This window comes from Triturus cristatus, chromosome 7 (genome assembly GCF_964204655.1).
Source record: "Triturus cristatus chromosome 7, aTriCri1.1, whole genome shotgun sequence".
Taxonomy (NCBI): domain Eukaryota; kingdom Metazoa; phylum Chordata; class Amphibia; order Caudata; family Salamandridae; genus Triturus; species Triturus cristatus.
Window position 1 is genome coordinate 930,806,370 of NC_140590.1, and position 466,787 is coordinate 931,273,156.

The 466,787-nt window shown below is 48.7% G+C and overlaps 1 protein-coding gene across 1 annotated transcript; it reads left to right on the forward strand.

Annotated features, from left to right (window-relative positions):
* The first annotated feature begins 851 nt into the window (after positions 1-851).
* Positions 852-275,636, forward strand: ETF1 (eukaryotic translation termination factor 1). The gene is made up of 11 exons (XM_085617879.1): positions 852-1,013; positions 1,101-1,206; positions 16,781-16,956; positions 45,919-46,058; positions 50,695-50,833; positions 77,955-78,145; positions 114,460-114,589; positions 149,462-149,617; positions 202,079-202,143; positions 214,649-214,796; positions 273,521-275,636. The coding sequence occupies exons 2-11, from the start codon at positions 1,121-1,123 to the stop codon at positions 273,601-273,603; spliced, it is 1,314 nt and encodes a 437-aa protein (XP_085474005.1). The 5' UTR covers positions 852-1,013; positions 1,101-1,120; the 3' UTR covers positions 273,604-275,636.
* Positions 275,637-466,787: the final 191,151 nt, after the last annotated feature.

Genomic DNA, 466,787 nt, shown 5'->3' on the forward strand with positions numbered 1-466,787 from the left:
CGTTTTGTATTTTCTTCATGTATACCGTTAGCTGTGTTGTTAATAGTTGTTTTTTTTTTTTCCTATATTTGTTGCTCACTGTATGCAGGAGTGCGGTGTGTGGTGTTGCTGCATTCCACCTTTGGAATGCGTCCTGCGTCTTTGTGAGGTATGTTGGAATTCAGGGTTGTGGGAGTTCTTGCGGCGGCAGTTGGGATGTAGCCTGGGATGTATAAGGCTGTACTAGCTGTCCTGTGCTAGCAGAGTTGTCAATAAAGGAAGTTACCTACTAGTGCTTGGAGTGATACTTTACATGCCCTAACTTCTCCACTAGTGAGCACTGTGTGCACACGCACATCATGTGCCTGCTGTCACTGCAGTCCGGGGGGGGGAAAAAACGGACCGCCTGTGCCAGGGCACAAAACAAAGCCCGATAGAGACCCGTTTCGAGGCCCCATTTGAAAAACTGCCGGTGCCCGGCCCACTTAAAGCCCTGCCCACACATTGCTGTGGCCTGTCCACATAGAGAACCGATCCGGCACCCCACTTATAGGGACAGTATAAGCGCTAAACAAACGCTATACTTAATAACAGTACAAAACGCTGACCCGAATATAGTGAACCTTGTGTTACATGTGGATGCGAAGAACATTGTGCGACCCCAGTCTTCTTCGGGCCTCACTGTGCGCATTAGTTACTCATAGCTGTAAACTAAAAGTTGATTCATCAAGTCACGTCCTGTGTCCTCCACACAAGGACTGAAGAACTACACATCCCACATGGCACGCTCGCGCGCGCGATAGTACAAACCCTTTACCCAATGGCAACCTATCATACTGTGCACTTCCCCGCCAACCCCAGCGCTCGATGCTGAGGCCGGAAGTGAGGTGAGCGCCCCTCATGTTAGCGGATAGGGATTGCAACACATGCAGTCTTGGGATCGAGAGAAGCCGGTTCATACGTCAGAACTGGTGCGCTCCCTTCCTCGCTGAGGAGAGTCGAGCTGTGCGGGAGAGAGCCGGGCACTAGGACAGGTGACGACAACGCAACGAGGGGGATCACCAGGGCAGGGCCCGCGCTTGGTCAGCCGGTCGCTAACCACCTCTTCTTTCTGTCCGCAGCGCGGCCCTAGGCAGAGAAGATGGCGGACGACCCGAGCGCTGCGGATAGGAACGTGGAGATCTGGAAGATCAAAAAGCTGATCAAGAGTCTAGAGGCAGCCAGAGGGTAAGGGCTTCTGAAGGGTCCTTGTTGCCGGAGTTCAAGGGAGCGACAGGACATGTGGGATGAGATTTCAAGAGCCGAATGCACAGTGAGTGTGGGAGGCGAGGAGCGTTGTCTGAGACGAGGGTAGTCCTAATGTCCTGCTCCGGGCCTTTGGGCTGGTGATAACTATGGCGCACTCCCATGCTGATGGTGCTGACCCTCAGTAAACAGTACCAACTGGTATCACCCCATTTACTTTATATATTGTCGTATGACAGGAGGTAGGCGTGCGAGTATGTGAGACGTTGGATCTCCGAATCATTCCCAAAATAAACTCATCAGTTTTTTGTGGTGGCTAAAATGTTAAATGTCAAACGTTTTCATTAGTTGTAGGTTAACCAGGTTTGTTCTCCAATTGCTTCTAATGGGAACATATAAGTATGCAAGTTAACCATTTTATTAAGGGCATGGTTACAGCAGATTAGCTATTGCCAGATGTGAAATATATATTAGGTCCTAACTACCTACTGGCGATCGATCGCCAGTAGGTAATATGTGTATATATATATTTTTCGCGGACTTATTAATAATTTTTAATTAAGAGTTAGAGTTAAAATGAAAGCTCGTAGTTACCATATGTTTAGTACTTTTTTCTGTTGGTTCGTATTGTCAGTCATACGAATGAACCCCTTCAGTCCAGACGGCGTGTGTTTTTCCTGTCTGGAACTTTTTCAAGGCAAAATATAGTATACTTAGCCTTCCATTCTGTAAACTTGTGTGGATTGGAATGAAACTGAAAACTTGTCTCAAGATTGCTTCTCCTGATGACTCTTGTAGTTTAAAAGGACTGTTCTTGTGATCCCCCGGGAACTTCAAGAGAATGCACACCTTTAACTGCATCAGTATAGTTGATTTTAAATGCCTGCGTAAATTTTTGCATAGCATTCATACTCTGAGTTCAGATTATTGACTCCAACTGGTAAGGGTAGGGCTAAACGTTGAACGCTTGATCCATTAGACTTTATTAAAAGGAACGCATGTTTTTCATTTTAATGAAAAGCTTGATGATCCTCATTCCGTGAGTACCTCTACAAAATAGTTCCATAGAGTTCAGTGAACATCTCTTTGTCACCTGCCATTCCCTTCTCAAATAAAGTAGTTTCTAGATGTTGCTTCAAGGGCATCTAACAGCCTCATAAGGTGTACAGTTCTACAATGGATCACTGGGACCGGTGCCCTGAAAGGCATTTTTTGTAAATTAGAAATGGATCTACATAATAGTGGTCGAGCGCCGAAGTTTTCAATAGGATACGTTCTAGTGAATTTGCAGGTATGACGGAAAGCATACTTAATGGAGTTTGTTGCAGTAATCGAGTCACAATGGAGTAATGTTAAATCTGTCAATTCCTCTGAAGGAGTAGGGTAGAGTGGGCAGAATACTTGTGATAAGTCTGAACGGAAAGCAGCAAGGTTAAAATACAGTTTGAGATTCTATTAAACGGGCCGTTTTCTAGTGAGACTCTTAATGTCTCTGGCTTGTCAGTTTGGTGGTATTCATGTGAACATAAACTAACTGCCAGACCTAGAATTTGGAAATGTAGCTTTGTGAGATTGGAAGTATGATTTTGTAGTTGCAAATTGTGTGGGCATTATAATAACTTCACATGCTATGTGCCACATTACATTATTGGCAGTATTGTGTATTATTTTTAGTTGTTATACTTGGATCAGACAAATCAAAGACGGCATAAAATGGGGATATCAAAGCTATCCAATACTACACCAATCAAGACTATTGTCCTAATAATGCTTGGTATTCCTCGTTGACTGTTCAAATTTACAAGCGCTATGATGTATCGTCCCTTAATTGGTCTTTGGACTTTATAATAAAACATGTAGTTGGCTATCTTAACAAAACTTGTAATGGCACTGATGCTGATCTGTTTTGAAGCTCAACTTCCAATTGGTCTTTCTTCTTAGGGTTTGTGTGTGTGTGTATATGTGTGTGTATATATATATATATATATATATATATATATATATATATATACTGCGTTCTTAAACTGGAACACTAACTAATGGGCTAATCCATTGCAGTTCGGTTTGTTTGACTACATCATTTATGTTATGTCTGTCAGTGAGTATTGGGTGGTTTTGTCCAATTAGCACAGAAGAAAATATCTTTTGGTGGCAGAAATAAAACACAGACTGTACTGAAATATTTCTAAACTATATTTTGGCACAAGATTAAAACGTCTTTCCTCGCCCCCCCCTTCTCCAATTGGCTGGCTATGATACTTTGCCACAATGAGGTTCTTGAGTTAAGTGTTTTCCTAAAATTATACCCTTTGGTTTCTCTTTTTGCGACAGCAGTATGCTATCCTAGAAATTGTGTGTTTAGATTAGTATTTTGAGCCCCGCTTCTATTCTAGGGAACAGTATTTTTTGTTTGTTTTTGCATGTCGGAAAACATTTTCCTTTTGGAACTGTAAATTCATGGGTGACTTGATTGGAAAAGATGGCTTAATCAAGGTTTAGGAAAGGAATTAAACAACTTAACACATACTTGTAATTTTTAATTTTAGTAGTGCTATGCTTTCCAAAGGAGCCCACAGGTGTCTGTGTTTTGTGCCTAATTGTGTATTTTGACACTTTAGAGGATGGAATTACATGATAGTGTTTATAGAGTAATTGGTCCCCTGTAATACTAGTTTGAAAGCCACGCCGTGTTTCAAAGGTTAAGTTTTAGATCTGTTGTCAAGATAATTTGCAAGAACAGTTTTTGTGTGGCAGCTAAAGTTTAGTCTATCTCTCCTGTTGGAATTTCAGAGACTTTTACCTTGCATTTGAATTTTTTCTTCAAATGGAATCCAATGGGTCACTTTAGATTGGAATAATGCGGTCCTGGAGACTACAAAGTATTTTTACTCTACATACTCTGGTATACTGAGGAACAGAAAGGTTTTGCAGATGAGCTTTGTAACAAAGATAGCTGTCGATGACTGAATATCTTAGAATTGAACCTTCCTATATATTTTTTTTGGTGGCATGTATGTTTGAAAATGGTAGATGGCAAATCTGTTTTATTCCAAGCAGAGAAAAGGAGTTCTTGATAAAAGCTGTTAATTTTGTTTAGTAAAAGGAGTTTTGGAGTTCAACCCAAGTTAGTTTAGTCATGTGGATAGAATATGGAATGGTATTCTCATGTGCCGAACAGAAGATGTTTGAGGAATAGAGCATCATTTTTCATCTGTTTGAAGTAATCGTCCAGCAAGACAATGTGCAGTGTTGCAGATCGCAAGCCAGGTTGGTTTGGGCAGGTGAAGGTGATAGACAGTATTCACCTGTGAAGCTCTTTAGAAAGGGATAACTTGCCCCCTTTGTCTAATTGATCATTCTGCTGAATTGCAAGGAGCTTGGCACGTGGTCCATAATCACCTAGTGTTGGGACAGTATTGATACATAAGTGGTCTCTAGTATGTGCGGGTGTTTAGCTTCCTACATGGTTTGGTGCTTAAGAAATCCGGCAACATTTGAGCTACCTCCCTTCCACTCGTAGCCCAGCAAGAATATGGGAGTTTAGAGATGCCAATGACCCATTCATTGGCATTTCTTTACATTGCTGTCAAGAAATAGAGCTATTTACGTAAACTGGCTTGCTTTGGAGAGCGTTCTATTTATCCTATACATTGACGGTATAGATTTGTTTTCCAGCATTGTTTCTGGGGTATGAATAGACCATGTTCAATCTCCAAATTTCTAACATTATTTCAGATCGCTAGAAGTTATTAACCGTCAGTCAGTCAAGCTTTATTGCGGTTAGATTTACCATAAAAGTAAGACAACAGTACAATAAGTCAAGCAATTCAATTCATACATGTAATCTCAATTATATAGTTGATTGTTAAACATATCCTTAAACATTTTAAAAATTTAAACACTATCCAGAATTTTAAAATTGTTAAACAATGATCATTATAAAAGGAATAAAATACGATCTTTTCTCTCGATATCCGTAAAACTTAATGCTAAATGTACAGAAGAATTGTACCCACAAAATAATAAGTGCCCCCCTTGAAATCTTTAAAGTTCAAGCAAGGGCATCATCCCTTTACAGGGCGGAACTTTGGGGACACACATCAGTAAGTAACCTATCAATAACTGAAAATAATTTTATAAGGCAATTATTGGATTTGCCAAAAAGTACTCCCTTGGCTCCGCTCAGATTAGATTTGAATATCTGCCCAATTGCAGACGCTATTACTGTCCGGCCTTTACTTTATTGGAAGCGCCTGTGGAGCATTCCTGAGTTGGTCAATTACAAGGAGGAGCTCAAAGTAGTCATGGCTTCATTAGGATCTGGTAGGATCCCTTGGTTAACTTTTGTAAGACAGTTACTTACATCGAGCTGGCTTGAGGAACTCTGGTTAAATCCCGAGGCTTCCTGCCCAGCTATTTCCAAGAAAACCATGACAAGTATTGTAAAAGAATTTAATTTAAGGAATCTCTTTCGCTCAGTAAAAACTTCAAGCTTAACTGATATTTTTTTGGACGTTAAGTCTTTTTATAGCTTTGAGCCTGAGATTGATGCAATACAACCCACTTTAGCAAAGAAGCTCTATTTGCAATTTAGATATGGCACTTTGCCTTTTTATCATAATATTGACAGGTGGAAAGGGGGTCCGGCGCGTCCTTGCCCAGGTTGTCGAACTGAGGAAGAAACTCCCGTACATGTTATCCTTTTCTGTCCAGTATATGCTTGCATCAGGAAGAAATGGATAATTCAGCTGTGCAAAAACCTGGGTATAAAGCAATATTTGGCCTTTTTTAGGATATTAAAAACTGATACTAACGCAGTGATTGTTTCTGCAGTAGCTAAATACTTGCATTCAATGTGGATAATTCGAAGGAACCTGATAAACAATGCTGCTATACATTAGCATTAAGTTTTACGGATATCGAGAGAAAAGATCGTATTTTCTTCCTTTTATAATGATCATTAAAAAAAAAAAGCAGTTATTAACACTGTACACAGAGTGCAGTATGGCACCCGTTGTTTAAAAAATAAGTTGATGGCTCACCTCTTAGCTGTTGATTGATGTATTCTGGCATGAAAGAAGTAAGCATTTTATTTTACCTGGGTTGTAATTCCTACAGATGTGTTGGCGAACTACCTATTTGCAGAAAGCCCTGAAGTGCAAACTAACTTTGTCTAAGTCACTGCTTGTTTCAGTTTTCCACAGAAATTTCTTAATGAAATGAGTACAAGAGTTCCCAAAGTTAAACCTCCCCACCCCCCCCCCCCCCCCCCCCCTTCAAAATCTTTCACGTCATGGAATGACTTAGTATTATTCAATGATAACGGGTTTGTATAATGCCATTTTTAATTTGAGAATTGTTTTTAAGTCATTGGGCTGGAGCCACCTGTATATTACTGGGACCGTGCTACATTTTACATTTCTAAATAATGAAAAAATTAATGGAGGCATCCAAGCTTTTCCCAACTTATTTGTCTCAAATATTAATAATTGTTCTTCATTCAAATTGTTTTGGTGGCGGAGGAGCATGATTTGAGCGTTAAACTCTCGGATACGGTCTGGTATTATTGCTGCATGCAAACTAAGCTTGTCAGGAAACCATAGACCTAAAATATTGCACTATAAATATCTACAGAGCATACGCCACCCCTGCTGCATATGCTAAGCTAGACCCTACTAGATCACACCAGTGCCCTAAGTGCCGCACCGACTACGCAGACTTTTCCCATTTGACATGGATGTCCGTGGGCCACTTTTTCTACTTTGTCACTCTTGATCGAGCAACAGCTTTCACCTGACCCCCCCCCCCCCCCTCCCCCCTACTGACGTTGTTGGGATACGTCAAACCTTTACCACTGAGTGTGTATCGCTTTGCTGCTATAACCCGACTTTTGGCCAATTGACAGATTTCGCTACGTTAGTTCACACGCACCCACTGTGGCAGCCTGGCTGAAGGATCTGTCTTATTGCGACGCTACGCTACACTCCAACCCAGTACATCTAGGCCCAGATATATTTGGGGACCATTGCGGAACTATTTGTTGTCTATAACAGATACTACCATCAATGCCTCCTCAGTTTAATTGTGTGCTCCTGTGATATGTTATCTTGTCACCTACTTGCATTAATGTACGAATACCAATAAGCCTTCTTTCTGTATGAGGTGCAATGATATCTTATGTATTTTCTTTTAGCTTGTGTCTCTCTGCTAAAGATTTCCTTTCCCCCCCTTCTCTGGGTAACTGTACAGTATGTGAATGATTCCATTTTCTGCAATTACAGTAACTGGCTTCACTGTTTTGCTTGTTACAAAGTGATCGTGTCAACGTTTTGTTTTACTTACAAGAGCTACATGGTAGTCTTGTACATTTTACAAGTTTGGTCACCAGGTCGTCTGGTCTATTGTAACAGATGCATTATCTACACATTCTTACAGGTAAACAAAATGTAAGGTAGACCGTATATACACATGACAGGACTGGATGCAAAAAAACGTTTGTGAGCACCAGTCACTTAGCACAGTGTCTGCTGCTCTTAATACACCAAACCGAATTGCTTTGTCATATTCAGCCATGTGCTTACAAGGCATTGTCTTCACTTGTTCGTTTGAAAAAAATCGAGCATCATATACAAAGGCTCAGAGAGACATAATAACAAGTTTACATACCTGTTTTATGGACTACAACTTATGTCGGCTACAATACAGAACTTGTAAGGGGATTAATGGTTACCCATTCAACTTGAGTCCAATAGAGCCTATTTGTGTCACTTTATTATTGTAACGTTACCTCCTGGTATCAATGAGGAACGTCTATTTTTTGCAACTGACAGAGTCTGACACATTAAAAAAAAGTATAGTGATCGCTCAGGTGGTGAGGCATTTTATATGGAGTCATCCCATCAATCGTGTGCATGCTTTTTGACATCACCGAAGAGTGATATCCAGAGTTAAATTGTGTAACCGGAGCACAACTTTGCTCCAATAATGACATGCTGGTGGAGGGTTTGAGGTTAGTAAGAGGCCAATTAATGTTACCTAATAGAGCCAAAATTCAATTTACAGTGGTGCTAACTTCATGATCACCTAAACACCCACCCAGTTACATGTCAATGTAAGCATCATTCGCAAACTAATAAGACTAGGTTAAAAGGACAAGACAATGCAAGATGGGATATATAGGTTAACAAAATGGGTGAACCCCCTCAAGCAAGAAAAAAACCCAGCAATAATGAGACCGTCTTTCCTAGGCCACCCAATTCCTTTCTCTACTCCCACCAAGGTGCACCACTGCAATACACATGGGCAGACTCCTCAGACCTCAGAGATCCCAGTTAACAGAGACATATTGTTACAAACTATGTTGACGGCTGATAAAAAATTGGGCAACCATTAATGGAAACAATGGCCAATAGATTATCGTAGATGCTCATGCACATTTCTGCATTGTTTCGTTCACAGGGCAGATTGGATGGGTAAGGTGCTTGAATGACGCTAACTACCATCTCCAAAAATATGCTGATAGGAGGGAAAATGCCCTAAAGTTTAACAAGAGGCTTAATTCAGTCTTCAAAAGATACTATAAATCTTTCTACTGGAGACTTGTAAATACAAACCTAGGGCATGTTTTTGTAATGAACCAAAATCAATGAGCGACCTCCCACGTGACCCAATTTGCTTTAATGCTTGCTACTATATAGCATAAAGGCGGGTCATTGACTCATAATTTCTCCACACATGAGTTTGATTTTTATAAAAATACTTTTTATCTTATTTCATTATTCACTTATATAAAAACTGTCAAGTAACAATTTTAATTCACATTATCATAATTTCTTTCAGCAATGTTGTTTTCCTGACCATGTTTAAACAAATTTCAAAAATACATTTCTTAAATAGTCCTCTCAATCTGTGTAGAGAGAACATCTATAATAGAGACACAGAGGAACTTTTTTTTTTAAAATCACTTTTTTCTCTCTTAGAGAACATATACCAATAAATACTAACCCCACATTCATACCTCTTTCACATACTCCACATTCGTATCACTGACTCGTACTGGATACATTCAACCTCCCCAGTTCAACATTGCAAACCTAGATGAACAAAGATTAGGGTAGAACCAATAACCCTTGGATCCTATGCTGGTATCTGGGACATCATACTCTCAGGCTGACGTACGTTTCAATGGATTTAAAACATTTTCTCCATCTTCATCAGGACCTATCAATTCTTTCGTTATTTCTTTCTTTTAGAGGTAAACCATGGGGGATCTGAAAGCCACCTTGAACATCAGATTCCTGCAACCTAAGAAGAAGACGGACGAAGAAGACTCAGTGTAGCAAAGCAAGCAGACACCTAATGCCTTGGTCCCAGCCCTACCGGACAGTCTCCTGCTTCTTGAGCTTGCAGAGAAGACGATGCCTGTCCCGTGGCTAGTGACTTTCATGAACCCCAGGAGAACAGCCACTCTTCAATCAAGACCAGAGGCCCTGTCCATAAAAACTCCCAACACGAAGGGTTCCGGATACAGGCGGATCCGTGACCCCTGCCCACTCTGCACCAGACGTCCACAGCCCTAGTTTGAGTTGCTCAGTGGTCCAGTGAAGTCTGACCCGGCTATCTTGACCTCCTCTCCATAGGTGGCTGACCTTTACTGGACCCTACCACATCGCCTGAAGCCTCTACACGAAGGGTCCCCCATACTAGGTACCCCTGCATCCTCAGCCCTCCGGCCTTGGGCAGCTCAATTGATGGTGCCTCTACCTCCCCCAGCCAGTGCTCTCCTTCAGCCAACCTCCTGGTCCGAGCCTGCGACCTTTTTGTGCGATGACAACCTCCGTTAAAACACATCGGCTTCCTGATGCTGATTTTGCACCCTGCCACCCTTCTGCCGCTGGTGGTGTAGCTTTAGTGCTGCTTTGTGCTGAAATCAGGGGCACTTACTTGCGAACCATGCCTCTTCGAGGTGCCTCCAGTCTCCATTGTTTCACATTAGGTTCACTGACATCTGCACCCGACTGCCTTGAGTGCTGCTGGTGGTCCAGTACCTAACCTAGACTGAACCTTGCCTAGTGCTGGCCAAAATCCAAGAAGACTAGTGGGGGTGGGAATGGGGGCAGGGTATAGCCACCTGTGGAGAGAACTGGCCGCTTGATAGAGTGGCTCCGCCGGAGTGCCCCATTACAGCCTCTAATAATCCGTCCCAGGTATCTGTAATGGGCCCGGATGGACATCCTCGGTGCTTGGCTGTGAAAAATGTCCGGTGACACATTCCGGGCCAAGACTGAAGAGACTGCCTGAAGAGGCCAGCTGTAGGCTTGGGATTCCTGGTCTCGGGTTCACTAACAACGTGAACGGGGGCGGAGTTTGCGCCACCGCTCGGCAGGAGGAAGCAGCGGGCTTGGAGCTGCACGGCTGTGATGGTCGGAGTGCTGCAGCTGTAACCTTAAGACCAGACCAGTATCCATCAGCACCGAGGAAGCAGTGGGTGCAAGGCGACCTTGATGAGAGGCTAGCGCATTCCAGGACTGATGTCATTGAGGCCTTGAGGGCCCCAGACCAGAGGGTCAGGACAGACCTGGCTGGGAGGTTGACTCTGTGACCACAGAGGTCTCCCTGCTGAGGGCCCACCTGCGGAATATGGGTGCCCGTGTGAAGAAGGTGGAGGGGGATCACGACTGGCCTAATGGCGGATACGAAAGCTCTGAAGAAGCAGGTCAGTGAGCTGACTATTGCAGTCAAGACTTTGGAGGCCAGGTTGGAGGATCAGGAGGGGCGCTCCCGTCACAATAAGGCACGCATAATCTGGATGCCAGAAAAGCAGAAGGACCTAGTAACTATGATACTTCTGCCAAGGGGACTATTGAAATATTTCTTAGTGAAGCGAGCGCATCGAGCCCCCGGCACTCACCGGGGGCCCCGCTGCACTTCATAATCGTGACCGGGCTGTGATCCTGCAGGTGGCCCAGAGTGCACCACCACTCAAGTACAAACGCCCTCATCACCTTCTTCCCCGAGTTTACCATGAAGGTGCAACGGAAGCATCAGTTTTCTGGAGATCAAGAAGGCCTTCCCAATAAAGGATATCAAATATTCCGTGCTATTCTCCACGATGCTCAGAATAGCAGCTGACGGCAAGGTCTGGTGTTTTTCTACTCTAGAGAAGGCGTGGGGCTGGCTCGATGGATGGAGGATGGTCGGGAGGTCTCAGCAAACGAGTAGGAACATTGCAACAAGGGACGGAGAATCCCATCTCAGGACATGTAGAAGTACTCCCGATTACTACAGAACAGTCTGCGCCCAGGAGGGAATAATAGTCCAACTGCGACGCTGCAGGATGAAGAAGTGACCGCTGTCTCGTCCTGTCCACAATAAGGAAGCCATGAAGCAGAAGCCCAAGGGACGGGTGTATGTGTAGAATAGAGCCAGTATACAGCGAAGACCCAAGTTTACTGTTTCTGGATTTGCATTAGTTGCATGGAAGATCGTTGTCTGTGTTGAAGTGGATATCGCACCTATGATATGCAGAAGGAGGTGGGCTGAGGGAGAATGACCAGTGGGTCTAGATGCGGGCCAAGTCTACTTGCACACGCTGTTGTTCATTTAGGGTGGGAGGCACTTAGCAAATTGGGGTGGTGGTTGGTTTTGAACCTGCAGTGTGGGGGAGGGGGGGGGGAGTTATGTTTCTGGCCGTTAAGTTGTCATTTTTATGTTAGATTGGTTCTGAGGCTATGCAAGATGTTTAGGCTTGGCAGTTATAGGGCACTAGAGATCTCTAGGGGGATGTGGAGGGGGTGGGGAGCGCATGTAACCCAGCCCTTTGAAGACAAATGGGCACTGAGCGAATACGTAAAATGTCGCCTCCGGTTAGTGGGACAGACGCCCCAGATGTGTCACTGAGGCACGCACAGACTGACACAGATCTGAAAATCATGACCTGGAATATTAATGACTAGGCTATAAGATAATACGTACAATGGTGCTCCAATACCTACGAAGACACACCCCAGACATAGTTTTGCCACAGGAGACACCCCTCAAACATAATACTTGCAAAGCACTAGATAGGTACAGCTATAAACAACTTGCACATGCAGGATACATGTCGGGTTCCAGAGGAGTAGGGATACTGAATCGGACTGGACTCCCCTTTGTACCTGGGCAGATTTGGAATGATCAGATGGGTAGATACATGGCTATAACCGAGGGATGGGAGGGCAGGGTCCTAAGCATATGCTCGGTGTGGGTACTACCATGGCTACAGGCAGTCACTCTGCTGAGTGTACTGTTAATAGACTTTCCGACTGGTCCATTGAATATGGGAGGAGACATGAATGCCAAAATAGACCCCAAAAGGGATAGGGTGTCTACTTCAGACAGGGTACCAGGAACACAACCCCTGAGATCTATGGAGGGAACACAACCCAGGGACCAGACAATATACATTCTATTCGGCATTGCACAGGGGCTACTCCCCCCCACTCCCGGAAGCTGGAGTATTGGACCCCCTAGCCCAACAACATATACCCTATCCATCCCTGTAGGGTTTAATCTAATGGAGACATGGTATTGTTTAGAAACTAAGTGGCTGTTCTCGTTGGACCTAATCAGCAATGTAAGTGGACAAAATCCCTGGGATGCGACAGGCAGGTAGGTAGCACTGTCCGAAGTATACTGTGCAGACGGTGTAATGTATACCTGTCCATAATCAACAGTTGATTGGAGATAGCCATTGCAGAGCTGGCCTTGAGGACTCCCACATGAAACCGGTCGCCCAGAACTTGCAGTCCCATGTTCATCAAGCATACACTGTACCTGGCGCTAGAGAGTGGGAGCTGAGGATTACCCCGAAGAGGTATGTGCGGAGAATACAGATAGTCCCTGCCCAGATACAGTAGGAGCCTAGACTATGCCCAGCTAGTGAGTGGCCAATGTTTGAATTGTGCGAGGCTCACACGCAGCCCTTGGGGCAAGACAGTGTTGGAGGGGAGGGGTGTGGCAGCTGCGCTCGTCCGTGTTTAAGGAATGGCAGGCGAGCATCGGGATGATAGCAGTAATACACGTACTGTGCTTGGGTTATATAGAAATAAAGCTGGAGGTCCGCTTCTCCAAACCCACAGTGTTCGTAGGGGAGTGTAAGGATCTCCCAGCAAATACACGGCTGGGTCAGCCCATATCAATTGAAGGAGTAATCCAGGCAGAGAGGCAATAAAGTCCCCTGTGAGAATTATGGGAATATTTATAAAAAGATAAGGAAATCAAGGCAGTATTATCATTTTAATAAGTGCTATGCGTGCATGCATATCAGGAGCTTAATCAATATTTTCACTTGTGCCTCAAGTTTAGTAAAAGTGGGCCAATACTTACGGCGAATCATCTCTGAACAGCCCCTGTGAATGCCCAAATATTTAGTTGAGTTTATGCACCGTTGTAGGAGGGAATCAAGATTACACGATACCGTAGTCAATAAGTGGGAACAATTCAAATTTCCTCCAATTAGTTTCTAACCCGAAAACACCGGACTGCTGAACCATGCTTGCTAACAGGGACAAGTTAGTTTCCTGCTCACGTACAAACAATATATCATCCGCATAGAGGGAAGCCAATAATATCCCCTGGGGAAATCTATAGCCCCTATGCATTTCGAAGGTGGCAGACCAGTGGGTCCATGGCAATAATAAACAACTATGGGGGAAAAGTGGGCATCCCTATCGAGTGCCCCTTGGCAAATGAAAGGAGTCTGAGCGTTCCGTTCAGGCGCGGTCGGGCCACTGGGTCTTAATCCAACATTTGTATGAGTTTGTGAAATCCACTGAGTATTCCTAACTTTGCAAATGTAGAGTGCAAAAAAAGGCCATTAAACGGAGTCAAATGCCCTTTCCGCATCTAACGGAGCAACCGCCGAGGAAATGGGAGGGGAAATTTGATTAATTACTTTTAAAAGGGTGCAGAGGTTTATAAAAGTAGAGCGGGGCAGTATAAAGCCGGATTGCATAGGTGAAATGATGCAATCCATCAATAGCCCTCCCTGTAGTGATTTGCCCAAGAGCATGCAACCTCACGTTGAGCTAGGTCATGAAAGTCGTGTAACAACTTTGACCTATCCTACATCTGACTGTCGGGGGTTGTCCCTACTAGCAGAGTCTAAAAGCCGAAGTTTGGCTTCCACTCAAGCGTGATTGGGAATGCATATCACACATATATAAGCCTTGAAGGCTTCCCATTGGTGGAGAAAAATTTGACAATGGCATCCTGGACCTCCGAGCGAAAGACTGTCAAATAGCTTGATAGCTGGAAAGCGCTACTGTCTGAATGCAGAGACAGCGACCGTTCCGTGCATTGTGGGCACTACAGGTGCATGATCCGGCAGCATACGAGGAGAATGAATAATAGTGTGCAGCCACAGGAGTGCAGTCGGGGACTTATACCAATGATCGCTGCTCGTCCACACATTGTATGGAGCAGAATAAAAGGTGTCTCTCTTTTTGCAGATACTTGTGGCGCCATGCGCCTGCCAGGTGGAAGGTATTCAGGAGACCTGCAAGCTCCCGCACGGAATGGAGTTTCGATATTTTAGTAAACCAGGTGGAGTCCAGCTTGGTTGCCGAGTGAGATTTAAGTCTCCGGCCACCAGTATTGTCTGCTTGGAGTTAGCCCTTTTGCAAAAATAGGTCCGTAAGCAGATCAGGGGAGTCCGTGGTTGGAGCATAGATATTGACAAGCACACCCATCACCAACAGATAGCGACCAGCAGGGTCTGTGACAGTCTGTTGGTGCTGCAAGGCGGCAGTGCTATGGATGAGCATGCAAACCTCCCTGAATGGGAACCCCGCGGTCTAAATCATGCGTGTTCCGACTAAGCAAGCTAAACCAAGTGTATGCCTTAACCACGCAAATGCGCAGTCAAGGCAGTGTTCGGTCTAGCTGCTGGGAACGGAAGCAGGAAGAGATCCGCGGTGAGGTAAGTGGGGCTGGGCTGTAGTTTTCTGGGCTGGGGGTTCGGGCATAGTTTTCTGGGCTGGGGGGGTCGGGCTGATTTTCAGGGCCGGGTAGGTGGGGCTAGTTTACAGTGAGGTGAGGTGGGTTGGGGTCAGAGGTAGTTTTTTTTAAAATTGGGGGTTAGGGTATTAGGCCTGAAGACAGCCGTGGAAGGGGTTGGGGTAGAGGCACGTGCAGTTTATCTATTGAATAGGCACTATAGTGGGAAACGTGTCTGTGTGCTCCATCTAGCAGCATATCTGCAATCCGTGCTGTCAAAGTGCTCCACGAGCCGCTGTTCTACAAAAGCAGTCATCCGTCCGTTGTTGGTGGAGTCAGGTACGCCAGCTTTGCAAATGTTGTTCCGAAGCTGATAGTCCAGTCAGTTATGCCTCAGGAATAGAAGCCAATTCCAGGAGCAGTTAAAAGGGGAGGCAACCTACAGCACTGCACCACCCGCCGGGCCACATCCACCTCCGCGAGGCCACTCCAGCCACCACAGCGGGGACACGTTTTATGCCAGGACCCGCAGCTCAGAGCCAGTGAACGCACATTAGGCAGTGCAGCTGCACCAAGCACAGCGGCTGTGCCAAGTCTCACTGCCCAATCAAATACCACCCCCCTGCACCCGCCCAGGCAGGCCAGGCAGGCCAGGTAGACACTGGTGAGGCCACTGGGAGAGTCACTCAGGTCAGGGGGCGAAGGCCCCAACAGGCAGTACCTCGTGTTGCAGACCTTCGACGAATCAGTTCTCCCCAGCTCGATCTGGTCCCTCCACCAGGGATCAGTCCAGCGGCTGACACCCCACGACCCCTCCCTCAGGCTCACCTGTTGGCCCTCCGCCTCCGAGGGCTGCGTCAGGCCGCAGCACAGGGCTGCCCTCCGAGCAGCGAAATGGCATTCTGGTCCAACCACACCCTCTCCGCCGCAGTGCCACCGGACCACCACTGCTCAAATCAGGTCTTATGCTGCTGCATGGGGATAGTTTGCTCTCCATAGTAGCGTGTACCGGGCTGCGCTTGGAGAGCTTCAATGCCGTGTGGCCATCTTTGTTGCCTGCTCTGCCACGCCCATCCTTTTGTAAGTAAAATTAACCTCTGTTGCATTGCACGCAGAATCATTTCTAATTCTGCCTCGTAGTATCTAGCCACCAAAAGGGACTGTTTAACTCTAACCCGCAAATTAAGTTTGGCTAACCTTAAATATACTTTTACACTAAAAATGCTTTCCTCAAGAAAAGCAGCTTTGAGTTCACTGTGCAGTTTTATACAGCTCCTTGTCTGTTATATCCTCTTATTTTGTGACTCCTGAAGAGCATCTTTTCTCTAACTGAGCCCTCACCTTGTTTGAGTTTGGGCTAGAAGTACTAGAGTTAAAAGGTGAGTAATTCTTCCTTTATTCGTGGTGGCTTTTGTTGTGCTCAGTTAAATAATGTGTGTTGAAATGGTATTGACTCTTTACACTGTGTGAATATTTATGGTGGTGTTCTCTTTTTTTTGCCTAGGTTGGTTCTACTTTATTGGATAGGAGTTTGCCCCATTATTAAATTAGTTTCTTTCCTTTTTAATCTCTTCTTCAGCAATGGCACCAGTATGATATCCTTGATCATTCCTCCTAAAGACCAGATTTCCAGAGTCGCTAAAATGTTGGCTGATGAATTTGGTACAGCGTCCAACATAAAGTCTAGAGTAAATCGACTTTCTGTGCTAGGAGCAATTACATCTGTGCAGCAGAGACTCAAACTGTATAACAAAGGTATGTCCTTGTTCTTGACTAAAGATTTTTCCTTCACTTTACAGAGCAAACAGTGCTTTTATAAACCTCCCTCCTTTTGCATGAAGCTTCAGGTGTCCCGAAACTAGGAAATGTTCAGTTGGTACTAAAAGAGACAAAAATACTTGGAAGAAAATATTATAAACATTGACCGGTTCATGGTTTACACCTCGCGTTCTCGTAAGCAAATAGGCACACTTTAATTTCATATCCCTGCGCTGCTTTTTTGTGTGCTGCTAAAGGAACCTTCATACTAATACCTTGTTTGTAAGCAGTCTGTTTTTAGGTAAGGCACTGGCGTGCTGAAATCTCAAAGTGAAAAACTTGTTTTGTCAGAGCACTGTAACAAACCATGCAATTACAATTGTTTGTTGAAGTCCTGTTCAAGCCCGTGTGTGTGTGTGTGTGTGTGTGTGTGTAGGGAGGGGATGGTGTAATGAAGGTATGGACTAAGGCCCTAATTAAGAGTCATATAAACTGCTCAAAATACAACCTTCTCTCTGAGCCACTCTAAATTCAATCTCGGGGCCAGCATACCCCAATCCACAAACTGTTTTCAATCTCTAGAAACAGTTGGATCTTTTTCAGCCTCATCGTCGCCTACCAGTCAGAACAGTGAGGAGACTACTAGGAATTATGGTGTCTTGCATAGCTATCCGTCGCGCAAAAGACTATATGAGACCCCTACAAGTGCTTGGCATCACAATGGTCACAAGTGAAGAGCAACATTGAGTATCAGGTGTTGGTTTCACCCAAAGTCCATCAGGCCCTACAATGGTGAAATACCAAGAACATACTTAAGGGAAAAAGCCTTCAAGGACCCAAGCCCACATGTAAAAATCACAACAGATGCATCACTCATAGGGATGGTGTTCTCATATGGATAATATTGTAGTTCACAGACACTGGTCGAACAACGGACATTACACATCAACATGCTAGAACTACATGTGTATCTGCTTGCCAACACATGCTACGAATGGAGTATTTTACTTTCCCTGCCTGTAACCATCTGTTCATAGGGTGCAGTGCTGCAGATTCATGTGCACCCTCCCGCTTCCACTGCAACTATTAGATGGTGACACAAATGCACACACATGCAGCATGTTCAACAGCAAAGCAGAATTGGCTGACTATATCCTCACTTCCTGTATGGCAAGGGGAACTGTTGAGCATGCTCAATGCTTCGAGGAGGAGATAAGACGCAGGTCATCGACCATAAAAATTCCTTGAGGTGCACAGAAACAACTTGCAGAGTTGGGGCCCAACACTAGATGGCAGGAGTATGCATAGCATGTGAATCTGCTACAAATAGATGCTTACAGGGTAATTGGCATACTCCTTACTACCCGAGGGGAGGCGTTTGGAACACTGGAATCCAAGATGGATTTTTATAGGGCAGGGGTCTCGGACGTTTACTGTAATAAGAACTGCTTATGTTCAATGAAAATCCTTCCGAGCTACTAATATTATTAGAGGTTTATTTGATAGAAAATTACCAGTAGAGGTCAGTTAAATACCAGAATTGTTTTCTGCTGTGGTACTTTCTTTTCTAGGTCTCGCCTAGGCTGCGCGCATGCGCTGCTCGAGGAGGGCCTTTAGCCATCGGTCTTCACTTTCCAAGCAATGCACTCTTGCTTGTGGCGGCATCCACCTTGCGGGAGCAAGCAGCGGTGCGCCACAAGCACGAGTGCGGTGCTTGAAAAATGAAGACTGCATGCGCACACACCACCACGCGCAGACCTTCCTTCAGACCCTCTGTGCACGCCGCCCCTGCTTTTTTCCCCCCCCCCCATTGTTTTTATTTGTTAGCCTGTCCATAACCTGTTTGTTTACCCCCTCTCAGAGTGGCTGCTTCTGTGCTTCCACATGTGTCCGCATTTCGGGGAAAGTTTGTTTCTTTTTTTGAAGCGCTCCATGAGAGTGCACGTTTCCCCACCGTCATTCAGCCTGTGCTTTTCTCCCCATCTTGCCACTTTCCTCCCTCATGCGTGCATTCATTTGTCAACCGCGTGCCTTAATGGGCAGTGAGGGAGGATTGTAAACTGATCACAATTTTAAAACCTCTTTTGGTTCGCACTTCTTCCTTCCTTCTTGTGACTTATACCGAATACCCGTGACTATGTGTGAAAGAAAAGTGAAATCTTTAGAAAATAAATGAAGTCTGTGAGGTGCACATTATAACTATCCATTTGTTTCACAGTAATTCACATTAATCAGCGTAGCTTATTTGTAACAGCGGTTGGTAGGGCCACGGTTATTTGTTTGTTTTTAGTTGTGGAAGTGTGTATACAGTACAACGGGCAAGGGGTAAGACGTTGGTTTCGGTTTCAGACAGAGAAACCTAGATTTTCGTGGTGGAACACCTTTGTCTGTGTTGTCTTAGTTCCCGCCCCTCTCCCTCGGTACTTTTGCTGCTTATTTCTACCCGCACCCCCTCCGATTCTCGCCCGCACAGCCGTAACTGCCTGGGGAAGGGGTGAGGCTATTGCAAGAGGAGGAGCAGAACAAGAGACTGCTGTTGCCATTCGTTCACAGTGAAGTGAAAGTGGTTTTCCTTCTACATTCATTGCTGATCTGGGTCTCTGCCTACTCGGGGGGCTGCTGAGGTAAAAGAGTTTCAGACGTCGGCTCAGACATGGGGCAGGCGCATCTCGAGATGCTGCTCAAGCGTATTACGAACTTGCAGGATAGGCGACCATGAAACACCTAAATTCAGATACTGGACGACCTGCTCGTCTTCACATACACTGAGATTGGTAAGCTTCTCTTTTCAACACCAGCCCAGACTCTGTGCACATAAATTTAATTTTTTATTTTTTTTATTTGCTTCGGCTGATGCACAACTCTTCCTTTTTTGGAAGTGTAATATAGAGCGAACTCAGCCCAAAGACATTGCAGCGCTGTACATGAGCTCAGCTAAAGTGCTGATTGTTTACAAACTTTGTGGTGTCATGCTCATCGTTGGCACGTGACCCGTTTTATAACTGGATAGGCGCTGCCCACAACACCAGTTTGCTGTCAGCTCCTGAACTTTACAAAAGATAAAAATGCCAATGCTCCGTTGCTGTGGTTTCTGTATTCTTACAACAAAATTGCTGGAGTCCAAGACGTATGTGTGCACTTCTCCCGTGTATTTCTCGCATTGTAACATGATGCTTTGTTAAACGACCAGCCATTTAAAGCCTCTGTCGTGGAAGTAAGCTCCAGGACGCAAACTGGGAAAGGTTTAGCATTTGTCTTGTCAAGGTTGAGTCATTTAATTGCAGCAATTGTGTTGTATAGAGTATCCCGCTTTGTTCTGTCTTTAAAATAACTCTGGCATGTCAAGCATCCCCCTGGCATACACTCCCTGGGACAATGTAAACAAGACCCTTTGCCTGGGAAGTACCTTTGCTGGTAAAAGCCTACTGCTGACGCATTCTTCAGCAAAAGCAAAATAAATCTTGCACTCACTGGCACAGATGTCTATATTATGACCATTTGCTGTAGCGTAATGTGATGGACAGATATTTTTAGTGGTGTATACTTCTGATCCGACTGCTCTTGTTTTTTATAAAACAGTAGTAGTTCCTTGCATTCTTTTAGAGATAGGGTGCTTAATTATAGCAATTGCATGTTTATCCCTGGAAGAACTACAGCTTGACACTTGCATGGATTCTTTCATAACCAACTATACACTGCAGTGATGCTACCGTGGGTGGCTTCCCCAGGCACCACACAATATGAACACTTGTGCCATGTGTATCGAGTCTGCACCTCATGCACACACCAATTGTTTTCTGGGTTCCCGGACAATCTGTGATCTTTACATGAACTGCCTTCCTCTTCACCAGGCTGCATAATTCTTTGGCTGCTGGGCTGCTTCTTATTTTACTTAAAGTAGTACACACTAGGCTGCTTTCAACTAAAGAGTTACTGCTGCAGGCCAAGATTATGCAAATTATGGCATCCTTGATTCAGGGTTATGTTAAATACATGTTTTTGAAGGGTCACGATTAACTAATAAGTGTGCCATTTACCTATCTGTTTCTAGTGGACACAGTAATTGCTGTAAAACAATAACCTTTTGCACAACTATATTTTCTTTTGCCCTTCATGAAAAAACAGGCTACTGCATTTTTTGACTACCCACTGGGTTTGTGACGTTACTTGAAGTTGCAGGGTAGTTTTCACTCCTTTGTCCTTTATGTTCACTGCGCATTCAACTTTAGTTTGTGGTAGTATTATTCCATGCAGGTCAAATTTATAACTGGGATGCCATTTAGTTGCACTTTCAGCACCACATCGTGCCAACGCCACACCACCACCGCCTCAACGCACACCACCTCAGCACCAGTGCACACCACCTCGGCACCATTGCAGCACCACCTTCGCACCAGCGCAACACAAGCACATCCCCACCACAGCAGCAATTCAGCATTAACGCAGCAGCACTTCAGCATCAGCACAGCACCAACTCAGCATTACTCGGTACCACCTCAGAACCAGTGCAGCACCACATCCTCAGCATGGCTCAGCACTACAGCATCACTTGGCTCCATTTAAGTATCATTAACGTCACCTCCGCATCCGCACATTACCACCTCAGTATCAGCACACCACCACCTCAGCATCACCCTCACATCAGCACACCCCATCTCAGTCTGCCCTTGGTATCTGGTATCTGTTAATGCTCCCTAAAATCTGTCAGCTGCTTGTGTGGTAATTCAGGTACTATTTCCCAATTTCCACCATCCCATTGTTTGTCCCCGCCCCCACCCACCCCATAACCAAAAAATCAATAAGAAACTCGCATTACAACAGGTGGGAAGGAGTTGCCAGCATGACCAAGAAAAAAAAAACGAAGACTTTTTTTATGTTTCTTTTTTTAATAGGGTTGTTCAGTTGTACATTTTCTTCTTGGTTATATATTTATAATGTAACAAATGTTTATAACACTTTTTTAATTATAACTTTTCAACAGGCTACACAGCAGCCACATACGTCTACAACATAGCTTAAATGACATTGGCAAAGGCAATTACTCTTGCTAAACACTTAGAAGGTCCCAAAGGCGAGACTTATTGGCTATGCCAATGCTTGTTTAATTTTTCTGGCAACTGCCTCTACTTAACTTTCTTGATTTAAAAAAAAAAAAAAAAAAACGACCAGCAGATGTCAGTAAAATCACTTTAGCATTCTCTAGATTCCAGTCCATAGAAATTGTGTTCCACGAGCACCCGTAGACAATATTTGTTTTCAAATCTTAGATTTTCAGTAATATGACCACCAAAGGCCCTGATTTAAATTAAAAACGGCGCTTTGGACTATACCATTTCCTGCTGAAAGGCAATATTTCTCTTCATGGGTTCCCATACCTGGCGTGTCACACAGTTTGGTGCTTACTTTACCGCCAAGTTAAAGAACAGTAGATGTTTCAGTACCCAGGCTAATGTGCTGCATAACTAAATGCATATAAGGTTCCAAAGGTTCGACCGACTGCATTGCAAATGCTTGTTTTTCCTTTTATGCTGGAGTTTTGAGGCAGAGTTCCAATCTGGTGCAGAGGTTCCTTTTGTATGTATTTGGTGATTTTATCACTGATGAAAAGTGGTACTGTTCCATGTATTGCTTTGTAGATGACACAGCAGCTTGAAGGTCGTTCTTCTGGCAACTTGTAACCAATGTGGGGACTCAAGGCAGGGGAGCTATTGGCTTGTGGCTTTACCTGTAAGTGTAGTCTGGCAGCAGATTTGTGAATTTGTTAGTCTTCATAGTTGATACAGATGATCCGTGGCAGAGACTATTGGCCTAAACAAGTTTAGACAGTACATGAGAGATAGTGACTTGGACCTTGTGTGGAAATCCTAGGCAGGGAAAGACGTGTCAGAGTTTTTAGAGTAATGAAACAGGATCTTTAATAGCGTATCTGCTTGAGCGTTCATTGATAGCTTGGAGTCAGTGGTAGTTCCTAGATTTATTTCCTTAGATACTTTAGCAGGTGGTCCTAGAGCATCAGGCCAGGCGAAGAGTGGGTTTGAATTTTTCCAATCGCCACAGGGGAATAGTTCAGTTTTTTGGAGGCTTTCAGTTTGAGAGGCAACTGAAGATTTTTGTGTTTTTAATGTCTTTGTGGCTTTCCAGTGTTTGTGTGCTATCTGCGTAGCTATAGCACGTGAGGTGAAATTCATTGATAATTGCCGGCAATGACTTTTTGTGAATGTTGAAAAGCATGGATGAGATGACAGAACTTGAGTGACCCCTAGGCATGGGGAGTATGGTTTGTACAGTTATGGATTGACAGTACAACCTAAGAGAACATTCCACAAAGTATATGGCTGTCTCCTAGACAGTCTAAAACCACATATATCAACGTATCAAATTATGGAGTAGTAAAATCATTTTAGCAAACTTAATTCCTTGTGTACTGTCTGTGACCTATACATAAGTGGCCACTAGTATGCCTGAAGCAAATCACTTCAACACCTAGTCTGGTTTAGTACATGCTATATAAATACAACTTGTAATTACATTAGTGCAGTATGATGATTTTCACCCTATCGCATTAGTATTCCGCTAAGTTGGGGCTACTAGACTATATTACAATTTTACCTCTCAGCCTGGGGCTTGCTATATAGACCATACATATGCCTATTTCACACTGTTTATTTGCATCTCGGTGCCATTTGGTTCATTTTTGCACCTTATTGGTTACTGTTTGACTTTAGTTGCTAGGAAACTGTCTGCTTATGTCAGGGAGGAAAGGAGGGAGAACTTGCTCTGTCTGCATGTGGATGTGTCCACTGATGGCTTCAAGCTTGAGTATGTTTTCCTGGTGCTGTCTCATAAATGGCTATGTTTGTGTTTGTGCATGCTATGTTTATGGTTGGGGATGTATTGGATTACATAAGCATTTGCTAGAGTTGAACACTTTTCTGACTAGCGAAACCTTTTGCACTTTGTTTGGTTTTTTTGGTGTTTTTTTTTCTTCTATTCATGATTTTATGAATGGCATAGTATTGTTTTTTTGCTCCTTTAGACATACTACGTTTTCCTTGAATTGCAGTTTATTTTAGCAGCTTCTTAATATTTGCTTTTGGAATGAACAACTGTGTGTGGTGTTACTTCACATAATTAGGAAGTCTATGCTTTCTACATGAATCCCTGTCACTTTTTAATTTAGTTTTTCTAGCTTAAGTCCATTAGGTCTGTATTGTTGGCTTATTTTAATGATAACCACTAACTTAGTAAATAATGTACATTGTCATTTGTTGTACATATTTTTATCTTCTGTAGTAATCTGTATCGTTTGGCATGGATCTCCCCCAATATCCCCCCCCCCCCCCTTCTCACACCTACCTTGGACATTGGCATATTGATGGTGCAGTTTCAAATAATGTTTCTGGGTTTCCCCCCCCTCTCATTGCACTTTGATAGTGGTTAGTTAAAAGATGTGTGCTTCTTCAACCTTCAATCAAGTTTGGTGTCTAAAAAAACTGTAGGAAGCTGGCTATGTCCAGTGAATCTCAAGAGGCTTACAGAGACTGAAGTAGATATTACTAAAAGATCTATTTGTGGCAGTGTGGTCGAGCAATTAGGCTTATCAATAGTCTTTGTTGTATACACTCAAGCAAGAAATGATAGCACACACTCAGAATAAAGCCAGCCTAATCGTTTTGAATGTGTTATTTTTGTGTTATTTTAGTTCTAGAACCAAGAAATACTCTGTTGCAAGTAAATAAGTTTTCAAAGCAGTGGTAATTCAAACAAGCATTTACAATGCAATAGGTCTTGCATTTTCAAAACTTTGACCTATTGGTATTGTAAATGACTATCTTTTATCATTGCAGTTTTTTTTAAACCTAAATAAAAGGCATTGTCATTTATGTTGGCAAGGCTCCGGGTTCAACAACAGGCACGCTGTTAAATGCAGCTTTTATTGGATTGTCCTCTGCAGAGCCGGCAATGAAGTGCCTTTAGCAAGAAAACATAAAACATCAGCTTTATGGATGACAGAGTGGAGAAAGAGGAGGGAGAGGCAGGCAAACAAGATGGGGAAAGTAAAGGCACAGAAAGAGGGCAGGCCCCTGCCCACAACCTCTCAGCTGTGAAATGTGCGGTGCTTCAGTTCAAATCGTAGAACAAAACACTCCTTTTTTTAAAGTTATAAATACGGCTAACTTGACCCGAAGGCATCGGAGCGCTTTACAAGAGCACCAGTTGCATTACAGACTAACACATTCATTTTGTTGGGCAGGGATAGATTGAGTGATTTGCCAGCATCACAGGATGTTTAGCGTTGCTGCCCAGACTCTATAGGTTCCTCAGCTTCGAAGTCGCCTGCTCTTGCTGCTGTTAGGCCACAGCCTTGCCTTCTTGTTGTGCTGCATTTTCCAAAAACCTCAGACCCCCACTGCGGCAGAAAAATGGCCTGCATTTATCCCTTACCCACCTCGTTATTGCCAGCCTGCCCATTCTTTCTAGCTCTGGCCTCTCATCTGCTTGCACTCCACCACTGTACAACCCTCCCTTTCCGATTTTTGCCATTGAGGTGGATTCGGACTTCGATCCCAGGATACTTTCTATTTCACCATAGGTGCACTAACTGGGTTGAACTATTTTGCAGGAGGGCATTCGAGGGTTCAACTTGGATCACTAAGCCGCGCAGTGATCTTGTGCATAGTGTTTTTGGTGTAGTATTTATAGAGCACCTTCCCGAATTCCTTGCGAGGCCTATAACACTTTTATTTTCCCCCACCAACCACTGCTTGCCCCCCCCCCCCCGTGGGTTAGAGAATTGAGGATAGTTTGTTAATGGAACATGGTTCATGCTGTTTGTCCGCTTGCTATTGCACATTAGCCAGGATTGCTCTGCTGGTACAGCAACCGCCATTATCGATGAGGGAAATACCTTGTTGTAAAGCATTTTCCATCCAGTGCCCAGAACCGTGCTAAACTGTTCCACAAGCAACACTCCAGCACATGAAAATCTGTAAGCTTCCAATGCAAATGTTTAACGTAGTTTTAAATGAAAAGGGACATATGGAAAGGAGCTATCCAGGACGGTCAGCCCAGTGAATTATCCCCTTTCTCAAGTTCTGTGACCCCCCCTCCCCTCACATCACAAGCGACCTCTCTGGCTGCCTCCCGCGAGTGGTACGCGCGCCACAGCGAGCGATCTGTTTTCAATTATCGCGCCCGTGTCTGGGCACGATAATTGAAAACAGATGTCGGCGTGCGGATAACGAATACCAATAGGCCATGGGCGGAGCAACGCGACCGCCTTTGGCCTATTGCGTGCTGTCTGTCTACAAAAGACTACCGCAAACGCCATTACCGTGGACCAAAAGGAATCGCACAAGCGTGTGCGATTCCAGGGTCCGTTTTTGAACCCTCCACCAAAGGGCTCTCGCCTGCGCGAGCAGTGCTGTGCACTGCATCGCTAGGGGCGAGCCTTAAAAATGCAGAATGAATTGTTTTTTGCAAGGCAGAAGAAATGCTTCACAGGAATAGAGTACTTTTGTAGACTTGATTTAGAACAGTAGAATAGCAATAGACTGTTGCATGCAATAGGTAGACCGCAATGCATTCCTATGGGAGGAGAACAGTGGTAAGCAATAGCAGTTCTTGCCTTACAATCCCAGTCTTTGGGGGTTTTGGCCAGCACTGGGCAAGGTTCAGTTTCACTGGGCCCAATGTAAATCAGTGGAGACTGGGGGCACCTTGAAGAGGCACGGTTTGCAGATAAATACCCGTGGTTTCAGGGCACATGCCCGAGGGTTAAGATCAGCACGGTTGTGGAGTACAAAGCAGCACCGAGGCGGCCGGGTACAAAATCTGAGTCTGCCGCACAATTCGTTTCAATAGAACTTGTCAGTCGCACAAAAAGGCGGCAGGAGGATGGCTGAGGGTGACCACCTGCTGGGCAGGGAGGTTGGAGGGCTGGGGGGGGGTTAGAGGGCTGGGGGGGAGTTAGAGGCAGATGCACTGTCTTTTGAGTTCCCCAAGGCTGGAGGGCTGAGGATGCAGGGGTACCTTTTGGTGTTGGATGTTCTGGGTGGAGCAGGCTGGGGTCCCTTCGTATAGAGGCTGCAGGTGACTTTGTGGGGTTCAGGAGAGGTCAGCCACCTATGGAGATGAGGTCATGATCGCCGGGTCAGACTTAATTGGACAGGTGAGCAACTCGAACTAGGACTGTGGGCGTCTGGTGCAGAGTAGGCAGGGGTCACTGATCTGCCTGGATCCGGAATCCTTGGTGTTGGCGTTTTTCTGGACAGGGCTACTAGTCTTTATTGAAGAGTAGCAGTCTTCCTGGTGTTCTTGGAAGTTGCTGGCCACGGGACAGGCATCTTCTTCGCAGGCATGAGCAGCAGGAGACGGGTGGGTATGGCCAAGTCCAAGGCAGTAGGTGTCTTCTTGCTGTGCTGCACAGCGTCTTCTTCTTAGGTTGCAGGACTATGAGGATCAAGGTTCAGGGATTCTCCATAATTCTAGATTTAGGGGTGTTACAGGTACTGGCAGCTGGTAACCAATGGGCTACTTGTCTTTTGGGGTGACTACATTCCCTAACCTGATTGCGTAGAATCCTTCCATTCAAGATGGAGGAATTCCTACAGAGGTGGATCACCTCGGTCAATGGCACCTTAGGGGCGGTCCTGGCAGAGAGGGACACACTTCTACTGACTACTAATTTTCCTGCCAACCTTGCTGCCAAAAGGGGGGCTTGATTAGGGGCCAGGCATCTCCACTATCTGGAGAGGCCTTGGTCAGCATATTAAAGGGCAGGAAGCATTTGAGGCTCACTGCCCTGAATGTTGTTCCTGTTTGGGGGTAGGTGAGATACACCTCCACCCCAAGAAGGCTTTGTTCTGACCCGCATGAGCGCTCCCATCTGGTCGAAAATGTCTGTGTGGCAAGATGGTACAGACCAGTCAGCTACACACTAGAACATTGGTTATTTAGGGGGCATCTCTAAGATGCCCTCTGAATGCATTTTGTAATAAATCCAACACTGGCATTTGTGTGGGTTTATTATGCTAAGGAGTTTGATACAAAACTCCTTAATATTCAGTAAGGCCATCATGGAGCTATGGACAAACTCCCAGCCCATGTACTCTGTGGCTCCACTGCGCTCACAATGGCTGTGAATGGGCACAGCCACTGTAGTGGCACAAAGCTCAAGCAGCTGTGACCTCACCTGTGGTATAGTGCGCACTGCCTTAGGGCTGTGTGGCCTGTTAGAGGGTGACTTACCTATGCCACAGGCAGTGGTTTGTGGACATGGCACACAATTGCATCCCATGTTGGCTCTTGCGTTTCGTCTGCACCAAAACACAGTCTGCAATGGCTTTGTGCATGTGTTTGGTGACAGACCTCTGGGGGTGGCACAATACATGCTGTAGCTCTAACTGGCCCTCTCTTGTCACCAGACCCTTGGTACCAGGGGGTACCCTTTATTAGGGACTTGAGTGTGGGCCAGAGGTGTTCCAATTGTGCAAGCTACGGTACAGGTTGGGGAAAGAACAGAGACACTGAGAACCTGATTGGCAGGGACCCAGTACACACTTAATCAAAGTGCATCAGATAGCGCGCAAAAAGTAATTTGTAGTCGTTTGGCCAAACTTGACGTCCTCCATAAGAAGTTGCGGAAGCAGTCTTTGTTCCGGTCTAGAGTGCAGATGCACACTCACTCCAAGGGGAAGTTCTTCAGACCACTTGTTACTCGAGATCCAGAAGTTCAGGTAAGTCTTGTAAATTACATAGGAAGATAAAAACGTCTAAGCATGGGTTGCTGACGTCCCGCCACTCACACTATGCGGAGTAGCCTCAGGTACGTCTTGGCCTTGGAACAGTCTCTTGACGTCCTGCCTCTTCGGGTAGCTCCAACAGGCGAAATGCAATATCTGAAGGAGGTTGTAGCTATCTGTTTTGGAACCCCACTGATGCTCCTTCGGGCAGGGATTCGGGATGCAGTCTATCAGATGCTCACCAGTGGATCAGTCTACTTCTTCTCTTGACCTCCAACTGAGGTCGACCTTGTCAGTGAATTAGGCGCAGCAACCCTTAGCTACACCGATACCATGCCAAAGACCCAAGCCTCAATAACAGCGCAGACGTCTGATTCAGATCCGATACTGTAATCTGATTTGGAAGCTCAACAATGCCCTGAACAGCGTCACAAGTTTCTCAAACCCAGAACACTGCTATGCAGATGATAGCGGTGGTGATCTTTTTGAAGACTTTCAAGATGACAGTGGATTGGATACTACTTCCAACATTGGCCTGAATTCCCTGAACCCTGTGGCTGCTGATGAATCTCCCTTCTTTATGCTTGATTAACTCTATCCATGCAAGATGTCAAAACCCAACTTTTTGACTGAGTTCCTCATTCCTGAAGCTCCCACCTAGATACTGGTGGGCACCTGGCAGAAACCAGGATCTTGCCCCTGCCCTATTAAACAGATCAGTTTCTAGGAGGCACAGGGCTGTACCAGGGACGTAGATTTCTTAGTCCAGGGTCCAACCCTGGAGAGTGTAGTAGTTCAGGCATCATAGAAAGAATAGAACATTTTGCAAGCATGACTGTTCCAGTGCCAACCTTGTGTTGCGATCTGTTAATACCTCCTGGGATGGTATTGGCAAACCGTGTGGGGCAGGAGGGCAGGTGTCTTGTCAGCATTCCTGGAGGATGTTAAACACACACTCGGACATCTGATACTCAATGGCCAAAATGCTGCAAAGTAAACCATCCGTTCTTTCCTGGATACGACTGCTTGGGTAGGGCAGTTGAATTCATTGTGCTGCTTGGGCGCCATTTTTTTTTGTTGAAAACTTTATTTATTTGCCAACAGACACATATGATGCCGGCCCCTGTAGTCCAGAGGTATCGGCCCAAGCAATGAACAATCCTGCCATTGACATTTTAATCAGAATAGGATAATTGAAATGCATTTCAGATGAAAGCAAAAACCCCCAAACTTGCCCCCCAACTCCCACCCCCGGACCGCACCCTACTATATTCAGCTATCCGTGATGCGTGTAGGCGCAGGTCTAACAGGTCAGTTCCCCCTCCATACATGTACCTCCCCACCCGGGGGCAATTAGGCGATTCCCTCCTCCCGCTCCCCCGGGGCTGGCTCCAGGGGGAGACCCCTATAGTTTGCCCACCTCTTCTAGATCTTATAATGTTTGCGAGGACACCCTCGAGCAACAAAGATAGGGAGCTCCAGGCCCATACTAAAGTCTAAGCCCCTCTTCCACACATTCAGCGAAGGAGCATTCGGCGCTTTCTATGCCCTGGCAATATCCCTCTTGGCCAACGTAAGCCCCAGTAACAGGAGATGCCGCTTATATATGCTCCACCAATGTCCTCCATGATGTGCAGGAGCGTCAGCTTGGGGTCCGCGGGGAGATCCCACCCCAACACCTCGGATAAGTAAGCCAAAACCCCTCGCCAAAATCGAGACAGGGACCCACAAAGCCACACAGTATGAAAGAAGGAACCCTCTTCCTGTCTACAGCACAGGCACTCCGGAGAGTCAATTAAGCCCGCCTGCCACAACCTCCACCGGGTAAAGTAAGCCCTATGGAGGTACTTAAACTGTATAATACGGAGTCGCATGGCTATAGCCGCACCCCGGGGCGAAGCTAGTGCATCTGTCCAATCGTCTCATCTAGGGGCCCAACGTCATCCTCCCATTTCCCTTTAAGCTGTTGAAGTGAAGGGGCGCTATGGATGACTAGGGATCTGTATATCTTGGAGATTTTCTTATCCTGCAGGTCTCCCATAAACAACTTCACCTCGAGTGGACTAAAATCAGCTATGGAGTCCAACCCCACCAGACTAGGGGAAAATGCGCGGCGAAATTGCAAATATCGATAGGACTGCGTCTGCGGCATGTCGCACTCCTGCTGGAGTTCCCGGGAGGACTTCAGCACACACCCACGCACAACGTCGCATATGGTGGAAATACCTATCCGATCCCACCCCTCAAATCCCGACAGGGCCGCCAGCTGTGGCAACCGCCCATTATACCACAGGGGGGTCTCGCACGTGGGTTGGGCGCCATTTTTGAATGAGCTTGACGGGTTTCTCGCTGGACTTATCCTAATCTCTTATGGACATGCTGTTCGATGGCTCAAAACTTTTCTAAGTGAATGCTGACTTGGCCCGTGAGAAATTTATAGAAATCAAAGCTACCATTTGCTCTCTGGGCCGAGCACAATCTGTTCAGCAGCCCCTCCTGTGAGAAAGTGCCCTCTTTCTGCATGGTTGCCCCACTTTTTGCTGATGTGCTTTGACTGAGTGTACCCTAGGCTCCTGCCAATCAGGTGCCCAGGGCCTATGTTCTTTCCCTAAACTTGCATTAAAAACAAAACCCAATTGGCCTGGCGGAGGCGCTCCGCAGCACTCGAGCGGAATGGGGGATCCCCCTAGGGGATGATATGCATTTGCTCTTGGTGTATGCCGGCGACCTGCTCATCTACCATAGGGATGTTAGGCAGTCCTACACGTCTTTCGAGATTACACTGGTTCACTTTGCCTTGGTGTCCGGGCTGAAAGTGAACTGTCATGTCGATATCCCTTAGCGGACACTGCCCCGGACCTGCACTTGGTTATTGGTGGTAAACCAGTGCATTGGCAAACTACGGCGTTCCGATATCTGGGAATCCATATATATCGTGAACAGCAGGATCTCCTTGAAGACAACCTGACATGCGCCATCACAGCAGTGCGGGCGCAAATTACCTTCTGGAAAACCTTACCGCTGGCGGTCATGGGCAGGATTGCGTTAATAAAAATGGTGGTCCTGCTGCGTTTACTTTATCACTTCACAAATTTACTGCTCCACCTTACATCACCACTGTTCAGAGACATACGACAGTTCACCTGGTATGGCTCGCGAAGCAAAGTGGCGATGGTTAAAATGTATCCATCGACCGATCAGGGAGGCCTTTTGCTACCCAACCTGGAACATTACTGTCTGGCGGCACAACTCCAATGGGTAGCAGGCGGGCACAGTGCATAGAATGTTGGGGACACGACGACACAGACACCTGGGTACACCCAGCCTCAGATAGTGGGGCTTTTCCATCTCAACCGGAAGGGTGGCCCACCCACGCAGCTGCTGTTGAAGGCAGCTTATCAGTGCTATCGCCGCTGCCTTTGCCTCACACACCAGCTCATACCGTATGCGCCATCCCTACCTATACTAGGCACCCCCAGAAGACATTGGGCGACAGCGCGGAACTCGAACAGTGGGAGGAGGTGGGCATACTAACAGTAGGGGATTTATACAATGACGGACAACTTATCCCCTTCGAAGACCTAGCAGAGGGCTCTGGCCTGCCACAAGGCCAGTTCCTCCTTCATGCCGTGGTGACTCGTGCACTGAGCATGCAGAGGGGAAACGTGGCTCAGGAACCTGCAACACATCTTACCATACAATACCTGCACGAGCTGGCAACTGGTCGACATCTCACCAAATGGTTTGCAGAATTGCTCAGAGTTCACACAGTGCTGTCACTGCTCTCTCCATGCGCCCACTGGGATGCGGACCTCCAAAGACCCGCCATAGAATACTTGAAAGCCCCACACTGATTCCCCGCCACATGCGGGTCCGGCTCATTCAATATTATATAATACATAGAGCCTACCTCACACTGGTAACATTTTGCTCGACACTCGCCAGGTGTAATGGATTGGGAGCGGACCTCGTACATATTTTGCGGTCCTGCACAGCCATACAACCCTACTGGGGTGAGGTCACTAGGAGACTGGCTGAATGCACGGAGCGAACACTGGACTGGACATGGGAGGTGTGCATCTTGGGACTTTACCATAGATCTAAGAAACTTAAGGTGACGTCTAGATATATAGACCTAAGCCTTATAATATCTAAGCGATTATGCATGCGCCACTGGAAATCCCGCAGACTTCCCCCCTCCAGCTAAGGCCTGTTATCACTCCCTCCTATGTTGGGCGCAGGCGGAGAGTGTAACACTCAGCCGCGAAGACACCGTAGGGCCACTGGCGCCGGCATGGGACTCAGTACTATTGGATTTTCGTCTAGCGGAACGGGGTTCAGACCTGGCAACCGACACAACAGTGAGTGACGAACGAATGGCACCACAGCTGGTGTCCATTCAGACCCACTAGGGCGCAGACACAACGCGTCTGGCTATTGATAGTCCCTACCGCTCAACATTACACATCGGTTATGTAGGCATTAGCGGCTGGAACAGCTCAATGATGTGTCACTAAGTTAACAGCTCATTTGGCTGAGGAGATACCTATTGCAAATACGTGTAGTTATGACGAATGAAGCGCCTGTTATTCAACACAATTATATACCTTAGTACCAGTTGAGATGTTCTTTCTGTCTTACCCACCCCCCTTTTTTTTCCCTGTATCATCTTTGTTTATTATTTAGACAGAAGGTTAATTCAATACATATTGCAACTTACTGGTACTGACCGGTTTGTAAAATGCTACAAATGCGTTGTATCGTAAGACGATGTTCTGTGAATGGAGATACATAATATGTATACAGGCTGTTACGTTTTGTTCCAAATTCAGAAAAATATCAATGAAACAAATGTAAACACAAACCCAATTGGCATCTCTGGCCACAGGTCAGCCCCTGGTAAATGGTACCCAGGGCACTGTGACCAGGGAAGACCTCGAAGGGCTTCAGCACTTACTGTGCCACCATTAGAGGCCCTGTAAATCCCCCCCCCCCCCCCCCACACACACTCACTCACTCACGCTTCCCTTTTTTTTATTTTTGCAGGCTCGGTGTCTTGGTGCACAACAAAGTGAAGAGCCGACATGGCACACATCTGTGTGGCATGCCAGCAACCCACTGCCCTGGCATAGGTCAGCCACCCCTCTAGCTGGGGGCACTATATCAGTGGTGAGGGTACAGGTACATGAGCCCCGTATGTGAGAAAGTGGCTCTGTATATACTGTTCATCAGAGGACAGTGTGAAGCATTTGTTGTACACGCTCAGTCAGCAAATGGTCTCACACACTCAAGAACTGAACTCTAGGCCAATGGTTTATATATAAAAAATATATGCTTGTTTTATTTTAGAACCAACACTTGGATTTAAAATATACTTTCTCAGAATGAGAGGTTTCATATAAATACTTTTGCAATATGCAATTGACTTTTGTAAACAGTCACAAGTGGTTGCGATAGGCAACTCTATTTTAAACACAATGCATTGAGCTCAATGGAAAATTCAAGTTATTTGCAACAGATTACTTTTTAGATTACTTTTACTAGGACTGGATCCTAGATTCAGTCCTGGGTCAGTACTCAGAATCAAGTGATGAAAGTCGACTTAATTACTGTAATGATTTTTAAACAATATTTGGCTATTTTAAAAGTTGACACTTAGAAAATATTTCAAAGAAAACAGTCAATGATTCCCTATGGAAGAAAATCCAAGTTGCAGATATAGTATGTTCTCGTTAGTTTTGTAATCCAGTACTGGGTGCCTAGACTCAGTACTGGGACCTTTATCCAAAACAGGTAAGTAATTAATTACGTTTTCAGATATTATACGATTTTTGGAGAATATTTAAAGATTGCAGAAATCGACACTTAGAAGAAATTTCACAGAAAAACTGTCAATGGTTTCCTATGGAAGAAAATTGGGTTACGGGTAAGTACAGTTGTAAGTATTTTTCAGAGTCAGTGCTGGGCACCAAGATCCAGCACTGGGAGCTCACCTAAGCGCAGGTGAGTAATTTCGTTTGTTACTCGACTGATTTTTGGTGAATATTTTAAGATTTGAAAAGTCCACAATTAGAAGAAATTTCAGGAAAAAGCCAGTCAATGTTACCCTATGAGGAAAATAGAGTTATCGGTTTAAAGGTAAGTACTCGACTGGCAGAGTTGAGGTTCTGGGCATAGACTCGGGTCCCCCAGGGTCAGGTAGGTACAGTTGGTTCACCCTCAGCGACTCTAGGGCGGCCGGGTGCAGAGAGAGTTAGGCCCAATGTTATTCTATGAGGGATAGGGGGGCCTTGGTTGGTGGCTGCTGACTGGCAAGCCACGCGGCTGTGGGAGCTGGGCTCCTGGTCACTTGCTCAGGGCAAGTGGGGAAGTAGGTAGGTGTAGAGGTTGCACTGCCAGGGCCACTCAGGCGGCTGGGTGCAGAGTGCTTTTGAGCCTTCGGGCGCTCAATTGATTTCAATGGGAAGTCTCCGGTTTAGAAAAAGGCTGCAAGCTCGGGGACGAGGACTCTTCAGGTGCCACCACCACTTTGAGAGGTAAGTTGGGTAGTTGGAGGTTAGGTAGGTATCCCCGGATTGGGCACAGGGGGCCGCAGAACGCCGCGTGCAGGGGTGCCTTTTGGTGTCGGGAAATCTTACCCTCTGTTGATCGCGGTAGGGGGGGTACCTTGTTCTGAGGCTGCAGGCTTCTTCAGGAGTGTCGAGGGAGGTCCGTGGGTGCCGGACTCGGGGTCACAGTCGCCGTGGGGTCGTCCTCGGGGTCTTTGTCCACTCCGGCACTGGCCAGGCTTGGCTGGTGCAGAGTGTGCTGGGTTCGCGGTTCCGGGCTGCTGCCAGGTATTAGAGGTAGGTTTTCAGTAGAGCCTCTACTCATGGGAGTCCCAGGGGCTTAGAGCCAAAAGGTAGCCAGGTCCTCCGAGGTTTGTGAGGTTGCTGGCCACAAGAGATGCCGGTTTGGAGCAGGAGCAGGTTCGAGGGTCGACAGGCCGGTAGGCCTGGGGCCAAAGCAGTTGATGTCTTCCTCTTTTTAGCAGCTGCAGGGCAGGTCTTCTTTCTTCTTGCTCTTCTTTGTAGTTTGGAATCTGGGGAAGGAAGGTTCAGGGTGCCCCTAAATACTAGCTTTGGGGGCGTTACAGGTAGGTGAAGGGCAGGGACCAATGGGTCCCTGTCCTGGGGTGGGTACACCCCCTATCCTGCCTCTCTCCTGTGGGAGGGGGGCAGTAGCCTAGTCCTGATAGGGTAGGGCTCCCCATCTTCAAGATGGCGAGAGCCCGGAGATGTGCTTCACCTCGCCTCCCCCACCTGAGGGGTGGGGGTTGGCAGGCTGGCACATCCCCCTGTCCTTATTTGGGGTTTCCGGCCAAAGCTTCCCACCAGAGTGGGGGGGGGGGGGTTGCAGTGGCCTGGGGAAGCTCATGGAGGCGGAATGCTGTTGAAGCTTCCCCCCTGCCCATCCTGGGGGAGGAGATTTAGCACCTCGCCCAGGATGTGCATTGTTGCAGGCCCAGGAGAGCAGGGGCTCTCCTACCCAGGGGTCCAGCAACATGTCTGCTGGGTGGCAGCCTCGGCAGCCTCAGAGCAGACGTGGATTGTAGGTTAGGTTTAAGGGGGCACCTCTAAGATGCCCTCTGAGGTGCTGGATACATTAAATCCCACACTGGCATCAGTGTGGGTTTAATGTGCTGAGAAGTTTGATACCAAACTAATCAGTCTTTAGTGTTGCCATTATGGTGCTGTGGAGCTAGTGTTTGACGAGCTCTCAGCACCATGTACTCTTAAATGGCAGCACTGCACTTACAGTGCTCAGGAATGGACCTGGGCACTGTAGGGGCACAGGGCTCCTGCTCCTGTGCCCACACCATTGGCATAAGGCACCCAGCTAGAGGGGTGACTGATGTATGCCATGGCAGTGTAGGTGATGGGCATGGCACACAGGGATGTGTGTCATGTCGACTTTGTGTTTGTCTTGCACCCAAACACTCAGCCGGCAAAAGGGGGGGGTTGGTGTGTGTGTGTGTGTGTGTGTGTGTCGCGCTCCTCTAAGGGTGGCACAAGGTGTGCTGGAGGCCTTCCCTGGTCACAAGGCCCTGGGTACTATTTACCAGGGGCTGACATGTGGCAAGGGTTTGCCAATTTTGGTTTGTTTTAGGGAAGGAACATAGGCCCTGGGCACCTGATTGGCAGGAGTCCAGGGCACACTCAGTCAAAGTACATTCAGCAAAATGTGGGGGCGTACCATGCAAGAAAGATGGCACTTTCTCACACTGTACCCCTACAGTTTCTAAGGTCCATTCTTACACAGGATGGGCAGGGTTCACGAAGGGGAAGCTTTAAAGGCTTGCTGCCTTTATGGTCTTCCCCAGGCCACTTGCTGCTTTCAGCAACTGGTCCCCACTGGTTCAGACCCCCACTTTTGGAGGGAGAACCGGCGGGAAAAACAAGTGAGGGAGAGAGATGTGCCCACCTCTGGCAACTCCACTCCTCAAGTGGGGGAGGCGAGGTGAAGCGCACGCCATCTTGCAGATAAGGGGACCCAGCCAACCAGGGGAAGGCTTATGCCCCCCTCCCATTGGAGGGTTGCATAATAGGGGGTGTACCTGCCCCAGGGAAGGGACCCATGGGCCCCTGCCTTTTACCTACCTGAACGCCCCTAAATCTAATATTTAGGGGCACCCTTGAACCTTGCTTTCTCAGACAAGCAGAAACCACAAGGAGAAGGACCGAACAGCTGTGCAGCAGCTAACCAGAGGAAGACGCCCACTGACTTGGCCCCAGACCTACCAGTCTGTCTCAACCTTGCACCTGCGAAATCCCGGTGTGTACTGCTGCCAGCAACCTCAAAAACCCCGGAGCACCTGCCTGCCTGCCTTCAACCCCAAACTGTGTCTCCTGTGAATACTGGATTTGTTCATCTGCAATCTCTGGTCCCAGCCGGACACCGTGGATCCGCCCTACTCTGCACCCGCTGTCCACAGCCCGAGTTAGAGTGGGCAAACACCACTAGGATGTCACCCCGGAGATCCTGACCCAAGATCCAGCGACCCCTGACCTGCCTCAAGCCTCCAGCCGACGCCTGCAGCCTAAATCCAGAAAGTCACCGCGACCAGGAGCTGTTCAGAACATCTGACCCCAAAAGGCACCCATGCACCCGATGCCCCACGGCCTTGGGTGGCCAAACCAACCCCCGACTTCTCAACTTAGCTCTCGAAGTGGTGGTTGCACCAACAAGCCCTTCGTCCCCAAGCCCCTGCAGTGCCTTTGCAAACGGGAGGTTCCCCCTCGAAAATGGGGGAGCCCGATGTCGAAACAGCACCCTGCACCCGGCCGCCCTAGTGCTGCTGAGGGTGCACCTTTTGATGCTACTTTTAGAGGTACAGGCTCTTTTAACAGTCATAGAACCAGTTCCCCCTACAATACCAAGCTTCAGGGGTTTACGGTCTACTTTCTAATCCCCAAAAAGGACGGCTCCTTAAGACCAATCTTGGACCTTGGAATGTTAAACCTGTACATGCTGTCGAAACATTTCCACATGGTTATGCGTCAACAAGTGCTTGCACTTCTACACAAGCCGATTTCATGTCCACACTGGACTTGAGACACATTCTTTCACATTCCGTTTCACCCAGCACATAGTAAATATCTCAGATTTGTGATAGCAGGAAAACACCATCAGTTCCAATTACTCCCATTTGCAGTAACCACTGCTCTCGGAGTGTTCACAAAATGTCTAGTGGTAGTGGCTGCACATCTCAGAAGACAACAGATTCATGTCTTCCCATACCTAGACGATTGGCTCGTCAAAGCCAGCACACACCAAAAGTGTTTACAGCACTCTCGGACTACATTAGACCTACTTCAGCAATTGGGTTTTATGGTCCACGTGCAAAAGTCTCCTTCAGCTTTCACAGATTCAATCCTATCTGGGAGCGACTCTAAACACACACACACAGCTCTAGTCTCTCCCAATGCAGCCAGAATTTGAAATATTCAAACTCTGTTACTACAGTTTCAGACCAACCAATACTTGGCAGTCAGGACTTTCATGCAACTGTTAGTAATCATGGCATCCTGCATTGCAATAGTGTCTTATGCAAGATTACACATGCGTCCTCTACAAGAATGCTTAGGAAGTCCGTGGAATCAGTCTCTGGGTCAATTAACAGATCTAGTGTTGGTAGACCGCCGCACCCATCACTCTCTGCAATGGTGAAACACACAACTTGTCAAAAGGGCAGCCCTTCATCGATCCTGAGCCACAGATCGTGCTAACAGCTGACTCATCTCTCACAGGTTGTGGTGCCCATCTCCACAATTTGACAATTCAGGGTCAATGGTAAGCACCTCACAGGAGAAAACCATCAAATTGCCGACCTCCGCAGGATGCGGCAACAAATACACGAGTGGGAACTTCATCCCCAAGTTCTCCTTCTATACTTTAAACAATGGTGATTCCTACAAATAGATCTGTTGGCTACAGTGGACAACTAAAAATACCCAAACTTCGCCTCCAGGTTCCCATACCCTCTATCCAAAGGCAATACCTTATGGATGAATTGGTCAAGGATATTTGCCTATGCTTTTCCGCCTCTCCCTCTCCTTTTCATTTCTGTTTCAGAAACCCGGGCAAACATCCATCGCGCTGATTCTACTGCCTCCCACGTGGGCCTGTCAACCGTGGTTCACAACACTTAGAACTATCAGTTGTTCCACATAAAAAGCAGTATCTCAATTCCAGGCTTCTCACTCCGAACCATGGTGAAGTCAGACACCCAAACCCCTAGGAGCTCAATCTAGCGAATTAGCTCCTGAAGTCTTAGTTTGGGTACTTAAATTTGCCACCAGACTGTGACTATTCTTAAGGAAGCAAGAAAGCCTACCACTAGAGCATGCTATGCAGCAAAATGGAAAAGATGTGTTGTATATTGTAACAACAACAATATTGATCCGCTATCCAAAACATTATTTGTTACCTTTTGCTTCTACAGCGAGGCGGTCTAGCCTACACATCCATTTGATTGCATCTTGCAGCAGTAGCCGCATAGATGCAAAACAGACGAGATTTATCTTTGTACAGAAATTCCAGAAATGAAAGCCTTTATGGAGGGCCTTAAAAGAGTAATACCTCCCAGGGTACCTCCTGCACCAGTTTGGAATCTAAACATTGTGCTTACAAGACTCATGGGTCCACCCTGTGAGCCATTACACGATTGTCCATTACAGTTTCTTTCATGGAAGTTTGCCTTCCTCATTGCTATCACTTCATTGAGGAGAGTTGTTGAGCTACAAACATTAACCTTAGAAGAACCCTTCTTTCAGCTTCATAAAGATAGATAAGGGCTTCGCACTAACCCAAAAGTGGTTTCTGCTTTTCATATCAACCAGTCAGTTGAGTTACCTGTGTTCTTCCCATAGCCTGATTCAGTAGCAGAAAGATCTTCATAAGCTTGATGTCAGAACAGCGTTATTGTACTATATTGAAAGGGTGAAAGTTTTTCGTAAGACAAAACGACTGTTTGTTGCATTTGCTACACCTCACAAAGGCAATCCTATCTCAAAATCTGGGATTTCCGGATGAATTGTTAAATGCATTCAAACTTGTTATGCTTAAGCTAAAAGAACTGTATACCTCCTAGAACACAATCCACTCGTAAAATAGGGGCATCTGTGGCCTTTTTAGGTAACAGTCCTATAACTGACATTTGTAAGGCAGCAACATGGTCAACACCACACTCCTTTACCAAGCACTATTGTGTGGATGTGTTAGCAAATCAACAAGCCAATGTAAGGCATGCAGTGCTAAAGACACTTTTTCAAACAGCTGCAACATCTATAGGTTAGCCGCCGCTTTGGGAGAATACTGCTATATAGGCTATGCAAAGCATGTGTATCTACAGCACACATGCCTCGAACGGATTAGGTTACTTACGCAATAAGCATCTGTTTTTGACATATAGAGCTGTTGATTCACATGCGCACTCCGACCTCCCTGGGTCCCTTTAGTTGTTGCACTTTTCATTACTTATATTACATACGCATGGACATCTGTACTACACTAACTCGCTCCATTCTCACCCTCTTGTGAGAAAACAATCTAACAATGAAGTCTATGCCCATGCGCACTATCACTGAAAGGAGGAGCCTCCTTACCTCATGTCTAGGAAAGACTTATTCGAAGAAAAACAACTTGCAAACATATGGACCCAACACTAGATGGCAGGAGTATGCAAAGCATGAGAATCTACAGCTCTACATACCAAGGACCGATGCTTACTGGGTATGTAACATAATCCTTATTTAGCGCTTTCTCCTCTGATGAGGTGTTGAAGTGCTTTTCGGCAGGTAGTATGATACTCCGGAACCCAAAACCGGATTGGTGAGAAATTAGTATAGAGAAATATGAAAATAATTTGAGCCGTACAGGTTAGTCTGTTATTTGAATTGAAAAGGAATGGTGGAGGGATAAAAGAGAGAAGGGTCTAAAGTTCTTTTTTTTTTTTTTTTTTAGTTCTTAGCAGTAGGAGGTGGTTTGCGATGAGTAAAGGAGGTGGAAGAGTCGGAGGGAAGGGTTTAGAAAGTCTTGTTTGGGAGATCAGAATAGTAAGAGGTATGAGATGATGCAAGAAGGGGTAGTGGCGGGAAGAGTCTAGAAAGGGTAATTGTGGGGGGTCATAATGGTATGGCGTTCGGAATGAGTGAGTGGAGGTAGAGGATATATTGAGAGAGTTATAGGGTGAGAAATAGGGTAGTGCATTGGAAAAAGGAGTAGAATGAGGGTTGAGGTGAGTCAGAGTGAAGTTAAAGTACATATTGCGAGAGATATAGGTTGAGATATAGGGTAGTAAGTGCATTGGATATGCTGAACTAGAAGCAAAGTAATAATTATCGAGACATGTACATGGAACGTATATATGTATAAGGAAGGCAATATATGTAGATTAAAGTTGTATATAATAAACTCAGACTTTTCAAGTGTTGCTGTACTTGAAATTAATTTGTGGTATTTTTTTCATTTTCTCTTTTTGTAATTCAGTAGTGAAGCAATTGTAGATGGTTATGATAAAAGATGTACATTATTTATGCAGTAGCCTATGTACAAGTTAAACATAGAATGTAACTAAGTAATATGTACATTTGCTGAGCAGAACTAAGATCTATGTGTAAAACATTATTAAACACGTTTATACAAAGTAATGCACATATGTAGGTACACATCTATAGTCCAAATAAATGCTTATATAAAGAGGGATATGCTGTGTGTGTGTGAGCCAACTCTTGAGTAGTCTTCTGACGATTAGGTGGTTATCCGTGGATCATATGTTTTAAAGAGTTCCATAGTTTTGCTGCTTGAACAGAGAAGGAAGTGCACCTATGTTTATTTTTTTCTTGTATGGTGGGGTTTTGTGGCGAGGTGCCAATCTAGAGCGGAGGTTCATTTGACTATTTTGTGATTTTTATTCCTGATGAAGAGTGGTCCTGTTCAATGTATCGCTTTGTGGGTGATACAAAGCAGGTTGAATTTGGATCTTTTGCCAACTGGCAACTAATGTAGGGCTCTCAGGACAGGGTAGATGTGGGCTTGTGGCTTTATATGTAAGATTAGGCTGACAGCAGTGTTCTGAATCCGTTGTCTCGTTGTTGTTAAAGGTAATCCGTGGTAGAGGCTATTGGCGTAATCGAGTTTAAACGGAACAAGAGAGATGGTAGACTGGACCTTGTGTAGAAATCCCTGGGGGGGGGGGGGTGTAAGATGTGTCGCTGAGTTTTTATAGTAACCAAGCTTGACCTTGCTAGTTTATCTACTTGGGCATTCATTGATAGCCTGGAGTCCATAGTAATTCTGAGGTTTCTTATTTCCTTTGGTACTTTAGGCGGTTTTCCCAGATTATCAGGCCAGGCTGCGAGTGGGTCCTACTTTTTCAAATCGCCACACATGAGTATTTCCATTTAGGAAGCATTCAGTTTGAGATGGCTCCATGTCATCCATTAATCCACAGCTCTGGGACAATTTAAAATTGGTGAGTTTCCAATGTCTTTTGGGTTTTCTAGTTGGAGTATTTGTGTGTCATCTGCATAGTTACAGCACATGAGGTGAAATGTATTGATAAGTGCCGGTAATGACTTCATGTAAAGGTTGAAATGCATGGGTGCAATGATAGAGGCTTGAGGGACCGCTGCTTTTGTGAAGTACAGTTTGGACGAGAAAGGGGGATTATGGATGACAGTTCTGTTAAGGTAGGATGTGATCCAGACTAGAGCAGTTCCCGTTATGCTGGCTTTGTAGAGTCTTTGTATTAGTGTCTTGGTCAGCCGTTTCAAAGGCTGCTGAGCGGTCCAAGAGAAGTAGTGCAGTAACCCTGTTCTGGTCAACTGTGTTCTTAAGGTCATCCCAAATAGCAACGAGTGATTCTGTGCCTCTTCCTTGACAGAATCCTGTTTGGAAGTCTGAAAGTATGGAATTATCTTCAATGAATTGACATCTGTGCGAATGCTGCTCTGTATATCAGTTTGCCCAGGAAAGGTCCATTTGTAATCTATCTGTGCAGTTGTCGGGGATAAGTGGGTCCAGGTTTGTTTTCTTCAGTAATGGGCGTATGTATGATTTTTTTTTTTTTTTTTTTAGTTCTTCTGGAAATATTCCAGTAGTTAAGCAAATAGTTTGATTCTTCTTACCATTGTGGCTGCAGAGGTAGTTAAAAGCATTTTCTTGAAGCGTTTTGGTGGACACTGGTCCGAAGGGCTGCCGGCAGGCCTGCTTGCCTTGACCAGGTCCATAAATTCATCGTGTGAAATTTGTTGGAAGGAGTGGAGAGGCTGGGTTAGCGTATTCTCGGATTGTTGTTTTTTAAAAGGGTTGCTGCTGCTATTATTATTTTTTTTTTACTTTTGTTTTAAACTGGAGTCCAATGTGTCTGCTTTGGTCTTGTAATGATTTGCCGGTTTGCATGTGAAATCTTGAGTAATGGTATGAGCACCTTCTAGGCAATTTTGTTTACAAAATTCTGTGAGAATTTTATAGAATTCTTTATTTGCAACTTTAGCATTTTGAATTCTGTTTGAATAGTATCTCTTTTTAGCTTTTTTTGATTGCTGACTTGTATAATCTGTTAAGTTTCTGTAGGCAAAGTTTGTCTTGATTGGTGTTTGTTTTGAGCCAGGTACATTGAAGTTTTCCAATTTGCTGTTTTATCTCATATCTCTGTATTTTTCCAAGCTGCCTGTTTTCTTTTGATCTGTTGTGTTTTAGTGGTATTAGAATATCAAAAGCCACTTGTATAGTTTTTTAAGAGTTTTTTGTGTCTTGATCTGTACTGAATGTTAGCTGTGTTTCTAAGTTTTCAAAATGGAGTTTGTTCCACTGTCAATAGGTGGATGCATCTAAGGTGGTTTTAGGTGTTGCTTTGTGTTTTATGTTGGAAAGCAAGCAAATGATGAACTGACCATGTGACTGGAGTAATCGTTTTAAAGGTAACTAGTTTTGTATTTGCAAGAAGGTCATCTAAGATGTGTCCGGCGATGTGTTGATTTGTTGTCTATCTGATGTAGGTTCAGTGCATCTAAGCCATTGATGATTGTTTTCAAATGGGGCATATTGGGTTTGTCAAACCAAATGTTATGCACAGCCAGAATGCATAGGTTAGAGTGTAGTGTGATCGGGTAAGAAACTGTGTCTAGAAGTGTCTGGGAATGTTGAATTGCTAATTGGAGGTCTGTAAAGGAGCACGAAGTTACAGCAGGAAGATGGTGTAGGATTGCATCTGGTGAAGAGGGCCTCACAACCTTGTATGGAGAAGTCGTCCGCTTTAGCTATATTTAATGTTTGCTTGGACACAACAGCTTGGCCATCTCGTCTTTTGCCTATATGATTTTGTGATAGTTTTGATAACCTAGAGGACTGGCTTCATGCAAGGTATCAACACACAACCAAGATTCAGTTATGAAGAGTATGTCAGTTTGTAGGTCAGTGAAAAGATCACAGATGTGAAGCTTGTTTTAAGAGTGATCCAGCATTTATTAGCGGCAGTGTAGACTATGTGCTTTGGTGATAGGGTTACTTTATATTTTTTAGAAGAGTGAATAGTATGTTGTGGGCTTTTAGCAAGTGTCCTTAACGCTGGTATAGCAATAGTGTAGCTGTTCTGTATTTTGTTCCTCTTCCAGTAGGCTAAGAAGGCATTTTGATGGTTCTGCGAGTGCAGGTGGTGGAGATTGTGGTTGAGGGTGATTTGGTGAGCTGTTATTTTTGTGGAGTAGCCTTGTTGTACAGTAGATGTGCAGCTGCAAAGTTGTGAAGAGTGGCATGTTTATTTTGTTTGCATCTGTTTAGGATGGAAGGTGTAGGAGTCGGGGTGGTGGTGCAGCCTATGGGTCATGTAGTAAGGTTCTAAATTGTCCATGATAGGCGGTTAAGTGTTGCTGTACATTTCTATGGTGTGGGGAAGAGATAAAGCTTTGTGTTGGAGTTTGTCCATGGTGTGGCTTATTTGTGTATTCGGGAAGGTGGGAGTGGGTGTATGTTTGTACTTTGTGACAAAGTATTATGAGGTGTTGTATGTGTGTGAGATTTTGTTGTAGTGGTGTGTTTTGTTTTTGTATTTGAGCAGTAGTGAAAGGAGCTGCTGTGTATTTGTTTTCTGAAGTATTTTATTGTCTAGTATTGTTGTCGAGTGGAAGCTGCAAGGTAAGGAGTTGGACGTGTTTTGGAAAAGAGTGCATATGAACTAGCGCAAAGTCTTTGTCAGATTTGATTGCTGAAATAGGTAATGTGTGGTGGATTGTTTGTGATCAAAGGGGTTTGGTTGGAGTAATTAGAGCAGTGACTACTAGAACATTTTGGATCTGTTACATTAACGCATGCAACCTTTTTCAACTCTTATTAAAGTTAGGTCCAACTTATGAATCTAGTTTCTTCCTTTTTGCTTGTTTAACTTTTTTGGGTTATCATGCACTATCTTCTTAACCCACCAGCTCTCTCTTCTCTTTCCATTAGCACGTTTCCAATTCTTGTTGAATGTTTGTGCTCTCTGTTAAAATTACTGTCTGGCGTAATTGGTGTATTGTGATAGATTGACAATAACCACTAAAACTATATACTGAAAATATGGCTCTGGCAAGAGTTCAACATTGAATAAAGTGCTGAAAGGAGGTGTTTGTCAAATCTGTTTCTTTCTTTCTCTGAATCGGGCATAAAACTGTATTGCTAAATTCTTGTTTTTTAGTTCCTCCAAATGGACTGGTTGTCTACTGTGGAACAATTGTAACGGAAGAAGGAAAAGAAAAGAAAGTGAATATCGACTTTGAACCTTTCAAACCTATAAATACTTCATTATATCTTTGTGATAATAAATTCCATACAGAGGTAAGTGGTGCAGCTTGAAATTCTAAAAATATATTTTTCACGTTTACTTGGTGAATGGTGTGGAACAAACTGAACAGAGGTTAGGTCAAGAGGCATGCTGCTTTGCAGAGCTTGATAACTGAAATCCAGATAAGAGAGTGGGTGGTATGAGAATATTGAGAGCCCCAGTTGAGGTCCTGAAGGACATGTGCCCTCTTCACTGTCTGGGTGTTTGCAGGACCAGCCAAAATTCATTGTTGCAGCCTCATTATTTTCCTCAACACTGGAGTTATTGGAATATTTGGACTGCGATTCCAGTGGTTACTGGTGTAGTACTAATGGTTTTAGCTTCTGGGTGTGGTTGCCTCCATTTATCCTTTTATCCTTCCTATGCATTATGTTGTTATATAGGTCTGCTGCACCTGTGGATTCAGCACAAAGTAGACTCTTGGCAGAACTGATAGGTTCCCGTTTTCCCTTTGCAAACCGCAGCGACGACTTTTGAATTCCAGTCATTCTGTGGTGCAGCTAGTTTGTCCTCTGGCAGCCAAGGCACCCATCGTGTTGGATGCATCTTTAAGAGACCGTTTGATCCTTTGTTGTACAAAATCACAAGTGAACATTTTCCACAAAATCTTTTCATTTGCTGGACAGTCAGCCTCTGCACATTTCTTCATAATTTGTTATTTGTAGAAGCCACCTCAGCCTCATTTATTTTTTACCTAAGCCCATGCTATCTGCTTAAAACACTGCTTATTATTGTTTGGTAACCCACCCCTTGCTAATGCAAGTCTCTTTAGAGACTGCCCTGACAGAGGGAAGGCCTTAATATAAATGTACTGATCCTTCTGTTAGTTTAAAATGGACACATGATGGGCTGTGTAAGTAATTTTTAAATTCAATAGCCTCTGAAGCAGTTATACTCTGACCCACAAGTATACATTGTGCGAAAGTGCCCTCTTTCTGCATGGTTGCCCCCACTTTTTGCTGAGTTGCTGATGTGCTTCGACTGAGTGTGCCCTGGGATCCTGCTAACCAGGTACTCAGGGCCTATGTTCTTTCCCTAAAACTGCATAGAAGCCTAAACCCAATTGGCCTCTCTGGCCACAGGTCCGCCCCTGGTAAATGGTACCCAGGGCACCAGGGTAGGCCTCTAAGTGCCCTAGTATACATCAGCCACCCCTATAGCTGGGTGCCCTATCCTTAGCCAAGATCTGCTGGCCCCTGACCTGCCTCCAGCTGACGCCTGCAGCCTCAAACCGGAAGGATCCCCCCCCTTCCCCCTACCCCCACCCCCCTACCGTGACCAGGAACTGGTAAGAAGATCCGACCCTAAAAGGCACTCCTGCATCTGACGCCCCACGGCCCTTGGGTGACCCAACCGATGGTGCCTAACCAACCCCAGCATCCCAACTCACCTCTCCAAGTAATGGTCGCACCCAGAAGACCCTGCAGTGTGTTTGCAAACCGGAGACTCCAGTTGAAAGCCACAGGGCTCCATGCGCACCATCAGGTAGGTGAGGTGAAGCACAACCCCCCGCCCACGCCATCTTGAAGATGGGGGGGGGGGGAGGCGGCCAACCAGGGGTAGGCTCATGCCCCCCCTCCCACTGGAGGGTGGCATAATCCCACTAGTCCCTTCCTTTTACCTACCTGTAATGCCCCTAAATCTAGTATTTAGGGGCACCCCTGAACCTTGATTCCTCAGACTAGCAGACTACGAGAAGGACCCAACAGCCATGCAGCAGCTAACAAGAGGAAGACACCCACTGACTTTGCCCCAGGCATACCAGCCTGTCTCTATCTCCAACCTGCTCCTGCGAAAGCCAGTTGTGTCCTGCAGCCAGCAACCTCAAACCCCTGAGGACCTGCCCGCCTTCAAGATCAAAGACTTTGTCTCCCGTGAACACCGGATTTGTTCATCTGCAACCTCTGGCTCCGGCCGGACACCGCAAATCCGCCCCACTCTGCACCCGCCGTCCACGTCCTGAGCTCGAGTGGGCAAACACCACGAGGAGGTGTCCCCCGTGATACTGACCTGAGATCTGACGACCACTGACCTGCCTCAAGCTGACGTCTGCAGCCTAAATCCAGAAGGTCCCTCCCCCAACCGCGACCAAGAGCTGGTAAGAAGGTCCGACCCCCAAAGGCACGCCCCACGGCCTTGTGTTCCCAAACAGATGGTGCCTAACCAACCTCTTAACTTCCCAACCTACCTCTCGAAGTGGTGGCTGCACCCAGAAGACCATCCCCAAGCCTGCAGTGCCTTTGCAAACCGGTGGTTCCCCATTGAAAACAGGGCGCCCAACGTCTAAACAGCACCCTGCACCCGGCCGCCCTAGTGCCACTGCACCTGTGGTGCTACTTTGTTGCCCCATTTGCCCTGAGCTAAAGTACAGGAGCTTTGCTCCCACAGCCAAGTGGCCTGCTCGCCAGCAGCCACCAACTGGAGGTTCCCAATCCCCCATTGGATAACATTGGGCCTCAGCACTCTGCACCCGGCTGCCCTACTTCTGCTGAGGGTATGTATCAGTCCGGGAACCCACCAGAGACTGGTTGTTTTCCAGGTCAATATCAAAGGTGGGGTGGGGTGGGGTGTACTGCAACAGAAACCCAGCTTCCTACAAGACCTGCCTGCAGAAAGTGTCCAATTCATTATCCACACAATTTCGTCAGGGCCAAGCAAATTAAACATTTCATAAAGGGAAAACAAAAGAATGACCTAGGTGTAATTCAACTTTAGATTTGGCCCTTTTATGCTAGAGTGCTTCTAGGATTGGATATTGATCTCAAGAGCTGCTGGTGTAGGAAGACAGGTAAGTTTGTCTTCTTCTTGGACAGTGTCATGGTGGGGTTGGCATATTGTATGTGAGCTGTATGAGGCTGCTGAATACCCCCGTCAAGAATCTACTGGTTGTGTATTTGCAGCCTAATGGGGAGACCTGTACATTTTTAAAGCTTCAAATCAGACTTCACAATGGGTCACAACAGGTACACGTGTTGTACTTCCCTTTAGCATCTGTTACTTTCTTACGTACATTAAGAAAGGTCTGCAGTGCCTCTCCCTGAGCTCTTTTATTTAGAATTTGTGTTAATGGCTGGGTCAAATCCTCAATTCCAAATGTGAACAATCTATCAGCTTTGCATTCAATACAGATACAACATTGAAACACCGACCCCCTCTGGCCTCGGATCACTTTTGTTTAGGGTAGGGGTAGGTGGGACTCTTTGTAGAATTTTACTCTGCAGAATTCCACAGAGTTGCATAAAAACTCTGACATTCCGTGGAGTTATGCCAATGAGCAGAAATAGGCAGGTCACACTGTGATTTAGCGCCGATAGCACGATCCACGCTCTCAAAACAGGGTCCACGTCACCACGCATTGTGCCAGAGAGCGAAGCTGCTCTAGTTGATTTTGCTGCTTCTTTAGTATATTTTCCACTCGAGCGAAAGCCTTCTGGCCGTGAACAGTCACAATCGCCCACGTTACAAAAATCTCGCCGGATGTCCACCTAGAGGCAGGGAATCTCACTAGGGGACTCCAAATCTTGCTCGCAAACTTAACTTTCTGGAGCATCTTGCAAGAAAATATTATGCCACACGGTGGTTGGGGGATTCGGAGTCTCCAAATTCCTCCAATCAGCAAGCGGGATGTAATATTTTGCCCACTCTTGGTTTAGGGTTGATGATGCCGATTTTGTGAGTTTTTAGTCCTCGATCTTCCCCTATGAGTTCTCTGCATCTGCCATACCTTTTAGAATAAACCTCTTGGCCCACAAGCTCAGGATTCCGCATACTTTTTCATCACGTCTGACTTCTCAAATGAGCCTCTCCTCTGCCATGGTCCATTTCACGTCTTAGAACCAAGCTTGCTCGTCTGTCTTCTTGTGGACAGCCATCATATGAATATACTCCTGATCGTCAATAATAATGATCCTAGAGCTGTAAATTTAGAATTTACTTTTATGTTTCTCGGCGAAGGAATGACAGAGTTCACCTGTACATTAAGCATTTGCTTGAACTGTACCTTTTAGTGCCACTGTCTTTAACCTAGTGCTGGAACACAATATCTGTTGGACTGCTTTATGGAGAAGGAATAATTGCACTTTTTGAGGCACAACATGTATGCTTGAGACCTGTTTAGGAGCCTTTGGCCACAACAGAAGTTTAACTACCCAGAGGTCTAATTAGGCAGACGTATTTGCAATAATTCTTGATACATTTTAATTTTGCAAATTTGGGTGAAGGATACTCTGTTCAGAATTTGTAGAGAAGAGGATGTAATGTAATAGTTGTGATCTAGCCTAATTTATTTAGCCAGTAGCAAGTGGTTACGTGATATTAGTAATTTATATGCATGTTTGTCTTGTTCATTTTGGAGAGCTTTGAGGGGGCTGGGTCGCAAATAATTGATGGAAGGTGGTGAATGTGTTCTCTATCCCACGGTTTCAGAGCCTTTCATATAGGAATTTGTTTACACAGTATCCCCTCCACTCATTTTAATGACCATTTACCAAATTGATTAAATTTTACTGGTTTAGAGTTACAAATGGACTGGTTGCATATCATATTTTAAGATTGTTGCCCATATTAGTGACCACCATCTGATATAAAACTATGGATATTCCTCAAAATTGAATTGTTTGTTTATTCCAGGCTCTCACAGCACTCCTGTCTGATGATAGCAAGTTTGGCTTTATTGTGATAGATGGAAGTGGTGCACTGTTCGGCACTCTTCAAGGAAACACAAGAGAAGTCCTGCATAAGTTTACTGTGGATCTCCCAAAGAAGCATGGTAATATATGTGAAATACCTCAAATTTAAATAAATTAACTTTTTTCACCAGAGCATATTACTTTTTGACATGTAACAGTCTTTAAAACCATCACAACTTCTGGGAACGCTACATTGAGCTGCTTCAAATAATTATTCTTGCTGTCCTCTGCGACATGAATAACTAATTATTCTACTTACCAAACACCATGACCAATTGTAAAAGGATCTTTAACGATTAGCAATCCATTGGATGAATTTCCTTTGGTAAAAATCCACCAGTGTAGGGAGCTGGCTCTGTATATGCTATACCAAAAAGAGGTATAGTGTGCACAGAGTCCAGTGAGTCGCCAAAGGCATTTGAGGTTAAAGTGAATAATACCTTACTCTCAAGTTAGTGGTGCTTGAGCAGTTAAACTTCTCAGAGGGTAGTGTTAAGCATTTGTTGTACACACTCTGGCAAGAAATGATGTCACGCACTCAATCCAGACCAATTACTTGTATAAAAAGTTTTAACTTTATTTTCTTACTAGAACCAAGAATCACAGGTAAGGTATAGTTTGTAAAACTGGCAATACTTTTCAAGAATGCAGTATGGTTTTGCGAATGTGAATGCAGTAAGTGCTTTACAGTTTAAAGAAAGCTTTCTCTAGATGTCGACCCAATACAGTTTGACTTTACAATTATAAATATATATACAACGCAATGTTAGAATACAGCTCAATGTATTCCTATGGAGGAAAACAGCTAAGTACACAGTTTTATGGTTCAGTCACAAGCTTGTTAAACTTACACCGGGCAGGGGTCAGGTAGGTAAAGAGAGTGCACCCTTAGTGGCACAGGGGCGGCTGGGTGTAGAGGTCAAAGGAGAGGTCGGGGCCCAATGTAGTGCTATGGAGACAAGTGGTACTCTGAAGAGCACTGGTCACAGGTAGGTACCTGGGGTTTCTGAGTCGGGCCCAGGAATCAAAGGTAGGCACAAAGGATCAAAGGGAGAGGAGTTGGCCCAACAGCTAGGGCGTTCATCCTCGAATCTGGGGAACTGGGTTTGAGTCTCCGCAATGACGCTGAACATCCTGTGATTCTGGGCTAATCACTTAATCTCCCCGTCCCTAACAACAACAACAAGTAATGTGTCCTCATGTAACGCAACTGGTGCTATGTAAAGCGCTCTGATCCCCGATTCGGGTCAAGTTGCCATGAATAAAGTAGGCAACAAAAGCGCACCTCCAGTGGCACTCGGGCAACAGGGTGCGCAAAGTAGGCATCGGGCTCTCAGTGCAAACCAATGGAGGGCTACAGGCTCGGCACAGTATGCTTGGAGAAGGGATCCAGCGACTGGAAGTCTAAGTTTGAGTGTTGCTGGGCACGCGGACAGTGTCAATCGGGCACCCCAAGGCCAGGTGGCTGCGGGTGCCGGGTGTCCTCTGGTGTCGGTTTTCTCTATAGGTCTGGTCGCGAGGACCTTTCAAGATGAGGCAGCAGGCGTCGCAGTGAAAGTCAGAGAAGGTCATCCAACGCTGGATCCCAGGTCAGGATATCAGAGGGTAGACCTTGCTGTGATGTTGTACCACTCTGACTCGGGCCATGGGCATCTGGTGCAGAGTGGTGCAGATGCACGGTTCCGTCTGTATCCAGTGTCTGAGCTGGACTTGGTGTTTGTAAAAATCCGGTGTCCATAGTAGATCAGAATCTTTCCTTGAAAGCAGGACAGGTCCTTGAGGTTCTTGGAGGCTGCTGGCTGCAGGACAAACCAGTTTGTTTGCAGGGGTTCCGAAGCAGGAGACAGGCCGGTAGGGCTAGGGCTGGGGCGAACAGTTGTCGTTTTCTCTGCAGCAAGGCTCGTTGGTCCTTCGTCTTGTCTAATTTAAGGAGCAAGGTTCAGGGGTGCCCCTGAAAACTAGATTTAGAGACGTTACAAGGGCGTGCAGGTTGGGATGAATGGGTCCCTTCCCTTGGTGTCTACACCCCCTCTTATGCCACCCTCTAGTTGGAGGGGGGAGCATATGCCTCATCCTGATTGGTGGAGTCCCCTCATCTTAAAGATTGAGGATACTGGGATATGTGCTTCACTTCGCCTCCTACCTGAGGGGTGGGGTTGAGTGGTGGGCAAACCTCAGTTTCTCCAGTATTGGGGTGTCTTTCATAGATTCACATGCTTGAATATTCCCCGTCGTCGGAGTGGGAGTCCCACGGTAAATAATATAGCAATATATACAGTGTATATATATATATATATATATATATATATATATATATATATATATATATATATATATATATATATATATATATATATATATATATATATATATATATATACACATAAGTAATCATATAAAAACAGAGATCTAAGTAAGTGATAACATCAAGAATGTCCCTATATGAAATCTCCATAGAGATACATGGAAAGAGAAAAAAGACATTCGCTGTCTATCTCCGTCATTATGTTAGCCCAAACTACGGCCAATCAGGCGCCAGCTCCTCTCTAGAACCTTCTCCTCAGAGCTCCTCACCTCAGATTTTCTACCGCACGTCGTGTGAAAGGGAGTCTCCCTGAGCTCTGCTCAGTTTTTTCTTTTCAGGATGACTTCAAGTAAGAAGTCTTTGTTTAGACCTTGTTCTTTTGTGGAAAGCTACGTTATTCTCAGAAGATCCACACAGTAAGTGTATTTACTGTCTTTACCCTAACCATGAAGTGGGTGAATGTAAATTCTGTAGAATTTTTCTACAAAAACTCTGAAAGACAGGGAAGGCCGTCTCTTGTTGTGGCTCCAGAGACTTAAAGATGAAGATGAAGTAATTTTCTGAGGTAGAAAACTTTACTTCTGGCCGTTCCCACACAGCCTCAAAACGCAGTAGTGTCCGGAGTTCCTACTCCTTTCCTTAAAAGAAGAAAATGTCTTTGACTATGACATCTGCCACTTCTTCTTCTTCTTTGAATACTGCTGTGTCGCCCACGAGACATAGTTCTCAGGCTAGTGAGGTTTTCAACTTTCCAGTTTTTTCAACCGAAAAAAAAAAAGTGGCTTCATCGTCTACGATGGCTTCATCGTCTACGATGGCTTCATCGTCTACGATGGCTCCGTCGACGGTGGCTCCGTCGACGGTGGCTCCGTCGACGGTGGCTCCGTCGACGGTGGCTCCGTCGACGGTGGCTCCGTCGACGGTGGCTCCGTCGACGGTGGCTCCGTCGACGGTGGCTCCGTCGACGGTGGCTCCGTCGGCAATGATTCTTTCGATGGTGGTTCCGTCGACGATGCTTCCGTCGACGATTCCGTCTACAAAGAGGTCTTCAATAGCCTTCTATGCCTCAGAGCCCGTCGACTGCAGTCTCATCGGTGAGAAAAAAAAAAAGGTTTGAAAAAGACGACTTCTGCACAGAGGTCATTCAAAATCCAAATCTCTTCCACATATACAGCGACTACTTCGTCATTTGCTGCTGTTCCTTTATTACCATTACCACCGAGTACTTGACAAGATATGTCAGGTGAGGTTTTATCGGTGGAGGATTCCCGCCTTCCTTCACCATTGTTTTACCACTGACTCAGATCAAGATTCAGAAGGTTTCGCTGAATCGGTTGGGACGGCACACAGTCCCTTAGATTTAGTAATAAGATGCCAGGAAGATAATAGTGATGATGAGGAACAATTTTATCAGGAAGAAATTCCTAGGGAAGACAAACTGCGACGCTACCATTGTCACTGATAATTAATCTGCAACTCATGTTGGACAGTACCTCCTCATGATACTGAAGAAGTAGAAGAAATTCCTCAGGACAGGGAGGATGGTGAAATTCTCGATGATGGTGGCGATGCTGATGCTGGGTGGCGGTGGCGGTGGCGGTGGCGGTGGCGGTGGCGGTGGCGGTGGCGGCGGCGGCGGCGGCGGCGGCGGCGGCGGCGGCGGCGGCGGCGGCGGCGGCGGATAACTATCATGCCCAAACACCATCTCCCTCTCCGGTGCTACCTGGTGACTCCCCTCCTGTTGATATGCAAGTTCCACCAGTTATGGGATAGGACAGCACAAAGGTTCAAATTAACGAAGGATTATTTCCTGTACGATTTCAAAGATCAGCCTGTTAAACACATACAATCCCTATAATCGAATTTATTTGGGAGGAAGGCAAAAAGATTACCCCAGTATTGGAACTTTCATAGATTCTCATGCTTTGTATCATTCCCCGTCGTCGGAATGGGAGCCTCGGTAACAAATATATATATATATACACATATGTGTAACCATAGAAACAAAAGAGAAAAATAGGCCTAGGCCTCATCTCATTTTGTAGTATATCACCCTCTTTGTGTAAAAGAGCCCAAACTTTTGCCAGTGCCAATCAGCACAGCCTCACCCTCTGGAACCTTCCTGAGAGAGCTCAGAGCCTCAGATTTTTCTACCGCACGTTGTGCTAGGGAGTCTCCACTGAGCTCTGCTCAGTTTTTCACAGTTACTTTTGGATATCTTTATTGCCATCTTTTGAGACAGAATGTCAGAAAAGGAGAAGAAAGCTTTATTTAGAGCTTGTGCCTCTTGTGGGAAGAAGAGACTGTTTGTGGAAGACAGGCATGAGAACTGCATATACTGCCTGTTCCCGGAACACAAGGCCACAGACTGTAAAATCTGTCGGACCTTCTCGACCAAGACCTTGAGAGACAGAGAGGGGCGCTTGCTGACGTGGCTGCAGAAGATAAAGACCAGGGAGGTCATTTCTTCGGATGAGGAAGAATCTATCTCTGGCACCTCCTCCAGAAGATCGAAGAAGAGGGGTAGGTCATCTCCCTCCACTTCTGCGGAACCCCCTCTCAAGGTTCCTCTTAAAGCCCCTCACGGGATCTCTGACAGGTCTGAGGAGGCTGGTCCCAAAAAATCTCCTCACGACAGTGTAAAGGAGAGGCAGGGACGGGCTACTGTGGACATAGCCCCTAAGGACAATAAGGGGGTTGCTACATCTACCCCTCCGTCCCAGAAGGATAAACCTGCAAAGAAACAGGCTGCAGAAACTCCTCAGTCAGTGCCACTGAAGAAACCGCGTCCGTCGACGCAGGCGGCAGCAGGTACGTCGACGACGATCTCCTCAGTTAAGCCTATTTCCACGGGATCGTCCACGAGACCGTCGACAATATCTACTTCGTCGTCCTCGACGGCGGTGTCGACGACGAAGACCACGTCGACGATGACGACGACGAGTTCGTCGATGTTGATGACTACAAGTTCGTCGACGAGACTGTCGACGGGTGCTCCGCCGACGATGAAACATATTCCGTCGACGAAGAAGAAAGCTCCGTCGACGATTGCTCCGTCGGCGACTGCTCCGTCGACGACTGATCCGGCGGCAACTGCCATGTCGACGTCTGCTCCGTCGACGAGGATTACAGGACTGTCGACGGCCTCATCGTCGACGACGATTTCAGCTCCGTCGACGACAGTTGCCCTTCAGTCGACGATGTCGTCGTCGAGTTCGTCGACATTGGTAATCCCGTTGCCACCTACTCCGTCGACGAGACCGCCGACTGGACCGCCGACGACGAAAAATTTGGAATTTTCAACCCAAAGATTAGTGATTACACCGGACATGACTTCCCCTAGGCGGGTCACGCCTTTGCCACCATCCATGCTTCTCGAGGACTCGGAAGAGGATGAGGAGGATGGGCAGTTTGGGGACGCATACAGCCCTTCAGACCTGAATGTCAAACAGCAGGACACAGATACGGAGGAGTTTTATGATCAAGAGGGGCAGGAGGGACACCAACAGGGATTACGCCCCCGCTCTCTAAGGCAGGACCTAATTGCCTTGCCAGTGGCTTTAGTGTCGGATTTGCAACAGATGCTGCAAGACTATAGATCTCGTTTTCCGACGTTGCCGGATCGCACTCCAGTGCGTCCTTCTCCATTGGAAGTGCCACGTGACATGCCAATGGACTTGCCACCTCTACCAAGAGAGGTACCTCGGTCCATTTCACCAGTGCTGCCTTTAGTGGTTCCCCAACCTTCAGGTACGGAACCTGCTGATGATGACGCAGACGATGGAGATATGGACGAAGACGACGAGGGACAGGTGATCCCTCTTACAGATCCAGGGGATCCAGATGGGGACCCTGATGATACACAGGATCCAGATGCTGTAGGCCGAGAGACAAATATATCGCCTCCGGTGGACATTGGTGGTTTCCATAATTTGATGGAACGGGCATCCAAGAGGTTTGGTTTGCCCTTTACGGTGGAGCAGTCCGACTGCTTCCTATATGACTTTAAAGCCCAATATAAGAAGTCTGTAAGATCAATTCCCATTATAGAACATGTCTGGGATGAGGGACTGAAGACAATGCAGAATCCAGCAACCGTCATTCCGGTTCTTCCCCGGCTGGAGAAGAAATACAAGGCACCAGAGGGCAGTCCTGCGTGTCTTCTAGGACAACCTAAGCCGGATTCCGTTATTTCACAGGCTGCTCAAAGTAAGTCAAAGAATCCGTCCACTCCATTAACCACGCCTCCAGATAAAGAAGGCAGAAGACTGGACAATGTGGGTAAAAGATTCTCCACCATGGCCAGCTTGTTGGTGCGTGCAGCTAATTCTCTGGCTATTCTGGGTAGATACGACCGCCAGATGTGGTGTGATATGGAACCATTCCTGGACCAGCTACCAGAAACTAGTCAAGACGAAGCCAGACAGGTGCTGATGGAGGGAGAACGATGCTCTTCGGAAGTCATCGACTGTGCGATGGACATTGCCTCAACTGCTTTCAGGGCTTTGGCAGGGTCAGCCGTCTTGCGCCGTCAAGGCTGGTTGAAAGCGACCTGGTTTCGCCAGGAGGTCCAGAATAAGATCTTGGACCTCCCCTTTGACGGAGAGATGCTTTTTGGAAAGCATGTGGATGACGCCCTCCAAAGCATTAAAAAGGACACCGATACAGCTAAGTCCTTAGGCTCTTTGACCTACCGCAAAGTGCCATTTAAAGGGGCACGTGGTCGGGGGTTTTCTAACTACAGAGGAAACCAACGACAGTATTCCACTCAATCTGGACAGTCCTATAAAGGTCAATACTCCAGCCAGCGCCAAGGACAGTCGGCGTCTTTCTCTCGACAGTCCCAGAGAGGACATCAGAATCGTCAGGGACGAGACAACGCCAAGAGGCAATAGCGGCCTCCTGGCTCTGGCTACTGTTCCTCCCCTGCCACAAACACCGGTCGGGGGCAGGATATCCTTTTGTCTGGACAGCTGGGTGCGTTTAACATCAGACCGGTGGGTCTTGAATATAGTTCAGAGTGGCCATACGTTGGAGTTCCAAGATCTTCCTCCAACAAGAGCTCCAGACGCCCGTGCAGCGAAACATCTCCGACTATTACATCTCGAAGCCCACCAGCTTTTCATCAAGGGGGCGATAGAGCCCGTGCCACTTTCACAAAGGGGCAAGGGGTTTTATTCCAGGTTCTTCCTGGTTCGGAAGACGGAGGATACATGGCGTCCTATACTAGACCTCAGGGAGCTCAACACCTATCTCATCAAGCTCTCTTTCAGGATGGTCACTCTCCAGGATATTCTACGACTACTCAATCCGGGAGATTTTTTGGCGTCCCTGGATTTAGAGGATGCTTACTTTCATGTTCCAATCCACCCAGCTCACAGGCAATATCTACGCTTCACAGTAGGCAAGAGCCATTTCCAATTCAAGGTGCTCCCGTTTGGCCTTCGGTCAGCACCCCGCATTTTCACGAAGATGCTGGCACCAGTCGCTGCTTTTCTGAGGAAGCAGTCCTTGGAAGTGTTCCCGTACTTGGACGACTGGCTCATCAAGGCTCCGTCGTTCAGGGCAACGTCTCAGGCTGTGTCAACTTGCATAAGATTGTTCGCCCATTTGGGTCTTCAGCTCAATGTGTCCAAGTCGGAACTGATACCCTCCAGGTCAAGGAAGTTCCTTGGGGCAATTCTGGACACGAGACGATGCACGGCTCGTCCGTCAGAGGAGCGTCAGGGCAAACTGGCCACTTCCGCTCGTCTAATACTGCACAAGAGACATGTATCGGTTCGACAGTACAAGTCCTTGCTCGGATCAATCTCATCCTGCATACCTTTGATACCGCATTGCAGGCTACATATGCGCCCTCTACAGGAGGAGCTGGACAAACAGTGGCGTCAGACAGAAGGATCGTTCAACGACAAAGTATGGATAACACCTGCCATGCGCACGGCCTGCGAATGGTGGCTGGTGAAGGAAAACATCGCAGGAGGATTAACGTTCCGAATCCCTCCTTCTCCTATGGTGGTGACCACGGATGCTTCCCTAGAAGGGTGGGGAGCTGTCCTCCAGGAGCTTCAGGTCAGCGGTCACTGGAGTCCAGCAGACAGACTGCGCCACATCAATCTTTTGGAGCTGAGGGCCATTCACTTAGCCTTGCTGGCGTTCCTTCCCAGACTTCAGAACCGTGCAGTGCTGGTCCGGACAGACAACACTACGGCCATGCACTATATAAACAAGCAAGGGGGAACGAGATCGCGGACGCTGTCCAAAGAAGCTCAGGTGATCTGGGAATTTGCCATCTCTCACGGGATCACTCTGCGAGCCGAGCACCTGGCGGGGTGTCTCAACATCACAGCGGATGCTCTAAGTCGGCAGACGAAGGGGACACACGAGTGGGAGCTGGATCAGGCCACACTGGAGGCAGTGTTCAAGAAATGGGGAACTCCGACCATAGACCTCTTTGCGACCCCGGAGAACGCCAAGTGCCGGTTTTACGCAAGCAAGGTTCCCCAGCGAGGGTCTCTGGGGAATGCCCTTTCGATTGCTTGGTTCGGCGCATTTTGCTACGCCTTTCCTCCGATTCCCCTCATTCCTCGGGTTCTCAGGAAGGTCAGGGCAGAACCATGCAAAATGATCCTCATTGCTCCAGCATGGGCGCGGCAGTTCTGGTACTCGGAACTCCTACTTCTCTCCCAAGATCGCCCGATTCGCTTGCCACTGATTCCATCTCTGTTATCGAGAAATCAGGGGCAAGTCCTCCATCCGGATCCGGAGTCACTTCACTTGTCAGCGTGGCTCCTGAACACAGAGAATTCCGCCATCTGAATCTGTCTAAGGAATGCAGGGATGTTCTATCTCAGGCACGGGCACCAAGCACTAATAAGACCTACAGGGCAAAGTGGAAGAGATTTTGCCTTTGGTGCCAGAGGAATAAGCTCCATCCTTACAAATCCCTGCCACATCAGATTCTGCCCTACATCCTGTCTCTGGCTAAATCAGGTCTGGCGCACTCTTCGATCAAGGTGCATTTGGCTGCCTTATCCCGCTTTCGACGGAAGACATCGGGGCCATCTCTATGGTCTGCAAGAATTGTTAAGCAGTTCCTTAAGGGGTTATTTCGGATGTATCCTCCGGTCCGGCCACCTCCGCCTATCTGGCAGCTTAACCTGGTACTGGCTCAACTGATGAAAGCGCCCTTTGAGCCTATTCACAAGGTGGACTTGAAGTTCCTATCTTGGAAACTAGCCCTTCTCCTAGCATTGACTTCGGCTAGGAGAGTTAGTGAACTCCAGGCTCTCTCTATAGTGGAGCCTTTTCTACAGTTCAAGAGGGATGTCATGATTTTGAGAACCAACCCAAGATTCATCCCGAAGGTGCCTTCGGAGTTTCATTTGAATGAACCCTTAATTTTGAACTCCTTTTTTCCGCGTCCTTCCACTCAAGCGGAACGAACATTACATTCTTTGGATGTCCAAAGATGCCTGAAATTCTATCTGGAGCGCACACGCTCTTTCAGAAAGTCTACTCAACTATTTATCGCCTACAGTGCACCACGGAAGGGGTTACCGCTTGCCAAGAGTGGCATTTCCCGCTGGATCTCCAGTGCAATTCAGTACTGTCATCAGGCTGCGGGCAAACCTTTGGATAAAAGGGCCCGGGCGCATTCTACGAGAGCGATGGCGTCTTCAGTGGCTCTTTTTGCTGGAGTGGCGATTAAGGACATCTGCAGGGCAGCAACGTGGAGCAGTGTACACACCTTCACGAAGCACTACTGCCTGGAATCGGTGGGACGAGCTGACGCTGCTGTTGGTCAAGCAGTCCTCCGGAATCTTTTTCAATGAGAGGTGAGCTTTCCCTACAATCCCTCCATCCTGGTAAGCACATTTGGTTTCAGTAATGGTTGTTTTATCATGTACACTGAGATGATGTTGTAAAGCCATGTAATTACCGAAATGTGCTTGTAGTGATCTACTGCTTGCTATTCTGATACAAAGCATGAGAATCTATGAAAGTTCCAATACTGGGGTAAGAAAACAAGTTACTTACCTGTAACTTTGGTTCCCCAGTATTGGTAACTTTCATAGATTCTCATGCGCCCACCCACTTCCCCTGGGAAAGCTCTGCAGGTTTACTAAGGTAGTGGCTGTTGGCACAACGGCTACGAAAATCTGAGGCTCTGAGCTCTCTCAGGAAGGTTCCAGAGGGTGAGGCTGTGCTGATTGGTCCTGGCAAAAGTTTGGGCTCTTTTACACAAAGAGGGTGATATACTACAAAATGAGATGAGGCCTAGGCCTATTTTTCTCTTTTGTTTCTATGGTTACACATATGTGTGTGTATGTATATATATATATATATATATATATATATATATATATATATATATATATATTTTTGTTACCGAGGCTCCCATTCCGACGACGGGGAATGATACAAAGCATGAGAATCTATGAAAGTTACCAATACTGGGGAACCAAAGTTACAGGTAAGTAACTTGTTTTCTTATGAAGGCCTAAAATAGTTTTCCAGCACGGGTGCCTAGATTGGAGAAAAAGTACAAATCACCATTAGGAGCACCAGCGTGCCTCACTGGTCAAGTGAAACCAGATTCTGTAGTCACACAGGCAGCGCAACGCCGGGCTAGAAACCCTGCATCTACGATCACTGCACCACCTGATCGTGGTGGATGTCGTTTGGATGCCATAGGGTGAAAATTCTCTTCGATGGCTTCCACCATGGTGAGAGCGGCTAATGCTTTAGCCATCCTGGGTCGTTAGGACCGTCAAGTATGGGCGGATATGTCAACACTAGTTTGAGCAACTGCCGGAACCGTCAAAGACCATGGCATATGACGAAGAGGCTTTACTCGGAGATCATGTGGATGAAGCTCTCCAATCGATAAAGAAAGATACAGACACTGCTCGCTCTCTGGGCACATTGCAATTTCGAAAACAGCCCTTTCGGGGTGCACGCGGACGCGGCACCTCCTCTAATTTTCGAAGAGGAAACAATCAATATCGACCTTATAACCAGGGTTCAAACTGATATTCCTCTAACCAACAGCAAACTTCTCGACAGCAGTCTTCCAAGATTTACAGAGGAAAATCCTCTTACAAGGGTTCCACTCCTAAGAGACATGACTTGTATCAGTCCCAGAAAATTGGAGGTCGAATCTATCGGTACTATTTTCAATGGTCCTCCATACAAGGAACAGGTGGGTTTTTGGAAATTCTAGAAAGAGGTCACACTTTGGAGTTCATCGAATTCCCTCCACCCATACCACCTACCAGACTACCACCGGCTCATATCAAAGAACTGTTACAACAAGTTCAACTTCTATAACACAAGGAAGCCATAGGAATAGTACCAAGATCTCAAAAGAGGGAAAGGATTTATTCCCGATTCTTCCTTATCACCAAGAGGAAGGGGGAATGGAAGCCCATTCTAGATCTGAGGGCTCTCAGCAGGTATCTAAAGAAACAATTTTTTTTCATAGGCGAACACTTGTAGAGATCTTGCGATTATTTTCACAAGGAGATTTCATGGAAACAATCGACCTCCAAGATGCATATTTACATATCTCCATACTACGACAACATCGGAAATTTCTTCGTGTTCGAGTGGGTCGAGAGGATTTTTCCAGTTCAAAGTATAACCAATTGGACTACGCTCGGCCCCTCGAGTGTTTACAAGGGTGCTAGCCCCTGTGGTAGCGTCCTACGTTTCCAGGGTGTTCAGATCTTTCTATATCTGGACGACTATCTCCTAAGATCACGATCGAAAGTTCAACTTCTACAACACACACATCTTTGCCAGGAGGTGTTTTCGCGCCTTGGGGCTCTCCATAAATACCACAAAGTCCCATCTACAGCCTTCTCATCGCACGGATTTTCTGGGAGCAACTTTAGACAGTGTCAGCAAGGGCACTTCTCTCCCAAGACCGTCTTAAAAAAAAAAAAAATAATAATAATTCTCCGACTGGTAACCCTTATCAGATCAAAAAGATCAGTTTCTGTAAGAATATTGAAGTCATTTCTGAAAATGGCGTCATCATGCATTGCATTGATCCCTCATTACAGATTACAGACACGCCTCATCCAAGGAGAACTGGATGTCCAAAAACGCCAGGTTACAGGTTCTATAAACGTCACAGATCGGATGAGGTTGGCGCTAAAGTGGTGGACACAACCGTTAAATCAAACGGAAGGCTTTTCTTTTCTGACAATGATACCAGACATGACAATAACAGACGCATCTCTGGAAGGATGGGGTGCTCATTTAAAGGATTTATCAATAAAAGGGAAATGGTCTATGTCGAAAAAAGAAATAAAAATAAAAAAAAACAAATAAATAAAAACCTGCCACGTCAACAGGTTGGAACTCATGGTTATATATTTCTGGCTCAAAGCTTTTCATCCTTTAATCCAAGGAGAATCAGTCCTGATACAGACAGACAATACAACCTGCATGCACTATATAAACAAGCAGGTCGGAACAAAATCTCCGAAACTGTCTCGACTAGCTCAGTCGATTTGGGATTGGTCTGTCAACCATCGCATCATGATTGCAACAGTTCATCGACCGGGGGTATCCAATATCCTGGCGGATTCCCTGAGCAGGTCCTCCTCTTCGACCCACGAATGGGAGTTGCATCAACCAACTCTAGAGAGGATATTTCAACGATAGCGTCGCCCACAGCTGGATCTCTTTGCCACACTAGAGAACCGGAAATGCCGAGATTACGCAAGCTGGCATCCCCACAAAGGATCTCTGGGCAATGCCTTTTTGATGAACTGGTACAATCTGTTTGACTACGTTTGTTCTTCCCCCAATCCCACTCATACCTCGAGTTTCTGTGGAAGATGCGGAGGCAACCTTGCCATCTACTTCTATAGCCCCCCGTTGGCCTCGACAGGCATGGTTCTCAGAACTACTCCTACTGTCTCAATGCAAACCAATCCTTCTACATCCTCGTGCAGATCTCTGACGATGAACAAAAAAAAAGTGTCATCCGAATCCCTCCTCACTGAGCTTATCAGCTTGGAACCTGAGCACTGTGAATTTGCCCATTTAGACATTCCACAGGACTGTGGAGACATATTGGCTCAGGCGAGGGCTCTTTCTACGGTGAAAACGTACAAATTAAAGTGGAAAAGGTTCTCCACTGGTGTGCATCTAATGGGGCGCACCCGTTTTCACTCCAATCCAGAACAATTGTTACCGTTTTTTCTTGCATTTCGCTAACTCCGGATTCTCTCATGCAACCTTTAGGGGTTTTTTCTGGTGGCAATTTCCCGTTTCCGTCAGGATGGTTCAACTTCCCTTTGTTCTTCAAGGACTATCCATCAATTCTTCTAGGGGTTTGTTAGAAAAACACTCCCACACCGGAAGGGTGGTGGTGTTCTCCCAGACATACACTGTGGTAGCTTGGCTCGAGTGGTCGGGGGTCAGGCACCGTGCTAAGCATACGTCATACCCACACAATAACCATGCGTGCATCCGTTCCAAAAACGACACTACACCTTAAAAATTATACTGAAAATATATCTCTATCTTCTTTTCTCTTAGTTGCTGATTAAATAAATAAATAAATAATACAATCACAGTACACAAGGCTTTTCCTGTGGAAGGGTAAATCAAATCAATAATACTTCAACGATTCAATAAATAAGGTCGATCATAAATAATCAAGGCATAAATATAAGTGCATTACATAAAAGGCAATTAAATATTACGAGGCAATAAATACTGTGCGGCAATAAATACTGTGCGGCAATAAATACTGTGCGGCAATAAATACTGTGCGGCAATAAATACTGTGCGGCAATAAATACTGTGCGGCAATAAATAGGATGAATACAATAAATACAGTGCTCTCAATACATAATAAAAGCCAACAGTGGCACTTGAAAATCAGTTCACATTCCTGAGGTACTATGGGATGATTTGGCCCAATCCCAGCTTGTAGAGTTTTGGATGACCTAAGGGGTGTACTACCTGGCTTGGACAAAGCTGAGGCCTAAACTGAGGTAGATCAAGGGGGAATCTAGAGATCTGGCTCTCCCACACTACACAACCCCTCTGTATTAGTCTCAGCTCACCCCTGGCACTATCCAGCTGGTTCCAGCACCTCTCTAGCTTCTAGGATGGTCTCTTAGGGCTTCACAGGGCCTTAGGCGCCCTCTATTCCACTTACTGCCCTTTTTATGAAGTTCCGACGCCGCTGGAGTCGTGTCGACGCCGTGAGGCGGTTCCGGTTCGATGTCGGCGGCCTCGGTTCGATGTCGGCGGCCTCGGTTCGATGTCGACTTCGGGCGGCTCCGGAGTGCGATCTCCACTCCCGACCTCCGGTGCTCCTTTCCTCAGGTTCCGGCGACTCCGGAGTGCGATCTCCACTCCCGACCTCCGGCACGATTCTCTTCAGGTTCCGGCGACTCCGGAGTGCGATCTCCACTCCCGACCTCCGGCACGCTTCACCTCGGTCTCCGGCGACTCCGGAGGGCGGACTTCACTCCCCCGTCGACGCCGCACACTCGACCTCGGGTGACTTCCTCCTTGACCTCTGGTGTCTCCACGACCTCCGTCGGCGCCCTCTCTCGACCTCTGGCGGCTCCGGGTACGACGTCTGCTTTCCAGTCCGCGCCGCTTCTCCACCTCGGGCTCCAGGCTTCTCGACGTCGGACTTCAGGAAGTTACCAGTAACCAGGTCAGGAACTTGCTGTTCTTTACTCTTAAGGCCTGTTCCGGCTGTCCAGGTCCTTACGATGGTTTTTCTTGCTTTCTCCCACACAGGGCTCCAGGCTGGGCTCAGTCAGCAGGGACTAGTATCAAGGGTGGGTTTCTGGACCCCACTCCAGGCACAAGTTTCCACCCCTGTTGCCTCACTCCTTCCTCCTTCAGTTCTGTGCTCCTCTCTCTTCACCAGTCAGGTGCCAACTGCCAACTCCAACTGCCAACCTGGAGATGCCTTCCCAACATTCTAAACCTGCCTCACATTGTCACAGGGTTCTGGAATGTTCTGGAAGGTGCTGGTAGGTTCCAGTGATGTCACAGGTGACAATGGGTGGCCACCATTTTGTGCTCCAGGCCCTCAGACAGAAGTTCCAGGGGTAGATAAAATGGCTCCCTGAATCTGCATCAATACTAAAGTCTGGTGGTTCCCAAAAAGGAAAAAAATACTAACCGGGTTTGAGGCAAAAGTGGGACAAAATAAATAATGATGAGGAGGGACCACCCAAAGGGCTGACAGGTCTAACAGGGTTATTTTGCAAATTTCCTCCTGTTAGACGCCCTCCTCCATTGTGGCATCTGAACATCGTATTGGCTCAACTAATGAGACCACCGTACGAACCTATTCACAAGGTCGAGTTGAAGTATCTAACATGGAAGGTGGCTCTTCTTCGGGCGCTAACGTCTTCACGTCGCGTCCGTGACATTCATGCATTTACAGTAAATCCACCTTTTTCCTACAGTTAAAACCAGATTCTGTAGTATTGCGTACAAATCCAACTTTCTTGCCGAAGGTGCCTTCAGACTTTCATATTAATGAACCAGTGATTTTAAGAACTTTCTTTGCTAATCCGCAAACTCCTGCGGAGCAGAGATTACATTCCCTGGATGTGTAACGATGTTTAACATTCTACATCAGCAGAACGGCTGCTTTACGAAAGACTGATCAACTATTCATAGCGTTTGGACGCTTTCACAAGGGTCGTCCAGTGACGAAACCAACTATTGCACGTTGAGTTTCAGCTGCCATCGTCTTCTGCCATAAAAAGGCAAACAAGCCATTGCAGTCACCAGTGAGGGCTCACTCCACCAGAGCAATGTCTTCCTCAACTGCTTTATTTGCTGGAGTGCCTTTGCATCAGATCTGCAGAGCAGCTACGTGGTCGAGCAGACACACGTTTACAAGACAGTACTGCTTGACAATCTTTAAACGAGGAGCATGCTGCAGTTGGGCAGGCAGTGCTTCTCATCTTTTTAAATAAGATGAGCCTCTTCCTTCCCTCCTCCATATTGTTTCCATTTATAATTGACATAATGATGCATTTATACTGTTACAGTTATTCAGTACTGTCATATGCATAAGAAGATTGATTGTCATTACAATTTCGAAGCTGTGTGATCATGGAAACAATGATGATTGTTACTGCTAGCTATTCTATATTCAAGCATGTGAATCTATGAAAGACACCCCAATACTGGAGAAGAACAATTGTTTTGCAGCGTGAATCTTTCTGGATTCACTATGCTGTGCATTATTCCGCGATCTTGTGGTTGGGTCCGGATTCGTAGTCTTTTCTTTGTTTTTTTTTTTGTAGCCCCGGTGGGCGTCGACGACCACCATTTGGTGCACCTCCCGTGACGTCGTCGTGCTTCCTGCGGAAGTCCCACCTTTGGGGCGCCATCTTCAGATTCTTTTTTCCGCCGTTGGGTCTGGATCGTCATCGGGAAGCTCCAGAATTACACTCTAAGGAAGAAGAAAGAAAAGCGACTTTCGTCGATAAATACTAGAGGATATCACAGGAAAGGAAGAGATTTCATCAGGAGCGCGAAGAAAGGAGGTTCAGCGCCCTTTTTCTTCGACAACCTTGGAGAATGCGCACTCAAAGGCCCTGAGCGCAATGGACAAGACGCCATTCAAGTTCTGCCCAAAATGCCACCACAAGTTCGCGCAGGAGGACCAGCATCCGGTCTGCAACCTCTGCCTACCGGTCGAACACCAGAGTAAGGACTGCAACGCCTGCTCAGCCTTCGCGCCGAAGACGCTCAGGGTGAGAGAGAGGCAGAGAAGAGCCAACGCCAGCATGGATGATAAGGGTAAGGCCCCGTCGCTCTACGATCTGGGCCTCTCCACGGACGACGAGGACAACGTCGCCGAGACAGCCGAAAACTTCACGGTCGTAGAGACCGACAAGAAGAAAGAAGACTAGGTAAGAGAATCGTCGAGCGCAAAACAGAAAGTACCTCAAACACTAGGGTGACTCGAGAAAATCTGAGTCTGTCCACGAAGGGAGCCCCGGCGCCGAAAACTTCGACGACCAAAGGGGGAACCATGGACAAGAGGCCGAGCGGATCCTTGGAGAAGGACTCCCTGGTGCCGAAAGACGCCGAAAAGCAAGGGTCGTCGAAGACAACCCAGGAAACGGGCCGATCGACGCTGAAAGAACGGTCGACATCGACGCAAGTTTCATCAAAGACCCGCGGTCGACGCCGAAACCATCTCCGAGATGGAGAAAAAGAAGAGGCGGCTCGAGGCCGAAATGGAGAACATCCTTCAAAGGAAGGAGTTCGACGCCAAGATGAAGGAATTCAAGATTCCAACGGTTTCATCGGCGGACGTCGTCTATGACGAATAAGACACCGAAGGACTAACAAGGGATCTCGAAGATGAAGAAGAGCCCTATTATGATGGTGAAGCCGAGGAAGAAGACCAACAGTCGTTCTACGACTCGGCGCCATCTACCAGCCACGACATCGAATGGCAGGATCTCGACACCGAAAACCCGGAGGAGCCCGTGGACACGTACCCTTCGAGGCCTTCGCCACCCGACGACATCGGGGTGTACAATATGGTGGTCAGGAGCGCAGCAACAGCCTTCGGCGTCAAACTCGACGAGGAGAAGCCGAAAGCCGATTTTCTCCTCGAGACCCTGCTCCCCATCCAGACAAGGAGCCAGTTCCTCCCCATGCTACAAAGTGTGATGAATCAGGAGAGAGAAGCCTTCAAGGAACCAGCGACCTGCCGGTCGATCACGCCCAGGACAGAGAAGAAATATAAGCACTCCTCCCTGGACCCCCCCTTACATCAAGGGTAGCGTGACCGCCGACTCCCTCATAGCTTCCACGGCCAGGAGAAGGGCCAACGTACCAGCAACTTCGGGCCCACCACCTGATAAGGAGAGCAGGAGGATAGACCTCACAGGAAGAAAGGTCGAGCGGAACGCCGCAATGCACTGGCGCATGGCGAATTCCAATGCACTCCTCAATAGACACCAGTACCAGCACTGGGACGAGATGGGGGAGCTAGTAAAGCACCTCCCTGAAGAATACCGCCAGAGAGCCTCACACCTGATAGACGAAGGCAAGAACATCGCCAACTCGTGTATAAAGACGGCGTTGGACGGGGCAGAGACTTCAGCAAGACTCATGGCCATAGGGGTCACCGAGAGAAGGCATGCATGGCTGAGAATCTCTGGATTCAAACCGGAGGTGCAGAACATCCTTGGCACCCCCTTCAACGGAGAGACACTGTTCGGAGCAACAGTGGACGAGAAGCTCACCCAGCTGAAAAAAGAAAACGAAACGGCGAGGTCCATGGGGGCCCTACAGCTGAGGGGAATGAGGCGAGGCAATCCCTCGGAGACCCTACGGTAGGGAAGGAAGCCAGCAGGGGCCGTCGCACCAGACGTTCCAGCAGGGTGAAAGTCACGGACAAGGTCAGCAGAAGCAAAACTGGCAGTACCAACCTCGGGGCCAGTCCTTTCGCGGGAGAGGGAACGGACGTGGCCAAAGGAGGAGAGGGGGCGAACAGCCCTCATCAAAGTGACTCAGCACGCAAGAGGACGCCTACCCTCGTCATGCCCCCAAGGGTGAGGCGCAAAAAAGTAACATCAGGGGGAAAAGAATATTCAAAAGCCTACGAGCATACAACACCAGTAGGCGGAAGACTGAGGTTCTACCTTCAGGAGTGGCGGCGTATAACCACAGACAAGTGGATACGGAACATCATGCAGTACGGATACTGCGTAGAGTTGGAGAAAAGACCTCCAAACAGGAAACCAAAGGGAAGACGGAGATCGGCCCAAGAACTGGCACTACTCAGAGAAGAAACACGGAAACGTCTAGAAAAGAGAGCCATAGAGGCAGTGCCGTTCAGAGAACGCAACAAAGTGGTCTACTCAAACTACTTCGTGGTCCCGAAAGTAGACGGAAACCTCAGACCCATCCTGGACCTGCGTTACCTAAACAAGTTCATCAGAACGCAGAAGTTTAAAATGACTTCGCTGCAGGAGGTACTGCCCCAAATAAGAGACGGAGACTTCATGGTCACCGTGGACCTCAAGGATGCCTACCTTCACATCCCAATAAACAGAAGACACAAGGGCCTTCTAAGATTCAACATCAAACAGGAACACTACCAGTTCACAACCCTGGCCTTCGGATTAAAATCGGCACCAAGGGTCTTTACAAAATGCCTGTCGGCGGTCGCGGCCCACCTACGAAGACAGGGAATCCATGTCTACCCCTACTTAGACGACTGGCTGGTCAAGGCAAACTCACGCGAGAAGTGCAAGAGGCACGCAAAACGCGTAACAGACACTCTCACGAACCTGGGGTTCTCGATTCACTGGGGGAAGTCGTCGATGGAACCGGAGCAGGTGAAGATTTTCCTGGGGGCGAAAATCAACTCCCTCAACAGTACAGTAGTGCCCAGCGACAGGAGGACAGATGCACTACTGAGGGAGACGCGGCTCTACCAGAAGGGGCGAGCTCTGACAGTGAGGGCTGTGAGCAAGATGATGGGGATGATTGCGTCGTGTATCCAGCTGGTGCAGAATGTACGCCTGCACAGGAGACCATTCCAGGAATGGCTACAACAGCAATGGTCACAAGCAAACGGAAGTTGGGAGGATTTAGTGGTTGTTACGCACGCAGTGCAGGAGGAGAGTACTTGGTGGAACAGAAACAACATGACAGCAGGGAGAAGCCTGACACCACCAATCCCAACAGTGACCATTACCACGGACGCATCGCAAAAGGGATGGGGAGCGCACATGGACAACCTCAGAGTGAGGGGTCTGTGGGCTCCAGCAGATGCGGTTCGCCATATCAACTACCTCGAGTTGAAAACAATCCTGCTAGCCCTGAAGGCATTCCAGAGGCACCTGTACAACCAGAGGGTGTTGGTTCAAACAGACAACACCACAGCAATGTTCTACATCAACAAACAAGGGGGGACATAGTCGTTCCCTCTCTCCTCTCTAGCTCAGGAGATTTGGAGATGGGCCATACCTCTCAGGATAGATCTACTGGCAATTCACCTACCGGGGAAGGACAATGTTGAGGCAGACTGGCTAAGTAGGCAGACCTCGGCATCGCACGAGTGGGAGCTCAATGGCCAGGAAACGGAGAAACTCTTCCGGAGATGGGGAACTCCCACAATAGACCTATTTGCAAGTCGCCAAAATGCAAAATGCCAAAGCTTCGCGTCCAGGCAACCAGATCAGCAATCCCAGGGAAATGCCCTATGGATAAGCTGGTCGAGGACATTTGCCTACGCCTTTCCACCGATACCCCTGTTGCACAGAGTGCTCGACAAGTGCAGAACCAGCAACATGACTCTGATCCTAGTGGCTCCGCAGTGTGCGAGGCAGACTTGGTTCTCACTAATTCAAGAAATGGCACAAGGCAATCCATACAGGTTCGAGAGGAGGAAGGACCTGCTCTCAATGCAAAACGGAGAGGTCCTGCACCCAGAGGCAGAGACCCTCAACCTGGCCTCATGGCTCCTGAAGACCTAGAGTTCGCACACCTAAGATTGCCTCCGAGCACTATGCGAGTGCTACGGGAGGCAAGGAAACAAACTACACGAAAATGCTACAGCGCAAAATGGAAGAGATTCACTGTGTGGTGCAGGAAAAAGGGCCTGCAAAACAGAATGACAAGAGACTCAACAGTACTGAGGTACCTCACACACCTTCTAAAGAGTAACCTCTGCTCGAGCTCCCTAAGGGTACACCTAGCGGCAATCGTGGCCTACACCAGAGGTGAAAAGGGTGGAAGTTTCTTCACCTCGCAGGTGGTGAAGAGATTCATGGAAGGAGCCAAAAGGATGGCCCCCCCGAAAAGGTTGCCGCCGCTGGCATGGAATCTGAACGTGGTGCTGACGGAGCTCATGAAGGCACCGTTTGAACCCATTCACAAGGCCACACTGCAGATGTTGACGATGAAAACGGCCTTTCTGGTGGCCATAACCTCACTACGCAGGGTGAGCGAGCTTCAAGCACTAACACTACAGGAACCCTACATTCAGATTCACAAGGACAGAATAGTCCTGAGAACAGACCCACACTTCATGCCCAAGGTGGTGTCGGCGTTCCACATGAATCAGAGTATTCCGATACCCAGTTTCTTCCAAAACCCGACTTCAAACGCAGAAAAGGCCCTGCACACCCTCGACGCAAGAAGAGCGGTGATGCACTACATTGAGAGAACCAAGGAACTCAGGAAGTCAAAGCAGCGGTTTGTGTCCTTTGCTACTAGCTTCATGGGTAGGCCAGTGACTAAGGGCACCATCGCTAGGTGGATTGCCCTCACTATTCAATTCTGCCACAAACAGGCTGGACAGGAGCTAGCGGAGGGGCCTCAGGCTCACTCCACAAGGAAGAAAGGGGCCACCGTGGCCTTCCTGGCGAACACGCCCATCCAGGACATATGCCTCGCGGCAACTTGGGCATCTGTGCACACATTCACGAAACACTACTGCGTGGACATTCAGATGAACAAGGAAGCACAGGTTGGACAGAAGGTGCTTCAACACATTTTCAACGACCAACGCTCATCTACCACCCAGCCGCCACAAAATTAGGAAAACCGCTACAAAGTCTATGCACAGCATAGTGAATCCAGAAAGATTCACGCTGCAAAACGAATAGTTTCTTACCTGTCGGTGTAGTTTTGCAGCTTGAAGATCTTTCTGGATTCACTAGCGAACCCACCCACCTCCGCCAGGAAGATGAGGCTGGAGGAAGAGGGGGTGAAATGGAAAAGATCAGAAGGAATGAAAAATTACAGAAAATGGACAAGAAGAATTAATCAATCGCCTAGGGTTAAAAAAAAAAAAAAGGAAAGGAAAAAAGAACCCGAAGATGGCGCCCCAAAGGTGGGACTTCCGCAGGAAGCACGACGACGTCACGGGAGATGCACCAAATGCTGGTCGTCGACGCCCACCGGGGCTACAAAAAAACAAACAAACAAAAGACTACGAATCCGGACCCAACCACAAGATCGAATAATGCACAGCATAGTGAATCCAGAAAGATCTTCAAGCTGCAAAACTACACCGACAGGTAAGAAACTATTCGTTACTTACCTGTAAACAGGTGGTTCTCCAGTATTGGTGTCTTTCATAGATTCACATGCGACCCTCCCTCCTCCCTTCAGAGGCTCTCTTCTCCTCATACACTCTAAAAGTCACTGGTGCTACGAAAATCTGAGGTGAGGAGCTCTGAGGAGAAGGTTCTAGAGAGGAGCTGGCGCCTGATTGGCCGTAGTTTGGACTAACATAATGACAGAGATAGACAGCGAATGTCTTTTTTCTCTTTCCATGTATCTCTATGGAGATTTCATATAGGGACATTCTTGATGTTATCACTTACTTATATCTCTGTTTTTATATGATTACTTATGTATATGTGTGTGTATATATATATATATATATATATATATATATATATATATATATATATTGTATATATTGCTATATTATTTACCGTGGGACTCCCACTCCGACGACGGGGAATATTCAAGCATGTGAATCTATGAAAGACACCAATACTGGAGAACCACCTGTTTACAGGTAAGTAACAATTGTTCATACAGAGCCACTTTCTCAAACGGGGTGTCTTTAGGTGTCTGGTGTTCCTTATCCACTCCGGTCCCGGTCAGTGAGGGGGAGGTGGGGGGGGGGGGGGGGGAGGATCCTCCTCCAGAAAGGAGCTGCGGGATTCGCTTGGAGATTAGAGGCAGGTCGGAGATCACCAGATCTGAGGTCGGGTCAGTGGTGCAGACTCGCAGATTTGGCTGGAGCCAGTGGGTGAGCAAATCCGGTGCTTACGGGAGACAGTCTTCTCTGTGGAAGGCAGGGCAGTTCCTCAGCATTCTTGAGGTTGCTGGCTGCAGGACACACCAGGATTTTGCTTTTGCAAGTTCGAGGTGTGTGAGAAAGTGCCATCTTTCTTGCATGGTATGCCCCCACTTTTTGCTAAATTGCTGAATGTACTTCGATTGAGTGTACCCTGGGTTCCTGCCAATCAGGTGCCCAGGGCCTATGTTCCTTCCTTAAACCACACAAACTCCAAATTGGCAAACCCTAGCCACATGTCAGCCCCTAGTAAATGGTACCCTAGGTACCCAGGGCCTTGTGACCAGGGAAGGCCTCTAAGGGCTGCAGCACTCATTGTGCCACCCTCAGAGGCCCTGTACCCTTACACACACACACACTGCCCTTGCAGGCTGAGTGTCTGGGTGCAGGACAAAACAAAGAGTCGACATGGCACACATCACTGTGTACCATGCCCATCACCTACACTGCCAAGGCATATGTCAGCCACCCCTCTAGCTGGGTGCATTACGCCTATGGTGTGGGCACAGGAGCAGGAGCCCTGTTCCCCTACAGTACCCGGGTCCATTCCTGGGCACTGTAAGTGCAGTGCTGTCATGTAAGAATACATGGTGCTGAGAGCTTGTCAAACACGAGCTCCACAGCACCATATTGGCAACACTGAAGCCTGGGAAGTTTGGTATCAAACTTCTCAGCACATTGAACCCACACTGATGCCAGTGTAGGATTTAATGTACTAAGCACCCCAGAGGGCATCTTAGAAGATGCCCCCTTACAGCTAACTTGCAATCCACGTCTGCTCTGAGGCTGCCCAGGCTGCCACCCAGCAGACACGTTGCTGGACCCCTGGGTGGGAGAGCCCCTGCTCTCCCGGGCCTGCAACAATGCACATCCTGGGTGAGGTGAGAAATCTCCTCCCCCAGGATGAGCAAAGGGAAGCTTCAAAGGCATGCCGCCAGTTGGAGTTTCCCCAGGCCACTGCAACCCCCCACTCTGGCGGGAAGCTTGGCCGGAAACCCCATACAAGGACAGGGGATGTGCCAGCCTGCCCACCCCACCCCTCAGGTGGGGGAGGCGAGGTGAAGCACATCTCCGGGCTCTCGCCATCTTGAAGATGGGAGGCCCTACCCTATCAGGATTAGGCTACTGCCCCCCTCCCACAGGAGAGAGGCAGGATAGGGGGTGTACCCACCCCAGGACAAGGACCCATTGGTCCCTGGCCTTCACCTACCTGTAACGCCCCTAAATCTAGTATTTAGGGGCCCCCTGAACCTTCCTTCCCCAGATTCCAGATAGAAAAACGACAAGAAGAGCAAGAAGAACAAAGACCTGCCCTGCAGCTGCTAAAAAGAGAAGAAGACACCAACTGCTTTGGCCCCAGCCCTACCGGCCTGTCGACTCTCGAACCTGCACCAGCGCGGCATCCCACGTGGCCAGCAACCTCACCAACCCCGGAGGACCTGGCTACCTTTTAGCTCTAAGCCCCTGGGACTCCCACGAGTAGAGGCTCTACTCAAGAAACCTACTTGCTATCCCTGGCACCAGCCCGGGACCGCAGACCCAACACACTCTGCACCAGCCAAGCCTGGCCAGTGCCGGAGTGGACAAAGACCCAGAGGACGACCCCACGGCGACTGTGACCCAGAGTCCGGCACCCAAGGACCCCCCTCGACATCCCGGAAGAAGCCTGCAGCCTCAGAACCAAGTGCCACCCCAGCCGCGATCAACCAGAGGGTAAGATTCCCGACGTCAAAAGGCACCCCTGCACCCGGCGCCCTGCGACCCCCTGTGCCCAATCCCGGGGTACCCACCTAACCTACAACTACCCAACTTACCTCTCGAAGTGGTGGTGGCACCTGAAACATCCTCGTCCCCGAGCCTGCAGCCTCTTTCCAAACCGGAACATTCCCATTGATTTCCATTGAGCGCCCTAAGGCTCAAAAGCACCCTGCACCCAGCCGCCCAAGTGGCCCTGGCAGTGCCCTCTCTACACTAACCTACTTCCCCACTTGCCCTGAGTAAGTGACCAGGAGCCCAGCTCCCACAGCCGCGTGGCTTGCCAGACAGCAGCCACCAACCAAGGCCCCCCTATCCCTCATAGGATAACATTGGGCCCAACTCTCTCTGCACCCGGCCGTCCTGAAACCGCTGAGGGTGAACCAACTGTACCTACCTGACACTGGGGGACCCCTGAGTCCATGCCCGGAATTTCAACACTACCAGTCGAGTACTTACCCTTAAACCGCTAACTTCATTTTCCTCATAGGGTAACATTGACTGGCTTTTTCTTCAAAAATCTTCTAAGTGTGAACTTTTCAAAACTGCAAAAATTCACCAAAAATCAGCCAAGTGACAAAAACGAATTTACTCACCTGCTCCTAGGTGAGCTCCCAGTGCTGGATCTTGGTGCCCAGCCCTGACTCTGAAAAGTGTTCACAACTATACTTACTTCTAACTCATTTTTCTCCCATAGGAAACCATTGTCTGCTTTTCTGTGAAATTTCTTCTAAGTGTCTACTTTTGCAAATTTGAAATATTCTTTTAAAATCGTACCATTTCTGCAAACGAAATTACTTACCTGCTTTTGATAAGGACCCCAGTCCTGGGTCTAGGCACCCAGTCCTGGATTACTAAAGTAACGATAAAGTACTCTACCTGCAATTTGAATTCCTTGCCATAGAGATCCATTGAAGGTTTTCTGTGAAATATTTTCTAAGTGCTAACTTTTGAAATAGCTAAATATTATTTAAAAATCATTAGTTATTAAGTCGACTTTCATCACTTGATTCTGAATACTTACCCCAGGCTGGTTCTAGGATCCTGACCTGGAATTCCAAAAGTAATCTGAAAAGTAATTTATTACAAATAACCTGAATTTACCATTGAGCTCAATGCATTGTTATGTTTAGGAAATAGGATTGTTTATTGCAACCAACTGTGACTGTTTACACAAATGTATTGCTTGAAACAAAAGTATTTATATTCAACCTCTCATTCTGAGAAAGTATATTTTTACCCCCTTTGTGGTTCTAAAAATAAAACAAGCATATATTTTATATATACAAATCATTGGCCTAGAGTTTAGTTATTGAGTGTGTGAAACCATTTGCTGACTGAGTGTGTACAATAAATGCTTTACACTGTCCTCTGGTACTGCCTTACTGCTCGACCAAGCTACCACTTTTGAGAGTAAGGTCATACCTAACTTTGACCTCTATCAGCCTCTGGGGGACTGTGGACTCTGTACACCCTGTACCTATTAGGGAACAGTATATACAGAGCCACTTTCTCACAAGGTGGGAACAGGCCGGTAGGGCTGGTGCCAAGTCAGTGGGCGTCGTCCTCTTCTTAGCTTTAGCACAGCTTCATCAGTCCTTCTTTTCTTCTTGGTCGATCTTGTCTGAGGAGGCAAGGTTCAGGGGTGCCCTTCAATACTTGATTTGGGGGCGTTACAGTGAGGAAGGTTGGGACGAAAGGGTCCCTTGGGTGGGAGGGGTGGGGGCATATGTGCATCAGCAGTTTAGCAAAAAGTGGTGACAATCATACAAAAAGAGGGCACTTTCTTACACTTATTGAACTAGGATTTTCTACAAGGGGGTTTCTTGATCACCATGTTTTAAGATAAACTATTTTTTGGGAAAGGTAGGTTACGTTTTCTATTTAACCATTCCAACTCTAAACATCAACAAATCAAATGCATGATACTTTTCCAGCTTTATTTCAGAAGCAATCTCTACAACAAAGGCTGGGATTCCTTCAAGCTACTGGCAATGTGTACAGTAATATTAGTTATTTCTGACCTTTCTTTTTAGCTGTTTGTAGCGTTTGCATTTATTAACCCCTCCCTGTGATAGCCCTCTTGACCCACAGTGTCCTAATTTTGCAGTATATTTAACAGTTTGTGGTGTCATGCTGAATCCGATATAAAGAGACTGTGTTTACTGCATTTGTTTTGAGTATTGATGTAATCTTTTATTGTAAATCCTTTATATGAGCTTGCATACTAAATGTTTATTCATTGTCTGTTCTATTCCTGTGATTTTATATTCTTTTTAAGGAAGAGGTGGTCAGTCTGCCTTGCGTTTTGCTCGTTTAAGAATGGAAAAAAGGCACAACTATGTGAGAAAGGTTGCTGAGACAGCAGTGCAACTGTTTGTTTCTGGTGATAAGGTGAACGTGGCTGGTCTTGTCCTGGCTGGATCCGCAGATTTCAAAACGGAGCTCAGTCAATCAGATATGTTTGATCAGGTAATTCATTAATTTCAAAGCAGCAATCCCATTTCAGATTTGCATTTTAATATGTATACATTAAGAAAGTCAAACTAGCATTTGTCACAGTTATTAAACTGTGTACAACATAATCTCTTACATTTGTTATGTACAGTTTAGGGGTTTCCTTGTAACTTCTATAGTATCTCCTCAGCATGGTAATTGTCATGTTCGAGGCATATGAGCTGCAGATCACACACTAAGGATAAGATCGCCATCTGGTGTTGGGCTCGGATGATTGCAGGTTGTTGTTGTCTTCGGAAGAAGTCTTTGGTCATGAGATTGGTGACTCCTCCCCTGGACAACAGTGCGCATGGGCATCCACTCCATCCTCAGATTGGTTTTTTCCGCCATTGGGTTCGGATGAACTTTTTTCCGCTCCAGCAGAAAACTTATAGCAATCACTACAACTCTCAAAATTTGAAAACTCGACGTCGAAATCCATATCGGACCGACTCCGGACGCGGCTGATGGAAAGGACACCTTTTAAAAAATGCCCCCAATGTGAAGCACAGTTTCCTCATAGTGATCACCACGAGGTCTGTAATTTGTGCCTTTCGCCAGACCACAACGAATCCAGCTGTCTAGCCTGCGCAGCATTCCGTTCGAAGAAAACCATCCGGGACCGAAGAGCTCGACGCCATATCATGGCCAAGCCGGTTCCGGAACCAGAGGACAGCTATGCACAGAATATACCTGATGACGACTCTGAAGATCTCCAGATCGTGTCCGATGCCGACGATTCTGATCCGGGGCAGCCTGAGAGTACCAGCCCCCCTACCCCAACACCACCCAAAAAGACATTGGTCAAGACTCTGCCAGCTGGGCCCAGTCGCGGCCCAAAAACATCTTCAGAAGCCCTGCCCTCGGGCCCGGCTCCGAAGAAAAGTAAGCCTGCAGGTGGCTCGGGCTCGAGCAAACCTCATGTGATTGTGCCTATAATACCTTTGGCACCGAAGCAGGCTCCGAGACCGAAATCTCCATCGGCCCCGAAACGTCACTCGGCACCGACACCTCCACCAGCACCGAAACGTTCTTCGGCGCCGAAGTCTCCACCGACACCAAAAGGCTCGTCGGCACCAAAAGGTTCTTCGGCACCGAAAAATCCACCGGAACCGAAAAGTTCTTCGGCACCAAAAACATCCTCGGTGCTAAAACAAGTCCATAAAGAACATAAATCGAAATCAGAAACAAAAAAGTCGGCGCCAAAGCCGCCTTCGGATAGTGAGGAACTCTTTCGGCCTGATCCAAAGCAAAAACGGATTTACATAAATCCGAAAACTGGGCATGTCACAGGGGTACCCTACAAGAAAAGGAAGCTGGACACAACACCTCCTCCAGCACCTCCAAAGAAGGACTGTGCCACTTCACCCATATGTCCTTCCTCTCCTACATTACCTCCTATTCCATCCCCCCCACCGCCTTCACCTCTACCATCTCCTTCTCACACACCACCTCCACAGGATGATGATGATTTAGGGGGAGGGGGGAGACCCAGATTTCTTTACTTATCCCACTGATCCTACTGATCCCTTTACACTCCCGGACACAGCACCAGTAGATGACTGGACTTACCCTATGCCTGATATGCCTGACCCCACTCCATACCCCTCAAAACCCTCCCCTCCTGATGACCATTTAGGGTTCGGTCAGCTTATAAACAGAGCAGCATCCTTTCATGGCGTCACCATGCACACCGACACTCCTGAGGAGGATTTTCTACTCTACACTTTTGAGCAGTCGCAGAAAACAGTTCACATTCTACCCATGATTAAGGGAGTGATTAAGCATGTCAATGAGGTTTTTAAAGGCCCTGTCGGGGCCAGGGTTCTCAACCCCAGAATAGAAAAAAAATATAGACCGGCGCCACAAGATCCTGCGTACATCAAGGCGCAACTCCCCCTAGACTCACTAGTCGTATCAAATGCCAGAAAGCGGGCGAACTCCCAAACAACCGGAGACACGCCGCCCCCAGACAAAGAGTCTAAACTCCTGGAGGCTTCCGGCAAAAGGGTTGCCGCACAAGCATGCGTATTGCAAATACACAAGCCCTATTGGCTCGTTATGATAGAGCCCATTATGATCAACTAGAGGATCTCTTGCAACACCTGCCTGAACCATTCAAAACACAGGCCACTGACCTCATCCAAGAGAGCAAACTAATATCCAATGCCTCCATTAAATGTGCATTAGACGCAGCGGACACCGCCTCTAGGACAGTCAACACAAGCGTATTGCTTAGTCGCCACGCATGGCTGCGCATTTCCGGCTTCAAGCTGGAAGTACAAACCACCATTCTTGCTCAACCCTTTAATCAGCAGCAATTATTCGGCCCTGCAGTAGACCCTGCCCTAGAAAAAATGAAGAAAGATAATGAGACTGCCAAATCTATGGGAGCATTGCAGTCTACTCAACCCAGTGGCTCCTTTCGTCGCTCCTTTTATAGAGGAGCTTCCAAAAATGTGGGAACAGACAACTCTTCCACCTTCAAAGCATCAGGTCAAACATCCCCTAACAAAAGATATTTTAGAGGAGGTTATCGGGGAAACCATACTAGAGGCCGAGGACGGGGCAACAACAACACCCGTACCTCTACAGCCACCAAACAGTGACTTGCCACCACTCCCCCCAGACCATTCCACTCTGGTCGGGGGAAGACTTCAACAGTTCCTACCTGTCTGGAATACCATCACTTCAGACAGGTGGGTAAGACAAATTATCCAATCTGGCTACTGCCTCGAACTCATAAACCCACCCCCAAACATACCACCTTGGCACCGTCCCATGACGTCTCACCACCTCACGCTCCTCAAACAAGAAATACAGTCTTTGCTTCAAAAACACGCAATAGAGCCTGTTCCACTACAACATCAGGGCACAGGAGTATATTCCCTATACTTCCTCATTCCCAAAAAGGACAAAACCTTAAGACCCATACTGGACCTCAGACTACTAAACCAGTACATACAATCGGATCATTTCCACATGACCACTCTCCAACAGGTCCTTCCATTACTTCAACAAGGAGACTTCCTTGCCACATTAGACCTCAAGGACGCATATTTTCACATCCCTATGCATCCTGCTCACAGGAAGTATCTACGATTCGTGGTAGACGGTCAGCACTATCAGTTTACAGTTCTCCCATTCAGAGTAACAACTGCACCCAGGGTATTCACCAAATGCTTGGCAGTTGTGGCAGCATATCTCAGGAGACAAGAAATTAATGTCTTCCCCTATCTGGACGATTGGCTCATAAAGCCAATACTCTAGACAAATGCGTTCTCCACACACACCGCACTATTCACACCCTACACAACTTGGGATTTACCTTCAACTATCCCAAATCTCAACTACAACCCTCCCAAGTACAACAATACCTGGGAGCCACCATAGACACATCCAAAGCCGTAGCTTATCCCAGCACAGCCAGGATAGCCAACATACAAAGTCTCATCAAAAAACACAACACTCTCTCCCCGCAAGAGTGTTCATGCAACTCTTAGGCATGATGGTGTCATGCATCTCCATAGTACCCTACGCACGCCTTCAAATGCGTCCCTTACATGAATGTCTAGCACAACAGTGGAACCAGGCACACGGACAACTTACCGATCTGGTGTTGCTGGACAGCCGCTCACTTCGCTCGCTGAAGTGGTGGAACACCATCAACCTGTCCAAAGGGTGGCCATTCTTGGAGCCTCTTCCACAAGTTGTGCTGACCACCGACGCATCTCTCACGGGGTGGGGAGCCCACCTCCTTCAACACACCACTCGGGGAAGGTGGACCACTCAACAAAAACAGCTCCACATCAATCACCTAGAACTTCTAGCGGTGTTCCTAGCACTGAAATCTTTCCAAGCGCATCTACAAAACAAGACTGTCCTCATCCGCACGGACAACATGACCACAATGTATTGTATACAGAAACAAGGAGGGACACATTCTCTACAACTGTCCCAACTGGCGCAACAAATTTGGAGATGGGCAATTCCCCGAAACATCTACCTGCTAGCAGAACACCTCCCAGGGGTTCAGAACCAGGTGGCCGACCTCTTAAGTCGCCACACACAGCAGATACACGAATGGGAACTACACCCCAAAGTCTTACTCCCATTCTTCCAAAAGTGGGGACAACCAGACATAGACCTGTTCGCCACACAAGAACACAAAATGCCCAACCTTCACCGCCAGGTTCCCACACCCACGGTCAAAGGGCAATGCAATATGGATGAACTGGTCAGGCAGATTTGCGTACGCTTTTCCGCCTCTCCCACTCATTCCATTTGTGGTACGCAAACTGAAACAACAGTCGCCGACACTCATCCTAGTGGCTCCCACTTGGGCACGTCAACCCTGGTTCACCACACTTTTGAACTATCGCTAGTTCCACATCAAAAACTGCATCTCTCCCCGAATCTTTTAACCCAGAACCATGGAGAAATCAGACACCCAGATCCTCGAACACTGAACTTGGCAATCTGGCTCCTGAAGTCTTAGAGTTCGGGTACCTCAACCTTCCTCCAGACTGTATGAATATCATTAAAGAAGCCAGGAGACCTACTACTAGGGCATGCTATGCTGCAAAATGGAAACTATTTGCTATCTACTGCGCTAACAATGACATACAACCACTGGATGCTTCCATCCAAAACATCATTTGCTATTTATTACACTTGCAAAGATGCAATTTAGCGTATTCCTCTATACGTCTACATCTAGCGGCATTAGCAGCCTATTTGCAAAATAGACAACACCTGTCCCTCTTTAAGGTACCAGCCATTAAAGCATTTATGGAGGGTCTTAAAAGAATTATTCCTCCAAGCTTACCACCTTTCCCGGTGTGGAACCTTAATATTGTTCTAACAAGGCTCATGGGTCGCCCATTTGAACCAATGCACAAATGCGAACTGCAGTTCGTAACATGGAAAGTGGCTTTCCTCATCGCAATCACATAACTGCGAAGAGTAAGTGAAATACAAGCCTTAACTCTCGAAGAACCCTTCCTACAACTACATCGGAACAAAGTGGTTCTTAGGACGAATCCAAAATTCCTCCCTAAAGTCATTTCCCCTTTCCATCTAAACCAGTCAGTCGAACTGCCAGTCTTCTTCCCTAATCCAGACTCAGTAGCTGAGAGGGCACTTCATACATTAGATGTTAAGAGAGCCTTGCTGTATTACATCGATAGAACCAAACCTTTTTGGAAAACCAAGCAACTGTTTGTTGCTTTCGCTCCACCACATAAAGGCAACCCTATTTCCAAATCGGGTATCGCCAGATAGATAGTCAAATGTATCCAAATATGTTACCAAAAAGCTAAACGTACTCTTACCGTTCCCCCTAGGGCGCACTCCACACGTAAAATAGGGGCTTCTATGGCATTCTTAGGAAACATCCCCTTAGACATTTGCAAAGCAGCCACATGGTCTACCACACACACCTTCACTAAGCATTACTGTGTTGATGTGCAATCCAAACAACAAGCTTCAGTAGGCCAAGCTGTCCTAAAAACTCTATTCCAAACTGCTGCAACTGATACAGGTGACCACCGCTAGGGGAGACACTGAAATATAGTCTATCCTTAGTGTGTGATCTGCAGCTCATATGCCTCGAACGGAATATGCTACTTACCAGTATGCATCTGTTCTTGGCATGTAGAGCTGCAGAGCCACACACGCCCACCCGCCTCCCCGGGACCTGTATCTGTTCCAGCATTGTCTTAATTAGACACTACACATGGACATCCTTTCTCTTTACATCTTATACACTCCATTTCCCATCATGGCGAAAAACAATCTGAGGATGGAGTGGATGCCCATGCGCACTGTTGTCCAGGGGAGGAGTCACCAATCTCGTGACCAAAGGCTTCTTCCGAAGACAACAACCTGCAATCATCCGAGCCCAACACCAGATGGCGATCTTATCCTTAGTGTGTGGCTCTGCAGCTCTACATGCCAAGAACAGATGCATACTGGTAAGTAGCATATTCCTTATCTAGTTTACCATCAAACCAAATATCCGTGTGATGGTTGGAACATATTTAATAAAAGAATCATAAGAATCCATTTTGCTACATCGCTTGCATATCCATTAATTTTAGTTGTATGAAAAATGTATAACTGGTTTTGGAACTAGTCCCGAACTAGAAATAATGTAGTCATGTGTAATTTATTCTCAATGTGAAAATCAAAATGCAACACACTTTCCCACTAAAGTAAGTTTAGGGGCCTATGTGTTCTTTCCCTGCATGCAGGACGAGTGTTTTAAAGCACAGGGTGCAAGTATTTTAGTCCACAGCAGATGTCCTCTGGTTTATAAATTAGACTTATTTTTTAAAACTTTTTTTTGCTGGTTCGTAACTAGAGGTAGTCCAATTTTCCCGAAAACTGTGAAAAGAAGGGTAAACTGACAGAATTGATTGTAAATAAAAAAAAAAAAAATTGTAACATTCCTAAATGTTTAGTAAACAATATAATTAATTCATTAAAATGTTTAGGGATGCGATCCCACTTACTCATATCTTTCTTCAGATGCAACTTTTGATTTCTGCCTACAAGATCTCCTGCACACATCCTCGTCTTTGCTGACCCATTGGAGGCATTTATTTGTGCCGCTGCCTGGAAATATGAACTCACCTACTTTTCTTTTGACTCACATTTGCATGTTTGTGCACAAGGTTTTGCTGAGATCAGTTGGAGGGAAAAAGATGACTATATGACCACTTTTTAAAATGGTTTACAGTTCCTATTCAATTAAAATTAATTAGAACCTTAGTCCATGCCGGCAGTGTTGCTAGTCTATTAATGAGTTCTACTGCTACTTGCACTCCTTGTTATGTTAATAAGGGTTTTATAAAGCTCGCTAATACCAAAAAGGCATCTTGGCGCTAGCATCCTTGCGCATCAAATAAATCTTGATGAACAGAGTATGGTAGATGATCGCTCTCCTATAAAAACTGACAGTGCATTATGAACATCAATGTGCAGTTAGATGGAGGATTTAAACAACCTTGTTTTTAGATCTTTCCTAAATTTCAATCTGTTATCTTGGGTTCTCAGGAAGCAGGTTCCACCATTTGTAAGCAGAGTAGAGTACTGTCCCCCCCCCCCCCCCCCGAATGTTTTTTATTCTGGGAACTTGCACCTACTTGGCGGTGCTAGAGCGTAGGGATTGGGGGGGTGTAAGTATCACTTGAAAATGTCTTGGTGACTCCTACTTTCGGTGATAGTACGTATGGGCATCGGCTCCATTGTTAAATTGTTTTTTTCGGCCATCGGGTTCGGATGTGAGTTGCTGTGCTCTGGTTCGACACCGTTTCTCGGGTTCCCTTCGCGCAATCCACTACCCTAGACTGTATTGTCTTGATCGCGTTTCCCATTCTCTGCGTATTGTCTTGAACCAAGTATCTTCGATCAGAAAACACGTGGAGGGTTGTTGGGCCAACCCGCGCCGGTCTCGCTAGCAGTCGGAGGAGGGAATGGACTCCATTCAAGCTCTGTCCAGGGTGTCATGCCAAGTTTCCGCCCACCGACCTGCACGAAGTGTGCAACCTCTGTTTATCCCCGGACCACGACGGGAAAGACTGTGAAGCGTGCCGATCGTTTCGATCAAAGAAGACACTCTGTGACTGTCTGGCTCGACGTCACGAGATGCAACGCCAAGGCGGCTTTGTACCGGACATCTTCTGACCGAGAAGAAACACAAGCTCAAGGAGCTGAGGAAGAACACATCTCGGTGTCCGAGGCCGACTCCCACATGGAAGACAACGAGCAAGTTACACTTGGTCAGCGTACCGTGAGTACAGAAACCCACTTGCCCCAACAACACAAGACTGAAAAGGCTCCGGTCCTTCCTCTGGGCCAAGGTCTGTGCCGAGAGAAGGTTTTGAACGCCCCGGGCCGAAACACAGAGAAGCCTTCCGGCTTGGGCTCGAGTCGGCCCTGTGCCGGCACCGAACCGAAATCCTCTGCTCTGAAATCCAAGCATGTCCTGGTCCAGGTGGCATCTTTGTCAAAGAGAACATTTTCGGTACCGAAGAATTCGGAGCTGAAGAATAAGTAAAGATAAAAAGACTCCGCCAAAAGAGCCTCGGTACGATGTTCCACCTTCGGATCCGTAATAGAAAGAGCTGGTTATTAACCCAGATCCTGGACATATTGATGCCAGACTGCCTGAAAAAAGGAAACTGGGCCAACAGGATGAGCACCGCATGCCCCTGACGAAAAAGAATGTGGGTACTAACCCATTACCACCTTATGTTTCACTTCCTTCATCTACTGATCCTCAATTACTTATCACACCCACTAATTCACCTCCACCACTATTACCTGACCCACACATGGATACTGACCCTGACTTGTACCTGTCCAGGCCATCACCACCTCACGACAATATAGGCCACATTCAGCTTCTTAACAGGGCTGCTCATTACCATGGGGTGGAACTACGTAAGGAGGCTTTAGAGGAGGACTTCTTGTTTGAGACCCTAAGTTCCTTTAAAAAAACTGCACCTACACTGCCAATGCTTAAGGGAATAATTAAACCTGCAGATGAGGTTTTCAACGATCCTGTAAGGGCAAGAATCATCACGCCGAGGGTTGAAAATAAATATAAACCAGCACCTACTGATCCTGCCTACATCAAGGGTCAGCTGCCCTTAGACTCTTGTGGTTTCTAATGTTCACAAGAGAGCTAACTCCCAGATGGCAGGTTAGGCCCCTCCTCCTGATAAGGAGTTGAAGTTAAATGAGGCCTCTGGCAAAAGGGTAGCATCACAAGCAGCTAATCACTGGCGCATTGCCAATGCTCAGGCTTTATTAGCAAGATATGATGGGGCTCATTATGAGCAGTTAGAAAAAATTATGCTATTTCTGCCTGATGAGCATAAATCTAAGGCAAATGATCTTATCCAGGAGGGCAAGCTTATCACCAATATCTCCAAGTGCTCCCTAGATGCAGCAGGCGCAGCAGCGCGCGCAGTAAACACTAGCGTACTGCTACGCAGACATGCATGGTTTCGAATTTACGGGGTTCAAACCGGAGGTACAGGCTTCCATTCTCAACCAGCCATTTGGCATGGAACACCTCTTTGGTCCAGCAGTTGACACCTCACTGGAAAAGATGAAGAAAGACACTGAGGTCGCAAAGTCCATGGGGGCTTTGCAGTTACCTGCGAATAGGGGTTCCTTTCGGCGCTCCTTTTACAGGGGTGACTCTAAAAATATTTCCACAGACAATCCCTCCTCCTCTTACAAGGGCAGCAACCAGTCGCCCTCATCAAGAGGCTATTTCAGAGGAGGTTTTAGATGAAACGATGGTAAGGGAAGAGGCAGAGGCAATTCCACACGCACTTCCCCTGCAAACAACAAGCAGTAACTTCCTTCTGCTACCCCCGATCATTCCACTTCTGTCTGCGCACATCTCTCCCAATTTCTCCCTATCTGGAACACAGTCTCCTCAGACAAATGGGTTTTACAAATTATTCAGTCTGATTACTGCCTGGAACTTACAGGCACTCCCCAAAACATTCCTCCATGATCACGCGCAATGTCACAGGAACACCTTAAACTTCTAAAGCAAGAAGTTCTCTCTCCATTGGAGAAAGGAGCTATAGAACCAACCCCATTAAAATATCAAGGGGGTGGGGTATACTCCCCGTACTTCTTGATTCCCAAGAAGGACGGCTCTCAAATCTATACTAGACCTCAGAACTAAATCTATACATTGTTGGACCACTTTCACATGGTAAAACTCAGCACATGCTACCGCTCCTTCAACAAGGCAACTTTTTGTCAACTCTGGACTTAAGGCTCCTATTTCCCTATCCCAATACACCCTGCTCAATGCAAATACCTCAGGTTTGTAGTAGAAGGCCAGCACAATCAGTTCAATGTGCTCCCATTCGGATTAACTACCGTACCCAGTGTTTTCACCAAGTGCCTGGCAGTAGTCGCAGCTCATCTTCGAAGACCACACATTCACGTCTTCCCATATTTGGACGACTGGCTCATGAAAGCCAGCTCGCAATAAAGCTGTCTACGTCACACTCAAAAAAAACGTGCAATTGCTCCACAATCTTGGAATTGCAGTAAATCTGTCCAAATGTCATCTACATCCATCCAACACACAGGCGTATCTGGGAGCCACTATAAATGCACAAAAGGCTTTGGCCTACCCAAATCTAGCCCGAATCCGCTACATGCAAACTTTACTCTGTCAGTTTCAGCCTCAACACTCATTGCCAGCTCGAGTGTTCATGCAGTTACTAGAGAATATGGCGTCTTGCATTCTAATAGTCCCTTACGCAAGACACCACATGCGTCCCCTTCAAGAGAGCTTAGCACGTCAGTGGAAGCCGGCTCAGGCTCATATCAGATCTAGTGTTGGTGGACGGCTGCACCCATCACTCTCTGCAGTGGTGGAATGCACAAAACCTTTCAAAAGGGCGGCCCTTCATAGACCCGGTTCCACAGATCGTGCCAAAGGCAGAGGCTTCGCTCACTGTTTGGGGAGCTCATCTTCAGATGCATACAATTCAGGGCAACAAAAGCAGCTTCACATAAATCGAGAGCTGCTAGTGATCTTTCTAGCGCTCTAAGCGTTTCAAGTACAACTAGTAGGCAAAGCTGTCCTGATCTGTACAGCACTGTACTACATACAAAAATGGGGGGGGGGACACTCTCTCTCCCAGCTAGCCCAGAGCATCTGGAGATGGGCCATATCACACAAAATATATCTCCTTGCAGAACACCTTCCACGAGTGAACAATCAGACTGCAGATCTGCTCTGTCGTCAAAGACAACAGATGCACGAGTGGGAACTCCACCCTCAAGTTCTGCTCCCATTCTTCCAAATGTGGGGCTTGCCGGACATAGATCTATTCGCCACAAACCTAAAAGCAAAATGCCCAAGCTTCACATCCAGGCATCCACACCCATTGTCCAAAGGTAATGCACTATAGATGAATTGGTCAGGGATAGATGGCTATGCTTTTCCGCCTCTCCCACTCATTCCATTAGTAGTTCGGAAGCATAGACAGGCGTCCCTGACACTAATCCTAGTTGCTCCCACATTTGCCTGGCAATCCTGGTTCACAACTCTGTTGGAGCTCTCAATAGTTCCTCACCAAAAACGACATCTCACTCCCAATCTTCTCACTCCGAGCCATGGAGAGATAAGATATCCAGATCCCAGTCATCTCAATCTTGCGATCTTACACCTGAAATCTTAGTTTGTCTACCTAAATCTACCGCCAGACTGCATGAACCTCCTCAAAGAGGCTAGACTTCCTACCACAAGAGGATGCTATGCAGCAAAGTGGAAGCGATTTGTAATATACTGCAATAACCATCAAATCGATCCGCTGGACGCTTCAGTTCAAAACATCATTTGCTGTTTATTACATGTGCAGTGTTCTAATTTAGCGTACGCTTCCATACGCTTACATCTTGCTGCATACCTACAGAACAGACAACATCTGTCTCTCTTTAGAGTTCCTGTCATTAAAGCATTATGGAGGAACTTAAAAGTACCATTCCTCCAAGACTTTCACCTGCTCCAGTGTGGAATGTTATGTTATTTTGTATTTGTAAAGCGCACAGATGCCCCAGCCAAGCGGCGTCCCGGCGCTGTAAAGGACAAGCAACACAACAACTGATAACACGAACCAGTCATGACCACTAAGCCTCGGGAAACAAAAATGTTTTCACGGCTTTCCTGAAGAGAAGGAGATTTGACATAGACCGAATACTGACAGGCAGTGTATTCCAGAGGCCAGCCGCCAGAACACCAAACGAGCGGCCGCCCATTCTGGCTCTTTTAAAGCGAGGAACCTTAGCTAGAAATTGACCCGCTGAGCGAAGTGCTCTAGCAGGGGTGTAGAGGGAGATGGTCTGGGCTAGAATGGGAGGGGAGGCAAACTTTAGAATCTTAAAAGTCAGGCACAGCACTTTGAATTTTATTCTCTGCCTGACGGGCAACCAATGTAGATCGGAAATAGAACGCCTAGCCGAGCAAAACTTAGGCAAACCAATCAGCATACGGGCGGCCGCGTTCTGCACATGCTGAAGGCGTGTGAGCTCTGCTTGGTTAGTGCCCAATAGAAGGCCACTGGCATAATCCAATCTGGAAAGAATCATTGCCTGCATTATAAGTTGCCTAGTGGGGGCATCGAAGAATTTAAAAATAGGCCTAAAGCTTTGAAGAACGCCAAAGCAGGTGCCCGCCACTTTCTTTGTATGGGGTATGAATGAAAGATTGGCGTCGAGCAAGACCCCAAGATTTTTCACCTGAGTTGCTGGCGTAGGAGTAGGACCTAGCTCCGATGGCCACCAGTCGTCTCCCCAGAGATGAGTTTCTTTGCCCAACACCAGGACTTCAGTTTTAGTGCCATTGAGTTGGAGACGGTTATCGGTCATCCAACCTGCCACCTCCCTAAGGGCGCTTTGAAAGTTGGAGGCGTCCAGTGTAGTGTTCCCGTTTAGAGTGACCGCTAATTGCGTGTCATCAGCATATGACACTATGGTTAAACCCCATTTATTGGCCACCTCCATCAATGGTCTAACGTACAGATTAAACAGGGTCGGGCTAAGTGCTGAACCCTGTGGAACTCCTTGAGAAATGGAGCGGGGAGAAGACTCATATGGGGGAGTACGCACTTTAAAAGTACGCTCAGTCAAGAATGAGCGAAACCAGTCCAGCGCCGTGCCCTCTACTCCGGCTTCTCTGAGTCTCTGAAGCAGAATAGGATGTGAAACAGTGTCAAAGGCGGCACTGAGATCCAAAAGGATCAGTGCCGCCGTCTGACCTGAGTCTAAGAGTCTTCGAAGTTGCTCGACCATAGCCACCAGAGCTGTCTCAGTGCTATGGCCTGCTCTGAAGCCATTCTGGGAAGGATGGAGGGTACCTGTTTGTTGAAGGTGGGCAGATAGAATATTGTTAACGTGAGCCTCAGTAATTTTAGAGGCCCACGGAAGCAAGGAAATGGGCCGATAATGTTCCGGCTTTGCTGGATCTAGTGTAGCCTTTTTCAGGATTGGCATAACTATAGCTTGCTTCCATAGGATAGGCACCGACCCAGTACTCAGAGATAGCTTAATTAAATTGTGGAGAAACGGAAGACAGAGCTCAGCAGATTCCCTGAATTGTGCTGGTCTCAGAGGGTCCATAGGAGAACCCGATTTGACCCTCACCACCAGAGAATCGAATTCTTCCTGAGATGGAGCAGGAAGCACTACCAGTGGGTTGGTGATGACATTCATAGCTTTAACAATGTCAGTGGGAGTAGTGAGGGGAGGAAAGGATCTGTAGATAGTATCCACTTTATCCACAAAAAAGGAAGCCAGCTCTTCACAAAGGGCCTGAGAGCCATTCCCCGGTGCAGTGGTTTTCCTAGTGGTTAAACCCTTAAGAACCTTAAAGATTAGTTTGGTGGGGTTAGAACTGTTCCTAAATTCCGAGGAGTAGAAGGAGGCACGTGCTTTGCAAATGGCCCGATGGTATAACTTAATGCTGGCCAAATACTCCTGTTTTAAAATAGGGTCATAGGCCTTGCGCCAGGCTCTTTCTGCCCTTTTACAGGTGACCTTAAGGAGCCTAAGAGATTCATCATACCATGGGCCAGAATGGCCAGGCCTGGTCTTACTCCAGCCTGCTGGTATTAAAATGTCTAAGGCCTGGGTCAGCCAATTGCAAAAGGAATCATACCCGGATGAAACCTCAGTGGAGAGCTCTGGTGGATGTTGTGATAGGAGCTGATGAAAAACCTCCAGGTTCAAATTCCTCCAAGGTCGTTTAAAAACAAGAGGTGCAACATTTCTAAAGGGTGGAGCTGTCAAGTTGATCCGAATGTCAATCAGATGGTGATCTGTCCAACTGATAGGTTTAGGTGAAAGTGCTTTAGTGTTGTCCAGATTCGTCAGGAAGGGGTCCAAAGTATGACCCCCTACATGGGTAGGACCACAAATTAACTGATGTAGTCCTAATGCCTCCAGATCTGTGAGAAAGCTGCACACCGCAGAGGATCGAGGAGCATCCATATGCAGATTCAGATCGCCTATTATGCTGAAATTAGCTGATCTAAGGGCTAGGGAAGAAACTACCTCTGGAAGAGCTGAACGAAAGGCGTCGTCAGGACCAGGAGGTCTATAAATGACCAGACCAGAGAAAGTGAACTGAGAGGTCATCGAAATTGTGAAGTGAGCGCTTTCACAGCCCGCTATATTTAAGGCATTCCATAGACAGGGATAACATGTTTTTACCACAGCCGCAATCCCTCCACCTCTCGAATTACGGTGTAAGGTGAACATAGTGTAGTCCGTAGGCAAGGCAAGATTGATCGCCGCCGTGGCATTATCATGTAACCATGTTTCTGTTAGGAACAGTATATCTGGTTGTTCGTCGGTGAGCAGGGTGAACACATCAAAGTAGTGACACACAAGGGACCTCACATTTAGGTGTAATATTTTAAAAGTGGTTGGGCGATGAGAGAGCGGGGTGCAGGTTGCAGAGTTAGTAACGCCTAGTGGGGGCAGTAAGGCCCTGATAGGCATGGGAGTTGGGAGCTCGAAATTACATCCAGCACAGTGCACAGGACCGGATAGAGGGTCCAGGGCAGCGTGACCACAAGGACTCACCCTGCTTCTATAGCTACGTAAAATAGTAGCGGTAAGCATGGTCAGTATTCTGCGAAGCCTAGCCGGGCCCAGGCGAGGCGCGGAGTCGCGGACTCCGGCGCAGGGAGGGCGCACACCACTGCGCGTTACCGCTGCGCGTGCAAATGGCCGGGTTAAATGCAGCGTCGATGCCTGCACTGCCCGCCTACTCCCCCAAAATGGCGCCCAAGATTCACCGGTCAGTTCCCAAACAAAGATGTCCGCCAGAGAATCACCCACGCTACCCCAATGAAGTAATCCGCAAAGCAGCGGTGTAGATGCAGATTTTTTATAGTGCGGGTAAGAGGGTAGTAGTACAAGTAAAATCAGGGGAAACAAATGAACACCAAAGCAAAATAGAAAAACGGGAAAATTCTTGTTTTTAAAAACAGCGCTAAACGCTTACGAGTCTGAGGCAAGTGGTGGTGCTGTCAGCTTAAGCCATTGTCTTTTCAAGACTGATGGGTCCACACTTTGAGCCATTGCATAGATGTGAACTGCAATTTCTCACTTGGAAGGTAGCTTTCCTCATAGCTATCACATCACTGAGGATAGTAGGTGAGCGTCTGGCACTAACCATAAAAGAACCATTTTTACAAGTACACCAAAACATAGTGGGTCTTCGGACCAACCCTAAATTCCTACCAAAGGTCATTCTGCCTTTCATATCAACCAATCTGTTGGGTTCCCTCAACCAGATTCTATGGCAGAATGCACTTTGCACACTTTAGATGTGAAAAGAGCACTACTTTACTATGTAGAAAGGACTAAACCTTTCCGCAAGACCAAACCGCTGTTTGTCGCTTTTGCGCCACCACTTAAAGGTAATCCTATATCAAAATCGTTCAGACATGCTATGGAAAAGCAAAACTAACACTAACCATTCCCCCTAGAGCGCACTCCACACGCAGACTAGGGGCTTCCATGGCATTCTTGGGGAATATACCCATAGATGACATCTGCAAAGCTGCAACATGGTCTACACCTCACACATTCACAAAACACTATTGTGTAGATGTGTTGGCAAGACAGCAAGCTAGTGTGGGCCAAGCGGTTTTACGTGCACTATTTCAGACGACTGCAAGTGCTACAGGTTAGCCACCGCTTTGGGAGAGAACTGTTGTGTAGTCTTTGCAAAGCATGTGATCTACAGCTCGCATGCCTCAAACGGAAAATGCTACAAACCCAGTATGCATCTGTTCTTGTCATGTAGAGCTGTAGAGTCACATGCACCCACCCGCCTCCCCAGGTACCTAAACCTGTTGCAGTAATATCTTACTTAGCTACATACCTACATGGACATCCTACTTCTCTTACTCAATTATCACCCTCTGCGGCAAACAATCTACCAATAGAGCTGATGCCCATGCGCACTATCGCCGAAAGGAGGAGTTAACTACCTTGTGACTGGAAAAGACTTCTTCGAAGAAAAACAAAGTGCAAACAACCAGACACACCACTAGATGGCGTGCTATGCAAAGCATGTGACACTACAGCTCTACTTGCCAAGAACAGATACTTACTGGGTAAGTATCACTTTCCACCTTCTTTGTGTAATCCTTAAGTACCCTGCAGAGTGTTAAAAATGTAATGCGTGCTCGGAGGGGGAGCCAGTGTAACTCTTTAATAATTTTAGTGACCGAGTGTAAGAAAGTGGCTCTGTATATACTGTTCCTTAATAGGTACAGGGTGTACAGAGTACACAGTCCCCCAGGGTTTGACAGAGGTTAAAGTTATATATAACCTTACTCTCTAAAGTGGTAGCTTGGTCGAGCAGTAAGGCAGTATCGGAGGACGGTGTAAAACATTTGTTGTACACACTCAGTCAGCAAATGATCTCACACACTCAAGAACTGAACTCTAGGCCAATGGTTTATATAAAAAATATATGCTTGTTTTATTTTAGAACCAACAATAAGGTATTAAAATATACTTTATCTGAATGAGATGCTTTAGTTAAATACTTTTGCAATATGCAATTGACTTTTGTAGGTTTTAGTTACAGGTTGTTGCAATAAGCAACACAATTTCAAACACAATAATACATTGAGCTCAATGGGAGTTTTAAGTTATTTGCAATAGATTACTTTTCTAACTCCAGGACTGGATCCTAGATTCAGTCCTGGGACAGTTCTTGGAAACAAGTGAGTTAAGTTGACTTAGTTACTGTTGTGATTTTTTGGCAATATTTTGCTATTTTAAAAGTTGACAGAAGAAATTTCATAGAAAAAGTCAATGATTCCTTATGGGAGAAAATTCAAGTTACAGGTATAGTATCTTCCAGTTACTTTTGTAATTCAGTACTGGGCTCCTAGGCTCAGTACTGGGACCTCTATCTAAAACAGGTAAGCAATTACGTTTTCACAGTCAGTACGATTTTTTTTTTTTTTTTTTTTTTTTTAAAAAACCTTTATTTGTGCATAGTAAAAGAACAAATACGGGCCTACAACCAGCAGGCCGGCCACAATACGGTTGAGCACAGAGACAAACAGTACATCCCCTGTGCGTCAAGGTCAAGATTAGCAATGATTCAGGATTCATACACTGGAGGGATCCTTGACACCAGGGGAAGGAGAAGTGAAGGTTAATTTTAAGGTTTTCAAAAAAAAATTTTATCGAGAAAAATCAGTAAAGGATAGAAACAAGGAGATTCGAGTCCGCGAGTCGGCTTCATACACTGGAGAGCAGCAGCATCATTAAAACAGCCATAGGAAATCTCAGACAGTAAGGCGATGCAGTTAGATAACAGGATCATCACAGTAGTAAATACGCACCCCCAAAAGCCGCCCCCACTCAATCCACCCCACACCCGGACCCCGAATCGAAACAAGTATAGCACAGAGACATGAAAGAAAGAGGCCCATAGAACTAAAAAGAAAACAGTAAATTACCCCCCCACCCTACACCAATGCGGAGGCTATGGCCTGCCCCCCCCCCAGCATAGTGCCTGTCGCCCAATGAACCCGAAATATAGACGAGAGAGAAAATAGGAATAGTGTAAAGAAACTAAGAAAAGAAGAAGAAAGGAGGCGGGGAGGAGCCCACGTATCCTCGGAGCGCCCGACACCACCGGCCAACCAAGCCGCCACACACTGAAACCCCACTACACCCAAAGGCGGTCGTGTGAAGATAGCATGTAACAACAAGGAAATGAAGGCAGACAGATCGCGACGAGTGCGCACAACATATGCAAACAGTTACAGCCCCAGTCCAGCCCGTCCGTGAAACTATGATGATAGAAAGTAATCTAGCCCTGGCCCGATCGCGGGCTTACGATTAGACCCGCCCCCTCGTGAATGCCCCGCATCTCGAACAGACAAAGACAATATGGCCGCTTGGAAGAAGATGGGGAAGTAGAGTCACAAAATGGCCGCCGATCATCTATTGAGGTCCCCTTGCACACCATATAAAGTCCAGACCTGGCTTGTAAAGTACATGAGTTCCACATAAAAGGAGCCGTAGGCCACCGTGAACGGTTCCTCGAGGTCGTCAGGTGTAGTTCAGCTGGAAGGTCCTGCGGGCACGGTGAGGCAGGCGATAACAAAGCAGGCAGCAATGGCCGGGGAAACAAAGCATCCGCCATTGAGCGGGAGAGCGATTGATCCTGAGCGCCGGGAAAGCCAAACGCAGACACCAGTGGAGCACCGCTACACCCAGTCGTTACTTCCCCGCAGGAGGACCACAGCACTGGCAGACTCACGTCTTGTTGATCACAAACGGGGCGCTCACGACCCGCAGCAGACAGTGTAGAGTCGAACCGCTCACTCAGCGTTTGCAAGCCGACACACAATTGCAGACGAAAGTCCCGCAGGGCAGCCAGAACGGAGCCGTATGTCAGCGGAAGCTGCGCCCCCACAGCGGCAGCAATCCGGGACGGCACTGGGGAGCTGGAGTCTGGTAGAGGGAGGGCGAAGCGGGCAGCGGGCGAGACCGGAGCATCACCCCCCAGCAGCGAGCAGGCAATCAACGCCATGTTGTACCGCTGAACGGTACCGTGGCCAGGGGGGGGATCGTGACAAGGAGGCAATTCCCAACAGGTCTGCGCCGCAACAGGTGAAAGCCAACAGTCGCTTCCCCTCCCTCGGGCTCTCTTGCAGCCGACTAGACCATAGAAGAAGGGGGTCCGCAGCTTCCACAGCGTGGTCCACAGAGCGGGGCAGGAGACCCGTCACGCCGGGGCTTACCCTCTAGCTCCAGCCCGTCAGGTGCAGGGTGCGGGAGGTGTCCGGGCGCCTCTCCCCCGGCTCCCCGGGCGACCGTCCGTGGCGCGAGGCGGGATCGGGGCCTCGGGGCTCAGATTTGCACCAGCGGGTCCGGTGACTGCGACGCTTCCAGGGGGCCGGCCGAGGCCATAGTAGAGCAGGGGTCCAGGGCGGGGAACAAAGGCACCAAGAACTCCGGCATCCGGGCGGGCTAAGACTTCGGGAAAGCGGCGGCGCAGTCAGCGCGTCGTCGCACGCGTTGCACCTCGAAAATCGGCAAGGATAGGAATCAGGATGATAGTCCGAGGCCAAGGGCCGACGGAGCCGGGCGCTCAAGCGACTGCTCCGGTCGCCATCTTGGCTCCTCCCCCCGTCAGTACGATTTTTAAAGAATATTTGTAGTTTGCAAAAATCGACAGAGGAAATTTCACAGAAAAACAGTCAATGATATCCTATGGAAGAAAATTGGGTTAATGGTAAGTACGGTTGTGAGTACTTTTCAGGGTCAGTGCTGGGCACCAAGATCCCGCACTGGGATCTCTCCTATTAGCAGGTGGGTATTTTCGTTAGTTACTCGGTTGATTTTAGGTGAATATTTTAAGTTTTAGAAACTCCACACTTAGAAGAAATTTCAGAAGAAACCAGTCAATGTTACCCTATGGATGGAAATTGGGTTATCGGCTTTTGGGTAAGTACTGGACTGGCAGCGTTAAGGTTCTGGGCACAGACTCTGGGGGTCTCCCAGGGTCAGGTAAGTACAGTTGTTACACACTCAGCGGCACAGGGGCAGCCGGGTGCAGTGAGTTAGGCCCAATGTTATCCTATGGGAGGCAGGGGGGCCTTGGTTGGTGGCTACTGCCTAGCAGGCCACGCGGCTGTGGGAGCTGGGCTCCTGGTCACTTGCTCAGGGCAAATGGGGAAGTAGATTGGTGTAGAGGTTACACTGCCAGGGCCACTCGGGCGGCTGGGTGCAGGGTGCTTTTGAGCCTTCGGGCGCTCAATGGATTTCAGTGGGAAAGCTCCAGGATGAACAAAGGCTGCAAGCTCAGGGACGAAGATTCTTCAGGTGCCACCACCACTTCGAGAGGTAAGTTGGAGGATAGGTAGGTACCCAGGAGTTGGGCACAGGGGTCCGCAGGGCGCCAGGTGCAGGGGTGCCTTTTGATGTCAGGAAATCTTAACCTCGGTTGATCGCGGTTGGGGGGGAGGGGGGGGGGGAAACCTGGTTCTGAGGCTTCAGGAGCATCTAGGTGAGTCCTTGGGTGCTGGATTCGGGGTCACAGTCACCAGGGGGTCGTCCTCGGGGTCTTTGTTCACTCCGGTACAGGCCAGGCTTGGCAGGTGCAGAGTGTGCAGGGTTCGCGGTTTCGGTCTGATGCCAGGGGTTAGAACTTGCTTTGAGCAGAGCCACTGCTCATGGGAGTCCCAGATGCTCAGTCACAAGGTAGCCAGGTCCTCCGGGGTTTGTGAGGTTGCTGGCCACATGAGGTGCCGGGTTGTAGCAGGAGCAGGTTCGAGGGTCGACAGGCTGGTAGGGCTGGGGCCAAATCAGTTGTTGTCTTCCTCTTGTTAGCAGCTGCACGGCAGGTCTTTCTTCTTGCTCTTTGTGTTTTGGAATCTGGAGAACGAAGGTGCAGGGTGCTCCTAAATACTAGATTTAGGGGCGTTACAGGTAGGTAAAGGGCAGGGACCAATGGGTCCCTGCCCTGGGGTGGGTACATCCCCTATCCTGCCACTCTCCTGTGGGATGGGTGCAGTAGCCTAGTCTTGATTGGGTAGGGCTTCCCATCTTCAAGATGGGGAGAGCCCGGAGATGTGCTTCACCTCTCCTCCCCCACCTGAGGGGTGGGGTTGGCAGAGGCTGGCACATCCCTTGTCCTTACTAGGGGTTACCGGCCAGTCTTCCCGCCAGAGTGGGGGTCAGAACCGGTGTGGGCCAGTTGCTGAGTACAGAAAGTGGCCTGGAGAAGCTCACAAAGGCGGCATGCCTTTGAAGCTTCCCCTGCCCATCCTGGGGGAGGAGACCTAGCACTTCGCCCAGGATGTGCATTGTTGCAGGCCCAGGAGGGCGGATGGCTTTTACCCAGGGGTCCAGCAACATGCCTGCTGTGTGGCAGCCTAGGCACCCAACCAGACCAAACGTGGATTGTAGGTTAGGTTTCAAGGGCATCTCTAAGATGCCCTTGGTGGTGCTTGGTACATTAAATCCCACACTGGCATCGGTGTGTTTAATGTGCTGAGAAGTTCTTAGTCTTCAGTGTTGCCATTATGGTGCTGTGGAGTTCGTGTTTGGCGAGCTCCCAGCACCATCTACTCTTAAATGGCAGCACTGCCCTTACAGTGCCCAGGAATGGACCTGGGTACTGTAGGGGTACAGGGCTCATGCTCCTGTGCCCACACCACTGGCTTAGGGCACCCAGCTAGAGGGGTGGCTGATGTATGCCAGGGCAGTGTAGGTGGTGGGCATGGCACACAGGGATGTGTGCCATGTCGACTCTGTTTTATCCTGTACCCAGACACTCAGCCTGCAAGGGCAGTGTGTGTGTGTTAGGGTACAGGGCCTCTAAGGGTGGCACGAGTGTTGCAGCCCTTAGAGGCCTTCCCTGGTCACAAGGCCCTGGGTACCATTTACCAGGGGCTGACACGTGGCCAGGGTTTGCCAATTTGGGTTAATGCCATTAAGAGTATATGGTAGTGGGAGTTTGTCAAACTCCCAGACCATATACTCTTTATAGCTTTACTGTACTTACATTGTCCAAGAATAAATTTTGAAACTGTACTGGTACAGGGTGTGAGAAAGTGCCATCTTTCTTGCATGGTATGCCCCCACTTTTTGCTGAATTGCTGAATGTACTTTGACTGAGTGTGCCCTGGACTCCTGCCAATCGGGTGCCCACGGCCTATGTTCCTTCCCTAAAAACCTCAAACCCAAATTGGCAAACCCTGGCCACATTGTCAGCCCCTGATAAATGGTACCCAGGCCCTTGTGACCAGGGAAGGGCTGCAGCACTTATTGTGCCACCCTTGGAGGCCGTGTACCCTTACACACACACACTGCTCTTGCAGGCTGAGTGTCTGGGTACAAGACAAAACAGAGTAGACATGGCACACATCCCTGTGTGCCATGCCAACAACCTACACTGCCCTGGCATGTTTCAGCCACCCCTCTAGCTGGGTGCTCTATGCCAGTGGTGTGGGCGCATGAGCCCTGTGCCCCTACAGTACCCAGGTCCATTCCTGGGCATTAAGTGCAGTGCTGCCATTTAAGACAATATGGTGCTGAGAGCTTGTGAAACACGAACTCCACAGCACCCTAATGGCAACACTGAAGACTGAAGTTTGGTATAAAACTTCTCAGCACATTAAACCCTCACTGATGCCAGTGTGAGATTTAATGTACAAAGCACTACAGAGGGCATCTTAGAGGTGCCCCCTGAAACCTAACCTGCAATCCACGTCTGGTCTTAGAGGCTGCCTCGGCTGCCACACAGCAGACCTGTTGCTAGACCCCTGGATGGAGAGCCCCCGCTCTCCTGGGCCTGCAACAATGCACATCCTGAGCGAGGTGCTAGGTCTCCTCCCCCAGAATGGGCAGGGGGAAGCTTCAAAGGCATGCCGCCTCTGTGAGCTTCCCCAGGCCACTTGCAGCCCCCACTCTGGTGGAAGCCTGGCCGGAAACCCCAAATAAGGACGGGATGTGCCAGCCTCTGCCAACCCCACCCCTCAGGTGGTTGAGGCGAGGTGAAGCATATCTCCAGGCTCTCGCCATGTTGAAGATGGGAAGCCCTGCCCAATCAGGACTAGGCTACTGCCCCCTCCCACAGGAGAGTGGCAGGATAGGGGGGTGTACCCACCCCAGGGCAGGGACCCATTGGTCCCTGCCCTTTACCTACCTGTAACGCCCCATAATCTAGTATTTAGGGGCACCCTGAACCTTCCTTAGATTCCAGATTCCGAAAAAGCAAAGAAGAGCAAGAAGAAAGAAGACCTGCCGTGCAGCTGCTAAGAAGAGGAAGACCCCAACTTGGCCCCAGCCCTACTGGCCTGTCGACCCTCGAACCTGCTCCTGCTACAACCCGACACCTCTTGTGGCCAGCAACCTCACAAACCCCGGAGGACCTGGCTACCTTGTGACTGAGCATCTGGGACTCCCATGAGCAGTGGCTCAGCTCAAAGCAAGTTCTAACTCCTGGCACCAGCCCGGAACCGCGAACCCTGCACACTTTGCACCCGCCAAGCCTGGCCTGTGCCGGTGTGAACAAAGACCCCGAGGACGACCCCACAGCGACTGTGACCCCGAATCCGGCACCCAAGGACTCACCCCGCCGCTCCTGACGACGCCTGCATCCTCAGAACCAGGTACCCCCCGAACCGCGATCAACAGAGGGTAAGATTTCCCGACATCAAAAGGCACCCCAGCACCCTGCGGCCACCTGTGCCCAACTCCTGGGTACCTACCTATCCTCCAACTACCCAACTTACCTCTCGAAGTGGTGGTGGAACCTGAAGAATCTTCGTCCCGGAGCTTGCAGCCTTTGTTCATCCTGGAGCTTTCCCATTGAAATCCATTGAGCGCCCGAAGGCTCAAAAGCACCCTGCACCCAGCCGCCCGAGTGGCCCTGGCAGTGTAACCTCTACACCTATCTACTTCCCCATTTGCCCTGAGCAAGTGACCAGGAGCCCAGCTCCCACAGCCGCCTTCTAGTCAGCAGCCACCAACCAAGGCCCGCCTGCCTCACATAGGATAACTTTGGGCCTAACTCACTACACCTGGCTGCCCCTGTGCCGCTGAGGGTGTAACCACTGTACTTGCCTGACCCTGGGAGACACCCCCCCCCCCCGAGTCTACGTCCAGATCTTTATCTCTGCCAGTCAAGTACTTATCCAAAAGCCGATAACCCAATTTCCTTCCATAGGGTAACATTGACTGGTTTCTTCTGAAATTTCTACTAAGTGTGGAGTTTCTAAAACTTAAAATATTCACCTAAAGTCAACCGAGTTAGGAAAACGAAAATACTCACCTGCTATTAGGAGAGATCCCAGCGCTGGATCTTGGTGCCCAGCACTGACCCTGAAAAGTACTCACAACCATACTTACCATTAACCCAATTTTCTTCCATAGGAAATCATTGACTGTTTTTCTGTGAAATTTCTTCTAAGTGTCAACTTTTAAAATCGCAAAATATTTCCCAAAAATCACAACAGTAACTAAGTCGACTTTACTAGTTTCCAAGAACTGTCCCAGGACTGAATCTACGATCCAGTCCTGGCATTAGAAAAGTAATCCTGAAAGTAATCTTTTGCAAATAACTTAAAACTCCCATTGAGCTCAATGTATTGTTTGAAATTGTGTTGCCTATTCCATCAACCTGTAACTATTACCTACAAAAGTCAATTGCATATTGCAAAAGTATTTAACTAAAGCATCTCATTCTGAGAAAGTATATTTTAATACCTGTTGGTTCTAAAATAAAAACAACTATATATTTATTTTTTTATATAAACAATTAGCCTAGAGTTCAGTTCTTGTGTGTGAGACCATTTGCTGACTGAGTGTGTACAACAAATGCTTTACACTGTCCTCCGATACTGCCTTACTGCTCGACCAAGCTACCACTTTAGGGAGTAAGGTTATATCTAACTTTAACCTCTGCCAAACCTCTGGGGACTGCGGACTCTATACACACTGTACCTATTTGGGAACAGTATATACAGAGCCACTTTCTAACACAGGGCTCATGCACCTGTACCATCACGAGTGGAATAGTGCACCCAGCTAGTGGGGTGGCTGACCTACGTCATAGGCAGTGGGTTGTAGGCATGGCACACAGGGATTTGTGCCATGTCCACTCTTCACTTTTCTCTGCACCAAAACACTCTGCCTGCAATGGGGGAGGTGTGTGTGTGTGTGTGTGTGTGTGTGTGGTTACAGGACATCGAAGGGTTGCACAATAATTGCTGCAGTGCTTAGAGGCCTTCTCTGATCACAGTACCCCTGGTGCCTAGGGCACCTTTTACAAGGGAATTATATGTGCCCCAAGAGTTGCCAATTTGGGGGTACACAGTACAGTTTTAGGGAACGAACATAGGCCCTGGGTACCTGGTTGGCAGGAAGCCAGCTACCATCGGGCACAAACTGAGGAGGCCAACACTCAGTGGCACTTTCCTACAAGGAGGCTTTGTTTCTGCCCTCGGTGTATGGGCTCTCGCCTGTAGAGGGGTCAAACTATTTCTGTGGTGACAGGCTGGTATATACCAGTCAGCCACTACCCCAGTAGTCTGTAGGTTTTCAGTGGGCACCTTAAAGATCCCTTCTGGTTCTATGTATTATTAAACCCATCACTGGATTCAATGTCTGTTTATTAATGCAAGATGTTTGATACTAAACATCTGTAGTGTCAGTGAAGCCATGTTGCTGGGTAATTTGTAAACCCTAGTCTCCAGCACATATGCTGAAAATGGCTTCCCTGTTCACTTGTAATATCGAAGAATCGACTTCGACATCACAGGGGAATATCTGCTCATGCAGTTATGTCCACACATGTAGTATAGTGCACCGTAGGACTGTAAGGCCTGCTGTAGTGGTGACTTATTCATTCTTCATACGGTGTCTGCACGCATGGATACCAGGAACCCGGTGCACTTCTGCCAAAATTACATCCAATACCAGGAAAAAATTGAGGCTGACCATGTCAAAAAGGAGCATACTCCTACGGTTGTCTGTTGACTGATTCAGTTAGGCATCCAGGTGGAGTGTTACATTGTAAATCTTGCTTTTTTCTGGATATGTTGGAAATGTTTTATTTAGTGACACATCGTTCAGCTTACTGTTCCCCTCATTGAAGGATGTCCTGTTGCCTTCAACCTTTAGCAGTCCTACCCACCAACTGATGAGTAGCTCTTGCCACACAAGTTCCTGGTTGTCACATGTGAGAAAGTGCCATCTTTCTTGCATGGTATGCCCCCACTTTTTGCTAAATTGCTGAATGTACTTCGATTGAGTGTACCCTGGGTTCCTGCCAATCAGGTGCCCAGGGCCTATGTTCCTTCCTTAAACCACACAAACTCCAAATTGGCAAACCCTAGCCACATGTCAGCCCCTAGTAAATGGTACCCTAGGTACCCAGGGCCTTGTGACCAGGGAAGGCCTCTAAGGGCTGCAGCACTCATTGTGCCACCCTCAGAGACCCTGTACCCTTACACACACACACTGCCCTTGCAGGCTGAGTGTCTGGGTGCAGGACAAAACAAAGAGTCGACATGGCACACATCACTGTGTACCATGCCCATCACCTACACTGCCAAGGCATATGTCAGCCACCCCTCTAGCTGGGTGCATTACGCCTATGGTGTGGGCACAGGAGCAGGAGCCCTGTGCCCCTACAGTACCCGGGTCCATTCCTGGGCACTAAGTGCAGTGCTGTAATTTAAGAATACATGGTGCTGAGAGCTTGTCAAACACGAGCTCCACAGCACCATATTGGCAACACTGAAGCCTGGGAAGTTTGGTATCAAACTTCTCAGCACATTGAACCCACACTGATGCCAGTGTAGGATTTAATGTACTAAGCACCCCAGAGGGCATCTTAGAAGATGCCCCCTTACAGCTAACTTGCAATCCACGTCTGCTCTGAGGCTGCCCAGGCTGCCACACAGCAGACACGTTGCTGGACCCCTGGGTGGGAGAGCCCCTGCTCTCCCGGGCCTGCAACAATGCACATCCTGGGTGAGGTGAGAAATCTCCTCCCCCAGGATGAGCAAAGGGAAGCTTCAAAGGCATGCCGCCAGTTGGAGTTTCCCCAGGCCACTGCAACCCCCCACTCTGGCGGGAAGCTTGGCCGGAAACCCCATACAAGGACAGGGGATGTGCCAGCCTGCCCACCCCACCCCTCAGGTGGGGGAGGCGAGGTGAAGCACATCTCCGGGCTCTCGCCATCTTGAAGATGGGAGGCCCTACCCTATCAGGATTAGGCTACTGCCCCCCTCCCACAGGAGAGAGGCAGGATAGGGGGTGTACCCACCCCAGGACAAGGACCCATTGGTCCCTGGCCTTCACCTACCTGTAACGCCCCTAAATCTAGTATTTAGGGGCCCCCTGAACCTTCCTTCCTCAGATTCCAGATAGAAAAACGACAAGAAGAGCAAGAAGAACAAAGACCTGCCCTGCAGCTGCTAAAAAGAGAAGAAGACACCAACTGCTTTGGCCCCAGCCCTACCGGCCTGTCGACTCTCGAACCTGCACCAGCGCGGCATCCCACGTGGCCAGCAACCTCACCAACCCCGGAGGACCTGGCTACCTTTTAGCTCTAAGCCCCTGGGACTCCCACGAGTAGAGGCTCTACTCAAGAAACCTACTTGCTATCCCTGGCACCAGCCCGGGACCGCGGACCCAACACACTCTGCACCAGCCAAGCCTGGCCAGTGCCGGAGTGGACAAAGACCCAGAGGACGACCCCACGGCGACTGTGACCCAGAGTCCGGCACCCAAGGACCCCCCTCGACATCCCGGAAGAAGCCTGCAGCCTCAGAACCAAGTGCCACCCCAGCCGCGATCAACCAGAGGGTAAGATTCCCGACGTCAAAAGGCACCCCTGCACCCGGCGCCCTGCGACCCCCTGTGCCCAATCCCGGGGTACCCACCTAACCTACAACTACCCAACTTACCTCTCGAAGTGGTGGTGGCACCTGAAACATCCTCGTCCCCGAGCCTGCAGCCTCTTTCCAAACCGGAACATTCCCATTGATTTCCATTGAGCGCCCTAAGGCTCAAAAGCACCCTGCACCCAGCCGCCCGAGTGGCCCTGGCAGTGCCCTCTCTACACTAACCTACTTCCCCACTTGCCCTGAGTAAGTGACCAGGAGCCCAGCTCCCACAGCCGCGTGGCTTGCCAGACAGCAGCCACCAACCAAGGCCCCCCTATCCCTCATAGGATAACATTGGGCCCAACTCTCTCTGCACCCGGCCGTCCTGAAACCGCTGAGGGTGAACCAACTGTACCTACCTGACACTGGGGGACCCCTGAGTCCATGCCCGGAATTTCAACACTACCAGTCGAGTACTTACCCTTAAACCGCTAACTTCATTTTCCTCATAGGGTAACATTGACTGGCTTCTTCTTCAAAAATCTTCTAAGTGTGAACTTTTCAAAACTGCAAAAATTCACCAAAAATCAGCCAAGTGACAAAAACGAATTTACTCACCTGCTCCTAGGTGAGCTCCCAGTGCTGGATCTTGGTGCCCAGCCCTGACTCTGAAAAGTGTTCACAACTATACTTACTTCTAACTCATTTTTCTCCCATAGGAAACCATTGTCTGCTTTTCTGTGAAATTTCTTCTAAGTGTCTACTTTTGCAAATTTGAAATATTCTTTTAAAATCGTACCATTTCTGCAAACGAAATTACTTACCTGCTTTTGATAAGGACCCCAGTCCTGGGTCTAGGCACCCAGTCCTGGATTACTAAAGTAACGATAAAGTACTCTACCTGCAATTTGAATTCCTTGCCATAGAGATCCATTGAAGGTTTTCTGTGAAATATTTTCTAAGTGCTAACTTTTGAAATAGCTAAATATTATTTAAAAATCATTACAGTTATTAAGTCGACTTTCATCACTTGATTCTGAATACTGACCCCAGGCTGGTTCTAGGATCCAGACCTGGAATTCCAAAAGTAATCTAAAAAGTAATTTATTACAAATAACCTGAATTTACCATTGAGCTCAATGCATTGTATGTTTAGGAAATAGGATTGTTTATTGCAACCAACTGTGACTGTTTACACACATTTATTGCTTGAAACAAAAGTATTTATATTCAACCTCTCATTCTGAGAAAGTATATTTTTACCCCCTTTGTGGTTCTAAAAATAAAACAAGCATATATTTTATATATACAAATCATTGGCCTAGAGTTCAGTTATTGAGTGTGTGAAACTATTTGCTGACTGAGTGTGTACAATAAATGCTTTACACTGTCCTCTGGTACTGCCTTACTGCTCGACCAAGCTACCACTTTTGAGAGTAAGGTCATACCTAACTTTGACCTCTATCAGCCTCTGGGGGACTGTGGACTCTGTACACCCTGTACCTATTAGGGAACAGTATATACAGAGCCACTTTCTCACATCACACACTTACAGTGGAAGAATGTCCTGCTGACTTAGAACTTAAAAAAGAGGAATGCTCCAATCTTGTAGGTTTGTTTTGTATACCTATTCCTGGTATCCCACTGAGGGAGTATCGTAGTGACTGTCGTCCACGCTCCTTTTGCCTGCAGTGAGGACTTGTTGACCTGCTTTGCTTATTCTATTTTCTCGCCTGGCTTTCCATTAAGGCTTTGTTAGTGCTGATGCGAGAAAAGCACTCTATCATGATTGTCCAAATTTAGACATAGGTGCTAAAAAGGTGAGTGTTGGAGGAAGGAGGTTTAGGGAAAAGGACTGATTTTTCCAAGATTGACTATTCTGCCAAGTTTGAACAAAGCCTAATATGGAGTACAGTTTGCTTTCCTCATCTGAACTGGAACACTTTGTTCAAAGTGGCAATTAGGTGGATGGCCTGAAAGAAACTTGTATATACACATTCTTTCCAGATATAAGGCCTTTGTATTTTTTTTTCACCACAAAGCCTTGCCCCTATTCCAGCCACATCCTCGTGCTATATATAGCAGTCTGTCAAAATGTCTATTGAGCTGTTGGATAATTTTCCCTGTTTGTGTATTGGTGAATAAAGTGTTCTGTTGCCTGACAGATTCTGTTTAGGCAATCCAGATTGATTCCATAAATGGCTTAAAGTGTGCTTTCAGAATCTCTGGTTAGGTTTTCATAACTAGCTTTTTTTTTTTTTTTTTTTGAAACCGTTTATTGCAGTTTATAGAAGTTACAGGTATGGGCCTACAACCACCCGGCCGGCCGCTAGAGCATCAAAAGCATATTACATACATACAGCAAAAAATTTTCTCAGCGGTGCACAGTAGGAAAACAGGAGTGATCAATGGTGCAGGTCTCCAAGCTCCATGCCCACAGTACGGTTCCATTTTCTTAATACAAAACAACATAAACAAACCACAACCGCAAGGCAACCCTCGATCCAAGTGACAACACGTGCTCCATAAGTGGGGGATCCACACCAGCAGCAAAATTCTGAAGAGGGGGACGGGAGTAGATCAGGGACTGGGGGACCGCGCGCCCGCGGCCAAGGGAGGGGCGCCATCTAGGGAGACGGAGCCGGCGAGGCCGCCGGTAGCAGCGGCGGCTCACAAATACCCCCGCGGTAGGCGTTCCAGGGGCCCCAGAGTTTCATCCACGCCCCAGGCTTACCCCTCGCCACATACACCACCTTTTCACGAAACATACACCAATCCATATGCTCTTTCCAGGCCGACACCTCAGGGGGCCTCTGGGATCCCCACAATTGGGCAATATCACGCTTGGCTATCATGTATCCCAGAGTCACCCACCGCGCCTGCGGGACCGAGTAGTCATTTGGTTCCCAGACATTCAGCAAGCATCTCCTCGCTTCAGGCAGCAGCGTGACACGCGTAACCTTTCGTAGAACCTCATGCACACCACGCCAGAATCGCTCCACCTTCGGGCACTCCCACAGTATATGCATGAAAGTCGCCAACGCACCACAGCCACGCTTACACATTCCATCACCGGCAAAACCCATACGTAAAAGCCTTGGCCCCGTCACGTAGACCCGGTGAAGGATCTTGAGCTGGACGAAACGAAGGCGAGCCGGGATGGCCACCTCTTTCGGAGAGGCCACCGCGGAAATCCAATCCTCGTCGTCCAGCTCCAGCCCGTCGGCAACCCAAGCCTCGCGGAGACTAGTCAGCAGACACGATCTATCGTTAATCAATTTTTTGTATATGAGGGAGATCGTGCTGTCCGGGACATGGCCATCTAGCACTCTGTCCTCCAGGGGGGAAGATTCCGGAATGGATGCAACATCCGGGAAGACGGAGCCCAGCGCATGGCGGACCTGTAGGTACCGAAAGTACTCACTGCCCTGCAGCTGAAACTCCGCCTGCAGCGTCTCAAAAGTTTTGAATCCCCCCCTCGTCCAGAGATCTCCCACCGTGCTGATTCCGATCGTGTCCCACTTCTCGAAGCCCTTCGACGTCCACAGGGAGCCCAACCTCTCAGATGCATACAGCGGAGACGCTCGGGTCAAACGGTCCTTCCACCCCATAGCTGCATTAGCCGCGTGCCAGACACGCACCATGACACGCGTCGGTCCCTTCAAACGGGAGTCGGGCGCGCCAGAGTAGAGCGCTCGATTATAATCGCCACCGGGCAGAAGCGTCCTGTCCATCTCGAATGCCGGGTTCAAGGCGGGCCCGTAAAGGCCCTGATTAATTGCAGCTAGTTGGGAGGCCCAGTAATACCGTTTGATGTCCGGGAGGGCGACCCCTCCGTCGTACCACGGGAGCGTCAATTTAGCCAGAGCAATACGCGGCCTCCCGTCCCAGAACAGGCGCCGCTGGAGGCCCTCCACCTCGCGAAAGTAGCGTGCCGGGACCAAGTCCATGGTATTCTGGAGGGCGTAGAGGAAGCGCGGCAGGGACATCATTTTAAATAAGGCCGCTCGGCCGAGCGGCGAGAGCGGCAGACGCCGCCAGCGCACCACGTCCTCCCTCAGACGCTGGAGGGGGGGCAGCAAGTTCCGCTCATAGCGGGCCTCCGGGTCAAGAGTGATATATATACCCAGGTACCGGAAACCCTGGGAGGCAATCTGAATCGGACAGTCCCGTGGCAGGACCGGGGCCTCCCCGGAGAGCACATAGACACAGGATTTCGCCCAGTTGATGACCAGGCCTGAGTTGCGACCGAAGGAGCGCAGAACATCAACCAGGACGATCAGTGACTTGCGCGGGGAGGCGAGATACAAAAGGATATCGTCAGCATAGAGAGACACGCGGTCCTCATGCTCTGGGGTCCAGCGGAGACCACGGATAGAAGGGTGCCACCGCAGCCACTCCGCCAGGGGCTCCATGGCCAGGGCGAACAGGAGAGGCGACAGGGGACAACCCTGTCGCGTGCCCCGCCCCAGCGCGAATGGGGCAGATACTCGCCCATTCACCACCACCTGCGCCAACGGGCCCGAATATAGCAATTTGACCCAGCTGACGAAACCCGGGCCGAACCCAAACTTCGCCAGCATCGCCCAGATATATGGCCATTCGAGCGTATCAAACGCCATGGTGGCGTCCAAGGACGCCAAGATGGCCGGCTCCCGCACAAATGGGACACGCGCGAGCACCCCGTGCAAGCGCCGCAGATTAAGCGCCGTGTTGCGGTGTGGTATAAAGCCCGATTGGTCTTGGTGGACCAAATCGCCCACCACGCCAACCAACCGGTTGGCCAACACCGTGGCGAGGATTTTGGGCTCCGCGTTCAAAAGCGAAATCGGCCTATAGGATGTGACCCGTTCACGGGGCTTCCCCTCCTTGTGGATCACCACAATTGTGGCCAGACGCTGGTCCGGCGGGAGGGAGCCCCGCGAGTGGGCCGCAAGGAACATCGCGCGCAGGTGGGGCGCCAACACATCCGGGCGCAACTTGTATAGCTCAATGGGAATACCATTGGGGCCCATGGCCTTGCCGGATGCAACCGAACGAATAGCCGCGGCAATTTCGTCCGAGGTGGGAGGGGCGTCCAGCGAATCCCTGTCCTCCACCGTAAGGGAGGGCAGTGCGATGTCCCGAAGCAAGGCATGGGAATCTTCCTCCGAGCAGGGAGAAACCGGGGAGTAGACTTCGCGGAAATAATCCGCGAAGCAGGAGACAATGGCTTCCGGCTCAGTGACGCACACACCATCCACGCTCTCAATCAAAGGCACCACGCGGCTCGCTCTCTCCCTCTTGTCCAACCACGCAATCAATTTGCCAGCCTTGTCACCCACATCATACAATCGCCCCTGCTGCTCTCTACTGAGGCCCCTGGCCGCCTCCGTAACGAGGGCCCGATAGGCCGCCTGCTTTAAATGCAAAACATGCAACTTGGCGTCTGTTACCCCGCTCCCCAGGTCACCCTCCAGTTCTGCAATCTCGGCCTCAACCCGGGTCACCTCCTCCCGCTCGCGCCGCCGGGCATTGGAAATAAAGGAGAGGGCCTCCCCTCTAAGAACCACCTTGAAAGCCTCCCACAGGGAGATGGCAGACGGGACCGACCCCACATTCTCATCGAAATAGCGCTGTAAGGATTTGATCAAGTCGGCACGAATGGTGGGGTCGCGCAAATACCATGCATTGATCGGGGCCACCCTGCCATCCCCCCTCGGGAAGACATCGAAATGCAACAACAATGGGGAGTGGTCTGAGATACCCCGTGCCAAATGGCGCACCTCCCCCACCCTCCCTGCATGGGCCGCCGGGACAAGGATGTAATCAAGCCGCGAAAGGCTACCATGGGCCCCCGAGTGGAAGGTGTACTGTTGCAATACGGGATGCTTTAAGCGCCAGCAATCCACCAGGCCCAGCGTGTCTAAAAGGCCGGGCAGCCACGCCTGTGCCCGGGGGAGGTCCCTAGGGGGATGGCGATCCATAGACCCAGAGGCAACCGCGTTAAAGTCCCCTCCAACCACCAACAGGCCACCCGGAAGGTCCAGAAGGAGGCGCCCCAGGTCCGCAAATGTAGTGGCTTGTAACCCAGGCGGGACGTACACTGATATAAAGATAAACACTCTACCCTCCATTCGTCCCACCAGAACAGTGTAACGTCCCCTCTCATCATGGCGCACCTCGTCAATCTCCAACGGGAGCGAGTTCTTGACCATAATACCCACCCCCCGCGAGCCCGAAGTGAAGCCGGAGTGGGCCGCCAAACGATATCCCCGCCGATTCATTGCATGAAAGGTGTTACCTATAAGGTGTGTCTCCTGCAGGAAGACAACATCTGGTGAAATACGTTTTAAATACTGCAGGACCACACCACGTTTAATCCTATCCCCCAGGCCGTTAACATTCCATGACAACACAATCAAATCCCTACCCCCCATGATACGTCAAAACAATCGGTCGCCCCCCACCGAGCATCTTAAAAAAGACAAAACAGTTGCGGGTTTGCCTTGCGGTGTTAACAAACAACACACCCCCCCCACCCCCCGGTCCCAACAGAACTCCCCCCTCCCTGCACCCCTGCATGAGCCCAGACAGCCCCCCCAAAGTGCAGTGTGCCTGTCGCCCCATAGGTAAGTACTAACTAGTCCCCCAGAGGAGGAGGGAAGCCCCCAGCAGACCCCACCCGACCTCCATGGGAGGGGAACATACAAAAGCAATATATGGTAAAGGAGTAATATCCCGAGCAAGGCCTATACAGTCACCCCTCAATTCTGATCCGGCGGGCCCTCCCCGCCAGCCGCGCCCCCCCCACCCCGATCTCCAGGCAAAGTATCTAACCAGTCCCCAGCCGCCTCGGGCCGGTCGAAGAAGTGCGTACGGCCATCCACCTCCACCCTCAGCTTAGCCGGAAAGAGCATTGAGTACTTGAGGTTTAGGTCCCTTAGGCGACGTTTAATACCGAGAAAGCTCTGTCGCTGCTTCTGGACCGCCGGAGTAAAGTCTGGGTAGAAGTGTACATCCATGTTGTCCAGCCTGACCGGTCCCTGTTGCCTGGAGGTCTGGAGGATGGCGTCTCTGTCCCGGAAATTAAAAATCCGGGCAATAATAGGCCGCGGCGGGGCACCGGTCTTAGGGCGGCCCCCAGGGACCCGGTGGGCACGCTCCACCGCAAAAAGCTTACTCAGCCCCCGGGGCTGAAGATGGGTCAGGATCAATTCTTCCACAAAGAGATCTGCCGCCTCCGCCTCTCGGCCCTCCGGCACACCAATAATGCGAACATTGTTCCTCCGGGCCCGACCCTCGGAATCCTCCAATCGCCGGTCCATCAGGGCGCTCGCCTGGCCAAGCCGGCGCACCTCCTTCTGGAGGGCCACCACGTCCGTCGTGAGGCTCGTTGTGGTGTGGGCCAGGGAGTCAACTCGGTCATTCGTTTTTGACAAGTCTGCCCTCACAAGGCCCACATCCACCAGGACCGAGTCAATTTTTTGCGCCAAGGTATCAAAACGCTGGTCCACCGAGGCCTTCATCTCTGCGATGGCGCCCATGACGTCCCGGAGGGTCAGATCCACCGGTTGGGCAGGTGCCTCCGTCGGGCCCACCAGGGACGACCGCGCTGTCTCCGGAGAACCCTTCTGGAGCGTATAGCGATCCATACTATTGGCCTGGTGCGCCGTGCCACGGCGGGTTGTCTTCATCTTCGCCCGGTCGCCATCTTGTTTGGTGGACATGCTGGCCCTTACACCGTCGTGCCAAGATCTCCAAACGGGCCGCCACACCAAATCACGGGTGTCAGGGGGGGGGACGGGGGCGACCACCGGGCAGCGGGTCAACCCACCGCCGGCGGGTCAGCCGGGCACCTGGACAAGGCAACACCACCGCACCCCGCTCCGCAGCCCGACCCCGCCCGAGGCAAGGAGGGCGCAAAAGCGAAAGTGAAAGTGCGGGGTATGCGAGTCGCTCAGCCCCGCTCGCCGTTGTTATTCACTTCGTCCCCGGATCGCCCCACTACTCCAATCCGGGGGGCCGGCGAGGAGAAGGCCGCAACCTTCAATCGATGCTCCCACCGGTGTTCGGGGTCCGATTCGAGCCCAAAGAACGGGCGGCGCCTCAGCTCGGGTTCACCGACACAGTCCCCTCAACAAGGACAGGATATCGCCAGGATTAATTCAGGAGGTCGCGGAGGTCCTCGGGAGCCTCGCACCTACGCGGCCATCTTGGTTGCGCGCTAGGCTCCTCCTCTCATAACTAGCTTTGATAATGTTCTGTGATTTCCTCGGAGCCGGACTTATTTTCCTAAACATAATGCTGAAGATGCCAGACTTTCATCTCTGGTTTGGCATTGCTCAAATACTCTCAATGAGGTAACTTCTTCAATATCTTACATTCTCTGTTTGCACTATAAATTATACTAGGGATTTTCCTATATGTAGCTTCATCGTGATGATCCGCTTCAGAGTAAGAAAAGAAGACTAATGGCAGAAGAACAGTTTATAAACTATTGAGTGTAGAGCTTAGAAGTAGTTTGAAATATTAATTTGCATGCTTTTATACACTATTGTGGTACGTCATTGGCTGGAAATACAGTACATTTAAATTGAAGAGGCTGGAGGGCTAAGCAAACAGCAGTCACCAACTTTGTCTTCCCTGTCCTAGCTGTGTACCCTGACCGAATGATGCATAAAACATAATAGTTCCATTATGAAGGCTTTACATGTTCACACTGAAGTGATCTAAAGAAAACCTTCATTAACTTTAGAGGATGCTTGCTTCTTATTGAAATGTTTTGTTCGATCATGCACTGAACATCCATTGGTGTTTAAGCTGTTCCTTGATGTTACTGATGTCTTTAATTATTTCTTTATTCTCTTTAAGCGATTACAATCTAAAGTTTTGAAGTTGGTAGATATCTCTTATGGTGGTGAAAATGGATTCAATCAAGCTATCGAACTTTCAACGGAAGTGCTTTCTAGTGTGAAGTTCATACAAGAGAAAAAACTAATAGGTAAGAGTAAGAAGGCAGACAGCTTCTTTCATATTTTTAGGTAAGATGGTATTTTCTGAAATTTTGAATGACCTTTTTCTTCCACATATTACTATTTACCAACACAGGCTGTAAATGGCTGTGAGGAAGCAAGTTGCTTTTAGAACAGCCAAGTATTGGTGTTTTTGTCTACTCTTCTGAAAATCTACAGCCCAGTATTACCCAGCATTGGATCGGTTATATATTTGTGTGCTGGAATAGCTGTAACTTTTCTGGCTGAAACTCTTAGTTTATTGGTTTAAAGGCATACATGTTTTTCACAATAGTGTTTGTTTTACATCTATTTTACATCAAGATCTGCACAACTAGTCGTCATTCGAAGACTGACCCATTAATTTAAACATAAGCCATGTACTTAACGATATACATTCTTCTGTAACATTTGATCGAAGTTGCCTCACTCAATAGTAGGCAAAATAGCCTTGATAAAGATGGTGGTTGTACTAGATTATAGGATTGGTTTATAAGAGTGTATTTTTGAAGTTAGAATCCCCATCGTCTTCCCTTTTTATATGGGCTGCAGACCACCCCAAAATCCAATTAGAAACATTAAAGCTACAATTCTCTGCAGTTTTCTGCCTGCAACATAATCTGCCTAAAAGAAACCTAATCCAATTTAGCTACATGAATCCAAGTATGTTCCACATAAAGCACCACCCTAACATGTTTACATGTATCACTGTAGATACACATGCTTTGAATACTCCTGCCATCTAGTGGTGCGCTAGTTGTTTTTTCTTTGAAGGTCTTTCGAGTCACGAGGTAAGGTGACTCTTCCTCTTGGTAATAGGTCGCATGGGCGTCGACTCCATTGTTAGATTGTTTTCTTTCCGCCATCGGGTTCGGAAGTTGTAGAAAGCTGGCTCTGTAAATCCGGTACCAAAGTAAGGTATAATGTGCACAGAGTCCAGTGGATCCCCGAAGGCTTACTGAGGTAAAAGTAGATAATACCTTACTCTCTTGTGGTAGTGTTGTTGAGCAGTAAGGCTTTATCGAAGGGTAGTGTTGAGCATTTATTGTAACACTCTGGCAAAAAATGATTGCACCCACTCAGACTGATCTCTGACAACTATTTTGTATAAAAATATTTCTTTGTTGTATTTTATTTTTAGAACCAAGCCAGACTTGGTGCAGGCAAGTAAAAATAGTACTTTTCTGATAATACAGATGAATGTAGATACAGGTAGGTCAGATGTTCTGAAACAGTTGAAATTACTTTTCATTTACTTTTCATTTACTTTTCATTTACTTTTCATTTACTTTTCATTTACTTTTCATTTACTTTTCATTTACTTTTCATTTACTTTTCATTTACTTTGTGATGACTTTTTAGATGACTTTTTACAGGCCGTGTGATATGCATAGATATCACACTCGACCTCCATTTCTTTACATAAGGCTTATCATAAGCTCATACATGGGGCGCAACAAAATACTCTGCTACACACACAACTGTTTTCTATTTTTCTCATTTTATTTCATTTTTATCACTTTTGAATCATTCATCTGATATATTTCTTTTTGCATATTATTTCATTTTTAACATTTATAAATTATTACCTACAAAGCCATAGAAAATTGACCAACTTTACAAAAATATACTAATCTTTTCCAGAGACAAAATGTAAACAAAAATAACACAGATGTATCAATTAAGAACAACATTACAACTGAGAGAATACAAACTCACCATCCCCCATACTCATACACACCTTCTCATTCCACATCACTTACACTCCATACACACATACTATACACCCCAAAACCATTTTACATACACAGATGAAACCATTGGGGTGAGAAACTCCGCCCTCAAATGCTGTGCTGTGAGATGGGGCGTTTCACACAAACTGGTCAACGCACGTTTCGATGGCCTATTTTACTTTTCTTGACATCTTCTTCAGGACCTGTTACTTTAGAGATTTGTAACGGGCAGGATGAAGGGGGAGCAACTATTCTGAAACGATAATGCAGAGCGTTAATATTGTTACTTGCAAAGACCCCACAGGAGATATATTACTTTTTCTCCTTAATCTGTACATATATTGCACAAATGTGCCATACTAAGGCGTTCTCATGTAGTGAGTAGACCCACACCAGTGATAAGCATGGAAAACAAGTGAAGCACCAAGAGCTGTGGTGAAACATACTTACCCTAAAATTTAAAAAGACTTTTATACATGTCTTTCTAAAGTCGCTTTTACAAAAATATCGGTCATTGTTTAACCAGATAGACATGTGTCCGGACCCGAAATTTGAAAAAAGTTTAATTTGCTCATAGGGAAACGAGGCCAGACAGATAAACCCAAAAGAAAGCCTGCTTCTAGGGAGGGAATGACGAGACTACAGCTAATTACCTTATGTTTTTTACTTATCGGCAAATACTTCTCCAACACATATTGTTGCCACCATCTATTTTCAGATGCTGTTTGCCCACTCTACATATAGGTACATTGAAGAGAAGACATACTTCAATTGAAATCCCATATATAAACATATTGCTTAACAAATTAACATTCAGGTCCTGTATTGCGACAAAATTACCTTTGATTATTCTCTCTTTTTGAATAGAATTCCGTAGTCTTACTAGCGTCCACTTTACTAGTTGAGCTGCTCATGGATATAGATTTTTTTCAAACTAGCATGCCGAATTGGCATATGGTTAATGTTATTACTTCGTCTCTGTTTAAAATAAGTAGTGAACAGACCATCAGTATGACTCTTGCCCCTCCTAATAATTTGCTAAATTCACCGATGTTGTGCTTCAAAAGACCAGTATAAACATACCTAACCATAGGGATATTGCTGGGATTCACTTATCTTCTCTTATACACATTATAGGCGGAGATGGCCGTGGAGATGTTCGGTTTGTAACTCTTTGGCTGGCTCGACTAGAAATGCACATCCCTGTGTGCCATGCCAACAACACACACTGCCCTGGCCTACCTCAGTCACCCCTCTAGCTGGGTGCCCTATGCCAGTGGTGTTGGTTCAGGTGCACGAGACCTGTACCCCTACAGTACCCAGGTCCATTCCTGGGCACTAAGTGCAGTGCTGCCATTTAAGAGTGTTCGAGGCATGTGGGCTGCTGAATTCATATCTGTGCATAGATCGCCGCCTAGTGTTTGGTCCGGATGATTGCATATTGTTGTCCTGGAAGAGTCTTCGAAGTATCACGAGATAGGTGGCTCCTCCCCTGGACTACAGTGCGCATGGGCATCCCCTCCATCCTTAAATTGTTTTTTTCCGCCATTGGGTTCGGATGTCCTAATCTTAGCTCTTTGAGTATTTAGGAAAACTTTATTTTTGTCAAGCCAAAAGGCTTTTAAACTCGTCGGTATTGTTTTCGTTCGGCGCCAAGTATTTTTCTACAGTTGATTCTCTAGAAAAGCATCGAAGTTAGCCGTTTGCCCTTCGACGCCAGAGGCCCGATCGAGATCGACGATGGAAACATCAAATTACCCCTTTAAGCGTTGCCCTCTTTGCAACGCTAAGTATGCTCGCTTCGACGTGCACCCCGTGTGCAATAAATGCCTCTCTCCAACACACGACGAAGCCACCTGTATGGCGTGTTCCAGGTTCCGATCGAAGAAAACTCTTCGCATTCGTCGAGCAGCTCGGCTCGAGGCGCAGAAAGCGGCTCCAAACCCGGACAACATCTTCGGGACCGAAGATGAAGAAGTCGTGGACCTTGAAGTTCTGGAGGGACTATCGGATACGGATTCGGAGCGTGAATCCAACTATGATGCCGAAGACGAGCGTATCGTAGATGTCGAGGAAAATTATGCCGTCTATAAGGTAGGAGACGACGAAGAGGCCCTTGGGGCCGAGGAAGATGGCTCGGAAGATGAGCTAGGCCCACGTGTCGGTGCAGGGCCCGAAGAGGCACTCGATAAGGCTCAGGTCGAGGGATCGCCACACGGCCTTACCCGAGATCTTTCCTATTGTTCTACAGCCCCGCTTCAAAGCCCGGCTTCGAACTATCCTACGGAGCCATCGGTCTCGAAAGCGCCATCATCCGGTCAAGAAAAACCGAAACTGAAGGCACAGGCACCGAAATCTAAAGAGAAAATGACTCAGCGGCGACAAGGCCTCGAAGCCGTCGGAGCCGAAGACACAAAAGACAGCACCTAAGACTTCGGTCAAGGTGGTCGATACGGGAAAAAAGGGCAACCCTCAAGAGCCAAGTCCTTCCAATCCTCGTGCCGAGAAACAAACGTCTGGTACGGGGCTCGATGCCACACCAAGGACGGTCTCGAAGGACCATGTCAAGTCCACCACACCGTCCCCCTTCGTAAAGAAGTCGGTGTCGGAGTCGTTATTACGCATCCAAGACCGGGCTTCGCTGCTCACCGCGACAACAGCCCCGCAGCCGAACACGGCCTGCACGGTTCAGACCGTGTTGGCGCACATCAAGTTCGGATTACCACCGGCGGTGCGAACAAAGATGTTCGACGCACAGAAGGGTCCCGCACCGACGAAAGGTGTCGACACGAACGCTGTCGAAGTGCCAAAATGGGACAAACGACTGCTGAAGTACCTCAAGAAGATGAGGCGCCGAGGCAGTTTATCTCTTCAGGGACTGGTAAACTTTCACTACATAAAAGAAAGATAGTGCCAGAGAAACCTATGGAACCATACAGAATTCCATTAAAGAAACAGAAAACCACGTCACCAGTTCTTCTGGAACATGTTCAAGATTATAGACCGGAGCCTCAATCATTCTCACCCACACAGTCTGATGTGGATGCAGGAGATTATGGTGTTGATGACAGCACTTATCCATTGACCACTGACCCGGACGACCAAAACCAACCTTGGGTGGACACTATTGGTGCGGGGGACCCGCATACTGCTCCAGACACACAAGCATATGAGGTGAAAACCTCTCCAACTGAAGATGCTGCTGCCTTCAATGCATTAATTGATCGAGCAGCTGAGAACCATGATGTACAGCTCCACACTGATCCTATTGAGGATGATTTTCTGATGGATACCTTCTCTACCTCAAAGATCTGTTAAAACTCTGCCCATGCTCAAGGGTGTCCTAAAACAAGCTAATGACATTTTTAAGGAGACCACGAGGGCGAGAGTACTAAACCCTAGGATTGAAAAAAAATATATAGGCCAGCTCCTGTGGACCCTACCTACATAAGAGGCCAGCTGCCTTTGGACTCGTTGGTGGTTTCCAATGCTCGGAACAGGGCCAACTCAGACAACGGGTGATGCTCCTCCCCCTGACAAGGATTCTAACGTCTTGGAAACATCAGGAAAGAGTTGCTGCACAGGCAGCAAACATTTGGAGGATTGCCAACACTCAGGCACTTCTTGCTAGGTATGACAGGGCGCATTACGATACCCTAGAGACACTGCTACAGCACCTCCCAGATCAATATAAGGAAGGAGCAGAGTCACTGATTAGAGAAGGAAAGCTCATAAGCAACGCTTCCATTAAGTGCGCTCTTGACGCAGCTGACACTGCAGCTAGGGCTATTAACACCAGCGTCATGTTACGACGACATGCTTGGTTAAGAATTTCCGGATTCAAACCAGAGATACAAACCACTATACTCAATCAACCTGTCAACCCTCACTGTTGACACCACTCTAGAGAAAATCAAAAAAGATACAGAGACTGCAAAGTCTATGGGGGCTCTGCAATCACGGCAGTTTAGGAGTGGGTCCTTTCGTCGCTCTACCAACAGGGGACCATCTAGAGGCCAGAACTCACAGCAGTCGCAGTACACTAAACAAGGTACGCAGACCAACTATAATAAAAATCACAGAGGTGGATACCGTGGCAACAACGTCCAGGGTAGAGGCCGTGGAGACAACCGCTCCAGGTCCTCCGCCACCAGCAAACAGTGACGCCTTGTCACTGCCCCCCGACCACATAACACCTGTCGGGGGGAGACTCCAACAGTTTCTGCCGGTCTGGAAATCCATCACCACAGACAGGTGGGTGAGAGAAATTGTCCAGTACGGTTATGGTCAGGAGCTCACATTCACTCCACCAAACATACCACCAAGACACCGTCCTATGTCCGCAGAGCACTTGCACTTATTGCACCAGGAAGTGCTCAGTATGCTCCACAAAGGAGCCATAGAACTAGTTCCTGTACAAGACCAAGGATCAGGGGTGTACTCACTTTATTTTCTGATCCCCAAAAAGGACGGGTCTCTCAGACCCATACTGGACCTCAGACCTCTGAACCGTTACATTCTGTCAGAGCATTTTCACATGCTCACCCTGCAGCAGGTGCTGCCGTTGCTCAGTCAGGGAGACTTTCTCGCAACCCTAGATCTAAAAGATGCGTATTTCCATATACCCATACACCCATCACACAGAAAATATCTCCGGTTCACTCTTCAAGATCAACATTACCAGTTCAAGGTCCTCCCTTTCGGAGTAACAAGGGCACCAAGGGTGTTCACCAAGTGCCTAGCAACAGTGGCAGCACACTTAAGGAGACAGCATATACACGTCTATCCTTATCTGGACGACTGGCTTATCCAGGCAAAGTCCGCCCGCAGTGTGCCAGCCACGTCTCCCACATCATTCACCTTCTTCACAGCCTGGGATTCTCACAAAATTATCCAAAGTCCCACCTTCAACCCGCCCACGTACGGCAGTACCTAGGCGCGACCATAGACACTCTGGCGACCACGGCACAACCCAATTCCGTGAGGATCCACAGCATGCAGTTGCTAATAAAAAAGTTCAGACCTCAACACTCCCTTCCAGCGCGAGTGTTCATGCAGTTGATAGGCATGATGGCTTCCTGCATCTTCATAGTCCCGCACGCGAGACTACATATGCGCCCGCTTCAGGAGTGCTTAGCACGTCAATGGAATCAGGCTCAAGGACAATTAACAGACCTAGTGTTGGTGAGCGGTCGGGCATACAACTCTCTGCATTGGTGGAATCCACAAAACCTTTGCAAGGGCCGACCGTTACAAGAGCCTGTTCCACAAATAATACCGACAGCGGACGTGTCTCTCCAGGGATGGGGAGCTCATGTACTCAATTACACAGTGCAGGGACTATGGACAACACAGCAAAAGAAGATGCACATCAACCTTCTGGAACTGATGGCAATCTTCCTGGCAATGAAGGCATTCAAAGTACACTTGTGCAACAGTCGTGTTGATCCGGACGGACAACATGACTGCCATGTACTACATACAGAAGCAGGGAGGAACACACACTCCACAGTTGTCTCATCTGGCTCAGAGCATGTGGAAGTGGGCCATTCAGAGGAACATATTCCTCATGGCGGAACACCTCCTGGGCAAGGACAACCAGATGGCGGATCTGCTCAGCAGACACAGCCACCAAATGCACGAGTGGGAGCTACATCCGTCAGTACTCCAACCGTACTTCCAGCAGTGGGGTCATCCAGAGATCGACCTATTCGCCACAAGGGAGAACGCAAAATGCCAAAGCTTTGCCGCCAGGTTCCCGCATCCACAGTCGCAGGGCAATGCGATATGGATGAACTGGTCAGGCAGATTTGCGTACGCTTTTCCCCCAGCACCATTAATACCGCTAGTGGCACGCAAACTGAGGCAACACTCACTGACGCTCGTCCTGGTTGCTCCCACGTGGGCACGCCAGCCATGGTACACCACGTTTCTAGAACTCTCCGTGGTACCGCATCATAGACTGCGGCTGACGCCCAGGCTTTTAACCCAGAGCCATGGCGTAATTCAGCACCCAGATCCGCAACAGCTAAGCCTAGCGATCTGGCTCCTGAGATCTTAGAATTTGGCTACCTCCACTTGCCTCCAGAATGTATGAATATCCTCAAAGAGGCAAGACGACCCACGACCAGAGCCTGCTATGCGGCTAAGTGGAAAAGATGTGTCATTTATTGTAAAAATGACATCGATCCGCTGGATGCATCAACTCGAAACATTATCTTTATCTCTTACACTTATACAGATGCAATCGAGCATACAATTCCATCCGTATACATTTAACCGCGCTGGCAGCTTACCTTCAGAACAGACAGCACCTCTCTTTATTCAGAGTGCCTGCCATCAAAGCCTTCTTGGAGGGACTCAAACGAGTGATTCCTCCTACGCACCCTCCTTCACCAATCTGGAACCTGAATGTGGTCCTCACCAGACTAATGGGACCACCTTTTGAACCTCTACACTCCTGTGAGATTCAATTTCTAACCTGGAAAGTGGCCTTCCTAGCAGCCATTACTTCATTGAGAAGAGTTAGTGAACTCCAGGCTCTAACCATTCAAGAGCCATTTATACAGGTTCATGCAAACAGGGTCGTACTACGCACCAACCCTACGTTCATACCCAAGGTGATATCACAGTTCCATATGAACCAATCCATAGAACTACCCGTGTTTTATCCTAATCCTGAGAATGTAGCAGAGAGAATGCTCCACACACTTGATGTCAAGAGAGCTCTCATGTACTATATTGACAGAACACAACGTTTCAGATAGACAAAACAACTGTTTGTTGCCTTTTCTCCACAGCACAAAGGCAACCCCATTTCCAAAGCAGGTATAGCCAGATGGATCGTTAAATGTATTCAAATTTGCTATCAAAAAGCTAAGCGCACACTAACGATTCCTCCAAGAGCCCACTCCACACGAAAGTTAGGGGCCTCCATGGCTTTCCTAGGGAATATTCCTTTACAGGAGATATGTAGAGCAGCCACATGGTCCACTATACATACATTTACAAAACACTACTGTGTAGATGTACACTCAAGACAGCAGGCAGCTGTAGGACAGGCTGTTCTCAAAACTCTTTTTCAGTCCGCTGCAGCTGGCACGGACAGCCGCTGCTAAATGGAGGGACTGCTATATAATCTATCCACAGATATGAATTCAGCAGCCCACATGCCTCGAACCGAATATGCTACTTACCAGTATGCATCTGTTCTTGGCATGTAGGGCTGCTGACATTCATATCGCCCACCCTCCTCCCCGGCACCTGTGGCAGCTGCAGCATTCAGTTATTACTGGTTAGCATGATCATCATTTACTGTATTACACTCCATTTCTGCCACAATGGCGAAAAACAATCTAAGGATGGAGGGGATGCCCATGCGCACTGTAGTCCAGGGGAGGAGCCACCTATCTCGTGATACTTCGAAGAGTCTTCCAGGACAACAATATGCAATCATCCGGACCCAACACTAGGCGGCGATCTATGCACAGATATGAATGTCAGCAGCCCTACCTGCCAAGAACAGATGCATACTGGTAAGTAGCATATTCGATATGGTGCTGGGAGGTCGTCAACACGAACTCCACAGCACCATGATTGCAACACTGAAGACTGAGGTTTGGTATGAAACTTCTCAGCACATTAAACCTGCTCTGATGCTAGTGTGGGATTTAATGTACAATGCACGACTGAGGGCATCTTGAATCTAACCTACAATCCACGTCCTGTCTGAGAGGCTGCCTAGGCTACAACACAGCAGACATGTTGCTGGACACCTGGGTAGAGAGCCATCCACTCTCCTGGGCCTGCAACAATGCACATCCTGGGCGAGGTGCTAGGTCTCCTCCCCCAGGATGGGCAGGGGAAGCTTCAAAGGCATGCCGCCTTTGTGAGCTTCTCCAGGCCACTTGCTGTACTCAGCAACTGGCACCCACCGGTTCTGACCCCCACTCTGGCAGGAAGACTGGCGGGAAACCCCAAGGAAGGAAAGGGGGTGTGGCAGCCTCTGCCAACCCCACCCCTCAGGTGGGGGAGGCGAGGTGAAGCACCTCTCCAGGCTCTCGCTATCTTGAAGATGGGGAGCCCTGCCCAATCAGGACTAGGCTACTGCCCCCCTCCCACAGGAGAGTGGCAGGATAGGGGGTGTACCCACCCCAGGGAATGGACCCATTGGTCCCCGCCCTTTACCTACCTGTAACGTCCCTAAATGTAGTATTTAGGGGCACCTTGAAACTTCCTTCCTCAGATCCTGATTCCGAAACCAGCAAGAAGATCAAGAAACAAGAAGACCTGCCGTGCAGCTTTTAACAAGAGGAAGACACCAACTGATTTGGCTTCAGCCCTACAGACCTGTCGACCCTTGAACCTGCTCCTGCTAAACCCTGGTGTCTCCAGTGGTCCGCAACCTCACAAACTTCAGAGGACTTGACTGCCTTGTGACTCTACAAAGACTGGGACTCCCACGAGCAGTGGGCCGGAGTGGACAAAGACCACAAGGACGTCCCCCGGTGCCTGTGACCCCGAATCCAGCACCCAAGGACCCACCTCGACGCTCCTGACAATGCCTGCAGCCTCAGAACCAGGGACCCCTCCAATCGCGACCAGCTGAGGGTAAGAGTTCCCGACGTGAAAAGACACCCCGGAGCCCTGCTGCCCCCTGTGACCAGCTCCCGGGTGCCTACCTAACCTACAGCTTCCCAACTTACCTCTCGAAGTGGTGGTCGCACCTGAAGAATCTTCGTCCCGAGCTTGCAGTCTTTGTTCGTTTTGCAGCGTGAATCTTTCTGGATTCACTATGCTGTGCATTATTCCGCGATCTTGTGGTTGGGTCCGGATTCGTAGTCTTTTCTTTGTTTTTTTTTTTTTTTTTTTCGTAGCCCAGGTGGGCGTCGACGTACACCATTTGGTGCACCTCCCGTGACGTCGTCGTGCTTCCTGCGGAAGTCCCACCTTTGGGGCGCCATCTTCAGATTCTTTTTTCCGCCGTTGGGTCTGGATCGTCATCGGGAAGCTCCAGAATAACACTCGAAGGAAGAAGGAAGAAAAGCGAGTTTCGTCGATAGAAACACTAGAAGATATCAGGAAAGGAAAAGATTTCATCAGGAGCGCGAAGAAAGGAGGACCAGCGCCCTTTTTCTTCGTCGGCCTTGGAGAATGCACGCTCAGAGACCCTGAGCGCAATGGACAAGACGCCATTCAAGTTCTGCCCAAACTGCCACCACAAGTTCGCGCAGAGAGACCAGCATCCGGTCTGCAACCTCTGCCTACCGGTCGATCACCAGAGTATCGACTGCAACGCCTGCTCAGCCTTCGCGCCGAAGACACTCAGGGTGAGAGAGCGGCAGAGAAGGGCCAACGCCAGCATGGACGGCAAGGGGAAGCCCCCGACGCTCTACGCTCTGGGCCTCTCCTCAGACGACGAGGACAACGTCGCCGAGACAGCCGAAAACTTCACGGTCGTAGAGACCGACAAGAAAAAAGAAGACTAGGTAAGAGAATCGTCGAGCGCAAAACAAAAAGTACCTCGACAACACGAGGGTGACTCGAGAAAATCTGAGTCAAAGTCCACGAAGGGAGCCCCGGCGCCGAAAACTTCGACGTCCAAAGGGGGAACCACGGACAAGAGGCCGAGCGGATCCTTAGATAAGGACTCCCCGGTGCCGAAAGACGCCGAAAGGCAAGGGTCGTCGAAAGCATCCCATGAAACGGGCCGATCGACGCAGAAAGAACGTTCGACGTCGACGCAAGGTTCATCGAAAAGACCCGCGGTCGACGCCGAAAGCATCTCCGAGATGGAGAAGAAGAGGCGGCTCGAGGCCGAAATGGAGAACATCCTTCAAAGAAAGAAGGAGTTCGACGCCAGAATGAAGGAATTCAAGATTCCAACGGTTCCATCAGCGGACATCGAGGAGGTCGAAGACGAGTTCGACGCCGAAGGGCTGACAAGGGAACTCTAAGAGGAAGAAGAGCCCTATTATGAGGGAGGAGCCGAGGAAGAAGACCAACGGTCGTTCTACGAATCGGCGGCATCTACCAGCAACGACGTCGAATGGCACGATCTCGACACCGAAAACCCGGAAGAGCCCGTGGACACGTACCCTTCGAGGCCTTCGCCACCCGACGACATCGGGGTCTACAATATGGTGGTCAGGAGCGCAGCAATGGCCTTCGGCGTCAAACTCGACGAGGAGAAACCGAAAGCCGATTTTCTCGTCGAGACACTGCTCCCCATCCAGACAAGGAGCCAGTTCCTCCCCATGCTACAAAGCGTGATGAATCAGGGGAGAGAAGCCTTCAAGGAACCTGCAACCTGCCGGTCGATCACGCCCAGGACAGAGAAGAAATATAAGCACTCCTCCCTGGACCCTCCTTACATCAAGGGTAGCGTGACCGCGGACTCCATCATAGCCTCCACGGCCAGGAGAAGGGCCAACGTACCAGCAACTTCGGGCCCACCCCCGGATAAGGAGAGCAGGAGGATTGACCTCACAGGAAGAAAGGTCGAGAGGAACGCCGCAATGCACTGGCGCATGGCGAATTCAAATGCACTCCTCAATAGACACCAGTACCAGCACTGGGATGAGATGGGGGAGTTAGTAAAGCACCTCCCTGAAGAATTCCGGCAGAGAGCCTCTCACCTGATAGATGAAGGCAAAAACATCGCCAACTCCTGTATAAAGACGGCGTTGGATGGGGCAGAGACTTCAGCAAGACTCATGGCCATAGGGGTCACAGAGAGGAGGCATGCATGGCTAAGAATCTCGGGATTCAAACAGGAAGTGCAGAACAACATCCTTGGCACCCCCTTCAATGGAGAAACACTGTTCGGAGCAACAGTGGACGACAAGCTCACCCAGCTGAAAAAAGAAAACGAGACGGCGAGGTCCATGGGGGCCCTACAGCTAAGGGGAATGAGGCGAGGAAATCCCTCGAGGACCCTACGGTAGGGGAGGAAGCCAGCAGGGGACGTCGCACCAGGCGTTCCAACAAAGTCAGCAGGGTGAAGGTCACGGACAAGGTCAACAGAAACACAACTGGCAATATCAACCTCGGGGCCAGTCCTTTCGCGGGAGAGGGAACGGACGTGGCCAAAGGAGGAGAGGGGGCGAACAGCCCTCGACAAAGTGACTCCGCACGCAAGAGGACGCCTACCCTCGTCAGGACCCCAAGGGTGAGGCGCAAAAAAGTGTCATCAGGGGGAAGAGAAAAATCAAGAGCCTACGAGCATACGACACCAGTAGGCGGAAGACTGAGGTTCTACCTTCAGGAGTGGCGGCGTATAACCACAGACAAGTGGATACGGAACGTTGTGCAGTACGGGTACTGCGTAGATTTGGAGAAATGACCTCCAAACAGGAAACCAAGGGGAAGACTGAGATCGGCCCAAGAACTGGCAATACTCAGAGAAGAAACGCGGAAACTCCTGCAAAAGGGAGCCATAGAGACAGTGCCGTTCAGAGAACGCAACAAAGGGGTCTACTCAAACTACTTCGTGGTTCCGAAGGTAGACGGAGACCTCAGACCCATACTAGACCTCCGTTACCTAAACAAGTTCATCAGAACGCAAAGGTTCAAAATGACTTGACTGCAGGAGGTTCTGCCACAGATAAGAGAAGGGGACTTCATGGTCACCGTGGACCTCAAGGATGCCTACCTTCACATCCCAATAAACAGAAGGCACAAGGGCCTTCTAAGATTCAACATCGAACAAGAACACTACCAGTTCACGACCCTGGCCTTCGGATTAAAATCAGCACCAAGGGTCTTTACAAAATGCCTGTCGGCGGTAGCGGCGCACCTACGAAGGCAGGGAATACATGTCTACCCCAACTTGGACGACTGGCTGGTCAAGGCAAACTCACGCGGAAAGTGCGAGAGGCACGCAAAACGCGTAACAGACACCCTCACAAAACTGGGATTCTCGATCCACTGGGGAAAATCATCGATGGAACCAGAGCAGGTGAAGATTTTCCTGGGGGCAAAGATCAACTCCCGCAACAGTACAGTAGTGCCCAGCGAGAGGAGGACAGAGGCTCTACTGAAGGAGGCGAAGCTCTACCAGAAGGGGCGAGCTCTGACAGTGAGGGCTGTGAGCAAGATGATGGGGATGATGGCGTCCTGTATCCAGCTGGTGCCGAATGTACGCCTGCACATGAGGCCATTCCAGGAATGGCTACAACAACAATGGTCACAAGCAAACGGAAGCTGGGAGGATCTAGTGGTTGTTACGCACGCAGTGCAGGAGGAGATAACTTGGTGGAACAGAGGCAACATAACAGCAGGGAGAAGCCTGACACCACCAATCCCAACAGTGACCATTACCACGGACGCATCGCAGAAGGGGTGGGGAGCGCACATGGACAACCTCAGAGTGAGGGGTCTATGGGCCCCAGCAGATGCGGTCCGCCATATCAACTACCTCGAGTTGAAAACAATCCTGCTAGCCCTGAAGGCATTCCAGAGGCACCTGTTCAACAAGAGGGTGTTGGTCCAAACAGACAACACCACGGCGATGTTCTACATCAACAAACAAGGGGGGACACAGTCGTTCCCGCTCTCATCCCTAGCTCAGGAGATTTGGAGATGGGCCATACCTCTCAGGATAGATCTACTGGCAATTCACCTTCCGGGAAGGACAATGTGGAGGCAGACTGGCTAAGCAGGCAGACCTCAGCATCACACGAGTGGGAGCTCAATGGCCAGGAAACGGAGAAACTCTTCCGGAGATGGGGGACTCCCACAATAGACCTTTTTGCAACACGCCACAATGCAAAATGCCAAAGCTTCGCGTCCAGGCAACCAGATCAGCAATCCAAGGGAAATGCCCTATGGATAAGCTGGTCGAGGACATTTGCCTACGCCTTTCCACCGATACCCCTGTTGCACAGAGTGCTCGACAAGTGCAGAACCAGCAACATGACCCTGATCCTGGTGGCTCCGCAGTGAGCGAGGCAGACATGGTTCTCACAAATTCAAGAAATGGCACAAGGCGACCCATACAGGTTCGAGAGGAGGAAGGACCTGATCTCAATGCAAAACGGAGAGGTCCTGCACCCAGAGCCAGAGACCCTCAACCTGGCGGCATGGCTCCTGAAGACTTAGAGTTCGCGCACCTAAGATTGCCGCCGAGCACGATGCGAGTGCTACGGGAGGCGAGGAAACCAACTACACGAAAATGCTACAGCGCAAAATGGAAGAGGTTCACTGTGTGGTGCCGGAAAAAGGGCCTGCAAAACCGAATGACAAGAGACTCAACAGTACTGAGGTACCTCACACACCTTCTAAAGAGTAACCTCTGCTCGAGCTCACTAAGGGTACACCTAGCGGCCATCGTGGCCTACACCAGAGGTGAAAAAGGTGGAAGTTTCTTCAGCTCTCAGGTGGTGAGGAGATTCATGGAAGGAGCCAAAAGGATGGCCCCCCCGAAAAGGTTGCCGCCGCCGGCATGGAATCTGAATGTGGTCCTGACGGAGCTCATGAAGGCACCGTTTGAACCCATTCACAAGGCCACACTGCAGATGTTGACTATGAAAACAGCCTTTCTGGTGGCCATAACCTCACTACGCAGGGTGAGCGAGCTTCAAGCACTAACGCTGCAGGAACCCTACATTCAGATTCACAAAGATAGAATAGTCCTGAGAACGGACCCACACTTCATGCCCAAGGTAGTGTCGGCGTTCCACATAAATCAGGCTATCCAGATACCAAGTTTCTTCCAAAACCCGACTACAAACGCAGAAAAGGCACTGCACACCCTCGATGCCAGAAGAGCGGTGATGCACTACATTGAGAGAACCAAGGAACTCAGGAAGTCGAAGCAGCTGTTTGTGTCCTTTGCTACTAGCTTCATGGGTAGACCAGTGACTAAGGGCACCATCGCAAGGTGGATTGCCCTCACTATTCAATTCTGCCACAAACAGGCTGGACAGGAGCTAGCGGAGGGGCCGCAGGCTCACTCCACAAGGAAGAAAGGGGCCACCGTGGCCTTCCTGGCGAACACGCCCATCCAGGACATATGCCTCGCGGCAACTTGGGCATCTGTGCACACGTTCACGAAACACTACTGCGTGGACATTCAGATGAACAAGGAAGCACAGGTTGGACAGAAGGTGCTTCAGCACATTTTCAACGACCAACGCTCATCTACCACCCAGCCACCACAGAACTAGGAAAACCGCTACAAAATCTATGCACAGCATAGTGAATCCAGAAAGATTCACGCTGCAAAACGAATAGTTTCTTACCTGTCGGTGTAGTTTTGCAGCTTGAAGATCTTTCTGGATTCACTAGCGAACCCACCCACCTCCGCCAGGAAGATGAGGCTGGAGGAAGAGGGGGTAAAATGGAAAAGATCAAAGAAATACAAACATACAGATAAAGGAACAAGAAGGATTAATCAATCGCCTAGGGTTAAAAAAAAAAAAAAAAAAAAAGAGGAAAGGAAAAAAGAACCCGAAGATGGCGCCCCAAAGGTGGGACTTCCGCAGGAAGCACGACGACGTCACGGGAGGTGCACCAAATGGTGTACGTCGACGCCCACCTGGGCTACGAAAAAAAAAAAAAAAAAAAAAAAGACTACGAATCCGGACCCAACCACAAGATCGCGGAATAATGCACAGCATAGTGAATCCAGAAAGATCTTCAAGCTGCAAAACTACACCGACAGGTAAGAAACTATTCGTTTTGTAGCTTCTCCATAGAAATCCATTGAGTGCCAGACCGCTCAAACGCACCCTGCACCCAGCTGCCTGAGTGCCCCTGGGATTGCAACCTCTGTCCTAATCTACTTCCCCATTTGCCCTGAGCAAGTGAACCAGAGCCCAGCTCCCACAGCCACGTGGCCTGCTTGCCAGCAGCCACCAACCAAAGGCCCCCTGCCCACCATGAGTTAACATTGGGCCTAACTCTCTCTGTACCCGGCTGCCCCTGTGCTGCTGAGGGTGTAATAACTGTACCTACCTGACCCTGGGAGACCCCTGGAGTCTATGCCCAGAACCTTAACTGTGCCAGTCGAGTAATTACCCAAAAGCCGATAACTCACTTTTCTTCCATAGGGTAACATTGACTGGTTTAACTTGGAAATTCTTTTAAGTGTCGAGTTTTGAAACTTTCAAATATTCACCTAAAATCAGCCGAATAACGAAAACCAAATTACTCACCTGTTATCAGGAGAGATCCCAGTGCTGGATCTTGGTGCCCATCACTGACCCTAAAAAGTAATTACAACTGTACTTACGCCTAACTTGATTTTCCTCCATCGAATAACATTGCCTGGTTTTTACCAGAAATTCTTCTGTCGCTTTTCCAAACTTACAAATATTCCTTAAAAATCGCCTGTGTAACAAGCTATTTCTTTCAACTGTTTACAGGAGATGCACCAGTGATGGATCCAGGATCCAACACTGAGTAAGAAAAAGTAACGATAACCCTACTTACCTGCTAAGTGAATTTCCTCCCATAGGATAACATTGGTGATTCTGTGTGAAAAAGTTTGTCAACTTTTAAAATACAATAATATGCCTTTTAAAGATCATACCTGTAACCAAAACGTATTTACGTATCTGTTTCCAGGAAATGTCCCAGGACTGAGTCTAGGATCCAGTCCTGTGGTTAGTCAAGTAATCCAAAAAGTATTTAATTGCATTTACTAAGAAATTCCCATTGAACTCAATGTATAATTGTGTTTGAATTGTGTTGCCTCTTGCAACAACTAACTACTGTGTTCCAAAGTCTATTGCCTATTAAAGTATTTAACTAAAGCATCTCATTCTGAGAAAGTATATTTTGATACCTATTGTTGGTTCTAAAGTAAAACTATATATTTTTATACTTCAGTTCTTGAGTGTGTGAGACCATTTGCTTACTGAGTGTGTACAACAAATGCTTTACACTGTCCTCCGATACAGTCTTACTGCTCGACCAAGCTACCACTTTAGAGAGTAAGGTTATAACTAACTGTAGCCTCTGCCAAACCTCTGGGGTCTGTGGACTCTGTGCACACTGTACCTATTTGGGAAACGTATATACAGAGCCACTTTCTTACAAAGGCCTGCAAATCCTTTAGATCCAAAAAGACTATCCGTGATCGTCTGGCTCGACGACACGTTATGGCTCAACTAGCAAACCCGGTGCCAGAGGACATCTTTGACGAAGGCCCGATGTCCCAGAAGAGGATTGAGAGGATCTGAAAATAGTTTCCGAGGCAAACTACTCAGATGACCACATTACTCCAAGTCAACAAGTGAGTATAATTGAGCCTACCCCAACCCCACCTAAAAAAAAAAAAGGCTCAGATCAAGACTTCGCCTGCAGGCCCCAGTCGCGACCGAAAGAAAGATTCAGAAGCCCCGCCCTCGGGCCCGGCTCCGAAGACAAAAGAGAAGCCTTCAGGCTCCTAGGGGCCGACCAAGCCGCATATCCGTGCCCCACAGACGCCGTCGGCACGGAAACCGGGAGCGCATCCTACTCCCGCAGTCCCCAAAAAGCCATTGGCACCGAACACCTCTACGCCGAAATAAAAGACCCCAGATCCGAAAACAAAACATTCGGAACCGAAAAAGATTCCCGCCTTGACATCGAAGCCGAAGGATCCAAAAACCCCTTCCAAGGCTCAAGAGCAGAAATCTAAACCCCACTCGGACCCGAAAACATTGGCGCCGAAAGTGACTACCGAAGAGTAAGAACTTTTTCAACCAGATCCCATCGATCCGAAACAAAAAACTCTTCAAGTGGACCCCGAAACAGGACATGTGGTCAATGTTCCACACAAGAAGAGGAAATTGGACACCCCATACATCCCTGAGGTGCTTGTAAAGAAAAGAGACTGTGCCACTTCACCTTTACGACCCTCTTCTCCTTACTGTGAGTAAGTGCCATCTTTCTTGCATGGTATGCCCCCACTTTTTGCTGAATGTACTTTGACTGAGTGTGCCCTGGACTCCTGCCAATCAGGTGCCCAGGGCCTATGTTCCTTCCCTAAACACACAAAACCCAATTTGGCAAACCCTGGCCACATGTCAGCCCCTGGTAAATGGTACCCTAGGTACCCAGGGCCTTGTGACCAGGGAAAGCCTCTAAGGGCTGCAGCACTAATTGTGCCACCCTTAGAGGCCCTGGACCCTTACACACTCACTCACTCACTCTTTATTTCAGAACCTACAATTGGAGTTAAGATATACTTTCTCAGAATGAGATGCTTTATATAAATACTTTTGCAACATGCAATTGACTTTTGTAAACAGTTACAAGTGGTTGCAATAGGCAACACTACTTTAAACACACTAATGCATTGAGTTCGAATGGAAGTTTCATGTTATTTGGCACAGATTACTTTTAGGACTACTTTTGGAATTCCAGGACTGGATCCTAGATTCAGTCCTGGGTCAGTACTTGGAATCAAGTGATAAAAGTCGACTTAATTACTGTGATTTTTAGACAATATTTTGCTATTTTAAAAGTTGATACTTAGAAAATATTTCATAGAAAACAGTCAATGATTCCCTATGGCAGAAAATTCAAGTTACAGGTATAGTATTTATTTATTTAAAGTTTTATATAGCGCTGGCTAGACCCGGAGGTATCGGAGCGCTTTACATAAGGTTCCACAGGAATTACAAAATTACATCAGTTACACGTTACATCAGTTACTAGAAAAACATTTCAAGAGAGTAGAAGACAAAATACATGGAGCTTAGAAGGGTAAAGGGGTAGCAGGTAGATAGGATGGAGAGACGAAGGAGAGTCTTCTCAAAGTCCGGCTGGGTAGGTGACGGCTGAGGAGGAAGTCTACAGCCCATCTCCTCTTTAGCTATCGCATAGCTCCACCGGGCATCAGCCAAACAGCTAGGTCTCAACGGGAAAGGAGCAAACAGGAGGGATAAATGGAGCGTAAAGGAGAAAGGGGGTGGAGTAAAGGGGTAAGAGGGAGAATACTTCATTACAGGAGTTATTAGTGAAAACGAGAAGCAGGATCCAAACAGATCAGGGAGAGTTTGGAGTCCAAAGGAAGGAGACAGCAGCGGAGGAGAAGACAAGACAAATGTCTGAAAACCGGCTGGGTAGGTGACGGCCAAAGCGGTGTGCCAGAGCCAGTCTCCCCTATAGCTGTCGGTGCAGCTCCACCGGGAATCGGCCATGTGGTTCGGACTCCGCCAGCATAGGGTGATGAACAGGGGTAGTTTGTGGTTGTTGATAACTGTAGCTCTGAGGCTGGGGGTTTTCAGCCACGAGGCTTGTCCATGTGAGATCAGTGGCAGCCATTTTAGTGTCAGGCGCGGAGTGTTGTTGAAGTTTTTTGTTGTTAAAAGACAGGCCAGTTCCCTGGATAGAGATTATGGTCAACCAGGAAACTACAAGAGGATCCAGGGCAGAGGTCACTAGTTGGAGAGAGCCGTAAGGTCCTGCCCTAAGCAGAAGCAGCTTGGGTGCCATGTTGGGGTCAGGTGTCGAGGTCTATGAAATGTGTTCAAGGTCTGGCTGGAGTCCGGTGGTAGGGAAAACTGTGGCAGCCATCTTGGGGTCAGACAAGGGATTCAGACTCTACACCTGTATTATCCCTGGGCCAAGGTTTGCTGGATTCCTGGTGGGGACAGGTTAAGGTTGCGTCTCCCTCACCTTTTACTTTATTGCTTTTTCCCTTCACTTGCTGTAATTGGGCCCGTGAACTGTACGAGCGTCACAACCGGGTTCCATCTTGGGGTCAGGCAACTGGCTGCACCGCGTCGCACCTCTATTACTTGGGCCACCCTGCCAGATTCTCTCGCTCCTATCCGGTATTTTGTGCCTGTTTTCATTGTGGGCCGACCCAGGGTCATCGCCTGGCTCTCGCGCTGGATCCCCTGCTTTATTCTCTATGTGGGCGCCGCTACTCTCCATACTGCCCCACTCTCACAGTACTTCCTTCAATCGAACGTTGTCTCCGCATGCAAGTATGTTCTCGTTACTTTTGTAATCCAGTACTGGGTTCCTAGACTCAGTACTGGGACCTTTATCCAAAACGGGTAAGTAATTACGTTTTCAGATATTATACGATTTTTAAAGAATATTTAAAGATTGCAGAAATTGACACTTAAAAGAAATTTCACAGAAAAACAGTCAATGATTTCCTATGGAAGAAATTTGGGTTACTGGTAAGTACAGCTGTAAGCAGTTTTCAGAGTCTGTGCTGGGCACCAAGATCCAGCACTGGGAGCTCACCTAAGAGCAGGTGAGTATTTTCGTTACTCGGTTAATTTTTGGTGAATATTTTAGGTTTTGGAAAGTCCACACTTAGAAGAAATTTCAGAAAAAGCCAGTCAATGTTACCCTATGGAGAAAATTGAGTTATCGGTTTAAAGGCAAGTACTCGACTGGCAGAGTTGAGGTTCTGGGCATAGACTCGGGGGTCCCCCAGGGTCAGGTAGGTACAGTTGGTTCACCCCCAGCGGCACTAGGGCGGCCGGGTGCAGAGAGAGAGAGTTAGGCCCAATGTTATCCTATGAGGGATAGGGGGGCCTTGGTTGGTGGCTGCTGACTAGCAGGCCAAGCGGCTGTGGGAGCTGGGCTCCTGGTCACTTACTCGGGGCAAGTGGGGAAGTAGATAGGTGTAGAGGTTGCACTGCCAGGGCCATTCGGGCGGCTGGGTGCAGGGTGCTTTTGAACCTTCGAGCGCTCAATTGATTTCAATGGGAAATCTCCGGTTTATAAAAACTGCAAGCTCGGGGACGAAGATTCTTCAGGTGCCACCACCACTTCGAGAGGTAAGTTGGGTAGTTGGAGGATAGGTAGGTACCCTGGGATTGGGCACAGGGGGCTGTGGGGCGCCAGGTGCAGGGGTGCCTTTTGGTGTCGGGGAAATGTTACCCTCTGTTGATCGCGGTTGGGGGGGCGGGGGGCACCTGGTTCTGAGGCTGCAGGCTTCTTCAGGAGTGTCGAGGGAGGTCCTTGGGTGCCGGATTCGGGGTCACAGTCGCCGTGGGGTTGTCCTTGTAGTCCTTGTGGTCTTCGTTCACTCCGGCACAGGCCAGCTTGGCGGGTGCAGAGTGTGCTGGGTTCGCGGTTCCGGGCTGCTGCCAGGTATTAGAGGTAGGTTTTCAGTAGAGCCTCTACTCATGGGAGTCCCAGGGGCTTAGAGCCAAAAGGTAGCCAGGTCCTCCGGGGTTGGTGAGGTTGCTGGCCACAAGAGATGCCGGTTTGGAGCAGGAGCAGGTTCGAGGGTCGACAGGCCGGTAGGGCTGGGGCAAAAGCAGTTGGTGTCTTCCTCTTCTTAGCAGCTGCAGGGCAGGTCTTCTTTCTTCTAGCTCTTCTTCGGATTTTGGAATCTGGAATCTGGGGAAGGAAGGTTCAGGGTGCCCCTAAATACTAGATTTAGGGGCGTTACACATAGGTGAATGGCAGGGACCAATGGGTCCCCTTCCTGGGGTGGGTACACCCCCTATCCTGCCTCTCTCCTGTGGGAGGGGGGCAGTAGCCTAGTCCTGATTGGGCAGGGCTTCCCATCTTCAAGATGGCGAGAGCCCGGAGATGTGCTTCACCTCGCCTCCCCCACCTGAGGGGTGGGGTTGGCAGGCTGGCACATCCCCTGTCCTTATTTGGGGTTTCCGGCCAAAGCTTCCTGCCAGAGTGGGGGGGTTGCAGTGGCCTGGGGAAGCTCACAGAGGCGGCATGCCTTTGAAGCTTCCCCCTGCCCATCCTGGGGGAGGAGATTTAGCACCTCGCCCAGGATGTGCATTGTTGCAGGCCCAGGAGATCAGGGGCTCTCCTACCCAGGGGTCCAGCAACATGTCTGCTGTGTGGCAGCCTCAGAACAGACGTGGATTGTAGGTTGGGTTTCAGGCGGCATCTCTAAGATGCCCTCTGGGGTGCTTGGTACATTAAATCCCACACTGGCATCAGTGTGGGTTTAATGTGCTTAAAAGTTTGATACCAAACTTATCAGTCTTCAGTGTTGCCATTATGGTGATGTGGAGTTCGTGTTTGGCGCACTCCCAGCGCCATGTACTCTTAAATGGCAGCACTGCACTTACAGTGCCCGGGAATGGACCTGGGTACTGTAGGGGCACAGGGCTCCTGCTGCTGTGCCCACACCATTGGCATAGTGCACCCAGCTAGAGGGGTGGCTGATGTATGCCATGGCAGTGCAAGTGGTGGGCATGGCACACAGGGATGTGTGCCATGTCGACTTTGTTTTGTCTTGTACCCAGACACTCAGCCTGCAAGGTGTGTGTGTGTGTGGTGGCACAATGAGTGCTGAAGGCCTTCCCTGGTCACAAGCCCCTGTGTACCTAGGTTACCATTTACCAGGGGCTGACATGTGGCCAGGGTTTGCCAATTTGGGTTTAGGCTTCAACACAGTTTTAGGGAAGGAACATAGGCCCTGGGTACCTGATTGGCAGGAGCCCAGGGCACACTCAGTCAAAGTACATTCAGCAATTCAGCAAAAAGTGGGGGCATACCATACAAGAAAGATGGCACTTTCTCACACACAGATTTTGGCAGATCCAGAAGACTACGACAAAGAGCTGAAAGAGAGCGATAACTGAAGAATTTCTGTGCTCTTTTGGCTCTAACCCTTCCTGCCTGCACCATTCAAGACAATCGTGACCCATCCTTTTCTGAGAAACTACCAAGAATCCCTGTAGACTGCCAGCCCTTCGCAAGTTGCCGGCAATCTCCCTTGGACTTTAGGAGCTCCGCCCGTGCAGTCCGGAAGGCACTGAAGAAGCATTGTCTCGTTTATTGTGTTGCCGCTCCCCAGCAAGCCCTATGCATTAGCCCCCCCAGCAAGAGGTACCTGTGCTCCTCAAGGTCAGATCTGTGAGAGGACACCAGGACCGACCATTGCCGCTCACCACCAATACCCAGGGGTGTACCCCTTGCAGCAATCCAGTCCTGGTATTTTATCTTATTATTATTTTATTTAGCGATTTATAGAGCGCCTGGTGACCCGGAGGCATCCCCGCGCTATGAAATCAGTGGAGATCTGAGGGGGAGGGATACTATTTGGGAAAAAGGAAAGTTTTCAATCTTTTACGAAAGAGGAGGTGACAGGATTCCAGACGCAGGCTGCGAGGAAGTGAGTTCCATCCTGAGGACGCTTTGACCGCAAAGCGTCGCCCACCGGTGCGTACCTTCCTGAATCTAGGGACAGTGGCCAGGCGTTCGTTGTCCGAGCGCAGGAGTCTGGGAGCTTTGTAGGGGGTGACCATGTCTTTCAGGGCAGCTGGGCCTACACCGTTTATGAGTTTGTGAGCAGTGCACAGAGCCTTGAATTCTACCCTCTGGCGCACAGGAAGCCAATGTAGGGCCTTGAGGGCAGGCCTGGCCGAAGCTCTGGGGGGGGAAACTCGTAATGAGCCGCGCCGCCGCATTTTGAGTGCGTTGGAGTTTCGCCAAGGTGGATTCGGGGTCACCGAGGTAGACTGCGTTGCTGTAATATGGCCGGGCAAGAATGAGACCCTGAACCAGTAGTTTTCTGGATAGGGGAGGAAGAAGTGGAAGGATCTTGCGGATGGATCGCATGAGTCCAAAACAGATTCCTGCTGTTTTGGCTGCCTGGGTCTTCATGGTCAGCTCAGGTTCCAGCCAGACTCCCAGTGTCTTAATTTCCTTTTTCGGGGTTGGCACCTCACCGAAAACGTCTGGCCAGACCGACGGGGGAATGGTTGTCCATTTCTTGCCCATGAGCATGATTTCAGTTTTCGCTCCGTTGAGCTTCAGAGAGGACTCGCTCATCCAGCTGTGAACGTCCTGGAGGCAGTTCAATAGGTTGTCTGGGTGGTTGTCAAGGTGAGATAATGAGACGACCATTTGCGTGTCGTCCGCATAGCTCACTATTTTTATCCCGTAAGGGTTAACGACATCCTCAAGGGGGGCCATGTAAACATTAAACAGGGTGGGACTAAGCGAAGACCCCTGGGGGACTCCGCTTGAGAGTGGTAGAGGGGCAGAGTGTGAGTTGCCGTCCAAAACCTGGAATGAGCGGCCTGATAGAAAAGTCTACCCAAGCGAGCGCAGCGCCCGCGATTCCTGCCCTGGCCAGACGATTGAGAAGGACACGGTGGTCCACCATATCAAAGGCTGCACTGAGGTCCAGGAGGATCACTGCCACTGATCCTCCTGAATCCAGAATGCACCTTGCCTCCTAGATTACAGCGAGGAGTGCGGTGTCCGTGCCATGGCCGGGGTGGAATCCAGTTTGAGACTGACGCAGAAGTTTGTTGGCCTCGAGGTACTGGGAAAGTTGCACATTAACCAATTTCTCAGCCATCTTGCTGATGCATGGGAGAAGCGAGATTGGTCTGTAGTTGGCCATGTCATCAGGGTCCAGTTGAGGTTTTTTGAGAAGAGCCTTGACAACAGCGCTCTTCCAGTTCGGAGGAACAGAGCCTTGCGAAAGAGAGATGTTGATTAGTTCCATGATAGTGGGAGCTATGCTAGGGGACACTGTTTTTAAGAATCTTACAGGGGCAGGGTCAAGGGGAGAGCCGCTTTTCATCTTGGCCAGTGTAGAGACTACTTCGTTCAAAGATACTGCTCTAAATGTGGACAGCTGAGGGTGTAGGCTGTTACCCGTAGGGTTAGTGGCCGCCTCTTTGTCCGTGTGGTTGGATGGACTGGTAGGTGGGAGGGAGGCTAGTATCCGGGCAATTTTGGAATCGAAGTAGGTAGCCAGTTCCTTACTTCTGTCCGGAGGAGGTGGGTGCGATGAGGGTGGCACTGGTATTTTAAGTAGTTCTTTGGCTATGAGGTAAGATTCCCTCGCCGAGTTGGAGGAGTTTTTTATTCTGGCGTCATAGTAGGCGGCTTTGGCAAGCTTCAAGGTGGATTTATAGATTCTTACCGAGCTGCGGTAGGCGTCCTTACTGGCATGGAGCCAGTCCTTTCTCCACAATCTCTCTGCTTACCCCAGTATTGGAACTTTCATAGACTCTCATGCTTTGTATCATTCCCCGTCGTCGGAATGGGAGCCTCGGTAACAAATATATATATATACATACATATGTATAACCATAGAAACAAAAGAGAAAAATAGGCCTAGGCCTCATCTCATTTTGTAGTATATCACCCTCTTTGTGTAAAAGAGCCCAAACTTTTGCCAGGACCAATCAGCACAGCCTCACCCTCTGGAACCTTCCTGAGAGAGCTCAGAGCCTCAGATTTTTCTACCGCACGTTGTGCTAGGGAGTCTCCACTGAGCTCTGCTCAGTTTATCAGAATTTTACTATTGGTTATCTTTATTGCCATCTTTTGTGAAAGAATGTCAGAAAAGGAGAAGAAAGCTTTATTCAGATCTTGTGCTTCGTGTGGGAAGAAGAGACTGTTTGTGGAAGAAAAGCATGAACTGCATATACTGCCTGTACCCGGAACACAAGGCCACAGACTGTAAAATTTGTCGGACCTTCTCGACCAAGACCTTGAGAGACAGAGAGGGTCGCTTGCTGACGTGGCTGCAGAAGCTAAAGACCAGGACGGAGGTCCTCTCTTCGGATGAGGAGGAATCTATCTCTGGTACTTCCTCCAGGAGATCTAAGAAGAGGGGTAGGTCATCTCCCTCCACCTCTGTCGAACCCCCTCTCAAAGCCCCTCACGGGATCTCTGACAGGTCTGAGGAGGCTAGTCCCATGAAATCTCCTCACGGCAGTGTAAAGGAGAGGCAGGGACGGGCTGCTGCTGTGGACGTAGCCCTTAAGGACAAGGAGGTTGCAACATCTTCCCCTCCGTCCCAGAAGGAGAAATCTGTGAAAAAACATGCTGCAGAAACTCCTCAGTCAATTCCAGTGAAGAAACCGCGTCAGTCGACGCAGGCTAAAGCAGGTACGTCGACGACGATCTCCATAGTTAAGACTGTTTCCATGGGGTCGTCGACGAGACCGTCGACGATATCTACTTCGTCTACGACGGCTACTTTCTCGTCTTCGGCGGTGTCGACGACGAAGACCACGTCGACGATGACGACGAGTTTGTCGATGTTGCTGACGACGAGTTCGTCGACGAGACCGTCGACGGGACCGTCGACGGGTGCTCCGCCGACGATGAAACATGCTCCGTCGACGAAGAAGAAGAAAGCTCCCTCTGACTGCTCCGTCGACGACGATTTCGGAACTGTCGACGGCCTCATCGTCGACAACGATTCTAGCTCCGTCGACGACAGTTACCCTTCAGTCGACGATGTCGTCGTCTAGTTCGTCGACGCTGGGAATCCCTTTGCCATCGACTCCGTCGACGGGACCGTTGACGGGACCGTCGACGACGAAAAATTCAGGATTTGCCATCCAAAGATTAAAGATTACGTCGGACATGACTTCTCCTAGGCGGGTCACGCCTTTGCCACCATCCATGCTTCTCGAGGACTCGGAAGAGGATGAAGAGGATGGGCAGTATGGGGACGCATACAGCCCTTCAGACCTGAATGTGAAACAGCAGGACACAGATACGGAGGACTTTTATGGTCCAGAGGTGCAGGAGGGGCGGCAAAACTTGACACAGGAAGTACACCCCCGCTCTCTGAGGTAGGATATGATTGCCTTGCCAGTGGCTTTAGTGACGGATTTGCAACTGATGCTGCAAGACTATAAATCTCGTTTTCCGACATTGCCGGATCGCACTCCGTTGCGTCCTACGTCTGTAGTGCCACGTGACATGGCAATGGACTTGCCACCTCTGCCAAGGGACATACCTCGTACCACTTCTCCGGTGGTACCCTTAGTGGTTCCCCAACCTTCAGGTACGGAACCTGCCGATCGAGACACACAAGATGTGGATACGGACGAGGACGACGAGGGACAGGTGATCCCTCTTACTGATCCAGGGGATCCTGATGGGGACCCTGATGATACGCAGGATCCGGATGCTGTGGGCCGAGAGACAAATATATCGCCTCCAGCAGACATTGGTGGTTTCCATAATTTGATGGAACGGGCATCCAAGAGGTTTGGTCTGCCCCTTACAGTGGAGCAGTCCGACTGCTTCCTATATGACTTTAAAGCTCAGTATAAGAAGTCGGTCATATCAATTCCCATCATAGAACATGTCTGGGATGAGGGAATTAAGACGATGCAGAATCCGGCGACGGTCATTCCGGTTCTTCCCCGGCTGGAGAAGAAATACAAGGCCCCTGAGGGCAGTCCTGCGTGTCTTCTAGGACAACCTAAGCCGGATTCCGTTATTTCACAAGCCGCACAAAGCAAGTCAAAAAATCCGTCCACTCCATTAACCACGCCTCCAGATAAAGAAGGCAGAAGGCTGGACAATGTGGGTAAAAGATTCTCCACCATGGCCAGCTTGTTGGTGCGTGCAGCTAATTCTCTGGCTATTCTGGGCAGGTACGACCGCCAGATGTGGTGTGATATGGAGCCGTTCATGGACCAGCTACCAGACTCGAGTCAAGAGGAAGCCAAGCAGGTTCTGATGGAAGGAGAAAGATGCTCTTCGGAAGTCATTGACTGTGCGATGGACATAGCTTCTACTGCTTTCAGGGCTTTGGCAGGGTCAGCGGTCTTGCGCCGTCAAGGCTGGTTGAAGGCGACCTGGTTTCGCCAGGAGGTCCAGAATAAGATCTTGGACCTTCCCTTTGACGGGGAGATGCTTTTTGGTAAGCATGTGGATGACGCCCTCCAAAGCATTAAAAAGGACACAGACACAGCTAAGTCCTTGAGATCTTTGAACTATCGCAAAGTGCCATTCAGAGGGGCACGTGGTCGGGGGTTTTCTAATTACAGAGGAAACCAACGTCAATATTCCACACAATCAGGACAGTCCTATAAAGGTCAATACTCCAGCCAGCGCCAAGGACAGTCGGCGTCTTTCTCTCGACAGTCCCAGAGAGGACGTCAGAATCGTCAGGGACGAGACAACGCCAAGAGGCAATAGCGGCCTCCTGGCTCTGGCTACTGTTCCTCCCCTACCACAAACACCGGTCGGGGGCAGGATATCTTTTTGTCTGGACAGCTGGGTGCGTTTAACATCAGACCGGTGGGTCTTGAATATCGTTCAGAGTGGCCATACGTTGGAGTTCCAAGATCTTCCTCCAACAAGAGCTCCGGACGCCCGTGCATCGAAACATCTCCGACTATTACATCTCGAAGCCCACCAACTTTTCATCAAGGGGGAGATACAGCCCGTGCCGCTTTCACAAAGGGGCAAGGGGTTTTATTCCAGGTTCTTCCTGGTTCGGAAGACGGAGGATACATGGCGTCCTATACTAGACCTCAGGGAGCTCAACACCTATCTCATCAAACTCTTTCAGGATGGTCACTCTCCAGGATATTCTATGACTACTCCATCCGGGAGATTTTTTGGCGTCCCTGGATTTAGAGGATGCATACTTTCATGTTCCGATCCACCCAGCTCACAGGCAATATCTACGCTTCACAGTAGGCAAGAGCCATTTCCAGTTCAAGGTGCTCCCGTTTGGCCTTCGGTCGGCACCCCGAATTTTCACGAAGATGCTGGCACCAGTCGCTGCTTTTCTAAGGAAGCAGTCCTTGGAAGTGTTCCCGTACTTGGACGACTGGCTCATCAAGGCTCCGTCGTTCAGGGCAACGTCTCGGGCTGTGTCAACTTGCATAAGATTGTTCGCCCATTTGGGTCTTCAGCTCAATGTGTCCAAGTCGGAGCTGATACCCTCCAGGTCAAGGAAGTTCCTTGGGGCAATTCTGGACACGAAACGATGCACGGCTCGTCCGTCGGAGGAGCGTCAGGGCAAACTGACCACTTCCGCTCGTCAAATGCTGCACAAGAGACATGTATCGGTTCGACAGTACAAGTCCTTGCTCGGATCAATCTCATCCTGCATACCTTTGATACCGCATTGCAGGCTTCATATGCGTCCTCTACAGGAGGAGTTGGACAAACAATGGCGCCAAGCAGAAGGCTCGTTCAACGACAGGGTGTGGATAACGCCTGCCATGCGCAAAGCCTGCGAATGGTGGCTGGTGAAGGAGAACATCGCAGGAGGATTAACGTTCCGGATCCCTCCTTCTCCTATGGTGGTGACCACAGATGCTTCCCTAGAAGGATGGGGAGCTGTCCTCCAGGAGCTTCAGGTCAGCGGTCACTGGAGTCCAGCAGACAGACTGCGCCACATCAATCTTTTGGAGCTGAGGGCCATTCACTTAGCCTTGCTGGCGTTCCTTCCCAGACTTCAGAATCGTGCAGTGCTGGTCCGGACAGACAACACGACGGCCATGCACTATATCAACAAGCAAGGGGGAACAAGGTCGCGGACTCTGTCCAAAGAAGCTCAGATGATCTGGGATTTTGCGATCTCTCACAAGATCACTCTGCAAGCCGAGCACCTAGCAGGGTGTCTCAACATCACAGCGGATGCCCTAAGTCGACAGACGGAAGTGACACACGAGTGGGAGTTGGATCAGGCCACGCTGGAAGCAGTGTTCAAGAGATGGGGTACTCCGACCATAGACCTCTTTGCGTCCCCGGAGAACGCCAAGTGCCGGTTTTACGCAAGCAAAATTCCCCAGCAAGGGTCTCTGGGGAATGCCCTTTCGATTGCTTGGTTCGGCGCATTTTGCTACGCCTTTCCTCCAATTCCCCTAATTCCTCGAGTTCTCAGGAAAGTCAGGGCGGAACCATGCAAGATGATTCTCATTGCTCCAGCATGGGCGCGACAGTTCTGGTACACGGAACTCCTGCTTCTCTCCCAGGATTGCCCGATTCGCTTGCCACTGATTCCATCTCTGTTGTCGCGAGATCAGGGGCAGGTGCTCCATCCGGAGTCACTTCACTTGTCAGCGTGGCTCCTGAACACAGAGAATTCCGCCATCTGAATCTCTCCAAGGAGTGCAGGGATGTTTTATCTCCGGCGCGGGCACCAAGCACTAATGACCTACAGGGCAAAATGGAAGAGATTTTGTCTGTGGTGCCAGAGGAATAAACTCCATCCTTACAAATCCCGGCCACATCAGGTTTTGCCTTGCATCCTGTCTCTGGCTAAATCAGGTCTGGCGCACTCTTCGATCAAGGTACATCTGGCTGCCATATCCCGCTTTCGACGGAAGACATCGGGGCCATCTCTATGGTCCGCAAGGGTTGTTAAGCAGTTCCTTAAGGGGTTATTTTGGATGTTTCCTCCGGTCCGACCACCCCCTCCTATCTGGCAGCTTAACCTAGTACTGGCTCAACTGATGAAAGCGCCCTTTGAGCCTATTCACAAGGTGGACTTGAAGTTCCTATCGTGGAAACTAGCCCTTCTCTTGGCATTAACTTCGGCTAGGAGGGTTAGTGAACTCCAGGCTCTCTCTATAGTGGAGCCTTTTCTGCAGTTCAAGTGGGATGTGATGATTTTGAGAACCAACCCAAAATTCATCCCGAAGGTGCCTTCGGAGTTTCATTTGAATGAACCCTTAATTTTGAACTCCTTTTTTCCACGTCCTTTCACACAAGCGGAACGAACATTGCATTCTTTGGATGTCCAAAGATGTCTGAAATTCTATCTCGAGCGCACACGCTCTATCAGAAAGTCTACTCAGCTATTTATTGCCTACAGTGCACCACGGAAGGGGTTGCCGCTCGCCAAGAGTGGCATTTCCCGCTGGATCTCCAGTGCAATTCAGTACTGTCATCAGGCTGCGGGCAAACCTTTGGATGAAAGGGCCCGGGCTCATTCTACGAGAGCGATGGCGTCTTCAGTGGCTCTTTGCGGGAGTGGCGATCAAGGACATTTGCAGGGCAGCAACGTGGAGCAGTGTACACACCTTCACGAAGCACTACTGCCTGGAATCGGTGGGACGAGCTGACGCTGCTGTTGGTCAAGCAGTCCTCCGGAATCTTTTTCAATGAGAGGTGAGCTTTCCCTACAATCCCTCCATCCTGGTAAGCACATTTGGTTTCAGTAATGGTTGTTTTATCATGTACACTGAGATGATTTTGTAAAGCCATGTGTTTTCCGAAATGTGCTTGTCGTGATTTACTGCTTGCTATTCTGATACAAAGCATGAGAATCTATGAAAGTTCCAATACTGGGGTAGGAAAACAAGTTACTTACCTGTAACTTTGGTTCCCCAGTATTGGTAACTTTCATAGATTCTCATGCGCCCACCCACCTCCCCTGGGAAAGCTCTGCCGGTTTACTAAGGTAGTGGCTGTTGGCACAACGGCTACGAAAATCTGAGGCTCTGAGCTCTCAGGAAGGTTCCAGAGGGTGAGGCTGTGCTGATTGGTCCTGGCAAAAGTTTGGGCTCTTTTACACAAAGAGGGTGATATACTACAAAATGAGATGAGGCCTAGGCCTATTTTTCTCTTTTGTTTCTATGGTTATACATGTATGTATATATATATATATATATATATATATATATATATATATATATATATATATTATATTTTTGTTACCGAGGCTCCCATTCCGACGACGGGGAATGATACAAAGCATGAGAATCTATGAAAGTTACCAATACTGGGGAACCAAAGTTACAGGTAAGTAACTTGTTTTCTTTTTTGCACTCTTTGCGGAGAGATCTGAGTTCAGGGGTGTACCAAGGGGCAGAGCCCATTTTCCCGTTTTTTTCCTCACGAGTTTTTATGGGGAGGATGGAGTCGAGGGAGGTGGAAATCCACTCCCTGAACTGTTTGTCCGCAGTGGTCGGGTCATCCGGGAGCCTAGGGGTTGTTGAGTTTAGGGCTCTGGACCAGTCCTCCGCCGAGAGTCTGGCCCATGCCCTATCCCTGGTATAGGTGGCTGGTTTGTGGGGTTTCCTGAATGCCCCTGGTAAGTGGATAGTGATCAAAAAATGGTCCGTCCACGGGAGTGGGAGAGAGTCTTTAATTTGTAGGGGATGGATGTTAGTGAACACTGGGTCTAACAGATGTCCCTTATTGTGTGTGGCTCCGGAGTTGGCAAGATGGAGGCCGTATGCCGCCAGGTCATTGATCAAGTCGGATGCCCCTGTGTCTAGAGGGTCGTCGAAGTGTATGTTTAGGTCTCCTAAAATCGAGAAATTGGAAGTAAGATGGGCCAAGGATGATACGGATTCCAGGAGAGCGACCGTAAAGGGGCCAAAATGGGGCGATATACCAGTAGGCCAGACAGGGTACTGGTCGGGGCTAACTGGATGGTAAAGAGGCAGCTTTCGGAGTCCAGGATTTGGGCATCGCTAGCTCTGCAAGAGAGGTGATCCCGGTAGATAATGGCTAGTCCGCCTCCTCTGCCGGAGGGGCGTGGTTGGGACTGGATAAGGAAGCCCGGGGGAAGAGCCATGACTACATCCGAATTCGAATGGTCGGTAATTCACGTTTCTGTAAGGAACAGTATATCCAGGTCGTGGTCTGCTATGAGGTGATTAATGAGCAGGGCATGCATGGGTAGCGACCTGCAGTTTAATGTGGATATTTTAAGGCCCGGGGGTGGGACTGGAGGTTTGGGGAGTTGTAACTAGACTGGGTTGCAGATAATGCAGCTAGTAAAGGGTCCGTTTAGATCGTGTACATAGTTGCAAGTGCTGTCGTTAGTGGGTCTGAGACTAAGAAGGTCTCGACGGGAATAGCTTACCCTTGTGGGAGCTGGATCCGGCATAGGTTCTGGCCCTAAGCCCGGACGGGCGCAGACGGGCTTGCCTTAGGCGCGCCTTCGGCGCGCAAACGGCGCTCCCGCTGCGCTAGTCCGCTGCGCTTGCGCGGCAGGCACATTTGTAGGGGGTGTAGGGGGCGAGGCCTCCCGTGTGGGCGTGTCTCCGCCTTGAACTGCGAAGGAGGGAATCCCTGGTGCAGCGTTAAGATCCGCTGTGTCAGGGGGTCTGCGGGGGACTGCTCGGCGCGGTGCACAGTGCCCGTGAAGTGAGTAAGAAGGTTTTTTTTAAAAGAATCAAACACAATTTTTAAAAGAGTAAATCCTCCGGCTTTCGGCCTCAGAGGTCAGCACAATCAGTTTATGTCCAGTTGGCACTGGACATAAATACCGAGACTGAGCAGCCGTCAAGGAACGCTGGCACGTCAGACTTAACTTCCAGAGTGTCCCATCGGTCCTGGTTTAGCACCCTTAACCGGTGAGACTGACAACCATTAGGTCCTTTTACACAAAGAGCCCATCAGACCGATCTACTCTGCACCCGAGTGCCCCATGCCGGCTTCAAACGAACCGGCTGTGCCCACTTGCTCCCAGGATCCTTGTGAGCTGAGCCCTCTGATGGAAGCTCCCAGACTTGTCCCCAAGTCCACCACTGCAACCTGTTTTTAGGTGGCCCCAAGACACTGACCGTAAATAACTGTATGCAACATATGCTTTTTTTCCACATAGTAAAGCATTGCTGCGTAAAGACGCATTTAAGCGAACATTTTACTTGCCTGTAAAAATCGATATTTAAAAATAGTACTTACTTGATATCTAAGTTCTTGTAATTAATATATACATAAAAATCTGACTTGTTTTTCTAAATTGGTCTCGGATTTATTCTTGAGTGTCATTTATTGCCTCTGTGATCGCAAGATATGCTTAGCACTATCCTCTGATAAGCCTAAACTGCTCTCCCCCCACTACCACAAAAGAGAGCTTTTAGAGTTCTCCTTTTTGCCTTAGTAAACCAATAAGGGTTGCCTGGAATCTTCACAGTGAATGTAATTTGCTTTCTTCCACTATATAAAGAGCCAGCTTCCTACACTTCCTCACTGTAATGTCATTCGTCTGCAGTTCTCCACTGGGTCTTTCAAACTTTAATGGATTTCTGTCTTCCGAATGTGTCCCCAATCCAATCCTTCCATCTCCAGACCCCCCTTCCCCCTTTACTGCTTACTATTTTCATGGCTTGCTGGGAATGTCTCAGACAGTTGCTCCAACCTCATTACTGCCACAGGTTTGTTGCACAGGACAGGAGCCAGATAACATCTTTTTCCATACCTGTTCAAGCCATGGCCCCTTATTAAATTTCTCCCCCAAAAAATATCCTGAACTGCCAACACAATGGTTTGCAGCTCACACACTGAAAGGGAAAAAAAAATTGATTTCTTAATATGGATGACTAACCTGAATATTTAGAGGCTTTACCATCTTCCCAGTACAGAAATGATCTTGTTGTAGCTGGGTTAAGTCTCCCTGCTCTCAATGTTTTATTCGGGCTTTGTGGATCCCTGATAACTGTAAGAATGCACATTTTATTTATTTAATTTGCTCCTAAAACATTTATTTAATCTTGAAAAATGCAGGCAGATACTTTGATGAGATCAGTCAAGACACTGGGAAGTATTGCTTTGGCGTTGAAGACACACTAAAAGCCTTGGAAATGGGTGCGGTGGAAATTCTGATAGTGTATGAAAACTTGGATATCATGAGATACGTGCTTCGCTGTAATGGCTCTGAAGGTAAGTGAACTATAATTGTGATTCTTTAAATGTGAACGTGTAATTGTTTTACATTTCTCTTGTTGACAAAGATGGTTCCCTAACAGTTTGACTTCTGTGGATCCCTACTAATTCACTGCTGGAAGCAGAGAACCTGGCCCTAAGCAACTTCCACGTTCAAACTTTTAATTTCAATGGAAGGCTGGAGATTTTACTATTTGGCTTTTGCTCTGAAAGACAAATTGATATGCAAGTCTCTACCTTATGAACTTGTCTTTTTTGCTCATAGTGCATTCTGTTTTCGTGGGCTCGTATGTGCTTTAATGTAGGCCACAGTTTGTCAATTCTAGATTTCAGTTGCAGTCTTTGCGCTGCTCCCATGAATCAATATAAGGATATTAACCTACTTTTTAGCTTTGCATTTCAAATTCCTTCACATTTACAGAGCTTTTTTAAACTTCCAGTTTTGCTCTATAAAGCTGTACTTTCTTCATCGGTGTAAAGAAACGTGCTTTTTGCAGGTTTACAGACGCTTTTTGCCCCACTGGTTTAAGGACTCTAAAATGCCCTGAGCCCTGCTAAACAGGACTCTGTGTATGTGATGTGGTCTGATTTTTAAAATGGTATCTGTTTATTTGGATTGTCCCCAATTCGCATAGCTCAACTTTAAGTCCTTTGTATGAGGTACCAGGGGGGTACCTAGGACCTGTAAGTTGAGGTGTCTCTCTTGGACTGCAGCACTAGTTGTGGCACCACTAGTATGACAATATAAAACACGGCTCCCAGTCTGCCGCTGCAGACAGAAAGGACAGTTTTAAACTGCTAGCTTAACTTTGCTATTTAAAGCAATGGCGAAGCCCAAACCTCCCTTTTTAGTATCTCACCCGTAAGGTAGACCTTACAAGCCCTAAGGCAGGGTACTGTATATTGAAGAGTGGAAAATGTAGTTGTTCAAAGCATATGAGCTGCGGATTGCACACTGTGCATGCATCGCCATCTGGTGTTGGGCTCGGATGCTTGCACCTTGTTGTCTTGTAAGAGTCTTTTGTAGTCACGAGATGGGTGACTCCTCCCTTGGATGATAGTGCGCATGGGCATCGACCCCATCCTCAGATTGTTTTTTTTCTGCCATCGGGTTCGGTTTAACTTCTGTGCTCCGGTTCGGCACCATATTCTCCAAACCTTTTCGACGCGCAAACTATCTAAAACTCTACGGTTTGTTTTTGGACGTGTGATCTTCGACACGCGCTTCAACTACTCTATTCCAGTCATCTACGCGGGCCGCTGGGCTTATTGACGCCGTTCGCCCCTACAGCTCATGGAACGGACTCCATTTAAAAAAAATGCCCCCATTGTGGAACTAAATTTCCACACAGTGACCACCACAAGGTCTGTAACCTGTCTCTCTCGCCCGAGCACGATGAGAACAATTGCCAGGCCTGCGCCTCTTTTCGATCCAAAAAGACCATCCGTGATCGCCTGGCCCGACACATCATGGCACAGCGAGCAGCTCCAGTAATGGTGGACATCTTCGATGAAGGCCCCGATGTCACGGAAGAGGATTCTGAGGACCTGGAATTGTGTACGAAGCAGACGACTCAGATGACCACATCACTCCTGGTCAACGAGGGAGTACAATTGCCCCTACCCCAACCAAAAAAAAGAAGACCCTGGTCAAGACTTCAACTGCTGGCCCCAGTCATGACGGAAAACTAGCTTCAGAAGCCCTGGCTCCGAAGATAAGGGCCAAGCCTTCCGGTAGCACAGGACCGAGCAAACCGCTTTCAGTGTTCCGCAGGCACCATCGGCATCGAAGCCGGGCTTGCAGCCTACTCCCAAAAAGACATCGGCACAGAACACCTCGACGCTGAAAGAAAAGACATCTGATCCGAAACCAAAATATAAGGAACCGAAAAAGTTTTCCGCCTCCACATCCAAGCTGAAGGACCCCAAACCACCTCCCAAGGCCTCGGAGCAGAAATCCAAACCTCGCTCTGACCTGAAGAAATCTGCGCCGAAAGTGGTTACCGAAGAGGAAGAACTTTTTCGGACGGATCCTATCGATCCAAAACAAAAAACTCTCCACATAGACCCCAAAACAGAACATGTGGCTGCTGTTCCATACAAGAGGAAACTGGACACACCAGGCATTCCTGTAGTGCTTGTGAAGAGAAAAGACTGTGCTGCTTCACCTCTTCTGTTCTTCATCCTAAGCCTGTCTCTCCTCCACATTCTCCTATACTTCCACCAAACTCACCACTACCACAGGAGGATGATGATTTAGGGGATCGGGAAGGCAACAATGACCCTTTCACTGACCCTGACGACGACACAGACGTACTACAGGACGATTGGGACGATTATGATGACCCAATAGATCCTCCAGACCTCCCTGATTCCCCAAGCCATCTCCCCCAGATGACAATATTGGCTTTGGTCAGCTTGTAAATAGAGCTGGTTTTCAGATGCATTTTGACCCTGCAGACGAGGACTTTCTTCTAGACACCTTTGAACAGTCACAGAAGACTGCACAAACCCTGCCAATGTTAATGAGTGTCATTAAACATTCCCCCAACATATTCAAGGACCCGGTTAGGGATAGAATTCTCAACCCCAGGATTGACAACAAATATAAACCTGCTCCCAATGATCCCACCCACATCAAGGCCCAACTATCTTTAGATTCACTAGCGGTAACTAATGCTAGGAAATGTGCCAACTCTCAGACCTCCGGTGATGCACCACCTCAGGATAAAGAGTCCAAGTTGTTAGATGCTTCCGGCAAGAGTTTCTGCCCAAGGAGCTAATCACTGTTGGATAGCCAACACACGGGCATTACTTGCTAGGTACGATACGGCTCACTCTGACCAACTGGAAACCCTATTGCAACATTTACCTGATCAATATAAGGCCAATGATTTAATTCAGGAGGACAAATTAATAACCAATGCATCAATCCAGTGTGCCCTTGACGCAGCTGACACCGCCTCTAGATCCATAAACACTAGCGTGTTACTCAGACAACATGCCTATTTGCGCATCTCTGGCTTCAAACAGGAGGTGCAAACGACGATCCTCAATCAGCCGTTCAATCAAGAACAACTTTTTGGACCGGCTGTAGACACCTCCCAAGGAAAAAATGAAAAAGGACAAGGAGACTGTTAAATCCATGGGGGCATTACAGTCTCCATCCATAGGTGGTTCCTTTCATCGCTCCTTCTATAGAGGAGCATCCAAAAACATTGGAGCAGATGCCGCCTCTTCTTCCTACAAGAACACCATTCAAACATCCCCAACGGGATATTTTAGAGGTGGGTACAGGGGAAATGACAACAAAGGTAGAGGACGAGGTAACCACAACATTCGTGCCTCTCCAACTAATAAGCAGTGACTTCCCTCTACTCCCTCCAGACCATTTGTGAGAAAGTGCCCTCTTTCTTGCATGGTATGCCCCCACTTTTTGCTAAATTGCTGAATGTACTTTGAATGAGTGTACCATGGACTCCTGCCAATCAGGTGCCCAGGGTCTATGTTCCTTCCTCAAAACACACAAACTCCAAATTGGCAAACCCTGGCCACATGTCAGCCCCTAGTAAATGGTACCCTAGGTACCCAGGGCCTTGTGACCAGGGAAGACCCCTAAGGGCTGCAGCATTGTGCCACCCTTAGGGGCCCTGTACCCTTACACACACACACACACACACTGCCTTTGCAGGCTGAGTGTCTGGGTGCAGGACAAAATGAAGAGTCAACATGGCACACATCTCTTGAGTGCCATGCCCAACACCCACACTGCCAAAGCATATGTCAGTCACCCCTCTGGCTGGGTGCCTTATGCCCATGGTGTGGGCACAGGAGCAGGAGCCCTGTGCCCCTACAGTACCCAGGTCCATTCCCGGGCACTGTAAGTGCAGTGCTGCCATTTAAGAGTACATGGTGCTGAGAGCTCCACAGCACCATAATGGCAACACTGAAGACTGGGAAGTTTGGTATCAAACTTCTCAGCACATTAAACCCACACTGATGCCAGTGTGGGATTTAATGTACCAAGCACCCCAGAGGGCATCTTAGAGATGCCCCCTTACAACTAACCTACAATCCACGTCTGCTCTGAGGCTGCCCAGGCTGCCACACAGCAGACACGTTGCTGGACCCCTGGGTGGGAGAGCCCCTGCTCTTCCGGGCCTACAACAATGCACATCCTGGGTGAGGTGATAGATCTCCTCCCCCAGGATGAGCAAAGGGAAGCTTCAAAGGCCTTCCGCCTCTAGGAGTTTCCCCAGGCCACTGCATCCCCCCACTCTGGCGGGAAGCTTGGCCGGAAACCCCATACAAGGACAGGGGATGTGCCAGCCTGCCCACCCCACCCCTCAGGTGGGGGAGGCGAGGTGAAGCACATCTCCGGGCTCTCGCCATCTTGAAGATGGGAGGCCCTACCCTATCAGGATTAGGCTACTGCCCCCCCTCCCACAGGAGAGGGGCAGGATAGGGGGTGTACCCACCCCAGGACAAGGACCCATTGGTCCCTGGCCTTCACCTACCTGTAACGCCCCTAAATCTAGTATTTAGGGTCACTCTGAACCTTCCTTCCCCCAGATTCCGAAACTACAAGAAGAGCGAGAAGAAAAGAAGACCTGCCCTGCAGCTGCGAAGGAGAGGGAGACACCAACTGCTTTGGCCCCAGCCCTACCGGCCTGTCTACCTCGAACCTGCTCCAAACCCGGCATCTCTTGTGGCCAGCAACCTCAGAAACCCCGGAGGACCTGGCTACCTTTGAACTCTGATCCCCTGGGACTCCCATGAGTAGAGGCTCTACTCAGCCCTGGCAGCAGCCCGGAACCGCGATCCCAGCCCACTCTGCACCCGCCACGCCTGGCCGGTGCTGGAGTGAACTAAACCCACGAGGACGACCCCACGGCGACTGTGACCCCGAGTCTGGCACCAAAGGACCCCCCTCGACAATCCTGACTAAGCCTGCAGCCTCAGAACAGAGTGCCACCCCAACCGCGATCAACAGAGGGTACGATTTCCCGACACCAAAAGGCACCCCTGCACCCGGCGCCCCACGGCCCTCTGTGTCCAACCCCAGGGTACCTACCTATCCTCCAACTACCCAACTTACCTCTCGAAGTGGTGGTGGCACCTGAAGAGTCCTCGTCCCCGAGCCTGCAGTCTTTGTTCAAACCGGAGATTTCCCATAGAAATCAATTGAGCGCCCGACGGCTCAAAAGCACCCTGCACCCAGCCGCCCGAGTGGCCCTGGCAGTGAAAACTCTACTCTTACCTACTTCCCCACTTGCCCTAAATAAGTGACCAGGAGCCCAGCTCCCACAGCTGCGTGGCTTGCCCGACAGCAGCCACCAACCCAGGCCCCCCTATCCCTCATAGGATAACATTGGGCCTAACTCTCTCTGCACCCGGCCGTCCTGAAACCGCTGAGGGTGAACTGATTGTACCTACCTGACACTGGGGGACCCCTGAGTCTATGCCCAGAACTTCAACTCGGCCAGTCGAGTACTTACCCTTAAACCGCTAACTTCATTTTCCTCATAGGGTAACATTGACTGGCTTTTTCTTGGAAATTCTTCTAAGTGTGAACTTTTCAAAACTCAAAATATTCACCAAAATCAGCCGAGTACCAAAAACGAATTTACTCACCTGCTCTTAGGTGAGCTCCCAGTGCTGGATCTTGCTGCCCAGCACTGACTCTGAAAAGTACCCACAACTATACGTACCTCTAACTCATTTTTCTTCCATAGGAAACCATTGACTGTTTTTCTGTGAAATTTTCTAAGTGTTGATTTCTGCAATTTCTAAATATTCTTCAAACATCTGAGAACGTAATTACTTACCTGTTTTAGATAAAGATCCCAGTGCTGGATCTAGGCACCCAGTACTGGATTACAAAAGTAACGATAACCTACTGTACCTGTAACCTACATTTTCTTCCATAGGGAATCATTGATTGTTTGCTCTGAAATATTTTCTAAGTGCTAACTTTTGAAATAGCTAAATATTAGTTAAAAATCATTACAGTACCAAAGTCGACTTTCAACAGCTGATTCTGAGAACTGACCCAGGACTGGATCTGGAATTACAAAAGTAATCTAAAAAGTAATCTGTTGCATATAACTTGAATTGATCATTGAGCTCAATGTATTGTGTTTAGAAATAGAGTTGCCTACTGCAACTATTTGTAACTGTTTACTAAAAAGTCTATTGCATATACAAAAGTATTCTTATGAAACCTCCTGTCGAGAAAGTATATTTTAATTCCAAGTGTTGGTTCTAAAATAAAACAAGCATATATTTTTTATATACAAACCATTGGCCTAGAGTTCAGTTATTGAGTGTGTGGAACTATTTGCTGACTGAGTGTGTACAACAAATGCTTTACACTGTCCTCTGATACTGCCTTACTGCTCGACCAGGCTACCACTTTGGAGAGTAAGGTTATATCTAACTTTAACCTCTGTTAAACCCTTGGTCTGTGGACTCTGTACACCCTGTACCTATTAAGGAACAGTATATACAGAGCCACTTTCTCACACCATTCCACTGTGGATGGAGGGAGACTCTCACAGTTCATACCTGTCTGAATTTCATCACCACAGACGTGTATTAAGGCAAATTATCCAGTACGGTTACTGCCAGGAACTTGCAGCAACCCCACCCACCATACCACCCAAACAGCGTCCAATGTCCACGGAACATCTCACGCTCTTAAAATAGGAGGTTCTCTCACTGCTTCAAAAGCAGGCAATAGAACTAGTTCCCTTACAGCATCAAGGAACAGGGGTTTACTTGCTGTATTTCCTAATCTTCAACGGGTCCTCCCACTACTTCAAAAAGGAGACTTCCTTGCCACACTAGATCTCAAGGACGCCTACTTCCACATTCCCATACACCCTGCTCACAGGAAATATCTAAGATTCATAGTGGACGGACAACACTATCGGTTCAAAGTCCTTTCATTCGGGGTGACCACCGCACCCAGGGTAAAGTGCCTTGCAGTAGTAGCAGCACACTTAAGAAGATGACAAATCCATGTATTCCCATACCTCGACGACTTGCTGATTAAAAGCAAAGTCATTCAACCAGTGTGTTCATCACACTCATCAAACCATCCAGCTACTACACAACTTGGGATTCACAGTGAACTACACCAAGTCACGTCTTCAGCCCTCCCACATACATCCGTATCTAGGGGCCACATTAGACGCCTCCAGAGCTCTGGCATATCCCAATCCAGCCAAGATAGCCAGTATACAAACCCTGACCACCAAATTTCAGCCACAGCATTCCCTCCCAGCAAGGGTATTCATGCAACTCATAGGAATGATAACCTCTAGCATTTTTATCGTACCTCATGCAAAACTTCAGATGCGCCCCTTACAAGAATGCCTAGCACGTCAGTGGAACCAGGCTCAAGGATAACTTACAAATCTGGTGTTGGTGGACAGCCGCACACATCGCTCTCTGCAGTGGTGGAACCCACAAAACCTTTTCAAAGGGCGGCCGTTCATAGAGCCAGTTCCACAGATAGTGCTAACAGCAGACGCATCACTTACCGGCTGGAGAACCCATCTCCTAAACCACACAATTCAAGGCAAGTGCACCACTCCACAAAACTCAATCCCCTGGAATTACTGGCAATATTTCTAGCATTAAAATCATTCCAAGTACATCTACACCACAAGACTGTCCTAATCCGGACGGACAATATGACAGCTATGTATTACATACAAAAACAAGGAGGCACATATTCTTTGCAGCTCTCTCAACTGGCACAAAGCATATGGAGATGGGCCATTCCACAAAACATTTACCTTCTAGCAGAACACCTTCCAGGAGTTCACAATCCGATTGCGGATCTGCTAAGTTGACAGACACAGCAGATACACGAATGGGAACTTCATCCCCAAGTTCTTCAACAATTTTTCCAAATGTGGGGTCAACCAAACATAGATCTGTTCGCCGCAAATGAAAAATGCCCAACCTTCGCCGCCAGGTTTCCACACCCGTTGTCCAAGGGCAATGCAATATGAATGAACTGGTCAGGCAGATTTGCGTATGCTTTTCCGCCACTCCCACTCATTCCCCTAGTAGTACGCAAGCTCAGACAACAGTCTCTCAAGATGATCCTGGTAGCTCCCACATGGGCACTGCAACCGTGGTTCACAACACTCCTGGAACTTTCAGTAGTTCCGCACCAAAAACTTCGTCTCTCCTCCAATGTTGCTAACACAGAACAGTTAGTTACTAGTGCATTGGTGGTAACCTCCGCCCACGAGTGAATCACACCTTGGGGAGTTTGTTGTTGTCACACCTTAGTGGGGAAGGGTTGTATTGATTGGTATTGTAGAATGTTTGTTTTGTTTTTGGGGTATGGCGGGTCTTTTTAGGTCTCGGCTCGAAGGCTGCGCTTGCGCAGTCTCGATCCGAGATTTAATGACTTGGAGAAGAGGGGCTTGAACCCGCCCCTCTTCTCCATTGGCTGGCCTCTTGAATGCTGGCCAGCCATTGGAGAAGAGGTCCGTCACTCTGAACAGGCCCCGTCCTTTTCGGATTCGGGGCGTGTTTTTTTTCAAGAAGTCTAATTATCTCCTCCAGCCAATGGCAAGAGGAGAGTAAAGGAAAACACGCCCCCGAATTCGAAACCGCCACTGCGTTTCTCCGAGGCATTTCTGCTTCGCCTCGGAGAAAGGCAGTGGTGTGCTCGTCCTCTCTGCCACACGTCAGACCCTGCGTGCAACCCTGCTCACCTCTGGTGCGGTTCTAATTTATCTGCTGCACAAGTATGCGGTGGGATTGCCCCGTCCCTGCCTCCCCATCCTCTGCCCACCCGGAAGAGAATTCTGGTAGCAGCACGTTGCCCCCTGTGCAGCTCCTGCGCCGTGCTCGCCCACGGCTGTTCTGCCGCCGTATTGCCGAAACTGATCACTGCGTCCCCAAGAAGCAGCAGCTGCCGGTGACCACACTTGCCCCCCTGGCTTGTGGTACTCTTGTATAGTATGCTCTCTTTCTCCCCTGAGTCTGCAGTACTCTGGTATGCTGGGATCACTCTCCCCGTGCCTCACTCCCACAAGCCTCTGGGCCCGGCGCTTGCTGCCCTCCCCTCCCCGTGCCCTCCCCTCCCCGTGCCCTCGCCGCCCCTCCCTGGGGAGCCCTCTTGCTGCAGCGCGTCTAATCTCGGTGTGAAATTGCCCTTATTGCGGGCACTGGTTTCCCGGTCATCCTCGCTGTTCCCTTAACTGCCGCGTCCAAGGGGAGGGGCCCGAGGGCAATGATTGCTCTGCGAGGTGGGTGGGATTCGTGGAGGAGCCCCGGGTTGGGGCCCGGCTCACTCGCTCTCACTCATTCTCTGCCTTCACTCGCCCTTTGTTCTCACCCATTTTCCCTTCTCTCCCCCACATTCTTTCGCTTTCGTTCTCAGTCATAGTCACCCCTTACAATCTCGTTCAGCATCTGATCCCGTTCGCTCTCCCTTCGCTCTCGCTTACTGCTCTTTCCTGTCTCTCACTCCGTTCCTTCACTCTGGCTCTCTTCATTCGCTTCGGTCCTCGCTCTCACATACTCTAACCCCCCCCCCCCCCCCCCCCCCCTTTACGCAATCACTCACTCTTCTTCTCCCTCCCTTGAAGCATGTCATTATTATCTCTCCCCGGAGCTCGCTCTCTCACTCACTCACTCACTCACTCACTCACTCACTCACTCACTCACTCACTCACTCACTCACTCACTCTCTGTATTCAATATCCTTTTTTCGACACACGCGGACTTTCAACTCCATCACACACGTCGCCACTCCGTCTTCTTCTGTCCCTTCAGCCAGACTGTTTTACCCTCAGGCTCCCCGCCCTCTTTGCTCATCTCCATCTACGTAGCCATTTCTCGTGGTTGGGGGTCTTCTCATGGTTTGGGGGTTCTGGACTGATCGAGTCAGTTACCATGTGACACCCCTGCATTACTGAGGCTGCCGGGAGACCCCACCCGCAGCCACCGTGGACAGCAGAAGCCCTCTTCCATTCAGGGCTCAGTTTTAATAACACACACCTGCAGCCGATGCATGTGAATGGACCGGCGCCATTGTTAGAGCCCTGGAAGCCATAAAGTGCAAGGAGGCGCTATACCCCACCATGGAGCAGCTGTGAAGCTGCAAATGACTATGGCAAACACAAACAGGGGCTCATTCCAAACCACTTCAAGCACTTCCGCCCCCGCCTGTGTCTACCTACACCCATGTCAGACGTGTGTTACAGGGCATCAAAGATATTTCTGCCCAGCTCTTATCCCTGTTGCTTGAGCCAATCTCTGCCTGCTCACAGCTGCAGGCTCCCCCGTAGTGAATTGCCCCGTCCCTGCCTCCCCCTCCTCTGCCCCGGAAGAGAATTCTGGTAGCAGCACGTTGCCCCCTGTGCAGCTCCTGCGCCGCGCTCGCCCACGGCTGTTCTGCCGCCGTATTACCGAAACTGATCACTGCGTCCCCAAGAAGCAGCAGCTGCCGGTGACCACACTTAGCTCCTGTATTTCCCCATATCTCGGCGTGTACTGGTGAGTTTCCTCCTTTATTTTATATTAAAATTACGAGGGAGCCTACCCCTTTTACTGCCGAAGCAACAATCACCGCCGCGGCCCACAGGAAGCCAAGCATCCTTGCCAGGGACATGTGCAGAGCCTGCGGTATAGCAGGAAGTGTCTGCTCAAATGGGGCTCCCGTGCGTCACTCCTTACTTCTCTCGTTCTGTCCGTTACCCCTTTCTTTTCTCATTTTTCTTCACCCCTTCCATCACTCCGTTCTTCTCTCGTTCTTTCCTTCTATCCTTCAATTTCTCAGTCCTTCCTTTATCCCTTCCATATATCATTCCTTCGTTTACCCCTTCCTTTACTCCTTCCTTCTCTTATCTTCTTTCATTCCTTGTTTAACAGCCTAATGAATACGATTGACAGTTATTTCTCACCCAAAGAGTCCTTTGTGTATGTCTAATATTAATGGGGACATCCTGAGCAGAAGAAACAAGCATTCACAATGCAACGGTCTCGGCATTGTTAAAGTTAGAGCTATTGGCATTGCTCATGACAATGCCGTTTCTTTAAATGTTTTAAAAACAAAAACATACAAAAATAATGTCATGAGCAATGCCAATAGCTCTAACATTACCAATGCCGAGACCATTGCATTGTAAATGCTTGTTTCCTTAAGGTCCTGGTTGTGGGGGGGGTGGGGGGGCTCTTGATATGGGTGTTGGGAGGTAGGTACATGGGACACATGCAGCATTGTATGCTAACCTTAGCTGATTTTGTCTATTGCACAGTTCTCTTCAGTTATTTAATTTTCAGTGGTGGTGACTTTGTACGAATCTGTGACGCGAGTGACTGATGACATGCGGGACCGGGGGGTGGACACGCTTAATACACTGACGTGGAATGTCCGCGGACTGAACAATCTGTAGCGGGGTGGGAGAAGGGTCGGAGGCCAAGGTATCTGCTAACGGTGTTTTTATTATTTTTTACACTCTTTTCTTTTGCACATAAGGTCGGTAGAAGGGAAGGGGGTCTTCGTCCTGGCTCTCCGGAGCTGTTCGCGGATGCGGGGGTTTTCTTCTGTCACTTCTCCGGTCCAGGGTGTCGGGTTGGAACGGTGGGTGGCAGGACTCCCCGAGGTGCGTGTAGGAGAAAGAAGGGAGACGTGGTCAGTATGCTGGTCTCGTGTCCTACATTCGTGAGGGGAGGGGAGGGGAAGTGAGGAGATACACCGTGCCCGTTTCTTGCTACGTGTGTCAGGGAAGTGAGGGTACGGGTACCGGGAAAGGAATTCACCGTTAAGGTTTCTCTACGTTATGCCGCCCCGTCCAGCCCAGGATACGAGCCCGTACCTGCTGGTGCCACGCTTCTCCGGAAACGTGGCGAGGCGAGTCACAGAATCGTTGGCCTCCTGGCTCTGCTGCCTCTGTCCTCGTCCTGGTGACAGCTCTCTCGTCCGGTCGGTGTTCCTCTGCTCTCTCCTCTCCAAGTGCTCGCGTCCCTCTCTCCTCTCCACCGGTGTTCGCGCACACCTCCGTCCTGCCGCTTCCGTGTTTTGAAGGCCCACCTTCAACCTCGTCATCGCTGGGGGCGTGTCGCAAGCCAAGCTCATCCCAGTTAAAGAAACAGGCCTCCTCCTCGCTTGTCCCCGTCCCGATGTCCGGTCCCCGGGGTGATCGTTCAGGTTGCTGGATGAAAAGAGGGGAAAAGGGACAGCGCATATCGTCATCAGGGAGCCCGGTTTCAGGGTCAGTCCGGGGCCCCCTGTCACACAATCATTGAAAAGTGTGAAGGTTCTTGCCTACCTGAAGAGGCACTCCATAGACGTAGCATTTTTGCAAGAAACAAACCTCCCGCTTAATTCCTCTATATTAAATTGTAGGGGCCTGCTGGGTAACATACATGCAGCAGGATTTACCACACCTGCACGAGGGGTCCTCACATAGGTCAACCCTAGGTCAGGCCTCACCATCTCGCCGCTGGCCACTGGCCACTGATACAGCCGGGAGGTATGCCCTTACTAGAGGGAAGACTATGGATCTGTTGCTGGTTATTATATATGGCCCGAACTTTGACAATCCAGAGTTTTTTACTGAGCTGGCATATGTGGTGGGTTGTCATGGGGGGGCCACACAACTGTGGGGGGGTGACCTTAATCTGGCCAGGGACCCCTGCTTGAATAGATCGGGAGGCCCCGCAAGGCTCACCTGCGGCAGCCAAGGAGTTGGATAGTGTTTTGGTTAGGTTTGGCCTATGTGATGTTTGGCGCTGGAAGCTCCCACACTCTGGGGGCTTACACACACCATTCCGCATATTATAATATCCACACTCTCATAGATAACTGGCTTACCACTACTTCACTTTGTGATAATGTCTGCACCTGCCAGGTGCTACCGCGTACGCTTTCTGATCACTCTCCGGTTCTAGTGCTAGAAACACCCAGCAGGCGCATACCCCAGTTCACTTGGCAGTTCCCTCCTTACTCCCTGCTAGACGCGATGTTTAGGGAAGAACTGCCCAAGGTTATAGAGCTCTTTTTTGACTAGAATGTTGATTCGGTGCCCGACTACCAAATGGTCTGGGAAGCGTTTAAGGTATATATCCGGGGGATCACAATAGCAAAGCACTCGGGGGTCCTTGGGTCCATACGTAGTAGGTTAATGGACCTGGAGGGGAAGATTAAAAACCTAGAAATCCATCTGCTGCAAGGTTCCGACGAGGCGGTGGAAGGGGAAATTGCGAAGACACTAGGAGACTACAATCAGGCAGCAGATGATGAGATTAAACACCTGGGCAAATATGCCACAGCTAGGGCGGATGGAGATAGCGAAAGGCCGGGAGGGTGGGGGCGGTTGGGGGGGTGCTGGCACAATTGCTTAAACGTCGGGAAGAGGTGAGACCTGTGGAAATCCTGTCTGAGGGTTTGCTACTGTCAGATGCTAAAGGGGTGGCGGATAGATTCCGTAAATATTACGCAGAGCTATATTCCTCCCACAAAAGAAAGTGCCATCCTTCTTGCATGGTATGCCCCCACTTTTTGCTGAATTGCTGAATGTACTTTGAGTGTGCCCTGGGCTCCTGACAATCGGGTACCCAGTGCATATGTTCCTTCCCTAAACACACAAAACCCAAATTGGCAAACCCTGGCCACATGTCAGCCCCTGGTAAATGGTACACTAGATACCCAGGGCCTGGTGACCAGGGAAGGCCCCTAAGGGCTGCAGCAGTTATTGTGCCACCCTTAGAGGCCCTGTACCCTGACTCACACAAACTGCCCTTGCAGGCTGAGTCTCTGGGTACAGAACAAAACAGAGTTGACATGGCACACCTACCTGTGTGCCATGCCAATAACACACACTGCCCTGGCATACATCAGCCACCCCTCTAGCTGGGTGCCCTATGCCAGTGGTGTGGGTACAGGTGCATGAGCCCTATGCCCCTACAGTTCCCAGGTCCATTTCTGGGCACTAAGTGCAGTGCTGCCATTTAAGAGTATATGGTGCTGGGAGATAGTCAACACAATCTCCACAGCACCATGATGGCTCGACTGAAGTTTGGTATCAAACTTCTCAGCACATTAAACCTGCACTGATGCCAGTGCAGGATTTAATGTACCATGCACGACAGAGGGCATCTTAGAGATGCCCCCTGAAACTAACCTACAATCAACGTCTTGTCTGAGGGGCTGCCTAGGCTGCCACACAGCAGACCTGTTGCTGGAGCCCTGGGTAGAGAGCCATCCGCTCTCGTGGGCCTGCAACAATGCACATCCTGGGCGAGGTGCTAGGTCTCCTCCCCCAGGATGGGCAGGGGGAAGCTTCAAAGGCATGCTACCTCTGTGAGCTTCCCCAGGCCACTGCACCCCCCCCCCCCCCCACTCTGGCGGGAAGCTTGGCCGGAAACCCCAAATAAGGACAGGGGATGTGCCAGCCGGCCAACCCCACCCCTCAGGTGGGGAAGGCGAGGTGAAGCACATCTCCGGGCTCTCGCCATCTTGAAGATGGGAAGCTCTGCCCAATCAGGACTAGGCTCCTGCCCCCTCCCACAGGAGAGAGTCAGGATAGGGGGTGTACCCACCCCAGGACAGGGACCCATTGGCCCCTGCCCTTCACCTACCTGTAACGCCCCTAAATCTAGTATTTAGGGGCACCCTGAACCTTCCTTCACCCAGATTCCAGATTTCAAACTACAAAGAAGAGCAAGAAGAAAGAAGACCTGACCTGCCCTGCAGCTGCTAAAAATAGGAAGACACCAACTGCTTTGGCCCCAGCCCTACCGGCCTGTCTACCATCGAACCTGCTCCTGCTCCAACCCGGCATCTCTTGTGGCCAGCAACCTCACAAACCCTGGAGGACCTGGCTACCTCTTGGCTCTAAGCCCCTGGGACTCCCATGAGTAGAGGCTCTACTCCAAACCTACCTCTAATCCCTGGCAGCAGCCTTGAACGGCGAACCCAGCACACTCTGCACCAGCCAAGCCTGGCCAGTGCCGGAGTGAACAAAAACCCTGAGGACGACCCCACGGCGACTGTGACCCCGAGTCCGGCACCCAAGGACCTCCCTCGACGCTCCCGTAGAAGCCTGCAGCCTCAGAACAAGGTGCCCCCCAACCGCGATCAACAGAGGGTAAGATTTCCCGACACCAAAAGGCACCCCTGCACGCGGCGCCCCACGGCCCCCTGTGCCCAATCCCGGGGTACCTACCTATCCTCCAACTACCCAACTTACCTCTCGAAGTGGTGGTGGCACCTGAAGAGTCCTCGTCCCCGAGCTTGCAGTCTTTTTCTAAACCGGAGATTTCCCATTGAAATCAATTGAGCGCCCGAAGGCTCAAAGGCACCCAGCCGCCCGAGTGGCCCTGGCAGTGCAACCTCTACACCTACCTACTTCCCCACTTGCCCTGAGTAAGTGACCAGGAGCCCAGCTCCCACAGCCGCGTGGCTTGCCAGTCAGCAGCCACCAACCAAGGCCCCCCTATCCCTCATAGGATAACATTGGGCCTAACGCTCTCTGCACCCGGCCGCCCTAGAGCCGCTGAGGGTGAACCAACTGTACCTACCTGACCCTGGGGGACCCCTGAGTCTATGCCCAGAACCTCAACTCTGCCAGTCGAGTAATTACCCTTAAACCGCAAACTCTATTTTCCTCATAGGGTAACATTGACTGGCTTTGACCTGAAATTTCTTAAGTGTGGACTTTTCAAATCTTAAAAAATTCACCAAAAATCAGCCGAGTACCAAAAACGAATTTACTCACCTGCTCTTAGGTGAGCTCCCAGTGCTGGATCTTGGTGCCCAGCACTGACTCTGAAAAATACTTACAACTGTACTTACCCTTAACCCAATTTTCTTCCATAGGAAACCATTGAGTGTTTTTCTGTGAAATTTCTTCTAAGTGTTGATTTCTGCAATCTTTAAATATTCTTCAAAAATCGTATAATATCTGAAAACGTAATTACTTACCTGTTTTGGATAAAGGTCCCAGTACTGAGTCTAGGCACCCAGTACTGGATTACAAAAGTAACGAGAACATACTGTACCTGTAACCTGAATTTTCTTCCATAGGGAATCATTGACTGTTTTCTTTGAAATATTTTGTGTCAACTTTTAAAATGGCTAAATATTGTTTAAAAATCATTACAGTAATTAAGTCGACTTTCATCACTTGATTCGGAGTACTGACCCAGGACTGAATCTAGGATCCAGTCCTGGAATTCCAAAAGTAATCCTAAAAGTAATCTGTGGCAAATAACATGAAACTTCCATTGAACTCAATGCATTATTGTGTTTAAAATAGTGTTGCCTATTGCAACCACTTGTAACTGTTTACAAAAGTCAATTACATCTTGCAAAAGTATTTATATAAAGCATCTCATTCTGAGAAAGTATATTTTAATTCCAATTGTTTGTTCTAAAATAAAACAAGCATATTTTTTATATATAAACCATTGGCCTAGAGTTCAGTTCTTGAGTGTGTGAGACCATTTGCTGACAGAGTGTGTACAACAAATGCTTTACACTGTCCTCTGATACTGCCTTACTGCTCGACCAAGCTACCACTTTAGAGAGTAAGGTTATATTTAACTTTAACCTCTGTCAAACCTCTGGGGACTGTGGACTCTGTACACCCTGTACCTATTTGGGAACAGTATATACAGAGCCACTTTCTCACACTGATAGGTCAGGGCAAGGGCGGAGCCACGTAACTGATGGGGATCTACAACAGGTTATGGCAGCGCCATGTTTGAATGTGCAAGTGACAATACTAAAAATATAGCAGCAAGAACAAGAGATGAGGAACAAAGGGTTCCTAATATGTGTAAAATGCGGGTAAGTGAACATAAGGTAAAAACAATATTCTTAAAGCAATTGTTTTTTTTTTTTTTTTTTTTTTTTGTTTGAAACCGTTTATTACAAAATTAAAAAAATATACAAAGATGGGCCTACAACCTTCAGGCCGGCCGCTAGCAAGCGAGAGGAGCATGTGATACAAACAATAGCGCGCATGCCGCGGCAAAGGGAGATGCACAGGAGTTAGAAGCGGTGGTAGCCACACCATCCGGGCCCACATAACGGTTTCATTTTAATATAAATAACAACAAAAAAACAAATCCACAAGGCAACCCACAATCGGAAACAGCAGCATGTGCTCCCCTAGCGGGGGGACCCTACCAATCCATAGGAGTAGCAAGGGGGGGGGGCGGGGGAAAGGTCAAGACTGGGATTAGGTGGACTCAGTGCCCGGAACCGGGAAGAGAAACTGGCTAAGGGGACGGGGCCGGTGACGGATCGGGCAATAACGGCGGGGTACAGATTCCCCCGCGGTAGGCGTTCCAGGGGCCCCATACGTTCACCCATGTCCCAGGCTTACCTCTCGCAACATACACCACCTTTTCCCGAAACATGCACCAATCCATGTTATCCTTCCATGCCGAGACAGTCGGCGACCTCTGGGAACCCCACAGTTGAGCAATGTCGCGTTTGGCCACCATATATCCCAGAGTCACCCACCGCGTCTGCGGCACCGAGTAGTCGGTTGGCTCCCACACATTCAACAGGCATCTCCTCGCTTCGGGCAGCAGCGACACACGCGTAACCACCCGCAGGACCTCATGCACACCACGCCAGAATCGCTCCACCTCCGGGCATTCCCACAAAATATGGAGAAAGGTCCCCAAAGAACCACACCCACGCTTACACAACCCGTCCACAGCATAGCCCATACGCAGTAGCCTTGGCCCCGTAACATAGACCCTATGGAGTATCTTGAGCTGGACGAAGCGAAGGCGGGCCGGTATGGCCACCTCTTTCGGGGAGGCCACCGCCGATACCCAGTCCTCGTCATCCAGCTCCAATCCATCGGCCACCCATGCCTCACGAAGGTTAGTCAGCAGTCCCGAGCGGTCATTAATAAGTGTTTTATAGATTAATGAAATCGTGCTGTCCGGAACATGTCCATCTAGCACTCTATCCTCCAGAGGGGAATACTCCGGGATGGAGGCAACGTCCGGGAATACGGAGCATAGCGCATGACGGATCTGCATATACCGAAAGTACTCCCTGTCCTGCAACTGGAATTCTGTCTGTAGCATCTCGAACGTTTTGAATCCCCCCCTCGTCCAGAGATCACCCACCCTGCTGATGCCTATCATGTCCCACTTTTCAAAGCCCTTCGAGGTCCACAGGGAGCCCAACTGCTCAGATGCGTATAGTGGCGACGCCCGGGTCAAATGATCTTTCCACCCCATCGCCACATTAGCCGCGTGCCACACTCGTACCATGACACGCGTGGGGCCCGTCAGACGTGCGTCAAGCGAGCTGGAGTAAAGCGCTCGGTTATAATCACCACCCGGCAGTAGCATCTTATCCATTTCAAAGGCCGGGTTTAGAGCGGGCCCGTACAGGCCGTGATTAATCGCAGCCAGCTGGGAGGCCCAATAATACCGTTTGATATCCGGGAGGGCGATCCCCCCGTCATACCACGGGAGCGTCAGCTTCGCCAGGGCGATACGCGGTCTACCTTCCCAGAACAGTCGGCGCTGCAAACTCTCCACCTCGCGAAAGTAGCGCGCCGGGACGACGTCCATTGTGTTCTGCAGAGCGTACAGGAAACGCGGCAGCGACATCATCTTAAACAATGCCGCCCGGCCGAGCGGCGAGAGCGGCAAGCGCCTCCAACGCGCAACATCCTCCTTCAGGCGCTGGAGGGGGGGAAGCAAGTTCTGACTATATCGGGCCTCCGCGTCCAGGGTAATGAAGACACCCAGGTACCGAAATCCCCGCGGGGCGATCTGGATAGGACAGCCCCACGGAAGGATAGGATCCTCCCCAGAGAGAACATAGACGCACGATTTAGCCCAGTTGATGACAAGGCCGGAGTTAAGACCAAATGAACGCAATACATCAACCAGTACTATCAGTGATTTACGTGGGGAAGCCAGGTACAGGAGAATATCGTCAGCGTATAGAGATACGCGGTCCTCATACTCGGGGGTCCAGCGGAGACCACGAATAGAAGGTTCCCACCGCAGCCACTCCGCCAGGGGCTCCAAGGCAAGCGCAAAAAGGAGCGGCGATAACGGGCAGCCCTGCCGCATGCCCCTGCCCAGCTCGAACAGAGCCGACACTCTACCGTTCACCACCACCTGCGCCAGCGGGCCAGAGTACAACAATTTTACCCAACTGATGAATCCTGGGCCAAACCCAAACTTCGCGAGCGTCGCCCAAATATAAGGCCATTCAAGCGTGTCAAACGCCATAGTGGCGTCCAAGGACGCCAAAATGGCCGGCTCTCGTATGAACGGGACACGTGCGAGCACCCCATGCAAACGCCGCAAGTTAAGGGCCGTATTACGATGAGGGATAAAGCCGGACTGAACCTGGTGAATCAAGTCACACACTACGCCGACCAGCCGATTGGCCAACACCTTGGCGAGGATTTTGGGCTCCGCATTCAATAGCGAAATAGGCCGATAGGATGTGACCCGGTCCCGTGGCCTCCCCTCCTTATGGATAACCACGATAGTAGCTAGACGCTGGTCTAGCGGGAGGGAACCCGCCGAGTGGGCCGCGAGGAACATAGCACGGAGATGCGGCGCCAGCGTATCCGGTCGCAGTTTATACAACTCGATGGGAAGACCATTAGGACCCATGGCCTTGCCGGAAGCGACCGAACGTATGGCGAGGGCAATTTCTTCGGAAGTTGGAGTGGCGTCCAACGACACTCTGTCCTCCTCCGAAAGGGAAGGCAGCGCGATATCCCTGAGCAGGGTGTGGGAATCCTCTTCAGAGCGGGAGGACACCGGGGAATACACCCCACGGAAATAGTCTGCAAAGCAGGAGACAATTTCTTCTGGTTCAGTGACACACACACCATTCTGTTTCTCAATCGACGGGACAACTCGACTCGCTCTCCTTTTTGTCCAGCCACGCAATCCATTTACCAGCCTTATCACCCACATCATACAGTCTCCCCTGTTGCTCTCTACTGAGGCCCCTGGCCGCCTCCGTGACGAGGGCCTTATAAGCCGCTTGCTTGAGTCGGAGAACATGTAATTTGTCATCCGTCGCCCCACATTCTAGATCACCCTCCAACTCGGTTATCTCAGCTTCAACACGAGTCACCTCCTCCCGCTCGCGCCTCCGGGAATGGGAAATAAGGGACAAGGCCTCCCCCCTGAGTACCGTCTTGAACGCCTCCCACAATGAGATCGCCGATGACACAGACCCCACATTCTCGTCAAAGTAGTGCTTAAGGGATTTAACCAGCTCTGCGCAAATGGTGGGGTCCCGCAGGTACCAGGGATTAATCGGGACCACCCGACCCTCTCCCCTCGGAAGAATATCAAAGTGCAACAAGAGCGGGGAGTGGTCCGAAATACCCCGTGCCATATGGCGCACCTCCCCTATCCTCCCAACTTGCGCCGCCGGAACCAGGACATAATCTAGCCGTGAGAGACTACCATGAGCCCCTGAATGGAAGGTGTACTGTAGCTGCGTGGGATGTTTCAAACGCCAACAATCCACCAGCCCCAAGGTATCCAAGAGGCCAGACAACCACGCTTGGGTTCGGGGGAGATCCCTAGGGGGGAGACGATCCACAGTTCCGGAAACCACAGCATTAAAATCCCCCCCCCCACCAGTAGAATCCCCTCCGGAAGGCCAAGGAGGAGGCGCCCCAGATCCGCAAAGGTGGTCGTCTGCAGCCCCGGCGGGACATAAACTGACACGAAAACGACCACTCTGCCCTCCATTCTACCCACCAAAACCGTGTAACGTCCCCTGTCATCATGGTGCACCTCATCAATCTCCAACGGGAGCGAGTTCTTAACCATAATGCCCACACCCCTTGAACCAGACGTGAAGCCCGAATGGGCCACAAGGCGGTAGCCCCGTCGATTCATGGCACAAAAGGAGTTGCCAATGAGGTGTGTCGCCTGCAGAAAAACTATATCGGGCGAAATTTGCTTCAAGAACTGCAGGACCACACCTCGTTTTATCCTGTCCCCCAATCCATTAACATTCCAGGACAACAAACTCAGTCCCCTACCCCCCATCATAAACAGAAGCCATCACTCGTCCCCCAGAGAGCACTTTAGAAATAACACAACGATGCTTTTGCCTTGTGGTAGAAACGAACACCCCACCCCAACCCACCCACCCCAACAAAACTCCCCCCCCCCCCCCCCCCGCACCCCTGCATGAGCCCAGACAGCCCCCCTAACTTGCAGTGTGCCTGTCGCCCCTATATAATGAAACTAGCTAGACCCCCTAGAGGAGGAAAGAGTACCCCTTCTAGACCCCACACAACCTCCAAGGGAGGGGAAAGAATAAAGACAGAAGCTTGGTCGAAAGTGGCATCATAGTCGTCCAGAGTGAGGCCCAATATCAACCCCTCAGTCCCGATCCTGTGGGCCGTCTCCTCCCGCCGCCCCCCCCCCCCCCCCCCCCCCAGCATCTCGAGCACTACCCCTAGACAGTGTCCAGCCAGTCCCCGGCCGCTTCGGGACGATCAAAAAAGTGCGTGCGACCATCCACCTCTACCCGCAACTTGGCCGGGAAGAGCATGGCGTATTTTAAGTTCATGTCCCGGAGCCGGCGCTTAACACCCAGGTAACTCAGTCTCTGTTTCTGGACCGCTTGAGTGAAATCGGGATAAAAGTTCACCTCCATATTTTCCAGCTTAATCGGCCCTTGCAGTCTGGAGGCCTGCAAGATCGCGTCCCTGTCCCGAAAGTTAAAAATCCGGGCAATGAGAGGCCGCGGAGTGGCTCCGACCTTCGGCCTTCCCCCGGGAACTCTGTGGGCCCTCTCCACGGCAAAGAATTTACTCAGTCCCCGAGGCTGGAGATGGGTAGCGATCAGGTCCTCTACAAAAAGATCCGCCGCCGCTTCCTCCCGTCCCTCAGGTACTCCGATGATGCGGATGTTATTCCTCCGGGCCCGACTCTCGGAATCCTCCAGGCGCCGATCCATAAGCGCACTCGCCTGACGAAGTCGGTGCACCTCCGTTTGGAGGGCCGCCACCTCAGTCGTGAGGCCCGACGCGGTTCGGGCCAAAGAATCAACCCGGTCGTTGGTCTTGGAGAGATCAGCCCTCACCAGGCCGACATCCACGAGGACCGCGTCGATCTTATGCGCCAAGGTGTCGAACCGCTGGCCCACCGAGGCCTTCATCTCAGCAATGGCGCCCATGACGTCTTGCAGAGTCAGATCTGTGGGCAAATCCGGGGCATCAGGGGGGCCCTCAGAGGACTTGTGCGGTCCGCCGGGAGATCCCTTCTGGAGGGTATAGCGGTCCATGATGTTGGCCTGATGTACGGCGCCACGCCGGGTCGACTTGGTCTTCGACCGATCTCCATCTTGTTTCGTGGCCATCGCCACGGGTCACACACCCGCACCAGCTACGCCGTAGACTGCAGGCAATCAAGGCCACGAGTTCCGGGGGGGCCACCCCAGGCCGACGGGTTGGGGTCACAGCCGGCAGGCAGGCAGGGTCTCCCGGCGAGGCCACACCAACACAAAGAGCTCCGCGATCTCACTTGCAGAGACGGCAAGGGGGTGCGAAAGTGTGGGGCACGCGATTCGCCAGGTCCGTCCCGCCGTTGTTGTTCACTTTGCCACTGGATCACCCCCAGCGCAAATCCGGGGTCCGGCGAGAAGTAGGCCGCACACTTAAATCGGTGCCCACTCCGGCACCCGAAGTCCGATTCGAGAACGGGAAACGGGTACCACCTCAACTCAGTCTCACCGACACAGTCCCCTCAACCGAGGCAGGATGAAGACAGGATAAACGTAGGAGGTTGCGGAGGTCCTCTGGAGCCTCGCACCTACGCGGCCATCTTGGTTGCGCGCTAGGCTCCTCCTCCCTTAAAGCAATTGTTAACCAATTTTAAAATAAAGGTTCTCGAGCGAGTAGCGTTCAGCGAGCAAACAGCGCGTCAATTATTACTTAATTAATGTACTTCATCCCAGTGCAGGGATGATTCCTGGACCAGTGCGACCTATAATTTCCGCAAAAAGTGGACTGTGAGAAAATCTCGCAGTATTTGGATTATTACCTAGAGGGGTTTATGACAAATTTACCATCTTATATTGAAGACACAGGAGATTTTCTAAAAAAAAGTTTCCACTTTGGTTTGGGTAGAGTATTATCTATCCATTGCTATTGATATTACATTTTTATACACAAGTGTTAGACCTGTCAGCCCTTTGGGTGGTCCCTCCTCATCATTATTTATTTTGTCCCACTTTTGCCTCAAACCCTGTTATAATTTTTCCTTTTTGGGAACCACCAGACTTTTTAGTGTTGATGCAGGGTCAGGGAGCCATTTTCCCTACCCCTGGAACTTCTGTCTGAGGGCCTGAGACACAAAACGGTGGCCACCCATTGTCACCTGTGACATCATCAGAACCCACTGGAGATTTCTGGAACCTTCTGCAACATTCTAGAACCTTGTGACAGAGGGAGAGGCAGTTTAGAATGTTGGGAGGCCATCTCAGAGTGGCAGTTGGCATCTGACTAGAGAGGAGAGAGGACCAGTTCAGAAGGAGGTCGGAGTAAGGCAGCAGGGGTGGAAACCAGTGCTTGGAGTGGGGTCCAGAAACCCACCCTTGATGCTAGTCCCTACTGACCAAGCCCAGCCTAGAGCCCTGTGTGGGACCAAGACCAGAAAAACAATCTTAAGGACCTAAATATTGTGAAGAGGCCTTAAAGAAGACCAGTAAGCTCCTGACCTGTTTAGCGGTGTCCTCCTGGAGTCCTGACGTCGAGAAGCCTGGAGACCTGAGGCCTGAGGTGAAGAAGCGGCGCTGACAGAAAGCAGACGTCTTACCCGGAGCCGTCAGAGGTCGAGAGAGGGCGCCGACGGAGGTCGTGGAGAGGCACCGGAGGTCGAGTAAGGAGTCACCTGAGGTCGAGGTGAAGCGTGCCGGAGGTCGGGAGTGGAGATCGCACTCCTGAGTCGCCGGAATCTGAGGTGAAGCGCGCCGGAGGTCGGGAGTGGAGGTCTCGCTCGGAGACACCCGGAAGCGGGGAGACCGTGACCCTGCGACGCCGGAAGGCGACATCGAGCCGGAGCAGCCCCGCGACATCGAGCCGAGGCCGCCCAGCGACACCGAACCGGATCCGCCCAGCGACACCGAACCGGATCCGCCCAGCGACACCGAACCGGATCCGCCCAGCGACACCGAACCGGATCCGCCCAGCGACATCGAGCCGAGGCCGGCCAGCGACATCGAGCTAGAGCCGCCTCACGACATCGACACGGCGCCGACCGGAGCCGATCATCGTGAAAAGGGCATTAAGTGGTAGAAGGGGCATCTGAGGCCCTGTGGAGCCCTAAAAGACCATTCTAGGGGCTAGAGGGGTGTTAGAACCAGCCTGGGAGTGCCAGGGGTGAACTGAGACTGGTGCAGTGACCTCTGTGAGGGGTTGTGTATTTTGGGAGAGCCAGATCCTTGTTACCCTTATTCTACCTCAGTTCAGGCCCAGCCTTGACCAATCTAGGTGGGACACACCCATGTCATCCAAATGACCACAAGCTGGGCATAGTAAAACCAAACTACCTCAGGAAAGTGATGTGAACTGTAATTGTCATTAATTGTGTTATTGAAGGTGCTTTATTTATTGACTGTATTTATTGTCTGACCGTATTTATTCCTGCATTGTATTTATTGTCTGACAGTATTTATTAGCCATTTGTATTCATTGTACCCCTATTTATTCCTTGCTTATTTATGACCTGATCCTATTTATTGAAACCCCACTGTGGTATTATTTATTTGACCTGCTATTTTCAGGAAAAGTCTTATGGTATTGTATGTTTTGAAACCTGCAACTAAGAGAAAATAAGATAAAGACAAACTACTTTCTTTCATAATTTTTACGGTGTAGTGTCGTTTTTGGAACGGATGAACGCATGGTTATTGTGAGGGTGTGACGTACGCTTAACACGGTGCATGACCCCCAACCGCTCGAGCCAAGCTACCACTGTGCTGGGAACCTGGTGACTGCTAACCCGGTTGCCCGGTTTCCAACAACAAGTATAAAACATGATGATTGCTTAAAGGCGGTAGAGCACTTTCTGAGCAAAAGGTAGATTGGTTTTTATGATCACAATCAAATGTTAATTGAAATGATTGAGTTATGTCTAACTATTTTCCTTTTGACAAGGATATTTTTCAGCAAAGGAGGAGTAGCTATGGGAGCCTGCTTCTCCTCCAGTTACGTGTTTACACAAGGACTGGTGGGAGGAGCAGGTCCTCAAGGTAAAATATAGTCCGGTTTGGAACAATCATGTAATAAGTTGGTGGCGTTTCATAGAGGAGTTTGTTTGGAGGGAATCTGAGAAAAGTGCCACTTTTGTAAATCATATCAACATGAACAAATCTTGAGTTCATGGCACAGATTAGTAACCAGCTTATTGAGTTTTTTGACGTACAATTAAACATCAATAAGGACAGAGTAGAATCGAAACTACATAGAAAAAATATGGATGGAAGTTAGATTCTCAATGTAACAAGCTCACACCCTAGACATCTTATTCAAAGTATTCCAAATGGAGAATACCTCAGGATATGGAAAATATGCAGCTCTGATACTGATCTTGCAAGTTGTAAGAACGAGGCAACTGACCGGTTCATATAACGTGGGTATAGTATTAGAAATCTGAACCATGCAAAGTTGAAAGCCAATGCTCAATCAAGAGAAGCTATCCTCTTTAAAGTCCCCAGAAGCACTGAATTCAGAATTGTAGGAGGCCCCACAACGACTGACAAATCTGACGATGTTAGACTTGTCACAACACTTTGTAAACAACACTTTGTAAACGGAGGCAAATAAGAACAATTATCAACAAGCAATGGCCAATTGTATTGACTGACATCCCATTGGGCCAGGTCCTCCCTGAAAAACCCTGACTTTTAGATGAGTATCATCTATGAGAAATTCTTTGGTAAGCAGCAGCCTTGAAGTCCGTTCTAGCCAGAACTGGTTATCCCCTAAGAATAGGTTTTATAAATGCAGTTCATGCCGGGACTGCAAGTTTGGTGTCAGCATGAAGTTAGAAAAGGGCATTTTGCGAAAAGCAAGTTTGTATCAGAGGGCATTATACGTGTAGGACTGAATGTGCTGTGTATGTGGTCGAATTTCCATGTGGTTTAAGATACGTGGTGAACACAAAGTTTCAAGTGCACAGCAGAATCCTACAATACATCGGGGGGATAGTAAACTCTGATCTTACGTACCCAGTAGCAAGACATTTCACTTTGGTTCATCACAACAATTTAAGTGGTCTGAAATATTTTGTTATTGGGGCAGTCCCAATTAAAGGAGAGGAGGCCACGGGGAAAAGCTGTTGCGGCATTTGGAATCTACGTTTATCTTCGAGCTCGATACGAAGATACTAAATGGGCCTAATATGAGTGAGTACCTCCATCACTTTTTATGATCATAACCTAGTGTGACCATCTCTTGTAAATTGAGAAGACTGTAGTTTTAGAATAGGGCAGCTCGGTGTCTGTAATATTCAATTGAGTATTTTGATGAATTTCCAAGGTTCCTTATGTTATTGGAACCGAAAGAGCACAAGTCACTTTCAGTATATTTATTAATAGCATATCTGCACTTTACATTGTACTTGATTAGTTGGTTACAATGCATTTCTAATTAAAGCAAGGTTGTACTTCTAACTAGCCGATGTGACTTCAGGTAACACCTTCAAAGAATGTAATGCTATGAGTTATGCTGCTATAAGGCTTAAATGGCATAGAATGGAGAAAATATAATTAGCACTTAAGTACGTAGTGAGCACTTGATCAGCACATTACACTTTAACATAGGTGTCTAGGTGAAAGGACACAGCACACTTATTAATCAGTTGTATTTTCATGATTATGAATGGATCCATTGAGGTACAATCAAAGCTATTTAATTAGGTAGGATATACAATATTACCAACATTAATTTATAGTCTTTCTAGACAGTGGCGTAAATGAATTTGGATACACCTTATCAGGTGTAAAAATACTCACCCCGAGGTCCAGAGGAATTCAATTGTATATAAGCATTAACTTGGAAATTGCCAAATGTTCATATTGACCATTGTGTCAGTTAGTGGACATTGAAATGAGACGGGGCACAAGGTTAACAAATCCACAATGGAAGTTGAAATGTATTTATCGATATAGAGGTAATTGCATGTGGTTTTAGATGGGATCCATTTACATGACTATCGATCAGTGCAATATGTATAATTGAGTCTTTTATTTATGACTATTGGGAAAAGTATGCACGTGGTGGTTTGGGGTTGTTTAAATTGAGGTATGATGCAGCGCGATCATGTGATCAAGACTGTGTATCAGCGGTCAAAACGTGTCATGGATGATGGCATTCAGTCTTCCATTTCAATGGAATACTAATAAGGCAATTGTTAGTCACACCAGAAGTAAGCCCGTACCTGCTTTGCTTGGTGAGGTTCATTGGAGTGTGTGTGTGTGTGTGTGTGTGTGTGTGTGTGTGTGTGTGTGTGTGTGTGTGTGATATATATCAACTGCTCTAGAGTCCCTGAACGAGTGGGACTATTCAGCGCTTATGACCATCATGGAAACACCCCTGCAAGAGAAAAGAAGTTACAGGTAAGAAACCATTCCTTACCTGTAATCCAATCAACTGCATTCAACTGTAAAACATTGCGAGAAAGTGGCTCTGTATATACTGCTCCCAAATAGGTACAGAGTCCACAGTCCCCAGAGGTTTGGCAGAGGCTAAAGTTAGATATAACCTTACTCTCTAAAGTGGTAGCTTGGTCGAGCAGTAAGGCAGTATCAGAGGACAATGTAAAGCCTTTGTTGCACACACTCAGTCAGCAAATGGTCTCACACAGTCAATAACTGAACTCTAGGCCAATGGTTTATATATAAAAAATATGCTTGTTTTATTTTAGAACCAACAATTGGAATTAAAATATACTTTCTCAGAATGAGATGCTTTAGGTAAATATTTTTGCAATTGGCTTTTGTAGAAAGTTACAGGTTGTTGCAATAGGCAACACAATTGTAAAATCAATAATGCATTGAGCTCAATGGAAGTTTTAAGTTATTTGCAATAGATTACTTTCAGGATTACATTTGTAATTCCAGGACTGGATCCTAGATTCAGTCCTGGGACAGTTCTTAGAAACAAGTGATAAAAGTCGACTTAGTTGCTGTTATGATTTTTAGGCAATATTTAGCTATTTTAAAAGTTGACACTTAGAAGAAATTTCATAGAAAACAGTCAATGATTCCCTATGAAAGAAGATTCAAGTTGCAGGTATAGTATGTTCTCGTTACTTTTGTAATCCAGTGCTGGGTGCCTAGACTCAGTACTGGGACCTCTATCTAAAACAGGTAAGTAATTACGTTTTCTCAGTTTGTCCGATTTTTAAAGAGTATTTGAAGTTTGCAAAAATTGACACTTGGAAGAAATTCCACAGAAAAACAGTCAATGATTTCCTATGGAAAAAAATTGGGTTACTGGTAAGTACGGTTGTGAATCTTTTTCAGGGTCAGTGCTGGGCACCAAGATCCAGCGCTGGGATCTCACCTAATAGCAGGTGAGTATTTTCGTTTTCGTTACTCGGCTGATTTTTGGTGAATATTTTAAGTCTTGAAAACTCCACCCTTAGAAGAAATATTAGAAGAAACCAGTCAATGTTAACCTATGGAGAAAATTGAGTCATCGGCTTTTGGGTAATTACTCGACCGGCAAAGTTAAGGTTCTGGGCACAGACTCCGGGGTCTCCCAGGGTCAGGTAGGTACAGTTGTTACACCCTCAGCGGCACAGGGGCAGCCGGGTGCAGAGTGAGTTAGGCCCAATGTTATCCTATGGGAGGCAGGGGGGGTCTTGGTTGGTGGCTGCTGACTAGCAGGCCACGCGGCTGCGGGAGCTGGGCTCCTGGTCACTTGCTCAAGGCAAATGGGGAAGTAGGTAGGAGTAGAAGTTACACTGCCAGGGCCACTCGGGCGGCTGGGTGCAGGGTGCTTTTGAGCCTTCGGACGCTCAATTGATTTCAATGGGAAAGCTCCTGGTTGGAAAAAGGCTGCAAGCTCGGGGACGAAGATTCTTCAGGTGCCTCCACCAGTTCGAGAGGTAAGTTGGGTAGTTGGAGGATAGGTAGGTACCCAGGAGTAGGGCACAGGGCGCCGGGTGTAGGGGTTCCTATTGGTGTCGGGAAATCTTACCCTCTGTTGATCGTGGTTGGGGGGTACCTGGTTCTGGTTCTGAGGCTTCGTCAGGAGCGTCGAGGGAAGTCTTTGGGTGCTGGACTCTGGGTCAGTCGCTGGGGGGGTCGTCCTCGTGGTCTTTGTTCACTCCGGCACAGGCCAGGCTTGGCGGGTGCAGAGTGTATAGGTATCGCGGTTCCGGGCTGATGCCAGGAATTGGAGGCTGATTTTGAGCAGAGCCTCTGCTCATGGCAGTCCCAGGTGCTTCGAGCCAAAAGGTAGCCAGGTCCTCTGGGGTTTTTGAGGTTGCTGGCCACAAGAGGTGCTGGGTTGTAGCAGGATCAGGGGCTGGGGGCAAAGCAGGTGGTGTCTTCCTCTTCTTAGCAGCTGCACGGCAGGTCATCTTTCTTCTTGCTCTTCTTTGTATTTTAGAATCTGGAATCTGGGGAAGGAAGGTTCAGGGTGCCCCTAAATACTAGATTTAGGGGCGTTACAGGTAGGTAAAGGGCAGGGACCAATGGGTCCCTGTCCTGGGGTGGGTACACCCCCTATTCTGTCACTCCTGTGGTAGGGGGGCAGTAGCCTAATCCTGATTGGGCAGGGCCTCCCATCTTCAAGATGGCGAGCGCCCGGAGATGTGCTTCACCTCGCCTCCCCCACCTGAGGGGTGGAGTTGGCAGGCTGGTACATCCCCTGTCCTTATTTGGGGTTTCCGGCCAGGCTTCCCTCCAGAGTGAGGGCTGCAAGTGGCCTGGGGAAGCTCACAGAGGCGGCATGCCTTTGAAGCTTCCACCTGTCCATCCTGGGGGAGGAGACCTAGCGCCTCGCCCAGGATGTGCACTGTTGCAGGCCCAGGAGAGCCGGGGCTCTCCTACCCCAGGGTCCAGCAACATGTCTGCTGTGTGCCAGCCGGTGTAGCCTCCCATTCCAGACGTGGATTGTAGGTTAGGTTTCATGGGGCGTCTCTAAGATGCCCTCTGGGGTGCTTGGTACATTAAATCCCACACTGGCATCAGTGTGGGTTTAATGTGCTGAGAAGTTTGATACCAAACTTCAGTCATCAGTGTTGCCATTATGGTGCTGTGGAGTTTGAGTGTTATTTTTTTTTTGAAAATTGTTTTTATTCGTCAACAAACACATATATTGCTGGCACCTGTAGCCCAGAGGTATCTGCCCAAGCAGCACACTAATCATGACATTGACAGTTTTATCATAACAGGATACTTAAACTGCATTTCAGATGAAAACCAACCCCCCAACTCTCCCCCCACCTCCCAACTCCCTCCCCCGACCGCACCATATTGTATTCAACCAACGACAGCGTGCATGAGCATAAGTCAGACAGATTCATCCCCAGTCCCTGCGTGTAACATGTAACACCCCCCCCCCCCCCTCCTCTCCGGGGGAGGCTAGATGAGCCCCTCCTCCTGCTCCTCTGGAGCTGGCTCCAGGGGGAGACCCCTATAGTCTGCCCACCTCTTCCATATCTTTTAGTGTTTACGGGGGCACCCCCTAGCTGCAAAAATAGGGAGCTCCAGGCCCATATTAAAGTCCAAGCCCGTCTTCCAAACATTCAGCGAGGGGGCAGTCGGCGCTTTCCATGCCCGAGCGATATCCCTCTTGGCTAGTGTGAGACCCAGCAGTAATAAGTGCCGCTTGTATATGTTTCCACCAATGTCCTCCATATTGTGCAGGAGAGTCAGCTTGGGGTCCGCGGGGAGATCCCAACCCAATACCTCGGATAAACAAGCCAATACCCCTCTCCAAAACCGAGACAAAGACCCACAAAGCCACACGGTGTGAAAGAAGGAACCCTCCTCCCGTCTACAGCGGAGACACTCCGGAGAGACAATCGAGCCTGCCCGTCACAGCCTCTGCCGGGTAAAGTAAGCCCTATGCAGATATTTGAATTGTATAAGACTGAGTCGGATAGCTATGGCTGCTCCCCGAGGCGAGGCCAGTGCATCCGTCCAGTCCGTCTCATCGAGGGGCCCAACATTGTCCTCCCATTTCCCTTTGAGCTGCTGGAGCGAAGGGGCGCTGTGGATAACAAGCGATCGATATATCTTGGAGATTTTCTTGTCATGGAGGTCTCCCATAAAAAGCTTCGCTTCCACTGTGCTAAAGTCAGCTATGGAGTCCAAACCCACCAGACAGGGGGAGAATGCGTGACAAAATTGTAGATATCTATAGCACTGCGTCCGTGGCATGCTAAACTCCTGTTGGAGATCCTGGAAGGACTTCAGAACACACCCACACACCACATCACCTATGGTGGAGATGCCAATCCGATCCCACCCCTCAAACCCTGACAGGGCCGCCAGCTGCGGTAGTCGCCCATTGTGCCACAGTGGGGTCTCCCGCGTGAGCACGCCCCACCACCCAATGCGCGTTAGCGCCTGACGCCAAATTTGAAAGACTACCTGCGTCACCGGTGGCAACCGCGCCCGATGGACGGCGGAATAAAGCAAGGTGTGAAGTGTGTGAGAGGCCATGAGCCGCCGCTCCGCCGCATACGCCGGGTCTCCCCCCCCCCCCCATACCACCACTCGTTCAGCACCAGCAGGTGGGAGGCATGATAATACGAGAGCAGATCTGACGTTGCCAGACCCCCAGTATATGTTGAGAGGAAGCACGTCCGTAAGGCTACACGCACTACCCCTCCCCCCCACAAAAACTGACCCAGGGTAGAGTTCACCCGACGGAACCATTCCGGTGGGATCATATAGGGGTGATTCTGCAGCTGATACAAAAGGTGGGGAAGAGCCACCATTTTACAAATCGCAGACCAGCTAAAGATAGTGAGTGGCATGCGAGTCCACAATTTGATGTCCCGGCAAACCTGCTCCCACACGGGCACCACGTTTCGCCCCCAGGAAATCGCCGGGGTAGATGATAATAATACCCTCAGATACTGAAGCCCCACCTCCGCACCGAGGATGCCCACTCTTGCACCGGAGTCGGACCCCAAGTACCCACAGCGTGGACTTCCGGGGATTCATAAAAAGACCCGACGTCTCACCGACTATCTGCATGATCCGGAGCAGCCGGGGCCCAGTAAGATCGAGGTTCGTTAGAAAAAAGAGGACATCATCCGCGTTAAGGGCTATCTGATCGGCCAGGCCAGTTTCCCACTCAAATCCGGAGATCTGCGCGTCCATTTGCACCCACACCGCCAACGGCTCCATGGCCAGGGCAAACCGATACGGGGACAAGGGGCACCCCTGGCACGTCCCACGCCATACGGGAAACGGCCGCGAGGACGCCCCGGCCACCCTGACCGAGGCCGTAATCTCCGTATAGAGAAGCCGCACATAGGACAGGAACCGCGGCCCGAAGTTTAAACGCTGCAGCAGAAACAAATAGCGCCAACTAAGGGAATCAAACGCCCTGTCCATCTGCCAACAATAGGGCTGCCGGGACCCCCAGCCGCTGCACTTCAGCGATCGCCACATGGGCCCGCCGGATATTATGTCGCGTGGGAGGGCATGAACCCCGCCTGGTCCGGGTGGACCAGTGAGGCGATATATGGCAGGAGGCGATTGGCCAAAGCCTTCGCCAGAATTTTAGCCTCCACATTGAGGAGGGAGATCGGACGATACGAGGCGTGCTCCTCCGGGGGCCTACCTGGTTTATGAAACACTACAATCTCAGCATGCCTCCAGTCCCGGGGTAACAACAACCCACACTCTTGGGCCTCCTCCACTACTGCCGTACAATGTGGGCCTAATGGTAGAAAATACTTCTTAAAAAAACTCACTCGGGAACCCGTTCGGGCCCGGAGCCTTGCCAGGGTTCAGGCCACCCAGAGCCTCCCCCAATTCCTCCACTGTTAGCGGATGATCCAATGCCGTCCGTGCCGTTTCGGATAACGCCGTGACCGGGTGATCGCTTAGGAATCGCTCCACGGCCGTTATCGTGAGGCACTCACAGGGCAATATAGACCCGCATAGTAGGTAGCAAAGCTATTGGCCAGCGCCCCCGGGTCTACTATGGGCGCCCCCCCAGGATCCACTATTCCTGGGAGGTCCTGAGCATGATACTTCCCCTGGCACAACCTGCGCAGCATTGCACCCGATTTATCTCCCCACTAGTACAGTCGACTCCTAGTGGCTAGCCACACCTGACGTGCCTTGTCAAGCAGCAGGGAACCATATGTCTGCTGCGCATAGAGTAACTGCCAACAATGCGCCACCCTTCCCTCCTCCCGGCCCCTACGCTCCAGCTCCAGAACCTCAGCCTCCGCTCGAACTAGCCCCGCTCGGGACTCACGGCGGGCCACCACACAGAAGGAGATATCCGCACCGCGGAGTGTCTGCTTCTGTGCCTCCCACAACATATCCGCCCCGGACATGGAACCCACATTCCGCGACAGATACTGATCTACCTCCGCAGTCATATGCACTCTATAGTCGTTTTGTTGCAGGTGCCACACCGAGAGTCGCCAGCGAAATTAACCCCCCCCCCCCCCCCCACATCCCCCATCCGCAAGACAGCAGACACCAGGGAGTGATCTGAGAGCCCGCGCGGTAGGATCTCTGCCGCATCCAACCGGGACACCGCGGCTCCCGATAGGAATATATAATCCACAAATACGTGTCCCCCTCCCCCTCTCTCCCGGCCCCTTGACAGCCGGTCCCTATGGAGATCCATCACATCGTTCCAGTCCCCTCCTATGATCCCCGGGACTTCTGGGATGTCCGCCCAGCACGCCTTGAGCTGCTCCGCAAATGACCAGGACAGCGGGGGGGGGTGTACACACTAACGAACACCACCCGCTCCGTTCCAACCCGGCCCAAGACAAAGACATACCTCCCATACGTGTCTGCCCATGTCTGGGAATACACAAAAGAGACCCGCTTGTGAACCAAGATACCCACACCCCTAGAATCCTGGACAAAGCCCGCATGAAACACCTATGTGTATCCGTAGCGTTGGAAGCATAGCACCCTCGTTCCCAATAAGTGTGTCTCCTGTAGGAGTAACACGTCCGCCGATGCCCTCTTCGCGTACTGCATGATCGACCCTCTCTTGATCTTATCGAGGACACCCCGAACATTCCAGCTCAGCACTTTAATTGTAGCTAATCGCCCACTAGTCCCTGGGGAAGCTGTCGCCATAGAAACCATATCCAAAACATAGTGGCCACTCAGGGACTCCGGCATCCGCCCCCGCCCAGTACTGTTCTAAGGTGCGGTCAACCCCTAATCTAAAACCCCAACTTCCCAACCATCCCCCCAACCCCGGTCCCCCCCCCCCCCCCCCACCTCACTCACAAACATGGAAGTACCTGTCGCGGTGAGAAACTTCCCCAGGCCCAAACTGTGAACCTCAGTAGTTCTCAACTAATGGATCCCAAACGTGCCCTCCACCACCAAGCCCCAAAGACCCCGCCCGCAACTGGCTACGGCGGTGGTCGCCCCCCACATCTGTCCCCCGAACCAAGGCAGCCCCCTGCATCCCGGAGAGCGAAGCAGCCGGCGGCATGTCCATGATGCGGAGACCAAGAAGACTCGCACCCAAGGAACTTCCGGGCCCTCAGGGTCCAATCGGCGGATGACCTGCCTCCGGGACAGCCCCACGCCAGGCTCCCCCTGACTTATGCAGACGGCAGGATCTGGAGCGCCGCTGCTTCTTAGCGATAGTCCCTGCCACCTCAGTTTGGGATGAGTCCGATTCTCTACCAGGGGGTGTATGAGGGCGTAGTTTTACTGTCTCATCTGTCCATTTAAATACTTCCTCTGGCGATTCGAAGAACAGTGTTCGGGACTCATATACGACCCTCAGGCGCGCAGGATAGAGAAGAGCATAGGATAAATGAAGCTCTCGCAACCTGGCCTTGGCCGCCAGGAAGGACTGCAGCTGCTGTTGGACCATATGTGTATAGTCTGGGAATATAAGTATACAGGAGTTTTCAAACTGCAGAGGCTCCCTCTCCCTGGCCTTGCGGAGGATGACATCCCTGTCGTGGTAGTTCAGGAGTTTAGCGAGAATAGGCCGAGGACGGGCCCCCACCGGCGGCCTCTGGACCAGGGCCCGGTACGCCCGCTCCACTACGAAGCAGCGGGACAGCGATTCAGCTGGGAGCCAGCCCTCCAGCCACTTGGAGAGGAAGCGCTCCATGTTGTTCCCCTCGCAGCCCTCCGGAAACCCCACAAAGCGCAAGTTATTCCTGCGGGCCTGCCCTTCTGTATCCTCGACCCTGCCTGCCAGGCCCCGCTGGGTCGATTCTAGGGTCGCAACCTGCTTACTCAGCGTCGCAACCTCATCCTCCGCGCTAGACACCCTGGTTTCAGTCTCTGTGATGTGGGTCACCGCATTTCGCAGGTCTTGACGCAGCAGCATTACATCCGAAATAACTGCCCCAATCTTGGCATCCAACATATCCCGGGACTGCGTTATGGCTGCTAGGAGGGTGGCATTATCCGGCACCGCCCCCGAGGGGCCCCCGGCCACCGTCCCCGCCAGCCCTGGACCTGTGAATTTATCGATAGGCCCCTGCTTCGCCGCCCCTCCACCAGGTTTGTCTCTGGTCATCGTTGCAGACTGATGCTCCAAAGCCACCGCCGTGCAAAGTCCCCCGGGCCCAACTGTAGATCTTCTCTCCCTCTTATGTGGCTACTGCCAGGATAGTGCCTCTGTCACCTGTCCTCCGCCCCAGTCATCCAGGGGAAACCACGGGGCCGGGGCCCAGCCGGTCCCCCGACACCCAGCCCGCGCCGGACCAGGCCCAGTCTCTGCCAGATAATGGGGGTGGGGGGGGCCCCAGCGCTGCTCCTCCAACCTCATTTTGGTATAGTCTATAGAGCCAGCTTCCTGCGTGATTCCACTGGACTCTATGTACACTAGACCTTACTTTGGTATTGTATATACAGAGGCAGCTTCCTACACGTCTCCAACCCACTGGTCCACCATGGGCGCCCTCACTCCCGTCCAAATATTGGCAACCCTTCCCCCAGTCAGTACGAAGACCAGCTGCAAGAATGTGTACGCTCTCTTGGGCTGTACTATATTCCCCAGCAAGCAGTGCTAAGGGACTACTTTTTATGCCAGGGCTTTGGCTCCCCACAGCTGGGTCACCAGATCCAGGCAGAAGACCCCCAGTAGCGGGCATACTCTAACCAATTGCATGAAATCAGTTTATTTACACCTCGGACCACCATTCAGAGTTGTACCTGTGCATTTCTTGAGTCGGATATGTACGGTGCATAACATTTAATTGTAACAACTTAAAGCATGCATTTCCAGACTCTGTCCACAATGGAGTTCTGATTCTAGTCCAGCAATGCTGCCAGGGATTCTCTCTGGTCTTGCAGATAAAGCAATAAATCATCAGCATAAATTGAGACAATGTGCCTTTGCCACCCAAGTTTCATTCTCCAGTCACACGTGCCCTGCCGAACCTGTATAGGCATTGGCAACTAGAAAAGAGACAGTGGACATGCCTACCTGATACCACACAATTTTCTATTGTGCAGAGCAATGCCAACCCAGCTGGACTTGCATGCTAGGGCCAGTATAGATCAAGCTTAACTTTGGTCTGAAACAGAGGACCGAATCCCATAGCCTGCATCATGCCCAGTAAGTATCCCCGGTCTAACGTATCAAAGACCTTCTCTGTGTCAATAGAGACCAGTGCCATTTCCTCCACCTCATGCAGCACATGTCAGTCTACGCAAGTACATGTTGTACTACACCCAGGAATGAAGCAGGACTGCTGCATGCCGATTAGTGCGTGCATGACCGAGCACATGCAGTTTAACATCATGCATAGTACCTTAATATCTATGTTGATCATCCGAAGTGGACGCCGGATCTGTCCCCTCCCAGTTTATACATTATACAGATTAGCCCGTCTCATACTTGTCAGGGCGCCTGTCCTCTAAAAATGCCCAAGCTTTTTCTGAGTCATATCCGCTGAAAACCCTTGTTAAAATTCAGTGGGGAACCCAACCCCACCCGGCACCTTATTTCTCGGTAACATGTAACTATTATAGGAGTAAATTGATGTGAGGTAATTTCTGCACATTTGTACTATAGTCCTCAGTATGCATTGCATTATGATAGGAGAATTTAGTGTTTTTATTGCACAGAATAAAATGCTGTAAAAACCATATTTCACGGTTTCATGTGAAATGCTGATCCCTTCATCCTGATGACTGCATCCAAACCACCCTGCAGAGCTTTAACAGTGCATGGGCCACTAGGATTATGCTGAATGAAAAACTAAATTGTGGCGCATTCTGTCAATGTTTTAATCCATTTGAGAGAAACCGATTTCACTGAAATGTTGGTTCTAAGTGGCAAATGCAGTAAATCCACAACAATGAGATAAACGCCACAGAATTATCCACTGACCCTCATTAATAGCAATTTTTTAAATACATTTTTTCAAAAAAGCCAACTTAAGGCCAAAGATTCTAATTCCAGTCAGTGGCCATTGTTACTTGCCCATTGAAGAAAAGAGATTTTTCAAACAAACAGCCCCCAAAAAATGTTATGTGGCGCCCTTTAGATATTTTTATGTATAACGTAGACCGGTGTTGCTCTCTCTTGGTTTTTGTTGATCTTTGCAAACAACTTACACTTGTGGTTTTTGATGTCACCAGAGCCCGTCAACAGCAATATTGGACCATATTACACAGTTTCCAATTCTATATTACAGTCCAGCCATCATAGTCTTTATTCGAATTTTAAAATTCATAGAAGACACAAACATAAAAAAACAAAATGAGACCACTATTAACGCAACCTGTAAAATACATAAAATCCATCCGGTCATAAATACTTAAATTCAGGTTAAAAAAACATTAAACAAGTCGATAGACTGGAAGGTAATATAATGTATAAAATGCTACAAGTATAAAAACAGTGAAAGGAGGTATCCATTAAACAATTAAACAGGGGTCCTGTCACAATACAAAAGGAAAAAGGACCCATGGCCCAACAGTACAAAACCTCAAGGGGGAACTAACGGAGTGCATGGGAGCTTTATTCCTTAAAAACCATGCCCAACCCAGGTATTTAGCAAGAGCGATAGAAATAATTGGTAGCGTGTTTGTGCGTAAAATTATTAAAGTGACAACACTACTCCTTGTGCCTAAAGTTTTACTCAATGGGGACAACCAAACTCGTCTTGGAATAGCATATGCAGGACAAACAAAAGTGGGCAATTGATTCAGCTTGCAAGCCACAAGCAGGACATGTTTCCACACCTGCACTGGTCCACCTACTTGTAAGGGACCTGAGCGGTAGAGAACCGGCTCTTAGCTGGAAGTAAAGTTTCCTGTCACCAGGTTTGGTGATCAGGTCCCAGTAAGGTTCCAGAGCTGGTATAACTTTCGCCTCCAGATACCAACTGGTCATCCAGGAGCGATTAGCTCTGCTCCAAATTTGATAATCAACGTGTTCCCAATAAATCATTCTCAAGGAACTCTTTGAAGGGAACAAGGCAGCCGCCGGATCACTACACAGCCCCTCCAGACCCAGATCTATCAGAGACGCACGAAGATTCCTCAACCATCTGATCTTATGGAATGTATCAGATTTTTAACGTCCATGAGACTGTTGGCGTAAAGAGAAAGCTCCGGAGTTGTCCAAAGCCTCGCCAGTATAAAACCGGACGGAGTTTGGCTAGTTCCAAGATGGCCTTCCTGCCTAAATCATATCTCAAAGGAACCAAAGGTGTACTCTGTGGGAGGCCAGTTATACTACGCAAGAATTTGTTTTCAACTACTGTTAAAGAAGTTAACACGTCGAAACCCCATAGCTCAGCCCCATACATCACAGAACTTAAAGCCTTTGCCTCATAAACTTGGAGCACTGGTTTAATTGGCTTAGTGTGGGATGTTTTATGCTCACTAGATAAGGCTCCTGATATCTGCCTAAATTTCAAGGCAGTCATCTCGATATGCTTGCTCCACTTGTTGTCATTTGTTACATGCATACCTAGATAGACTAAGTTATTGACCTCCTCAAGTGGTTGGCCATTAATAAAAATCTTTCTCGCTCTATAGCTTGGGTGTGGATTAAAAACCATGAGTTTAGTCTTCGCCACATTTACCTCCAAACCATGTCCGAGGCAAAAGTCGTCGAACACTAACAAAGCTCTTTGCAGACCACTCGGGGTTTTTGATACAATCAGGGTGTCGTCCGCAAACATAAATATCGGAGTAATAACCCCTGCCAGCTTAGGAGCGTCAGTAGTAACACTAAGCATGCGTTCTACTATCCAATTAATGTACAAAGAAAAGAGTGTGGGGGCCATGGTACGACCTTGGCGCACACCACGCTCCACCGGGAACTCTGAGGTAACTTCGCCAGGACCTCCCCACTGGATTTTGGCAAAGTTAGACTCTTGTAACCTCATAACCAAGGTCAAAATTTCCACAGGAAGCCCCAGCTTTTCAAGAACGGTCCACAACCGCGAGCGGGGCACTAAGTCAAAGGCAGCTCTTAAGTCTACAAAAGCGACATAGAGACTACCTTTCCCCAGGATAACTACCTTCCAGTGTAGTTGGACAAAACGAAAAACCTGGTCCACTGTACTAATTGATTTGCGGAAACCAGCTTGGAATGAGGACAAAATCCTATTGTCCTCAATCCAATATTAAGTTCAGGACCATCCTCCCGATCTTCTGGATTGTGTCCATCAAACTAATAGGTCTGTAGTTACCTGGGAGTGCCTTGTCTCCTTTCTTAAAAACTGGGATAATGACCGCTCCCCCCCCCATGATTTAGGAACAGGGGCACCTTCGGCCACGGCTTTAGCCACTAATACAATGTACTTGCTCCAAGTTTTGTTATGGAGAAAGACGTCGGATGGAACCCCGTCTAATCCCGGGGCACGCCCAGTAGCTACAGAACCCAAGGCTATTAATATATCTTTGGTGCTAAAGGGACCTTTGCAATAAAAAACGTGAGATATCGCCCCCGAGGGATTATATGTGGGGTTGCATGCATATTGTGGCTTGAAATACTTAAACCACTCCTCTTGGGTAACATGGTTTGATGGTCTGTCGGGCAGGCCACCTCTGTTCCACTTGATAACGTTCCAGAACAATCTAGAGTCCCTGGCATAGCTCGCTCCCTTCAGATCTTGCCAATAAAGTTCATCCCAATTCTTTTTTGCCTGACCAAGGCATTTTTTATATGACTGTCTGGCCAACTGGACACAGGCCCTATGACTACTAGAAAGGGCTGCAGCCAGATTTGCACTGGCTCTTCTGCAATCCCCGTCATACCAGCGAAGCCGCTTGGGAGGGGGCTTTTTGCCTTTATTGACTGGTTTTAAAAAGTACCTGCGTAATCCCTCAAAGAAAGACTCGTGAAGCCCGGTGGCTTGGGTGCCACCTTCTTCGGTGGCCATTACACCCTCTAATTTCAGCGTTACTCTGGCCAACTCTGCATCAATGTTGGCAATGACCTTATCGTTAATCTTGACCTCCCGCCACTTAAGTCTACGCATGTCGTTAGAGGGGACGACTTCGGGAAAATCGGATTGCGTCACCTCGGCTACTATATGGTTACCCCCCCACCACTGATGTGTAACACCGATAGGATTATGGTCGCTCTCTACTCTTGATTCGACCACCATATCTTTGATGGATTGCCATTACCTCATACAGCAAAGTACGTAATCAATCCTGCTTTTAGAGCGGCCATTATCAAAGGTGCTGACACCCTTCTTATCCCCCGGAGTTCTGCCATTCAGTGCCCTTAGTCCTTTCTCATAGCAAAGGGAATTTATCTGCACTACCACCTCAGACCATCTTTTAATTGGGACAAGGGCCAAGCCAGGAATACCCCACAGGCGGTCCTCCTCAGGGTCAAGGCCCCATTCAGAGTCCGGATCTAAGAGGGGTTCAAACGTAACATTCAGATCTCCCGCAATGATCACTCCCCTCTTACTCGAGTGAGCATCTATAAGGGTGTCCAAAATATCTAACACCCGCGACCTAGACCCTTTAGTCCCTCTAAGGTAAAGGTTATAAATGTCCAAATCACCCTTAAGGCCCAAAATTAACCTGACTAATTGAATGTCGGGAGACTTAGTTGGTATCGCACTAACCTTAGGGAATAGATCCTGACGGACCCAGATGGTTAGGCCACCCATAGGGCGGCCTTTGAGGCCCTTGGATGCTGGGACGTGGAAATTCAAATATCCCTGCAAGAGCTGGGACTCAATAGACCATGTCTCCTGGAAAAGGCAAACATCAAAATTACCTATGAATTCAACCCATTCGGGAGAATCCAGCTTTGCCTTTAGACCAGCTATATTCCAAGAGATCAGTGTACCTGGCCCTGGTCCTGACGATATGCCCTGGATAGCAAAGTTGGAACTTGCTTCATATGGCCTCTCGATCTCCCTATGCAAATTTAAGGTTGGGTCCCTATACGGAATAGACTTTCTGTGCGGGGCCTGATAAACTACATCTGAACCACCCAGGAGCTCATCTCCAGCTGCCCTAACATCCCTAGAGGCTGTTGAACTCTGCCCTCTCGACTCCGGTCAATCCAGGGCGTCCAGGTTTCTCGCACCATTGTAGTAATCTGGGGGTAAAATAGTAAACCCGGGGTTCATTCCTCTCACCACCCAATCCTGTCCCATTCTACCCTCACGACTAGGGCACTGGTTATAAAAATGGAGTAAATCATGCACCTCAATCCCCGACCGAATCCCAAAGAATGCGTGGTCACAAATAAAACTCGCTATACGCCTATCTTTGAAGTTAATGATAATGGAGTCTCCCGGAGCATCTTTAGGTCTTTGTCCCACCCAGCTGACCCCTCTGACAAAATCTTCCCGTTCATGTTATTGGGAATAGGTCTGTTCTTATTTAGCCAGAATGTCACTTTATTTTTGAGTTCTTGGAAGGATTCAGATTTGCCACCTTTTAGTTCGGGGACACCAGTTAATATTGCCACATAAGGAAGGGATTCTGGTGGAAGATGGATATGGGCCAGGGAAGATTCAGTAGGGTTTTGGGGAATCTCTGGGTTTACAACTTCTCTCGCTTTCCTATCTTCCTTGGTGCGGTTACCCCCAGAAACATTATTTGTCCGACCGGCCTCCCTAGTTGACTTGTAGGTTTTAGCCCGGGTCTTTTGAGGACCAGAGCCTATTCTGGCATTAGTTGACACAAGAGGGTTGTCGGTGGAAACAGCTACAATGGTTAAGGAATTGTCAAGTGATGGAGAATTGGGTTTAGCACTATCTTTTGTAGAAAGTTTAACAACGTTTTTTAGTGAACAAAAGTCGAATAGTTTGTTCCAAACGTTCAATTTTATCACTAACTAATTTTACCCTTTCTAGGAGGGGGAGTATTAAAGATCGGACCACCTGCTCGATCTGGGGGATCATATCACCAGCATGAGGCCGACCAGGGGGGCATTTAAGAGCTTCGCCCACAACCAGGCAGTCTTCGTGTACTGATGCGCCAGGCTTAGTCGCATTTTTTGTTTTAGGAATTTTCAACTGCCTGGCTCCTTGAACATCCCCACCTAGTTTCCTCTTAGGATTAGCTGGTCTAGATACTTTGTTACTAGCCCTTTTCTGGGGAAAGGTTACTTCAGGGCTTAAAGAACCCTCTGCTGCCAAGGCAGAGACATCATTGGCCTCCTTTGTCCTGGCACTAGCCGATAACACAATGGGACTAGCCTCAGGGTTTCCATAATGGAGCAAATCGCCGCTGGCATGCCCTTCTAACCTGTTTGGAGATTTGACCAATGCCAATGTGCCAATAGATGAACGTCTGGCATGCATTGGTTCTACTGAGAGGCGCCGCTCGGTAATAGCGATTTCATGTTCGAGAACAAACAGCTCTGGTAATAAACTGGTCAAGAGTCCCAGTCACTGTTGCAGTCCCCATTGTACGCTTCCCTTTCCCTGCCATTTTAGCAGCATATACAGGAATACACAATAGATCTTGTACCAAAATGCGAAGAACAGCAACAAGTACAGTAATCAAAATGTACCACAAGTCTTACTGAGTCTCGGGAGCTTAGGGAGGTGGCCCAGCCCGGCCCTTGTCGGCCCCTGCGGCCACAGACTGCCCGCCCTTTGCCCGGCGCCACTCGCGCGCGTCCCGCATCCGGGAAGCTGCTGCCAACTATATCCGGTGTTTTGGGGGCGTGGCCTCGCGCCGCTGCTGCCTTCCCTCTGCTCGGTGCCACAAAGTCCTGGGCTCTGGTAAGTAGCTCGCCCTTCACGCTGCGTCTCCCGCGAAGCGGGAGGCGCGAGGTCAATTTGAATGTACCGCTGGTTTGGGGGCGTGGCCTCGTGGCGCTGCTGTCTCTCGCGCCGCTGCTGCCTTCCCCCTGCTCGGTGCCACAAAGTCCTGGGCTCTGGTAAGTAGCTCGCCCTTCACGCTGCGTCTCCCTTACAGTCAATAAAAGCAGTCCATAACTGCTTAGTGGGAACAGTTTAGTTTCTATGTTACAGGAAGACAAAACACTTAACTACCTGTGATAGACTTCCCACACGTGACTCTATTTTAAACACAACAATGCATTGAGCTCAATGGAAAATGTAAGTTATTTGCAACACATTACTTTTTAGATTACTTTTGGGATTCCAGGAATGGATCCTAGATTCAGTCCTGGGTCAGTACTCCGAATCAAGTGATGAAAGTCGACTTAATTACTGTAATGATTTTTAAACAATATTTAGCTATTTTAAAAGTTGACACTAAATATTTCAAAGAAAACAGTCAATGATTCCCTATGGAAGAAAATTCAAGTTGCAGGTATAGTATGTTCTCGTTACTTTTGTAATCCAGTACTGGGTGCCTCGACTCAGTACTGGGACCTTTATCCAAAACAGGTAAGTAATTACGTTTTCAGATATTATACGATTTTTGAAGAATATTTAAAGATTGCAGAAATCGACACGTAGAAGAAATTTCACAGAAAAACAGTCAATTTCCTATTGAAGAAAATTGGGTTAAGGGTAAGAACAATTGTAAGTATTTTTCAGAGTCAGTGCTGGGCACCAAGATCCAGCACTGGGAGCTCACCTAAGAGCAGGTGAGTAATTTCGTTTTCGTTACTCGGCTGATTTTTGGTGAATATTTTAAGATTTGAAAAGTCCACACTTAGAAGAATTTTCACGAAAAAGCCAGTCCATGTTACCCTATGAAGAAAATAGAGTTATCGGTTTAAGGGTAAGTACTCGACTGGCAGAGTTGAGGTTCTGGGCATAGACCCAGGGGTCCCCCAGGGTCAGGTAGGTACAGTTGGTTCACTCTCAGCGACTCTAGGGCGGCCGGGTGCAGAGAGAGTTAGGCCCAATGTTATCCTATGAGGGATAGGGGGGGCCTTGGTTGGTGGCTGCTGACTGGCAAGCCACGTGTCTGTGGGAGCTGGGCTCCTGGTCACTTACTCAGGGCAAGTGGGGAAGTAGGTAGGTGTAGAGTTTTCACTGCCAGGGCCACTCGGTGCAGAGTGCTTTTGAGCCTTCGGGCGCTCAATTGATTTCAATGGGAAATCTCCGGTTTAGAAAAAGACTGCAAGCTCGGTGACGAGGACTCTTCAGGTGCCACCACCACTTCGAGAGGTAAGTTGGGTAGTTGGAGGTTAGGTAGGTACCCCGAGGATTGGGCACAGGGGGCCACGGGGTGCCGCGTTCAGGGGTGCCTTTTGGTGTCGGGAAATCTTACCCTCTGATCGCGGTGGGGGGGGTGCCTTGTTCTGAGGCTGCAGGCTTCTTCAGGAGTGTCGAGGGAGGTCCTTGGGTGCCGGACTCGGGGTCACAGTCGCCGTGGGGTCGTTCTCGGGGTCTTTGTTCACTCCGGCACTGGCCAGGCTTGGCTGGTGCAGTGTGTGCTGGGTTCGCGGTTCCGGGCTGCTGCCAAGGATTAGAGGTAGGTTTTGAGTAGAGCCTCTACTCATGGGAGTCCCAGGGGCTTAGAGCCAAAAGGTAGCCCGGTCCTCCGGGGTTGGTGAGGTTGCTGGCCACAAGAGATGCCGGGTTGGAGCAGGAGCAGGTTCGAGGGTCGACCAGGCCGGTAGGGCTGGGGCCAAAGCAGTTGGTGTCTTCCTCTTTTTAGCAGCTGCAGGGCAGGTCTTCTTTCTTCTTGCTCTTCTTTGTAGTTTTGAATCTGGAATCTGGGGAAGGAAGGTTCAGGGTGCCCCTAAATACTATATTTAGGGGTGTTACCGGTAGGTGAAGGGCAGGGACCAATGGGTCCCTGTACTGGGGTGGGTACACCCCCTATCCTGCCTCTCTCCTGTGGGAGGGGGGCAGTAGCCTAGTCCTGATAGGGTAGGGCTCCCCATCTTCAAGATGGCGAGAGCCCGGAGATGTGCTTCACCTCGCCTCCCCCACCTGAGGGGTGGGGTTAGCAGGCTGGCACATCCCCTGTCCTTATTTGGGGTTTCCGGCCAAAGCTTCCCGCCGGAGTGGGGGGTTGCAGTGGCCTGGGGAAGCTCACAGAGGCGGCATGCCTTTGAAGCTTCCCCCTGCCCATCCTGGGGGAGGACATTTAGCACCTCACCCAGGATGTGCATTGTTGCAGGCCCAGGAGAGAAGGGGCTCTCCTACCCAGGGGTCTAGCAACATGTCTGCTGGGTGGCAGCCTCAGAGCAGACGTGGATTGTAGGTTAGGTTTAAGGGGGCACCTCTAAGATGCCCTCTGGGGTGCTGGGTACATTAAACCCACACTGATGCCAGTGTGGGATTTAATGTGCTGAGAAGTTTGATACCAAACTTCTCAGTCTTTAGTGTTGCCATTATGGTGCTGTGGAGCTCGTGTTTGACGAGCTCTCAGCACCATGTACTCTTAAATGGCAGCACTGCACTTACAGTGCTCAGGAATGGACCTGGGCACTGTAGGGGCACAGGGCTCCTGCTCCTGTGCCCACACCATTGGCATAAGGCACCCAGCTAGAGGGGTGACTGATGTATGCCATGGCAGTGTAGGTGATGGGCATGGCACACAGGGATGTGTGACATGTCGACTTTGTTTTTGTCTTGCTCCCAAACACTCGGCCTGCAAAGGCAGTGTGTGTGAGAAAGGGTACAGGGCCTCTAAAGGTGGCACAATGAGTGCTGCAGCCCTTAGAGGCCTTCCCTGGTCACAAGGCCCTGGGTACCTAGGGTACCATTTACCAGGGGCTGCATTGTGGCCAGGGTTTGCCAATTTGGGTTTGGTTTGTTTTAGGGGAGGAACATAGGCCCTGGGCACCTGATTGGGAGGAGTCCAGGGCACACTCAGTCAAAGTACATTCAGCAAAATGTGGGGGCGTACCATGCAAGAAAGATGGCACTTTCTCACAGCGTTCCATTAAAATGGCACGGCACACAGTAAAATGGGATTGATGGACCATTTATCCTTGTAAGGAAGAATGTCGTAGAAATCGCTTCTTTATGTAAGTGGCAAAAACACAGCGTCTGCATATTAAATGCAGCAAATTAGCTAGCCAGTTTGGGCAAGGAAAGTTTGGTACTTCATTTTGTAATCTTAACGGTGTGCAAATGTTTCCATATGACCCATTGGTGGTTTTTCCAATAAAGGGGCAGCTACGGTCTACAAAGCTTCCAATATTGGACTGGTGGGAGGTATCCTTTACATGCAGGGATATACCAGAACCCCTTTGTTCAATTATATCTGTCTGGTACCCCCACATACAGGAGACCCAGGGGAAGTGTGAGATGAACCCACCAAAATAATTAACTTTTTAAACTTGGGGTCTGATTTTTGTGAAAATCTAGGCAAATTACACAAGCACTGCATATTAATTATTCGGGCTAGCATGTCTGAGTGAGAGGTCTAACACCCAGCCAATAATCTAATCTGGAAGATGTGCACATCTTTGAATTATATTGTGGTAATATGCTTCCTATGGCCAAGCTTTCAGAGCTACAAGATTACGAATAACCCTAACCAGCATTTGGCAGGATAGAACAGCAACTGATTTAGAATCTTTATGCCTTGGATTTTTTTCACACTACGGCTTGTCTGATATCCCCACGCTAACGTGACATATGGCTACTTTTCCTAGTTTGACTAAAGACTCTAGAAGAAAAATTAAACAATTTTTAAAATGTTGAAGAAAAAATACAAATAGGTCGGTCTTTAGAGGAATGTTGTATGGTAATGTGCCGCATTACAAGTAAAAAGCAATTGAATAGATATCATTTGTGTGGAAGCAAAGAACTGTAGAATAATATTGCTGTAGGTTTAAAGATGAGGTGACAGTTGCTTTGTCGAACCAGACCTAAAAATCTATGTAGAATAATTAGTGCCGTCTCATCTATGCTGCTGCCAGAGAATACATTATCTACTTATCTAAGATACTTCAATAACAAACCAGTGCTGTGTGTGCCCCTTACAGTTCAAGCTTAGGCAGCTGGATAATTAAACAAAATGGTCACAGCTGTGTGGAGGGCAAGCAGTTTTTTGTGGAAGCACTCTACTTTAGTCTCATCAAAACATGTACTCCTAGCTCGCAATGTGACTGGAGCCAAATCCCCTTTCTAGGGATGTTCACATTGTGTGGCTACGCTGTCAAGCCAGACCATAACAAGCATTGGCATAGTCAATAGGTCTTGCCTTTGGAACCTTATAAGTGTCTAGCCATGCAACACGTGATTTTGTTGCACCAAGGATATTGTGCTGGTTAATTAAACACTTGTAAGGTCCCAAAGGCGAGACCTATTGGCTTTGCCAATGCTTGTTAAACATACATCCGGCCCCCATCAGCTATCCTTGATTCTTCTGGTTTTAAGATGGTGTCTTTGGCGGAAGATAACCAGATGATTGTTTTGCCGTCTCCCAATTTAGGTTCCACCTCCTCAGAACTTAACAGTTACCTAGAAAAGGTGTCCAAACAGAGGGCATCAAGCTGCCAAAAACTAAATGGGGCAAAAAGAGATTTTGGTGGTCGGCAATAATCCATCACTTTGGGATCCGATCAGCTGGCCTCCCTCATTAGAACGTCCATCCCCTAATATGGAAATAAAGAGCATAGAGATTACTTTTGACATGCGTCATACCTTGGCCTCCCAAGCAAAAAAAGTGGCCAGAAATTGCTTTGTCCTTGTTAAGATCCTTAAAGACCCTGAAGTTGCTCCTGATAGAAGTAGGGAAGACTGTGATCCAGGGACTGATTCTCTGATGCTTGGATTATGGGAATTCACTGTACTTGGGCAGCCCAATGTCCGTCCTAAAAAAAAAGTTACAATTATTCAGAGTGCCGCTGCCCAAATCCTGCTAGGCATCTCAAAGACAGTTTGCTAACTCCCTCCACTGGCTACCCAGAAGCTGCGGAGTTCAATTTAAGGCTCTGTGTATTGCGCATCTGGCAAATCATAAAAAGTTAACCGGGTTTTGTTCCGGTCAGGTGGGGGAGTTCCCAAGAAGCTGAAGACAGGCCTACCTTAAGGCAGCTAGGTTCTGCCATCTTTAAACTGACTCCTGTGTAATTGTACAGCAAGGCAATAAGTAAGTGCTGCAAAGGGAGGTTAAGGGGACTGTAAGCATATTGTTTGGTTTGAGTAGAATTTCTCTAGTCACTGTATAGTGCACAGAATAAATCTGGCATGATCAGCACAAACTCCTCCGAGCATCCTGGACTTAGGAAGATTCCATCTGAAGAAGGCGGCCCTGCTGGAAGAAGAATCCCCACTTTTAACTCTGTTTTCTTGAAGAAGACGACTCACAAGGACTCAAGGACCCCTAAATCTTGCTGCCACCACAGGATTGGAACTTCTCTTCAAAGGTCAAGTTGTTGGCCTCCTGTTTAGCTGCTTCAGGGGAACAAAAATGACTCTTCCTGGAGGGCCCAGCCAACTAAGGAGGACTACACCCTGCAGGAGACCTGGCTAGAGTGGGACCTGTTTCCCAGCAGCCTTCCCAGAAGATTAAGGTGCTACTGGAGTGACCAGGACAATCTGCATGGCTTGGAATCTGATCTCTGCTGTATTGTCAGCTTGAAATTCCTCCTAGGTCCCAGTCTACTTTGAACTGTTACTGTTCGATGGTGCTTGACTTATTCTAGGAGCTTTTTGACTTGACCTTTAAAATCCATATGTCCAGTTCTCCACCGATTTTGATGATCTTGGTGTATTTGTGCCCTTAAAAGTTCCTCTGTTCTAAATTGGTTTTGTAATTTTGTGTTGTGTTCTTTACTTTGAAATTGTTGGTACTGCTTGGACTTAGCACACACTTCTGCGGAGATGACCTGCTGCTTGTACCATAACTATGAGGGGTTGAGCAGATATTTTAGCAGAACTGTTTTGACCTAATCAGAATGGGTTTTTTGAATTGGTAGGGCACCCCTTCCCAAAATAACTCAATTTCTGGCAGTATAAGCGGAAATCGACTGCAGTAAGTACAGTTACACTAATGGAAAATTAAAATCTCATAGTATCATAGGAGTTGGGTAGTGTAGGTAGTTCCGTTTTTACAGAATAGTGTAAGGTTGCAAGAAGTAGGCGGTTTAGTCAGTGTTTTAGTTGTATAAAGTGCAGTTGCGCTATAGGGTCTGGTGCATAAGTATTGATGGCAATGAAGGTTGTAAAAGGTGGCACATGTTTGATGTAAAAGATACTGTACAATAGTGCTGATGCCTGCTTACTCTGCTGCTAAGCCATCTTCCCTGAAAAGATGCAGGTGGTGTAGGTAAATGTGGTGTATGTTGTGAAGGTGAGGTAGGGTGTAGTTGCAGACTATTGTGTATATACTTGTGTGCATTGTTTGGTGTGTCTAGTATTTGGTGACCATATAGTAGGAGGTTTTGTGGTTCACTTTAAGATATGGGTGGTGGTATACGGTGTAAGGGTCCCAGAGTTCGCACGCTGCTTTTTACTGCGTTTGGTGATGGGGACTTTAAAACTGTAGCAGTGGATGGAGGCAAGATTAGCCATGGAGGATGGTGGGGGTGATCTATTCACTAACGTCCGCCCATCGTCCTACGCTGCTCTCTGATTGACTGGACTACTGGGGCCTATAGCCCATCACCCCTCTGCAGTGTGAGTGTACTATCTGCACCCTGCCACAATACCTTTATTTCCCACTCTCCACCCAGCTCCAGTTGTACTCTATCGATCATTCTTCTCCCGGCCCAATTTATCCCCGTGACTTTGTCTTCTCCCTTATTCCCACCTGTTCTGGTGACTCTTGCCTCCTATGTGGCTTTTGTTGTCCCTGCCTTCAGTGTTGAAAATCAGCACGCTGGTTTAATTAAAAGGCCGAAAGGCTTCAGGTGAACTCCACCGAGTTGGTTAACATCTCCAGTGACGTAAAGCCAGCTGAGTGATTGCAGACATCACATACAAAAGAAAAAATGATCTACAATTGGCAGTCATTGGGGCCAGAGATGGAGACCCCAGTAATGAGTCCTTCAAGAGTTCCTAAAAGCTGTCGGCCACGTCATATCATGCGCTGCCTTTGGCATACACAAAGTAAGGATGGCCGATTGCCTGTGTCACTATGTCACAGCTTTCTGGTCGTCCTTTTACTGTGTTTAGTAAATGCAAAATTTAGCAAGAATGCTAATTACAACATGTGCTCCAGGTGAATGTGAAACGTCAGCCCTGGACCAGACAGCAGAAAATGCAACGTTACGAAAATGGTTGAGGAAACGTCTGGGTTCTGACTGGAGAAAATGATGGTGTGGGCCGAGGCATACCCTGGTAATTTTCGTGCACACTTCATCTTGCGCACGTTACATTAACAAGACTCCGGCATGTTAAATGCATACATTGCACGCCATAGATGTGCATGAATGCGCTAAAAGATGTTTGAGATCTGTCAATCGTGCGATGTATAACTATTCTGAAACTTTACAAAATGCACAAGAAAGAGCTATTTAAGTAAGTGCACGCCATAACTTTAAATGCACTTTCAGTATTGGGTCTGGATGAGCGTGAATTCAGTGCGCAAAGGGTGACTCTAGCACCATGGATTTAAAATCTATCCTTTCTCGTGTCGGTCAGGGGAGAGATGGGGTTGTTCATCTAGTTTACACTCTGAAGGTAGTGTAAATAACCTGCAAGTCAGGTCTTGTCGTTCTGCAGTTGTGTAGTAGTAGTAGCCAGCTTGCTTGCTTGGCAGCTTACACGCGTGCTTTTTCTGCTACGGCCAGGCGATCGGATTATACATCTTTAATGAAGGGTTATATTCAATTTGACTTTTTGGCAGGGATCGGCGGCAGCGGGGAAGAAGGTGGAGAGAGCATCGCGTCTCATTAATTCAGATCACGGCGTGGCAGGGTTTAAATGTCTGGCAGGAGCGAAGACTGAGCAGGGTCCTTCGACACCTGGTCTGTAAAATGCACACGAAGACTGTCCCAAGTGACTGCGTTTTAAAACAAGGGAGGTTGGCCAGGCTGGCGTGCAGTGTGCGCGCATGGCGGCGTGCTTTCACTTTAAACTGCATTTAAAGTGAAAGCACGCCGTGTTCAACAAGATGGTGGCGGGCTGTCCACTGCCCTTACATGCACGCGCATGCTGTTAGGTTTGGACAAATGGCTAGAGCAGCCATCTTTGTCCATCCCTGCGCGTGCATGTAATGCTTTCGGAGAATCGATTCCAAAAGGTACTCGCAATAGCGAGAGCCGCTCAAGCGCTGCTTTCGCTAGACGAGACCTAACAATGACACTAATTCCATTTTCCTCCTGCTCACCTGATTCATCAGGGCTGTCAAGTTATTTCATCAAAGGGCTTCTCAGATTGTGAAGAATTTGAAGCATAGCTTTCAAACTTTACTTATGGTCCTGGAGTTGATATCGGTCATCAGATGAACAGTGAACCAATTGCAGTAATCTTTCAGATTTTAGTGATTTCCTTTTTAGTTCATAGATGACTACGCTGCTCACAACATCCAAGAAAACCTTTAGGTATTTGGCTTTGCTGAACGTTAAGGATATTTTTTTAGTCTGCATTCCTTGTATTCGTCACTTCAGATTTGTAAATACTGAGTAATTTAGTTTAAATCTTAACTATTTTTATTTTTTAAATCCCTCCATGTTTTATATTAGCTCTTCAGTTTGTATTAAGATATTGACACAGGATCTGAGCCCATTGACAATGGTAAATGTGCTGAAAAATTGTTGGTATGGGTGCACAACAGGATAACATTGTTTTATTATGCTTGAATTTATATTGTACTAGATCTTTGAGAGTGCTGGCGAAGAGTTACATAAACACCCCTTTGCTGACAAAATGTGGAATGTCATGTTGCCTGTTTGGTCTCAAATGCTTGTGTCCTTGTTTATCTATGATTTTTTTCTTTGCACTTTTATTTCTTAGAGGAGAAAGTTCTGTATCTCACACCGGAACAGGAAAAGGATAAATCTCACTTCACAGATAAAGAAGTAAAGTATATTAAATGTTCATGTTCGTTTATGTGAAATGTATGGGTTGGTATTGAATGTATCCTGTGTTTTTACATTATTTATTTGTACTTTATACAAAGATTTGAAATGTGAATATTTTTCAAGTTTCCTGTGTAGGTGATTTGGAACTTGGAAAACGTAAAAAAAAAATTCAAAAGTTTTTTTTTTTTTTTTTTATTATATATAGGGCGATCTAGACCCGAAGATATCGGGTACATAGCACCAGTTTCTTTACACAAGGACACATTCATTTTTGTTAGGCACGGGGAGATTAAGTGATTTGCCCAGAATCCGAGGATATTAAGCATCATTGCCGAAACTCGAACCTGGTTCCCTAGCTTCGAGGTTGATCACTCTAGCCGTAAGGCTACATCCTTTCCCCAAACAAATATATTGGTAAATGAAAATTGAGTATCATGCAGCTGTAACCTGACCCTTCGCTCCCTTGTCCTTTTCCTTTATTCATAAACCGCATAACACATGAAACCATAGCTTCATTATCATATTGATACATTTTGGAGATTTTATGATCTTGTAGGTCTCCCATGAGCACTTTAGCTTCAATGGGGCTGAAGTCAGGAAGGATCTCCAGTCCTGTAATGCTAGGAAAGATTTCATGTCTAAATTGGAGGTATTTATAAAATTGGGTCTTCGGCATCTGATATTCCTGTTGGAGGTTTTGAAAGGACTTCAGAACCGCACCCTGCATCACATCCCCTAAGGCAGAGACACTTGTATTGTTCCATCCTCGAAATCCCGATAGGACAGCCAATTGTGGCAGTTGCCCATTAAGCCACAGTGGAGTCTCCTTCGTCAATTTGCCCCACCACCCCATCTTACGAAGAACCTGTTTCCACACCTGGAATACCACCTTTGTGACCAACTGCAGAGAGTTAGTCAAGGATGCCTAGTATACAAGATAGTATGTAGAGTGGAGTCTCCCAAGTATCTTCGTTCCATCGCATAAGCGGTGTCCGTCCTGTCCCTATACCACCATTCGTTCAATATCAACAGGTGCGAGGCCATATAGTATGATTGGACATCCGAGGTGGCCAACCTCAACGCACTCTGGACGCCCCTCCAGCCACAGAAACTGACCCAAAGCTGCATTGACCTGGCGAAACACCTGAGGGGGGACGTGGTATGGGTGATTCTGCAATTGGTAGTGCAGATGTGGCAGCGATACCATCTTGAAGATGGCCGATCGACCATAAAGGAGAGGGGCATGTGCGACCATGCTCAACTCTTCCCGCACCCATAGTGGAACAATATTTTTGTCCCATGACACACTTGATGAATCTGACAGGAAGACTTCCAGATACTTCACTCCCACTGTAGTTACCTGCACCGTCGATGCCCAAGAACCCAATTCTATTTACTCCCTTCGCACCCACAGGGTAGATTTATGGGGATTCATGAACAGACCCAACGACTCCCCGAATACTTGCATGATGCGAAGCAGCCTTGGCCCGGTCATGTTGATATCTGTTAAAAAGAATAAGACATCATCGGCATATAATGCAATGTGGTCCGACAGCCCTGCCACCTGTGCATCCATCCGTACCCACGCCGCCAAGGGCTCCATTGCCAAAGCGAAAAGAAATGGTGACAGTAGACCACCCTGGTGGGTTCCCCGTCCAATAGAGAATGTGAAGGAAGTGGATCCTGCAATGCGCACCGATACGTGGAGAAAGTTTTAGATGTTCGAGGCATGTGGGCTGCTGAATTCATATCTGTGCATAGATCGCCGCCTAGTGTTGGGTCCGGATGATTGCACGTTGTTGTCCTGGAAGAGTCTTCGAAGTATCCTGGGATAGGTGACTCCTCCCCTGGACTACAGTGCGCATGGGCATCCTCTCCATCCTCAGATTGTTTTTTTCCGCCATTGGGTTCGGATGTGCTTATCTTGACTCAAGTTAGGAAATACTTTTTCTAGGCCAAAAGGCCTTTAGTTCGCGTCGGTACTGTTCCCGATCGGTATCTTGTTAGTTTACTAACTTCCAGAACCAACTTTTTCGCTTCCTACCCGACCATCGACCAGTCATCGACGATGGAATCGAGGACACCATTCAAGCGGTGTCCGGTATGTAATGCGAAATATCCCCACATCGACGTCCATCCGGTGTGCAACAAATGCCTTTCACCGGATCACGACGAATCTACATGTATGGCCTGTGCCCGATTCCGATCCAAGAAGACTCTCCGGAATCGACGAGCAGCGAGACTCGAAGCGCAGCAAGCGGCACCGGCCCCGGCCGACATCTTCAGCGCTGAGACCGAAGATGTCGAAGACGTGGAGAACCTACCCCCCAGCCCCGTTTCCGAACACGACTCCGGCTCGGAAGACGTTGAAGAAAGCCTCTTTCGCAGAGACGAAGACTACACCGAGGTAGGAGACTACAATGAGGCCTTAGGGGCCGAAGAGAGTAGCTCCGATGACGAGCAAGGCCTACCCGTACAGACTGAGGACATCCCAGTGCGCCAGTCTATGGCTCTGGTCGAGGGATCGCCTTCGGGCCTTACCCAAGACCTATCCTGCAGTTCTTCGGCCCCGCCCTCTGGCCCGGCCTCAGACATTCAGCGGCAGCCATTAATGCCCAAACCGGCTGGTTTCCCTTCTTCGAAACCGAAACCGAAAGCTGTATTGGTTCAACCGAAAGTAACGCTGGTCGGATCGAGGCCCACCACACCTTCGACGCCAGCAAAACCCATCGGCACCGAGCGCACCAAACGAGACTTCGGTGCCGAGCTTGCATCGGCCGATGTCGGCGTCGACATACGGAAGAAGACCTTCGGTGCCACAAAACCTACTCGGCTCCCGGCACCGACGCAATCGACTCCGACCCCAAAGGTCAAACTGCCTGCTGCGTCTCACACCGCTTCGACAGCACCACCAAAGGCACACTCATCGAAGACGTCGACTGCCATTACCGCCCCTCGACTCGATGACTCACCGGCGCCGAAAAAGTCCACGCCCGCTTCTACGGAACCGGTCGGCGCAAAGAAATCGATGGCGCTCCAGGTGCGGCCCGTTGCTGCGCACGGCACCAAACACAAAACAGTCCTCCAGGACACATCGGGCTCCGAGCCAATAAAAGCTCCAACAGCCTCTTCGGCACCGGCCAACATTACTTTTGGCCTGCCGCCATCCACGGCCCCGAAAATGTTCCAAATCAGGACACGGGTCACCCACACCACGATCACGCCTGCCGAATGTTCTCCTGCGGAGACGTCTCCGTCACATATCATCGACGCCGACACCGGCAGGATGCTGCTCCACAAAAGGAGAATAACTTCAGAGCCAGCTTTGGACTCCTTCCGGATCCCACTTAAAAGAAAGCTACCAGTGGTTTCGGAACCGGTTCTTTACGAACCTCTCCATTCCCCCTACCAGGATCCACTGTCCTTCTCTCCCACACACTCCGACACAGATGTTTTGGAGGACTACATGGGTGACCACGTCCCCTACCCCGGAGAAATGGACCCTCAAGGCCAACAGGACCCTGATCAAGCTTGGGATGACCCTGTCGACTCCGGTACACCTATAGATGCACAGGACCCGCAACTCTATGGAGCAAAAAACATCTCCCACAGAGGACACTGCCGCGTTTAACGCCTTAATTGAACGTGCTGCGGCCAATCATGGGGTGCAACTTCACTCTGACACCGTAGAGGACGACTTTCTCATGGACACTTTCGCATCCTCAGAAAGGAACATTAAAACTCTACCTATGTTAAAGGGTGTCCTCAAACCAGCAAAGGACATCTTCAGGGAACCCACCAGGGCAAGAGTAATAAACCCCAGGATCGACAAAAACAGATCGGCGCCTGGGGACCCCACCTACATTAGAGGCCAGTTACCTTTGGATTCAATTGTAGTTGCGAATGCTCGCAAGAGGGCACACTCGCAAACAGGTGATGCTCCTCCCCCGGACAAAGAGTCCAAGGTGCTAGAAACCTCCGGCAAACGGGTTGCCGCACAGGCGGCTAACATATGGCGTATTGCCAATACTCAGGCGCTCCTCGCTCGCTACGATCGAGCACACTACGACACATTAGAACAACTACTCCAACATCTCCCTGACCAATACAAAGAAGGTGCAGAGATCCTCATCAGGGAGGGACAGCTCCTCACAAATGCATCCATTAAGTGTGCACTGGATGCCGCGGATACAGCTGCCAGAGCCATAAACACTAGCGTCATGTTGCGACGACATGCCTGGTTGCGAATTTCCGGATTCAAACCTGAGGTACAAAATAACATCCTCAACCAACCTGTCAACCCCGACTACTTATTCGGGCCGGAGGTTGACACCACCCTAGAGAAAATAAAAAAAGACACGGACACTGCAAAGTCCATGGGGGCTCTACAAACGCAGTCCTTTCGGAGCGGCTCCTTTCGTCGCCCCGGAAATAGAGGAGCAGGTAGAGGACAGGGGTCACAGCAAACATGCAACAAAGGCAACACACAGAGCACCTACGACAAAAACACCCGGGGTGGATATTGTGGCTCCAGCACAAAGGGCAGAGGACGCGGCTACGGCAACACCAGGTCCTCCCCCAAGAACAAGCAGTGACACCCTCTCCCTTCCTCCCGACCACATAACACCTGTCGGGGGAAGGTTCCTGTCCACGTGGAACTCCATCACCACGGACAGGTGGGTCAAAGATATTGTCAAATACGGTTAGTGCCTAGAATTAACCTCAACTCCGCCCACAATACCTCCAAAAAACCGTCCTATGTCCTCAGAGCACTTAACGCTCTTACAGCAGGAGGTGCAAAGTATGCTACTAAAAGGTGCAACAGAGGTCGTACCCGTCCACGAGCAAGGTACGGGGGTGTACTCCCTGTACTTCTTAAACCCAAAGAAGGACGGGTCGCTCAGACCTATATTAAACCTGAGACCCCTAAACCGGTACATTCTCTCCGAGCATTTTCACATGCTCACTTTACAGCAAGTCCTCCCGCTGCTCAAGCAGGGAGACTTCCTGGCCACACTGGACCTCAAGGATGCGTATTTCCACATACCCATTCACCCCTCACACAAAAAATACCTCAGGTTCACTGTTCAGTTCAAAGTCCTTCCCTTCGGCGTGACAACAGCACCCAGGGTTTTCACAAAGTGCCTAGCTACTGTAGCGGCACATCTGCGGAGGCAGCACATGCACGTCTACCCTTACCTGGACGACTGGCTCATTCAAGCAAAGTCAGCCCAACAATGTGCCAGCCACATGTCCCGCACCATTCACCTCCTTCACAGTTTGGGGTTCTCACTAAATTACCTAAAGTCCCATCTCCAGCCCGCACACGTACAACAGTACCTCGGTGCGACCATAGACACTCTGGCGGCCACAGCTCAGCCAAATTTAGTGAGAATCAACAGCATACAGATGCTGATTTCAAAGTTCAAACCACAACACTCCCTGCCCGCGCGAGTGTTCATGCAGTTGATAGGCATGATGGCCTCCTGCATTTTCATAGTCCCACACGCGAGACTACATATGCGCCCGCTCCAGGAGTGCTTAGCACGTCAGTGGAATCAGGCTCAAGGACAGTTGAAAGACCTAGTGTTGGTGAGCGGTCGGGCATACAACTCTCTGCATTGGTGGAATCCACAAAACCTTTGCAAGGGCCGACCGTTCCAAGAGCCTGTTCCACAAATAATACTGACAGCGGACGCGTCTCTCCAGGGATGGGGAGCTCATGTACTCAATTACACAGTGCAGGGACTATGGACAATACAACAAAAGAAGATGCACATCAACCTTCTAGAACTGATGGCAATCTTCCTAGCAATGAAAGCATTCAAAGTACACTTGTGCAACAAAGTCGTGTTGATCCGGACGGACAACATGACCGCCATGTACTACATACAAAAGCAGGGAGGAACACACTCTCCACAGTTGTCTCATCTGGCTCAGAGCATGTGGAAGTGGGCCATTCAGAGGAACATGTTCCTCATGGCGGAACACCTCCCCGGCAAGGACAACCAGATGGCGGATCTGCTCAGCAGACACAGCCACCAAATGCACGAGTGGGAGTTACACCCATCAGTTCTCCAACCGTACTTCCAGCAGTGGGGTCATCCAGACATAGACCTATTCGCCACAAGCGAAAACGCAAAATGCCAAAGCTTTGCCGCCAGGTTCCCACATCCGCAGTCGCAGGGCAATGCGATATGGATGAACTGGTCCGGCAGATTTGCGTACGCTTTTCCCCCAGCACCACTAATACCGCTGGTGGCACGCAAACTCAGACAACACTCTCTGACACTCATCCTGGTTGCTCCAACGTGGGCACGCCAGCCGTGGTACACCACCTTTCTCGAACTCTCCGTGGTGCCGCATCAACGGCTGCGGGTCAAACCCGAGCATTTGACGCAGAACCAGGGAGAGGTTCAGCACCCAGATCCGCAACAGCTGAACCTGGCAATCTGGCTCCTGAAGTCCTAGAGTTTGGCTACCTCAACCTGCCACCTGACTGTATGGACATCATTAAGGAGGCCAGGAGACCCACTACCAGAGCTTGCTATGCAGCCAAATGGAAGAGGTTCGTCATTTATTGCAATAATAATGACATCAACCCGCTAGACGCATCCATCCAAAACATTATTTGTTACCTATTGCACCTCTACCGATGCACTCTGGCGTACACCTCTATACGTGTCCATTTGACCGCAATATCAGCCTATCTACAGACCAGGCAGCACCTCTCTCTATTCAGAGTGCCTGCCATCAAAGCATTCTTGGAAGGACTCAAACGAGTAATTCCTCCAAGCCACCCACCAGCCCCAATGTGGAACCTCAACTTGGTCCTCACACGCCTGATGGGTCCACCCTTTGAACCTCTACACTCATGCGAGATTCAATTCCTTACCTGGAAAGTAGCTTTCCTAGTCGCGATAACTTCTTTACGAAGAGTTAGTGAACTCCAGGCACTGACCGTCCAAGAGCCATTTATACAAGTTCACGCCAACAGGGTTGTACTACGTACCAACCCCAAGTTCATGCCCAAGGTGGTATCGCAGTTCCACATGAATCAGACTATTGAACTGCCGGTTTTCTTTCAAAACCCACAGACTGTCGCTGAAAGGGCACTCCATACCCTAGATGTAAAGAGGGCCCTCATGTATTATATCGACAGGACCAAACCCTTTATGAAAACACAACAACTTTTCGTTGCCTTTGCCCCACACCACAAAGGTAACGCTATCTCCAAAGCAGGTATAGCCAGATGGATCGTTAAATGTATTCAAATTTGCTATCAAAAGGCTAAACGCACATTAACGATTCCCCCACGAGCCCACTCAACACGTAAGTTAGGGGCCTCCATGGCTTTCCTAGGAAACATTCCTTTGCATGATATATGTAGAGCAGCCACCTGGTCCACTACACATACATTTACCAAACACTACTGTGTAGATGTGCAATCAAAACAGCAGGCAGCTGTAGGACAGGCTGTTCTCAAAACTCTTTTTCAGACCGCTGCAGCTGGCACTGGTGGCCGCCGCTAATAGTGGGTACTGCTATATATTCTATGCACAGATATGAATTCAGCAGCCCACATGCCTCGAACTGAATATGCTACTTACCAGTATGCATCTGTTCTTTGCATGTAGGGCTGCTGACATTCATATCGCCCTCCCTCCTCCCCGGCGCCTGTAGCAGCTGCAGCTCTCAGAATTACTGTATAGCATGGTCATCACTTTCTGTATCTACTCCATCACTGCCACAATGGCGAAAAACAATCTGAGGATGGAGAGGATGCCCATGCGCACTGTGGTCCAGGGGAGGAGTCACCTATCTCAGGATACTTCGAAGACTCTTCCAGGACAACGTGCAATCATCCGGACCCAACACTAGGCGGCGATCTATGCACAGATATGAATGTCAGCAGCCCTACATGCCAAGAACAGATGCATACTGGTAAGTAGCATATTCATTTTAGTTTGGTGATGGGGCGGTCCTATAACCAGCTGTTATCTTAAACCTATGAAACCGAGTAATTGCATTCAAAGAGGCTATGTATCACTGCAGTACCAGGGCTTAAAGGGGTGGGGGAGGTTGCTTGCCACTGCAGGAGTCTTTCAAGCCCAGGCAAACAGGAACATCCTTTGTTGGGATCAATGTCCTATTGAGGGCTTCGACTAGCTGTGACCCCCCTGCCCCACCCCACCCTCCTCCTCTGTAGGTTTTTTATAGGCAACCCTGCATGTTTCTCTTGTGAGCTTGCCGATTCGGCAAGCCCAATGGATGTTCTCCCCTTAACTATGTCTTTTAGTTTCTACATTAGACCTAGGCTTTGATTTTGGTCACTCAGAGGAAGTCCTTTTGTGAGTGCCTACTGCCCTGTCTACTCTGGCTAAGAGGAACGGACACTTGACATGTTCCTCTTGTCAGGGGCAGTGAATTTTTTTTTTTTTACTTGTACCTTATGAGGTGACTGCCTATCTGACTGCCACCCTTGAAAGCCTTTTCTGATGGATACTTCTACTTCCAGATTCCTCACCTGAACCTTCACAGCTTTAGACGGCGCTCGTTCACCGTTCTCACACTCCTCTGGTAAGCAGAGAAAGCATAAAAAACAAATAAAGTGGCAGAGGAAAGTAACTTGGACTACCTCAGTCTCCCACAGGATCCTGATCCTCGAAGTTGGTCAGGAAAACTCGTTAAAGAAGCCTGTGCCAGTGGCCCGACAGGACACTGCCCCAGATCCACACTCTTCTCCACCAGCTCCCCCACAGCCATCCTCATCGCTCTCAAAACACCTGATGCCAGCGCTCTCCTGTCCAGAGTTTCCGACTACAGATTTGTACCTGGCAGCATTCTTGAATGCTATGTGCACCATCTTTGCCCAAGGGAGTGCACTACCTGGCACACCTTTGAGGTGCATGACGCCATGGATTGGTGATGTTCATACCCTTAGCTAAAAAGCCATCTGGATCTGTTCCTCCAAGATTGACGCTACCTCAATCAAGGTCTCTGGCGCTCTGGTATGGCCCCAGCAAAACGGATGCTGCTACCTTAGATGATGGACTCTGCACCACTAGTGCTGCCTCGAACAGATTACCTCGGGAGGCAGAGAGAAACAACTGGATGGCAATGGGTGCGGCCAATCTCAGAAACCTGGCATTCCAATTTTCTAGTACCTGTTCGGCTGGCTGATAAAAGCCAGTTTGCCAATGGTGGTGGTGGTGTGTTCTGCAGTTGATAGTCTTGTTACTAAACTAACTTAAACTTTTGTAGAAAGTCCAGCACTACACATGGCCAACCATTGGTACTGGAAAACCCTCCAATAAAAAATAATGGAGGTAGGGACTCAACATAAAAAATTACTATATTATTTTACATGAAGCTTTAAGACCCTACCATTATTTTCTTTGGAAGGGTGTTGCTGGACCAGTGGCTGGCCATATGTAGTGCTGGAGTTAATACAAAAGTGCAGTTTGTGAATACCAAAATGCAGTAAATTTACTTAAGTGTAAACTAACCTTAGGGAATCAGGCTCTTAGAGTTCACATACCTTACATTTTTGTAGCTCCATTGGGTCTTTGAGACAACTGAACCTTATTTCCACGCATGAGGGGCATAGTTTTAGCCCTTACCTCACCTGTTGAAGTTGTGGCTGCTTTTGTTTCCGACTGAACTATTGTCTATCTGCCACTGCTATCATTTTGTGTTTCTCCACGTAAGACTACATCTACCAGTAGGTTCTGAAATACCATCCTTTTCATCTTTTTGTAACCTACTGGTAACTGTCCACTCAATTTTTTTCTGTGTGTTACCAACAGATTCTCCACTTAGAATTAGACTGTGACCCCTAGTGAGCAGTAGTGGTCTGTCATTTTGGCCACCTTGCACAGCAGTTAAGGTCTTAAGGATTCCAGAGGGTAAAAATCAGATTTCGGTGGTAGAGTTTTGGAATGGCATTTTTTAAGACTATTGGATGAACAATTTTTAGGGATAGTGTTTCTGTAGAACATCCTTGGGTACAATAGGTTACTACATCAGAGGTAAAGTCTGCTTATCTACAACACTTGGAGCAGACCTGAGTGCTTCCTAACTTGACAGAGAACACCAAGGATCCCACTTCAGCCTAGTACTGCCCACTTTAGCACATGGGAAGTATGATGGCGTGTGGGGCTTGTTCTTAGACCTAGAAGCCCTTGGACACTTATGGTTTCCCTTTTTAATCTGAATGTTGTGTATAATTTACTTGTTATTCAAGTTACATTTCAAATACTGACACTTCATTCAAGTTATTAGCGTTTACTTATTGTTTACACTGCATTCTGAATTGAGCCCTTTAATCTACTGTAGTGCTCCATGACTGCTTGATCTTGATACTTTGAGAGTCAGGTGGCAAAAGGGATCCTGTGCTGGTTGGAAACAATTGACTGCCCTATTATTACTGAAAATGCCTCTTAAGAAAGTGGTGGTGTGACTTTCTATCAGTGGAACTTTTCACATTGGCTAGAGGGAGTTGTACTTGACTTAAATTGAGAATAACAGTAATACCGCCGCATACTTTAATTGACTGTCTGCTCATATGGCTGTGTTTGTGCTTAATATAGAGTGCATAGAAACTGTGCTTTGAACGGCGTTCATTTTGAGGACGCCTTGCTTGTTGATCAAGATGATTTCTTGAATAGTGGTTTTACCATTCTCTTGCCTATTCTTGTGGTATCCCTTAAGTCCTACTTGCAGCCTCCCTAGAGATTTCAATATTGGTATTTTTTTTTTAGCTGCAGTCCTTGTTCAGCCCAAAGGTGTACCGGGCAACAGAACTTGCATGAAAGTGGTTTGGCTGCCTTCACAAATCCAACACATAGTCTGGCCCGAAATTGCTCCACGTCCGATGGAAAACCCAGCCTGTGATTTTCCCAATAAATGCATTTCATTAACCCTGTGATCTCTCCACAACCCCTCCGCCCCCGATGCAGAAACATCATGAAACTTTGTGCAAATATGCCTTTTATTGTGTTAGCTTGAGACATGACATCTTAAATGCAGCCTAATTTCCTATTGGGTCCTGGCTTTTTGCCAATGACCTTCATTTTGGGTTAGTAATTGGAGAGGTGGCACTAGTACCTTCCATCCATTAATCTTTACTTCATTGTGCAGCTCGGCAGCATCAGCTGTGAGTAAGGTGGTCATTCTGCACTCCCAGTCCCTCCAACGTCCCCACACCTAATTGCTTGCTCTCCAAAAATCTCTGCGGCTGGGGACAAACCTAGGACTAATAGAGCAGTCTTGGCTATTCTCTCCTTGGACAGTGAGTAACCTGATTGACCATATAGGTGCGTAGCTGCACAATCTCTAATACAAATATGGGCTGCATCACCGGGTGGTGTATGAGGGATATGCCAAGGATAAACCTGGCCATAAGTCGCAAGAATCTGACGCCTGTTGACGTATACAGAATCTTCTGGGCAATAGCAACAACTATGTTAGCAAAATGTTCAGAAAATGCCAGAGCTACAGAATAACTGTCTGGTAAGCAAACTCTGTGTCTGTCCCAATATGTGTCCCCTCCCCTAACATTATTTTGCAAGTACCTGGGCATTTCTGCTACTGATGGACAGGGAGTACTGCGCCCGTAAGTTCACACACCAAAAACATTATTTTTTTTCTAGAGTCTGTTTAGCACCCATGTCTAAAGGCAGAGAGAAAATGTCTCTTTTTTTTCAATTGATGATGAAACCCCCGGGTACGTTCCTAGGCTAAGGCTGCTCAACTATTATCCGACTACATGCTGTTCACAATATCCGGTTTGAAATATAGATGACATTCCATACTGAAACCCTGCTACCCTAGGACTATTTTTTTGAATCACTTGGTTGCAAATTATTTGTATCTGGAACTCAAAGACCAGGTCATGCAGTGATCCGATGTCTGGTGTAGTTGACTCCTTGGCAGCGAAAAGTTGTTGACTTGCTTCTTGTGTCCCTGATCATTCCTAATTAATCTTAATATTTCAGAATCATTTTCCAATGGACACGTCTTCAAACATACCCAGCTTAGACTCATAGCCATTAATTTGATTGTTATGGAAAAACATGGTTTTCTTACACAGAAAGCAGTCATTTTTACAATCCACCTTTTAATTTTCTGATGGAGAGAAGTGAGGTAGTGAGAGCAAGCAAATATTAGTTGCATAAGCAACTCCAGTCTGTCAAATATTAGAGCAGAAATGACTACTCTTACACCACACCAAATCGTGCAACCCAAAATGTCATTAACCGATCCACAATCCCTTGTTCTAGATGTCTTTTGAAAATGTAGTTCTATATTAATTTTGAAATATGTAAAGTTATAGCATTGTAAACCGTATTTTTCAACTTTTTTGCTATTGTATTCTAACTTTTTTATATATCTACTGACTTTTTGTGTTTTATTCAATAAAATGTAATTTCCAACGGAATGTTTGATTCCTTAAACCCAAAATCTGGACAAATGTCTAAACTCCTAATTTGTTATGCAGACTGGACAGGAACACGAGTTGATTGAAAGCATGCCTCTCTTGGAATGGTTTGCTAACAATTACAAGAAATTCGGAGCAACCTTGGAAATTGTTACAGACAAGTCGCAAGAAGGATCCCAGTTTGTGAAAGGATTTGGAGGAATTGGAGGTAAATTAAGTTATGGGGGTGTATGGAAGTGCTAAAACGTAGAGCATATTAAATATTTTGTTTCTTGTATTAATGTGAGGAACAAGTCTGTACAGTTAAGAATTGTCAATTACTAACCATTTATGTTGCAAAGTGGTCCTACCTTGCATTTTTTTCTATCATTCATACAGAATGTAAGTTATTGGTCTGTCAAAAATCACCTCAGCGTTTTTATTTAGTTCAGTATATATGGTCGTTTTCTGAACCACAAGTATCGACTATAATGTCCTTCAGCCTGACTGATGGAAAGATAGTTACATGGTGCACACATATACCACAATGTTTAAAAAAAAAAAGATTTTTTTTTAAATTTAATTAGTCACTGAATTGTGGCGGAGAGGATATTTGGGATGTGTGCGTCTTGTGTTTAGCCGTTGCTAGATAACTAGAATACATAGTTGGTTAATGTGGACAGCAAGTATATACAGTTTATCCTATTAAAAGCTTCAGATGTCTGTATACAAGATAAGTGGGCGTATTGTAGGCTGGCATTCAGTGCGTTATACCATTTGTCTTGGTGTTGTGCTTATAAAAGCATCTTGATCATTGTAGAGTACATACCATTCATGATTGGGTAAGCCAGCTGTGTCCTGCAGTAGTCTCAAACTACAAATTAACTTTTCCTCCATCTGTTTCAGAGCAATTTTCCCATTAGGGATGGATAGTAGTGGGATGTTGGCACTAAGGGCCTTAGCCCCCAAAAATATTTAGAGAGCCTGAAATAAAACATGTTTTTCCATTCATTGAAGATTGACATTGCTGAAAAGACCTCTTTTCACCAACCAGATAAACAAATTTATACAGCTGTTGTGAAATATTTCCACACTTACCAGATGAACTTTTGTTGTGGCAGATAATATTGTGAAAGGGTGGCTACTCAACAGTGGATACATTTATTTGCCAATTTCAATTCCCCCTCTGCTAGATGCCTCGGTCTGATAGTGAGGAGACTCTTGAAATTGTTAGGAATGTTGGTATTGGACATTTGTCTAAAATTACATGAATGCCATCTCGTTGATTTAATGGCCTCCGTGACTGGGCGGGGGCTTGGGGGGGGCTGCGATTATTTAGCTGTTGTCGTCCAAAATTAAGTGTTTGCAATGGTGTACTTTAGGAAAATGCCCCTTTTGACATGGTCACCTCCACTTTGTATGCCTGGTATTTAATGCAATTTTGACTGAAGTGTACTGGGTTCCTGCTAACCAGGACCAGTGTTCTTTCCCTAAACAAGGTAACTGTTCAATTGTTCCCCAGTTTGCAAGGCCTTTAGCACCTCTAAGTCCCTCGTAAATGGTACCCCTAGGGCATGGGTACTAAAGATTGTGTCTAAGAGCTGCTGCATGTATTCTGAAACCCAAAGGGACCCACCACCAAACTCATGTGGTCTGTCATTCCAAGGCTGCGTGAAATGGTGCAGACCTGTGTGAAAACAAGACATGGCACACACCCTGTGGGCAATGCTGTGAGAAAGTGCCATCTTTCTTACATGGTATGCCCCCACTTTTTGCTAAATTGCTGAATGTACTTTGATTAAGTGTACCCTGGACTCCTGCCAATCAGGTGCCCAGGGCCTATGTTCCTTCCTTAAAACACACAAACTCCAAATTGGCAAACCCTAGCCACATGTCAGCCCCTGGTAAATGGTACCCTAGGTACCCAGGGCCTTGTGGCCAGGGAAGGCCTCTAGAGGCTGCAGCACTCGTTGTGCCACCCTTAGAGGCCCTGTACCCTTACACACACACACACTGCCTTTGCAGGCTGAGTGTCTGGGTGCAGGACAAAACAAAGAGTCGACATGGCACACATCTCTGTGTGCCATGCCCATCACCTACACTGCCAAGGCATATATCAGTCGCCCCTCTAGCTGGGTGCCTTACGCCTATGGTGTGGGCACAGGAGCAGGAGCCCTGTGCCCCTACAGTACCCGGGTCCATTCCTGGGCACTGTGTGCAGTGCTGCCATTTAAGAGTACATGGTGCTGAGAGCTTGTCAAACACGAGCTCCACAGCACCATAATGGCAACACTGAAGACTGGGAAGTTTGGTATCAAACTTCTCAGCACATTAAACCCACACTGATGCCAGTGTGGGATTTAATGTACTAAGCACCCCAGAAGGCATCTTAGAGATGCCCCCTTACAGCTGACCTACAATCCACGTCTGCTCTGAGGCTGCCCAGGCTGCAACACAGCAGACACGTTGCTGGACCCCTGGGTGGGAGAGCCCATGCTCTCCCGGGCCTGCAACAATGCACATCCTGATTGAGTTGAGAAATCTCCTCCCCCAGAATGAGCAAAAGGGAAGCTTCAAAGGCATGCCGCCATTTGGAGTTTCCCCAGGCCACTGCAACCCCCCACTCTGGCGGGAAGCTTGGCCGGAAACCCCATACAAGGACAGGGGATGTGCCAGCCTGCCCACCCTACCCCTCAGGTGGGGGAGGCGAGGTGAAACACATCTCCGGGCTCTCGCCATCTTGAAGATGGGAGGCCCTACCCTATCAGGATTAGGCTACTGCCCCCCTCCCACAGGAGAGAGGCAGGATGGGGGGTGTACCCACCCCAGGACAAGGACCCATTGGTCCCTGGCCTTCACCTACCTATAACGCCCCTAAATCTAGTATTTAGGGGCACCCTGAACCTTCCTTCCCCAGATTCCAGATTCGGAAAACTACAAGAAGAGCAAGAAGAACAAAGACCTGCCCTGCAGCTGCTAAAAAGGGAAGAAGACACCAACTGCTTTGGCCCCAGCACTACCGGCCTGTCGACTCCCGGACCTGCACCAGCGCGGCATCTCTCGTGGCCAGCAACCTCACCAAACCTCGGAGGACCTGGCAACCTTTTGGCTCTAAGCCCCTGGGACTCCCATGAGTAGAGGCTCTACTCAGAAACCTATTTCTAACCCCTGGCAGCAGCCCGGAACCGCGAACCCAGCACACTCTGCACCAGCCAAGCCTGGCCAGTGCCGGAGTGGACAAAGACCCTGAGGACGACCCCACGGCGACTGTGACCCCTAGTCCGGCACCCAAGGACCCCCCTCGACATTCCGGAAGAAGCCTGCAGCCTCAGAACAGAGTGCCACCCCAACCGCGATCAACAAGAGGGTAAGATTTCCGACATCAAAAGGCACCCCTGCACCCGGCGCCCTGCGGCCCCCTGTGCCCAATCCCGGGGTACCCACCTAACCTACAACTACCCAACTTACCTCTCGAAGTGGTGATGGCACCTGAAGCATCCTCGTCCCCGAGCTTGCAGCCTTTTTCCAAACCGGAACATTCCCATTGAGCGCCCGACGGCTCAAAAGCACCCTGCACCCAGCCGCCCGAGTGGCCCTGGCATTGCAATCTCTACACTAGCCTACTTCCCCACTTGCCCTGAGTGAGTGACCAGGAGCCCAGCTCCCACAGCCGCGTGGCCTGCTAGTCAGAAGCCACCGAACCAGGCCCCCCTATTCCTCATAGGCTAACATTGGGCCTAACTCTCTCTGCACCCGGCCGTCCTGAAACCGCTGAGGGTGAACTGACTGTACCTACCTGACACTGGGAGACCCCTGAGTCTATGCCCAGAACTTCAACTCTGCCAGTCGAGAACTTACCCTTAAACCGCGATCTTCATTTTCCTCATAGGGTAACATTTGCTGGCTTTTTCTTGGAAATTCTTCTAAGTGTGAACTTTTCAAAACTCAAAATATTCACCAAAAATCAGCAGAGTACCAAAAACGAATTTACTTACCTGCTCTTAGGTGAGCTCCCAGTGCTGGATCTTGGTGCCCAGCACTGACTCTGAAAAGTACCCACAACTACACTTACCTTTAACTCCTTTTTCTTCCATAGGAAACCATTGACTGCTTTTCTGTGAAATTTCTTCTAAGTGTTGATTTCTGCAATCTTGAAATATTCTTTTAAAATCGTACAATTTCTGCAAACGTAATTACTTACCTGTTTCTGATAAAGACCCCAGTGCTGAGTCTAGGTACTCAGACTTGGATTACAAAAGTAACGATAAAGTACTCTACCTGCAACTTGAATTTCTTGCCATAGAGATCCATTGAATGTTTTCTTTGAAATATTTTCTAAGTGTCAACTTTTGAAATAGCTAAATATTATTTAAAAATCAGTACAGTAATTAAGTCGACTTTCACCACTTGATTCTGAATATTGTCCCAGGGCTGGCTCTAGGAGCCAGACCTGGAATTCCAACAGTAATCTGAAAAGTAATTTATTACAAATAACCTGAATTTACCATTGAGCTCAATGCATTGTTATGTTTAGGAAATAGGATTGTTTATTGCAACCAACTGTGACTATTTACAAAAATCCATTGCTTATTGCAAAAGTATTTATATTCAACCTCCCATTCTGAGAAAGTATATTTTTATTCCCTTTGTGGTTCTAAAAATAAAACAAGCATATATTTTATATATATAAACCATTGGCCTAGAGTTCAGTTATTGAGTGTGTGAGACCATTTGCTGACTGAGTGTATACAACAAATGCTTTACACTGTCCTCTGGTACTGCCTTACTGCTCGACCAAGCTACCACTTTAGAGAGTAAGGTCATACCTAACTTTAACCTCTATCAGCCCCTGGGGGACTGTGGACTCTGTACACCCTGTACCTATTAGGGAACAGTATATACAGAGCCACTTTCTCACAAATGCCCACAGACACTGCATGCAGTATATGTAGGTCGCCCCTACAGCAGGCGTTTTAGCCCTAAGGCAGGGTGCATTGTATTACATGTGAGAACGTATCTGAATGAGCAGATATGCACCTTTGCTATCTAGTTCAATTACTAGATATCACAAGTGAGTAGGGAAGCCATTTTAGTATATGTACAGGGCACTGGTCATTACAAGTTCCCCAGCTACATGATGGCTTTACTGAAACCTGTGGTGTTTGGTATCAGACACTTTGTTTTAATAAATCCGTACTGATGCCAGTAGTGGATTTAATAAGACTTGCACCCAGAGGGCTCCCTAGAGGTGCCCCCTGAAAATCTTACTATTATCTAGTGTGCTAGTTGACTGACTGGTTTCGTCCAGCCTGCCACCACAGACCTGTTTCTTTCCCTCATTAGGGGAGAGCACATGCTCTGAGGCCAGAAACGGTTTGGTCTGTAGGAAGATGTTCACACCTCCTCCAGCGGGATGGCTAGTGATTTAGCATATCTCTGCCATAGACTGGATTTGCGACCCTGGCTTCCCCCAGACCTGGGAGATGCCAACCTCTGCCATTAGGCAACAGGACAGGCAAGATATTAGCTATGCAAGTAGGCATCTTGCGCCACCAGGCTAGTCGCACCAAGACGAAGTTCTTCGTGTTAAAAGTTAGCTAAAAAATGTGTATTTCTAAATTGGTCTAGAGTTTTTCCAAGTGTCTCATTGACTGTGTGTACAACAAATGCTTAACACTACCCTGTGATAAGCCTAAAGTGTTGCCCCACACTACCACAAAAGAGAGCATTTGTGTAGGAAGCAGGCTCTCTATATGATATAACGAAATGAGATGTATTGTGTGTAGAGTCCAGGGGTTACCTTCTGAGTGGACAGAGGGGATGTTGGGGCAATATGGGATAGTGTGGTCAAGCAGCCGTAGACATATCACAGAGGAGTGCAAGACGTCTGAAAATACACACTATGGTCAATAAATGAGACGCACGACTCAAGGAGATCCACACCAATTTATTAAAATAGCAAATATCTTTATATATTTTAACACATCAGAAGAAAATCGTTCAGGTAACTACGTTTTTAAATATGAATTATTTTTAGTTCAAGAATTCGACATGTTGTGCAGTTTATAGAGGCTGCAATGTTATCCTATGGGAGGAAAAGTCAATGCGGCATTCAGGTATAGTACAGCGACTTACGGGACCATTCTCCAGGAGTTAAGTTGAGTGGTGGGCTAGGTCCAAGGCAACACCAGCAGAACACCACCAGTGCGCCTGGGGGCAGAAGTGTTGGTGCCCAGTGTTCTATGGAGAGCGGTTGCAGTAAAGAGGCTGCAGGTTTTGACTGGGGGTGGCAGTCGGGCTGTACCAACAGCTCAGGCCTCGTAATGCTCGGGGAAGTAGGGACACCGTTGGTCCTCTTCTCCATGGCCCTGGGGCGATGGGCTCAGAGGTGTCCTCAGGCGGCCGGTTTGCAGTTGTGGTAGAAGGGACCTGCATGTAGAGGCTGCAAGCAAAGTCTGGGAGTCCACAAGAGGTGTCACCACTCTGGACTCGGTCTCTGGATGGCCGGTGGACTACACTGACCCTGTTGGCCCACTTCAGCCCGGGATCGGATGACTGGTGCAGTGATGTCTTCAGGTGTCTGGTTTCTGTGGTCCGAGTTCTTCCAGGGGTCGTTGGATGCCTGCAGGAAAACAGGTCTGCTGCTTTTCTGGAGGACTTGGTTCCCGGGTGAAATGCTGGCAAGTCTCCCTGGCTTTGGGTACTCAGCAGCTGCAGGACAGTGGACTTCAGGCACAATTGCGAAGGCAGCAGACAGGCAGGGCTGGTGCCAAATCAGTTACAGGACCTTCTGTTCTTGTAGAATATGACTCCCCTCGTCCTTAAACTTTAAGATTGGCAGGATCTGTTCTTCTAGCGCCAAGGGTTCTCCTAAATACTGAAGCTAGGAGCGTTAAAGGATGTAGGGTAGTAGCCAATGGGCTACTGACCTTTGGGATCACTGTACCCCCTAGATGATCGCTTCTCATGGGAAGTGGGCATAACCCTATCCCCGAATTCCTAAGTATGCTACCACAAAGATGGCTACTTCTGAAAAGTCGTGTCCACCTTAGTTTAGCCCTCCTTAACGGTGGTACTAGCCTGGGTGTGGAACGACTACCCGACTAGATTATTTTCCCCTCTGTCCAGGTGTAGGAAGCTGGCTCTGTTTATACTATACCAAAGTGAGGTATGGTGTGCACAGTCCAGTGGAACCCAAAAGGTAGGCAGAGGTAAAGTAGATAGTACCTCACTCTCTATTTATGGTAGTGTGGTCGAGGTGGTCTAGCAATAAGGCAGCATCAGAGGGCAATGTTAATTATTCGTTGTACACACTGTCAGAAAATGAATTAACACACACAAAGACTGACCTTCAGACCAAATGTTTTTGTATAAAAATGTTCGAGGCATGTGGGCTGCTGAATTCATATCTGTGCATAGATCGCCGCCTAGTGTTGGGTCCGGATGTTTGCACGTTGTTGTCCTGGAAGAGTCTTCGAAGTATCCTTGGATAGGTGACTCCTCCCATGGACTACAGTGCGCATGGGCATCCTCTCCATCCTCAGATTGTTTTTTTCCGCCATTGGGTTCGGATGTGCTATCTTAGCTCAAGTTAGGAAAAACTTTTGTCGAGGCCACAAGGCCTTTAGTTCGCGTCGGTACTGTTTATCGATCGGGTTTCGATACTTTTTGTTAGTTTACTAACTTTCAGCACCGACTTTGTTCGCATTTGCCTGTCCATCGACTCTACTTCGACGATGGAATCCAGGACGCCATTCAAAAGGTGTCCGGTATGCAATGCGAAGTACCCACACATCGACGTCCATCCGGTGTGCAACAAATGCCTTTCGCCGGACCACGACGAATCGACATGTATGGCCTGTGCCCGGTTCCGTTCAAAGAAGACTCTGCGGAATCGTCGAGCGGCGAGGCTCGAAGCGCAGCACGCGGCACCGGCCCCAGCTGACATCTTCGACGAGGCTGACGACGTCGAAGAAGTAGAAGTCTTACCCTCCAGTCCCGTTTCCGAACACGAACACGAACCCGGATCGGACGAGGCCGACGAGTCACTCTTCCACAGAGGTGAAGACGACACCGAGGTAGGAGACGACGAGGAGGCCTTAGGAGCCGAAGAGAGTAGCTCCGATGATGAACAAGGCCTACCTGTTCAGACCGAAATTTCACCAGCGCCACAGACTATGGCTCCGGTCGAGGGATCGCCTTCGGGCCTTACCCGAGACCTATCACGCAGTCCTTCGGCCCCGCCCTCGGGCCCGGCCTCGGACGTTCAGCGGCAGCCATTACCGCTTAAGCCAGCTGGTTTCCCTTCCACGAAACCGAAACCGAAAGCTGCTCAGGTTCCTACGAAACCGAAACTGAAAGTGGCGCTAGTCGGATCGAGGCCTTCAACACCTTCGACGCCAGCGCACCGGGTCGGCACCGACCGCACCAAGAGAGACTTCGGTGCCGAACTCGAGACGGGCGACATGGGAGTCGACAAACGGAAGAAGGTCATCGGCGCCGACAAACCTGCCCGGTTACCGGCGTCGACGCCACCGACACCGAGGGCCGTCCCGCCTGCTACGCCTCGCAGCACTCCCTCGACGACACCAAAACCTCACGTGTCGAAGACGTCGACGGTGATCTCCGCACCTCGACTCGATGCGCCACGGGCGCAGAAGATATCTGCAGCCGCCTCGACGACCCTGGCGGGGGCCACGACCTCTAAGGCGCCCCGAGTACGGCCTGGCGCGATGCCAGGCTGCAGATCCAAGGACGCCCTCCAGGACCCGTCGGGTTCCGGTTCGGCTCCGGCGGTTTCGTCGGTGCCGACCAGCATTACCTTCGGCTTGCCTCCACCCACAATCCCGAAGGCGTTTCAACTCAGGACACAGGTCACCAAAACTGCGGTTACACCTGTCGAGCCGTCTCCGTCACACGTCATCGACGCCGACACTGGCAGGATGATTCTCCACGGCCGAAGGATAACTTCGGAACCGCCATTGGAGCCTTTCAGGATCCCGCTAAAGAGGAAGCTGCCTGTGGACTCAGAACCTCTCCTGTATGAACCCTTCTATTCACCCTACCAGGATCCACACCGGGCCTCCCCCACACGCTCCGACACGGATGCATTGGGGGACTACTTGGATGAACAAGTCCCCTACCATGTGGACACGGACCCTGATGACCAGCAGGACCCTGACCAAACTTGGGGCGACCCTGCAGACCCCAGTGCACCTCTTGATGCACAGGACACACAACTATATGGGCCAAAAACATCACCCACAGAGGATACTGCGGCGTTCAACGCTCTGATTGAACGTGCGGCAAACAACCATGATGTACAGCTTCACTCTGATATCATCGAAGATGACTTTCTAATGGACACCTTTGCATCCTCAGAAAGACATGTAAAGACTCTGCCAATGTTGAAGGGGGTCCTCAAGCCAGCCACTGACATTTTCAAGGAACCCACCAGGGCACGAGTGATAAACCCCAGGATCGATAAAAAATACAGATCAGCACCTGGGGATCCTACTTACATCAGAGGCCAATTACCACTCGACTCCATCGTTGTGGCGAATGCCCGCAAGAGGGCACACTCGCAGACAACGGGTGACGCTCCTCCCCCGGACAAAGAGTCCAAGGTGCTAGAGACCTCCGGCAAGCGAGTTGCCGCACAAGCTGCAAACATATGGCGCATAGCTAACACTCAAGCGCTCCTCGCTCGCTACGATAGAGCGCACTATGACACACTGGAGCAACTTCTTCAGCACCTCCCTGACCCCTACAAAGAAGGTGCAGAAATCCTTATCAGAGAGGGACAGCTACTCACAAATGCTGCCATTAAATGTGCACTAGACGCTGCAGACACGGCTGCCAGGGCCATCAACACTAGCGTCATCCTACGACGTCACGCCTGGCTACGTATCTCAGGATTCAAGCCTGAGGTACAAAACAATATACTTAATCAGCCCGTCAACCCCGACTTTTTGTTCGGACCTGAGGTTGACACCACCCTCGAGAAGATAAAAAAGGACACGGACACTGCAAAGTCCATGGGCGCCCTACAAACTCAGTCCTTTCGGAGCGGCTCCTTTCGTCGCCCCGGAAACAAGGGGGCAGGTAGAGGACAGGGGTCACAACAAACATATAACAAGGGTAATACGCAGACCACCTACGATAAGAACACCCGAGGTGGCTATCGTGGCTCCAGTACCAAGGGCAGAGGACGTGGCTACGGCAACACCAGGTCCTCCCCCAAGAACAAGCAGTGACGCCCTCTCCCTTCCTCCCGACCACATAACACCTGTCGGGGGAAGGCTACAACGGTTCCTGTCCACGTGGAACTCCGTCACCACGGACAGGTGGGTCAAAGATATTATAAAACACGGTTACTGTCTGGAGTTAACTTCCACTCCACCCACAATACCACCAAGAAACCGTCCTATGTCCTCAGAGCACTTAACGCTCTTACAGCAAGAGGTAGAAAGTATGCTTCTAAAAGGCGCTATCGAGCTCGTACCCATCCACGAGCAGGGCACGGGGGTTTACTCCCTCTACTTCTTAATTCCAAAAAAGGACGGGTCGCTCAGGCCTATATTAGACCTGAGACCCCTGAACCAGTACATTCTTTCAGAGCACTTTCACATGCTCACTCTACAGCAAGTCCTTCCGCTTCTCAAGCAGGGAGACTTCCTAGCATCACTGGACCTCAAGGATGCGTACTTCCACATACCCATCCACCCCTCACACAAAAAATACCTCAGGTTTACTGTTCAGGGGCAGCACTATCAGTTCAAAGTCCTTCCCTTCGGCGTGACAACAGCGCCCAGGGTTTTCACGAAGTGCCTAGCTACGGTGGCAGCACACTTACGGAGGCAGCATATACACGTCTACCCCTACCTAGACGACTGGCTCGTTCAAGCGAAGTCGGCCCAGCAATGTGCAAGCCATATGTCCCGCACCATTCACCTTCTTCACAGTCTGGGATTCTCACTAAATTACCCAAAGTCCCATCTCCAGCCCGCACACGTACAACAGTACCTGGGCGCGACTATAGACACTCTGGCGGCCTCAGCTCAGCCAAGTTTAGTGAGGATCAACAGCATACAACTGCTGATCTCCAAGTTCAAACACAATCACTCGCTTCCAGCGCGAGTGTTTATGCAGTTGATAGGCATGATGGCCTCCTGCATCTTCATAGTCCCGCACGCGAGATTACATATGCGCCCACTTCAGGAGTGCCTAGCACGTCAGTGGAATCAGGCTCAAGGACAGTTGAAAGACCTAGTGTTGGTGAGCGGTCGGGCATACAACTCTCTGCATTGGTGGAATCCACAAAACCTTTGCAAGGGGCGACCGTTCCAAGAGCCTGTTCCACAAATAGTACTGACAGCGGACGCGTCTCTCCAGGGATGGGGAGCTCATGTACTACACTACACAGTGCAGGGACTATGGACGACACAACAGAAGAAGATGCACATCAACCTTCTGGAACTGATGGCAATCTTCCTGGCCATGAAGGCTTTCAAAGTACATCTGTGCAACAAGGTCGTGTTGATCCGGACGGACAACATGACCGCAATGTACTACATACAGAAACAGGGAGGGACACACTCTCCACAGTTGTCTCATCTGGCTCAGAGCATGTGGAAGTGGGCCATTCAGAGGAACATGTTCCTCATGGCAGAACACCTCCCCGGCAAGGACAACCAGATGGCGGATCTGCTCAGCAGACACAGCCACCAGATGCACGAGTGGGAGTTACACCCATCAGTACTCCAACCGTACTTCCAGCAGTGGGGTCACCCAGAGATAGACCTATTCGCGACAAGCGAAAACGCAAAATGCCAAAGCTTCGCCGCCAGATTCCCACATCCGCAGTCGCAGGGCAATGCGATATGGATGAACTGGTCCGGCAGATTTGCGTACGCTTTTCCCCCAGCACCGTTGATACCGCTGGTGGCTCGCAAACTCCGACAACACTCCCTGACACTCGTCCTAGTTGCTCCCACGTGGGCACGCCAGCCGTGGTACACCACCTTCCTCGAACTTTCCGTGGTACCGCATCAAAGGCTGCGGATCAAACCCGCGCATTTGACGCAGAACCATGGAGAGGTTCAGCACCCAGATCCGCAACAGCTGAACCTGGCGATCTGGCTCCTGAAGTCCTAGAGTTTGGCTATCTCAATCTGCCACCTGACTGCATGGACATCATCAAGGAGGCCAGGAGACCCACTACAAGAGCTTGCTATGCAGCCAAATGGAAAAGGTTCGTCATTTATTGCGGTAATAATGACATTAACCCGCTGGACGCATCCATCCACGACATCATATGTTACCTCTTACACCTATACCGATGCAATCTGGCGTACACCTCTATACGTGTCCATTTGACCGCAATATCAGCCTATCTGCAAACCAGGCAGCACCTCTCTCTATTCAGAGTGCCTGCCATCAAAGCATTCTTGGAAGGACTCAAACGAGTCATTCCACCTAGTCACCCACCGGCTCCAATGTGGAACCTCAACTTGGTCCTCACACGCCTGATGGGTCCACCCTTTGAACCTCTACACTCATGCGAGATTCAATTCCTTACCTGGAAAGTAGCCTTCCTGGTAGCGATCACTTCCCTAAGAAGAGTTAGTGAACTCCAGGCACTAACCGTTCAAGAGCCATTTATTCAGGTTCACGCCAACAGGGTCGTACTACGTACCAACCCCAAATTCATGCCCAAAGTAATATCGCAGTTCCACATGAACCAGACTATTGAACTGCCCGTTTTCTTCCAAAACCCACAAACTGTTGCAGAGCGGGCATTACATACACTAGATGTACGGAGGGCCCTCATGTACTACATCGACAGGACTAAACCCTTCAGGAAGACAAAACAACTATTCGTTGCCTTTGCCCCACACCACAAAGGTAACGCCATCTCCAAAGCAGGGATAGCCAGATGGATAGTTAAGTGTATTCAAATCTGTTATCAAAAGGCAAAACGCACATTAACTATTCCACCACGAGCCCACTCAACACGCAAGTTGGGGGCTTCCATGGCCTTCCTAGGAAATATTCCCCTGCATGATATATGCAGAGCAGCCACATGGTCCACTACACACACATTTACAAAACACTATTGCGTAGATGTGCAGTCAAAACAGCAGGCAGCTGTAGGACAGGCTGTTCTCAAAACACTTTTTCAGACCGCTGCAGCTGGCACGGGTAGCCGCCGCCAATAGAGGGCACTGCTATGTATTCTATGCACAGATATGAATTCAGCAGCCCACATGCCTCGAACTGAATATGCTACTTACCAGTATGCATCTGTTCTTGGCATGTAGGGCTGCTGACATTCATATCGCCCTCCCTCCTCCCCGGCGCCTGTCGCAGCTGCAGCTCTCAGAATTATTGCAAGCATGGTCATCACTTTCTGTATCTACTCCATCACTGCCACAATGGCGAAAAACAATCTGAGGATGGAGAGGATGCCCATGCGCACTGTAGTCCATGGGAGGAGTCACCTATCCAAGGATACTTCGAAGACTCTTCCAGGACAACAACGTGCAAACATCCGGACCCAACACTAGGCGGCGATCTATGCACAGATATGAATGTCAGCAGCCCTACATGCCAAGAACAGATGCATACTGGTAAGTAGCATATTCAATTCTTTTAGTTATTTTATTTCCTAGAACCAAGAAAGCCTGGCACAGGTAAGTGCTGAATACTTTAGAGTAAATATACAGTTGTAATAGTTTGATTTGTAATTGTATATGCACTTTGTTTTGACTTGCAGTATTGTTGATAAATGCAATGCTTTGTAAATACAGTACATACACTTTGAATGGACTTTTTAGTAAAATGACCAGTACATTACTTTCAGATTACTTTTCATACACAGTGTAGTATACCTGGATACTACAGTGGGACATTTCCTGTAAACCGGTAAGTAAAAGCGTTTATTTACTACAATTTTAAAGAATTTCTTTAGGTTTTCCAACTCCACACTTGGAAACTTTTCATAGAAAAACATTCAGTGTTATCTTATGGCAGCAAATGGTGTTTTGCAGCGTGAATCTTTCTGGATTCACTATGCTGTGCATTATTCCGCGGTCTGGTGGTTGGGTCCGGAATCGTAGTCTTTCTTCTTTTTCTTTTTTTTTTTTGTAGCCCAGTGGGTGTCTACGTTCCACCATTTGGTGTACCTCTCATGACGTCGGCACGCTTCCTGCGGAAGCTCCCACCTCGGGGCGCCATCTTCAGATTATTTTTTCCGCTGTTGGGTCTGGATCGTCACCGTGAGGCTCCAGAGTTTTTGGGGAAGAAAAGAAGAAAAAGCACGAGTTTCATCGAAGAGTTGAGGAAGACTACAGAAAGGAAGATCAACAAGCCGGGGCGACGAAGGAGGAGAACCTCGATCTTCGACGTCCAACGGAGAATGCGCACTCAGGGACACTGAGCGCAGGAATGGTCAAGACACCCTTTAAATTCTTGCGTAACTTCCACCATAAATACGCGCAGAAGGACCAGCACCCGGTCTGCAATCTTTGCCTGCCAGTCGACCACAAGAGCAAAGACTGCAACGCCTGTTCCGCCTTCACGCCGAAGACACTCCGGGTTAGAGAGAGACAGAGGAGAGCGAATTACAACATGCAGGGCAAGGGACAGGCTCCATCGCTGTACGAACTGGGCCTCTCCACCGACGATGAAGACCACGTAGCCGAGGGACCAGATGACTTCACGGTCGCTGAGACCGATAAGAAAACGCCTGATAAGGTAGGAGAGACGTCTAACACTAAACCCTCTACAGGGCCCCGAAAGCCTGAGTCACTCTCGAAAAACAGAGTCAAAGTCCTCGAAAGGAGCACCGGTGCCTAAAATTTCGACGACCGCAGCTGCATCCAAGGATGAAAGGCAAAGCAGATCCTTCGAAAAGGACTCCCAGGTGCCAAAGACTGGCGAAAAGCCAAGGTCATCGAAGCAAAGCCAAGAACTGGGGCGCTCTACTTCGAAGGACAAGGTCGCGTCGACTGGAAAAGAAGAAGAGGAGGCTTGAGGCAGAGATGGAGAGCATCCTCCAAAGGAAAAAGGAGTTCGACGAAAAAATGAAAAAATTCACGATTCCCACGAAACCACCGTCTGTCATCGTAGACGTCGAGGAACAGGAAGAGTTCGACGCCGAAGAACTGTCAAACTCCGGGAGAAGAAGAGGACCTATACTTTTGAGGGAGAGGAAGATGAGGACCAACAATCAAACTACGGCTCGGCGCCGTCGACGGCACAGGACCACGAGTGGCAGGACCTCAACGCTGAAAACTCTGAAGAGCCTGTGAAAACTTACCCTTCGAGGCCTTCGCTGCCAGATGACATTGGGGCCTACAATATGGTCATCAAAAGCGCAGCTGCAGCTTTTGGGGTCAAGCTGGAGGAAGAAAAGCCGAAAGCAGAATTTTTGCTGGAAACACTGCTCCCCATCCAAACGAGTAGCCAGTTCCTCCCCATGCTAAAAAGTGTCATGAACCAGGGGAAGGAGGCGTTCAGGGACCCAGCAACATGCAGGTCCATCACACCTAGGACGGAGAAAAAGTAGAAGCACTCCACACACGACCCTCCCTACATCAAGGGATCCGTCACAGCTGACTCCATCGCATCAACTGCCAGGAAAAGGGCTAATGTCCCGGCAACCTCTGGCCCACCACCAGACAAGGAAAGCAGGAGGAAGGACCTGACTGGGAGGAAGATTGAGAGAAACGCGGCAATGCACTGGCGCATGGCAAACTCCAATACCCTACTGAACAGACACCAATACCAACATTGGGACGAAATGGGGGACCTAATCAAGCACCTGCCCGAACAACACCAGCAAAGAGCCTTGCACCTGGTGGAGGAAGGTAAGAATATCGCAAATTCTTGCCTTAAAACGTCCTTAGATGGAGCAAAAACATCAAGCAGGTTGACGGCAATAGGGATAACGGAGAGAAGGCAGGCCTGGCTCAGGATCTCGGGCTTCAATCCGGAATTCCAGAACAACATTCTGAACACCCCTTTCAAAGGGGAAACGCTGTTCGGAGCCCCGGTGGATGTAAAACTCACCCAGCTCAAAAAGGAGAACAAAACGGCAAGGTCCATGGAGGCCCTGCAATTCAGAGGGATGAGAAGAGGTACCCCAACACGGAGACCATACGGAAGGGGTGGAAACCAGCCGGGAACGTCACACCAGACTTTCAAGCAGGGGCACCAGGGCGACAATCACGGCCAGCAGGGGCAGCAGAAACAAAATTGGCAGTACCAGCCTCGGGGCCAGTCCTTTCGCAGTAGAGGGAACTGAAGAGGGCAAAGACTAAGAGGGGGAGAACAACCCGCCTCAAAGTGACTCCGCCCGGCGAAGCGTGCTCACCCAAAAGATCCCTCCGAGGGGAGAGCACAAATTCAAAAAGAGGGGGTTACACAGACAAAACGCCAACGAGCATGCAACACCAGTAGGCGGCAGGCTGAGATTTTTCCTTCAGGAATGGAAAAAGATAACAGACAAATGGATACTCCACATCATACAGTTTGGATACTGCATAGAGTTGGAAAGGAAACCACCGAACAGGAAACCAAAGAAAAGGGAACACTCAGGACAGGAGCTAGTGCATCTCGTAGAGGAAGCACAAGAGCTACTCCAAAAGGAGGCGATAGAACCAGTACCATTCAAAGAAAGGAACAAGGGAGTGTACTCAAACTACTTCCTCGTACCAAAGGTGGACGAAACACTAAGACCCATCCTGGATCTACGGTTCTTAAACAAGTACATAAGGACACAAATTCAAAATGACGTCCCTACAAGAGGTACTCCCTCAGATGAGAGACGGAGACTTCATGTCCACCGTGGACCTCAAAGATGCATACCTGCACATTCCAATAAACAGGCGGCACAAACATCTGTTAAGATTTACCATCAACAAAGATCACTACCAGTTCACAACCATGGCATTCGGACTAAAGTCAGCCCCAAGGGTTTTCACAAAATGCTTTGCGGCAATGGCGGCGTACCTGCGGAGGGAAGGGATTCATGTATACCCTTATCTCGACAACTGGCTAATAAAACTGGCTAATAAAAACAAGTTCACGCGAAAGATGTGAGGAACACACACAGCGGGTCACAAGGACGCTAACAAAGCTGGGATTCTCCATACACTGGGGGAAATCCTCAATGGAACCGGAACAGGTGAAGATCTTCCTGGGAGCACAGATCAACACCATACAGAAAACAGTGATCCCCAGCGACAAGAGAACAATGGCCCTGCTGAGGGAGACGCGCCTCTACCAGAAGGGGCGAGCTCTGACAGTGAGGACAGCAAGCAAGATGATGGCGTCATGCATTCACCTAGTCCCCAATGTACACCTGCACAGGAGACCATTCCAGGAATGGCTGCAACAACAATGGTCCGAAGCAACAGGAAGTTGGGAGGATCTAGTGGTTGTAACGCACACAGTGCAAGAAGAGATAGCGTGGTGGAACAAGGAGAACATAACAGGGAAGCCCTTGACACCACCAAGCCCAATGGTGACCTTCAACACAGACGCATCCCAGATAGGGTGGGGAGCACATATTAACAAGCTCAGAGTGAGGGGTCTGTGGACTCCAGCAGATGCGGTCAGACACATCAACTACCTGGAGTTGAAGACCGTATTCCTAGCCCTGAAGGCCTTCCAGAAAAAACTGTACATCCAGGTGTTGATACAGACAACACGACTACGATGTTCTACATCAACAAGCAGGGAGGAACACAATCATTCCCTCTATCCGACCTGGCTCAGGAGATTTGGAGATGGGCCATCCCACTCAAAATAGACCTGCTGGCCGTACATCTACCAGGGAAGGACAATGTGGAAGCAGACCGGCTCAGCAGGCAGACTTCAGCATCCCACGAGTGGGAACTCAATGGACAGGAAACGCAAAGGCTATTCGGAAGGTGGGGTACACCGACGATAGACCTGTTTGCAACACACCTGAATGCAAAATGCCAAAACTTCGCATCCAGACAACCAGGAAAACAATCCCAGGGGAATGCCCTATGGATAAGCTGGTCAAAAATATTTGCCTACGCTTTTCCCCCCCAATATCAGTGATACCCAGGGTACTCAACAAGTGCAGGACCAGCAACATGACACTGATCCTAGTGGCAACACAGTGGGCGAGACAGACCTGGTACTCACAAATAATGGAAATGGTACAGGGGCCACCCCACAAGTTCACCAAAAGGAAGGACTTGCTCTCCCTGCAAAACGGAGAAGTTATACACCCAGAGCCAGAGAGCCTCAGCCTAGCGGCATGGATCCTGAAGACAGAGTTCGCACACCTTAAGCTACCACAAAGCACCATGCGAGTGCTCCGGGAGGCAAGGAGGCCAACGACACGAATGCTATGGGGAGAAATGGAAGAGGTTCACACAATGGTGCAGCAGAAAGAAACTGCAGAACAAGTTGACAAAGGAATTGACGGTGCTGAGATACCTCACACACCTACTAAAGGCTAAACTATGTTCATCCTCATTAAGGGTACACCTAGCAGCGATTGTAGCTTACACACAAGGTGAGACGGGGGAAAGTTTCCTTACATCACGAGTAGTAAAGAGATTCCTGGAAGGGGCGAAAAGGATAGCACCACCAAAGAGGATGCCTCCGCCGGCATGGAACCTCAACATAGTCCTGACGGAACTTATGAAGGCACCCTTTGAGCCCATCCACAAGGCCTCACTTCAAATTCTGACAATGAATACAGCTTTTCTGGTGGCAATAACCTAGCTGCGCAGAGTAAGCGAGCTACAAGCACTAACACTGCAAGAACCTTACATCCAAATACACAAGGACAGGGTCGTAATGAGAACGGATCCACACTTCATGCCAAAGTTGGTGTCGGCATTCCATATGAACCAGACAATTCAAATACCGAGCTTCTTTCAGAACCCAGCCACAAGCGCAGAAAGGGCACTGCACACTCTAGACCAGAGGTCTTCAAACTTTTTGACTCTGAGCCCCCCCCCCCCCAAGCAAAATGTTTTGAGGTCAGGCCCACCTCCAAAACTTCATGACAAGGATTGGGGGAGCGGGAGGGACATGGCTGCGTGCAGGGAGCGGGGCTTATGAGATGATTTCAGGAATACTTTTTCTATAGCTTATGAACCGCACCAAATATGAGACTTATAAAACAGAAAATGGATCAAACAAAAACAGATATCCCAAACAAACTGCTCCCCATAATTGGGGTGTTGTGAGCCCCTCTCACATTTTGACCCCAATGCAACTATACCTGCTGCACTAATGATCAGTGCAGTCCTGACTAGCAGGCTATCTCCTTTGCCTTTTTTACCTCTTCCCCTCCATGATGGACCATCACCTCTGTCCTAATGCTTGAAAGGACAATAAGCTCTGATGCCCCTTTTTTTTAAAGGTAGACGGTCATAATTGTGATGCAGTGGGCCCCCCAAAATCCAACTCAAACGGAACAAAAGTTACTTAAAGCGTGACAAAGTGTTCCGGAGCAGTGGAAGGCCCTTTGCAAAGATTGGCTGGTAATCTTGTGGTTGCTTACTGCTGTATTTGGGTGCTACACTGGTACTAATGAGCTGAAATATTTCCCCTGACAGTGTTACCGTGAGTTAAAATGACAAAATAATAAAGTAATGCTAACCACAAAATGTGGCGCTTTGTGCCGCATAATTTACCTTTTCTTGCTACATAATTTAGTCAAACCTGCCGCATAATGTTGTCCTCTTCTGCTGAATAATTCCAGTGGATCTGCTTAAAGCTTTATGGTGGCAAAGATCTATTGTTAGGTCTCGCGAGCCAAAGGCTCGAAGAGACATTTTATATCTGGGCTTTTCAAAGTGCTGCCGTGGCCTAAAGCTACAGTGCACGTGAACGTGCACGTGCGCAGCGCCATGTGTCTTTCCTCCACTTTTATGTAGACAGTGTTATGATCCTGAAGAATTGCCTTGATCCTCCAGACGATTATGGCAAGAAACATGTCGATCTTTTAGAGTAGAGCTACACGTCTGGACACCTTAAATTCTACGACTTAGCCACTCTACACTTATTTTAACAGGGAAGTCTACCTTTAGAATAAAATACATGATAGGACTGACTAACCCTTTTTACATTCTCCATTTTCTGCTACATCCATTCCACTAGGCCCCTCACCCCCAAGCACATATCGGCAGGAACAAAAGATCCCCGTTAAAGAGCCCCGGTTCCGGGAGCCCGTCAAGGATTGCAGCGCCGACTTGACGAGGGGCAGTGCTCATATGATGAAGCATGACACCTAGCTTGCTGGGTGTGTGAGAGCTCTAGTTCCGCAAAGGGCACTTCCCTGGCCCTCCCTGTACACCTTTTTCCACAACCAATTGGCGACCGACTGGGTCTCCTCCTGATCCACACATCTCTCTTCTTCCTGTACCTGAGGAACTCTGTACCCCGTTTTGAAAATAGGCTTCTGGGGCTAGTACGTTGGACCTCCTTAAATAAAGCCCCTTGTCCCTTCCTTTTGAACTACAGATTTTGCGCGGGTGACCCCCGTGGGACATTAGATAAGGTTACCAATGGTCTAGTAATTCTAGCCACCTTGGACCAATTACCTGTTTTTCCCCTTCCCCTCCCTCTCTATGGACAACCAAGGCCTCCGCTTCGGGGATGAAGCGGTCTCGGACATTCTTGATAGAACTCCCTCCCTCTTGGGAACAGATGGGAATGCTGCTTCTGGGTCTCAGTCTGATGACTGGAACTCCTTGACAACGTTAAAAAGAGAGTGGCTTAAAATAACTTTACATGGCGCTCTAATGACAGAGTATCTACGTGCCAATATCGCTCCAACAGGGTTGATTGTTAATAATTTCCCTAGACTTTTTCTTGATGACGCCACCTTCAAAAGGGAGTGGTCCCTGATTGCATGGAAGTGCACCAGGGACCTCCTAGTTCTCATCATTAACACTGCGAGACGCTTGGCAGATGCTCTCCTGGTGAGAATACAAATTGCAGAACGGGCACTTAAAACCACCATCCAGATCTCTTCATATAAGAATAAACTTGCCGAGATCAATGCTGAGATATCTGAAAACAAAGATTACCTTATGAAACAGAAGATAGCTAAATTGCAAAAGGATATCCAAAAGTTTGATAAAGAAAAAGTGTATCCATACCTTAGGCCGGACTACACATCAGCTAAGAATAGCTATTCTTCTGATGACAACTCGGATAGGAGAAGTTCTTCTGATAGCAATTCCAGTACGGGTAGCTGGGGCACCAACTCTGGCCGTCGCAATCAACGTGCCAACTACCAATACAATATCCCCACGTTCCAGGGACCGCCGGTGTTTCCAGGTCCCCTTCCACCACCTCCCTATTGGCAATACCAGCCATTCCAACAAGGACCTCCCCAATTCTTCAATAATGGCCCCCCTTTTTTAGACAGAGGCTGGGGCAGAGGAAGAGGGCGCAACAGAAGAGGGCCGCCAAAACAGGTTCACTGGCAGGACCCCCCCATGGGAGGGATGGACACCAGGAGCAAGACCCAGAACAAAAAGAACTAGTGGTCAATTTGTCGGAACGTATTCTGACAGACATGGAGACATCTCTACTACAGAAAGGGCTAGGCTTTGTTCCCACTCCTAAAACTGACAAATTTAGAGATATATGTGAGGTTCAGAAATTGTTCCGCAAGATCAGACTACGTTCTTATTTCCTGGATAAACCAATCAATCAGGTGGCAGACTCAGGATTGAGTAACCCTTCCACCTTTACACCACACAATGCCATGACCCCCATTGAGGTCCTAACTTTTGAGAAGGCTGTGCTAAAGGATCTAGCCCTAAGTCCTTCCCCTACCCCATTCTATAATCTTTCCAAGAATGAGACACTTACGGCCCAAACACTCGCCAATGACGAATCCATAATCATCAAGCAGGCGGATAAAGGTGGGGCAACAGTGATTCAATCCAGAGATGACTATGACATAGAATGTAAACGACAGCTTAACAACGACAGGTACTATGCACCCATCTCCATTGATCCCACTCCACGCCTTGCCAACACCATTTCAATATTGGTACACGAGGGTCTGACCAACGGTTGGATTAGCAAGAAAGAAGCAGCTTTCCTGATTGCCACAGAACCGAGAACCCCATATTTTTATACCTTGCCAAAAATACATAAAGGTATAAATCCGGTACCAGGGAGACCCATAGTCTCAGGGATCGGCTCTATCCTTGAGCCCTTATCTCAGTTTGTCGATCATTTCCTACAACCACTGGTGAGGAACATCCCGTCCTTCATCAGAGACACCACAGATATCCTCAAAACAATCGACTCAATAGAAGACACTACTTGTATTGACTTGCTCATAACCCTTGACGTAGAGTCCCTCTACACAAACATCCCTCAGGGTGATACCCTGGCAGTAGTAGAGACAGCCCTAAACTCATTGGAATGGTCTTCCCCCACTCCAATCACGTTTATAATGGACTTAGCCTCCATAGCACTGACTGAGAATTTCTTTGAGTATCGGGGGCAACTATACCATCAGTGCCAGGGAACTTCGATGGGGAGCACATTTGCTCCCAGTCTGGCCTGCCTCTATATGGCATCTTTTGAGGAACAGATCGTCAATACTGACCACAATCCTTTCCAACAATATTTAGTTCTTTGGAAAAGATTTATTGATGATATTCTCATCTTCTGGCAGGGGCCCACTGACATCTGTAACACCTTTGTGCAGTGGATCAACCTACAGAACCCTTTTCTTAAATTTTCTCACACGATTTCAGATACAACTGTTGCATTTCTGGACCTAAATATTAAGCTATCGGGGGGATTACTTTCGACTAGCTTATTCAAAAAGCCAACAGATCGCAATAGCCTTCTGCTATACCAAAGTTACCACCCGCGAGCCCTTCGAGATAACCTTCCAGTGGGCCAATTCTTACGTATTAGACGTAATTGCACCTCAACCAAGGACTACAAAAAGGAAGCTAAGTCTCTAGCTACCAACCTGATGACAAGGGGATACCCACACAAGGTGATTAAAGACTCCATGAAAAGGGCCCTCAATAACCCTAGAGAATCACTTCTAGAGATACACCCTAAACCATCTGAAGAGACCCTGACATGTGTGACTTCCTTTACACCCAACTCAACCCTGATCAAGAAAACCATCTTGAAACATTGGGATATCCTTAATACAGGAGAATTACAGATACCAAGACCGAGATTTGCATACAAGAGGACCAGTAACCTACGGGATATGTTGGTTCACACTAGACCCAAGAGAAAGGTTACCCCATTACAGACTACACTTTGGGGCCTTCCACCTGTTAGAGGTCATTTCCCCTGTGGTACCTGTACTGTCTGTGACTTCACCAGTACCACCAAAGAAGTCACTCTACATGCCAATTTTAAATGGATTATCAAGAAACACACAAACTGCAACACCAAACAATGTGTCTATTTGATCACGTGCCCATGTGGGTTACAATACATTGGCATGACAATGCGACCAGTTAAAACCCGCATAATAGAACACAGAAGCAGTATACGTTGTCAACGTACCACGACCAAACTTTACAGACATTTCTCAGAGTTACATCACTCCCCTGAGTCACTACATTGGATTATACTAGAATCCCACACACAGATTTCCAAAGCTTCTCTATTCAGGATTGAACAGAGGTGGGTGCATAGACTCTCATGTGACACTTTAGGCCTTAATGATGACATCCCTTGGAGCTCTATACCATGATTACATATTAGTTATTCCAACATCATGACACATAGGCCTTTGAATTACCACTGAATACGAATTCACAAATTTGTTATAACTGTTCCACCTTTATGTTTTAACATAACTGCCATACCTGACTTAATCATCATACTAGGTATATGGATTGTAAATCAGTTGTCCCGTGAACATACACTAGGTTCACGCCCACGGCAGACCCAACATACACATCGTTGGTGAACACATGTCCCCACCACCTAGACTGTATTGGGTGAAATCTACACTAACCATGTGTAAATGGGCGCTCTCGATTTTGCGCGTCTCCCCCTGACACCATCCACGTTCTAGAGACGGTCTTCTCCCTCCACCTATCTGCGGCGTGACACACACGTTCATGTTGCTAAGTAACACACCATTCCTCTATTGACGGCGTTGCTACAGCCTGTCACGCCCCCACGTCTCCGTTACCAAGAGCGTCCCAGGCCATCGCCTAGCAACGGTTGACGTCATCGCGCCATACAACGGCGCACGACTGATACGTCAATTTCAGTCACACTATAATTACCTGTAGCGGCAGAAGCACTTCACCACCCCGGTCCCTGGCGGTTTTGGGTAGGTCGACGGAATCACGTCTATTGACGTTTGGTGAGTGCAATCTTTTCATCGATCTGTGTGCCACGCTACATCGCTCTCCCTCGTTCTCGCTGGGAACGACGAGTCTTAAAAGACTTTAGTTTTTGGATCTCCGGACTCATTGAGTCCATACTAACGCTGCGGTCATGATGTGCGTTTTGTTTTATGGCTACGCTATTACGCATCGATATGCTCTGTGTAATCATGACAGTTTACGTGAATTTGATCAAGAGATTTTACCTTCTTCTTGGGTCTCATATTCTTTCTTGTATACCTTTCCTAATGTAGGACCCAATTGGTGTCCTCTGTAACCGCCAGTACCGTTGCTAGCACATCTAGTCAAATTACTAGGTGAGTGTACCCCTGCTTGTCCTTGAGAGTTCCACTAGCCACAACGTTAGTAGCTAGTGATTTACTTCACAAAACCACCCCCCCCCCCCCCCCCCCCCCCCCCCCCTCACTGGTTTTAACCACAATACACCTTTTACCATGTTTTATTGTACACGATTGCTTGGTGATTTATACAACACCACCCTAGACCAATAATGTACTAGATAAAGAGATGATGTTTATAAATTTATTTTCTTTCTTCATGTTGTCACTTTATCTCCACAGGGCAGCAACCTAGGACGTGGTATGTAGAGTCCACATTACCACTTTTATGTAGACAGTGTTATGATCCTGAAGAATTGCCTTGATCCTCCAGACAATTATGGCAAGAAACATGTCGATCTTTTAGAGTAGAGCTACACGTCTGGACACCTTAAATTCTACGACTTAGCCACTCTACACTTATTTTAACAGGGAAGTCTACCTTTAGAATAAAATACATGATAGGACTGACTAACCCTTTTTACATTCTCCATTTTCTGCTACATCCATTCCACTAGGCCCCTCACCCCCAAGCACATATCGGCAGGAACAAAAGATCCCCGTTAAAGAGCCCCGGTTCCGGGAGCCCGTCAAGGATTGCAGCGCCGACTTGACGAGGGGCAGTGCTCATATGATGAAGCATGACACCTAGCTTGCTGGGTGTGTGAGAGCTCTAGTTCCGCAAAGGGCACTTCCCTGGCCCTCCCTGTACACCTTTTTCCACAACCAATTGGCGACCGACTGGGTCTCCTCCTGATCCACACATCTCTCTTCTTCCTGTACCTGAGGAACTCTGTACCCCGTTTTGAAAATTTCCTCCGTAGCGATCGTAATCACAATCACTTTCACTTTCGCGGGCTCCTCTGTTGCTGGCATTCCCCCCTCCCTTCTCGCCCAGCCCTTCTTGTTTCTTCTTCTCATTTTCACGGACGCCTAGGAAGGCTCTCCTTACAGCACAGCTGCTCGCCCTGCTTTTCCATGTTGAGTGTGAGTGAAAACAGGGCTGTAAATTTTGCCACAGTGCCCACTGTCATGATTTATTAATCGTGCACCTTTTATCTGCTCAGCACCGTGCCCCACAGCTGGTCATCGGCACTCAATGAGAAGCCTCAAGCACAGCTCTTGAGGGTGCCTCCTCCAGGTCTGGCCTTCGCAGCCTACTTGTTTTTAAGATGTAATGTAAAGGAGTTATCAGCTGGGATCTTGACTAGTGGAGACACTTACAAAAATGTCTACATTTGATACAGTTTGATTACTTATTACTAAAAAGTATGTTTTGTAAGAACTTGTTTTATCTCAATCACTGCATCATGTTGCAGCTGCCTAGCTTAGAGTATGTAAATACTGTTATAAAATAATGACTTACATATTCACTGTGCTTTCTACCACAGGCTGGGACCTCATAGCACTATATACAGGGCCATTGGAATTATGCGGCAGGAGAAGACCAAATTCTGAAGCATGGTTGACTAAATTCTGCAGCAAGCAAAGGCAAATAATGCTGCATATTTTGTGATAGCATTACTGCACTATTTTGCTATTTTTACACTTGTTAACATTGTCCTGGCCTTTATTGCCCCTCATAAGTACCACATTAACACCCACATATAGCAGTAAGCAACAGAAAGGTGACCAGTCAACATTTAGAAAGGGCCTTCCACTGTGAGGTAACGTGTTGCTGCATTTTTCAATCTGCAAATTAGACAGCAGATGGTGGATTGTGTGGCAAATGCGGGAAAGCCATAACTATGCACTGTGAGTGCAGGGTGAGTGTAAGTGAAGGGTGAGAATGTGTAGTGAGTTGTCTGAATGCATGGTGAATTCCCAGACACTTGAAGTTAATCAGCATGTTATTGACGGGGCGTAGGGTTTCAGATATAAGTTAAACTATTGCTACTATGGAATTAAATCGGTGAATCGAGGGTGAAGGAAATAAAAAATGTGCTGATCCTGCAACAAACTTCCAGTTTTATGATTAGGATTGCCAGCTCATTATTTTGATGTTGCAGACGGTATGAAAATAAACAGTCACCTAAAGCCCTATTTTCAGCACTTATCTGTGCATACTTCGAAAAGCAAATATAAAGCACTTTTAAATGTGTTCTCGGGGCTGCCTGAATGTTTCATGACTGAAAATAAAAGGAACAGACCGAGTCAAATTACAAATGAATACATACTTTTTTATTTAAGACCCTATTTAGTGTCAAAGCAAGGTCTTTGCAGGCTCTTTAAACCTACATGGCTGGCATTTTTTCTATTGGCAACCCTTTTTTATATTCATTTTCATGAAATGCATTTTCACACTACAGCAGTATATGTAAAATACAAATGTAAGGAGGAATAGGCAGAGTCGGGGCCCAGGGGGTACTGGAAAAAGAAAAAAAAACAGCCTCCGTAACCAGTTGTATGCAAATGGTCTTTAAAGACCTGTGAAAAACCGGGGCGTGCTGGAGTCTTAATAAGACTCCAGACACTGCCCAGCCGAGCCCCCAGCAGCACAGCCACTGACCTCTGACCCCACGGCACTCTGAGGGCTTCAGAGTAAATGAAGACAGCCTGGAAATGCAGCAAATAAACATCACTGCACTTCCAGGCGTCTTCCTTTACATGTGCTTGCAGAGGCCTTCGCGCCCCCCTGGAAACCCATCCAAGTCCCCCCAGGGGGGCGCGCCCTACTGTTTGAAGAACTGTTCTCTAGACGCAAGAAGGGCGGTGCTGCACTACATCGAGAGAACCAAGGAGCACAGGAAAACTAAGCAGTTTTTTGTGTCCTTCGCAACCAGCTTCCTGGGTAGACCAGTAACAAAAAGCACCATCGCTCGATGGATCGCACTGACGATACAATTCTGCCACAAACGGGCATGGCAATAACTATCGAAAGGGGTACGGGGCCCACTCCACAAGGAAGAAAGGAGCAACAATTCCCTCTGGCTAACACACCCATTCAAGACATATGCCTGGCGGCAATACGGGCTTCAATGCACACGTTCACTAAGCACTACTGCGTGGATATACAAATGAACAAGGAAGCACAAGTAAGACAGAAGGTGCTTCAACATTTATTCAGCGACCAATGCTCCTCTTCCACCCAGCCGCCACAAAGATGACAAAGCGCTACAAAGTCTATGCACAGCATAGTGAATCCAGAAAGATTCACGCTGCAAAACGAATAGTTTCTTAAATGTCGGTGTAGTTTTGCAGCTTGAAGATCTTTCTGGATTCACTAGCGAACCCACCCACCTCTGCCAGAATGAGGAGGCTGGAGCAGAAGGTGGAAAGACAGAGAATAGAAAACAAGAAGAGACTTAAAAGAAGCGTGTAAAAGGATATAATTAAGGAGAAAATAATAAAATTGCCTAGGATTTAAAAAAAAAAAAAAAGAATCCGAAGATGGTGCCCCGAGGTGGGAGCTTCCGCAGGAAGCGTGCCGACGTCACGAGAGGTATACCAAATGGTGGGACGTCGACCCCACCTGGGCTACAAAAAAAAGAAAAAGAAGAAAGACTACGATTCCGGACCCAACCACCAGACTGCAGAATAATGCACAGCATAGTGAATCCAGAAAGATCTTCAAGCTGCAAAACTACACCGACCGGTAAGAAACTATTCGTTATCTGTTTAAAGGTAAGTACTTTGTTGTGGGAGTCAGTGTTGTGGGGTTAGACTCAGGGGTCCCCCTGTGTCAAGGATGCACTCTTGATACACCCTCAGCGGCACTAGGGCAGCCGGGTGCAGATTGCTCAGGCCCAGTGTTATCCAATGAGGGATAGGGGTCCTCCGGTTGTTGGCTGCTGAAGAGCAAGTCACTGGGTTGTGGGAGCAAAGCTTCTGGGCTTAAACTCTGGGCAAATGGAGGTTTTGGCCAGCACAAAAGATGCACCCTCAGCGGCACTGGGGTGCCCGGTGCAGAGTACTGTTTTGGCATCAGAAGTCCGTTAGGTTTCATCCTGGAATCTCTGGGTTGCAAAAGCACTGCAGGCTCCGGGACGAAGGTCTTCTGGGTGCGACCACCACTTGGAGAGGTAAATTGGGTTCTTGGGGGTTGGTCGAGCAGTATGGCAGTATCAGAGGACAGTGTTAAGCATTTGATGTACACACTCAGTCAGCAAATGAATTCACACACTCCACTGAACTCTAGGCCAATTGTGTTTGTATAAAAATATATACTGTTTTATTTTTAGAACCAAGCAAGCCTGGCACAGGTAAGCATTAAATACTTTTCTGTAATAAGTTACTGGATATAGAACAGTTTGAAAATGAAAAAGAAATTGTAATTTGTTTGATTTATTGGGGGCAGTAGTCTGCAACACTTAGCAAATGCAGTACATTGAAATGAATAGGTTTTTTCAGTAAATTACAGGTAAGTTACTTTTTACGTTGCTTTTCTAACTCCGTGCTGGATACCTAGATTCAGCATTGGGATATTTCGTGGAAACAGGTAAAACGAAATTAAGTTTTGGTTATTCGTGCGATTTTGCAAGAATATTTTCAGATTTCAAAACTCTACACTTTTTGGAGAAAAAGTGTCAATGTTATCCTCTGGAAGGAAAACCGGTAAACGGTTCACAGGTAAGTAATTGACTTTGGGAGTTGAGGTTCTGGGTTTAGACTCGGGGGTCCCCCAGGGTCAGTGATGCACTGTTTTTGCACCCTCAGCGGCACTAAGGCGGCCGGGTGCAGAGTGTTTAGGTCCAATGTTTTCCAATGGGGAATAAGGGGCCTCTGGTTGGTGGCTGCTAGCAAGCAGGTAATTGGTTTGTTGGAGCAAAGCTCCTAGGGTTAAGGTCAGGGCAAATGGGGAAATGAAGTAGCACAAAAGGTGCACCCTCAGCGGCACTGGGGCGGCCGGGTGCCGAGTGCGGTTTTGACGTCGTGCGCCCTGTTTTCTATGGAGAACCTCCGGTTTGGAAAAGCACTGCAGGAAGGGAGACGAAGGACTTCTGGGTACGACCACCACTTGGAGAGGTAAGTTGGGAAGGTAAGGGTTGGTTAGGCACCGTCTGTTTGGGCACACAAGGCCGTGGGGAGTCTGGTGCAGGGGTGCCTTCTGTGGTCGGATCTTCTTACCAGCTCCTGGTCGCAGTTAGGAGGGGCCTTTTGATTTAGGCTGCAGTCGTCGGCTGGAGACAAGTCAGGGGTTGCCGGATCTCGGGTCATGATCGCCGGGGTGACCTCCTTGTGGTGTTTTTCCACTCTAGCTCGGGCCGGGTTCAGCGGGTGCAGAGTGGGCTGGATTGCGGTGTCCGGCTGGAGCCAGAAGATGCAGTTTGAAAAAGTCCGGTGTTCACAGGAGATTCAGTCTTTGGAGGGAAGGCAGGCAGGTCCTCTGGTGTTTTTGAGGTTGCTGGCTGCAGGACACAGCGGGATTTCTCAGGAGCAGGTTTGAGGGGAGACGGGGCTGGGGCCAAGTCGGTGGGCGTCATCCTCCTTGTTAGCTCTGCACGGCTCTTCGGTCCTTCTTACCATCTTTTTTTGTCGTTTCTGGATCTGAATTTCAGGGTGCCCCATAAATACTAAATTTAGGGGCTTTACAGGTAGGTAAAGGGCAAGGACCAATGGGTTCCTTCCCTGGGGTGGGTACACCTCCTATTCTGCCACTCTCCAGTGAGAGGGGGGGCAGGAGCCTGTCCCTGGTTGGCTGAGTCTCCCCCATCCTCAAGACTCAAGGTTGTGTTTACCTCGCCTCCCCCACCTGAGGGGTGGAGTGGGTTGAGGTGGACACCTTTTCCTCACTTGTTTTATTCCACCGGTTCTCCCGCCCAAAGTGGGGAGTAGAACCAGTGGGGACCAGTTGCTGAGAGCAGGAAATGGTCTGGAGAGGCTCACAGAGGCTGCATGCCTTTTGAAGCTTCTCCTTCGTGAACCCTGCCCACCCTGGGGGAGGAGGCTTGGCACCTCGTCTCAGGATGTGCTTTGTTTCAGGCCCCTGAGAGCAGCAAGATCTCGACCCAGGGGTCCAGAAACATATCTGGTGGTGGCAGCTTAAGCAGCCACTCAGTCAGGTCACTAGGAGTTGGTCGAGTTTCAGGGGCATCTCCAAGTTGCCCTCTGTTGTGCATTGTACATTAAATCGCACGCTGGCATCAGTGTGGGTTTAATGTGCTGAAGTTTGATACCAAACTTCCCAGTTTTCAGTGTAGCAATTATGGTGCTGTGGAGTTTGTAATTATGAAATCCCAGCACCATATACTCTCTATGGCAGCACTGCACTTACAGTGCCCAGGAATGGACTTTGGCACTGTAGAGGTACAGGGCTCATGCACCTGTACCCTTACCACTGGCATAGGGAACCCAGCAGTGCAGTGCTACCATTTAAGAGTACATGGTGCTGAGAGCTCGTCAAACACGAACTCCCCAGCAACATAATGGCAGCACTGAAGACTGAAGTTTGGTATCAAACTTCTCAGCACATTAAACCCACACTGATGCCAGTGTGGGATTTAATGTGCCAAGCACCCCAGGGGGCATCTTAGAGGTGCCCCCTGAAACCTAACCTACAATCCACGTCTGGTCTGAGAAGCTGCCTAGGTTGCCCCACAGCAGACATGTTGCTGGACCCCTGGGTAGGAGAGCCCCTGCTCTCCTGGGCCTGCAACAATGCACATCCTGGGCGAGGTGCGAGGTCTCCTTCCCACAAGATAGACAGGGGGAAGCTTCAAAGGCATGCCGCCTCTGTGAGCTTCCCCAGGCCACTTGCAGCCCCACTCTGGCGGGAAGCCTGGCCGGAAACCCCAAATAAGGACAGGGGATGTGCCAGCCTGCCAACCCCACCCCTCAGGTGGGGGAGGCGAGGGGAAGCACATCTCCGGGCGCTCGCCATCTTGAAGATGGGAGGCCCTGCCCAATCAGGACTAGGCTACTGCCCCCCTCCCACAGGAGAGTGGCACGATAGGGGGTGTACCCACCCCAGGACAGGGACCCATTGGTCCCTGCCATTTACCTACCTGTAATGCCCCATAATCTAGTATTTAGGGGCACCCTGAACCTTCCTTCCCCAGATTCAAAAATACAAAGAAGAGCAAGAAGAAAAGACCTGCCGTGCAGCTGCTAAGAAGAGGAAAACACGAACTGCTTTGGCCCCAGCCCTACCGGCCTGTCGACCCTCGAACCTGCTCCTGCTACATCCCCGCACATCTTGTGGCCAGCAACCTCACAAACCCCGGAGGACCTGGCTACTTTTTGGCCCTAAGCACCTGGCACTCCCATGAGCAGAGGCTCTGCTCAAAATCAGCTTCTAATCCCTGGCATCAGCCCAGAACCGTGAACCCTGCACACGCAAAGCCTGCCTGTGCTGGAGTGAACAAAGACCACGAGGACGACCCCCTGGCGACTGTGACCCAGAGTCCGGCACCCAAGGACTTCCCTCGACACTCCTGACTAAGCCTGCAGCCTCAGAACCAGGTACTCCCCCCCCCCCCCCCCCCCCCCGCGCGCGCGATCAACAGAGGATAAGATTTCCTGACACCAAAAGGCGCCCTGCGGCCCCCTGTGCCCAACTCTTGGGTGGTGGCACCTGAAGAATCTTCGTCCCCGAGCTTGCAGCCTTTGTCCAACCAGGAGCTTTCCAATTGAAATCAATTGAGCGCCGAGGGCTCAAAAGCACCCTGCACCCAGCCGCCCGAGTGGCCCTGGCAGTGTAATCTCTACAACTATCTGTGAGTGCCATCTTTCTTCCATGGTATGCTCCCACTTTTTGCTGAATTGCTGAATGTACTTTGACTGAGTGCCCTGGACTCCTGCCAATCAGGTGCCCAGGGCCTATGTTCCTTCCCTAAAAGCCTAAAACGCAAATTGGCAAACCCTGGCCACATGTCAGCCCCTGGTAAATGATTCCCAGGGCCTTGTGACCAGGGAAGGCCTCTAAGGGCAGCAGCACTCATTGTGCCACCCTTAGAGGCCCTGTACCGTAACACACACACACTGCCCTTGCAGGCTGAGTGTCTGGGTACAGGATAAAACAGAGTCGACATGGTACACATCCCTGTGTGCCATGCCCACCACCTACACTGCCCAGGCATACATCAGCCACCCCTCTAGATGGGTGCCCTATGCCAGTGGTGTGGGCACAGGAGCTTGAGCCCTGTGCCCCTACAGTACCCAGGTCCATTCCTGGGCACTGTAAGTGTAGTGCTGCCATTTAAGAGAACATGGTGCTGTGAGCTCGTCAAACACAAACTCCCCAGCACCATAATGGCAACACTGAAGACTAAGAAGTTTGGTATCAAACTTCTCAGCACATTAAACCCGCACTGATGCCAGTGTGGGATTTAATGTACCAAGCACCCCAGAGGGTATTTTAGAGATGCCCCCTGAAACCTAACTTACAATCCATGTCTGGTCCGACAGGCTGCCTAGGCTGCCACTCAGCAGACATGTTGCTGGACCCCTGGGTAGGAGAGCCCCTGCTCTCCTGGGCCTGCAACAATGCACATCCTGGGCGAGGTGCTAGATCTCCTTCCCCAGGATGGGCAGGGGGACGCTTCAAAGGCCAGGCCACTGCAACCCCCCACTCTGGCGTGAAGCTTGGCCGGAAACTTTAATAAAGACAGGGGATGTGCAAGCCTGCCAACTCGTCCCCTCAGATGGGGGAGGCGGGGTGAAGCACATCTCCGGGCTCCTCGCCATCTTGAAGTTGGGGAGCCCTGCCCAATCCGGACTAGGCTACTGCCCCCCTCCCACAGGAGAGAGGCAGGATAGGGGGTGTACCCACCCCAACCCAGGACAGGGACCCATTGGTCCCTGCCCTTCACCTACCTGTAACACCCCTAAATCTAGTATTTAGGGGCACCCTGAACCTTCCTTCCCCAGATTCCAGATTCCGAAATACAAAGAGCAGCAAGAAGAAAGAAGACCTGCCCTGCAGCTGCTAAGAAGAGGAAGACACCAACTGCTTTGTGAGTTTTATGCAAAATTCATGAAAAACTACAGAATGTTTTAGAAATCTACTTAAAGGAGCAACATTTACCTGGTCAGAAGAATGCGAGAAAGGTTTTCAATCCATTAAAAGTCACATTGTTAAAGCGCCTGCTTTGCTAGCTTTCGTGGAAGGTAGGCAAACTATTGTTACAGTTGATGCATGTGAGTACGGTCTGGGTGCTGTTCTGTCGCAATTTGCTGAGGGACGAGAGTACACAGTGGGGTTTGCATCCAGGACTCTTCGCCCTGTTGAACCGAAGTACTCTGTAATCGAAAAAGAACTGCTAGCTTGTGCTTGGAGTGTTGAGAAGTTCAAGCCGAATTTTTCGGACAGATCTTTTGTCCTCAGAACTGATCGTTGACCGTTAGTTGACATCTTGTCTGGGAGGAATATCAAACTCACCACTGCTAGATTGGCCAGGCTGTCAACCAAATTACTAGAATATACATTCATTGTAGAGTACATCCCTGGAGGAAGATATAGCAGAGCGGACTGTTTGTCTAGGCTTCCTATTCATGACACAGATGAACAAGATTGGGACACTGATGTAGAGGAATGTTTTGTAGCATGTCAATCATGACATCTCCTCCTTTGCAGAAGAAGACTGGGTCACTGAAGTTGATAAAGATGTTGTGCTCAGTGAGGTTGTTTCGTTTATCAAAAAAGGTTGGCCAAAAGAGATCTCTCTCCAGATCTTCAAATGTTTTGGAAAGTCAACAGTGAACTTTCCTTTGAAAGTGGAAAAGTTGTTAGAGGTGACAAACTTTTGCCCCCTCGTGCTACCGAGATAAAATCATCTTGGCTGCTCATCTGGGTGCAACTATTACTAAAAGAAAGGTCAGAATTGTTTTTTGGTGGCCTAGGATGGACTTCCAAATTGATGAGTTGGTTAAACAGTGTGTACGGTGCAATACTAGTGACAAAGTTCTGGTAGTGGAGGGTGCTGTTGATTCTCCTGTATGTCCTCCTGGGAGAGCCTGGCAGACAATAGGTATGGATTTTCTCATGCCTTTCCATGTTCTTCCTGCCAACTCCAAATATTTTTTGGTTCTTGTTGACCATTTATCTAGATGGGTTGAAGTTGAACCCATCAGTGTTCCCAATTCCAAAAGTGTCATCACTTGTCTATATAAGATTTTCCTTAGAGAAGGATTTCCGGAGGAAATTCTTACAGACAACGGTGTGCAATTTATCTCACAAGAGATGAATTCTTTTTTACGTTCTTGTGGTATTAAACACACTAGAACTCCTCTGTTCGAGGCATATGAGCTGCAGATCACACACTTAGGATAAGATCGCCATCTGGTGTTGGGCTCGGATGATTGCAGGTGGTTGTTGTCTTCGGAAGAAGCCTTTTGGTCACGAGATAGGTGACTCCTCCTCTGGACAACAGTGCGCATGGGCATCCACTCCATCCTCAGATTGTATCTTTCCGCCATTGGGCTTCGATACCCTCGATACCGAAACCATCGAGACCTATTGATAAACCGGCATCTAAAGCTATCCAGCTCAAAGATTCCCTCCCGGCACCGAAATCTCGCCGGCACCGAAAAGACTCTACCAATCATCCAAAACATAGATCGGAACCGAAAAAATCGGCACCAAAGCCACTTTCGGACAATGAAGAGCTTTTTCACCCTGATTTATATCAATCCAAAAACTGGACATGTCACCGTTGTGCCATGCAAGAAAAGGAAGCTGGACACAATACCTTCTGCAGCTCCCATAAAGAAGAAGGACTCAGCCACCTCACCCATTCGTCCTTCCTCTCCTATATCACCTCTCACCCCACCCCCCCTGCCCCCACATCCTTCTCCTCTACCATCTCCTTCACATACACCACCTCCACAGGATGATGATGATGGCTTAGGGGGAGGGGGTGATCCGGATGACCTTAATAATCCTAATGATCCTTTCACACTCCCGGATACGGCACCCTTAGATGACTGGGCTTACCCTTTACCTGATATTCCTGATCCCACTACATACCCCTCCAAACCCTCCCCTCCAGATGGCCACCTAGGGTTTGGGTAGCTGATAAACAGGGCGGCACTTTTCCATGGCGTCACCATGCATTCAGATACACCCGAAGAAGACTTTCTTCTAGACACATTCGAACAGTCTCAAAAATCAGTTCAAATCTTGCCCATGATTAAGGGAGTCGTATAACACGCCACAGAGGTTTTTAAACACCCTGTCAGGGCTAGGGTTCTTAACCCCCGAATTGAAAAAAAAATATAGACCTGCCCCACAAGATCCCGCTTACATTAAAGCACAGCTCACTCTAGACTCTTTAGTAGTTTCAAACGCAAGAAAGCGGGCTAACTCCCAAACAGGAGACGCAACGCCCCCAGACAAAGAGTCCAAGCTATTAGAGGCCTCGGGCAAAAGAGTTGCAGCACAAGCTGCTAACCATTGGCGTATTGCCAACACACAAGCCCTATTAGCCCGATATTATAGGGCTCATTATGATCAGTTAGAAGATCTTTTACAACACCTACCAGATCAGTACAAATCCCAGTCCAATGACCTCATCCAAGAGGCAAAACTCATATCTAACGCATCAATCAAATGTGCACTAGACGCCGCTTCTAGGGCGGTCAACACAAGCATACTTCTTAGACGCCATGCATGGCTACGTATTTCAGGCTTTAAGCCGGAAGTACAAACAACAATACTTGGTCAACCAAGAGCAACTATTTGGGCCAGCAGTAGATGCTGCACTTGAGAAGATGAAAAAAGATAATGAGACTGCTAAATCAATGGGAGCATTACAGTCTCCACAACCACGAGGCTCCCTTCGACGCTCCTTCTATAGGGGAGCCTCCAAAAATATTGGGACAGACACCTCTTCCACTTTCAAAACCCCCCCGCAGACCTCCCCCAACAGAGGATATTTTAGAGGAGGATATAGGGGTAACCACACCAAGGGCCGAGGTCGGGGCAATACCAACATCTGCACCTCTCCAGCCACTAAACAGTGACTTGCCTCCACTCCCCCCAGACCATTCCACTCCGGTCGGGGGAAGACTCCAACAGTTCCTACCTGTCTAGATTTCCATTACAACAGACAAGTGGGTAAGACAAATTATCCTGTTTGGTTACTGCCTCGAACTCACAAACACCCCCCCACACATACCACCCAAACACCGTCCAATGTCACTACACCATCTTACACTCCTCAAACAGGAAATTCGGTCCTTGCTTCAAAAACACGCAATAGAACCAGTTCCACTCCAACATCAGGGTACAGGAGTATAATCTCTATACTTCCTAATCCCCAAAAAGGACGAGACGTTAAGACCCATACTCTACCTCAGACTCCTAAATCAGTACATACACTCAGATCACTTCCATATGATCACTCTTCAACAAGTGCTCCCACTACTTCAACAAGACTATTTCCTTGCCACATTAGACCTCAAGGACGCATACTTTCACATCCCCATGCATCCTGCTCACAGGAAGTACCTAAGATTTGTGGTAGACTGACCGCATTATCAGTTTACGGTCCTCCCATTCGGAGTAACAACTGCACCCAGGGTATTCACCAAATGCCTAGCAGTAGTAGCAGCGCACCTCAGGAGACAACAAATCCATGTCTTCCCGTATCTTGACGATTGGCTCATAAAAGCCAATACTTTTCGACAAATGCGTTCTCCACACTCACCGCACTATTCAAACCTTACACAACTTGGGATTTACCATCAACTATCCCAAATCTCAACTGCAACCCTCCCACATACATCAATATCTGGGAGCCACCATAAATACCTCCAAGGCCATAGCTTATCCCAGCACAGCCAGGATAGCCAACATACAAAACCTCATCTTAAAATTTCAAACTCAACACTCTCTTCCAGCAAGAGTGTTTATGCAACTATTAGGCATGATGGCGTCGTGCATCTCCATTGTGCCTCACGCACGACTTAAAATGCGTCCCTTGCAAGAATGTCTAGCACAACAGTGGAACCAGGCTCACGGACAACTTACCGATCTTGTGTTGGTGGACAGTCGCTCACTGAAATGGTGGAACACCATCAACCTGTCCAAAGGGCGACCGTTCTTAGAGCTTCTTCCACAAATAGTGCTGACAACCGACGCATCTCTCACAGGGTGGGGAGCCCATCTCCTACAACACACCACTCAGGGCAAATGGACCACTCAACAAAAACTGCTCCATATCAATAACCTAGAACTTCTAGCGGTGTTCCTAGCACTGAAATCTTTTCAAGTACATCTAAGGAACAAAACTGTCCTCATCCGCACAGACAACATGACGACCATGTATTACATACAAAAACCGGGGGGGACACATTCTCTCCAACTGTCCCAACTCGCACAGAACATTTGGAGATGGGCAATTCCACAAAACATCTACCTGCTAGCGGAACACCTTCCAGGGGTTCACAACCAGATTACCGATCTCCTAAGTCGACAGACACAACAAATCCACGAATGGGAATTACACCCCAAAGTCCTACTCCCATTCTTCCAAAAATGGGGCCAACCAGACATAGACCTGTTCGCCACACACAAACGCAAAATGCCCAACCTTCGCCGCCAGGTTTCCACACCCACAGTCGAAGGACAATGCAATATGGATGAACTGGTCAGGCAGATTTGCGTACGCTTTTCCGCCTCTCCCACTCATTCCATTTGTGGTACGCAAGCTCAAACAACAGTCTCTAAAACTGATACTAGTAGCTCCCACTTGGGCACGTCAACCCTGGTTCACGGCACTTCTGGAACTCTCGCTAGTTCCACATCCAAAACCGCGCCTTTCCCTCGCCTTATTAACCCAGAACCATGGAGAAATCGGACACCCAGATCCACAGCAACTGAACTTGGCGATCTGGCTCCTGAAGTCTTAGAGTTCGGTTACCTCAATCTGCCACCAGACTGTATGAATATCATAAAATAAGCTAGAAGACCTACTACTAGGGCATGTTATGCTGCAAAATGGAGAAGATTTGCCATTTACTGCACTAACAATAATATACGTCCACTGGATGCTTCCATCCAAAACATTATTTGCTAGTTACTACACTTGCAAAGATGCAATTTAGCGTATTCCTCCATACGTCTACACCTAGCAGCGTTAGCAGCCTACTTACAAAATCGACAACACTTGTCACTATTTAAGGTACCAGCGATCAGAGCCTTCATGGAAGGTCTTAAAAGAATTATTCCTCCCAGATTACCACCTTCTCCAGTGTGGAATCTAAATATTGTTCTAACGAGGCTCATGGGCCCTCCATTTGAACCTATGCATAAATGCAAACTGCAATTCCTTTAATGGAAAGTGGCTTTCCTTATTGCAATCACATCCCTGCGAAGGGTAAGTGAGATACAGGCTTTAACTATTCAAGAACCATTCCTACAACTACATCGTAACAAAGTGGTTCTTAGGACAAACCCAAAATTCCTACCAAAAGTCATTTCCCATTTCCATCTTAACCAACCAGTCGAGCTGCCAGTCTTCTTCCCTAATCCAGACTCAATAGCTGAGAGAGCCCTTCATACCTTAGATGTTAAAAGAGCCTTGCTTTATTACATCGACAGAACCAAACCTTTTCGCAAAACCAAACAACTGTTTGTTGCTTTCTCTCCACCACATAAAGGCAACCCCATTTCAAAATCCGGAATAGCCAGGTGGATAGTTAAATGTATCCAAGTTCGAGGCATGTGGGCTGCTGAATTCATATCTGTGCATAGATCGCCGCCTAGTGTTGGGTCCGGATGTTTGCACGTTGTTGTCCTGGAAGAGTCTTCGAAGTATCCTGGGATAGGTGACTCCTCCCCTGGACTACAGTGCGCATGGGCATCCTCTCCATCCTCAGATTGTTTTTTTCCGCCATTGGGTTCGGATGTGTCTTATCTTGACTCAAGTTAGGAAAAACTTTTTACAGGCCAAAAGGCCTTTAGTTCGCGTCGGTACTGTTCCCGATCGGTATCGATAGTTATTTGTTAGTTTACTAACTTCCAGAAACCAACTTTTTCGCATCATACCCGACCATCGACTCGACATAGACGATGGAATCGAGGACGCCCTTCAAGCGGTGCCCTGTATGCAATGCGAAATATCCCCATGTCGACGTCCACCCGGTGTGCAACAAATGCCTTTCACCGGATCACGACGAGTCCACATGTATGGCCTGTGCCCGATTCCGATCCAAGAAGACTCTCCGGAATCGTCGAGCAGCGAGGCTCGAAGCGCAGCAAGCGGCACCGGCCCCGACTGACATCTTCAACGCCGAGGACGAAGATGTGCAACACGTGGAGAACCTACCCTCCAGCCCCGCTTCCGAACACGACTCCGGATCGGAAGACGTCGAAGAACAACTCTTCCACAGAGACGAAGCAGACACCGAGGTAGGAGACTACAATGAGGCCTTAGGGGCCGAAGAGAGTAGCTCCGGTGACGAGCAAGGCCTACCCGAACAGACTTTGGATATCCCAGTGCGTCAGTCTGTGGCTCCGGTCGAGGGATCGCCTTCGGGCCTTACCCAAGACCTATCCCGCATCCATTCGGCCCCGCCCTCTGGCCCGGCCTCGGACATTAAGCGGCAGCCTATACTACCCAAAACGGCTGGTTTCCCTTCATCGAAACCGAAACCGAAAGCCGTCTCGGTTCAGCAGAAACCGAAACTGAAAGTCACACTGGTCGGATCGAAGCCCACCACGCCTTCGACGTCAGCCAAACCCGTCGGCACCGACCGCACCAAAAGGGACTTCGGTGCCGAGCTTGCAGCAGCCGACGTCAGCGCCGACGCACGGAAAAAGACCATAGGTACCGCCAAGCCGCCTCGGCTCCCGGCACCGAAACAATCTGCTCCGACCACAAAGGTCAAAATGGCTGCTGGATCTCACACCACTTCCAAAACAGCACCAAAGGCACAATCATCGACGCCGTCGACAGCTACTACCTCTCCTCGACTCGATGACCCCGTGGCACCGAAAACGTCCACGCCTGCCTCAACGGAACCGGTCGGCGCCAAAGAACCGTCGGCGTTCCAGGTGCGGCAAGTTTCAGCATCCTTGCAACGCATCAAAGATAAAGCGGCCCTCCAGGACACATCGAGCTCCGAGCCGAAAAAGGCTCAAAAAGCTTCTCCGGCACCGGCCAACATCACTTTTGGCCTGCCACCATCCACGGTGCCAAAACTGTTCGAAATCAGAACACGTGTCACCCACACCAGGATCACACCTGCAGAACACTCTCCTACGGAGACGTCGCCTTCACACATCATCGATGCCGCAACAGGCAGAATGATGCTTCACAAGAGGAGGATAACTTCTGAGCCAGCTTTGGACTCCTACCGGATCCCACTAAAGAAAAAGCTGCCAGTGGATTCGGAACCACTTCTTTACGAGCCTCTCCATGCCTCTTACCAAGATCCACAGTCCTTCTCTCCGACACACTCCGACACAGACGTTTTGGAGGACTACATGGGTGACCACGTCCCCTACCCCGGAGATATGGACCCTCCAGGCCAACAGGATCCTGACCAAGCTTGGGATGACCCTGTAGACTCGGGTGCACCTATCGATACACAGGACCCGCAACTCTATGGAGCAAAAACGTCTCCCACAGAGGACACTGCCGCATTCAACGCCCTCATTGAACGTGCTGCGGCCAATCGTGGTGTTCAACTCCACTCTGACACCATCGAGGACGATTTTCTCATGGACACTTTCGCATCCTCAGAAAAACATGTTAAAACTCTACCCATGTTGAAAGGTGTCCTCAAACCAGCAAAGGACATTTTCAAAGAACCCACCAGGGCCAGAGTAATAAACCCCAGAATCGACAAAAAATATAGGTCAGCGCCTGGGGATCCTACCTATATTAGAGGACAGTTGCCTCTAGATTCCATAGTAGTCGCGAATGCTCGTAAACGGGCGCACTCGCAGACGACTGGGGATGCCCCTCCCCCGGACAAAGAGTCCAAGGTGTTAGAGACCTCCGGCAAACTGGTTGCGGCCCAAGCAGCTAACATATGGCGTATTGCCAATACTCAAGCGCTCCTGGCTCGCTACGACCGAGCGCATTATGACACACTAGAAACATTACTACAACATCTCCCTGACCAATACAAAGAGGGAGCAGAGATCCTCATCAGAGAGGGACAACTCCTCACAAACGCATCCATCAAGTGTGCACTGGATGCCGCAGATACAGCTGCCAGAGCCATAAACACTAGCGTCCTGTTACGACGACACGCCTGGTTATGAATCTCCGGATTCAAACCTGAGGTGCAAAATAACATCCTCAACCAGCTGGTCAACCCAGACTACTTATTCGGGCCAGAGGTTGACACCACACTAGAAAAAATAAAAAAGGACACAGACACTGCAAAGTCCATGGGGGCTCTCCAAACGCAGACCTTTCGGAGTGGCTCCTTTTGTCGCCCCGGTAATAGAGGAGCAAATAGAGGACAGGGGTCACAGCAAACCTACAACAAGGGCAACACCCAAAGTACATACGATAAAAACACCAGGGGTGGATATCGTGGTTCAAGCACAAAGGGCAGAGGACGCGGATACGGCAATACCAGATCCTCTCCCAAGAACAAACAGTGACGCCCTCTCCCTTCCTCCCGACCACACAACACCTGTCTGGGGAAGGTTGCAAAAGTTCCTGGACACGTGGAACTCCATCACCACGGACAGGTGGGTCAAAGATATTATCAAACACGGTTACTGCCTAGAATTAACCTCTACTCCACCCACAATACCCCCAAAACACCGTCCTATGTCCTCAGAGCACTTTGCGCTATTACAGCAGGAAGTGCTAAGCATGATGCAAAAAGGCGCAATAGAGGTCGTACCCGTCCATGAGCAAGGTACAGGGGTGTACTCCCTGTACTTTTTAATACCAAAAAAGGACGGGTCACTCAGACCTATACTAGACCTGAGACCCCTCAACCGCTATATTCTTTCGGAGCATTTCCACATGCTCACCCTGCAACAAGTCCTCCCACTGCTCAAACAGGGAGACTTTCTGGCCACACTAGACCTCAAAGATGCGTATTTCCACATACCCATTCACCCATCACACAGAAAATATCTCGGGTTCACTATTCAAGGGCAGCACTACCAATTCAAGGTTCTTCCCTTCGGCGTCACAACAGCACCCAGAGTTTTCACAAAGTGCCTAGCTACTGTGGCGGCACATCTACGGAGGCAGCACATGCACGTCTACCCTTACCTGGACGACTGGCTTGTTCAAGCAAAGTCAGCCCAGCAATGTGCCAGCCACATGTCCCGCACCATTCACCTCCTTCACAGTCTGGGGTTCTCACTAAATTACCCAAAATCACATCTCCAACCCGCACACGTACAACAGTACCTAGGTGCGACCATAGACACTCTGGCGGCCACAGCTCAGCCAAATTTAGTGAGAATCAACAGCATGCAAATGCTGATTTCCAAGTTCAAACCCCAACACTCCCTTCCCGCGCGAGTGTTCATGCAGTTGATAGGCATGATGGCCTCCTGCATTTTCATAGTCCCACACGCGAGACTACATATGCGCCCGCTTCAGGAGTGCTTAGCACGTCAATGGAACCAGGCTCACGGACAACTAAAAGACCTAGTGTTGGTGAGCGGTCGGGCATACAACTCTCTGCATTGGTGGAATCCACAAAACCTTTGCAAGGGCCGACCGTTCCAAGAGCCTGTTCCACAGATAATACTGACAGCGGACGCGTCTCTCCAGGGATGGGGAGCTCATGTACTCAACTACACAGTGCAGGGACTATGGACAACACAACAAAAGAAGATGCACATCAACCTTCTAGAATTGATGGCAATCTTCCTGGCTATGAAAGCATTCAAAGTACACTTGTGCAACAAAGTCGTGTTGATCCGGACGGACAACATGACCGCCATGTACTACATACAGAAGCAGGGAGGAACACTCTCCACAGTTGTCTCATCTGGCTCAGAGCATGTGGAAGTGGGCCATTCAGAGGAACATGTTCCTCATGGCGGAACACCTCCCCGGCAAGGACAACCAGATGGCGGATCTGCTCAGCAGACACAGCCTCCAGATGCACGAGTGGGAGTTACACCCATCAGTACTCCAACCGTACTTCCAGCAATGGGGTCATCCAGAGATGGACCTATTCGCCACAAGCGAAAACGCAAAATGCCAAAGCTTTGCCGCCAGGTTCCCACATCCACAGTCGCAGGGCAATGCGATATGGATGAACTGGTCCGGCAGATTTGCGTACGCTTTTCCCCCAGCACCGTTGATACCGCTGGTGGCTCGCAAACTCAGACAACACTCACTGACACTCGTCCTGGTTGCTCCAACGTGTGCACGCCAGCCATGGTACACCACTTTTCTCGAACTTTCCGTGGTGCCGCATCAAAGGCTGCGGATCAAACCCACGCAATTGACGCAGAACCATGGAGAGATTCAGCACCCAGATCCGCAACAGCTGAACCTGGCAATCTGGCTCCTGAAGTCCTAGAGTTTGGCTACCTAAACCTGCCACCTGACTGTATGGACATCATTAAGGAGGCTAGAAGACCCACTACCAGAGCTTGCTATGCAGCTAAATGGAAAAGATTTGTCATCTATTGCAATAATAATGACATCAACCCGCTAGACGCATCCATCCAAAACATAATTTGTTACCTCTTACACCTATACCGATGCAATCTGGCGTACACCTCGATACGTGTCCATTTGACCGCAATATCAGCCTATCTCCAGAACAGGCAGCACCTCTCTTTATTCAGAGTGCCTGCCATCAAAGCATTCTTGGAAGGACTCAAACGAGTAATTCCTCCAAGCCACCCACCGGCTCCGATGTGGAACCTCAACTTGGTCCTCACACGCCTGATGGGTCCACCCTTTGAACCTCTACACTCATGCAAGATTCAATTCCTTACCTGGAAAGTAGCTTTCCTAGTAGCGATCACTTCTTTAAGAAGAGTTAGTGAACTCCAGGCACTAACCGTTCAAGAGCCATTTATACAGGTTCACGCCAACCGGGTCGTACTACGTACCAACCCCAAATTCATGCCCAAGGTGATATCGCAGTTCCACATGAATCAAACTATTGAACTGCCTGTTTTCTTTCAAAACCCACAAACTGTCGCAGAAAGAGCACTCCATACACTAGATGTGGAGAGCCCTCATGTACTATATCGACAGGACTAAGATCTTTAGGAAGACTAAACAACTTTTCGTTGCCTTTGCCCCACACCACAAAGGTAACGCTATCTCCAAAGCAGGTATAGTCAGATGGATCGTTAAATGTATTCAAATTTGCTATCAAAAGGCTAAACGCACATTAACGATTCCCCCACGAGCCCACTCAACACGCAAGTTAGGGGCCTCCATGGCTTTCCTGGGAAACATCCCTTTGCATGATATATGTAGAGCAGCCACCTGGTCCACTACACACACATTTACCAAACACTATTGTGTAGATGTGCAATCAAAACAGCAGGCAGCTGTAGGACAGGCTGTTCTCAAAACTCTTTTTCAGACCGCTGCAGCTGGCACTGGTAGCCGCCGCTAATAGGAGGTACTGCTATGTATTCTATGCACAGATATGAATTCAGCAGCCCACATGCCTCGAACTGAATATGCTACTTACCAGTATGCATCTGTTCTTGGCATGTAGGGCTGCTGACATTCATATCGCCCTCCCTCCTCCCCGGCGCCTGTAGCAGCTGCAGCTCTCAGAATTACTGTAACCATGGTCATCACTTTCTGTATCTACTCCATCACTGCCACAATGGCGAAAAACAATCTGAGGATGGAGAGGATGCCCATGCGCACTGTAGTCCAGGGGAGGAGTCACCTATCCCAGGATACTTCGAAGACTCTTCCAGGACAACAACGTGCAAACATCCGGACCCATCACTAGGCGGCGATCTATGCACAGATATGAATGTCAGCAGCCCTACATGCCAAGAACAGATGCATACTGGTAAGTAGCATATTCAATATGTTACCAAAAAGCTAAACGCACTCTTACAGTTCCCCCTAGAGCGCACGCCACACGTAAAATAGGGGCTTCCATGGTATTCTTAGGGAACATTCCCTTAGAAGATATTTGCAAAGCAGCCACATGGTCTACCACACACACCTTCACTAAACATTACTGTGTTGATGTGCAATCCAAACAAGCTTCCGTAGGCCAATGTGTCCTAAAAACTCTATTCCAAACTACTGCAACAGATACAGGTGACCACCGCTAGGGGAGACACTGCTATATTGTCTATCCTTAGTGTGTGATCTGCAGCACATATGCCTCTAACGGAATATGCTACTTACCAGTATTCATCTGTTCTTGGCATGTAGAGCTGCAGAGCCACACACGCCCACCCACCTCCCCGGGACCTGTATCTGTTCCAGCATTGTCTTAATTAGACATTACTCATGGACATCCTTTCTTTATTCTTACACACCATTTCCCATCATGGCGAAAAACAATCTGAGGATGGAGTGGATGTCCATGCGCACTGTTGTCCAGAGGAGGAGTCACCTATCCAGTGTCCAAAAGGCTTTTTCCGAAGACCACAACCTGCAATCATCCGAGCCCAACACCAGATGGCGATCTTATCCTAAGTGTGTGGCTCTACATGCCAAGAACAGATGCATACTGGTAAGTAGCATATTCCTTATCACCCTCAAAGCAATGGAAAAACCGAGAGATTTAATAGTTGTTGTAGAATGTGTCCAAGCAGCTTTTAGATCAAAGACTTGCATTTTCCAGGCAGTGAACGATCTTGTTTGGTCATATCACACGTCGCCCCATGTGGCCACCAATTTTAGTCCATTTGAACTCGTGAGAGGGAGAAAAGCCTCTTCACAGGTTTATCCTTTTTGGATGGTGAAATCCTTCCACTGTGATTGTGACATGAGGAGCATGTGGGATTCTGCTAATAAAAAATCATCTGAAATTTGTAAGGAAATTGAGCCTGCCATTGAGAAAGAAACCCACAGTATTTGCATTGGGGATTGGGTTAGAGTAAAAAAAAACAGTGTCAGTTAAAGGTCTTTCGAAGTTTATAGATTCTCAGCAGGTTGTAGAGGTTAGGAAGAATGCTGTTAAGTTGGCCAATGGAAATTGGTGGAATACTTCTCGTGTGGCCAAGGATCCTTGTTATTTTAACAGAAATGTAAAAAATGACAAATACTTTAAGAAGGGATGGTGGTGTTAGAAAGAGCACCAGAATTCATGTTAAACCAGGCAGACTACGAGATTACGTATAAATTCTACTGTTACATTTACGCTTGCTCCTTTTATTATTCTCCCTTTCTTTCTACATTCTATGGTATTATTATGTTATAGTTTTTTTTTTGGGGGGTTAGAAAAGGGGGGAGGTGTGGTGATGTGACGCTGGTAGGGTTTTGTGAGAACACTATGATGTCATTTAGAGTGCTTATGTTTGCTCTGAGTGTTCTCTCAGTGGCAGTTATACTCTGTGCTGTAGCTGGGACGGCTCTCTGTACTCCATAATAAATACTTTGTGTGAAAAGCATCTTGGTGCCAGCCCCTCGTCTTTACAAAGACACCAACTGCTTTGGCCCCAGCCCTACCGGCCTGTCAACCCTCGAACCTGCTCCTGCTCCAACCCGGCATCTCTTGTGGCCAATAACCTCACAAACCCTGGAGGACCTGGCTACCTTTTGACTCTAAGCCCACTGGGACTTCCATGAGTAGAGACTCTACTCAAAATCTACTTCTAGTCCCTGGCATCAGCCCGGAACCGCAAACCCTTCACACTCTGCACCCGCCAAGCCTGGCCTGTGCCGGAGTGAACAAAGACCACGAGGACGACCCCACGGCGACACTGACCCAGAGTCTGGCACCCAAGGACTTCCCACGACGATCCTGACTACGCCTGCAGCCTCAGAACCAGGTGCCCCCCCAACCGCGATCAACAGAGGGTAAGATTTTCCGACACCAAAAGGCACCCTGGCGCCCCGCGGCCCCCTGTGCCCAACTCCGGGGTACCTACCTATCCCCCAACTACCCAACTTACCTCTCAAAGTGGTGGTGGCACCTGAAGAATCTTCGTCCCCGAGCTTGCAGTCTTTTAACCGGAGCTTTCCCATTGAAATCAATTGAGCGCCTGAAGGCTCAAAAGCACCCTGCACCCAGCCGCCCGAGTGGCCCTGGCAGTGTAACCTCTACACCGATCTACTTCCCCATTTGCCCTGAGCAAGTGACCAGGAGCCCAGCTCCCACAGCCGTGTGGCCTGCTAGTCAGCAGCCACCAACCAATGCCCCCCTGCCTCCCTTAGGATAACATTGGGCCTAACTCTCTCTGCACCCGGCTGCCCCTGTGCCGCTGAGGGTGAACCAACTGTACCTACCTGACCCTGGGAGACCCCTGAGTCTATGCCCAGAACCTTAACTCTGCCAGTCGAGTACTTACCTTAAAGCCGATTACTCAATTTTCTCCATAGGGTAACATTGACTGGTTTTTCCTGAAATTTCTTTTAAGTGTGGACTTCTCAAAACTTAAAATATTCACCAAAAATCAGCCCAGTAACGAAAATACTCACCTGGTATTAGGTGAGCTCCCAGTGCTGGATCTTGGTACCCAGTACTGATTTAAAAATATTCACAACCGTACTTACCAGTAACCCAATTTTTCCCATAGGAAACCATTGACTGTTTTTCTGTGAAATTTCTTCCAAGTGTCGATTTCTGCAAACTTTAAATATTCTTTAAAAATCCAGCACTGGGATCTCTCCTAATAGGAGGTGAGTATTTTCGTTTTCGTTACTCGGTTGATTTTAGGTGAATATTTTAAGTTTTAGAAACTCCACACTTAGAAGAAATTTCAGAAGAAACCAGTCAATGTTAACCTATGGAAGGAAATTGGGTTATCGGCTTTTGGGTAAGTACTCTACTGGCAGAGTTAAGGTTCTGGGCACAGACTCTGGGGTCTCCCAGGGTCAGTTTGGTACGGTTGCACCCTCAGTGACACTGAGGCGGCCGGGTGCAGAGTGAGTTAGGCCCAATGTTCTCCTATGGTAGGCAGGGGGGCCATGGTTGGTGGCTGCGGTAGCTGGGCTCCTGGTCACTTGCACAGGGCAAATGGGGAAGTAGGTAGGAGTAGAAGTTGCACTGCCAGGGCCACTCGGGCGGCAGGGTGCAGGGTGCTTTTGAGCCTTCGGGTGCTCAATGGATTTCAATGGGAAAGCTCCAGCACGAACAAAGGCTGCATGCTCTGGGATGAAGATTCTTCAGGTGCCACCACCACTTCGAGAGGTAAGTTAGGTAGTTGGAGGATTGGTCGGTACCCTAGAGTCGGGCACAGGGGGCCGCAGGGCGCCGGGTGCAGGGGTGCCTTTTGGTGTTGGGTAATCTTACCCTCTGTTGATCGCGGTTGGGGGGGGTCCCTGGTTCTGAGGCTGCAGGCATCGGGAGCGTCTAGGTGAGTCCTTGGGTGCTGGATTCGGGGTCTCAGTCGCCGGGGGGGGGGGGGAGGGGGACGTCCTCGGTGTCTTTGTCCACTCTCACACAGGCCAGGCTTGGCGGGTGCAGAGTGTGCAGGGTTCGCGGTACCAGGCTGATGCCAGGGTTTGGAAACTTGCTTTGAGCAGAGCCACTGCTCAGATCCTCAGTCACAAGGTAGCCAGGTCCTCCAGGTTTGTGAGGTTGCTGGCCACAAGAGGGTGCCGGGACTTAACAGGAGCAGGTTCGAGGGTCGACAGGCCGGTAGTGCTGGGGCCAAAGCAGTTGGTGTCTTCCTCTTCTTAGCAGCTGCACGGCAGGTCTTCTTTCTTCTTGCTCGTCTTTGCTTTTTCGGATTCTGGAATCTAAGGAAGGAAGGTTCAGGGTGCCCCTAAATACTAGGTTTAGGGGTGTTACAGGTGGGTAAAGGGCAGGGACCAATGGGTCCCTGCCCTGGGGTGGGGTACACCCCCTATTCTGCCACTCTCCTGTGGGAGGGGGGCAGTAGCCTAGTCCTGATTGGGCAGGTCTTCCCATCTTCAAGATGGCGAGAGCCCGGAGATGTGCTTCACCTCGCCTCCCCCACCTGAGGGGTGGGGTTGGCAGAGGCTGACCTGACACATCCCCTGTCCTTACTTGTGGTTTCTGGCCAGTCTTCCCGCCAGAGTGGGGGTCAGAACCGGTGTGGGCCAGTTGCTGAGTACAGCAAGTGGCCTGGAGAAGCTCACAAAGGCGGCATGCCTTTGAAGCTTACCCTGCCCATCCTGGGGGAGGAGACCTAGCACCTCGCCCAGGATGTGCATTGTTTCAGGACCAGGAGAGCGTGGGCTCTCCACCCAAGGGTCCAGCAACATGTTTGCTGGGTGGCAACCTCTCAGACTAGACGTGGATTTTAGGTTAGGTTTCAGTGGTATCTCTAAGATGCCCTCTGTGGTGTTTTGTACATTAAATCCCACACTGGCATCAGTGCGGGTTTAATGTGCTGAGCAGTTTGATACCAAACTTCAGTCTTCAGTGTTGCCATTATGGTGCTGTGGAGTTCGTGTTTGACGAGCTCTCAACACCATATACTCTTAAATGGCAGCACTGCACTTACAGTGCCCAGGAATGGACCTGGGTACTGTAGGGGCACAGGGCTCATGCTCCTGTGCCCACACCACTGGCATAGGGCACTCAGCTAGAGGGGTGGCTGATGTATGCCAGGGCAGTGTAGGTTGTGGGCATGGCACACAGGGATGTGTGCTATGTCGACTCTGTTTTGTCTTGTACCCAGACACTCGGCCTGCAAGGGCAGTGTGTTTGAGTTGGGGTACAGGGCCTCGAAGGGTGGCACAATAAGTGCTGCAGCCCTTAGGGGCCTTCCCTGGTCACAAGGCCCTGGGCACCTAGGGTACCATTTACCAGGGGCTGACATGTGGCCAGGGTTTGCCAAATAGGGTGTTAGGCTTTTGGGAAGGAACATAGGCCCCTGGGCACCTGATTGTGTGCCCTGGACTCCTGCCAAAGTACATTCAGCAATTCAGCAAAAAGTGGGGGCATACCATGCAAGAAAGATGGCACTTTCTCACAAGGAGCTCCTTAAGGTCTTAAAGGTACGGTGGCCAGGGTCTTGGAAGCCTTAAAGGTAAGGTGCCAGTTTTTTACTGTACTATGTCGTTTATTCATCTATGCAGTCTATGGGCTGCCTGCTATTACCTGTTTTTCTGTGTTGAAAATAAAGGTTTCTTGTATGACACTATAACAGTGTAGGGTTCTCTATTACAAGGTATTTGTAGGAGATTATTTTTGTAAAAGAAAAACCTATGCAATTTTGGCATTTTGCCCTATTGGAACTGTTAGGCTGCAAATTTAAGTATTTTATGTACATCTCGGAATTGCTAGACACTTGTGCGCCCAACATATATATATCACATGGGCGGGGATTATTCAGTGCTTATGACTCTTTGTATACCCCTGGAAGAGAACTAGGATTACAGGTAAGTAACTAATCCTCTCCTCCTTAGATTAACATAAACTGTTTTTCTGTGAAAAGTGTGGAGTTTGAAAACCTAAAAATTGTACTGTTTAACAAAAACGATTTTACTTACATGTTTACAGTTAATATCCCTGGGTAGTAGCCAGGTATACTACTCTGTGTAAGAAAAGTAATCTCAAAAGTAATTTACCTATAATCTTACTGAAAATCCCATTCAAAGTATAAGTACTGTATTCTGAAAAGCATTGCATTCAGTAATACTACTGTAATCAAATAAAAGTACATTTACAATACTTTTACAATCTGTATATTTACTGCAAAGTACTTATCACTTACCCGCCAGCTTGGTTCTAGGAAATAAAATAACTCTAATATTTTTATACAAAAACCATTGGTCAGAAGTTCAGTCTTTGGAGTGTGTGATTTCATTTGCTGACTGAGTGTGTACAACAAATGATTAACACTGTCCTCTGATATACTGCCTTAGTACCTTATACCTCACTTTGGTATAGTATATACACAGAGCGAGCTTCCTACACTGTTCACCTCCTGAAAAGGATGGTGCCCAGCTCTAACGCAAGACTGGCTCCCACACGAAACATACCTACAGGTAACTGGGGAGTTAGATCACCCTATAGGGATTCTGGGAGATTCACCCAGCCTTGGCACACTGGGATAGGGCGCGCTGGGTAGGAGCACAAATATATTTGTGCTTATGTACAAGTGGATATTCTTTGTAACAAGACAATGGTTGAATTGTAAATTTTCTTTACCATTCTCATAATGTTGATTACTCTGTTTTTTTTTCCTTCGATTTATTATTACAGTGCACACATACACAAGAATTGTACTGCTTCAAAAAATATTCGAATGTCAATAAGAGTATTTCTTGTGTCTCCCTTTGTGTATGCATTAGTTACCAAACAAAAGGCTTCTAGATGTTTTCACAATTTCCTTGCGGAGTCAGGGTTGTCCTGTTCTGAGGTTGAATTTACCACCTATTACCTTGCTAGGTTAGGGGTTTATATGGTGCACTGTGAGCTAGCAAGGACTAATACCAACATATCCTGATGGTGTGTGTGGACTCGACCACACATTGTTGCGGTTTATGGTGTCCAAGCAAACAAATAGTTTTACTGAGAATGAACCATACAACAAATCTTTTTGAACCAGTGTCGTCTTCAGACATCATTTTGATCACTTTCTTACTGCAGTCGCATCTCCTCACAGAGCAAACCCCAAACTGTTTGAGAGATTAAGACAGTTTATAAACGTTTTGAGAGCCTAACTGTTCCTTTGAAGGTAATTGAATTGCACCTGAACTAGGAAATGTGAATGTGAATTTTTTTAAACCCTCCGTAAGATGCCAAGAGTATACTTCACAATTTGAGTGTCATGGGAGAAGATAGACACTTAATTTGTATATCACCAGTCTTGGAAAAGCAATGTTGCTCTGCGTTTTTGGGTTTTCTGTCCAGTTAGAGTAACTTGAATATACGGATGTAGTGCGCTGATGCTCCTGAAATGCCAGCAGTATCAACAGTACGTATTTAGAAATTAGCCAAGTGACTTCCATAAGCCCCAAGAAGAGGCCTCACATTTATTGACAGACCACAATACTTCTGCTTATCTTTCAAATTTTAAGCTTTAGTAGCAATGCCCAGGCAAAAACAAATTACAGCTGCCTAGATTGTGTGCTAGATGCATCCCTGTGTTGGTGAAAATGTGTCCTTTTGGGTGGTTAAGCAGTTTGAGCTAATGTGGCATCCATTACAATAATAAGAACATGCATATTGATTGTCGGACAGATCTCTTACCACTGCTCTATGGTCTTTTGTTGATGCTTGTGTCAGGACATTCTTAGACCTTTCTGGTTATACCATTGTGCATGCCATGCTTCTTCCACCCTATAGTGCTTACACTTGATAATCCTCCCAGTTGTAGTACGGAAGGGTATGGGATATGAACTATAAATCTGTCTTTTTAGTCCTTCATGCATACCACTTACCCTTTGCTGTGTTCGTTCCTCTACCTCGTAGAGTAAAATAAACCTGATGTTTCTGAAAGAGGCACGTTAGTGATGGATTCGTTACCATAGAATATCCCCAGGCGTCCGACTGGATCCGGAAAGGTTTCGTCAGCAGTACCCCTGCGCGTCGGTAGGCGGCGTCGTACGGCTCTGCGTACGTCGCTGGCATCGTAGCCGCCGAGATGACGTCGTCAGCTACTAAGACGCACCCACGCACGCTGACGTCAGTTTTCTTTTACCGCGCAGCAGCGCAGATCCGAGAGAGCGCGGTATCCCTAGTTAAAAGCTTTCTCTTGGATTCTGACAACTTGTTTTGTTGTGTACTTTACTCCTGGTGCAATAGGGATGCCTGGGTTTAAGTCCTGTAGGGCCTACTGTCGAAACAAGTCTGTGTCGGACACTCACAAAGTGCGTCTCTTCTGCTTGGGTCATGCCCATGACCCCGAGCCGGGCCCCGATTGTCGGGCAGTGGCGCCGATAGCTTTACAGGAGCGTTCCCAAAAGTTGTTGGAGGTCTGACAATCTGTTCCGCGCCGATCGAGGTCCCGCACCTTTGGGAGGTCAAGGGACCAGTCGCGGAGCCATCAGCATCGCTTGTCAGAATCGGGACAGGTAAGTCTAGGCGCCATAGAGTCAAAGCGATGTTGCTCTTCCTCTACCCCTCCCCGGTCGCGGGACGTGGTGGAGGGGGCTGGCGGTGACTCCCCGCGGCTCCGTTGCAGCCTCTGAGCCTCTGTTGGAGCCTCCATTGATGCCTGCGGCCTACCCACTCTTTCCGGGCCCGCACGCGACTTCGGACGAGGTGCAGGCTTTAATGTCGGCCTTGCGCCATTTGTTTGCCCTGCCGGGTTCCTCCGCAGCGCCTTTGGGCCCCGCCGATCCGTTGGAAGGGTTTGCCTCCATGCTGCTGTCTCTGGCCTCTGCTTCGCCGGCACCATAACCTGTGGCGCCGCTGGCTCCGGCCCTGGATCCCACTTTGGTGCAGGGCGCGGCGCCGCTGCTGACGCTGGACAGTGCCGAACCGGGACTGGTATCTTACCCTCCATTCCATTTCTTGGAGGGGAGTTTATACCATTTCCCAGGGCACCTTGTCCTTACCAGCCTCTTCAGCATGCGGTGGACGAAGGGGAGTACTGGGAGGGGTCTGAAGATCCTCTTGTGGTCCAATGCGAGGAGGAGCCTGAATGGGAAGGCGATGTGGAGGGTCCAGTGGATCTGGATTTCTCTCCACACCCTGGTACTGTGTCCCCTTCTTCCGTGGCCACAGAGGAGGTTGGAACTTTTTCGGTGGTGTTGCGTAGGGCAGCTGAGGCTCTTAACCTCGAGCTCCCTTCTGTGCCTATCAAGACCAATCTCCTGACTGAGGTCCTGCAGCCGCAGTCCTCTTCTGCGGAGCAATTGTTGCGCTTACTGATATCCTGTTGGGCACCTGGGTCAAACCTAACCCAGGAGTTCCCGTAGACAAGGGTGTGGCGCGCCTCCGGCTTTCTCACACAACACCCCACGTCTGAGAGTCTGGTTGCCCAGGCTGCTACCTCGCCGAGTGCGTTCCATTGTGCTCCTCCGGACAAGGAATCTGGACCAATTTGGGGAAAAAGATTTTCACATCTGCCAGCTCTGGGTTGCGGGCGGTAAATACTGCGTGCCGGCTACGCCGCTATTCCCATTCTGTGTGGGACACTGTGGCACAGGTGCTTCCTCAGTGCCCTGTGGACGCGCTTACTGTTCTCTCCCAAGCCATTACCGAAGGGAGATATGTTGCAAAGTTTACTATTCGTTGTGGGCTTGACACAGTCGATTCTCTCAGTAGGGCACTTTCCACAACTGTGGTGCTCAGTCGTTATGCTTGGCTCCGAACTACTGGCTTCTCTAGGGATGTCCAGAATACCCTGTTGGACATGCCCTTTGATGGTACACTCTTCTTTGGTGATAAGGCGGATAGCACCCTGGAACGCTTTAAGGACTCAGTCTACGGCTCAGTCCTTGGGTCTCGCCACCACACGTACTCCCTCGGGTCAGCTTTTCGGTCCTTTCGAGGTCCAGGTCGGGGCGCCCAGGTGCATTCTTTTCAGACCCGCAAGGCTGCACAGCCACAGTCTCAGCGCAGCCGCGGACGTGGGACCCGCTGTGGTGGATCCCGGGGACAGCGGGTGGGTCAGTCCACCACTTCCCCTGCCTCCGCCGCCTCTAAACGTTCCTAGTCCGGTGTTTCAGGCCCACCTGATGCCAGTGGGTGGCAGGATTCGCCATCACCTTCCCCACTGGCGCTCCATAACCTCGGACAGGTGGGTTCTGCAAATAGTCCGCAGGGATTACTCCCTCCCTTTCGAAACTACCCCTCCAGCCATGCCACCTCAGTACCACCGCATGTCAGGGGAGCACTTGGCACTTCTCCAGCAAGAAGTTACGGCCCTCTTGGCCAAGGGGGCCATCGGGCACGTTCCGACGCCAGAAGTAGGTCGTGGTTTGTACTCCCACTACTTCTTGAGTCCGAAGAAGGACAAATGTCTGCGCCCTATCTTAGACCTCCATAACGTCAATCGGAAGGAGAAGTTCAAGATGCTCACTCTTGCTCAGGTCGTGTCTGCCCTAGACCTGCAAGACTGGCTGGTAGCGTTGGACTTGCAGGATGCTTATTTTCATATCCCCATCCTGCCAGCCCACCGGAGTTACCTACGGTGGGCCACGAGCACTTTCAGTTCACTGTGCTCCCTTTTGGCCTTACCAGTGCCCCTCGGGTGTTCACGAAAGGGATGGCGGTGGTCGCAACTCATCTGCGCAGATCAGGGGTTTCAGTCTTCCCCCATCTCGACGTCTGGCTGTTGAAGACTGGCTCGCCCCAGGCAGCCGTCTCCCACCTCCAGACTACGGCCGACTTCCTGCATTTGCTGGGGTTTTCCATCTCACCCGATTCCGGCGCAGTTTCGGGTTTATCCTCCCGAACAGCGAGTCGGGACATTCTGGCTATGATTCTGATCTTTCGGCCCTGGTCCTGGGTTTCGGTCAGGAAGACCCTGAGGCTGCTGGGCCTCATGGCCTTCTGCTGATTGATCATGCTAGATGGCATATGCGGGCTGTGCAGTGGGACATGAAGTTCTAGTGGACGCAGCATCGGGGGAACCTGTCCGACTATGTCCAGATCCCTGAGGGCACTACACAGGACTTGCAGTGGTGGCTCACGAACCAGCTTTGGGTCTGCGGCAGATCCCTCTCCCTTCCCCAACCGGAGCACACCGTAGTGACGGACATGTCCCTCCTGGGATGGGGCGGCCACATGGGAGAGGCGGAGATCAGAGGCCTGTGGTCTCCAGCGGAGTCCAAGCTCCATATCAACCTTTTGGAGCTCAGGGCGATCCTACTTGCACTCAAAGCCTTCCTTCCCTCTGTCAAGGGGAGAGTAGTGCAGGTGTTTACAGATCACCACCGCCATGTGGTACTGCAACAAACAGGGTGGGGTCGTGGGCCTATGTCAGTAGGCTCTACGTCTCTGGAGGCATTTCCTTAGTGGTTTCACACCTGGCAGGTACCCTGAACGCCAGGGCGGACAAACTCAGCCGAAGGTGCATGTTGGATCACAAATGGCGTCTTCACTTGGAGGTGGTGCAAGGTCTCTTTCAGCAGTGAGGAGAACCTTGGTTAGATCTATTTGCCACCGAAGAGAACGCGCAATGTCAGCAGTTCTGCGCGTTAGTTTCCAAGCCGGCACTTGCTAGGCGACGCTTTTCGTCGCGAGTGGAGTTGTGGTCTGTTGTACGCCTTTCCGCCTATACCACTTCTGCCCAGAGTGCTGAAGATCAGGCGTGACTAGGCCCAAGTCATTCTTGTGGCACCGGACTGGGCTCGAAGAATTTGGTATCCTGAGCTACTCCAGTATGAGTGTGGATCCCCTGATCCGACTGGCTCTTCAAGAGGATCTCCTGTCGCAGCAACAGGGGATGGTCCTCTGCCCGAACCTGTCCAGCCTCCACCTCCTTGCGCGGAGATTGTGCTGCGACAGCTGGTTCCATTTGACTTGCCTCCCGAAGTCTATAATGTGATTCTGGCAGCCAGGCGTCACTCCACTAAAATGGTATATGCCTGTCAGTGGAAAGAATTTGTGGCATGGTGCACAGCAAAATCGGTTGATCCTCTTGCTGCCCCTCTTTTTAAGGTCCTATTGTTCCTCCCTTCTTTGGCCCAGCAGGGCTCTGCTATGGGCACTATCAAGGGCTACCTTTCTGCTCTTTCAGCCTTTCTTAGGTTGCCTAATCAGCCCTCTCTTTTCAAGTCCCCGGTTGTCAATCGATTTCTCAAAGGCATTACTCACCTTTTCCCTCCTGTTCCTTTTGTGATGCCTCAATGGGACTTGAACCTGGTTCTCACATATCTGATGCGTGCTCCCTTTGAACCGCTTCATATCTGTCCTTTGCGGTTATTGACTTTGAAAACGGTCTTCCTGGTGGCCATCAACTCCGCTCGGCGGGTGCGAGAGCTCCATGCTCTTACCTGCAAACCTCCTTTCCTGGCGATTCATCCGGACAAGGTTGTGCTTCGACCCCGTCCCTCCTTTCTACCTAAAGTAATCTCTGCTTTTCATCTCGGTCAAACTGTAACTCTGCCCACTTTCTTTCTGCCTCCGCACCCTTCAAGAGAAGAGAGGCTCCACCTTCTGGACCCAAAACGTGCGCTCTCGTTCTATCTCAACCACACACACAACAGTTCTGGGTGGATGACCAGCTCTTTGTTGGCTACGTGGGTGCCAAGAAAGGCCGGGCTGTGCACAAGCGCACGATCTCCCGATAGGTTGTCTTGTGCATTAAAGCCTGTTACTCTCTGGCCAAAAAGGGCACGCCCATTCTACCAGGGCGACAGCAGCTACTACAGCATTGGTATGCGGTGTCCCCCTGCAAGACATCGGTCAGGCGGCCACTTGGGCCCCGTTGCATACTTTCACTAAACACTATTGCCTTGACAGTCCGATCCGGAGAGACTGCTTCTTTGGCTGTTCAGTTCTCGGTGACTTTCTGATGTATTCTCCCTTCGCAGACCCACCACCGGGGTTGGTATTGCTTGGGTATGTATTCTAAGGTAATGAATCTATCACTACCGTGTCTTTCAGATGCACAAGTTACTTACTTGTGTAACAATATATCTGTAAGAGACATTAGTTAGTGATAGATTCCTTACCGCCTGCCCATTCTCCCCGTTCTGCGAACTGTTCTCTAGGGTTCAGGTCATCCCTTTCAGGGCCCTAGTTCTGTTGCACCAATTGTCGGGCTCTGGCATGGCTCTGCGCTTCTGGCATGAAAAATAGTGTACAGAACTGACGTCAGCGCGCGTGAGTGCGTCTAAGTAGCTCTGACAACGTCATCTCGGCGGTTATGATGCCAGCGACATATGCGGAGCCGTACGATGCGCTGGGGTACTGCTGATAAACTTTACGGATCCAGTCTGACGCCTGGGGATATTCTAAGGAAAGGAACCTATCACCAAGTAATGTCTCTTACAGATATATCGTTACACAAGTAAGTAACTTGTGCAATAGGACCTGATGTAGTGCTAAGAGGTTGCAGGGGTAGCCTATGTTTCTTACCACCATAAAGTGTCTTGACACATGGTACTATTCATTGTGAGGACGTCTGAGGAACAAGTCATGTATCTGACTTGGGAAAGGAATGAGATGCTTACTTTGAGTAATTCAAGTTTTCCATTTGTGACTTCGGCTTGGAACACTAATGATATAAGTAAGCATCAACTGAGTTGTACAGTAAATTAACGTCCTGTATTCTACACCTTAAATAGGAAGGCTTTTTCTTTGTTTAAATTTGTACTTGATAGTTGACACTGAATTAATGTTCGTGTTTTAAACAGGTATCCTGAGGTACAGAGTGGATTTCCAAGGAATGGATTACGCAGCCGGAGAGGATGAATTGTTTGACCTTGATGACTACTAGGTAGTTGACCTGGTTTCGGCAAAATGTGCCTCGCCCTCCAGCATCCAACCCAAGGAGCATACCCGTGGTGCAAGATAAAATAGTTCCCTGCCTTAGAATTGGAACATTTCCAGAACTTGATCTCAAAGCATTGGACCTGAAAAATGATCTATTCTGATTTGTCGTGGTGTCAGTGCTACAGTAAACTACCAAGTTCCAGAACGCCACTTTGGATTCATTTAACTTGATCTAGAAGCATTGGATGTGAAAATGATTTTGATTTTTCATGATGTTCGTACAACAGCAAACTATTACATTCCCAAATGCCACTTTGGATTAATTTAAAAGAATCCCAATTTTTTACTTTTACTTGACAGTGAAATTGGTTGCTCTTGTATTTTATGAAAACGACTTTTTAACCTTCATACAGAGGCAAAACACCAACAAATCATACTACTTTGTTTCTTTTTACTTTGTAGCGAGTCGATTGCTGCATTTTGCAATGACCCATTTACTTGGCTTCCTCCTTTCACATTGCACATGAATAATGCATATGGATTTATTGGAACCACCCTTTAAACATATGAACAATCTGGTTAATGTTGGGGAGCAACATAAGCAAATAATTTCTAAGCTAAGATTATTCTGTTAAGAGGACGTGCGTTGCTCGCCAAAGCCTGTTTCATCTATTTTGCATTTGTGTTTATCCTACTAGTTATTGACAACTTCATTCAATTCCATGATTATTGCTATTTGCCTTGGTGTGGGGTGGATCTAAACAACATTTAATTTGTGAAATAAGAGCTCCTCTATTAAAACCTTGTGGTTATTTCCCTATGTTGGAAGTTCTTTGCTTAGGGCTGAAAGATTGATTTACCAATTCACCTTTAATCCTTAAATGCTAGCAGGATTCATGCAAGAAGAAAGAACACTGTGTAATTGTGATGAAACTTTTAATATTGGGTCTGGAACTCCTACAGTAACTTAATAGATTAAAATGTTATTGGGAATCCCATTGTGTTGGTGCCAAGGAATTAATAGTTTAAGAATGCCCTGCCCTTCTGAGATCCGTCTTATTTATAGCTTTAGAACTGGTTTTTAAATCTTTGCCCTAATTATGCTCTTGTTATGCACTGTTTTCTAATGCCCCATATGGCATACATTTTCAGATTGTAAAACTGGGTAATCTTGACCAGTGGGCTTAGGCAGCCAAAGTTAGGGGAAAACTTCACATTGTTCCCTACAGCACCATGCACCAAACTAACGTTTTGTGGATTTGGGATAATAGACTCTCTGAAGGGCACATTTGACATTTTTGTGCCTACAAGTGTTTTTGCTGACATTTTATTTTCTAAATCTGAAGCCGCTTCTTGTTCAAGAATCCTGTGTCGCTTGAATGGAGGGAGTATGTCTTAAGATTGTAAGGTTCCTATTTGTCACACTACTTTCTAAAATGTGTAGGGTCCAAAATTCCAATTTGTCAATGCAAGTTACATGAATATTTGTACCCCTTATTTTATAGCCCAATAGCATTGAATGTGGCAAAATGTGAAAAACACATGTAATTACATGATGGTTGTTTAAAAATAAACATTTGCCTTTTGACTTGCTGTTAGCAAAAAGTAAGTTTACTTTCCTAAAAGCAGAGCTTTTGGACTCTGCTACTGGAAATGGGTCTAATGTCACTTTGGAAGACCAGAGGATTTGGATGTAAATTTACATTTTTGAATATAATGCTGCTTGTTTCACATGATATGCTTAGAGTATGCAACTTCTTTTTTTGTAGTTTTTATGTTTACTATTTAAGTTTGGAAATGATGCCAAAATTTTGTATTTCTTTAATCAATGTGTTCTCTTCAGTGGCACATCTTATACATATATCTATATAGTTATATACATATATGTGTATATATACACAAAACATGACAGGAGGGGTAAAATGCCTAGTCTTTCTTTACATACTATATAACCTCTACTGAAAACTCCCAAGCAATGATATCTTGGTGTTGTGATGTACAGAAATGGAGAAGAGTATTAAACCATATTTAAGAGTATAGTTATGTTTTTTTTCTTCATTTCCTGCTGTCTTAACGTTAAATCCTATTGCCATATTGTTTTTACTAACCTGATCTGGAAAAATTGTGTTTTAGAGCTGTTATCAAAATATTTTGTCATTTACAACCTGTTAGTTGTACCTTTTGCTGCTGGCAAGCAGATGGTGTTTCTAATACTGGCCTCTCGATGCTAATACATCACAGGTGCTCCATATTTCACCTAAGTCTCTTCCAGAATGAGACATGTTCTGAATTAACTGGATGCAGTTGATCATTGGATTTATATGTCCCTTTGCAGTAGTGACATGTAGTTTATTTCGAACAAAGAACTTAATTGTTCATACATTCCTTCTGTTCTGTGGCATGTATGGTACACATGAGGTGTTGGCCTAACGGCTAGGGCGGTCGAGCTTGAATCTGGGGAACCGGGTTTGAGTCTCGCCAATGATGCTGAGCATCCTGTGATTCTAGGCAAATCACATAATCTCCCTGTGCCTAACAAAAAATTAATGTGTCCTCATGTAACGCAACAGGTGCTATGTAAAGCAATCTGATATCCAATACTGGGTCAAGTTTGCGCAAACTCCATGAATTGGCCTAACGGCTAGGGCGGTCGACCTCGAATCTGGGGAACTGGGTTCGAGTCTCGGCAATGATGTGGAGCATCCTGTGATTCTGGCCAAATCACTTAATCTCCCTGTGCCTAACAAAAAAATGAATGTGTCCTCGTAACGCAATTGGTGCTCTGTAAAGCGCTCTGATACCCAATACCGGGCCAAGTTCGCGCTATATAAAACTCCGTAAAAAAAAAAAAAAAGCTTCATACAGTAGCCTTGTGCTCCTACTTTTCAACTGTTTGACATTCATGTCATTCAGCAAGTGACCAGAGGCAACCTGACCTTTTCAAAAGATGCAGTGGCTTTAAAGAACTTATCAGAGGTGCCATGATCATCTACTTCACATGCAACCTACGCTCAATTTCTCTTTGCCCCTCAAGCAAGCAATTCTACTTATTTTCTCATGTACGACCATGTCATATTTTGCTGCTTAAGTGGTAAAGATGTACATGATTTAAAGAACTCTTTCCCCCCCCCCCCCCCCTGCTTTTGTTGAGCTCGAAATGTTTTGTTTTTCTCAAAACTTTAACTATAGATAAGCCTGTTGATGTCTTTGTTGCATTGACTTGAAGCCCAGCTGAGAAACATTGTGGGCTTACTCTCCAGATAGTGGCTGTTTAGAGCAACTGCTGTTGCAGTAGTACTCTTACTCTGTTACCTATTTCACCGACTATCTAGACGGCATTAAAAATTGGTTGGTGTTACTGTTGGCAGGCATCATTAAACCATTTTGAATGATGGTAAACTACATATTCATCCTCGTATGTTTCTTCAGTCTTTTTCTGGTTTCAATGTAACTTATTTGGTATTGCCGGGTCTGGTGGCTCAGTGGACTAATGCGTACACTGCAAGGGCCTGTGTTCGACCTCATGGTCACAGGTTCAAATCCCAGCAGGCCCACTCAGCCTTTCATCCATCTGAGGTCGATAAAACGAGTAGCATTCAGTTGGGTTACAATCAACATCTGTTATTTAGTGACAAGATGCCTCCGGGTGAACATGCGCTTTAAAAATACATGTTGTTATTGTGTGTAAACCTGTTTAGTAGATTTCTTAACCCCTTCAGCGCTGGGCGAATTCCGCCGCGGTGCTGAAGGGTTCGAGCGCGGGCGGGCTCATGACGGAACGGTTCCGTCATGAGCACAGCTCAACCGTGGCTCATGACGGAACCGTTCCGTCATGAGCATGGAAGGGGTTAATCAACATTTGTTAAGTTACTTATGTTGGGGTATTTAGTAAGCCCATACTCTCATGCAGTTTGTGTGCTGTACAGCAGGATGATGTAACTACTGAAGATTGATGCACAGCAGATTAAGTAAAAAGCAACATTTTATTATTTTTTCGTATCTGTAACATATGATTTTGGGCGATTTCAGTGGAGTATTTTTCCAGATTTGGGCAGTTCGCACCAAGGGTCTTTTACTCCCCATTTATTCCGACTGCTTTTAGCTCTTTGATAAAGACAGTTTGTGGACTAGACAAAAAACTTACAGGGGGGTTAGAGCCCTTCCACTGCTCACCTCTGGCTGGCTTTCTTGTCACTCATTTGTTTACTTCTTGTACGATGGCTTTCGTTCCTCTTCCTGTGTTTGTCCCTTTCCTAAAGCATAACCTCTTTACCATCTTTTTGAATGGCTGACTTGTATCCTTCCACTGCTCACATTTTGGGAACTACTGATTCGTAGCATGTGTGGCTGTTAGACACATGCTCTACATACTACTGCCATCTAGTGTTGGGCTCAGATGTTTGTTACTTGCTTTTCTTTGAAGAAGTCTTTTGAGTCAGAAGGTCTTAGTGGATCTGGTCGTGAATGCACACAGGCACCGACTCAGACTTGTTATATTGTTTTCCTCCGCTATCCGTTTCAAGTCTATATCCACGTTGCTCCCAGTCCTGACAAGTTTGTTTGTCACAGCCCTGGTGCCCCTTGTCTTCTATTTTCAATGTCTGTCTTTTTACTTATTAATATGACTTCTCTCCTCTCTAGGTTTATTGTTGAGCCACCTGGCAATGCGGCCCTTCAGGGCTGCACACCTGCCTGACAAATGTCTGAGAATAAAGACGCTTGCTAAATGCCGTTCCAAATACCCCTGGGCCGATCTCCATAACGTCTGGAACTTGAGCCTCTCATGGGTTTCCACGAGAGACGGTGCAATACTTCAGTGTTTAGGAGCAAGAAACCCTTGGGCCAGTAACGTGAAAGACGATTGGCCCATAGCAGTATGTGCAAGTCGTCTACCGAAATTAAAATTTTCGGCGAGGCGGACCTGCTCAGCGCCAAATAAGATTAATCTGGTGAGTCCCCCTACCTTCCGGCCCACCAACCCAGCCTTTAGATCATCAGCTCTGACGTCTTGGAGCCTTAGGTGGTACAGGCCCACCAGGACTTTCCATCCGCATCTGCTGACCTCGCCTGAAAACCACACCACTCATGAGTACTCTCTACACCACCACCGTTGCTCCGTGGTCAACATCTAAGCTAAGCAAAGCCTCGGAGTAGAGGAGAGATCCATTCAGGGACCTCCACTCTTTAAGCATATGTTGGCATCGATCCTTTGAGGTCAACTCCGCCGTCGAGGCTGAAACTGGTGTTTGCTTTGAATCGGTCAACGACGACTTAGAGGAAAGACCTATTCGCAAAAGAATGCACAGGCCTCAAAAAATCTACTTGCAATGGTGAGTCATATTTTATCATTTAGAGGTATTTTTAGCACCCAGTGGTCCATTCTGGCTAGTGAACACAACCTGGAAATGAACAGGTGTTATGTTCATTCAGAAAGTGAATGGGCAATAAAGATTCCTTTAAATCTTGTTATTTTGACACATTTGCTGTCTGTTCAAGGAAGGAGGTCAAATGTCAGTGTCTTTAACTTATTGTTGCTTGAAAAAGGGAATGTATTTCTCTTTCTCTAACTACAGTTAGAGGTTTTTGTCAAGTGAGCTGTCTGACAATCATTGTGAAATGGGCTGTAAGATGTCAGTTTTTTTCTCTAACCTAACCTTCAAATAGCTTGTAAGTAAATAATACAAATTTCAAAATATTTGGAATTGTGAAAGCAATTTCTTTTTATAATTGAGAAGTGTGAAGAAATCAAATTTAAATAGGAGCAAAACATACCAGAACATTTTACTTGGTGATGTGTAAATGACAAGTATTTACAAAAACCTCAATTTCCAAACCTTGTTTGTACACTGTATAATTTCATCAGTAAAATTTCATGTCAGTGGGAAATTTAGTGGCCAGTTCAATGTAAAATCTGCTGATTGCAAATGACAGTGTGCTACCACTTTATGCTTTAGTTATGTATTTATTAAAAGTGATGGGCTTTAAACATGATTTGAGAAACATGCCTGCCTCGCCCTGATGACAGTGCTGTTAATGAACTAAGAGACAAGGCAGGGCTCTTGTGTATCCTAAATGTGGCTAGATTTGTATTATGTTCGAGGCATGTGGGCTGCTGAATTCATATCTGTGCATAGATCGCCGCCTAGTGTTGGGTCCGGATGATTGCACATTGTTGTCCTGGAAGAGTCTTCGAAGTATCCTGAGATGGGTGACTCCTCCCCTGGACCACAGTGCGCATGGGCATCCTCTCCATCCCCAGATTGTTTTTTTCCGCCATTGGGTTCGGATGCAACTATCTTAGCTCAACTTCGGAATACTTAGTTTTAGGCCAAAAGGCCTATAGTTTTCGTCGGTACAGTTACCGTTCGGTGTCTGCTACTAGTTCTAGTGCTCCACACCCTTTTCAAAATTTCGAATCGAATTGGTCCAAACTTCGACGCTCCATCGACGATGGAATCGAGAACTCCGTTCAAGAGGTGTCTGTTGTGCCACGCCAAGTACCCTCACATCGACGTCCACCCGGTCTGTAACAAATGTCTCTCGCCGGATCACGACGAATCAAAATGCATGGCCTGCGCGCAGTTCCGATTCAAGAAAACTACGGAACCGACGGGCAGCGAGGCTCTAGGCGCAGCAGGCAGCGCCCGCACCCACCAACATATTCAGCGACGAGGACGCCGAGAGCGTGGAAGAAATACTATCTAGCCCCGCTTTGGAACATGGTTCTCGATCGGACGACGATGACGAAGAGCTCTTTCGACGTGAAGAAGCCGTCGACTAGGTAGGGGACATCGACGAAGCCTATGGGGCTGAAGAAGACAGCTCTCCCGAGGAGTTAGGCCAATCCGTCGAAACGGAGGCTGAAATTAGTCGTCAGGCTCCGGTCGAGGGATTGCCTTCGGGCCTTACCCAAGACCTAATCCATGGTTCCTCGGGCCCGCCTTCCGGCCCGGCACTGAACACTATGCAAGAGCCAATATTACCCAAGACGACCGGGTGGTTAAACCCTAAAACCTCCATCGCTCCAGTCCCTTCCAAATCGAAAGCGAAACTGGTGGTGGTCGGATCAAAGGCGTCGAAACAGTCCACTGCGCCGACGCCGAAGAAAGTCGTCGGCTCCGAACACGTACAAAAAGACTTCGGCGCCGAGCTCACCGCAGCAGACGCGGTCGACGCACAGAAGCGCGCCCTCGTGCACCACAAGGCACCAACACCTTCGGCGCAGACACCGAAGCCCGTCGCCTCCGCAGTCAAAATGGCCGCCTCGGCTACATCGACGCCTAAAGCACCGATGCCGAAGTCCTCTACGTCGACTATCGATGCATCCCTTCAGGCCAGTGACCCCCTTCCGACAAAGTCGGGGTCGGCCTCCACACCTACTACCAAGATGCCCACCAAACCACCATCTCAGTTTGCTGTGCAGCAGGTCTCTGCATCTCTCCAACGTATCCGGGACCAGGTAGCCATCCACTCTACCTCGGGTCCCCACACTACCTCACCCGGTACAGTGCACTCGGAGCCCACCAACATTACCTTTGGGCTGACACCGACTTCGGCACCGAAACTTTCAAATTCAGACACGTGTCCTCCACACACAGTCCACCACCTCTGGCCTAACAGAACACGACCCTTCAGGGCCACAGTTTATCGACGCCGACACTGGCAGGCTCATGCTCCACAAGCGCAAGATCACTCCAGTCAGGGAAGAGGTGCCATACAAAATTCCTCTTAAACGCAAGCTGCCGGCGGAGCAGGAACCAGTGCTACAAGAACACTTCCATCCCCTCCACTTAGATCCGCAGTCCTTTTCTCCTACCCCTTCTGAATCGGACCCAATGCAGGAATATGGTGGGGATGATACCATCTACCCCGGGGACGCAGATCCCGATGAAACACAGGATCCTGATCAGGCATGGGATGACCCCACAGACCCAAGTGTCACGCCACATGCTCAGGATGCGCAACTCTACAATATTAAAACTTCTCCTACAGAGGACACGGCCGCATTTAATGCCCTTATCGAACGGGCTGCTGCTCATCATGGGGTGGAACTGCACTCTGACGCCATTGAGGAGGACTTCCTGCTTGGCACTTTCGCATCTTCGGAAAGAACTGTCAAGACTCTGCCCATGCTTAAAGGGGTTCTGAAGCCTGCCAAAGACATTTTCGAAGACACCACAAGAGCCCGAGTCTTAAACCCCAGGATTGAAAAGAAATGTAAGCCTGCACCTGGTGACCCTAAATACATTAGGGGTCAGTTGCCTTTAGACTCTATGGTGGTTGCCAACGCTCGCAAAAGAGCCCACTCACAGACAACTGGTGATGCTCCTCCCCCAGACAAAGAGTCAAAGGTCCTTGAAACATCTGGCAAACGTGTGGCAGCGCAAGCAGCCAATATCCTGCGCATTGCCAATACACAAGCACTCCTGGCACGTTATGACAGGTCACATTATGACACGCTAGAGTCACTGCTCCAACACCTACCAGAGGAGTATAAAGAGTCAGCGGAGCTCCTCATTAGAGAACGACAACTCATCACTAATGCGTCCATAAAATGCGCCCTAGACGCAGCTGACACAGCGGCCAGGGCAATAAACACTAGTGTCATGTTAAGACGCCATGCCTGGTTACGCATCTCAGGCTTCAAACCCGAGATCCAAAACAATATCCTCAACTTACCGGTTAACACGGAATTTTTATTTGGCCCAGACGTTGACACTACCCTAGAGAAAATAAAAAAGGACACAGATACTGCCAAATCTATGGGGGCGCTACAAACCCAACAATTTCGTAGTGGCTCCTTTCGTCGCACTGGAAATAGGGGAACGTCAAGAGGCCAGGGGTCACAACAACAGTATGCCAAAGGTGGCACACAAACCACCTACGACAAAAACAACAGGGGTGGATATTGTGGATCCAGCACCAAGGGCAGGGGACGTGGATACGGCAACACCAGGTCCTCCCCAAAAAACAAACAGTGACGCCCTCTCCCTACCCCCCGACCACTTAACACCTGTCGCGGGACGACTCCAGCTGTTCCTGCCCGCATGGAAGAACATCACCACGGACAGGTGGGTCAGGGACATCATTCAACATGGGTACTGTCTGGAACTAACTTCCACTCCACCCAATATACCACCAAAGCACCGTCCTATGTCAGCCGAACACTTACATTTACTCCAGCAAGAAGTGCTTGCTATGCTCGCAAAAGGGGCCATAGAAGTAGTACCCACCGCCCAGCAGGGCACAGGAGTGTACTCTCTGTACTTCTTGATCCCAAAAAAGGACGGCTCGCTCCGACCTATCCTAGACCTGCGACCCCTAAACCTATATATACTGTCGGAGCATTTCCATATGCTCACCCTCCAACAGGTTCTCCCACTACTCACTCGGGGATTTCCTAGCTACAATAGACCTGAAGGATGCATACTTCCACATACCAATACACCCTTCACACAGGAAATACCTCAGATTCACCATTCAGGGGAATCACTATCAGTTCAAAGTTCTCCCCTTCGGAGTAACAACAGCGCCCAGGGTCTTTACCAAGTGCCTGGCGACAGTGGCAGCGCATCTGCGAAGACAAAATATTCATGTCTTCCCTTATTTGGACGACTGGCTAGTCCAGGCCAAATCAGCACAACAATGTGCCACCCACATGTCCCACACCATTCACCTTCTTCACGATCTGGGATTCTCACTAAATTACCCAAAATCAAGCCTCCAACCTGCGCACGTACAACAGTACTTAGGCGCGACAATCAACACTCTGGCTGCCACAGCTCAGCCAACTTTAGTGAGAATCAACAGCATGCAACTGCTGATCTCAAAATTCAAACCTCAACACTCCCTTCCGGCGCGAGTGTTCATGCAGTTGATAAGCATGATGGCCTCCTGCATCTTCATAGTCCCACACGCGAGACTACATATGCGCCCGCTTCAGGAGTGCTTAGCACGTCAGTGGAATCAGGCTCAAGGACAGTTGAAAGACCTAGTGTTGGTGAGCGGTCAGGCATACAACTCTCTGCATTGGTGGAACCCACAAAACCTTTGCAAGGGCCGACCGTTCCAAGAGCCTGTCCCACAAATAATACTGACAGCGGACGCGTCTCTCCAGGGATGGGGAGCTCATGTACTCAATTACACAGTGCAGGGACTATGGACTACACAACAAAAGAAGATGCACATCAACCTTCTGGAACTGATGGCAATCTTCCTGGCAATAAAAGCATTCAAAGTACACCTGTGCAACAAGGTCGTGTTGATCCGGACGGACAACATGACTGCCATGTACTACATACAGAAGCAGGGAGGAACACACTATCCACAGTTGTCTCATCTGGCTCAGAGCATGTGGAATTGGGCCATTCAGAGGAACATATTCCTCATGGCGGAACACCTCCCCGGCAAGGACAACCAGATGGCGGATCTGCTCAGCAGACGCAGACACAGCCACCAGATGCACGAGTGGGAGTTACACCCATCAGTACTCCAACCGTACTTCCAGCAGTGGGGGTCATCCACAGATAGACCTATTCGCCACAAGGGAAAACGCAAAATGCCAAAGCTTTGCCGCCAGGTTCCCACATCCACATCCACAGTCGCAGGGCAATGCGATATGGATGAACTGGTCCGGCAGATTTGCGTACGCTTTTCCCCCAGCGCCGTTGATACCGCTGGTGGCACGCAAACTGCGACAGCACTCACTGACACTCATCCTGGTTGCTCCAACATGGGCACGCCAGCCATGGTACACCACCTTTCTGGAACTTTCCGTGGTGCAGCATCAAAGGCTGCGGATCAAACCCGCGCTTTTGACGCAGAACCATGGAGAAATTCAACACCCAAATCCGCAACAGCTGAATCTGGCTCCTGAAGTCCTAGAGTTTGGCTACCTAAACCTGCCACCTGACTGTATGGAAATCATTAAGGAAGCTAGGAGACCCACTACCAGAGCTTGCTATGCAGCCAAATGGAAGAGGTTTGTCATTTATTGCAACAACAATGACATTAACCCGCTAGACGCATCTATACAGAACATAATCTGCTATCTATTACACCTATACCGATGCAATCTAGCATACACCTCAATACGTGTCCATTTAACCGCAATAGCAGCCTATCTCCAAAACAGGCAGCACCTCTCTTTATTCAGAGTGCCTGCCATCAAAGCCTTCTTGGAAGGACTTAAACGGGTGATTCCCCCAAGGCACCCCCCAGCACCGGTGTGGAACCTCAACTTGGTCCTCACCAGACTAATGGGTCCACCCTTTGAACCTCTCCATTCTTGTGAGATTTAATTCCTTACCTGGAAAGTGGCTTTCCTGGTTGCCATCACTTCCTTAAGAAGAGTTAGTGAACTCCAGGCACTAACCATTCAAGAGCCATTTATACAAGTTCACGCAAACCGGGTCGTACTGCGTACCAACCCCAAATTCATGCCTAAAGTAATATCGCAGTTCCACATGAACCAAACCATCGAACTGCCTGTTTTCTTTCAAAACCCACAAAATGTCGCTGAGCGGATGCTCCACACACACAGGTAAAGAGGGCCCTCATGTACTTTATTGACAGAACTAAAAACTTTAGGAAGACTAAACTCTTTGTTGCCTTCTCTCCACAACACAAAGGCAACGCCATTTCCAAAGCAGGTATAGCCAGATGGATCGTTAAATGTATCCAAATTTGTTATCAAAAAGCTAAACGCACATTAACGATTCCACCACGAGCCCACTCAACACGGAAGTTAGGGGCCTCCATGGCTTTCCTGGGAAACATTCCTTTACAAGAAATATGTAGAGCAGCCACATGGTCCACTATACATACATACATTTACAAAACACTACTGTGTAGATGTACACTCAAAACAGCAGGCAGCTGTAGGACAGGCTGTTCTCAAAACTCTTTTTCAGACTGCTGCAGCTGGCACGGGTAGCCACCGCTAATAGGAGGTACTGCTATGTATTCTATGCACAGATATGAATTCAGCAGCCCACATGCCTCGAACTGAATATGCTACTTACCAGTATGCATCTGTTCTTGGCATGTAGGGCTGCTGACATTCATATCGCCCACCCTCCTCCCCGGCGCCTGTCGCAGCTGCAGCTCTCAGAATTACTGTATAGCATGGTCATCACTTCCTGTATCTACTCCATCACTGCCACAATGGCGAAAAACAATCTGGGGATGGAGAGGATGCCCATGCGCACTGTGGTCCAGGGAAGGAGTCACCCATCTCAGGATACTTCGAAGACTCTTCCAGGACAACAATGTGCAATCATCCGGACCCAACACTAGGCGGCGATCTATGCACAGATATGAATGTCAGCAGCCCTACATGCCAAGAACAGATGCATACTGGTAAGTAGCATATTCAATATGGAGCAAAAGTAAGTTTAGTCTACTAAATCAAAGAAAAGTTTTTTGCACAGCTGACATCCTGAACTTGCATATTTTGAAGGTGCTCTTATATGTGATAATGAAGAAAGTGGAGGCTCAGTGAATTAAAGTATTTGCCCAGGATCACATAATTTGAGACCAGGTTATAGGTCAAGAGCCTAACAATTAGGTTGAGTAGATTATTCAAGTCATTAGACCTGCAGGTCTAGTAACACTGTTATGATTTTTTTTATTTTTTTAGGTCTGCTTCAACAGGAGCTGGATGAGAGGCAGCGGCATATCATCCATCCACGCACTAGTAAAGTCTCTGCTTTGGAAAAGACTCTGCCAAAGAAAGCAGGCTCTCCTTCCTGCAAAGATGTTCCACCTGCTATCACTTATACAATGCCACTGCTCTGTAAAAGGCCTTCAGACCAGGCCATTTCCCCCTCCTCTTACTCTTCCATCTCCCTCTCCCTCCCCCTCTACCCCCACCCCCTCTACTACCACCACCACCACCTTCTGTCTCACCTGCTATGACTTAGATCTGAGGTCACTGGAGCCCAACTCTGATACGGACAGCGCTAGTCCCCAGCTGAGGACTTTGTCCCAGTTTACCCACATCCCACAGAAGACCTGTGGGAAGATTACGATATGGATCCTCAGTGAGACCCAGATATCAACCATGTTCCTGTCAGGCCCTCCTTGCCAGATGACATCTTGGCGCACTGCAGCGTTATCAACGTGCGGCCACCTATCTTAAAGTGGAAATGTATGTCACCCTAGAGGATGACTATTTTTTTTGGGTTGTGACTCTTTCCAAAATAGAGCGTTCTCTCCAATACCTCCCTATGTTGAAGAGGATGATAATATTGCCACCGGCCTCTTACAGGACAAATCTCAGGTGGTGACACCCTGAATTGGAAAAATACAAACTTGCACCCCTGGTTCTTGCTACCACCAGGAATTGGGCTACAGCTCGGGCCACGGACTATGTTCAACCGCTTAACAAAGAGCAAGTGACTCAGCGATCCAAATGCCCTCTCGACCCATCCACATCTCACTTTACGCGGATGACATGGTGTTATATGTCAAACATCCTGACCAGCACCTGAATCCGCTTCTGAGAGAGTATATAAAGTTTGGGCACCAGGCAGGTTTGCAGATAAACTGGACTAAATCCCTTGTATTGGCGCTAACTGACACCACGCAACCGACCACATTAGATTATCCCCTAGAGTGGCATGAGGAACCCACCAAATATCTGGGCATATGGTTCCATAGAGACCCCGAATTGGTAATCCGGACGAACTACGGGCGGGCGATTGCGGCCCTGGAAGACAAAATTAAAAAATGGAACAGGCTTCCGCTGTCTTTGGCGGACAGGGCGGCGATTGTGAAAATGGTACTGCTGCCGAAGTTCCTATATTTGTTTAACAATATCCCTATAAAACCTCCTGCTGCTGTCTTCCGCAACATCAAGGCGCTAGTCCTTAGTTTGTTATGGGCAGGCAAACAGGCGAGGATGGAATTACGCACCATGACACTGCCGTACGCGAGGGGAGGGTTCAAGGTTCCGGACTTTTACTTGTATTACCTATGCGCTCAGGCGCAATACGCGCATTTCTGGTATCACGAAGTGCCCTTCCTGACACATGTGGCGGTGGAGGCGGGAGATGCCGACCCGGTCCCCTTGCCCAGTATGCTCACGCATAAGCGCGCCAGGCTACACGGGCGTGATATTAACCCAGTTAACACGACCGCAGAAGCATGGAGACTCATGGGCAGGGTAGCAGGCTGCCTACCACTATATGCACCCACGCTCCCGCTGGCGCATCACCCAGCCCTCTCGGTAACACAGGAAAGGGTCGGCATGGATCTGTTCCGGCGGGCTGGAATAGACACGTTGGGGGACCTGTACACAAATGGCGAATTCCAGACACTTGATAAATTGCAGTACATCAGCAATCCAACTCCGCTGTTCAGTTTTAACTTCTATAGATTGCAGAGAGCGCTACGGGAACACTATCCGTCACATCCGGAGGAACCACCTATACTGGAACCTCTACAACTACTCCTGACTACACCCAGGGCATCTCACCTGGTCTCCAAATTATATGCAAGTATACAAGGGGCGGTGGGGTCCAACACACACAAGGCCAGGGACAGATGGAGCGCGGGACTAGCAGAACCCCTGACGGATGTGGAGTGGGAGTCTGCTTGCATACTAACGGGCATGCTAACTCCCAACGGGAACTTGAAAATTATACATTACAAGTATCTGCATCAGGCGTACCACACCCCTCAGAAGCTTTACAAACACGGCTTACGAGAAGATTCGAAATGTTGTAGATGCGGTCAGGAGGATGCGGATTTCATGCATCTAGCATGGCACTGCCGTAGAGTGGCGGGCTATTGGGAACGGGTTGTAGAAGTTTTGAGTGAGATGCTGGGGGTTGACGTGCAGTGCGAGGCGAAGATATGTCTGCTGGGTATCACTCCACAGCTGAAAGCTTTGAGGCGTAGATTCTGTGCTGTGGCGCTACTTCTGGCTAAAAGAAGGGTGTCGCTTCACTGGCATAGTAAACGAGCGCCAGCGGTAAAGCGATGGATAGAAGATATGGTGTACTGCCGTGATACGCTCGTCACATACGAAGAGGAGTTGCCGGGCAGCTCTAAACCCAAAGACTATTGGGGATACTTACGAGCCTATCTGCTGGAACATGACAAGTCAGACACAGACACGGAACTTGCGCAAGCTGGAAAACCCGCAAATGACAGCACAGGGTAATCAGTTATGTAGTGCCGACGCTTGGGAGGGAGGATGCCGTGACACAGGGGGGAGGTTGCAGGGGGAGACCTATAAGTTGGGGAATGTAATGATAAGATAAGTTTCAGTTAAAAAAAAACGAAATGCGCATACAATGCATCAAAACTGTTAAAATGTAAGACTACAGATGTACCAGACAGCGAGCAGAGCACTGGCTCACGCCTGCCTATTGTCGGATAACACGCCGCCGGTCCGCTGGATGTCGGCTGATGGGCTGTGTACAACTTGCATTGGAGAGCAAAAACTGTAACTGCATGTAGCCGGCCCGAGGCGGATGTAGGCAAGTGCAGTATGAATGATTCGCGACATGTTGGATATGTGTTAATACAGTGCAATAAAATTCTTACAATAAAAAAAAAAAAAAAAAAAAAAAACAAAGAGCAAGTGGGATCAATGCTTCAAGGAAGAGAGTAGTACTGGGTGCAGCCACAATCAATCAATCATAGGCATTTGTATAGCGCACTGCTCACCCGGAGGGTCTCAAGGCGCTGGGGGGAGGGGAGGAGGGGGGGGGGGGACGCTACTGCTCGAACAGCCAGGTCTTGAGTTGCTTCCTGAAGGCGAGATGGTCTTGCGTTGTCCGGAGGTGGATGGGGAGGGAGTTCCATGTCTTGGCTGCCAAGTAGGAGAAGGATCTTCCGGCGGTGGCTCTGCGGGGGACGGTGGCGAGAGCGAGGCTGGCGGAGCGGAGCTGGCGGGTGGGCTTGTGGAAGGTCAGGCGGCTGTTGAGGAACTGGGGGCCCAGGTCGTGGAGGGCCTTGTGTGCGTGGGTGAGGAGTCGGAACGGGATTCTTTTGTTGACGGGGAGCCAGTGCAGGTCTCTCAGGTGTCCGGAGATGTGGCTGTGTCGGGGGATGTCCAGGAGGAGTCGTGCTGAGGCGTTCTGGATCCGTTGGAGTTTCTTCTGGAGTTTGGTGGCGGTGCCGGCGTAGAGGGCGTTCCTGTAGTCCAGCCGACTGGTGACGAGGGCCTGGGTGACCGTCTTCCTGGTCTCGGTGGGGATCCACCGGAAGATCTTTCGAAGCATGCGCAGGGTGTTGAAGCATGAAGACGAGACGGCGTTGACTTGTCTGGTCATCGAGAGGGAGGAGTCCAGGATGAAGCCTAGGTTGCGTGCGTGGTCCGTTAGCTTGGGGGTGGCTCCCAGGGCGGGGGGCCACCAGGAGTCGTCCCAGGCGGAGGGTGATGATCCCAGGATGAGGACCTCCGTCTTGTCTGAGTTCAGTTTCAGGCGGCTGTTCTTCATCCATTCGGCGACGTCTTTCATCCCTTCGTGTAGGCTGGCTCTGGCGGCGTCCGGGTCGCTGGTGAGGGAGAGGATCAGCTGGGTGTCGTCGGCGTAGGTGATGATCTTGAGGTTGTGTTGACGTGCGATGGTTGCGAGGGGGCTCATGTAGACGTTGAAGAGGGTGGGGCTGAGCGATGACCCTTGTGGAACGCCGCAGATGACTTCGGTGGCCGCTGACCGGAACGGGGGGAGGCGGACTCTCTGGGTTCTTCCGGCGAGGAATGAGGTGATCCACTCCAGGGCCTTCTCCTGGATGCCGGTGTTGTTCAGGCGCTGTACCAGGCAGCGGTGGCAGACAGTGTTGAACGCTGCGGAGAGGTCCAGGAGGATGAGGGCCGCAGTTTCCCCGTTGTCCATTAGGGATCTGATGTCGTCTGTGGCTGCGATGAGGGCGCTCTCCGTGCTGTGGTTGGCTCGGAAGCCGGATTGCGAGTGGTCGAGGGATCCGTTGGTCTCGAGGAAGGCGGCTAGCTGTCTGTTGACGGTCTTCTCGATGACTTTGGCAGGAAATGGGAGGAGCGAGATGGGGTCGTAGTTCTTGAGGTCGGAGGGGTCTGCAGTTGGTTTCTTCAGCAGGGCACTGATCTCGGCGTGTTTCCAGCTCTCCGGGAAGGTGGCGGTGTTGAAGGAGGCGTTGATGATGTCGCGGAGGTGGGGTGCGATGATGTGGTCGGCCGTGTTGAAGATGTGGTGTGGGCAGGGGTCCGTAGGGGATCCGGAGTGGATGGTGTTCATTGTGCGTGTTGTGTCTTCGGTGCTGACTGGGGTCCAGGTGCGGAGGGTGGTGGTGGGTTTCGTGGTTGGTGGGCCGAAGCTGTTGTGAATGTTGGCGATCTTGTCGTGGAAGAAGGCTGTGAGGGAGTCGCAGAGGTCTTGCGAGGGAGTGATGTCATTGTTTCCGGCGTCGGGGTTGGAGAGCTCTTTGACGATGCTGAAGAGTTCCTTGCTGTTGTGGGTGTTGTTGTCCAGTCGTTCCTTGAAGGCTGTCTTCTTTGTGGCGCGGATCAGTTGGTGGTGTTTGCGGGTGGCGTGTTTGAGGGCCATCATGTTGTCTGTGGTCTGGTTGGTGCGCCAGGTGTTCTCCAGGGAGCGGCAGTTCTTCTTGGAGGTGATGAGCTCGTCGGTGAACCAGGAGGCTTTCTTGCTGCCGCGTCTGCTGGGGGTGTTCTTCTTCAGTGGTGCGAGGGCGTCTGCGCAGTTGGTGATCCACTGTGTGAGGTTGTTGGCGGCTTCGTTGGGGTCCGTTGAGCTGGTGGGGGGGTTCTGGCTGAGGAAGGTGGTGAGCTGGTCGCCGGTGATCTTGTTCCAGCTCCTGCGGGGGGCTTGTTGAGGGTGGTGGTCGGTCGTCGTTTTACTGAAGCTGAAGTGGACGCAGCTGTGGTCAGTCCACTGGAGATTGGTGGAGTGGCTGAAGGTGACGTATTTGCTGGATGAGAAGACTGGGTCAAGCGTGTGGCCGGCGTAGTGGGTGGGGGTGGTTACCAGTTGCTTGAGTCCAAGGTTGGCCAGCAGAGCAGTGGTGTTGCGGTCCTGGTTGTCCTCCAGGTGGAAGTTGAGGTCCCCCAGGAGAATGTAGTCTGTGGAATTGATGGCGTGCGGGCTGACGAAGTCTGTGATGTCTTCGCTGAACTGTGTGCGTGGTCCCGGTGGTCTGTAGACGAGGGTGCCTCTGAGCGGGGTCGGTGTGTATCTGGAAGTGGAGGTGTTCGGCGGAGGTGAAGGTGTCATCGGAGTTGGTTGTGATGCGGATGGTGTTCTTGTGGATGATGGCGATGCCTCCTCCTGTCTGGTTGACGCGGTCCTTCCTGGTGATTTTGTAGCCTTCTGGGACGGCGATGGCGACGTCTGGCGCTGAGGAGGCGTTCATCCAGGTTTCTGTCAGGAAGGCGATGTCTGGTGCTGTCGAGTCGAGGAGGTTCCAGAGTTCGACGGCATGCCTGTGAACGGAGCAGGTGTTGAGCAGGATGCACATCAGGTGTTTGTTGCTGGGGCTCGGTTTAGCAGGTGCGGTGTTGGGTCGGAGGCCGGTGAAGCGGCAGGTCAGGCAGGTGAAGGGTCCGTGGGTGCGTCTCGGGGTGGCTCGGTAGCAGGCGGTGTTTCGGCTGGCGTTGAGTGCGTGGAGGGTTTTGGCGTCGTAGATGTGCAGGGTGTGCTGGCGAGGGCGAGGACCAGGGGGTCTGGCGCTGGGCGCGGTCCAGGCGCGGACGGGTGCAGACGGGCTTACCTTTGGCGCACCTTCGGCGCTCAATCGGCGCTCCCGCTGCACGCGTCCGCTGCGCGGTCGCTCTGGGGGTGTCATGAGTAAGGAGCCGGGAGGGAGGAGCAGCTGGGTGGCGGGAGCTGGGTGGCGAATCGAATCAGATGGGGGAGGGGCCGCAGGGAGGCAGCGGCGGGAAATTCCAAGAAGCAGCGGGCAGCGGGAAATTCCCAGGAGCAGCGGGCAGCGAGCAAAGGAATCTGCAGGCAGGAGGCGGCAAAGGCAGGCAGGAGTGGCAGTAGTGAGTGGGGCGACCAAGCCCTGTGGAGGGCTGAGCGGTCACACTCTGTGGTCCACTACGGTCCCCTTAAGTAAGGAGCCGGGAGGGAGGAGCAGCTGGGCGGCGGGAGCGGGGTGGCGAATGGAATCACAGGGGGGGCGGGGCCGCTGGGAGGCAGCGGTGGGAAATTCCAAGAAGCAGCGTTCAGCGAGCGAAGGAATCTGCAGGCAGGAGGCGGGGGTAAGTGGGGTAAGCGTTAATTTGGTAGACCTACTTTCCCAGTATGATGGAGCTTACTTGGAGGAGATGTAGGGCATCTTTCAAAATCTCCCTGAGTTGAGGAGGGTAAAATCTACTTCCTGTGCTGCCATTAGGTGCGCTTTGGCGGACACGACAGCAAAAGGGGTGAACACAAGGGTGATCCTCCAGCGCGCCTCCTGCCTATCATGCAGCCGGCTTCAAGCTGGAGGAGTAGTAGCAGCTTGTCAACCTGCCTTTTGACAGGGAGCACCTGTTCGGCAGCTTGACAATTTGCTGGAGAATAAGGACACCTATAACCACCAAGGTGATGGGTGCCCTCTAGCTTCCTTCTGGAAGTAGTGGGCAAGAGGTGGGTCCAAAGCCACTTCCGAAAGCCAACTCAGCCCCACCAGTGACAGCAACAGTACTATTATCAACACGGTTGCAGAGGTTATGCACAGGGCTCCTTCAGATAGAACAACTCTAAGAGCCAAGGCAGTCCCATTAAGGGAGCCTCTACCTTAAAAGCAGACCTGTTTTGTATCTTCCCCGATCACATTACACCTGTCAAGACACTACACCTTTCAAGAGAAGTTCAGGTGCTTTTACTCAAGGGAGTCCTAGAGCCATTTCCCCTTCCACACCAGGGTCAAGGAGTCTACTACTTCTCATTCCTAAAAAGGACTGTTCCCTCAGACCAGTCCTCAAACTGGAGCCCCTCAACAGATCCTCTCCGAACATTTTCACATGGTCACTTTTTACAGGATGCCACCCCCTTCTGCAGCAAGGAGACTTCATTGACTACACTAGACCTGAAGGAAGCCTGCATTAACTGGTGCTATGTGCACTTCATGGTAAGTGATCAGCACTTTAACTCACAAACAAGAGGGGTAGGAGGATTAAGTCCCGCCTCGACCTCCTTCAACAGCTCTGAAACCACTACATAGAAGAGGGACTGTGTGCATAAGATGGTGTAAGTCAAAGAAGTGGGGGAATCACACAGGAGTGTTAAAACTGCCCTCACACAGAAATCTGTGTCATGCTTCATCATAGGGCTGCTAACACCCCCGCGCAGACCAACGCTGGAATGTGGAGCAATAGGGAGGGGGTAGACTATACAACAGATAAATGACAAATAATGTGGGGATCACAAGTGAAAATAGATGCATAAACAGTGATTAAAACTGGCCACAGGGAGTCCCATCTAACTATTTTAATACTGGGTACACTGTTCAGAATAAAAGTGGTAACACCAGAACCAGTGGATGGTGGTATGGGAACCTATTATGAGTTACCAACCTCTCCACTCCAAACGTCGACCTGTTTCAGCCAGCACAATCTAATAACCCGGCTTTTATTAGGACTCGCTACTAAATGATCCCAAAAGTACTAACCCTACCTCCTTGGTTCCAGGGGTGTAGGGAAGAAACCCTTGATGAGTACCTTACTTTGAGAACATATGGTAGAGCGCCTTGGTCTCCAATAGGAACCTGTAAAAGAATGGACAAAAGCATGTGTAAACTGAAAAGTGCTGACCCCCTCCCCCCCCCCCCCATAAAAACCAGCAATCGTAACAGGGCGTAATGATACCAGCTCAGGACAACATCAAGTGTTAAAGAAGCCCGGCGGTATGATTGTGTATAATTTAACGTCCCAGAAAAATGCATTAACCCCTTCGCTGCCAGGCCTTTTCCCCCTCCTGTGCCAAGCCTTTTTTTGGCTATTTGGGGTAGTGCGCGCTTACGCCCCTGTAACTTTTTGACCACATAAGGTATCCACGCCAAACTTGCGTCCTTTTCTTCCAACATCATGGGGATTCTAAAGGTACTCGGGGTTTGTGGATTCTCCTAGAGGGGTCACAGAAATTAGCCAAAATACAGCAAAATGTTGTTTTTTGGGGAAAAACGGGCTGAAAATAAAAGCATCTGGGATTTTCCCTGTAAATGTTATCAAAAAAGGGTTTGTGGGGTTGAAATCAACATTTTCCCAGATTTTCGGGGATACCAGACTTTTGTCAGAAACCCAACATTTTTTACACAATTTTGGCATTTTTCTGGGACATAGCCGATTTTTGCTATTTTTTGTGCTTTTGACCCCCTTCCAGTTAACGGCAGAAATGGGTACAAAAGCAATAATGGATCCTGGAAAGCTATACATTTTCGAGAAGAAGACAAAATTCTGAATTCAGCAAGGGGTCATTTGTGTAGATCCATCAAGGTTTCTTTATAGAAACAAACAGTTCAATATAGGAAAAATTGAAAATGAGTTGAAAAAAAATGCCTTTTGTGTCAACGTTTTCACCTGTAACTTCTTCTAATTATGACAGCTCTTTGAAAGCAATATACCGTTGCATCCGCTGGACATTACTGGTTGTGGGGATATATAGGACTTGTAGGTTCACCAAGAACCCGACGAACCCAGAGCCAAAAACTGAGCAGCAACTTGCAATGGTTTTTTATTATGTACCGGGTATATAGTAATTATTCTGTAAAAATGTGTACATGGAAAAATCGGTATGAAAGACACCTATGTATTTCTGAAATGGGAACAAAATATAGAGTTTAGAAATAGTAGATATTTGGACATTTCCGAATTTGGGAATACTCATACTAGCATGAGAATTATCAGTCATTTTTTGGAATGTCTTCTTTTTTACACTATCTTTCATTTGGAAGGCAGAAATGCATTGAAAGTCAATAGATAATAACAGTTCCTTTACAAATCTGAATTACCCTAAGTCTCCCGATAAAAATGGTACCTCACTTGTGTGGGTAGGCATAGTGCCCACGACAGGAAACCGCGCAAAACGCAACGTGCTCACAACTCACTATCGCAGTGAAAATTTACCCTTTTTTTGCAAAGTGCCTAGCTCTAGTTTTTGAACCCTAGCTCTGCAGGCACCTTGGGAAACCTAGCAAACCTATACATTTTTGAAAACTAGACACCCAGGGCAGTCCAGGATGGGGTGACTTGACTGCCTCGCACCAGGGTCTGTTACCCAGAATCCCTTGCAAACCTAAAAAATTGTCCAAAAAAACACATTTTCCCCATATTTCTGTCGTGGAAAGTTCCGGAATCTACGTGGATCCACAAATTTCCACCCACCCCGCGTTCCCCTAAGTCTTACGAGAAAACGGTACCTCACTTGTGTGGGTCGGCCTAGTGCCCGCGACAGGAAACGGCGCAAAACGCAACGTGGTCACACCTCAATTTCGCAGTGAAAAATTACCCTTTTTGGCAAAATGACTAGCTGTAGTTTTTGAACCCTAGCTCTGCGGGCACCTTGGGAAACCTAGCAAACCTATACATTTTTGAAAACTAGACACCCAGGGGAATCCAGGATGGGGTGACTTGACTGCCTCGCACCAGGGTATGTTACCCAGAATCCCTTGCAAACCTAAACAATTGTCCAAAAAAACACATTTTCCCCACATTTCTGTGGTGGAAAGTTCCGTAATCTGCGTGGATCCACAAATTTCCACCCACCCCGCGTTCCCCAAAGTCTTACGAGAAAAATGGTACCTCACTCGTGTGTGTTGGCCTAGTGCGCGCGACAGGAAACGGCGCAAAACGTAGTGAGGTAACATCAAAATTGCCTATCTCATAACCTGGTTTTGAAAGGGGGGTCACTTGCGTTTTTGGCCCGGTGCACGGTGGCCATCTAGGGAAACCTACCAAACCCATACATTTCTGAAAACTAGACACCCGGGGGCTTCCAGGGAGGTATGGCTTGCGTGGATCCCCCAACGTTTCCTTACCCAGAATCCCCTGCAAACCTCCATTTTAGCTGAAAAAATAACTTTTTTTCACATATTTTTGTGTTGGAAAGTTGTGGCATCACCGGGCTCACTCAAATTTCCCACCTCCCAGCGTTCCCCTGGGTCTCCCGGTAAAAATGGTGCCTCACTTGTGTGGGAGGCCCAAGTGCCCGCGACAGGCAAGGGCCCAAAACGTAGTGATGCGACATTTGGGATAGGCAATGTTGATGTCGCATCACTACGTTTTGGGCCCTTACCTGTCGCGGGTACTTGGGCCTCCCACACAAGTGAGGCACCATTTTTACCGGGAGACCCAGGGGAACGCTGGGAGGTGGGAAATTTGAGTGAGCCCGGTGATGCCACAACCTTCCCACACAAAAATGTGTGGAAAAAGTGATTTTTTTTTTCAGCTAAAATTGAGGTTTGCAGGGGATTCTGGGTAAGGAAACGTTGGGGGATCCACACAAGCCATACCTCCCTGGAAGCCCCCGGGTGTCTAGTTTTCAGAAATGTATGTGTTTGGTAGGTTTCCCTAGATGGCTGCCGAGCACGGGCCAAAAAGACAGTTGACCCCCTTGCAAAACCAGATCGTTTTGACATTGTTTGTTTCTACAGCGTGAGAATTTCGGCACAATATTGCATGGAAAATGTGACAGACATTTTGAGGTTTGCAGGACATTGTGGATAAAAGAACTTTTTGGAATTCACAAGAGAGACATCACCATGAACTCCCGTGGGTTTACGACAATATCTAGTTGGTGGGTTATTCTTACATGGAACATACACCTTGGCAGAGAAACTAAAAAGACAAAGATTCCTGCACAGGCATCTATTCCTCAAACGCACACACATACTGGTTGGATTTGGCACAAGGGCGAGTGATGGTTCAGTATATTAAATTTTATTAACAAGAGATTTCACAAAAATGAAATGCACTGTCAATAATTAACTGGAGAAAAAACTGAACCAATGACTCGCAGCTCGTGAGCTGTAAAGCCACGGCAAGGCACCAACCGCTTTACAGGCCATTAACACACCTTTCATACGTGATACACACAAGACCATTCGCACCACCAGGCACAAAAACAACACATTACAAAATTCACAAAAGGGACAAGGTACACCCTGCTTCAGAAAGACAAATATTACTGCACAGCCATCTAATCCTCAAGCACACACACATACTGGTTGGATTTGGCACGAGGGTGAGTGATGGTTCAGTATATACAATTGTATTAGCAAGTGATTTCACAAAAATGAAATGCACTGTTAATAATTGAAAGGGCGAGAAACTGAACCATTGACTCACAGCTCGTGAGCTGTAAAGCCACGACAAGGCACCAACCTCTTTACAGGCCATTCATACACCTTTCATACGTGTGAGACATACAAAACCATTCACACTGCCAGCCACGGGCCCATCACATAGCAAAACTCACACCAGCACACAGCGCCATTCAAGGGCCCATCACTTTCACACGCCCACATTCCTGACACAGCAACTACACAAGCTGATGGATTGCGTGGAGTGGCACTCAGCTAGCAGTGTGTGTAGTGACCAGCAGCAAGTCACTACTCACACACAGCCAGCCGAGCACCAGTCCACGCACACCGCTAGCTAAACACCAGTCCACGCACACCGCTAGCCAAGCACCAGTCCAGGCACACCGCCAGCCAATCGCCAGTCCAGGCACACCGGCAGCCAAGTACCAGTCCACGCACACCGCCAACTAAGTGCCAGTCCACACACACCGCCAACACATTTAGGATTTTTTTTAGACAAAAATAAAAACACAAACAAATCGCAAATAGATACAAATCTACAAACACAAAATTAGAAACTAAATGCATTGCACTAACGCCAACCTTGAAACCGAATCACATTTTTCAAAGAATACAGACCAAGCAGTTCACTTTACTGCTCCCAAAAATTCTTTTGCGTGTGGTACGCTCTAAAACAAGCAGGGACACACAGCCCAGGTTTAGATGGACAGTCGGGGCAGTACATACGAATATCCTTCCGCGTACCTCTTCGCCAACAGACACTGCATCTCTTAGTGGGAAAATCTTTTGCCGGTGTGGGAGGGATGAAATCAGGAAAGTGTCGATCTTTCAATCACATCCTCCACCACTCCAAATCTAGGAACTCTTGCCTGTTCCACAACAACAAGGCTAGCTATCACAGAGTGCTGAAACTGAAGAAATGTCAACTTTGACGCAGGAGAACACTACTTGAACACAATAAAAGCATTGAAAATTGCTAATTCGAAGAAATGGATGGCCAACTTCTTATACCAAACATAAGCCTTCCGAATAGCAGAGTAAGGTTCCAACCTCTGATGTACTCTGTCAACACCACCCATGTGCTTATTGTAGTCTAGAATGCACACAGGTTTGCGCACTTCATCAACCTGACCCCAAACAGCCACAGGTGAAGTACTCTCATCATGGATGGTAGTCAGCATGTACACATCCCTCCTGTCCACAAATTTTACAGCTAGTAGTTCATCCCTACGCAAGGAACTGCACTGCCCCCTCTGAAGTTTTTTGCAAACAAGCTCTTTCGGATAACCTTTACGGTTAGAGCGGATTGTGCCACATGCAAAAGTTTCCACTTTATTCAATTCCTTAAATAATTGCACAGCAGTATAGAAGTTATCAAGGTACAAATGGTGGCCTCTGTTAAACAGTCTTCTAGCAAGATCCCACACAATTTTCTCTGAAACTCCAAAAGTGGACGGACAACCTGGGGGGTCAATAGTAGAATCTCCTAACAGTGTGTACACGAAAATTAAAAACATATCCTGTCCTACTCTCAGACAACATATACAGCTTAATTCCATAGCGTGCCCTCTTGCTAGGGATGTACTGCCTAAAAACCGGCCCTTGAACAAGACCAAAGACTCATCAATAGATATTTCTTTCCCTGGATTATAGATCTCAGAAAATCGATCTACAAAGTGATCAAGAACGGGCCGAATCTTAAAAAGACGGTCACAGTCAGGGTGATCTCGTGGCAACGCCATAGAATTATCAACAAAATGCAGCATACGTAGCAAAAGTAAATACTGATTACGAGCCATAACTGCAGGAAATATGGCAGTTGCCAACAAGGGGCTAGTAGACCAATATGAAGCCAAGGTTGGCTTCCTTACCACACCCATCAATAAAGTCAAACCCAAAAACTTCTTAATCTCTTCCAGATATGTGGGAGTCCACTGGGTAGCTCTAGACTGGGGCCTAAGTTTGTCGCTGTTGTCCCTCAAAAACTGTTCAGCATACAAATTCGTCTGCTCAATAATCTCACCCAAAAATACATCATCCATAAACAACTGAAAAAACTGTATAGGCAAAAAGTTTTCACAATCCACTGTACACCCTGCATCACCTCTAAAGGCAAGCAACACCGGCTGCACAATGTTTGGATCAACCCAAAGTCCAGCACTTCCAGTAGGAAGCCTAGCAGCCTCAGACTGCAATCCAGATGCCTCTTGCACCATCGGCACAGCAGTTTCCTCCTCTAAGACAGGCACTTCATCCGCACTGAGAGTTGCTTCATCCACACCAAGAGTACCTTCATATGCACTGAGAGTACCTTCATCATCCGATGATTCCATGTTGAGTGAAAACTCACTGCCAGAATCTTCCCCTCCCTCAGACGCACTGTCAGCCTCATAATCATGCTCAGAGGAAGATTCAAGAAGCATACCGACCACCTGTTGAGCAGTCATTCTACGGCTAGCCATATTGCTTACTAATAAATGTAACTTGTCAAACAAGTCAACAACAACAAACACTTTGTAAAATAAGTAATAAACAAAAAGCACCTTTATCAAAAACTCATATATACTCCAAAGCAATACCACTCACTTGCCAGAGGCAGCTAAACTACTCACCACCACCTACTCTGTACAGACACAGTATGGATCAACAATATCCCACTAAAAAGAAAGAAAAGCAATTGCACATAAGACTATGCAAAACACATCGCAAAGAATTTCATGCTCAAACCACTAACTAAATATGCCGCCATTATGACATCACTTACAAAAAAATTCATTCAGACATTATAATATTACTCATTTGGAGTAAATACAACAACAACAACAAAAAAATTCCAAAACAGTGCAACTACACAAAACTGCAGAACAACCACTGTCGAAAAGCTTTATACTAGAATAAAAAGGAGAAAAAAACGTTAGTCACATATGCATATAATGCTCTAGACCATCACGTACTGGGCATAATGTATTACTAGAACCTCCCACTTTCAAGAAGGAAAGATCGATGGCCCAATCCTTTACAAGCAACGCAGCGAGAATCTGGAACTGAGCCTCAGCTCCGGACCACCCCCTCCCTCTTCCCAGTCCTTCAAAACTGACCTCAAAGTTCTCCTCCTGCAAAGACACTTCCAAACTTAATTCACACCCTCTCTATTGTCTGAAGGAAGTCTTTACATTATAGGAAATTCTGTTCTCCATGCTCGTTGAAGTGCCTTCCCAGTGTGTTCCTGTGTTTTGCGTGTCTGCCATTTATTGCACTTTTATACCTCTACTTGTACTTTGTACTCTTTTGTAACTTGCACACGTCACTTTTCCTCTTGTAACGTATTGTTTGCTACCTCTTGTATTTTGTTTGCTTTTGATACATGCACAATTACCACCATTGCCTCATGTAACATAACGTTTGCTCTTGTTTTCAGAGTGTCTGCCATTTATTGCAGTATTTTACCTCGTGTGACATCCATCAGAGAGCTGCGTGAATAATTACCTGGTAATCCCCTCATCACAATGCAAACACCCACCCGAAATAGGTACCCAGTGAGGTCACACCGTTCGCATCGCCCTAACGTGCTCAAGGTTCATGTGACCTCAGTGACAGTCGCAGTGACTGGATCACTGTTGCTCTAGGGTGTGCTGCTTCGTAGGCCTGCCCGCAACACTGGAAATGAACTTCAGTATGGATTGTGGTGGACAGGCCTTCAAGGATAACCCACAATTGACACCACTACAGTACACCTGCTTGTGCTAAGACATCAAGCCTTCTAAGGTCTAGTGGGGCCTTCTATGGTCTAGCATGGGAATGTGCTCCCTCAGTACAGTGGTGTGGTGGACTGGTCATGAATGCTGAACCCGGTTCCCCAGTTCCAAATTCGACAGCTCTGGCCATAGTGCCACATCCCCACTGAACGCCATACTTGCCCACTGAGAGAAACTCGCACTGCCTTCAGCTATAACCTAATTGTGCCCGCTATAAACACTTGGATGTGGCTCAATTCAAATTATGCACTTGATAAGAGTAATACGCTGGCTAAAAAAAAAAAAGCAACCACTCATAGGGAATGCAAAGCATGTGAAATGTAAGCAGAAACAACATGGTTACCTAAACGATCTTTAACTAACTATTCAGAAATCAGCGAGTGATTTCACCTGAAAAGTTATGGACATGACTAGAGGGCCCTGAAGGGAACCGTTTCACTGTCCATTGCTTACATCCTTACAAAACATAAGCAGTATGGTAGACCACATCCATAAACACAGAGCCATGGTGCACATTGTGTTTTCCAATTCACCCATCAACCAGGTATTGCAGTACCTCCAGGAATGGTACACTCTCCCACCCTGGAAACAACAATGCTGTTCAAAGGAAGACGAGAAAACGAAAGTAGCACTTCACTGGCAGACTCTGTGATGTTGGTGTATTTGGATGTAAATATAATCAATCTGGCCACTTTGCAACCCCTCTGTCTTACTTTATTTTGCCCCCCCCCCCCCCCCGGGAACAACAATGCTGTTCAAAGGAAGAAGAGAAAACAAAAGTAGCACTTCACTGGCAAACTCTGTGATGCTGGTGTATTTGGATGCAAATAAAATCAATCTGGCCACTTTGCAACCCCTCTGTCTTACTTTATTTTGCCCCCCCCCCTGGGAACAACAATGCTGTTCAAAGGAAGAAGAGAAAACGAAAGTAGCACTTCACTGGCAAACTCTGTGATGCTGGTGTATTTGGATGCAAATAAAATCAATCTGGACACTTTGCAACTCCTCTGTCTTACTTTATTTCGCCCTCCCCCCACCTCCCTTTCCCACGCTAGCAGCACCCCATAGAGAGAAAACGAGAGAAAAAGGGCATCTCTCGAAAGCGTGTTTCTTTTTTGGATCCATTTCACATGCAAGTAACTGCAATTAGGACGAACCAAGCGCACGAACAAAGCGGAGCTCCCCCCCCCCCCCCCCCCCCAACATTGTGCCCCCACCCTACCTAACCCACCGATTGCAAAAATCCCCCCTACCCAGCCCCAAAACTCACCTTTACTCTCCGACGCGCAGGAAGCAAATGGCTTCCTGCGCCTCGGAGAACAAAGGGGATACCTCCAATGACGTGAGCCGCGCTGACGTCATTGACGCGGGGGAGGCAGGGGAAGGTCTTCCCCTGCCTTCCCAGTTAAAAAAAAAAAAAAGATTGACCACTCACGGGCCAGCGCTTCCCCCGTGGGTGGGTGCCATGACGAGCTGGACTCGTCATGGGCACAGCGCGACTGTGCTCCATGACGAGTCCAGCTCGTCATGGGCACAGAACGGGTTAATTACGCATGTAAAGAACCATGATAAAACCAAAGTTACGGTCTAAAAACAGGTGTCATTGCTAGGAGACCGGAAACGCCATCATGTGAGGCTTATCAAGTTCATATAAAATCTAAACTTGAACTGGATGGGGAGCGAGGGCACCTCCCTATAGTCACACTCTGCAGGAAATAACAAGCATTGGCTTAGCCAATAGGTCTCGCTTTTAGGACCTTATAAGTATTTAGTTATGCAGCTCAATATCCTTTGTGCAACATCATCAACTGTTGCATGGCTTAACACTTATACGGTCCCAAAAGCGAGGCCTTTTGGCTATGCCAATGCTTGTTTATCGTAGAGGGCAGTGTCGTTCATGGCATCAGTTGCATCTAAAGGATCTGTTAGCGATGGAGACCGCCTACGCCGGTGTCCCTGCTCCCTATTCAGTCATTTTATGGCTTTGATATCACTACTGTATTGTTGACTTCTGGCGTTTTTGTTCAGTTTTGCAGTGTGTCACCGCTTCAGCCCTGTAACCCTCTCTGCTCTGGGATTCCTCAAAGAGGCCTTGCACAGGGATAATACGCTGAAAGAATACTTTGGTTGGCCAAAATGTTTTGTTTTGGTGTACAGGCGAGGTTTGTCTAGAAAAAGGTCGCATCATATCCTTATTTAGACATTGCAATTGAACATACATGGAATTGGAACCTCTTGGGGGTTAATTGCTAACTGGAAAGCGAAGGATTGAGTTGGTTCCGTATTCTGATTGGCCTTTATAAACCAGGGACTTCAATTGATCCGAATTATGCTAAAACAATCCTGTTTCGGGATTGCCATCATGGCAGATCTGTGTATCTAGATGCTGAGGGAGTGGTAAACCTGTTGCAGGCTTGGGTGTCTATTGCTGCTGTGCTAGAATGATGGCGACTGGCGAGCCTGTGACTCTAGTGTAGGGGGAGTCATTAAGGTAACAGGCGCGGCAGAGCTGAGCAGCCACAGTAATGGCGGCCCCTCAGCGTCTCAGCCTCAGGCCTTCTTGTGCTTGAGGGGCGAGGATGGGTGACATCATTGCAAAGCTTAGTGGTGACTTGACATCATGGCAGAGCTATGCGTCTAGTGCTGTGCGTATCTTTGACATGATCACGGTGCTGAGAAGACAGAGGAGACAGAAGACAAGCATTGGCTGCGCAGCCGCGAAAGTGAAAGTGGGTAGAGAAGAAAGATTGTAGTGAGAGGGAGACAGGGTCCGAGGGGGAGAGAAATGCATGAAGAAAAGAACAGACTTGCAAGGGACAGAAACTACGAAAGCAAGGGAACATTAACAGGAGGCAAGGTTGGGGGAGGGGGGCAGAGTGAATCCTATGGGTAAGAGTAAAGGAGCACTGGGATGGAAAGGGCACGATAATATAAAAAAGCACGTGAGTGATGCGCGCGCAGCAGGAAAAAGTGATCGCGCTGCAAGGGTGCCGCAAGCAATGTGCTTAATGAGGCATGACGGAAAGGCAGATGGCGGCTGACCTCGCGCGTAACCGCATGCATGAGGCCAGCAAAAGCTTGTGGTAGCACTTTGAAAACCCACTTACTAAATGTCTCGCAGAACAGCGCATGTGGTGGCTCAGGTGAGACCTAAAAATTAATATGAAGAAACAGCGGTTTAAAACATAATGATGGAGCGTTATTGTTAGGCCATAACACACCCTCCATGTGATTGGGGAGGGGGGAGTAGGTCAAAGAGGAAGACGTGCAGCGTGGCCGGCAATGTGCCCCATTTGCATGATACTTATATTGTGGATAAATTCCCAAACCCAACTGGTTGGAAAAAGATTCACCGTCCTGGAGTGTGCTTCCTCCTTGACCAGAATCAAGTCTATATTACCGCAAGATGGCCCTTACTTCGTCAAGGTTAGCTGCGGCCCATCATGTGTCTCGTCCAGCGCCGTGTAGGCACTGAGTGGCGTGCCGCCGAGGCCCTGTTACTCCCTCCGTTTCTGCCCACAGTCCCGTCATCATGGACGTGGCAGGTGTAGAAAGGCAACCGGAAGGGAGAAGTGCTCTGGAAAGACTAGAGCTTCAACCGCGGCTCCCATGTTGGGAGAGCGTGGTGGAACGTTGGTATATCTAGAAGCTAGTGTGTGGAATATATAGCCGGCGGACGTGCTTTTTAAGTAACCCTGATAGTTTTTTGTAATTTCTTACTACCCAAGAGGTTTGGTGGGGGACCCACAGTTGTACAAAAAACTGTCAGGTGTGCTAAAGGTGGGGGCAGTCAAAGAATACTGGTTTATTAAACTCTCTCTCACCCCAGGCACAATCTCTCGCAGCCCCAGTCCGTGCTGTACCGTCACAGCACGACCCTGCAAGAGTTCCATTGAGCACATAATCTCACCAATGGGGGGGTGTGCATAAACCCAAAGGGGGGGTAGGTATAGACGTGTGTGGGGGCAGGCATGTGGCAGGAGGGTGCCAGGAGTGGGGGGGCCTAGCATCCCTGTATAGTGTGCTTGAATAAGTTATTCATGTCCATCACACTAAATATGAATGTAAGGAACCCATATAGGTTGTTAAGGCTGTTCCAAGGAATGTCATCGTTTAGACCCACAACATGGCTACGGATCCTATAGAATCCCTTTCTGTTCCTTAATGAAGAGGGCATTCTCTGGGTTCCTGGTGGAGGCTCTCTGGTTAGGCTTGTCCAAAACCGTCCAGAACAAATCTTTGAGTGAATGATTCTTCGCCTTATAGTTGGTGGTGAGGCGGCTGATTGTTCTCTGGCACCTAATGGTGGACCTATGTTCCATGATCCTCGTCTTCACTCTCCTCGTGGTCAGCCCAATGTAAAGCAGGTCACAGGGGCATCTCAGCATGTAGATGACGTTTGTGGAGTTGCAATTGGTATGCCTCTGCTGTTCCCAAGGGTAGGTGAGGCCGACGTCCATAGTTTTGGTGTTAGCAGTGAGGTGGCGCTCATCGCATGTCCCACAGCGGGTATGTCCTGTCACCGGGAGGAGGGTCCATGTAAGTCCACTTGCACCCGCCACTCCTGGTCTTGCGGCCAGTACACTGGTATGTACCAACATATCTATGTGAAAGAGACACGTTAGTGATAGATTCCTTACCTTAGAATATCCCCAGGCGTTAGACTGGATCCGGAAAGTTTTCGTCCGTAGTACCCCTGCGCGTCGGTAGGCATCGTCGTGCGGCTCCGCGTATGTCGCTGGCGTCTTAGTCGAGATGACGTCGTCGGAGCTACTTGGATGCGTCCATGTGCGCTGTAGTCAGTTCTTTCTTTTTCCGCGCCAGCAAGCGCAGATCCGAGAGAGAGCGGTACTCCTGGTTAATACTTTAACTTGGTTTCTGGGAACTTGTTTTTCTTGTTTTGTCGAGTTCTCGACTCCTGGTGCAGTAGGGATGCCCGGGTATAAGTGCTGTAGGACCTGCCGTCGGAACATGTCGGTGGCGGACCCGCATGATGTGTCTCTTCTGCTTTCGGCACGCCCATGACCCCGAGGCGTTCCCCGATTGTCGGGCCATGGCGCTGAAAGCTTTGCGGGAGCGCTCTCGAAAGTTATTGGAGGCCTGGTAATCGGTCCTGTGCCGATCGAGATCCCGCTCCCGTGGGCACGATACCCTGCGGCTCTGACGACGGGGACGGCGTCGGACTGTATTGAACCTGGATTGGTCTATTAACCCCCCATCCCCCCAATTCCAATTCCAATTGGGGAGTTTATCCTATTTCCCTGGGCACCTCGTCCTTACCGGCCTCCTACACAGTCCTAATCTTAGAAGCTCCTCTTCATCGGAGCGGTTCTGGATACGGCGCAGTTTCGGGTTTATCCTCCCGAACAGCGAGTCCTGGACATTCGGGCTATGATTCTGATCTTTCGGCCCTGGTCCTGGATTTCGGTCAGGAAGACCCTGAGGCTGCTGGACCTCATGGCCTCCTGCATCCTGCTGATCAATTATGCTAGTTGGCATATGTGGGGTCTGCATTGGCACCTGAAGTTCCAGTGGGACCTTAAGTTCCAGTGGACGCAGCATCGGGGAAACCTGTCCGACTACGTCTAGATCTCAGTGGGCACTGCACAGGACTTGCAGTGGTGGCTCACGGACCAGCATTGGGTCAGAGGCAGATCCCTCTCCCTTCCCCAACAGGAGCACACAGTAGTGATGGACGCGTCCCTCCTGGGATGGGGCAGCCACATGGGAGAGGAGGAGATCCGAGGCCTCTGGTCTCCGGCGGAGTCCAAGCTCCATATCAACCTTTTGGAGCTCAGGGCGATCCTATTTGTACTAAAAGCATTCCTTCCCTCTGTCAAGGGGAGAGTAGTACAGGTGTTCAGAGAACACCACCGCCATGTGGTACTGCAACAAGCAGGGCTGGGTGGGGTCGTGGACCCTATGTCAGGAGGCTCTACGTCTCTGGACGTGGATAGAACGTCAAGGCATTTCCTTGGTGTTTCAACACCCGGCGGGTACCCTAAACGCCAGGGCGGACCAACTCAGCCACAGGTGCATGTTGGATCACGAATGGCGTCTTCACTCTGACGTGGCACAAGGTCTCTTTCAGCAGGGGGGCGAACCTTGGTTAGATCTATTTACCACCGAGGAGAACGCGCAATGTCACCAGTTCTGTGCGTTGGAGTTTCCAAGGTGGCACTCGCTCGGAGACGCTTTTCGTCACGCGTGGAGTTGCGGTCTGTTGGGTGCCGCTCGCTGCCTTGATCGTGGGACGCTGTGGACTCGGTCCCTTGCCTGTTTGAGCTACTTGTGCGAAGGGGACGCTGCGCTGAACTGGGAGGCCGTCACAGAGGCTAGAATCGCCGGGACTGCGAGGACCAGGGTGCTTGTTGCTCAGTTTACCCTGCACACCTGCATCCTCTTCCTGGCCCCGCCTCCATCTACTACTTCACCTCTCGCGGCCCCCGCTCCGCGGGTGCCGCTCGCTGCCTTGATCGTGGGACGCTGTGGACTCGGTCCCTTGCCTGTTTGAGCTACTTGTGCGAAGGGGACGCTGCGCTGAACTGGGAGGCCGTCACAGAGGCTAGAATCGCCGGGACTGCGAGGACCAGGGTGCTTGTTGCTCAGTTTACCCTGCACACCTGCATCCTCTTCCTGGCCCCGCCTCCATCTACTACTTCACCTCTCGCGGCACCCGCTCCGCGGGTGCCGCTCGCTGCCTTGATCGTGGGACGCTGTGGACTCGGTCCCTTGCCTGTTTGAGCTACTTGTGCGAAGGGGACGCTGCGCTGAACTGGGAGGCCGTCACAGAGGCTAGAATCGCCGGGACTGCGAGGACCAGGGTGCTTGTTGCTCAGTTTACCCTGCACACCTGCATCCTCTTCCTGGCCCCGTCTCCATCTACTACTTCACCTCTCGCGGCCCTGCTCCGCGGGTGCCGCTCGCTGCCTTGATCGTGGGACGCTGTGGACTCTGTCCCTTGCCTGTTTGAGCTACTTGTGCGAAGGGGACGCTGCGCTGAACTGGGAGGCCGTCACAGAGGCTAGAATCGCCGGGACTGCGAGGACCAGGGTGCTTGTTGCTCAGTTTACCCTGCACACCTGCATCCTCTTCCTGGCCCCGCCTCCATCTACTACTTCACCTCTCGCGGCCCCCGCTCCGCGAGAGCCACTCGCTGCCTTGATCGTGGGACGCTGTGGACTCGGTCCCTTGCCTGTTTGAGCTACTTGTCCGAAGGGGACGCTGCGCTGAACTGGGAGGCCGTCACAGAGGCTAGAATCGCCGGGACTGCGAGGACCAGGGTGCTTGTTGCTCAGTTTACCCTGCACACCTGCATCCTCTTCCTGGCCCCGCCTCCATCTACTACTTCACCTCTCGCGGCCCTGCTCCGCGGGTGCCGCTCGCTGCCTTGATCGTGGGACGCTGTGGACTCGGTCCCTTGCCTGTTTGAGCTACTTGTGCGAAGGGGACGCTGCGCTGAACTGGGAGGCCGTCACAGAGGCTAGAATCGCCGGGACTGCGAGGACCAGGGTGCTTGTTGCTCAGTTTACCCTGCACACCTGCATCCTCTTCCTGGCCCCGCCTCCATCTACTACTTCACCTCTCGCGGCCCCCGCTCCGCGGGAGCCGCTCGCTGCCTTGATCGTGGGACGCTGTGGACTCGGTCCCTTGCCTGTTTGAGCTACTTGTGCGAAGGGGACGCTGCGCTGAACTGGGAGGCCGTCACAGAGGCTAGAATCGCCGGGACTGCGAGGACCAGGGTGCTTGTTGCTCAGTTTACCCTGCACACCTGCATCCTCTTCCTGGCCCCGCCTCCATCTACTACTTCACCTCTCGCGGCCCCCGCTCCGCGGGAGCCGCTCGCTGCCTTGATCGTGGGACGCTGTGGACTCGGTCCCTTGCCTGTTTGAGCTACTTGTGCGAAGGGGACGCTGCGCTGAACTGGGAGGCCGTCACAGAGGCTAGAATCGCCGGGACTGCGAGGACCAGGGTGCTTGTTGCTCAGTTTACCCTGCACACCTGCATCCTCTTCCTGGCCCCGCCTCCATCTACTACTTCACCTCTCGCGGCCCTGCTCCGCGGGTGCCGCTCGCTGCCTTGATCGTGGGACACTGTGGACTCGGTCCCTTGCCTGTTTGAGCTACTTGTGCGAAGGGGACGCTGCGCTGAACTGGGAGGCCGTCACAGAGGCTAGAATCGCCGGGACTGCGAGGACCAGGGTGCTTGTTGCTCAGTTTACCCTGCACACCTGCATCCTCTTCCTGGCCCCGCCTCCATCTACTACTTCACCTCTCGCGGCCCCCGCTCCGCGGGAGCCGCTCGCTGCCTTGATCGTGGGACGCTGTGGACTCGGTCCCTTGCCTGTTTGAGCTACTTGTGCGAAGGGGACGCTGCGCTGAACTGGGAGGCCGTCACAGAGACTAGAATCGCCGGGACTGCGAGGACCAGGGTGCTTGTTGCTCAGTTTACCCTGCACACCTGCATCCTCTTCCTGGCCCCGCCTCCATCTACTACTTCACCTCTCGCGGCCCCCGCTCCGCGGGAGCCGCTCGCTGCCTTGATCGTGGGACGCTGTGGACTCGGTCCCTTGCCTGTTTGAGCTACTTGTGCGAAGGGGACGCTGCGCTGAACTGGGAGGCCGTCACAGAGGCTAGAATCGCCGGGACTGCGAGGACCAGGGTGCTTGTTGCTCAGTTTACCCTGCACACCTGCATCCTCTTCCTGGCCCCGCCTCCATCTACTACTTCACCTCTCGCGGCCCTGCTCCGCGGGTGCCGCTCGCTGCCTTGATCGTGGGACGCTGTGGACTCGGTCCCTTGCCTGTTTGAGCTACTTGTGCGAAGGGGACGCTGCGCTGAACTGGGAGGCCGTCACAGAGGCTAGAATCGCCGGGACTGCGAGGACCAGGGTGCTTGTTGCTCAGTTTACCCTGCACACCTGCATCCTCTTCCTGGCCCCGCTTCCATCTACTACTTCACCTCTCGCGGCCCCCGCTCCGCGGGAGCCGCTCGCTGCCTTGATCGTGGGACGCTGTGGACTCGGTCCCTTGCCTGTTTGAGCTACTTGTGCGAAGGGGACGCTGCGCTGAACTGGGAGGCCGTCACAGAGGCTAGAATCGCCGGGACTGCGAGGACCAGGGTGCTTGTTGCTCAGTTTACCCTGCACACCTGCATCCTCTTCCTGGCCCCGCCTCCATCTACTACTTCACCTCTCGCGGCCCCCGCTCCGCGGGTGCCGCTCGCTGCCTTGATCGTGGTACGCTGTGGACTCGGTCCCTTGCCTGTTTGAGCTACTTGTGCGAAGGGGACGCTGCGCTGAACTGGGAGGCCGTCACAGAGGCTAGAATCGCCGGGACTGCGAGGACCAGGGTGCTTGTTGCTCAGTTTACCCTGCACACCTGCATCCTCTTCCTGGCCCCGCCTCCATCTACTACTTCACCTCTCGCGGCCCTGCTCCGCGGGTGCCGCTCGCTGCCTTGATCGTGGGACGCTGTGGACTCGGTCCCTTGCCTGTTTGAGCTACTTGTGCGAAGGGGACGCTGCGCTGAACTGGGAGGCCGTCACAGAGGCTAGAATCGCCGGGACTGCGAGGACCAGGGTGCTTGTTGCTCAGTTTACCCTGCACACCTGCATCCTCTTCCTGGCCCCGCCTCCATCTACTACTTCACCTCTCGCGGCCCTGCTCCGCGGGTGCCGCTCGCTGCCTTGATCGTGGGACGCTGTGGACTCGGTCCCTTGCCTGTTTGAGCTACTTGTGCGAAGGGGACGCTGCGCTGAACTGGGAGGCCGTCACAGAGGCTAGAATCGCCGGGACTGCGAGGACCAGGGTGCTTGTTGCTCAGTTTACCCTGCACACCTGCATCCTCTTCCTGGCCCCGCCTCCTTTCTCCCGGTCCTCCCACTTTGCACCTATATCAAGGGTCCCGCCCACACGTGCCAGCGGGACGCGCGCGGGACATAGCCCGGGGCAAAGAGCGGGCCGTTTGAGGCCGTTCGAGCAAGGGCGACCAAGGGCCTGGGCCCCTTTGAGCTGTCTGTCGCCCTCCCTACACCTGGACCTGTGTGTAAGCATGTCAACCAGAGAAACACGGAGTAAGAGCGCCTTAGCGACAGGGAGGACGAATGGAACTCTTGACACGTACTTTGCCAAAGCTGGTTCCCTCCTTGTCGACGAGATCACCATCTTGGAAAGGCGAATCTCTCAAGAAATTGACTGGGTGAGGAGATCTTCCTTGGGTCCTCTTGCACGTGCTATGACTCCTGATAAGTCTTTAGATTGTACATCTTTAGTAGTAGGGGGGGAAAATGGTATGGATGGAATACCAATTACACCTGCAACAAATTGCTCTGCCATTTCTTTCGTTGATTGTGATAATTCAGGAAATGCCGAGCTCAGTATATTGCCTCTACCGCCCTGTAAGGCCTCAATACCCCAGCCCTCTGCCGAAGGGACGGCTCCTACACAGAAAGCATGTAGTAATGGGGGGTTGAAACAACACGCCCAGCGTGAGAGGGAGGGAGCAATTCCGAAAAATCAAACAAGGGCCCACTCAACGGGGGGCAAATACGTCAAAGCTGCTAAATCCAACTCCAGGCCCTAGGGAATCCAAAAGGAATTAGCGAGCAAAGGGTCAAAGCCATCATGTAGAACGGGTGTATTGCATCATCAAATTCCGGCTAAAACTCTTCCAAGCCAGCACAATTCAGCTGAGGGGGAGGAGGTCACTCTTTTGGCCCTCCGTACTCTACTGAGGGAACTGCTTATTCCCCTGGAAGAACCTTTGGCCAATATGGAAATTTGTTTAATGGATCTGCGCAAGGGACTTTTGGGTCTAGCTTCAGGCCGAAGAATGGCCGAACATGGTGTAGTTGGGAACTTTGTTGGTACCTCCAAATTGCCCACAAACCCTGTCATCTCGCCTTCTCAATTACCTATAGCTACCCAAATAGATAATACTACTACAGTTCCCTTGCTAAAATCTCCCCTCACAACACTGTGCAGCCAACAACAACCTCTGACAGCAAACCCTAGTAAGTTGAGCTCAGCCGGGCCGTTATATATACTGGTTGAGGAGAAAGTAACAAATAATGTAATCCACCCTCCAGCTAGGCAAGCTAGTTCCCAAAATTGGTGCAAAGTGGTAAATCTCCCCCCAGAGGCGGCAGTATATTCAGTTGTCTTGAAGGGGGTCCCTATGCTACGTGGAAACGCGGTGGAATCGTACGACTCCCTGCATAATAAGGTCACTAGTTGGCTAAATACTCACAGGTCACTACCATCTAGCCTTGATGGCAAAATTCTTTTGGTAAGAAGGGTCCCATGGATTGGTCATACTGATAAGAATAATGTTGGGGATTGCATAATTGTAAATTTTAGGAGCCCTAACATTGTGCCATACATTTGTAACTGGTCTGGTAATACAGGATTGACATCCATTGAAGTGGCCCATCTGTCATATTTTTATCCTAATAGTAGTAATTCAAATTTGAATAATGATGACGGTTGGTCCAGGGTTGGTCCTGACGTTGATGGATCCAGACAGACTTAGGTCCAGTCGCAATGTTCCTCCCAATTATACCAACTACATACATCCCAATAGATATAGTTGCCTTGAACAGGTAGATTGACGCTATCTGCGACAAAAGCCTGTAAGTGCCAAAATAGAGACCACCCTTCGAAAATCCCGCGTATTACGACGGGAGTCTTCCTCATCTACTAACTCCCAGGGTCAAGCAATCCATTCACCCAAGAGTGCACAGGGCCCTAACAATAATAAAAACCAAAGTTCGATTACCTCACCCACTCCTAATGTTTCTACTAATTCTCCACCGACCCTCGCAACATCATCGCATGCACCTCCATCCCCAACTATAGATGTTATAACGGAGGAAAATGGCGGATGTGGATTAGAAGTGCCTGATAACGTCTTGAAGGTCCTTTCTTGGAATGTCGCTGGCATTACCAATAAAATAGATACGAGTGACTGGGACTCTTTAGTAAGTAACAGTGATATTTGTCTCTTTCAGGAGACTTGGGCTAGGGAACCCCTGTCCAGAGCGGGTTATGCAGTCTTTGAAGTAACTACAATTTGGTCTGGCAGGGGGAGGCCATCTGGAGGACTGGCGATTTGGGTAGCTAGTCACATTGGGTGTAATGCGGAGAGTCTACCGACTCTCTCGCCGGACATACAATGTGTTCTACTCAAGTGGCCTAATGGTTTCAAATTAGCAGTCCTTAATGTGTATTCCCGCCCCATTGGTATTACTATGGAATCCCCATTACTAGATGATCTTGCGCGCTTTCTGAAATCCCTTCCTATCAACTATAAGATAGTGCTGGGCGGTGATTTTAACTGCCACTTTGAGCCCTTGGAAGGCTTAAAGGAAGGTGCACTTACGGCAGAAGATGATCTCTGGGGTGTCCCCCCCCCCCCCTGCCAATCCCCATACGCTAAATCCTGGTCCCCCTTGGCTGTGCAAATCATGTCCCTAACACTAAATTTCTCTCTACGGGCATGTAACGGACGCACTATCTCTGATACCCCTTCTGCATGCACGTTTAACAGGAAGAACCATGAATCCAGGCTGGACTATATTTTTGTAGATATTAGCCTATGGCCAAAGGTCCTGGACTTTAAAGTCATTGTTAGATCGGACAGTGAACACAATGCACTTATAATGGAGATGGTGCATCCTGTGGCTGCTGTGCGATCTTCCTCTGTTGAGCTTGGTCATGATCCTGGGAACCTGGTACTTAGCTCAAACAGACGCAGGGTCAAGTGGGGGAAACTGGAGAACTCCGAGGAGTCTATAAGTAACATCTACAGGATAGCACTCCCAAAGCTACAAGAACTGGATTTGCTAATTATGCAGCCTAAAGATCTGCATTTTAACGAGAAGTTGGCCTTAATCCACGACGACCTAGTGGGTGCACTGGGTGAGGTTTTCTACCCAGTGTTACCGCAGAGGAAAAATAAAACACGTACCCCAACATGGTATTATTCATCCTGTAGAAAGATTAAGACAGAATTACTAAATACAGTCAAAATAGGTTTGGATAAAACTAAAATTTCTGAGCTTAGACGAAACTACAGGAGAGCTATGGCAGTGGCACGGTCAGAATGGGATTGGAACAGGTGGCAGGATCTCACATTTGCACTTGAAACAAGGGATATGAGAAAATTTTGGTCTCTGGTAAATGCTGGCACGGCAGAACCCAAAGCTGCAATGGAGTCAAACATTGCAGCATCTATATGGGAGGCCCATTTTGGACAGCTTTATCAAGAACCGTTTCGATGCGATGATGAGGGGTATGTGGCTCCTACAATTGCCCATGACCCTACTTCTGAACTGGAATTCACTCTTGTTGAGGTGGTTAACGCAATCGGGGGTTTGGCGAAGGGCAAGGCACCGGGTCTTGATAGGTTGCCTGGCGACCTCTTTCGTCTTCATCCATACATTTGGGGTCCTTATTTGCTCATACTTTTTAATTCCATTCTGGGTGGGATGGAGATTCCCTGTACTTGGCTGGGGGCGGAGATAGTTCCTATTTTTAAAAAGGGCTCTCCTCTTCTCCCAGCCAACTACAGGCCAATAAGTCTCATAGATGTCCCTCAAAAATTATATTCTCGCCTCCTCTTGAACCACCTCTCGGAGTGGATGGAGGACAATAAAATTCTTAGTCCTCTCCAGGCTGGCTTCAGGAAAAAAACGTCCACCATGGACCAGATCTTCCGCCTCGTTCTCCTTTATTGGAAAACTGTAACCATCGAGAGGGGAAGGCTGTACATGGTGTTCGTGGACCTGAGGTCAGCATTCGACCTAGTTCCCAGGAAAAAATTGTGGCAGACTTTAAAGGAGTTGGGCGTGCCGACCCACATATTAAATGCCATTATCAGGCTCCATGAGAATAACTATGCACAGGTCAGGCATGGGAGGTTGGGAGCACTATCATCAAAATTCCCGGTCCTCAGAGGGGTCAGGCAGGGCTGTGTCCTTGCACCAACCCTGTTCTGTCTTTATGTCAACAGTGTCGTAGCACATCTTGACACTGTTGTCGACAATGATGCCCCCTGTTTGGGCAGCAGGAGGGTACCCGCCATTATGTTTGCGGATGACACCCTCCTGCTGTCAAAATCTCCGATGGGGATCCAACGGATCTTAGATGGATTTGGCCTTTTCTGCAAGCAACATGGTCTAGAAATTAATACAGGAAAGACCAAGTTTATGATATTTAATCCATCATCTAAAACCAGACCTAATCCTTCTCTGAGCACTGAAAGATTGGAGAGGGTGAATACCTTCCAATATCTGGGGGTAACTCTCCATGAGAATTTATCTTGGGAACCTCAGGTGACTAGAAGTCGGCTCAAGCTTTCTCAACTGTCGGGGGGAATTCTGAAAGTGGCAAATTCCTCTACATACAAACCTATTAGTCCGGCAGTTGAGATGTATAAGACGCAAGCAAAAGCCGCCGCATCCTATGGTGGAGAACTTTGGGGGTACAAAGCGGGTTTAGGAATTGTAAAAGTAGAGAACAATTTCATAAGGCGCCTTTTGACCCTTCCTTGTGGCACACCCCTTCTCCCCCTAAGATTAGACTTGGGTCTACCCTCCATAAGAGAAGACCTGGAATTAATGCCACTGAGATTCTGGCATAGGCTTTGGTCCACCGCTGAGCTCGAACATTACAGGCAAGAGCTCGCCCAGGTCATGAATTATAATCTCTGTGATAAAATCCTGTGGCTGGTTTTTATAAAGAAAGAACTTTACCGACTAGGTCTTCACGAACTATGGGATTCCCCGGAACAAGGCTGCTTCAGGGTGCCACGCAAACGCCTTGTGGGTATTTATAGGGAGAAAAGTTTTGCCTCCCTTGTTTCTGCCACCAATAAAGGTATTTTGACTGTTAGATTTTTGGATTTTAAGGATTTATACCAATTTGAAGGGTTTATGGACATCATTTTCCCTATACTAGCTAGAAAATTGTTTATCCAATGGAGGCTAGGGACTCTTCCCATTAAAATATTTACTTACAACTGGACAAAAAGGTTGGATAAAATCTGCCCAGGTTGTTGCATTCATGATGAGGAAGAATCCCATATTATGTTTTTCTGTCCTGCATACAATCGACCCAGAAAATACTGGTTAGCTCCTCTATGCAGAAACTTGGGCTTAAGGAGCTATCTCCATTCGCTTAGAATATTGAAAACGAGCACGGCACCCCACATAGTATTTGCAGTTGCTAAATTTTTATTGGCCATGTGGCAGTTAAGGTCAAAATATCTTAAAGACTGATCCTTTTAGCTATGAATCTTAACGCCTTTTGCAATCAGAAATTCTTTTTATACTATGATGGTTTTATGTATTTTACCATGTTCTTATATTAATGTGGATGCATTTTAATGATACTGTTTTTGTATCTTTTATGGCCTAATTGGCCGAAATAAAGAATTTGATTGATTGTATGCCTTTCCACCTATACCACTTCTGCCCAGAGTGCTGAAGATCAGGCGCAACCGGGCCCCAAGTTATTCTTGTGACACCGGACTGGGCTAGAAGAGTTTGGTATCCCAAGCTACTCAGTATGAGCATGGATACCCTGATCCAACTGCCTCTTCGGGAGAGGATCTTCTGTCGCAACAAAGGGGGATGGTCCTACGCCCGAACCTGTCCAGTCTCCACCTCCTTGCCTGGGGCTTGAGCGGTGACAACTGATTCAGTTTGACTTGCCTCCTGAAGTCTGTAATGTGATTCTGGCAGCCAGGCGTCCCTCCACTAAAACTGTATACACCTGTCGGTGGAAAAAATGTGTGGCATGGTGCACAGTGAAAGATGTAGATCCTCTTTCTGCCCCTCTTTCTGAGGTCCTTTTGTTCCTTCTCTCTGATCAGCCCTCTCTTTTCAAGTCCCCGGTTGTCAATAGATTTCTCAAAGGCATTACTCCCCTTTTCCCTCCTATTCCTTTTGTGATGCCCAAATGGGACTTGAACCTGGTTCTCACATACTTGATGTGCGCATCCTTTGAGCCTTTTCATAACTGTCCTTTGCGGTTATTCACTTTGAAAACTGTCTTCCTGGTGGCCATCTCCTCCGCTCGGCGGGTGAGTGAGCTCCAGGCTCTTTCCTGTAAACCTCCTTTCCTGGCGATTCATCCGGACAAGGTTGTGCTTTGACCCTGTCTCTCCTTTCTACCAAAAGTAGTCTCTGCCTTTCATCTCGGACAAACTGTGTGAGAAAGTGCCATCTTTCTTGCATGGTATGCCCCCACTTTTTGCTGAATTGCTGAATGTACTTTGAATGAGTGTGCTCTGGACTCCTGCTGATCAGGTGCCCAGGGCCTATGTTCCTTCCCTAAAACCCAAATTGGTAAACCCTTGCCACATGTCAGCCCCGGGTAAATGGTACACTAGGTACCCAGGACCTTGTGACCAGGGAAGGCCTCTAAGGGCTGCAGCATTCATTGTGCCACCCTTAGAGGCCCTGTACCCTTACACACACACACACTGCCCTTGCAGGCTGAGTGTCTGGGTACAAGACAAAACAAAAAGTCGACATGGCATACATCCCTGTGTGCCATGCCCACAACCTACACTGCCCTGGCATACATCAGCCACCCCTCTAGCTGGGTGCCCTATGCCAGTGGTGTGGGCACAGAAGCATGAGCCATGTGCCCCTACAGTACCCAGGTCCGTTCCTGGGCATTGTAAGTGCAGTGCTGCTATTTAAGAGTATATGGTGCTGAGAGCTCGTCAAACACTAACTCCACAGCACCATAATGGCAACACTGAAGACTGAAGTTTGGTATCAAACTTGTCAGCACATTAAACCCGCACTGATGCCAGTGTGGGATTTAATGTACAAAGCACTACAGAGGGCATCTTAGAGATGCCCCCTGAAACCTAACCTACAATCCACGTCTGGTCTGAGAGGCTGCCACACAGCAGACATGTTGCTGGACCCCTGGGTGGAGAGCCCCCGCTCTCCTGGGCCTGCAACAATGCACATCCTGGGCGACGTGCTAGGTCTCCTCCCCCAGGATGGGCAGGGGAAAGCTTCAAAGGCATGCCGCCTTTGTGAGCTTCTCCAGGCCACTTGCTGTACTCAGCAACTGGCCCCCACCGGTTCTGACCCCCGCTCTGGCGGGAAGACTGTTCGGAAACCCCACGTAAGGACAGGGAATGTGCCAGCCTCTGACAACCCCACCCCTCAGGTGGGGGAGGTGAGGTGAAGCACATCTCCGTGCTCTCGTCATCTTGAAGATGGGAAGTCCTACCCAATCAGGACTAGGCTACTGCCCCCCCCTCCCACAAGAGAATGGCAGGATAGGGGGTGTACCCACCCCAGGGCAGGGACCCATTGGTCCCTGCCCTTTACCTACCTGTAACACCCCTAAATCTAGTATTTAGGGGAACCCTGAACCTTCCTTCTTTAGGTTCCTGATTCCGAAAAAGCAAAGAAGAGCAAGAAGAAAGAAGACCTGCCTGCAGCTGCTAAGAAGAAGAAGACACCAACTGCTTTGGCCCTGTTCTAACGGCCTGTCGACCCTCAAACCTGCTCCTGCTAAATCCCGGCAATTCTTGTGGCCGGCAACCTCACAAACCCCGGAGGACCTGGCTACCTTGTGACTCTGAGCATCTGAGACTCCCATGAGCAGTGGCTCTGCTCAAAGCAAGTTCTAACCCCTGGCATCAGCCCGGAACCGCGAACCCTGCACACTCTGCATCTGCCAAGCCTGGCCTGTGCCGGAGTGGACAAAGGCCCTGAGGACCTGTCCCCCGCCCCCCCCCCCCCCGGCGACTATGACCCCGAATCAGGCACCCAAGCACTCACCTTGACGCAGCCTCAGAACCAGGGACCCCCCACCCGCAATCAACAGAGGGTAAGAGTTCCCGACACCAAAGGGCATCCCTGCACCTGGCCCCCTGTGCCAGACTCCTGGGTACCTACCTATCCTCCAACTAACCAATTTACCTCTCGAAGTGGTGGTGGCACCTGAAGCATCTTTGTCACCGAGCTTGCAGCCTTTGTTCAACCTGGAGCTTTCCCTTTGAAATCCATTGAGCGCCCGAAGGCTCAAAAGCACCCTGCACCCAGCCGCCCGAGTGGTCCTGGCAGTGTAACTTCTACTCCTACCTACTTCCCCATTTGCCTTGAGCAAGTGACCAGGAGCCCAGCTCCCGCAGCCGCGTGGCCTGCTAGTCAGCAGCCACCAACCAAGGCCCTCCTGCCTTCCATAGGATAACATTGGGCCTAACTCACTCTGCACCCGGCTGCCCCTGTGCCGCTGTGGGTGTAACAACTGTACTTACCTGACCCTGGGAGACCCCGGAGTCTGTCCCCAGAACCTTAACTCTACCAGTCGAGTACTTACCCAAAAGCTGATAACCCAATGTTCTTCCTTAGAGTAACATTGACTGGTTTCTTCTGAAATTTCTACTAAGTGTGGAGTTTCTAAAACTTAAAATATTCACCTAAAATCACCCGAGTAACTAACGGAAATACTCACCTGCTGTTAGGAGAGATCCCAGTGCTGGATCTTGGTGCCCAGCACTGACCCTGAAAGTACTTACAACCGTACTTACCAGTAACCCAATTTTCTTCCATAGGAAACCGTTAACTATTTTTCTGTGAAATTTCTTCTAAGTGTCGATTTTTGCAAATTACAAATATTCTTTAAAAATCGTACAAACTGTGAAAACGTAATTACTTGCCTGTTTTAGATAGAGGTCCCAGTACTGAGCCCAGCTCTGGATTACAAAAGTAACGAGAACATACTTTACCTGTAACTTGAATTTTCTCCCATAGGGAATCATAGGGACTGTTTTCTATGAAATTTCTTCTAAATGTCAACTTTCAAAATAGCAAAATATTGCCTAAAAATCATAAATGAAACGAATATACTCACTTGTTTCCAAGACCTGTCCCAGGACTGAATCTAGGATCCAGTCCTGGAATTAGAAAAGTAATCCTGAAAGTAATCTATTGCAAATAACTTAAAAACCCACATTGAGCTCAATGTATTATTGTGTTTGAAATTGTGTTGCCTATTGAAACAACCTGTAACTATTGTCTACAAAAGTCGATTGCATATTGCAAAAGTATTTAACGAAAGCCTCTCATTGTAAGAAAGTATATTTTAATACCTATTGTTGGTTCTAAAATTATATAAAAAATATATGCTTATTTTAACCATTGGCCTAGAGTTCAGTTATTGAGTGTGTGAGACCATTTGCTGACTGAGTGTGTACAACAAATGCTTTACACTGTCCTCTGATACTGCCTTACTGCTCGACCAAGCTACCACTTTAGAGAGTAAGGTTATATCTAACTTTAACCTCTGCCAAACCTCTGTGGACTCTGTACACACTGTACCTATTTGGGAACAGTATATACAGAGCCACTTTCTCACAAACTGTCACTCTGCCCACTTTCTTTCCGCCTCCGCACCCTTCAAGAGAAAGGAGAGGCTCCACCGCCTGGACCCAAAACGTGCGCTCTCGTTCTATCTCAACCGCACACAACAGTTCCGGGTGGATGACCAGCTCTGTGGCCGGGCTGTGCACAAGCGTACTATCTCCCGTTGGGTTGTCCTGTGCATCAAAGCCGGTTACTCTCTGGCTAAAAAGGAACCTTCGGTAGGACTGCGCACCCAGTCTACCAGGGCGACAGCAATTACTACAGCATTGGGACGCGGTGTCCCCCTGCAGGACATATGTCAGGCAGCCTCATGGGCCTCGCTGCGTACTTTCACTAAGCACTATTGCCTTGACAGTCGAGTCCGGAGAGACTGCTTCTTTGGCCGTTCGGTTCTCCGTGACTTTCTGGTGTAATCTCACTTCGCAGACCCACCACCCTGGGTTGGTATTGCTTCGGTATGTATTCTAAGGTAAGGAATCTATCACTAATGTGTCTCTTTAAGATGCACAAGTTACTTATTTGTGTAACGATGTATCTGTAAGAGACATTAGTTAGTGATAAATTCCTTACCGCTGGCCCATCCTCCCCATTCTGCGAACTGTTCTCTAGGGTTCAGGTCATCCCTTTCAGGGTCCTAGTTCTATTACACCAATAGTCTGTCTCTGGCATGGCTCTGCGTTCCTGGCGCGGGAGAGTTGTGTACAGAACTGACACCAGCGCGCGTGGGCACATCTAAGTAGCTCCGACGCCGTCATCTCGGTGACTACGACGCCAGTGACGTACGCGGAGCCGCACGATGACTCCTACCGACGCACAGGGGTACTGCTGATGAAAACTTTCCAGTCTGACACCTGGGGATATTCTAAGGAATCTATTACTAACTAATGTCTCTTACAGATATATCGTTACACAAGTGAGTATCTTGTGCTTTGTTCTATCCTCCCTTAAAAGAGAACAGGGGTTTCTCCAGTTGTAGGTCATTGGAGTTGAGAATTGTCCAATTCTGCAAGATGATCTTGCTGGAGGCTGTTTAATGTGGTTACCCATATTGTTCTGTTTGTAGGTGGTTTTTCCAAATGTTCCAGAAGTGTTTCTCGATGGCAGTTACACGCTCTTATGGGCCCTTACAGGTACTTCTGTTGCAGTAGTCTGTGCTGCAGGGTGCTGGCTTCTGATCTAAAATCCTCTATGTTGGAACAGTTGTGGCGGAGGCGCAAAAATTGGCCTACCGGCAAGTTCTCTCTGAGGAATTTCAGATAAAAACTCTAAAAAGACAGGTGAGTGTTCCTGTCAATAGGTTTATGAAACCTTCTTGTCTGTAAACCTCCCTCCTTAGGAAAGATGGTGAGGTCCAGGAAAGGGAGATTCTCCCTTGTAATGGTCAATGCAAACAGGACCAAGGGGTTGCGGCTGTTCAGCCACTCCAGAAATGCTTCAATGGATTGTCTGCTACCCGACCAGATCAGGAGGACATCATCAATATAACGTCGCCATAACTTTGTTGTTTTTCCAGACACTACCGGAGGCGTATATGTATTGATCCTCAAATGCTGCCATAATAGGGCCCCGCGAGGCTGGGGGCAAAAACACTCCCCATGGATGTCTCAGGAGTTTAGAGGTAATGGGTATCCTCGTACTTGAAGTAGTTACTGGTGAAAGCGATTTCAGCCACGTGTAGGATGAAAGGTCTGGGTGTACAGTAATCCCAATAGTACAGAACCTCCTCTACCACACGCAGTCTCCATCTGCGGTATGTTTGTGTACAAGGACTCAACGGTCAGGACCACCAGGAATTCTTTCTCGGTATCAAAGTTGAGATCCTCTAGTAGGAGCAGTACGTCAGTCATATCTTTCAGGTGTGCCGGTCTCGTTTGGACTACTGGTTTGAAAAAGAAATCACAAAATTGTGAAAGTGGCTCAAGGAGGATCCGATTCCTGACACTATGGGTCTCCCCGGGGGTGGTCTCGTTGGTTTGTGCACCTTGGGGAGGGTGTAAAAATAAGGTGTCACAGGGTCCACTTGACACAGGAAACTCCCCTCTTTTTCTGTGATCCAGTTGTTGTGTACTGCCTCTTCAACAATGTACACTATCTCCGTCCTGATGTCCTGCTTCTCTGCACTCGTCAGATTTTTGAAGACAGGACAATTGTTTTGCGCAAGTGCTTCTATTTCATTAATCAAAACCTGTTCAAATGTTTGCACCTCTATGGGGAGGGACCGCGTTGCCGGTGTAAACTTGGACCTGGGACAAAAGGTGGTGTCCCCTCTTGGTACCGTTCCTAGTTCCATTCCTTCTTCCCGGTCTCCAAAGAAAACTCTCTTATATTGCAGAAGAAAGCCCCCAGTTCTTGTCGAATCTTGAAGGCATCAAGGGTGTGGGTGGGTACAAACCCCAAATCCTTGTTGAGCACTGCCACTTGGGTGTCCGTGAGTTGGGTGTCAGTGAGGTTCATCACCAAAGGAATCATTCCCTGCTCGAGCCTGGCGGCGGGTCCCTCGCCATGCTCCTGGTGACCCTCTGTTCGAGGTCCTCCCACTGGACCCCCGCTGCTCCTTTCTGTTTGTCTCTGCCTCTCCCTAGAAAAAGATTGGGCATCTGGGGGAACTGTGTCACTGGGCCCCCCTGCATCCCTGGGAATTGTTGTGGGTACATGGGTGGCCATCCGAAGTTATTACCTGGATAGTTAGGGTATACTGGGTTGAATTGAGGGTGGGGGCCCCCTGAAAAAAACCCTCCTCTGTGGTCTCCTCACGTAGTCACTGTCCTGACTACTAGTGCTAGTCCTGTCGGAGAATCTGCCATCCCTGTTTTGGCCCTTCTTCAAAGCGTCTACCTTATTCTGGGTGTACTCATCCGTGATGTAGGGGGGTAGACCTTCTCCCTGGAAAACTTCTTCAGATCAGCTCTACCAATTCAAGGTTCTACGCTTTGGTATCACCCCGGCCCCATTGGTCTTCACCAAGTGCTTAGCAGTGATAGCTGCACACCTCAGGAGGAAATCATTTGTGTCTTCTACCTATGCAACTTGCTGATCAAGAGAGAAAGTATACAACAATGCCTAGCACACACCCAAGCTATGATTTTCCTCCTGCACAGCCTGGGTTTCACAGTGAACGCACCAAGTCATTCTTGGAACTACTCCAAGTCCAGGCTTTCCTATGGTCAGTCCTAAACACATTCGTGGGCATAGCTTGCCCCAAGAGTAGAGGCATTCCAACAGTTTCTGCCTCTTTATCAGCAACTCTATCCACTTACATTTTGCACTGTAATTTGCCTCCTGGGAATTATGGCATGATGCATTTCCATGGTGCCCCACACATGGCCCCATATATACCTACTTCAGGAGTGCCTCTCTGCCCTGTGCTCACAAGAGGAGGGTGAGTTGGAAGATCTAGTGTTAATAGGGGCCTACACCCATCGCTCTCTCTGCAGTTGTGGAACAGCAGCAATCTTGTGGGCCAGCCCCTTCATAAACCCGGTTACGCAGATTACCATCACCACAGATGCATCTTTACCCAGCTGGGCAGCACATTTCAATGACTGGGTCTGTGGCCTGCTTTATCAACGAGGTCACGATATTAACCACTTGGGGCTGTTAGACATTCATCTAGCCCTCAAAGCCTTTCTTCAACAGATTCAAGGCAAGGTAGTTCTTGTGCACACAGACAACATGGGTGCCATGTTTTACCTACAAAAGCAAGGGGGCACACTCTCCCCTCAGCTGTCTGCCCTATCACAGGAAATCTGGTGCTGGGTGATAGACCACTGAGTAAATTTCCTAGCGGAGTATCTTCCAGGAGTAGACAACGACTTTGCAGACCTGTTAGCAGGACAGAGCAACAAGTCGACAAATGAGAACTCCACCCACTAGCACTACTCCCTTACTTTCAGAGACAGGGCACCCCAAACATAGACCTTTTAAATGCAAGTTTCCACACTCCCTGCCCACATAGGCAATACTCTGTGGTGAATGAACTGGTCAGGGATCTTTGCATATGCTTTTCCTCCCTCGCACTGATACTCTAGGTGATCAGAAAGCTGAGGCAAACATCCCTCAACCTCGTTCTAGTAGCTCCAGCTTGGGCTAGACAAACCATGGTTTTCAATCCTTCTAGAGATGTCCATTGTCCTTTACGAGAAGCTTCTCAACAGGCTGGACCTTCTCACACAAAACCAAGGCAAAGTCAGACACCTAGTCCTTTGTTGCGGGAGGCTAGTCAACTAGCCCTTGGAGTCCATTTAGGAAGCTAGCTCTGTATATACTATACCAAAATGAGGTATAGTGTGCACAGTCCAGTGGAATCCCAAAGGTAGGCTGAGGTAAATGTAGATGGCACTTTACTCTCTTATTTATGGTAGCGTGTGCAAGCAGTTAGACCTTTTCACAGGGTAGGGTTAAGCATTTGTTGTACACACTCAGGCAGCAAATGTCACAAACTCAAAGACTGAACTCGGCCCAATTAGTTTGTATCAAAAATATCAAGGTATTTTATTTCCAGAACCAAGCCAAGCATGGTGCAGGTAAGTGAAAAAATGCTTTGCAAAATCGTATGCAATGTTTTACCGTTGAATGCAGGTTCAAATGCAATTGGTTGAATTACAGGTAAGTCAATATTTCGAAAATTACCTTTCAGTTAGTTTACAGATTACATTGTATGTTACTTTTCAGATTACTTTTTAAGTTACTTTTCCTAATCAGTGTGATATGCCTAGATATCACACTGGGACATTTCCTTGAAAAAAGGTAAGTTAATCAGTTTTTGTACGTTTGCAGTTTTTCAGTGTTTCATACAACCCAACTCCACACTTGCATGAATTTTCAAGGAAAACAGTCAATGCAATCATATGGGAGGAAATTAAGTTATCAGTTTGCAGATAAGTACAAGTTTTGGGGGAGTTGGTTTTCTGGGAATAGAACCAGGGGTCCCCCCAGGGTCAAGGAGCCACTCTTAAAACTCCCTCAGAGGCACCATGGTGGCAGGGTGCAGAGTGCTGAGGCCCTATACAATTCAATGAGGGATAGGGGGCTTCCGGTTGGTGGCTGCTCACGAGTAAGCCACAGGGTTGTGGGAGCAAAGCTCCTGGTGTTAGGCTCAGGGCAAAGGGGGATCCGAGTTAGCCCCCGAAGTACTCCCGCAGCGGCGCATGGGTGGCTGGGTGCAGGCAGGTCCGGTTTTAGCGCAGTTCGACCGCACTGGGTGCGGACCTGGAGGAGGGCACTGTCCGCAGGGGGGGGCGCAGTGTTTAGCAATAATGTAGGATTCAAATCCACCTGCTGCAGAGTTCCTTATGTGGCCAGCTTTCAGGCAGCAATAATAATGTCAAGATAACTCTTGTGATTAATGTTTCTTCTAGAGACCGAGAGATCTGAGTTTTGTCTAGTTACAGTTTTGACTCGCTGTAAATTTGCGCAGAGGGTTAATGTGCCTGCTGCAAAGAACAGATCTGTATTTTATATGGATAGCTGAGTGGATTAGTAAAGCCAGCCTTTACCAGTGCTGTAAAGCAAGTGAAATTAATTTGAGAGACGATCTTGGGAGAGGAGAGGCACTTTTGCAGGGTGGTAAGGAGGTAATCAGAGAGAGGTTGATGTATAGGGAGGCGCCAAAAAAGATTGTCACACAGGGTGCCATCATCGCAAAAGTCGGCCCTTGATGCAGGGCGTTGTTTTGGCGTCAGGTGCCCTATTGTTTTCAATGGGGATTCTCCGGTTGCAACAAAGACTGCAGGTATGGGGACGAAGATGTTCTGGAGTTGACCACCGGTTGGAGAGGTAAGTTGGGATGCTAGGACACAATTGGTTGGGCCACCCAAGGGCGTTGGACATCGGGTGCAGGGGTGTCTTTAGGCGTCTGGTTTTCTTACCTGCTCTGGTCGTGGGGGTCCTCCAGAAAGAGACTGCAGGCATCATTTGGAGAGTCGAGGCAGGTCAGAGATCACCAGATCCCAGGTCATGATCGCCGGGGAGACATCCTCGTGGTGTTGGGCCACTCGGGCCATAGGCGTAGGGTGCAGAGCGGTGTAGACTCACGGTTTTGGCTGGGGCCAGAGTCTGTTAGTGAGCAAATCTGGCGCTCACGGGAGACAACGTTTTGGGTTTGGAAGGCAGGGCAGGTCCTTCGGGTTCTTGAGGCTGCTGTCTGCAGGACACATTGGGATTTTGCTGGAGCAGGTTCGAGGTGGAGACCGGCCAGTAGGGCTGGGGCCACGTCAGTGGGCGTCCTCCACTTTTTAGTTTCAGCATGGTTTCTTTGGTCCTTATTCTCTTCTTCTTGTAAGTTTGTCTGAGGAAGCAAGGTTCAGGGTTTCCCCTAAATATTAGTTTTAGGGGTGTTCTAGGGAAGTAGAGGTTGGGGCCAATGGGTCCCTTCCTTGAGGTGTGGTACACCCCCTATTATTCCACCCTTCAGTGGGAGGGGGGCATATGCCCCTCTCTGGTTGGCTAGGTCCCCCATCTGCTAGATGGTGGGGACTGAGAGTTGTGCTTCACCTCGCCTCCCCCACCTTAGGGGTGGGGTTGGCAAAGGTGGGCACATCTCCCTTCCTCACTTGTTTTTCCTGCTGATTCTCCTGCCCAAAGTGGGGGTCCGAACCAGTGAGAGCCAGTTGCTGGAAGCAGCAAAGGGCTGCGGTAGCTCACAAAGGCGGCAAGCCTTTGAAGGTTCCCCTTGGTAGACCCTCCCCATTCCGGGAGAGGAGGCTTGGCACGTTGTCCCAGGATGTGCGTTGTTTTAGACCCCCGAGAGGAACAGGCTCTCAACCTAGGGGTCCAGAAACCTGTCTGGTGGTGGCAGCTGGCAAGCAGCCACTCAGCCAAGACACTAGCGTTGTTTTCAGGGGGCATCTCTAAGATGCCCTCTAAATGTATTTTTCATTAAATCCCGCACTGGCATCAGTGTGGGTTTAATGTGCGGAGTAGTTTAATACCAAACTTCCCAGTTCTCAGTAAAGACATTATGTTTCTGTGGAGTTCGTAATGACAAACTCCCACCACCATTTACTCTGTCATTACTGAACTTACAATGTCTAAGAATTGGCTTGGACACTGAAGGGGTACAAAGCTCATGCACCTGCACCCTCACCACGGTTAAAGTGCACCCAGCTGGACTGGTGGCTAACCTATACCAGGGCAGTGGGTTGTAGGCATGGCACACAGGGATGCCAAGTCGACTTTTCACTTTGTTCTGCACTAAAACACACAGCCTGCAATGGGTGGGGGAGGGCGGGGGTAAGTGTGTGTGTGTGTGTGTGTGTTTTTTTGTGCGTGTGTATGTGTGTGTGTGTATATATATGTGTGTGTGTATATATATATATATAACAGCTCTCATTCCCGTATTATAAGGAAAGTAAGCACTCACGGGTGACGTTCCTCAGGATCTTTTCTCAGACCAAACAAAAGCGTTTCGGCGAACTGCCTTCTTCGGTGTTACCGGCACAGCCGGAAGTCGCCATCTTTAAACTCTTACAGCAATACATCGTAGTAAACAAGGGACTCTGCACATAATAGCCGATATCGGCACCATTTTGTAGTGTGCAATTAGAATGGCAACAAATCCATTATTTTTGCCATACTTTATAAACATTCAAAGGAAGCTCTTATTTTCATTAAAACTCAGAAAATATTCCAAATGGTATCTGCGTACTAGCGTGATGCACTATCGATAATCAAAATTAATCTTGATCTTTCAGCTTTACTGGTTACAGTGCAATTTCTTCATTCTGCCGTATATCGGCTTATTTTAATGTAACCAAAGTACCGAATTTATCATACATACTTATGAATATGTTGAATTTAAAATATAACTCCTATATCAGGCAAACTTATTTCTTTCATCCAAAATATCTTGCTGTGAATCGGCGCTAGTCCCCATTAGTTTACATCGATGCATAGTTCAACATTGGTATTGATAGGCATGCCAAATCCATAGTTCCCTTCATTGAACCTGAATAAATATCCAAAATTTAAATTATCCATAAAGTTCAAAATTCAAAAGTCCAAAAGTTAAGCGAAACCTCATTATTACAATAATTCTCTTATCAATTATCCGATAAATATGTATGTTTCATTTCATGATGAAATTTTGACTTATTTTTCAATTTTGGCAAATTGTTCGAGCAAATTATTTCGTTAACACTTATAGAGGTCAAGTTGGTACAAAGCTACATGACTGTTCACTTGCATATTTATCTTCCAGATCTAATCAAATACCTAAATGTGATGCTAACTGTTCTCCGCTATTTAGACCTTTAGGATACTTAGTTTGTAGGTCCACTATATAGCGTGATTCTAATCTTCGCAATTTCTTTAATCTGTCCCCTCCACGGATACTTTCAGGTACAAAGTCTAAACCATAATATTGTAGCATATTCCTGTTACTGGAATGCTTCTCGGCATAATGCCTCGCTACCGGATATGATTCATCCTTCTTTACGATTGCCCTCTGATGTTCTGATATTCTTATCTTTAAAGGATGTATTGTGCTGCCTATATAACATAGGCCACATGGACATATAAGACCGTATACTGCATATGGTGTACTGCAGGTCAGAATTTTTGTGATCAACCTTTTAATTTTCACATCCGGAATATTATAAGACAGTACCCTTTTGCTACTCGAGCAGGCCTTACACTTCCTACATGGGTAAAAACCCTTCATTTTCTTGAAGGTCCCCAAATTCTGGGGTTCTTTTTCAAGATGACTTCTTACCAACCTATCTCTCAGTGACCAAGCTTTCTTAAAGGTCACCAAAGGATAGGCTGGAATATCCTGACTTATTAGGTTATCCGTTTTTAAGATGTGCCAATTTTTCCTCAGCATGTGTTTCAGATGATTAGCTTCAGCTGAGTAAGTTGTGACCATCCTGAACTTACCCTCATGTGTATTGACTGACTTTCTTGTGACCACATGATTTTCTTTCAACAAATGTTGTCTGGGAATGCCTCTTACCTTTCTTAATGTTTTTTCTAAGAGAATTGAGTCATACCCTCTCCTCTCAAATCTTGCCAGACATTCTTTGGCAGCTATTTCAAAGTCACATGTGCGGGAGCTATTTCTTTTTAACCTTAAAAGCTCCCCATAAGGAATACTCTGTACCAATTTAGGTGGATGATTACTTGTTGCATATAAAGTGGAGTTCCCTGCTGTAATCTTGCGATATAGAGCAGTATGGACTGGCCCTTCCGACACGAACACCGTTAGAAAAGAAAAGAATTGGCGCAAAGCACATCCAAAACAACAACTCCTAGAGTGGAAACATCGGAATCAGACCTAACTGAGAATGATTCAGGTGATGATCGCGCTGGTGGCTCAGGATTAGGTGCAAGAACAACGACACCTTTTTATGACGAATTTCAGATAATCAGAAAGTCCTGGCTGCGGGGAGGGAAGAACAAGCCTCCCGAACAAGTCACCGAAGAACGCGCAGGTCAGGGTGGGGCAGGAAGAGGAAGAACTCCAGCGTGGGTGGCACGCAAGAAGAAATTCAACAAAAAACAATGAACACCACAAATCTCACGGTAGTTAACCTTACACCAAGAAATTTAACCGACAATGAGATTAAAGTACTTACTTTGGGACTAACATTCTGCCCTACAAGTCATCTGGAATTTACACAGACGAGAATAGATCTCTGCTGCTTCATACGGAAGCTGAAACTGCATAAATATTTTAAATTGCGACCTGTCATGAAGGAAATCAAATTAACACCATTAAGGATGACAGTGACTGATTCTTTAACATGCAATGATCTACAAGCAGTAGAGCTTTTACAGAATCTTCACACAGATTCAGAAAATCTGGAGGTTTCTGGTATGGATACAGCACAAAGAGCGGCAGGTGCAGGAATAGAACAAGGGATGCAAGAAAGTCCTTTCAAACCAAAATCTATTTTTACACCGCAGATGCCGTACGATGCTATAGATGTTTGTTCTGAAGCAATGGTCTGTGATTTGTTAAAATTCAGATGCAAGAACTGGGCAAGTGTCGGCAAAAATAATTTGACCGAGGAAGAAAAGTTGGCGTTGACGAATCTAATGGAGGACAAAGCTATAATCATAAAGCCTTCAGACAAAGTCGGAAATGTGGTGCTGCAAACAAGGGCACGATAATGTGAAGAAGCACTGCAACAACTATCGGATACAAAATACTATGAAAAGAGTACACGAGAAATCTATCAGGCCAGCATATGTCAATATGAAGATCTTATTAAGATGTGGTATGGTCGGAACATGCTTGGGACGGATGAACATCTCTTCCTGAGAACTATGAACCCAGTAGTGGCCACTTTTTATCACATTCCCAAGCTCCACAAAGACAATGTACACCCCCCAGGGAGACCGATAGTTTCGTCCCAAGGGAGTCTAACTGAACATTTATCGATGTTTATTGACTATTTTCTGTTTCCATTTGTGGTGGAACTAAAGTCATATGTGAAAGATACTAAAGATTTTTTTAATAAGATTGCGGACATTTCTTGGGACGCCTCATGCCAACTGGCGGTCCTAGATATTACAAGTCTTTATACTTGTATTAACCATGAAGATGGTTTGAAAGCCCTGCAATACTTTTTGAATCGGAGACAGTTACGTTTTGTAAGACACAACCAGATGATCCTAGAGTTCACCAGATTTTGTCTTGTGAATAACATTTTTCTATTTGAGGGGACATACTTCAGGCAAATCTCAGGCACGGCGATGGGCACCTGTTTCGCCCCCAGTTATGCGAACTTGTTCGTTGGCTTGTGGGAGGAACAGGTGCCCAGAACTTATGAGAAGGACAATCTTAAAGGAAGGGGTCATTAACTGGTATCGTTATATTGACGACCTTTTCATAGTATGGCAGGGCAATGTGGAGTCAGCAGAGGGTTATATCAAAGCTCTGAATGAAAATAATCTGAACTTACACTTTTCGGGTACAGTAAGCCCAGTGGCAGTGGACTCTCTGGACCTGAAGGTGTTCGTGTCGGAAGGGCAAGTCCATACTGCTCTATATCGCAAGATTACAGCAGGTAAATCCACTTTATATGCAACAAGTAATCATCCACCTAAGTTGGTACAGAGTATTCCTTATGGGGAGCTTTTAAGGTTAAAAAGAAATAGCTCCCGCACATGTGACTTTGAAATAGCTGCCAAAGAATGTCTGGCAAGATTTGAGAGGAGAGGGTATGACTTAATTCTCTTAGAAAAAACATTAAGAAAGGTAAGAGGCATTCCCAGACAACATTTGTTGAAAGAAAATCAAGTGGTCACAAGAAAGTCAGTCAATACACATGAGGGTAAGTTCAGGATGGTCACAACTTACTCAGCTGAAGCTAATCATCTGAAACACATGCTGAGGCAAAATTGGCACATCTTAAAAACGGATAACCTAATAAGTCAGGATATTCCAGCCTATCCTATCTGACGTCATCAGCAGAGGATTGCGGTCGCGTGAGTTATAGTTGACTGCACTAACTATAACGGGGGAATTTCAATGGTTTTTCACGAGTAAAATGTCAAGCTAACTATAACGTGTGAAACCTATGGTTTTTTAAGTTGCAAGGTTTTTTAAATGCTAATTTCTAACTATAACCTGTGTGAAACCTATGGTTTTTTAGTGAATTTGTAATTTTTTTTTAAATGCTAAGTTATGTATTTTTTTAAAAAAAAATTAAGGTTTTTCACCGTGCGCGTACCGTACGCGCACGGTGCGTTTCGCGCACCGCGCGCCCAAGTTACGCAGTTCGCGGAATTTTTCCGTTTCTACCGTACGCGCACGCTACCCGTACTCCGCGATTTTTCGCAAAAAAAATTAAAGGAAATTTGGGCCCTTGGGGGTCCTTCTGGGACCCCCTGACAAAGGCTAGGGGCTCAGGAACGGTCCACCCTGCCCCCTTTTCACGTTCTTCACCTTTGTTTTTCACCCCCTCAAACTGCGAGAGACAAAATGGCGGCCGACACTTCCTGCTTTCGACCGATTCGAATGTTTACTAAGATCTAACAACCAATCAGAATCGCGCTCGCGCACGGCAGCGTGCGCGTACGGTAAGTTTTACCGTACGCGCACGGTGCGCGCTTATAGATATATATATGCTTTTAAATGCTATTTTCTCAGGAAATACTGAACAGATTTACACCAGACCTGCAAAAGGCACATCCCTGACCTGAGGACGACTACCTCTCTGCCAAATTTCAAGTAATTCTGTTCAGCCGTTCGGGCTGTAGCTTGGACTAAAGGTCCTATGGAAAAATGCATGGGGAAAGCGCGTTTTGGGACCCCCCTTTTTTCTCAGCCCCCGCTTGACGAATCCCCCCGAGACTTTCAGGGAAGGAGAGGAGCGGAGCGCCCCACCTATTTTGAAAATTTCGCGAGGATTCGTCAATCGGCGCCAAAGTTATTCCAAATAGAATGTTGCGGATTTCCTATGGAAACGCGATCCTAACTATAACTATCTACTGGCGACCGCCAGTAGATAATATATATATATATATATATATATATATATATATATACACACACACATACATATTATCTACTGGCGGTCGCCAGTAGACAGTTATAGTTAGGACCGAGTTCCCATAGGAAATCTGAAAATTCTATTTTGAATAAACTTTGGCGCTGGTTGACTTATCTTCGTGAAATTTTCAAAACTAATGGGGTGCTCCGCTCAGCTCCTACCCTGAAAGTCTCGGGGTGATTCGTAAAGCGGAGGCTGAGAAAAAAGAGGGGTCTCAAAACGCATTTTCCCATAGGACATTTAGTCGAAGGTACAGCCCGACCGGCTGAACAGAATTACTTGAAATTTGGCAAAGAGGTAGTCCACAGGTCAGGCATGTGCTTTTTGCATATATGGTGTCAATCTGTTCAGTAGTTCCTGAGAAAATTGCAGTTAAAAGTACATAAATATCTATATGCGCGCACCGTGCGCGCACGGTGCGCGCACCAAATGTCCGTGAGCGTAATTCTGATTGGTGGTTAGATGTCAGTCAACATTCCAATCGGTCGAAATCAGGAAGTGTCGGACGCCATTTTGTGTGTGACAGTGAAAAAGAAAGGTGGAGAACGTGAAAAGGGGGCAGGGTAGAGAGTCCCTGACCACCTAGGCCTTCTCAGGTGGACCATGAAAGACCCCTAAGGTCCCCCAAAAAAAAAAAAAAGTATAAATATTGCGCAGTGCGCGCACGCATCAGAAATTAATTTCTTTTAACCCGATTTCTGAAACATGAAAAGGAGGCAGTCCCTGACCCCCTAGACCTTCTCAGGGGATCCCTAAAGGACCTCGTAAATAAAAAAACCATTTCGTTTAATAAAAAAAATTGCCGGTGCGCGCACCGTGAAAAACCCTTAAAAAAAAATTCAAAAAAACATTTTAAACTGTTTGAGTTTATAGAAGATATTAGCTATGCATAGGTTTCACACACGTTATAGTTAGAAATTAGCATTTAAAAAACCTTGCTAATTCACTGAAAAAACCATAGGTTTCACACACGTTCTAGTTAGAATTAGCATTTAAAAAACCTTGCAAATTCACTGAAAAAAACATAGGTTTCACACATGTTATAGTTAGCGGGACATTTCACTCATACAAAACCATTGAAATTCCCCCGTTCTAGTTAGTTCAGCTAACTATAACTCGCGCGACCGCAATCCACTGCTGATGACGTCACATATTACATCACTCATGACATGGTCAGTGACATCACTCATGACATCACTGATGACATCTCAAATGACATCACTGATGACATCTTTGATGACATCATCCAGTGAATGTGTCTTTCTGAAAAATAAATATTTTTTATATATGTATATCTAAAGGTTAATGGAAGAATAAATGGGTAAATAAGTGTCTAAATGGATGGTTTTTTTTGTAAAATTAATTGTATAACTGACTTATTAACAGTATCTTAGTGAATACAAGTATTGGTGAGTAATGTTTAAATATTTAAATATCTGTATCAGTGTCTCACTTTGTGTACAAGTGGCTGCATGGGTTGGTGAGTAGCTACATGAGTGTGTATATGGGTTATTAGTTCGTTTTTAGAGTATCAGTATGAGTGTCTGTATGGTTCAGTGGGGGATGTTACTTAGCATATAGATGCATGAATGAGTGACTCACTGTTTGTATGTGTTTTGAAGACAGTATGTGAGCAGGACAGTATGGGTGGATGAGTGTGTGTATGAGTGAGTAAGAGTGAATGACTGTCTCAATAGTGTCTTTATGAGTAAGTCCATATGTTTTAAACTAGTATATGTGAGTATTGATGTATATAAGTGAGGATATATGAGAGTGAGAGATTGGAAGAGTTCCTGTATAAATAAGTATGTGTTTCTATAAGTGATTGTTTAAGAGAGTAAGTATGTGTACGTTTCTGTAGAAGTAAGTGTAGTGGTGTGTGTATAGCTGTATATGCATGTAAATGGATGTTTATTTGCATGTGTGAGTATGTGTGTGAGTAACTCTATGTACGAGTGTAGGTGTGTAACAGGATGTATAGGTGTATGAGTACATATGATGACTGAGTACATGTATGAGTGACTATATAGAAGTGTTGATGAATGAGTGGATGCGTATGTAGATTTTGGAATTACTTAATAGGTTGTCCTAACTGGTATTGGTATCTCTATAGTTTTCAAAACTTTAGTTTGTAATTTTCAATGTGTGTATCAAAGTTTATATTAGGATAAGAGGAGGTCTGCCACTCTTACACAAGGATGATGTCATCAGTGATGTCATTTGAGATGTCATCAGTGATGTCACTGACCATGTCATGAGTGATGTAATATGTGACGTCATCAGCAGTGGATTGTGGTCGCGCGAGTTATAGTTAGCTGAACTAACTATAACGGGGGAATTTCAATGGTTTTGTACGAGTGAAATGTCCAGCTAACTATAACATGTGTGAAACCTATGGTTTTTTTCAGTGAATATATATATATATATTTATATATATATACACATATATGTGTGTGAGTGTACAGGGCCCCCAAGGGTGGCACAATACGTGCTGTAGCCCTTTGAGGCCTTCCCTGGCCACAGAGCCCTTGGTACCTATGGTACCATTTACAAGGGACTGACCTGTGGCCGAAGAGTGCCAATTGGGTTTTGTTTTTAATGCAGTTTATGGAAAGAACACAGGCCCTGGGTACCTATTTGGCAGGAACCCAGGGCACACCAAGTACATCAGCTGTTTTGCAAAAAGTGGGGACAACCTTTCAAAAAGAGGGCCCTTTCTTACAACTGCGCATTGCTTCTGCTGAGCAAAGCATTTTCACAGATCTTCACAACACTCCACAAACCAAGATTTCAGGAACTTTGTTCAGCTGGCCTGAATGGATCCCAGTAACCAGCTTGCACTGTATCTCTGTCGACCTGAACTTGGGACTTTGTCCCTGTCCGGCGCAACCAAATATACACAGGTGGCTCTTTGTCGCTATTTTTGCTAAAATCTTTAAAATTGCATCCCTGGTTCTACTGATTGGATTTTTGTTTTGGTCTTGTTTTATTTAATAAAATAATTTCTATTTTTCTAACTTGATGTGATATCTTTTTTGTGTGGTGTTTTCACTGTATTACTGTATGAATTGTTGCCCAAATACTTTACACATTTCCTCTAAGTGAAGCCTGACTGCTCTGTGCCAAACTTTCAGAGGTTTTAGCACAGGTTAATTTTGGGTTGGCTTGTGACTCACCCTGCCGAGATTTGTCGTTGCTGCTTGAGCAGGGCTCACACACCAGTCAACCAACAACCAAATTTCTCGCATGGTGGTTGTAGGACGTCACTAAGTAATGTCACTGTAATAAATTAGGTTTCTTGTTGGCTAGGGTATACACCTAAACCAGGCAGAACCCACCACGCTATTCAGAGTAAGGGACTTAAACACCCAAGATAACCCTCCTCACCCACTTGATAGATCAGTAAGGCCTATCACAGAGGCAATGTGTAAAGCGTTTGTGCAACACATTTTCACACTAGTGACACACTAGGCACACCCCAAAAATAGACTCCACACAAGGTTATATAAAAATATCCTTTGTACTTTACATAATACCAAGCATCACACCAATCACTGTGCACCAGGCACTTGTCATTAAAATGCATGTACAGTACATAGGCCACAGTCTCACAAATCAATAATCACTTTGCCATGAGGCAATTGTCATATCAAATATAGTGCACTGCAGAGAAATATTAATTAGTTGCACTTGTCAGGAAAGCATTTTGTGGTGTGAAAATTACATTAGTCACAGACTCTTTGTATCCTACGTAAAGCACATGTTCTAGATCACCAGAAAACCTCATACTGCCCCGGAACATAACACTGGTTACTCTGGCCAGTATAAGCCTTCCGGATGTGGACTGGGCCGTGCTGAGATTGACTCTTTTTTGGGCTGGGCCTTGCCCTCGGGAGGTGTTGGTGTTGCCCTAGCAACCCGGATGCTCCTGCCCGGGGTTCCTTGGCTCTCTTTGTTTAGCGGTCACATGCTGCCACAGTTAATGGTCCTGGAGAGCACTTTCGCCTCGGCAAGCTCTACCCTTCCACTGCCCACAACACAGGGAGCCATGCAGTGCTCAGCACACGCTGGAAGTGGGCTTGTACAGCGGTCCCAGTTTGGAGTGCTCCTTGCACCAGGAAGCTCTCTAATCGTATGCTCCATACGCGCTTACCAAATCAGAGGGGGAATAACACAGCACTCCCCACACGCTGTTTGAGACAATTAATACCAGGACAGTCCAATTCTATTTCTGCTCCAGGCAGGAGCACCCACTGCAGGCTATCCTACCCCACACAAGCGGGTAAGCGCTCTTCACACCGCTTCTTCAGCTTCCCTCCCAGGCAGTCTAACTGCTGTTTAGATATTGCATGGATCTTTCTTTGAAATCTTTCATCTCTCTGAGTCTTCCAACAGGAGGCAGGTACATACAAGCCCTTGGAGATTCTTCACAAGCAGGATACCACAGCAGGGCAAAAATTCTGTCTTTTTCCTTCACCACAGACCGAAGCAGCAACTGCAGGCCAACCCACCTCTCGCTAAGAAAAGGCAGAGCCTCTCACCCAGTCCTTCTGCTCGCCTTCTTGGCAAGGTCCTCTTGTTCCTTGAAGTAATCTAAAGTCCTGTCGTTTTAGGTGTAATATTTACAACCCAAAATATAACTGTTCTCTTTGTGGCAGTGTCTCTGAACCCAGTCCTGTCCTCCCTCGTGCAGCATGACCACAGGGGGTGGCGACAGCATTATGAAAAAGGAGACACAGCCTATTCAGGTGCAAGCGGAACCTCTCCACAACTCTAAATGCAGACCAGGTCTATTCAGCCCTGCCATGAGTCACCCAGGCAAGGCAGCGCGCACCTCAACTCCCCTAATGACTGTCTAGAACTTTCTCTCTAGGGCCAAATTTACAGTGTGGTTTGTGGCCGAGGGCCGCACCAGTGGGGGCGGGGTCAGAGGGGGAGGGGGAGGGGCGGGGGCTAAAGCAAAAAAAATTGTGACCATGAGGTTGAACACAGGTCCCTGCAGCAGACTCCTTCGTCCACTGAGCCACCAGACCCGGCATACACACATCTCTCTCTTGCCCTCTCCCTCTCCCTCCCACCCTCCCCGTCTCTCTCCCCACGTCGTCCTCTGTCGTCCGCCCTCCTCCCTCTGTCGCCCTCCTCCCTCTGTCGCCCTCCTCCCTCTGTCGCCCTCCTCCCTCTGTCGCCCTCCTCCCTCTGTCGCCCTCCTCCCTCTGTCGCCCTCCTCCCTCTGTCGCCCTCCCTCGCCCTCCCTCGCCCTCCCTCGCCCTCCCTCGCCCTCCCTCGCCCTCCCTCGCCCTCCCTCGCCCTCCCTCGCCCTCCCTCGCCCTCCCTCGCCCTCCGTCGCCCTCCGTCGCCCTCCCTCGCCCTCCCTCGCCCTCCCTCGCCCTCCGTCGCCCTCCCTCGCCCTCTGTCGCCCTCCCTCGCCCTCTGTCGCCCTCCCTCGCCCTCTCTCTCCCTCCATCGCCCTCTGTCTCCCCAAGACTGCTTCTGTCTCCCTCTGTCTCCCCAGACTGCTTCTGTCTCCCTCTCCCACCCTCACCCTTTGTCTCCCTCTCCCTCCCTCACCCTCTGTCTCCCTCTCCCTCCCTCACCCATCTTACCTCGTGTGTGTGTCAGCCTGGGCTGAGACAGCTTCCCAGTGTGCGCACACAACCGCACTGAGACAGCTTCCCAGTGCGCACACACAGCCGCACCTGAGTACTTCCCAGGTCTTTAAAAGACCATTTACATGTTAATAAAGCTTTGTTGTATTTCACCTCTTAGGCCCCTGCATCTCCACTTTGATAATCACTGGAATCCCCTGGCCCCCACGGAGCAGAGTCTCAGAGTCCGGGCTGCTGCACCCGCAGTGTTTGCTAACACCAATTTTTTTTTTTTTTTTTTTCAACACAGGCTGTCTGCAAGGTCTGCGGGCTGCCAAGGAAGGCTTGCCGGGCTGCTGGCGGCCCACGGGCCGTACTAAGAGTAACCGTGATCTAGAGTGAATGCACATCCCAGCTCCTGTCACTCAAACATCAGATGCTGAATACTCAAACAGACAGAGGCACACAGAATGGTAAAGTAAGAAAATGCACTCATACTAAAAGTGGCATTTTCAAACAAAAAATTTAAAAACCACCTTTACCAAAAGGTGCGTTAATAAATTCTGAGTTCAGAGAGCCTAAATTCAATTTTCCTATCTTGTCCCTATTCCGACTTACACATGTAAAAATGTTACAGTGCAGCCCCAATGATAAGCCAATGGGACTGATTGCCTTTCAACAGTGAAATACAAATGACACCGTATTTCACTATCAAGACATGACTCCTCCTCCTCCCTCACTTCTCCTCCTCTCTTCTCCTCCTCCTCTCTCTTCTCCTTCTCTCTTCTCCTTCTCTCTTCTCCTTCTCCTCCTCTCTCTTCTCCTCCTCCTCTCTCCTCCTCCTTCTCTCTTCTCCTCCTTCTCCTCTCTTCTCCTCCTCCTCTCTTCTTTCTTCTCCTTCTCTCTCTCTCTCCTCCTCCTCCTCTCTCCTCCTCCTCTCTTCTTCTCCTCCTCCTCCTCCTCCTCTTCACTTCACCTCCTCCTCTTCTTCTCCTCCTCCTCTCTCTCTCTCCTCCTCCTTCTCTCTCTCCTCCTTCTCCTTCTCTCTCCTCCTCCTTCTCTCTCCTCCTCCTCCCTCTCTCCTCCTCCTCTCTCCTCCTCCTCTCTCCTCCTCCTCCTCTCTTCTCCTCCTCCTCCTCCGCCTCTCTTCTCCTCCTCCTCTCTTCTCCTCCTCCTCCTCTCTTCTCCTCCTCCTCCTCTCTCTTCTCCTCCTCCTCTCTCTTCTCCTCCTCCTCTCTTCTCCTCCTTCTTCTCTCATCTCCTCCTTCTCCTCTCGTCTCCTCCTCCTCTCTCGTCTCCTCCTTCTCCTTCTCTCTCTCCTCCTCCTCTCTCTCTCCTCCTCCTCCTCCTCCTCCTCCTCTTCTCTTCTCCTCCTCCTCTTCTCCTCTTCTCTTCTCCTCCTCCTCCTCTTCTCTTCTCCTCCTCCTCTTCTCCTCTTCTCTTCTCCTCCTCTTCTTCTCTCCTCCTCCTCTTCTCTTCTCTCCTCCTCCTCTCCTCTTCTCTTCTCTTCTCCTCTTCTCCTCCTCTTCTCTTCTCTTCTCCTCCTCCTCTTCTCTTCCTCCTCTTCTCCTCCTCCTCCTCCTCTCTCCTCCTCCTTCTCTCTCTCCTCCTTCTTCTCCTTCTCTCTCTCCTCCTTCTCTCTCCTCCTCTCTCTTCTCCTTTTCCTCTCTCTTCTCCTTCGCCTCCCTCTTCTCCTCCGCCTCCCTCTTCTCCTTCTCTCTTCTCCTTCTCCGTCTCTCTCTCTTCTCTCTCTCTCTCTTCTCCGTCTCTCTCTCTCTCTTCTCCCTCTCTCTCTCTTTTCTCCCTCTCTCTCTCTTCTCCTTCTCTCTCTCTCCTCCGTCTCTCTCTTCTCCTCCTCCCTCTTCTCCTCCTCCCCCTCTTCTCCTCCTCCTCCTCCCCCCTCTTCTCCTCCTCCTCCCTCTTCTCCTCCTCCTCGCTCTCTCTTCTCCTTCTCCTTCTCGCTCTCTTCTCCTCCTCCTCCTTCTCGCTCTCTCTTCTCCTCCTCCTCCTCCTCCTCCTCCTCCTCTCTTCTCCTCCTCTTCTCCTCCTCTCTTCTCCTCCTCTCTTCTCCTCCTCCTCTCTCCTCCTCCTCTCCCCACCTCTCCTCTCTCTTCCTCTCTCCTCCTCCTCCTCTCTCCTCCTCCTCTCTCCTCCTCCTCCTCTCTCCTCCTCCTCCTCTCTCCTCCTCTCTCCTCCTCTCTCCTCCTCCCTCTCTCCTCCTCCTTCCCCTTCTCACTCTTCTCCTCCTCCCTCTCTCTCTTCTCCTCCTCCCTCTCCCTCTTCTCCTCCTCTCTCCTCCTCCCTCCCTCTCTCTTCTCCTCCTCCTCTCTCTTCTCCTCCTCCTCTCTCTTCTCCTCCTCCTCTCTCCTCCTCTCTCCTCCTCTCTCCTCCTCTCTCCTCCTCTCTCCTCCTCTCTCCTCCTCTCTCCTCCTCTCTCCTCCTCTCTCCTCCTCTCTCCTCCTCCTCTCTCCTCCTCCTCCTCCTCCTCTCTCCTCCTCCTCCTCTCTCCTCCTCCTCCTCCTCCTCCTCCTCCTCCTCCTCTCTCCTCCTCTCTCCTCCTCCTCTCTCCTCCTCCTCTCTCCTCCTCCCTCTCTCCTCCTCCTCTCTCCTCCTCCCTCTCTCCTCCTCCTCCTCCTCCCTCTCCTCCTCCTCCTCCCTCTTCTTCTTCTCCTTCTCCTCCTCCTCCTCCTCCTCCTCCTCCTCCTCCTCCCTCTTCTTCTTCTCCTCCTCCTCCTCCTCCCTCTTCTTCTCCTCCTCCTCCTCCTCCCTCTTCTTCTCCACCTCCTCCTTCTCCCTCTCTCCCTCTTCTCCTTCCCCTCTCTCTTCTTCTCCTCCTCTTCTCTACTCCTCCTTCTCTCTCTCTCATCATCCTCCTCCTCTCTCGTCTCCTCCCTCTCTCTTCTCCTCCTCCCTCCCCCTCTCTCTTCTTCTCCTCCTCCCTCCTTCTCACTTCTCCTTCTCCTTCTCTCTCTCTCTACCCACCCCCCCCCCCCAACGGGGTACCTTGGGCCTACCATGGGGTGCCTTACATGTAAGGGAAGGTTTGGGCCTGGCTAGTGGGTGCACTTGCCTGGACAACGTGACAGTTTACAACTGTGTGTGCAGACATTACAGTGGTAGGTCTGGGACACATTTACAGGGCTGCTAATGTGGGTGGCATGACCAGTGCTGCAAGCCCACTAGTAGTATTTGATTTACAGGCCCTAGCACACACCGTGCACTTTACTAGGGACTTACCAGTAAATCAAATACGTCAATCATGGATAACCAATCATTGTCACAATTCATAGAGAGCGTATGCATTTTAGCACTGATCAGCAGTGGTAAAGTGCCCAGAATCCCCTAGTCAACAAAATCAGGGTAAAAAAATAGGAGACAAAAGTTAAAAAGTTTGGAGTTAAACCTGTTGTAAGGGCCAGGTCTAACAGTCACTACCAGTTGCAGTTTGATTAATGTAAACATTAACTCAGTCCTGAGTAGCTGTTGCACAGAGCAGTCAGGCTTCACTCCAAGGAAAAATCCAACTTCAGTTTATAGAAATAGGATACATTTTAACTAACAAAAAGACACAAACCCCAAAGGTTGGATCTGGGGCACTGGAGATATGATTTGGGGAGATTTAGAGTTGTCTAGAGCCGCAAAGTGTCAACTGTGGTGATCTGGTCTGGCTGGACCGGATCAAAGTCAAAAGTTAAGGTCGACCGCGATGGAGTGTGGGTCTGATTCAGGGAGCAGGTTCACCCTGTTCAACACTGTAGTCTTTTCTTGGGGAATTTTCTCACCTGTGGGGTGGGCTTCTGGCTGTATCAGATGAATGGCTTGGCGACAGCAGGGTACTGCTTGGGACTGGTACCATTCAAATCCTCAGTGTTGAACTTAAAAACTTTTCCGGAAGTCTACTGCTTTGGGTGGGAAGGGGGCGCTAACTAGCAAGTTGAAGCCAGCCGGAGATGCGATTATGGCAGTTGCGGTCTGGCGGCGATCCTGTGGTAGTCTCTGGCTCTTTTAGGAAAAAGTTTGCAAGAGTCCACTTTTGCAGTCTCTAGGGCAAGAGAATCCACTCTTAACACCAGCCGAAGGGCCAGGACCTTTAGCGAACCACTTGGTGAGTTAGGGCTCACTCCCCTAGAAGTCGCCAGCAGGATTTTGCACAAATTCAGTTGAAACGGGTCAGCTGGGCTATTCTTTGTTGCAGACGTCCTGCAGCTTTTGTGTTCCTGTAGCTGAACAGGTGGCTTGTCAACTACCCCTTGGATTCCACTCTCTTGTAATTGGTTCAGGTTGGAGCATGTTCAGCCTTTGGGGTTTCTCTTCACAGGTAAAATTGCAGGCACTATCCTTTAGAGTTCCATTCCTTTAGATCGGCAGGTGCCGTCCTTCTGTTTTGTGCAGGTCCTGTAGTGTTCTGAGGAAGATAGCCAAGGTGCCACCTTTATGCCTAGCACTAACTTCTGGGTGCGGGAGACTCTGACCAATAGAAGTAAAATTCTAACAGGCAACTCTACCTGTTCTTCTATCACTCCCTGGGGTTTTGGCACTAAACAATCCCACATTGTATCTCGGCTGAAATCCAAGATGTCAAAATCTCCCATGCCTAGGTCAGAGATAAGGGCACTCTCCTGAGGTATGTTCAGTGTAATGAACTACTCCCCCTGTCAAACAAGTGCTGGGACGTGATCAACCCTGTGAACCCCACCGACTAATTCACTGGGATTGGTGCCACACTGGCTACTTTGACAAATGGCAGGGGCAGGCTTAGGTGTGAGTTGCATTTGCCTGGAACAATGGCTTCCCTTTGGAAGCTTGTACAGTTGGTGGCCAAATCTTCCCAGGCCATCCTGTCAGCCAAGAGCCTTTTTCTTCCCTTTAGTATAAGCCATTCACACCTCCCAGCAGGCTGCCAGTCGACAGCTGGGGGGGGGTCTCTGGAATGGCAACTTTCTAAAAGTGGCATTTTCAAGATGGTAATTTAGAATCTGACTTTACCATCCAATTTAGGTATTCCCAAACTGAAGTTGCACATTATATAGTGTTAAAATGTAACTCCGTGCTTTTCTATGGGAGAGCCAGCCTTGCAACAGTGATAAGCTACTTCTTGGTTTTTCACTGTCAGAACAAGTAAAACATATATACACACACGTCCTACGTTTTAATGACCATGCACCCTGCCATATTGGGGGGGGCCTACATTCGGGGTGACACTAGGTATAAAAAAAAAAAAAGGAAGGTTTAAGTCTGGCAAAACGTTTATTTGGCAAGGTTGAATTTGCAATTCTAAAACTGCCATGCAAGGGCAGGCATATGGAGTCATGTTTCCCCTTTACCACTGTAGTGGTGGCACAATCAGTGCTGCAGTCCACTAGTGACATTTCACTTACAGGCCTTGGGTAGTTTGAGTACCATATACTAGGGCTTATAGGTAAGTTAAATATGCTAAAATTATATTACAGAGCAAATACAATGTGAGCTTCGAAGTCATTGCCACAATGTTCAGAGTGAGTAAACCAGCACTAAATCTACCAAAAGTTGCAAGTAAAGGAGAGAATTCATCAATCCCTGCCCTTCAATCCTGATGAGACCTATCCTTGTATAGTAGGCAGGGCATCTTAATGAGCTGATCGTACATGACCTAGACATTAGGATGAGGGTGAACCGGTGCAACAGGGTCTCTCGGCCTGCTTGCAGAGTCTTCCAATAGGGAGAGAGAAGGCCCCGCCTCTTTCTTTGTTAATGGCCCACATGGCATTTGTCAAAAAAATTGTAATGGAGCTGGGCACACTGAGATGTGTTTTAGTGGAGTGACCAAGTGATTTCATTTCCCCCCAATGCACGTCTTCACATGAGGTCTTTCAACCTTATCTAGAAGATCGATGATTCCAAAGTAAACAGTTGTGGAGACAAATTAACTCTCATGACACGTTAAACAATCACTGACTTGGTGGTGCAAGAGAAGCAGTCTACTAAAAGGAATACTTTTTCACCAGGATCTTCCCAACCAAACAATTGTGATGGATGCTTCTCTCACAGAGTGGAGCGCCTGTCTGAAGGACCTCACAGTACAAGGACATTGGTAAGAAAGATGGTGATAGTGACTAAACTCCATAAATGTTGTAGAGTTAAAGGCAGTTAATCCAGTCTTGAAAGCGTTTGCACCATCACTAATTTTGAACAGGGTCCGGTTGTAAACAAACAATCCAAAAATGATGTGCTATTTTACTAAACAAGGAGGTGCCGGATCAAAGACCATCAGGCTCAAGCAGTTTGGCATTGCTTACTGGCAAGCAACTTAAGAAATGAATTTGCTACGTCTTCAAAATTGTCAAGCGCATCTCCTAAAAAAGATGCTTCGTAGATAAACACAAATGAGAACTATCAGTCTTATTTGACCTGTTCCAAGACTGGGGGGTTTCCTGAAATAGACTTATTTGCCGCAAATGGAAAAAATGCCTGAACTTCGCACTGAGAATGTGTCCTAACCAGCTTCTTTGGACAATGCCCTTTTGATCAATTGGTCAAAAAGCTTTCTGTGCGCGTTGCATTCGATTACATTAATTTAAACCGGGCTACTCAAGCTGGAAACTTTTGAATTCCAAAATTAATTTGTTAGCACTGGGGTGTTATCTAGAGTTACTTCACCTCTCCAGAACACCCCCCTAGAAGTTGTTGTGCAAATGGAACTTTCTAGCCAGAATGAAAGGCAAAATCTATCTCCCCAGCATAAAATCTTTGAATTTGGGAACATGACTCCTGAACTCATTCAAATTTGACATTTGAACGGATGTTTTCTTTGGCGGCTACCTGCTGGCACTATCGGCCACACTGGTCGCTGCCACACGTGCTGGGATGGGACTACGTCCCCTAGTGTGCATCTGAGGCAGCGAGAAGCCCAAGGACATTTAAATCTGCCTTCAGCTTCCTGCAGCGTGGGATGCGCCTCGGTGAAGACTGGGCCAAGACGGGCCCGTCATCGCCCAGAAGAGGCCCAGTCCTTCCCCGTTCATCTGAACATTTGGACTACTGGTGTCAGAGATGAGTAAGCTGAATCTTCCATATTTATTCAAATTTATAGCGTGCGCTTCATTGTTCCCTTTTAGTGACTGTTTCTGCTAGGATGGACAAGCGATGGAAGCCTCAAAACCCCTCACTAGTGAAAACCTGCAAAGAATAAAGCCAGACCTCTCATAACTGTTTCCAGAAACAGCACTCCCGATGCCATCGACCATATGATTGAGGAAGTAGAGTCCATATTAAACGTGAATGCATCAGCCACTAGTGACAGACAGAATTGACTAAAGTCCCTGATATGTTCAAAAAGAAATAGTCTTTGATTGGTGCACCCACTCCGAAGGATATCACCTGTGCAACTACTCCTTGCACTCTGAGTATCTGCGATACCGCTGGGTGTCCAGGGCGAGCAATTACTATAGATAGCGAGACCCCTTACTTGACAATACTGCTACACCTAGGCTTCCCCTCAGTCCTAGAGTTAGTATTCTTTGAAACATTCCCTGCTCTAACAGATTCGCTCCTCTGGCTGAAGGAGAGTCGACTTCTCCACCCTCTGTCCCATCAGCTCAGCCTGTAGCACAGGGAAATTGTAAAAGTGCAGATACTCTCCAGATGGTTGCATCAACCTCCGAGTATGCCCTGCTCCAACAAAAATTGGATAATCTCCAGAAGATGCTAGTCTTTCTTCGCACATGACGCATATACTAAATAATCAATGTCGTTGCAGGTGTTCTTGTCACAGGGGGCCTGAGAGGCAACAGTGTAGCACCAATACTGGTCCTAAGCCCATCGGAACAGTGTCACCTACACAGCCACCTCTGCCTGATGCTCCGATCTTGGGGCATGCTGCCAGAATTCAATCTTCTCTGTAGGGTTTTAAGGATATGAGACCCTCAAACCATTCAGCTTATACTCCCTTGTTGCAACGATGGTGGATGGATCCATCAGTATGACAGCCCAGGCGCTTAAACCTTTAGTATGTCTGCTTAGCCCTCGATTTCCTCCTGCCCTTATGTAGTGGTGGACTCTACTAAACCTATCCGTGGGACAGGATATCCTACAGTTACCAGTAATTGGCACCAGTCTTGTTAAAGTATTATGGAGCGTTCCTGTTACATTTGTGAAAAAGGTAACTCTAGAGAACACTTTATATGATTCAAGTACCCAAGCTAACCCCAGGGTGATTTGAGGATACGGATTCACTGATCAATAAGATGAGGCATTGGTGTAGGACCCAACGCAACTGTCATTCCATAGTTAGATCAGACATCAAATATGCTAAACGTTGTAGTCTAGAAGCATCCCTCTTTCATTATATCACTGTGCAAATGACTGACGGCCTCTTTGTTAATGATCTTATTGACTGTGAATTATGAGCAAGCCACCTTGAGGGATCAAACAAGACCAACATCCAGATGAAACTATCAATCAGTGCTTTAAATGGGCTGGTACTCACTGGTACTGAGTACCGGCACTTCTAAATTTTCGGCGCTTGAGTACCGGAACGTCTCTTTGTCCAAAGAGAGTACCGGTACTCATGGGAATGTAAGCCAAGCTCCGTGAAATTGGCATTTACAAAACGAAGCGCAACACAGCTGTCAATGAGTGGGGTCGTTTTCGTGAAGCACTCTGATCGAGTGCTAATCTCCCCTCACAATGTGCTAATTGAGCGGCCGCCAGTAGGCATTCATTCAGAGCCAGGAAGCTGGCAGGAAGTTTGGGAGGGGCCGACACACACTGTGATTACTGACACAGCCTGTGACTCTCTGTCTGCTCTGACCAGAGTCCGTCCATCATTCCCTTTGGTTTTGCTTTGTTCGCCATAAGTTGGCAGGGTATGCTCAGACGTGAGTCCCTTGCTCACTTTGCCACTGGATTCAAGCAAGCCTGGCTGAAGACGGCTGAAATGCCAGAAACCGGTCCTAGGAAGCTTGTTTCCGGTCCAGGGAAGACATGGCTTGGCAGTTCGGGCTGGACTGTTCCCATGAGGCACAGGGTCAGACTGATTTGCATATGGCCATGTCTGAACTGGGGTGGCAGAGTGGGCTAAAGAACGGTGATGGATTAAACCCAGATCAGTTGACTGGGGGTGAGTGCTTGCAATGTTCAACACTCCGTCCATCATTCCCTTTGGTTTTGTAGAGTCCGACTGGGACAGAAATTAGGCACAGGCACCAAAATGAAAGTGCAATCATCATTGTGGTAAAGGTGAGCATGTTACAGCGCTCACTGCTTAGCTTTCTATTCCCTGTTGCAACTGGATGCAGTGTACCTGACCCCCAGGCATCAGCCCTTTACCAGCAGGTCTCGTCGGGCTCATAACAGGGGTGCAGTGGTGGTGGAGGGAGGAACCTGGGCCAGGCAAATCTCTCCAACTAAGAGCATCTGCCTCCTGAGATAAAGGCACGGTTCCCCCCTTCTGTGCTGACTTTTATTCTAGTCCTTTTGATTTTATTCACATTTATGTTCCACGTGGAGTCGTCCAGATGCTTCAAAGACATTTGAACTCCTTTACTTTATTTGCTATTTTCGAAGTTCATTATTGCCACATTTGGCCTCTTGGAGAAAAGGTTAAACGTATATTAATTGTTTCCGTGGTATATTTGATGTACCGCGGGCCTCTGGCTCGGAGCCCTGAGCAGGGAACAGTGTTATTGCAGATATCGTTTGTTCACTACACATGAAGCTGCGTTTTTTTGTTCAGCTCACGTCAGACAAATGTTCGTGGCATTTTTTTTCGGATGAGGGTTTGTTTGTGGTTCGAGATCACAGATGTGCCTTATTAAAGGTACAAACGCCGCCCTTCGGCCTAGTTCCCTGGGGGTGCGGTTAATCAGAGCCTTCGCTCTGACGTCACTACGTTGACAGCACAGCACTGAATGCGGACACTACTGGGGGTGCATTTAATCAAAGCCCTCGCTCTGACGTCACTATGTTGACAGCACTGGATGTTGACACTGCTGGGCTGCATTTAATAAGAGCTCTCACTCTGCCGTCACTTCGTTGACAGCACAGCACTGTATGCTGACACTGCCGGGGGTGCATTTAATCAGGGCTGCTGGGGGGTGCATTAAACCAGGGCTGCTGGGGGGGGGGTGCATTTAATCAGGACTCTCCTTCGCTATCATTCGAGAGTTTAGTGCAAGAGGCTTCCATATGCTGAATATTCTAGTGCCCTCCAGCACACCAGGCAGCGGCAGATTGAAAGCAAGTGTGAATAATTATAAAACTGTATTAGTAGGCAGCTGAGATCATGCGTGTAGGTAGGGCAGCAGGTTTAAGATCTTAGAGTTTCTTGTTGCTCAAATGGGTGTAATTTCTGAAATTTATAGGTTTCCCTTGACTTCACTGCATGATTTTGCCTGTGAGAAAGTGTCACTCATAGTCGTTGTATGTCACTCATAATTACACTGAAATTATGAAAAGATCACACATAAGCAATCTGAACTTTGACAGCTATCTACAGTGTGTACTCAGGCGCTGTGGAGTCCATAGCACTGTAGGTGTGAGAGCGTGGCCGGCTAACGGGCATATCTCGTGACTCCCGGGAAATCGAAGAGAAGACTTCCTGCTGGCATAGCAGAATAGGGCATAAAATGTTTGGATCCAAACTGAGGAGGAAAGTGGTGATAGTGATGCTGTGCACAGCCAGTGGGAGTCAAGGTTTACTAATGTGGGCAGCAGTGAATGTAAGCATTTCTAACATGCATGTACTGAATGCCCTGTCTGCGTGCATGAATGCTTCTGTGACCCTGTGCGTGTTCTTGCATGAGTGAGTGTTGTCTGCAGTGTCCTGCATAGCAGATGTATAGTTACAAGCCTTGTATTACCACACTCCGCACTTGAAGCGCACGTTAAAGGGTGTGCTTGTAGCAAGTGCAAGGCCACTCTCTCATCAGTGCAGATCTGCTCTCTCCGCAGTGTTTCAACACAATTGTAATTTGTTTTGTACTGGCCATTTTCTCCTGGGTTAGTGGAGGGGCTCTGGGAGGGGTAGAGGTGGGTGAACCAATAAATTAACAAGGAGGGCCCAGTCAGAGCCGAACCAGGAAGTCTGGCCTGGCCTTAAAAAACTCATTCAGAAGTCGAGCCCCGAAAACATTACCAGTAAAATAAAAGTGTATTTTTTTCATGTGGAAGCATTTCACCTTGGTGCATAAGCTTATATCACAGCACTGAGAGGAGTGTGTGCTCCCACCATGAGGACAATACCATTAGTGATCCAGGAAGCAAGTCACTTTTCAGGCGTGCATCATTTATGGGCTATTTTCTTTTCATGAATGAAGCAACATTATACTGTACAAGATGTGATTGTTCTGCACACAGCTTGAACTTGAGCATTTAAATATACCATCATATGTGCTAATGAAGAACAAGCATTGGCATAGCCAATAGGTCTCACTTTTGGGACCTTATAAGTATTTAGTTATGCAGCAGAATATCTTTGGTGCAACAACACCAACTGTTGCATGGCTAAACACTTATAAGGTCCCAAATGCGAGACCTATTGGCTATGCCAATGCTTGTTTTAAGAGCAAGCAGTGGACCATGGGACCACTGCCTGCTTAGCATGCATTCACAAAGATAATGCGAATAGGTTACCACCTAATTGAATTTGGTGGTAAAATGCGATTGTTTTGCAACCCTTTTCAGGTCGCAAAACATTCATACATACCCTTGTGATTCGGTATTATGGAGTGACGTCCTGAACACACCCGTACCTAATACCGAATGGCAAAACCCAAATTGCAATTCGTTAAGTTACCAAATCACAATTTGAGCTTTGTACATCCCAAAATGCGTTTTGCCTGTCGCAAACGACCCGATTCTGCGAATTGGGCCGTTTGCGACCGGAACATTGCTTCGTACATGTGGTCATTGATTGCACTGGTTGCCAGATCGCTTCATGTCAATGAGGTACCATGTTTGTAGTAGTAGACTTTTATTTCACAAATCAGTGCATTCTGTAAGTTGTGTTCTCAATTTGCTTTAAATTGAATCAATTAGACTAAAATACCTGGCAACAAAAAAGGAGAGGATGTGGCCTAACAGCCAGAGCTGCCAACTTTAGATCTGGGGAACCAGGTTCGAATCTTGGCGGCTCAACATCCTGTCACTCTGGGCAAATCACTGACTCTCCCGGTGCTTACCAAAAACGAATGTGACTGGTGCTCATGTAAAGCCTCTAATACCTTTGGGTCGAGTTCCTACTATATATAAAACTTCAAAATAAATTAAACATAAGGACATGAAACATGGTGCCATGCTGGCATGGAACGATATGGCAACGTTAGGAAGTATGTTCATGATGGTATGGGCCACTCATATGTGCTTGCTTTGAATCCGCCTCTGGTACAATATCTGGTATGCTTAGCTTTTGCACAATATTCTGAGAAGCATACACCCATGCCACTGTTTTGTGGGATACAAGCCAATTGGAGAGAAGTCTGACAAGACACTTTTATTGATGTAGAGGACTTTTGAGGGGAGTTTTGGTTTGACACAAAGAGGTTCTTGTGCATTGTTTCTGACAATCACACGTTGTCGGTGTTTTGCAAGGCCTGGTGAAAAGCCTCACAGTAGTAGAAGCAGAGAGAGTAAGACACGTCCCTTTAACAGGCAACTCTGGAGTCTGGCACCACCTAGCGGTGCAACTGCCATAGCTTCCTCACTATACATTACCTGACCAGGCCTGATGTGCTTTCATTTATATAAATATATGCTGAGGTGACACAGCAGGCCCTGAGCAAAGAACCCACTGCCCCCCCCTCCCCTTCCCGGCAATGGTCCTGGGTGCCAGAGACGACTTCAGCTCCTATCTAGTTTTGTTTTTTCTTTTGTTTGTTTTTTGTTGGTTGTGGAGGGAGGAAGAAACCCGTAGTTTGCAGGGGATGGGGTGCTAAGTCTGGGACTTGTTGACTGACTTTTAACACTGTGCATATGTACTAAGAAGCCCAGCTTGCAAACCCCTGCTGACTAAATAGGCCCGACTGGCTCACTCTTGACAGTTTGGCTGCCTGCTGGCAATGGAGAACGTACCCAGCACGATGTAAAGATGGCTGACTCTGGGGTAGGCACCACATACGTCACGATGTTTATAGTGCTGAGTTTTCACGTCAGAAACACTGCATTCTGGGAGCTGTAGTCTTAGTTTATTTACTTGAACCCTTTGGGTCCACACACGTGATAATGATGAGAAAAGGAAAGCCAAGGGCTGAAAGCAGCAAGCGGAGATGAGCAAAGGATTGTGAAGAAACTGTGCAAGAGGTTGTTGGGCCCACTGTGAGGACGCCACACTGCGCGCGCCCGAGAGGTGCACTCTCAGCCTCCCGTGCAGGTTTGCCCTCAGTGGTGCATGTGTTTACATCCACAGGCTCGTGCTTTCAGGAGTCGTGCACGTAGTGTCTGTGTACAGATGAGCACGAAGGGTGGAGACACTGACAGGTGGGAGGGGAGGCCGCTGGCAGTCTGTTCTTCTCCTTACTCGCTTGGCAGCCAGCAGCTGGGACTCCTCACATGGGGCCTGTGAAAATCCATCAGGGGTGTTTCCTAGCAGAGATGCCATATGTGCCAGAGACAGAGCAGGGGAGGAATTTAAAGAGGGGGGCTGTACCTAGCACCGATAGTAGGCACAGACACTCGTATTTGCGCGGTCTTAATTTATTGTCAGTGTTCTCATTTAAAAAGCAAATTACACAAGAAAATAGCTTCAGTGTCAGGAAACCCCACCGTCAGTGTGTACATAAACTTTCTGAAATGAGAAACGCACAGAAAAGCAGCAAAGAAGGAAGGAGTAATTGACAGAATAAGCGATGCACAGAAAACAGCCAGGAAAGGGCGAGAAGTGTTCAAGCGCGTGCCCGCGAACATGCACTCAAGCTCTAGGCATGGCAGCATCTGGTAGCACTTTTTTTTTTACCCCTTACTAAAAGTTGAGCAGCAGCGCATGCGCTCCTCTAGGCTCAACCTAGAAAGGAGGTTGGCAACATAAAATATTTGTCAGCGATCACACAATTTGGCCATGTGGGGAAGCTGGGATTGATCCCAGAATTTCTGCTTTCACATTGTGCAATTCAGCCTCTAGATGGCTTCATCTTTCTTTCCCTCCTGTATTGCAATTAAGGTCACTATTTTGTCTTATCCTTTGCACATGAGATTAGAGTTTGGTTAGCAGGCACATGCACTATCACAGTTCAGTTCATTTTTGGCTTGAGGGTGCAAGAGGACCTGGAACTGAGCCAGAGCCAGGCATCCTAGCTCGAGCTTTCAACAGCTTGCCCGACTCCAGAAAGAGGGAATCAGACTTTACAGCAGGTAAGGAGCTTTGAGGTCAAGCTGTGCCACCTGGGAGGGGCTGGGTGATGTCTGCTAAGTGGCAGTGAAATAAGAGGGTTAACCATAGTTAAACCTTTCCAAAAAGTGTTAAGGAAAATATCTTGTGCAAGTCATATGTGATCTAGGTGTTGCACCATGAGAGGCCCACTTTAATAATAAATGTACCCTTTTGTACGTATAAGGGAAATGCAATAATCAAATCTATACCAGAAATGCTTTCGTATAATTATGCACATCTGCACACCAATTAAATCTCAATCACATTAAATGTGTGCCCCTGGCCGGATCCCATTGCACTGCCCATAGCCCTGCCCCAAGCCCCGCCCCCCTAGTACACATCTCAATTTGGTGAGAACCTGCACTTATTTTTTTCCATTTAAAGCACTGACTATCCTCTCTCATAAGCAGTTCCATTTCTGGCAGCCGGAAGTGCCTTCGTAGTCCTCTCCGAAGGCACAACCACAGGTATCAAATTTGAATGGAATAGACTACCTGAATTTGTTGAGCCTGCCGCATTGGGCATGTGCCACACTTCTAGTACCACCATGGCCGGTAATGATATAACTAGGTTGGTTGGATAAGACACATTTGGTCAGTTTCTAGGGGGGCTAGAGATTATGCAGACGGTTATTCTTCTGCTACAATAACACAACTTGTATCCATGCACCCAAGGGGATTTGTGAGCTCCCGTTCAAGTTTGCACATAATCACCTGGAATCTGTCCAGCATTAAACTTAAACTTGTAGATTCAGATTTGTTATCCCATATTCGTAATTATGATGTCTGTATGTTCCAGTGACCAGGGCTACAACTAAGGTGTGTAGTAATGGTTTTTCAACTTATAGCGTAGAAGCTTAATGTCCAGAGAAGCATAGACGTGCGGCGGAGGGTCACTTATACTGATGAAGAATGATTTATTCTGTACCCACTCAGCCATGATAATAAACTCCCCTGATATAATGGGGGTCTCATCAACATTTCCTTCGGATTTGCAATTGGTATTAACTTCTATGCCAAAACTGTCCCTGTTGCCAGTGAGTCACTGGTGCTAACTCTCTTGGAATAGCTAATTGAATTTTATTAGCAGTTTCTAATCTAATTGTTGCAGGAGATTTTAATACTTCTTTTGAACTGTCTTTTTATACAGACGAGCTCACGGAAACAGAAAATGAGAAGTGGAACATCCCACAGTCTGTTAGAGTACAGTGCGAGGAAAAAGGATGCTGCCGCTTCCTAACCATCTGCGATTATTGGTGGCCGGAGCATCAGGGCTTGCATTGGGAGGACACGCTCAGACTACCTTAGGATGTACACTTTTAAGCAAGGTTGCTATGCAAGTGTTATTGATTGTCTTCCTAGATGTTAGGCTATGGCCCCTGCTGGAGGACATTAAGGTCGATGTCCGCCTTAATAGCGATAATTCCTTGCTCTTATCTCTTTCAGGTGAAGTGCTGAGAAGAGCTAACACTGCTTGTTGCACTATTGTACCCGAACCCTTGTTAGCCAGCAAGCATAGGAGAGTCACCTGGCCACAAGTACTGTTAAATCATATATTCCATACAGAGATATATGGCTTATTTGTCTTTCTATTATGATTTTGAAAATTTCCCTCTTACTGATATTCCGAACTTTGATATTCACAAAATGTTATTCTCTCAGCTGCATGGGATTCTTCTCCGGCAAAGGAGGTTAAGTGGTTTAACCCCGACTAAAATCGCTAGAACTAGATTAAGAGCTAATGTGAAAGATCGTGTATCGGTAAAGATAAAGGAGGCTAAGGGGAAAACTACAAATCTGCCCTCGCTAAAGCCAAAGGGAACTGGGATGATAAAATCTGGCAGGATCTTCTTTCAATTATTAACCACAAGAAGAATAGATCTTTCTGGCGAATCCTGTCCCATGGCAGCAATGATGGCTCTAGAACCACCATATTTTAACAGAGGTTGCCCATTTTCCTAAATTGTATGCTTTGGAGGATCTGTTGGTGATACTACTCCAGGTTTTGGGGCGACAACGTCTAGAAGTGACGGAATAGTAGGTGTGGTAGTGGAAACAGATCTGGTGCACTTTACCTTAGAAGACACTTCGCACGCTATACACCTTCTCAAGTCAAAAAGAACCCGGTCCTTACAAAGTCCCAGGGTGTCTGTTTAAATCAGAGCTGCAAATTTTGGCCCAGCTATGTCAATCTTCTTTCGAATGCCATCTCAGCAGGTGGGTGGGATCCCTTATACCTGAAGGAGAGCCAAAATAATCCCGGTTTGTAAAAAGGGGCACCCTAGTAATACTTCCAACTATAAACCTATGAAAATCATTGACAACTTGCCAATTAATTTTTTGCTAGGCAGGTCCTCGATAAACTACTAGCATGGGTTGAAGAAAATCCTGTTTTGTCCCCCCCCTTCGAGCCGGTTTTCAACCAAAGACGAGCATGTCCGACCAGGTATTCATACTGGCTCTTCTCTACTTGAAATATGTATTGTTTTTAAAGCAAAAATTGTAAGTAGCCTTTGTGGACCTGAAGCCTGCTTTTGACCTCATTCCCAGAGGGAATCTGTGGAATGTTTTGCTTAAGATGGGTGCTCCTGGGAATTTGGTCAATCTTAGAGCGAAACTGTATATGGAGAACTACGCTCAGGTCTGCTGGGGTAGCATGAGGGAATTGACTGAGTGAATCCCCAATTTTATGAGGTGTACAGCAGGGTGCGTTTGTGCCCCCACTTTGTTTAAATTGTATATGAGTTATGTGGTACATATACTTTTAGACAACTAGAATGATTCACCTGCTTTAAACACTAAGAAGGTACCAATCCTACTTTTTGCCGATGATTCCCTTCTTATTTTTAAAACCCCTATGGACCTGCAGGTGCTAATTAATACATTTCTACGATTCTGTAAATTCAGAGGGCTGAAATTTAATGCAACCAAAATTAAATGTATGGTGTTTGAACCTAGGCCTGCTAAAAATGGTATTGTGAAAGTTGGGAACAAATCACTAAAAAGAGTTCACAGCATAGATTACTTTGAAGTCACGATATCTAATAAACTCAGGTGGGAACCTCAACTTAATAAATCTTCACTTCTTATATAACATAGATCAAAGGCTATTTCGCGGCTGCATAAGAAAACACACTCTTGGTCGGTGTCTCCTTACTGGCAGTCTACTGTGCGAAGGCCCAGAGTGCTGCAGTATTTGGTGTGGAGGTCTGGGATATTTGCAGAAACCAAGCTGCTAGTTACTGCAGAAAATTATTTTGCTGGATCACTGCTTGCATGTTCCTCAATCAATCAATCAGAGGTTATTAAGCGTGCTACTCACCCGTGAGGGTCTTAAGAGGCTATGGGGGGAGGGTTCGACAGATCGGTTAGCTGAAGAGCCAGGTCTTGAGGGCCTTCCTAAAGGTGTTCAGGGTGGGGAAAGAGTCTGTCTGCCGGGAGCTCGTTCCAGGTTTTGGCCACAATGTGCGAGAAGGGTCTTCCACCTGCTCTGGCCCTGCGGATGCGCGGGGTTTCGGCCAGTGTGAGGTTGGAAGATCGGAGGTTTCTTTTGGGTACATGGAAGTTGATTCTGTCATTTAGGTATTTGGGTCCGGTGTTGTGAAGGCATTTGTAGGCGTGGGTGAGTATTTTGAAGGTGACTCTTTTCTCCAAGGGGTGCCAGTGGAGCCTTCGAAGGTGTTGGGTGATGTGTTTGTGTCGGGGGATGCCGAGGACGAGTCGGGAGTCAGTGTTCTGTATCGTCTGGAGTTTTCGGAGTAGGGACTTGTTTATGCCGGCGTATGGTGCGTTTCCATAGTCCAGTCTGCTGGTAATGAGTGCGTGGGTGACTGTCTTCCTTAACTCCGGGGGGGATCCATTTGAAGGTCCTGCGGAGGGTGTTGAAGCAGCTGGAGGCGACGGCGTTGATCTTTCAGATCATGGTGAGGGATGAGTCTAGTACGATACCCAGGTTTTTGGCGTGGTTCGAGGTTGTCGGTGGGCTTCCGAAGGCTGTCAGCCACCAGGAGTCATCCCAGGCTGAAAGGGTGGTGACGAGGACTTCTGTCTTCTCAGCATTGAGTTTAAGGCAGCTGTTGGTCATCCAGTCTCCGACCTCCTGCATTCCTTTCTGGTAGTTGAGTCTGGCGGTGGCAGGGTCTTTGGTGAGGGAGAGGATGAGCTGGGTGTCATCAGCGTAGTAGACGATGTTGAGGCCGTGTTGTCGGACGATGGCAGCGAGGGGGGGTGCCATGTAGATGTTGAAGAGGGCTGTGGGACTCCGTAGGTGATTTCCGTGGGATCGGAGAGGAAGGGCGGCAGTCTAATTCTTTGGCTTCTTCCAGTGAGGAATGATCGGATCCAGTCTAGGGCTGTTCCTTGTATGCCGGTGTCGTGTAGTCTGTCGACGATTGTGCGGTGGGAGACGGTGTCGAAGGCTGCTGATAGGTCGACTAATATGAGGGCAGCGGTGTGGCCTTGGTCCAGGACGGTGAGGATGTAATCTGTGGCGGCGAGTAGGGCAGTTTCTATGCTGTGGTTGCTTCAGAATCCGGATTGGGGCGGGTCGAGGATGGCATGGTCTTCAATGAACTGTGTCAGTTCGCTATTTTCTCTGCAACTTTGATCGAGAAGGGGAGGGGCAAAATGGGCCATTAATTCTTGTGTTCGGTGGGGTTGGCTGTCGGTTTCTTGAGCAGTGGCATGACTTATGCGCATTTCCAGTCATCTGGGAAAGTGTCTGCTTCGAGGGTGGTGTTGACGGTGCGTTGTAGTTCGGGTTTGATGGCGGTGGTGGCTCTGTGGTAGATGTGTGGGAGGCAGGGGTTGGTGGGGGACCCTGAGTGTATGCCTTTCATGGTTGAGGTGGTATCTTCAGCTGTGATCAGCGTCCAGGTGGAGATGGTGGGCTGGCTGGTGCGTAAGGGGGGGCGGGCTGACTGTGGCGTCGGGGGGGAAGGTCGACAAAGTTGTTGTAGAGCAGGGGTACTCATAGTACGGCCCGCGGGCCGCCAGCGGCCCGTCAAGCCTTCCTTGGCGGCCCGCAGGGGCTCTCAGTTGTGCATACTTAATTCAGAGAGGTAATCGAATTGATTTCCGAGGCCCGCGTTTCAAGAGACTGCGCGAGCGCAGACGTTCAAGTGGTGGCGCTAATAGAATTATGTGACTGGGAGGGAAAGTGCGAGCACTTTGGAGCAGCTGTCGAAAATCACATGGTGCTTCGAGTTACCACCCGGGAGAGCCTTCCTTCGTGCCATGAGGCCTCCTCCAAGGCAAGCAATCTTGCCTCTTGGCTGACCGTGGCACCCTGATAAATTCACAAAGCAGGTTTTCTATAATTCTCCCAGGACTTGATGATCATCATTGACTCGACCTGACGGTATTAAAGTGCTTTACATGAGCACCAGCTGCATTACAGATTAACACTTGCATTTTGTTAGGCACCGGGAGATTAGGTGATTTGCCCAGAATCACAGGATGCCGAGCGCTCCATGCCGTGTAAGATTACAGTTTCACGACGTTTTTCACCCAGCATACAGTTAATATCAAATTCTTATGACATTAAACACTGTACTTTTGTTGTATTCAGGCGCGCAACACCCATTGGACTCAAAGGGCTTCAGCCCCCCCACCCCCCTGTTGCGTGTGGCAGCCTGGGATGAGACAGCTTCCCGGGCCACACACAGCCGCCCCGAGCACTTCACAGGTCTTTAAAAGACCATTTGCATGTTAATGAGGCCTTGCTGTTGTTTCACCCCTTCTAAGAGCCCCTGCAGCTCCACTCTGCCTATTTCTTAAAGATTCAGCCCCCCCCCCCGAAATTTGTTCTTAGTTCCAGGGGGGGCAGGGCCGCTAGAAGCACCTTTTGTTTCCCTGGTAATCAGATTGTCAGTCTGTTGTTGTGACAACTGCTTTACATTCTCGGCTCTAATCTTTGCTGAGTGGCTCAGACAGGGGGCAGGTGATGTCTCAATGACCAAAACTACTGACTGCAGGGCAATGTCAGCATGGCTGGGGAAAGTCAGTAGGATTTCTTATAGCGTTTCCTGTCCCACTTCTGCACAGATAGAGAGGCAGGGACAGATAGAGGCAGGGACAGATAGAGGCAGGGACAGATAGAGGCAGAGACAGATAGAGGCAGGGACAGATAGCGGCAGGGACAGACAGATAGAGACAGAGACAGATAGAGACACAGATAGAGACAGAGACAGACAGAGGCAGGGACAGACGGATAGAGGCAGGGACAGATAGAGGCAGGGACAGACAGAGGCAGGGACAGACAGAGGCAGGGACAGACAGAGGCAGGGACAGACAGAGGCAGGGACAGAGAGAGAGAGAGAACACGAGAGAGAGAGAGAACGAGAGAGAGAGCGAGAGAGAAAGAGAGAGAGATGTGCATGCCGGGTCTGGTGGCTCAGTGGACGAAGGCATCCGCTGCAGGGGCCTGTGTTCAAGCTCAAGCTCATAGGTTTTTTTCTCTAGCCCCATAATTCATGAAGACAGGTTTTTATGAATGTATATTTAAGTATGTATGCTTTGAAGGTTTTCTATTAACCGAATAAAGCTTGTTTGATGATGACATTTGAACCTTCCACTGGAGTTTATGAACATTCTTAAAGAAGCCAAATGTCCTACCACAAGAGCTTCGTGTGCTTTTAAATGCAAAAGATTTGCCTTAGGGCACCTCAGTAACAATAACGATCCTATGACCTGCAAGGAGAATGTGATTTTGCTATATTTGCCTCGTTTGGTTCACTCAAACTATTATTTGCCTCCTTTTAAGTTCATCTTCCTCCAATACAGCATACAGAAAGGACCAACACAAAGATTGTTCTTCAGTTTGCTGGTCACAAATTTCCTGGAAGGATTAAAAAAGACCAATTAGACATGTTCCTACTCAGATTGAGTTAAATGTAGTTTTATCTAAATTAATGGCTCCCTTTTCCAATCCCTTACATAAGGCCTCAATGGAACACTTCTTTTAAAATGTAGCTTTTTTGGTAGCGATTATAGTGGCATAGAAAGCTGGGAAGTTTCAAGCTTTTTCCTCCATGGAACCATACACAGTTTTTTCATAACAAATGGATAGTGTGAAGAACACATACATTTTTTTCTTCTTAATCAAATGTTTTATCAGATTTTCATAATAACCAGATAACTTCTCTTCGACTCTTTTAGTAATTGTTGAAAATGACCATCTTTGATGTTCTATTCTCCAAGATTGTTGCTGTCTTTTTCTGAACTCTTTTAATTTTTATGCTGACCACAGGACTGTGCATGTGGTAAAGTGCTTGTGATCTCCTCTCTGAGCATCTTAGAATTGGCATACCCCTAATTGAAGCAATTAATTTACTTATAAGTCCTTAGTATATGGTACCAATGGTGCAGAGTAAATGAAATTCTACTAGTGGGCTGCAGCAATCCTTTGTGCCACCCACTAGAGAGATGTTCATGAAGAACAAGAGAAACCAATGGATAAAGAGGGACTTGTATTTGTAAAGTAAGAAAGGTCCCTCATGCAAAGCATATAATACAACTGAATGCAAGGAACGTGACCAACCAAGATGTCCGGCTAGACATGCTTCACAGAAGCTCACGGAGTTGAGGCTCAAATCCTACCGAATCCTGTGGGCACTGATGGTGTTGGGCCCTTGAAGGACCATGTAAAGATCCCCCCCTACAAGCCTGCAGGTGTAATAGGGCAAAATCCTGGCCCCACCTGGTGAGAGGTTAGGTGGCCGTGTGGAGAGTGTGGCCTGGGACATGGGTAGATGCCTGAGTGACAGAGACATCTGGAGACTCTGCACACCTTGGAGCGCGGTTGGAGTCCGTATACCCAATAGCTCCCTTGAACATTTCCCAGCTGCTCAGTCAGCCGTGCAGGTGGAGGGCTGCGCATCACCCAGTCTCGGGGTATGGAGGATGATGACCCGTGGCGGCTCCCTGCCTATGGAGTGCCGCAAATCAGTCTTCACCCTGTTCCTCATGGGAACAGTCCAGCCCGAACTGCCAAGCCAGGTCTTCCCTGGACAGGAAAAGGCATATTGGGACAGGTTTCGGGGTAACAGCCAGCCTCATCAGCCAGGCTAGCTTGAATCCAGTGGCAAAGTGAGCAAAGGACCCACATCAGGGCATACCCTTCCAACATAGGGCAAACAAAGCAAACACACGCAGATGATGGACGTAGGGTGGCACTCTGCTCCACCTTGGCCCACTGGCCTGCATGCTGAGACCTGTGCAGAGGTGGAGAGGGGACTCCCCATCCTGGAGTATGCTACAGGGTGGGTCGAATGACTGCTAAAAGCCTTGGGTAATGATGGTGACTCCCCCTTTTTTGACTGTCCTGGAAATGCGGAGGGTGTAGATTACAGCAGTGAGGGGTTCTATACTACAGTGGCCCTCCAAGGTCCAGTGCGAGGTGAGGGGTCATTGTCTCTGAGAAAGTCCGAACAGCTAGGGTGGTTCGAGAGACTGGGCACCCTGGCAAGTGATCGTCTGCCATTAGGGAGAAATCTGGTGAACTGGTTTTAGCTTCAAACCCTCACCCCCCCTGGAGCTGGGTGACTGTCAGGGCCATTCCTAGGGACCTCAAGGGGGCCCTGCTGGTGCTGTGAGGTTGCAGAATTTCACCTGGGGCGGCGCCTCTGAGTGGCAGCATGGTGAGTGATACCCGCTCCCCCCTTCTAGGCTCTAAAGACAACCTGAGGGGACCTGGAGGTGGTGTGTGACCCGCTTCAAAGAGGTGTCTGGCCCCTTGGAGTCATAGCCTTGGAAGAGCGCTACTTAACATTGCAAAATGGCGGAAGACACTGCAGACCAACACAAGTATGCAATGTACGGTCCACGGGCACTGGCCCTTGGGATAAGGGAGGACTGCTCGAGGGGACACTGGACCGCACAGAGCACACAACGGAGATCTTGGCTGCCATTCAAGACTCCCAAATATGGACGTGATGTCAATGGACATCAATTCTCTCCGGCTGGACCTCCGCAAGGGCCAGACAGTCACATTAACTGAGGAAGATATGGCCTGTCTTAAACAAGAGGTTAAGAGTTTGCAGACAGTAGTGACCGGTCTGAATTGCAGTGTCACCTACATAGAGGGTCGGGTGGAGGACACAGAGGGCAAGTCGAGAAGGAACAATTTATGATTCTTGGGGTTTCCGGAACAAGCAGAGGGGTCCTTCGCAGAACTCTTCCTAGAAATTGTGATTGTCCACCAAAGCATCTCTCAAATTTCTTCACTGTAGAACATGCCCACAGGGTGCTGACAGTGGCTCCGCAACTGGGAGCCCCCTAAGAGCGCCTATAATGCGCCTCTATAACTACAGAGACTGGGATATTATCCTTCAACACATCCATACCTATGCCCCCCACTCTTTGAAGACAAACAGATTCAGATCTATCTGGATTACACTAAAAAGAGTTCAGGATCTCAGGAATACTTTTCTTGTCAGTTAAAAGGAGGCTTCATGATCACAACATCAAATACAGTTTAATGTTTCAGGCCCGCCTCTGGGTTAAACATGACGGCAGGGGTCTCTATCTTAGACTCATCACAAGAGGCAGCAACCTGGCTGGAGTCATTGGGCCTGGGTCACAAATAGCAGCTGTCCGAATGAAGAGAAATGAAGCATCGAGGAGTGTGACGATTAACGTGGAATCTGAGTGGGTCACCAGTAGTGGCACGTCAGGAACAGAGCCTGGTGGCTCCGGGTGGCACACTATAGGCAACACTGCTATCACTTGAAACACCTAACCTGTTCTCAAATCGGAGTCGGGTACCTGAGGCTCAATGTGAGGGTACTGAGATGGGTTGAGGGCCGGGGGGAACATGGAGCTTAGGATGGTTCCTACACAGGGCTACAGGAAAAATGTGGATCCACTGGGTTGACACGTCTGTCTGCTGATTCTTGGGGGATTTTCCATTGGCGATTGAGACTTGTAAAAACTTCTTGGGGATTGTTTAATATGTGGATTCAGTGCATATAATGCCTCTACTCCGGCAGGGACCGGGGCTGGAACAGACAGGGTTTGTTTAGTTTCTTTTTGAGCTTGCAACTCAGGAGGTTTAGTCAACTGGACTGTTTCTACATTTCAACCTAATTTGTATTTGAGCAGGGGAGATTGGGTGGGTTTGGGGGTGGGGTTTGCAGTCCTCTTTGGCTGATGGTTGTGTCGGGGAAGGCCTCAGATGCTTCCCGTGGGTGGGACTGGGCAGGGAGGGGGCAGTTCGAGGGCATGACGGGTTGTTGTGATAGTTCTGTTTTGTGTGTATCCAAGTTTTTTTAAGTTACTTTGGGGATGCGGCTTCCACACATGTAAGGCACTCTGGTCAGGGGAACATACAGCAGGTTAAGGAATGCAGATACTGGATGTTTCTACACAAGGATAATGGGTAGCCTAGGTACCAAATATAAGCTGTTGACTAATGTGAGAGGTCTAAAGGGACCAACAAAACGCAACAGGGTCTCTGCCTATCTACGTAGACACAGCATTTCCATAGCATATCTTTAGAAGACCCTCCTCTGGGGGAGGGATTGTATCGGATGCCTCCAAAGGAGATGTAGGGGATAGGTCTTTGCCACCTCCTATTCAGGATATGCACGGGGTTCCTTAATCTGGGTGGCCACAGAGGTCCCCTTTCAACATTCACAGGTGCAGACTGATAGTAATGGCTGTTACGTGATCCTGAAAGGCACTTTAGATGCACACGAGGTGTGTTTTCTCAATGTCTATGCTCTCAATATTGGTGAAAGTGCATTTTTTTTTGTATGTTACTGGTGGCAGCCTACGTATCTCTACATTTAATAAGGTGATCCTGGCTGGTGACTTTGTGTCCTTGACGGATGCATGGATACGTCACCACGAAAACTGGGGACAAAACCACACATGACGCAGGCCTTGACCCAGACGCTATTAGTTTTAGGACTCACTGAGATATATATATATATATATATATATATATATATATATATATATATATATTTTTCTTTTTTTTTCCTAAGAGAAAGGATTTTATAACAGGGTTTTTCCCGTGCATGAATTGTAAGGCCTGCAAGAATGGAACCAAGGTGAAAGAATTTTCGATTCCAGGCAGAACCACGAAAAGAAAAATTAACAAATTAATGAACTGTAACACCGAATTTGTTGTATACTGCCTGTCCTGTCCCTGTGATTTAAAATATGTAGGGAGTACTATCCACCCCACCAAAAAGAGAATTTTGGAGCACATGCGTGCTATAAAAAATCATGATGTCAACTATCCAGTGGCACGCCACTTCAAGGAGTTTCACAAGTCCAATCCGAACCTTTTGAGGTTCTTTTGCCTGGATCACGTCCCAAAAGATGAGGGGTGGGGACAGAATTAAGAAACTTGGAAGACTCGAATCAAAATATATATTGGAGATGCAAACCAAAAGCCCCTCTGGGTTAAATATGAAGAAGAGCTCTGGGTACACATCACATAGAAATTTGAAGGCAGTGAGTACTTACAATATCGGCACTACCCTAATTTCTTCTCTGTGAAAGGTTTGGCAGGTAACAAAGGGGATGGAACAGGGGAGACATTTACTAACAGAGAGATGAGCTTAGACAACAGGGGTTGTTAATAAGGAATATGGAGAAGTAATGATACCAACCTCTGGTTGCGTATGCCCATTCAGGGCTGAAATCAAACTTATACTATAGATGTATTTCATGAATTATAATGAACATCTAATGTATATATGTATTATAAACTGTGTAAATACATAGAACCATATATAATATCATAGCACGTTACAAGATGTCTGCCCAAAAAGAGATCTTGCAGAGTGATAGAATGTTTCCCTCCTCTATTTCAATGATATAGAAAGAGCGATCCCCCCTCTCTCGATGTCGATGGAACTTTATTGTTTGATTTAAAATGACGAAAAAATGTATACCTTACCGACATTGACAAAGGCGTGTAGCCGAAACGCGTCTGTCGGATGTTTTCTTGTTCTGTTGCTGAATAAATCTTAATGAAGATATTTCCCATGGAGTGCGCCTCATTCATGATCCGAGATAGGATCAACGACTAGGAATATATATATATATATATATATATATATATATATATATATATATATATATATATTGTACAATCCAATTCAAGCGGTACTGAAGAGGCGCTGACACCGTGGGAGATTCATCAAGAAAAGTATTTATTCTTCACACCAAAGCCAAACGCGTTTCGACGGACTTGCCGCCTTGGTCACTGAACACAGGTAAGACATTTTTACAGTGCTTATATACACCTTTGGCTTGTTAACCTATGGCGGTTATTCATGAACATAGAAAGAGTCACTTATTCTCTAACGAGTAAATCAAACAAGTGTATATACGAAATGATACTGATTGCATGAACGTTCAACTTTACATTTGTCAAACATAAACTATGGACATTATAAACATGTGCTTAAATGTAATTACATTAACTCGCTAACCAAGCGATAAAACCCAAGTGGGTATATATATATATATATATGCACCAACTCGCCTTCACTTTCTTTGCCTCACGAAACAAATGAGCGCAGACCCAACAAATCTTGTGCTGTATTTTATTAAGCCATATCCGCCATTACGCGTTTCGGGCGATCCCGCCCTTGATCACATGACAACTCTTTGAATTGTAACCACGTTATTTAAAGTGCTAATGCAGATGACTCAATTAGTGGACATAGAGAAAAGACATTGCAATGTGACGAGGAGGTACTTAAGCCGGTAAAATAATTACATGAATGTAAACATTTCTATTATCCATCTTTTCATTTGCTCATACAAATAAGCATATATATGTACCCCAACATTGCCCCAAGGAAACTAATTTCCTAAAATTCCCGAGGCATTAATATTAGCATAAATGCTAAATTAATTCCATATATCATTATGTCCAAAATTGACATTTTACAAAAGTGCTTGCCAGAATAAGATTAAAATAAAATAAAGTGCTAATGACCCTTATACCTAATAATAAACATTACAAAATTTCAATTTATCATTTTTATCATTTTATATCATCAAAAGGTGACCAATCCTAACCTCAATGCCTTATCAACCCCACTTATTAGCTCTATTGTGGGTTGAAAGGATGTGCAAACAGCAAGAGTATATTTAAAGTGCAAATGAGTTCGGGATGACAATAAATAAATATACAAATATGTTAGGTAGATCCTCCCAGAAATTATTCAAAAAACAATGGAAGCATGTAATATACTTTCCTTTGCCAATTTCTAAAATCCATCCTAAAACATTATAAATATATAAATATCATCCTAAAATGTGCCTTAAAATATCTTTTTTTCTTTCTTTTTTTCTATAGAGAAGCTCCATGATGTGCGCCTTAATGGGAAGAACCAATAATAAAGAACATTGTTCTTCTTGTTGTGTCCCATATACTATGTTATTTTATTTTTTTTAAACGTGTTTTTATTGCAGAATTAAGAATGAGAACTCCGTGACGTCGCCCTATGGACACATGATACCTCGGAGCCCACCCCTCGTCATCACAATGTTCACAGCCATTCAGCCCACATCCCGGAGGCCGGGCGGCACATTAATGCAAAGATTCTGAATGTCATGGCGATCATTGCACAAAGTAGCAGGTCAACAGCCCATTATAATATCTGCTTTTTTACCCATTCGCCTCGATCCCCTGTAAACCATCATCACCCTGCTACAACACCCCAGGAACGTCCCATATACTATGTTATGTTACGGTTCCCCACAGAATGATATTTGTCCTTTGCTCTACTATTAAAAGAATGTATATAAATCTTCATATACCACACGATCACCTTCTCACAAGGAAACCCAAGGACACAGCAGGGTACTTGTTGGAAGCCTTTAATCACCAAACCAAACAGCATGATGCATTTCGGCCATTACGCCTTCCTCAGATGCTGAATCGTTCGTGGGTGTCACCTCCTCCCTCCTTTGTAATTGCCAGGGCACTCCCATTGGTGGGAGTTCAGCTGAACCTGCCGCCTGTGAATGCTGCAGTATAGTAAACAACTACAGCTCCCAGCATGCACGAGTTCCAATCCGTCCGGCAGCTGGATCCGATGTTGCTCGCATGAGCGCCGAGATTTGCCTCACAAAGGGGGGCCGTGTAGCGGCTGGTGGCCCCATAGTTCAAGTGTTTAGAGCTCCCTCGGGTCCCCAACGTCCAAAGCCCCAAGAAAAAGGAACAAAGCCGGGCCGTGAAGCAGGAGTGAATCAACCCAACTCCCGGTAAAGTTACAGGCTGCCATTGACAGCGGCCACTTGCATTGGCCCGTTCCTGAGGCGGTCGTGGAAACTATCAATACCTTGATGAAAGAACCAAATTGCCAGAAAAGTTCCAGGACGCTTGCTTGGACGGGTCCTTGTATCGCGCTCCTGGCAGGCGCGAAAGACATGCCACACGATCGCCTTCTCACAAGGAAACCCAAGGACACAGCAGGGTACTTGTTGGAAGCCTTTAATCACCAAACCAAACAGCATGATGCATTTCGGCCATTACGCCTTCCTCAGATGCTGAATCGTTTGTGGGTGTCACCTCCTCCCTCCTTTGTAATTGCCAGGGCCCTCCCATTGGTGGGAGCTCAGCTATATCTGTTTTTTAAAAACTTTATTTATCCTCCTATACACATATAAGCAGTACATTAGCCATATTTGTACCAATATATCACACGTAGGGAGGAGAGAACATCATTGAGAGAGAAAATGCATATCATACAAAGTTGTTCGAGATAATAGAGGCATAGGTCAGTGGGGTAAATCCAACAATCTCAAGGCACCATACATATTAAAACAAGTGGACTTGCGTGGATCACATATCTCCACAATACCTTTGTATGTAGTCCATCGGTACGCACCTGCACTACCCACAGATCCTGCCAGTCAGGAATGTTTATATGCCACATCCTAAATCTAGTCTTCCCCTCATCATCCCTTTTCCCTCCATCTGCTGCCCTGTTATGTTATGTTATGTTAGGAACATTTGTAGTGCGCACAGCTGCCCCAGCTAAGGGGCGTCCTGGCGCATGACAAGGTAAACATAGCAACACTCAACATAGAGACAGAGAAAGACAGAAAGATCGCAGCAAGTAAGGGGGAAAATTAAAATAGAAAGGTTTTTATAGCTTTACGGAACAAAAGAAGGTCTTCCATCAAGCGAATCTCAATCGGAAGAGAGTTCCACAGCACTGCTGCTTTTACCCGGAAGGACCGGCCCCCAACGCGGCTGAGCTTAAACCTCGGGACCACCGCAAGCGCTTGGCCCAATGATCTCAAAGAGCGGGTTGGTACATAAGAGGACAGGAGATTCGAGAGAATCCGGGGGGCTGATCCCTTCAAGATCTTAAAGGCCAAACATAAAACTTTAAAGTGAATTCTTGTTTTAACCGGTAGCCAATGCAAGGATCGAAGGGTACTGGAAACAGAGCAGGACCTGGGCAAGCCAACTATGGCTCTAGCTGCGGCGTTTTGGACACGTTGAAGGCGGATGTGACTAAGATATGCTTGATAAGGTCCCCATATATATGTGATCTGTTACGTATCGGCATGAGGGCATTGTAATTACCCTACTGTATTGCAAAAAGATTGGTCAGTGCCCACTCCGATAATGTGGGCAAGGGATCCTTCGTCCATCGCAAAGCGACTCTCCTCTTCGCAATCAATATGCCAAGCCCCACTAATCTCCAGGATGCCCTTGGCACATCTCTATCATATCCGAGGAGAGGTACTAATGGTGTCTCAGGCAGGAGTGTCTCCGACATATCCTGTAATGCTACGAACACTGCAGCCCAGAACTGACCAATCCCAGGATAAAACCAGGCCAGGCCAGCAAAGTTGGCACTTCCCACCCCACATCTCGTGCAGCAGTCATCCTTCTGCAACCATATTTGTCTAACTGTGCCGGGGTGTAATATACTCTATTAAGGTATTTGAAGTGTATTAAACGGTGTCACACGTTCTGTGAAATAGTCTTCATAACTGAACAGCAGTGCATCCACTGCTCCTCAGTTATGTCAACACTCAATTCTTTTCACCAGTCTTGGCACGACGTAACCTGTGCTGAATCGCTCTTAGTCCTCGCAAATGCATATAACATTGAGATCCCGTGCTGAGGGGACTGAGCCTGCATTAAATATGTCAATAGGGCTATCTCCTGTGGCTCTGACATCTCATCATCCAGCAGCGTTCGCAGCGACTGTCGCAGTCGGTAATAATGGTATTTGGTGAGCAATGATATCTCAGGTGTTTGTGCTCGAATCTGTTCCCAGGTGTTGACCACCCCTTCCGTGAACAGGTCCGCAATGCATCATATGTTTAGCTTGTGCAATGCCTGTATAACTGCCTTATCCTTCCCCAATGAAAACCAGCCACACCACTCTACTAGTAGCCTCAGGGAATAAAGGAGTATCATCTTCTGAGCGTCAGCAGTCTTGCAGGGTCAATAACGTGGAACTGCCGTTGTGGTCGGCACAATGGGTATCGCGGAAGGATGAGAGGGCCATGTATCCAATAATATGCATGGACTTGCTGCGGTGCACTATAATATGCCTCGAGGTCTGGGGAGTTGTGTTTGCCCCCTGATGAATAGGGCAGTACCAATGTCACCCATTGGACGCTGGGTTATTTACCAGCCAGGCTAATCCAATCAATAAGGTGTGAAAAATGTGAAATGTCGTCTTCGGTAGTGGAATCGGTATATTAGCAAAAAATCAAAAACTATGTGCGGTAGTACGATCATTTTCATAAGTGAAATACACCCCAGCAGCGATAATGGTAGATGGATCCATTTCTCAATGACATTCGTGTGTCGCTGCGCAACCATAATTTCCCTGTATCACCACCTCTGGGTCAGTATGTACCTGGACCCCCAAATAGTGCACCGGGTCAGTAGTCAAGTTAAAGGATATTCCATCTGCCAGCCACTATTAAGGGGATAGTGTTGGAACTATTACCCACGCCTAAAACTGGGAAACTCACTAGGAGGTTTATACAATTGGGGCTCAGTCTAGCAAAGCAGTGAATTGCAATCCACTGGCTAAGTCCAGATCTGCCCCAGTACAGAAAATGGATTAGGGGTATGTTAGAATGGGCCACTTCAGAGTCAGTAAGGATGAAAAAGGTGCGTAGGGATGATAAGCTCGAAGATGATGTGAGGGCCTGGTGTTTACTGATCAATGATTTAACCAAGGAAAAAGGGGAAGATCCCTCAGTGGGAGGGCAGGCTTCCGCACACCACACTCAGGAACAGGCAAGTTTGTTACCTCTATTAGACGTCCCTTCCAAGGTAGGGAATAACGCAGACGAGAGATACATGATTGAATGGCGTGTCTTCAGACCTCATAGTGAATGTTGATACCCATGACCATAGGGGAGGGGAGGGATGGGGTGGGGGAGGGTGTTAAGTTTCTACCTATTGTTATTAAGTTTAAAGGGATGAAGTGATATTGACAGAAGATATGTTTGTTTTTGTTTTTTTTGCTCTTTTAACACAAGCTGAAGTGGTAATAGTGACAATAGCCTGTGTTGCAAGACTACGTATCCAGATTGATTGTCATCAGGTTCATTGCAGCAAATGTACTATGCTTGTTTTGGAGACGTAATGTGGTCATGGAAATGTCAATAAAACATTTTTTTTTAAAAATGGTATTCCATCTGTATGGGGGCAGTATGAAGGGAAGGGGGAATATGAGCAACTTACTCCAACTTATGCGTAGGCCTGAGTGGCCGCAAAATCTCTCCACCTCTTACAGCACTGATGGGGGAATATGAGCAACTTACTCCAACTTATGCGTAGGCCTGAGTGGCCGCAAAATCTCTCCACCTCTTACAGCACTGATGATAGGTTGTGGTCTGGGTCGCGCACGCACAGTAGTGTGTTGACCACATATGCGGATATTATTAATTTACAATGTGGAAATCTTATGCCATGGTGTGTAGGATATTCACGCAAGGTGCAAGCCAGTGGCTCTGCCACCAAAGTGCACAGCAGCGGGGATAGCGGGCAGCCCTGTCTAGTGCCTCTCGTGATCGCGATTGGGATTGATGGCAAACCATTCACATGCACACGCGCCCCTCGTTCTGCATATAGTACATTGACCAGTTTTATAAACACCTCAGCAATGCACACACGCCTCAGCACTGCCAACAAAAAGTTCCACTCCACCAAATCAAATGCTTTTTCAGCATCTAAAAAAACTGCTGCAGCTCGAAAGCGCGGGTCTATACGGGAAATAGCACAAAACAGAGTGTGTAATTACTCGTGAGGGAGTGCCCAGGGACGAACCCAGACTGCTCCTGGCCCACCAGACCGGGAATCAGGGGCCAACCTATTTGCCAAAATTTTAGCAAATAGCTTTGTATCAGTATTGAGCAAACACAATGGTCTATCTGAGGAACACTGCTACAGTGGTTTACTGAGTTTTAATAGGGTAATCAGCATGGCCTCTGACATGGCCGGAGGCATAATGCCCTCCCTGGACATCTCCTCAAAAGATTGACTAGGTGCGAAATAAGCTGGTCCTGATAGGCCTTGTAGAATGCCACTGTCAAGCCGTCAGAACTGGGTGCTTTGTCATTGGTCATATCCTTTAACGCAGGGGCAATCTCGGTTGGGCGGAGGGGGTCCATCAACCACTCCCTGTGAGCGTTGGACAGCCATTTTATTGCAATATGAGCTAGATAATTATCCGCAGATTCTTCTGCGTGAGAGAGTCGCGAGGTGTATAGTTCAGCTTAATAACTACAAAACCTGTTCTCAATCTGTGGTGCACAGCACACTAGCGACCCACTGTCGCCACATAACAATAGCACATCATTGCCTCCCCTTTCAGGCTGAGTCATGGCTGCCAGCGCGGCGAAGGCCTCTCGCCTTTCCATACACCCTAGCGGCAGTATATTTCCCTAAATGTGTTATCTCAGTCTGTGCCAGTTTGTTGTATTCATCCAACTTTTTCCCTAATCTCTGCTAACACCCCAGACTCTGACCTCACATGCGTTGCGCGCTCCAGCATAGTTAGTTCCTTCTCCAATATCTGTACTCGATGTTTAATGAATCGGAGCACCCCTGCACGTTTTGAGATAGTTAAGCTGCAGATATAGGCTTTAAATGCCACCCAAATGGTGGCCATCCGGAACACACTCCCAAGGCTATTGCGTAAATAGTCGTCTATCGCCTGCGCAAGTTCCTTGCTGAACACGGGGGCGTGGCTTAGCCGGCTGCAAGATGGCTGCACTTTGAGTGGGCTCTGCCGGCCAAGCCTAATATCCGCCAAAATCCAGCAGACTACCCTATCGCAATCGCCTGGCCCCATGCCATCCTGACTCACCTCGTCCTGGGGCACCGCCTGCTATAACTTCTGGCCCCCTACGTTGCTGCTGAGCCGTGATCTGCCGCCTGGCCTAAACCTCGAGACCGGGCCCGTCTGCGGGTGCGGCCCGGCATTCCTGCTTCTCCTCGACTGCGGCCCCTTGCACCCGGAGCACCAGCCTGAGGACTGTCTTCAACTCCGGGCCGCCGGAGCCAGTGAGTGCTGCCGCTGTGGGGACATCCTGCGGCGGGATAGGGGCGCGTAAGCTGCACTGTCCAGCCCGGGCCTTCTCACAGCGCGGACGCCATTTTTCCAGCTACTGGCGTCCGCCACGACTGCCCACATCCACAGGGTCTGACGAAGTGGGCGGTGTGCCCACCGCAACACACCGCTGCTCGCTGTCCTCCGCTGGTGTGGCCCCCGGCTCCCCGCTGTGCTCCGCCGCGTCTGCCTGGTACTGCTCTGCTGCCCACTGAATCCGGCCTCCCGGCTGCCTGCTTTTTTCCACCACCCGCGGCCGGCCCTTCACAGCCGCTATTTCTATCTGGTGCTTGGCCTTCTACCCCTCCACTGCTGCGGTGGATTCCCTGCCTGCTTGCGCTGGGGGTCGCGCCTGGAGTACGCTACGTCCTTCCTGTTGGGCCCGCACTGGCTAGGGGGCCATCCTGGTAGACTCCTCGGCCTTTGGCTACCTGGTTCCGACCTCGGCTGCGTGCTGCCTATTGCGCTCCTCCTTCTGTGGCTGCCCACATGAGCTTGCCTGCTGCCCATCTCTCGCCGACTCAGGTGAGCGCTGCTGCTGCGGGGGTTCCGGGGCAGGATTGGGGGCATGCGTGCCATACCGCGGGCCTTATTCTCCACCAACGCTGCTTGGGTATCTCTGCAGTGCCTGCGCCCGCTGGCCCTGCTGCATTGGCACCGCGCCGGAGGCTGCATGCCCCTCGCGTTTCCCCACTGCCACCACCCCCGCGGCTACGCTCTCCTCTGCGGCACCTACAACCGGACGGACACTACTGGGGCCACTCTACACTGGGCAACACCCGACTCCATGGACTCTCCGCTCTTCCTCGCCAGACCAACAGCGTATTCGTGCCGCCCTCCTCGACATCCCTCTGCTGGGACCCGTGGACCTGCTGGGCACCCGCTGCAACATGACATCATGAGGGGCGCAGATTGCAGCTTCTCCCTAGCACCCCGCATCTGACCTGGCTGACGCCTGTCTACTGAGGGCCTGCTCCGCTGCCTCCTCGCCCGGCCCTCCTGATCCATCTTTCTCTCACCTGGAATGCTGCCATATTGCCTCCCAGCTGCGACCTCCTCCTGCTCTCTGACCACTTCCCTCACCCGCCTCTGGCCAGCCATGGGAAAGACTGACCCCAAATAGCCAAAGATCGCCTTTGACCAGCGTCTGCAGACGCGCCAGGGGGGCGCGGTCGCCAATGGGGGTGACCCTGCTGCTCCCACATAGATGGCCTCAACGCGGGAGCACGATCTCAAGTCCATCATGCTGGAATTCAAATCCGCAGTCTCCGGTATTGCGGCCTAGCTTGAACAGTTGTCGCGTCGTCTGGACACGGTTAAGTCCCGTGTGGACTCTCATGATGCTCGCCTGCTACACGTCGAAACGAGGGTCTCTGACGCTGAGGATGCTGCCACCCAGGATCGTCAAAAGCTTCTTCAAACGGACAAGATACTGGAGCTGATACGGAACAAAAACTAGGATTTAGAGGCGCGTTCCCGTAGGAACAACCTTCGCATCACGGGTGTGCCTGAATCCACTAATATCTTGTGAATGAAGGACTTTGTTGAACAACTTATCCGCAAACTCTTTGGCGAGGTCCTTTCTTCAGTCTTAATCGTTGAGCGGGCACACCGCTCCCTCAGTCCTCGCCCCGGCCCTGGCCTGCCGGCTCGCCCAATCATCGCCAAAATCCTTAATTTCAGGGACCGCGACACAATTCTTCAAGCGGCCAGGAAGAAAGGCGAGATTCGTCATCAAGGCAACTCCTTGTCTTTTTACCCCAACTACACCATGGCGGTGTAGGATGCCCGCCGCGAGTTCCTTCCTGCGAAACAAATCCTTCAGAAGCATGAAGTCTCATACTCCTTGGCGTATCCTGCTAAACTGCGAGTCAGGCAAGGCTCCAAGATGCTTGTCTTCCCTGATCCCAAGGATGCTCTGGCCTTTGCAAAGAAACTAGACCGATCGCATCGATCTCTCAAGCCACTGCCGACGGCAACTTAAGCGACAATGACTGAACTGGAGTAAACCATTGTCCTTTCTGCTGGTTCTTCTTGTTTCTAGATTACCTGTTTTGACTGGGCCTACTTTGCATCTCCTTTTCCCACAGGGCTCTTCCTATCGCAGCTATGATCTGGGCTAGGTGCCTCTGAACCTTTGACGTCCTTCCCTCTGCTGTCTGCTACAACATTTGGCTTGGCCACCCTGCCTCCTTGGCAGGGGTGTATGCTGAGCGACGCCTTGCCTCTATGGGATGATTCCCTCTTTGGACATAGATTTCCCCCTTCCCAGTTGTGGGTCCCTGGGGTGGGTGTGGGTGGTTTCTCAGCCTGATTGGGGGGTTGGTGTGGGTGGCAGGGTGGGGGGGGTTCCTGGGATTTGTGGCCTCCCTCTGAGGCCATCTTGTGTGTTTTGGTACATACCGTGTTGTTCTATTGCACTTCCAATGCTGTTGCACTGTGCTTATCCCTTCACTATATACTGCACCGCTCTACGCATCTACATGAGGTTTCTCCCTCACTTACCACTACTCTCCTTAATGCGGCACCATGACAGACACCACCTTCTGAACCTGGAATGTCTGTGGCCTTAACAACCACCGCAAGGTACGCCTGGTTCATGCCTACCTTACTCGGCATAAGGTAGACATTTGTCTTCTACGGGAGACTCACCTGCGACCTCCTCCAGACTTCTTTCCCGGAATTGCGGCGAAACACACTCCTTCTACTCTAATTACTCTCCGGGGTTGACCATCCTTATACGCAGAGGGCTTCCGTGACAGACTTCCCAGGTAGTTAACGACCCTGGGGGGCGTTTTGTGATCCTCCATGGTACCCTTCAGGCCCAGCCACTGATAATCGCTGTGCTGTACAGTCCCAATAGTGACGATCCGGACTTCTTCGCGCAAGTCTGGCACCATATTTTGTCCCTGGGCCCGCTGCACTCCTCTGGGGAGATGACTTTAATGTAACACTGTCCACCACATTAGATCGCTCTGACCCCCACGCTTCCCACCCGCGTGCTGCTACACTCCTGCACTCCATCCTCACTGGCTCACGAGGGCACTTGCGTCGCTGGCTCCCGCGGCTGTTGGTCCCGCCTGGACCTCTGGATCACCACCCCTGACGCCCTCGTCTGGCTCACATCTGTTGATCACATGGCACACACCCTCTCAGATCACGCTCCTGTTTGCGCCTCCCCCACTCCCTTTGTTGCACGTTCTCCTGGCGGCTTCCCCCCAACTCGCTATGCCACTCGGTCTTCTGTGACGAGATACAAACCGCAATCACTAATTATTTCGAGCTTAACGTAGGCACCGCCGACTCCCCCCTCCACACTCTGGGAGGGTTTTAAAGCCGTTATTCACGGGGAATGTATTTCCAAACAGTCTGGTGTCCTACGCTCTATCCCCGGTACTCTTGATAAATTGGAAATGGAGATTAAATCTCTGGACTCTTCTCACTCTCGGGACCCTAACCCTGACACGCTAGCTCAGATCCGAGGGAAGCTCACCGACTTTGCTGATGAGGCCAACAGAGAACTCTCGTTCCTCGGTAGAGAGGCGCGAGCACGCCACTTTGGTGAGGTAAAACTCTTGCCAACCTCCTCTGCCCACCTCGCGCTGCATCCTATATAACCACCCTTCAGGATGGTGGCCCTGCTAGAACCACTTCCCCTGAGGAAATTAAAGCGTGATTTGCTCCTTTTTATACACAGCTTTACACGGCCGGATCTGTTCCCCCGCGTGAGGTTCTCGATCAATACTTTGAAACTCTTCAGCTCCTTTGGCTCGGAAACCCTCACCGGGAATTGCTCGATGAGCCCTTCTCTAAAGAAGAAATCCTAGCCGCAATTAATGGCATGCCCGGTGACAAGGCCCCCGGATCGGACAGCCTGCCAGTCTCCTTCTATAAATCCTTTGCTCAGCTTCCGGCCCCGCACTTGGCTGCCATGTACAATGAATCCTATGAGAACGGTCAATTCCCCCCCCTCGCTCCACGGGGCTTTGCTTACTTTACTCCTCAAACCGGACAAACCCCCTGAGCTGCGAGACTCCTATCATCCCCGGACTACCCCTTCGTGTGGGCGACGGGCCCTACTAGGTACTTGGGTATCTGACAGCAGGGACGTGGACGAACTCTCGAGAGCTAACTTTGGCCGCGTTGTGGACTGGTTTAAGTCCAAGATTCCCCTCTAGAGCCGTTTGCCTTTGTCTTTGGCTGGTCGAATAGCTATCGCCAAGATGTTTTGTTGTTAAGTGGGGGTGCGCAGCTCAAAGAGTCCAAAAAACAAATATTAGTAGAAAAGTGATTTCTTTATTCCAATTTGGATATGATCATCTACTATAAAAAAAGGTCCAGCCAACGTGTTTCATTCCCTTATCGGGAACTTCATCAGGGCGATAAACATGTATGTAGTGGCAGTGTCCAAGTACTACACAATTTCAATAATCCGCGTTAATAAATTGGCGGAACTCTTCCAGAAAAGACACAGTGTCGCTTTATGTCCACTTTGTGTCTCTTGCAAATTTCCAATGATTCAAAGAGTGAAGTTTATTGCACTTAGACCCCTGTATCCTCGATCGTATATCCAAAGATTCTTTTCCATGGACGGAAAGGAAAGGAAAAGAATCTTTGGATATACGATCGAGGATATAGGGGTCTAAGTGCAATACACTTCACTTTCTACTAATATTTGTTTTTTGGACTCTTTGAGCTGCGCACCACCACTTAACAAAAAATTGATTGATCTGGAACACATTGACGCTAACCAACGGCTAGCGTTGGGGTTGATTGCATGGCGAATCAAATTACTGGAACTGGTGTGAGGTGCGGCATTGGAGGTCCATCGTTGTTCCATTTGGATATTTAGCTATCGCCAAGATGGTTGTGTTCCTGAAGTTTTATATTTGTTCGTAAACATTCCCATCCCTCTCACTGTCCACTTTTTTTGCAAAGTCCGCTCTTTCTCATTTCTTTGGTCTGGGCCGGTCGGCAGCCTAGGATCGCATATAACATTCTCACTCTTCCGATGTCGTGCGGCGGACTTGGCGCCCCAGATTTTAAACTTTATGCCCTTAGTGCCCAGGCCAGTTTTCTTCATTTTTGGCTCCATCCCACTCCTTTTCATCCACATGTCGCGGTGGAAGCCGACCTTGCTGCCCCGTGGCCGCTCACGACCGCCTTGTTCACCCCAGCGAAACTCCCACCACTGAGATTGATACGGTCGTGACCAATGCGCTGGGCCAGGGAAGGGCTCCGTAAATGTTCCGGCTCTGGTACACTTTCCGCAAATACGATGCCAATCGCTCATCATCCGGCTTTTCCTCCTCTCCAGACTTCTGGGATGGTTAAACACGCTACTCGCTTGGGGCTGTCAACAGTGTTGGATCTCTATCCTGGGGACACATTCTTCTCACTAGCTGCCGACTCTGGCCCCATGAACATTCTACTTTACTATCAACTCGGGGCTGTCTGCAGGGAGCTTCACCCCTCGTTTCCCCAGCCCCCTCCCTCGATGGCCACTCTCGACTTCCTTTATTCGTCCCCCTCCCCTTGGAAACTAGTCACTAAAATATACGCCCTCACACTGGCAGCATCTTCCATTTCCACTGACCAGGCATGTGTAGCATGGGGTGAGGACCTGGGTGTCGAAATCTCTCAAGCTGACTGGCTCTATTGTTGTAATCTGATTAAACGCCTGTCCCCAAATTACCGTCTGCGCCTTATTCACTTTAAATATTTACATAGGCTATACCGGACTCCTGCCCAGCTGCACAAGATGGGACTTGTTCCCAATGATAGATGCCAGCGCTGCTCTGCTCCCGAGGCTGACTTTTCCCACCTCGCCTGGCTGTGCCCCCCAGGTCTCCGCTGACTGGTGTGAGGTCTGCGCCGCTATTTCTGAGATCAATTCATCGCTGGACCAGCCCAATCCTCCACTTTGCCTCTTAGGCTTCGTTAAATATTGCCCAGATGCCTCTCGCCGCTTGATTGCCATGCTACTTGTCCTTGCGCGGCGTAGGGTTTCCATGTGCTGGGGCCTCAAGCCTGCACCCAAGGTCACCCTTTGGTTTGAGGATGCATCGCGCTGCTAGACTCTCCTGTCCGAATTCTGGGACCTCATGCCTGCCAGATCACGCCCACTTGATATATGGGGCCCACTCGTGTTTTACCTCCTAAGTCGCAACTCCCAGCACCCGGCGACCTCTCCCACGCTCCCCTCTGGCGCTTCGCCCGTGGCGGCCGCCGGTGAAGGTCAATAAGTGGCTTACCTTCCGCTCTCACTCCCCTCAGCTCGATCAATCTCTCTCCCTCACTTAAGGTGCCTCTTTCCGTGGTTCACCCTACTGTCCTAGTGCTCCTACGATATTTCTTCTTGGTATTGATTTCAAGCGTTATGTGCTCGAGGTAACTTTCGCTGAAATATATTGTATACCTGTACATGATGCCTTGATACGGTGCAATCTTGTAATTTTGCTATGCAATTTTGTTCAATAAAGGTTTTGTATGTCATAAACGGATGAGTAATGAGTGTATTACCTGCCCTGCCGTGAGCAAAAACCCCATACATCTACCAATCCATCTGCTTCGACTATTGCAGCTATAGCTGCTGCCAGTTGTCTTCGGGGGGGATTAGATTTATTCAGCTCAGGAGACTGTACACAATTAAAATCTCCACTCCAGAGCAGTGGTATATTCGCATATGTCACGAGCATACTATGTAAGGAGCGGTAAAAGGGAGGGTCATCATAGTTTGGCCCAATAACGCCTACCAAAAGTGCATTTAAGTTATCTTTGCGGCAGCGTACCACTACGTATCTTCCCCCAGAATCAACACATATCTTGTGAATTTGTATACCTGCACATCAATGCGCCCACACCAGGACCCCTCGAGCATGTGTCGAGAATCCTGCTGTAATGCAAACTGCCTCCGCGCCTCCTGTACCTGGAGAGTAAAGTCAGGATAGTGAGAGAGTTCGCAACCCTCATATCTAAGTGACCTGTCTCTATAGTTGAGGAGTCGAGCTAAGCGTGGGCGCCCCGGGGGCTAACTGGGGAGGTGATAGCGAGTCCCACTATAAATACAGATGAGAAGGTGTTGCGGCCAGTAAGGTGGTGAGTAACTGCTCTACAAAGAACTCCATATTCCCAGTCACGGTGGATTCGGGTAGACCCACTATGCGCAGGTTATTCCGCCTTGAACGTGCTTCATGGTCTTTTGCTTTGTTCTGCAGGGTCGCAATGATTTTCACCACATGTTTCTGCACACCAGTGGTCTCTACCTGCAGATCTTCAGCCTCAGACACTCTCCTTTCCACCATATCTAGCCTTTCTGCATACTTATTGATGCTTTCTGACATACGATCTTACCTGCAATGGTGGTGAGGCTTTGCTGCATCGTTACCATTATTTGTCGCAGGTCCTCTCTCATTACCATTCTTTGGGTCCCTTGTTTTATTGTAGTTGTCTTAACATCAACCTCTTTTGTCCTGGTGGATTTGCATTGCTCGACTTGCAACTTGGGCTGATTTTTGTCTGGCTTTCCCATTGCGATGTAAGTCTTGCGCCCCGATTACTGTGCTTCTGCCGATGTTGTTGTGCTTATGCTATGCAGCAAACCTCACAGCTTAATTACTTTGGCTGAATGTTTCTATACACCCCGCCACCCAGGGCATAAATTTATTTACGAAGCAGTGGGTGGCTCACTCATGCCAATCCAATATGCAGGGCTGGGTGATGGTCCTTGCTTCGCTCAGCCACACAGAGGTAATTGATGAATGGGAACTGGAGACTCACAGCCCCTGGGCCCGGTCCACCACAGCCAGAGGCATCTCCTCTTGAATCAGCTCTCCTGCTGCTGGATAGTGATGCCCAGACGCACTCCACCGCCAGCCCTAACTGTTAACGTGCAGGCGGGAGGGGCCCTCTCATGTAGCCCCTGCACTCCTGTGGATGCGGGGACCGAGGCCGATCTGACGACCGCCCCTCACGGGCAGACACAAGAAAGCAAGTGACTCCGTGGACCACGCAGCCCAGTCTGCACTGCACTCCAGGTCCCAGGGGCGAGGCGAGTCGCACCCCACACTCTTTACAGGGGACAATAGCCAGCCACAGCCCGCCAAGTCTCAGGGCTGCTCTGCGCTCGAGCCCAGTGTTTCACATCCATGAAGCGGCTGGTGGAGTAGGCCGCGCAGGCTAGCAATGCGGCAAACATCTGCTGGAGCACTCAGGAGGACTCTCTAGCAGCCGCAGAGGATGCATTCACCAGCTGGTGACGGGCACACCACGGTGCCACTACACAATGGCTCTTTCCTCCAGGGATGTTATCAATTGCTGCGGGGTAGCGATGAATGCTTCGAGAGCTCACCTAAGCAGCGGCCATCTTGAGGCCAGGCAAGCTCCGCCCCCCCAGGACTCACTGATATTTGGCAATGCCCACACGTGTATGCCTACTCATGCTATACTCCAGCAACTAATACATATAGTTGGCTTGACTACTTTTTTTGTCCAAATGGAGATGATACATATGGTGGTTGACGTGCAGTATTTGGCACGCCATATCACTGATCACTCTCCCTTGATGCTCACATATACCCTAGAGCGGATGGTACCAAATGTTCCGTTATGGAGACTGCACCCAGACACTTGGTTAGATCAGGCATTCTGGGCCACCCTCGCAGAAAATTTTGATAATAATTGAGATGGTACTGGTAACTTAGCAACGTTATGGGACGCTATGAATGTGGTGATCCGAGGGGTATGCATCTCTTCTTCAGTAAGTATCCGCCGCACTTTAGAGGACAACCTGACTCGTCAAGAGGCATCCTTGGGGAAGCTGGAGGAGGTACTGTCTACTGATCCAAACATTTTGGGAGACTGGCATAGGCGGCGCCATAAGGTACACAAATTATGGGATCTATTAGAGAAGAACATCCGCCATGCGCGTAGGTGACAGTGGTATTTGGAAGGAGACAAGGCAGGACATCTTTGGGCCCATTTGATTCAGTCATAGGGTGCTAATACCCCAATATTCGCTCTCCTAAATGTGAAGGGACATGTGTTACATACCCAACATGCAATCAGTCTACAGGGCTCATATCTGCACTCTATACCTTCAACCTACTGACCAGTCGTAGATACACAGGCTCCCTGATACCTGGGGGGCACGGTGCATTCAAGCCTGACCTAATAGGATAGAGACTTACTGGGAGCCCCGTTGTCTCGCCAGGAACTACTAGACTCAGTGACAGCCTTGGAGATGGCTAAGTCCCCAGGTGGTGATGGATTCCCTGTGGAATTTTATAAGGTGTTCCCAGGAACACTGGTGGATAAAATACTGAATGTATTCAATGAGGCACTGTGGAAGGGATGTGACCATAGGGGAGGGGAGGGATGGGGTGGGGGAGGGTGTTAAGATTCTACCTATTGTTATGAAGTTTAAAGGGATGAAGTGATAATGACAGAAAATATGTTTGTTTTTGGTTTTTTTGCTCTTTTAACACACGCTGAAGTGGTAATAGTGACAATAGCCTGTGTTGCAAGACTACGTATCCAGATTGATTGTCATCAGGTTCATTGCAGCAAATGTACTATGCTTGTTTTGGAGACGTAATGTGGTCATGGAAATGTCAATAAAACATTTTTTTAAAAAAAGGATATGTAGGAAGGTGGATATCTGACTATGGTTACCCCCAACTTTTTGCCTAGTGTCTAGCTGGTTTTTCGAATTAGTTGGCCTGAGATCCTGCCATTCAGGGTCTCAGGCTGTCTGCTCTCTCTGTAAAATGGACTCCATGTACCCTAGGTACATACACAATTGGTAAGGATCACCTTATTGGACCCTGTACAGTGTACCCTAGGTACCCAGGGCATAGGTGTACCCTAGGCCTCCCAGGGGCTGCAGCATGTATTATGCCACCCCTGGTCTGGCCTTCCAATCAGACACAACTGGCTGATCACTCAGCTGGGGCAAGGTCGTGTAATCACCCCTTGCTTAGATATAGTATGCCTATATCTACCCTTATATATAGACACATGTGTACCTATCAGTCACTCCTATGGCAGGCCTTAACAATCCTGGAGGCAGAGTGCTTGGTAACATGTGAGATGGTGCTCTAGCATGAGCTGAGCCTGTCTGCAGCTTTCGGAACCATGTCCTTATAGCTGTTCTATGATATAGCCTACCATATACTCTTAAAGTGCCTTATAATCTTAAACGGTTATGGTAACTATGGTTTGGCTTTATCAAAACATGTCGTGTAAGGTGTCTAACACTTTGGAATAATACCCCCATACCATTTCTGGTGATGAGGATATTATCCCTCCCTTCTAGAGGGAGAGACATGTTAAAATCCTACTTTGCTGTTTATCTCTAACCAAAGCCTCAGCATCACAAAATGGATGCTGCTGCCACAGACACAAGTCTGACCTCCTGCTGCTGGGAGTGATCCCAGCCAGGGAGGCCTGGACAATAGGTTTCCTGCTTGGGGAGGTGCTAGCACCTCCCCAGACAGCCTTTAGTGTATTGGGGCAGGGTGGGCTGAAAGGAATGAGACATGCCTGGGGCACACAAGGTGTTCCTTGCATAGTCCAGTTCAAACCGGCGCTGGGGCACTCCAGCCCCAGCTCTGGCGCGAAACTGGACAAAGGGAAGTGGGTGTAACCACCCCCTCCCAGGTCCCACCCATAAGGCGTGACCTAGCAGGTATCCCAGCCCCCCAGATTAGTATAAGAGTGGGAGTTGGGCCTCAAGAGATTAGATTATCCTGAACCTGCAAAACTGAACAGAAACTCTGGACCTTCGACATTCGACGAAAGAAGAAGACTGAAGAATCTCCCTTGTAGCCAAGGAGTGGCTACCCTGTGCAAACAGGCACCATCAAGAGACTACCCTTTGCTTTGCGACCGTTCTACGAGGAACCGACTGCAGAGCCCGACCAGAGCCTTGACTTCCAGACTTCTCCGACCCTCATCCACATCGGCAGCAGAGCTGAGATCCGTGGAGGCGACGAGCGACGTGGGACCGGCTACCTGGGAAAAGTGGCTAGTAACTTACAGCGCAGCTTCTGAGGTACCCTCGAAGTTGTGCACCGGGGATTGAGAAGCCCCAACCCCAAGCACCATCTGCACCGAAGATCAGCCCCCCACACTCCACGAGTCCTGCGTGGGGCCCTTCAGCATTTTCCTGCTTGCCGCGTCTGTCCGGTTGCTTGCCCGCTGGCTAGTGGCCTCTGTGACGACGCTCCCTGAAATCTTCTACGCTGGTTTGGCTCCTCCAGACTGGCTCCCGCTTCTCTGCAAAGAAGAAGCACCCCAGACCTTCCTGGTCTGCACCAGAAGCAAGTCCCTTGTTCTTCGTGGGTTCCGCTTGCCAAGGCTTGGTGAGTCCTAGTCCAACTTCGACGCCGCCGACAGCAAGAGCCTTCGCGGGACAGCTCGCCTCCTGGTCCTGGTCGTCCTCGACGCTTCCTGGTCCTCCTGGCTGCAGCGACAAGCTTCACCTTCACCTGCAACTCTTCACGACATCGCCTGGTTCCTTCCTGGTTCCACATGGTCACTGGCTAGTGACCTTGACTCTGTCCCTTCTGCTTGCAGGTTTCTTCTCTTCTTGATCCCAGGCTTGGGATCCACCGGACACTCTCCCCTGACTGCCTGTCAGCATCTTTCTTCAGGCATCCATAGGAGTCGACGACGAAAACGACGCATCTTCACCCCTATGCACCCGCAGCCTGTGGGCTAGGTAACTTGGGTACTCCGGTGCTCATCAGGATAGTGACTATCCTAGTGTCTAGTTTTCAAGTCTCAACTTCCTAGCTACTCCGGAAGTGTCCTAAATCTATCTATTTCTAAACTGTAACATTTCTATTGACTTTTACGCATTACGCGTGAGTGTTTCCACTCTGCACACGAATCCCGTGGGCCTCCCACTTCCTAACTAACGCTAGTGTAGTGTAGTCCCAGCGATTCCCTAGGCCTAGGCCTATTCTATTTCCGTGACAGTGGTTCTTATACCACTTACTTAGTATATGGTTTGCGTGGCCCCTAGGGCCTAACTGTATTACTTACCTGTGTGACTTACTGTATGCATTAATAAGACTGTGTTGTACTTACCTCTAAACTCATAAAGAGTGCTGAGGGTTTGCTTAGAATAAATACACTTTATTTTATATATATATCTGTTGTGGTGTCCTTTCATTTGGTATTCAAGGGATTATATATGGTATCACAGCTGGCTTCACATGCCATTCAGAGTTTAGCCTAAGACTGCTCTTGTCCATGCTACCACTAGGATAGCTGGTCTATAAGGTTGACTTTACAACCAATCACCATAAGGGTATTTGGACTGATATAAGGTGTACACTATAACTAGTGACATCATACATCAGGCCAACTTCTCACAGGATATTTCATCTATATGGGGGCAGTATGAAGGGAAGGGGGAATATGAGCAACTTACACCAACTTATGCGTAGGCCTGAGTGGCCGCAAAATCTCTCCACCTCTTACAGCACTGATGATAGGTTGTGGTCTGGGTCGCGCACGCACAGTAGTGTGTTGACCACATATGCGGATATTATTATTTTTTTTTTTTTTTTTTTTTTTTTTGAAACCGTTTATTGCAGTTTGTAAAAGTTACAGGTATGGGCCTACAACCATCCGGCCGGCCGCTAGAATGACAAAAGCATATTGCATACATACAGTAAAAGTCTCTCGGCAGTGCAGAGCAGTGAAACAGGAGTAATCAATGGTGCAGGCCACACAGCTCCAAGCCCACAGTACGGTTCCCTTTTCTTGAAACAAAACAACACCAAAAAACCACACCCGCAAGGCAACCCGCGATCCAAAGTGACAGCACGTGCTCCATAAGTGGGGGATCCAAACCAGCAGCAGAACTCTGGAGAGGGGAATGGGAATAGATCAGGGACTGGGGGACCGCGCGCCCGCAGCCGAGGGAGGGGGGCCGTCTAGGGAGACGGAGCAGGCGAGGCAGCCGGTAGCAGTGGTGGCTCACAAATACCCCCGCGGTAGGCGTTCCAGGGGCCCCAGAGTTTCACCCACGCCCCAGGCTTACCTCTCGCCACATACACCACCTTTTCACGAAACATACACCAATCCATATGCTCTTTCCAGGCCGACACCGCAGGGGGCCTCTGGGATCCCCACAATTGAGCAATGTCGCGCTTGGCTATCATGTATCCCAGAGTCACCCACCGCGTCTGCGGGACCGAATAGTCATTCGGTTCCCATACATTCAGCAAGCATCTCCTCGCTTCAGGCAGCAGCGCGACACGCGTAACCACACGCAGGACCTCATGCACACCACGCCAGAATCGCTCCACCTTCGGGCACTCCCACAGTATATGCATGAAAGTCGCCAACGCACCACAGCCACGCTTACACATTCCGTCACCAGCAAAACCCATACGCAGAAGCCTTGGCCCCGTCACGTAGACCCGGTGAAGGATCTTGAGCTGGACGAAACGAAGGCGAGCCGGGATGGCCACCTCTTTCGGAGAGGCCACCGCGGAAATCCAATCCTCGTCGTCCAGCTCCAGCCCGTCGGCAACCCAAGCCACGCGGAGACTAGTCAGCAGGCACGATCTATCGTTGATCAGTTTTTTGTATATGAGGGAGATCGTGCTGTCCGGGACATGGCCATCTAGGACTCTGTCCTCCAGGGGGGAAGACTCCGGAATGGATGCGACATCCGGGAAGACGGAGCCCAGCGCATGGCGGACCTGTAGGTACCGAAAGTACTCACTGCCCTGCAGCTGGAACTCCGCCTGCAGCGTCTCAAAAGTTTTGAATCCCCCCCTCGTCCAGAGATCTCCCACCGTGCTGATTCCGATCGTGTCCCACTTCTCGAAGCCCTTCGACGTCCACAGGGAGCCCAACCTCTCAGACGCATACAGCGGTGACGCCCGGGTCAAACGGTCCTTCCACCCCATAGCTGCATTAGCCGCGTGCCAGACACGCACCATGACACGCGTCGGTCCCGTCAAACGGGAGTCGGGCGCGCCAGCGTAGAGCGCTCGATTGTAATCGCCACCGGGCAGGAGCATCTTATCCATCTCAAATGCCGGGTTCAAGGCGGGCCCGTAAAGGCCATGATTAATTGCAGCTAGTTGGGAGGCCCAGTAATACCGTTTAATGTCAGGGAGGGCGACCCCCCCCATCGTACCACGGGAGCGTCAATTTAGCCAGAGCAATGCGCGGCCTCCCGTCCCAGAACAGGCGCCGCTGGAGGCCCTCCACCTCACGGAAATAGCGTGCCGGGACCAAGTCCATAGTATTCTGGAGGGCGTAGAGGAAGCGTGGCAGGGACATCATTTTAAACAAGGCCGCTCGGCCGAGAGGCGAGAGCGGCAGACGCCGCCAGCGCACCACGTCCTCCCTCAAGCGCCGGAGGGGGGGTAGCAAATTCCGCTCATAGCGGGCCTCCGGGTCAAGAGTGATATAGATACCCAGGTACCGAAAACCTTGGGAGGCAATCTGGATCGGACAGTCCCGTGGTAGGGCCGGAGCCTCCCCGGAAAGCACATAGACACAGGATTTCGCCCAGTTGATGACCAGGCCTGAGTTGCGACCGAATGAGCGCAAAACATCAACCAGGACGATCAGTGATTTACGCGGGGAGGCGAGATACAGAAGGATATCGTCAGCATAGAGGGACACACGGTCCTCATGCTCGGGGGTCCAGCGGAGACCACGGATAGAAGGGTGCCACCGCAGCCACTCCGCCAGGGGCTCCAGGGCCAGGGCAAACAGGAGAGGCGACAGGGGGCAACCCTGTCGCGTACCCCTCCCCAGCGCGAATGGGGCCGAGACTCGCCCATTCACTACCACCTGCGCCAATGGGCCCGAATATAGCAATTTGACCCAGCTAATGAAACCCGGGCCAAACCCGAATTTCGCCAGCATCGCCCAGATGTATGGCCATTCAAGCGTATCAAACGCCATGGTGGCGTCCAAGGACGCCAAGATGGCCGGCTCCCGCACAAATGGGACACGCGCGAGCACCCCGTGCAAGCGCCGCAGATTGAGCGCCGTGTTGCGGTGCGGTATAAAGCCAGATTGGTCTTGGTGGACCAAATCGCCCACCACGCCAACCAACCTGTTGGCCAACACCTTGGCGAGGATTTTGGGCTCCGCGTTCAAAAGCGAAATCGGCCTATAGGATGTGACCCGTTCACGGGGCTTCCCCTCCTTGTGGATCACCACAATTGTGGCCAGACGCTGGTCCGGCGGGAGGGAACCCCGCGAGTGGGCCGCCAGGAACATCGCGCGCAGGTGGGGCGCCAACACATCCGGGCGTAGCTTGTAGAGCTCGATGGGAATACCATTGGGGCCCATGGCCTTGCCGGATGCAACCGAGCGAATAGCCAAGGCAATTTCGTCCGAGGTGGGAGGGGCGTCCAGCGAATCCCTGTCCTCCACCGTTAGGGAGGGCAGTGCGATGTCCCGAAGCAGGGCATGGGAATCTGCCTCCGAGCAGGGGGAAACCGGGGAGTAGACTTCGCGGAAATAATCCGCGAAGCAGGAGACAATGGCTTCCGGCTCAGTGACACACGCACCATCAACACTCTCAATCAAAGGCACCACGCGGCTCGCTCTCTCCCTCTTATCCAACCACGCAATCAATTTGCCAGCCTTATCACCCACATCATACAATCGCCCCTGCTGCTCTCTACTGAGGCCCCTGGCCGCCTCCGTGACGAGGGCCCGATAGGCCGCCTGCTTTAGGTGTAGAACATGCAACTTGTCGTCTGTTACCCCGCTCCCCAGGTCACCCTCCAGTTCTGCAATCTCGGCCTCTACCCGGGTCACCTCCTCCCGCTCGCGCCGCCGGGCATGGGAGATAAAGGAGAGGGCCTCCCCTCTAAGGACTACCTTGAAAGCCTCCCACAGGGAGATGGCCGAAGAGACCGACCCCACATTCTCATCGAAATATCGCTGTAAGGATTTAATCAAATCGGCACGAATGGTGGGGTCACGCAAATACCATGCATTGATTGGGGCCACCCTGCCATCCCCCCTCGGGAAGACATCGAAATGCAACAACAATGGGGAGTGGTCTGAGATACCCCGCGCCAGATGGCGCACCTCCCCCACCCTCCCTGCATGGGCCGCCGGGACAAGGATGTAATCAAGCCGCGAGAGGCTACCATGGGCACCCGAGTGGAAGGTGTACTGTCGCAATGCAGGATGCTTTAATCGCCAGCAATCCACCAGGCCCAGCGTGTCCAGAAGGCCGGGCAGCCACGCCTGTGCCCGGGGGAGGTCCCTAGGGGGATGGCGATCCATAGACCCAGAGGCTACCGCATTAAAATCCCCTCCAACCACCAGCAGGCCACTCGGAAGGTCCAGAAGGAGGCGCCCCAGTTCCGCGAATGTGGTGGCTTGTAACCCAGGCGGGACGTACACTGATATAAAGATAAACACTCTACCCTCCATTCTTCCCACCAGAACCGTGTAGCGTCCCCTCTCATCATGGCGCACCTCATCAATCTCCAACGGGAGCGAGTTCTTGATCATAATACCCACCCCCCGCGAGCCCGAGGTGAAGCCGGAATGGGCCGCTAAACGATATCCCCGCCGGTTCATTGCATGAAAGGAGTTACCTATAAGGTGCGTCTCCTGCAGGAAGACAACATCTGGTGAAATACGTTTTAAGTACTGCAGGACCACACCACGCTTAATCCTATCCCCCAGGCCGTTAACATTCCATGACAACACAGTCAAATCCCTACCCCCCATCATACGTCGAAACAATCGGTCGTCCCCCATCGAGCATCCTAAAAACAACAACATAGTAGCGGGTTTGCCCTGCGGTGCTAACAAACAACACACCCCCCCCACCCCCCGGTCCCAACAAAACTCCCCCCTCCCTGCACCCCTGCATGAGCCCAGACAGCCCCCCCAAAGTGCAGTGTGCCTGTCGCCCCATAGCTAAAATACTAACTAGTCCCCCAGAGGAGGAGGGAAGCCCCCAACAGACCCCGCACGACCTCCATATGAGGGGAACATACGCAATCAATAAATGGTGAAGGAACAACGTCCAGAGCAAGGCCTATTCAGTCACCCCTCAATTCTGATCCGGCGGGCCCTCCTCGCCAGCCGCGCCCCCCCTGCCCCCCCGGCCCCGATCTCCAGGCAGAGTGTCCAGCCAGTCCCCAGCCGCCTCGGGCCGGTCGAAGAAGTGCGTGCGACCATCCACCTCTACCCTCAGCTTAGCTGGAAAGAGCATTGAGTACTTGAGGTTCAGGTCCCTTAGGCGACGTTTAACACCAAGAAAGCTCTGTCGCTGCTTCTGGACCGCCGGGGTAAAGTCTGGGTAGAAATGTACCTCCATGTTGTCAAGCTTGACCGGTCCCTGTTGTCTGGAGGTCTGGAGGATAGCATCTCTGTCCCGAAAATTAAAAATCCGGGCAATGAGAGGCCGCGGCGGGGCACCAGTCTTAGGTCTGCCCCCGGGGACCCGGTGAGCACGCTCCACCGCAAAAAGCTTACTCAGCCCCCGGGGCTGGAGATGGGTCAGGATCAACTCTTCCACGAAAAGATCCGCCGCCTCCGCCTCTCGTCCCTCCGGCACCCCCACAATACGGACATTATTCCTCCGGGCCCGACCCTCGGAGTCCTCCAGTCGCCGGTCCATCAGGGCGCTCGCCTGGCCAAGCCGGCGCACCTCCTTCTGGAGGGCCACCACGTCTGTCGTGAGGCTCGTTGTGGTGTGGGCCAGGGAGTCGACTCGGTCGTTTGTTTTGGACAAGTCTGCCCTCACAAGGCTCACATCCACCAGGACCGAGTCTATTTTTTGCGCTAAGGTGTCGAAACGCTGGTCCACCGAGGCCTTCATCTCTGCGATGGCGCCCATGACGTCCCGGAGGGTCAGATCCACCGGATGAGCGGACGCCTCCGTCGGGCCCACCGGGGATGCACGCGATGTCTCCGGAGAACCCTTCTGGAGCGTGTAGCGGTCCATACTGTTGGCCTGGTGCGCCGTGCCACGGCGGGTCGTCTTCACCTTCGCCCGGTCGCCATCTTGTTTGGTGGACATGCTGGCTCTTCCACCGTCGTGCCAAGCTCCCCAAACGGGCCGCTATACCAAGTCACGGGTGCCAGGGGGGGGGCAGGGGCGACCACCGAACCGCGGGTCAACCCACCGCCGGCGGGTCAGCCGGGCTCCTGGACAAGGCCACACCACCGCACCCCGCTCCGCAGTCCGACCCCGCTTGAGAGCTAGGAGGGCGCAAAAGCGAAAGTGAAAGTGCGGGGTACGCCAGTCGCCCAGCCCCGCTCGCCGCTGTTATTCACTTTGTCCCCGGATCGCCCCACTACTCCAATCCGGGGGGCCGGCGAGGAGAAGGCCGCAACCTTCGATCGATGCTCCCACCGGCGTCCGGGGTCCGATTCGAGCCCAAAAAACGGGTGGCGCCTCAGCTCCGGTTCCCCAACACAGTCCCCTCAACAAGGACAGGATATCGCCAGGATTAATTCAGGAGGTCGCGGAGGTCCTCGGGAGCCTCGCACCTACGCGGCCATCTTGGTTGCGCGCTAGGCTCCTCCGGGATATATGCGGATATTATTAATTTACAATGTGGAAATCTTATGCCATGGTGTGTAGGATATTCACGCAAGGTGCAAGCCAGTGGCTCTGCCACCAAAGTGCACAGCAGCGGGGATAGCGGGCAGCCCTGTCTAGTGCCTCTCGTGATCGCAATTGGGATTGATGGCAAACCATTCACATGCACACGCGCCCCTCGTTCTGCATATAGTACATTGACCAGTTTTATAAACACCTCACCAATGCACACACGCCTCAGCACTGCCAACAAAAAGTTCCACTCCACCAAATCAAATGCTTTTTCAGCATCTAAAAAAACTGCTGCAGCTCGAAAGCACGGGTCTATACGGGAAATAGCACAAAACAGAGTGTGTAATTACTCGTGAGGGAGTGCCCAGGGACGAACCCAGACTGCTCCTGGCCCACCAGACCGGGAATCAGGGGCCAACCTATTTGCCAAAATTTTAGCAAATAGCTTTGTATCAGTATTGAGCAAACCCAATGGTCTATATGAGGAACATTGCTACAGTGGTTTACTGAGTTTTAATAGGGTAATCAGCATGGCCTCTGACATGGCCGGAGGCATAATGCCCTCCCTGGACATCTCCTCAAAAGATTGACTAGGTGCGAAATAAGCCGGTCCTGATAGGCCTTGTAGAATGCCACTGTCAAGCCGTCAGAACTGGGTGCTTTGTCATTGGTCATATCCTATAACGCAGGGGCAATCTCGGTTGGGCGGAGGGGGTCCATCAACCACTCCCTGTGAGCGTTGGACAGCCATTTTATTGCAATATGAGCTAGATAATTATCCGCAGATTCTTCTGCGTGAGAGAGTCGCGAGGTGTATAGTTCAGCTTAATAACTACAAAACCTGTTCTCAATCTGTGGTGCACAGCACACTAGCGACCCACTGTCGCCACATAACAATAGCACATCATTGCCTCCCCTTTCAGGCTGAGTCATGGCTGCCAGCGCGGCGAAGGCCTCTCGCCTTTCCATACACCCTGGCGGCAGTATATTTCCTTAAATGTGTTATCTCAGTCTGTGCCAGTTTGTTGTATTCATCCAACTTTTTCCCTAATCTCTGCTAACACCCCAGACTCTGACCTCACATGCGTTGCACGCTCCAGCATAGTTAGTTCTTTCTCCAATATCTGCACTCGATGTTTAATGAATCGGAGCACCCCTGCACGTTTTGAGATAGTTAAGCTGCAGATATAGGCTTTAAATGCCTCCCAAATGGTGGCCATCCGGAACACACTCCCAAGGTTATTGCGCAAATAGTCGTCTATCGCCTGCGCAAGTTCCTTGCTGAACACGGGGGCGTGGCTTAGCCGGCTGCAAGATGGCTGCACTTTGAGTGGGCTCTGTCGGCCAAGCCTAATATCCGCCAAAATCCAGTAGACTACCCTATCGCAATCGCCTGGCCCCATGCCATCCTAACTCACCTCGTCCTGGGGCACCGCCTGCTATAACTTCTGGCCCCCTACGTTGCTGCTGAGCCGTGATCTGCCGCCTGGCCTAAACCTCGAGACCGGGCCCCTCTGCTGGTGCGGGCCGGCATTCCTGCTTCTCCTCGACTGCGGCCCCTTGCACCCGGAGCACCAGCCTGAGGACTGTCTTCAACTCCGGGCCGCCGGAGCCAGCGAGTGCTGCCGCTGTGGGGACATCCTGCGGCGGGATAGGGGCGCGTAAGCTGCACTGTCCAGCCCGGGCCTTCTCACAGCGCGGACGCCATTTTTCCAGCTACTGGCGTCCGCCACGACTGCCCACATCCACAGGGTCTGACGACGTGGGCGGTGTGCCCCCCGCAACTCCTCGCTGTCCTCCGCTGGTGTGGCCCCCGGCTCCCCGCTGTGCTCCGCCGCATCTGCCTGGTACTGCTCTGCTGCCCACTGAATCCAGCCTCCCGGCTGCCTGCTTTTTTCCACCGCCCGCGGCCGGCCCTCCACAGCCGCTATTTCTATCTGGTGCCTGGCCTTCTACCCCTCCACTGCTGCGGTGGATTCCCTGCCTGCTTGCGCTGGGGGTCGCGCCTGGAGTACGCTACGTCCTTCCTGTTGGGCCCGCACTGGCTAGGGGGCCATCCTGGTGGACTCCTCGGCCTTTGGCTACCTGGTTCCGACCTCGGCTGCGTGCTGCCTATTGCGCTCCTCCTTCTGTGGCTGCCCACATGAGCTTGCCTGCTGCCCATCTCTCACCGACTCAGGTGAGCGCTGCTGCTGCGGGGGTTCCGGGGCAGGATTGGGGGCATGCGTGCCATACCGCGGGGCCTTATTCTCCACCAACGCTGCTTGGGTATCTCTGCAGTGCCTGCGCCCGCTGGCCCTGCTGCATTGGCCCCGCGCCGGAGGCTGCATGCCCCTTGCGTTTCCCCACTGCCACCACCCCCGAGGCTACGCTCTCCTCTGCGGCGCCTACAACCGGACGGACACTACTGGGGCCACTCTACACTGGGCAACACCCGACTCCATGGACTCTCCGCTCTTCCTCGCCAGACGAACAGCGTAATCGTGCCGCCCTCCTCGACATCCCTCTGCTGGGACCCGTGGACCTGCTGGGCACCCGCTGCAACATGACATCATGAGGGGCGCAGATTGCAGCTTCTCCCTAGCACCCCGCATCTGGCCTGGCTGACGCCTGTCTACTGAGGGCCTGCTCCGCTGCCTCCTCGCCCGGCCCGCCTGATCCATCTTTCTCTCACCTGGAATGCTGCTATATTGCCTCCCAGCTGCGACCTCCTCCTGCTCTCTGACCACTTCCCTTACCCGCCTCTGCCCAGCCATGGGAAAGACTGACCCCAAATAGCCAAAGATCGCCTTTGACCAGCATCTGCAGACGCGCCAGGGGGGCGCGGTCGCCAATGGGGGTGACCAGCTGCTCCCACATAGATGGCCTCAACGCGGGAGCACGATCTCAAGTCCATCATGCTGGAATTCAAATCCGCAGTCTCCGGTATTGCGGCCTAGCTTGAACAGTTGTCGCGTCGTCTGGACACGGTTAAGTCCCGTGTGGACTCTCATGATGCTCGCCTGCTACACGTCGAAACGAGGGTCTCTGACGCTGAGGATGCTGCCACCCAGGATCGTCAAAAGCTTCTTCAAACGGACAAGATACTGGAGCTGATACGGAACAAAAACTAGGATTTAGAGGCGCGTTCCCGTAGGAACAACCTTCGCATCACGGGTGTGCCTGAATCCACTAATATCTTGTGAATGAAGGACTTTGTTGAACAACTTATCCGCAAACTCTTTGGCGAGGTCCTTTCTTCAGTCTTCATCGTTGAGCGGGCACACCGCTCCCTCAGTCCTCGCCCCGGCCCTGGCCTGCCGGCACGCCCAATCATCGCCAAAATCCTTAATTTCAGGGACCGCGACACAATTCTTCAAGCGGCCAGGAAGAAAGGCGAGATTCGTCATCAAGGCAACTCCTTGTCTTTTTACCCCAACTACACCATGGCGGTGTAGGACGCCCGCCGCGAGTTCCTTCCTGCGAAACAAATCCTTCAGAAGCATGAAGTCTCATACTCCTTGGCGTATCCTGCGAAACTGCGAGTCAGGCAAGGCTCCAAGATGCTTGTCTTCCCTGATCCCAAAGATGCTCTGGCCTTTGCAAAGAAACTAGACCGATCGCATCGATCTCTCAAGCCACTGCCGACGGCAACTTAAGCGACAATGACTGAACTAGAGTAAACCATTGTCCTTTCTGCTGGTTCTTCTTGTTTCTAGATTACCTGTTTTGACTGGGCCTACTTTGCATCTCCTTTTCCCACAGGGCTCTTCCTATCGCAGCTATGATCTGGGCTAGGTGCCTCTGAACCTTTGACGTCCTTCCCTCTGCTGACTGCTACAACATTTGGCTTGGCCACCCTGCCTCCTTGGCAGGGGTGTATGCTGAGCGACGCCTTGCCTCCATGGGATGATTCCCTCTTTGGACATAGATTTCCCCCTTCCCAGTTGTGGGTCCCTGGGGTGGGTGTGGGTGGTTTCTCAGCCTTATTGGGGGGTTGGTGTGGGGGTTCCTGGGATTTGTGGCCTCCCTCTGAGGCCATCTTGTGTGTTTTGGTACATACCGTGTTGTTCTATTGCACTTCCAATGCTGTTGCACTGTGCTTATCCCTTCACTATATACTGCACCGCTCTACGCATCTACATGAGGTTTCTCCCTCACTTACCACTACTCTCCTTAATGCGGCACCATGACAGACACCACCTTCTGGACCTGGAACGTCTGTGGCCTTAACGACCACCGCAAGGTACGCCTCGTTCATGCCTACCTTACTCGGCATAAGGTAGACATTTGTCTTCTACGGGATGCTCACCTGCGACCTCCTCCAGACTTCTTTCCCGGAATTGCGGCGAAACACACTCCTCCTTCTACTCTAATTACTCTCAGGGGTTGACCATCCTCATACGCAGAGGGCTTCCGTGACAGACTTCCCAGGTAGTTAACGACCCTGGGGGGCGTTTTGTGATCCTCCATGGTACCCTTCAGGCCCAGCCACTGATAATCGCTGTGCTGTACGGTCCCAATAGTGACGACCCGGACTTCTTCGCGCAAGTCTGGCACCATATTTCGTCCCTGGGCCCGCTGCACTCCTCTGGGGAGGTGACTTTAATGTAACACTGTCCACCACATTAGATCGCTCTGACCCCCACACTTCCCACCCGCGTGCTGCTACACTCCTGCACTCCATCCTCACTGGCTCACGAGGGCACTTGAGTCGCTGGCTCCCGCGGCTGTTGGTCCCGCCTGGACCTCTGGATCACCACCCCTGACGCCCTCGTCTGGCTCACATCTGTTGATCACATGGCGCACACCCTCTCAGATCACGCTCCTGTTTGCCACTGTTTGCGCCTCCCCCACTCCCTTTGTTGCACGTTCTCCTGGCGGCTTCCCCCCAACTCGCTATGCCACTCGGTCTTCTGTGACGAGATACAAACCGCAATCACTAATTATTTCGAGCTTAACGTAGGCACCGCCGACTCTCCCCTCCACGCTCTGGGAGGGTTTTAAAGCCGTTATTCACGGGGAATGTATTTCCAGACAGTCTGGTGTCCTACGCTCTATCCCCGGTACTCTTGATAAATTGGAAATGGAGATTAAATCTCTGGACTCTTCTCACTCTCGGGACCCTAACCCTGACACGCTAGCTCAGATCTGAGGGAAGCTCACCGACTTTGCTGATGAGGCCAACAGAGAACTCTCGTTCCTCGGTAGAGAGGCGCGAGCGCGCCACTTTGGTGAGGTAAAACTCTTGCCAACCTCCTCTGCCCACCTCGCGCTGCATCCTATATAACCACCCTTCAGGATGGTGGCCCTGCTAGAACCACTTCCCCTGAGGAAATCAAAGCGTGATTTGCTCCTTTTTATACACAGCTTTACACGGCCGGATCTGTTCCCCCGCGTGAGGTTCTCGATCAATACTTTGAAACTCTTCAGCTCCTTTGGCTCGGAAACCCTCACCGGGAATTGCTCGATGAGCCCTTCTCTAAAGAAGAAATCCTAGCCGCAATTAATGGCATGCCCGGTGACAAGGCCCCCGGATCGGACAGCCTGCCAGTCTCCCTCTATAAATCCTTTGCTCAGCTTCCGGCCCCGCACTTGGCTGCCATGTACAATGAATCCTATGAGAACGGTCAATTCCCCCCCCCTCGCTCCACGGGGCTTTGCTTACTTTACTCCTCAAACCGGACAAACCCCCTGAGCTGCGAGACTCCTATCATCCCCGGACGACCCCTTCGTGTGGGCGACGGGCCCTACTAGGTACTTGGGTATCTGACAGCAGGGACGTGGACGAACTCTCGAGAGCTAACTTTGGCCGCGTTGTGGACTGGTTTAAGTCCAAGATTCCCCTCTAGAGCCGATTGCCTTTGTCTTTGGCCGGTCGAATAGCTATCGCCAAGATGTTTTGTTGTTAAGTGGGGGTGCGCAGCTCAAAGAGTCCAAAAAACAAATATTAGTAGAAAAGTGATTTCTTTATTCCAATTTGGATATGATCATCTACTATAAAAAACGTCCAGCCAACGTGTTTCATTCCCTTATCGGGAACTTCATCAGGGCGATAAACATGTATGTAGTGGCAGTGTCCAAGTACTACACAATTTCAATAATCCGCGTTAATAAATTGGCGGAACTCTTCCAGAAAAGACACAGTGTCGCTTTATGTCCACTTTGTGTCTCTTGCAAATTTCCAATGATTCAAAGAGTGAAGTTTATTGCACTTAGACCCCTGTATCCTCGATCGTATATCCAAAGATTCTTTTCCATGGACGGAAAGGAAAGGAAAAGAATCTTTGGATATACGATCGAGGATATAGGGGTCTAAGTGCAATACACTTCACTTTCTACTAATATTTGTTTTTTGGACTCTTTGAGCTGCGCACCACCACTTAACAAAAAATTGATTGATCTGGAACACATTGACGCTAACCAACGGCTAGCGTTGGGGTTGATTGCATGGCGAATCAAATTACTGGAACTGGTGTGAGGTGCGGCATTGGAGGTCCATCGTTGTTCCATTTGGATATTTAGCTATCGCCAAGATGGTTGTGTTCCTGAAGTTTTATATTTGTTCGTAAACATTCCCATCCCTCTCACTGTCCACTTTTTTTGCAAAGTCCGCTCTTTCTCATTTCTTTGGTCTGGGCCGGTCGGCAGCCTAGGATCGCATATAACATTCTCACTCTTCCGATGTCGTGCGGCGGACTTGGCGCCCCAGATTTTAAACTTTATGCCCTTAGTGCCCAGGCCAGTTTTCTTCATTTTTGGCTCCATCCCACTCCTTTTCATCCACATGTCGCGGTGGAAGCCGACCTTGCTGCCCCGTGGCCGCTCACGACCGCCTTGTTCACCCCAGCGAAACTCCCACCACTGAGATTGATACGGTCGTGACCAATGCGCTGGGCCAGGGAAGGGCTCCGTAAATGTTCCGGCTCTGGTACACTTTCCGCAAATACGATGCCAATCGCTCATCATCCGGCTTTTCCTCCTCTCCAGACTTCTGGGATGGTTAAACACGCTACTCGCTTGGGGCTGTCAACAGTGTTGGATCTCTATCCTGGGGACACATTCTTCTCACTAGCTGCCGACTCTGGCCCCATGAACATTCTACTTTACTATCAACTCGGGGCTGTCTGCAGGGAGCTTCACCCCTCGTTTTCCCAGCCCCCTCCCTCGATGGCCACTCTCGACTTCCTTTATTCGTCCCCCTCCCCTTGGAAACTAGTCACTAAAATATACGCCCTCACACTGGCAGCATCTTCCATTTCCACTGACCAGGCATGTGTAGCATGGGGTGAGGACCTGGGTGTCGAAATCTCTCAAGCTGACTGGCTCTTTTGTTGTAATCTGATTAAACGCCTGTCCCCAAATTACCGTCTGCGCCTTATTCACTTTAAATATTTACATAGGCTATACCGGACTCCTGCCCAGCTGCACAAGATGGGACTTGTTCCCAATGATAGATGCCAGCGCTGCTCTGCTCCCGAGGCTGACTTTTCCCACCTCGCCTGGCTGTGCCCCCCAGGTCTCCGCTTACTGGTGTGAGGTCTGCGCCGCTATTTCTGAGATCAATTCATCGCTGGACCAGCCCAATCCTCCACTTTGCCTCTTAGGCTTCGTTAAATATTGCCCAGATGCCTCTCGCCGCTTGATTGCCATGCTACTTGTCCTTGCGCGGCGTAGGGTTTCCATGTGCTGGGGCCTCAAGCCTGCACCCAAGGTCACCCTTTGGTTTGAGGATGCATCGTGCTGCCAGACTCTCCTGTCCGAATTCTGGGACCTCATGCCTGCCAGATCACGCCCACTTGATATATGGGGCCCACTCGTGTTTTACCTCCTAAGTCGCAACTCCCAGCACCCGGCGACCTCTCCCACGCTCCCCTCTGGCGCTTCGCCCGTGGCGGCCGCCGGTGAAGGTCAATAAGTGGCTTACCTTCCGCTCTCACTCCCCTCAGCTCGATCAATCTCTCTCCCTCACTTAAGGTGCCTCTTTCCGTGGTTCACCCTACTGTCCTAGTGCTCCTACGATATTTCTTCTTGGTATTGATTTCAAGCGTTATGTGCTCGAGGTAACTTTCGCTGAAATATATTGTATACCTGTACATGATGCCTTGATACGGTGCAATCTTGTAATTTTGCTATGCAATTTTGTTCAATAAAGGTTTTGTATGTCATAAACGGATGAGTAATGAGTGTATTACCTGCCCTGCCGTGAGCAAAAACCCCATACATCTACCAATCCATCTGCTTCGACTATTGCAGCTATAGCTGCTGCCAGTTGTCTTCGGGGGGGATTAGATCTATTCAGCTCAGGAGACTGTACACAATTAAAATCTCCACTCCAGAGCAGTGGTATATTCGCATATGTCACGAGCATACTATGTAAGGAGCGGTAAAAGTGAGGGTCATCATAGTTTGGCCCAATAACGCCTACCAAAAGTGCATTTAAGTTATCTTTGCGGCAGCGTACCACTACGTATCTTCCCCCAGAATCAACATATATCTTGTGAATTTGTATACCTGCACATCAATGCGCCCACACTAGGACCCCTCGAGCATGTGTCGAGAATCCTGCTGTAATGCAAACTGCCTCCGCGCCTCCTGTACCTGGAGAGTAAAGTCAGGATAGTGAGAGAGTTCGCAACCCTCATATCTAAGTGACCTGTCTCTATAGTTGAGGAGTCGAGCTAAGCGTGGGCGCCCCGGGGGCTAACTGGGGAGGTGATAGCGAGTCCCACTATAAATACAGATGAGAAGGTGTTGCGGCCAGTAAGGTGGTGAGTAACTGCTCTACAAAGAACTCCATATTCCCAGTCACGGTGGATTCGGGTAGACCCACTATGCGCAGGTTATTCTGCCTTGAACGTGCTTCATGGTCTTTTGCTTTGTTCTGCAGGGTCGCAATGATTTTCACCACATGTTTCTGCACACCAGTGGTCTCTACCTGCAGATCTTCAGCCTCAGACACTCTCCTTTCCACCATATCTAGCCTTTCTGCATACTTATTGATGCTTTCTGACATACGATCTTACCTGCAATGGTGGTGAGGCTTTGCTGCATCGTTACCATTATTTGTCGCAGGTCCTCTCTCATTTCCATTCTTTGGGTCCCTTGTTCTATTGTAGTTGTCTTAACATCATCCTCTTTTGTCCTGTTGGATTTGCATTGCTCGACTTGCAACTTGGGCTGATTTTTGTCTGGCTTTCCCATTGCGATGTAAGTCTTGCGCCCCGATTACTGTGCTTCTGCCGATGTTGTTGTGCTTATGCTATGCAGCAAACCTCACAGCTTAATTACTTTGGCTGAATGTTTCTATACACCCCGTCACCCAGGGCATAAACTTATTTACGAAGCAGTGGGTGGCTCACTCATGCCAATCCAATATGCAGGGCTGGGTGATGGTCCTTGCTTCGCTCAGCCACACAGAGGCAATTGATGAATGGGAACTGGAGACTCACAGCCCCTGGGCCCGGTCCACCACAGCCAGAGGCATCTCCTCTTGAATCAGCTCTCCTGCTGCTGGATAGTGATGCCCAGGCGCACTCCACTGCCAGCCCTCACTGTTAACGTGCAGGCGGGAGGGGCCCTCTCAAGTAGCCCCTGCACTCCTGTGGATGCGGGGACCGAGGCCGATCTGACGACCGCCCCTCACGGGCAGACACAAGAAAGCAAGTGACTCCGTGGACCACGCAGCCCAGTCTGCACTGCACTCCAGGTCCCAGGGGCGAGGCGAGTCGCACCCCACACTCTTTACAGGGGACAATAGCCAGCCACAGCCCGCCAAGTCTCAGGGCGGCTCTGCGCTCGAGCCCAGTGTTTCACATCCATGAAGCGGCTGGTGGAGTAGGCCGCGCAGGCTAGCAATGCGGCAAACATCTGCTGGGGCACTCAGGAGGACTCTCTAGCAGCCACAGAGGATGCATTCACCAGCTGGTGACGGGCACACCACGGTGCCGCTACACAATGGCTCTTTCCTCCAGGGATGTTGTCAATTGCTGCGGGGTAGCGATGACTGCTTCGAGAGCTCACCTAAGCAGCGGCCATCTTGAGGCCAGGCAAGCTCCGCCCCCCAGGACTCACTGATATTTGGCAATGCCCACACGTGTATGCCTACTCATACTATACTCCAGCAACTAATACATATAGTTGGCTTGACTACTTTTTTTGTCCAAATGGAGATGATACATATGGTGCTTGACGTGCAGTATTTGGCACGCCATATCACTGATCACTCTCCCTTGATGCTCACATATACCCTAGAGCGGATGGTACCAAATGTTCCGTTATAGAGACTGCACCCAGACACTTGGTTAGCACAGGCATTCTGGGCCACCCTCGCAGAATATTTTGATAATAATTGAGATAGTACAGGTAACATAGCAACGTTATGGGACGCTATGAATGTGGTGATCCGAGGGGTATGCATCTCTTCTTCAGTAAGTATCCGCCGCACTTTAGAGGACAACCTGACTCGTCAAGAGGCATCCATGGGGAAGCTGGAGGTGGTACTGTCTACTGATCCAAACATTTTGGGAGACTGGCATAGGCGGTGCCATAAGGTACACAAATTATGGGATCTATTAGAGAAGAACATCCGCCATGCACGTAGGTGACAGTGGTATTTGGAAGGAGACAAGGCAGGACATCTTTGGGCCCATTTGATTCAGTCAGAGGGTGCTAATACCCCAATATTCGCTCTCCTAAATGTGAAGGGACATGTGTTACATACCCAACATGCCATCAGTCTAAAGGGCTCATATCTGCACTCTATACCTTCAACCTACTGACCAGTCGTAGATGCACAGGCTCCCTGATACCTGGGGGGCACGGTGCATTCAAGCCTGACCTCATAGGATAGAGACTTACTGGGAGCCCCGTTGTCTCGCCAGGAACTACTAGACTCAGTGACAGCCTTGGAGATGGCTAAGTCCCCAGGTGGTGATGGATTCCCTGTGGAATTTTATAAGGTGTTCCCAGGAACACTGGTGGATAAAATACTGAATGTATTCAATGAGGCACTGTGGAAGAGATGCCTCCTGCCCTCTTTGCACGAAGCCCATGTGGTGCTAATTCCAAAGCTTGGCAAGAGACCCCTCGCACTGGGTTCGTACCGCTCAATTTCAATGCTTATCGTGGACTAATAACTTCTTAGTCACATTTTGGCAGCAAGGTTGTTGCCCGGTCTTCCCCATTTGGTACATACGGACCAGCCAGGATTCGTACCACATAGGAATACATTGTGTAATATATGCGCCTGACCTATTCCTACATGACCCTGAATTGGACGAAGCTCCCTATGCTCTGTCCTTCCTAGATATTGAGCAGGCTTTTCATTCTTTGCAGTAGGATTGTGTCTGGCAGGTTCTGGACAAAATGGGCCTAGGTCCTGCTTTTATGCGGTGGGTTAAGTTATTGTAGACAGAGAGGGTGCGTACAGGACGATACGTGTCATCAGAGATCCTTCTCCACAGGGGCATGTGTAAGGGGTGCCCTTTATCATCCTTGGTATTTGGCGATGGAGTCAATAGCGTACCGTCTACACCAGATACTGCATGGATGGGGGGTGCAGGTGGGGGCCACGGTACATGTGGTCTCTTTATACGCTGACGATGCGATGGTTTACCTGATGCAGTGGAAAGTGGTTATACCAAATTTACCACCTGGACCCAAACTTAATACCTAACTGACCCTTGCACGCTGCGTGTGTTTAAACCAAGTTACCAAATTTCATTTTAGTCATGTGGTCATCTCTATTCGATGGACCTTTGTTAGTTGATAGGGATTAGCAAAGGATTGACAATGCTAACTTATGAGGACCTAAACAAAGACATAATTCATTCAGTATAACCAAATGAAAGTAATAAAGACAAACTCTAATTACTTATCAATATGCATTTATCTAAATTAATGTGAATGCTCATCAGGCACAATACAGCTCGAATCATAGATCATCACTCAAGAGAAACATCATTATAGTAATTCATAATACATCTCAAAACTGTGTCATGAGAGAGTGGGTAGGCAAAGAGACAAAAGAGTAAAGAACATTTGCAAAATAAGATTAATGCAAATTCAGAATATCATACAACCTATAGCACAAAATGCTCGTAGTCTGAGAAACTACTCTCCGGCCGGAAGAGTAGCTTGGGCACCCTCAAGTAAGTATGAGGAGCAAACTTAAAGAGTCAGGATCAGCAGAACAACAGCCAGACAATTAGGTAAGGAAACAGCAACACAGCTCTCTCCTCTCACAAAGTCAAAATTAAGCCTGCCCTCATTATAAATTCTAACACTAGTAATTATACCCTAATATACTAAAGATCCAACCTCCTAACAATCCTCGAATCCTATTGAACTAGGCCAGGGGGTGTCTGATCACTCCACTTCCAGTGTGCCTAACTTTCAACATATCCTTTGTCTTTGGAGAGCTTTCGTCATTGTCCTTGAACATAGGAAACTCTGATAATCTCTTCTGAGGCTTGCACATTTCCATCTTGCTAATGTTTCAAACTCGTAGCACGACTGTCCACATACTCGGTTGGCAAGTAAATTCTATTAATAACATTCATTACTTCCTCCACACAGCCTTGGACATCGTCAGGAACTCACGAAGGACAAAATAAATTTCTTTGCAGCCTACGTTTTAGAAAGCAAATTAAACCTAAAAGACTCCTAAGGTCTTCTATGCAGAACAGTAAAAATGTGCCCTAGGAAAAACAAATACACACGTGATTATCATTGTCACTACAAAGCTTCACTATTTCTCTTCACGTTATGTACATTTTCAGACAGTTAGTGAAAAGGAAAATATATCTCTTTTAAACGTATGGCTTCTATCATTATTTTATTTTGGCTGTTATTTCTGCGTTATTCATTTTGCATTTGCGGCCTACTAGAAAAACTTTGGTAATACTGATTTCTTTCAAGCACGCATTGCGCAATTTCATCTCCCCGTTTTTAGTTTACACTGTTAATTCTCACACCATTTGGTTAATAATCCACACAATCAGAAGTTTGATACAAGCAGGTTTTATTTCGCAAAACCCTGCTCCATCAGTTTACCTGTGCCAAATGTACATCACTGCCCCTCTAATGCTTAAAATGCTTTCGGAGTTCTCGGGTCTCCGGGTCAATAGCACTAAATCAGTTCTCTTTCGATTGGGGCATTTGACAAACCTACTGGTGGAATGCCTACATCCTGTAGGCCCACCGTAGTGGATGGATAATATTAGCTATCTCAGGATCTTTGTCGCTCATGGGAAACAAGAAACGTATGACTTAACTTCCATTCGAGTTATTGCTGACTTATGTCCCTCAGTCACTTTTTGAAAATCTTTAAAACTATCCTTGATGGGGAAAAGTGCCCTTATATAAATGGTCATTATACATCGGTACTTATATGTTATGCAAGGGGCCATAAATGAGATTCTCCATCAGGTGTTCCGAGAGATTGACCGCCTATTGCTGGACCTCCTTTGGGCTGGAAAGCGATGCAAGATTAGCCTACAGACCCTGAAAAGAGTATGAATTGGATTCCACTTATGGGAGAGAACAGTTCGCAGGGTTATCGGACACTCACGTATGCACCGAACTTAGATCCCTGTATTATTATCCCCTTCGAACGAATGGCCCACACAATGTTGATTGCTAGGCGGCAGAAAGGTGGTTGTCTGATGCTTTTGGATCTATATCAGGCCGGTAATTTTCTGACACTGAGACTTAATGGAGACGTTCAGACTGGGCTTCAGACAATTCTCCAATATGCTGAGATTTCAGTGACTAAGTGTGCAGAGTATGCCCAGATGTGGGTCCCGGGCTCACTGGTCCACTGGATTCAAGCTAGCCTGGCTGATGAGGGGTGATACCCTAAAAACGGCCCTAGGGTGCTTGTTTCTGGTCCAGGGTGGACCTGGCTTGGCAGTTCGGGCTGGACTGTTCCCATGAGAAGCAGGGTCAAGACTGATTTGCATATGGCTGTGTCTCAACTGGGGTGGCATGATGAGCAAAAGATCGATGGATTTTAACCCAGTTCTCTTGTCTGGGGTGAATGTTTGATTTGTTCCGCATTCTGTTCATCATTTGTGTGTCTTAAGATTTCAGCAATAGCACAACAGTTGTGGCCTACATTCCCGGAGGTACGTGCCTCAACACAGACATTACTGACTATACTTTCAATGTCTGGGGGTCGTAGGCTTATAAGCCATGTATATAGTGCGCTTTAGGGGATAGACGGTATGCCCCCTTCCTGTTTGAAGTCACCTGGTAGCAGGTGTGTGAGGAACCCCTTTCCCCTAAAGACTGGCCAAAAATACATGCAGGCACTGTGTATGAGTTTCAAGCGTACACTTTACTGCATGATACATATGGCTTACCTTTCTCCTTAATGACTCCACACAACTTATCCAGACAGGTCACAGGGCTGTGCACCATGTCAGGCAACAACTGCAGACTTTGTACATATGGTTTGGCATTGCTCAGTTGTGGGGGAGTATTGGAACGCTGTTTTAGAACTTATTGAACACTTGTGCACGCACGATTAATCAATGCATTTTGGACCTCCTTCTTAATATTCTTAATAACCCCAAAAAGAAACTGAGCAGGTGCTTCACAATGCTGGGGCTTGTGATAGCCAAACGGCAAATTGTAATTGGTTGGCTGAGCACTAAAGCCCATACATTGACAGATTGGAGGAGGAACATGTTAGAATAGGCTGTAGCAGAGGAGGCACATATGCGGAGGCCCGAAGGGATGAAAGTGTAATATGTTGGCCTGGAGTGCTATGACTCCGCAGATGGAGACCATGCCGACTTAGAGCCACAAGTTCTACAAGAAATGGGTGATTTGGGGGAGGGTACAGGGTTAAGACTATGTGGGAAACTCCTACCTGTAGACAATAGGACTAACCCTAGTTTTTGGGGTTTCCTCGAGATATAGATATTGGAGGCTCGGCCAACGGTCTGCACTGATCTGCTGGCCCACAAGTGCTTTCTACTTATGATGTGGAAGCTTGGGGGGGGCATGGATGGGGAGTTTGAATATGGGCATGACTACTTCTGTATCCTCTGCAACTGTATGATCCAACTGTACAGATTGTCTATCGTCCATGATTGTGGTTATGTTGAATTGCTAATAAAACAAATGAAAAAAATAAAAAATGAACACAATACAATGAAACCTACATACGTTGTCCAATGGACAGTAAAAAATTACTCCCAGGGTGCTGAACCAACGCTGTCCTCACCCTCTCCGCCATCTGGCTGGTCTGGCCTGTCCTTTCCCTAAATAAATCGGGTTTAGTGTGCTTGTGAAAGTGCTGGGGCCTTTGCCTGGGTCTGTACTATCAGTGGACAGGACTCACCCGATGTTCTGAGAAGGTGAAAACTGTGTTATGTTTATCATACTTACTCCAAGGGCATCCAAAGTTTGGATTTCTGTATGTTCTGTTTGTATAGTATTTTTCAGTCAAGTAAGGATATGTCTTGTCAAGTTTGTAGTTACAAATGTCCTTCTTGATTTTATTGGTTTTCTTGACCGGTTCTAATCAGTTAATTTCTGAGATCATTTTTTCGATCTTCTCTAGAAGATTTTTTGCATATGTCAGCAAGCTAGATTCATTAATCTGTTCCTAGAGGTCTAGGATCTCTTCTGCAAGTTTTTTGGAGTGCCCAATGGCATTGTCCATACCTAGCACCATCCGGTGCCATGTGCACATTGTCCCTTTAAAACTAAAGCTGTGTAAATATTTTTTTTCGTCAGTGAAGACCACCTGGATGTTCCTAACTTGTAGGCCTACTGGAATTGTATCTGACCGTAAGTATTCAGTTAGCATAAGTATCAGCAGCTGGAGTCTGATGTATTTCTTTTTACATTTCTCCAATTGTTCAGACAATTTGGAACTTGCTGGTTGGGTAGTGTCTGTGATGTCTGAAAAGAGAGCTTGTCTTTCTAGAATCTTTTCAATATACCCTTCTGAGTAGAGTGGGGTGTGATTTGACCTGCTTGTGTGAGCGTAGGCTCAAAATGTGCAATTGTGAGGGCAACTAAGGAGAACGAAGGGGAGTGGGGGAGAGAAGGGTAATAAGAACGGGGGTGGAAAGAAACCCACTTCAACAAGTAGGATGATAGCTAAATCCTTGCAATCCAGCGATTGCTTGAAGTATGTTTATGAGGAACAAGGCAAACCCATGGATATAGAGGGACCAGGGGTACGTGTATTTTTTAAACTCTCCCTCAGGCATACCATTCTATGTCCTGATGGTGATCCTATTATTTTCTAAGGATCGAAACGTCGTTGACTTCGGTGCTTAGACTCTATTGTAAATGTTGATACTATTGTGGATCGAGTTAAGTGTGTAGGCAGCCAGGTCTGTCATACTTCTTATTAATCAGATCTCTGCACGGTTTCCTTTTGAATTTTTAGCCTTTTAATTATTCTTTTAATTACTGCGGTTAAGTACTGCTGTTTTAGAATTGTTCATTTGGGGGGATATAGCAGGATCAAGTTATACGTGAACTGTAAGGCTGAATTTGAATTTGACTGCTTTTACTTGCACGCTGCCACTACATTTAAGTCACTAGAATTGCGCCCTGAGCACGCTGCTCATTATAATCTCTTACTGGTCCTCACGCCTGTCAATGGGTCCGGTCCCTGCCTCCCTTGCCTCTTAGAGTAGCTAGGCGTTAGAGGGGCAGCCGAATGTTTGGCCATTTCTCCTCCTACTGCAGTCCAGTCGTTGGCGGGACACACAGTATTTGATGTGCACGCCACCGCAGCTGCACAGCGGATCGAGTTAAGTGTGTAGGCAGCCAGTTCTGCCACACTTCCTATTAATCAGCTGTCTTCACCGTTCCCTTTTGAATTTTAGCCTTTTAATCATTCTTTTAATTACTACGGTTAAGTACTGCTGTTTTAGAATTGTTCAGTTGGGGGGATATAGCAGGATCAAGTTATACGTGAACTGTAATGCTGAATTTGAATTTGACTGCTTTTACTTGCATGCTGCCACTACATTTAAGTCACTATAATTGCGCCCTGAGCACGCTGCTCATTATAATCTCTTACCGCTCCTCACGCCTGTCAATGGCTCCGGTCCCTGCCTCCCTTGCCCCTTAGAGAAGCTAGATATTAGAGGGGCAGCCGGAAGTTCGGCCATTTCTACTCCTACTACGGTCTAGTTGTTGGGGGGCACACAGTCTTTAATGTGTACGCCAGCTCGGATGTGCCAAAGGCAAGCCCATCTGTGCCCGTCCACGTCCGTATCGCGGCCAGGGCCAGAAATGCTGCCATTTTGGCTCAGGTCAGCCCTACTCTAGAGAATTGCTTGTAGCTCTTAATAAGCCTGGAAGTATATGTCATTTCCGCATAGATGCAAACAAAATGATAGATCCGGTAACCTGTAGGGGGTGTAAATATGAATTGAGTTTCTCCCCTGACCTCTCGTATATTACAGACCTCACATTTCAAATCAACTAGTGGGAGGCCTTGAGAATACAAGGTCCCTTTGTAGGAATGCATTACATATTTTTGATCTTATCTCTAGTTTCAATTTAGATTGCCTTTTCGTTGCTGAAACCTGGCTCAAAGATTGGTGTAACCCGGACATTGCTCAAGCCAGATCACCAGGCTACCTCATGCTTAGAAAAGACAGACCCGACCAAAGAGGTGGGGGTCTGGCTATAATATACTGCAACACGCTCAAATGTTCCACCTTCAAACTTACTGGGCTCAAAGGAGCGTAAAGTCTTGGTTTCTGCTTTCAAGTAGAAAGCGACGTCTCTTTTCCGGGAGTTCTGATCCACCGCCCCCCAGGTACGAGCCTCAACTTTTGATATACCCTTGCAGACACTCTAAGTACTCTAACTTCACACTACTTGGAGATTTTTTCCTCCACTTAGAAGCACAGGCCACCCCCGGAGCCAAAAATATCAGAGATCGTGGAGACTTTGGGCCTTGATCAACGGACAGCCGGTCCTACACATTGCGCTGGGCACACTCTTGATGGAATCTGTTCAAACTTTACAAGGCTAAAAGCTGACTCCTCGGTCAGGATAACATGGTCTGACTACCATTTCATCCCATTTACAATAGGACGCCACAGCTCAGTTTCTCTGGAGGGATCTGCGCCTAACACCCTTAAAACCCTGCTTAAATGGAACAAAATGCTAGCCAATCCAAATTTATACACCGAAGCAGAACGAGGTAGACCAACTTTGACAGGAAACCCCACACCAGATACTCACTCCTTCAACTCCTGGATGGCCTCTCTTAGCGACATTTTTTGCACCTCCTGTCCCACCACAGAGGAAGACTTTCAACAAGGTCTCAGTCCCCTGGTTTACTCTAAAGCTGAAAGAACAACAAGGGCTCTGTAGACGGTTGGAACGAAGATGGGGGGAAAAGTTATAAAACAGAAGAGCTTACACTTTTTAAATCTGCTCTCAAAAATTATCATCAGCTAATCAAAATTGAAAAGAAATCCTATTTCACTAATTTAATCAAGAAAGCAGCTTCAGATCAGCAAACAATTTTTAAAATCGTTAACTGCTTTACGCACCCTAAGATACTCAAACACAAGATCCCGCTGACACAAACTTTTTGTGATCGAATTGCGGACTTCTTTGAACAGAAAGTCCAAGACTTACAAAAAGATTTAGAGCCTAACCCGGCTCAGGGCACCGAGACATGTGAACAGGATGATAGACTCACTCTCAAATTCTTTAAAGAAGTCAGTCAGGAACAGTCACGCCAAGCTATTCTCTCAGGTAAATCAGGCTCCCCTTTCGACCCCTGCCCTCCAAAGATACTGCACCCCATTATTGACATTATTAACCCATTAATCAACAAGATATTAAACTCATCACTCAAGCAAGCAGCAGTACCTTCAAGTTGGAAAATTGCAGCAGTTAAACCCTTCCAAGAAAAGCAATTATCTGACACCACAATCCTCTCAAACCTTCGTCCTATTTCCCCTCTACCCAGCCTCAGTAAATTTACTGACAAATTAGTGAACTCCCAACTGTACGCCTTCCTGGAAGAGGCTAATATTCTGCATTCGAGTCAATCAGGCTTAGGCCCATGCATTCCACAGAATCAGCAGTTCTCCACACCACTGAAACTCTTACATTTGCCTTAGATCAAGGGAAAAATGCAGTGCTGTTTCTGTTGGATCTATCAGCCGCATTTGACATGGTCTCCTATGATATCTTGGGAGACAGACTCAATTCATATGGCATTTCCCATATGGCCCTTTCCTGGCTGAAATCTTTTCTAACTAACAGAGGTCGCACACGTCGCCCGACAGCACGACCTTAACATAATCTCCTACGCCGATGACACTCAACTGATCCTCTCCCTCACCAAGGACCCCATCACCACCAAAGCCAACCTCCACGAAGGAATGAAGGCCGTCGCCAACTGGATGAAAACCAGCCGTCTGAAGCTGAACTCGGACAAGACGGAGGTCCTCATCCTCGGCTCCAACCCTTCAGCCTGGGACGACTCCTGGTGGCCGACGGCACTGGGAGCAGCCCTGACACCCACCAACCACGCACTCAACCTGGGAATTATCCTCGACTCAACGCTCTCAATGACTAAGCAGGTCAACGTCGTCTCCTCCTCCTGCTTCAACACCCTCCGCAAGATCTACAGATGGATCCCGACAGATACAAGAAAGACAGTCACCCAGGCCCTCGTCAGCAGCAGACTCGACTATGGAAACGCCCTCTACGCGGGAGCCCTGACCAAGCTCATCAAACGACTACAACGCATCCAAAACGCCTCGGCACGGCTGATCCTCGACGTACCACGCCACAGCCACATCACCCCCCACTGAGGGACCTGCACTGGCAAGAGGATATCCTTCAAGCTCCTCATTCACGCACACAAGGCACTCCACAAGACCGGCCCAGCCTACCTCAACAGACTACTCTCCTTCTACATCCCCAACCGCCAGCTACGCTTCGCCGACCTCTCACTCGCCACCATCCCGCGCATCCGAAGAACAACCACCGGCGGGAGATCCTTCTCCCACCTCGCCACCAAGACATGGAACACCCTCCCACTGAGCCTACGACAGACCCAAGACCTGCCCACCTTCAGGAGGATGCTCAATACCTGGCTGTTCGATCAGTAGCGCCCTCCCCCACCCCCCCAGCGCCTTGAGACCCTCACGGGTATGTAGTGCGCTTTACAAATGATTGATTGATTGATTGATTGAGTAGAAAACAAATAGTCACCCTCGGCCACTACCAATCAGCTAAGAAACCCCTGGTCTCGGGGGTCCCACAGGGCTCTGCCTTAAGCCCAACATTATTTAACATCTATATTGCTCCATTGCTAAATCTGATATCATTATTTAACATCGAGACTATTTCTTAAGCAGATGACACTCAGTTAATTTTAATACTCGCGAAAGACTCTACCAACGCAGAGGAGAACTTCCAACGATGCCTCACTGCTGTCATTAACTGGATGCAATTCAACCATCTGAAATGCAACAGCCAAAAAACTGAGATCATGCTGCTTGGCAAATCCAACACGTTCTCAGAGAATAGGTGGTAGCCAGATGACATTCCCCTGCCAAACACAGTGATAGTGAGGAATCTGCGACTTAAATTCGACACATCACTATCCTTTCATCAGCAAGCTCTCTCTGTAGCCAGCACACACTTTCATTTAATAAAGTCTCTTAAAAAGTTTTTCAATCTGCTACCAGGTGTGGCTAAAAAGACAGTTGCAGTAGCACTGATCATGTCTAGACTAGACTACTGCAACAGCCTATATGCAGGCGCCATTAAGTCGGTCTTAAAGAGACTACAGATGGTTCAACATGCAGCAGCTCATCAGGTTTTAAGACTACCTCGAGGGTCCTCAACCTCGCCAGCCTTGAAATCATTACACTGGCTGCCGATACATAAAGAATCCTCTTTCAGATCCTGACAATCACGTACACAGCTTTTAGGTAATCAGGACCCAAGTACCTGAGAGTCAGAATCAGACCATATGTGACCGAGCGCCTCTTAAGATACTCTTCAGCAAATCTCCTTGCACCACCCAGCTTCAATCTGGCTTCCAGAGGTGGCAAATCAATGGCTGTCCTAGGGACCAAAGCCTGGAACTCTCTACCCAGCCAGCTCCGGCTCTCTCAGACAGAATCCAGTTTCAAGAAATCCCTGAAAACCTGGATCTTTGGAGCCCCGGATAACTTAGTGTTCTCACTCATTTGATCGTGAAGAACTTACCACTGCTGTCCTCCCTTATCTCGTATCTGCCGTAGCGATATGATGCTCCCCGGAGTGATAGCTGTGCTCTATAAATGCTTTCATTCATTAATTCATTGAACACAAGAGCAGTGGTACATTTGAATTCTGACTACACCCATTGAATTCAATTTGTCACACTTAAATGCCTGAGTCTTTGAAGTCAAATTTGACTGTCTTTCCGTTTTGGTTTTCCTTCCCCTGCTACTGTTTGACTTTAATAATAAATAATGTATGTACTGTCCATTGGACTACATATATAGGTTTCTTAGTATTCCTATTGCAATCAGTTGTATATATGCTTTGCATGAGGGACCTTTGTTCCTTTACAAACAAAACCCACTAGAGAAGCACTGTAAAATGTCTCTAGAACTGCCTCTGCAGCCTGGGGGTGCAGTTTGAAACTGCCATTATGACCTGGCAAAATAAACCTTTTGCCAGGTCTGAACCTTTCTTTATTAATAAGTATAATTCACCCCTGAGGTAGGCCCTAAAGCCTCGCAGGGCAGGGTGAATGGTAATTAAGAAGTAGGAGATTTTGTACTTGATGATTTACATGCCCTGGCAGTGAAAGAAACTCCAAAGTCTTTTTTCACGGTGGCAACGCTGGTTCTCTCATAGTTTAACACTGGTTTACACTATTACCTTTATTAAGTACTAAATACAGTTTGGGAATAGCGAGAAAATGGCTCAAGGATTCATTTTAATAGTAATTTGAAATCCAACTTAATATGTCAAGTTCGATTTTAGATTACTATTTTGGGAATGACAACTTTAGAAAGTTATCATTTTTCTGCCTAAAACCAAAAGGCTTTTGTGTCAGTGTCCAGCTGTCACCTGACCCCAATAGCTCCCTGGTGCTGAGATGTGTACTTTTCCTAAGCAGTGGACAAAGAGCTCTGGGTGTGAGTATGGGAACTCTTTTCTTGACAAGATGGGGGCAGTGCCCATCCCCTTTCTGAGCTTCAAAGGATGTCTAATGTGTCACTGGCAGATAAAGCTCAAACCTAGGCCTGACTTCCTTTTGTCTCTCTAGTGAGGCTGGCACCAACTCAATGGGAGGGGAGGAATTGACTGGAACTGGTTTAGTAGGTGGACAAAGGCTTGCCCTCCACCCACAGGCTGGCATTGGGTATAAAGGTAGACCACACAGACTTTTCAGAACACTCCTGGGCCAGTGAAGAATCAGGAGGAGGACTTCCCTGCTGTCTGAAGAGAGACTGGATCTGCATGCCTTGAGCCCAGGACACCAGAAGTGACCCCCAAAGGTTAGTTGGCTGACCTGTTTGAGCTACAGGGACAAAACAAGCTTTCAGAGGCTTCTATTACCTGAAACTACCCTGCTCATCATTTCCAAATAGACCTGCCCTAGAGCTTGCTGCTGGCCTCTGTTGGAGTGAATCCTGACCCCCAAGCGGTGTGTCCCAGGCCAGGTCCTGGACCACTGGCTGGTTTTCGAGTATACTTCTCATTTCCCCAGTCTGAAACTGCAAAAAGTGAGACTTAGAAATGTCATCTGTATCGTGCAGGCCCATTGTCGTTTTCCCTATATTAGCATGAGCACATTGCATTCTGCAATCTGCTTTGCACGCTGTACTTTCACACAGAACCTGCTGTTGTTTTTGCGTTCTGTTCTTTAGTTGGATTTAGTCTGAACACCGTAGACGAGGTCGAACAACAATGACCCTTGTTATTCTGTTTTTGTCAAGCTATAGCACCTAGACAAAACACACGACTGCAGCTGTTGTTTGGAACACGTACTCTTTGTCATATAGGTGTGCACAGACACGCAAGTAGACACTTGAAGAGAGATTTTCAGAGAAGAGATTGCAACTACACCTGAGATGTAGAACGTTCATCTGCTCTCCATGCCACTGGAGTCAAGCTATCCTGGCTGATGAGGGTTGAAAGCCCGAAACCGGTCCTAGGATGCTTGTTTCCAGTCCAGGGAGGACCTGGCCTGGCAGTTCAGGCTGGACTGCTCCCATTGGGCGCAGGGTCAAGTCTGATTTGCATACGGCTGGGTCCAAACTGTAATGTCATGGTGAGCAGGGAAACAATGTATTTAGGCCCAGATCTCTGTACTGGGGTGAATGTATGACATTGTTCTGCATTCTGTCCTTCAATTGTTCTTTATGCGAACGTTCATCTGTGCCTGCTAAGGTACGGGATCCACTGCAAACACACAGAGATCTTTTGATATATGATCACTTTGCTTCTGTAGAAGGGGAGGGGTGTTAGTCTACCCTGTCTAATCGTTTTATGATTCATGGACTACTTACTATGCTGACCGTGTTTGTGTTAGGCATCTTCTTACTTATTGTGGTTCGTATACTGCATAGTAGAGCACGTTTGTTAAAATAAATATTTTAAACCTTTCTCGTGTCGCTGTCAGAACTTATTGTGGACAAGTACAAGTGTGAGAGCGAAAGAGTGTGTCCTGCCATCGCGATTCCTGAGAGGGTCGGGAGTGTTGTGTTCTGGGGTGTCTAATCAGTTGTTCCCCTCTGAGTGAGTAGGAGAGTAAGTGAGACACTATAGCTAGTCTGTCCGGGGCTCATGGGTACTAAGGTGGTAGGATGACTCAATCCCTGCCTACTAAGGTTCTATAGTACCAATCATAGTTCTGTGATTCTGCAGAATCCCTGCAACAGAAGCTTTGTTCTGACTGATGCCTGAAGTACCGACAGAGACCAAGGTCGCTGTCAAAGATGAATCACCAGTCATCCTCAACTTGTTGGATGGCTCCTCTGAAGGAGATCAGACTGCCAGTACAACGTTTAAGTCCAACGTAGGGAGCTTCATCTGGACCGACACTGAGCAGCATCCGATTGATGTTGTGCCTTCCTGAGCACAGACTTAGGACTTTGCCAGCTGAGAGGTTTACTTCCTTCATTGAAGACCATACCAGGAGGCCTGCTCTTCAGCAACCCGCCATTTTTTAGCCCCCAGATTGATTCAGCTGGCAGCTTGCCACACCGACGACTCATCTACTATGATTACTCCATAAAAAGTTTCTAAGTCAGAAGGTAAACTTTCCACCAAGGCCAACCTGGTCCCTTTATCTGACATGGGCTCCACTGCAGTTGGCCTTAAAATTTCACTTTAACCCAGTCTATCATGACCAGATAACTGTGACTGTCGCTTTGTGCTTTTTGTCTCCGTTTTTAATTCAAAATTTAAAAATCCATGTCTCCAGTTCTACTTATTGCGGGTTTTTCGTTTTGGTGTCACTTTAATTATTAAAATACTCTTATATTTCAAAATTTGGCTGAGATTTTTTGTGTTGTATTTTCACTTTATTACTCTTTGAGTTCTGCATAAATGCTTTACCCATTGCCTCTAAGTTAAGCCTGAATGCTTTGTGACAAGCTACCAGGGAGTTAAACTCAGGTTAATTTGGTGACTTTAGTGGTTTACCGTGGCAAAGACTGTGATTATTATCAGACGTCGGTTCTCAGTCCTGTCAACTAACACTCCAATTTCTTACAGTAATCCTTCCTCTCCACTTGAAAGAACTCTTCATTCCTTAGATGTTAGAAGAGTTCTTACATTTTATTTGAACAGAACTAAGAATATCTGTAAAACAAACAAGTTGTTTATTAGTTATGGACCCCTTAGTACTGGTATGGCCTCTTCAAAACAAACTATAGTGAGATGTATATTTTCATGTATTACTCTTTGTTATCAAATAACTAAAAAGGCTCTTCCTGGAAAACCTAGAGCTTATTCTACATTTAACAAAGTAGCATCAACTGCTTTTGCTGCCACTCTTCCGCCCAAGCAGGAAGGAGCAGGTGCGGGTCCACGGTCCGTCTGTGATCGCAGCCGGGGGGATAAAAGCATGGCCGCGAGCCGGCCGCAAGTAATTGCTCACGGAAGCCGGAGGTCACATCTGCTGCGCGTGCCTCCTTTGCCTCACAATATTGCTAATCTCCCGTTTTGCACTGTTAAGAATTGCTTTGATTGTACTGTGCCTTGAAAGCTGCGTGTAGTCAAGCTGCGTGTCCCTAAGGGCAGAGTGCTTTTAGCGGCCGTGTGGTTTTTATTTCTTTGAGAGGGAGGGGGCAAGCCGACACAAGACCAATTTTCTGTGTGTGTAAAAGGCCGCTTTATTGAAACAGGTGCATATCACAAATTTCATCACCTTGGCAACTGCCTTTCAAAACTACAACCTCACTATACATGAATTTCCTGACCCCTTCTTCCCCCCACCTACGATCCCCACATCAGATCCCCCACACCCCCAAAATACAACATAACATTCCATAACAATAATATTGCACAATCTAGCATTTACAAATCCTAACCTCCCCTGACCCTAATCCCTACCTGCCTTTGTGCTAATGTAACTAACCAACCTCTAATCTAAAATTATCCTACCTGGTTACCCTTTCCCTGCTCCTGCTCACAAACTACCAACATATAACAAAAAACTACAGCCAATCCCGGCCAACTGTCAACCACCCCGCCTGCACTTGTTCCAAGCGACAAATACAACTTATCCAAACCCCTATGTACCTGTTCCAACAAACGCTGCTGCAAAATAACCCCCAAAAATCCAGGATAAGAAAAGAATAAAAATACACCCCCCAAACCCCAAAAATCTGGGGGGGGGGGGGGGGATGGGGAAAAAAACCTCACTACCAAAGCGCCACCAGGTCACCAAACCTAAAATGGTGGCTGGGAAAGCGGGAAAACTGACTAAATAGCACAATTGAGCTAGTCCCAATGTAGCCCAAAACCTCAAGATGGCCGCTCGCCGGCCAGCCCCTCCCCCTCCCAAACTGCCCGGGGGGCAGACCTCGCCGTGCTTGGCTGCCCCCCAAACCCCCCTTGGGAGGGAGGGGGCAAGCCGACACGACCAATTTTCTGTGTGTGTAAAAGGCCGCTTTATTGAAACAGGTGCATATCACAAATTTCATCACCTTGGCAACTGCCTTCCAAAACTAAAACCTCACTATACATGAATTTCCTGACCCCTTGTTCTCTCCCACCCCAGATCCCCCACCCCCAAAATACAACATAACATTCCATAACAATAATATTACACAATCCTACACAATCTAGCATTTACAAATCCTAACCTCCCCTGAACCTAATCCCTACCTGCCTTTGTGCTACTGTAACTAAGCAACCTCTAATCTAAATGTATCCTACCTGGTTACCCTTTCCCTGCTCCTGCTCACAAACTACCAACATATAACAAAAAACTACAGCCAATCCCGGCCAACTGTCAACCACCCCGCCACCCAGAAAAAGGCGGGAGTGTAGGTGAAGACGCCGCCTCCCCCTTTTTCTGCCCCCCAACAAACCCCCACCCCCTTTTCAACGCCTATGAATGCCCAGCAATCTGGCCAACACTACTCTCAATTCCAATAAGTACAAGTCCATACCCAGCCGGGATAAATGGACCCCGTCATCTCTGAAAAAATCCGGCGTGTCATACTGAATATCCCTATGCGCAATCCTACAAATCCCCGACTGCCGACAAAATCTCAACATTTCCGTATTCAGCTTACGCCGGGCTAACCGCCCCCCTCCAAACCCTGCGAGAAACAAATTCTGTCCAGACAATTGTACAACCAGCCCACTGAGCCTTAATCAAAGCCAAGTCCCGCTTCATACATCTCATAAGTGCCAGGCCCGTTTCCCTTACCATGTCGTTCTCCCCTAAATGAAGTACTAGAACATCAGGGCACCCACCAGCCACCAAAATCCCATTGAGAACCTGCAGCAACTCCTTCTAACGCATGCCACCCCTGCCCTGCCAAGACACATTAAACAGTTCTTTATTAAACCCTAAACTCTCCCCAAAATAGCTGGAACGGGCCTGGATTTGCGCCTGCCTCACAAAAGAATGGCTGACAATCCAAATGGACATCTCCCTGGTGAGGGAACCCATCACCGAACCTGAAACGGGAAACAGAAATGAACAACAGGAAAACAAGAACAACCGCGCTATAACCCCCCAGGTACGCTGCGCACATAACGCCGGTAGCAGTCAGAAGACCACCTACCCAACCTCATTATGTCCCCTCGCCCCCAACCTCTATTACTTGCTTCCGATGCCGCCCCAATCCAAAAATAATGAGTCCCAAAATCCTTTCCTTCAATCCCCAACCTACCCATCGCTTTCCGCAGTACTGCTAACAGCTGCGAGGCTTTTACACCTCAACCATCCCCATGCCTGAAGATCAACATTCCCCGAGAAGGACCTCCACCTCAAACCCCACCGGTAAGGGCAAACCTGCGGAGCATCCCCTTTTTGCAACGCAACCCAATTTCCCCCTCCCCTTTGATCCGTTTTTGATTTTCTTAGCCATATGTTGACCCTATCTTTACTGAAAGACACCTCCCTCCAAGACAGCCCCGGATCAGCCTTGGTCCCCAACAACTCAGAAACCCGAAAGGCCCCAAAAAACATCCAGGACATCAGTGTGGAAAAAAGTCCAACTTCCCCTTCCAAAAAGGCGATGCTCCTGCCCCCATCCAACCACTCCTGAGGCCACCTTCCTTGCCAGTACAAACCAAAACCTGTGCTCCCCGCCGCGTCCGAAAAAATCTGGACATCCCACAACATGTCTGCCTCCCTCATCAAGGGTATGCCATTGAAATGTTGCAAGAAAAACTGCCACATCCTCAAGTCCTCCCGCACCCCCGCTGACAGACGTACATGATAATGCGGAGGCCTCTGTCCCGCCAGTGCCCTACACAGTCGCCTACAAAAAGTCCTCCCTACTCTCACCACCCGACAGGCAAAATTGAGGTGACCCAGCAGTACTTGAATTTCTTTCACCGTAACCTTGTGTTTTGCCAACATTGTCTTTGTCCATCAATTGTGTGTCCAATTCAATCCCTAAAAAGGAAAGGGCCATGCAGGGTCCCATAGTCTTCCTCGGTGCCAATGGCACGCCCAGTTGCCTCATGATCTCATTGAAACTGTCCAGCGCCGTCTGGCAGTCCAAGGAGCTTGAGGCGCCAACAAAAAAGAAGTCATCCAGGTAGTGCGTAACTCCTTGGTGACCAGTCCGTTCCGTAAACAACCATTGTAGGAACGTGCTGAAACATTCAAAAAGTGCGCATGACATAGAACAGCTCATCGACAATGCCTTGTCCACGTACCAGTGACCTCCAAACTGGATCCTCAAAAGATCCCAGTCATCTGGATGTACTGGAAGCAACCGGAAAGCCGACTTTATGTCGCACTTTGCCATCATTGCTGTTACGCCCGCGGTCACTACTAGTGACATGGCTACGTCAACAGATGAATAGGACACCGCGGCCGCCCGCTCGTCAATGAAATCATTCACCTAACCTCCTTCAGGCCACGACAAATGTTGAATGAGACGAAACTGACCCTGCTCTTTTTTAGGCACCACTCCAATGGGTGACACAATCAAATTAGGTAAAGGCCACTCCTGAAAGGGACCCGCCATGCGGCCCTCACGCACTTCCTTATCCAGCTTTTCTTGCACTACCTGAGAGAGCTCTTTCCCCAATTTCAAATTGTCCGCCCACCGTCTCATCCTCGGTCCATCGTACCCCAGTCTGAAACCCTCCAAAAAACCCAATCGCAAACGCTCAGCAGCCTCCGCATCAGGATACCCCTGTAAGGCGGTTACCAAATTGTCTACGTTAACTGGAGTACGAGCCCTTTGGCCCAGGCCCCTTAGCTCCTTGCCCTCCTCCCAACTGCTGCTGCTGTAGCTGCTGACCCCCTGACTTGAACCCCTCTGCCTGCCACTGCTGGGACCCTGGCCGCCACAACAATTGACCAGCGCGTGCCGTCCTCCGCACCCTGAGCAATCGTGACGGAAACGTCAGTACTCCCCGGTGCACAAACCCTTGTTATAGACCCAGCAAGCACCTTTCACCCCTGGCTGACTTCTGCCTGCTCCCCCCACCCCCTCAGGTGGGGCCACCTCGAAAGGGCTGATAAACAAACGGGAGCCCACTGGCCGTAAAAATGGTTTTCCCAGACCCCGCTAAACCCATAGTGTGCTGCCACAAACCGTATCAAGCTCCACCCGTTTAGCCTCCGGGTCCCACGCCATGCGTGCCCGAAACTCCTCATCGTATTGTGCCCAGGCATACACGCCCCCCCCGTAATCTGTGCCTTCCTGATCACATCCATGTACTTAAACATGGCCACAGACCTCTCAGGGTATTTTTCGCAATAAACGCTGGCATAAATGAGAAACGCTGCCGTTCAGTTCTCAATAGTCAATGGTACCTCTCTTTTGAGCCCTCCTTTGCCCGCACCTCCCTGTGAAGTAATTTAAGCATTTCGACATATTCTCCCTTCCATATACGCTCCTTGGTGGCCAACAATAAATGAGCGTCCAAGGGCTTTGTAACGCACATGTATGGCAACTGTTTAATTTTCACCTCCTTGCTCTCCAATTTAGTCTTCACCTCCCCCGTCTGAATCTCAACTGTCACCTTCTTATCTGTCACACCTCCGATGTCTATGGATGTCTTACCTGTGCATTCCCCCAATCCTTTACCTGATTCCTCCGTTCCTACACCAACATCTACCACATAAGCACCCTTGTTCAACCTACCTCCTGTCTCTTCCCCCCCTGTCAGGTCCACCCACACCCACCGACACCATCACAGGACGCAAGCGCAGTGACCGTTTACCTGGCGCCAAGGACTCCATCCGCCGTTCCACCCTGCCTCCTGGCAAAGGGGCCGACCGCTCCTCCCAACGTGATGTCCGACCCGTGGGCTGCTCCTGGCGTCTTGACACCCGTAAGATACTATGCACAACATTTCTCAGTCCCCCCTCTCCCTCATCGTCAACATCCCTCACTTCTCCCTCCTCCATACTATCCTCCTCATAATCCAACTCCTCCTGCCCAGCACCCCCAGCACGTCCCGCTGGTGGCGCAGAATGCACCCTTCGTTGAAAACCCCATTCGTCCTCCTCGGCGCATCGTCTTCTGCGTTGACCCCCGGGATGTTGTGAGCCCGTGGGTGTTGGGACCAGCGAGCCCGTTCTGGGCCTACTCATGCTAGCCGCGCCGGGATCCCCCGCCGGTACTGGGTATGCCGCCTGAGGCTCCATCCTCCCTTCTCTTTGGTGCCAATGGGCCGCTCCCAGCCCTACCAAGTCTGGCACCCCGCGATGCTCTGGGCGTTGCTCCACCACCTGAAACAAAAAAGTATTGTCTGGTGTGCTGGGCCTACCTCTCTTTTCTCTCCCATCCCAACCCCTCTTACTTGTGGCCCCCAAAGTGCTAGCTACCCATGCCCGCACTACTGCACTCAGATCTACCACCTCCTCAGCTTCCCCCACATCCCCTGCTCCATCACTCCACTCCAAACACCCTGCCCCAGACCCCCCCGAAAACTCGGCCCAGCCTCCTCCTCCTCTAAGTCGCCTCCCGACCCCCTCCGCACCCACCCCACTAGCCAAACGTGCTGAAAAATCTTCGACCCCCCAAAACCCCAGGCCCCACACTGAAACCAACCCCGTCCTGCTCCACATTCCCCTGCGCCCCAGACACCCCCTCTGCCCATGACAAGAAAATGTCCAGACCAGCCCAGTCACGCTCGCTCCCTTCAGAATCTATCAGCAAAGGGGAATCCCCCCTGTCCGCCCCACCCCCATCCTGCCCTGACCAGTGCCCCCAGGGCCCCTCCAAAGCCTGCTTGCACCCTGATCCCACCACTCCTCCAACTTGGGCCTGCGCCCCCAGTCCGGACCCACCAGTCCGGACCCCCCACCCCCTCCCTCAGCAGCCAGAGAGGCCTGCTTACCCCCAACACCTACAGCCAACTGAGTCTCCTCCACCACGTGACTCCCAGCCTCTAATTGGGAAACCTGCCCTGTTGCCATGCTCGGGCCGCTCTCCTAGCATACGAGCTGCCCCTCTCTGCCTGCAATCTTGGGGGGGGAGCCACGCGACGCGCTTCCCCTCCGAGCTTTAATTCTGGCCTCAGTCCCTGCTGCCGGGCCCTTCACCTTTCCCCCCCGCCTCCCCGCGGCACTCCGGGCAGCGCGCTCTGTCAGCACGCTGCCCCACTGTGTCCCCGCCTGACATTCATCAGGGGCCGCTCTGCTGGTATACGAGCGGCCCCCAACGGAATGTTTCTCCCCTAGAAAATCAGCAGGGGCCGCTCCGCTGGCTACAAGCGGCCCCCAACGGAATGCACACCCAGCGGGGAGACGCGAGACGCGCTCCCCCGCCGCACCACACTGCTCTGCGCCCCACTGCTGAATCATGCCTCACCCCCAGCACCTCCTGCGACCCCGCCCGACACCGCCATAATCTCTGGGGCCGCGCTCCTGACATCCGCGTGGCCCCCAGCACTCACCTTCACATTACCGGCTTTCCGGGGGGGGCGAGCAAGCCGCGACAGCGGTCGCCAGCCCGGCCTATGCGCGCCTCACCAGGCGCGGGGCCATGGAAACCGCAGGGATCAACAGATCCATTCGCCCTGCCTCGCTGAGGAGCCTCATTGCCTCCGAAACGCGATAATTGCCGCCAGCCATAACCACTACAGTAAAACAAAGCACCTAAAACCATCAAACTACACTACTAGGCCTGACAAAAACCTCACTACCAAAGCGCTCCCAGCCACCAGGTCACCAAACCTAAAATGGTGGCTGGGAAAGCGCGAAAACTGACTAAATAGCCCTTTTGGGCTAAACTGCCAAAATTGGGCTACAATTGGGCTAGTCTCAATGTAGCCCAAAACCTCAAGATGGCCGCTCGCCGGCCAGACCCTCCCCCTCCAAAACTATCCGAGGGGCAGACCTCGCCTTGCTTGGCTGCCCTCCCAAACCCCCTTGAAATCGCCGTGTTTGTACAGTCACTGAACTTATATGCTTTTTAAAAAATGTGCCACATTTGCAAAAAAAAATTTTTTAAAGTCAACTCTCGCATTTGGGGTAGTGCTGTCCTGCCAACAAGTAGTGAGGGATACGTGGACCGCTTTTGCTGCCGCTCTTCCGTCCAAGCAAGAAGGAGCAGGGGCGGGTCCACGGTCCAGCTGCGATCGCAGCCGGGCAATAAAAGCATGGCCACACCCCGGCCACAAGTAATTGCTCGCATTGGTAATTGATTGAGGGAGCCGGAGGTCACATCTACTGCGCGGGCCTCCTTTGCCTCACAATATTGCTAATCTCCCGTTTTGCACTGTTAACAATTGCTTTGATTGAACTGTGCCTTGAAAGCTGCGTGTAGTCAGGCTGCGTGTCCCGAAGGGCAGAGTGCTTTTAGCGACCGCGTGGTTTTTATTTCTTTTAAATCGCCGCGTTTGTACAGGCACTGAATTTATATGCTTTTTAAAAAATGTGCCACATTTGCACATATTTAAAAAAAAAAGCAAACTCACACATTCGGGGTAGTGCGGTCCTGCCAACAAGGAGTGAGGGATACGGGGACCGCTTTTGCTGCCACTCTTCCGCCCAAGCAGGAAGGAGCAGGGGCGGGTCCACGGTCCAGCTGCGATCGCAGCCGGGCGGATAAAAGCATGGCCGCCATTGGTAACTCCTTAGACATTATATCACAGTCATCCGACTTTAAGCTCTTGGGAGATTTTAATCTCCATCTTGAGGACTCCGCAGACAAAGACGCTGCGCAGTTCCTTGATCTTATGAACAGCTTGGGCCTATCTCAGCAGGTGAAGGATAGCACCCACCTAGGAGGTCATTTGCTCGATGGTCTGTTTACAAATAATAAGTCCTTGAGGTGTCTCCCTTCCATACCATTTGTATGGTCAGACCACAAAGCTATTATGTTTTTTCTCAGGGCCCCAAACCTTCAGTCAGGGGTAGGCAAGCACAAATTGATGAAGAAGTTTAGACCCTGGAAGAGGTTTGTAGCTGAGGATCTTGAGAGCACCCTGTTGCAGAACATTCCGATTCTCTCTGATAATCCATGTGAGGCTGCGGCCACCATGGAGGTCTGGCTTAAGAGCTCCATAGATCGAGTGCTTCCGATCAAATCCTCCATCAGCCATCAAACAAGGCAGTCTGAACCCTGGTTTTCTGAACAACTCAGACTCGAACAACAAAAGTGTTGCTGCCTGGAGAGGAAATGGAGACTATCGAACGACACGAGTAATAAAGTGGTATATAAACAAGCCTCACTTGACTATAAAAAACTACTGCTTGTAGAAAAAGCATCTTACTTCACTAAGACCATATTAACTACCAAAAACTCATCAAAAGAGCTCTTCACCACAGTAAAAAAAACTAGCCAAAAGCCCGGAGGAGACCACATTACCGTCAAATGAAACATCCTGTAATTCATTAGCCACGTTCTTCCAGGACAAAGTGAACTTGGTCTATAGGGGGTTCTCTCAGGGCACTGCACTAGAATTGGTTTCCGCTGAGATATATGAACTTCTCTCCTTTCAACTACGGAGGAAGTTATCAAGCACATGATGTTAACGAAATCCAGGTACCCACTTGATCCCTTTCTGCCCAAAATCTTCCAGCTTGTGCCAGAGACTCTTGCTCCGATCTTCGGTCGCATTTTTAATCAAATGTTCCTTTCTGGAGTTTTTCCAAACAACTGGACATTGGCATCTGTTCTCCCTCTTTTAAAGAAGGCTAACTTGGATGTTACAGACCCTAACAACTATTGCCCAATCTCCAGACTCCCACTGCCCGCAAAGATGGTGGAAAGGGCTATGAATGAGGTTCTCTCGGACTATTTGGAAAAGCATGACTGCTTAGACAGCTCTCAGTTTGGCTTTCCCGAAAGCAGCACAGCACAGAGTCCACACTGATCTCCGCTTCGGAAATGATTAGGCAGACCGTTGATGCAGGAAGCAATGCAGCACTTGTGCTGCTTGACCTCTCTGCAGCATTTCATATGGTAAACCACCAGAGACTACTGCAAGTTCTGGAGGACATCGGGATCAGAGGCAAAGCGTTAGCGCTTCTAAAATCTTTCCTGTCAGGGAGGGAAAAATGTGTGGCCTTCGCAGGTTACAAGTCACTGAAATTCACACTGCCATGTGGGGTCCCGCAGGGTTTGTCATTGAGCCCTACCCTCTTTAACATTTATGCGGCCCCACTGGCTAGACTAATGAGATCTCTGGGCTTCGCTGCCATATCTTACGCGGACGACACCCAGATAGTGGTCTCAGTGACAGGCTCCCCTGATGAAACTGCTGCCCAGTTCCATACATGTCTCAGCCAGGTTGGGGCTTGGATGACCTCAAATTGTTTGAAGTTAAATACCAGTAAGACTGAAGTCTTACTTTTTGGCAAAAACAATTTCTGGACCCCTGCGTTGTGGCCGCCAGAGTTTGGTCCGCTCCCCGGCCCTAAAGATAAGGTTAAGAACTTGGCCGATTCTAGGCTCTCCTTTGAAGGGCATGTCAACCAGGTCACCTCGACCTCCTTCTACACCTTAAAATTTCTAGGAAGGATTCTGCCTTTCATCCCAGCGGAATTGAAGAAGTTAGTGGTCTCAGCCCTGGTTTTATCTAGAGCGGACTACTGTAACAGGCTTTTCATGAATCTGCGTAAACACTGCCTTAATAAGTTGCAGTTGGTGCAAAATGCCGCTGCGCGGCTTTTGTTAAACCTTCCAAAATATCATTCAGTCTCCTCGGCACTCAAAAAACTGCAATGGTTGCCGGTGATAAAAATAATTTAATTCAAGGGGCTTTGCATTGCGTTCAAGGTCACCCACAACGCAGGGCCAATGTTCTTGAAAAAGAACTTGTAGTCATATGTGCCCACCCGTCAGCTCCGCTCAGCACACTCTTATAACCTGGTTGTACCCAGGTTCAAAAAGACTGCTTGGGGGGGGAAGATCTTCCTAGTCGGTACAGCCTGACTTTGGAATTCAATGCCAATACATATCAAGAAAGAAAATCAACTGCAAGCTTTTAGGAGGGCTCTGAAGACGTGGCTGTTTAACCTCTGAACTGTGTCCTATCTGCTCCTATCTCGACTTATGCTGAGTTAGCGCCATGATACCCAAGGCTCTTACAAATTTCCTCTTCATTTCATTTCAACAAGGCTCTTCCTGGAAAACCTAGAGCTTATTCTACATTTAACAAAGCAGCATCAACTGCCTGGTTACAAAGTGTTTTGTTAATAAATATCTGTAAGGCAGCCACTTGGAAATCAATCCATACTTTTTCCAAGCATTATTGTTTGGATGAATTTACAAGAACTGACACTCTGTTAGGTCAGATGACATCAAAGAATCTTTTTTCTTAGATTGTGAGTGCAAACATGTCTTACTAAATTAACTGTTTAACTTATCCCATTGCATTAACCTCCGCAGTTAAGGGATATGCTTACTACTTTATTCTATGTTTATGACTATTGGTCAGGATAATACGATGCAGAGGGAAATATCACTTACTTCTAATCCTAGTTTTATGTTGTAGGTATCCTTCCTAAAGTCATAAACAACCCTCCCTCTTGCCTGGTGTCTATAGGAAGTAGAAGCTGCTAACTTTTCAAAGTAGCAGTGTCTTTCTCCTTGCAGCTTCTGCAATCTTGACCTGACAGGCATCCATTTGCTTTATTTTGCTCTCTGAATATGTAGGTTATTTCAAATAGAGTACAGTGTTGCTTTCAGGTCAGTGCTGCAATGTGGTCTTACTTCATTAAACAACATTTGTTCTGATTCAGAAAAATGAAGGACAAACTGTCCAGCCTTGCTGGCCATGGAGGTATCACCAGTTTACGGACATTGAGTTGTCTACCCCCATCTACACACTGACTCTAAATATTTAAGGAATAAAGTGTTTTATGGTACCCCACAAATGGGTGAGATTATTCAACCTTTATTACTTCAGAGAGGGCACCTACGATGCAGAACTTTGATTACAAGTAAGTAACATTGCCAAGTCGTGCCTCTTAGCCCTTATGTGGTCCCTTTTGTGAATTGTTGAGAGGAAGCCCAGTTGGCTGACATCAGATCTGTCAACATGTGTTTGGCCTGGTGCATATTTCTGGTTTCTAATGGTTTATGCCTTTGTACGGAGATATCAGGATGCAGAGAGCCTGCAGATGTAGGAGACTGCTTGTAGCCTTAACTGACCATAGGTTACCCAGCAAGTCTGTAATGTAAATGTTTTTCCTGACCTCTGCTGTAGTCTTAAGTTCATTACTCTGCCTTTTAAGGAATAGGTGCAGAAATACAGCAGAGGGCTCTTCATAGACTCGTTAGTAAGTGATCGGGGGGTTGAATGGTGTTATTCTTGGGCTCTTGCATGGCTGGCAATACTCGTATGCCCCCTCCTTCTCCTCCATAAAAGTTCCCAAAAGTAGCGTGGGGTAACATGGTGAACTACAAATGTCTGTAGACCTTGCAACAAGGTAACAAAACCAACAAACAAGGCTATAATCATCACAGAGGTCTTAAAGACTTGGCTACATTTTCAGAGCAACATCAAGTTTATATGATTCTGAATGGGGTATAGGATCCAGTAATAATAAGCCAATTGTGGTATATACTACTTTCTTTCACGATGATGGAGGCCTTCTGCCCACAGCATTTCTAATTCTGTGGCAGCATATTTTGATGAGGAAAGGGGTAAGAGGAGGAAGGATGGATGGCCTTGTGGCTGAGAGACTGTGTGAACGGATGGGTTTCATGACTGTTAGGCATAATATAGGAAAAATGGCTCCCATGTCTGTGGCGATCCATGTCGTTGTGTTATATCTTGCTCTATGACATCAATGTATATGTGGTGGAATTGGCTGGTGTCCAATCCGCTCAGCAATGCAGGCTTGAGTGCACCATCTTTTGGCATCTTCAAGAGAAAGCAGGCTGCATGAATTCACAAGTCGAGATGGACTTTCTACAAAATGAGAGGAATAACCCAGATAACCTTGCCTATTTCTATGGAGGAACCCAGGTACCGACAGATTAGAGGAACATCAAGGATTTTGTCCTGGTCCCAGAAAAATCGCCTTTTTGTTCAGCTCCTTGCAAAACTGGACTGCAGTTGGGTCCAGTAAAGGGCTGGGGAGCCGTGTATGTCACGGAGGCTCATTTCAGGAGGCCGGCAGACTAGCCGTTGGATTCACTCTGGGGTCCTAGGTTCAAAAAGAAGATGCAGGTCGAGTTGTTCCTCCTCCGGCCAAAGGACAGCAATTCCTTTAGAGCAGCAGTCCAGCAGAGGGGCAGTCCTTGTAGCAGCACAGTCAGTCTCCCTGAGTGAGCATCCACAGGTCCTGAAGTGTACTGAAGTGGTGGTGTCTGAGGTCCAGTATGTATACCCAGCTGAGACTTTGAAGTGAGGGAGAAGCTTCTAGAGGTTTCCCTTTGAAGTCTCCAGGCATCCTGCCTTTTCTGTCCTGGCTCCAGGTTAATTACAGGGGCCATGCAGCCCCTTGTATGGAGGAAGGACACTGCCTTTTCAGGTGTAAGTGGGGCTGTGACCAGCTCTTTCCTCCCATCCTGCCAGTAATAGCAATCCAGGCACACCTAATCACCCTACTGTGTGTTGCTGTCTAGAAGTAATACACAAAGCTCAACTGTCAGCTACACCGAGTCATGTTACCAGAGGCAGGCTACAGGCACTAAGTGGTCAAGGCAAGAAAATGCCAAATTTCTAAAAGTGGTATTTTCAGAATTGTAATTTAAAATACGACTTTACCATGAGTTAGGATTTTAACTTAGGATTCCAGAGACACCAAACATAAATGGGTTACCTTTTTCCATTTGGAAATTACACTTATAAAATGTAACAAGGTAATTCCAATGTTAGTCTATGGGAGAGGTAGGCCTTGTAGTAGTGATAAACAAATGTAAGAGTTTTTTTTCACAACCAGGCCATGTAAAACTTAAAAGGGAATGTCCCACTTTTTAAATACATAGCACCCTGCCATTTGGGCTGTCTAGGGCTTACCCTAGGGGTGGCTTATATGTATTCAAATAAAACATTTGAGCCAGGCAAAAGGTTTATTTCGTTAGGTCGACATGGCAGTTTAAAACTGAACATACAGGCTCTGTAATGGCAGGCCTGAGACATGTTTAAATGGCTATTTAGTGGGTGGCACAATCTGTGCTGCCAGCCAACTAGTAGCATTTAATTTATAAGCTCTGTGTAGATAGATAGTACCACTTTTCGAGGGACTTATAAGTAAATTAAATATGTCAATTGGGTATAAGCCAATATTACAATGTTTAGAGGAGAGCGCACACACACTTTAGCACTGGTTAGCAGTGGTAAAGTGTGCAGGGTCATAAGGCCAGCAAAATCGAGGTCAGAAAAAAATGGAGGAGGAAGGCAAAACGTTGGGGTGAAAGACCACACTAAGGCTGACAGGTTCAAAAGAGGCTATCTACAAACTGAGGTGGATATTGGAATGACAATATATCTCTTGAAGATAAAAACGATTATGCAAGGCTGCTGTTAACCCACTTTGGAATTCAAACGCTTTCAGATATGCTTGCCACCCCAAATAACGATAAATCCAAAAGGAGATATATATTTTTTAAGTTGTGGGAATCATGTAAGCACAACAGTACATGATATGTTTTGCTGCTATTATCATATAATATCAGATAAAGGGGGGAAGCCCGAATAAGCCTTCTAGAATCTGTGCATTTCCTAAAGTTATAGAAAAGGGGTTCTCTGTACGGATACACACACACAATAATCGTATTTTTTTTATATACAATTACCATATAAAACAGAGGTCTAAATAACAATAATAATAATAATTCCTATTTGTATGGCGCAAACATATCACCCACTTGAGGGTTCAAGGCACTGGGGGCCTTCGGGGAGATTAAGTTAGCTAGTGCCCAGAGTCACATGATTCTGAGCTGAGCTGCCGCCAGCGATTGAACGGTGAACACCGCGCTCCAGGGACAGCTGCTCCGGCCACTGCACCACACCTCTTCAATCAATTCCCTGCTGTTGGGACTAGATCTTAAGTCTTGCAGACCTGCACATTTGCTTTTACTTATGTTGTTGTCACATGCGATGATCACTGTAATTAAAGCTTTTTTAAGAATCAGGAGTCTAGCATAAGAAAAATAAAAAGCTAAACTATGGTGATGCAGGTATAACATTTGTTAATGTGATTAGATTTATTGATGTTTCGTGTTGCATTAGACCTATGGATTGTATTAGTCTTTCACAAAACTGGTCTGGTGATACAAAATTTGTGATTCTTTTATGGATACTGCATACAGATAATTCTTTAAAAACGGAAAAACAATAACTAGCATCAAATGTATTTCAGGATACAGTATTCTGTTGTTCAGAATGCCAGCTGTTGGAGTATACTTAATCTAATAATATGTTACAGCTGAGCCTTTGAAACGACTGTTTCACTCAAGTCAAAACGTTCAGAAAATAAATAACTAGTATTGACAATTCTTTAATGCCCTACAACTCTGTTCAAGCACCTTCGAGAATCAATAGCCTTTAATAGCCCTAACTGATACCTTGACCCTCTTCTGAGAGAAAATTTGGGATTAATGTTTGCAGATTTAATTCGAAAATTGGGTAATGCCCTAGATAACATGAGCTATATATTTCTGAACCGATTATTGCAAATCTGTCATTACCTCACTAGCCCGCTAAACAATGTGCTATAACCTTCTATCGAATATGGTCATGTAAAACTTCTTCTGAAGAAGGCAGCACAAGCATGAGAATGCTGAATCAATCGTCCAGACATCATCATAATCTTGTGGTTTAGCTCCGTTTCTAATCTCTTTCTTATGATCCTCAGAAGAGGGTCAAGGTAATGCTCTCATTTCCCCCCAATTATTTTATTTTAATGTTTATACTTTCAAAGAAAACAATTTTAAATGCATTATTACTATGATGTATGGCAATAATTGCTACCATTTTTCATTTTTAATTCACAGACTTGCAACATTCTCATGCATCAGCCTAAATTAAACTTAAATGTAGATTGCTTTATTCAAGGAGCCATGTCCTTGTATCCCACTTCCATTGAAGAAATGATCTAAAGTTTAGTTCTCATCACTGGTAGAAACATTTATCCAAATGGAGTTTCTAAATAGGGCAACAAACCCTGAGAGTGCATAGACCATGGCTCTACCCTATGTCGGGACAGATGACTGACTGAGGCAATGTTTACTACTGACATCTGCTGTGGCCTGAAAATGACAAATCTAAACACCAAGAAGGCCAAATCGGCCTTCCATTCTTTCACAGTCAGTACAATGAGTACCATTTAAATTGAATGACAGTACCACTTGTTATGTATATCTCTTGGAAATGGCAGAAGTGTGGTATGAAAGTCTATTTAAAAACAGAACATGGGCATCTGGATGAGCAGTAGTATATACCCTGATGATCTGTCAAGTGACAGGTGGAAATATGGTCCTGGGTTCCGAATCTCTGCACCCCAATCACCTTAATTCCCTCTGAGGGAGACAATGGGAAGATCACTCCTACACTTGAAACCTACAGGCTATGCACGGCCTACCCTCGGTGCTATCCTTGGGTTTACTAGCTTATGTAAGAGGGTTAAGGTATGGAAACCACATGGACCCAGAAGTTCCCATAAATCTGTCTCCTGAGTTTATGTAGATGCTAGTGGGCCATGTGTAAATGAGATCACATATGAGATTCCTTATTGTGTGACTGTGCAAATTTGGTCCAGAATATCTAAGTGAGTTCTTCCTCAACAGGGTTCACTATGATTTTAGCCCTTGTGACTGCAGCCAGTCACCACATGTCTGCAGCTGTCCAGGAACGAGTATGGTACACTTAGTATGCAGGAGCGGCCCGTGCAGGTAAGAGCGCTAGGGTGGGGTATGGGGGGACTCGACAGACGACGAGAGAAAATGAATTATTTATTTAATTGTCCCTCGTCGTCTTGCGAGTCCCACCCACTGCTCTAACCTGAATGGGACGCTCCTGTTAGTATGCGTCTGTCTTTAATCTCAGATTGGTTCGCGCTATTCAAGTGGGTAATTTTGATTTACAGCTTGGTATGTGCAGTCCATTTAAGATGAGGCGCTGAAGAAAATGAACCCAATCTCATAACATCTTACACGCATTGTTGACACATGGTAGTGGTAGGAAGACCATGCCACAAATATATAGCATAATGCTTGAGTTACCTAAAGTGGGACTGGCTGGGCTCAAAGCGAGATGGATCACAGATCTAGGCAGATCTCTCCGATGCAGAATTAAATAAGGTTTTAGAATATAGGGGACAGAAACTCTCAATAGTTTGCTGATTGTTTTTTTTTTTTTTTCGCAGCAAACACTTTTAACCCCTCAGCGAAGAGCTGACACATGATGCCCCGGGTGTAGAGCAGGGTAGGTATACTCAAAGGTATGCAGTTCCAGTGGAAAAGTGAGGGTAGAGGGGAAACACCGTCGGAAGTGCCTGATGAATCAAGTCAGGGGATCTGATCCATCAGAAGCATTAAGCCTCACACACCCCAAGGGGTGTCATGCTTCATTATCAGGCAACTCCTGGGGCCGGTGCTGCAATGCCCAACGGGGCCCGCTGAGGGGGCTCTTTGCCGCAGTTTTTTTAAGCTGCCGACGTGCAGTGTGAGGTGCTATGTGGAAGTGCTGTAAGTGAGAAGAGTGGTGTGTTGTAAGTCTAAAAATAACTAGAGGGAATCCAAAGTGATAATTTAATGTATGGATCCCTTGGTTATACTAAAAGCAGGTATAGGCCAAAGGTGGATACAATGGTCCAAGTTGGCTCTAAATACAGGTGGAGCGAGGTAGGGCTGCTTTTTCCACATGGTTTGACACTGCACAGGAATTAACGGAAGACACTTGTCAACATAGTATCCAAACTTGCAGTACAGTGATGACAGGTACCTTTGAGTCTTCTTTGCCGGGACAGTTGCACAGATTATGGAAACAAAATGAATAGCACGTTTGCAGATCTGGCTCTTATCCTTACCAAAAGACAGATAGCTGTCATGTAAATCTCTGCAAGTTTCCAACATATCAATAGAGTCATCCAATGTAAGAAAATGGGCTGAAGTCGAAAATGTGTCACTCGCCCTTACTATCAGAGGAATGGTAGGCCAGTGATTTACACTGACTGGGATGTGTTCTTCTAGTATCAGCTAACAAACCTGACCTTAGGTCTCTGTATTGAATTGTTTACACTGAACCTAAAACCAGGTGCACTTGTCTGGGCAGCTGCATTTTTCATTACCTGCAGACTGTCTTTATGGAGTGAAGGAATATCAATAACTCGGTTAATGGGAAATGAAGAGTACGTTATTGACCATATTTATTATTGGAATGGGTTGATATTACCCCTATTAGGTCCCCCTGTCAGATGGCCATAGAAGATATTTTGCAGATGTTAACTCCCATGTTGCAGTGTTGGATACACCCATAATAGCTGCTATACTGAAATATTTGCTGTGCATTCCCATCATCAGGACCATTACGTTTCTTATATATATTTTTTTTAACAGATTTTATTTGTCAAAATAATACATATGACGCAGATCTCTGTGCCCCAGAGACAACTGCCACATGTAAGATAAAAAAATTGAATTTGACCATTTTTCATGAAAATGCAGGAGAATGTGAAAGGCAATACAAATAAAATCAAAACCCTCAAAACAACCAACTCCAAACCCCACCCCCGAGCGCACTGTCTTCTCATTCTAGAGCAACTTATCACTGACTCGGACTGCCATTGAGCAACATAAGAGACCCTCATCCACGAAACAATTTGCAGACAGATCACATGTAGATTCAAAGAGCAGGAGAAATGAGCAGTAGGAGATTGGAAGTCACACTGGGTCTCGATTCCGGTCCCCCCACGGCGGCTCAAGCTCAAGGCATCGATAGTCTGCCCAGCGCCTCCAGATCTTGAAGTGCTTCCGGGGACACCCCCTGGCCTCAAAAATTGGATCTCCAAGCCCATACAGAAGTCCATACTGTTTTTTCAAGACGAGACCAAGGGGACAACTGCCGCTTTCCCTGCCCTAGCTATGTCCCTCTTTGCCAAAGTGAAAACCAGGAGCATGAGATGACGCTTATAAATATTGCCTCGATCCCTTCCATCACATGTAAGAGGACTAGTTTCGGCTCCCACCCCAGCAGTTCAAAGAGACAGGCCAGCACCCCCCTCCAGAACTTTGCTAATGCAGTGCAATGCCATACATTGTGCAACAGGGTCCCATCGTCGTGATTGCATCGGAGACACACCGGGGCAGCCACTAAGCCCGCCCTCCAGAGCCTGACCCTGGTAAAATAAACTCGATGGAGGTATTTAAATTGAATAAGTCGCAGGCTCTTCGCAATAGCCGCCCCTCATGGAGAAGCCAGGGCCTCTGTCCAGTCCTCCTCTTCCAACTGACCCACATCACCCTCCCAGGCCTCCCTTAAGCACTGCAGCGAGGGGGAACAGTGTGTAACCAGGGACTGGTAGATTTTGGAAGTCTTATGGTCAAGGAGGTCCCTCATAAACACCTTGGCTCCCACCAGGCTGAACTCCGTCAGCGAGTCCAGACCCTCCAGACTGAGGGAGATAGCATGCCTGAATTGTAAATACTTAAAAAATTAGGTCTTCTGCATCTGAAAACCTTTCTGGATATCTTGGAAGGATTTTAAAACCGGACCCTGCATGACGTCACCCAAGGTGGAGATACCAATACTGTCCCAGTCGCGGGAAACCCAGATAGAGACGCCAGGTGCGGAAAGCGGCCATTATGCCATAGTTGGGTCTCCCGAGTTAGTCTGTTCCACCAGCCCATCCTCCGTAGCGCCTGCCTCCAGATTTGAAAACCAATCCACGTAGCAGACGGTAGGGAGCGTCTCAACGGGGCAGAATAAAGAATAGTGTGTACAGTGTGGTCACCCATGCAGCGCCGCTCAATGGCATAAGCTGGGTCTGCCCTGTCCCCGTACCACCACGCATTTAAAATGAGCAGATGTGATGCAACATAATAAGACCAAATGTCAGAGGTTGCCAGCCCCCCACAATACGTGGACTGAAAACAAGTTTGTATCACCCCCCTAACCGCCACACCATCCAATAGGAACTGACCTAAGGCAGATTTCACCTGACGAAACCACCGCAGAGGAATAGGATAGGGACAATTCTGCAGTTGATACAGTAGTTGATACAGTAGGCGCAGGAGCGACACCATCTTGAAAATGGCTGACCGGCCGTAAATGGACAGGGGCATGTGGGACCAGGTCTTAATATCCTCACACACGCGATCCCATACTGGTGCGAGGTTGTGCTCCCATGCCGTGGTGGGAGAATCAGATAGATATACTCCCAAATATTTCAGACCCCCATGCACCACCTGCACCGACGAAGCCCAGGAGCCAAGCACCCCCCTGCCTCCCAAGACCCACAAGGTGGATTTCCGAGGGTTCATATACAGACATGAGGTTTCCCCAAAGATCTGTATAATACGCAGCAGTCGGGGGCCCGTCCTATCCAGGTTGGTAAGGAAGAACAACACATCGTCAGCGTATAAAGCGATGCAATCAGAAAATCCATGTGCCCATTCAAAACCGAACACCTGAGCGTCCATTCGCACCCAAGCAGCCAAGGGCTCCATTGCTAAGGCAAAGAGATAGGGGGACAATGGACACCCCTGCCTGGTGCCTCGCCCCAATAGGGAAGGTAGAGGAGATGAAGCCCGCAATTCGCACCGACGCCGTTAAGTCTGTATATAACATGGTTAAATAGGACAAGAAACGAGGTCTGAAATTCAGCCTCCGTAGGAGTGCAAATAAATACACCCAACTCAAAGAATCGTACGACCTGTCCATATCCGCCAGCAGGAGCGCTGCCCGTTCCCCCAGTCCCTGGACAGTCGCTACTGCTAAATGCGCCCGTCGAATATTGTGACGGGTTGCGCGTAGGGGCATAAACCCGGCTTGGTCCGGATGTACGAGCAAAGCTATATGGTTTCGGAGACGATTTGCCAAAGCTTTGGCCAATATCTTGGCCTCGACATTCAGGAGAGAGATAGGGCGATACGAGGCGTGGTGCTCGAATGGTCTGCCGGGCTTGTGAAATACTACTACCTCCGCATATCCCCAATCGCTGGGTAGTCTCCCCCGGTCCCTGACCTCCTCCACTACCCTGCGATAGTGGGGCCCCAACTGCAGAAAGTATTTTTTGTAGAATTCGCATGGAAAGCCATTTGGGCCGGGAGCCTTGCCAGGATTAAGATCCCCCAAGGCCGCCCCCAGTTCTTCCTCCGTAAGTGGGCACTCCAATTCCTCCCATGCTTCATCAGAGAGTGCCTTAGGCGGGAGGTCGTCTAAAAAGCGACCGATGACTTCCGCTGATAGGTGTAGGAGAGTAGGGTCTGCTTTCTATGTTCACCCCCACTTTTTGCTTTTGCTTTACTGGTTTTCGACTTAGATGTGGCTGTGGGCCTGCTAATCAGACCCACAGCCCTGCTGTTCTCTCTCTAAATTAATACTATGTACTTTAGGTGCATAACCCATTTGGATAGGATCACCTTATTGGCCCCTGTACAGTGTACCCTAGGTACCCAGGGCATAGGTGTACCCTAGGCCTACCAGGGGCTGCAGCATGTATTGTGCCACCCCTGGCCTGGCCTTCCATTTTGACACAACTGGCTGATCACTCAGCTGGGGCAAGGTCGTGTAATCACCCCTTGCTTAGGTGTAGTATTCCTATACCTAACTTACATATAGACACATGTGTACCTATCAGTCACTCCTATGGCAGGCCTTGACAATCCTGGAGGCAGAGTGCTTGGTAACATGTGAGATGGTGCTCTAGCACGAGCTGAGCCTGTCTGCAGCTTTCGGAACCATGTCCTTATAGCTGTTCTATGATATAGCCTACCATATACTCTTAAAGTACCTTATAATCTTAGACGGTTATGGTAACTATGGTTTGGCTTTATCAAAACATGTCGTGTAAGGTGTCTAACACTCGGGAATAATACCCCCATGCCATTTCTGGACATGAGAATATTATTCCCCCCTTCTAGAGGGAAAGACATGTTAAAATCATACTTCAACTGTTAGCCTCTGACCAAAGCCTCAGCATCACAAAATGGATGCTGCTGCCACGACACAAGTCTGACCTCCTGCAGCTGGGAGTGATCCCAGCCAGGGAGGCCTGGACAATAGGTTTCCTGCTTGGGGAGGTGCTAGCACCTCCCCAGACAGCCTTTAGTGTATTGGGGCAGGGTGGGCTGAAAGGAATGAGACATGCCTGGGGCACACAAGGTGTTCCTTGCATAGTCCAGTTCAAACCGGCGCTGGGGCACTCCAGCCCCAGCTCTGGCGCGAAACTGGACAAAGGGAAGTGGGTGTAACCACCCCCTCCCAGGTCCCACCCATAAGGCGTGACCTAGCAGGTATCCCAGCCCCCCAGATTAGTATAAGAGTGGGAGTTGGGCCTCAAGACTTTAGATTATCCTGAACCTGCAAAACTGAACAGAAACTCTGGACCTTCGACATTCGACGAAAGAAGAAGACTGAAGAATCTCCCTTGTAGCCAAGGAGTGGCTACCCTGTGCAAACAGGCACCATCAAGAGACTACCCTTTGCTTTGTGAAACGTTCAACGAGGAACCGACTGCAGAGCCCGACCAGAGCCTTGATTTCCAGACTTCTCCGACCCTCATCCACATCTGCAGCAGAGCTGAGATCCGTGGAGGCGACGAGCGACGTGGGACCGGCTACCTGGGAAAAGTGGCTAGTAACTTACAGCGCAGCTTCTGAGGTACCCTCGAAGTTGTGCACCGGGGATTGAGAAGCCCCAACCCCAAGCACCATCTGCACCGAAGACCAGCCCCCCACACTCCACGAGTCCTGCGTGGGGCCCTTCAGCATTTTCCTGCTTGCCGCGTCTGTCCGGTTGCTTGCCCGCTGGCTAGTGGCCTCTGTGACGACGCTCCCTGAAATCTTCTGCGCTGGTTTGGCTCCTCCAGACTGGCTCCCGCTTCTCTGCAAAGAAGAAGCACCCCAGACCTTCCTGGTCTGCACCAGAAGCAAGTCCTTTGTTCTTCGTGGGTTCCGCTTGCCAAGGCTTGGTGAGTCCTAGTCCAACTTCGACGCCGCCGACAGCAAGAGCCTTCGTGGGACAGCTCGCCTCCTGGTCCTGGTCGTCCTCGACGCTTCCTGGTCCTCCTGGCTGCAGCGACAAGCTTCACCTTCACCTGCAACTCTTCACGACATCGCCTGGTTCCTTCCTGGTTCCACGTGGTCACTGGCTAGTGACCTTGACTCTGTCCCTTCTGCTTGCAGGTTTCTTCTCTTCTTGATCCCAGGCTTGGGATCCACCGGACACTCTCCCCTGACTGCCTGTCAGCATCTTTCTTCAGGCATCCATAGGAGTCGACGACGAAAACGACGCATCTTCACCCCTATGCACCCGCAGCCTGTGGGCTAGGTAACTTGGGTACTCCGGTGCTCATCAGGATAGTGACTATCCTAGTGTCTAGTTTTCAAGTCTCAACTTCCTAGCTACTCCGGAAGTGTCCTAAATCTATCTATTTCTAAACTGTAACATTGCTATTGACTTTTACGCATTACGCGTGAGTGTTTCCACTCTGCACACGAATCCCGTGGGCCTCCCACTTCCTAACTAACGCTAGTGTAGTGTAGCCCCAGCGATTCCCTAGGCCTAGGCCTATTCTATTTCCGTGACAGTGGTTCTTATACCACTTATTTAGTATATGGTTTGCGTGGCCCCTAGGGCCTAACTGTATTACTTACCTGTGTGACTTACTGTATGCATTAATAAGACTGTGTTGTACTTACCTCTAATCTCATAAAGAGTGCTGAGGGTTTGCTTAGAATAAATACACTTTATTTTATATATATATCTGTTGTGGTGTCCTTTCATTTGGTATTCAAGGGATTATATATGGTATCACAGCTGGCTTCACATGCCATTCAGAGTTTAGCCTAAGACTGCTCTTGTCCATGCTACCACTAGGATAGCTGGTCTATAAGGTTGACTTTACAACCAATCACCATAAGGGTATTTGGACTGATATAAGGTGTACACTATAACTAGTGACATCATACATCAGGCCAACTTCTCACATTGGTGAGCAGCGGTTGGGATCTGAGCTTGCTGTTGTAATACCATTGTAATCTTGAGATACTAAATTGAAAGATCACACAGATATTGTCTAGGTACATATAACATAGATTATTATACTTAAGTCCTACTGGACTTTGTAGTTGTAGGTTGAAGGGAATAACACACCCTGACTACAACTACTAGAAAGGTTTAGTAGATACAACTAGTGTAGGTAGGTGCACACACCACACCCTCACTAGATCATGCCTCTGGGAGGAGATCAAGTAGATGCTCTCTCAGGAGGGGCAGGTCTGCAGAAGACCCCCTCTAGGTATGATACCTTAACATTCCAGGAGATGAGACAATTGTGTACCTCCAGAGGAATAAAACAGGGTGCAAACCCTACCCTCCTTCAGTTAAGACAACTCCTAGAGGAGTATGATGCTCAGAGGGCATCTCAGGAAGGTGCCCTAGGCACAGAGGAGGGTCTACCCACCACAGAGGAGTCAGATGGGGCTTCAGATGGGGAGGTAGACAGCCAGAGCCAAGTAAGGAGACTTAGCCAGGCTAACTTAAGTTTACATGGGAGTTTGCATGGGGTCCCCCCATACAGACCCACAAGTAGACATTCACAGAGAAACAGGAAGGACAGATCCCCTTCAGGGGAATCCATCCACTCCCATGTCTCTAACATCTCTAATGCTTCCTCTCACAGGGGAATGACTTCACCTGAGAGAAAGGAGCATGCAGCCAGAATGAGGGAGGCTAATCTGAGGATTCAGAGGGAAGAACTTGCCCTTGCCAAAGAGAAGCTTGCTCTGGCTAGAGAACAAAAGTTAAGTGGGTTAGAACCCACTGGTGGCAGCAACATTCCTAGAGATAGAGACAGGCACTATGATAATAGAAACCTGAGCAAGATTGTCCCTCCCTACAAGTGTGGGGATGACATCCACAAATGGATAACTGCTTTGGAGAGAGCTTGCAAAGTACAGCAGGTACCCCAAAGTCAGTGGGCAGCTATCTTGTGGCTCTCCTTCTCTGAGAAAGGAAGAGACAAGCTCCTCACAGTTAGTGATGAGGATGCAGATAATTACACTGTCCTGAAGAGTGCTCTGATTGATGGGTTTGGCCTAACCACTGAACAATACAGGTTGTTGTTCAGGGATACCCAGAAGACACAGACTCAGGACTGGACTGACTTTGTAGATTGTGCCACTAAGGCTCTGGAAGGCTGGCTATTGGGAAGTAAGGTTAAGGACTATACAGGATTGTATAATTTGATCATGAGAGAACAAATACTTAACAACTGTCAAAACCAGCTATTGCATCAACACCTGATTGATTCTGATCTGACTTCTCCCCAAGAAATGGGAAAGAAGGCAGATAGATGGGTCAGGACTAGAGTTAAGCAGAAAAACCAGAACCAGGGCGGTGAGCAGAAAAAGGCAGACCAGAAGGGTAATGAGCAGAAACAAAAAGACCAGAAGTCTTCACCAGGCCCCCAAAAGGCTCAGGGGGAGGGTGGTTCCAAAAAGGATAAGAAGAAAGAAGGCCAAAAGAAACCATGGTGCAACTATTGTAAGTCTACCTCACATTGGTTTAGTGAGTGCACCAAAAAGGATAAGCCCCCAACCACCATTGCCCCTAAGGCAACTGTACCCCCTAGTTCAGCTGTAAGTGGTGGTTCCCAGCAAAAGGGTGTAGTAGGGTTAACCCTGGGAACTGAGGAGGATTCTGGCCTAGTCAGAGTACCTACTCAGGCTGTCCTGATCTGTGATGGGGACTTAGCTTTGTCCTCTACTGTAGGCCCCAGTAACCTGGGCAAGTACAGACAGACACCTTTTATCAACCAAAGAATGGCTCAGGCCTACAGGGACACTGGAGCTAGTGTCACAATGGTGACACCTGCTTTTGTGGACCCTGGACAGATCATGCTAGGTGAGAATTACCTAGTGACCAACGCTAGCAATGCCACTACCTCCCATAGTGTGGCTATTGTTAACTTCTCCTGGGGAGGGGTAACTGGCCTCAAGAAAGTTGTTGTTAGTTCAGACCTTCCTGTAGAGTGTTTACTGGGCAATGATCTTGAAACTTCAGTTTGGTCTGAAGTGGAGTATAGGACCCATGCAGAAATGCTGGGGATAGATGCACATGTCCTTGCTGTGACCAGGTCACAGGCCAAAAAGTGCAACACTGAACAAGTGCTGGATCCTGAAACTATGGACCAGTCACAATCCAAGAGAAAGAGCAGTAGGGTTAAGGCTGTGCCTTCCCCCCTGCCTCAGGTGGTGGATCAGCCCTCCCAGGAGGATGATTCTGAGAGCCCTGAAGGAACTGTCCTAGAAGAACTTGAACCTGATCAGGTTGAGTTTCTTGGGACAGGGGGACCTTCCAGGGCAGATCTGAGGCAGGCTCAATTAGACTGCCCCTCTCTTGAACCCCTCAGACAGCTGGCTGCTGCTGAGGCTGCAGGGAATGCTCAAGGTACCCATAGAGTGTATTGGGATGAAGGGCTACTGTACTCAGAGGCTAGAGACCCCAAGCCTGGTGCATCCAGGAGGTTGGTCATACCACTGAAGTTCAGAGGCTTCCTTCTAACCTTGGCCCATGATATTCCCCTTGCAGGACATTTAGGCCAGAACAAGACTTGGGACAGGCTTGTCCCTCACTTTCACTGGCCCCATATGTCAGAAGATACTAAGGAGTTTTGTCGCTCCTGTGTCACCTGCCAAGCCAGTGGCAAATCAGGTGGCACCACAAAGGCCCCCCTCATACCACTACCTGTGGTGGGGGTCCCCTTTGAAAGAGTGGGCATAGATATTGTAGGACCAATGGACCCACAAACAGCATCTGGGCACAGATTCATACTGGTGATAGTGGACCATGCCACCAGGTACCCAGAAGCAATTCCCCTGAGGACCACAACAGCTCCTGTTGTGGCAAGGGCCCTGCTTGGAGTATTCTCCAGAGTGGGCTTTCCAAAGGAGGTCATTTCTGACAGAGGTGCCAACTTTATGTCAGGATACTTGACTGCAATGTGGAAGGAGTGTGGTGTTAACTATAAGTTCACCACACCCTATCACCCACAGTGCAATGGGCTTGTTGAGAGATTCAACAAGACCCTAAAGGGAATGATAAAAGGATTACCAGACAAGCTTAGGCGAAGATGGGACATCCTTTTACCCTGCCTTCTGTTTGCTTACAGAGAGGTCCCACAAAAGGGGGTTGGCTACAGCCCTTTTGAGCTTTTGTTTGGGCATCCTGTAAGAGGACCCCTGTGTTTGGTAAAGGAAGGATGGGAGAGACCTCTCAGACAACCCAAACTAGACATAGTGGATTATGTACTTGGTCTCCGCTCCAGGATGGCAGAGTATATGAAGAAGGCTTCTAAAAACCTTGAGGCAAGCCAAGAACTCCAAAAAGCTTGGCATGACCAAAAGGCTGTACTGACTGTTTACCAGCCAGGACAGAAAGTGTGGGTGTTGGAGCCAGTGGCCCCAGCAGCACTCCAAGACAAATGGTCTGGACCCCACACTATTGTTGAGAAAAAGGGAGAAGTCACCTACTTGGTGGACCTTGGGACTCCCAGAAGCCCCCACAGGGTGCTTCATGTCAACAGATTGAAGGCATATGTTGACAGGGCAGACATGGGGCTACTCATGGCTACAGATGAGGGGCAGGAGGAAGAGAGTGACCCTCTCCCAGACCTGTTGACTCAGAACCCTGATGATGGCTCAGTTGATGGTGTGGTCTTTTCTGACAGCCTCACTGTCCATCAGCAACAGGACTGCAGACAAGTTCTGCAGGCCTACAGACATATGTTCTCTCTGACCCCAAGTCAGACAAACTGGTGCACCCATGAGGTGGACACTGGTGACAGTCTGCCTGTGAAGAGTAAAATCTACAGGCAACCTGACCATGTCAGGGACTGCATAAAAGTTGAGGTACAAAAGATGTTGGAGCTGGGAGTCATTGAACCTTCAGAGAGCCCTTGGGCTAGTCCTGTAGTCCTTGTGCCAAAACCTCACACCCAAGATGGTAAGAGAGAGATGAGGTTTTGCGTGGATTACAGAGGTCTCAATGCTGTCACTAGGACAGATGCCCACCCAATACCTAGGGCAGATGAGCTCATTGACAGACTGGCAGCTGCTACGTTTTTGAGCACATTTGACCTAACAGCCGGCTACTGGCAAATCAGACTAGCTGAGAGTGCAAATGCCAAAACTGCTTTCTCGACCCCAGGAGGACATTATCAATTTGTGGTAATGCCCTTTGGTTTGAAGAATGCACCTGCCACTTTCCAAAGGCTGGTGAATCAAGTCCTTACTGGGTTGGATGATTATTGTGCAGCTTATCTTGATGATATTGCTGTCTTTAGCTCCACCTGGGAGGATCACCTGGTCCACCTGAGGAATGTTTTAGAGGCCCTGCAAAAGGCAGGCCTCACTATCAAGGCCACTAAGTGCCAGATAGGGCAGAGCAAGGTTGTATACCTGGGCCACCTAGTTGGTGGGGGTCAGGTTCAACCACTGGAGAGCAAGATCCAGACCATAAAGGACTGGGCTCCTCCAACTACCCAGACTCAGGTCAGAGCTTTCTTGGGCCTGTCTGGGTACTACAGAAAGTTTGTTAAGAACTATGGGTCCATAGTGACACCACTTAATGACTTGACCTCCAAGAAAATGCCAAAGAAAGTTCAGTGGACAGTAAGCTGTCAAAAAGCATTTGATGACCTGAAGCAGGCCATGTGCAGTGCACCTATTCTGAAAAGTCCAGACTACTCCAAAGAGTTCATTGTCCAGACAGATGCTTCTGAGTTAGGTGTGGGAGCTGTTCTTTCACAACTGAATGTAAATGGTCAAGACCAGCCCATTGCTTTTATAAGTAGAAGGCTGACCCCTAGAGAGAAACGTTGGTCAGCTATTGAGAGGGAGGCCTTTGCTGTGGTTTGGGCCCTGAAGAAGCTGAGGCCATACTTGTTTGGCACTCACTTCAAGATTCAGACAGACCATAAGCCCCTCTTGTGGCTAAATCAGATGAAGGGTGAAAATCCCAAACTTCTTAGGTGGTCCATTTCCCTACAGGGGATGGACTTCACAGTGGAACATAGACCTGGGACTGACCATGCCAATGCAGATGGACTCTCCAGATATTTCCACTTAGAACATGAAGACTCAACTGGTCAAGGTTAGTTTAATGTCCCTAAGTTTGGGGGGGGGGGTTGTGTAGGAGAGTAGGGTCTGCTTTCTATGTTCACCCCCACTTTTTGCTTTTGCTTTACTGGTTTTCGACTTAGATGTGGCTGTGGGCCTGCTAATCAGACCCACAGCCCTGCTGTTCTCTCTCTAAATTAATACTATGTACTTTAGGTGCATAACCCATTTGGATAGGATCACCTTATTGGCCCCTGTACAGTGTACCCTAGGTACCCAGGGCATAGGTGTACCCTAGGCCTACCAGGGGCTGCAGCATGTATTGTGCCACCCCTGGCCTGGCCTTCCATTTTGACACAACTGGCTGATCACTCAGCTGGGGCAAGGTCGTGTAATCACCCCTTGCTTAGGTGTAGTATTCCTATACCTAACTTACATATAGACACATGTGTACCTATCAGTCACTCCTATGGCAGGCCTTGACAATCCTGGAGGCAGAGTGCTTGGTAACATGTGAGATGGTGCTCTAGCACGAGCTGAGCCTGTCTGCAGCTTTCGGAACCATGTCCTTATAGCTGTTCTATGATATAGCCTACCATATACTCTTAAAGTACCTTATAATCTTAGACGGTTATGGTAACTATGGTTTGGCTTTATCAAAACATGTCGTGTAAGGTGTCTAACACTCGGGAATAATACCCCCATGCCATTTCTGGACATGAGAATATTATTCCCCCCTTCTAGAGGGAAAGACATGTTAAAATCATACTTCAACTGTTAGCCTCTGACCAAAGCCTCAGCATCACAAAATGGATGCTGCTGCCACGACACAAGTCTGACCTCCTGCAGCTGGGAGTGATCCCAGCCAGGGAGGCCTGGACAATAGGTTTCCTGCTTGGGGAGGTGCTAGCACCTCCCCAGACAGCCTTTAGTGTATTGGGGCAGGGTGGGCTGAAAGGAATGAGACATGCCTGGGGCACACAAGGTGTTCCTTGCATAGTCCAGTTCAAACCGGCGCTGGGGCACTCCAGCCCCAGCTCTGGCGCGAAACTGGACAAAGGGAAGTGGGTGTAACCACCCCCTCCCAGGTCCCACCCATAAGGCGTGACCTAGCAGGTATCCCAGCCCCCCAGATTAGTATAAGAGTGGGAGTTGGGCCTCAAGACTTTAGATTATCCTGAACCTGCAAAACTGAACAGAAACTCTGGACCTTCGACATTCGACGAAAGAAGAAGACTGAAGAATCTCCCTTGTAGCCAAGGAGTGGCTACCCTGTGCAAACAGGCACCATCAAGAGACTACCCTTTGCTTTGTGAAACGTTCAATGAGGAACCGACTGCAGAGCCCGACCAGAGCCTTGATTTCCAGACTTCTCCGACCCTCATCCACATCTGCAGCAGAGCTGAGATCCGTGGAGGCGACGAGCGACGTGGGACCGGCTACCTGGGAAAAGTGGCTAGTAACTTACAGCGCAGCTTCTGAGGTACCCTCGAAGTTGTGCACCGGGGATTGAGAAGCCCCAACCCCAAGCACCATCTGCACCGAAGACCAGCCCCCCACACTCCACGAGTCCTGCGTGGGGCCCTTCAGCATTTTCCTGCTTGCCGCGTCTGTCCGGTTGCTTGCCCGCTGGCTAGTGGCCTCTGTGACGACGCTCCCTGAAATCTTCTGCGCTGGTTTGGCTCCTCCAGACTGGCTCCCGCTTCTCTGCAAAGAAGAAGCACCCCAGACCTTCCTGGTCTGCACCAGAAGCAAGTCCTTTGTTCTTCGTGGGTTCCGCTTGCCAAGGCTTGGTGAGTCCTAGTCCAACTTCGACGCCGCCGACAGCAAGAGCCTTCGTGGGACAGCTCGCCTCCTGGCCCTGGTCGTCCTCGACGCTTCCTGGTCCTCCTGGCTGCAGCGACAAGCTTCACCTTCACCTGCAACTCTTCACGACATCGCCTGGTTCCTTCCTGGTTCCACGTGGTCACTGGCTAGTGACCGTGACTCTGTCCCTTCTGCTTGCAGGTTTCTTCTCTTCTTGATCCCAGGCTTGGGATCCACCGGACACTCTCCCCTGACTGCCTGTCAGCATCTTTCTTCAGGCATCCATAGGAGTCGACGACGAAAACGACGCATCTTCACCCCTATGCACCCGCAGCCTGTGGGCTAGGTAACTTGGGTACTCCGGTGCTCATCAGGATAGTGACTATCCTAGTGTCTAGTTTTCAAGTCTCAACTTCCTAGCTACTCCGGAAGTGTCCTAAATCTATCTATTTCTAAACTGTAACATTGCTATTGACTTTTACGCATTACGCGTGAGTGTTTCCACTCTGCACACGAATCCCGTGGGCCTCCCACTTCCTAACTAACGCTAGTGTAGTGTAGCCCCAGCGATTCCCTAGGCCTAGGCCTATTCTATTTCCGTGACAGTGGTTCTTATACCACTTATTTAGTATATGGTTTGCGTGGCCCCTAGGGCCTAACTGTATTACTTACCTGTGTGACTTACTGTATGCATTAATAAGACTGTGTTGTACTTACCTCTAATCTCATAAAGAGTGCTGAGGGTTTGCTTAGAATAAATACACTTTATTTTATATATATATCTGTTGTGGTGTCCTTTCATTTGGTATTCAAGGGATTATATATGGTATCACAGCTGGCTTCACATGCCATTCAGAGTTTAGCCTAAGACTGCTCTTGTCCATGCTACCACTAGGATAGCTGGTCTATAAGGTTGACTTTACAACCAATCACCATAAGGGTATTTGGACTGATATAAGGTGTACACTATAACTAGTGACATCATACATCAGGCCAACTTCTCACAATAGGCATTCCATGGGGGCGTACAATGTAGCATAATACTCAGCAAAACTACTAGCAATGGCTGACGCATCTGATAAGGGTAACCCATCTGGCCCCACAACACCCGGAAGCGCCTGGGGGCAGAGCGAACCCTGACATAATCTATGTAGCAGCTTACCGGATTTGTTGCCCCACTGACAGATCCTGCTAGGGTAGCCAACCATGCCTGACTAGCCTCATCTAAAAGGATATGAGAATATTCCTGCTGTGCCAGCAGCAATTGGCGGCGAGCCTGCCTCCCTCCCTCTTCTCCACTTCGCGCCTCCAGCCCGAGGATAGCAGCCTCCGCATGCACCAGGGTCTCTCTACACAATTTTCGGGATGCTACACAATAAGAGATATTCACCCCACGAATAGTGGGTTTCATAGCCTCCCAAAGAGTCGTGGCTCCCCAAATCGAACCCACGTTAACGGCCAAGTATTGATCAATGGTGGCGTCCTCCATCTGTTCCCTGTAGTCCTCCTTCTGGAGGTTCCAGGCCGAGAGGTGCCACCGGAGCGGCCCATGGGCCCCTCCGGCCCGTATAGTAAGGGCCACTGGTGAGTGATCCGAAAGTCCCCGTGGGACAATGTCCGCCGCCACCACCAGACCCGTGAAAGAAAGAAATAGTCAAGGCGTGAGAAGGAGTCATGAACTGCCGAAATATAGATGTAGCCCTGTGTAGTACTATGCAACCTGCACAAGGGGTTGACCCAATCTAAGCTTGTCTCTAAGGAATATATTTTAGCAGGGTGTCGGACCTCCATTTGACCCCCCGACCTCCATCAATCCCTGGCCATATCCATCACATCGTTCCAGTCGCCTCCTACGACCACTAGGCACTCAGGTATATCGGCCCACAGGGTCGTGATTTTCTCCGCTAGCCCCCAGGAAAAAGGCGGGGGCATAGATGCTCCCTAAGACTAAGGTACCTCCACCCACCGTGCCCTGCACAAACAGATATCTGCCCTGCATGTCCCCCCATGTCTTGACATGTTATATGCAACTCTGCGATGTATTAAAATATGCAACCCCCGGGATCCCCTCACAAACCCAAAGTGAAAGACATGAGCAAATGGAAGCACAATGCCTTAGTCCCCATGAGGTGCAACCTCAACACGTCTCTGTGGGCACGCTTGGCCTACTTCAGAATAGCCCCTCACTTGATCTTGTCGAGAGCCCCCCTAACATTCCAGCTGAGGACCCGGAGGAGCCCAGAGACCTCCCGGGTGCTGTCAGACATTCCTATCCTGTGCAGGTCCCATACAGGTCAATGGCATTATCAATAATCCTCCATACATTTTAACAGACTCCAGAACACTAGTAGACAGCGCAGCAACCCAACAGAACCCCCCCTAAACACAACCCAACAATTCCCCCCCACCCTGTACCTCAAGAATAGAGAAGTACCTGTCGCGGTAGGCAGAGCAGGCTGACCCCAACAGGAGGTCCCACCACTCACCCGCCAATGGATCCCCAGTTCACAGCCCATTGGCCGCTGGCCCTTTCTCCTTCTGCAGAGCTCCACGGAGAGACTGGCCTTTGTATGCGCTTCTCCGGTCGATGCAAGTAGTTCAAAACTAAAACATTACATGATCATCCTGTACTTAGTCCGCCGAAACATGTTGTCGGGATATGGACCCCTCATGTGCCGAGGCACCCCCAGACTAGGGAACGACGCCTGGACTTGGAGCGCCTGCCACCCCTTCCCCTCGGCTTGAGTTGATTCGGGGCAGTCCCGCTCGAGGAGGAGTCGGACTCCCTTCCTGGTAGCGAGTGAGGGCGCAGCCGAACCATGTCGTCCGTCCATAGGAACACCTCCTCCGGTGAATCAAAGAAATGGGTGCAGGACCGATATACTACACGCAGCCTGACTGGATAAAGCAAAGCGTGGGGGAGCTTGAGCTTGCGGAGGCGGGCCTTGTCGGCCAGGAAAGACTGCCGCCGTTGCTGCACCTGTTTCGTGTAATCTGGGAAGATCAAAATGCGCGACTTGTCAAACAGCAACGGCTCATTGACCCGGCCTGTTTCACGATAACGTCCCTGTCATGGTAATTAAGAAGTTTGGTGATAACAGGCCATGGGCTAGCTCCCGGTGGGGGCTTCTGCATCAGGGCCGTTTGCGCACGCTCTACCATAAAGCATTTCGATAGCTGCTCAGGGGGGAGCCAGCCCTCAAGCCAGTCTGTAAGGAACCGCTCCATTCTCGCAGCTTTTCGAGAAGCAAACGAAGCGCGGGTTGTTGTGCTGCGCTCTCCCCTCAGCATCCTCCACCCTCGAAGCTAGGCCCCATTGTGTGGTTTCAAGGGACGATACCCTTTGCTGCAACGTGGCGACCACATCCTCCACTCCCGAAATCCTCGTCTCCATGATGCGGGCGACTGCGTTCCTCAGGTCTTGACGTAGGAGCAATACATCAGAGCCGACCGCCCCGATCTTGGGCACTAGAGCGTCTCTGGATTGGGTAATAGCGGCCATGAGGGCTGCATTATCTGGCACAGCGTTCTGAGACTCCCCTGACCCGTAAATTTGACAATTGTGCTCTGCTTGGTCGAGCCACTGCCGGGCTTGTCTCTTGTCATGAGGGCCCACTTATCGCCACCGACCCCGGCCGAGAGGACGCTGGAGATCAAGATATCATGTAGCAGGTGGGCCAGTATATATCCCAGTCAGGCAGAGACGAACAATGTAATAAATCCCAGCCCTAGCAGTCTCGCCCTCACTGTCCAAGAATGGGTGCACCACTATCCGAGAGGAAGCCGGGGTCTCTCGCCCAACCACGCCCAGGACCCAGCCGGACCCTGAGCGGCAGATCGGACTGAGGGTGCCACGAGGATTACAGCCACTCGTCTCTGCGGCCCGATAGACCGCCGACACGGGGCCACTGCACGAGGCCGGAAGGGAACCAGGCGTCCAACCCGCCCGAGCCTCGCTGCAAGCAAATGTGGGAGAGGAACACTGGCCGCGCTCAATCAGCACGTCGTCGATATGCGTGGCTTACCCACAGTGGGGACCTCTGCTCTACCCGACCGGCCGCCGATCAAGTGCACTCAGTGAATAATGAGGGAGAGGGAGTTGGCCATGCAGTGAGTCCAGGCACCACCGGGATGTAGGCAGGCCGTCCCACAGTCTCTCTCCCTTCCTGCTGGCCACACGGGGCTCCCCGGAGGCATTTCTGATACGTGGTCCCCCCCTGCGGCCCGACAAGACCGCCAAACCTGCGAAAGATACACCCCAAGGGGGAGGAGGGGGTGAGAGAGGAAGAAGCGATGCCGGGGCCTGAAAGGTGGAATTGGGGGGCGCTGACCTCAACCCGGCTGCACACCCAGGTGGCTCACCCCACAGCGCCTCAACCCCGTTGCCCTATTCGGCCGCCGAACCACTCGACACTCCCTGTTAGCCCCTAGACCATGGGGCCACCCGTCTGCCGCAGAGCCCTCTGCGCTGTCCGGCCGACCGCCGGCCGATATGTCTCGATAGCTGGTGGGGGACGGGGGAGGAAGCACAACAACGCCCCGGTGGGCCACCTCTCAAGGTCTCCCCGCCTCTGCTGCAGGCCACACGGGACCCCTGTACTTTGGCTATGCTGCAGGCCCCCCCTTTTGCGGCCAGACACGACCGCCGAACCCCCAACAGGCCCAGACCCAGAGAGGGGGCGGGGAAGGGGATGATGGGTGCAGGCCGCCATCAGGCCTCTCTCCTGGACAGCGCGGTGGCACTCACGGGCCTCAGCCGGCTGCAGAGACAAGAGAGGCTCCGTGACTCGCGGAGGACCCCCTTTACCTTCAGGACCCATCGGGGTAGCTGCTAAGGCGAATATGCAGAGCAAAGATGGCGGCCAGTCGGTCGCGCCGCGCACCTCCGACAGCTCCTCACCTCTACGATCCGATCTGCCCGCCGAGACACTCCGCTTCCCTGCCAGACATCACGAGGCCAGGGGGCTGCCAAGGCTCAGGATAGGAGCCTCGCTCCACAGGCACCGACCAGGGCTCCCGCAGTCACCAGCGCACGGCTCATCCCCTCCGCAGCCGCCGCGGCATCACCTCAACTCGGACAGGAAACCAGGCAACTCCCCGGCTCAGCACAAGGCCGCGCCTCCAGCAGGCCGCGTCCCCCTCCGATCACCGCACTGCCATCTATGGACCTCCCGCGACGTCAAGGCTGGCCCAGAGGTAGGTCGTTGGTGTCCGATTGCGGCGGGGCGGCTCAGGGACCTACTTTAATGCCGGAGAAGCAGGATAATGTTCAGGATAATTGTGAGGCTGGACGGAGCGCGCTCAGCACACGTCCGCCATGATGGTTTGCCAAGCCACGCCCACTACGTTTCTTATTTGAGTCGTTCTTTCGTCCGAATTATTTTAGTTTTGTTGATGTTTAATACTGCATTACCAGTTGTTCTTATAGGAGTAAACACTTTTTTAGCTGTAACATTTGAATACATATTTATTCTAAAAAGAAAAATCAATAAACATAAATTGGAAAACATGGTATGTACCTGTCCTTATTTATAGAGGCATTGTCTGTTGTGCAGTTCCTGAAGTATTTAAACACTGGGGACCTATTCATGACGGGAAATTTACACATGACTAAATCTACTTGTGCAAATTCACTCTTACACTTTGTAGTAAATGTGCTACTTTTGGATATTTACCATTTCAGAGTGTAAATTTACTAAAAGTGTAGATTTTACATGTCTCCACGCCTTGAAGCGCTGTGCAACCAAATTTATGAGGATAAAGATACTACAAGTAACTTTTCACACAAATTTCTCCGCCACCAGGGCAGACATTTCAATACAGTAAAATATAGGGAACAATTTTAAGGTATATTAAACTTTTAAAAAAAGAATAGTAACACAGTGTTATATTAAACATTAATGTGAATTAATTTGATATATTTATTGTAAATCTAAAACAAAAGAAAAAATGCTTCAGCGTTATTCATTTACTTCATTTTGAATTAACGATATACATTTAAATATATATTAAATTTAAATGATTTTTGTCATGTATTAAAAATTAAAAACATGGGGGTGGGGCCTGGAAGGCAATGACCGTGGAAGTGCTTGTTTGAGCTCTTACTGCCTGAGAGGCCCCGGTGCCGATTATCCTGTACCCAGACTCCTGTAAATAGCAGCAACGGGGGGTGGGGGGCACATTGGTGGCTAATTGTTGCCCTACAAGACTAGAATATTCTTTAAATGGGGTTTGGCAGGGGCGGTGTGCATCAGTATACTGTGACGGACAGGACGTCTCCCCGATCTGAGGAGTGCACACGTGGAGTGCTGAGACTATGAGCAAGGGCTCCCAGAAGGCTGAGAACTCTCCCGGACAGCGGTTTTTGCTGGCGGAGGAGGCCTGCTGGAGCAGAGGCGGGTGCAGGTTGGTGATGGTCAAAGGACTGGTGGTAGGGGCAGCCCGTAATTCACAGCCGGCATTCAGGCCCCGACTGGGCCTGAAACAAGAGACATGGACAGCGGTCTCCCCCTTACCCCATCCCAAACCAAGAGGAGCTCTGCCATGAGGCCGAGAACCACGGTCTCGGTGGGGACAGGAAAAGGCGGTGCAAAGGGCATGGCTGCGTTGCACTAGGTGCGGTGCAAAGGGCATGGCTGTAGCCATACGGCGATTCTGTGGCCACTGAAGATGCACTGTAGGAGGCAAGGAAAGACAGGATGAGGGACAGGCGGTTCTCTGGGACTCCTGTTGGGAGTAATTTAGGACACAATTTGTGGGCACCATGGTGAAAGAAAACTCGCTATCAAGGAATCATGCGGCAAGGGCAGAGATATTAGGCGCACATTGTTCTACTGGCTGATCAATCACGGTGAAACCCAAAATGGCAAAAATAAAACCATCTGATGTGCCCTTGGAGGGGGAGGGAGGGCATATCTCCAGGCTCTGAGGAGGGCTCCATCGCAGCACACACTGCAACCATATTCGCAGCCATTGGGGACACTAAGCAGACTCTGAAGGTGCAAATAGCAACAGTAGTGAATGAAGTTGGCTACTGCGAGTAGACCACAAGAAATCTTCAGAGAGGTTCTGAGACGTTGAGACGAAACTGGACACAACACACCCAGTGGTACAGGACCTCATGAGATGCTGTGTGACACTGGAAAAAAGTATGGCTGCCCTCACAGGTTGCTTTAAAGACAAAGAAGGGAGGTCTAGGAGACATAATGTAAGACTCATAGGGGTTCAGGAAAAGGCAGAGGGTCGAAACATCTAACTCTTTGTTAAAGAATGGCTGGAGAACACAGTGGTCCAGTGAAAGCCCTCATGCTTTTACTCAGTGGAGAGAGCGCATTGGATACCGGCGAGAGCCCCGACCGCGGGACGACCTCCTTGACCAATAATTGCATGGCTAATGAAGTACAGGGACAGGGATAACATCCTTCAGCTCTCCCATCGACATGGCCTGTGTCTGATGGAGGGTCAGGAGATTAACATTTATCCAGACTACAGGTCCCTTGTCCAAAGACAGAGGGGATATTTCATGCCTATTAAGAAAATACAATAAAGCTACAGTGGTTCTGTAGGGTGTGAGACAATTTGGAACCTCTTTTGTAAATATTTTGTACATATTTTATCTGAATTTGTATATATTGCATTCACCTCACAACAGTCACTGAGCACTTGTTTCACTGCACTATTTGTCACTGTTTTTGTTGACAGCCTGAGAAATGTAGTTTAATAAATAATCTGATTGGATTCATTAGATACTAATTGGTTTTCGCATGTGTTCCTATTGGCTACTTTTGGAAATAATATAATCTTGTGAAGAAATTGGTCTCACACCATACAGAACCACTGTAGCTTTATTGTTTGATACCCAGGTTCTGAGGGACACAGAGTTTCCCCATTGTTGTTGTAATTATTAAGAAAATACTGCATCAGTTAGGCCTTAAATATGCCCTCATCTTCCCAGCAAAATTGAGAGTGGTGTACCAGGAAAAGGCACACTTCTTGTTATCAGTGCAAGAGGGTTATAACTGAAACCAGGGTGCTGGGGCCTGGCCAGGACCCGTCATCAAGGAACGAAGCAGAATGGCAGCAGCAGATGCCCAGAAAAAGGAAAATGCAAGCAACAGATCCTCCCCTACAAAGGCACAGATGAAGGTGGAACAAGCACAGTGAAAGCCATTAAGAACTGTAGTGACATCTTGGACAATAATTGGAGGGCTATTGTTTTGAGGGTGGGCGAGGAGAGAGCGGATTCCACTGGCTCCGGCACAGAAACTGAGGGTACGCAACTGCCGGTGATTACCCCGATGTCGGACCATCTTGTCTGAATTTCTGCCCACCTGTGCAGGTGCACTGTAAGTACAAGATGAAAGACATGGGCCTAAGGGTTGAGGGTTGGGTGATGTGACTGAAGGGCTCCAGCTGGGGCCTGAGGTTACTATCGGCATGCTCCGGGGCTGCATTGGATTGGGGGGTGACGGGCCAAGAATGGTGTGTTCCATTGTGACTTACACAGTGACTGTAGAGGTGCCCCCCCACCCCGCATGAGCAGAGCATAGAATTTGTTGTTTATTATGTTTCAGAAGTTCAGGGATCACACATATCGTGAATTGGTGGGGGGGTCAAGTTTCAGATCGCAGCCCGGTAAAGAAGGGAGGGGGTAGGTTGTGGGGGTTGTTACAGTTAACGTAAATGTAGACATAAGGGTGCTGCACCAATACACACGGAAGCAGTGGTCCCCCTATTGAGACGTACATAGAACATACGGATGGTTGTGAATGCTATGGCTCCGTCATATAAACTAACCCTAGTGTTGTGGAATGTTAACGGGCTGGGCAATAAGCTGAAGAGGGGCCTGGTAACCAGAGCCATCACCAGATATAAGACTGACATGATACCCCTCCAGGAGACCAACTTGATGGATGTGCAACATAATAGCTGAGGGAGAAGCAGATATAGGGTTGCATCATATGCGCAGCATACGTCGAGCTCGAGAGGGGTGATTATTTTAATTAAAAAGGCTCTGACCTTCCATGTCCTCCATACCTGGTCGGATATGGCAGGATGTTGCACAGCGATAATGGGGGAGTGGGAGGGTGAAGCAGTGATTCTCCTCAACATTTATGCACCACCGAGTCTCCAATAGTTGACACTACAAAAAGTAGGGCAGGTTATAGAGAATTTCCCACAGACCTTCACTATTATTGGGGGAGACTTTAATTTAGTGGATGATACACATTTAGATTGAATGAGCACTAGGCCAGAGGGGGAGGCCACAAGTACGAAATTGGAGGGTTTTTTTACAAGCCTTTGAACTGTTAGTTATTTAGAGGGCTCTTCACGGACAGAAGTGGGGGTTCTCAATTTACTCACACAACATGTCCTCCTAATTAAATTATGTCCTGGCACCCAGAGAAAATGAGGGGAGGTTCTCAGTAGTCAAAAACCTAGCGAGGGATAGTTCAGATTATACCCCTCTACAGGCCACCATAGGTACTGCTAGAGACCAGGACTTCCCTAGTCGGAGGATGGTCACCTGAAGGTTAGCTAACAAACAGGTGGTGAAGACACTGGGCAAGGCCACTGAGCTGTATTTCAGTGAAAATTAAGGCACGGTAGACAGTACTAGTGTGGTCTGGGAGGCAAGCGAGTTCACACTCAGGGGGTTATTGATAGCCGGAGAGGCAAGAGACAAGAGAGAAAGAGTGCAGCGCTCCAAACAGCTGGAGCATGACATAGAAGACTTAGAGGGACGATATGCCTCCCATCCGGAGACGGCCCTCTCTTTGGCACTGGAATGTAAGTGCACAGAATATAAGGAGGTAGCAAGACACAAAGTCAAAGCTTTCTTCCTGGGTAAACAAAAGCGCATTTACAAAGCCAGTGACAAGGCAGGTAAATTGCTGGCTTGGATATGCAGTAGAGAACGGGAATCCATGGATGTTATGCAACTGAAATTGGACACCGGAGCAGTGGTGAGAGGCAGTAAGCAGATAGCAGAGCATTTTCTACATATATGGAGGCCTTCTATGCGCCTAGGACAGGGGGCTCTGAGAATAAGATCAGGAGTTTTGTGAGGGACTGTCCAACCTGGGCCCTGACCTTGGAGCAGCAGGAGAGGCTAGAATTAAGCTTTAACGAGCCGGAAATAGCAGACGCCTTGACACGAATGCAGGCGGGGAAGACCCCTTGCCCCAGAGGTCTACCCATTAAATTATTTCGCAAAATGACAAAGTGATTGGGCCTCTGCTTCAGATGCACCGGGACGCTCTGCATACGGAGTCAATGTCAGAAGATTTGCGCACGGCCACAATTGTGCTTATACCCAAGGCAGGGAAACCTTCACAGAAGTGTGACTCATGTACGCCAATTTCGTTTCATTACTGAGGCTAAATTCCTGGTGAAAGTGCTGGCTGGCAGACTCCATGGGGTGATGACTGACCTAGTGCACTCAGACAAGACAGGCTTCCTTCCCTGTCACTGGACCTGGATGAATCTACAAAGTCTTCACAACAATACAACAAAGCCAAATCAGGGTGAGCCCTAGGCAGTGGTATCCTTGGATGCCAACGAAGCATTTGAGTCTCCTTTCCTGTTCCTGCTTCTAGAAGGGATGGAATTTGGACGCTGTTATATTAACTGGATTAGATTATTGTATCAGAAGCCCCGTGCCAGAATAAAAGTTAATAGTTGCCTATCAAGAAAATTCTCTATCGGAAGGGGCACTCAACATGGATTTCCCCTCTCACAGATGCTCTTTGCTTTGGCGCCAGATGGGTAGATTGGGGTGGGAGGTATTTATATCCATTTATGCAGATGACATTCTACTTTATTTGACCCATACTGACCAGCTGTTGGCTCGCATCCAGGAGATTGTCCACATATTTGGGGCGATTAACTGGGAGAAGTCACACTTGCCCAATGCCACTGCCATTATGAGTGGAACCCCATGGTGTTAAGTATTTAGGTATATAGATAACCAGAGATGCCGCCTCCCATGCCAAGGCCAATCTCGACGCATTGCTGCAAAGATTAGAGAGAGACATTAAACAATGGCATACATTGCTGCTGTCGCTGTCAGGCAAAGCGGCCATGTTCAAGATAATATCCCTGCCTCGATTGTTAAATGTACTGCAGAACTACCCTTATAAGCTGCCTAAAATGTTTTTCTTATAAGTAGATGCCCTAGTGAGGACGTTGATCTGGGAGGGGGACAGACCCATATATCAATACACACCTTGCAGCGGTCTAAATATGCAGGGGGCATTGCATTGTCTAATGTCAGAAAGTATTATGATAGTAGAAAGAGTCAATGGGGTAACCCTGTGTCCCTCAAAACCTGGGCAAACATACGATACACTACAAAAGGTTCTGTCGGGTAGAGCAATTGCTTTGAAATTGTGATGTTTTATTCATGAAAAAAACACAGTTGATAAATCTAATGAATTTCTTTGTTGATTTCATAATAGAACCTCACTGACAAGAAATATTTCACATAAAAGTTATTTTTTACTTTTTCTTTTTTTCTGTAAATCATATATGACTGTCACAATTCAATAGACAGCAAAGGACATCAGTGACAACAAGTTGAGTGAATAACGTGACAAAGTGACGTAAGTGACTGGGTGAGATTTCTACATAAGTGATACAAGACATACAACTATATACACAATATACAAAAGACAACTGTGAAGTGGAGTCTGTCCTTTTCAATCCTAAATATAGTGTCTGCGGTGCACATTAAATGGACTTTTTAATTCTTGAAGCCGGTAGACCTAATGGACCCAGATGACTGCGCAATTAGAGAAGCGTCACGGCGGGTCTTCTTCAGGACAAACAGACAACGAGGATAGACAGCCTAAAGGAAAATGCTTCATGTGCGAGTCATGTATGTTCCATTATTCAAGAATATTGTTTGTGACACTCACAGCTGGGTGAGTGTCACAAATGAATTAGAATTCACCATACGATGATGGTCGAAAGTCCTCCAGTGTAGGAATTAGTTAAATAAGGGTGCAGCATAGGCAGTACAAGGACTTTCCATGCTAGGTAACATGAGGAGAACCACCTTGAAGGTTGGAGTCTAGGGATGGATGGGAGAAATCAGTCAGTGCTTTGTAAATGATTAGGTTTGAGAAGCATGCCCAATTATAAAGCTAACCACCTACCTCCGTGGAATGGATCAGAGAGGCAGAGACCAAGCTCATCCAGTTCGATATGGACTAAAGAAATAAAAACATGGGTTGTTCCAGGCGCGCAACACCCATTGGACTCAAAGGGCTTCAGCCCCCCGGTCGTGTGTGGCAGCCCGGGATGAGACAGGTTCCCGGGCACACACACAGCCGCACCCGAGCACTTCACAGGTCTTTAAAAGACCATTTGCATGTTAATGGGGCCTCACTGTTGTTTCACCCTTTCTAAGAGCTCCTGCAGCCCCACTCTGCCTATTGCTTAAAGATTCAGCCCCCCCCCCCCCGATATTTTTTCTTAGGCCCCCCCCCCCCCCCCCCCCGAAATTTGGCTCTAGTTGCGCTTCTGGGTTGTTCAAGGAAGAGACTAAATGATGGATATTGAAAATAGGTCAATGTGGCAGCAGGGTTTGCAACATACCTTGTAACTAGTATTAACTTCACATATAAAGTGGCAATTCAGTATCTTTAGTAAATATCTATGGGGGAAAGGAGGGAAGGTGTTAAATTCTGTATGAACAACAAAGTTCAAGGATGAACGATGAGTCGAGAATTCATGAATGAAAATGGGACGCTATTGCAACACACCTTCCAATTTTGTTGCACAACTAATGTGTTTCTCCTGCGAACAGCCGAGAAGTCTCGTTCGCGCCAGGAAACGGATGTTAATAAAGGCTGTGCACATATGCGCGTCGTGAAGTCTGCCAGCCTGCGTGTACACTCATGGACAGCAGCTATGTGCGAGTGCCTAACACCGTCAGTGACGTCATCGCGTCTGGGAGATTGATTGACGCGAATCTGCGTGATGTCATCGTCAAATCCGAGCACGCGTCGCCCGCGGTCTTGTGCCAGAAACAAAGTAGCGACGGATCAAGATTTATGTCCTGTTTAATGCCGAGTGTTACATTGTTGGCGAAAAACTAGCTAATGTGTAGTGACATCACACAAAGACGTGCCAACTATAAAGTATACGTCGCAGACAGGAATGTCCATATTCATTGGTGAGAGCATGCTGTCACATATGATACTCTCTCTGATGTAATAAATTGAGAACGGAGTCAAGTACAATGTAAATTATGTAAAATTGAAAATATTGTACCATGGAAGCATGATGCAAGCGCCGATTCATGTAGTGTACATCAGTGATCCACTAGTAAATAGTAACATTGGAAACATTACATATAAAAGCATGACAGTTAAATCAACACTTTCACATGGTTTAGGAAAATAGGGGAGCCGCTAACTGATAATGTACTGGTGATTTACGAATACATCATGAGAGACATGCCGGAAACCCGAATTCATGGAGTGTAAATCCTATCCTAAACAGTGATACACTTGTTAATCGGTGAGCGCCTAATGTCTAACATGGTACTGTGTATGACCTGGTACATTAATCCACATAAGACAAAATGCAACCAAACAGGAACATGGAGAGTCATCAGTTCTGGACGCAGGATCATTTGAGTTGTAACTGACCTAACTGCCTGTATGTTTCCTCCATCTCGTTGAGGCCCCTTGCGACGGTGTCCAATGTTTTTATCCATTTACACTCCTTAAAATCAAGGGAAGATGCAATGTTCCCACCTCTGGGGGAGGGGGAGATTCTTTCAACTACCCACCATCTAAGGCTGGCAGGTGGATGGCCCTGGCAGGGAAAGTGCTCCACTAGCGGAGCACCTTGTACCTTGCAGTGCAGCAGGATTCTTGTCTTCACTTTCTTGGTGGCTTGTCCTATGTACATCTTATCACATGGGCACTTGATGGCCTATATGAAGTCTGAGCTGTTACAGTTGGTGTGTTGAGGTAATGTGTATGCTCGATTTAGATGTGTAAATGTAGTACCCTCAACAGTCAAAGTGCAGGCTTTACACTGGCCACATTTATAATGCCCCACAAGCGGTGGTAAAATCAACTGTGTCCTGATGTCGGGTGCACACGGGGTTTCCAGATAGGCACTCACAACAAAGTCCTTGATATTTTTGCCTCTTTTACGAGCAAAAATCGGATCCTCTGTTATTCCAATTCCAGCTGCCACCAAGTTCAAATACTTCTTCAGGACCTTCTTTATTTCATGGCTCCTTGGATTGAAGGTGCTGACACTAATGAGTTTCTCCTTGTGTGTGTTTCCTTAGGTTTGACTGCAAGAAGAGTGTCACGGGAGCAGTACCATGCCTGTTTTCTAGGTGTTTTGAGCAGGCCCTTAGGGTAACCTCTTTCGCTTAATCGCTGGATTAAAGTATTGGTTTCCTTCAAGAAATCAGATCGGGAGCAGTCGCGCCTCAGTCTCAGAAATTGTCCATAAGACAAGTTGTCCCGGAGGCTCCTAGGGTGGTGGGAATCATACTTCAGCAAGGTGTTACGCTCCGTCGGTTTTCTGTAAAGGGTAGTGTAGATCAACCCCTCTTCAGTCTGAAGTGTGAGGTCCAGAAAACAGAAAGATTCCTTATTATGTGTCATGGTGAATTGAATATCGGATGATCTGCCATTGAGCCAATTTCTGAAATCGATCAGGCTCCTTTCACTACCTTTCCACAACATTATGACATCGTTGATGTACCTTTTCCACAGTGCGAGTGGACAGATGGAGAATGAGAGACCATAGCCCCACGCATGCTTTATATGAGGGTCAGTTGGATGGACAAGCTTGCTTAGGGCCATGATCACTGTCTTGGAAGTGTGGAATAGCTTACTGAGGGAGATCAAGTGGGACAACATACTCACACCTGGTATGCCCCTCTGGGAGGGCACCCAATTGAGACGGGTGGCTGATTTGGGAGACTTCCTAGGCTGGGATAGGATATGAATAACCACATTGGCTGAGGTGCAGGATGCTAATGGGGTCGACTCCTTTGAACACCTGCAGGGGGAGTATCAGATGTCGACCAGACAGTGGCTAAAATATAGGCAGCTGAGACATGCACTAATCCGCAGCACAAATAAAGATGAGGTGACTCAGGAGGAATCCCCATTGGAGCGATGGTTATTAGGTGGGCAAATATGGCACAAATTGAAATTGATGATGTACAACAGGCTAATGCGGAACACGCAAGGGCCTCTTACAAACCTGAAAGATAGGTGGGAGCAAGACGTTGGTGAAATTGATGACAAAGACTAGCAAGACATGCTGGGCTTCTCAACAGAGGGAGCCATTAAGGCCAGCTGCAGGCTAATACAGCTTAACGTATTACAAAGGACATAGTATACCAGAACTTTACTTCACAAAATTGCGACTGCTAAAGCTCTCTTTATGTCTCTGGAAATGTGATGCTGAAGGGACTTTTATCCATACAAGGTGGCACTGCCTTGGGATCCGCCCATTCTGGGAACAAGTGACCAAATCATTAGAGGAAGCAGTTGGGGCAGCTATTAAACTTACACCCCGTAGGGCCTTGCTGGACATATGGGAACCCTCAGACCTGACGAGGTGCCAGAAGATTCTGGTGAACATGGTGGCAATGAGGGACATCGCTCAGAAATGCCGGGGGGGGGGGTGAGATGTTACCATTGTTCAGGCACTGAGAAAAAGACGTGACACACTGCAAAATAATTGAAAGCGAGGTCTAAAGGGGCAGAGGCTGCGAGAAAAAGCACACATAGATATGGGGGACCTGGGATGTGGGTGACAATAGCGAGGTAACCGCTAGATGGTATGGTAACAGAGGTGCTGGGGTGGAGGGACAGATGATGTATAGGCACACATAAGATCTAGCACACAAAGAGATTTTACAATTGGATCACATCAAGCCCGGAAGCTTCATCATACACAGGAAGGTGGGGGGATAGGGTGGATGTAATATCTCAGAAATGTATCGCCTGGCTTATGGTCTGCTGATGTGTTAATATGGTGCTCTTGCACTTATTGTTCGTTGTATTTGGAAAACAATAACATTTTATCAAAAAAATAAAAATAATGAAAAACATTATGTATAGAATGAATTTAACTCCTTAACCGTGGCGCAAATTCTGCCGCGGAGCAGGAGTTTTATTGAGTGGGCGGGGTCGCGTCGGCCAACGGACGTGCGCAGCACTACTGAGTTAGTGCTCGCGATGGCCGTTGGCCGACGCGCGCATGCAACGGGTTAAATGAATGTAATAAGTTTGAACCAAATTAAAATTACATTCAACAGTAAATTAAATGATTATATATTTTTAAAAGTTAGAATAAATTCATTTATTTGAACTTTATTTCCTATGGGATTCTATTTTAAGCCCCTGCCTCTATTATTTTATATAGGTGGGTGTTTCAAAACCAGTGGTTGGTCATGTGTGGTGCTGGAATTACTTATTGTCTGAGCTAGAGTTCAGTTACTACTGTTTTGGGTCCTTTTTGCCTGTAGGAAATTTAGAAGTGCAGTTTTTGAATAGCAATGGGCCTATTCTTTTGTAGGTGGGTCTCACTCCTTAAGCCTTCCCAGAACTCTCCTCATTGCCCCCTAAACCCCTTCCATATAGGACTATATATTCTATTTCCAAATCACTCCTTAGTCCCTCCCACATCGATTACTAAGAAGCAAACTTACATTTGTGACGATAACCCATAGAAACTATCAGAGAGTTCGAAGTGGACATTTCCACCTGTAGTTTTGCACACTGTATTTTGTGGTAAGTAGCACTACTCTAATACTACTTTAAGCACTACAAAATGCAGTTTGTGAATGAGGCCTTAAGTATAGGTTCTTCAATTGGTTGTGGAAATTGGAGAATACTACACTTGGAGCACTCTGGGCGTCCCACAACCACACTTTAGCCAAGAAGAACCCAATTGTGTTCACTGCTGCAAGCTGAGCCATTCCTGGTTTATCCTACAGCCTTAATTCTATAGAGGGAGCCATTGAGTAACCAGGGCATAGAGTAGCCTGAATGTAAAAACGTGAAATCCTGAACTAGGACAACAACGTCTTCAGTGGAGGCTCTTCCACTATGACGGAGGAGCGTCGCCCCATTGCTTTCTCGCAGTGTGAGAACCAAAAACATAAAATGGTAATAACTTTCAGTTATTACCCTTTTATGTTTCCTTTGCGGGTGGGAGGGTGGGCAGGACTGCTCTACTAACAGATCAGAGCAGGGGAGGAGTGGTTTGCCCATTGCTAAGTGCGCAATGACTGTTTGGTCGGCCCTCTCGGGCCACCCAAGCCAGTCATGGGGACTTTCAGTGTTCTCCATGCAGCCTGCATGGAGAACATGCCCACCCCTCCAGCTTCTGGCTGAGCACCGTGTCTCGGCGCTCAGACCAATCACAATGCTGCATTGCAGCGTTGTGATTGTTTTAGGGGAGGGAGCCTGGCTGCCTGCTTCCTGTCTTGTACCGAAGCCATCAAACGTCAAAATGAAGTTCCATTCTGACACTTTTCAGATTGATTTGAATACGGTTACATGGTCAACCGGTACTATAGCTGAGAGGGACACTAATTCCACATTATGCACTTTGAATACTGAGAAAGAAAAATATTACACATGTTTTATTCTTTTGTCCAGCATATGCCCACTTGAGAACAAAACGAATTAAAGCAATATGTCTTAATTTGGGGACTAGGACATTTTTATATGCCCTAAGAATTTTAAAAACAGACACTTCTAAGATGATAGTGTTTGGTGTTAGCAGATGCCTTTTTGCTGTAAGCATACAAAGGAAGAAGGGCCTGAAATTGTAATGTTTTGATCAAGCAAAGATCTTTTAAAGCTTTTTAGTATGTTTCAATGTAAAGTGCTATGATGTTAAACTGTAAATATTCTGCACTTATATGACATTTTAAATCTGTTGTATTATATGATATTTGTGCTTTTTATGGTTATTTTAACAGAAATAAATGCTATTTGGCTTACTAATTACACAGAATATCATTAAAAAGCAACAAGACACAGTATAAGTAACAAGAATAAAATTACAATTTCCCAGCATTGTTAAAATGTCATTTAAGTTTCATCTAGAACCTAAGACCTTAATGCCTACTTCTATGCACTATACTATGAGAACATGAACATCAGAGCAACTTACAGTCTAGAGTTTATTAGGCAGAAGAGACTCGCTGCATACCTTGTTGACAGCAAAGGCTGTCTTTATCAGTGGAGGAGTGAAGACAGTGTTCCCCATGAAGGGCAAACACCCACTGAGGCAGCAGACAGTCTGCGAGAAGCAGTGCGAAGTGCACTGGCAGCAGGTGAGACAGTCTCGGGCAGAGCAGAGGTCCTCTTCTGATAAGTGGTCAAGTGGCAGTCCTTATATTCTAAATCTTATCAGTAATTGGAAATTTTGACATAAGTTTAGGAATGTCTGACATAGACTATGCGCATCATATATCCGTCCTAGATGATATAAGGCTAAAGGACGTCAATTCAGACTACCTTATTATGGTTATGTTAATAGGGAAAAAGTTGATGCTTATATGAAAAACAATACATTCATTTATGTGAACGAAATTGCATCTTTGTTAACTAATTCACCTGTTGTGAACTCTACATCAACCCCGACGCACAAATATGTCATCAGGCAGACTCTGACACCTAGGATCGAGCTCACTGGTTACTAGGTCAAAGGTGGGGTGGCACATAGCCAGCAGACAAATGCACGAACAGGAAATCCTGGATCAATCCCACAGATAGGCACAGAGACACCAGGGAGATTAGCCCCAATAAAGCACACATGGCTGGAGGAGGTACACGCTCTCCTGAAACAGCATCTAGTCAGATACTACATGAGTTAGGAACATATGGTCAATCAGAACACAGCACACGCTGTGATCACAAACTCCCCATGTCGGACATCTGGACATGTTACCCACTGGCCATATTGTGTCCACACATTGTGCCCACCTGTGTTATCCATTAGACATTTATGATTCCAAAGGCAGCAAATTACATTCCTAACCATACAAGGACCACCGGAAACCTTTATTGCTTACAATGAACTGTATATAAGAAAGTCTGTGATCAATTGTAAATTGAGACAGTCCACAGACCCTGCACCTGTAACTGTTCTCCCGGTCGCTCTGTTTAATTAAACAAACTGTTCCTGTTTTGCCAAACGCCCCTTGTCTCTTGTTTTTTTCAAGGTATTTCATGTTCAAGCTACAGTTATATGCCTGTATGTGTTCTTATTAGACCTTGACATGGTGAGAAGTAGACATTTGACCTAGACGAATGTCGCATTACATGTCTCTATCACAGAGATTCTGCAAAAACCAGGGAATATGGCAGCTTTCATTGCCTAAATTATGGAAGATGGCGGCCTCCATGAACTAAGATGGAGTCGGGCCCTAATTAAGATGGAGTCAGACCATAGGGACTTTACGTCAAACCTTGGGATTGACACAGACATGCAACTAATCCTTTTCACTTATGAGGCTTAAGAAGGTCCATCTTTGTGTGGATGAAAACTCATTGGCTTAGTTTTTGTTGTATATGAATTTTGTGTATCCAGATGATAATAAAGCACCTGCTTAAAGGCTCCCTAGATGTCCCTGGCCTCAATATGAAGAATGATGAGACGGGTGCTCATCTGTTAGTGTGTGTTTGCCATGATTTGACACATTTCTACTTTCCCTAATAATAGCTGATATGTGTATGTCCCCCCCCCCCCCTTCATTTGCAACATTCTTGGGAAAGAGGTCTGGAACGTCCTTCCCTCTACTCAAATGAACTGTCTTCCAACTTTTTGAATGCCACATTGACCTTCATGTAATTTTTTTTTTTTTCATTTTAAACATATTCTCACAATTATTCCATTATGCTATCAAATTGGAAGCTCTTAATATATTTAACAAGTCAAACGTTTCAGTTACTGTTGAGTTATCGTAAGTGTGAAAGTACCCACATACCAATTCTTTATCGGATACATGGGGGAAGAACTTTGAGGGTTATTTGGAGCCTCCCATGCCC

What these genes read in the sequence shown, in the direction of transcription:
- ETF1 (XM_085617879.1), top strand. Translation starts at nt 1,121, where the DNA reads ATGGCGGACGACCCGAGCGCTGCGGATAGGAACGTGGAGATCTGGAAG. An exon ending in ACAAGAGAAAAAACTAATAG is followed by an intron (nt 114,590 to 149,461) that starts GTAAGAGTAAGA and finishes TGAAAAATGCAG; the next exon opens with GCAGATACTTTGATGAGATC. An exon ending in CTCACTTCACAGATAAAGAA is followed by an intron (nt 202,144 to 214,648) that starts GTAAAGTATATT and finishes TTTGTTATGCAG; the next exon opens with ACTGGACAGGAACACGAGTT.